At 42.9% G+C, this 572,061-nt stretch overlaps 1 protein-coding gene and 1 non-coding gene across 13 annotated transcripts; one reads left to right on the forward strand and one right to left on the reverse strand.

Annotated features, from left to right (window-relative positions):
• Positions 1 to 112,027: 112,027 nt before the first annotated feature.
• On the reverse strand, positions 112,028 to 478,707 carry NEBL (nebulette). 12 transcript variants are annotated; one of them, XM_047867227.1, is made up of 29 exons: positions 282,883 to 284,532; positions 282,717 to 282,795; positions 280,745 to 280,851; positions 274,638 to 274,790; positions 225,783 to 225,856; positions 223,164 to 223,235; positions 216,369 to 216,473; positions 214,617 to 214,727; positions 207,373 to 207,483; positions 198,706 to 198,807; positions 197,399 to 197,500; positions 186,824 to 186,937; positions 184,918 to 185,019; positions 180,469 to 180,573; positions 178,398 to 178,505; positions 173,536 to 173,646; positions 170,783 to 170,893; positions 168,681 to 168,791; positions 163,060 to 163,170; positions 162,781 to 162,891; positions 159,757 to 159,861; positions 157,298 to 157,390; positions 151,486 to 151,578; positions 149,836 to 149,928; positions 148,222 to 148,314; positions 146,829 to 146,933; positions 145,547 to 145,718; positions 118,738 to 118,844; positions 112,028 to 116,872 (listed from the first exon to the last, which is right to left on the reverse strand). In XM_047867227.1, exons 6-29 carry the CDS (start codon positions 223,200 to 223,202, stop codon positions 116,696 to 116,698), a joined length of 2,592 nt encoding a protein of 863 aa, XP_047723183.1. In that variant the 5' UTR covers positions 223,203 to 223,235; positions 225,783 to 225,856; positions 274,638 to 274,790; positions 280,745 to 280,851; positions 282,717 to 282,795; positions 282,883 to 284,532; the 3' UTR covers positions 112,028 to 116,695. The 12 variants fall into 12 exon arrangements, with proteins under 12 accessions (XP_047723183.1, XP_047723184.1, XP_047723185.1 ...); XM_047867228.1 differs by having other exon boundaries at positions 225,783 to 225,851; positions 282,717 to 284,532; XM_047867229.1 differs by having other exon boundaries at positions 170,783 to 170,890; positions 282,717 to 284,532.
• On the forward strand, positions 415,405 to 415,535 carry LOC125171445 (small nucleolar RNA SNORA51). The gene has a single exon (XR_007154350.1). It is a non-coding gene; the product is annotated as a small nucleolar RNA SNORA51 (small nucleolar RNA).
• Positions 478,708 to 572,061: the final 93,354 nt, after the last annotated feature.

The following is a 572,061-nucleotide window of genomic DNA, read 5'->3' on the forward strand; positions in this document are numbered from 1 at the left end:
AATTGGTACGTTCTGGAAGGTTCTACGCATCAAAAATGAGCTGACTGTGACTTTAAAAAAATAAATTAAGATGAATACACTTTTCAGACATGTGTTCTGTATGTAAATTCTGTAGCGGTGCTGATGGTCATTGTTTTCAGGTTATTAGCCACTTTCAGATAATACGCCATAGAAATGACCTTCATTTGTTGCACAGAAAATATTTACTGAGTACTTATGACATGCCAGGCATTGCCCTAGGTTTGGGAGGTAAAGTAGTAAGGAAACAAGACAAAGCTTCGGTCCTCATGGAGCTCACGTTTGAGTAGGGGAAGATCTGCAACAAAATAAACGAGTGCATGTACCGTATGTCAAGTGGCAGTAATGGACAGGCGTAAAGAGAGGGGGGTGGTAGAGAGGGGAGGTGAGGTAAGGGAAGGCCTCGCTGAGAGGACATTCCAGCAGAGATGGGAAAGGGGTAAGGGAGCAAGCCACGCTGGTATCTGGGAAAGGGCATTTCAGACAGAAGGACCAGCACAGTCAGAGTGCCTGGTGTGTCTGAGGAGAAGAACGGCTGGCAAGAGGTAGGAAATGGTTTGAGAAGTAAGGAGCTGTTGGGTCACACAGGACTCTCTAGGACACGGTAAGGATTTTGGCTTTTATTCCAGCGAGGCAGGAAGGCACTGGCGAATGTGTCCAGAGTGGTGGTGTCACAGTTTAAGATAGGGAGTTTAGAAGCTCACTCTGTGTACTCTGTTGAAAATAGAACTACAGGGCCGAGTGGATGGAAGCTGAAAGAATAGTTCAGAGGCTACTGAAATAGTCCAAAGATGCTAGAAGAGTGCATCAGGGTGGTGAGAGCAGAGGTGGTGAGACAGTATGAAATTCTGTGTATATGTTAACAGTAGAGAAAATATGATCTCTACTGTGAAGACAAGGAAAAATTAATTGGGTATGAGATGTGAGAAAAAAGGGATGAGTCGAGGAGAAATCAAAATTTGTGACCAGAGCAACTAAAAGGAAAATATCCAGGAAAATATCCAGAGGACCACTTTGGGTATAAGGGGGAATACCAGGAGCTTGGTCTTGAATGTGTTCATTTGAAGATCTTTCTTAGACTTCTACATAGAAGCTTCAAGTAGTCCAGGGGAGATGTCCAGGCTGAAGATAAAAATTGAGGAGCATTCCAGATGAGACTGGGTGAGATCACATAGGAAGTGACATAGAGAAGAGACAAGGTCTATGGACTAAGTCCTGGGGCAATGGACTTAGAAGGACAAGAAGTAACAAGTGAAGGAGACAGAGAAGGAGCAACCAGTGTGGTAGAAGAAAAATCAAGAGGCTGGGTAAGGAAAATAAGATGGATGTGATTAGTATATGTTATTAAGAGAGTAAGAGAAATAAAGACAAGGAATTGATCTTCAAGTTTTTCCATAGGAAGATCACTGGAAACTTTGTCAGAAAGACTTTTAGTGCAGTAATGAAGGCCAAAGGCCATTGGAGTAGGGATAAATGAAACCAGGAGGAAATGTAGAAATAATGGATATGGATAATGTATTAGTTGGGGTTCTCCAGAGAAATAGAACCAATAGGTATGTGTGCATGAGAGAGAGAGAGAGAGAGAGAGAGAGAGAGAGAGATTTATTTGAAGGAATTGGTTCATGTGAATGTGAAGACTGGCAAATCCAAAGTCCTCAGGGCAGGCCAGTAGGCTGGAGACCCAGCGAAGAGTTGATGCTATGGCTGGAGTCTGAAGGTGTCTGTTAGAAAAGTTCCCTGTCCTTCCTGTCTTTTTCTATTAAGTCCTTCACCTGATTGGAGGAGGCCCACCTGCATTATGGAGGGCAATCTGCTTTACTCAAAGTCTACTGCCTTAAGTATTAATCTCATCTAAAAAAAAAATACCCTCACAGAAACATCTAGAGTAATTTTTTGATCAACCATAGGCCCAGCCAAATCGACACATAAAACTAATCATCAAGACAAGTCCCAGGAATATTATAATGAAGAAGGAAGGGAGAAAGATAGACAGTAGGTGAAAAAAGATATAGAGTCAATAAATTATTCTTTAAGATAAAAGAAATAATAACCTGGAAGTGTGGAGACAGAAAAGCTGATGATGCAGACTAGAGAGGAATCGTCGCAGGAGCAATGTCCTTGAGTAAGTGAGGCGAATGGGTTGACCTTTCATAGGAGCTGGGAAAAGTCCTCCTTATTCCAAGAGGAGGTCTGATTAGAAGACCCAAGGGCAGGGAGGAAAGTTAATGTCGTGGTAAAAGTTTATGGAAATTACCTTTGGAATACTCCTGTTTTCTTAGTGAAATAAGAAACATCGTCACCAGCTTAGTGACTCAAGTCTGGGGATAAGGATCCTGTGTTTCTTGTGGGGACTGCTAGGAGCAAGGATGAAGGGTATCATGACAAGGGTCTTGATGTTCTCGAGGCAGATAGTTAACACCGGTAATTTGCGTTGTTAGGAGACAGCATATGCTATTGTTAGTTGTGTCATTTATACTGAGGGGCAGGAGGGGAGTCTCCGCAGAGACACAGGAGACAGAGTTCTAGGCCTCGTTTCCACACCAGTCTCTGGTGACATGGGGACAGGAAGGGGCCATCCCATTTCACCTGAGCACCTTGAATCCCTCACCCCCACCTGGTTTGCCTGACAGCACACATTTTTCCTCCTCTGTTTGCAAGCTCAGTCTCTTAACCCAACTTGACTTGGACTCAGTGCCAAAGACCGCTGGGAACATTCCAGCTAATGGTCAGTGTCCTCAACTTTGCCAGAAGAAATCTGTCTCTCTCAGCAAAACCTCTTCTAAGGCTGAGCGCCTGCTGCATCTTCATTTGTGTTGAGATAAAGCGCCAGAGTCAGGACAGCCTGGAGCCGCAGCACTTGCCTGAGTGGGAGGAAATGGGATCCAGTCCTACCTTTGCCACTTGGGGAAACCCCCCGCCTCTCTCGGCTTCCTCAGCTGCGGAAGGAAAGTGTGCGGCTGGGAGAACAGATTCACCTCACAAATTCTGTAATGGTCCCTGTGCTTAATGTGATGTGCACACTGAATGACTATTTCTTAAAAAGCACTATTCAAGAATGAAGAAACTAGAGGAATAAGAGCGTTTTTTTTTTTTCCCAATGCTGTGCTCTCTTTCAAAAGGAGAATGTTAAATACTTTTGAGACCATCTCACATGGGTAGGACAGGCTTAAGGGATAAGCCAAAATCTCTTCTGCCCCAGAGTCACTAAGATCAGTCTGGAGATTGAGAGAAACCCTTGTGGACCTAGAATTGGGAGAAAGGTCACAAATCTGAATAGCTACAGAAGCCTAGGCGGAAGTATAAGCAATGTGGGCCAGTGATGATACAATAGGGCACAGTGGGGACTGGGGAAAACTAGAACAGGTACTAGTTTTCAAAATAGCCATTAATCAGCCTCAGGCGATGGCTCTCTTCCAAGAACGTAGGTCTTGTGTTGCCAGATGTTCTCTCTCTCTCTCTTTTTTATTTATTTTTGAGAGAGAGGGAACACAAGCGGGTGAGGGGCAGAGAGAGATAAAAAGAGAGACACAGAATCCAAAGCAGGCTCCGGGTTCCAAGACATCAGTACAGAGCCCACCAGGGGGCTTGAACTCACAAACTGTGAGATCATGACCTCAGCCGAAGTTGGATGCTTAACTGACTAAGCCACCCAGGCGCCCCAGGTGTTCTGTTTTTAAAAGCGGCCAGAATTTTGATTTTAGGTGAAATCACCTTATTTTTTAAATTTGTGACTAAATCAAAATATTAGAACCTCTTTATGGGTCATTTAAAAAAACAAAAACAAAAACAAAAACACCACTTATAAGCAGATTTGACCTACAGGCTACCAATGTGCAAACAGTATCCTAAGGTTATACATGGGTGATGATTCCAAAGAGTTCAAGGAGAAATTCAAGTGTCATCAATCCACCCTGAAGACTCCAAAGTCCTCTGATGTCTCCAGCCACAGTTATTGAATCATGTAACTCTTGGCACATAGTAGGTTCTCTTGAAATATTTACTGGGTGAGCAAACGTACACAGAGCCAAAGAGCGGCCGCTATCATTTGGTCCAGTCATTCTCACGTGTCTTTCAGCGGCTCGTCTTTGGCCAGGTTTCCTGGGAAACAGACTTTCAAAGCTGGAGATGTGTGTGCAGCTGGTGTACCGGGGAGGTACCCTCAGGAGCAACATCTATAAGGGAGTGAGGGCCGCAGGACCTGGAAAAAGGAAGACGGTGAACTGTGAGCAGTTGCCACGCAGACCACAGCCAAGCCCCCAGGGGTGCTGGCCCTTCTGTGATCTCCTGAATTGAGGCTGGGGCTATGTCTTTGTCCTTAGACGTGGGCTATGTCTAGGAATGGACACCCGGAGAGGGACTCAGCTGTGAGTGGTCAGCAAGCAGCCAACTCCCATGGCAGCTGAGACGAAGAGTACTGAGGCCCTTAAGGATGAGGCAGTGCGTGGCATGACATCCACCATACTTCTCAACCCTTTGGTGTGTGGAACTGTACAGAGAAGTTCAATATTAAGCAGAGTCAAGCAGAGTTGCAGTGGTTATAAATGGGACACAGAAGCCCGCCTCACCCTTGCCTTTCCTGTCCTCATTCCCTTCCCCAGGGCAGTTCTAGGAGAGCATATTCAGCCGTCAGAAGTTACTTGCTTGATCCTCAAGAACCCTCTCATCTGAGATACTAGAGAAGCCTTTTGGGGGAGACCATACCCCACCTTCTAACTCTGCTCCCTTTTACTTCTCACCTCAGCTCTCAACTCTTCCCCACACACAAGTCACCTCTTGGGAGGGGAGCCATACCACCTAAGGGAACCATTTAAATACCTCATGTCACTTCTTAAGGGAATATTCTGTGGTGGAGTGAAATGATCTGAAAATCACCATCAAGGGTTCTTTCATTGTAAGTGATTCATCCCTGTGGAGATTGCTCAGGTTTTCTTTCTCAGAGAAATCTCCCCAGCCTACTTGGCTTCCTCTTTGAAGAACAATATAATTATAGAAAAGAACAGAGAACACCATGCAGATTAAAATGACAGGTTCCTAGTCCTTATAGAAACCTCGGTGATGAATTGAACAGCATTCAGATGCCCTTTACTTCACCTTCCAATGTGAGCGTTTTCAGAACTGGAAACTTTTTTCAAATGAGGCACACTAGCTGACTGAACTCTTTTCTTTCACTTAACCACTTACCTTCCTTCCCTCATGCTAAGGAGCTCATTAAATTGCCTTCTCCCCTGTTTATTTTCCTCAGAAATGGTCTCTCTTAGCCCCTCCACTGAGTTTCTTTGATATCTTTGTTCAAATCAAGAATAATACATTTGAGTCACTGCTATGACATTAAAAAAAAAAATGCTACTGGCTGCTCAGAATGGTCCATACATGGCATCCATCATTTGCAAGCTCTTCCCACAAGACGAGGTTGAATTTGTATTGATGATTCTTCTCTTTTCTTCTTCCCTGACTATCCTCTCACATTTCTTCACCCTTCTCCCCCACCCACACAACCATACACACGCTCAAACCGCTAAGGGCAATTCTAGGAGTGGAATGCATGCCTCCTTGTCCCAGCAACGGAACACTTTCTGCTCATTATCCATAACAGCACATTTGGCTGGATGCCTATTTATTCACTCTGCTTACTCAGCTAAAGCATGTAGTCTGGAAAGATTGCAACTTTCAAATTCAAGGAAGTGATTTTAGGACAGTGTTTGAAAATGAGGATACTCTTATTGACACATGCTACAAATCCACAGTTAATGTCATTTCCCAGAACCTTGTGCCAGGTTATCTCTTTCATCAAGGGCCAAAGTAAGAGAGGATGGCATACAACAGCACAAAAGCATCCCATAAAACAACCAAGAAGGTGACGTGCCCAACAGGAACAGTGGAAAAGTTGCCATCTTGCCTGTCAGATACGACATTTTCTTCTCAGTCATATACTTTTCTAAAATTGTAGAGAATGATTGCTTTTCTTCAGTTTGTGTATTAAAAATTCTGGAAAATAGCACATAAAGCACTTGACTGATTTTTTTTTTACCTCAGTAACTCAGGTTTCCTTCCTTTTATATAATACGGTTCCCTTCTGTGGTCATCATTAGTGCTCTTTAGAAGCTCCAAACTCTCCTTCAGTTGTTCAAGTGTGGGGAACCTCTATGCCAACTCTTTAGGATAAACTCAGCAAACCCCGTCCTCAACAGCCTCACTCTCCACCTACTTCAGCTGAAACTTGTGAAGACATTGCCAGAATCATCCAATGAAAAACCAAAGCAGCAACTATATGCTACATCAGAATGAAACATTTCTCCATAGGCCCATGATGCATCCCTTTCCTGCAAAAGCTAATGCTTTTGATTTCATCAATAAGGCACTTGTCATCAAGACACTCAAGCTCAGGCTCAAATAGACTGGAAGTTCAGCTTCTGGAATTGACAGGGATAAATTTGTCAGATGAGGAGTCACATGGATAAATAGTAGAAATGGAGGGTCCATTACCTCAGGATTTTTTAAGGTGGACATTTGGCCCAGACACAAAATTAAAGATGAAAACTTATTGAAGATGTGTCCTTCCCTTTTCTAGCCTCCATCCCTTCCACTGCTGTCTCTACCGTGAGCTGAAATATATATTCTTGAAAGCTTTGAGCTTTCTGTCCAGTTCAATTTGTGTAGCTTAACTGGGAGAAAAGAAACTTCTTTTTATATTCCATCAACCACATAATCAAATCAACTTTAGAAATACTATGTTAAAACAATGGCTGCTCACATCAGAGTTCATAGACATATGGCACCTCGAAACACTTGCAGAAATACTTCCACTCTGTCAGTCACCAGGTCTAGCTAAAGGAAACAGAGAGAAGTGCTTTTTTTGTGTTTTCTAAGGGACAAGAGTTGATGTCAGGAGATAAAATGGTCTTTTTACAAAATGCATTCATCATAAACCCAAACTGAGTGGTGCATATAAACCAAGCCATTTTGAAAAGATTAAAAAAAAAAGAAAAGAAAAGAAAAAGGAAGACGTTTAGAAGTAGAGGGATTAGCTAGCCCCTATACCTTTTATTTTATGAATGCTTGAAACCACTGAGGAAGCCACTACAGAAGGTGGACAAGGAACAGCTACTTCTCCTTCCCAGGATAACCTCAGCAGACCCAGGAGCCAACAGCCACAACCTCTACCTACTTCAGCTGGAGCTTGTGAGGCCATTGTGACTAGAACCATCCAATGGAGAGCCCATGCAACAATTGCATGCCACGCCAGAATGAAAATGCTCCTCTGGTCTCCTCACTCCAAGTCCAATGAGTTTCTCTATTATGCTGCTCCCTTAAGAAGAAACAGCATTCGTTTTTCAACAAATAATAAAATATCCTGCTTTGTAAATGACCAATAAGGTGGCAGATGGCGATTATTAAATTAGCAACAAGAGGTTGCTTACTTGGAGATCAGAGCTGGCCAGAGAATTTTCATATCCTGTGGTCTGATGGTAATCACTTCTCTCAACAGGGGTTATGTATCAGTTCAGAAAGAAGAATCAGAAAGCCAGATCCATGCTGTTTTTTAAAAAAACTGAGACATTGGTAAAGAGCTCTCTTATTTTTAAGACACATCAACTGAATATATATTTTATATTTATCACATAGTTAAATAGCCACTGTAATTTTCATGTCTTCTGGCAATTTATTTTCTTTCGCTTTATAGGCTAAGTTTAACAACAAGGCCACCTAAATGAATATCTTGTGACTTTCCTGTTTAAGTGTTTGCCAGATCTGGGTTATTTAGAAATATGAGGTCTCCAAACAAGGGAGAGAGATTGAAATCACCTCTCCTATCCAGTAAGCTCAGTTTAACGTGAATGGAATCTTGAAATCGGTACTTTAGGTGGGGAAGTACTTTCTTGCTAAATGACTTCCTAGTCACAATTATTGAAGGATGAATAGTTCTTATTTCCATCTAAACGACTTTTCTAGGGAATGGAATAGTAAAAAATGAACTTCAGATTGTCTCATGCAAAAAAATGAATATAAAAATACAGCACATTAAGGGATCCAATGACCACTGGCACCTGAAATTATGTCAGTGAAATGAAGAAAATGTCGTGAGTCCCTCAAATTGCCAAGGTCCAAGCCGGAAATGTAATGGTGCAAAAACCCAAAAGTGAGATCCAGGATGTGAGGGGAGGTCACATTCCCGACAGGCAAGTGGTGGAGATTGATGGTCTGTCCTACTATCTCTTTTGGTTTTTGCCTCATTTTCTTAAGTTTTAAAAGGAGACAACGCTGTTAGTAAAAGTGTAGGGGAAAACTATACAGGGAAACTATAAAAACTGAGCCTGTAAAAAGACAGTTCAAGGGAAATTAATTTTTGTATAAAAGTCTTAACCAGCCTGGTTGATGCCAAGCACAGTTACTATTTCTTCAAAAGACAGATAAGAAAGCTCCAAGCATAATTGCAAAATGAGGAAAAATACACTTGAAACGGATGTCATAAAATAGGTCCCCCCTACTCTGAACTTTTTTTAATTGTAGAAAAATCGTGGGCTACTGTGTACACAATAGCTTGCCGGGAAAAGATAGCAAAACTTAAATGCTGGGCGATCTTTCAAAAAACAATTACGGTAACCAGAGTCCTAAGGGAATTGGAATATTAAGAGAAGATAAACCTTAATGAACTGAATAGGCTCTAATTATTCCCTGCAACTTTATATCTTCCCAAACCTTGAAGGAAGAACAGTAGAAAATCATTTTTCTTTTCCTATAAACTTGATTCCTACTGCAGAACCCAAGTTCCAAGATCCATATATTTTTTTAAAGATTTGAAAGGAGCCATTTTTTTCTTCAGGAAAATCCAGTGGCTTCACCTCTTGCCTAAATTCCATTCAGCTGCTCCTAATAGCTTTTTAATAGTGGTTCCATAGCTTAAGACATCTGAGAAGTTTCCAGAAAACAAAAAAAAAATCCGTAAATATGCTGATCCTCACTGTGAACCAAGAAAAGGAAAGAAGGTGCTCGTGCCAAAGTGTACCATCCTTGGCCACATTTCCAGCATGTTTTGATAACAATAGTTTGCTTCTGAAGGTTTAGGTGATTCAGACAAAAATTTACTAGGCCAGATTTTATTTCCCACCCAGAAACTCTCTTTGTTAAAAAGAGCTTTCAATTCATTTTTGTAGAGTTGATTGTTTAAGGTCTGAATTAAAAATTAGGGGCATCTAGGTGGTTCAGTCGAACCCCCCCCCCCCATGGGTGGTTCAGTTGAAGCCCCGCGTCCGGCTCTGTGCTGACAGCCCAGAGCCTGAAGGCTGCTTCAGATTCTGTGTCTCACTCTGTCCCCCTCCTCCACTCACGTTCTGTCTCTCTGTCTCTCTCTCTAATAAACATTAAAAAATTTTTTTTTAATTTTATTTAACGACTGGATAGAGGGATGGGTAGATAGATATATTAGCAATACATCAATTAGGACAGTGGTATAATCTAGGCTGCGGAAAAATGGACGTTCACTATGAACTTTCTTTTTCATTGTTACTGTACATTTGAAAGAAATTATAGTTAAATAATGGGAGGGGAAAAAATCACAGTTTAAAAGGAAACTTTCTGAACTTCACCACAACGCCAACAACAACAACAACAAAAAGCTTATTTCACCAGCTGCAAGTCAAATTAAACAGCAAAGAACTTTCAAATGAGTCCATGATGGGTGAGTAGGTCACATCCCTGTAGAGGTATTAGACCCAGAAGGTTGGGTCCAAACTGAAGAGGCATTTGGCAGATATTCCAGCTCAGAAAAAAACAAAACAAAAAACAAATGTGGGGGTGCTTGGGTTCCTCAATCGGTTAAACATCCAACTCTTGGTTTCAGCTCAGGTCATGATCTTGCGGTTCATGAGTTTGAGCCCCACATTGGGCTCTGCATTACCAGTGTGGAGCCTGCTTGGGATTCTCTCTCTCTCCATTTCTCTGCCTCCCCCCTACCCACACTGTCTCTTGTCTCTCAAAATAAATAACTTATAAAAACATTAAAAATTTTTCAAAACAGAAATGAAACTTAAAAAAAAAAATGTGTCTGAGGACTGAATGTTATTCATTCAAAAATACGTATCCCAACCTAGCTACAAAACATATACCCTAGAGACAGATTATGCTTTCAGAAGACCTCCCAATATCAAAGGCAAAGGGAAGGTAGACAAGTGTAGACAATTAGAGCCACAGGCATATGGGATTTCCCTCATCTCCCCATTTACCTCTGTCCCCAACCCCAGTTCTCTTCTCTCTTTACCCATGATTGGTAAGGTATCAATGGGTTGAAGACATCTGGCCGGGACCACAATTGTGTGCAAGGCCCAGGGCTTCTGGGAGCTTGGGTGGGGAGAACAAATACATCTCCGGGTAGGGAGCTATAAGACCTTCAGTGGGTTCAGGTACACCAATGGCCTGAAGCTCAGGTGGTCCAGGAGAAACAGCACAAGCAAACAGTCTTATGACTTCTGATTCTAGAGCTGGCTTTTGGCCTCATATTTTGTCATTTAACCAGCTGGGAGAGACAAGAACTTTTAGGTATATATTTTTAATAGGGGAAGGCTGGTAGGGAAAGGCTGAGTCCCATAGCTGTCAACGAATTCCAGATTGCCAGAAAGCCATAGTTCCCAGTGTGTTTGGCCTCAGGACCCCTTTACACTTTAAAAAAATTACTGACAACCTCCCAAGTGCTTTTATGTATGGTTACCTATCCATATTTACACTAGAAATTAAAAGAGAAATTTAGCACTTATTGGTTTATTTTTAAAATGAGAATAATGAGTTCATTACATGTTAATGTAAATAATGTATTTTTAATGTGACATGTCGTCTCTGGACAACTCTACTGCTATTTTCACTCTTCAAAGAGAGACAGTGAAAAAAGGGAAGATTGTAGTATAACCATGAACATTGTTTGACCTCACAGTTCCCATGTTTGGCTCTTGGTACTTACTTCCCTTTCCAATTAGTCCCTGGAACACGCTTTGAGAACTACTGCCGTAGAGGCAATGGCTAAGACTTTGGGGGTTCTATGACATCTGCCATCTTGAATGTTCCCTCCAGACTGGTCACGGTAGTACACCCATACTTGATAGTAGGAATGAGATTCAAGGAGAGGCGACTGACCTGTTTACTTTGTTTATGCTACCAAAATGGCTAAGATAACTTTGAAGTAGTAGACAAATGTTTCTCCAGATTTGAACTCTTCAAGGGGCTTTGCTTGTTTTTTCCCTTCTGAGCCATTAAAATAGATATTTAACAATTTAGCAGTTTGGAAACACAGTTACAAATGACTTCCTCATGCCCTCAACTCGGTGATAGAAACAAGTAAATTGATTCCCTGGGGGCTGGAAGCCTGGTCTTTGCCACCAGAAGGACATTTAGGTTGCTCCTTCTTCTGCACAGGTGCCCCTGAGCCCACACTAACTCCCAGGTGTAACCGGAACCAGACTTACTATTCCTTTGCTCATGCCCTCTCTGCGAAGCAAATTCCAGTTCATTCTAAAAGCCAACCGAAATTGGTTTTGGCACTCTTTTAGCACTTCTCATCTAATAACTCAGAAATTCTAAGCACTGTTTTTAAGAAAGAACAAACTGAACCATGGGGAGGAACTATCTCTCCCAGGATTCTATGCAATTAATTGGCCCGGACAAGAACAATATGAAGGCCATCTTTGATCATCATCACCCACAAACCGGTTGTCTCCTGTGCCTCTGTATGCAAAGTAGACTACATTCCTGACTCTAATTAGTCGAATCTACTGTCTTGCCTGTTAAAACTAGAAGAGCATTTGTGTATGTTATATGTTTTGTACTTCACTAAAGACAATTCAGAGTTCTATAACGATGAACGTGATTTGTGTTTAACTCTGAAGTGTTCAAGGGCAAATAAGGGCTGTGTCCTGTATTTATTTCTTTGGCATTTCCTCTGTGGATGTCCATAGCATACTCTATCATTAGTGACTCCGTAGGAGTTAAAGAATTACTCTATGTTTTTTCTCCTCGTCAGAATAAACTATTTAATTTCAGCACGAATTTTTCCATTCATATCTTAGCCAACAAATATTTATTAGACATCATTCACATGTAGTAGATGGTGGGGATACCTGGACTCTGTATCTTTCTTGCGGTGTTACACCCATGGAGAGATCTAGAAACCTGTGTGATCCTGGTAACACTGATGTCTCTCCCAAACTCAAATCTTCAAAGCCTTGTCACCACCATCTCCTAAAAGACCGTCAGGAAGAGCCCTACCTAGTTTACGACACTCACACTAGAGTCCACTTCTCTCTGTCCAACTCTATCCCCTGCCAGTTGCCATCCCTCTCCATCTCCTGAAACCTTTCCCTGGGCCCTCTGTAACTCACAGCAAAATCAGCTAAATCCCCAGCTCTTCTTGGAACATTCCTTTCAACCTTTGGTCTAAACCCTGGTGCAGTGAAAACCATTGAACAGTGCTCCCTGGAATCCTCTTAAGTGGCTTCTATTTAAGGGACTTCTTTCTATGTCTTCCACACGTACTGAATGTCTCAGCCTGGAGTTGAGGTGCGTGTCCTTCTTGCTCATCACTGCTGCTTCCAGACATTTGTCCCTGTATCCTCTCTACGGCCCCCAAACTCTGGAGCTCATGTCATCAGAGCATCAACAAATATTTCTTGAGCAGGTACCATGCATCAGACACTGTCCTGGGCATTAGGGATTTAGCAGTAAATCAGAGTAAAATAGTTCTGCTATGTGGAGTCTAGTAAAGGGGAAACATACAAAATAAAGTAAGTGAGGGGCACCTGGGTGGCTCAATCGATTAAGCGTCCGACTTCAGCCCAGGTCATGATCTTGCAGTTTGTGAGTTCGAGCCCCACATCAGGCTCTGTGCTGACAACTCAGAGCCTGGAGCCTGCTTCAGATTCTGCGTCTTCCTCTCTCTCTGCCCTTCCCCCACTCACTCTCTGTCTCTGTCTCTGTCTCTGTCTCTGTCTCTCTCTCTCTCTCTCTCAAAAATAAATAAAGTAAGTGAAATATATTTAGATGCTAGATGGTGACAATTCTTACTGAGAGAAATAAAACAGGAAGTAGGAAAATAATTTGTTAGGATGGGTAGAGACGTTGATCTTTATAGGATGATCAGAAATGATCTTACTGAGCATATGAAGTATGAGCAAAGACCTAAATGAGGTGAGGAAAGAAACAATGCTAATATCAGAAAGAAAAAGAAAATCCCAGACATAGGGAATGGAAATAACAAAGACCTTAAGGGAAGAGTGTGCCCAGCATGTTCTGTGCCCGGCATGTTCAAGAAGCATCAAAGACACCTAGGTAGTTTACCTGCTCGCCTGCTTGTTAGTCATCTGTCACCTCTTGCTCACACCCTTTGTTCCTTAAAGGTTTAGCTCCTTGCTCATTGTTACTGTCTTCAATGCCATTATAACTCTTGGTGATTTCAGTACCCACATGCTCTTTCAATACCCTGGCTCTCAACTCCCCAAACCCCTCTTTTCTTATCCTCAAACCACACTCTCATGGTCATTCCCATGGTCATACCCTAGCTTCTGTCATTCTCAGTAACCCAAGCCCTCCCGTACTTCAACTGGAAGCATTGCACTTTCTGATCCCACTTTTGTTCTCGTTTCTTCCCTCTAATTACCCGACGTCAACGATTTTTCGACCCCAACAGGTTATACAATCCAGGGACACTTCCACCTTTTCAATGCATCCCAGTCTCCCCATGTCCTCATCTTCCTCCTTATCTAGCCTTACATCCATGCTCCCTTACTATCATCCTTGCATACAGCTCAGCGACTTTGAGCCTCTTTCCCTGCATTTTACTTCCTCAGCCAAACTCCAATCCTGGTTTAAATCTAGTTCTCTTCCCAATCCATGCGTGCTGTACCCACCACTGAAAAAACACACTAAATCATGCTGCCTGGTCTCAAGTCAAAGTCACAACCACTGGTTTCAAGTTGGTTTCAGTGCTGCTAAAAATTCACACGTTCACCTGATCAGTTCTCTGCCATTCTCTTAGCCGTCCATGACACAGCCTCTCATCTCTCCTCAAACCTCCAAAGCTCCTCTCCTCCTTAATGTCAGCTGAGAACTTGACACCTCTCTTGCTGAGAAATAGAATTAATTGGGAGAGAACTTCCAGACTTCCACCACTCCATCCACTAATGCACGACACCTATAACTAGACCATAATTCTTCCCTCCTGTTATTAACATTGCTAATGGCCAGAAGTCGCTGCCCCAGTCCAAGTTAACCTCTTCATTTGAACGACTGGATCCCGGGCATAATTGTAGCTGCTGTCCCCCAACTCTTCTGCATCCGTCATTTTTTTCCTCCCTCCTGTATCATCCCCTGCATCACATGTGCATACTATCACACCTGTATTTTTTAGGAAAACAAACCATTCCTTGAACCCCCGTTCACCCTTCAATGATTGCCTCATTTCTGAGCTATACTTTACGGAGAATATCATCTTGGCATTTTCCATTTTGTACCCTCCTGTTCTCTTTTGATCTTACTCCATCTGATAAGACTTTTGTCCCCAACTCTCCACTGAAATAATTGTTGGCAAGGTCACCAATAATGACCTCCATACTGCAAAATCCAATGGCCAGTCCCTGCCCTTATCTGTCTTGACCCATAGTTACCATTGGATCTATTTTATCACTCTCCCATTCTTGAAATACTTTCTCTGCTCAGCTACTGAAACACCGTTCTCTCTTGCTTTTCCTCCTGTCTCATAGGATGTTTCTAGTCACCTCTTCTGTGTCCCTTTTAACTTCCCAACTGCCAAACACTGGAGTGCTCAGAGCTCATCCCACAAGCACTTCTCTATCTACGCTACTCTCTTTCTAGTTCCACAGCATCAAATATCATCCAAATCCTGACGGCTTCCCAATGTGTGTCCAACCTTGACCTTCCCCCTACTCAAGGGCCATCTTCTCAGAAAGGCCTTTTGTGACTCTCTGATGTCAATAGCCCCTCCCTCCACTCTGCCATCCACAGCGCTTCCCTTACCCAGGGTCTTAGGAAACCGTAAACAACCATAAACGGGGCTTCAGCAAACTTCTTAAAAGCAAACCTTGAGCGAAATACCTGGATGCAAATAGCTTATTTCAGAGGTGATCTCAGAAGCCTAGTCAGGGAGTGCGGAAATGAGAGAGAGAAGAAAAGAAGGACCACTAGAGAATAGAAGGATCAGGTACCTCTGTGAGCAGCTAGAGCTCAGTCCCCCTGGGAAATTGCATGGAATACACATGAGAGGAGTAAGGAAACTGAGAGACACACATACACACATACACAGACGACCTACTCCTGTCCCTATTGACCGTTGCTCTTTAACCTTTAACTTTCTGGCATTTGGAGTCAGGCGGCATGTCCTGGCATCTTAGACACCTATTATTTATTCTTTTGTTGTCTGTCATCATCCTCTAGAACATAAGTTTCATGAAGTAGAGTCCTCGTTAGCGTTGTTCATCAATATATCCTTAACCTTTCTGGAACACAGTAGGTATTCAATAAATAAACAAACAATTGGGTATGTCTTCAATATTTTGGATGCGATATTTCTTTCTTATCAACTTCATTAAGGTGCCATTTATATATAATCCAGTGCGCAGATTTTAAGCATACACTTTGATATATTTTGACCCTCATCAGCATACAGAATATTTCCATCTCCCCAAAGTTCCTTCATGTCCCTTTCCAGCCAATATTCCCAAACTGAGGTGACCAAGGATCTGATTTTCTGTCACCATAGCTGATGTGTGAGTTCTCTAGAACTTCATATAAACAAACAACTTAGTATGTACTCTTTTGTATTTGACTTTTTCCCACTCAGCCTAGTTCTGTTGAGATCCATGCATGTTATTACGTGTATCAATAGTTTATTCCTTTTCATCGCTGAGTAGTATTCATCTGTTACTGGGCATTTGGGTTGTTTCTAGTTAGGGGCTATTAAGAACAAAACCCAGATTTCACCTTTGCTCACATCAATCCTCCTACCATAGCATTTGCCTGATCTTTCTTCTCTTTCTCTCATGCAGGAATCCAATTACGTGAGTATTGGCCAAAGCTCAGAAAGCCAAAAGCTCTTGTCTTCCTGTTTGTAAAATAGTTTCAAACTATCCACACATTTCAATAAAAATTTTATGCTCACTGCCAGAATGAGAGCATGGCTGCATATTCTCTTAGAAGTCTGGGCTACCCCCACACCTCTTAGTGATAGGTGGGTGATGTAATATATGGACAAGGGAAAATGGGTATTCAGTAAGATATGGAACAGCTCACTAAATATTTTAAATCACCTTCTGGGGTGTCATGTACAGGACAGCCCCAGCTATATCATAATAAAAAATGAGGGGCAAATGTCCATATGCCCTTTGGAGTAGCACAATTCTAAGCATGGTAGGTCTTGCCTGGCACCCAAGCTCTGAAGCTCTTCTCTCCCCCTAGCTCCCCACTTGACCTCCATCCGAGGTCCAGCACCCTAGTTCTCATACTGCCACAAATGATAAATTTAATCCCCTAATACAACCCACAGCCAGTCAGCACTAAACCCCCTTGACCTAACATTTTTTTAAGAAAAAAATAAAAAAAGAATAAAGCAGAGATGAATATTCTTGTAAAAATCCTTTCTACGTATATATTTTCACGTCTCTTTGGAAATCACCTAGGAGGAGAACTGATAGGTCGTGGGGTAGATGTTTATTTAACTTTATAAGAAACAGTCAAGCTGTTTCCAAAGTGGTTGTACCATTTTAGAATCCCCCAGCAATGCATGAGAATTCCAGTTGATTAACATGTTCTCCTACAATTTAACCAGAAGTGGAAGCCGATATTTCTTAATGACGGATTAAAATTCAATGTAGGGAAGATGATGTACAATTTATTCCTTGTAGCCTCATGAAACGACTAAGTGTGCTCCGGTAACAACAACCATTTCCTCAAAGAGAAAAATGACATATGGTACTCTTTCAAGAAAAATAAAAAGGAATAAATGCTGCCTTGCATCCTAGTAATTGAAAAATAGCTTCATTGCTGCTGCTGCCACTGGAAATGCCGTATCATCTGTCTAAAGTGGACACGTCTATTGTTATGTATTAAAATAGCATTTACTATAAATGGAGTTGGTTATAGGCAGTAACTGTTTGCAATCAAACTTTCATAAAGATTTTTGGTCAGTGAACTGAAAATAACCACGGATGTACAATGAATGGGCTAGGCTCTAAAGCTTTATGATCCGTCTTGGTCAAAGTTCCCCTTCCTTAGCTTACATTAACATCATGGATTTTAATATAAATGCGGTACTGTTATCAGTCTATCGATAGGCTTTACAAATCGTTCCAAATCCCTTATGGTTGAGAAATAATCTTCCCAGAGAATGTCATCTATAGTAATTTACCTCTTCTACAGCAAAGTATTCCCTCCCCCGAGATGAATAGAGCTACAAAGAACTGATTTTCTCTGTGTATCAGAACACTAGATTGGAACATAAAGAAATTTTAAAGCATGGTGAGTCTGAGAGTCTGTTCCTTGCCCTGGAGTGTCCGGGGGCAGTCAATCATGTAGTTCCATTCAGTGAGGAAAAACAGAATGTTTTTATCATTGCTGTAGATAAAGACTTCTTCCTGTGGCACCTATGTGTACTTTGTGAGTTATTTTCATAATTATTTTTGTGCATTTGTTTGAAGAAATTTTAGTTTTATTGGGAAATAAATTTTGTGAACTCTAGGGGTATTGATCTTCTAAAACCTGATGGAAGACAAAAGGACCATTCCCAAGATGTCATTAGTTTACATGAAAATCCTGGGCCTGTGGTCAAAAGCAGAGAAAACAAACGGGAAAAAAATAAAATCATTCATCTCAGCTTTTGTTGCTTATATGGCTGTCATCCTTTGTCTTAATTGCCCATCACCCACTTTGCCACTCCAACACAAACACACACACAATCTTTCTCAGCACTCTGACGGGGCAGGTACTAGTTAGTCAGTACTGACACCAGTACTTAGGTGAGGAATCCCTGAATATGGAAAGTTAGGTCATTCCCCTTGGTTTCCTTGACCATATGCTTCACTCCCTCCTAAAAGTGCTTAGTACCAGAGAGGTAATATGAATATTGATAAGACTTTGGGGCCACAGTCTTTTTAGGAGCAGCAATGGTGGAGCACAACTTTCCATGAGTAATGGGTTTGATTTTTGAGAACATACATATCAAAGAAAAATTTCATTTGTTTGGAAAAATACCTTGATAGAACACCTTTCGGGTGGACAGAAGATTCTACTACGTGGCCTGCAACAGCGGAATTAAACATGTTTCACAACATGATGGAACCTGTAGCAAAATCCCACTCTACCATGGGCAATGCACTTGGATATTTTCTCTTTGATTCTATTTCATTTTCTTAAAATGCTTGTTTCGACTTACAGAGGGAATTTCTCAACCCACTACCTGGTTACAACTTGCAGCTTGAAAAGCACTAGTGTGGAAGGAATCAGTAAAACACAGAGTCAACTCATCCCTGAATTTAAAAATTAGCAGGAATTGAGAGATGAAAGGGAGAAGTGGAGGGGGTGAGGTAAAAGAGAAGGGGCTGAGGAACACAGTGAGATGTTGGAAGTTGGAGAAACTGACCAGAGAGACATTCTTGGTGACAAAATGAATGAAGACTTCTAAGATGGGGGCTAATAATCTATCCTAAAGTGTCGAGAGACAGCAAGATAAAATAAATATAACCACCCTCATTGCTACAAAAAGTCATTCAAATTGTGCTGCATATTATAGTTTTTGATATGTTGTATTTTGGAGAGATGTTGTATTTTGGAGAGAGGTATGGGCATAAGGCTGAACAAAGAGAGTATGTAAAATATGGCAACACCATTCAGAGGCTGAAATAGTTCAAAGAAGTAGACCTCAGACCCAGTAGACACCATGTAAAACAACTTCCTACTTCCTATCACCCTCGTCTGCAAGACAAACATAGAAAAAGCAAAAGATTCAGAGATAGTTCAAGGACACTGGGTGTCTTAGGACTTGTGGGGTGGAGACAAATCGATTTTATTTGAGTCTCAAAGGCTAGAACGAAGGCAGATAGTATCTAGGTTGAACACCCACAATTTTGTTCAGAGCCAACTCAAGTGATTGACCATAAGTTACCAAGCTGGGTATTTCTGCTTGTAGAAAAATGTTTCATAGGAGGCACACTGTTGAGTTCTGTCACAATGAAAGCATCAAATATGGGGACTTAGGTCATTCTCTTTGTTTCGCATAAACCTGAATACTTGAGAACTTGATGCCTAGTCTGCCCTTATGAAAACAAATTCTGCAAAGCAGTCTTCGAGATCAAAAAAACAAAACAAAACAAATCAACCTTGTCTTGACTTGTTTTAACATATGTACTTTCTTAGGTGTCAGATGTTGGGCTTTGATATTTGGTTTCTTGATCAAAGAAGAAAGAATCTGTTATATTCGGTGTTCATTCTTGCCTACTCTGGCCCCTGTGCTAGTTTAATCCATCCAGTCATCAAATTTCTAAATTGGTCTTGACCAAAGTGGGCTGGAAATCATTAGGCTTTGGTCTACCAGCTGGTGTTGTCTGAAACCACTCTCATTGCTACTGAATGCAGCACCCAGGGGGGCTGGGGTGAGCACGGGTCATCTGCCTGCCCATTGCACTTTGACCTCCAGGTAACTTCTCTCTTTGTCCAACTCCATCTGACAAGGGTTCTGCCTAAACTATTAGAGCAGCCTATCCCAAACTCCAGTCAGCGTGACTTGGACCCTGGGTTCCTGTAGAGTCATTGAATCGTCTCAAATGTACTCCTTGTGCTATAGGCAAGAATCCTAATAAATTGTATGGATCCCTCCTACGTGGATACACACACACCCAACTGACTGACACTCTTCCCCAGCCCCCCGAACACCAGCTGCCATATCCCATGTCAGGATCATATCTTTTTAGAGACCAGCATTGGTCCAGATGAAACCTGGACATGTTTCTTGTAACCACTCCCTCTCCCCATTCTAAACAGTCCCTGGGCTGGCCCTGGTGACCTCCCTCAGTTTACCTCACTTCATGTCACCTTCTTCCTCTCACTCACTTTCCAGAATGGGGTTTCACCTAAACTGTCCTGTGCCTGTACTCACCCAGGAGAGACAGTCAACATTAGGCCCCTGAAACCTGCCTTTTGAAAAGAAGTAACAAATATTAGACCTTTTCTGTTTCTCTCTCAAGATTTAGTAGTATCTTCCTAAAAATATTTTTTAATGTCCATACTTTTCTTTCAGAACAAGTCGGTTCGCTTACCTGTATCTTCAACAACTTGAAGACTGTCTGTTGGAGAGATCCACATTTCTGACCTCTGGAAAGCCACTTCCTGCCTCCCCAAGGACGCCTACCCTTTGTCCGTGAAACTCTGCACTCATCAGAAGCTCTTGCTTTTTCCACTTGGCTTTGTGAATGCTGATTCCTCCTGGCCATGGGTGCTCCTCAAAGTTATCTTAAGCACTTTGATGTAGATTCTTTGCTCTGAGGAGTGGTTATTTACGTTTATATTCATTCTTACGCTTACATGAAATAACATATACAAACAAGCATAAAATAAGATGGCGAACGCTGCAAATGAAACATGGTTGCCTATCTATGATAGGATTGGTACTCCCCTGGTGGCAAGAGTCCCTCACACCTTTCTTTCTTTGTACTCTCTGTGTCTTCTTAAAATGCAAGTAGATTTAAATTAGTTTTGGTCTAAAAGAAATTGAGTCTCTCGTTCTCAGAGATTACTAGAGTAACACCCTGCAAATAGCATATGATAATCATTTCTCAACCATATTGCCAACGCACAGAGGCACAGGCCAACATACCGATAGAGTAAATGCTTCAGAATCACTGATCTTTCTGTACGACTGGCATCTGAAGTACCCTTTTTCTTCACAGAAGCTTCTCATCAATTATGTAATGAGACAATAATTCTGTTTTGGTTGAATGTGGGGTTTAGAATTCCAGCTTTTTTTTTTTAAGTAGGCTTCATGCCCAATGTGGAGCCCAACATGGGGCTTGAACTCACTACCCTGGTGTTAAGACTTAAATTGAGATCGAGAGATGCTCAACCGATGAAGCCACCCAGGCACCCCGAATTCTAGCTTTTTGTAAGTTCAGTAAAGAAAAGGAATAACGCTAATATGGCAAAATCTGTTCTCTAAGTCGAAAAGAAAGTTAAACAGCATATGTGATGGTAAACTTACTATTAGTCTCACTTTAATTTTCATCCAGTACAGCATAACGGTTCTCAAATATATACTTTTTGGATCTCCTGCTGTTTGAATTTGCTGAGTCTACTCACCACTGGATTTGGATAGGTGGCAGCAATAGAAGTAAGAGCAAAGAGGGGCGCCTGGGCGGCTTAATCGGTTAACAGTCCAACTTCAGCTCAGGTCATGATCTCGCAGTCTGTGAGTTCAAGCCCCGCGTCAGGTTCTGTGCTGACAGCTCAGAGCCTGGAACCTGCTTTGGATTCTGTGTCTCCCTCTCTCTCTGCCCCTTCTCCGCTCATGCTCCGTCTCTCTCTCTCTCTCTCTCTCTCTCTCTCTCTCTCTCAAAAATAAATATTTTAAAAAAGAAGAAGTAAGAGCAAAGAATCGTTCAAGAAATGAGAGCTGCAGAATCTTTTTGCTAATGTTGACTGCAATTCATCTATCACAGCTACCTTATGCTCCTAATATGTGTGCAATTAACTTTGTATCAGGAAAATTAGTCTAAGTAATTTTAAATTAAAAAAAAATTTTTTTTTGAGAAACAGAGAGACAGAGCATGAGCAGAGGAAGAGCAGAGAGAGAGGGAGACACAGAATCCAAAGCAGGCTCCAGGCTCTGATCTGTCAGCACAGAGCCCAACGTGGGGCTAGAACTCATGAACCGTGACATCATGACCTGAGCTGAAGTCGGACACTTAACCGACTGAGCCATTCAGACACCCCCAGTTTAAGTAATTTTAAAAATTATTTCTGAATTTCAAGAATAGGTGACAGATTCTCGTATGAATTTGAGTTGACTTTTGGAAATCCTACAGAAGTCTAAATTCATCATGGGTTGAGGATTTGTTTGTTCTCCCCACTTTCTTCTTTAAGGAAATTTTGCAGCTCAGGAAAGCTGGCCTAAAAGAAGAAGAGCAGAAGACATAGCACAAGTAGGAGAACTTGTGCACACATTCACACACACACACACACACACACACACACACACAGTCCTGTCTCCCCTGTAAAGAAGTCTAGATTGGGATTTCTTCTTTGCTGCTGTGCAAAGGAATGAATGCTCCTTCCTCTATTCAAAGAAAATATTACAAGATGCCGGGGAAAATTACTATATGGAGACATTTTTTTCACATTTCAAATGTTATGGCCAGCTGCTCAGAAAGTTCCCGCAAGGTTACATTTACCTTGATGAATTCACGCACCCCAGGGTCCGGTATCTGGCTTGAAGGTTAAAAAACCTGATTTTACTGAACACATTGGAATTAGTTCTGTCACCCCTTAGAGGCAAACTTGCCTTAATCAAGTTCACAGAGACGAAATGCCTATTTATTGTTATATAATGAGAAGCAAGCATATGGGAAGCCAAGTTATTAGAAGGTTTCACGGAGAGCACGCGAGCAGAACACAGGAGCGAGGTGATCTTCAAAGGTATCTCCTGGTGAAAGGTGCTTCAACACCCTCTCACCAACTACAGGAACAGCTCTGCCAGTGAAGCCACGATGTCAGTTTATCGCTGAAATCTCCTCTCTCCTGGATGGTGTTTGGATATCACAGCACTGACGTGAGGGGGAACTCTCTTCTGTCTCAGCTTTCATGATTGACCAGCCCTTTTGGTTCATACATTTATGGATAACATCTTGGCTTCCTCCAACTCACAACCACAGCAAAGAAGCCTATGCTCTTCATATTCTCACAGCAGCAATTCTGTCAATTAACAAACCCTCTGATAACTAATGAGCACCTACCATGTGCTTGCCGAGGCAGAATGATATATGTGTGAGAGGGAGTAGATACGCTCCAGTCCCCAAATGCTTTCGTCTATGGAGGGCAAACTACCCCGGGTAAATAATTTTTTTAATCCATAAATGGTATAAAACCATAAATGCAACAGGAGTTTCAAATATGGAGGAACCACTCTTGAGTTAAATAAGATGGCTTTGTGAAGGAAGTGTGACAGAGCTAGATTGTGAAGGCTGAGTAGAAAACTTAACAGGAACTGGTTTTCCAGTCTGGAAAAGTAACATAAACAAAGGAAATATTATGGAAGGAAATTGGTCCAATGTCTAGATAATGAGTCTAGGCACTCAAAATTCCATAAATAAATGTAGTTAAGGGTGCATGGTTGGACCACCATGAGAAATACGAATTGTTTAGTAGTAAGTACAGCAAAGCATAAACTGTCTTGAAAGTCACAAAGGGTAATAACAGAGACTTGATAGCTTATTCGATGAGACAAAAAATACTGGAGATTTACCTAGCATAATCATTTTCTAGGTTCCTTTCTTTTCTTTCACAATCCAAAGGAAAGTGTTTTTATTGTGCCGTAATTCATCTGTGAAAGCTCCACTCAAAACACACAGTGCCTAATATAAAATTTCCAGACAAGTTGCATGAAGTGGCCCAAGTAGATAGTTATATATAGTAACTATTTCCTTACTGGATTCTAACTACAGTTCTTTGGGAATTTGAGAGTTTCCACCAACTTTAAAATCACGATGGGGGAAACCCATTTATTCTCATTTTTTCCCTTTCCTTCTCCCTCCCTTTCTCTACATCCCTCATTCATCGATCCATTCCACCATGTTTAGCGTTTATTATTTGTCGGGCGTCCTCAGCCTGTTTGAAGACCCCAAAACGAGAGCAGTTTGCCTGGGGTGTGTTGGGTGAGAGGCCGGGGCCGTGGGAACAGATGAGTTGGTGCGGTACTCGAGGCCCAGCTCAGGAAGCACTCCACGGGCCAAGTCTGGAGTTTTGTCAAGGAGAAAACAAGAATGTCTGCTTATGTCTCTCCCCACCTCCTTCCATGTGTTTATTCCGTAGTCTGTTAATGAATTTTTTTATGGTGTATAATTCATGGTGCCATCTTCCCGCCTTAGGTGAAAGGAAGGTTTAATAGCAATAAACCCCAAACAAATAAGCATTCCGATTTTAGACAGTGTTACAAATAAGAAGTAGAAATATATCTACAATACAATTCTCAAATGACACTTGTAATCGTGTGAGAAAGAAAAGCAGGAGATAATAGCATGCCACACATTTGTCATCAGACCCGAAACCATTATCTTTCATAATGAATCTGCCAGAGAGACCACAATTAAAGTCACAACCTCCATCCACTGGTGATTTAATTAACATAAGAGGGATTTAATCATATGAACCAACGTCATGTTGAGGAAAGTCTCCCCATACACCTCCTCTAAGATCAAAGTTTCGCCACTGTATGCCATGAGGCACTTGTCTCTGAGCACAGCACCCAAGTCCTGGCCCAGACTCTTTTCCACACCACAATCAGGCCCCAAAGAAAGGTCTTCTCCTTCTCCAAGCAGCAGGAGATAGTACAATGTGATTATAAGAAAGCCCCACCTTTGCAGCCACTCTGGAAAACAGTATGGAAGTTCCTCAAAAAATTAAAAATCGAACTACCCTATGACCCAGCAATTGCACTACTAGGCATTTATCCAAGGGATACAGGTGTGCTGTTTCGAAGCGACACATGCACCCCCATGTTTATAGCAGCACTATTGACAATAACCAAAGGATGGAAAGAGCCCAAATGTCCATCAATGGATGAATGGATAAAGAAGATGTGGTATATATACAATGGAGTATTACTCGGCAATCAAAAAGAAGGAATTCTTGTCATTTGCAATGACATGGATGGAACTAGAACATATTATGCTAAGTGAAATCATTCAGTCAGAGAAAGACAAATATCATATAACTCTACTCATATGTGGAATTTAAGATACAAAACAGATGAACATAAAGGAAGCGATGTAAAACTAATGTAAAAACAGGGAGGGGGGACAAAACATAGGAGACCCTTAAATACAGAGAACAAGCTGGAGGGGGTTGGGGTGGGGGCATTGGCTAAATGAGCGAGGGGCATTGAGGAAGGCACTTGTTGGGGTGAGCACTGGGTGTTGTTCTGTGTAGGGGATGAACCACTGGATTCTACTCCTGAAATCATTACTGCACTGTATGCTAACTAACTGGATGCAAATTAAAATGAATGAATGAATGAATGAATGAATGATTAATTTAAAAAAAGAAAGCTCCACCTTTGAATACACAGACTCATTTACGTGTAGAAGTAGAGCAGGATTATAAAATCTCTCAAACCCACTTTTAGAAATGGGATTTTCCCCCTTGTCAGTTATGGCAAGTTGAAAAATTCAGTCTGTGGATTCCTTTATCTCCTGAGTCCTTTCCTTAACATGGTCAGTACCACAAGCCTTGTTCATTTTCGAGTCTGATCATCAAGATAGAAGTGACCTAAAAGAAATAATTGTGCACAGGAGATTTGTTCCTTTCAAGCACTAGAACACAGAGCTCCATTAACATCCTGTATCCCAAATCATGATTATGGCCAAAATAGACACTGATCCAAGGGCAAAATCCTTCTCGTGTTTTGCAATCCTGAATTAGAAGCGTCTGCCCTAATCCAATTTTGTTCCCAAATGTTAGCACATAACACAAGTAACACTCCTTTTAAAATTGTTTTTGTGTTGTTCTTCTCTCATTTTTAGCTACCAGTCTGAGGTTGGATACCATTAGACAGTCCCTTAGTTGTACAATGAATGTATCTTGAAGATCTGTCTTTTGTTCAGAAGCCATGTCTGCCTGGGAGAATGTCAGAAATTCAGAATGTCTAAATAGCACATCTAGGTCACGTCTACATGAAGCAAACAGAGTAAATGATACTTCTGTCCCAGCAATGGCAGCAGCTATATCTTGGTCTGACCTCTGTCTTAAACTGACTCTCCATCCAGGCATTGAGCAGGAAAAGGACTATTAGGGATTGAATTCTGTCCCCCCAAAATTCTTATGCCCAAGTCCTAACATCCAGTACCTCAGCTGCGACCTTATTTGAAAGTTAATTACATCATTGTGGATGTAATTAGTTAAGATAAACCTATAATGGAGTAGGAAGGACCCCTCTTCCTATAACTGATGCCATTATAAAAGACATGTGCACCATGTGAAGATCAAAATTATGCTACTGCAAGCCAAGAAACTACCAGAAGTGAGGAGGGAAGCCTGGAGACAGACCCTTCCTTTGGGTCTTGAGAGGAAACATGTGATACTTTGTCACACAGCTCTGGGAAACAAATTCAAGGACCTCACAAGTGCCCCACAGCACTCACCTTCCTTATGAACAGGCTATATTCATTCAAACGTGCCTTTCTTGGAGCACCTGGGTGACTCAGTCCATTAAGCATCCGACTTTGGCTCAGGTCACGATCTCACAGTTCCTGACTTTGAGCCCCGCATCGGGCTCTGTGCTGACAGCTCAGAGCCTAGAGCCTGCTTTGGATTCTGTGTTTCCCTCCCTCTCTGCTCCACCCCTGCTCATGCTCTGTCTCTCTGTGTCTCTCAAAAATAAATAAAAGTTAAAAAAAATATGTATAAAATACGGCTTTCTTTCAAAACCACACTTTTTTCTTACCCAACTCAGCAGACCCTTTCTGCCTAGCCCAGGATTCTCCCATCCTGGGTGAATGTTAGAAACTCCCAGGTGATTCCCAGATTCCACCTCGGCAGAAATCACTGTACATCTTTCCACAGGCCAGAATATTCAGCTACATTCCCGTGAGGGCAGGTTGCAGCTAAGAGACCACCCAAGCCAAGCATTGACACAAACATGCCAGATTTCCCTGGTAAAAAGCAGAGTGAAACGAACACAACACCTTGGATGAAGCTTCTTTATCCATAGTAGAATTGCCAAATTAATCTAAGTTATATCCACCTTTGGATTCAGGAATGAGCAGAGAATTGGCGGGATGGGATGTTTAGAAGATGGTTTACAAGATGAACCAAGATATTTCCTGAAGTTAGCAAGGTGAAGAAAATTTCACATTGGGTGAGAGTTATGGAAAGAAAGAACCATTCTGAGCACAGCAGAAGTCCTGGGGTACAGACAGCCTTTGAACCCCTTCCCCCCATAGATTCATGGGCAAAAGTATCAATTATAGGAATAAAATTTAAACGTTTGTTGCATGGAGAGTTTAAGACTCAGCAGTCAAGAATGATAACCCTCACTCCTCCTGAGAAGACCGCCCTCCTGACAACGGATATGGCGAGCATCACTGAACGCATGGGGAGCATCACTGAACGCAGGGGGAGCATCACTGAATGCAGGGGGAGCTGTTTCCTGCACCAGGAATGACCAGCAAATCCTGCAATGAGGGAGCAAATCATTCTGCCACCGGGCAAGAAGAATTGTACTCAGAGCATGTAGAAACACTTCCCACGAATTAACTCCTCTGGAGGAATTTAAGGAGGTGCCGTGGGCAGGGTGGATGGAGGGGGACCTAAAGACACGTATTTGTGATTCTTGTCATCCTGATTTCATTCCCAGAGAAAAGTGACCTGAGAAGAAGGGATACAAGTTTCTTCTCCACTGTGGCTGAAATTAAGGTGATGCTTATATGTGAGCACTGTGTCAGTCACAATAAACTCAAGTCAAATTGGGAGTACTCATGAGAGCTCTGATTATCTTGGACACTTTAACTAGTGGGTTCACACCATTATTATTTAAAAATCAATTTCATGAATGAGTGCCTATTTGCTAACACTCTCACCTTATCAAGGGAGGGAACGATATGAATATATGATTGATATACTTGAAGAGTCCTTAAACCTCGATACACATCACTGCAGAAAAGATTGGCACAGAGGAGGAGAGGTGTTAAATGGAAAGGGAGGGGCAGCTCTGAGAGAAAAGATGATGCAATGCCATGAAGACCCATAGATCCCACACAGCAGGGCCAACGCGGAGCAAAACCAGTAAAAAACAAAACAGAACAAAACAAAACAAAACAAAACAAAACCCCAGCCATTTAAAACACATCTAAAAGCCATATGATGTGTTTCCAACTTCTTTAACAGAGAAAGCAATCTGCCTTTCAAATAAGTGTCCCAGTTACAATTCTGGGGAAATTGAATCTCACAGGAAGTTGCTCAAGATCAAATAAGTTATTGAAAAAAATTATGAAAAGACACTAAAACTCTTGAATTCCATCTGGCCCCTCGCTCTCGCCAAAACACTTAGCTTGTGATTTTGTTTGCAGCCCATCGAGAACCCAAAAACACTTCGAAAGCATGACAAGAACGTAGAAAAGTGCCCCCCCCCCTTGCGTGTGAAGAAACCTCCTCTCCCTGGCACCAAAGTTGTCGACTTTTTCCTCGTATTTCCCGTCCTAGATTCTGTCACCGTGTTTTACAGATGCCCTACTTATGGGGCTAAATGTTGAACTGTTCACTTAAGGTCTTCTGACTGAAAAAATGGGTGTGAATGTCTCCCTTCTGACCCGCTGGGTTTGGACATAGCTCCCCTGTGAGGTAACATTGGACACCATGTCTGCTGGGCTTCTACAGCTGCCTAAGGGCGTGGGGCCCAGTAAAGGCCCATGGGGGGTTAGGGGAAGGAGGAGACTGCCACTCAAAGCACATTGGGATGCTCGCAGCTGCGTGCGTGGTGTGAGTGGAAAGTGGAAACGTTGGACAGGAAAGCATAGACATAGCATAGACTTGAAAGATGACTCCACAGAAAAATAGCAGGAACCCGAGGGTTACGTTAGGGTCAAAACTCCACACCAACCAGTCAGAATATCAATCCGTGAGGACTATCGAGAAAGAACATGTTGATAAAATCATCATTATGTTCCGTGTTTCTGAAACTTATACAAAGAAAGAAAAGCCCTTACGATGGTTTCTTCTCTCTGCCAGCCCGGAAGTTGGTGGTTTTTTTTTTAATTCTTTAAGTTTTTATTTTTTTTTATGTTTATTTATTTATTTTCCTTTTTTTTTTTAAATATATGAAATTTATTGTCCAACTGGTTTCCATACAACACCCAGTGCTCATCCCAACAGGTGCCCTCCTCAATACCCATCACCCACCCTCCCCTCCCTCCACCCCCCATCAACCCTCAGTTTGTTCTCAGTTTTTAAGAGTCTCTTATGCTTTGCCAGCCCGGAAGTTTTGTGTAACATTTTACTTTCTGTAGTTGGTATTATGGGTATTTTCATAGGCATCTGGGGGGAAAAAAAATCCAGCTACAAATGCCACCTCCCCATGCCAGCATATTCTTCTCTGCTGGGATTCTGTCTCATGCATTTGGAAGAGAAAACAGCGGCCATTTCTAAGAATGTGGTGTTGCCCACTTAGCGGAGGTGTGGAATGGGGGGCAAGTAGGAAGTGTAGAGGATGGTGTAGTGTTACAGGGAAGCATCACACAATGACTGCCTGCACTACAGAGAATGTTTTCATCTTGGTCTCCAGGTTCAAGTTATCCTTCCCAACAAAAGAAGAAAAATTAAGAACATGGTTCCCATCACTACCAAGTAAGTTAAGTTCACGATGCCTTTGAGTAAGAGACACAGATAAGCAGAGAAGAGCTGCAATACGATCAATACCATCACATCAGGGACGACACCATCTCTGGGGTGATAAATAACAGCAGTGAATGTTTTTGCAGAATGGTGGATGGACAGCAAACCACTTGGAAAGCAATGGTAAAATTCTGTATTGACGGTGAACTTCGGCTTCGTGGGGGGGGGGGGTTGGTTTTGGCAGAAGTATAGACTGCAGCTTCTGAATATCTTTCAAAATCTTCAAAGAACTTATTTTTATATCTATATATGTACACCAGTCAGTTGTGATACAGAATGACCTAAGCAGAGTCTGAAGCAGGACCCTTCAGACCAGAATCAGGAATATATGGATCACGTAAGACACAGTACAAGAATTCACCAGCCCTGCTTGGCTGAGGAGCTTAGAAGTTCCTATCAGAACGTTATAGGCATTATGTCGGGTTCACAGCATAATTGTTCTGTAGTTAACTGTGTGGTGAACTATTCTCATTCCATAAATTAATTCTGTTTCAAATCAATTTACTGGAAAAATTCTATGGACCAGAAAGCACGTTAGATGGGCCCTCGGAGATACAAAAAGTGGAGTTCAATCATTCTCAAAGAAATCCTTTTATCTTTTTTCACAATTCCTAGTTAAACCTCCCTCCAAATATTGCCGTAACAAGCCAGGTGGAGTCAAAGGATGAGTCACAATTCCAGTGGCTACAGAGAGTGTGCAAAATGGGTCAGCATCCTCCTGAACAACTCCGCCTTAAAACTTCCATCCAACTGGGGGCCTGCATGTCCAAAATGCATGCACTTGTTTTTCCTAATTGGATAGTTCCGTGAACTACTTTTCTGGTTGTTTTTAGAAATGACTTGGTAACCACACAATCCCCTAAAATGGAATTTTAAAAGTTCAAAGGAAATTTTGAAACCAGGCACCCAAAGTACATTTTGGACCCTCTAAAATTTTAAGGTGGATATTTTTGAACTGTCCTCCTTCGTGCATGCTCCTCCCTGGAGCATCCAGGGTTGAACTAATGCTTAGGTGACCTAACAACCCGGAAATGTGGGGATTTCTAACACCTTGCTTTCATCTCTGGGCAAAACTATGAGGTTGCATTAGAGTGAAAATCAATCTTAAGTAGCTTGGACACTTCCAAGCTGTGAGCATCAACCATATGTGCAAACCTGGGCAAGATTTGTCTCTGTGGGATTTTGTGAGTGGGAGGAGGAAGTAGATGATCAGATGACTGGACAGATGTTCGAAGAGATCCTGGCATGGCAAGACAACGGGCATCCGTTTCAGCTTCCTCAGAGGCAAACTGAGAGAGCAAACAAACGCCTGGAGGTAAAGCTAAGGAAGCAAATTACAGGCCAGTTGACAAAGCAACTTGAAGACGCAAGATTCAATTAATAGCAAACACATTTTCTTAGGAGCAAAAACACTCACCGAGAAAGGAAATAAACCTATCGTGTTGGTACCTAGTAAACAAGTAATCACCACATAGGGTTTGAACTCAGGACAGTGGTTCCAATCTACGCTTTGTAGCTGATAGGAAAAACAAAAGGTTCAGACTTGCTCTACAATAATTCGAAGTAATCTTTCCTCTGCCCTTGGTCTCAAAGAAAGGCTATGAGTAATGTGTTCCTCGGCTTTCAGTGAATCACATGTGACTATGTAGGCATTGACATATGAAAAGAAACTAAAGAAGACTGCCTGGAAACCCAAGAAAATAAAGAGGAAAGAGTGAACACACATCTTAAAGAACTGTTATATGTAGGGATCTGGTTCACTGAGGTTTCTTACTCTGGGCATTGGAATCATGACTACTAGTCCAAGACCAGTGGAGTTGACAATGGGGTCCAGTTGGATGAAAACATGGCTGCCATGACAACTTACTGTAACATCATCAAACAAATCATCCTAGTACCAACTGGCTAGAATCATTTTACACCCATCTTCTTGGGGTCCACACTTACAGCTTTTTCAAACCAATCAGCTTCGAACTTGTCTGAGTTACATAGCGACAGATATTGAGAGATGGGCAGGGTTGCTTAAGTTGACCTCATATCCCCTCATCAGGCAGTGATGAAGATTCGTTAAATAAAATGTATTTTGCCAAACCATGGGGTTGCCTTCTTTACACAAGACGTTTTGCTCTAGGGCCTCCCTTCGCCTGGCCAAACACTTCCCTTTGCTTTGACTTAAGAGTATACTTCCCAAATTCTGTTTTACCAAAATAAATGCTTGCAGGCCCAGTTGTCAACTAAGAAATACAAGCTGAATTGATTAGATTCTCTGGTCTCCCTGCTCCCCAAGGTGGTCACTTATCTGCTTCTCATTTTCCCAACTAAGCTGTTACAGATTCTTCACTAAGTCAGAGTCTCTGCTGCTTTTAATCGACTTAAGTGTATTTCATATTAACAATTAATAAATAACATGAATATGTATGTTCACTCAAAAAACTGCACAAGAGTATTTTTAGAAGTTTTATTTATTTATAATTGCCAAAAGCCAAATGTCCTCCACCTGCCGAGTGGGTAGACAAACCGTGGACATACGTACTGACACACTACTCAGCCATACTCTTTTTCTCACTCTTGAACCCTGTCGAAACATGCATAAGCCCAAAATGCAATAGGCTAAGTGAAAGCAAAGCCAGATTCAAAAGGCTGTACTGTGTGATTCAATTTACACAACTGGAAAACGCAAAATTTGAGGCACAGAAGGCAAAGCAGTGATTGCCAGAGGCTGGGGAAGGACTGACTACAAAGGAACAAAGAAACTCTTGAGTATTCGAGATTTCTCGAGAAACGCTTCTTTGGTTGCGCTGATTTGCGGGAAAGGTGAGATTAAACTGTATGCAAATTGTGCCCTACTAAAATAATGAAAAAAATAAATTAATCACTGAGCTCCATTTGAAATTAGAAATGTAGCATAATGGTTAGAGCACGTGAGGGATGAAGGCAAATCTGATTCATTCCAAGTCAGAACTTACCTGTGGTTGATGACACCTAAGCTTCCAGATTCAAGGGCGTAACTAATGATATCAAGAGGTTGTAAGAAAAATTAAGGAAAAAATCAGAAGAATCAAGTGCATACAATTTCTGCCTCCCTGAATGTGTGTGCCCCATCGGTGCCTGCTCATAGTTTGTCATCATAATTTAGGACTCCTTTCCTTGTTGCTGGGCCAGCCTTAGATGATTACTTGAGTCTTGGGCCTGCCGCCCTTTCAACAACTGTCTTCCCAATCTCCTTGCACCTTGTCCTACGTGACTGTCGTCAAGAGACTTCAGTCTTTTTTTTTTTTCTAATTTTTTTTTTCAACGTTTATTTATTTTTGCGACAGAGAGAGATAGAGCATGAACGGGTGAGGGGCAGAGAGAGAGGGAGACACAGAATCGGAAACAGGCTCCAGGCTCTGAGCCATCAGCCCAGAGCCTGACGCGGGGCTCGAACTCCCGGACCGCGAGATCGTGACCTGGCTGAAGTCGGACGCTTAACCAACTGCGCCACCCAGGCGCCCCAAGAGACTTCAGTCTTTAACAAAGGGGACATTCTCACATCCCACCCTTGCCACCAAGCTCAGCAGCTGAGTTTAGGAGAGAAATGGCTTCATATTATAGTTGCTTCACATCGCAGTATAAAGCACAAAAGGAATGTTTTGATTCTTCCAGGAAACTTAGAATTAAAAAGAAATCTATCACTGAGTCAGAAGGAAAACTAGTCATTTATCTAGGTTAACATAACTTATTTTACATCATGTTTCACCTAAAATGAAGTTTCTTGCCCAAGACAAGGTTGTTTTAGCCCAAGACCAAATCACAAATTTATAACAAAGTTAAAAAAAGAAAAGGGAAGAAAAGCCAGGTTTTTATGTTGAGTGTATGTAAACAAAGTTAATGTTCTGGACTGAATTAATTCCTGTTCTCGTAAGTGGTGTCACTTGTGATTTTTCTGTCCTTGTTCTCTATCCTTATAATTTCCACCTAAACAAGTAGAAGGGTATATATATATATATATATATATATATGTATGTATATATAAGTTCTCAAAAGTTGAAGATGAATTTGTATGATAAAAATCCAGTTTTTCTTTTTATTTCAAAACAGGAGTGGGGCGCCTGGGTGGCTCAGTCGGTTAAGCGCCCTACTCTGGGTTTCAGATCAGGTCGTGATCTCCGGACTCATGAGTTCGAGCCCAGCATCCGGCTCTGTGCTGACAGCACGGAGCTTGCTCGGGATGCTCTGTCTCACTCCCTTTCTTCCCCTTGCTGGCTCACACTCTCTCTCTGTCTCTCTGTCTCAAAAATAAATAAATGAACATTAAAACAAATTTCAAAGCAGTAGAAACCTGTAAGCAATCCTGTCACATAAATGTTCTCAAGCTTCAGTCATTGGGGCCCTACCTTCACAATTTTTGCCACCCCTGAGACCACTGTGCTAATGTGTCTTCCAGATTTCTCTTTAGCTGAAATTACATTAAAAGGAAACTTTATATTACCATTTGTGGTGATTTGAATTTAGACTCATTCTGTAACTCATGTAGAGAAATGTTTAAGAACACTTGGAATATAGATGTTTTTAAGAACACGACTTAAAAGATTCATTGAGAACAGGAAAAATAAATGAGTAATTCATTAAAGTGAATATACCACTTTTAAGATAAAACCTGAAAAAGTGAAAATCAGCCCTGTTGGGGCTCCTATAGGACTGGAATTTTCCTAGTAGAATATCATCAATATTTCTGACAAAACCTATGCAAAGCCACAAAACAGCTGCAAAATGGCCAACAATTCTTTCTTCTAAATGATCAGTGCTTTACAAAAATAAATTCCAAATGGATTTAAGACCTACATGTGAGACCTAAAAATCCTAGAAGAGAACACAGGCAGTAACCTCTTTGACATCAGCCATAGCCACTATTTTCTACATAGGTCTCCTGAGGCAAGGGAGGCAAAAGCAAAAATAAACTATTGGGACTGCATCAAAAGAAAAAGCTTCTGCACACTGAAGGAAATAGTCAACAAAACTAAAAGGCAACTTATGGGATGGGAGACGATATTTGCAAATGATAAGAGTTTGCATCCAAATAACCTGATAAAGGGTTAGTCTCCAAAGTATATAAAGAACTTAAAAAACTGAACACCCAAGAAACAAATACTCCAATTAAAAATGGGCAGAAGACACGAACAGACATCTCTCCAAAGAAGACATCCAGACGGCCAGGAGAGACACAAGAAAAGATATTCATCATCACTTACCATCAGGGAAATTCAAATCAAAACTACAATGAGATATCACCTCACACCTGTCTGAATGGCTACAATCAACGACACAAGAAAAAAACAGGTGTTGGCAAGGATACAGAGAAAAAGGGACATTCACGCACCATTGGTTGGAATGAAAACTGGTGCAGCCACTGTGGAAAACAGTATGGAGTTTCCTCAAAAAGTTAAAAATAGAATTACTCCACAATCCAACAATTGCGCTGCTGGGATTTACCCGAAGAATACAAAAGCACGAATTCGAAGAGTTACATGCACCTGATGGTTATAGCAGCATTATTGACAGTAGCCAAATTATGGAAACAGCCCAAGTGTCCATCAACTGATGAACGGATAAAGAAGATGTGGTTTCTATACACAAGGCAATATTACTCAACCATAAAAAAGGATGAAATCTTGCCATATGCAACGTGGATAGAGCCAGAGAGTATCATGCTAAGTGAAATAAGTCAGAGAAAGGCAAATACCATATGATTTTACTCACATATGGAATTTAAGAAACAAAACAAATGAGCAAAGAGGAAGAGAGAGAGAAAGAAAGAGACTCTTAACTATAGAGAACAAACTGATGGTTACCAGAGGGGAGGTGGATGGCGGATGGGTTAAATATGTGACGGGGATTAAGGAATGCACTTGTCGTGATGGGCACGTAGTGATGTATGGGATTGTTGAATCACTTTTTTGTACCTCTGGAACTGATATAACACTCTATGCTAATCAGAAATAAAATAAAAACTTAAAAAAAAAACTTTAAAAAATTTTTAAGAATTGTTTTAAACGACCAGTACTTTCTCACGATTAACATTCCCAGCTCCCCCTTCTTGCTCCCATCCTCTGAGCAAAGTTCACTTTGCTAACAAAGTTGCTCAGTAACAACAATCCCAAACTGAGCTCGGCTCCTGCAACCCCTGCGCTAGTCTCCGAGAGCTGCTGTAACAAAGTCCCACAGATTCAGGGCTGAAAGCAACAGACATTTAGAGGCACCTGGGTGGCTCAGTCGGTTAAGTGTCTGACTCTTGGTTTCGGCTCAGGTCATGATCTCGCAGGTTGTGAGTTTGAGCTTCACGTCAGGCTCCATGTGCTGACATCTCGGAGTCTGCTTGGCATTCTCCCTCTGTCTCTGCCCCTCCCCTGCTGGCTCTCTCTCTCTCTCTCTGTCTCTCTCAAAATAAATAAATAAGCTTAAAATTTTTAAGGAAAAAAAGCACCAGATGTTTATTCTCTTACAGTCCTGGAGGCTACTGGGTTTCACCAGAGCTGTGCTCTTGCCTCTTCTAGCTTCTGGTGTTTGCCAGCAACCCTTGGCAATTCCTTGGTCTGTAGATGCTTCACTCCGGTCTTCTGTGTGTCTTCACCTCGTCTTCCATCCACGCATGTCCAAATTTTCCCTTGTTATATGGACACCAGTCATGTTGGATTCGGCTTCACCCTAATGACTTAATTTTAATTTGATTTTCCCCTGCAAAAAAAAAAAAATCTATTTCCAAATACGGTAACATTCTGAAGTCCTGGGGGTTAACATATCAACATATCTTTTGGTGGGACACAGCTCAACCCATAACAGCTCCTTCTTAGAAGCAGTTGGCACAAGCCCAAACTCCATAGTAGTTGACTCCCCACTCCCTCTTACCGGGATGCTTCACAGATCCTCCGTGAATCTCCCTTCTGCAGCAAGCTGACTGATCTCAACTTGGACCTCAGATGTGTTTCAGGAGGCCTTTGACATCCGGACCTCAAAAGTTCTGTCATTGCAGATCCTTTCCCCACCCTGGTAGATGCGACACACTTTACAAGACTCCGCTTTAACACGCCCTGTCTAAAACCCAGTACTAAGCAAATGCTTAAAGCTGGGTGGTAGGGGCACATGGGTGGGTAGTCAGTTGAGCGGCGGACTTCGGCTAGTCCGTTTGTGGGTTTGAGCCCCACGTCGGGTTCTGAGCTGACAGCTCAGAGCCTGGAGCCTGCTTCAGATTCTGTGTCTCCCTCTCTCTCTGCCCCTCCCCCACTCATGCGCGCGCGCCGCGGCGCGCGCGCTCTCTCTCTCTCTCTCTCTCTCTCAAAATAAATAAACACTAAAAATTTTTTCTAAAAAATGCTGGGTGGTAATACACAATGGTTAGAGCTTATAACCAAACTACAAAACCACAGGACCAGCATTCAGTTGGAAGCATCTCCATTTACCAGCTGTAAGTTAGTGATTCTCTAAACCCCTGTCATCTGATCTGCAAAAGTATCATAGCACCTACCTCATTTTGCGATCAGCGTCATATGAAGTAATGCACATAAAGTGCTCACTCAGCACAGCCAGGGCATGTGTTAATTCTTCAATTAGTGTTGGCAATAATGATTGATAGTGATGTCAGATCCATAAAATTTGACAATGACGGAACTAGACTTGTGTCCTTAAAGATCCCGGTCCAGCCTCCACATCTGCTGGAGGAAAAAGCTTAGCGCTGGGTGGGTGAGGTGTCACACGAGACCACTTTGAAGGGTCTGTGGTGCCCATTGTCAATGGCACTCAAAATCAAAGACCTTTGCGCAGCTCTTCAATCAGATGCAACCTTATAGAGGGGCTCTTTCCTGAAAACAAAGCACAGGCTAAAGAACTGTTTCGCATGGGATCTAGTTTTCTATCGATTCCCTTCAAATGTCAATGTTAAATCCTCAGTGGGAGGATTTAATCATACTGAGGGTGGAAACGGAAAATGTGGCGACAATCCTGCTTATATTAAGCATAATAAAGTTGTTTTTAGAAATGAATTATACTGAATGACATTAAATACCACTTATTTCTATTCCCCCACCTGGCCAAGTAAATAACCGAAATTAAGTGTTATGACTAACTTTAAAAATCCTAGAACACAGAGTTTTTCTAGTTCTCTAAATTTAAACACCATCCAAAAATCCAAAAGGAAATGGTAGAAATGAGTATCCTCAAAGATAAGAAGGAAATTTAAAATTATAAAATCTATGTATCTCTTTAAATTTTATTAAGTCTTGATAGTTAAATTAATCTCTTGTAGTGTACAATGTAATTCTTAGTGTTTTCCTTTATTCCTCTGGCCTCAGGAAGTCAGAATTGAGCCCAGCACTAAATTCAATGTGAAGATTCAGCAACATCATTACCTTGGGTTTCTGGTATTATTTCTTATGTATACCTTTCTTGTCTTCTCCCTATTTCCTCCTTCCTCCTGATCACTTTCTTCCCCATGATCTTTACTCTTATACCCTTTCATTTATTCTCATATTTACCATGACTCTATTTAAGGGCTAGGGTGTTGGCAGAGGAAAAATGGAAGGCTGCTATGGGCTGAATTGTATCTCCCCAAAATTCATATATTGAAGACTTCATTGTTCTTAGTGCCTCAGCACGTGACTCTATTTGGAGATAGGGCCTTTAAAGATATAATTATAGTAAAACAGGGCCATTCAGCTGGCCCTAATCCAATGTGACTGGTGTTCTTGTGAGAAGAGATTAGGAGACAGACCACACAGACCAGGATGGCCATGTAGGAACACAGTGGGAATGACGCCTATCTACAAGCCAAGGAGAGGCCTCAGAAGAAACAACCCACCCAACCTTGATCTTGGATTTCTAGCCTCCAGGATTGTCATAAAATAAATCCCTATGTTTAAGCCACCCACTCTGTGGTATTTCGTTATGGTAGCCCTGGGGGCTCCCTGGGGGAAGAGCTCCCGTGCGGCCTGAGGGCGGTGGACATGAGACAAAACTTCCTAAAAAAAGGGAAGCTACCGAACATCCCAGATCAAAGAAACAGCATATGCTAAGACCAAGATGGAGGTAAAAGACGCAGGGCATTCGAGAAAGCGCACAAGGTGTGTCATGGCCAAAATGTGGGTCAAAGGTTGGGTGGGGGCGGAAGTGAGGGAACAGATTGGAGAAGTAGAAAGGGCCAGATCGGAAGAGGCCTGGTCTGCCATGCTGAGGTGGTTAGCCTAGTGCCAGAGGGCCGAGGGCAACCACTGAGGAATTTAAGCGAGGGACCGTCGGAAGTTCACTGCAGAAGGGTTAGAGGTCATGGATGGAGGTGGTGATCCTGACAACAAAATATCTGGGTATGGGGCCAATAAATCAGTCGAGGGAGGAGTAGGGGGAATCTGAAGTAAGGCACTGGCACTATCAACGAATGAGGCTTGTTAATCGGTTGGATATTGTCAGTGAGGAAAAAAAGATTCCTGTGACAGTCTCCAGGCCTATGTTTTGGGTGCCTGGGCACCAGTGACTGAGAACAGGACTAGTTTGGGGGCCAAGCGATGTGTGCAGTTATATCCAAGCAGGGTAAAGCTTAGGCAGGTCAGTGAAACAAATGCTTGGAGAAATAGATCTTGAGCTCAGAATGCACCTTGAAAATACAGTGCTGAGTGAAAGAAACCAGACACAAAAGGTCACTCGCTTAGTCTGTTCAGGCTGCTGTCACAAAGTATCATAAAGTAGGTAGTTTATAAACAATAATTATTTATTTCGTGTGGTTCTAGAACCTGGGAAGTCCAAGATCAAGTCACTGGCAGATTCAGTGTCTGGTGAAAGCCCACTTCCTAGATGACTGAGTTCTAGCTTCGTCCTCGCGTGGTAGAAGGGACAGGGGAGCTCCCTGGGGTCCCTCTGGAATGGGACCCCATTCACAAGGGCCCCACCCTTGTGATCTGTTCACCTCCCAAAGGTCCCACCTTCAAATACCATCAGCTTGGGGTTAGGTTTCTACACGTGATTTTTAAAAGGCCACAAACATTCAGACCATAGCAGCCACATATAGTTAGATTCTATTTAGAGGAAGTGTCCAGAACAGACAAATCTACAGAGACAGAAAGCAGAATAGCGGTTGCCAGGAGCTTAGGCAGAAGGGATTGAGGAAAGGCTGCTAATGGGCACCGGTTTCTTTTGGGGGTGATGAAACCATTTTGAAATTAGATAGTGGCGATCACTGCACAGTCTTGTAAATATGCTAAAGCCCACTGAATTATACGCTTTGAAAGTGTGTCATTTATGTTTGGGAATTTACATGCGATTTATGATGTGTGGATTTTATCTCAATAAAAAAAGAATTTTGGATACAGAAGAAAAGTCAGTCGTAACGTAGAAGCGATTGTTGAAGTCACAGGCTTGGATGAGTTTCCCTAGGGAGAGTAGGAAAAGTCAAAAAATTATAAATTTATAAATTATGCTTTTATTATAAAAAAACAAACAAACAAACCTTACATCCTCTTAGGAAGTGGCCAAGAGAGAAACAAACAAATAAGCATGAGAATTTCCTTATCTTTTGGAGGCTCTGACCCTCAAAATATCTGTGACCCGTTCATAATTTATTATACAATCTTGGATGAGCTGTGTGACAGCCACACACAGAAACAAACCTTCATGTCCCGCATCTGTTCGGCTGTGACCTTTGTTCCAGGACTTGCTGATACATGCTATTCAGCTCACAGCACACGCCCATCCGTGAATGGAACCTACTCTATATTCAAATTTCAATGTAATGGTTTATTATTCACTTGACTTTGGTCAGTATCCCCCTTAGGGGCTGTTACCGCTTCAAAAAAGTGATCACTGAGTATTCTTTGTTGTTTTGTACTAACTTCTACCTAAATGTTGGCTGTGGCAGGGAAGACAGTGAATGGTGGCTAATTATACAGATCTTTACATCGCAGAGGTAGATTTTGTAACTTCTCTAAGGCTCTCATTCTATTTAGCAAAGGCTTCTTAAGTGCCATATACCTCAAAGCAGTGGGTTTTGCCCACCAGCCACCTCCTGGACATTTGACAATGTGTGGAGACATTTTTGATTGTCAACACTTCACAGGGAGTAGAAGAGAGATTTCTACTCTATCCAGTGGTAGATGCCAGGGATGACGTTAAACATCCCATAATGCACAGGACAGCACCCCCCCACACACACACACACAACAAAAATTATCCAGCCCAGTAAGTCTCCCTAGTGTTAAGGTTGAGAAACTCTGCTTCAGAGTAATGCTGACATGTAACGACCATAAGATTAACGGGAGACCATCCATCCATCCAGGCTCATTACGTTTCAGGATCATAAACGAGTCAATCTGGCATAATGATTTGTTGTAATGAGATCAGGTTGGGGCAGGACTTACGCAAACTCTTAACCAATTGTTTCTAAACTTCCGCATTGGAAAGTCATGACCTTCATTTTAAATAGCCTACATGTCATTACATAACACATGTCTTACACCCTTTGCTGTGTCCTCGCTTTGCTCTGGCCCACACATTATCTCCATCCATGGCACAGAGTACAAACCAGTGGGGAAGGTATAACAAACAAGGAAGTATCGCCTTCACCACCGATCTGTGGAGATCCTGAGCTCGGGCAGACCAAATTGCCAGGAGCAAACAGAAAGAATGTTGGTTTTCTTTCTATTCATTGAAGTTTAGCGAATGAAGAAGCTGGTAAAACAGGTTTATGGCCTGGTCAAAGTTTGGCACTTCTTTGAAAGTTTCACCTCATTAGGTGGGTTTCATATAAACATGAAATCAGCTTAATTAAGCTTGACCATCAAAGCTATAAAAATGTTTTCCAGCAAAATTTCCCAGAAGCCCTAGGGCATGTCTCAGGCTAATTCCACCACTTAATTCCCTTCCCCTTGAACCAGAACCCTGTGACTTTCTACACTTCCCCCTTTCTAATAAAGAAGAGGAAAAGAGCACTGCAGACCTTGAGTGAGTGTAGACAGATGACAGAAATGCGCCCTGTTTTATGTTCTACAAAGATAACTCGCCACTCAAACTTTCAGCTCCTTTGCCACGGAGTAGTCTACCTGCTGTCCAGTCTCAGGGCCCAAGAGAATTTGAAAATATTTCTCCTCCAATCTTCTGTCAACTGTGATAAGCCCGGTTGTAAAGGTTGACCGCTTAAGGAATAATGACAAAGGTTGTTGTTTTTGGTTTTTTTCCATGAAGGAGCTGCATTTCTGGGCCTCCCTGCCTCTCTTGAAGCTATTTGAGTCTGCTAGACTTCAGGTCAAAGTGACAGAACTCCCCACGATCCAGATTTTTTCCAAAGAAAGAAAGGGTAGGTTTATGGATTTTAGCTTCTAATTTTTTTTTAATATGAAATTTATTGTCAAATTGGTTTCCATCCAACACCCAGTGCTCATCCCAACAGGTGCCCTCCTCAATGCCCATCACCCACCCTCCCCTCCCTCCCACCCCCCATCAACCCTCAGTTTGTTCTCAGTTTCTAAGAATCTCTTATGTTTTGGCTCCCTCTAATTTTTAATCAGTCTGTTTTTACCTTCGATTTGTCATCGCCCAGGTGACCACTGGCTATTCAACACATTGTGTCCTGAATACGAAAATGAATAATAGAACAAAGAATGGATGATTCTACTCATGACTGTCCGTCAATGCCAAAGTAACTGGAAGCCGACGGCTTACGTGCAAAAAAGTGACTTGCTAAATAAGCTTAAAGGTAAATCCCAAATCCCCATCAGCCTATTAAAATGAAACAAATGAATCAGCATTCTTTAGGTAAAGAAAAAATCTAAAATGCTCATTATTTCATTCCTTCCTTAACACAAAACAGAAAATATAGGCTCTGTCCATGCGGCGAATAAAGTCTAGTTTGAGGGGCGCCTGGGTGGCGCAGTCGGTTAAGCGTCCGACTTCAGCCAGGTCACGATCTCGCGGTCCGTGAGTTCGAGCCCCGCGTCGGGCTCTGGGCTGATGGCTCAGAGCCTGGAGCCTGTTTCCGATTCTGTGTCTCCCTCTCTCTCTGCCCCTCCCCCGTTCATGCTCTGTCTCTGTCCCAAAAATAAATAAACGTTGAAAAAAAAAAAATTAAAAAAAAAAAAAGTCTAGTTTGAAACAAATGCGCATTTAAATATGTAATTATAATATAAGGCGGAGAAAGATATGCCCTTTAATCTTCACGGCAGCAACTAGTAAATATGATGTCTAAAGCATAGGACCACCCAGTGGAATAATAGGTGGAAATGGTAAACTGAGGCCATAATCTGAAAGGGTCGTTCTGTCTAGGGACATTACCAACTCCAGGGAAGCATTTGGAAAGACGTGGTTGTCACAGTGACAGGAAGACCATGAATGCTAAACACCCTGCTATGTACAGAGCAACCCTTAACAATGAAGGACCTTCTTGAAATGTCTTTGTGGACCAACTCGGAACATCCTCAGAGGTCTTCAAGTCAGGCTAAGGCACTGGTACATTATTTGGTAGCTAATGGGAGGTGAATGAAGGCTTTATAGCATGCACACGACACTTAAAGAATAAGGCTTTTACCTCTCAGACCTTCCCTGAGGTTCTGCTCACGTCCCAGAGGTAATCCAACCACGAATGGCCATGAGAACAGAATCATTCACTTGTCCTGCTCAAGTGTACATGGAAATCAAAGCATCTCGGCCAACAACTCATTTGGAAAGTTCCACCATTGTACTCACCCTGCCCCCCAGAGTCCTGGTTGAACAAACTGAAACTCCACGGGAACTATTTCCGGACCTCCACAGGCTCTTTGGAAAGATTAGACTTGGTTTTGAAAGGGGGAAAAAAATTGCTTCACTCTGAGTGGAGAGTGAAATTGAAAGAGATTTTTATTGCTTTTGGAAAAGACTTCAAATGAGCAACTTTTCAAAAAGAATGCATCATTAAACAGATGTTAGAAGTTGAACCCAGTTCCAGAGGTATTACAACACGACGGTTTAATTTTACCATGGGTCCCAAGCAGCTCCGCCAGGGGATTTAGTCATTAGCCTTCAAGTTCAAAACACAATAACATCCCAGGCCTCTGATGGAAGACGAGCAGGGCCTGAGTGGTATCTCTGAAGTAATTATAGACTGCATTTTGGTAGGAGGTACAGTCCTGAGTACCTCCGGTCTGGACACTTAACAGTGGAAACTTCAAAAGTGGTGGCTGTGATCTTCTAACTTATGACTCAGAAAATGAGGCTGAACGTGGGAATCAGGAGGATAATTTAGTAATTTGACCATTTTGGTGGACACATTGATACCTCCGAGTGGCCCGGATGGCCCATTTGCAAAGACACCGTATGGTAATATAAACCTCACATATCTGCATTCTAAAGATATAAAATATCCCGCCTGGGGAAAAGCAAATGGTAGGCACTATATTCTGGAATTTCACACCACAGACTAGATTGTGCATTTTACGTTTGCTTAAATGATGAGATTCTGTCTGTTTTCAACTCTTCCCTTCGTTCTTTGCATCACCTGCTGCTACATATTTACTTATCTGGGTTTGCAAAAGCACTGATATAAAAATTGTAAATGTCCTTCTATCCCCACCTGAATCCTGATAACAACAGCTGGCCCATCCAGCTGCAAAATATCGTGTGCTAACGACTTGAGTTAGGGTGAACTGGGAGAGGGTTGTAGATATGAATTGCTGTAGTTAAAAGTCAGATTTCCTTTTTTATATCTCTCTTTTTTAAAAGGCCTCTACCGCTGTTTGCAGATGCTAATAATACTGAATTCGTGGGATTCTCGGCAGGATGCTCTAAGTAATCCTTTGTTCATTCAACATTTCAGAATCGGAGGGTGACCAGGAGAAGAGGGAGTGGAGACTGGTTTTGATTGGATTACTTGATTACATGAAGATTAAAGTGGCCAGAACATTACATTCACACTTGACTTTTCAGATACACAAGAATACTTTAGTATAAAGTATGCCCCATGCAATATTTGTGAACATATTACATGAAATATACTTAAACTCAAAAACTATCCATTCTATATCTGAAATTCAAATTGAACTGGGTGCCCTGTATACTTGTTTGCTAAATCGGACCACCCTTATTAAGATGAGAAATTGATGAGTAGAGACATTAATTCAGTTCCCAAATTTCAATGCGTTAAAGGGGGCAGTGATGCTGTTATGCACAGTAACAAAGGCATAACAATTTTAAATTTGTATTTAGCTTTGAGGTAAATTGGAGTAGTGATATTTGAACATGGGTATGCTCTGGTTTTCTAGGAATTCCCATCACTCAAAACTGCGAAGGGCCACTGAAGGAGCTGAATGTCATCAATGCCTCCTCCAGCAACGACCCCCTGCCTCATTCCATTATCCCCGTACAGGCTCCTTCTCAAATTAATGGAAAACAGAAACCGAAGCAGGAAGGTGCATCTTTACGAACCTTTCAGAATTTACAACTGAATTAATTTTTTACATTTCTTCGATGTTTATTTATTTATTTTGAGAGGAGTGGGGGGCAGAGAAAGAGGGAGAAAGAATCCCAAGCAGCCTGGGCACTGTCAGCACAGAGCCCAATGCGGGGATCGAACTCACGGAGCTGTGAGATCATGACCTGCGCCGGCATCAAGAGTCGGACGCTTAACTGACTGAGCCACCCAGGTGTCCCAAGGTTGTACTTTGGGAGTTTTTCCTTATTACTGTCCCCGCTCAAAATCTTATTATTGTTCATCTTCAACCAGGACAAGAGCTGTCAGTATGGATTTGGAAAATAAATAGATAGTAGATGATGACAGATAGATGATAGATAGATAGATAGATAGATGATATGCTATGGGTCCATTAAAATGTCAATATCTTGTGAAGCCAGGTGTAGCTTTGGTCTCCAGTGATACACCAAATAGCTGTGTGCTGCTAAATAGAGCATAAAAAGAGTCAAAATTCCTTGACCTACCCAATGTGTCTCCTATATCTTATAATGTGCTACAAAGAGAAGCACAAGACAGCATGGGTGAAATTCAGCAAGCGCTGTTTTTAAACTTCCCGCCGGATTCCTGAAGATGAACCTAAATATTGAGACAACACTAGCTTCATGAAACCAAGGTCGATGCCCCTAAAGGAAAACCGCACTGCTGCAAATATTGCCTCTCTGGGCTGGGAAACCTTAACCATGGGAAATGCAAAATGACATAAATTGTTTAGAGTCCTATTTGACACCCCAGTCAAATACACACAACAACATCGACCAGAGAGTGCAAACAGCGTTAACCAGTCACGTCTCCTCAAGATGATGTGGAGACAAGCTACGACTGCGGCCTTTGAGGAACTCGTATTGCAGCCTGGAGGTGTGCAAATAACTTTCTTCTGGACTCCAAGAGCTTCTGTGGAGTGGGGGAGGGTGCTGGAGAAGCCCCACTTCTGGAAATAATTAAAGTCCAGATATGAGCCTATCGAGTAAATGACATTTACTTGATGAGACTAATATACTGAGAAGATTTAGGAGCAAAAACCTGACCCCAAAACCTTGATTGCTACATTATTTGGCAGAGATGTGGCCAGGAAAACACTCTGATTTCAAAAATCACACAGAGTAGCTGGGAAAGTGAAATTCTGATTATTCAAATATAGACCTGAGTTCAGTGTAGTTCAAATCCAATGAGCGTTTAATAAGGCCTCCGTGAGTGAGTGAGTGTAGCAATTACCACAGAATCTTAGCTAAGCTGTCGCACAAAACATAAGACATTCCTCCTTTCCATTATTCTTTCCTTTCGAAAAACAATAATATTGCCATCTTTGGCCTTTAAGCATAAGTTTAAAATGGATTGGAAAAGACTCCAGTCAGAAAGTGTCAACCCATGAATTCGATTTAGAAGAGCATGCTGATCTTAGCTTTGATCTGGGAAAGAAGGATAAATCAGTCCTCAAAATTAAACCTTGGGATTTATCAGCAGGACAATGTTGCTTATCTTCAATGTCCTCCTCCTAGCATATAGGGCAAAAGGGGTAGTCTAAGATAAAGGTATTTAAAACTGTGACTCTTGAAATTAAAAAAAAAAAAAAATTAAGTAGAATCCATGAATATAGAAGAAATTACTGCAATTTACAAATGGTGGTATGTTGGGACTTTGATAAGGCCCCTGCTACCCAGAACAGCTCCCAAGGAGCCTAACAAAGCATATAAAACATATAGATGCCTTTGTACCGAAACAGTAAGAGATCTCATAAACGATTAAGTGTCGGTTATATCCCGTAACACCTCAGCGCCTGATTGACAAGTAATGAAATAAGGTTTTCCGAGGGAACCTTAGAAGGTGCAGGGTGTGTGGACCAGATGAGGCTCTGAGGCCCTGGAGAAAGCAAAGGAGGGAACCTCTAAGCGCCAAAAAGAGCCCAGACGTAAGAGGAATGACTTTCAATTGCAGATAGAAAGGCCTCAAATAACCGACTTTCTGTTAAATGAATCCTAGGCACCCTGGAGATCTGAGGCATGCTTTGCAAAGCTCAACCCCTGTGTAACGTAGCCCCCCACCTGCGGGTCTAAGGAAGGGAAACTGCAGGGGCTGGGGGGGGGGGGGTGCTCCACAGACAGAGAAAGTGAGTAGCAGTGACCAGATGAGTGGGTAGTAAAATATAATGGTGATTTGGGGGAGAATAGCTACGATTCAGTATGACTGTGCCATTTGCGAGGAATCGGTTTCTCTGACACGTGGGGCAATAACTTCACAATTTCCAACATTATTTTCCTTCTCCGGGGATATTGCTGCGTTGAGATGTGGGGAGCCATCTAGCCATCCTTATTTACCACTTTAATAAATATTCATGAAGCACTTTACTGTAATCCTTTCAGACTCCCACACTGTGGGAGTGATACAATTAAACTATCCTGCAAGTTCCCTTCCATAGAAAATGCCGTAATGTACATCTGTTTATACCTCGTATGGTTTGTAGTTGAATTTCCTTACCCGGGGTATTTATAGCTCGGCTCTAAAAGGAAATGCCACCTCCCACTTGAGATCAGGAGTCAGTACTGAGTGATGATAGAAACTTAACTTCATGCAGAAAACTTACCAATAAGCCGCTGCTGTTTACTTTCCCCTTCCTAAGCCTGCTGTCTAGAAGGGAGGATTGCCTAATTGCCTTCTCTCCCCCGGTGGCTACAGAGATGAACTTTTCATCAAATACAAGTCTTTTGAGTCATTTCGCTTCGATCTACCAAGCCATGGAATGACATTAGACTTGCATCTATAAAGGGAACGTGTTTGCGAGATCTTGATATCAAGGAATTTTGTTTCCATCAACAAGACTTTCATCAGCAAGGACTGTGTAACAGCCAAGTGCTCTCACCTACAATTCAGCTGCTTGCTTTTCTGTTTTTTCTCCTGCTGTCTGAATCGCCCTTCCCAGCACTTAGTGCTGTTTCTGACATCTACTTTTTCATTCACGTTAGCGCGGGTTTGTTTAGTTGATTCGTTTGGGGGCGGGGAGTCTCTCTCTCATTCTCCTTTGTAGAATTGCTTTCAGGCACCACATTGACTGCTTTCTGAGTTTATTGATTTGGGGGTGTGGATTCATGATTGCCCATTGTAGCTGGCACCTACTTTTTTGTAGCACAAAAATAGGATTTTCCCTCCATGGCACTCGATATTTCGCCTGCCCCAGCTTCAGCTAACACCATGTCAGTTTCAGTACCGCAGAGAATGAAACACAAGTAAATGATTTCCACTCTGAACTGGGTGACTTTAAATCGGGACCCTTTACATGTATTTTTATCCTATTGTGATTCTTCAGTAGTAATCAAAGCGTTTCAGGTAGTTCAGCAAAGAAACATCAGTTGCCATTGTGACTTAACTTAATTCTCACCCTGTGAAGCTTCCTTCCCCAAAAAGCCAAAAAATAGATAAGTAAGTAGAAATAAAATTCTTACTTCTAAGCAAAGAGATGAGTGAAATTAAAAAAAAAAAATGTGGCTTCCTTTCTAGTGTCTTCAATTCTTTTCTAACACCTTTGCACTTTTCATTATATAGTGACTTCTTATTTTTCCTGTTCTGTCTTCCCTCTCATCCTCCCCAGCCTCCAGCTGTCCACTTGGAAAAGTTCAGATAAACGAATTTGCTTTTCTGTAACCCAAGATTAAGGTGTCTTCTTTTTCTTCTGAGGATTTTCTCTTAATAGGAGATACCTCTTAATGCAAAGGAACGAATCTCTAATGGAAGATTTCAAGTATTCCTGACAGCTGGATAGGAGAGCTGTTGGAGAGCAGATTGAGCTTTTCTAGTGTCTTTCAAATCATGCCAGATTTAATGCCTTGATCTGTACTCTACCTCCATTTGAAAAATATACAATGTAACAATAATTTAATGATAAAATGATGGTAAAATTAGAGATGAGAGTATAAATAAATAAAAATAGGAGGTAAGATAAGTCAAGGCACACAAAATATTCACACAATATCAGCTTGAACGATTGCTACACCTAGCCTCCAAGATTACCTCCCAGCATTCTAGAGACAAAAGCAACGTGAAAAATATAACTAGCTACAAATTCACAGGGCTCATAAGATGGAAAACATAGTTCAGAAGAAACTACACTCAGCAGTAACCAACCAGCTTCTGTGTGGGCTTAGTCCTTTATAGAATGTATAAGATGAAATTGTTAAGTCGGCCCAGAGTTGTAAGACAATATCCTTGGTAGCTATTTACAATAGCGTGAAACTGGAAATAACACAAACATCCGTTCAATGAACACACAAATCATGGAATTACATTCAGTGGAATACTACTCAGCAATAAAATGGAAGAGAATACTGGAAAATACAGTTATAAGGGCGAATTTTTAAATCATGACACTAAATAGAAGATAAGCACAAAAGCATACATGCTCCGTGATTCCATTTATATCAAATCCTTGAGCATGCAAACTCATGTATAGAGACTGATGACAGATGAGTGATTGCCCACTGCGGGCAGTCATGAGGACACCTTTGAGGGTCCTAGAAACGTTCTGTATCTTGACCGTGGCAGTGTATACAGACAGGTGTATACATCTAAGATTCATTAACTTGTACACTTCAAATGTTTTATTTTTAAAAATTTATAGCAACTTGGGGCGCCTGGGTGGCTCAGTCGGTGGAGTGTCCGACTTCAGGTCACGGAGCTCACGGTCTGTGAGTTCGAGCCCCGCGTCGGGCTGTGGGCTGACAGCTCAGAGCCTGGAGCCTGCCTCGGATTCTGTGTCCCCCTCTCTCTCTGCCCCTCCCGCGCTCACGCTCTGTCTTTCTCTCTCTGTGTCTAAAATAAATAAACGTTTAAAAAAATTTTAAACAAATTTGTAGCAACTTTATCTGTAATAGTCAAAAACTTCCATCAGCAAGTAGGTGAATAAATGAGATGTGACAGATCCCTACGATGCAATACTTCCACTCCCCAGTAAAAAGGAATGAACTCGTGGCACACCACACACAGCAATGTACATGAATCTCAAGATAATGATGCTGAGTAAAATTCTGAAAAATGACTAGTCTACAGGGACAAGAAGCATAACCATGGATACCCGAGAAGACGGATAGGAGTGGGGAGAGGGAGGGAGTTTGAAAGGGCATGAGAAAACTTTGGGGGATTATGGGTATGTTCCTTGTCTGGAGGGTAGCGATGGTTTCATGGGCACAGACGTATACCCAGATGTACCAAATTGTGCCCTTCAAACGTCCCCAGTTTAGCGTATGTCGACTATACCTCAATAAAGCTGTTTAAAAATAAATGCCCAATAAAAGCTCTCAAGCGACTCTCATCCATGCGTGATTGTCTCCACCACGGGCAGGAAGCTCGAGCAGGGAAGGAGCCCATGTGGGGGTATGTAGGTGTGCCTCCCAGGGCATGTCCTGGCTCACTGATCGTGCTCAGTACCTGTCAGATTGTACTGTGATAGCTGAGAGCGATGGCTACCGGCTACACATCTGGTCTGTTATCTGCCGGGCACTCTTGCAGGGGCTTTTCATCGATTGACTCTCATCTCCCAACAGCTCTCTAAGTTGAATCCTATTATTATTCCACTTTGCAGCTGAAGAAACCCGGCCACCCAGCTCCAGAGCCCTAGCTCTCTTCACGATGCCCCCGATCGTGCCTTTATGTTAATGCTCAAAATAAATGAGAGTTTTCAAGGATCTAAAGGCCAGACTTCAGAGTCTCTGGCTGGGGGGAGGAGGGGTGGAGGGTGCCAGCGAGTTCAGAACCTAAGACAATGAGCCCAAAAGACTAAATGAACGGGGCCGGACTTGGAGTTAGAAAATTCAGCGGAAAGCCCTGACACTGGCATCTCAGAGTCACTGGAAAGACCAAATGAGAAAATGGCTAGAATCGCCATGCCAGCCGGGTGGCATCGTGACGGTACTCCAGGAGAAATCCATCTGGGTTACAAGAAAGTAATTAGGAGAGGAGGTTGGCCTCACACCCACGTGTCACTGCAGCACATTTCCTCCCAAGTGCAAGGGCGAATTTAGATTTCGCACGGCAAGCCGCTGGCACAGTAAACCAAGCGTCACCTCTTGTCACCCTGACACTTGTATTGTTGCCACATGTAGCATCTGGTTCTTTTTCCAGGAGGCTCGTGGTTTGCTCATTGTGTAGTCGTGAGAATCTCATGCAATGGGTGCCTTGCTTTCATTGATTTCTTTGGCCTCTACTGTTCTGTTTGGTTCTCTTTTAATTTTTTGTTAATGTTTATTTATTTTTGAGAGAGAGAGAGACAGTGCCAGCAGGGGAGAGGCAGAAAGAAAGGAAGACCCAGAATCCAAAGCAGGCTCCAGGCTCTGAGCTGTCAGCATAGAGCCCGGCGCGGGGCTCGAACCCACAAATGTGACATTATGACCTGAGCCGAGGTCCAACGCTTAACCGACTGAGCCACCCAGGCGCCCCATGTCTGGTTCTTTTTTTAATTAAATCTATAATTGTAAAGACATAGCGTATCATATATTTGCAATTTTTCTAAGCTTTGTCCGAGCATCTCACATGCTGCATACCATTTATTACATAAGCCAACTACACAAGAGCTGGATGAGCAAGCCTAGAAGATATTATTATATATATTATATTATATTATATTAATATATTTATTATATTTTTATATTATAGAATCATCACAAAGTCCACTGCCTGCGATGCCACAATCGTTAATGCTAGCTGTTCATACAATCAGGTCCATTTGATACATTTCAGGGTTGAATTACTGTAAATGGATACTAATTTGGGGGCCCAAGGATGCTTTAAAAGTTTTTCCATTTAAATTAATGACGATTATAAATTTGACTTGAGCATTTACTTTAGAGGGGTTTTTCAGGAACAAATTAACCCTTGAAAAGTAAGAGAAAGGGTACAAATAAATGTAAGCAATTAATATTACAGCCATTATTCTTTAAACCCACAAGAACCCAAACTGAGTTCTAAGAAACAATAGTGGGCCATTGTTTGGATGCAAAACACTGGTTGAAAGTAAGTCATATAGTCCTGTATTGTAGGATTTCTCATAAGATATCATACCCGAGAAGAGAACATAGCATACGGCACGTCCCAAAAATATTCATCTTACACCAATGTTTCCTGGTCAGGAATGGCCAAGTATTTTGAAATTTATTTGGTTGATACTGAGAGACATTTAAGAATAAATCAGTACGCAGTAGTGAAAAAAAGTCTTTCAAATCTGAAGACCTGAGTTCAAACACCAACTCAGAAATTTATGAAGCAGGTGACTTAACCTCTCTAATCCTTAGTATCTTCATCTATAAATCAGAACAGTAAAAACTTCGATTCCAGTGGTGTGTGTATGCAAACACAGAAGGCTATATAAATTAGAGCGAGTTAGCTCGGGAAGTGTTCAGATTTTCCTAGCTCTCCTGCCCCTGCCTTTAACAATCAATTCAGAGTCAGTAATTGCTTCACTAAACTCTGCAATCTATTTTAGATTTCTAAGTCCTTGGACTAATTTAAAAGGTATTTACCATGGCTAAAGTAAATACTAAGAAGGAAAAAATGCCCTCCCCTTGGGAGGTTTCTGCTCAAAGTTGAGTTCACGTAGGCAAAAGCCTCAAGAACCCAGAGCCTCAAGAACCCCAAAGCCCCAAGAACTCATGGGAAAGGTCAAGAATCAGATGAAGGTATTCTCTACCTCCCATCTCTCCGTAAATCGCCCTTCTCTTTAACTCCTGTTCTCTTAGAAATCTTCCCCTTCTTCAAGGAATTTTTTGCCTCCTTTTATGCTTCCATACTAAAGTGTTAGTGGAAAATACAGGCATGTTTGATTTTTAAGTTAGCTTAAGGAGAGATTTATGGAGAAAGCTGGAAATATTGTTTATTCCAATATTTCTTCCTTTTAAAGACTGAGTAGTATTTCATTATATATGTATATACCACATTTTAGTGTGAATCCATCTGGCAAACATTTAGGTTCTTCCACATTTTAGCCGTTGTGAATAAACAGATCCTGATTTTAGTGCTTTTGGATATATACCCAGAAGTGGAATGATATGGGAGTTCTATTGATTTTTTTCTGTTGGTTTTTTTTTATTTTCTATTTAATGCATTCCTGATCTAATCTTTGTTATTTTCTTACTTCTGCTAACTTTGGTGTTGGTTCATTTTCCTTGTTTTAGCTCCTTCCTTTACTTGAGGTCTTTTTTTTCTTTTTTAGTTTATGTGTTTATTGCTATGAATTTCCCTCTTAGAACCACTTCTGCTGCATCCCATAGTTTTGGTGTGTTGTATTTGGGGGAGAGGGGGGTTTGTCTCCTGGCATTTTCTAATTTCCTCTTTTATTTCTTCTCTGACCTAGTGGTGGCTCAAGAATGTGTTAATCTCACATTTTTGTAAAGTTTCCAATTTTCTTTCTGCTATTAATTTCCAGTTTCATTCCACTGTGGTCAGAAAAGATGGTTGGTCTAATTTCAGTCTGCTGAAATTTATTGAGTCTTGTTTTGTGATGCAACATGCAATCCATCCTTGAGAAACATTCACATGTTCTTGAGAAGAATATGCATTTTGCTGTTGTTGGGTGGAATCCACTATATGTCTGTTAGTTCCAAGTGGTCTGTAGTTTTGTTCAAGTCCTGTGTTTTCTTACTAGCCTTCTGTCTGAACGTTCTATCCATTGTTAAAAGTGAAGAGTTGAAATCTACTATTATTGTGTTATTTCCTGCTTCTCCCTTTACTTCTCTTAATGCTTGACATATTATATATTTAGCTACTCTTGATGTTGGGTGCATATGGATTTATGTTTGTTACATCATCCTGGTAAATTGACCCTTTTGTCATTGTGGAATTTTTTTGTCTCTCTGATAGTTTCTGGAAAGTCTACTTTATTTGATGTAAGTATACCCACCCTTTCGGTTAGCACTTGCATGGCATATCTGTTTCTATCCCTTCACTTTTATCCTATGTATGTCCTTAAATCTAAAGTGAGTGTCTTGGAGAGGGCATATAGATGGGTGATGTTTTAATCCACCCAGCCATTTTATTTCTTTCGAGTGGAGAATTTAATCCATTTATATTTAAAGTATTTATAGAGAGAGAGGATTTACTGTTGCTTACTTGTTAGTTGTTTTCTGTTAGTCTTGTAGTTATTCTGTCTGTCCTTTCTTTTCTTGCTATCTTCCTTTATGTTTTGTTTATTTTTGTATTGATATGCTTTGATTCCTTTGTGTGTTTTGTGTGTGTGTGTGTGTGTGTGTGTGTGTGTGTATGTACACTCTGTAGATACTTTGATTTATCTATTGTTGGACCCCTCTAGCGAATTTTTCAGTTCAGTTCTTGCATTATTCAGCTTCTTAATTTCTCTTTGAATTTTTTGTTTTATACTTTCTATCTCTGTTGGAAGGTAGACTCTCCATCCATGCTTTTAACACGATGTGGGATGAGATTGTAGCAGAAGATAGAAGGATAAAACAAAAGTCTCTCAGCTTCTAGCCTAATTTTAAATGTAACTACTAATAGTAAAATTAATAATAATAATTAAGAACCATATCAATGCAGCTATTAATAAGAAAAAACTATGTTTCAAAGAATTTGGACAAAATCTGGGTGGACCCAGGGCAACTGCTATAATCCAGGATTGATTGTGTCAGGCAAGTTAGGGCGTATGGCCAACCTGCTAGATAAGCTATTTAATGAACAGTGAAATTGTTAAAATGGACGAGGAGGAGGAAGAGGAGAAAGGGGAAGGGAAGAGGAGTAGGAGATAAAAATGAGTCTATGAGAAAGAAATGAAATGTCCAAGGCAACTTGGAAAAGTTGTTGGACATTAAAGATGCTGTTTCTGTTCTGATTTGGCCCGTAAGTGTGTCTTTGCTTCTTCCTTTCTCTTTCAAAAATGATTTGTGCTTCCTCAGTGCCAAAAGGGATGAACTAGATATTATATAAAATCCCTTCTAGTTCCAGCAAACTGTGATCTCTTTCCTGCTTTTTTTAAGCCTAAACATAAAAAATCAGAAATGTTTCTGCGCTTTACAACAGGTTCAAAACTAATTGGACACTTTTCAACATCATTCTATTTGATGTTAATAGTTCATCACACACAATACGTGGAAATCTTGCCCAACTCAACAATCTTCATAAGCGACCTAGGTTTTATTTTCAACTGTGAGTTTTAAACATAATCACTCTACGTGTGAAAAGAACTGATATTCCTTTTTTCTTTACCTAACATTTGTCATTCCCAAAGCTATGTCTCATGAAAGCAACTTTCCTGTTTCTAAAAAACAAAAAAAAAAAAACATAGTAGTCGCCTTCTTTACCCCTTTACTTTCAGCTTACTCAGCATTTACAGTTTGCACTAATTAATTTGTGTGCCTTTCATTAAATATGCACTGATTGGAGCCACAGTTAAGCGCGGAGAAGCTCTTCAAGCAATTTCACCTGTTTTAGTATAATGAATCCACCAGGAGTATCAGCCACTTCCTGATCCGTGGACTTCTGGGATGACAACTACCACCCTTGGCTCCATATTTTGAAGACCAGGCACTGAACTTGACCTTGTGGGTAACTCTGACCCCCAGTGGGACTCTTATCCCAAAAGCAGTTGTTCTATCCTTGAGGTTGGACATGTGGTAATGATGCCCACAAGGAAGGGGGAGTATTAGTTCTTAAACTGTGGGCTCTGAGACTGTAATTACCACTTCAGAGCACAAGTTCAAAAGCATGAGCTGCTATTTCAAGCTCTCACTCTGTTTCTGGGCATCATCTGCTTGACCCAGTCCTACTCCAGAAAGTCACATGCTTTCATTCAGACCCATACTCACAAAGGCCTAGGAGATATCAATAAAAGATAAACCAATTCATCTCCCTTCGGCAAGGTTAAGTGCACAGTGAAGACGGGTGATGGATTTTGCCTTCAAAGTCAGTCTTAGGCTTCAGTCATGTCCTGGCTGTGGGAATAAAGCAAGAACGTGGACAGCAGTGCCTCCCTAAACAAGTGTTGTGAGTCGTAAGTGGGTTGCGAACAATCTAATGGGTCTTATTTTTTAATGAAATGGAAAAAAATTGAAAATATCAGGGACACCCGGGTGGCTCAGTCAGTTGAGTGTCTCACTCTTGATTTCAGCTCTGGTCACAGTCCCGGAGGATTGAGCCCCGCGTCGGATTCTACGCTGAACATGGAGCCTGCTTAAGACTGTCTCTCTCTCTCTCTCTCTCTCTCTCTCTCTCTGCCCTTCTGTGCCTCTCCCCACTCATTCTCTCTCTCTCTGTCTCTAATTTAAAAAATATATTCTTTTTAAAAAGAAAAAGAAAATATCAGATAAATATGTTTATATTAAGTGTATTATTTCCTGAAATGTTTATTTAGGCTATGGGGGTGTGTTGTGGGTTGTAATGTAAAATATATATACTTTTCCTCTGAGTCTGAATCAAAGCAAATTGGAAGGCCACTGCCTTGGGTAACTCAGGATGTCGACTGGGGACAAAGGAAACTTATTAGAAGGCCTGGGTAGGAAACAGGAAGACTTCTGCTGAAACAAGAAATAGAACTAAGGGCAGAAAATGTAAATTGTACATGGCAAATTTGGGCTCAATTAGTTAAAGAACAATTCCTTCCCAACAGTGAAACATCCCGCCTCGTGAGGAAATGGGTTTCTATTTGAGAAGTGCCTGTGGAAGCCGCTGATGCCTGCCTTTAGAGAGCCATAGCTCTGGATGATTCTCATCTGATTTTTGAAAGTTCTTTTTCTATAATGATCACAGCCCCCCAAGTCACTGATTTCTGCTATTGGACTCCACGTTTTTAAGCTACTAAGCATGTTTTTAAAAGATTTTTTTTATAACTTGGCCCTTTTTCTGCGCTTTCATATAATGTCCTTATTTTAAAATAGCCCTCTTAGAGTTTGGAAATGAGAAATTTCAAAATGGTAAGCAACTGCTCTAGCTGAAACCTAGTCCAGGTTATGTTCCATTTTATTTCCCCTTCCTTTATGCTCAAAAAATAATAATAAAAAAAAACCCACATCATGTATTACAAAATAGGCAAAAACAAATAAAAGAATACCAGTTTCAATAACACTTTGAATCAGTAGTTATAAAAATAGCCATATTTTCCACTGAAGGGCACCGCATGTTTTAAAATGTGAAACTCTATAAAAGTGGTCAGTGTTAGCATACTTGTGTTTCTCCATCAGGAAGGCATATAAATTCATGAGAGGATGTTACGTTGAATAAAGATGCCATAAAATAAAATCATATGAGTCTTTGCTTGGGTTTTGATTTCTAATCTCAAAATTCAACATGCTGACTTTACAGATTCTCAGTATAGGTAGGCCTGGATCTTACCATCTTGCTCTGAAGGTATGAGCATTTCAGATAGAGAAAATCTTCAATAAATAGGATGAAACACTACCCTGGGTTTTACAAAGATCATTTGGTAAAGACGATTTATGAGCGGAGTTAACCTGAACTTCACCACACGGTTCCACAGTTGAGGACGGTTGCGGAACAGGGTACGGTTTGCCAGAGAGAACAGACTTGGGACACCAGTCTTCTGTCTTCCATCCTCTTTGTTCCATTCTATTTTACTTATGCTAATGGCTCCTAATTGCTAAGAGGCACCAAATAATTAAGAATGCACAGAAAACCATACACTACGTTGGCCCTCTCTTTTTCTCTGATGTCTGTCATTCCTCTGATGGCACTTCTCATTTGCAGCTTCGTTTTCATATTCTCCAACCTTCCTAGTATCATTTCATAAAAATTCTTTTTTATTTCCTTTAAAGCCGCACACTCTGCTCCTCAGTTCCCGGGTACCTTTTTACCCCAGCTGCTCCCTAACTAATGAACCTTCTCACTCCGACTCTTCCCTAATCGCTCAGGCCTCGAAAGGATTTTCGAAAGTTCAGACTGAAGCAATATAGGCCATTCCACTTAACGTTCCTGTCTAAAGAAAGGAAGTCGGTTGTGTTTAACGATGCTGTCTATTGGGACGTTCCCACGCTTGTGCTGCCCTCATGAATTTCAGCTCTCCTTTCTGGTGCACCAAGCTTCGGTTTCTAAATTCACTTCCAGAAGAACTTGTACTAAGTATAACGGCCTTATTCTGCCATCACCTGTAAAGAGATGTCTATGGAACAGCTTATGGGCCCTTGAGTTTTTAGGGGTTTTTTTTTCCTTCTATCTCTCATAGGCTTAATGAGGTTTTTTTAAAATTTGATATCTTAAATCCATTCTTCTTGACCTGAGATGACAAGCTGCCATTCTGTGACTGACCTAAATAACCCTAAGTGGTTCCCTTCCTCTTAGGACAGCATTCTGTGCCAACAGGAGGGGACCGGAAGTGGAGACCAAATCCCAGTACAGCTGTGCCTCCAACCTGCTGCTGGAAAGAACCAACCACACCCAGAGGCCTCCTCATGCCTGATGAGATTTCTGAGGATGGACCCTGACTCCAGGGTTTTCCAGACAGTTCGTGAGGCAGGTTGAGCACAGGTTCTGAATTGAGTGCTCGTGGATTCGCACCCCAGCTCTACCCTTACTAACTGCACGGTCTTAGGCAAACTATTCAACCTTTCAGATCCTAGACTGCCTCTCAGGGCTGCAGTGAGGGAGCACAGACACTATGCATGTAACACAGAAAGTATTCGCTATTAGGAGCTTTATCAATAGGACTTCGGCAAAGTGTTCATTGTTTCTCATTCATTTATTTAAAGATCTTGGTGTTTTACAGCATGTTGGGGTTAGAATGACTTCCTCTGTGTTTGAGTCACTTCTGTTTGGGACCTTTATGTTCAGATAGTTATCGTGAAACAGACCATGTGGAAGCAAGGAAAACAACCCAAGACTCATAGGTGAAAAAATCATCACGTGTGACCCAGCCAGTATGTTTCTCCAGAATGGAGATTTCCTTTCATTTTTCCCTTTATTCAATCAGTAGCTTTTGCATACAGAGGCATGCTACACTCTTTGGAGAGTCAAGAGAAGAGATGATCAGGTCTCTGACTCACAGAAGTCACGAAACAAGACTGGCGCATAGGAGCGGTGTCTATGGCATCTAGACGCCAGCAAATGTGAGTTGGAAATTAGGAGGGCCCATTTTGGTGCTCTGAACACAGCATTAACGAATACCAGTAATAATGTGTAACGAATAACATCAGGAAGTATGGTATTCAGGGCACCCCATCAGGCACCCCAAGAGAATAATTTTCAGAATGTAAAAATTGTGCCAGCCACCAACACCAATAAGGTCTACAAGAGCTGGCTTCTTGTTTCAATTCTAATTATCAAGTACAACAACATAAAGGAAACAAACACTTGTTAAAAAATACTCTGAATCGTAGGAGAGTTGCACAGAGAGCTTGAGCAAGATGAATGGAATGAGGGTCGCTTCCCCTCTGGGTGTTAGCAATTGCAGTAATTCACACATATTTGAGATCCTGTGATACTGACTTTACATTCCCGTGAAACAATCTTATCAGCAAGCTTCCCTGGCAGCCTTTCTCTCGTGCCACCTCTACAAAGGCACTTTCTTCCCCTCGATTCCTGTCATTGTTCCTGTCAACCTCTGATGAGAGACAAGAGCCCAAGCGTAACCTGCAGCCTATCTACCTAGAGCAGAGGACCAACTGGAAGGCTAAGAGAACACCATTTTTTTTCTTCTCAGATAAGTACCGCTCCTTTGTTACTTTATCCTCGTGTCTAAGAACTCCTATGGCTTGGAAGAAAAAAAAAAAACCTCTCTTAAGAACGTTTGTATGAAAAGAGGCCAAGAAAATATTACCATTCGCCAACCTGAAGCTATATTTAGTTATTACAGTGCAAAGACAGAGAAAATCTGTGTTGCGTAGAAATTTCATTATCCTACCGGATATTAAAATCTTAATATCAAGGTTGTCAACACTGTGATAACAGATACAGCCCTAAAAGTGATTGCCTGTGGAATGTATCTTAAAGATCATTTATAATTTAGTAATATCTCTACTCCCCTGGCTGTTTATACTGATTAGCGGTCAACTACATTAATCAACTACATACAAAGAAAAACTCAGAGGGAGGGAAACAAAAAATGAAGAGAAACCAGAAGGAACATTTGCAGGACAGTTTGTACCAAGGCAAAAATCGCTTCGCTTTTCTTCAACTTCTGGATTCTCTGTAAAATAATAATGAAAAGGAAGGCGCGATTTGAATAGAGGAGAAAAGTAGAGAACATAGAGAGAACACGCTGGGAACTTACTGTAGCACTGAACTTGACCTCTATGGTCAAAATAGAGGTCATTTTGTTTAAAATGTTTAAAAATCAAATAAATTCAAAGGTTATGATGAGATCTCTGGCATCTTAATTTTTTTTTAATATTTGTTTATTTGGGGGAGAGCGCAAGCCGGTGAGGGGTAGAGAGAGGGGAACAGAGGATCCAAAGCAGGCTCTACACTGATAGGCTGACAGCAGCAAGCCCGATGTGGGGCTTGAACTCACGAACTGTGAGATCATGACCTGAGCTGAAGTTGGACGCTCAACCGACTGAGCCACCCAGGTGCCCCTCTGGCACCTTTACAGTAAGAAGCTTTTTAGGATAAGACTCAAACTGTAAGGTGGAGCTTTGTTGGAAGATTCCCATATGCATTTCCCATGCTATAAGCAATGAGGCCAATGTTATCAGAGCCCGTGGGCCAGGATTTGTCATGGGACGTGATACTCCCAAACTTGCCAGGTTTGGGACATGAACTTGTGAATGTTAACACTCAAGCAAATGACCAAAAAGAAAAATCTAAAAACACTCAGTTTTATTTATGTAAAAAGACCAGGCGTGTCACCTGGAATGTCTGTTTCTAGAATGGCTTCTACCCTGCCCTGTTATGGACACAGTGGCTGCCAGATAGTAGCATAGCAAACCTCAGGATACGGCCGTATGGATAATTTGGGACATTATAATAGTTAGGTCGCACAGTTGGCAACAGGCCCAGTTTTGATTCCACCTCAGGCCCAGAATGGGCCTTTTGAAATCACCAAATCAATGACAAGTGACTGAACTCAAGGACGGTTAGTGTGTGAGCACCACTCGTGTAAGTCTTCCTAACAGCAGGTCACAGTTCGTGTTTCTGTCTAGGAACAACTCCTAGAATTTCTAGAGGACCATTTGTGCCCACTTGGGTCATGGGAATATTACTTAAAAAAAGCAGCAAGGCACATTTTCCATTCGAAAAATGGACAGTAGTAGGGTCTAGATGAGAAGGACTCATGCAACACTGCAAGAAAGCATACAATTAACTTTTAGTCTAGGGACAGCTCTACGTGCACATGGTATCAATCCAGCCTGCATGGTGCAGAAGGCAGGGGGTAGAACATTTGCTATTCCTCCTCTTGCTTGGAATCTGCTCATCCTTTAGTGCAATTACCTTTCAAGACCCTGCGCTCAGCAATTTGGACCGGCTGTTTCTCTTTCCTCTGTATTTGGAAAGTGATGTTGGTAACTTCCCTGAACGAAGGTTAAAAGGAAGGCTGTTCCCTTAGCAACAAGAGCTTCCTTGTTTACATTCTTGCCTTTTTTAAGATAACACTTCTATGCCGCCCCCCCCAACAGATACACAATGATGATGCAAGGAAAAATGAACATTCGTAAAATAAAAAGATAAAGACACCAGCAAGGTGTTAAGTAAGAAGCTCTGTCTTTGCCAACACAGAATTTTGACTGAAGCCTTGATGCTGAGAACACAAAGTTAGGAGTTCACGTATTATAAAAACAAAAGGGGGGGGGGGATGATCAATACCATGCATGCTAAGAGGGTTTGTTTGTTTGTTTTTAAGTCTAGTGATCTTAGCTCCCCTGTCCCCACCTCAAGCCAAGTGAGGAAGGCTTCCAGAAAACCATTTATAGACCATGGGGATGCTTTCTAGCACGAGAATGTCTTTTAACTAGATGCTTGCCAAGCCTCACAAATACAAGGGTCGTTTTCTATTAAGGGGCCTGGAACAGCAGGATAAGACAGATGTCTTGAAAGAACCTGATATGTGTTTCCTTGAGTTTAGAAACACAGAGACTGCTGCCTGATGCTTACTTTGAGAAATTCTGCAGACAAGAAACTTGCTGGAGTTTCCTGCTAGCACAGTAAATAGAGAGGATATAGTGAAAGCAAAAAAGTGATAAATTCACTTGTGGAAAAGAGGAGACCCCGCAGAAGTCAGCCTGATTTATCTTGAAAGGGACACTGTCTGAGAGATCTGCCAAGGAATGAGGTGATCCCAATAGAAAGAGGCTGAGAGGGGTGAGTCTCAGGAGAGTAAGTAACAAGATATTAGTCAGCGTATGTCAGGAAATTTCAGGTCACAAGTCCCCGGTGGGAGGATTTCTAAAAAAAAAAAAAAAATCTGTATTAGTTATTAGCCATCTACTGCTGTGAAAACTGGGATCACAAACTTTTAAAACAACACAGTTTCTGTCAGTCAGGAGTCCAGGTATAACTTAGCTGGGTCCTCTGCAAGGCTGCAATTGAGGTGCTCGATGGGATTGTTGTCTCATCCAGGGCTCGACTGGGGAAGGACCATTTCCAATCTCACGTGGTTGTGAGCAGCATCTGGTTTTCTTTGAGTGTCATATTGAGGGCTTTGGTTTCTTTCTGACTGTTAGCTGTAGGAGGCGGTGGGCCTCAGCTCTTTGCCACGTGGTCTTCTCCATAGGCAGCTCATAACGTAGCAACTTGTTTTGAAGCCAGCAGGGGACATAGCGTCCTCTCACAAGAAAAGGAAAAGCTTGCCATGAAAGGAAGAGCCAGACCTAGGATGTTTGCTAGGACTGAGAGCATTGGAGAACCAACAAAAAGATGCAGACACCAGCCATCCAAGACTTCAGCATTCTTTATCTCTCCCATCTTTCAGCCCTTTTATCCAATCCTGGAGGACCCGGGACCAGCAGAGTAGAGATCAAGAAATGAATGACCCAGGAGTAATAGTTGAAATGTATAACCACAGTCCTTTCCTTACTGTAGGCTTCTAATCCTACAGCCGAATGGAAGCTGAGAAGGAAGGGAAAAGATTCAAGATACACAGGAGGTTCATTTTTTTTTTCTAGTATAGCTGAGTAAACTAAACACTCTGGACGTAAGACTTTCATGAGCACATGAAAGTTACTGAAAAAGCTACAAGACCATCAAAGATATCACACCAAAGACTATCATTAAAAAAATTAATTTATTCTATAGCTTTACTTTTATTAAGTCCAGTTTGTTCATTAAAGTATTTTTCACGGACTTATTCAGGAGGTTTCAAGAGTCCAAGAGAAACACGGATGCGCACAGCACTCATTTAACAAAGAAAAAGAAAAAGGAGGGAGAGAGGTAGCAGAAAGAGAATGAGGAGGGAAAGAAGAGGGAGAGGCTGAGAAGGAGCAAAGGAAGGAAGGAAGGCGAGAGAGTGGGGAAGGAAAGGAAGGGGAAAAATGGAAAGGAAAGAGATTTACTCAGAAAAGACTGGGTTTTATGACACATCTAACCCAGACATCAGAGGGATAAATGAAAGACCAGTGAAAAATAGGTTATCAACTTGTACCAAACAAGTCTAGTCTCTTCATAAAATAGATTGCACCTGCCTTCAGGGTTGATATTTCAGTAGAAAGTGAAATTAATTACTGGTAGTTCATTGAATTACTCCCTGGTCTCTCTTCTGGATGACATTTGCTCCTAATTTAATATGCTAGTCAGCCAATCAGGTCATGACTGTGAGTAGCACTGTTGGTCTGAAAGATACACTATCATTCTTTTTCAATTTACATGATAAAATGTATTCAAAATTTTTATTTACATGATTTAGTCTCATGAACCAAGGAGAAAAAGAACCAAAAGTTCTGAAGTCTTACAATGACTTCTGTCCGTCTCTCATCCACCCCTATGCCTAGTTCTCAAATGTGATTTTATTTTTACTTCCTAAACTATTTCTTCTGTGGTAAGCTCTGTTTTTCTACATATCATGCTTTATTTTTGCCTCTTAATTTTTAAAATGCCAGGCATTATTAATTTGCCACTGTGATAAAGCTTTCTGTTTTTTCCTCTACTAATATACCATCCCTGACCCATGTTTCTATTGTAATTATATCACTATTTTAATTTAGATAAATCATTACTTGCTATTCATTTATGTTAATACATATGTATGTCATATTTTTCCTACAACACCAATAATTACATTTTCCTTATTGTTTTTAATTTTTCCTAGAGTTTATAGCAGCTTTTCATTTAAAAAAAAAATCTTAGCCTAGTTACTCTTCATTTTTTTTTCCAAATAATTTGTCGGGTGCTCTTATAAGCAACACACTCCTTTCTCAACCTTGGCCTTTGTTTTGGAGGAGCTGTCCACTCTCCTGCTCCAAATTGGACTGGTTCTTTCCCAGGCTTGCTGCACCCTGCCATTTTGGGACTTCTCTTTGCTAATCCTCTAGGTTGGATTTATTATTTCCAGAAGCCCTATGCTTCCTCTGTTTTGGTTTCCTCTCTTGTATCCTGAAGCACATCTTTAGCTTCCTTTAAAAGATGCATGGCAGGAAGCAATTTCTAACTTTCTGCTCTATCATTTGCAGATGAAAATTTATGGAACAGGGCAAGGAAGGATTTAATTATGCTTAGAGTACCCAATGAGCTCCATAAAGTTTCTTGATGATGACTGACCTATTAAACCTTGGAAACACCTTGCCTATGGATTTATTTTTAATATGATAATAAAGGTCCTCATTCTTTGAGCCAGGTTTTCTTCCTTATAACCACAAAGCATCCCAACTTCTACATATCTCAGAAAGTGTCAGATGATTCAGGTAAACAAGCCTAGAGAGGAACAAATCTGCATGCCAGTGGTTATTAATTTTGCTCTAAATAATCATTTGTACCATAGGGACTACATTGTAGTAAAATAAAATTAATTTAGAAATAAAAGTAAAATAGATATCAACACAGAAAGTAGGCATTTAAAAGTACATTTATAAGTAAGTCATTCTTCAAGAGGAACTCCTAGTGGAAACTGCCATGAACTTAGGAGTAAATGGCAATTATTTACTACATGGCCAAAATGGTGGGATTCAGCTAACATGTTTGTATTGAAAAATTCTTAGTACTAAGGTCAGCTAATAAAAAGGAGAAAGAAGAAAGAAAGAAAGAAAGAAAGAGTTGACTACAAGAAGCTAGAAAAATAACAAACATGTTTAAGTAAAGAAAGTAGAAGGGGTACCTGGGTGGCTCATTTGGTTGAGCGTCTGACTTTAGCTCTGGTCATGATCTTGTAGTTCACGAGTTCGAGCCCCACATCGGACCCTGTGCCCAGAGCCTGGAGCCTGGAGCCTGCTTCGAGTTCTGTGTCTCCCTCTCTCTCTGTCCCTCCCCTGCTCGCACCCTGCCTGTCCATCTCTCTCTCTCTCTCTCTCTCTCTCTCTCTCTCCCAGAAATAAATAAACATTAAAAAAAATTTTTTTAAGTAGAAGAAAACAAGTATTAAAGACAAGAACAGATTTTCATGAAATAAAAAAACCACAAAACATCAAAATAATTAAAATCTGATTCTTAAAAAAACTAATTAAAAATACACCTCCTGCAAGACTGGTGGGGAAGAAAAAGGGGACAGAAATAAACATTATTCACAACCAAAATGGGTATCAAGTCGATCAAATGAGAGCTAAAAGTCAAAAGAGGGCACTTTGAAAATTTTACACAAATTAATTATAAAATTTTAATGAGAATAACTTCTTAGAATCTATATATCTTCCAATTCTCAAGAAGAAACAAACAAACAAAAAAACCCCTATAAATACAACAATAACCACTAAAGAAATTTAAGGTTAAATTTAAAGTTAAAAAACACGACAAAAAAAAATCATAAACCAGTCTTACAGTTAAACTCCACTGTGTATAAGGAATAAATAATTCCTATTTTACACAAGCTGTGTCAGAAAAGAAAGCTCTTCCCCGGCATCAGTCTTTACTAATAATTTGAAAGAAAGAAGCAATTAAGAAGAGAAGTGTCTTAGACCTCCTGAGAGGTCCTGAGACCCACTTCTCTGGCCCAGAGCAATAATGAGGCGTCTCTAAGGTAAAACCTACACTATTACATGACTCAGCAGGGAGCATTTAGGTCATGAAACATCTCCATTTACACCCCAGAACTATCGAGTTCCACGTTTATGTACATTCCTTATGTCTCACAAAACCATAGATGACAGGTTTGTTTACCATCAACCAGGGGCATTTTGTTAAGAGCGCTTTAAAAATAAGGACGCCCCACCTGGCAAATATCATCAGTCCGTCTCCCAGGATATGCGGTTATTAGCATGTTTACAAAGATTTTAAAGGATCCAGCCACCTCCCATCTTCTTTCCCTGGGAGAAAGAGTAACGGTGTGGCTGCACTAACTCCTTTCTCCTCACTGGCCACGCGGACTTTATGAGGCTGATACACCCTGATGATCTAAACAGACAAAGACCAGACACGAAAAGGAAAAATTGAGATCAAACGCATTGGTACAAAAATCCTAAAGAAAATGCTAGGAATACGTCTTCTAAAAAGTAGCAAAATGAATGTGGGTTCATCCCAGGAATTCAAGAAAATTCGCTGTTAACCAATCCCACTTTAAAATTAAAGGCAAAAATGTTATCTCAGATTCAGAAAAGGCCGTTAATAAAAGTCAACACATGTGAAGCACGTGTCCAATAAAATAGTGACAAAATACTGTATTTTTAGAAATCCTAACAGCTTGTGTTATAAATATTTTAATTCAATATTAATTAAAGTAACTTTTCCGGGTCACGTGGGTGGCACAGTCGCTTAAGCATCCAACTCTTGATCTCGGCTCAGGTCATGATCTCCGGGTCATGAGGTGGAGATCTGCATCAGCCTCTGCACTGACAGTGTGGAGCCTGCTTGGGCTTCTGTCTCTCTTCCTCTCTCTCTGCCCCTTTTCTACTCACGTGCACATCCTCTCTCTCTCCCTCTCTCCCTCTCTCTCTCTCTCAAAATAAATAAACATGTTTTAAATAAGTTTTTCAATTCCTAAAACCTTTAAGAAAAGAAAACCAAACTGATCACTCTGCAAAAGACATGAACAGTCGATTTATGGAAGAAATTTGAATGACAAAGAAAGTCGAAAGATGCTCACTCTCACTAATAACAAAGGAAATTCAAATTAAAGCTTAAGATTAACTGTAAAAGAGCAGTCTGGTCATATTGGCCATATTTAGTAGAAATGAATATGTGCACACCTTCGCCCCAGCAGTGGCCCCTTCTAGAAGCTACTCTGAGCAAATGCTTTTACACCTGCACAGCATATTCATTGCGGCATTGGTGGTCATATTTAAAATTTGGAAAGAGTAGCAGAAAATAAATAATTTGTGGCATATCCAGAATGAACCAATTACATCTACTCTGTCCAAATAGATTTTTTACATGCAAAGTGAAAAAGGTGAGTAGCAAAAGGCTAGTGGCTGAATAGCACCGTTTATGTAAAAAAAAAATGTGAAAACATGCAGAACACTATTTTCATTGTTTATCAATAGATGCATATTTATCACTGATATAAAAAGATGCATAGTAACGAGCAACACAATACTCAGGAGAGTTACCTCCAGGACAGAGATGGGGGGAAAAAATGAGATCAGAAGGATCTCTGTATCTCTGTATTCCTAATACGTATTTCTTGAAAATATCTTTAACAAATATACCAGAAGAGTCATAAGTGATAACGCTGTTTTGTGGTTATACCGGTGGTCCTTTGATGATTCGTTATTCTTGCTACTGATTTTAACGCAACAGTAAAAGACTCATTGGCAGATCTGTGTCTGAACCCAGAGAGTGCTGATTAGTGGGATTTATCGAGGGGCAGGGGGACCGGGAGCCAGGAGCCCGTGGTGCTTCCAAATACCAAAATGTGGATGGAGGTCAGGACACTCCTCCAGCCTAAGACTAGATGCCTGGTTGCCAAGAAGCTGCAGACAAATGGGAAAGGAGAACTGGGAATCGAGAACTGGGGATCTGTACTCCCTCGCATCATATCTGGTGTCTCTGAACCTGATGCCTCCGGGACGCTCTGGAACAACACATCGGGGTCTGGTGGTCTCCTTACTGCCCCCACTGCCTGCCGCGAGGGCTCTGACTTTGCTCTGCTGCTTTCTCTCCCCCTTCAGCTTTCCGTCTAAACTGCTCTGACTCAGACCCTCTCCAGTCAGTTCACTCTGTCCCTGTAGGTTTATCCCCTTTTGTCTCTTTAGTATCGTTTAAATGGGGTCTTTGGAGAGAGTGAAAAGATAATGTACGTGATTTATCTGACCTCCTTAACCTGAATAGATAATGAAGTGTGTATGTGTGTGTGTGTGTGTGTGTGTGTGTGTGTGAAGAGAAAAAGCTAAAGAGAGAAAGGTTCCTATGGACTGAATGCAACCTTCCCAAAATTTGTATGTCAAAACTCCAATCCCTAGTGTGATGATATTTGGAGATGGGGCCTTTGGGAGGCAACTAGGCCATGAGGGTGCCCTTGTTAGAGGAGACACAAAAGAGTTTGCTGCCTCTCTCTGCTCTCTGCCATGTGAGGCTATGAGGGGTCGACAGCCAGGTACAAACCAGAAATCGGGACCTCACCAGACACCAGATCTGCCAGCACCTTGGTCTTGGGCTTCCTGCTTCCAGAACTTTGAGAAATGAATGCCTGGTGTGTAAGCTACCCAGCAAATGATATATGGTTATGGCAGCGCAAGCAAACTAAGACGGGCTTGATAGAACAATCCATGTACATCTGCTGGGTGACTTGGACATGTTTTCACGATTTAGCAGGCAAAAATTTGCATACGAGATCCAATGACATAAATCAACATGGAAAAATGGAATAAGAAATTGTCTTTGGAAATGCGTGCAGGCAGTTTTCTGGACAATGCCAGTGTTTTTGCTCTTGTGTTTCATAGACGTATATCCTGCTTAAGGAGTAAAGTGTCCCATGTTGCAATTGCCCCGGTTAATTAAATTTCCAGTCGACCGACTGGCTTTTAGTACATTACCATGTACCACAGACGGAAACCTAATGATTGGTGTAGATTTCATACCGAAATTTCTGTAATGCCAAAAAAATATTTTGGCAGCAAAATATATATGAAACTCAGAGTTTCTCATTATAAAGATCGCTACAGAAGTGTTTTAATAAATTCAAAAGTAATCCAACAGGACTTTTGAAAATGAACTCATTTACCCTTGAGTTTCTGTCTGACATACAAATATACCTGCCTGGGAAAGAAATATTCAAGAGAAAATATATGAAAGGATAAAAGGATCGTAAGAAGTAAAAACCAGCCTAGGCAGTAGCATAGGCATGATAAATATTTTTTTTAATTTTGTGAAATATTGATAGCTGGAGAAAGCATTTTCCATGGACTGCTCTAAGCGTAGAAAGCCAAGTCCTCTCGGCCCCATATGAACTTCAGAGAGCTTCTTCACACTATTTGGATGGCTGACCCCTGGTCTGGAAAACTGACTTCATCTAGTATCAGCTGTCACATCGCTCACTGAGAAAACATTTCGGTTTTTAACACGTTTGGCATCCAAAGTATGAAATGGTTGGTTTTCAGTTATGTCCTTCTCCCCACCGACCTCTCCCATACACACAAATAAGCTGTAAATTATCATAGAAAGAGCTTGTGTGTGTGTGTGTGTTTGTGTGTTCAGTGCACCAGGCAGAATGAGCCAAATCTTTCATATGCTGCAATTGTTCAATCATCTGGAAAACAAAAAACAAAAAACAAAAAAAAAATCATTTACATTTCCAGTTTAAATAATGCAAACCCTCTCATCAGAAGATGGCAAATGGTTTATGAACATTGTCTCTGACAAACTCGACCAAATCACTCCCTGCTCGAGAGTAAAAATCTATGCTGCACACAGGTCCATAGCTTTTGCAGCATTAGCAAAGAGCAGGCTGAGCTAATTTGCACGCCACACTTTATGTCTCTCCCAGTAGTAACTGGGTAACAGCCACGTGCTGATTATGTGGATTTTGCTGCTGCTTCTCCCCTGCAAATTGCAAAGCAGCACATTGCCATAGACAGACCTGATTTCACTTACTTAGGCTCAGCATGGTTTCCCCTTCATTCTTTGCTTAGATACCTTCATTTTAATCTCAAGGATTCTTTATGATCTTTCAGCATACATCTATCCATCACTACAGCCGCTCAGATATCACAGGACCTCTGCCCAAGGGTATGCTTTTGAAGAATTAACTTGCTTAATCTTTCAACATTTTCCAAGCCAGTTCTCTCGCATCCTAATGCCAATGAGCACATGCCACATGCAGACTGACGTGCGGTATCCCTTTATTATCAGGTGTGTTCATGGCCCCCAAATACCTCCTGCACCAGGATTTCTGTCATTCATCATAACAGTGACAGAGGTTGAGCCGCCACTCTCTCATTGTCTGTGATCCCCACCTTTACCATCCCACATTCTTCCATACCGTTCTTCCCGTTCAGGATCAACGCTGAGAACTCAGAAGACTATGAGAATAACACCTCATTATTCTGGAAGGTCTGAAATCTACCCTAAAGGCACATCAGTGTTGGATCTGGCGGACGCTAGATGCTAAATCCTGTGTGTTGCAGTTCTTCACAGAGACAGAACCAAATACGTATATTTTTTATATATTTTTTATATTCCATATTATGTAATAAATGAGATGTGTGTGTGTGTGTGTGTGAGAGAGAGAGAGAGAGAGAGAGAGATTTATTATCAGAAATTGTATCACATGATTATGGAGACTGAGATGTTCCAAGATCCGCAGTCAGGAAGCTGGAGACGTAGGAGAACCAATGTGTAAATTCTAGTCCAAAAGCCAGCAGGTTCAAGACCCAAGAAGACTTGATGTTTCAGTTCAAGTCTGAAGGCAGACAAAATGCTGATGTCCCAGTGAATACATTCAGACAGGAGGTACTCTGTCTGGCTGGAGGGAGGGTCAGGTCTTTTGTTCTACTCAGGCCTTCAACTGAATGGTTGAGGGCCGCTCACATTAAGGAAGGCAATTTGCTTTACTCAGTCTACCAACTCAAATGTTACTCTAATCCAAAACCACTCACAGACAAGCCCAGAACAACATCTGACCAAACATCTGCACACCCCATGGCACGGTGAACTTGACCCATAAACTTAATCATCACACCTTAGTTTACAGTCTCAGCGGTGAACCAGAATCAGTTGACAGCTTTTAAAGATCTTGATGTCAAATCTGTACCCTAAACCAATTAGATCGGAATCTCTGGAACATGCACCAGACCTAAGAATTTTTAATGAACATCCAGGCAATTGCAGTGTAAGCCCAAAGTTGAGAAGTATTTCCCAACAGATCACTCTAAATAGAATCTTTTTCACTGTGTAATATATCATTTGCACCTAAGCAATTCATTTGTGAATTGCTTGTGTAATATATCATTCGCACGCAATTCAGGTGTGAGCCATGTGGGGAACCAGGCTATGTGGCGCTTCTGAGGTTGCTTATAAATTGCAGGTGACAGCAGAGATACCCCGCTTGCAGAAGCACGAGTTCTTGATAGGTGGAGTGTCCAAAGACAAGCAAGCATTCCTAGCTCCCTTGGCGGTTGTAGTAGATTTGCATTAATGGCATTTATGTCTTGCGGTGATGTTGGCATTTATGTCTTGTGGTGATGTCGCGTGGTTGAATGTTACCTCAATAGACCAAAATTCTTGCCTGTTGTCGCTTGGGAAACATCACCTTCATGTGCTTCTCCAGCCCTCCTAACAATTGGGGGAGCTAATATCTTGAAATAAAGCCCCTTTCTGCAGCCCAGTGCCCTCACCAATCCACCTCTGTGAATTCCAAGCTGGGATAAGCGTCCCTCCTTTGTGTCACTAATAATGCTTCATTTTCCATGTCCCTAATATATCAATCATCAAATGCATCGCATTAATAGGATATATCTACATATCTGTTCTTCTCACTAAGCCAGAAGCTGATCTGTCCACAGAGGGGCCCGTGTCATATTCCTTTTGGTGTCTCCACTGCCTAGCCAGGTGACTGGTATTCATAATGACCCCTTATGAACTATTTTTCTGAATAGACTGAGTATTTCTCTCTTAGGGTGCTTACCACAGTCATCTCCTACAGGGGTCTCTTTTGGCCCACTGCGAGCTCCCAGAGGATTAGTGTGCTTCAGTTCTGCACAGACTAAATTCTTTCACATTTTTCTGAATAACTAAATATATCAGTAAGTCAGCAAGCTGCTGTGATAAGTGCAAAGCTCACTAACTTGGAGAGAGAGAAGGTGAGTTTGACTCCTACTTATGGACACAATTTAGTCCACAGCCCATGCTCATGGAGTATTAAAGTGGCAATATTCCCCCAAATTAATCTGCGGATTTAACATAATCCCTATAAAACTACCACCTTTTTCTCCAGAAATCAGACCCCCTGATCCTAAAATGCATATGGAAGTTCAAGAAAACCAGAAGAGTCGAAACAATCTTGAAAAAGAAGAACAAGGTTGGAGGACTCATACTTTCCTATTTCAAAACTGACTAAAATCTCCAGTACTCACAACTGTGTGGTATTGGCATAAAGACAGACCTTAGACCAAAGGAATAGAACCAAAAGTCCAGAAATAAACCCTTACACATATGGCCAATTGGTTTTGGAGAAGGGTGACAAGACAATGCAACTGGGAAGAGAGGAGTGTTTTCAGCAAATGTCTGAGACGACTGAATATCCATCTGCAAAAGAATGACCTTGGACCCTTACCTTACACCACCTCTATGGATCAGAGACCTAAAATGTTAAATATAAAACCACAAAACCATTAGAAGAAAACAGGTGCAAATCTCTGACTGACACAATCTTTGGATGTGTAAGTCTATGACTTCTTAGACACAACACTAAAAGCACAAATGACATAAGAAAAATCTAGATGAATTGGGCTTCGTCAAAATTAAAACACTGTGTGCTTCAAAGCACGTGATCAAGAAAGTGAAAAAGCAATGCACGATATGCAAGAAAATATGGGAAAATCATATATCTGATAAAGAACTTGTATCCTGAATACATAAGCAACTCTTAAAATTCCAAAATTAAGAAGACAAAGAGTTTTTTAATTGGCAAGAGATTTGAATAGATCTTTCTCCAAAGAAGATCTACAAAACCACCAGTAAGGAGGAAGGGAAGATGTGTAAAAATTTGCGGGGAGGTGATAAATATTTTCGTTACCTTGATGAAGGTGATGGTTTCATGTGTGTATATGTTTGTTAGGAAAAAGAACAAACCGTATACTTCCAATGTGCGCAGTTCACTGTATTTCAGGTACACTTTAGTAAAACTGCAAAAATATTTAGACCCTGGCATGTTTTGTTTACCAATCTTAGGTCTGTAAGAGCTGCATTTTCTACCTTTTTTGTCCCAGAAATGCATCTTTAATAACATCTTTATTTCCTTTTTTTCTTTTCAAGGCAAAGTAGACTCTGCAAGGCGTAAAAATTTCTCATGCAATCCTCAGGAAAGGGATTAGGAAAACGGAAAATCAGGGTTTCCTTTCAATAAGTGAGGTGTGGGGTGCTTAGCGAATCACACACTCTGTAAAATGTGAAGACGCAGCCGGACCAGGCCACGAGGCCATGGGGAAAGCATGGAACACAGAGACACGGTTCAGCGTACCTCCTTCCTCCTAAAGGAAGATGTGGAAGATGGCACCTTCCTAAGATGGCCTCTTGCATTGTGACTTTGACACTCTTCACATTGAGAGGCGGGGTCTATATGGTCACCCCTTGAATTTGGGCAGGCTTATTATGAAGGCTGAAGTAACAATGTGACCTCGGAGGCCAGATTTAAATGATACAGCTTCTGCCTGGTTCCCTTGGGGCACTCGCTGCTGGAAACAGGCACTGCGCTGTGAGGAAGTTCAAACAGCCACGTGGAGAATCAATGTTCCATCCAAGAGTCCCGGTGGAGAGCCTGGCTGACAGCAACATTAATTGTCAGTCATGTGAGTAAATGAGCCTTCAGATAATTCCAGCTCCCCAGCCATTGAATCTTCCCAACCGAAGTCCCAGATATTATGGAGCAGAGACAACCTGTTCCCATAGGCTCCTTCCAGCTACCAAACCAACAGAATATATTAACATAATAAAATGATTGCTTTCTGTCTCTAAGCTTCCAGGTAATTTGTTACCCAACATAGTAACTGCAATGGGAGGCCAGACAATCATTTTCTTCATTAATTTCTATCCATAGGAATTGACCATTATTGGTGTTATTCTCAAACTGTTAGGATACTTTCATTGGGAGGAAAAATCAAAACAACATCCTCTATAGCATGTTTCTGAAAAGGCTGTGATTGTGAAATTCATTGACAAGATGGTGACTTCAATATATCGATGCTACAGTAATGAATACACATAGAAACCAAGCTGGATGCTTTCAATTACCAGTTCAAGACCACACACTCTTTTAGTGAGGAATCCTTAAAATTAATTAATGAGTAAAGTCATGTCTGTTGACCTGCAGGATATTTTTTTTCAGTGTCACTATTTTATTAATTACCATAGAAGTGGAAATAGAGAGACCCTCCCCCCAAAATAATAATAAAATCAACATCCTTAGTTTCTGGGAAGTAAACACTGTAAAGCAAACTTAACTTTATTTGCTCTAAAATGTTTTCTCTTTTCGGTCTCATTCCGGCCTCAAAATAAATCCAACTTTACCAGTCTAGGCAGAGCTTGGCTGAGAGTTTGTCGGTATCACTTGGGTTTTCCAGGTCAGCACAAAATCACACATTCAGAAAGTGAAGCCACCATTCCCCATCTTGGTTCAAAGTACATTTATTGAGCATCTGCTAAGTAAGAAGACAGCAACCAGATGGTCCCATTTCCTCTGGCTATGTCCACTTCTCCACACATCTTAATACAGTCAATTATCTGATGGGGATGGGAGCTAAAAGAGAAGTCCACTGAACCGAATGGAATGAAGCAGTTCCTGGCAAATCCTAAGGCACATTCTTCTAGCTGGACACAATCCACCCAGGATAAATGATGCAGCTTTTTAGAATAAACTGGCTCACTCAGTTAAATGAACCTTTGGGCTAATGGCTTCCCTAAGGCTCCCAATTGCTTCCCTGAACTAATGGAACCGATTGGCTATTTTGGTATTCTACAAATCCATTACTCTCCATACCTGTCAAGCCATAAGATAAATGGTTTCATTTTAATACATCCAGCTTTCCCAAGCTGACAGAAAGAAGGGCATCACAGCTCTTAAAACCATCTGTGCCAAGAATTGTAAGTGCATTTTTCAATATCATTCTTCCCTGGCAAAAAAAAAAAAAAAAAAAAAAAAAAAAAAAAAAAAACCATAAATAAATAACGATGGGCTAAAAAACAGCACTAGATAAGAGAATGGAAATATGGTTCAAGTCATGTCATTGCCACCAACTAGCTCTCTGACCAGACAGAAGGCCTCCTCTTTCTCATTTCTGTGGTGGATCTATGATTCTAAGACACTTAACTGTGCCACCTTGGCTAAATAAATGTGCTATTGCCTAAGCTTTATCAAATATTAGAAATATCAAGTTACATTTGAAATTTTTTGTTGTGAGAGCATGAATCACAGGATTTTAGTTCCTGAGCCAAGCAACAGAATGTCTAGGCTCAACAGATGTGCTTTTAGACTTTCCAGCTCTCAGAGAAGCTTCTTACCTTCGATAAATCACAGGAAGCCACATTGGAGAGCCAATTAAAAACCCAGAACTGGTTTTCGCTTTACTGCTATGACTACTGATCCCTAAGGCTCTTTAGTTGCTGTGTGTTCTTCATTGCTTGGGTTACATTTCTTGGCCTTTGTGGTTAATTTAGTCTGAAAAAATAGACTAATAGGTCTGAAAATAAACCAATATTTACCAAGTTAATAATGTTGATTGAGCTCCTAATCTGCTTCTGGAGAGGGGAAAAAATGATAGTGCAAGTTTTCAAAATAATCCCGTGGGAAAGAGATCATTTCCCAAGGTCATCAGGTCACAAGTAGCAGAACTGGGAGCTGAACCCAGGTCTCTCTGGTCACAGAGTTCATTTTCCACTTTGTGAAGCAAATGACATTGACAAAATACTGGAACAAATGCTGACCTCAATATGGTTTCCTTTCTTCAAAATGTCTCACCAACAGGCTTATGTCTGCAGCCCTAAATTCCATATCATTGACAGGGTTGATTATATCAATTCATGGATATGTTATACTGATCCCCATTAAAATAATTGCTAGAGGAAAATATAGTAAACAACTCATGATTCCTATTTTGCTTTTTCATCTTCATGTGCATTTTATCAAATGTATGTTGGGAAATGTTAGAAAAAGTTGGATAAGTATGTTGGATATTAGAAAAAGTCTGTATATTAGAAAAGCTTTTTACCAAGTGATGACGGCACACAGATATTTCTGGACGGGAAAAACTCATGGTCTATGGGGTGCTAATAGAAATATAGATCTTTGCTCTGCAACTGTTCACAATCAAAAGTCTGTAATATAAGATTAGTGAAAGTGACACAGGGATACAAAAAGAAGTTCAAGAAGGTTTTGACTAAATGACAACGTAAGTCACCGGAGGATTGGAATGATGTTGTTAGTTTCTTCATGAGGAGATGTTAAAAAGAAAATGTAGTTGAGTCCCAGTAGAAAGAAAAGATAGCCCTCTCAAATTAGGTATTTTGAGGAGAGCATAACCAAAGGCTGACTTACAAGGTAAGGGCAGAGGCAGGAACCCACAAGGGACAATGCCCTGAGCCAGGACTAGTTATAGCAGTGTGTCACCATCCCTAGACTTGAAAGGGTAGAAGGAAAGAGCAGTGTTGAACAGGCAGACATAAAGGGCCACGGGATAGCAGCTGTGCCCTCCGTCTGCGGATGCGATGTGGCCCACTGTTGGTGACCGTTCTTGGAGGGAGGCATGAGAATAAATACCTCAGCCTCACTCTCCTTCTCCCTCCAATCTCCTGCTGGTGCTCCCCACTGTGCAGACCCCATGAGAAGCCAGGGATCGAAGGGACCAGTCTCTATAGTTTGAACAATCTAGCCTTCTCGGACAGAAAGAGAGTAGAAAATGAATCTGGATGGGCCACCAGAAACTATTCAGCATAGTGAGGAAGTAAGACAGTGCCTTAGGGAGCCAAGCTTGGCCCTGAACCCTAGCTTTACAACTGGTTAGAGCCACAAGTTGATTTCTGAAACAATGGGAAAGGATACAGCACTGCTGATTGCACTTGAAGCCAATCGTCCTATCTGCATAGCTCATGGAAAAGACTTCATCTTTTTGAGGGAACAATGTAGGGGAAATAATGACCCGCTTCTATTTGGAGAAAGAATGATAATATATTTTAAAGCCCTTTATCAAATGGAGAAGAGAATAATTCATCAGAAAGCTATGTTCCCACCATCTACATAAACACAGATAGAAAGGCTGCCAACCAAATTACCAGGGGTGAAAAGAATTTGTGCAATCATTGCATTTTTTTGAAAGCTAAAAATACACTTTCCCCAAAACTAAAAATAATAGAGTAAAAACTTAAAGCAGAGAATCAGACTTTAGAGATTGTACCAGCGTCAGATGATGTCAGCTTTAAAGGTTTTATTGTTTCATGGAATTAACTAGAATCAACCAGTTTTTTATGCAGTCTTAGAGCTCTAACATAATGTTTCACTTCATGAAGGGTCTTCTTGTTTGTTATATCTTCTTTACCACATAAGCACACTTGTAGACATTTTGATGACTTAAGAAACTACTAGAATCCTAGGTTTACACAAATTGAGAAGTGCGATTCCAACAGATAGGCGCACCCCTTCCCACTTGGAAACCACACCACCTGATCAATGACCAAGACTTTTCCACAAGCCTAATTGCCTAACAAACTGAACTCAACATCCTCCAGAAGACCGAGTCAGGAATTCATTTTCTTTCATAGTGGCCTCATTGGTCACACTGCAATGAGGGTAGCCCTATGTGGCCTCCAAGAGGGTAGGTGAAACCATCTCCCTGTAACCTCTAAACGACCCCCAAATTAGGAAACCACCCCCAGTCAAGTGTGAATCAGCTGAGTTTTGTATAAACACTTCAAGAACGTGTAAACACCCAGAAGAGTTTAACCAATGTCGTGGACCAGCTGGGCTCAGTTATGCACGAGCAGGAAGCAACTTTTTCTCCTTTATCCTCTTTAAGCTGCTCGGGTGGCTCTCCCTTTCCCACACTGAGGTTGGAAACACCCATAACTTTTTTTCTAGGTCTTCTGGGTATTAAGAAATAAATCAATAAATGACCCATAATCATTAAAATGTTTCATTTTCCATCTCGTCGGTAGCTTCCCCCTTCCCCACAGCTTATACCTCGTCCACATTCAAAACCCTGGAGTAGAATTTTTTTTTCTCCTCCCTCAATGTCCTCCCCTACTCAGGAGCTACTTGTGGTTGCTCTAGGGCTGGGGTCAGAGAAGTTTTAAAAAAAAAGGAAAGGGACAAAAGAGTTTAGGGGCTGTGGTGGCCAGGTGTCGTTATACCCTATATGGAAGGTACTCAAATGATGGTTCTTCTCCCACGTGGCTGGAGGCGGCTGTGGGGCCACCTAAGGGCCACACCACTGAGAGGTGTCTGACCACCTCTTAGTCACCTTATTAGCAAATTCTGCAGATGAAATTGCCAACACTGGTCTTCAGTGTGTGTTATTCTCAGCTAAAAATCCAAGACCGGAAAAGTCCCATTTAACGTTCTTTTATATCATTAAAGCTGCCTGTGTGCTGGGGAGAGAAAATGGAAGTTGTCAGGGGACAGGGTATAATGGCAGTAGCCTCGCCCATGGCATCAGGACACTGGACCCCTTCCGTGGAATTGTTACCCCGGCTGCATTAGCCTGATCAAGCCAATGAACTTGTCTAAGCTTTAGTTACTTTGTCTATATTCTGTACTTGGCTTGGTAACGAGATCTGAAAGTTCTTTCCCATATCTAAAATATTATTTTCCTATGAAATTGCAACCGCAAATATTATACAGCCCCAATGTATCAGAAGTGCTATAATCCACACAGAAGGAGGATTCCATAAGATATCTCTCTGACACGTCGGAACCCCCATCTGGGCAGCTGTAGGGCATGAACCCGTCAAGCCCAAGAATCCGGAATTTTTGCTGCTTTCTAAAACCCATCGGCCAACCCCATCCTGCCTACCTTCACAAACATTTGCTGTCATCAGTATTTCCCTATGCTTGGTCATATTTACACGGGTTTATACCTCATACTTCTTTTAAAGTATTTTTAAAAGCTATCCAAACCAGATTCGGGAAATAAAAATCTCCTATCTCACGGACGCAAGCTGTCAGAATATATAAAAATTGGCAATGTGCAGACACCAGGGTTTTCTGACCTGAAACTGTCAGTCAGTTCTTTTCCACCCTGCCTCAATACTCAATTCTACCTTAATCCAATTATGATTCATTAACTATCAAAATAAGAGAAACTGAGAGTTTGTTGAAGGGTATTCTTTTTAATTGCTAATTTAAGGAGCATGGTGAAAAAAGAAAATCACTCAAAAAAGAAAATGAGAAAAGATACGTACTAGCAGCATTAAGATAGTGCCGGGGAAAGACAACCCTTGAGAGACAAGATCCCACTGTTAGGACTTTTGATTAAATCAGACTCTAGCCCATGTGGCCAGCTAGATGTGTACCATTCTGGGAGCACACCTATTGTTAAATTTCAATACTCCCTTGTAATGAGATAGATACCAGAAACATACTGGAAAAATTACCTAGCCACATAAATTCAGGCTACATTATATACAAACTAAAGACAAATGTACCACCATACTGTCAAAAGCAGCATTGTGGGCATAGAAACCACTCCAAACTGGGACGCCTGGGTGGCTCAGTCAGTTAATTGTCTGACTCTCGATTTCGGCTCAGGTCACGATCTCATGGTTCATGGGTTCAAGCCCCAAGTCAGGCTCTGTGCTGACAGCAAGGAGCTTGTGGGAGTCTCTCTCTCCTTCTCTCTGCCCCTCCCCTGCTCGTACTCTCTCTCTCTCTCAAAATAAATAAATTAATTAACATTAGAAAGAAAGAAAAGAAAAGAAAAGAAAGAAAAAAAGAACTCCAAACCACCAGATTAGGAGTCATGGCCCATCTGTGTGCCTTTGAGTAATTTAACTTGTCTGGGTCACAGACGCCACCTTTTAAAATTCATCCATCAATTTACCCAGTTTATCCAGTTGTTCAGCACACTTCCCCTTTGAAGTGCATTGGCACCTTTGTCAAAACCCACTGGCCACATGAGAGTAGGACAATTTCTAGACTCTAGTCTGATGCCATTGGCATAATGTCTTCGTTGCCATAATTTTAAAGCCTTGAAATCAAGACTTTAAATCAAGTCCCCCAACTTTGTTAGTTTGCAAGATTGTTTTGATTATCCTAGGTCCTTTGCATTTCCATATAAATGTTTAGATCAGCTTGTAAATTTTGACCCCAAAATGCTATATTTTGAAGGTGTTGCATTTATTTTTTTTTGTTTTGTTTGTTTTTGTTTTTGTTTTTTTTTATTTTTATTTTTGGGACAGAGAGAGACAGAGCATGAACGGGGGAGGGGCAGAGAGAGAGGGAGACACAGAATCGGAAACAGGCTTCAGGCTTCGAGCCATCAGCCCAGAGCCTGACGCGGGGCTCGAACTCACGGACCGCGAGATCGTGACCTGGCTGAAGTCGGACGCTTAACCAACTGCGCCACCCAGGCGCCCCGAAGGTGTTGCATTTATTGATGAAATCAGGGCAAAGGGATGCATTCACAAATATTGTTGCCCAACCGACGAACAGCAATATTTCATGGTTTTCAGTAAGGCAATTTTGCAGTTTTGTTAAATTTATCTTCAAGAACTTTAAGATTTATGCTCTTGCAAATGATTTTTAAAATCTAATTTTCCCAGGGCTTGTTACCACTTAGAGAAATATATTTGATTTTTGCATATTGACCTCGTATGCTGAGAATTTGTTCATTCTAGTTGTTATTTTACATCTTCCCAAGGGTTTGTTTTTTTGAAGTTTCCCTTTCAAACGTTTTGTGAGCTCCCTTTTCCAGATTCAGAACATTTCCTTCTATTTCTAGTTTGCTGAAACTTTGTAATTATAAATAGACGTCGAATTTTTCACATGCCTTTTTTAAGTCTATTTAATAATCATATAATTTTTTTCTTTCTTCCGTTAATTCTCGGTTCGAGTGCATATTGGTTTTTTAGGGCTGCAGGCTAGGTGGCTTAAGCAACTAAAGTTTATTTCCTCACAGTTTTGGAGACCCACATCTGGCCCAGATCAAGGTGTCAGCGGGTGTGATTTCTTCTGTGGACCATGAGGGAAGGATCTGTTCCTGGCCTCTCTTCTTAGATTGCACACAGCCGTCTTCTTCCTGAGTCATCACGTTGTCATCTCTCTGTGGATGTCTGTGTTAATGACCTTATTGCAACCTAATTATTTCTTTAAAGACCCTATCTCCAGATACAGTCACCTTCTAAGGTACTGGGTGTTATGACTTCAACATATGAATTTGGCAAAGGGACACAACTGCGCCCATAAACACGATGCGTTATCTTTTTAGATGTTGCCGAATTCTATTTGCTAACATTTGGTTAAAGGTTTTCTCATTTACATTCATGAGGAATATCAGTCTGTAATTGTTATTTCTTGATTTCCTCATTAGGTGATCAGTCTTCTTTCAACTCTAACATTCAATAACAATACAATCCTGAGAACGGTGCTCTGAAATGTTCACTTTGCCTGAACTATCAGGAGAGAAGTTCAATGGGCAAAATGGTGGTGCTATGGTTACATACAGAACTATCGGGTTTCGCTCAGCGAACAGTCATTAATAACAACCGTGTGCTAGGATCTGAGACTCAAAAGCAAATAAGATGAATCCTTTGTCCTCAAAGTGGTCACAACCGAAGAGAGAAAACTACAGACTTCAGATGGCATCCAAGCAAAATACTGAAGTGGAAGACAGAACTGAGAACCAGTTCAGACTCCAGAAAGAGGAGGATAAAGGTATTCATGGGATTATGGATAAGACAAGAGAAATCAAGGAGAAATCTTGAGGCTCCAAAAGTAAGACCCAAAGGAGTGCAACGGCCATAATGATGAAAGAAACGTAGGAACTTCGCAGCCTTGCTCCTTGAGATTGAGCGCCTCCGTGTCCAAATGTCACCCATCCAGTGTCCCCCACCGCCTACCCTTTATTATGTGCCTGTGGTCTCACTGCTACTAGAAATAAATTCTTTGAGGAAAAAAAATGTTCATCTAATTTATCTGTATGTGTCTCTCAGAATCTAGGACAGAGTGGAATCATAATGTGTTTAGTAAAAGCAAAACTTTTACCTCCTTACCTGCAATGTCTGCACACATTTGTCCTACATTTCGGCATGATCCATCCACTCTTACATTGGGTCAAGCCAATGGTTCTCATTTGCCCCAAGCCCCCTCGTCTCAGTATGGGACAACCTAACCCTGACAGCAAAAATGTAACTGCTCTCACTAGACCGTATGAATCCCTCCTCTTCAGATTTCTAAATCTCCTTTTGACTAGATTGTAGAGCTACATCAAAGACATTTCGCTAAATTGTGAGTTGTAGCAACAACGCATTTGCAAAACTGTGTTTTCCATTGTTTTTAATGTAGCCAGTGCTTCCTTGTGGTATCTGTATGTCGATAAGTCCACATTTTATAACGGTTGGAAGCACATACACTTTGTTTACCACCTTAACGTACTATATAATCAAATTGGCTGGAGTTAACAGTGTTTCAAAGTACGGTACAGTCCTGACATTCAGTGAGGGAGCAAGATGTCTGGGTAATGCAAACCACGCGCCAGGAAATAGCTACTTAATGCACAGCATCTGTCTGCCAAGCGTGAGATGGCAGGAATGGGTTATAGGGAAAGGAAATCGATTTTCAGATCTCAATGTACCATCCTATGAGATGGGTGTCTGGTTCATTGTGTCTTCTTTTAAATGTGATTACTTTGAGAACACAGCTGAGGAAAACTCAAAGTAATTCTATTTCGCAACAGAGTCTTAGCCAGGGAACTTAATTTGATATCAAGAATCATTATCCAGAGACTGGATCCCAGGTGATCTTTCTCTGTTCACCGGACTTTTATGTTTTAAGTGACTGGCTTTATCTGCCACAGTGTCTGTCTTGCCTGACCTAGACTCCTGGGCTCTGGAAGGGTGACTGTATCTTCTAAATGTCTATAGTCTACAGCCTGGAAGATTCAGGCCTAGGGTGGCCTAATCTGTATAAATGGCTGCAGTGACAGCCACAAAACACATGGTTCTCTCTCAGCTTCCTCACCAACCAGCTGTCTCATCTTGAGACACACACTTAAAATCTTTAAGTGTCATAAACCCCACCTAGAGAAGTGTAGAGGTATTTACAGGGTAGCATCTTGCCAGATACGTTTGACCAGAGATGTTCTTTTCATGAAATAGTGCTTGAGATGATAACAATTCTTTAGGATACCGGTTTGGGAAACACTAACCTATCCATGACACCAACCTATCCATAAACAGTGGGCCCGACTCATTGGTTACCTATATGTCATAATATATAGATTGGTCTAACAGGATTGGATCGGAAAGGGCTCAGGAATCCCAATGGGAAGGGCCTGGCTACTGAGTTTTTGGCTTGACGAGTTTATAGGGAAATCTGTGAATGTTGCCCTTTCCAGATATGTTCGATATGGGGGTTACCATGAGTAAGAGCAAGCAGAAGAAAGAACAGAAGGATTCTGTTAAATTGTATTCGAACGGAAGATCGTATGACCATCGACCTAGAAGATAATAAACTGAGAAAAAGGCCCTGCCAGGATTAGCCCATCAAAATTGCTTCCATCCTCCTTGGGCAAGCTCCACAGAGGACAAAGACGAAGGCTGTACTTCTTTTGGGTGGGGGAATGACATAGTGGATGAAACAACGACTTTAGGCTCAGACACACGTGGGTGAAAACTTTGCCCTGCCACTGGGCTGCCTGGCTGTATGTTGGAGGAGATATGTTTGGGTGCAAGGGCACACCTCAAGGCAGGGATATTACCTAACGCAAGGCCTAGTGGATTTGTACAAGTCAGCCAAGAGAAGAGGGGACGTTCAAGACAAAAAGAACACTACAGTTGGAGGCCTGTGGAGAGAGTATGGCATGTCTGAGACCCTGGAAGCAGTTTAGTGCAGCAGGAGGACGGAGCTGAGGGAGGGGAGTGGGGACACACGAGGCTGGAGAGGTGAGTAGATGGTGATAGGCCTTAAGATGACTGGGCTTCATCCCCAGGGCAATAGTCATGGGAGGGAAATGGCATAAGTAAGATGTGGTCAGGGAAAGAAATAACTAGGTTCTCTACGTGGATCGTTAGACACCAGAAAAAGAGAGGGCCAAGTCAAGAAGGGTGCCCAGTTTTCTGGGTTAGGCAGTTGGGTGAATGGAAGCAAAAGCTGGAAGGGAGACCACCAGGCCAAGGAGCAAAGTTGAAATCAAAGTCAAGTATCGCTATCCAATTCCAAAGCGACAGCTGCTCGTGGCAATGGTAGCAGGAGGAATTGCAAAGAAACAGCCCAGCCTTTTCAGCTGCATGAAAACCTCAGCAGATCATCAATAGCTAAATAAGAAGACAAATGATCGCCCCAGTGCTGTATTGAGTGTCACTCAAATTAAACAATTTAGATAATGGAGTGAGGATGGAATCCTTCTATAGGATTCCAACCCAGGCCAGCCATCTAGAAAATACTTGTGGCATGATGGAATATTTTAGAAGCCAACTGTCTGCTTTGCTTTCCCAGCACAAGAAATTTGACGAGCCTGGAAAAGTTCAGCTTCACCAGCCAGAGTGTTGCAATACCCACCGGGTGGAAGTCACTGAAGGCAAAAGAAAACTTTCAGGCACTGATCGCTAGGTTGGTAATAAACAGTCCAAGGAAGGACTCTGAGGCCTTCAGAACAGAACTGGTAGTGACACGGTTTCTACAGGGTGTTGGTTTTAATAAGAAATCAAGTTTCGTAAAGCCTTTGTTTATTTTTTTAAAGTAGCTGTTCAAACAGCTTTGAGGTTGAGAGTTTAGAAGGCCCTCCGCCTTCCTGCGCAGAAATCCTGGCTTGTGTGTTTCAGGGAGGCACCATGGGAAGTTAGAAAGAACATAAAGCTGGCACACTTACCCACCTACTTCGCATGACTGTTTTGTGACAAGATAGAATCGGGCTGGACCCATGTGTTGCGGCCTCATTCGGATTCCCTACACAGTTGCTAAAAGGCATGGTTTCTCTCTTTTCCTTCGCCCATAATTCTACCAAATGCTTTGGGTTTTGATGTCCTTGAGGTTCAGTTACATTTCTTATTTCTCTCACTTAGAGATCTAAGGTGCCACCAGGACTTTTAAAATGTAGGCTCCTAGTGCCACATTTGGGGATCAGCCTCGTTGGGCGGCTCTCCTTCTCCCGGTGCAGCCAACGACACTGCCTCCAGCGACCGTCACATCAAAGCCGAAGAGAAAGAAGAGGAGTTTTTCCAGAGTCAGAACATCTTCAGGGACGATCCCAGCTGTGTTTAGTAAGCGTTTATTAGGCATCGAGCCACACTGAAGGAAACATTCCTTATGAATCCCATTTAGCAAGTTACTAAAAAATGTACTTACATATTATATTGCTTTTTTGGAAAAATTAAACGTGACAGCCTAATTGAAATGCAATATTCAATAACAATAATATTTAGAGCTCCATACAGTAACTCTTATCCAGGGATTTTAGAGATTTCTTTCCTTCACCAACCACTCCCCCATGAGACATCTCTGCTACATCCAATAATCTAACCGTAGGATATGAGGATGTGGCGTTATTTCTAATGCCTCAGCGGTAAAGCTCGATGAAACCATCAACCCTTCAGTAATTCTTGCTCCCTGAAAAACGTGAAGCTGGCAATAAATCTATAGGCAAAGTCCAGATCTACATTAGGAAACGGAAGCAGAGAATTAGAGCGATTATCTAAATAATTTATCATGAGCCCGGGGTGGGTGGCTGAATTGCTTAGATGAATGTTTCAGGGGGGAAATGCATTTTTGGTAAAAGGCCTTTGAAGATGCTCTTGGCCCGTTGCACATAGAATAGGACAATCATTATAATGATGAAGTCTGTGGGTCTACGGAAGGTACCCCCTTCTGGAGCTTTGCTTTGAAACTGCAGAACTATTCAAATATGTGATTTAGAATTTTTGGCATTTGGCTCAACAAGACAAAACAAAGCCCCAAAACCAAAACTCAGGAGGACCAAGCAATGATTTGGTCGCTTGGGTTTCAGTCCCATCCATCATTCTTCCCTGGGTTCCACAATGCAATGGCTCAAAGAAACTTCTGGTGGGAATTTCCTTCCCTGCACTTATCTCTAAGTGAGCCCAAGGTCAACACTGCACAAGAGAGGGAGGGAATTTTGAAGGTTTCCCAAGACGAGATGTTCCTCCACTTTCTTTGGTGCTAACACATGTCAGAAGGAAAGTTTTCATTGATCTGGTTTTGTCTAACGCTGTTCCTATATTCCTGTCACAGAAGAGCCTCAGTGTCATGCCCTGTGGACTGGCCAGGAGGGTACAGGGCAGGGAAACAAGTTCTCCTCCTCAGCAGGGGGCGCTGCAGAGCTTTGCAACAAAAAAATATGGCTCAAGGACCCGCAGCATCAGCACCACCGGGGACCTTGCTAGAAATACTGAGCTTTAGGCCCCATGCAGGCCTGCTGATTCAGACTCTGAACCAGTTCCCCCGGGGATTAACGTTTGAAGGCACTGATCTTGGGTTCAGGGGAGCACGGGGGACCATTTGAGCAAACTGGCAAAGGTAGAAGAAAAGGGAGAGGTTGAGGACAGAGGACCGCAGGCTGCAGAGCCCAGAGGCCCGAGAAAAGGCAAGAGCGATGCAAACGAACGAGGTTATTGAATGATGGACCAGGGGCCTTTGACTTGCTGTCTGAGTTTCCAGCTGAGCGTCAGGTCACAGGTGTTCGTTGCGGCCACAAGTGCTCTGAGGTCCCCGGGAATCGTCACCTTAAGAGAAAGCCCTGCAGCCTTGTCGATGGCCTCCTTCCCCCAAAGGCAGGGGCTGTACAGCCAGGACGCCAGGCCCTGGAATTCGCCAGGATCTGGGGGAACAAGTCAAGGGGTAGATGAAAATGCCCCCAGTTTAAAAATGTCCTCACCCGAGTTGCCCGTGACGGAAACATACATATCGTGTCAGCTCCTGCTTGAACGTGTCACGGCTGCCATTAATTAAATTATTTTATTGAGGCTCCCTGTTTTATTTATTTATTTATTTTTCCTTTTAAAGAAGACACTCACTTCAGAACGAGTGCACAGATCCCACATGTAGCTGAAACCAATTTCCTCTCGGTTTGTCCTCAGAAAAGAGAGAAAGCAGCTGGCCGGCTTCTTCCACATGTCCTTAAAGAGCATGACTTAGTCACAGGAATGCCCTCATTTCCAGGCAGAAGAATTCCAGGTCCACCCCCCCTTTCTCATCAACATCAACAACGGCCATTTATTGAGCGTCTGCTCCATAGGAAGCACGGCGCCGTGGTCTCTGAGTCTCATCGTAGACCCAAGCTCCCACTGGCTTCTAGTCTCACCTCCAAATAATCCTTCATTCAGCTTCTCCCTTCCTCAGTTTGCCCCCTCCCCCCTTTCAAAGGTGACAAGACGACCTGCCCTGGCTGCATGAAATAGTTGTTTAAAGGATCAAATGAGAGCACCTGCATGGGCGAGGGACAAGGGTGCATTGTTCCTGGGGAGCTGTTGTTTCCGTCTGGAACTTCTCAGGCCCTCACACGCATTCCTGCACAGGCACCAGAAGCAGGGCCGGCACCTGGGTCGAAAAGCAGGGGGTCTGACTCGGGAGCCCTTCTGGTGGCTGCTCTGGGCCTTGGGAGCTACTACAGTCCCCGCTGAGGGGACCATAGTCACCTCAAACACTCCTCCCGGCTGGTCTCCGGAGAGCCAGCCCCCCCAACGCGGGGCCTTCCCTTCCTAAATGAATTACACCCTTTTGCTCGTTATTAAACTTGTCAAACTTTATAGTTAATTCCGATCCCGTCCTTCACACTGTTAGCCACACACACCCCAACTGGAGCTGTCGGCAAGTGGTCCCCAGAGCCGACCCGGGTCACATTGCTCAAACTCTTGTCGGTAACTTCCGTTCGCCACCAAGAACAAGAGTTTAATTCATTTGAACATCAGAATTCTTGGTGGAGTCTGACTCCACTTTAATATTCCTAACCAATAACTCAAATGCTCTGGGATAAACTTCTCGATTCCAGACAGCCAAGCTGGTGACACAGACTCAGATTCAATATGATGTTTAGTAAATAGCACCTTCCTCTCCATTGGGCTCTTGGCCAGTTATCTCCTCTGTAATATTATTTAGTCCCGACAGGAGCTTTGTAAGATAACATTAATATCCCAATTCTGTATTTAAGGAAACAGAGGCTCACAAGCCAAATGGCGTGTCCAGAGTCATGGAGTTACTTGGAAAAACTGAAGTTCAAATCCACGCCTCCCACTTCCAAGTGCAGACATCTGCCCACCGTGCCACGGTTACCGTCAGTAGCAATGTGGAAGAAACATTTGCAGCCCTGTCCATGGAAAGCCTTGCCTTTATTACCTCCAGGAGCTTTGTAAAAGCGTCTTAAGATGCTTCGAGAGGAACGTCGCTTGCTTGATTTAGCTGCGTATCTATTTTCCTGTCACTACTTCCTTCATAAGGGTGCAAAACACAGGAGGTACTGACTGCAAAGCTTTATAGTGTTCGCTTAAAATGACTAAGTGTTATTTCATGTTTGGCAGGGACCAGTACATTTTGTCAGCCTGCAAGAATTTTTGGCCAACAGGTTTTGTCCGGATCCACAGTTGTTAACTATTAGGGATGTCTGAAAAAAAACATTCAGGTTGGGCTGGTTGAAATGTGTAACTGATGGCTGGGGTCAACCGAGACTCAGCAAGTCCAGTTCTACAATGCCACTGGTGGCCAAAAGTAAAGGAACATTTAATTTTCTCTGACCTCTCTGGACACAGATTTCTGGAGGTGAATTAAACCCTTCTCTTCTAAAGACGAGCTCTGTGGACCATACCATTCTGTTGAGACTCTCCATCCTGTTGAAGGATTTATCCTTTACAAGAGAAAGCCAAATAGAAACTTCATTCAACTACTGGCGACAAAGACCAGAAATAGCAGTGACCTTCGTGTCTTTTTTGCATAAAGAAATCTGGAGCCAGGCAGTTCAGCGTTTATGTGGCCGTTCTCCCATGTCACTGACGACCCAGGATGCTTCTTTCTTTCTTTTCTTTTCTAATATTTTTTTAACGTGTATTGATTTATTTAGAGAGAGAGAGACAGCGCAAGTGGGGGAGGGTCATAGATAGACTGTGAGAGAGAAGCCCAAGCGGGCTCTACGCTGCCAGGGCAGAGCCCAACGCGAGGCTCAAACTCGTGAAACCATGGGATCGTGACCTGAGCAGAAACCAAGAGTCAGACGCTTAACGGACTGAGCCATCCAGGTGCCCCCTTCTATCTTTCTGCCAACCTTTGTGTATGGCTTCCATTGTTAATGTGGTTTCTTGCTCCTTCTTGGCTGCTGAGGCTCCAGCTACTTCTTCCACATTCCGAGGAAGCAGGAGGAAGGACGAAGGGCAAAAGACGACCTAATAGCTGTCTGTAGCCTCCTTACGAAGCCTTCTTAGATGTTCTATACAAAGCTTCCCAGCTTTAAAAGAAGCCAATGTTGTATCTTCTTGATCCCAGCCCGTAAAGATGGGACTTTCTTATTAAAGAAGAAAGAATGAATGGATATTGAATAGTGAACTAAGAGTCTCTGCCAGTTACCAAGAGATAAAGGGCTCCCTGTCCATCTGGAAGCTTCTTTGTGTAGATGACAATCAAGGAATCATAAGCTTCGAGAAAGATCAACCAGTCCAACATCTTGCATTTAACTGTTGAAGAAATCTAGGGCCAGAAAAGCCACTGGACTTGGCCAAAACAGCAGAGGCAGTGGGGTTTAGAGCCTAGACTAGAAATTCTGGAAACCCTGGCTCAGGAATTCGAACCTAAGGGAGTTTGACCACACCACACTTGCTTACAAAGCTGGGCCTAACAACTCCCTGTGGTGTTTAGGGTGTCTATACATAATATTCTTTTCTTCCTTTCTTATTGAGAAACAAGGCACAGAAGTCCAGCAGATTGAGATCAAATATTGGCTTTATTACTGATAAGGGTGGTTGGGCATAGAGTTATAGGGCTGTAACTAAAAAAACTTCCTTTTGCCCTTCTATCTGCCACACTCACCCACCATTTTCATCAGCTTAGGGGGCTCTCACACAACACCGCACAATTTCTCACTGCTCTGCAGGCTGGTAGTCCGAGATCAGGGTGCCAGCACGGTCGGGTTCTTGGTGAGGACTCTCTTCCTGGTTACATCTTTTAGGGCCTTTCATTGGTGAGATCACGCAGACAGAAATCTCTCACGTTTCTTCCTCTTTTTATAAGGGCATTAGTCCCATCATGGAGGCTACCCCCCCATGACCTAATTTAACACTAATCATCTCCTAATGGCCACACCTCCAAATTCCATCACAATAGGGACTAAAGCTTCAACATATGAATTTGGGGGGAACACAAACTTTCAGTCCATAGCACCCACTTAGTCATGAGCAGCAGTGACTGTCTCAGGTTTCCTGTGCAAGGGAGCATCTTGGGTGAGGACAGGGTGAGAGTATGGAAGGCATGCCAGAATTTATGCCCCCTGAAAGAAGACTGACTCCAAAAGAAAGGCCAAAGCCAAGCATGCTGTTTCTTCTCCCAGTAAGAGAAATCTCTCCTCTTCCCCTGTAGGAGCTATGAGGGGGCAAGGAAAGACTGGAAGTCATCCTCCAGTGGGTTCCTCCAAATGGGGTTCCTCCACATGAGGCCAGAGAAAAAAGATGTCACCCTCAACACCTGCACTATCCTGTAAGAATCTACACAGCTACCTGAGTGTGGCCTTGCTGACTTCTTAGGACACTATGAGAGTCCCACTGACAGGGAGCCTAGAAAGAAAGGCACAGGGGCACCCGGGTGGCTCAGTAGGTTAAGCTCAAAGTAGACTTTGGCTCAGGTTATGATCTCACAGCTCATGAGTTCGAGCCCCGTATTGGGCTCTGTGCTGACAGCTCAGAGCTTAGAACCTGTTTCAGATTCTGTGTCTCCCCTTCTCGCTGCCCCCCCCCCCACTTTTTTTCTGTCTCTCTCTCTCTCTCTCTCTCAAAAATAAACATTAAAAAATATTTTTAGAAAAAAAGGCACAAAAAGGTTAAAGGACTTGTTCCAAGTCACATAGCAATTTGGGGACAAAGCTCTAGCCTAGGCCCACATATCCAGCCCCACTTTCTGGGAACTTTCTCTTTACTTGGCTACCTGTCCATAGAACCTCCTGGTCTGTGAAAACAACTGTAAGCTCACCAGACCATCTGAATAGCTAGTGAGGCTTTTTCTGCACATAGATCAGTTCCCCCAGCAGTGAGCCAAAGTCTCTGAGGGTGAAGGATATTCAAGCTTTATGAAACTAGCCCATGGGCTGGAGAATTAACTCAACCATTCAAGAAACATTTCCAATCATCTTGCCAGGCTATTGCCGGAATTAAGTGACAGAAGCCACAGTAGCTAAAAGTCTAGCAGGGAAGGCGGACAAGAAAACAGACAAAAGTCTCTAGTGTGACAAGTGCGATGACAGATGTGTGCAAGGGGAAGGGGCAGGCTTTCAGAGCAGAAAGCATGCGGGGCTGGAAGGTCATGACTCCTGATAACTGCGAGTCACTCAGGATGAATCACAAGACATAAGTGAGTGTGTTGAGAGGGATGGAAGGAAAAGAACTTTCCTAGGGACGCAGTGCAGATGGATGTCGTGCCGATTTACGCAAACCTTGAAGAGCTCCTCAAGGTGATAAGGTCATCACAGGTGTCCCTGGGGTCATTGGTCACTTGCACATGAATAAACCTAGAAGCCATCCATTTGAAAATAATCCTCGTGAATCTCATTTCAGCAGTTCCAATTCCTGTGGTAAAGCATTACTGCCAACATCAACATACACCCACTGATATGACTGATTCCCCACCGAACACTTTCCTTTTCTGTGGACACAGATACGCACTTAGGAATGTAGCCTACATGCTTCCTTCAGATGGACGCCTGTTTGCACGTTCAGTGTCTCCACTTAGGCCTTGCCGCTCAAACTCCTTTCTGAAGTCCACCAGGTTTAAGTTGGAAGTGAGTTCAAACACACGTGGCACTCTCAGGAGGAGGCGACGGAGCAGATTGAATTGGAAGCAGTGTTGTTTCATTCTTCGTCTCTGCTTCGGGATTAAAGACCTCAAAATGACTTTCCAACATTTCACAAACTCGAAGCCACGAGTCCTTTTGCTTCCAAAACTGTATTTCCCAGGATCCTCATGGAAATCCACATAGCGGTCCTGGTGGGGCACCTTGTCCTCCCTCCACCTCTCCTGAGACACCTTCACAGACTCCACGACTCCCTAGAAGCCAGAGGAAACCACCATCTCCGCACTGGGTGGCCAGCCCTTGGCGTTCCCGGGAGAGCGCAGGGCCCTGTATGCAAGGTGCCTCCTGCACCTTGCTCCCCGCAAGGTCTGTGAGCATGTGGACCAGTGTCCAGCCTCCAAATCCACCTCCAACCAAGCCCTTTGAGTTCCTGGTTGAGTGCACCAGCTCTGGCCCCCAGCAGTGTCTTGGGTAATCTGGTTGTAACCCCAGCAGAATAGATGGAACCACAGGATCCCGCTGGCCAGAGATTCCCAAACCCTAGTCATAAGCACACTTTGTTCAAAAATAGCAAATGCACACCATTAACCATTCCCCCTGTGATGTGGTTTCCAGACCCTCTCGCTTCCTTGAGCGTTTTCTCCTGGATATTTTCCAGTTTGCCAGAGTCTAAGCAAAGCTAAAATGTAAGAATACAATTTAATTCTCTATTAATGAAGGACAGAATTAAAAGGGTTTTTCTTTCCTTGTCTTTTCTTTTTGTTTTGTTTTTATTTTTGTTGTTGCTGTTGTTTTTGCGTGGGTTTTTTGTTGTTGTTTTTGGTAGGAGAGGCATGGAAGACGAAACATTTAGGGATGGTGGGGCACCTAGGTGGCTTAGTCGGGTAAACATCCGACTTGAGCTCAGGTCATGATCTCATTGTTCCTGAGTTTAAGCCCCACCTGGGGCTCTGTGCTGACAGTTCAGGGCCTAGAGCCTGTTTCTGATCCTGTGTCTCCCTCTCTTTCTGCCCCTCCCCACTCACACTTTCTCTCTCTCTCTCTCTCTCTCTCTCTCAAAAGTAAATAAACATTAAAAATATATATAAAAACACAATGTAGGGATGGCTTACAATGTCCGGGGCATCCCATATATATAACATCTTCTAACCTTTATGTAGCAAGTAAGACAGGGGTAGAAGGTCAGTAAGAGGAAAGTCTTTCTCTGTTGATTTCTCTCTCTTGCAGAAAAACCAACAAACAACAAAGGAGACAAGCAATATTCAGACTTGGGGGTCTTGTTGGGCTCCTAGGGATCAAGCACCTTCCAGCTCAGAATTCTGCCATTCCTAGCGGGTTGCCCTTGCTCTGTGGTCAGAGGAAACATTCCTTCCAGATGGAAATATTGAGGAAGAGAAGAAAAAGGAGAAAGGGAAAAGAGAAGGTGCCAGATCTCTCTTAAGGAAGCTTCTTAGACACTGTCACACAATTCTTCTCTTATATCCCATTGGCCAGAACGTTGTCACATGACCACATCTAACTGCAAAGCACCGAGGAGGTTTATTCTTGTGTTTGATGGCCACCATTTATTTTACTCTTTAAGGAAAGGATAATAGATATTTACGGGCAACCAGCAATATCTATCACACCTTACAACAACTCCGCGAAGTCGGTATGACTAAACACATTGAATAAATGGGGAAACAGGCTCAAAGGGTTTAAGTAACTTATGTGAGGTTACACATCTAGAATGTGCCGTTGCCACTACTGAAGGTGGAAAGTTTTATAGCAAAGGCTGTTTTATTTCCTCTATATGTTCTCATAATAAGAGCAGAATGACCTTTACATCAAAAGTTGTCCAATTTTCGAATAGTTGCATCGTATCTTTGGTTTTCAGTAGGCTGGCGAACTAAAGTATGTCACCTTTCTCTCGTATTTCCCTTGCCACTGACACCAGCCGAGTATAAACCACATCACCTGGTTATGACCACTGCCTGCTAATTAGATTCTCGAGCCTTGTGCCTTGCCAATTTGTTCCCCACACAGCAGGAGGAGTAGGCTTTTAAAAACCCAAGTCTAATAATCTTATTTCATGGCTGAAAAAATTTTTTAAACTTTCCGCTGCTCTTTGTATAAAGACCAACACCATCACTGAGGCTCCCAGGCCTCGCATGGTCTGGCCCCATCAACCTTCTTCCCAGCTTCCTGTCTAATGAGTCTCTCTCCTTCTCTGTACTTCTTGGACTTCGGTGGACACTCTGGTTCCTCCTACCTTGAGGCCTTAACCATGCCCTTTCCTCTGTCCCGAGTCTCCTCCCCTATACCTTCGTCTCCTTAACATTTTAGATCTCAACTCGGGAAAGCCCTTCTTGACACCCCAGGCTAGATCTGCTCCTTCTAGTGTGTGCTCTCAAAGCATCTGTGCTTACCTTTCTGGACTTTGAACACAGTTTGTCACTACATATATTTTTTATGTAATTTATGTATGGATGTGTATACATACAGTTTATGTTATTTATTTATTTTTATTTTTTTAACGTTTATTTATTTTTGAGACAGAGCGAGACAGAGCATGAACAGGGGAGGAGCAGAGAGAGAGGGAGACACAGAATCGGAAACAGGCTCCAGGCTCCGAGCTGTCAGCACAGAGCCCGACGCGGGGCTCGAACTCACGGACTGTGAGATCATGACCTGAGCCGAAGTCAGACGCTTAACCGACCAAGCCACCCAGGCACCCCAGTTTATGTTATTTTTTATGATTCTTCTGCTAGTCTGCAAGATCTCTGAAGAAAAGGTTTGTTTTCCTCACCATGGCATCTCTAGCATCTAGGGAAAAAATGTTTATGGAAGGAAAAAATAGTGCAATTTATAATTTCCAATTTTAGTAGCTAATTAATTTTAACTGAAATGGAAATATTACATTACCCATTCATTTGTTTGAAATATTTACTGAGCACCTACTATGCTCTAAGCATTGTTCTAAGCTTTAGACATAACTTATTGAACAAGACAAAGTATGCTCCCACCTTCACAAAGACTACATTTGTATGGGAAGATAAAAAGTGGATGGATGGATGGATGGATGGATGGATAGATGGATGAATGGATGGATGGATGGGTGAATTGATGAACAGATAGGAGGAGCGATGGATGAATGGATGGATGGATAGGAGAGACAGATAAAGGGAAGTAAAAGAAGGAGAAAAGGAGAGAAAAAACACAGGACTTTGTTAACCGCTATAAAGAAAAATAAAGCAGAATAAGACAGGGGTGTGGGGGTGTGGGGATAGGATCACAAAGAAAGGATGGCCAAGGAAGGCTTCCCCAGGGAGCTATTTGAACAGAACTGAATGATACTAAAAGGAAACCATGTAAAGATCTGGTCTCCAGGGAGACCGCAGAGCAAGGAAAAAGGCTCTGAGATGGGAACAGCAAGACCACCGTGGCTGGAACATACAGAATTCAATGCTGAGGTACAGCATTTCAATTCAGTGAGATAAACATGAAATATTCACTTTCCCAACAGCAGAATTCTTTTTCAGGTCTAAGTCCTCTATAAATTTGGTAAATACAGCAAGTACAATATAGAGTGTGGTGACCCATCATTTTAATCTACCTCCATGGTCACTCTTGATTAAAATTTGTGTTCAAATCAGTCAATTTTTCCTAATAATTATTTAGCAAATAATTAACATCAATTTTATATTGTATCTTCAACAACAACAAAATTCATTTTATGAAGCTAGAATTATCCCATTACCACAACCAGAGAAAGACAGCATGACAAAGGAAAACTGTAGAACACTCATGCATGAATATAAATGCAAAATTAAAAAAAATATATATTAGCTAATAAAATTCAGCAATATGTAAGAAAATGTATATTTGACAACTAATTGGGGTTTATGCGAATCTGGCTCAATATGCAAGAATCAATATAATCCATAATATTAACAGCCTAAAAAAGAAAAATCATATAATCGTATCAATAGGTGCAGAAAAAGTATGACAAAATTCAACACCCTTTCATAATGTAAAACACTCAGAAAAACAGGAATAAAGGGGAATGTGCTCAACTTGACAAAAAGTATCTGCAAAAACCCTAAAGCTAACATTATACTTAATGGAGAAAGACCAAATTCTTCCCTATAAGATCAGATTCTTATTCAACATAATAATGGAAGTTCTAGCCAATGCAAGAAGACATGAAAAGGAAACAGGCCAAATGAGTTTGAAAAAAATGATATAAAACTATCTCTATTTACAGATGGCATTTAGAAAAAACAAATAAGAGAAAATCTTCAAGATCTAAGAAGTAACTAACTTAAACTTGACAACCAAAGCATGACCCCTCAAATAAAAAATTGATAAATTGAACTTCACCAAAGTTAAAAACTTTTTGTTCTATAAAAGTCCTTACAAGAATATGTAAAGATAAGCTACTAACTTGTACAAAATATATAAAACTCACCAAAAAACAAAACAAAACGAAACAGAGTTTGGGTTTTCTTTTTAACTCTCAAGACACAACAGTAAAACAACAATCTAGAAAATGGGCAGAATCATACACAGAAGAATTTCACAGAGGAAAATGAACAATGACAAATAATCTCATGAAACCATGTTCAACATCATTAGTCCTTCGGAAAATGCAAATTTAAGCTACAATGGAATAGGGGCTCAGTCGGTTGAGCGACCTACCCTTGATTTCAGCTCAGGTCATGATCCCAGGGTCATGGAATCGAGCCCCACATTGGGCTCTGCACAGAGCATGGAGCTCTGCTTCAGATTCTCTGTCTCTCTCTCTGCCCCTCTCTGTCACTAAGCCTCTCTCTAAAATAAAGCTTAAAAAAAATTAACTACAATAAGATACCATTACACATCCATCGGAATGTCTAAGTTAAAAAATATATATATATTGACAACACCAAATGGTGGTAAGGATGCAAAGAAACAAGATACTGGCGGGAATGTAAAATGGTACCGCCCTTCTGGAAAACAGTTTTGGCAGTCTCGTAAAACCAAGCCCTGCAACTATCCTATCTATGACTCAGCAGTTGCATTCTTGGACATTTATCCCAAAGAAATGAAACCTTACATTTGCACAAAAACCTATGTATAATTTTCATAGTAGCTTTATTTATGACAGCCACAGCCTGAAAACAACCCACAGGACTTCAGTGTGTGAATGGTCAAACTGTTGTAAGCCCGTGCCACTGAGTGGTTGTTGGGGGTTACAGATGGAGACAAGAAGGTGTGGCTAGGAAAGGGCAGCATGAGCAATCCTTGTGGTGCCAGAAATGTTCCATGTCCTGACTTTATCAACGTCAATATCATAGCTGGGATCTTTTACTACAGTTTTGCAAGATATGCCCGTGGGGGAACACTGAGTAAGGTGAACATAGAAAATCTCTCTGTGCTATTTCTTACAAATAAATGTATCTCTCCAATAATCTCAGGTGGCTCAGTCAGTTAAGCGTCTCTTGATCTCAGCTTAGGTCATGATCTCACAGTTCTTGAGTTCCAGCCCTGTGTCAGTTTCCGTGCTGATAGTGCAGAGCCTGCTTGGGGTTCTGTCTCTCCCTGCCCCTCCCCTACTTGTTCTCTCTCTCTCTCTCTCTCTCAAAATAAATAGACATTTAAAAAAGTTTACATCCAAGTCAATAGCTTTTTTCTGTGTTTCATGTTTCCATGTGCATTTCTCCATTCTAATATGCTTAGCAATCCTTCCTTATTCCAACATTATCAAATATGCATCTATATTTTCTTCCTTTTAGTAGTTAAAACTCTTAAACTTTATTCTGATGTTTACTTGGTATATAAATACTTAAAAAAAAAAAAACCTCAAGGGATGGCTGGGTGTCTTAGTCGGTTAAACATCCGACTTTGGCTCAGGTCATGATCTCAAGGTTCATGAGTTTGAGCCCCGCATCGGGCTCTGTGATGACAGCTCAGAGCCTGGAGTCTGCTTCAGATTCTGTGTCTCCCTCTCTCTCTCTGCCCTTCCCCACTTGCACTCTGTCTATCTCTCAAAAATAAATAAACATTAAAAAAAAAAAAAGCTCGATCTTTATTTTTTCAAAGGAATTTTTTTTGTTAGTTAACCCCTCGATCTTCTACAGGTTCTAACATTTCCTTGATCATGCACAAACTTCCAGAATACACTAGGAACAGTTTTCTTCACCATTCTTAGTTTATTTTCCCTGGATCCACACAGAATCTTTTTGTCGAGTCCCAAAATAGAAATTCTTCATGATTTTGTTAGGATCTATTAAACTTATAATTAATTATGAATGAATTAACATATTTGCAATGTCCAATTTTCCCAGTCAGGAATGGGGTTCACCATTTATTCATACTGTTTTCTATCGCTCAGCCAAGTTCTATAATTTTCTTCTTATAAGTCCATTTATTTGTTGCTAGAATTATTCCTAGGTTTTGTTGCTCGTGACCAGAATCTGTTCCCATACAGAGGAGGTACATGTTTGCTTTCCTAGCTTTGTAGAATCTATGTTTCTACAGCAGAGACTAAACAGAGGAGGAAAAAAAATGGGTCTTTCTACCTACATTTAGGCAATTAGTTATAGATTACTAATTGTCATTTTCATCGGTCTTGAATTTAGTACAAATCCTTCCCGATATTATCACTAATGCGGAAGGCAGTCCTCATTTCTGTTTTCTTTTTTCTTGTGTCTACATGGATACTCTAAACACGGAATTTTGAAACAGGTCCCAGCCGTCCAAAGTACTTTCCTACCAGGTGTATTTTGCCATATTATTTGCGGTCATATCTTAACAGATTTTGCCAAATGTTGTCCTAAAACCACGGAACCCGAGAGCTATGTTATTCCCTGATCTCATAGCTCAGTAAAATGCTTTCACAAAAGGAGATGAGATTCGTTTGGCATGATTTGTCCCTGGTGACTCCCTGTCTTCTAGCCATCAACACATTCCTTTCAAAGTGCTCATAAGAAGACAGCTGCTTATTAGACCAAACGTTGACCAAAGTTATTAGTCTGTAGTTTCTGGAGTCCACCCCTTTTCAAAACTTGTGACATTTACTTGTCATCAGTTTTCTGACTCCTCTCTTGTTGTCCATGATTTTTCTAAAGATTACCAGAGGTGACTCCCTGATTACGTATTTGAATTCCTCCAGCACCCTGGGAGGAGGCTTGGCTGTACCTGAAGACATGAGCTCATGGCATGAATTACGGCTTGCTCTCATGTCTAGTCATTTTGAGCTGCACTTCCTTTATATATAGATTCTTCTACTCTGTTAGAATTCTGTGACTCAACAGAACCAGCAGCTGTGGGGATGTCCCTGTCCTTACCAGGAACACAGCTTCAACCAGCACAGAAAGCAAAGGGCCTCCTGACTTGCGATCAGCAACGACATCCAGATTCATGGTGGCATGGTTTACTCTCTGATCCGGGTGTTTTCCTGGTTTCTCAATTTCAGGGCCACGTCACCTGCCTGTTTTCTCTCACGCACCTACTCATTCTGAATACCCAGCTCAAACTTCTGGACTTCAGTCTTGTCCCTAATGCTTGAATCAGAACGGGCATTGAGACTTTAGGACGTACACCTGCCGTGTTGTTTCTGGTTGTACAGCCCTACAGCCAGGTCTTAAGCCTTTACGCCAGGCCACCCTCTGGCCTGCCCTGTTCTTGATGCTCGTATTGGTTCCACTGTGCTTTGTCATCATGAAGTCACACACGCTGGGTGCCCGTGTCTCAGGCAGCCTCTCCCAGACTCCGCCGATATCACCATGAACTTGTCAAACCAGCATGCACTGCAGCACAAACTACTGACCCCATGGCCACAGCTCCTGCTCTCTGAGGACAGACTGTGTCCCTTGACCGACATGCTTAAACCGCATCCCATCCCACCCCACACCCTCCCTGAGCAATTCAGTTCTTGTCAGAAGACCCTCTGTGGCTTCTTTGCACCCACCGTGAACTGGATCTTGCCATATGCCAACTGATGAACGTTTATTGAAATGATTTAAATAATAATGATAGATCTACACTCACTTTAGTGACGGCTCTGCAAGCTTTGTAGCTACCCATTTTCACAAAGCAGATGTGCCCTCCCCAAACCAAAGTCATCTTTGCCAAAGCCGAGACAATCCATTACAGCTCCAGTCCACACCTGAGGTGAGACAGAGCTCTCTCTGTCCCCATGCAACTGCCCAAGACCCTTAAGCTACATGTGATTCAGACCCGGAACATTAGGCATCCCTAGGGCCCCCTCGGCTCTGGGTTCCTTATTCTAGTTCCCAGCTTAACTCCCAGGATGGCACCCGCTCATAGAACTCACACCACTTCTCCGGCAGGAGACCCTCGGTATCGCGCAGAATATTTACTGCTAGGGGTCCAAAGGATGGCAACCAAAGGTGCCAGAAGTAAACCGTCTTCCAGGACCTGTGTGAAGACACAGCAGCTGAGACATTTCTGTCCCACTCCACAGGATTGTTAAGCTCTGATGCATGGGACACAGGTTTCATTCCAACACATACGCTTCCGTGGGGACCAGAATATCCCTAATTAATGAGCAACTCCACCCATTCTCTTACCTCACTGTAGGATCACCAGAAAGTTCTGCGTAAACGTGGGAACTATGGTTAATCAGTAGGATGTTAATTAAATGACCATTTGTCAACTTTTATTTTCCAATAAGGACTTAAGTGGTATAAAAAATTCACTTGTTTCTAAATAAAATAATTTTATTATATCTAGATAATAAGGAGTTTATGAGAGACAATTGCCTATCACACTGATTATTCATATATTCAATTTTAGCCTAATCCATTGTAGCAAAAGCTATTCAGAAACAGTGCACGGCTGCCCTCTTGTGGCACTTTCATGTAATTAAATCTATTAGTGTTTAACTACCAGTGATTCAATCAGTCATGCATTTTTAAAGGTCACCATGTATCACTACTCTTCTTCTGAAATTACTATTGGGAATGGTCATTTACAAAACACCGTATGTAAAAATATGCCAGCTCTATCGGTTTAATTAGAACATATTTGTGTAAATATCTAAATATTTTAAAAGTAACGTGATTTACTCTGTCTAGGTCCTCTCTTAACTTACATACCCAGAAAGTCTTTTTTTTTAAGTTTATATAGTTATTTTGAGACAAAGAGGAGAGAGGGTGAGTGGGGGAGGGACAGAGAGAGAGAGGGAGAGGGAATCCCACAACATGAGGCTTGAACTCACAAACTGTGAGATCATGACCTGAGCCGAAACCAAGAGACGCTTAACCGACTGAGCCACCCAGGTGTCCCATACCCGGAAGTCTTAACATCATTATTCCCTTATACTCAATTAGCACTCAATTAATAATCTGTTCTTACTGAGCATGTGGATTTGCACTAATCCTTCACTCCCAGCTGCTCAATGGCCCCATAGTGAGTTCTCTTTTATAACAATTGATAAGGGTGTCCCTCACAGGAGGCCATTTGAGGTCTCTGTTGCCATTTATTAAGCACCTACCATGAGAAAATGCTTAAAAGGGAAAACTTATCTCCCATGAACAAAGAAACTCAGGAAGGCTTAGGAAATGCGAGGGAGCCTCCAGGAAGCCAAAGGTGGGCCCATTCTGCACCCTATAAGTCTGCCCACCAAGACGGCTACTCTTCTTTGGTGTCCCTCCACCAGAATAAGCCATCTCCACAAGTTCATGGTCAGCCAGCAGTCTGGCATCCTGGAAACAATCTGATTAAGGTGAGAGGAAAGCTTAGACAAGGAAAACAAGTTTATCATCAGTGTTGACACAAAGGAATGCTCTGTGTCCTTATTACGTTGTTGTATTTTCTTATTATGTGCTATATGGTTCTAGCTCTGTAGAAAATTTTCCTGTCTCAGGAAAGGGTGGATTAAAAAAAAAAAATTGAAAGCAAGACATATTGTTTGGGGGCAATTAGGGACTGTATTTCTGCACTGCTCAACACTGACTCGGTGACTAACACAATAGTCAGGTAGAGAGAGGATCCAATAATGAATGACGCAAGGGGACCATCCCGTTGTGCAATCTCAGTCCCCCGCCTCCTGGTAGATAGGGCTTCTAGAATAACTTACAACAACGCGATGGGAATAAAATATGTGGGGGAGAAAATACAAGCTTCAGTGCAACATCCTGTGACCATAACCAGGTACGCATGGAGGTGACAAGGGTGGGTCTTAGAAGACTGTCAAGGTGGGGAAAAGGTGAGGGATGTAGGGCAGGGAGATTGTACCCCTATATTGCTTTAATATAGTAATGAGACTCCTCCAGTACAGCGGGTGGTAGGTTCCAGAGTGGGTGTAAAAGGAAACTGATCCAGCTACATTGACGCGAACCTGATAGAGGAGAGAGGTCTGCAGGCGGGCTGTCTAGAAAACCATCCCTCTGTAGAGTGTAATTAAATAGCAGTGATTCAGGGTGTGTAGCAGTAGATTGCTTGTCTCAAGATCACTGCCAAGGGTTGGATCAGAGGAAAGACCCAGGGCACAGCCTCGCTGCCGAGCCCAGCTTCCTGAGGCAGTGCGACACAACAGAACCTCAAGAGAAGGAATGGTAGCTCTTAGGCTCCTGTCCTCGCTCTGCAACTAACTCGCTGTGTGACTTTTGGCCAATCACCTCGCCTTCGTGGTTGCTGGTTTCTTCATCTTTCAGATGCCTTCTGTGGGCACTCAGACAGTTCCTCCTTTATTAAAGCTATCTAAACTCAACTCCTGGGGCACCTGGGTGCCTCCGTCAGTTAAGCTATCCAACTCTTTTTTTTTTTTTTTAATGAAATTTATTGACAAGTTGGTTTCCATACAACACCCAGTGCTCATCCCAAAAGGTGCCCTCCTCAATACCCATCACCCACCCTCTCCTCCCAGGCTATCCAACTCTTAATATCAGCTCAAATCACGATCTCACAGTGCGTGAGTTCAAGCCCCGTGTCGAGCTCCTCAAACAGCGTGGAGCCTGCTTAAGATTCCTTCTCTCTCTGTCTCTCTCAAAATAAATACATTTTTAAAAATAAAGATAAAAAAAATAAACGCAACTCTTTCCAAACAAAAATTAAAAAGTAAACTCAGCTCCTTCCAAGCTGCATCTGATTGTGTCTGGCTGCCCACAAGCAAATATTTTTTCATTCATGCCGGGCTACCCTGGGTCCCCCCCAAATTCATACGTCATAGTCCTAATTCCCGGTACCTCAGAATGTGACTGTATTTGGAGATAGGAAAGAAGTAGTTAGGGTGATAAGGACGGGCCTTAATCCAGTAAGGCTGCTATCCTTACATGGAGAGGAAATTTGGGGGCGCCTGGGTGGCGCCGTCGGTTAAGCGTCCGACTTCAGCCAGGTCACGATCTTGCGGTCCGTGAGTTCGAGCCCCGCGTCGAGCCCCGCGTCGGGCTCTGGGCTGACGGCTCGGAGCCTGGAGCCTGTTTCCGATTCTGTGTCTCCCTCTCTCTCTGCCCCTCCCCCGTTCATGCTCTGTCTCTTTCTGTCCCAAAAATAAATAAACGTTGAAAAAAAAAATTAAAAAAAAAAAAAGAAGAGGAAATTTGGACACAGATCGGGCACAGAGAGGAGACCACGTGAAGGCACAAGGGGAAGAGGGTCATCTGTAAGCTGGGAAGAGAAGATTCCGAAGAAACCGGTCTTGCTCACATCTGGATCTTGGACTTCTAGGCTCCAGAACTATAAGAAAATTAATGCCTATCATGGAAGCCACCAGGGGCCACCTAGCAAAGTGAGATAGTTCCGCAGTCTGTTTCCTTTCTATTTGTACTTCCCTTGACTTAGCCAGTCTTCAAAACGTAGGGACACAGTCTCCACGTCACCCTTCTCCCGTTCTCGCCTGGAAAACTCCCTCTCCCCCCCACCCCTTCTCTTCTCTCCGCCTCTCTCTCTGGTCTGTGTACTGTCTGTGAGGTTTTAACACACACAACTGTATATGTAGAAACGATGGCATTAACATGCACCAGACGTAAAGCGGTTTCTGTAAGGAAAAGGGGTGCTCGCAAAAATGAAACCAAACAATGGCGTCCTGGGTCAGAAAGGGTTCAATGACACAGACAAACTGTTGCGAGGAATGTAAATTACTAGCAACTTTCTGGAGAGCAACATCAAAAGCTAAAGAAAAAGACCCCAAAACGAAACATAACCAAAAGCTGAATATCCCAGGCAATGAAAGAGAAGACCAGGAAGTTAGAGGAGAAATGAACTGCAAATGGCCGGTGAGCATGTGAAGAAAAATGTTCAACCTCACTCACAATTACAGAAGTGAAAAGGTATAAAAGACACAATCCACGCATGGTTGGTATCTAAATTGGTAAACCTTGCTGAGTGACCAAAAAACAACATTTATTAAAAGCCTTAAAAAGTATAGGTTCCTTTTGTCCCCGCCATTCCGTTTTGAGCATTTTAACTGGAGAAAGTAATAATGGAAACCACAACATGAAAATGGGGAAAGAACCTAAACGTCCAGTAAGGTTAAACAAATAACAATTCATCGATATGATAGTTTCAAAAACGTACTTAAGGATAAAAAATGTTCATTAGACAATATGGCATAAAATCATCTGTAAGACAGTTATTGTCAAAAAGAGATGCATACGTATAAAAAAGTCTTCTGCAAAAATGCATGTGAACACCAGTAATTTTGGATAGTGAGTTTGTAAGTCACTTCTCTGTACTCTTCTGAATGGTTTCCAGTTGACATGGGTCACTTTTTTAAGTAGAAAAGCAATACATTCTTTTAGAAACAGGAGACAGAGGGATGGGGTAGAAAAGGAAAAGAAAAGAAAGGGGAAAACAGGAACACACACAACTGGGAAGGGGGTGCTTTGTCACAGTGAGCCCCAAGCCCATCTTATTGGTGCAAGTCTGAACCCCGCGTCCATTGCAAGGTGGGGGGCAGGGGGCACGCATTATGTATTAAAAAAATGTTTGTTGGGGCCCCTGGGTGGCTCAGTGGGTTAAGTGTCAGACTTCGGTTCGGGTCATGATCTCATGGTTCGTGAGTTCAAGCCCCACATAGGATTCTCAGCACTTGAGTTGAAGCCCCACATCGGGCTTTCAGCTCTCAGCAAATATCTCCTGCCTCCCTCCCTCTCTCTCAGTCCCTCCCCTGCTTGCTCACACACACTCTCTTTCTTCGTCCCTCCCAAAAATAAACATTAAAAAAAAAAACCCTTTTTAAATGTTTGTTGAAATGGTATTTAAAAACCAACTGAGTGGGAATCCTCAGATGGTCTAACCACCCCACAGTACAAGAGGCTCGCGTGTGGACCCGATGGCAGCTGAATGGACCCTACTTCTCGGGAGAAGGAAAGGCGGGCCTTGGAACAGGAGCATGTATCAGTCAGAAGACCCTGGTCCCCTTTGATCTTCCTTCACAGCTGCAGGATATGACCGTCCGCACACCGTCATCACTTCCGCTACTCCAAGCGTCCTTGCCTGGTCGGGGTGATCAGAGTCGGCCACTGCCGAGGATCACGCTCCTCGGGGCTTGCAGCCGGGCCACAGAGCCCTTCCTGGGACATTAAAGGACCAAGAGGGGGCAAGTGAAGATATGTGCTCATTCTCCTGCTCCGCGTTTTAAGCAGATGGAGAGTACCTCAAGAAAAGCAGTGTGACAGGAGGGACCCGGGGACAGACGACAGAGGAGCTGTGTATTTATCCAGCCTTCAAACCACGTGCCATTTGGTTTCAACAGTCACCATTTTTCTCAGGCCCTGCTCTTCTGGTCTTTCAAAGGAGACAACCATGCCATGACTTTCTGAAGGTGGGGCAGGGTGGGGAGGGGGTCAGACTAAACACCTCTGCTCCCCTGAAAGTCCCCGAGTCTCAGGGGAACACGCGTGGAAGGTCAGGACCCGGCCAGTTCAGGAATGCGACAGTACCCGAACTCAACAGGACACAGAACCTATTTGCTCCCCTCAGGTGAACACAACTTTCTCAGATTTAAAAATAAATAAATAAAGAAAGAAAGAAAGAAGCTGGGCCATCACACCATCCCACGTTCCAAGAACATATCCCAACTGGTACTCACACGAGGCCAATTTTCAGCATTTTCCAGATGCGTTCTGAATCCCGCTTTCCAAAATAAAGGGAAAGCCACACAACTGCACGCAGCATTATTTTGTGGACGTCACATGCAAAGGCAAGAAAGGATAAACAGGGACATTCTACTTCCTGTCACTGACATAATTTTGAAAGATGAGAACCCCATCCACCCCGTCCATCATAATCTAGATCTGTGCATAAATATAATTAAATTGAATCTGTCAACTGCCCAAGGGTTATATATCACGAAACTACCATTTTCGGGCCCCAGTTATGATCACGTAAGTATATCAAGACCAGAAGTCCCCTTCCAAGTTCTGAAAATGTTTCAATGTGTTTCAAACATGAAACCTTTCCATGAAACTAAGAGGCTGGCACATGATTATTGTTCTCCTACCATAAACATTTTCTTTTTATTTGCCTGCTTTGAAAATAAAAGCATTATTGGAGCCCATCGTCTTCCCCCACGTTCCAAGACATAAATCACAGAAAACGAAAACATCTCCCTGTGCCGGTCCCTTGTTCTTCCAGGGGGAGGGTGGCCGCGGGCAGACAGGAGCCACACTGCCTGGCCCACTGGGGGCTGGCGCTCAGACACAGCTGAGAGGAGACTTCGCGGGTGGGTCACACAAAATAAGTTAATCCCATTGGGTTTTCAGGCACCTCTTCTCCCAACCCCACTAAAATGAATGTAAACCAGTGGGGATATGGTTTTAGACAAAAGAAACCATGTGTCATTACAATACAAATATAACGCTGTAGTTGGCTCTTACCAGAATTTCCTTCTTGGAAAAAAAAAAAAAAATAATAATGCAGCAAAAAGATACAGAGGTCCAGAAATCCCTTGGTGGCACTGACTTGAAAGTCAAAACAGTTCTTAAGGTGCCCCCGGGTGGCTCAGTCGCCTAAGCGTCCAACTCTTGATTTCTGAACAGGTCATGATTTCACGGCTCGTGAGATCGAGCCCCAGGTCTGACCCTGTGGTAACAGTGCAGAGTCCCCCTGGGATTCTGTTCCTCTCCCCCTCTCTCTGCTCCCCCGCCCCTCACCCTGTCTCACGCTCTCTCAAAATAAATAAACTTAAAAAGAAAAAACTCAAAAAATTTCCTTCAAAAAGAAAGATGTCTATGAAGCCAGGAGATACTTGTGTATATCAAGGAATGCTCCCACAGCAAGCTTTTTTATTAGGCATGGATTAAGGGAACCAAATACACCCAAACTATCACCATTCGTTAATTTAAATGGGGCAAAGATACCCAAGATAAAGTGCAAACATACCGTCTGACTTTTAAAGGAGGCAAAGGTTCAATATTCTTGCTAGAATTCCATATGCACAGCTATGATTTACCTCAGAGCAAGGACTTATTATAAATAATTACCAACAACTTCCTTGCATTGCGAATAATTTTTCCCTATGTTGCCTGGTTAATGTAGTAAATCTAACTCATATCACATATTAGATGGAAATGACAACTCCCAAATCTGTGAAATCTAAAACGGGAGAGAATAAACAGCATTTTAATCAATGGTTCTGCTGCAGACTGTATGAAAATAAACTCCAGTAAACACATGCTTTTCAAAAACATTCAGAGAGGAAGACACAGGAAAGCCTATGTAATAACCAGTTGTCCAAAAAGGAAGTGAAGTATTCCACATCTGTACAACTTTGCGTATATAATTAACTCTTTGCAACCTGCTCAATTTGTTTTTAGTGTAAAAAAAAAATCTTAAAATTTTTTTTTAAGTTTATTTTGAGACAGAGACAGCATAAGTGGGGACGGGGCAGAGAGAGAGAGAGGGAGTGAGAGAGAATCCCAAGGAGGCTCTGCACTGTCAGCACAGAGCCTGATGTGGGGCTCAAACCCACAAAACCGTGAGATCGTGACCTGAGCCAAAACCAAGAGTTGGCTGCTTAACTGACTGAGCCACTCGGGTGCCCCTAAAAAAATCTTAATCAGAATATTAGAAGGGCAGTACCTTCTATTCATGCATGGTGCATGCCCTGATTTTTGTCCACAAAGAATTTCACTTTATTAAAATCACAAAGCTGCCATTGCTACTTAAATTAAAAATTGGCCGGAGACTGTAGCATTTCTATTGCAAGCTGCCCGCGATAAAATATCCCCCCACGTCTAATGCTTGGATGGACAGAGACCATTGCCAGCATAGCTTCCAGCACTCAGTTCCCACAGCAGCTGCTCAGGAAAGCCCCCCCACCCCCTCCCCATGGGTCCACAGCTCACCCCTGCCCAGCTGCAAGAACTCGGGGCATACTAGGCTTCCCTTTCACAGCATCTCTTACAGTGCAATCGGGCAATTATCTAAGTATACACAAGTATATACAAGTGTATAAATGTGTATCCTTGGTCGTTTAATGCCAGCCTCCCCTACCAGTTCATAAGCTATAGGAGGAAAGTTCTGTGTTCTGTTCCTTAGAGCACATAACCACTAAATCAATAGAGGCTAAATGTATAAATCACAGTTACTGCTTCATCCACCTTAAACAGCTGTCACTGAGGAAAACCAGAAGTAGGTATTTCTATTAGGTGAACGTGATAAACTCTACACTCCCAAAACCCACCTCGAATTGGGTATTTATGAAAGCTCTGCAGAAAACAACTACGCTCTCATCCCTGGAGCACCAGTGCCAATGTCTCTCTCTAAGGTGGCCCCATTTACTCCCTTCTTCTTTGCCAAACACAGAAATCAGCGAGAACATTCCTCTTAAACCTCCAAGCCCTCCTTTGCACATACACACTGGCTGCAGTTAAATGCATTTGATATCAACTATGGACACCCTTCCTAGGACCCCGGGAAACAACTTCTAACTAAAGTGATTTTCAATAGGATAAATAGAGTAGAACATATCACAAAAGAAAACAAAAGAAAATTACTTAAGACAACCTGGGAACGTTTGAACTGTAATAACGTAATTGGCATTCCAGTCACTTCTATCATTCAGTGTTTCGTGGTGGGGGACATCGTGCATATCTTTCCATCGTTCATGAAATTTGTTCCTTGTCCAAGTAAGAGAAGGTGGCCTCACAGTGGCAGCAGGACCGAGCCTCGGGCATGTGACACGAAGTGTCACCCTCTGCAGCAAGGTTTGGGGCTCCTGAATGGTGGGCACCACCTATTAACAAGAATCAAGTTTCTTCCCGTCTCTTTATGGCTCTATCATATGCCATATGTCACTACTGACCTTTACTTTTTCCTCTGTCTACTCTCAATACATTTCCCCCACTTCGTGACTTTACTTACTCATGACTCCTGCTTACTCAAAGCGTAGGCTTACTCCTGACTTCCTTCTTTGCGCCCTTTAACTTTTCGTAATACAACCAGTTAGCCAACTTGCTCTATGTCGTGAACTCGGTCTTGTCAGAGAGATCTGGACAGGATCAGTCACCACCATCCCTGTTGGACCAAGTTCTTGTGCAGTCCCCATTCAGGGCTCCCAGGCAGCCTATGAGTTGGTCACCTAGACCCAATCAGCTGTGATCAGGGTGGTGAGATGACACGAGATAACAAAAATTAATTTGGGCCACCGTGGTCTTGGATAGCGGCCCTCTGGAAAACCTGGGCTAAGAACCAGAAACCAATTCATGTAAAGAACAATCTAATAACTAGATGTGGGCCGCAGGAAAATTCCTTACTCTCTCAAGTGCATCTCTCTGTTTCAGTCTACTATTCTCTTTCATGTTTGCTACTTATTAAAAAAAAAAAAGTAGAAAAGTGTTAAAGATCAAATGCCATGGTATAAATACAGAATCAGTAACGAGGTCCTTTGTTCTCATATTGACTCTGTACCCTTTAACTCTGTTTTCTCATTCTGTTTTTCATAATTCTGCTGCTCCCAAACACAAATATAATAGACAAAGCCCTGAGAATTTTGCTTAGAACTGCAGAAAGTAGTTCACACTTGGCCCATATCCAGTTTTCTGTCACCACAAAACTCTTATTCAATCCCCCTGTTTAGGAGAAGAAGATTACAATAAAGAAAAGAACAAAACTTTCCTTCTATCTACTTTTTAATTTATTATGTCCGAGTATTTTTGTAAAAAAAAATTATTTTGGTCGCCTTCTCGTGGTCACGTAGATCTCAATTACCTAGAAAACTGATGTCATGATGTTTAAGTTAATAAAATTATAAGCATGATATATCCTAAATCCAAATTGGTTTAGTTCGGGAAAAAAAAAAAAAAATCCTGCTAAGTTATTCATTACTCTGTGGCTTGGGTTATACGGAGTAAATTTATTATCACAGAGGGAAAAAAAATCTTAGAGGGAGAAAAAGTAAATTCGTCAAATGAATAAATAATCTGTTCTGTAATTTGAAATATCATCAGCACATTGGATGATTAATATCGTACACATATTCATTTGATACTTTTGGAATATGAAAAACAAAAGCTCAAGGTCAGGAAGACTTGTTTATTCTGTGAGTCAGTGTTCTAAATGTGTCATCCATACTGTTTATCAGTTTACAATTAGGAGGGTTTATGCACCATGAAAGAGGAACTTTTACAAAATAATATAGTAAAGCTAAGATCCTAGTCCCGGTAGATTCCTAGGAGGGTACAAACAGGGACTAACTCACTTTTTCCAACTAGGGGAAATTTAGGGGAAAAAAAGCAATTATGTGCTATGATAAATGAGCCATTCTTAGCTGAGAAATCAGAGCAACTCCCTGTTTCATGTACTCGATTTGTGCATTTTCTGTGCTTTGCTCCGAGCTGTTCCTTTCATCTTGCTAACACAAGAAAATTAAAATTCTACCATTGAGAACATATGAGGAATTTAATCTTGAAAGAAGTGAACTACAATGCTGTCCTATTCTGGTGCTTTGATATAAACTCAGATACTGACTGGAAAAAGCATAAGATTATTATCATTTAAAACTGTGTTTATTTGGGGGAGGAAGACACGTTTTGAATGACTCTCTAATGGAAGTGCACTGAAGCCAGCAGATAACTATGGTGTGATTTAATGTAAGTTGTCACGGTAAACCTAATTCCCGGGGTAGCAGCAACGACCCAAGCACCAAGAGACCAAGGTGAGAACCAAGAAGTAGAACCGTTTTGTTATATCCTGCATTTATTTAAGCAAACCGAATGTGTAGAGATAGGAAATTAAAGCGTTGTAATGTCTTACAAATACAGAAAGAAGACACAGAATAATAATACCCTGAAGAGAGTGCATCCGAACACAGTTGTATCACAGAACATCTGCAGTGACCACATTGAAGCCATGGCCGACACATCCACCTGTCATTCTTGTTCTGACATCGTTCAAGGAGATTTAATAGATCAATCGGCGATTTGCTTTTTCAACAAATACCACTACTAATGATTATAGTAGCCTTGAAGGGTTTGTGAGTGACTATACTAAACATACATGATGCTCGGCTTAAGGTGTTATTTCAGTGCCGTTGTACATTATCCCGGGGGAAATAATGTCTTAGTACACAATTACTGTGACATCCACTAAAATGTGAACTAGTTTGCATAGGTTAGTCCTTTGGGCAGCACGATGTTGCTCTAGTCCACCAAGGCTTAAAGATTCACAGTGTAGAGGAAAAAAACATGAATTAAAGCATTTCTACTAAAATATATTTTAATAGCTGGTGTTAATTTGCATAACAAAAGCCAAATTATGTTCATAACATCGTATCATTCTATAAGCCCCTTCATTTCAGAAAACATCGTTTCCACCCAAACCGTCTGCTCTCAAAGTTAGCACAACCTTGCAAATGAATCATCAACCACAACTGCACATTTTTGGAGCGAACAGAATCCAAACTGCACATTGGTTTAGTTCTCTATTCCCATCACAGGTCAAAGGCCAACATGTCCACACCACGCCTGCCACAGGTCTGGTGCTGCCTCTAAAGGCTCCGCCATTCATTGTATGGACACCGAAGAAATGGGACTGTGATGCGGTTTTCTCTTTACCTTCAAAGCAAATCATTCTTTACAGCAACTGGATTACAAAGAAGCGTGTACTATGTGAACGGGACACCGTGTAGCAAACACAAAAAGCATCTGAATTCCATGGCTATACTGAAGTGATATGGACAGCTGGGGAGAAGTCTGCCCTGGGGATCCTTCCAGGCTTGTGGACTCCAGCGGTCTAGACATCGTGAAACGACGGCCACACAAGCATCATACAATGTCCTGATTTTTTTTTTTTTTTTTTAATGAACAGTTGACAGTCAGCTGCTTGGAAAGGATCCGAAGGGCCATGGAATACTTCAGAAAGAGACTTCCGTTTTAGCATTCTTAACTGAGTTCGCATTGTTCCTCGCTTAACTGAAGCTTTCTCGCCTCGGAGTCACGTTACCCAGAACATGCACGCTCTAGCCACTTTTAGATTCTCAGAAGCAAATAGCTAAGGTATCATGACATTTATGAAGTGAATCTCATCTTCCGCAATGAATTCAGCCTCATAACATAATGCTTCTGTCTTACAATAGGTATTTTAAGTCTCAGGCCTGAAGTTAATGTTTATGCATCCTGACTATATACATAAATCCACAAAGAACCTTTCAGAAATAGATGGGGAAAGTCAGTGTTTTCTAAAGTTCTAAACCTTTACAGGTAAAATACAATCGGTTACCACCTTCCGGATCTGTCAGGAGCGTCTCACTCCCCCACCACAAAAATACCAGTCGTGTATAATAAAATATTACTATAGAATAGATAGAAGTTTGCTTGCTTGCTTGCTTGCTTGGTTTTCTTTCCAAGACCATCATGGATTAACAAGGGCAATCAAAAAGGCACCTTTTTAAAATATATCTATATTATAATTTTGGTATAAACTCCATCCACTTTATATAGGGGATGTGTTATTAAAGGATCACACACGTTTTCTTTATCTTTTCATTAAAAACATTTCGCTGCACATGGACGCACCTGAAAAAGAGATGTATGTACCTCCTGAACTTCATTGTTCGAGAAAAGTCTGGTTCCCGCCCTCCCGCAGCGTCGTCAAGCCCGACGGGGAGATGACGGGGGAGAAAGACCGCGGGCGGCCTGCCAACACCACATCTCCATCATCTTCGAGCAAAGAACCAAGCTCTTTGGCAAGAGAGGGGCCAGTCCAACCTCATCCATGTTCACACAAGGTGCCCGGAGAAATTGTGCTGGCAAATTCCTGTGTGGTCTCTGGAGGTGGGGGAAGCCTGAGGAACAGGCAGGGACCACGCGGGGATCTGACAACCAGATACAAATTTTAAACTGGGCTACGCTGCGGATGTGTAAACGAGGACAAGAAGGTGTGAAGAAATTTGTTTTGCCACAGGTGAGAAATAGAAATCCTCCCTAGAGAACGAGAATTAGTAAAAACGCTTGCTACAAAAACTCACAACAGAGGTCCTCTATCCTGTTGGCTCTGCTTTTCTCAAGAGAGACAGGATCCGCGTGGAGTTGTGTTTTGGGAACCTTACACGCACGTGTCAACCTGCTCCTTTGTGCTTTTTATCAGGCTTGAGAATGCATCAGATTCAGAAAATCAAGTGCATGCTCCCTGTGCTTGAACATTTCCCAGTCTCCTTTAACTTGATTTGTAAAAGACGGATTTTTTTTCCAACCCTTCTTTCGCCGCCAGCGTTATGTATGAGATACGGGTCGCCAAATTGAAGGGGGGAGGCGCGTGCAAAGTGGAACCCCTGTTCGAGAATGTAGTTTTGAAAAATGATCCTGTAAAAATAGCACTTTGGTATTATACATGTATGTTTCCTGTATTTCTGCCGAGATGCTCAATATCCTGACAAGTTTTAAGAACAGTGACATTATCAAGTTATGGTGTCGGGAGCACGTGACATCTCGGTCTCCCTCAGTCTTTATGGTAGAGTAACTGCTCTCGAGTTAAATTCTGAGCAGGCCTTGATTCCTAGAGGCTGGGAGCAGAAACATCCCGCTGTGCAAACATTATGGGAAGCTTCCAATCTTAGGAGAATTATTCCCCTAATAATTATTGACTTCTACATTCCATGAATCTGATTTTGAAATTAGTGGATGAGAATGACCGTGGAGCATCAAACTGCTGCCTTACGGTATTTTCTCAAAATTATAAGCATCATGTCAAGTCTGCTGCTGTTCAAATGTGCTATTTCTCAAAAACTGTACCCGTCCCACACTTAGTCTGCAGATGTCATCAACGACTTCACAAAAAGTGGACTTGTCTGGGGGAAATATAAGTAAATCGAGCAAGTTCATTGCCCTAGGTTTTAATGCACAGAAATTTTTGTAAGAATGTTTCAATTTCAGCTTGTCTTTGTCGGTTTGCCTATGAGACTATCAAAACACGAATGGGGTCGATTTAATCATGACCGACCATTTCACTGATAGAAAAAATCAGTCCAGTTGGTTATGTAGTAATCTGTGAGACCCCCCTCAAAAAGACTCTCTAGTTTTTTTTACCCAAATTCCTGTCTTTTCTTTTTCTGTGAATGTCTTACAGATGCAGCTCGAGTGTAACAAAGTTTTATTTGTTCTTTTAGCTGGATCGAATGAAACTATCGATTTTCAAAAGTATGCGCTAACTTTTCAAAAAGTATAAATGAGTTAGCATTTGGTTTTGGACTCCTAAACACTTCAAAAAAAAAAGGTACTTTATAGGATGTTTTGTTAATTTCTTTGCATATACTATAGAAGGGAGATATCCCCAAGATCCATACATTTCACCATATTTCTGTGACTTGGCTTTTCCAGCTTCGTCACTGTAGAGTGAGTCTGTAGAGCCAGACCTCCAAAAACGCTACCCTCCTGCACGTCTGAACCCATCAGAAAAACACAGAGTCGCTGATGGACGTTCATTTCTCCAGTGATCTAGACTGTGGACCACAGGCGAACAAGGGCTGTAGCATGGGCCGTGAGTCCAGAAAGAGCCTGCAAGGTCTCTCATTTCAAATTCGAGACAGGACAACAGTTGCTTTTTTCAGTGGACAACCTCTTGGGCCTATACTTAAAATCTCGGTTGGCAATTTCACCTTACCCCCTGAATGTGGTTTAGAAAAGAAAAACCGGAAGAAAGTGGAAGGGAAGTCTTTCCAAGTCTAAGCGGTTTCGGTGGCTAGATTTCCATTCCCAGATCTGAATGCCGTTTTCCAAAACAGGAAACCGGCTCATCTCGGTGTGGAGGGGGGGACTTTTTGCTCACGCGTCGCCTCTAGTACACTGCGTCGTCACTGGCTCCTAGTCCGTTTTCTTTCCTTTTCAATCAACGGCGGCATTAAGTTAATGAAAGTTGCTCAGTAAACACCTAAACCACTTATGGGCTAGAGTAGACGTCTATTTCCTAAAGGTGTAAATCCTTCGAAACTAGAGTGCAGGACAGCAAGAGGATCTCAAGCAACTTTTCAAAAGATGTTTTTCTGATGAGCTGGCCGCTAGAGGGAGGGGCTGTGAGGTTATCAGCCACGGTTTTTGTTTTCATAACAGGGACGGGCAGTGCGGCTGCCTATGTTACAGAGCTTGAACCTACGTGACATGCAGCAGGGTAAAAGCTACTAGGGAAATAACAGCGATGACTTTAAACTTTGCCCTTTGCGGAGTAGCTGTGACATCATTTGGTCCTGACATTCTGTGCAGTCAAGCGTAGACTCGGGCCCACAGGATGTAAAGTGGAGAGAAGGGTATCCCTTGATACAAATGAGAAATAAATAGACCCAAGTCAGCCTAGGGAACAAGGAAATGTCTGTTCGGTAGAAGTTTCTAGGTCCCTGAGGCCACCAGTCAGTATAATTGTAACCAAACTGTCATTCTGCCACTGCTTACGTTTATTATATTAGGCAATTTTCACTTGAATTGGAAATTCCCCAATGACTCAAAAGCTAACTGTTTTTAAACCATCGGCCGTGTTACTGAATTAAGAGAATCGGCTTCTGGTGGTTCCAAAGCGACAGCTAAGAAGTTTCAGAGACTTGTTACATTTAAGGGACACTCAACATCTCTATTAAAGTCTACAAAAATACATTCCCCAGCAGTGTTCGAAAGCCAGTCAAAGGAAACCATTAACACAGTTAGCAGCACCAGGGTCTCCAGACCTAACGATTTTGTTTACAGCTATTCCTGAAAATGCTGCTGTTTTCAGCCCAGAAGTCATTCCCTCTTCCTGGTACCTGCGTGTCTAATTGTCAAAGTAGAGAGAGATTATTGTAAAATAACTGCCACGTTGTCTTAAAAGTATCTTCTAGCCTTTAAAAAGATTAGGTCTAGTATACATTAGAATAAAGCTCAAAGACAAGGGGAGATAATTAATTAACAAACTCGATGTAATTCGCCGGGAGCATCCCCGTTTTCCCAGTTCTCTGCACCGTGCCGTACATCCAGCCGTCGTCGATGGGCTGCACGTTGACGATGTAGTCGCCGTCCCTGAAGGAGACTTCGTCTTCGTCCTGGGCGCTGTAATCGTACATGGCTCGGTAGGTCCTCTGAGAAAGGAAAGAGCGGGTCACGTGACGGATACGAACTAGTGACGGCCACAAATGCCAATCACGGCAAGCCAGCCCCCACGCGGTAAGGTAACTACGAGGAATGTTCCCCAGTATAGGACTTATTTCTGGAGATGTGCACACCTGAGCCTAGCGTCTGTCCCAGTTGTGTCCGGCTCCAGTTTACCAGTCTAGCAAAAAAGGGTAATGTTTGGGGGCCCAGAATGGGGACAGAGAAAGGCCCTGGCTACAATCACCAGCCCATCAACAAAGTAAGCTTTGAAGCAGTAAAGCCACCTTCCCCAGCTACAGATAACCCCAGAGACCTCAGGTCATGGAGATTCTCCCCTCTTCCACATTCTTCAGAGAAAAGCTCTCCTAGTGGAGACAGAGCCACGTCACTGTTGCTGTCCCCCGTCCCCGTCAGGGAGAGGAAATGAATTTTTCTTAAACAGATACAAAGGATTTTTGCTTCCTCTTAAAAACACGTAACACAAATAAAAGAAAAACACAGAATATGCTTACTTTGTAGGTTTCTGAATCCCCGTGACAGAAATTTAGTACACAAGTGTTCTGAATATTGAGGTACGCATAACATAATAGGGAAAATTTTCACTTTCTAACTTTAAACTACATTACAAAGCTATAGTAATCAAAACACTGTGGTATTGACATAAACACATAGATCGATGGAACAGAACAGGGACCCCAGCAATTAACCCATGCATATATGGTCAATTAATTTATGATGAAGGGGCCAAGAATACATAACGGGAAAGGACAGCCTCTTCAGTAAATGGTGCTGGGAAAAGTGGACAACATGTGAAAGAATGAAACTGGGCCACTCTCTTACACCATACACAAAAATTAACCCAAAATGCGTTAAAGACTTGAATGTTAGACTTAAAAGCATAAAACTCTTAGGAAAAAAAAAAAAAAACCATAGGCAGGAAGCTTCTTGACATTGGTCTTGGTCTTGGAAATGATTATCTGGAATTGATACCAAAAGCAAAAATAACCGTGTGGGACCACATCAGACTAAAACGTTCCTGTGCAGCAAAGAAAACCACCAACAAAACAAAAAGGAACGTACCAACTGGGAGAAGATCTCTGCACATCACACGTCTGCCGTGTGGTTCGTATCCAGAATATAAATTTAGTTTTGCCACATTTGTTTTCATTACAGACCAAGAATTTAGTTAATGTGAACGTTGGAAAATCTCAAAATTCAGTGAATTCAGGGACTGAGGAAACTGGCTGAGACACAAAGAAGGTCAGAGCTGGTAAAGCTGAATTCCAACTGCTTAGAAGGACCGCTTGTTGCTGAGGGCTAAGGTTAAGCTACTGTGTCCGGAGGGTGGAGAGAATTTAGCACAAGATGCCCATGTGACTAGATGACCTTCAACAGTGCTTCCAAACTTCACATTTAGCGAAGCAATCAGGAAGTACTTCAAGATTTCCAATGGGAGGTTTCGAAGACATACGCTGGCCATGTCATTTGGGCTGTAGTGGCCATTTGGATTGCTGGCCATTTGGATTAATGTGACCCGATATTTGTGCTTTCTCGACCTGAAGGAAGATGATAGTTGGCTAATGCCCATCATGAGGTCACAATCAGGATATCGTTCTGGTAGAGTCTTTCTATGTTTTACTGGTTACATGTTTCCACATCATGCTTTCCTTTCTCAGTGGTTTACCTCTGTAAGTCTTTTGCTTTCTTCAAAAGGGTACAAACAGCAAGGTCAGCATTTACCCTTTATGTGAAAATGGAAAATATTCCATGCAAATCAATTCCGTATGTATTTCTATTTTGGAGACAAAACGGGAAGAGCAGGGAAGAACAAACACTTCAAACTGATACTTACTAGATTTGGTGAGTGCTGCATTGACCTCACGGATGACAGGCTGGTCTGGTGCATGTACCCATAGCCTTGAGAATGGCTTTGCTGATAGGCTCCAGGAAGGACAGGTGCTGCACATTAAACACACACACACAGATGCCTCAAAGCGAGTCTCAAAATACCCCTCCCAAGTCCTCAAGTGATGTCATGCTCTGCTAGAATCCTCTGAAACAAAATGCCATGTCCAGTGTCTTGTGCAATTGGGGTAGTAATGTTAATAGTGATCTCTAGATTAGCACACGTTTCGGCCACTAAGCACAGACAGAGGGAATCAGTTTAACACGCGGTGAAAATATGTTCTAGAAATATTTGTGTTACTCGACTGCAGATGCTCCGTGCAAACAACACGAGTACAAAACAAAAATTTCCCATAACCTTTTAACAAAATCTCATTTTTACTGAGCTATGTAATCCCCCTAGACAGTTTCTAAAATTAAAAAAAAAAAAAAAGAAGAAGAAGAAGAAATGTTGGGGGCGCCTGGGTGGCTCAGTTAAGCGTCCGACTTCGGCTCAGGTCATGATCTCGCAGTTCGTGAGTTCAAGCCCCGCCTCGGGCTCACTGCTGTCAGCGCAGAGCCCGCTTGGATCTTCCGTCCCCCTCTCTCTGTGCCCCTCTCCCACACTCTCTGTCTTTCACAAAATAAATAAATAAACTTAGAAATTTTTTTTAAATAAGAAATTTTTAAAAATTTAATCCGACTGGCAAACCAATGATAGAGTATAAATGTTTTCACAGAAATAACGGATGCTCTCAATATTTCAAGACATGCAGCTGAATACAACGTTACAAAGATGGTAAATATAGCATATGGTTAGCTTAGCAGTTAATAATGAGTCTATCCCCCTAAAAGAAGACTTTATTTAGAATATATAAATTCTCCATTTTATTTTGCCTGTAAGTCAAGACTAAATAAGTCGGCCGAATATGTTACCAAAGCCTAACAAATCAAACCATGTAAAGAATTTCACAAACATCCTTCTATGTCAAAAAAAAAAAAAAAAAGAAAGCAAAAGAAAAGAAAATAGTAACATAACATTCACTCACTGTGTGCTGTTCTTATCACTAATTAGGACATTCAAAAGACATCATTCCTGTTTTGAAGAACACTGAATTCTAGAGAAACCAACAGAGAAACTAGCTACAAACCCCACAAACTCAGTAGGTCGATGCTTGAGTGTGTGTTTCTAAGTATATTTAATTATTTGTAATCAGAAGCATAGGGCTGGCTATGAGTCAGAGTATTTTAGTAGCACGCCTTCGTTGCATCTTGAATGATCATACGATACATTAGTAAGACTTATACATGTGCTATAAAAATCCATAATAGGTTGCCATTTTTGCTCAACTGGGTTGAGCATGTAAAGTAATTACCCTAGGTTGATTGGTTTAGGACAGCTTTTATACTAAAAGAATAAAGCAGATATAATTCTCGGGTACTATAAATAATTGATATTTTATAAGTGGCACGTGCAGTCTAACGATACATGAGAACGTCGAACTTTAAAGAAGTTGAATCATCAGAAAACTACAAATCATTAATGTGTTCTCCAGATAATAGTGATATTAGGTTGAATGGAAATTTTTAAAAAGTTCTTGAATTAATTCATATTACAGTGTGGCTACAGATCGTGTTTATTTATTGTCTCAATGTTCAAAGAGACAAAGAGAAGCTGCCAAGACCTCTACTTGGATTGTAGAACATTCTGAAGTTATTAAAGCATTAAATATCAAATACTTGAGAACATCGCACTTCTTAACATTAGCAGCTCAATTTAAATATTTAATGTCAAGAGGAAGTCAGGCATACCGTCAAAATTCACTCATGAAGAAAAAATGATGAAATCCCTAAAAATATCTAAGTCCACTTAATCAGCTGAGGAGAAGAGCCTCTTCTGTGTGTTGGATGCCCTGCCCATTCATTTCTTTACTCCCTCGATACTCAGCAAATATTGACTGAGTGAGTTCATGTGTGCCCAGGGCTTACTACATTGCCTGTCACTTAGTAAGCCTCCATAAATTTTAACAACTATCACCATCCACTACGTTCAAGGCATGCCAGGCATGAAAGGAGAGGAGTGACAAAAACAATTGCTCTCCCCAAGCAATAGTGACCCTGGACATCTGTCCTTTGCCGAGCTGAAGACATGGCTCAGAATACTTAGGGCATTTCCAGTTAAATATGTAAGTCAAGGGCACCGATTGTACCCCCAGACTGGCAGCCGTGACTGGTTTTTAGCCATTGAAACACATCAGTGCTGAGGCACCTGGGTGGTTCAGTCGGTTGGGCGTCCGACGTCGGCTCAGGTCATGCTCTCACGGTTTAGGAGTTTGAGCCCCGCATCGGGCTCTATGCTGACAGCTCGGAACCCGAAGCCTGCTTCCAATCCTGTGTCTCATTTTCTCTCTGCCCCTCCCCCACTTGTGCTCTGTCTCTCAAAAATAAATAAATGTAAAAATAAAAAAAATTTTAAACAAGTCAGTGCTTTATAAATTATTATTTTAATCTATTAGTAAATTCTAAAAGTTAAATGTAAAACTCCTATAAACTTGCTTAGAATTTAAAAAAAAAAAAACACTTTTATCGTTTGTTACACTATCAAATTGACCTTCACCTTCTGATGTGCAGAGTTAACCAAAACCATCTTAAAATATTTTGGGGGAAAACCACTAGGAAAAGACAATGATGAAAAATATTTTTAAACATGCTGTCTCGTATGCTGTAATGTGTTTATGTTTATATAATTTGTACGTCATAATCCCAGGACTGACAGTTCAAGAGCGTTCTCGAATTTTGGCTTTAAAAAACCAAGTGTATTCATGCCTGTTCGACTGCTCAAACCTGACCTTCAAAGAGAACCTGTAGCCACTGTCAAATATAGCAAGAGAAGAAGGTGATGTATTTGCCCTAAATCTGTGTGGGTTGGAGAGAACAGGGGAGAGTTTAGAAGGAGGAACCTTGGAGTAAACATAATCTATCTTGTTCTTACGGTTTCTCCTCATGCCTTTATCGATTCTTTCCATTTCCCTCTCCAGCTGCATTACTTAATGCACGTTCCTCGAGGGCTATCAAACCTTGTTATCTACCTTATACCTGATACAATAAAAGAGTTTTTAGGAAGCTCCTATTAGAGCTATGAAAAACATAACTGAGAGCCCAGAGGAATCAACTTACTAAAAGCACATGCCAATCTAAAAAGAGGCACAGACATTGCTTTTCTTTATTGTTTTGGTACGTGATTTCTTTTGTATGTACTGTAGGTAAAATAAGCAATAGGAGATTTAAAACAATGGCTTTGGAAATTGGGTTTATTAAGAATTTGGGTGAAAGATGGCTAGTCTGTGTGTGTGTAACATTCTTCCATGAAAATACGGAACTCCAAAGGTTTTGCAAAAGCAAGATATTAGGCTCATTTCGCCACAAACCTGGCCTTTTTATCAGAGAAAAACATATAGTGCCCTCTTCCTTCAACCAGGGGTCAGATCCCACCGGCACTGATACAGATGGATAATGGCGAAGGTACCATGACAGTCTTCCAATTCAAGAGTCTTGAAGTTGAAGAGTTTTTTTTATTACAATGGCGTAAGAGTCATAAAACAATAGTTTCATTATCCTAAGGCAACAGCAAACACACAAATGTGACTCAATTTTCATTTCACACTGGTAAGATTTATTGACCAGAGGTCTGGAAGCTGACTCAAGCTTTAAGGATTTCAGGCTCTATTTGGAATGTCTCATAGTATTTAGAAAACCAAAATCTCTCCTCTCGTGCACCGTAAAGTTCTTCCACAAACAGCCAATACTAATATTTTCTATTTAACGTTTCTCCTTATCACGGAAGGAGATAAAGCCAAGATAAAGAAGCACGCAGACACAAAGATCATAAAACAGAGGGTGAGAATGGAAGAGGAAACATGTTTTGGAAGCTTCGTAAATCTGAAGCTGCAAAAATAAGGAAATACGCGTAAACATGCGCAGTAGAGTAAATGAACCAAGGATATGCACCCATAATAAAAGGGGAAGAATATTCAAAAGGAGGCCAGCCCACTGTGGGGGAGAGGTTCAGAAAGCCTCACCATGACAACAGCATAATAGTAGATGGCCAAACGCCACACACAAAAATAAGAACGGTGCCTTAGCCCATTAGGGTTGGTATACAAAAAAATACCATAGACTGGATGGCTTAAACAACAAATGTTATTTCTCACTGTTCTGGAGACTAGGAAGTCCAAGATCAAGACACCGGCAGACTCAGGGGCGCCTGGGCGGCTCAGTCGGTTAAGCGTCCGACTTCGGCTCAGGTCATGATTTCGCAGTTTGTGAGTTCGAGCCCCGCCTGGGGCGCTGTGCTGACAGCTCGGAGCCTGGAGCCTGCTTCCGATTCTGTGTCTCTCCATCTCTCGGCCCCCCCCCGCTCATGTTCTGTATCTCTCTGTCTCTCAATAATAAATAAAAACATTTTTTAAAAAATTTTTAAAAAAGACACTGGCAGATTCAGAGTCTGATGAGGATCCATTTCCTGGTTCATAGATAAACTACTTCCTTCAGCGGAGCCCTCGAATGGCAGAGGGGCTGAGGGAGCCCTCTGGGCCACTAAATCCACCCTCGTGACCTAGTCACCTCTTAAAGGCCATACCTCCTACTACCATCATTTTGAGGATTAGGATTTTGACATGTGAATTGGGGAGGGACACAAGCATTTAGTCTGTAACAGCTGGCTAACCTTAAACATAACATAAGCAAAGAAAATAATTTGGGAGTGTTTCTCATAGACTTACTTTAAAAAAAAAAATTCAGAATAAGGAGAAAATCACCCTTCAGAAGGTTTGCAATCAAGAATAGAGGATACAGTCACATTACTGTCCTATTTTCTTAACAGCTGACTACAGTTTTATCACCTACTGTGTGTCAAAGAACTTAGAGAATTGTGGGATGTTTTTGTTTTCAGAATAAAGAATCTCGATTTGGGCAACCACAGGGGAGTTGCTAAAATGAATGATGACCGTAAGTGAGAAAGCATGAAGATACTGCTGGCCTTGAAGTAAGTATTAAATAAGGAGCCAGAACCTCATCAGATCTCATCTTGGCCATGAGCAAGGTGGCTGAGCTGACTGGTAATAAAATAGGCCCATGATGTGGACCTTTTTGCTCAAGTAGCTTTTACAGGTGTCATCAAGGGTTCCAATTCAGAGCCTCACTTCTTCCTGGCATCTAATTCTCTCCACAAGCCCCAAGTGAGCGCTAAATCCACAACATTTATGCTGAATGCAGCGGCAAGATGCTTTTTTTTAATCTGACAGAATTCTAAGCACTCTAGAAAATTCTGTCCCATCCCTGCAGAAGACAGAAACAAGCCAGATTGCCTCCAGGTTTTTGTTTGTTGGTTTTTAATTATAAGCTGTAAATAGACAAGTACCTAAGAAACCGGCTTACAGCATAATAAGCTATGAATCAACAGACTTTAACATAAAAGTGAGATAACCTACAATTGAGTTAAAATCACCAGGTTTTAAAGACAAGCATAATCATCACTGGGATACAAAACAAGTGCTCAAACTTTGGAAATCATATGTAAAAATAAAAGCAATCATTGCTATTTCCTATGCTAAATTTCCAGCTCTGGCCAGGCCAGAACCTTGTGGGAAGGAAAAGGGAACAGAGACAGAGAGGGAATCAGTTACTCAGTGGGTCGGTTTCCATTCTGGCCGCATACTGAATTCACCTGGGATCTTTTAAAACCATGTTATGTCCAGGTCCCCCAGACCAGTTAAATCAGAAATCTGTGGGGTGGGAGTGAAGGGACTAAATGTCGCTGTCTTATTTTTTCAAGGATTCCAAGTGATTTACATGGGCAGCCACAGTGAAGAACCACCGAGCCATCTATCAGCTTTCTCCCCAACCTGACACAAATTTAGAGGCTCACGTGACCCTATTTACGCGATTCCTAAATTCGCCCTCTCCCCCTGAAACCGACTGAATATTTGTGTTGGCTGCTTCCAAGATTCATATGCTGAAATCCAAACCCCCAAGGTGATGGTATTGGGAGGTGGGGACTTTGGGAGGTGATCTGGGACATGAGAGCGGAGCCTCTAGAATAGGATTCGTGCCCTCAAGAGAGGCCAGAGAGTAGCCAGCTCTCTTTCCATCAGGTGAGGATACCAGAAGATACCGGTCTGCAACCTGGGAAAAGGGCCCTCGCCGACTCAACTGTGCTGGCTCCCTGATCTCAGAGGCCCAGCCTCCCGAAGTGGGGGAGACGGATTTCTGTTGTTTGTAAGCTATCTGGTCTGTGGTATTCTGTGACAGCAGGGGGAACAGGCTAAAGAAAATACACATCTCCCCCTCCGTGACTCGTTTGTATTTGTGGAGGCGAATGTTTAGCCCCAGACACGAGAAGCAACCAGAGACCGTCAGAAGAAATCTTAGTGAGAGGAAGCTCCCTGCAGAAGAATCCAAGAATCCAGCTGTTCCGGTAAGGCGAGCACCAGGAGGCACCACCTAGGGAGGGCGAACCCATGGAAGCCGACCCCGCTTCTGCGAGGCTGACCAGAACAGGACCTCAGAGAGAAAGGGGGCTGTGCAGCCAAAAAATGTCTTTACAGATTCAAAAAGCATCCCCCAAGCCAGTGCTAGGTTCCTACAATTTTCTCCTTCTCGACTCCGATATCATCTTTGTTTTCATTTCTATTCTCGGATAAATGTTATTACTCTAAGGTATTGCAAACCCCCTCTAAGACAATTCAATACATGGGAACATATTTAATCACCTAGGTATGTGTCCCTGTGACACTTCATGGGGGAAAGATGTAACATAGGACTCTCCCTTCCAAGGAACATACGCTATGAATACAATAAAATTTGATTGGGTGAAGGGCTTATATGTTAGGGGACTAATTCAGTTTGCTCAGGACTCGCCCAGTTGTAGCAGAGGAAGTCCTGCTCCCCAGGAACCCCCTTGGTCTCAGTCCGGTTGAGGTCCCCCTACTACAACATGCCCTGTGCTCCGTGGGTCACACGCATCAGCTGGTGAAATCGTCATTCCCTTACAGGTGGCAAAATGCCCACATTTTCCAGATGAAGAATCTGAAGGTTAGAGAGGTGCAGTAACTTGGTAAAAAAAAAAAATATCAGGGCCACGTGGAGCTGGTATTGAAATACCAACAGTCTGACCCTAGAACCCTACAGTCCACACTCTATCGTCTGACTGTACCACAGCAAAATGAGATCGACGTGCAAATAAGCATTGTGAAATCAGAAGTGTGAAAGAGGGCGCTGTGGTCTGGGGAGCACAGGAGCTTCCAGCACAGAGGGCTTTGTGTGGAGTTGGAAGACTCCTCAGTGGACCACTCACTCCTGCGGTGGGGCAGACTGCAGAGAGGGACAGGCGAAAGAAAAAGAAGTTTGGTGCGTGGGGAGATGTGGAAGTCGGCTTCGACGGGTTCACAGAGGTCACTGTCACTAGCACGGACTCTTTCCGTGGTAGATTCAGGGTAGAAACTCCACAGGAAGTTTAGGTGACTGTGGTTGATGATGGGATGCTAGTTACATCGCTGGAAGAAATTACGGTGAGAATGAGTCATTCACTTTTGGAAAATCCAGCTCAAGTCATATTAAACAGCGTTACTTCTGAAGCAATGGCTTTCAGATTTCTTTTAAGGCTCATTTTGGCATCTGATAAGTCTCTGTGTGTGTGTTAGAGAGAGAGAGAGAGAGAGAGAGAGAGAGAGAGAGAGATTTGTTTCTTCTTCCCTTTGCCAATAGTATCCTATTTTACTCAGGACAATTGTCACTCAGTCACCTTATCCTGTATGAATAATTTCAAGTCTGGGTTTAAGCCACACGTCCTAATAGGACTTCAGCCACTCTCCCACTGAGCAAGGAAGACCCCCATCATGATGCCACCTGACAATTTTCAAAATCCTTCTGGAGGACACTGCCTGCAAGGACACTGTTACTCCCCAAGTCAGCATCAGAATGGCGACAAGCACTACAGTCATGCTAAGAATTCAGTTGCAAATATAATAAGTCCAGAAGACTGCTTAACCATTTCTTCTCTAAATTCAAATAATAGATTTACAATGTTGCTCTAGCCAAATATAAGTCGGATATTTAAAGATTCCTACTTACCTATTAATCGCAAAAGGAAACATCCAGATTATGTACTTTCTAGCGCTATGCATATATGCATTACATCTTACCACTTCTTTTCTAGATTTGGCTTAGTTGCCCCCAAATAAGAATTTCTAATGTATTGTTTTAAGGCTCTGCAGTTCGTAAATATTGGAAAAAGGGGCACTTGGGTGGCTCAGTTCGTTAAGCATCCAACTTCAGCTCAGGGCGTGATCTCAGGGCTCCTGAGTTCGAGCCCCACGTTGGGCTGTGTGCTGACAGCTCAGAGCCTGGAGCCTGTTTCAGATTCGGTGTCTCCCTCTCTCTCTGCCCCTCTCCCACTCATCCCCCTCCCCTCTCTTCCTCTCAAAATAAATAAACATTTAAAAAAAATCACTAAATATTGAAAAAAAGAATCACAAAATAAGCTATTTTTTACATTATCAGCCAGGTACACTTAGTCTCACAAACCAGGAAAAGCAGTAGGTCGCGATTTCAAAGCTAACTGGTTTTTGTCACGAAAAAATAAGTCTGTGAATCTTCTCTGGCAGAATGGAACCAGGACACAATGTGTTTTGAACAGAACTAGAGAGATTTAGAGTTAGGAATATCTGCTATTTTGCTTCAGAGTAATCTAACCGGTTTACTCGCACATTTACATTTGCATATCAACTTGTGTGTTTCTTCTCCGATTTGTTTCTCGGTTTTAGCTATCTAATCCAGGAGAGACTCCCCAACTTGTAACTGTAACACAAACCACACGTAGAAGCAGCATTGTCACTGAGGGAAAAGGAAGTGCTTTTCGCCCCAAATTACAAAGTCTTTAAAAATGTTCCCGTGGCACAAAATCAATAAGGTATGTATCTGTGTCTATGCACACACATGCATGCTATCTCTCAAAACAAAACAAAAAAGAAAATAAAGGAATTCACAGTATGGAAATATAGATAGATAGATAGATAGATAGATAGATAGATAGATATAAATAGATATAGATATAGATAGATATAGATATAGATATAGATGTATATAGATATCTAATATATGTATATAGATAATATAGAGATAGATAGATAGATAGATAGATAGATGTCTATAACTTTCTGACAAGAAATACATAATTTGGGGCAGTTCTTTGATAAGATGAAAGCAATAAAGAACTTAAGGATAGCAGGGATACAGGGATGCTGTTTCCACTTGGGTAAACCGCGGCACTGAATCTAGTGTTCGACACAAGTTATGCCATGACTGAAAGGTCAGTTCATAGCAAATTCCAATTTTCCTCAATGAATACTACCACCCATATTGTGTAAGTCAGTCTCATCCAGAAAGATTCATTATTCAACAATGAAAGAGGGGCGCCTGGGTGGCGCAGTCGGTTGGGCGTCCGACTTCAGCCAGGTCACGATCTCGCGGTCTGTGAGTTCGAGCCCCGCGTCAGGCTCTGGGCTGATGGCTCAGAGCCTGGAGCCTGTTTCCGATTCTGTGTCTCCCTCTCTCTCTGCCCCTTCCCCGTTCATGCTCTGTCTCTCTCTGTCCCCAAAAAAATAAACATTGAAAAAAAAAAATTAAAAAAAAAAAAAACAATGAAAGAAATTCTCATTATGCTATTGTAGAGGATAGTCTATAAATACCTGTTAGATAAATAGACATAACCTATTTTTAAAGACTTTAAAACAGACTATGCATGTGGTTTATTCTTTTTTTTTTTTTAATTTTTTTTTTTCAACGTTTATTTATTTTTGGGACAGAGAGAGACAGAGCATGAACGGGGGAGGGGCAGAGAGAGAGGGAGACACAGAATCAGAAACAGGCTCCAGGCTCTGAGCCATCAGCCCAGAGCCTGACGCGGGGCTCGAACTCACGGACCGCGAGATCGTGACCTGGCTGAAGTCGGACGCTTAACCGACTGCGCCACCCAGGCGCCCCAACATGTGGTTTATTCTTGCGCTAATCAATTCAAATACTGACCCTTGGGAAAAGCATCAGTCCACAAGTAGTTCCCAAATACAGTTTTGTATTAGACACCCTTCGTGACAAGGCACACTAAATATCATATATAGACACATCTCAGGCTTGGGAACACTTCTGAATGAGCAAGTGTATATTTTTTCAACCAACAGACATATACGAAACTGAATCAATGTGTCCCTGACGTGATTTGAAGACAGGGAAATGTGGGCAAATGAACATAATGGATTGTCTGGGCCTTGCGGAGCCCAAGGTTCAGTTTAAGGTAAGTGGTTGGGGCTGAAGAAATAGGCAGGTACCAAGAGTCACAGTCAAGTAGGGAGATGGGGAACAGGCCCCTGGAATCAAAGGCATGCAATTTTAAAGATATTTTGACAGGATCTAGGTAAGAATCTGACAGACTAGTAAACAAGTTCAGTACACAAGGGTCAGATATACGCTGTAAGATAAAGATCCAAAGCCAGAATGTCTGAAAAAATGTGGACCGGGCAGATCAGGAACATTTTTGGAATAAGAATAGGCAAGGAGTAGGGAATCTGGCCGCAAGAGAGGAAACACACAACAGTGAGCTTGGGCAACAGGAGATAATGACCAAACAAAAGGCAGAGACTCAACACAATGCCACCCGGCTGCATCAGCCCGTGGAAATTTTAAGTAGTTCCTGTAAAAAGTCAGGATCCAATCCCCATGACCTACTAGCCTGGGGCGGGAGGATGTGGGGCACCTGGATGAAATAGGAAGTCGGGGCAGGAAAGGAAATGCATGACTACAAAGGTAACATTGTGACTGTTTTATCTCTAAGACAGATATGCAAATATGTGTATCCACTCAGTCCGCCATCCAACTTGGATGTTAAATTTGATCCCTAAAACCCAAAACTGCTCTTTCCATTTTCACTGCTGATGTTCAACATGAAAAACTCCTTCTGTCCTTTCCACGTACATCACTTCACAATTTACAAAGCTCTTCCAAAGTTTTCTCATTTGACACATATGCTATGGCCACATTTATCTCCTTCCCGATGATCAAACCTTCTCTTTCTCCCCAATCAACTAGGCTTCGCAGGAAATACATTTCTAATGTTTTATTGTTTGCTACTTTCGGCGTCAGATGTTTCTCCTTCACACACATATGGAACCCTTTGATTTAATTTTGGCAAATCAATGAAAGACACATGTGCATCTTGGAACAAGTGCTATTCATTAGGACTTGATCCTTTTCCCAGCTTCACACTCAGAAGAGGAAACTTGTGACGCTGCTTTCATTCCCAGTCTATTGATATCAGCAATAGGAGTTTTTCTCTAAGGACTTCAAATTCAATCAGAATCCTGAACCTTTTTCTCCAGGAACGAACTAAAAGTTTCTACCAGTTTACAATACGTGCTTTTTTGCAGGCTAGAGGCACCAGCTAGATGGCTACATGTGATCAGGTAATAGCTGACAATAGGATTTCACATTATAAAGGACTCATTTATTTTCCTATAGATTAGTTTCATCACAGAAATTTATCTCAGAAATTGACCACAGAAGTATCTCAGCTATCAACTCTTTAAATCTTCCTGCACTTAAACGAAGACAGGAAAACATCACTTTTTGACAGATATCGCACACTTCTCAAATTCAGATTGGAAGCAGCTCTCACATACAGGGAAATAATGCGACTGAAATTTTCTTGTTGAAGGCATTTTCCTTACGGAAGTCAGGCTAAGAAGGAATTGGACTTTTTCAGGGGGCTAGAGCTTCCCATCGGTAGTCAGAAACCAAAAGTAGTGGCTTCCCTAGAAATACTGGCACATTTCTTTTAAACAAAGACAAAAATACGAAGAGTTCAAAATCAAGAGTGTACTTCCTACTAAGTAGTTCTGGCTTTCTAATTTTAAGACTATGCTCACCATTAAAAACAAATGGTTTGGGGGCGCCTGGGTGGCACAGTCGGTTAAGCGTCCGACTTCAGCCAGGTCACGATCTCGCGGTCCGGGAGTTTGAGCCCCACGTCGGGCTCTGGGCTGATGGCTCAGAGCCTGGAGCCTGTTTCCGATTCTGTGTCTCCCTCTCTCTCTGCCCCTCCCCCGTTCATGCTCTGTCTCTCTCTGTCCCAAAAATGAATAAACATTGAAAAAAAAAAATTTTTTTTTAAATAAATAAAAAAAATATATAAAAACAAATGGTTTTGTTGTATTTGGGTAGAATACCACTCATAAAGCATAAAACGTAAATCCTCAATGCACAAAGAGGATCGACAGAAAAATTAATGCAGAGACCGAGCAAAGGATTGTGACGTTATGGACACTGCTCCTATTAAAGGAGATTTTGAAACACCGCTAGTTGGATGCATATCCGTCACTTTCAAAATATACTAATAGTTTAGTATTGTGCCTGCATTTACTATTTCTGTTCTCAGCTTAGTGGTAAATTTAACTTTTAATGATGGCTATTATCCTTCGGAACTCAGGGTGCATTCTGGGGTCTTTGCTGTGTCTAGGACAGGGGCGACTTGTGCTTGCACTCTGTCTCCTCTCGTTCACCCTTTATTCATCGAGCATTCGCAGCCCTGCGCTGTGTACAAGAAGCAAAGCTACACGGCACCTTTCATTCTCTGCCACCATGGAGTTCACGATCAAACAATAAACTAGAATACACTGAGACGGAAGCGATACGAGGTATGGATTTCAGAAGTCCTTACTCAGGACACTTGTCACAGGTGAAATAAAACATTGAAATGAGAGGTCTTTATGTGAGAGCAGAAGTGTTAATGTAGGAATAATTTACTGATTTCTTGGTTATGAAAGGTCACCAGCGGACTCAGGCTTTGTAATAAACAGAGGTTACCGGGGCACCTGGGTGGCTCAGTCGGTTAAGCGTCCGACTTCGGCTCAGGTCATGATCTCGCGGTCCGTGAGTTCGAGCCCCGCGTCGGGCTCTGTGCTGGCAGCTCGGAGCCTGGAGCCTGTTTCAGATTCTGTGTCTCCCTCTCTCTGACCCTCCCCCGTTCATGCTCTGTCTCTCTCTGTCTCAAAAATAAATAAAATGTTAAAAAAAAAATTTTTTTTAATAAAATAAATAAAATAAAAAATAAACAGAGGTTACCATGTTATGGTCCAGCGAAACATCTTCCGTTACTGCTTAAAAAAAATAAAGAAGTAAAAGTAAAAAGGCTATTATTGCACTGTTACCCTCCGCCACATTAGCTCTAATTAGATTTAATAAATTAAAGACTGATACCAAGTTTTAGTGATTTAGCACATGTAACAAAGCGGTCTCTTTGTAGTTCAGAGCAAACTTTAATTTGAATGTATTTATGTGTCAACAATATTAAGTGTCTGTTTTGTTGGTACTTTTCTAGATGTAGTTACAGAATAGAGAACAAAGCAGGCAGAACGATTCTGTTCTAATAGAGTTTATACTCTGGGGGAGACATAATTAGTTAATACATAATGCAATCCAGTATCAGAGGATAAAAAGGATGATAGCTATGTACCCAGAAACAGAATTGCTAGATCATATTGAAATTCTATTTTTAATTTTTTGAGGAACCTCCACGCTGTCTTCCATTGTGGCTGTACCATTCTACATTGCCACCAACAAAGTATACGGGTTCCAATTTCTCCACATCCTCGCCAACATTTCTCTTCTTTTGTTTGTTTGAGTTTTTTGTCTGTCTGTTTGTTTGTTTGTTTTTGGACAATAGCCATCCTAACAGATATGACATCATGTCACATTGTGGTTTTGATCTGCATGTACCTGATCTGGAAGAGATATCTGTGGCTCCTGGCTCACTGCAGCACTATTCACAATAGCCAAGAAATGAAGATAGCCCAAATGACCATTGACAGATGAATGGATGAAGGAAATGGAACGATGGAATATCACTCAGTCTTGAAAAAGAAAGAAATCCTACCATTTGTGACAACATGGATGAACCTAGAGAACATTATACTAAGTGAAACAAGCCCATGATAGGACACGATTCTACTTATACGAGGTATCCAAAATAGTCAAATTCATAAAGCAGAAAACAGAATGACAGTTGCCAAGGGCAGAGGGAGAGGAAAATGGGAAATTGTTGCTCACTGAGTATAAAGCTTCTGAGATCTCCTGTACAACATAGTACCTCTAGTTAACAATACTGTATGTTGTATGGAAACCAATTTGACAATAAGTTATATAAAAAAAGATAAAATGTAATATACAAATTATCTAATATACAAATGCATGAATATAAAGTTAGGTAAAGAGTAAAAGAATTAAAAAAAATACTGTATTGTGCGCTGGAAAAGATGTTAAGAGGATAGTTCTCATGTTAAGTGTTCTTATCAATCATACACACACACACACACCAAACACACACACACACACACACACACACACACACACACACAAGAACACAAGGAAATTTTTAGAGATGGTGGATATGTTTAGTATCTCGATTGTGGTGATGGTATCATGGGTATATGCGTATGTCCAAACTCATCAAAATTCTGATATTAAATACGTGCAAATTTTGTTTATCAATAAAGCTTAAAAGAAGAGTTACAGAGAAAAATAAAGCAGGGTAAAGGGATTGAGAGTTATGGGTGTACGTAGATTGAGAGTTTTCCAGGTAGAGTGGTCAAGGAAAGCGTTTCTGATGAGTTGACATTTAATCAGAGACCTGAACCAAGGGAGGCAAGCCACAAAGCACCTCAAAACACTTGGGAGTGTTCCAGGCAAAGGGACCAGTGATTGCAAAGAGCCCACGGTGAGAAGACACCTAACGCTGGGAGGTCTGTGTGGCTGGAGCAGACAGTCTGGCAGAAAAGGAAACTGGAGACATGACCAAGGAAGTACCAGACCGTGCAACACCTTGTAGTCTACGGATCTTGGTTTTTAGTTGAAGTGTGATTGGAGCTATTAGAGAATTTTGAGCAAACATGTATGTGATCTGATGCAGGGTTTTAAAGGATCATTGGTCACTGGGCAGAGGTCAGCTCGAAGAGAGGCAAAAATGAAATTATAAAGATCAGGAGCCTATTTCGGAGATCTCCAGGAGCCGGGATGGGATTTGCTCAGGGTGTACCGCGACTAGCAAGGAGGGGATAGATTTGGGACAGATCTGTAGTGAACAGAGTCAACAGGTTTACAGACGGATTGAATACGAAGTGGGAGAGGAAGAAAGGTAATGAGGACGTCACGGGTTTTGTTGGTCTAGTGTTGTGAATGATTGCGTCACCAGCTGAGATGGTGAACAAAGACAAGAACAGATGTTTGTTTGTGTGGGAAGATAGGAGATTAGACACTGGTTCCACACGTAGGATTTGATACATCTATGGAGCAGCCAGCAGTAGGCTATTTTGTCTGGAGTCTGGAAGTCGTGAGAGTAGGAAGATGCTATGATTTTGGATTTTCTGCTCTTCTACATCGATGCTGAATATCAACAATAAGAGACACTGTGACATCTGAAATAAAAATCCACACTGCTGTCTCTACACCATGAGCCCCTCTACAAGACTGTGAAGAAGGCCTTCTGGTCATGGGATGCCCAAGAAGTCGGTTCTCTTGGTAGGATCTAAATCATCCAATGCAGACTAGATCCGTAGACAAGCTCCTAGAGGGGATTAAACTTCCAAGCCACAGATTCAATTACCTACCAGTCTAGAGAACGGGTCCTCTACGTAGCCTCCAACCCTCCTGCTGGATAGAGCCCAAGGAGAGGGCCCACAAATAATATTCACTTGCACCCTGTCCCTGAAGAGGCTGTGGCTTGGCACTCTCCACACTCTGGTCTGGTCTTCAACCCATTTCCTAGACACACGGCCCCTGGGCTTAAGACGTGCCAGAGCACCCCAAGTTTCCCATATGCTCATAAGCTACTTTTCGGCCCCAAACACTCCTTTCCCGTGTCCCCACCTGGCTGATTCCAACTCTCTGTGTCAGTCCATCACAACGCCTTCCTGGATACAATGGCTTCATGCATCTGGCTCTCTCGTCCGAATGTCAGTTATTCGAGGGTAACAACTAGACCTTTAATTTTTCAGTTTCTAGCGTCTCCCACACGTAGGAGATACATGTTTTGTGGATAAACAGATGGAGTTATGGGTGCCTTGAAAACACGCACAGGTTTAGGACAATCGGCTCCCTAATTGGTGCACTGCCCTCTTGGTACACCTACAGACAATCTACTGAGAGTTCCAGAATGTGCCGAAGCATCTCTCACAAGAGGGCGTAGGACATGGGCTAGAATGCTATAATAAGCACAGCCCAGACAGGGCGGCCACAGAATTCAGAAGCTTGTTTTCCATCAGTGAAGGCAGGACAAGGTCATCCCAACAAGACTCCTTCACAACAGAACTGAAAAAGTTCACAAGGCTGGAAAACCAAAAATGTCCATTTTAAAAAGTACATCTGTCTTTCTTTCCCTGTCGCAGCCCCATACCCTTGTACGCTCTCAAGGGAAACAGAAGCACATAAAATACCTGAAGCAAAATGAAACACGAGTTCAAACTGAGAAGGGTAGACACTGGGCAAGACTGCAAACACACAGGAACACCAGCAACACAGAACACTGCGAGTTAGGGGAAACCAAAGAAATACAAAGTCGTACCGGGAGGCAAATACACGTTGCAGACAAGTGTGTGGAAGACAAACACAGAGATCAAAGAAAACCTTGCAGTGAACCGAGCAGGAGACATCAAGAGTATTTCCAACTCAATGAACTGCGTGTCGAATGAAAACAAGTTAACCTAATCTGATACCAAAAGGCAATAAAGGTAATTTCAAATGATACTATTCAAGAATCAAAACAAAATCAGATCAAGTTTAAATAAAAAGCCTCCTTTATTGAATCAAAGTAACACAGTAGAGATGTAACATGAAAATGCTTTGGTAACTTAATACCTTGGAAAGTAGATGGAAAAGAAAGAAAGCTCAAAATAATCGCATAAGAAAAGGAAAATATTCAGCAATCAAAGCTAGATGGGAAAATATCATGAGAAACACATAAAGAAAACAACGATAAAAACTTAAAGGAGAAGGCTTCTATGCTAATGCTCATGAAAACCAAATGTGAATGACGAAAACAAGGTACTTTTGCCTCAAGGAAATGAGCCGATTGTTTAATCCTTTATCCTAACAATCAGAATTTCCTCTGACTCATAAGAAGAACCCTAAAATGATGACTCTCATAACTGCCCAGCTACTTAATTCACAGAGTAGAACAGATCAATTTTAGAACATAAACGTATTCTCATACATAGAAAAGAAAGGGGGGGGGGGAGTTTATGTAAATTTATGGCAAGTAGCTTAGGAAGTGTAAAATATCTTTGAGAGCGTCTTGTTCTATGTCCCTCTTGTTACACAAGTGGACTCTGTGCCTAATCAAGTTAGATGATCTCCAGAGACCTCAGTTCAAGGAGGAGACAGCCTGGCTGAAGTCCAAAGCCTCGTCCTGTGGCACCCAGCTGTGTCCACTAAAGTGCAGCACGGTCACACACACACCCTCGACAGCAGGGAGATAACCCAATCTCCAAGGACATCTCGCTGGGACTTAGCACATTTTATCCTATAAAATCCTAATCTGTATCTAAAAAAAAAAAAAAAAAATCGAGTATGGAAGAAAAGCTGGCGTTTCCAAATACTTACGTTGTCTTTTTTTCTTCATCTTACCACTAACAAGTACGGTTTTAAAATTCTATTCCGTTTCTAGAATGGTACTTAAACCAATACATATGATGAACTAAAGACACCAAAGGTTTTCATCAAACAGCCGTCAAGACCATAAAAGTTGCTTCCTTCTACAGAGTCAATCAGCACCTCCTTCCCAGGGCCCAGCAGAGTACACATTTCAAAGGGGACCCTAAATTTCAAAGAAACTGAGAAGTCATGGGTACTGCTTCTTCCCTTCACCATCAGGAGAAACAAAACAAAACAAAACAAAACACTGGGAATGTTTCTATTTTAGGTTATTTTTCAGCTATGCTTTAATGTCCTTGAAACATATCAAAACATCATCCAAACAAAAATGGGAGAATTTCCTTGAAAGCCTTCCACAACAGCCTTTTATTAAAAATAATAATAATAATTGGGGCGCCTGGGTGGCGCAGTCGGTTAAGCGTCCGACTTCAGCCAGGTCACGATCTCGCGGTCCGTGAGTTCGAGCCCCGCGTCGGGCTCTGGGCAGATGGCTCAGAGCCTGGAGCCTGTTTCCGAATCTGTGTCTCCCTCTCTCTCTCTGCCCCTCGCCCGTTCATGCTCTGTCTCTCTCTGTCCCAAAAATAAATAAACGTTGAAAAAATAATAATAATAAAAAATAATAATACTAATAATTATAGTGTATATATTTATGCACACAGTTCTAGTTTTTAAGATCTTAGTTTCTTGTATACCCAAAACTACTACCACATTGCATGTCAATCATATGTCAATTAAAAAAAAATAAATAAATAAGAAACAGGAAAAAAAAATATTAATTTGGCCATTTCATTCATTCACCCAATACTTGCTGAGTGTTTATTCTTAACGGCTGGTGACAGAGTCGTGAACAAAAGAGCCAATATCTCTCTTGCAGGGCTTCTATTCTAGCGAGGCAGAGACAGACAAGCAAATAAATAGATAGATAATATCTCGGATGGTACCAAGTGCTAGTGAAGGAGAAAAAAAGGGACAGACAGGAAAAGTGCTACTTTGTCTCTGGGAGTCAGGGAGGGTGTCTCCAAATAAAGTGACTTCAGAGCAGAATTATGGAGAAAAACGGGATTCGGCCAAAGCAAATACGGGGATGAGAGGGAATGTTCCAGGCAGGGAAGCAGTTACGTACAAGGCGGCAGTACAGGGTGGGAGCTTGCTTGGAAGGTTTGAGGGAAGCGTGGACCACAGGAGTGTTCCGAGAATGGAAAGAAACGAGCTTGGGGAAGCAGCCAGGGCCCAGAGCAGGCAACGGTGAGGATTTGGGTGATATCCAGAATGAAATGGTAACAGAAGAATGACGTGATTGGACTTTCGGAAAGATCCCTTCTGGCTACCAGGTGGAGGAAAGAGCAGGACAGAGGGCTGGCGGCGTGAGAGGCAAGAGCAGGAACAGGAAAGCGGTCAGGAAGCTACCGTGATGGTCCGAGGCAAGGAGGGCCCCACCGGAAACGTGGAGTGAGGGCAGAGGGGGGCCCAAGCAGTCAGATTCTGCGTGTGTTTTTCCCGGTGGAGCTGATAAGAGTTGCTAATGGGTTGGAGGGAGGTGTGAGTAAACAACAAGGGTCAAGGATGACTCCAAAGGCTTTGACCTCAGTACCTGGACGGGTGCGGTTGCCATTTAGCAAACTGAAAACCTGGGAAAGAGCAGACTGTTGTGGGGGGAAGGTGGGGGGCAGGGCTATTGTTTTGAACATATTGGGTTTGGTATATCACTAATCATCTGAATACAGACACAAGATGCCAACAGCTGGAATGCGTCTTGCCTCCCTTAAAATAAATGGAGTTGGGAGCATGTTCCCATGTATTCTAAAATCTTTTCAAATTAACACAGACATCTGGTGTTACACATACTTGTATGTACGTTAGAACACTTACTGGCACATCTTTACTTCTGCTTCGTACTTCAGTATCCATTTTCCAAACTAGGAAACGTCACTAAAAGCAGAGCACCTTGACCCCATAACGGGGGGCTGAGAATGACAAGGCATTTTCAAAGGCATTTTACAAGACATTATTTAAGCTACTGAGATACACCTTCCTGTCAGAAATCCAGCCCCCAACCCCCACCGCCACCTAACATGGCGTCTGAAATTCCTCCATTTAAAAAAATGTAATTATGCCCTCTCAATCAAGTGTTAATCTTACATTCTGGCATAAATATAAGAATATGTATGTATACTGTCTTTCAATGGAGACATTTTCTCATTCAGTTTGGCATAGAATGGGGTCCTTTTGCTAGAAGTAATCAGAAAAGACAAGGTATGGCTTGGGAAGAGAAAGAAGAGAGAAGCCAACAACAGCGGGTTTTCACAGTGCAGTCCTGGGGACAGAGAACGGAGAGTCAGCAGGTGCAGAGGGACTGGAGACGTTTGGGGGAGGGGGCCTGAATTCTTCTCTACGCAGGCTCATCCCAGTCCTCATCACTGACACCTTCCACATCGACCTCCAGTGTAGCCTTCCTTCTGGACTCTGATTGCCTACTCGACACCTCCATTCGAACATCTCACCCACACACCATCTCAGTGCTCCGTTCTCTCTCGCAAAGACATTTTTCTCCCAAAGCCTCCTTGGCCCAGTTAACATCATTTAGCATTTGTGTTTCGGCTCAAATCCTCCTTCTCTGGGAAGGCTTCCCCGACATCAAGGCCAGATCAAATTCCCCGGTTGTACCTCTTGTGGCCCCCACGCTCTCCCCCTCAAAGCCCCTTCTCTGTTCTTAATTATATATTACGTGGGTCAGTATCTGTTTCATGTCAGAGTCCCCCACCAGACTCCGAGTCCCTTAGAGCAGATGCACATCTCTTTTGCTCACTGCACTATGCATCACCAGATCTGAGCTCTTGGCTGGTGTAAAAGAGCACTCAATAAACATTTGGTGAATAAATGAATGAACGCTGTATTGGGTGCACAGACGTGAAGTCGAAGGGTCACTGCTGAAGCAGAGTCTCTAAGGTACATCGCATCAACTCTAAAACACTGGACTGAGTGAAGTTGACTACGATGGCTCTGAGTTTATTCTTGTATTTGTTTTGCATTTTGCTCATCTCATCAAACATCGGCATTATTCTGTACCTCCAGAACCACAGAGGACACCGAAGGGAGAAATCAATAACCCCAAGTCCAAAATCAAAAAACTCAAGAAGTTACTGAACCCTTTGTTAGAGGACCAGCCACAGAAAAGGGAGGTCCCCCATGACTGTTGTGTCTACAAGACGGCAAAAGTACCTGACAAACATTTCATTAGAATCATAGAAAAAAGAGATCTTTAAAAACGTCCTAGTAAGGTGAGATCTTAAAAACCAAACCAAAACAAACAAACAAAAGGCAAACTCATAGAAACAGCACAAAAGTGGTTGCCCGGGGGCTGGAGTGTGGGGAAAACAGGGAGAGGTTGGAAAGGGGGTACAAACTTGGAGCTATATGAAGAACGAGCTCCGAGAATCTAACGTATAACGTGGTGACGACAGTTGACAACACTGTATTGTATCGTTGAAATTTGCCAGAAAAGTAGATTAACGTTCTCACACACACACAAGATAACTATGTGACGTGACGGATGTGCTAAGTAACCAGCTGGGGGGTGGGGGGGAGTCCATTTCACAAATGTACTCACATATCAGATCTTCCCAATGGACACTTCGGATACCTTACAATTTCACATGTCAATTGTACCTCAGTAAAACTGAAACATCAAAGAAAACAAAACTTTCGACCCAGCTAAGGCCAGTCTAAATATGCAGTTTAAGATGTATAGGATGTAATTGACTCTAACCTCATAAGTGCTTTATTTGAATGGATGAAAAAAAAAAAAACACCAATCATACAATTGCAAGGGCTTTCACGGTTTTAGCAGGTCTTTGGTCACTTTACTTTCTCTGCAACCGCCCCTCACCCCCATGTTAAGTTGCTCAACATCAAAATTTCCTGCCGTTGGGATGTCAGCGATAGGACCTCTGTGGTTGAAGAGGAAATTCAGGGTTCTTTTTATTCTTATGTGCTTCAGACCCCTCACCTCCTTCCCCATGGCACTAAAAGGGAGGTGCTCCATGGTCTTAACTTTTTTTTTTTTTTTTTTTTTTTTTAAAATTTTTTTTTTCAACGTTTATTTATTTTTGGGACAGAGAGAGACAGAGCATGAACGGGGGAGGGGCAGAGAGAGAGGGAGACACAGAATCGGAAACAGGCTCCAGGCTCTGAGCCATCAGCCCAGAGCCCGACGCGGGGCTCGAACTCACGGGCCGCGAGATCGTGACCTGGCTGAAGTCGGACGCTTAACCGACTGCGCCACCCAGGCGCCCCTAACTTTTAATAAGACCTTTGTCAGCAGGATTAGTTGAACATCCAAAATAATTTCAACTAAAAGGTCTAGATGTAATCTGCCGGCTTGGATATAGAAAACGGGAGAAAGGATGACTACATAAAACATAGGGAAGATTATTAACAATGAACAGTATTTTCCAGTTTTGTTTTGTTTTTAAATCTCGTATCTCAAGTATCACAGCCAATTTCTTTTTTTTTTTTTAATTCTTTTTACGTTTATTTATTTTTGAGAGAGAGAGAGACAGAGTGTGAGCAGGCAAGGGGCAGAGAGAGAGGGAGACACAGAATCTGAAACAGGCTCCAGGCTCTGAGCTGTCAGCACAGAGCCCGACGCGGGGCTCGAACCCACGAACTGTGAGATCATGACCTGAGCCGAAGCCGGACACTCAACCGACTGAGCCACCCAGGCGCCCCTATAGCCGATTTCTTTTAGGCAAGATCTAACTCTGCCTGCAAATGTATATCAACGTTAGAACGCACACAAGGGGCGCCTGGGTGGCTCAGTCGGTTAAGCGTCCCACTTTGACTCAGGTGTCATGGTTCCTGAGTCAGAGCTGCACATCGGGCTCTGTGCTTTCGGCTCCTCTCTCTCTGCCCTTCTCCCACTTGCACGCACTCGCTCTCTCTGTCTCAAAATAAATAAGTAAACTTGAAAAAAAGTAATAATAAAATAATAATAAATGCACACAAATTCATAGCAACCCCTTCTAGCTGTTCCAATATAACTGTAAGATTGATTTCCCTCAATGGAAATCAAACACAAACTCCAAAGAACCCAAGTGTCCATTCTGGCTGTGTACCTCCATCACACAATCATGCAACAAACTCACATAGCAGGTCCCAAGACCCTTTTGTCATTAAAAATCCATTGGTGGTGAAAATAGTGAAGAAAGGCAGGAAAAAACAAACGTGCAGGAATGCAAATTAGTAGTATAAAAGAAAAGGACTCCACTTTCTGAACAGAAATTAAAATTTTCAAACACACCCAGGCTACATGTTTGTGCAAAGGTGAAGAATGTTAGGCACACTTACGACAGGTTTGCAAAACTGTATTATTGTTCTCTGAGACTGATTCAAATTTACTACCTCCTTCGTCCGACGGCCTGGTTACCTCACTGCAGCATGAAAAGCTGGGGTAAATCTCGGATATTTCTGACTTGTCGTCTCCCAGACCTGTGCCAAAAGTACTGCTCGAATGAGAGCGAGAACGATGTCTCTTATAGTGACTCGCCTTTTCTACAGCGGAAGGAAAATATTCGTATTTGTGATTAAGTGACTTGAAGAACCACAACAAAAAAATTACTGAAAAGTGTAACAAGGACACAAAGCAGGTCTCTTATAAATAAAAATCCCAAAGCTCAGGCATTACAAGTTCTAGCCACCTGTTACCAAACTTCCGCATATGCTGTGTCAAGTGCATCAGGGTTGAACAATCACTTATGCTCATTTTAAGTGTAGATTTTAAAGGAGAAATGGGGGTGGGGTGGGGAATTAACAAGAACTAAGGAAACACTGGCAAACTAAAATGTTTCTATCAAACATAGCATCTGGTTATACATAATTGTTTTCAAGAATCGCCAAGCGTAAGTATTTGTTGCCTTTTCTTTATCTTCAGAAAATTGAATGAGAGCTTGGCTGCTTATGTAGATCAAACCGAGGACAAAAGTATTAGAGTCCCTATTTTCCCTTGGGCTTTCCATTTTATTAATGTCAGTAATTAAATGTAGAATATAAATCAGGGGATAGAGACAGACCCAAAGGATATAATACATCTATTTATATTGTTTGAAATAACTGCATAACTGTCAAGGCTTCTGTGTGTTCAACACTGTCTGAAAGTCTGAAATGTCAAAGCATGCTATCCCTGTACCCAAATATCCAAGCCATTCAGTTTTTGCTTTTAATTAGAAACACGCGGTCTAAATTAAAAGTCGAGTGAACTTGCGACATGCGCCATAAATTCTGCATTATACGAAAACTCAGAGATAAAGTTTAAGGGTACCAAAAAGTCTATTTTATTTTAACACATTCATGATGCTATATAGGACACCTCCCCCACCTTTTATATAAAGGAGAAACGAATCTCCTTTATATCTTAGCAGTTTAACGCAATCCAAATAATTGCATTTGAAAGCCCAGAAAACCTATCAAATCACATTCACTAATGAAAAGCAGAAACGAGGAAGCTCTGGACACCTTTCTAGGTGAACCTGGGACAAACTAATCTAGGTCCGATATATTAAAAAGCTGTTTTGCGAGGTTTGTTTTCATGCATGATGAATGGCATTTTAAAGCAGCATGGCATTTTTTTTTTTTTTTTGGTTTTTCAAATCCTCAACTTTAAAAATTCACAATTTACAGCTGGCACCAGGTGCCTCTAAGGCTCAGATGAGCCGAACTTTGAGGACAAAACCACGTAAATGAGGAGGAACTCAAAAATGTAAGCAGTACCAGAGAGCATATGGAGACTTCTAGACTGAATATTGTCTTCCAGGGGATCAATGTCGAAGATGGAGCCAGGATCTGTGCGCCAAACTTTGAGGTCTTTTACCAAAAGGAAGAAATCAACAAATCAAGACTGAATCTTAAAAAGCCAGCACCGGAGTCAAGCGCAAGTCTGGAAAAAGTTGTACATAAGAAGCAAACACGTAGAGGCAAACCCACGGTCCTGCAGACATCAGAGAACGAAGGGACAGTCGCACCCACATGGATTTGGTAAGGAAATCTTGTGAGCAAATTTAAGTTGCCTGGTTTATTTTTCATTGTCCTTCTGTCTGCAGCCTGTGACTCATCACCCAACACACATGCATACCAGACACACCCCCCGCATCCCTGAACCCCCAACACTCGTGCTCAACGAAGTAAAATGTTTGACATAAACTGCTGATTAAGGACATGTGAGTAATTCCCAGGGAGCGACGAGAGGTTTTTGTCCGAGAAAACCAAAGAAAGAACAAAAACTTCTCTCCTGAGAGCACCTGGGTGGCTCAGTAGAAGCATCCAACTCTTGATTTCGGCTCAGGTCATCTCACGGTTCGTGAGTTCAAGCCCCACGGTGGGCTCCCCACTGACAGTGTGGAGCCTGCTTGGGATTCTCTCTCTCTCTCTCTCAAGACATAAATAAGTAAACTTTAAAAATAACTCACTTCAGTTACTCCCTGCCTGGTTCAAAAGTTCGTTTGTGGAATGTACTTCATTTTGGGGCTTCATAGGGAAGTCCTCAGTGGAAAACAGTCTCCCCCCCCCGCCCAAAAGAAGAAATGCACCCACCTCTGGATTACCCAGTAAGGGAATAATTTAGAGACATGTATGTTGCATTTAGAAAAAAATAGTAATTTCTAGGGGCACCTGGGTGGCTCAGTCGGTTAAGCGTCCGACTTTGGCTCAGGTCATGATCTCACGCTTCGTGAGTTCAAGCCCCGCGTCGGGCTCTGTGCTGACACTTCAGAGCTCGGAGCCTGCTTCAGATTCTGGGTCTCCCTCTCTCTCTGCCCCTCCCCGACTTGTTCTCTCTCTCTCTCTCCCTCCCAAAAATAAACATTTTTAAAAATTTTTTTTAAGAAAAGAAAAGAAACGAATTCCATGTTACTTTCAACAAAAACATCTCAACCCATCCACCCAACTGAATATGATTCTTTTAAACAATCAACTTTGGAAGGTGTGCAGAGCTATCTGGAAGGTGTGCCAATCTATTTGGAATCCCTCTTGGAAAAGACTTGCAGATTCACTTAATAATCACTCAACAAACTTATGCCCTGACTTCAGTACCGTTGTTTTATATGAAGACATTACGCTGTCAGATACGCACCTCCGTCCCTCAGCTCACCTCTAAATGGCCTTTCACTAGTTCCAAAAGGCAAGCTCTTACTTGTGAAGATGAAGCTAACTTAACATGGAGATTGCTGGTGAGCATGTTGCATGGTTCCCAAAAATATTATCTGAGCTTTAGAACTGGGCTAGCTACAAAAATTCAGACGCTAACTGCTCTGAAGAACAATCATTTGGAAGTATGGGTCATTTGTGCATACTGAAAACTCAGTAACTGTCCTTTCTAGCCCTGCTTTAGATTCCGGTGTGATCACTGCTGTCTCAGCCACCATTCAAAACTTTGTTCTGAACATGCGCCCAGACGAACTAGGAGGAATAGTGAGAAGTTTCCTTCCTCTCAGATTTATGGCACTTGCAGACAGCTCTCGGTTATCCCCACTCGGGGATAATATCAAAAAAATATAAGCTCTTCATATTGTGGAATACCATCAGAATCTCTCTGGCACTTCTATTTGTGGTAAAAGGTCCTACATGGGATCAGTTCTATTATTTCTGTCCCCCATGTAGACAATGTCTGCAGTACAAGGCATTGCTCAAGTACGTTAGCTAAAGGAAAACAAAACAATTGTCCGGCCTTTGTTATCACTCCTGGCTGGTATCTGGGCCGCTCCTTGGCTTAAGAAGTAAGAACACTCTTAAGACCAGCAAGTTACTGAAGACAGAGAAGGTCCAATAATCCAAAAGATTTGCGATGATAGCTGACAAGGACCATGAATCCCATTCAACGGGGCACAAACAGTTAACACTTAGCCTGTCATCCCTTTTCAATTGGGCACCACATCCAACATTTGAGGACGAGTCCAATGAATAAGGAGGCTGATTCTACAGCGGGGGCAAGGACCACCTTTTTGACCGTGCACACCTGCTGAGAACCATCAGCTTACCAACAATGATTCCAGGTCTCCGGTCCATCTCCACAATGTGAGGATGGACGCCCTTGTAGGCCGCATCGCTGACAACCTGGGTGTTCTTCCTCACTCGCTCTGTCACGGGGTCATCTACAACAGGAGTAAAGCCTCTGCCCTTTGTCTTTTCAAAATCTTCATGATATTTTACCTGAAAAAAAGGAAAAACAACATAAACTCCAACTGAAATTTCCTGATTGTTAACAGAGCTCACACAATTTCGACATAATGGCAACTGTTACAGAATCAACTACATCTAGACTATTTTCCACACAGATGAGTCTTTTCCAATTACTCCGAAAATAGTGTCTGAAATGTCAGCTTCCTAGCATCAGAAATCAAGTGCTGAGATTTTCACAATGGTTTTCCTCATTATGGTGAGAAGCTCTTTTAAATTATATATAAACCGGTATATCAGTGAGAAGGTTTAAAAGATATATATTGTTTAATCCTGGCGATTTCCTAAAATGTACTAACTTAGGTACAAAGTAATTTGCTATTTTTTAACTTTTAATAGGTTTTAAAATGATACTCTATTTCCACACATTGACATGATTTTTTTGTGTGTGTATATACACACACACACACACACACACACACGTGTGTGTGTGTGTATATATATATATATTATATATATCAGAACATGAAAAAATATATATATTATATATATATTATATATATATTATAAATATCAGAACATGAAAAAAATGTGTGTTTTGAACTGTTATACACAGTTCAAAACACACATTTTTTTCATGTTCTGATATTGGATTACAGTGGTAGTTATTCAATTCTATAAATCTTACTATATACCACTGAATTGCACACTTTAAATGAAGAAACCTTATGGCCGATAAATTATATCTCAGGCAACTGCTTTAAAAAAAAGCATACCTAACTTTTACATTCTTTGCAACATGTAAACATACCAAGCTCTGTCTTCAAATTAACTGAAAAGAAGTCCAAGCAAATGTCTTTCACAAAATGCATTTAGAGTAGTCATGTTAGAAATAAAAACACACCCCAAATATCACTGAGAAAAATTATTTTATTAGACTAAATATTTCCATTACATTTCAGTGTGGTTAGCGGTCACCCCTCCCCCCCCCCCCCCACCAAAGGAGGGTCCCATCTGTGTTTTGCTTTGCATTCATGCTGGTTAGTTATCCAGATTAATGGTGAACAACGCCTTCTGTATACCGGGTGGGGCCGTTCCTTAGTATGTTTTAGTCATGAGAAGAAGGAGCTGGTTGTACCCTACCATGGAAATATGATTTTGTGCTTCTTTGACATATCTCAGACCAGGCGTATCTAAAATCAGACTTGGTCTACCTTTCATCTGTTTATGGTCCTGGGTATATTTTACCTGCAAAGGACACAGTAGAACGTACTTAAACAACATGACAATTGTAAGAGAAAACAGTACGCCACGTTTTCAAACTTTCCAAATGAGTGACACATCTACAACAAATTCAAAATGATTCCCCAAGTAAGTTGTTCAGTGAATTACATGTCATTCTAGGGTAACAATCTAAAATTTTGCTCTCAAAGTTCACTTTTAAAAACTAAAGCAAAAACCACCTAAATCTCTCGATTAACCAAAAACCAACGTGTGAGTGAGCGATATCCACTAACAGTGTAGTCGGGAACAGTGGAAAAATCCACACTAAATTAAACAGGAAAAATCCACACCAAATGAAACCTAAATTTATTTTTCTGTTTCTAATATTTCCCCGTTTGCCACCATAACACTGTTGAAGAATGTATACCTACCAAGTCCAAGCATCCCTCTATTTCCTTTTATTTTTTTTTCCCATTGTGGAGAATAAGAAACTGTGAGTATCAGATCTAATTTCCTTCTAAGCAGCCACAGCTTAAAGGTAATTTATGTCAAATACGGTCAGCATCTCTGGACAGAAATGCCACTGGCGAACTGTAAACCGTAAACCCTAAATGCTGATTCCCAGGCATGAGCTATCTTCTTGATAACTGACCAGCAGAACTCTGCTATCTATGAAGCTGGTTATGCATGATATGAGGAAAGCAATGATTGAGGACCTGAAGACATATGTGCAATTCGGAACTGAAGCCCTGATATTTACTAAAAGAAAGCATACAATCCAAATAAGACACTGATGTGCACCACGGGCCTTTAATGAATAACTGAATGCTATACGCAATGCATTTAAAGATTTTTTTCCCTCTAGGTCCCTACTCTGGAGTAATGAGTCATTTCTGATTTTGTTTTGCAGAGAACATCTAACAATTCACATTCAATGGGATACATCTGCACAATGACAATTATTTAACTTACGCATCAAAGACTTCACCACTTTCAAAGACACTGGCTAAAATAACATGAATCATTGTTTAAAGGAGCATAATATAGTTTAAAACTAAACTTTGAATGTAACCATTGGTCACATCTGGAAATACCGAGGAAGGGCTTGCATGATGACGTCAAGTTGTGCAACGGCAGCTTTTGGAAATCATCTGAAATTACACGTGGACCTACTGCATGTATCACAAATGTTTCTTGAGAGTACGTTTTATTTTCACGGGGGAAAAAAAAAAAAAACAACAAGAAAAGGACTGCAAGTAAATAATAAAGGACGCATCCTTTGTAACAGACCAAAATGAAAAAAGCAACTTGCCGGACTAAGATTTTCTTGATTCTTCTTCACTCTTTCCATTTCAGGAGTTACACTTAAAGCTGTGGCTCTTCCCAGCTGGCCTTTATAATAAACCTATCATTGCGGAGAATAAAAAATAAAGAGCACGGTGAATCAATTCACCTACATAAGAGTCTCACAGTAGCTATTTTAAAGAGCTAGCCGAGAAAAGGGCACAACGGAAAAAAGAGGATGGTATCGGAGGGCTAGCCATATTTAAAAGGCTTGCATCTGAAATCAATTTCAATTCATCCCATTGCGTCTATGGCTGGGAATGACGTCACCGTGAATACACTCAAATACATGGGCATACTGTCAGGAAAGCGGACATAAGCACTGCATCACAAAGGAACATGGTAAGAAGTGTCTTTCATGGATATCGCTTAAAGGCACTCGTACCCATATACTGTTGTAGTCTGTTAGTAATTAACTGCAGCAGGGTTTTCAAAAAGATGCCTAAATAGGCGACTGTGGTCATCCAAAAACTGGTTGCTGCACTTCCCACGACCCCATTCTTCCTTCTCAATAACTAAGTTCCTTTCTGAGAGTAATGGAGTTATATCAACCTTGCCCCTAGATATATCGGGCAGAGATGGGCACCTACTTCTCCAAAACACAGTTGTTAGGAAAATGGCCAAACAACGGTCTGCCTTTGTTTTATGATCTGCCCCCAAAGACTTTAAAGGTTTGAAGAATAAAATATTTCTTTGAACCTAATAGATTTCTAGATTTCCTCTTCCAGAGAACCCAATCTAAATTTTTTTTACTGTTTTTTTTTTTTTTAATCTTTGAGAGAGAGAGACACAATGTGAGCAGGGGAGGGGCAGAGAGAGAGGGAGACCACAGAATCAGAAGCAGGCTCCAGGCTCTGAACTGTCAGCACAGAGCCTGACGCGGGGCTCAGACTCAAGAACCCGTGAGATCATAACCTGAGCCAAAGTCAGACACTTAACCGACTGAGCTACCCAGGCACCCGCAGAGAACCCAATCTGTATGTTAATGACTTCAAAAAAAGATGCTCTCCTTGAACTACACCTATGGATTACAAAAACAGAAAGGGGTTAAGAACAGGCCAGGAGTTGGTGCTCGAGGAAAAACGAACAGCCCCCTTTACAAGTGCCCTGAAAAATGGGCCTGTCCCGTGTGACCTGTGCAGGCTTGCACACTTTATAATTTTACCCCCCAAGTCATCATCCAAAAATAAAGTGACGAGAGCTGGGAGTGGGCGACAGGGCTGGACAGGCTAACAAACAAGAACACATACAGGTAAGAAAGGCAGTGGGAAAGCTTATTCGAAGGGCCAAGATGCTAGGAGCCATCGCCGCATCCCTTTGCGGAACGACAGCAACTGTAAGCGTGCAGACAAGAGGGAGCCACGATAATCGGTCGCCAAAAATCGTAATTGGCGGTCACTGGGAACTCTGGAGCCCGGAATGCCTAGCTGTACCCACACCTAACACTCCACACCATTTCAAGTTAGACAGGCAGTCAACTGAGAGCACAGTATCAACTTGAGAACTTTATAAACACAACTCTTCACTGACATGTTGAGAATACGTTTGCTGTCATAAGGAAAAAAAGTTACTAAGGTCACACATTGCTGAGGTTCTTCTGGTTTTCTTTAGCTCTCTTCAGCTCTGGTGGATCAGAAATTGAAGTTGCTTGTTTAACCCCTCCTTTGTATTTTACCTGCGGAGGATAAATGAGAATTTTAGTAGATAGCAGAATGGTCAACACACACACACACACACACACACCCCCCACAGAGCATGAGCCTCAAAATTAACCCTATCTTTCCACACTTGTCCCCACAGTAGACATGCAGAAACCGGTCAGTTCATGTCCACACCTGGATCCTTATTCTTCTGATGTGGCAAGCACACAATGGTGTTGTGCTTCTTTAAAATGATGTTTCAAGGGGTGCCTGGGGGGCTCAGTCGGTTGAGCATCCGACTTCGGCTCAGGTCACGATCGTGTGATTCGTGGGCTCGAGCCCCACATCGGGCTCGCTGCTGTCAGCCTGTCAGCGCAGAGCCCGCTCAGGAACCTCTGTCCGCCTCTCTCTGCCCCTCCCCCGCTTGCACTCTCCCCCAAATAAATACATTTTTTAAATAAATAAATAAATAAATAAATAATGGTTTCAATAAATATTTTGCTGTTCAATGCCAAAGCAAACTGCAAATCCCACCACTAAAAGCAATGGGAATATAGGGGAGAAACACAGGAATGAACCATTCCAAGAGAACCACAGCGAAGCTGCTGGCCCAGCCTGGGGAGGACCATTTACTCTCATTCTGACCTAGGGCTTCCACCTTCAAAAGAAGCTAAATATCTCTCCCTCCTACTGCCTTCCAGGGATATTATAAGGATCAGGCGGTGTTCAGCCTGATTTTCTCCTCTACCTGTAAGAACTCACACTCACATTGTAAAGTCTTTCAAAACTACCTGTTTGGGAGGAAGAACGCTATTGTTTATACTGGTAAAAGTTCCACAAGAGGGTCCAAAAAATGGGAAAAATAGCTAGCAGGGGGCACCTGGGGTCCCCAGGGGCACCCAGGGAGACCTGGGGTCAAATCCCAGCTCGGCCCTTCAAACTGTGGGTCCCTGGCATGTCCTGTGACCTCTCCAAGACTCAGCTTCCCACACCTACAAACCAGAGAAATAAATTGCGCCGACCTCACGGGTTCACAGAAAGCGTTCAGCACACATGCCATATTGGAAGTATCTCGCGATTATTAACTCTCATTCCTTTATTAGCAATAAATCATTGATGACTGACTAATGTTTTTCATTTTATTTACAAGGTTCCCTGCCTTGACGTTATGTCTTAAGCAGCCCAGTCAAGCCGGCTCTTCTCCAGCTCTATTCTAACAGCTAAATTCTTCTTCTCAGGTTGACAACACACCCACTTCTCTCCAGGTCCTTCCCCAAAAGGAGAGATTTACCCACGAATCTATGAGGCCCGTGGAGACAGGAACTAGGTCTCACCCATCTTTGTGTACCAGTAACCAGGATCACGCCTGGCGCACTGGGGTGCTTAACGAAGACTTCTTGACTAAACGGACACAGCTAAATCATAGCCAGACAATCCCAAACTTCCCGCATCGCACGGGAGAACCAAAGTTCCTGCCCTTGAGCATGGGACTGCAGAAAAGAGCATCCGATCCGTAGAGGGCTCGAGCTTTTCGGACAGCACTGTGAAGAATAAAAGTGCATGACGCTTGCTAACACAGAGGAAACACTTGCCGCACTCAGCTGCTCCTGGTTTCTCCTCACCCTCTCCATCTCTGGCGTGACGCTCACGGGCGTGGCTTTGTGGCACGGCTCTTTGTACCGGAGCTGAGAGACAGACAAGGTGCGAGACAGGGTGGGGTTATGTGAAGGAAAGGTGCACCCACAGTCTGCAACAGATTAAAAGAAGCGTCCTTAGGAGTTCGCGGGGACCTGCGCATCGCTAGCAGACTTCACCATCGCCACGAGCCCAGGCTGCAAGCTTGTTCTCGCCCGAATGTTTTTGAACTCTACCTTTGGCTGTTATTCTTTGCGTCGCATCATTTGTCGGGGGGCCCCTCCGAGTGTGATCGGTACCGGGAATAATAAGTGATCCCTTCCGTGAGTTCCTTTCTTCAGAGCACAAAGGCAACGTTAGCAAACTACCATTTCGTATTTAAAAATAAAAATCCTACGTTCCTCTCATCGGCAAGGAGGATGGCACCATGCCTGCCCCTTCGTGACAGGCTGTCACTGCGGAAACACACCCCGAACCTCAAAGTTTCCTTATCTACAAAGTGCTCACGTGGGAAGGCCTGTGCTCTGACTCGCATTTATGGAAATTTTCCTGACCTGCCGTGTTGAGGTGCTCTTTCTTAGCTGGAGGATCAGGCCCCAACATTTGTGGTCAGTTTTCCGGCAATTCTGCAACACCCCGGGAAATAAATGAGCCTCCAGCACAAAGAAACAGAATGGTAGGTCCATCAAATGAATCTTTGACAGGCAAAAGTTAAACTGGAGGTTAAAATCCTATTATAAGGAACTCCACAGGGACAGTCTTAATGATCTTCCGGAGTTTAAATTTAGTGTAAGGGAATTTTTTTTTTTTTTAAGACATCACAAGACCTTCAGGGCCTGCAGATAAAATGGACCCGGGATGCACACCCTTAACCGTGAGTGTGCCAGTGAAGGGAAGCTTGACAAGCCTGGAAAATAAATGACAAAGGGTCAGGCCCCTTCCGTGTGGCAGCTTTCCTCAGCGGGCGGCTTTCTTTGTGCAGTGATATGTAGTTGAGAGTTTAGGCAGATTCTGTGTCCGTGTCTGTGTCTGCGTTAAAGTAAGAAAAGATCCAGTGTAATCTCTACAGATGGCAGGATATAAGGAAAGATTACTCCGAGTAGAGCTCGGAGGGGAAAAGTCTGCTGAACGGCATTACGGATGTGGAGAAACTATCGTCACCAATTTCTGGTGGATGTAAGTTTGGGGAAATCAAACTGATAACGGCGACTGTTCATGTCTTGTTTTCATCCATTCACAAATATGCTAAGTGCTCTCCAGGTAATACCTCCCTTAATGGTATGGCTCCTGTGTCACAGATAAGGAAATTGAGGCTGGGAGAGGCCGGTGGCTTATAAAGGTGACACAGCAGGTAAGGGCCGGAGCTGGGATCAAGCCAGGAGACCAGGGTCCACATTCTTCCCGTTATTCCGTATTGTCCGAATTTCTACCGTGTGCACACCGCTTGCCTTATGTCGGGCCAGCTATCAACTGTGCTGTGATTTGCAGTATTCGTCTTCCATTAAATTAGGCCACTATTATCTTCAAATAAAGTTATTTTATGGGAGTGTTATGTGTCTCTGATAAATTGAACGCGACTATCCTTTCCTTTCGAAAAAGAGATACATTAAAACAATACAATCCCTAAATCATGGCCTGCTCACGGGCCAAGCACCTATCATTTATATACCAGCCATACTTTAGGAAACACTGGGGTTCCCGACGTGACTCCTTAGAGCCCGAATCACAATTTCTCTCTCACCATCATCTTCTGCCGTCTTTCATCGCATGCACCCATCACACTAAACCTTCCTGTCCTTGGACAGAACCTGGACTCTGAACAGGTTCAGTTTGCTCTGCCAGGAAGGCACTTCTTCACGACATCCACCCCCCCAACTGTGATTAATTCTTCAAGATCCAACTCAAATGTTACTCTTCCTCCGAGGGTTTTCCTCTCTCTCTCAAGGACATACCCTTCCTTCTCTGCGTTTCCACAACACTTTGCAAAGGGAATACTTGCTTATCATTAAACGACACACTGCGCGTAAAGTACTCCAAAAGCCTCGTGAACAGTCAATAACTATTAATTATGGTTACAGCACTTAATGCATAATGGGTATTTATGCCTCTGTCTGTTTCTCCTAGAGGCCTTGAGGATCCTCACTCATCTTTGAATTTCCCAAGAACAAGAACAGAGCAGGCATTCAGTTAACATGTTCTCGGATAAATAAATGCACGCACGAAGTGTTGTGCTAGCCCAACAGAAAGAAGGGCGAAATCCTATCTCCACCTTCCAGGAACGGGTCCTCCAGCAACAGAATGCATCATCACGGGACTTCACCTGTGTAAGTGCTGGGCCCCCCATTGTCTACGGCCATCCAGTAAAATAGAAAACAGTACTTAAAGAAACATGATCACACATTGCTGATGTTCTCCTGGTTTTCTTTGGCTCTCTTAACTCTGGAGGATCGGAGATGGCTGTTGCCTGCTTTATCTCTCCTTTGTATTTCACCTGAATAATGTACTGAAAGAACAATGCGGGTTTTATTCAACACAAGGCTTGCAAGGTAAGAATTCTGCATTTGTAACCATTACATAGTTGAACTTTTTTCACCGCCAACGTTAATTTTCCTTCCATGGGAACACAAATTTTTATTTCAGCGGGTGATGCTTTTAGGATTCCTTTATCCTAAAGTGTAAATAAACTCATATTTATTCACCTAGCCATACTACAGGAGTTTATTTAATTACAATAAGCAAATGCCGCTTACGAGAATAAGTTTTATCATTAGGCAGATACACACACACACACACACACACATAAAAACCTTGGGAAATAGGGGCGCCTGGGTGGCGCAGTCGGTTGAGCGTCCGACTTCAGCCAGGTCACGATCTCGCGGTCCGGGAGTTCGAGCCCCGCATCAGGCTCTGGGCTGATGGCTCAGAGCCTGGAGCCTGTTTCCGATTCTGTGTCTCCCTCTCTCTCTGCCCCTCCCCCGTTCATGCTCTGTCTCTCTCTGTCCCAAAAATAAATAAACGTTGAAAAAAATTAAAAAAAAAAAAACCTTGGGAAATATCTTAAGTAATATAATAACTTATCATTTTTCTATGTGAAAAGCCGTTTCTACTCATTAATGTATGAATTACAATTTATCATGCATTTAAAGTCCAAAGTCAAACCGAGTTAGGGGCAGAGTCTTCGGGAAGACCGCTTACCTGAGTGAGAGCACACAAATAATCCAGGATAAGGAAAAAAATTAAGTGGCCACAATAAAAGAAGAGAAAGAGGAAGGTGGAGGGAAATATACTAAAAGCAGAGGCCATGACCTCTGTTCACTATGGAAGGGCCGGTGGCAAAAAGTCAGGAAGTGTCTTGCACCCACATGACCACGTTATACAAAGCCAGCCTGTATGTAGTCTGGCACCCATTCTATTCAAAAGCCCTTCCTTCAAATCCATTTAGAGGAAGATCAACCAGACAAAAATGACAAAGCCAGCACACTGCTAGGCATGGGACAAGAAACAGCTCTTTAAATTGATGAAAAGATTAGTAATGCCATCCTATCTGGTGGTATTTCAATATGTCTAAAATTCATGGAAGATTAGATTCAAGAAAAAGGACACACATAAATATTTATTTGTATGCAAACACAGGCTGGACTTAAGAGGCACATGCTGAAATTTAGCAAAGACTTAAATCTACACAAAACAGGGTTTAGAAATCACTTGGTAATGTTTAAATGATGAAGGCTGAAATCCACACTGACAGCCGCAAAGAAATGGTAACCTAAATATCTAAGATATCATCCATGTCCTAGTGGCCGTAGGTTGAATATGGGTAACAACAACAATGTTAGCTCAGATGTGAAATAGTTAAATTGAGAATACACCAAGAAAGACTACCTCTAAATAAGATTCAAAAACACTCCTTAACAGAGAAAGCTAATAGCTAAAAGGCTTGTACGGTGGAGGTGGAAAATGTCGAGATCTTTAAATGTTAGAGAATCATATCTTCGTTTGACAGATCTAGCTAATCTTGAAAGGGCAACTTTCCATTTGAATACTAAGCAGGAGTTTATGGCCCAACCTTATAGAGATACAGAACTACACATTTATTGTTTGCTGGAAAAGGCAGTGGGACGCTGGAAAAAGAAATGATAAACCGCACTACTCTGTGCGATTTTCCTCGGGTGAGAAGCTAAACATGATTAAAGATGAACATTTTTGTTTTTCAGACGACTCTAAACTAATCAAAAAGGCAGTCATTTTACTGCAGGCAATGGAATCGCCTACCACAGAACATTTATAACACTGTATCTCAGTACACTGATGGGTGCATTTCAAATATTATCATTTGAAAGTGAAGGAAACAAACATTTCATCCTTCTCTGCCAAACAAACTTCTCCAGCTGGACCCCAGCATTGCCTGACACAGGCTCTCGCCATGGTGGATGGGAACACCCTCATCGTAAGGTCTTCTCTGTAAGCCTCCTTCAGGAGCTAGCTTCATTCAGACTACAGAAATTTTACCGCACTAGTATTCTGCAGATTTTTTTGAAATATGATTTAATACAGCATTACCTTGCCTTTTCTATTTTTTCTCTGCAAAAGCCAACACATACTCATACTCTAGAATGCCACATACTGTCCCGACTGATATGTAAGTCTAACCAGACCAGTCCTACTTGAATTAGTTAACAAAAGGCTCTGTGTCTAAGAGTGAAGGTGAAGAGAAAGGTCACGAAAGGGATTTCAGGGGTGCCTGGGTGGCTCAGTTCGTTGAGCACCTGACTCTTTATTTTTATTTTTATTTTATTTTGAGAGAGAGAGTGCAAGCAAGGGAGAGGGGCAGAGGAAGAGAGAGAGAGAGAGAGAGAGAGAGAGAGAGAGAGAGAGAGAATCTCAAGCAGTCTCCATGCCCAGCACGAATCCCAACATGGGGCTTGATCCCAAGACCCTGGGATCATGACCTGAGCCAAAATCAAGAGTCAGACACCCAAAGGACTGAGCCACCCAGGAGCCCTGAGCATTTGACTGAGATGCTCTGAAAATGAGCACTCTCTCTCTCTCTCTCTGAAAAAAAAAAAAAAGAAAAGAAGGGGATTTCAGGAAAGAACTTTATGACTTCCTCAACAAGAAACTAAATATCCATGGAAGAATTGTTGTTGGTAAAGATAGCAATTATTCATTGTAAATTGTCAAGCACTGAATGGAGAAGTGTTTTACCCATCACAGTACTTGCTCCCTGCCTCCTCTACCCTTCCCCCCAAGCTCAAAGGTAACTGGAGGGCAAATTATTTTACAAATCATGGTGAAGGTGCATGTTTTTGTTTTGCTGGGAGCTGGAAAAAGAAAAAGGCAAACGGGGCCTTTGAAACCTTCTCTTAAGCCACCAAATCAATGTGCTAAGGGCCTTTAATCATTCTACAGGGTAAAATTTCTTTCCTCCAAGTTGTGGAGAGGTACTGAAATTTATCTTTTCTCTGAAAAATTTAATACAGTTAAAATTCTGTTCAAAAGATGAAATCTAATCCCAGATTTCATTACTGGACTATTAAAGTGATCTATCTCTTGTGCACTCTGATATATCAAGATGAAACACTGCTTTAGGTTCAAGGGGAACAAGGCTACAGTTTTCCTTCTGAAACTGAGACCTTTGATATTTGATGAAACAGCATTTTAACAAAGCGAAGAATAAAAGAAAAGCAGCCAGTTTAGCAAAGAACTGAAAACATTTATCTAGCTGATGTTTGCTTTTGGAAAGGATAATTAATGCTACGGAGAACTTACTGAACTAATATTCTGCTGATTTTTCTTCACTCGTTCAGTCTCTGGAGTATCTTTTATGGCCGTGCCAGCTCCTACTTCTTTCTTATAAAATACCTTAATTATAAGAGAAGGAAAGAATAACTATAAGCGTATTAGAATTCAAGTCCTAGATTAGATTCTTGTAAAAGAAAGACAATGTCTCAGGTTCTCAAGTAACGTGAATACAGCCTCTATTTACAAGTACCAAGGTCATATCAATCAATTAAATAATCCATTATCACAATAAATGCCCAATTCTGGTTTCATATTGCATAGTATTCCCCAAGTAACCCTCTCATACTTGTTCTAGAGCATGCATGCTACCCTAGGTGGCCGCAGATTATTTGGTCTAAGGATATAAGTTGGCAAACTAGAGTTCCCGGCTTTAAATATGAATATATGTCACATGTGTGTCTGAGGAAAATCAAAGTGCATATTATAAAAGCTTACTAAGCAGTATCATTTAATTCAAAAACAGCATGAAATTTTAAGCAAGTGCTACTCTCCAAACACAAAGATGCCTTCATTCTCTTCAAAGAAAATACTGGTTCTGTCACCAACATCAAAGTTTACTCATTCTGTTTCCCTTGTCTTCCACTTATTCATTAACCTTCCCACATGTCTCTCCACTCCTACCAACAGCCACCCCTCTCAAAGACAAAGCAAACTGGGGTGCCTGGGTGGCTCAATCGGATAAGTGTCTGACTTCAGCTCAGGTCATGATCTCATGGTTCGTGAGTTCGAGCCCTGCGTTGGGCTCTGTGCTGACAGCTCAGAACCTGGAGCCTACTTCGGATTCTGTGTCTCCCTCTCTTTCTCTGCCCACCCCCCGCCCCCGCTCGTATTCTGCCTTCCTCTGTCTCATACATAAATAAATATTTTAAAAGACAAAGCAAAACAAAAAAAAAATGTTTACAGAATAAGAGAATGATTGTAAGAAAAGCATGTGAGGACAGAACCGCTCCCTCTGTTGAGACTAGGTAATCCAGGAGGCCCTGGTGGGGGTAGGAGAGTAGGCCCCAGAGATGTTTTCCTCCACAAGATAAAAATCTAGAATACCATGGAATCACAGGAGATAAGGGTGGAAACAGCTTTTTTCCCAGATCTTCCCTTCCAGCCAGACTTTTCCATTTATAAGCACACCTGCTTTGAACGCCCCAGAGGCACCTGTCTAGCACACCTTGAGGTTTGGAGCTTGCCAATTTATTTCAAAGTAGAAAAGATTGCAAAAGCCCTCAGACTTAACACAATATACAGTTTGATGAGACATTTGCTTAACTCCTGAAGGACTAATGAGCTAGTGCTACATAAAAATATTGGCTGTTTGGTCAATGTTTATAATTTTGTAATTCAAATTTATATATCCATTAAATGTAGACCCAGGCCCTTAATTCCTATCCCTGAAAATAAAAAATATGAAAGTTTAAGAATCGGTTACAAACTAGTAAATCCCTAAATACATTATCATTTTAAATCAGTGACCTGCAAGAAAATCACTTCATATGATTATTCTCCTCTTTGAAGTAAAATCTGTGTAGAAGATTAAGACCTCTTTCCTAAGCAAAATTTTAAATTTCAGTTAAAAAGAACTCTTGCTTGTACCAAAGAAGAAGATTTGAATTTGTAATTCCAAAACAATCATGATAAATTATACCTTGTAAGAACATTTGGTACTATTAAAGAACAAACAAGAGGCCCAAAATGGAGTCACTTATGTTAAACCCCATCAAGACTTAATACCTAACCTAATTGCAGTTTCAGCCTCTCCCAAGAGCAGAATTTTAAACCAATCAGCCTGGAATTTCCTGATCAGCGCGCTAGAGAGGTAATCTGCATGATAGACCCCCACCCTTTTCCTAGGGAAGGTGACCTTGTCTGAAGCAATCCTGTCTTTTCTCTTGCTAATAACTTCCTTGTCCTGCAGCTTTGGCCTATAAAGGCCTTACATTTTGTACCTCTCTACCAATCATCCTCTATTTATTTGTTAGATGGGATGCCTCCTGATTCCTGAATCATTGAATAAAACCAATTAGATCTCTAAATTTAATGGATTGAATTTTAGTTCTTAAAAAATGTTTTATTTTAACGTTTACTTATTATTGAGAGACAGAGCGTGAGCATGGGAGGGGCAAAAAGAGAGGGAGACACAGACTCCGAAGCAGGCTCCAGGCTCTGAGCTGTCAGCACAGAGCCCGACGCGGGGCTCGAACTCACAAACTGCGAGATCATGATCTGAGCAGAAGTCAGATGCTTAACCGACTGAGCCATCCAGGCGCCCCGAATTTGGTTCTTTAAAAAAGTACTCTTATTATGTTAAAGAAGTAAAGATAATATGTTTGACAGAAAATTCAAACAATGCCACAATCAGACAATGAGGAACAAAGGCCCTCCTAACGGAAACAAAATTTCAAGGTGGCAACTGTCAGGGAATTACTACTCACCGCACTAATGTTTTGTTGAGTTGTCTTGATTCTCTGCATTTCAGGACTATCTGCCACTGAAGAATAGTTAGAAAGCATCTTCTCTGCTTCGTCTTTATACTTTTTCTAGAAATAGAAACAGCTAACATGAATCTGAAACTGTGTGTGCGTTTGTGTGTGCCCACGGGCATGAGAGATGGAAAGAAAATGATGCCTCTTCCATATATGATGATTCAAAGCAGTTGTTGAGGTGACAGCAAAAATCAAGGGAGTAAGCAAACAGAGTAAGAAAACAGAGTAGAAAAGGGGCCTCCCCTCTTCTCTCGCGATGGTCCCCACCCTAGTCCATTCAAAGGCCTCTGGAGGGCTTGGCCTCTATGTCACTCCTAAGTTTAGAACCTTGTGATATTGTGATTTATAATAAGATATATCTATGGTCTTTGTCCCTATTTCTTGCACAGAACTCCTAAAACCCTCAGAATTTCTTGTGGTGAGAGTGATGAAGGTATCTCTTGCTATGTTAACGAAATGGTATTTGGACACACTGAAGTATGGGACTGGTTGCCAAGGAAACCAAACTTGTGATTAGAGGGTTGGACCTTTCAGTCCCAACCCCCAACCTCTGGGGATGGGAGAGGGGCTGGAGGCTGAATCGTCACCAATTGCCAGTGAGTTCATCAGTCATGCCCTATGTAATGGGGCCTCCATAAAAACCCAGAAGGAGAGGGTTCAGAGAGCTTCTGGGTTGGTGAACATTTGGAGATTTGGGGGAAATGGTGAATGAACCTGGAGGGGGCTTGGAAGTTCTGCGACCTTTCCCCGTGCCCTCTTCCATCTGGCTGTTCTGAGTCATAACTTTTTATAATGACCCACTGATCTAGTCAGTAAAATGTTTCTGAGTTCTGTGAGCTGCCCTAGCAAATGAATCGGACCCAAGGAGTGGGGGGCGTCCCAGGAACCTCTGGTCTATAGCCTGTTGGCCAAAAGCACAGGTGACAGACAGCTTGCAACTGGTATCTGAAGAGGGGAGGGGGACAGTCCCGTAGGACTGAACCCTCAACCTATGGAACTTGGTGCTGTCTTCCAGTAGATGGGGTCAGAGATGAGCTGAATTCTCCCATACCCGACTGGTGCCTGAGAACTGGCCGTCGGGGTGGGGAAGCCTCCACATACATGCATTGGAATTGGTGACGAGAACACAGAAGAAACCTACTCTTTGATGAGCAGCCCGGTCCCTGTTCAAAGGAGCCCCTAGAGCTCCTGCAAGTAAGCTGGCTCTCTCCACCCGCTATGTCTCACGCTTCTGGATTTATGCTTTTTGCTTCCTACTTCAGAAAAAGAGACATTTGTATAATGGAAAGGTACTAGCATTTCTGTAGTTGAGCTAAAAATCTCAATTCTTCTGTCTGGTAAATGTATTACTACTGAGAGCCCCAATACGTTCTCTGAGTACCAGCATTTTTACATTGTAGGTTTGGTTCGAGACCCTCATTAACACACCGAATCAACCCCACAAGCAGATACTATCACTGTCTCCCCTTACAGATGGGGAAACTGAGACACGAGCTAAGGATTTGAACCCAGGCACTCTGGGTCTAGAGCCAGCGAAGTTAGCCATGATGGCATGCTGCGGCTTGTGAAGAAAGGTAATTATTATTGAGACTCAGCACAGCATCATTACAACTGTATCCTAAATAATTAAAACTCCTTGAAGTTAGATGTATCCTTCTGTCACACATACACAAAAGCAATGCTATCAAGTTAAAGCAGGAATTCTGATGGTTCAGGTGTCACTTCCTATGGAAAGCCTTTACGCCTGATGCCTTACTTCCTGGTGGCATACATCACGCTTTGTAATATTTGCATGATTATTGATTATTAGATCAGTCTGCAGTTCCCCAAGGGCAAAACCAGGTCTAGTGTTGCATGTAAATCAAAGTATTTTCTGAATGAATGAATGAGATTGGCATTCTAGACACACTAAATTTCCTCCACTGATCCCAATGGCCATTTGCCTATTTTACGTATTTACTTCTAAGTTTAGTCAGCCGATATAGTTAAAGCCAACTTCTACAAGTTCATGTGCCAGCATGAGACATGGAGGACAGACGAACACGCACTTCAGGACCATCCAACAGCTGTATCATCTGAGGAGGCCGCGAAGCACACAAGTCCTCTGGCATTTGACGGCCATCAGGACACCCCCTTTTGCACCAGCAGGTGTTTGGACCCACCGCTTACGTTTTAACTGGAATGTTAACAAATTTGGTCAGATTTTGTTGAAAAGTATCTTCATCATAAATCCCGTTAATCAAATGTAATTCCTTGGTCAGTTTTCTATAACCCTTTTAATTTTTCATTCCCCTTTTATTATTTTTTTTTTCCATTGGGATGCACTTTTTTCCTTGTACATTGGATAGCAAAGACAATATTCAGTAATGAATTTTTTTGCCCGGATCAGATTTTATCAAGAACTTCTTCTTCCATTGCATATAGTCTTTTGTGGTCATATTCATATCCAGCTTTTCTATGAGAGTTTTTTTTTTTTTTCTAAAGGGTTTTCTAGAGGACATGTGACAGGTAGGTACACTTGGTAAATTAAATCTTACCAAGAAAACAGTTCTTCTCTTAATTTGTAGTTAATATTCTATTTCACCTTCCACCTTGTGTGGTTTTATTCACTCTTAGTTGGAGCTGATTGTTTTAAGGATAATATGCATTATGAAACGGTTAAAAGACAAACTCATTTTGTAATCATTTTCTGTAATGTGAGCACTGGATTCAAGTGTGCAGAGTCAAAAAATAAAAATAAAAAGATCAAAATGTCGTTGGACTCAAACAGGGGAGCCCGGACACTCAGTAACATCCATTGAATTGAATTTACAGCACTTGTCCCTTTTGTTAGTGAGATTAATCAAGTTTGGCCAATAGCTCCTTTATAATAGAGTGTACTGACTTTGAATACAATGCCCTCAAAAGATATCAATCTTAGAGACACACGAAGCATATGGTGATTGAATATCAGAAGAACGCATTCCTACCAACCTGGCTATAGATCTCCGATGCCCTCTTGGCTCGAAGCATATCCGGGATGTCCATGCTTATTTGCATCCCTTTCCCTTTAATTTCATTTTCCAAGTCCTTCTTATATTCTTTCTAAAAGAACGGAAAATAATCTTCAGAGCTTTGCTTAACCTTCCATCGTAATGCAGATATTTGCGTGTTTGACTGTCAAAGCCACACGTGTGAAGACGCCATTTTCGCTTTTTCTATACACAACTCACTGTGTCTGACATCAACCTTGTATCCCCATCTGTTTCTTACCTGGCTGGCCATTTCGGATGCCTTCTTAGCTCTCTGGATATCAGGAGTGTCTGTGCCCACCTGCATGCCCTTCCCTTTTATTTCAGTCTCCAGATCTCTCTTATAGTCTTTCTGGAGAAAATAAAACACGCAGTGAGGGCTCCACGCGAATTTGAAAAACCGTTGAAAACCATGATGTCATTTTGACATCAGGATCATGGCTTTTGACTCTTACTTCTTTTATTTCTACAAAACTAGGAAGAGTTTTAACTTGTGGGAGGAACATGGCTTGGAGTGACTTATTCACAAGTAATCAGAAGGCTGTTGTCTACTAACCTGAATTAGGAGAGAGAACACAGCCAAGGGGAAAGTTTTTATATTTCAATGTGATCAAATTGATCAATTATTGGTTAATATGTAATTCATCTGATGAATATCAACAAAACGTGATTGTAACACTGTCACTTTTTGCTCTGTAGTGAATCATTGTTGGTTGCTTTTCTGGAATCCAGTCCCCCTTCCCCCCCCCCGCCCCCCCACCATTAGCTCCCTGACTGGCCAACAGGCAGCTCACCGCTCCCCCAATGCAGTTGGGTGAGACTGGCCTAAGTCTGAGGGTCCTCTTGGGCTTACATAAATCATTAGACCCCATCCCTGGTGCTTCGTGACTGCTCCAGGGATAAGGGTGATTCTTTTTTTTTTTTAATTTTTTTTTTCAACGTTTATTTATTTTTGGGACAGAGAGAGACAGAGCATGAACGGGGGAGGGGCAGAGAGAGAGGGAGACACAGAATCGGAAACAGGCTCCAGGCTCCGAGCCATCAGCCCAGAGCCCGACGCAGGGCTCGAACTCCCGGACCGCGAGATCGTGACCTGGCTGAAGTCGGACGCTTAACCGACTGCGCCACCCAGGCGCCCCATAAGGGTGATTCTTTTACTACACAAGATATCAAGAAGTTTGTCTTCTTCTTCTAGACATGGGTGGAGAAGAAGGGGACCCCAGGAGGCGCGAAAAGCCTCTTTGCAAACAGAAGAAAGCCCGCCTGAGACCCGAAAATAGAAACTAAAACCGAATCACATGGTCTGGGCTCCAGATCAAGCCGTGCCTAGGGCTTCCTCTACTGTTTGGTTCTAAGAACAATAAATTATCTGAGGAGCTTAAACTGAATTATGTGTTACTCACAAAACAGTCATAATTACACAGACACAACATGGCTCAGAGACTTGTCACATTTGAAAACTCATCATAAAAAATAGAGCAAGATGTGCACAAGTTGTACACTTTTCTGTACGTATGTATTCTTCAATGAAAAATTTTGTTCAAGGAAAACGATTGACTGTATCTAATTAAATTTCTTCTGAAACAGTTATTTCCTATTATGTTAACATACTGTAGATGTGCCGTAATCGAGATTTGTACATTCCCTGTATACAGTAAATGTTGGCTTGCTTATTTGTCATATCCTAAATTTTAAAAGGTATAAACAAAGATCTCAATCGCAGAGAAATATTATATTTTGCCCTATCTTCTATTCATAACTTGGCCTATTTTCACTGACTCAGAGCCTCAACTTCACTTTTCTGAATGCAGTTTAAGTAATAGTATTTAACTTGCAAGATCACAAAAGTCATTATCAGTATGTCTATAAAAAGCCCCCCATTTTCAGTAAGCCTCTTTAAGGCCCTGAAACAAAGCACTTCATTTGAAGGATAACGTATGTAGAAAGTGAGGCACCGGGGTGCCTGGGAGGCTCATTTGGTTGAGTTTCCATCTCTTGGTTTCAGCTCAGGTCATGCATGATCTGACGGTTTCGTGAATTCGAGCCCCACATTAGGCTCTGCATTAAAAGTACAGAGCTTGAGGGGCGCCTGGGTGGCTCAGTCGGTTAAGCGTCCGACTTCAGCTCAGGTCATGATCTCGCAGTCCGTGAGTTCGAGCCCCGCGTCAGGCTCTGGGCTGATGGCTCAGAGCCTGGAGCCTGCTTCCGGTTCTGTGTCTCCCTCTCTCTCTGCCCCTCCCCTGTTCACGCTCCGTCTCTCTCTGTCTCAAAAATAAATAAACGTTAAAAAAAAAAAATCTTTAAAAAAAAAAGTACAGAGCTTGGTTAGGATTCTCTCTCTCTCTCTCTCTCTCTCTCTCTGCCCCTTTCCACTCACGATCTCTTTCTCTCTCTCTCAAAATAAATAAATAAACATTTACATTTTTTTAAAAAAGACACTGAGGCACTGATCATACACAGTCACCACGGTCCCAGGGTAGAAGTATGTCACTTAATTTTGCAATATGAATGTTCAAATCTAAAAGCGTTCTAAAGCACATAGACTACATAGGACACCAGTGACATCATTTATGTATTAATGCACAATAAAACACTCTAAAACTTAGAAGGCTTAAAACAACATGACAGCACCTTTCTTCCAAAAGGCAAGCCCCCGTGCACAAGAGCTTTTAGAGGCTCTGTCTGAGTCATGTTTGCTAATGTCCTCTTGGCTAAAGGAAGTCCTATGGTCAATTCCATAGGTATTGGAGGGTTTAACCATTGGGAGTCATTCATGTAGCAATATATACCTCATTCATTTCTTTGAAAAATTAAACCTTGAACTACAGAAAAGTCCCAAAGTTTGGCTGAAATGAATGTGAAAGCCTGTCAATTGGGTAAAATGTGACATGGTTACACGCAAATGAGATCTTTGGATGGCAAAGATAATAACATCACCACAACCCTGATGTATGGGCAATCATAGGACAGCTGACCCCCGCCCCAGGCCTTTTTCCCCCCTCTTCTCAATAACTAGCATCCAGCCCTAAGGTACACAGAGATATTGAAAGCAGCATATGGTTGAGTAAAACAAATCTATACCATTAGAAGGAAAGACATGATATTCTAACATGTCATAAAAGGAGTATGCCTTAGAAACCTGTCTTAGGTAAAAATGTAAAATCGCAAATTTATGTTCTTTCCACATTGTTTTCTCTAGGGCAAGGATGCTTTCTTTGGGTTTCAATTCTCAGGCCCATGAGGATGATTTTGAATCCTCTTCTCCAGCCTCGAATCCCTCACTCCCAACCCCCTTACTCCAATCCAGTACCTTGAATTGGATATTGCCCTCTCCTAATAAAGAGACAAATTTCAGAGAATTGTAAGTAGTGATTTGGTAGTTTCTTGGTAGTTAATTACGTGGCCCGAGGAAGCCACCACTAAAAAGTACGATTAAATCTACGAAATGAGTAACAAGACAGGGCTTGGACTAGGGCAGAGCAAAGTGGATGGATTTAGAAACCATGTTGGGGGTGGAGTCAATAAAGTTGCCGACAAAAGGAATCTCAGTGGCTTCTGAGACCTCACTGATGCCATTTGCTGAGAAGGGAGTGGAAAAGGAAGGCAGATCTGGGGGAAAATTAAGGGTTCTGGTTTTGGCACACGATATCGAGAGCATGTTAGGACACTTCACGTGCCGTTTACATGTGGCGATGCCTGTGACACATCGAAAGGTAAATGGTTGCATATTCACATCCATGTTATGAAACACTTAATCCTCCTGTAAGAATGAGGTAGAACTAGGGGCGCCTGGGTGGCTCAGTCGGTTGGGTGTCCGACTTCGGCTCAGGTCACGATCTCGCGGTATGTGAGTTTGAGCCCCGCGTCGGGCTCTGTGCTGACTGCTCAGAGCCTGGAGCCTGTTTCGGATTCTGTGTCTCCCTCTCTCTCTGACCCTCCCCCATTCATGCTCTGTCTCTCTCTGTCTCAAAAATAAATAAATGTTAAAAAAAAATTTTTTTAAAAGAATGAGGTAGAACTATATGAACCAACATGGAAAAGGGTCCATAATATGAAGCGAGAAAAACAAAGCACAGATCAAAACACATGGTATTCACGGATTTTTAAGTCCATGTGTGCCTCGTGTATGTTTATTTTATTACACATAAACACAGATCTGGAAGGTTCTACAGCAAATTTGCAACAATGGCAATCTCTCAGGAGAAGAATGGGAGGAGAGGTCTAGTGAAAGATTTTCAAGCGCCTGTTCGGCATGCAGTCCCCCAACTCCACCATTTCTAAACGAAACCCCTGTTGGTCAAGCATCTTACGCCATCCCCAGATGCTTTGTCTAAACCAGTTAGAATCATCCCATCCCCCTGGCCAGTCCCTAACCCTGGGCATGCAGCACCTGGCAGTTAATCAGTGGCTGCCTCCTACCCTCCAGATTTCCCGAGAGGAGTCAGTCCTGAGCCAGCTCTTCCTGGGGTCACTGCAAGGGTCACATTATAGCTCTCAGGGTAGTTCCACTGAACCCGCCCCGCCTCCCACCCCCCTGCTCAGCCTTGAGGTAAGTGAGCAGCATGCCTTAACCTGCACCCCAATATTCTCTTTACAAACGCTTCTCACAAAATCACCTCTTTCCAAATACTCTCTGCTCCAGTGACTGACTTATTTATTTATTGTGCGAGTCGGGGAGAGTGACAGAGAGAGAGAGAGAGAGAGAGAGAGAGAGAGAGAATCGCATGGAGCCCAACACAGGGCTCGATCTCACGGCCCTGGGATCATGACCTCTGCCAAAACCAAGAGTTGAATACTCAGTTAACTGAGCCACCCAGGCACCCCCTCCAGTGACACCCTTACAGTCTCAAAATTGCTGGAAAAGTTAGAGAGGGAGGGAGCCAAACCATAGGAGAATCTTGAACACTGAGAACAATCTGAGGGTTGATGGGGGGTGGGAGGGAGGGGAGGGTGGGTGATGGGCATTGAGGAGAGCACCTGTTGGGATGAGCACTGGGTGTTGTATGGAAACCAATTTGACAATGAATTTCATATTAAAAAAAATAAATAGTTAAGAAAAAAATAAAATTCCATCCTAAAATAAAAAAATAAAATTAAAAAAAATTGCTGGAGGAGTTCAAGAGGTATGGAACTGATTCTGAGGTATTTCCTTCCAAAAAATACACATATGGTCTGACTCCTGCACTGTGTTATCTGTTATCTATCATATCATAGCATCTAAGCCAAAACTTCTAAATTAAAATCCTGTCGTTACGTGTATTACATGAAGAGGAAAATATTAAATGAATGAACGTGGTCATTCATGATATAGAATACTTTAATACAAAATACTTTCATACAAAATGCTAACCCTGCAAGAATTTCAGGCACGGTGATGAGGTCAACAGGGATTATTTCAAGAATGTGCAACCAAATCATGCAGAAATGGTTATCGCTATCATGTTGGAGTCTCAATATGTGATTTTTCAAGTTCTGTTCAGAGAGTTGGAAACACAGATATACCAGGCAGCCCGTGACCTATCCTTTAAAATAAAACAAACATAGTATGAAAACATTTATTGTAACCTAGACGAATGTGAAATTTGTTGTATTACAAGAATAAGGTAAGAAGGTGTGTGTGTGTGTGTGTGTTCTATTAACATGACTTCCCCCCAAGTTTTCTTTGATATATTTAAAGGAAATGAGTAAAGCAGAAACTGTAAATTTTCAAACAAGCATGATGATTTGGAATGGTTTCCATTCCAAACTTCTACACTAGTCACAAAGCTTTGGGAAATTCCATGTGTTAATCAGGTTGTTAATACGATTTGTTCAATTCCAAAATACAGGTTTTAAGGCATCTGCACCATTCGCTCCACTAACCTGACTAGCTATCTCTGAAGCTTTCTTGGCATGTTGTATTTCAAGGGTGTCAGTGCCAATGTGCATCCCCCTCCCTTTAATTTTTGACTCCAGGTCTTTCTTGTATTCTTTCTGCAAAAAAAAAAAAAAAAAGAAAGAAAGAAAAGAAAAGAAAAAGAAAAAAAAGGCTACATTTCATAATATTCATACACTCTGGGGATAAACATACTATCTATAATCAATGATACCAAAAGATGGCTGAATATATAAGAAGAAAATACAGCTTACTTCGTACTACGAATGATCACCTAGAACTCAATTTTCTGAGCTGCTTAGAACTGTATCACTATTCTCACTGAAGAAGAGTATAGGACGCTCTGAAGGTTGTTACCATACATGGTGAGAATTTTCACTGACAACGGTCTGAAGGGCTGGAGGATAGAGAGGTAGGTTTAAGAGAGTTGATGCTAGAGAAAGAAGGCTGGCTTTGAGGCCAGAGTGTGTGTGACACAAGGTGTGACACAAGGAATGTTTAACATTTCTGGTTTACTCATCTGCAAAATGGGTGTAATAATTCCTGCATACAGGATCTATGTGAGGATCAGTGAGAGAGCATATAGCATAGTGTCCAGGGCAGAATAAGTGTTCAATAACTGATAGCTTCTTTTGGTCTTTTACTCCTATTTTCATATGCTAAGGCTCATTTATTGCTGTTCCTTCTGCCATCATGCCATTCAACTGTATGGGGATGGACTCTGCCATTGAGAGTCTAAAACGATCTTTCCGAGCATTACGGACAAGTGATTACAAGCTCTACATCTGAATGTGGACTGCACATGTCACCCTAACAGAAAAATCTGTACAGAATTACTAATTTCAGAATGTGTGATGACAGTATTAGCCAAAGACATCATAGTGCTTTCTTTAGTTTATTTAAAGAACATGAATATGGCCAACGATGAGTATACATTTTTTTAAAAACACATAAAAATCTTGAATCTTTTATATTAAAATATGATACGACTAAACTACCAAAGAAGTTAACTAAACAAATGAGTGACCATGAGAACCATACCAGATCATCCACACATTACACTCCTCTGGCTCCAGATACAATGATTAGGACGGATGGGTGTGGGCACAGGATACAAGTGGATCCAATGAGATTCAATCCTAGGACCTTCACTGTCACTATAAGAAACAGGTGCTCACTTCCCACTGAGATTACTGGCACAGAGGTGAGTCACCCTACTGTGAGGAGGGGCCATCACTTGGAGGCAGCCTCCCGAGGTTGAAGCAACAGAGAAGATAACAGAACTGAGAGATGAGGGAAGAGAGACATCATTTGAATTCCAACCTGAAGGAGACTTGACCTTGAACTTCGCTATTCATAAGCCAAAACATTCCCTTGATTGCTTAACCGGGTTTGAGTTGGGCTCCTATCATTTGCAGCCTGACGAATGGGGTCACCCTCATCACCACCATCACAGGTTACCAACATCCGGGGACACAACTCTAAATTTCTCACTGCTCAATTCAGTTAGACTCTCCTCCGTGCACAGTGCCATTACCCGACACCAAAGTAACATACCACAAGGATGAAAGAAAGCACTGAGTGCTTCAGGAACATTCCATTCCTTCCTACAAGTTCCATGCCAAGTAAGCAACGGATTTCATTTCCCAAAGAGGTTGCTGTGGGCTCACCCAGCAGCTGGGGTAAGGGCTGGAGGGCTCTGCTGGGCTGGGAGCAGGAGAGCTCGTGAACTGTCCTGCAACTCTTGATGGAACACAACGCCCGTCCCCAACCTTCTGCCTTTCACTTACTTAAAAGATCAAGTTAAATCTCATAAAAGTAGTCGGGCTTCTTATTTAGTCTGATTTATGTACATTTCTCTACGGTGGGGAAACGGTCATGGTTCTCATGCCACGTGGAAAGGAGATGGTGAACACACTTTTTTGTTTTTTTAGTTCATCGACTGGGAAATGACAACTAGGACATAGCTACTCGTATTCATCTCCTACACAGAAGTTGTGGACTGTCTGTAATCTTGGAGAAAGATTTACAGACAAGGAAATCAGCTGAGAAATCCCTACATTCTCAGGTGGTGAATAAATATACTCACCTCGCTTGCCATTTCAGATGCGCGTTTTGCTCGCTGAATGTCAAGAACGGCTGAGTTAAGTTCCATTCCTTTCCCTCTTATTTCATTTTCCAAATCTTTTCTATATTCCTTCTAGGAGACAAGAACATTACAGTTCAACACTTCCTGGGACACTCTTTAACTGATAAACCGTTTCTCATGTTTTCTAGAGATCACAGAAAGGAGAAAATATTTCTAGAGGGAATGAATCAGACTCTTGAGTATTTATGCTCCTTATTTCCCACAGAGACTTCATTTTCTCTTTTAGTCATGTTTAGGGTGGCTTCCAGTATTATCAGTAATTTCCCTTTCATCCTTTCTTCCAATATATTTTGGTACCATATTGGTGCCATATTTTAAAAAGATGTCTCCCTTTTAAGTGGTGAGGAAGGTCTTAGGAATGGATGCTTCTTATTAATTATTTGAAGTATTTCTTTGAAAGCTGTCTATAAAATATGAACCACCAACAGATCACAGTTGAAAAAGAATTGAAAATTACAAAATCAAAAGGACTGATGTAGCCAAAGTTTAAAAAAAAACCCCACTTTATTCAGATTCATAAAACCAAATAATTTCCTACAGATTGATAATACATAGTTTGAGTGTCATCTATTTTAACATTATATTTTAAGTAGATCCAAATGTCTTTACTAATATTTACATATAACTTGGGTTTTTTTTTCTGCTAATGAATTTCTTTTTTTTTCCTACTGAATGCATTATGAAAACAATATATATCTTGATCCGATTCAACTAAGTCGCACTTATGACCAACTTGGCAGATAAAAGATGAGGCTTCCTCTAATAATAAGAAGTCATGTTCCAGTTAATTCTAGGGTTTATTTGATGTTATTTTCTCCTTGTCCAGCATAATTAAATTAGCTAGTCCTCTGCTTAACTAATAGCCTACAAGACATTGTAATGACCCGAATGTAATTTTGGAAAGAGCTCTGGAGTCCAATGATCTGGATGAAAGTCAGAGTGCTTCGCTTATTTGGTCATGTGACCTCCAAAAGACTTTAAGTAACTGAGCCTTGATTCCACACACACAGGCAAAATGAAAATAAAAATACTTTTTCCACCAATGTCTCAGGGCAATTGGGAGAATGAAATGAAGTATGAAACAATATTTTGAACATTCTGAATGGCAGTATAAATGTAAAAACCATAATAAAGTAAAAACTGCAAAGACAATTTAAAGCTAAGTGCTTATACTTAGAAAAGTTACAATTTCATTAAGCTACTGAGAGTCCTTTTAAAAGAACTGAATTAGAAGATTTTTTAATCATCGTCTTCTGGGCCATTTCCTATCCTGATGCATACGTTCTGAATCAATAAATCTAAAATAAGATTCATTCAAAAAGAGAAATGAAAGAGAAAGTCAATGGCATGTACATTAAAGTCATTTACGGACCTTAAAATAGACCTTACACTGTCATTTGTATATAAATGCGAAAAAGATTTCCTTTTCAAAATTTCATATAAATAGTGCATATTTTTTAAATGGAAGACAATAATAGTAGGAAGTTGCCATTTGATTAGCCTTCAACTTCAAAAAATTTTATAGAACTGGCAGGGAGAAAAGGTAGGATAGCACAAGCACTCTTCCATAAATTATACACCTATTTCAGTCCCACATACATCGCAACAGTGAAGCACATTAAATTTCTAAAAGCAGTTCAATGGTAAAGGCCAACTGGCAGTCAGTTATTAAGGAAGTTCATGTAGGTAATTGTACTTGAATTTATTTCACTGGTTTAAGATATTTCTTTCAGGAATAGTTTCTTCAGTTCAAAATTCAGGGTGAAATGGAGGTTTCTAATACTTCCCCTTAATGTGAAAAGAATCTATTAAAAAAATTTTTTTTGAAAGAGAGAGAGAGAGACAGAGCACAAGTGGGGGAGTGGCAGAGAGAGAGGGAGACACAGAATCGGAAGCAGACTCCATCCAGGCTCTGAGCTGTCAGCACAGAGCCAGATGGGGGCTCGAACCCAAAGATGGTGAGATCATGACCTGGCTGAGCCGAAGTCGGATGCTTAACCAATTGAGCCACCCAGGCGCCCCTAAGGAGAATCTATTTAAGCAGGGAGTTGGAAGAGCTCCAAGTTACTTTTCAGGCATTAATAAACAAAAACAAAAATAAATTTTTAAACGGATGGACTAGGAGCATGGTATTTTTAATTGTTAGGTTCGAAGACCTTAATGTTCAACAAAGGTAATCCATTAATTGTGAGCCAAAATGCACCAAGTTAGAGGATGGGGAGAATCCTGCTGAGAGTAAAATGAAAAATCAACACGAGTTCCTATGGTCTATATACTGAATATTTGTCCCCCTGAGAACACAATCCACTCATAAATAATGTGCCGTTTATTCAGACCTTCACCTTGGAGCATCTCATTTCTGCTATCAGATGTCATGAGAATGCTACAGGGGTGCTGCAGAAAAAAACCAACTGTTTATAGATCTTCCGAGATATAACCAAACACAAAATCAGACTATTTTTCAAGTTTTTTCCAGGAAATCTGGGTGAGTTTTCCCCCCAACTTTAAGTGGAAATATTAACACACACTTTCCTGTTTCTAATGAAAATGAAAAACTCTACTAACAAAGGTTAAAGTGAGAGTGGGGGAACGGATTAACATCTTAAACAGTAGAGAACTGTCAGGTAAATACTTCCTGGGTTCTTTCTTTAGCTTTCTATCACAATATTTAACAGTAAATCACAAGATCATACCTCTTTCAGAAGGTTGGTGATGTACTTAACATGTAAAAATTCTGGAGTCTTGTCTAAATCGAGTGATGACCTTCCTTTAATCTCCTTCTCAAAATCCTCTCTGTAAACTTTCTGTTAAATAAAACCATGTAATTTTAAATTTAAGAAAATACTAGTGACTGTTGAGAAGATATTAGTACCAGAGTTCCCAGAACAAAATTGATGTTTTCCTTATATAATTCTACCCCCTCAGAGTCATCAGAGCCACAAGAACACGATTCCACCTTTACCGTAAATTTTAGAATTCTACCAAACAAAAGGAGAACCGTTAAGTACCAACTGCCTCTGGGAGAGCGCTCTGAGTGAGGCTACTTAACGTCTTACTAGCGTGTCATTGTTTGACGTCAGCTGGATTGGAGAGGAAAACCAGTAAAGTTGGCTATTTGCGAATCACGTGACTGGTTGGTGCTAAAGGGAGTGGATCATCCACGGGGGGAAAAAAATCTGGTTTCAAGGAAGGCCATTTAAACCACAATAGCATTAATGTTGAGGTTCTTCTCACCCCTTTCAGTGTTATCCTTTTGTGAATTCAGCAAAGACCATCTCTAAAATGTAATGGAGGCTGGTGCACATTTTCCTTTAATGATTTTGGCATTGAGACTATTTCTCTACCATCTATGGGGTTTGATATGAATTAAATTACACTGTGAGGAGTCTTCTCTCCAATCTGACAAATTGTTCTCTAGGTTCACAACAAGGAATGAAAAGGGGAATGCGCACAGTGCTGTGGAGGGCAGGCATCCATACCCCCACTTGCCCCTTGGACATTCTCTGCCATCCTTTGGCTAAGATTCCCTCCATTCCAACGTTTGGACGATGCGTTTGAAAACCAACGGCAACTCATGCGTTAGGACTATAAAACCAATCTCTCCCAATAACAAAACTGTCCATCCATGTCCATCCATGTCCATACTTACCGGACAAACAAAAGCCCGTGTTTTACCAGCTAAGTATTTTATTCAAATTGCAGCACAAAGATGATAAGGGTAAATTTCTGCATGAGATTGTTACTAAGGCAAAATGAAAAGCCATTTCCAGGTTCATAATATACTTATTGCAGAGATAGGTAATTGTATTAAGGAGTTCTCCCAAGCCACGAGGGAGGTTGAGAGAAGCATGTCGTTGCCTCACCTGTATTTGTGTCACGAACAGCAGGTTCAACAAATGACCTATGTAGAACCACACACACACACACACACACACACACACACAGAAAAGGCCACAATAGATGTCCTGGAAATACTAAATTTAATGAAGTGATTAAGAAGTTGCATTGAGAACATTCTGAATTAAAGGAACTATAGATATTATTAAAGAACAATGAGAAATTGTCCCCTTCTTTATGTGGAACTAACCAAAATTATACGGTTATAAAGCTGAATCCAGGGCATTTCCAGACTAAAAATGTCTCTTTAAAAAAAAAGTAAAAATATAAATATGGGTATGTTTATTTACTTCAGATAATTGACTCCAAAAATCCTTTCTTCTATGAAAAAAATATTTTACTGAAATAAGTCATTGAGGATGGTTGATTATGACCAGAACTGGCCAACACATGACTAGGGGGGGAAAAAAAAAAAACCTTTAGTATGCTTTTTGTCAAGAGAGCTATATTTATGAAACAGAAGACAAAGAACTTTCCAAAGCCAGATTTAGAGGTTTCTTCTAGAAAGCCGACTGATTAAACCTATACCTAGAATAGAAGAAAGTGAGAGAAGCCTAATTATAGGCTGTCACAGAAACATTAGTGACTATTCCTGAGATCATAAACACTTGGCTTTACCCATAGGAGGTTCAAGAAGCTCGTTGACAAGCTTACCTCTTAAGGATAAAAACCATCCCTAAGCCAGATGGTTCTCTCTGTGTCCACTTTGTTGGATATCTTTCACATCGACTGATCTAAAATTTTCAGATATTTTATGTTTCTAGCCTTTAGAGTATAAATTTGGTCTCAAGATATTTTCTATTGGGAGATTTCTCTCTCTCTCTCTGTCTCCTCAAACCCTGCCGAGCAGAAACATAATTGCTGAGCCTAAAAATCCAATAGCCAATGGCTATAATTAAAGGGAAAACATGTCTCAGCCTCTGCAAAAGGTAATTCCCCCCCTAGTGACAATATCAGAAATCAGAATAGTGAAAATTGAAAGCCAATATTAACAAAAGGCCCACTCAGCCCCCAATGTAAGCAAACTCCACAGCATATAATAAATGTATTACTACAGTTAAACCTTAAAGCTGTTTGCACCTGATGTCAAAACAGCCAACCAAAAGGAATCGATTAGTTCATTTGACAGATTTTTATTTTCAGTTGGCAACATTTTATTTTCCTTTTGTACTAGGTAGCCACAGCAATGGTAAAGGCAAAGGTAGCAGACTTCTAGAAACAACAGCACTTTTCCAGTGCAGAAGGTGCCTTTAAAATTCCTGTCATCGGCATAGTGAAATCTGTTCTTAGGGAATCTTGCCCTTTTGAGGGTCCATCCCCAACAGAAAAAAAATCAACTGAGCATTTCATGCAAAGAAAAACAAGTTGGCCTACTTTGCCCATTGACTCTCTAAGAAGAAGATTCTCTTTATGTTTGGGGGGATGGTTGTTTGTTTTTTTAATCCATCTGGTTTTTATGACTTTAAGTGAGGGGACTATTTGTTTTCTTCCATGAGTCCGTGTTTCTCAAAGCGTGGTCGCTGGACCACCAACATCAGAAGCTCCCGGGATATTGTTAAAATCCAATTCCCAGGCTCCACAGCAAGACCCACGGAAGCACATCCCGAGGCAGCAGCGAGGGATGTGTCTTCCCAATATGCTTCCCTGAGACACCGAGTTCAAACACCACAGCCACGGGCAGGAAGAAGGGCCGGGAAAATGGGGTCTTCAGAAGAAAAAGTACAGAGAGGATCAAAGAGAAGGAAAACAGGAACATGTCCCTTTGTGAATAAAGCAAGGCAATGTAGCACAAACAGCTAAATAATAGCAGCCCGGGGCTGATGGGAAGAACACAGAAAACCCAGTTTGAAGGTGCTGGTCTTTTCCTTAAAGGAGGAGGCAGGACTATGAGTGAGAGATGGGGGAGAAGGAGCCGAGCCGGGCGAGGACTATAAACTCTACAGGCCCCGGAGGCTCAACCCGGAGGTTGCCTTCCAGCTCCCCACTTGGCATCATCACAGCACTTGACATACTATTCTTGAAATGCAGAGAAGGTGGTAGGACTGAATGTTCGCGTCACTCCAAAATGCATATGTTGAAACCCACCCCCAATGTGATGGATGCATTAGGATCCATCCTTTGGACGGACTTTCCTTTGGAAAGTCATCAGGATCGATGAGGTGAGGAGGCGGAGGCCTTCGTGATGGGGTTAGCGCCCTCCTACAAGTCACGAGGGAGCTTGCTTCCCCTGTCTACTCTCGGCTACACGAGGACACAGAAAGAAGGCAGCAATCTGCCCCCCACAAAAGGATCTCGCTAGAAACACGACCTCCCGGCACCTTGATCTCAGACCTCCAGCCTCCAGAAGCGTAAGAAATACATTTCTGTTGTTTAAGCCCCTCAATCTGTGGTACTTGGTTAACAGCAGCCCAAACTGACAAAGACAAAGACAGGCCGGTAAAAGCTATCCCCCTAAACCTAAGTTGTGGTAGGGCTTCTCAACTATGACCAAATTTACCTGCTCCGCCAGGTCAGTTAAAACCAACAGCTAATTTAGTCGAAAGATTCGCCTGACTATTCTTGATCAGACTCCTCTCTATTGGCTTAAGAAGTTACAAGATATGAAAAATACACGCGATGATCTTCTCCTTTCTTGCTTGAAGAAGAAATCAGACAACTTGGACAATTCAACAAGCCACAGTAATGTCTGAGTGCCCTTTCCTTGCGAAGAGGAATTATGACATTTCAACCAACAGCACATAAACTGTTTTCAAATTTCTTGTGAGAGTTCTATGGTCCAGAAGTTATCTTTTCTCCCTGTTTCGGTCTTGTTACTGGAGAACAGAAAAGATGGTGCCCACGGAGCACACATAGCTGGAACACCCCGGAACACTGGGCTGTAGTCAGCTGGCTGATAGTACTGTCCACTATTTCTGTCCCTCTGAAGTAATAACTTGGTGTACCCATAGAATCTGGATGTTGGCTGCAGAGAAAACCTTCTGTGCCTGGTATCTGGTCCCCCAAAATGTAGGGACAAAACATGAACAAAAGAAATCTCACTGGGAAAGAGCAAAATCATTTGGGAAATATCTGGACACGACTCAGCATCATTTTAAGTAGAGAACAAAGTACATACATACAAAAAAAACTCTTAGCTTCTCTCTTCTCTTGATATTTGAAAACTTCCATGTCACTGTTTATTTGGGGGAGGGAGGGAGGAATCAACTAAATAAGCTAACAGAGACACGAGAATCTTTCATGACTTTCCCAGGCCCTAAAACATTGGCATTTCCTGGATATGTAATTTCAGAGAAGACAATTAATTTCAGTGGATAATCATCAATCTAGGGGATTAGTTGACATATATAAAGGTTTGATCATATTGCTTAGCACAGAGTAAGTATCTAATAAATGTTCTATTGTCGCTGAAAAATAAAAGGCAAATAAAGCAACCAGCCCTTCGTTTTCTTTTCCTTTTTTTTTTTTTTTCCTCCTCATCAGACTTTTTACCTGGACACAAACTGAAAATGTCAACTTTGTAATCACAGGATGTGATCAGTTGGGAGAGCATGTGACTATTGATCTCAGGGTCATGAGTTCAAGGCCCACGTTGGGCGTAGAGAATACTTAAAAATAAAGAAACGAAAAAAATAGTTGATAGCAAATCAAAGGGACTCACCTCACTATGCATCTTTTGAGCCTCCTTTGAAGCTTGATACAATGGCGTCTCAACAAATTCAAGCATGGATTTCCCCTTATTTTTCTCATATTCTTCTTTATACTTAACCTTCATTGAAAAAAAAGTATAAAGAGCACATAAAGTTCATTAGCCCTTCCACAAATAGAGCGAAGTAAAATCAGTATGTCCAAAATTAATCATCCTGGTTTCTAAAATCACATTATTCTGGCCACTTTGGGTTAGTCAGTGGGTCCCCTGTGGTTAATGACGTACAAAAAAAAAGTAAACAGGCAATATATAAAAATATTTAAGAAGTAAAAATAACTTAGAACTACTAAATAACGTAGTTCTGGGACTTGGATGAAGTATTTAAATTACTGCGATATACAGATATATCTCATATGTAAGGGGTTAATATGGATACGATCATTTTATACACAGAGACAGAGCTGCAGAGATCCCTGCGATGGCTTCAAAAGTCTATGAGTAAATCATGAACAAGGAGGAAAACATAGTGCGATTTTGTCTTTCTGTCAAAGGGAAGGCAGTGTTCTCTGGGGGCACTGAATTTTTCCATAGATGTTGAGCAAAACACACACACAGAGCTTTTATGAGATTGCTTTCAGTTTCACCCTGCATTATTTAATAATATCATGTCATGAATTATTTATTTCAATTACAACCAATCTCCATCTTATTTTAGTTTATAAAATGATCGATAAGTTCCATCTCCTAATAACAGAAACCAGAATTATACGTAGCTGTCAGAGTGATTGGCTTTTTCTTAGCAGTGTCCCTTTTTAAATTAAATTCCCAGAAAAGTTTTGATCATGATTCATTTCCTTCAGAAATGTATTTTCATTAAAATCCTTAGGTGTAAATAATTTTTTTTTTATGAAATTGCTCCTTAAGTTATATAATAACAGCAGTTTTAATGGCATTTCAATACAAAGGCAGCTTTTCAATACTTAGAACTTTGTGATAGTGGGAAATGTTACAGATTTTTTTGAATTCCTATTTGTAGGACGACTTTTGTTTCGGAGAAGTAGCTAGAGTGATCAATGAGAGTGTTTGAAGTGTAGTAACATACTATGGTAGGATAAAACTTTGTGGGAAAAAATAAATGAAAATAAGAATACAAAGAGAAAAAAAAAAAAGTATGTTTCCAAAGCTTAAAGGAGAGCTGATCTGTATATTTTTTTTTTAATTTTTTGTTTGTACATTTTTTAAATAAATGAAGGTGGGTATCAAATCATTAAGGAATGTATGTTCCACAGAGTACGTTTAATAGACTGATGTAAAATTATATCTTTTTATTAAATTTTTTTTTTTTCAACGTTTATTTATTTTTGGGACAGAGAGAGACAGAGCATGAACAGGGGAGGGGCAGAGAGAGAGGGAGACACAGAATTGGAAACAGGCTCCAGGCTCCGAGCCATCAGCCCAGAGCCCGACGCGGGGCTCGAACTCACGGACCGCGAGATCGTGACCTGGCTGAAGTCGGACGCTTAACCGACTGCGCCACCCAGGCGCCCCAAATTATATCTTAATAGATGCTAGAATGACATCTTTTGTAACTACTCAGAATAAAAGAAATATGCAGATACCAACTTTAAAGTGTGCATGGAAAAAGAAATTTTAAAATTTCTTTCAGGGAATACACAGAATCTTATCGTTGAAAGAAACATTAACATAAGATCATTTTTAATCACACTGGTAATTGAGCTGAGAAATTATACTAAACTTTGCGCCCGGAAAATGAATTCTGCAGCTGAAAACGACAAATCGGTACACTATAAAAACTGAAATCGTCAGGAGATTTGATCATTTAAGTAACTGATACAAAAGTTTAACATTGTGTGAAGGATCTTTCTTTACGAAATGCTTTGCCCCCGAAACATGGTTCCAGCTTTCCCAACCCAGTGAGACTGAATAGTGTTTGAGATCTTCCAAAGCAACGTTCACTTCCTCAGGATGCAGGTCCTTTTCGGCTGTTGCCCCGGCTCAGGGGAGGCCTGTGGCGGTGGGTAGTTAAAGGGTCCAGAAGGTGGTGGGGGGAGGGGTTGCGCACCTGACTCTGGAGCTTGGCGTTGCCTTTATGGTGCAAGTGTTCAGCGGCGTCCGCATCAAAATGGTACATTCCTTTGTTTTCCTCAAAAAGCTTTCTATACTCTCGCTAAAACAGAGAACGTGAAAATAAAATCAGGATAAAAGAGACTGATTAAAGCAACTAATCCTTAGGAATGCAAACTAAAAAGTACAAGGCAACAAGAGCAGCAAACCCATCGTGCTGGCTGCTCTTGTGGACTTCCCACACTAAGGGAAACCACAAGGCCAGGCAGACCAGCTCTAGGTGGTCAAGGCAAGACACCCAAGAGAAGCAGGGGACAGCCAGCTGTCAGCACAATGTGAAAGACACTGGGGAGTGGCAATGTTAAAGCCAGTGACGGGACTCGTGTGACCAAGCAAGGTGGGCAAAATAAAGGCGATCTGTCCAGCCCGTATCCTCAAACAGAAATGTGTTTGATGGCATCTACGAGAAGAGAAGGAAAGAAGAACCAACAGAGGAAAGGAAAGTGGGGGGCAGGAAAAGAAAAAAGTTGTACAGGAGGGCTCGGCCATGAGAATGACTGGCAAGGATCATAAGGAAAATGAGAGAGTGAGAACTAATTCAAATAATTTTCCTAAAAGGAGAGGGTAGGTGGTGCCTGCGAGAAAAACAGAGGAGTCTGGGTAGAGCCGGTTGAATTTTTAAGGTGAAGAAATTGGATTAAGACACAGACAAAAAGGTGAATTTGGAAGGGACACCAAATTTGGCAACCGTGGGACTCCAAATACAACAGCGTGCGATAAGACAGAAATTGCTTCGTGACTTCTCTCATTAAAGATCAGACAGTTATTTCACCCTATTCGGAAAAGCCTTCTAGAGATAAACAGTAACTCTCAAAGACTCAAGGCTACAGAGACTTAAGGTAAAGCTGGCTGCCCCTTAAGCGGTGAGGATTTCAGGGGAAATGGCAATTTTGTGCAGGATGTAGGGAGAGGTAAGCTTGCATTCAAAAGAGAGCGGGAAAGAGCTGGCCAGAACAGAAGTGACTTTCAGGTCTTAGCAGATGCTCCAGGGATCTGAGAGTGAAACAGGAAGAGGCCCGGAGCCAGGGATGGGAAGGATGGAAGGATGCACGGGAAGGGATGTTCCACGGGGACGCAGCGATGGGTCCCCGAAGTGCTCCCAGGAGATTAGAGCACTACGTCATGGGTTCCCCCAACACTCTAACCAGAATAAAGTGAAGGAGTAAACTGCCCCCAGGACGCTCAAGAAAATGTTCCCATCCTACGTCTCCACTGAAGAGCATAAACTCTAAATTTTGGCTCCTTTGCTAATTGAAAAAAAGTAAATAAACAATTTCGAAGGACAACAGCATGCTCAGAGACTTTATAATTTTCTTAAAAGTTATTTTATAACATGCAATTAAAATCATCATCAACTGAATGTCACTCACACTCTAGAATGTACTCCATACCAGGTTTAAAATCCAGAACTAGAGAAGCCGAAGGATACTCTGTCTGCAATAGTGGATAGAGACTGAGGAAACGTTAATAAATCCTGTCCCGGTGATCTGTTTTAGGGATGCGGAATTTCAGAAACTCCGATTTAAAAAACAAACAAACAAACTAAAAACCAAACAAAACCTATCTGAACTAAGGTCTGCAAAACCATTTTCAAGACTTGCTGTGCCTTATACAATAGTCTCTGTTGCCTCCTAGTGGGAACGACAGGATAACACGTGCTATAGATTTTTCACTTATGCAGTTATAAGAGAGCCTGAGCCCTATTTTCCAGGAGGAAATGTTCCTTCGAAGCTTTAATTAGAAAGGCCGTTCAAACTCATAAGGACAAATTTTACTCTACACACTCTGTGTTTTACAAAATTTGTGATCTATCCCAAAGACATTTAGAGGTCTTTAAAAAAACAGTGATTTATAACAAGCTGACAACTAATTTTGGCAGAATGTCTGTTTATTAAGCACTTTCTTATTCAATCTTTTGATAAAATTAAGTTGCCTTTATAAATCAGCAAAATTCCCATTCTCTTCACATTAAAATTTAAAAGAGGGCAATTCTAATGTACAATAAATTTTAGCCAATGCATTATCATACAACTTTAATAAACAGACACCTCAGAGTAACGCATTTGAGTCTTAAACTCTTTTTCTCCCACGAAGTAATTATTCAGCCACAATTTTTCTATGGGAGAAAAAAAAGTCCATAATCTAGGCAAAGGCACCACCTGAATGAAGATTTAGACTTTAAAAATGGTATATACAATAAATGGAATATGTGACTTTCCTGGGTTTCTCTGCTGAGGAGGTGACAGAAACAACTTATAGTAAGCTATGATTTCTTAATTTTGCCATTCTTATAAAATAAAGGTCAATATTCTTGAAAAGAAATATTGCCTAGGAGTGGTATGTATTCTTCCAGCTACCGAATTTTTTAATTACTCCCATGATATTTTTATTGTCTTATCTACACAGGAATCCTCACATCCTCGGGAAATTTAACCCAAACAGTCAAGGGCAAATGGCGCTGCGATGATCAAACCAGGATGGCAAAGACTGAACGTGAAGAAAGCAGCCAGCTCGGAGAATAGCAACGTATCAACTTGTAGAAACGTCCCCGTGAGGCATGGAGGAAAATGGGAATCTCAAAGAACCACTAAAGGAGCACAGGAACGTGTGCACGGGGGGACGAATGAGCACTGAAACGACAGGAAGCATGAACAAAATGTCCTTGACCTGAGTCTCATTCTACACCTGACAGTCCTCTATGGTTCTCTGCCCAATAGACAGCAAGAAGGACAGACTGCTTTTCTCCCGAGGACCGATGATAAAGTCCATTAATTAATTTAAAAATCTCTGCAAGTACGAATTCTTTACATGCATAATCTATTTCAAGAGGAGGTCAGGGATAGTGCTGGGGAAAAGACAACTACAAAATAGTGAACAGAACTTCCAGTACTTCGAGGCCAAGCGCAGACATTTCTAAACCTGATCTGAAGCCAGATCTCATTCTTTAAAAATGTTTTTGTGTTTATTTATTTATTTTTGGAGAGAGGGAGGGAGAGAGAGAAAGTCAGGGAGGAGGAGAGAGAGGTGGGGAGAGAGAATCCCGAGCAGGCTCTGCACTGTCAGTGCAGAGCCTGATGTGGGGCTCAACGTCATGAACCGTGAGATCATGAGCTGAGCTGAAACCAAGACTCAGATGCTCAACTGGCTGAGCCACCCAGGCGACCCTTCATCTCATTCTTCAATAGTTTGGGAACCAGGTCTGGACTACAAGTTTTGTTGTTGTTGTTGTTGTTGTTTTTTCATTCCTGAACTGTGAGCATATCTCCTGAAGACAACTATTTTCACATTCCTTGCCCAACATATTTTCCATCTAATCTTACCTGGCCCAAAGCAGACATCCAACACATCTGGATAATTTTGAGTGCCTGGATGAGCACGTAATTATTAGAGCTGGCATAGAAATAACTTGAGGTCAAATTACAGTTCATCGTATGGTAGGGGCGCCTGGGTGACGCAGTCGGTTAAGCGTCCGACTTCAGCCAGGTCACGATCTCGCGGTCCGTGAGTTCGAGCCCCGCGTCAGGCTCTGGGCTGATGGCTCGGAGCCTGGAGCCTGTTTCCGATTCTGTGTCTCCCTCTCTCTCTGCCCCTCCCCCGTTCATGCTCTGTCTTTCTCTGTCCCAAAAATAAATAAACGTTGAAAAAAAATTTTTAAAAAAAATTACAGTTCATCGTCACCAGGGGCTATTCTGAGATGAAGGCAATGGGGCACAGGTGAGCCAGGGTCCTCAGCTATGAGAACCGGTGAAGTCGGGGTCCACACGCTTTAAGTGTTTGAAACAGCAACCAGGAGGTGAGGTCTGCCAGAATCACTACTTGGCAGTGTGCACAAATATTTCACTAGGGCATGAAAAAAACCGCTCTCGCCCCCTAACTGCTTTGAAGAAAACGTGGAAGCCTCCACAAGACCAAAAGTAGAGTGCCAACGTAATGTCGGATTTATTTCCAGAGAAAACACAAATTAGCCTAAGACGATCTTGTATGTTACCGAGGCCCATTTGAATACCAGACACGCTGCTCTGGCCCCCAAAAAATACAAGATCCCTGCTTTAAGCCTGACCTTCAAGTGGCTTCGGTGAATGCGGAAGAAGAAAGAGGAAGAACGACAGAAAGAAGTCTCGTGCAAGCACTTTGAAGTGTAGTTGTTCAACAGGAAAGGTTGCATTCGGGCGATATTAAAGAGCTAGTGAGAACCCCCTGTGTAAAGCGACAGCTTTCGTGGGCTTCGAGCAAGCAGACCGCTACTTTTGAAGGAGTTAGTAATTCAGGGAGAGGTGGAGCCCAGGCACGCCTGATGAAGCAGGTACGCTCATGAACAGGCTCAAAGCCATCGTGGCTCTCTGGGGCCACAGGGCATCCCCGGCTGCCATCAAACAAACCCACTTACTCGGCTGAGCATTTTGCTGGCTTTCAAAGCATGGTCTAAGAACAAGTTTGGGAGATCCGAGACTGGATCATGCATATTTTGAATGTCTTTCTTGTACTTCACCTATGAAAATAACAGGAAACAACATACCGTCCAGGAGAAGAAAATATTATGCTTTTGCATTATCGCCATTATTATTTTCAATACATCGAAAAACACCATGTGGTGGTAAATTAACAGGCGAGTTTACAGGCGGCCACAAGATGGTGCTCATTTACTACAGAATGAGTTAAAAAAGTTACTGCTAGGGTCTTGAAAACATTTCGGTAATTGCTTTTATTGTTTACATATTTAGAAAGGGTGACAGTCACAGAATCGGGTAATTTTAATAGACATTCTGTTTCCAAAAGGAACAGTAACTTTATTCTTTAGAAATTACCACATTTTAATTATGCTCTGGAGCAATTTAAGGGTTTTTGGTGTTTTTTCATCCTATTGCAATACAGACCTTCTTCTTTTACTTCCAACTATTCTAAATATACAATATTAGTAATAATAATACTAAAATATTAATAACAGAAAATGTTTGAGCATTTACTTTGTGCCAAACATTTTATACGTAGTATTTAATTTCCACAACCCTTGTGGGTAGATACTTTAAGTATCTCCATTTTACAGAGGAGTAAACTAAGGCACAGAAAGATGAAGATATAGAATTAAGAGGCAGAACAGGATTCAAATTCAAGCAATCCAATTCTAAACCCTGTGCTTTCAAGCACTATGCTCTAGGTTCCTTTACGTATATCCCAACCCTATCTGCTTTCCATTTTTACACGCACACAAGATAAAAAACAAGTAAGACAAAGAATCCATTCTGATATTCCAGTGATCCTAACAGACCCATTTCAAGTGTTGGTACGAAACACAAGTGAGTGAAGAGGCACAAATAACAATACCTACTAAACCTAAAGGGAAATAAGCTATGCTGAGTCCCGAGGACAGGGCAAGAGTTGAAAAGTTTCAGTGATCTGACAAAGCAACAGTTCAACAATTCCTCATCTCAATACTTGCAAAGGTATTATGCATCCTTCAACCACAGCAAAGTGGTCCATTCTTTCCCATGTTTCCGTGTTTACGCTCTGCTTGATTCTAATAAAAATTTAAGGCATCTTTTCATGTCAACTGAAACTTGATTATTTTTAAAAACATAAAATGAAACCAAACCTGTGAAGAGGTATTTCACAGCGTTTGCATAAAGGATAGGAAAGACACTGTTTAAGACGTTATCCGTGCAATTTCTGAAAATTTCTTTCTTATAAACTACCATATGCCAGGTTGTACGTTACAGGAGCCCAATTTCCTGGGCACAATTACATGAGTTAACTGTTGCCATAACCACTAATTTAACATACTACATACCGCTGGTTTCGCAAAACTCTATAATCTGGTTCTACTCTTGAACAGATAGAATAGTTTTATTAGCAATACTATTCCTAACTTATTAACTAATCAGTAATCAGTAACCATTAGTGGTAACTTACAATAATACATTTTCCTCGAGAAAGCTCTCAGGAAAGTATGCTTCAGTGTTTGCAACTAAAATACTTGGGAACTGCATCATCTCGATTCAGTATTAGCAATTAGTAATTACAATACAGTTGATTCTAAAGATACTGAAGGGGCGCCTGGGTGGCGCAGTCGGTTAAGCGTCCGACTTCAGCCAGGTCACGATCTTGCGGTCCGTGAGTTTGAGCCCCGCGTCAGGCTCAGGGCTGATGGCTCAGAGCCTGGAGCCTGTTTCCGATTCTGTGTCTCTCTCTCTGCCCCTCCCCCGTTCATGCTCTGTCTCTCTCTGTCCCAAAAATAAAAATTAAAAAAAATAAAGATACTGAAAATAATTGCCTATGAATCACACGTCATAACTTACATCGCTCACCAGTGCAGTGACAAGCTGACTTTGCCTAAAAGAAGCGTTTTCAAGAGGATTGTAACGATGTTTCTTATCCTTCATTTCACTATCAAATTTTTCTTTGTATTTAATCTGCCATAAAAGAAGAAAACAGGATAAATTAAACAGCACATTTATCTTTAAGCTTTCAAAATGAAACATTTGATTTTTAATTAGATCAGACCTAAGCTACCTTAAAAACAAATGGTAACAAAGCTTAAATTCCTGGTATTTTTCCTCCTATAAAGCTTAATTAGGCATGAAAAATTTTTTTATGGAAAAACAACCTCTACTTGAACATTGATCATAAATGCAATTAGGCATGAACTCAAATCCTATTAACAAGAATTAAACACTAAAATCTCAGGATTTTTAAATGTCAGGTTTCCATTTCTGCATTCTTATTGCCTATGATCAATTAGAAATTGAGACCACAGATGAATGAAAGTCTATAACATTTAGAAAATGGATCCTGAGACCCAGAATTTGAATATGAATTTTCCTGAGGGAATTATTCCAAATACGGGACATGGTTTAGATTATGGTTTTTCTCATCATTTCCCAGTTGCTCAAAAAATTCATTTTTAGGGATTACATTTTCTGAAATGTCCTGGGTCTATTTAATGTCAATTTTTTATTCCTCTGCTTTAGCTCCACAGTTATATTCAGCAGCAAAGTATCTCTAATACTTACTCTGTATTATTTTTCTCCTTTTTAAAGTAGTCTATCAATTTCTCTATAGATAGAGAAATATGTGAAGGTAGGTTATGATAACTACCTGAAATGTAGATACAAGTCCTTTACTAAAAGCAAAACCCAAAAAACTACTTATTGGAATCTCACACCCGCTTTGATTCCTGCATCCAGGAAAAGGAGGCATAGACCTCAAAAGCAGAAGCTCGCTCTTTTGTTCTCTCACGATAACTTTACAATGTTATAATTCTCACAGTATTGTGTTCTTACAACATTGTCCTAATGCATCTTCATTCATATGTCTTTAAGCCCTACCTCGAAAAAATTTTTTCTAATTTTTCCAAGTTTATTTATTTATTTTGAGAGACAGAGCGTGCGCGCACAAGCCGGGGAGGGGCGGAGAGAGAGGGTGAGAGAGAATCCCAGGCAGGCTGTGCGCTGTCAGTGCCGAGCCCCATGAGGGGCTCGATCTCAGGAACTGTGAGATCATGGCCTGAGCTGAAATCAAGAGTCAGATGCTCAACCCACTGAGCCACCCACCCACTGAGCCACCCAGGGGCCCCTCGAAGTAATTTTTATCGAGAAGCAATTTGGGTCTGGCTGCCACTCTCTGTTTTAATTGAGTGTACATTGGGTGATGTCTTCCTCAAGGACACATGTCTGGTACCTATGGGAGACCGCTAGTGAAAATCTTGGTGAGAATACATTTGGAAAAGATTCCAGGATGGCTTACAGGAAATATTTTCTGCTGTGCCTCCATTTGCTAGTAATAACTTTCTGATAGTCGCATTGCCTTACAAATTCAGGCGAAACCTCATTTATTCTAATTAATTAGACTAGTTAATAAACTTTACAAAGCAAGAAAAACTCTGATTTTATACGAAATATATATATTTATGTCTTGAAATCAGGCACAATATCACCAATGAAATAAATTTAGATCTCATTTGCTATTTTCCACGGTCATGGGCACCACAGCAAAAGTTTCCCCTCCCTGGTCCTCCTCTAAATTCCACTCCTGTCACAGGGCACTTGTCCATCCCTCTTCCAGGACACTTGTCACCATGTTTTGATCTGTGCTTTTGTCTCTCTAGGTTTTTAGGGCCTAAAGGACATTTGCTTGACAATGAGAGGAGGCTCTCTTAACTGTCTTCCACCTGAATGGCACTCCTGACTCAGCCAGATTCACCAACACTCTCTCCTGACTGAACAAGACATTCTAACTGATGGCCTCAGTGCCCTGAACGTTCTGGTAGCTGTTTACCCCATCAACCAATCCACCTATGCAATCCTGGCTTGCACCAAGTTTTCCTTCAACGATTCAAATTCTCCAACCCCGGGCACCATAAGCATCTTAGTTACGTATTAGCTAAGTGGCAAAATTAGGTTATATCCTCTCTGAGAAGAGAGAGCCTGTCCTACCGTCTGCCCACAGCATGGAGGGGGTGAAACTTGGAAATGAACCTGGAGCCAATGGCATTCTCACCTGCCATTTGTTTTCCCAGGCGAAGGTATGGTTCCGAAAAGCAATAATCGATCCACATTGCGATGACTCCTTTTTCCTCTCCTCACTACATCGAGCCTGTGTTGAGTTCCTGCCATGAGATAGGATGAGTTCCCACCCGAGGCTGGGGGTGGGATCAAGACACGCTCTGTCAAGATGGGGGTCGGTAATCTTTCCAGCAGCAGATCTGACTGAATCACAGTCACTTAAAAGCGGTTTAAGCGCCCCAGCACTTCCATTCCCGTTAGCTACGTTATAAACTTGCCAAGAGTCAAGCTGAGTTCGTCCCTAACCCCATTTACGCTGGCTGTACTTATCATAATCACGTGATTTAATTTAATACTCCAAAGACTGACATAATATATATTAATATACATATGCATGTATGTATGCATATGTGTGTTTATACTCCTGTGCTCACCAAGTCCCCGTCCCTGAGGGAGGCCCCGGGGACATGCAGTAAAAAATGAACTTGATTCCATCCAGGCGTCACTGCTGATGGTTAGGCGCAAAGACAAATTCTGGGAGGGTGAGCTGGCTGCAGCAGCACAGGGCAATGAGGCCACGGAGCCACATGTTGTGGCAGACCCTCTTCAAGTCTGAGGAACCAAGGGTATTTGAGTTAAGGCGCGAAGAGAGTGTACTTAGTGAGGGAAAGCGGGGAGAGGGGTGGGGGGAAGGGGCATGCTGATAGAGTGTGCCCAGAGGGAACAGCAGGTGGAAGGCGAGAGAGGGGCACACAGCATGATCAAGGAATTTAAGAACACAAGGGTGGCCAGAGGATGGAGATTACACGAGAGACTGGAGAGCAGGACTGGCCAGGTCCTACGGAGCTCTGTAGCTGCCATGGAACTTGGGCTTCATCCTAAGGCCGGTAGGAAGTCATTCTAAGCACGTTTGCGACTTGAGCAGGTTTGCCACCGGAAGGATTCTGGACGCCAGTCTGGACAGAGCGCGTCTTGATCCCACCCCCAACCTCGGGTGGGAACTCATCCTACCTCATGGCAGGAACTCAACACAGGCTCGATGTAGTGAGGAGAGGAAAAAGGAGTCATCACAATGTGGATCGATTATTGCTTTTCAGAAATATACCTTCCCCTGGGAAGAACAAACGCCAGAGTCGATGGCAGGTGAGAACGCGTCACGTTCATTTCCAAGTTTCACTCCCTCCATGTGGCCTCCGTCCCTCATGTAACTGTGCTGGCATGCGGAGAGCAGGATGGCTTCTCTGTGCTCAGAGATGATGTAACCGACACTTGCCACTTAGCTAATACTAGATTAGACTATTTTCTAATTTTGGACATATTTAAATTATCTGGGTACGTCTATTCTCCCATTAGACAGTGAGCCAGGAACAAAGTTTTGTTCATTTTTTTTATCCCTAGGGCCTGGAATAATGGATTGGAATGGATTTGGTACTTCCTATATGTTTATTAAAGAAATATATAAATTAATGATGAAAATGATAAGCAAAAACTCTCTTTTATGACTCACACAATGAGTCAAACCTTGAGACGTGTCGGAGATTACAAGATCTCTAATATTTCTCTAACTCTCCAAGTACACACACACACACACACACACACACACATGCACACACACGTGTGCATGCACACCACAGTCACTGTTAAATCGATCGGAACTAGAGCCCATGAAGAAGATAAAGAATGTGAAAGGAATCCAAAACAATAAATATAAAAACATTATACTGAATCTGTATTTTACTGTATAGTTCCTGCTGGACTTGCATTCGTTCATTCATTCACTCATTCAAGAAATATTTATGTAATGGCTCCTCTGTGCCGGTCACTGGGCTAAAGAGGGCCATACTGAAGAGACTGAAGGAACAGTTGGTAACTGTGTTCAAATATTTGAAAAAAATCAAAACATGGCATTTGCTCTACTGCGGAAAGTAACATTAGTATCGACGCGTAGTTAGTATACGTGGGTAGTTAGTCTCCATGGTTTCTGTGGATAATGATGAAAAGAAGTTACATTTAGACTAATACCTGTAGGATGCGCAGAAATCATTCAGATGAACGTTAGGAACTTTTTTTCTGAAAGCCCTCTCTGATGTCCCAGACTGCTGGTGTATTTTTGAAACATCCCGCCTTTACCCAGTCACAGAGATCACACCTTGGTGTCATTATCTGCCATGCCGCTGCACTGTGGATCTTTCCCATTAGGCTGTAAGCTCAGTGATGGCAGGGGCTGTATCTGTCCTGTTCACCTTTGAAAATCTACCCCCAAGCACAGGGTCCAGCATGTAATATCTATCTCATTTGAACCAATACATGGATGGAGAAGGGATTCTTTCATTGAAAGGCAGGAGCAGGTACCTTCCACGGTGTCCTCAAATTGTGATATAGCCTTGCGATAGATTTTGATGAGAACTTTATTTTTTTTTCATTCATCCAGTATAGCTTACTTAGAACCCTGATTGTTAAGTTTCAATATCCACCTCAATACCTTAAGACCGTTCTTTTCAAAATGGAAAAATACCAATTCCCATCTAAGTAAAGGATTCTACTTTCAGAAATTGTTAGCATTCTATCTATTCATTCAGTATCTCTTGAGGCATTATCTGCATTAACCTCTATACTAGGCACTGCTTTTACATATTCCTGAGGATAACAAACTCACATTTAAGTGACAGAGTCAGAGATGATCATCGGGTAGCCATTACTGAATACTAGAGATCACAGAATTGATGTTCTGGAGAAGAATAATAAGAAATCCCAAATTCACATTCTTTCGAAATATGCATGGGAAACTGCATGCCTCACATGTAATGAGCATTAGTCACAGCTTAGGTCCTAATAAGGGTGAACTAGGGGCATAAATTACACATCTTAGGAATAATTGGGTACATAAAATAAGCTATTCAGAACTAAATGCCATTCTAATGCAATATTCTCCTGAAAGTATTTAATAGAAGTCTAATATCTTAAAAATATAACAAAGTGTAATAAAGTACTCTCATGACATTACTCATTAAGCACAGAGTAATGCAAATGATCCCAAAATTTGTGATCATACTTCACACAAAATCATGGTTGTGTTTGCGTGGAGGTTTGAAATCCATTCACACTCTTAATTCACAATCCAAATATAGAAATATATTACAAATTGTCTCAATACCAAATTGTCTCCCCTCGACTTACGAGTCTAACCTGCACACAACTCCTTTCGGGACAACTTTATTTTTAAAGATTTCTACCACTGCTACGCATTGGGTTATACGCCCTAAGACTTGAATTTTAAAATTCTGTCTAACCTTTCCAGGTTATTTCTGTAGTGTGAGATCAGTGATTTAAAATATATCTGTTGCTCCTATCCTTGTAATAAGTGTAGTAAGAGGCAAAGTGTTGTGAAATTTATCTCTAAGCTTCAGTACTCCATGCGATCTGATTCAAAGATGCCTGAGGAACAAAGACACAAGAGTTTCCCTCATTAGTTAACCACAAAGCAAAATAACTTCATTACATAAAAAAAAAAACATGCTTATCAGACACTGACACCCAACTATTTCTTACCTCTTGCTATAAAGGGTTGCATGTAAATGAAGTGAGAAAAGAGCCAAATGGTTTCAATGGGCCCCTTGGTCACCTTCTGACTGGTTCACTCACTCACTACACATACACATTCAATATCCTATCCTATTTTCAACCCACACTTCACACATCTGAGTGTCTGTCTCTTCATGCACACTCACATCTCCTGATGTGATGCTTTCCCTTGACTAACCGGGGACTCAACCATGGAACAAAATATCTCCCTCCAGTTTCAAGACCACTTGAGAAAGGGAGAAATAGGTGTTGGGTTGGGTGAGTTGGCTCCTTATGTATGTTACCCCCTATACCTGAGTCAATTACTTTGCAAACAAATGAAAAGTTACTTATGCCCATGACTGATTTTATTCACATTATAAATACCATCATACCTAATGATCCTGATGTTTACCAACCTTTCCTTTTAATATAGGAAAGGTATGTATATAGGCTCATACTCCTAAAAGTTGATGAGGAATGTTAAGATTTAGCAAGATTTTCAGAGACCCACACTTGGAGAAAACACTGGAATTGTTAAACTACAATAATATAACTTAAATCATTCCTCATAACTGCATCTAGACAAAGCAGTGTTTCAATGGCCGGAAGCCTGACTTCTAAAGCCAGTAGTTCAAAGCTTCACCACGAGGGGTGCTGGACTTCAGCCCCACCTATGACTCCAGACAAAGGAAGAAAAAAGCAGAAGCAGACTCCAAAAGAAAGCTTCTCGTCATCACCACAGAAACAAATGTTAGGGAAAAAATGGAAAATTTGGTAAGTATACCTTAATTATCAGTGAAAATGAAGCACAAACAAATAACACAATGCCATATACCTATAGGCACCAATTCTCTCCAAGTTTGGATGAAATTAAACTAAAAGCTATCAAGGAAGATAGTATATCCAGATTCTTATGTAGAACTTGCCATAAAATCAATAGTATTTTCAGGTCTGAATTTTACACAAAATCATATCCCCGTCCTTATTTTCATAACAAAATAACATCTTACTTTGTACCAACTGTGAATGATCTAGAGAAATTTGTTTAATCAGTCTATGTATATTTATTGAAGTCCAATCTGTGCTATTCTGTAATGATGAATTAAACACATGTCAACCCTGTCCCCATAAAGCCTGCTATGTGGTAGTAAAGGAGATATTTCACACACACACACACACATACACACACACACACACACACACACACACACACATTTTTGACTAATACAGACTGTGTTAAGAACTATAAAGAACCAGAACTGAGAATGAAGGGGAGGGAGCAATACAATTTAAATTGGCAAGTCAAGGATGCGACACTGAAGCCAAAATTTGGGGGTAAAGAAGTTGGTTGGGAGAGTGTTTGCCAGGAAGACAGAATGGGAGATTCTCCAAACCAATTAACATCCCCATTCAATTTGAGGACAATATTTATAATTAAATTTTAATGGCAATCTAAAATGTACTTTTTATGTTTCAAACCCATTCTTGTCAATACATCCCATGCAATTTTAGAACAAACACTAGTTATTATAAATACAAAAGTTTTCCTTGATGTTATAAAACTAACAGAATTGCATTCACCATGTAGACAAATTTCCAGTAATAAAGACGATATATGAATATATTAACAAATCAGCTGCTCTTAAAAGGATTTTGTCTCCCCCCCCCCAAAATAAATAAATACACTTAAAAAAATCTTTTAGAAAAAGGGGGCGTTTGGGTGGCTCAGTCGGTTAAGCGTCTGACTTCAGCTCAGGTCATGATTTCACAGTTTGTGAGTTCGAGCCCCACACCGGGCTCTCTGCTGGAGCCCGCTTCGGACCCTCTGTCCCTCTCTCTCTCTGCCCCTTCTCCACTCATTTTCTCTCTCGCTTTCTCTCTCAAAATAAACTTTAAAAAAATCTTAAAAAAGAAAAGAAGTTTGTAAGATGATGGCTTCAACAGTTACCCCACTAGCATTTGAGATACCCAGAAATACACGAATCTCATTATCTTGGCACGTGACGTGTCACTTCAATTTTTTTTTTAACTCATTTTCTCCTGATTACTTGACCATCATTTTATGTGCCTACTAAATTTTAAAAAAGGAAACTTTCACAAGTATGGCAGCAAAGCTGTTGTACAAGTTAACAAAGGTTTTTGGGTTTCCATCACCTTTCCCAGGCTCAACCTGGTCAGTCAGAGGTCAATTTACTGGTTACTTGGAAGAACTCTGCCCCCTGCTCTCTCGTTCTCACCCCTTCATCAGGCAGGTCTTTCCACAATACGCCGCGAGCACTACCTCCTCTCCGCCTCCTCTCTCAGTGCTCCTGGTGCTATCTGCTCTCCCCCTCCTGCACCTGTCCCCGGGGTCCTCTGCTTCCTGCCTTCCTAAGTCACTTCCTTTCTAGGCATTTCTTTGCCTTTGAGTGCTCCTGTATCTACAATCTGTCATTAGGTGAGGAGCAAGACAATACATGATGGTCGAATTGTCAGTGAAAATAAGAAACCACACTTTCTGCCCTCGACTCTAGTTCACACCCCTGAAAATACACACACGGAACGTGTCGCGTTCATTCCAGGAGTCCTCTATATTCATCTGCCCAGTTTTCCTTTTTCTCTCATGAGGTTATGAGAGCAGCAAGAATGTCATGGGGAAAATAAAGATGTAACTTGCAAATTACGATCTGCTTAGGTATCTGGTTGTACAGTTGCTAAAGGAATTGAATTTTTTTTTTTTAACCTGCCTAAAAACCCAGGGAGGATCACATGGTAGGATTTCTGGTGACTTAATCTGAAATATCAAAATAGGAGCGAATGGTTAGCTCAATCAGTTGGGTGTCTGACTCTTGATTTTGGCTCAGGTCATGATCCCAGAGTCGTGGGATCAGGCTCTTTATTGGGCTCTGTGCGAGGTATGGAGCCTGCTTAAGATTCTCTCTCCCTCTCTCTCTCTGCCCATCTCACCTGTTCACGCTCGCTCACTCTCACTCCCCAAAATAAAATTAAAAATTTTTAAATAAATTTTAAAAAATAAATAAAAATTAAAATTAGAAAAAGCCTTTCGCAGACACTTCCTTCTCTATAGACCATCTAACTTGTTTAATTTTTTTTAAGTTTATTTATTTTGAGAGAGAGAGAGTGTGTGAGGGGGGCAGAGAGAGAGAGGGAGAGAGAGAGAGAATCCCAAGCAGGCTCTGCGCTGACAGCTCCGACTCAGGGCTCGAACCCACAAACCACGAGATCGTGACCTGAGCCGAAGTCGGATGCTTCGCCAACTGAGCCACCCAGGTGCCCCGATTTAATTTAGTTTTTAAAATAAATTCTGCCCATAACATGCGGCTCGAATTCATGACCCTGAGATCAAGAGTCACATGCCAAGTGAGTCAGCCAGGCGCCCCTTGCATGGAGTTTTTAACATTAATTTTGGAAGAATTAACATTTTTACCATATTGAGTATTGAGACACCTGAGCTAGAGCACAGTAGGTCTTCTCATTGGTGCAAATGTCATCATGTTCTTCTATCTGGTTGCACAGTTTTCCTCATTTACACCTCTCCATTTTGAAATGTAATCCAACTTTGCACCTTGAGGAACGGGTATTGTCAAAGTTGAAAACACCGTAAATGTATAAAAATCGCTTTTGATATTACTATTGTTGACCTGGCAAATATTATCATTTTCCATCGAGAGAGTTTTAATTCTATAGTCAAATACGCCTAACTCTCCTTATATAGCTTCTGGATCTCCGGTCTTATCTAAGAACAACTCTGTTATCCCTATGTGCTATCTATATTCTCCTGGGTTTTCTTTTAAGATTTAAAAAATTATTTTATTGTTTACATTCACATCTCTAATCCATCTGGAATTCATTTTGTATGTAGTTTAAGATTCAGGTCCAATTTTATTTTTACTCTGATGGATGGACAGTTATGTCAGCGCCATTCATTAACTAATACAACTTCTTCCCACTGCCTTGAACCAACACTTTCATCGTATATTAAATTCTTATACATATTGGAATCTATTTCAGGATTCCCTATGCTAGCCTACTGATCATTTTATCTCTTACTGTACTAATCCCATATTGATTTAATTTCGGTGGTTTTATATTATGTTATGGTAACTCACAACTAAAGTTCTTCACTGGTCTTCATTTTCATACTTTTAAAGGCTATTCTCAGGCATTTCCTTTCCATTCAAACTCTAAGATCGTTTGTCCATGCTTAAAAAAAAGTTCTATTGGCTTGTCATTGAAATTGCATGACATGTATATATTCATTTGGGGAGAACTGCAATTTTTACCTGCCGAGACTTTCAGCCTAAAACATGACCTGCCTTTATACTTTTGCGGATCTTATTTGATGGTCTTCAGTAAGATTTCAAAGTTTCCTTCATTTGTCTCACCTCTTTCTTATCTTGTGATTAAACAAAAGCATTCGGAAATTGATATTTTATTACCAAGTTACAAAGTGTGTGTATGTGTGTATAGACAGATAGCAATCTAATTATTGATCTAATCTAATTGGTATCAGGATTGCTGAATTCTCGAAATCCTAGGAAATGTGACAACACAGCCCACCTCATTAAAAAGGGTTAGAATTTGAGCCTGGAGAAAAGAAACCTTTGTCTCATGCTTAAAATTGGACGTATTTTTATGCCTTAGTGAAATTTATAATTATTGCAATCCTATCTGAAATAGTTTCAGAAACATTATCTTTGCATAGTCTTGCAATTAAAGATATTATCTAAGATGAAATATTTTCCTGTGCCACTAGAAACAAAATCTCTCAATCAAATCATTGTGGAGTCATCACTCGAGTCTTACTTGACTAGAAAGTTTAGAAGCTTCCACAGCATGTTCGAAATCTGGTCTTCCAATTACAGCAGGCTCTTTATTCATTACTCCTTGCCCTTTCTTGTACTCTGCCTAAAATGAATAAATATGAGAATGTTAAATATTTCTACTTTCCAATGAAGCATTACATTAACATTAGCTGAAATAAAATATAATAGATGGTCAGTCCACAAAAAAACATCCCTTACAATCCACCAAATGATAAAATGCTGACTGCTAGGGCAGAAATTGATTTCATGTGGTTATATAAATAAACTCAACCCTTTTGTAGTAAAATAATTATCAAGTTTGAATCTTTGTACCCTGTCACCATTGTCATCATTGTGTTTCTGTATAAACACTGAAAAAAAATATTAGAAGAAATTTCTGGATAACTGAGATCCCAAATTCTGCAGGCAGACAGCCTGTATGGCTCGCTTGACCTCAGGAATTTAGCCCTGTTTGGTTAACATGAAGTTAAATTTCGTAAATAGTTATTGATTTTTTTTTTTAAATTTTTTTTTTCAACGTTTATTTATTTTTGGGACAGAGAGAGACAGAGCATGAACGGGGGAGGGGCAGAGAGAGAGGGAGACACAGAATCGGAAACAGGCTCCAGGCTCTGAGCCATCAGCCCAGAGCCCGACGCGGGGCTCGAACTCACGGACCGCGAGATCGTGACCTGGCTGAAGTCGGACGCTTAACCGACTGCGCCACCCAGGCGCCCCAGTTATTGATTTTTAAGGTGAGTATAGTCTACATTATTCAAATATTTGGTTTGTGTTAGGTCATCATTTTTAACCGAGGTGCAAAGGTATGTTTAAGTTAAATGGTATTAACCAAGAAGGATATCTTGGAGAAGATAAGAAAACAGCCACGATGTGTAGAAAATGTACAAGGGCAAATGGTGGCTAAAAAGAATCTGCACAATTAACAGGAACACGATGGGAATAAGGCCAAGTGATATTCTTCGGGACGAGGTAAGGTGAGAGATAATATCAGACCAGATGACTGACAAAGTTGACTTCCAGGCTGAGACATCTGAATGCGAGCATAGCACTTACTTCTCTGAAAGTATGGCAGCATTAGCCATAGTGAAGGCAACTTTGAGCAGCTTCTGCATATACCTGAATAACCTACATAGTCAAGTGGATGATTCAGATTAAAAAAAAATTGAGAACGTCATGAATTCAGATTGATTCCACCAATTCAATTAACCATTCAACTACCAGAGCCACAGGTTGTCTCCTGCAAAAAATAAGAAATCATTTCTGCTCAAGATAAGAAAGAGAGATTACATTGCTTATGATCTTGGAGATCTGCGTGGCCATCTTGATGTCTGGTCTGTTGAGATCCGCACTGTACGTGTGGGTGCCCTGTACATCTTTTCTATAAGAAATCTGATCCAAGAGGCAGTTTTGATTGAAAGAAAGAAAAAGAAATTAGTGAATTTATATAACTACCAGACTTAAAGTCTATAAAATCATTTATCTGTGCTAAATCATCTTAGAGAACCCACCGACCATGAGCTGTTTTTTAAAGTTTTTTTAAGCACAACCTTTATTTGAATAGATACATTCTTTTTTCTGCCATACCTAAGTCTCACTAGCATTACTGCAGATGAACTGGATTCATACAACATAAAAAAATGTGAGCCCAAGACTTTGGCACAAAACCAATCTCACGGGATTTTACATAGACCGCTCTGATAAGCATGTCAACGTGGGTACGTGTGTATGTGCATATTCACATACAGAATATCCTCATCAAGGGCCTTAACTTGCCCATCACACAGTCTTGACCCCCAGTGGATGCAGGGTAAGCCCAGCACGTGAAAGTAGAAAATCATTTCCTGGGGTAAGGGTGTGTGAAGCTGTTCCTCTCCGGCTTTCTCTTCCTTTTCTGACTGGACTCTTAAAATGCCCGTGTGTGGGAAGACTAGTCATGTTTACTGACAGTTTTATTTTCTAGCAACTACCATCACAATGAGTCCAAAAAATAAAAGCAATTACATTAAGGAACATTCATTCTCTGAATGCACATGAGATGCAACCAAACTGAAGCGCGGAAAATAGAAAAATATATGTAAATTTAAAGAGAAAAATATATGTAAATTTTATCAAACCTACTTTAGGTGATGGTGGTTATTCAGATTTGAATTCGACTGACAAACAGGAAGTGAGACCAGACCAAAACTAGTATAATGCCCCCCGCCCCGGTCAACACCTCACCAATCTGTCCACTTCTCTGTTTCTCAAGGTTGGTCATAAGCTAAAGGAATATTTATCTATTTTCCAGATGTAATTCTACCTGGCAGTGTCACCAGGGGCTGATTGATTTGTCCATTACATTAGTTCTATTAAAGTTCTAACGCAAAGAGTACAGCAATGGTCGTTTTTAAGACCCACCTTCATTTTTTCAAGGCGTAAAAAGGTAAGACACAGAAACTTACAACTGAACATCTACACAAAATGCACAATTATTTATATTGGTACAATACAAATATTTCTAATGCTGCCTGTGAATTTTCTACAGTAGGATCATCTAAGGTACTTATTCAAAAACTAGATTCCTGAGGTCCGTCCCCAACCCTCCGTAACAGAATTTCGGTAAATGGGGCTCAAGAATCCGCATTCTAATGAATTCCCCTGTTGATCTATATAAGCCAGTGTTCTAGATAATATCAATGTATGTTGTTATTTTCCTTTCAGTCTTGTAGAGTTAAAAACCATTTGTACTTTCTTACTTCCTTCAAAAATAATTATCAGGTACAAGAAATGAAAATGCATTAATACTTTGATAGGCTCCCTACGCATTATATTATTTCATTTCGGTGAAATGTTTACATACATTTCTATTTATTCTTTTAAGGGCTTGCTTTTGCCTCACCACCAAGACTGTTTTTTTAAACTGTGTTTATAATCATGAATCTGTCTAACAAGTAAACACAGCTTCGCTAGAGTTCGCGTAATTTCAGCAAGAGCATCTGTTTTCTTCACTATTTCTGTTTTCACAGGCTTTACCTTAGCAAGTAATTCAGGTAGGTTTTGTGCACACGGGTAGCAAAAGAAACATGAAAACGGGCTGGAAACGGAGTTATACTGTTGGGCGAATTTTAAATCCTTCGGGATTTAAAATTAAGCCAATTTCATTGGCTTCAAACAGCAACACGCTCCCGCTCCAACGATGGCCAATCAACCTCAGCCGGCGCTCAGTTAAACACAAGCTGTGTAAACAAAAACCGACTCTCGGGTGAAAACAAACCGAAATTACTACCCACCTACAAGACTAACTGTTTCTAAGTTACTGCATTCATACAAAAACCACAGGGGGGGAATGTCTTTTTGTTTAGAAAAGAATGAGGATAAAAACGGAAACCCTTACTTTCTGAAAAGAGCTGCAACCTTCCAGAAATCTAAGCTTTGCATGGGTTATGTAATTATATGCTGCTCAGCCTAATGACTGCGTGAAGAGAGGTGAGGGGCACAGAGGCCGCAGGAGCAGGACTCTGAATAGGGCCCCATCATCCATGTAAATTGCAAATTAGAGGCCGGCATATGTGACTCCAAACAAATATGAAGATTGACAAGAGCTGCAGATTCAAACAAGCGGACGGCACAGAGCCGCACAGGAGAGCAGCACAGGAGCCCGGTCGCTAGTCAGATCTTCCAGAATATCACTGCGTGGGGACATCCCACGGGAACGGGGCTTCATGTGGGGAGGCGCAGGGCCACCAGCTCCTGGGCTGCACCGTGAGCAACGACGTCTGAACTTGGTGGTGTGCCGGCTGCCCGGCTTTGAGGGGGGCTCGCCTGACATTTCTCAAGTGTCCACAATGTGTCTTAGCTCCATTCTGCAGTCTGTCCGAACCCGGGAAGAGGAAAAACGGTATGCGGCCGAAGAGAGGTTTGGCAGTGGAAGGTCAAAGAATATATATGGTTTTTTCCCCCTATTTCCGGAATGACTTCAAACCCCCAAGTGCTAACTGTATTGGAACAGTGGACCGACCGGTCTCCGTTCTTCAGGCTGTCTTCTCATGAATCTTGAATCTTAGAAACTTCTCGTGTTCTACAGTACACTGTTGAAGAAGGAGAAAACAGGAGGCTCCTGAAAATCGTCAAGCCCAGGATGCGTGCAAGCCCGAGGGCCAGCGACTGATTTTACCTTGTTTTGTGTAATGTGCTGCTCCCTACTGCGTCCTCAGAGCATAGGAGAGGAGGAAAAAAGCCGGAGGAGGGACGAAAAAAAGGAGAAGAGAGATACTTCAGTCTCTTCCCAGGAGAAAGTGTGTTTCCCCACTTCTTTAAATCTCTTATTATACCTTTCGATGAAGTTTGATTGTTTCCTTCTATAGGTCCCAACCAAGGCAATAAAGGAATTCTCATATGATGACCATTTTCTTATACGCTGATCCTGTATCCAAGATAAACTGCTTTACCTTTTTAATAATATCTGTAGAGAATGATTGCGGTTTCTTCTTCAGGAACACCTAGAATTATTACTATACCTGCTTGATCTCTTCCTCTTATCTTCCCCCCCCCCCCACCCCCCCTCCCCCACTAAATTTATTTCCCTGCCCTTTCCCACGTCTCTGGGTCATTTTCCGTTGTAATGGACATTCATCCTTTTCTTTTAATCCGCCTGGGATTTTTCCTTTGGAAACCGCCTCTCCGTCACTCCACGTGAATTGGCGGGGCTGTCCAATGCAGCCTACCTTCTTGATGACGGAAACAGCCACATGACAGTCTGTCCAATCAGATACCCCATCCCCTTGGAAACCATGATCGATAAGAGGGCAGACACATAACCCAGGGAGGGCCAGAGGCACCGATGCATCCGAGGCTGAGGGAGAAAGACCTACTGTCTTTCTCTCTGGGATCAGCTGCTGAGGGGACGATTTGGTTTTGGAAACACCAGCTGTCATCTTGAGACCACCTCGACAGAGTCTGTCCGAAAGCAAAGCCACGAGACGGGTCGAGAGGAAGAGTCCCGGTGACACTGTGATCTCTGCATCCAGTTACACTTGAAGGCAGCTTGAATGTCTAATCACGTAAACCCATAAATTCTCATGTTTTACTTAGCTCACTTGAGGCGGAGTTCTGGTGCTAACTCTAGAAACTCCCGACGAATGCCATCTCCACTTCATGTTTGTCTGCAGTGTCCAATGTGTTCTTCGTTGCCTCCAATAGAGATATTAATTCCATCAAAATTTCTTTTCGAACTTCTTATCTCACCACGTTCCCTTGAGTAGACTTAAATAAATCAAATCCAACTGGCCCAGAACCATTCATTCCCTTTGCTACTCTGCTGAAGGGTAACATGATTCTCGGTGAGAAGAGACTAGATAGGATGGACATCTTTTAAGTCTGCAGAACGGAAGTGAGTCGTGTGGCCTGTACTTAGTGATAATCTTAAAGCGCTGGTGAAGTCATTCTCAAGAAATACTTTTATGGTCATCGGAAACTCTCACATGAGAACAGCTCCCAGGTATCATCAGATAGGCACATGGACTGGAAATCCCATCGTAGGCTTATTTCCGTCTGGGCATGCTGTACGTAAAAAAACTAGTAAAATATTACATTGTACGTATGTCTTTTTGAGAGAATGTAAACCTTTTATTTACAAGTAAACGCAGGATCTGATATTCATCAGAAGGCACAAAAGTTTTCCGTTTCCTAAAAGATGGAGTAGAATATGGAGCTTTATCTTTGTCGTTTTTATCCCTGTCTTGTTTACAAAAATCATTTTAGAGTTGACAGACGTTTTCTTACTCGTGACTTCATTTTACCACCACCGTAATCTTGTAAAGAAGGCAGAATGGGTATTACTAACTACTCTTGGAGATGACCAAAATACTAATGTGTCTATTTTAATACTAAGTCCTGAAGTGCTGTTATTGTAAGTCACACCAGGAAATCACAGGGAACCACGAATGTTTTTCCAGTATCATCTTACTGATTTATCTCTAAGCTTTTTCACTTTCTGATGGAAAAGAAAAGAAATTGTATCTCCTGATAAGTTTTTCTTGCCATCAAGGAAGTATATACATCATGCTCAAAAAGGACATTAAGTCTCTTGTTTCCCTGCTGAATACTTCCTTCTAATACACATTGAATTGATTACCAATATGGTGTTTTGGAAAAGTTTATCACTCCGATTTCACCCCAAGTCTATCCAGACCACATTACTTGCAAAACTGAAGATGGCAATTCAAACTTTGTTTGACTTCCTTCAGACCTATTGGGTTTCACGTCTCTGATAAGATTGATGAGAACTAATCATGTTACTGGGGTTTTCATTTCGAGCCCATCTTTAGGGGAAAGTAACAGGATAGATTACCTCCAGTTCCTCTAAATTACATTAGAAGAATTTGGCAGGGGTACATCCCTTAAGATACGAAAGGATTTAGATTGGCTGTTTTTAATAATTTCTTGATTTTAGTATCAACAAGATAGGTAGTTATACGGGTTCAGAAATATTTTGAACGTGCCCTTCTGAACTAAACCCTTCTGAAAATAAATTGCATATTGAGTTGGCTCTTTTCTAAATCTAAGCTCTTTTAATTATTTCAAATTGACTATGAAATCATCCTAACCTCTCAAATCACCCTTTAAAATTGGAGGAGGACCAAAGAGGACTCATATTTTATGGAACAGCTCTTCTGCAAAGCCCTTCACATGTACCATCTCATTTAATACTCGTGAGAGCCCAGTGAGGTAGATTATCACTGCCCCATTTTACAGATGGGAATGCTGAGGTTTGGAGATATTAAGTAACCTGTCCAAGGTCATCCAGGCAACATGTGGCCTGACTCTGAATTCCTTTTCTGTTATGTGCTACCGTGGGGGGTATTCAGACAAATGATTTCCCCCCTGTTCCGTGCTCACTGAATTTGGGGGTGACAGAAGAGACTAGCACCCCTAGAATAGCCTTCCTCTTGAAACTCTCAGTTACGCAGAGGTGAGGATTCAGATGGCCCTCCCCGAAGCCCTCTCCTCTCAAGGCCTGAGGGAGAGAGAGGTTCTGAAAGAAAGATCACACCCTTAAGCCCATTGGTGGATGTTCTAATAAAAGTTTGAGCTGAAAGAAGGCAGAAATTACAAGGCTTAAAGCACAGCTGTCCTGGTGTCCTGGTTCTCTTAACAGAGAGTGGAAACTCACTTGCTTTGGGGAGAAACATAAAAAGGCAAGCCAGGATGCCTCTTTGCATTATTTCTAGGTAAATCAGATGTACATGCGCCACACATTTTAGTTTACATTAAATCGCGTCACTTCGGGGCACAACGTAAAGCGGCACTCCACCTTACGAAAGGGTAATTCTGTTAGTTAGTTCTGGGCAGATGAGGTTGACCGGACTGAAGCTTTATGGGAGACAGGGTGTCGTCTACCGTGGAGATGCGGTCGCCTCACCTACGAGCCAAGAGAACTTCCTGCTTTCTTGGGGCGTTCCAGACCTAGGTTTAAATCTCATATTGTAGGAACAACAAATGTATTATTCTGAGCTCCTTGACTCTAGGGGAATATCAACTACTTCACAGGTAGAATACAAATATCATTCTCACTTTAAATCTGAGCAAATAGTCTTAAACACTTTCTAAATCCTATTATATGTACAAACTTTGCATGTAAAGGTTGAGCCGAGAAGGCAGAGGAGTGTAAGTAAATACACCCTTCTCCCATAAGTACACAGTATTGAATGGAAGAGAAAAGGCCTTTATACTCTATTCCCTCAATCCCTCAATCAAAGACCTTTTAAAAGAAAAGGCACAGTTAAAATAATAACCCCGGTTCTATGATAAGGAACTTCCGTATTTGAATTTCATTGAATTATAGAGTTGGAAAAGGCTTCCCGAGGGTCCGTGTAATGTGGTCCGGCCCCTCCCGGACCACCGTCGCCACCTTCTTTCCTGCAGCGCCTTGAATCTGTTCATCTAAATTCTGATGATAACCTATTTGGCCCCACATTTAAAAAAAACTTCACGTAAAATCTTGACCGGTAACCAGTGACTTTTAAGAGGGAGGTAGCAGGGCGTAATGGAGAGCTTGGACTTGGGAGTTTGACTCTTTGGTCTCGTTTTCTTCATCTACAAACTGGGACGCAGTGCAGGGACTTTGCGAGAACTGGAAATGATCAGGGTCTTGGCACAGTTCCTGCCGTGCAGCAGGGCTCGCTAAGTGGTAGTTATTATGATTATGATCCTCATTCTGTAAGCAAACCGTTCTTACAAAGCATCCCCTTAAAATGGCCTTGCTGGTAATTACAGACACGTAGCTTCCTCATCTCTTATCAAGGTTAAACCATCTTAGAAAATTGTCTTGTTATTGGCATATGTTTACACATTTGAATTAAAATGTAAAACCTCACTCAGTTTTTACTTAAGCACTGACCTATTACAATTTAGTATCAGATAATTGTTGCCAACCTGCAAAGAGACACTGAACAGCCGGGGCTCTGGGGACAGAGTCAGCAAAGCACCATTCAATAAAGGAACGCAGTGGTGGGACAGAGCCCATGTGAGATGACCAAGATGTATCAGGTACTTTCCAAAGAAAGGGAGTTTCTTGACCCAGCTAAGGCAGACACCTTTATCGTAACTGATTCTAACCCATAAAGACCCAAACACACAGTTCCTGCATTCTTTCTAGAGAGCAAAGAACTGATAACGGGGAGAGAAATAGGCTTCCACTGAAATTTCAGGAACAAACTATTCTTCTAGGCCACCAGGAGAGTGGTGGTCATTGAACAAACACATGAAAGTTTTCATGTGCCTGCTAACTTACAACTGTATAATCTGCTAACTTATAAAAGAATTCATTCTCAGGGTGCCTGGGTGGCTCAGTCAGTTGAGCGTCCAGCTTCGTCTCAAAGGTTCACGAGTTGGAGCCCCGCATGGGGTCACTGCTGTTAGCACAGAGCCCGCTTTGGATCTTCTGTCCCCTTCTCTCTCTGCCCCTCCCCCACTCACACTAGCTCTCTCTCTCTCTCTGTCTCTCTCTCAAAAATAAATAAACATTTTAAAAAACAATTCATTTTCATTTTCTATGGGCTTGTTTAACTGCTTTCATGTTCTCAATGAGTATTGAGTTTGACAATTTGCTCTTCATATACATTCCAAAAGAAACAGGGTACAATCTCACTAGCATTTGTGACTCTTCCCTGGATCAGTGATTTATGGGGCCCTTTCTCCAAGTTCTTCTGTAATTCTAGACTGGAAACTATGGGAGCTTCACCATCAAGCCAAGGGCACTCTAGGAAATGCTAATAACCCAACAGGTCCAAAGCACAGTTTCTAATATCTGTAAGTGCCTGACATTTTAAAGGCATTCCACAAGGTTTTTATGCTTTTGACAGAATAATTCAGATGGACTTCTGACTGAACACTGAGAGACTTGAAAGAAAGAAAGAAAGAAAGAAAGAAAGAAAGAAAGAAAGAAAGAAAAAGAAGGGATGAAGGAGAGAAGGAAGGAAGGAAGGAGGGAAGGAAGGAAGGAAGAAAGAGAAAAGAAAAAGAAAGAAAGAAAAGGAAAGAAGGAAAGAAGAAAGAGAAAAAGAAAGAAAGAAGGAAAGAAGAAAGAAAGAAAAAGAAAGGAAAGAAGAAAGAGAAAAAGAAAGAAAGGAAAGAAGAAAGAAAGAAAGAAAAAAGAAAGAAAGAAAGAAAGAAAGAAAGAGAGGAAGGAGGGAGGAAGGAGAGAAGGAAGGAAGGAAGGAAGGAAGGAAGGAAGGAAGGAAGAGAAAAGAAAAAGAAAGAAAAAGAAAGAAAGAAGGAAAGAAGAAAGAGAAAAAGAAAGAAAGAAGGAAAGAAGAAAGAAAGAAAGAAAGAAAGAAAGAAAGAAAGAAAGAAGAGAAATTTTACAGTCCTTTTTGAATAGGAGAGCTGTAATAATTAAATTTTGACAGCATATCCATTAGCCCTCATGTGGTGAACTACAATTCCCCAGAAAATCACGAGGGATGGCTTCCTTACATTACTCTGGTGTTTATTGACCTCCATGGCATGTTTGATCCCGGGTGGCTCCTTCATATGAGCATAATCTGACAATCCTCTGGCAGCATCATGTTTCTGCTTATAGGCAACCTTGAAAAACACACATCAGTTAGTTTCATTCAGGGGATGTTAAATTCTTACCTGTTGAAGTTCAGTGTTTTCGCTAGAAGTTTGTGTTTTTGAATACCATCATGATGGACATGGTCGCCTAAGCTTCTATAATGAGAGAGTATACACAGTGCTTTAATGTTAGTGCTTCAGGTTAGACTTGTAATTCTAACTCTTCACTGTTGATTTCAAAACTCCGTATGCTGAAACTCCCACCCATATGCAGCCTGCTTGAATCTCAGCTACGGTTTTGGGAAACCTTCCAAATCTATGAGCCTTTGGGGGTCATAAATGTCCAAGGTTTAAATCTTGGGAAAGCCACTGACACGGTGGGGGGAAATGATCAGACATTTATAGGTGAATTTTTTCATCTTTTAATTAGTTGTTATGACTTTCCGTAGGCACAGTTATATTATAACATAAACCTCATGAAACGCCCTAACCTTTGGGAGAAAATATAACATGTGGGCAGATTTCTGAGATAATGTCCTCTGGGAGAGAAACTAGCATCATGCCAACACTATCCATTGCTATCACTCCAATCTGTTTCCTCCTGGGATGGAGAGAAGGCGTGAGAAAGATTGCTTCGAAAATGGAAGTAACCAAACTCAGCAACAGAGTTAGAAAAAGGAAGATCCAGAAGGCAACAAACAAACCCCTTCCCCCCAGTCTATTCTATAATCCTATGTCTCTCCCTAGCAATTTTCAACTACTCTCATTTTTTGTAGAATTACTGATTTTCGGTCTTCCCTCACTAGAACATAACTGCTTAGCTCACTGAATGCTCAGAACCCAAAATAGTGCTGGCATAAAGTAAGGAAGAATGACTATTGGCTCAATGAATGAACGAACGAAAATAAAACAGGAATGAATGAATGATTTTAAAATTAGTTTTAAATATATATTAAAAGTTCTATAATATGAAAATATTTATAGAGTTAGAGTAACTTGAAACAAGAGAACAAAGACAATTTGAAGAGAAAAACTAGAAGAGTATTCACCAAGAACAAAACAAGATCTAATTTTTAATGAAAAGGAATACAGCTAAACTTGAGGAAAACTTTTTACTAATACAAGCTCCTTGACAGCGATGTCTATATCTTCTTAGATATCCTTTAATATCCTGTGTCTATCATAGTGAATGATGGAGTATAGAAGTCAATAAATGCTTGGCGAATGCATGAATAAATGAGTTTATTAAATATTCTCAACTTCAAAAAAATGGGGTGCCTGGTTGACTCAGTCAGTTATGTGTCCAAATCTTGATTTCAGCTCAGGTCACGATCTCACAGTTCGTGGGATCAAGTCCGGCGTTGGGCTCTGTGCTGACAGTATGCAGCCTTCCTGGGATTCTCTCTCTCTCTCTTTCTCTCTCTCTCTCTGTCCCTCTCCCACCTGCTCCTGAGCGCGCTCTCTCTCTCTCTCTCTCTCTCTCTCTCTCTCTCTCAAAGTAAATAAACTTTAAATACAAAATAAATAAATAAAAATTGAGGCACCGGGTGGTTCAGTCGATTGAGCATCCGACTTCCACTCAGGTCATGATCTCACGTCTCGTGGGTTTGAGCCCTGCATCGGGCTCTGTGTTGACAGCTCAGAGTCTGGAGCCTGCTTGGGATTCTGTGTCTCCCTCTCTCTGCCCCTTCCCTACTCACGTGCATGTGTGCTCTCTCTCTCTCTCTCTCTCTCTCTCTCTCTCTCAAAAATTAATAAACGTTAAAAAAATTTAATAAAAATAAACATTCTCATGAATTCAAACTCCTCATGGGTCTTAATAAACACTATTAACCACTTGTTTATCTTAGATATAATATACTTGTCTGGAGAATTAAAGTGATAATTGTAAAACTAATTTTTAAAAATAAAATCATTGAAATTTACCATAAAAAAAAGAAAGTCACCTGTTGCAACCATTAATATTTAAATCCCTCTCTGGCTCCCCTACCAAGTTCTTCTTGAAAACTTCTACATGAAAGAGAACTCACCCTGGGGCATCACAGTCTCTAAATCGTGAAAGCTGGGATACCAAGTTCCTCATTTAATGAAACCCCCATCTGTCTTCCCCTGGAAGCCATGCAGGAGTCTAGCTCAGGACAGAACTTCAAATGTAGGTGCACAGCTATCAATGACTTCCATTCCTCCAGACCATCTGCACAGAGTAAGACCCTGAGGCCCTATACCCCTAAATGCCCTCCTCTGCACAATTTACAATTAGGCCATCTCTTTCTTAACATGCTCAGAATGGGGGCGCCTGGGTGGCGCAGTCGGTTAAGCGTCCGACTTCAGCCAGGTCACGATCTTGCGGTCCGTGAGTTCGAGCCCCGCGTCGGGCTCTGGGCTGATGGCTCAGAGCCTGGAGCCTGCTTCCGATTCTGTGTCTCCCTCTCTCTCTGCCCCTCCCCCGTTCATGCTCTGTCTCTCTCTGTCCCAAAAATAAATAAACGTTGAAAAAAAAAAAAAGTTTAAAAAAAAAAAAACATGCTCAGAATGTTCCAGATATGGTCTGACCTCTCCTAATTAGAACTGTCCAAGCCAGGTTATGACCTCTTCCATGCTATACACTATTACTCACGTACCCATAGATGACAATGTTTTCCTTTCGACAGCGATGTTGAGATTTCTGTCAACTAATGCCCTTAAGTCTTGTTCGGTTCTGCCCCGCTCTGTTCTCACATCCAATCTTGCATGTCTAGTTGATTATCAGGACTTACACACAGCACCCCATGTTATTCCAGGGACGATTCATCTTGTTAGTATCTGTCCATTGACTTAACCCATCAGGATATCTAATTCTCATGAACATATCTTTACATTTTCACCAATTAGTTATGTTAAACAGGAAACCCATTAAGAACCACCATTTAAGTCGACAAAGACCATTATGTCAGTTTCATTACATTCTATATTATAACTTTGGGGGAAAGGAGGAAGAGTTTAATGGGTGGCCAGGTCTATTAAGCCAAGAAGAAACTTTTATCAGATGTGTTTCTTCTTCTTAAATAAAAGGAGATAGCACATACTATCTCCTTTTTTCTGGGTGCCTGGTTTAATTTGTATTACTTGTGACTTTATAAACATAACCAATGCAGCTGATCACTTAGTGGGTTATCATAGAAATGGCAAGTCATCAAGCACAATTTTAAAAAGAACCCTTTCTTTAAAAGGCTGTGTAATTTTCTCCCTGCAGCATTAAAAGTCATTTCATTTATAGCTGCCACTAAGCACCAGTTTAGAATTAAGATTACATCAAATTGGAGGCAGCCGAACTTTAATTTATCATATTAATTTTCATACTTAGAGTAGCTAATGGAAAATTATGTCAAGCCAATCAATTTTCCGATAAATTTGATTTCGTAGGATTTGTCATTATGGTGTGGCATCTCCCTAAATTAACACTGTTTTCTTCATACCTTGACAATTAAAGCCACTTTGGTACTGGATACCTAACTAATGGAGGACAACTTGCAATAGTCTTTTTTTTTTTTTAATGTTTATTTATTTATTGAGAGAGAGAGAGAGAGAAGGAGAGAGAGAGAGAGAGAGAGAGCCAGGGAGGGGCAGAGAGACGGGGGGAGAGAGAGAGATTTCCAAGCAGGCTCTGCACTGTTAGCCAAGAGCCCGATGCAGGGCTTGATCCCACAAACCACGAGATTGTGACCTGAGCCAAAACCAAGAGTTGGGTGCTTAGCTGACTGAGCCACCCAGGTGCCCCACCGTGCAATAGTCTTGTACACATATATATAAATATGTTTATAAAAGTAGTGTATATGTTTATCCTATACATTTGATGAGATAGTATATATTTATGTCACATATATACACAAGATCTGTATACATTTCTAACTTCCAGTAGATTTTAGAACTACTGTCTGGGTAAATGGCACTTCTAACCCCATAGCATAGACACCTCGGAGGCTCCTGAGGCAGGACCCGGTAGCCACTACAGATAAAATGTAGGCTGTCAAACATCTCCTGAGTTCAGACACCTGAGTAGCCTGTATTACTTCTGTGATAAGAGATTATTGAGCCTCTGCGTGAAAAAGCCCTGGTGAGAAGGATCTCACCATTCCATGGCATGGTCCATGCATTTCCAGAAACTTTCTTTGTGGTCTTCATTCATAAAATTTGTAAGGGGTGGGTGGGGAGGATATCTAATAAAATGGCATCCAAAACCCTCTACATCTTCCTCTCTTTTTTTAAAAGATATTTCTTCCTCTTAGTCGTTTTCTATAAGGAGCATTAATCTAGCTAATCTCACCTTATTCTAGTTTGAATGAAAGCATCTGACAATGTCTGCAAATTGATTTTAACATAATATTTTGATCCAGTGTCCTAAGTTTAAGGAGACTTTTCATTAGAACCCAGAACACCAGGAACTTCCAGAATCTAATACCCTAATTTATCCTGCCACAAACTGATACTATCTGGACACAGTAAAAGGTTAGTTGTTTAATTTTTTCAGACACTGTCAAATAGTTTTACTTTCTTGCCAGTCTTATTACCCGGTAAGCTCTGAGAACTTTAATTTTAACAACAATGAAACTGATTTACACAAATCTCAAGAAATGTGATTACATCACACTGACAGGTTATTACATTACATTATTCCATTGAAATAGATGCTTTATCCAGAATCCAGGTTTTTTCTTCCTCACAAGTTCAGTGACTAATTACAATAGTGGGCAGTGCTGGGGGCACATACATGTCTTTCCCAGGGTGCACACTCTCCTTAACATGTGCCATGCATATAACACATGTTAACAATGTAAGTGACAACTTATTCTGGAGGGAAAAAAAAGATTCTACAATATACACTATGGATTATCTTTCACGTTAAGCTCTATGTTGCATGTGTTTATGTACTATAGCTCTGTTTCTGCCATAACAAGGTGAGAAAAGTTGTACATTTTCATAGCAGTGAAATATCAGATGTAAATATCAGATGTAAATATCAGATGTAGTCAGATGTAAATATCTGACAATGCTACCTTCCCAAGTATAAAACTAAGAATAGAATATTCCTGGGGCGCTCAGTCGGTTAAGCGTCAGACTTCGGCTCAGGTCATGATCTCGTGGTTCGTGTGCCCGAGCCCCGCGTCGGGCTCTGTGCTGACAGCTCAGAGCCTGGAGCCTGCTTCAGATTCTGTGTCTTCCTCTCTATGCCCCTCTCCACTTGCACCCTGCCTTTCTCTCTCAAAAATAAACATAATTTTTTTAGTAAAAGAATATTCTTCCTCTCTTGTATAACTGTTGTTTGTCACATATCAAGTGTACTGATTTGCTTTACAGAATAGTCTGTATTATCGGTAAGTGGGTAGGTGATCAGATGTTGGTAAGGAAAAAAAGGGGGCACATTAGTCATGGTCAGCCATGCCAAACCCTGATATCATATATTTTTAGCCTCGTGTTGTGCAGCTGAGGTGCGCTTACTGCTAAGCTGAGTACCCAGCAGACGTTTAAATTTGTAATAATCAGGTACTTAGAAATGTTCTGCAAAAGATAACGATGTTCAGTCATTTTCAAGAGCACTTTATTTTCAGACTATTTTTAAATTATCCTCTCCTTTAAAAAGATTCCGAAGGAAGAAGTAAACTTTTTGAATACGAAAAACAGTGGTAAAAAGAGGTGGTAACAGTGTGTGGTTAACAACCCAGACCCTGGATCCACATTCATGCGCTGGCTTTGCCATTTATTGGCTGTGTGGTCTCAGGTAAGTTCCTTAGCTCCTCTGTTTCAGGTTCCACATCTCTAAAGTGAGACTCTCTCACAGAGTATAGTTATGGGGATTATGTGATGCAAATATATGTAAAATGCAGAGAACGGCCCCCGACACACAGTAAGCACATCTATGTGTTCACTATTATTTTTAACCTAAAATGTAGCATAAAGTTTACATATGAACTATGTAAAAGGAAACATTTCCTTACCAAAGGAATCAACAAGTTCAACAAAATCCATTTTACAAGTATTTACTGAATAGCCCCCTGTCTGCCAAGGAATATTCTAAGCTCGGGGGTAGAACAGAGAACAAGACATGTGAGGACCCTGCTCTCATGTCACTTAGGGAACCAGTAACAGATTAACGGAGTTAAAACATTAAAAAAACAAACAAACTGCGCTGTGAAGCAAACGAAACAGTACGTGGGTGAGAGAGAGGTGAAATACTCTATTTTGAAGTTCTATTTTAAGAAATACAACAAATGAAATGCATTACCTATTCCTTATGTCTTAATGTACAAAAGGGAGAAATTACTCTTCTGGATTCAAAATGGGTTTATAGGATGACAGTCCTTAATTTCCCCTGCACCGTGCAACCACTGAAATGGCCACTTCCAGCTGACGTACTCTGCATGGAAACCATAATCCACGGAAAAGGAAATTTAGGAACCACTTGCCTAACTGAGGAAGCACAGGCCTGTGGATTCTGAATTTAACCATTAACCCTTTAATATTTGCTGTAAGATTTCAACCTAAGTAAGCTGTCCTAATTAGATCAAACTTTGCTCTATTAAGAGTTGTGACTGGGATTAGGAAAAACAGCATCGGGTGATGACAAATTTGCCTGTCCTTTTCATGTTCTGTGACTCCACCAGTGACTACTGACAGCACATCAATTAGCAGCTTCTAATTTTCATTCAGTATGTGAGACCCAAGATAAACAACCTTTTTGCTAAATATATTTAAATATACATTTTAAATATTTTATTTTTTTTTTAATTTCTTTTTTCAACGTTTATTTATTTTTGGGACAGAGAGAGACAGAGCATGAACGGGGGAGGGGCAGAGAGAGAGGGAGACACAGAATCGGAAACAGGCTCCAGGCTCTGAGCCATCAGCCCAGAGCCTGACGCAGGGCTCGAACTCACGGACCGCAAGATCGTGACCTGGACGAAGTCGGACGCTTAACCGACTGCGCCACCCAGGCGCCCCATAAATATTTTAAATATTAATATATTTTAAGATACTAATTATATTAAGTTAAATTCATATATGTCTATGATTAATATATATAATTATATATATAATAAATAATACATAATTATAAACATAATAAATATATATAATAAATATATACAATTTTATATATATATAATTATAACAATTTAGGAAAACCACACCTCACTCTGAAGCTGGGTAACTTCTCTTGCAAAGACACTATCAATTGTGGCTGGCATCTGCCTATACAGAGAATTGGAAAGATTCTTCTTAATGGCGCCTTTGTATTTTGCCTAGAGAGGGGGAAAAAGGGAAAAAAAATAAGCATTACTTTTTTTTTCACTGTGAATATTGAAAGAGAATAAAAGGCCACTTTCTGCAGAAACAGAATTAATTTAAAAACCCGAAGACCATTTGAACCTTAGATACTAGGCTGAAGAACATATTCCGAAGAGAGATAAATCCAACGTATCGCGGACAAAGCTTTAAATGAGACGCTCAAGGAAATCATGACTATTTTTCTATTTAAACCCGTGCACATTTCTAAGAGTAAATCTGTTTGTATATATTGAGAGTTTCAAATGTTTGATCAGCAAAGAAAAACATGAGAAAAATGAGACAAGTGAGCTATTCCAGAAAACACAAGTTGTTAGAGGGTACTGTCTAGAACCCAAATGCACAGTGTTCCTTTATTCAAATGTTTTTAACCTCCTTCCACCACGACTGCAGCAAGGATGGGGGGGGGGGGCGGTGAGGGTGCTGTTTCTGTGCCTTCCCACCTCCAATCTGCACCGTCTCTAAGTGATCCCAAACATTCATTACTCATAAAAAGAAAGACTCATTTCATTCACCGTCTCCCTCAGGAAGATTAGGTTCAAAGTAACACAACAGATTGTCCACTTCCTCTTTTTTTTTTTTTTTTTTCCTTTTTTCCTTGCTCTGCAGTTAACTCCTTCAGGAAAGAGAATCCATCAGGAATTAAAGACATCAAGAGAGTCTCTGCACCGGAGAAATAACAGCTAACGCAAACAAACAAAACCACGTGTCTCCACACTCTATAGCTCCCACTCGGAGCTAGATTGGAGCGTGGGTTTATCAAGCGTAGACAAGGTGTAAACCTCGTGGTCTCACGACTCTTTGGAGTTGGGTGTTTAATAAAAGAAAAGTTGCCAGTTCGCAAAATGTTTTCACGTGAGGGAAAATAATCCCAAGAACATCATGTTGATCTTTTTCCAACATAGCTGACGAAACACTAGAGGTCAGTCAATTACAATACGATTTCACTCATCCTCGTTTCACGTTTATCTTTTCTAAGTGATCTAGTCACAGACTACAGAAATGCCTTCTCACAGGTATCATTGTTAATAGTGTGCTTTATAATGCAGAATAAACTGTAGCTTGAAATGCTCTCAGAAAGAGACTATATGATTTTTCAGCTGGAAAATGAATGGAGTGCATTTCTCACTCTGTGATTTCGTAAGTGTCTCTGTTGAACTGATCCTACTCAAAAATGGTTGAAATTGATTTAAAATTACTTACCAAAGATACTACATTGTATAGAATCAGCTGGTAAATTTTACTGATTTTCAAAATGATATTCAACAATTTATATCTAATACACCTCTCTGGAAATAAAATAATGGAACTTCTAAAACAATTTTTCCAGGACTTTCTACCTATTGAATAAAATCTTTCTTTTCAAGAGTAATCCTACATACATATGAAACAGCTGGAGTCAAAATAGAGACATATATAATAAAATATGTCAACCTTAGAGTTAATTGACATTGTGTGTAGAATTACATGATTATATAGATATTGCCAACATTCAGTGGTGCTCTCAAAACTATTGTTCTCTAATTTTAACGCATAGACTTTTTCTACACAAACAGAAAATGAAAATGCAAGCCATTCTGAAAGTTTGGGTGCCTTACCTCAGAAATAAAAGCACCAATGTTTTTTACATGGTTTAGCATGGGCGTGTCAGGCACAAACGTACACTTGTCCTTAGACTTTTTATATTCTTCTTTATAATGAATCTAAAAGAGAGAATAACTGACATAAGACAAGAAAGAGGAAAAACCATTTGAATGGTCCTTTTTTGAACAGGAGAATGAGAATTACTTGAGAAAGCCCGTTTTCTGAAGGAAATACTCAAATGAGGAATAATGCTCGACACCAGCCAAATCACATACACAGGTATCTAACACAGACCTGCAAGGGTGATGAGACACAGGACAGAAAGACTGTTGCTTAAGTAAGTAAGCATCCCGTTATCATCAAGGGTCACGTTGGTGGACTCCCGTTGACCGTGGGTCCTGTCTGCCTGGCTTGCTCAGCCTATTACCACACACACCTCTTTCATTCGACAGGTGTCCTAGTTTATCGTTACTTTCAAGCCCCTGACGACACAGTTAAGCCTACAATCAAACAGAAACCTAGCTGCCTACCTCTAGGCTTAGAACAAGTAGCCATCGGGAGGGATGTAACCAATTAAGAAGGAGCGGCAGAAGCCAAAGAAGTGGAGGTTCCCGTTAGCATCATTCCGTGCTGGATTAGAGGAAGGGGCTCAAACTATGGCCACAATGAGCTTCCTTTACTGATTAATTCTGCTCAAATCAAACTTACCGAATTTATGAGCACCCACAGGCCTCCCCAGCTGCCTCCCCTCCCCCGACAGGAGCAGACGGAGCCCTGAAAGCTTGCCACCTGTTGGAGGAGACCACTCCAGAATGCCACGGGCAGGCAGGTGCCCGAGACAAAGGCCAGAGAGGCTGAGCTGAGCACGCGCATCTGTGCTCTCACCCCCCGCAGTAAAATGAGTCAGTCCTTTCCCCTTAAGGAGGGGCCAGAATTGTCACTCTGCGGGTAGACCCTGCATGAACACATGAGCTGAAAAGAAGTCAGGATCTGCGGACAAGGCCCTGTGCGCCCTGTCACACCAGTTGCCACCCGATCTGAAAACTGGCGAGGCAAAATTTATGACTAGTTGAAAGGATGAAGGTAATTTGCTACAAGTTGCATCACCCTGTAATAAAGTCATGTTTGGCTACCCAACACTGTAAACGCTTTGGCTGAAAAACATGTCCCAGGTCGGATGATACATTACATGGTCTCCCTAATTAGAACCTAAAAGTGAAGTTCAGTTGAATACCTACCTGGTTCCTCAAGGACACGACTAACACTGCTTGCACATTAGCATTACCTAGAGATTTTACCACATGTCAACCTGATGTGAGGGACGTAATTTGACCTGGGGTACGACCAGATATGAACATACTAAGTAAAGTTATTTCAAAATACCGTGTCTCACGGCTGCGACTCAGGTATCAGACGCCTACCGCATTAAACATTTGCTTTGTTCCTGAAATCAACATTGGAACATATTTATCTTATCTGAGCACTAAATTACCTTTTTTCTTCTCAGAGATTAGCCATAATTTTAGGTCTCTGCAAATCACCCTCCTCAGCCACCAGTAATTAAACCGTTAATGGCAGTATGATAAATAGTAGGCTATTTTGATCATAAGGAGAAAAAAAAAAAAGTAGCCCCGTTATATAATTAAGTGTGAGAGAAAAGAACCTATCATTAGGCTTAAGTTTGGCTCATTATTTTTATCTTTTGCCACCACATTCTTCACTGCAGTGGTATGCACTATGGCTACGGGCCTCCCGATAAGCTCTGACCTGAGCAGAATGTTCACGACAAGCGCACAGGATAAGGGTGAAGTGCTTCCTTCCTTCGCTGTGCAGGCAAATGGTTCAGTCTTAAGTGGGATCCCCGTTCCTTTCTTTGGTCTTTATTGAAAAGATACACACACACACACACACACACACACACACACACGGACACGTATGATTTGTTTATGGACACTCATATTGTAGTGAATTTTACAACATGAGTGACAAGAAGCAAATGACTTAAAGTTTTATCTAAAGAATGTCACGTATTGTTAGCCTTCCTATACCGGGATCATAGAAGAAGCTAGATGAAAGGGAACTACACCTAGAAGGGACACAAAATCCTAGGGGAAATAAAACACTGAGTCGACAGCTACTTCCTAATATGGCCATGGCCCCATTTATTGGCTAGATTGCCTATGCGACCCCTTTCTTTCCCAATAACAGAACTCAAATGTATTTATGAGAGTAGCCAGGCCCCTGTCTGAGTGTCAGAGGACGAATTGCTCTAAACCAGCCATGTTTTGCTCCCTCCCCTTGGCAAGTGAGCGGCCTCCCCCGGTGCCCAGCTCTGGCCAGGGGACATTTGTAGAAGTCTTCCCACCAGTGTCCCTGGTGTCTCTGGAATAAAGGGGAGAGACCTCCTGGCACAATCCCTTGACATTTTGCTCGTCTACCTTCTTCCTTCCCCCGTCACAGGGATGCAACAGCAGTGGTGTCATCAGAAGGTCATCAAACTAATGATGACAAAGCAGAGGGAAAGGAACCTGAGAGACTGACAACATCCACTGTACCAAGACTGGACCCTTACCTCCAGGTGTCATTATGTGAAAATAAAAAACCGCACCTATTTGTTAAGCCTCTGTGCTAGGGTTTGCCTATTACTCGTGGCCATCTTGCACCCACAACCGAGATCCTGTGCAAGTTACTTTCCGGTTTTTTAAATTCATTTTAGGAAGAGAGAGTGAGCAGGGGGCAAAAGCAGAGGGAGAGAGAGAGAATGCCAGGCAGACTCCATGTTCAGTGATGAGCCTGATGCAGGGCTCACTCCCACAGCCCTGGGACCATGACCTGAGCCACAGTCAAGAGTCGGGTGCTCAACCGACTGAAGCACTCAGGCGCCCCCATCCAAGTTCCTTTCTAATTGAGGGGGGGAAAGGTGGGAAAAGTTGATGACTTAATAATCAATAAGATACCCCAAGTATTTAGCTTCTGCTCTGACCATGCCCAGGAATCCTGCCATGTCTCAACTACAATTAGAGTTAAATCTGTTCACTTAGCCCAGTCTGTTGGTATGAGGTTAGCTAATGGCTGAACGTGGATGACAAATGTAGAAATGTCCGAGGATATTTCCTTGTTAAGGCGCTCAACCAAAAGTACAGACAAAGTCTTTTCTCAAATGGAACCATATTGGCTAAATGCAGCAAACCCTGGAAGAAAGAACTGTGGCCCCATCACTGTGAGGTAGGGGGGGTGGGGGGCACTCATAAGCAAATCTGCCGTCCCAGACTCTCTTCACACAGTCGGGGCTCTCTCTGGAGGGGTAGCCAAGGAATCTAGTGTTTTCAGCGCTGGAAGGATTTACCCACAACAAACAATGCTCAGTTGCCTGGAAAATGTTCTTTCTGCTGCCATGCAAGTGAACACCCTCGGAAGGTTTGAACCAAAACACTGAGTCACAGGCTTTGTGCAGATGTGGCTGCGCTCGCTCAGCAGAAACTCTTGCTGCCTAATTTGCAAGAAACGTACCAAAACATCCCCTTTAACCTAGTATTTTTTTATGACCACCTCACAAAAGGCCACTAGATCAATGATTCTGATGGCTCAACAGCCAGGTTTGACAGGTTTGACGTATTCAAAGAATTCACTGGATAGTTGACTAACAGGCCTAGAGAGAGAGAATGAGAGAGGGAATATCTGGAGAAATAAAAAGCATTACATAGTTAACAGAAAAATAAAAGAGGTGGCCTCAGAGGACCAGGTGTCTTTAAGATTGGGAAGTGAGTTCCATAGAGGGAAACTGTACAATATGAGCAGGGCAAGTGAAAGGCAGAAACTAGGTGGAACCAAAAGCCAAACTGAAAAACGGCCTCACACTTTATTCACACAGTGAATGAAGTGGCTGTTTCGTAATACACCTTACTTTTTAACCAAACTTCTAAAAACTAGAACTTTTGCTTGGTCCAGCAAGTGTACCTTAAAATTTGTTTTTAAAAAATGATTGTCCGAACTCCTCTTTTCATTTTTGTTTTAGAAGCAAAAGAAGTAGGAGCACCCGGGTGGCTCAGTCAGTTAAGCGTCAGACTTCGGCTCAGGTCGTGATCTCGCAGTTCGTGAGTTCGAGCCCCACACCGGGCTCTATGCTGACAGCTTGGAGCCTGGAGCCTGCTTTGGATTCTGTGTCTCCCTCTCTCTCTGCCCCTCCCCACCTCTCAAAAGTAAAAATAAATAGAAAAAAAAAAAACAAAACAAAACGAAGTAACTGTTCAGATGATTCCTTGGTAAATATATAAATTCCAAAAATTAAGCCAGTATCTTAAGACACACAGAATTCTATTTTGAAACAAAATGTGAACATGTACACAGATATAAATTAGGCCACAGTCTATGATCTAAATATGTAAGTAACAAAGATATTCTGCTATGCCGCACAGATCTATAATATACAAAAATTACGGCCACGTGTTTGATTTCTCCTGCATGGAAGTGAAATAACATGGCTTTGGCTTTTGCAAAATGATAAAAGCCATGCCCCTCACCATCAGGTCGGTTTAAAAGTCACTGAAAAATGGGGCACCTGGGTGGCTCAGTCAGTGAGGCGTCTGACTCTTGGTTTTGGCTCAGCTCATGATCTTGTGGTTTCGTGAGTTCGAGCCCCCGTGTGGGGCTCTGTGCTGACAGTGAGGAGGCTGCTTGGGATGCCCCTCCCCCACTCGAACTGTCTCTGTCTTTCTCAAATAAATGAACTTTAAAAAAATAAATAGGGATAAATAAAATTAAATTAAATTAAATTAAATTATAAATAAATAAATAAATAAATAAATAGGGGCACCTGGGTGGCTTAGTTGGTTAAGCGTCCAACTTCAGTCAGGTCATGATCTCACAGTCTGTGAGTTCGAGCCCCACGTCGGGCTCTGTGCTGACAGCTCAGAGCCTGGAGCCTGCTTCGGATTCTGTGTCTCCCTCTCTCCCTGCTCCTGCCCCACTCATGCTCTGCTTCTCTCTCCTTCAAAAATAAATAACATTAAAAAAAATTTAAAAAAACAAAAATAAATAAAGAGTCACTGAGAAATTATCTCATCCATAATAACTCCAATAAAATCACCTGCTAACTGAAGTTGCCACTTCCGTGCCAACGGTTTCTGTAATTTAGCTCATCCACAATTCTGTTTTAATAAAAAACATAACAATGCTGGAAGATGTACTGTTTCCAGAGTTCTGGAACTTAGGGTTTTCAATGGTAGCATTACTATCAGCAATACTAGAGTAATAAATAAGAGTAAAACTAAGATAAACTTTGCACGGAAATCCACAGTGAGAGAAAGCACGGCAGAATAGCTAAGGCCCAAAGGGCTTTGTGTTTACTCCTTGTCCCCGCTGCTTAACTGTGTGACCCAGCAAGACATGAACCTCTCTGAGCCTTCGTTTCTTCACCTCGAAAGTGAAAAAAACGATGGAATCTACGTCAGACGCCGCTGTGCCTGTCACTCAGTAAATCTTAACTAGGCTGATGGATTCGTTGTTGTCATCATTTTATCATTCTTATGGTTTTGCGAGGAACTTTCACACGCGGTAGCTTAGGACTATTAAGTAATAGCACAAAGAAATACTCCATTTAAAATCCAATTACATTACACGTCAAATATATGGAAGTCGTATGATTCCCACCATCCTCTGGCCCTTTCTGACCAGCCACAGGGAGTCAGAGTTATATCTAAAATGGGACAGAATGGATACAGACATAAATTTACAGACTCAGGAGTTAATAACAGCTAACATCTCTTGAGTGCATACAATGTTCCAGACAGTTCACTAAACATTTCAGACGCGTTACCATGACCTAATCGTACCGTAATAGATGGTGTCCTTGAGGAACTGAGCCCGGTCAGCCCAGACCCTGCCGGCACACTACCCCACTTCCCTGGATTGACCGCCTTTGAAAACAAACATTTGCAAATATTCTGATCGCTTTGCTCATTCACTACCACGGAAATGGCCAGTATTGGGCTCGCTTCTCTACAGCCCCAGGCGCCTATTCACCTCTGTACTAGCAAATAGTTGACAATCGTTTTAATGAGGATCTAAATGCTCTTCCCTGGTGAGCAACCCTTTTTCCTTGGGCTTCTAGAATTCTAGCTTCCATATTTACTGGTTTACCAATACATAATCACGTGTGTGTTAAATAATTCTACAATCCTAAGATTCCCTGGAGATATAATAGAAGCTGATCTCAGTTAATGAAAAGAGTCACAAGAAAAATGCTTCTTTTTACTCATACCATCATCATCTAGTTCACGGTTCTCAACATGCCGCTCGGTAATCCATAAATCCAAAATTGTAAATGCACACTATGTATATACAAGTATACATATGGTTTGTTTTCCTGGTTTGGAAATAGTTTAGAAAACTATTGCATTTATCAAAGCCCTCAAAAAATCCCCAAAATGTTTTCTAAACCTCCATTCATTTAGACAGAGATCCTCCCGAAACAAATTACACCACCGTACAAACTAAGAAGGCTTTGGGGTTCGCACAAAGAAAGCGCTCTGAAATTCAATGCTTTATGATTTCATGCCAGAGTGACAACGAAATTCATAAGGGACAGCATTCTGGATTAGGAACACGGACACCTGCTCCCTACAGAAATTCTCTGAATAGGTGACCTTGAAGGAATCAGCGAAAACTTCTGGACTTAGTTTCTATGATCTGAAAAACAATTGTGTTTTAACAGAGGACTTCAATGTTTTGTCCCCAACTCGATGATTCTGTGACATAATAGTGCCATACACACAGCGCAAAGGAAGACAAAAATTACTTAAGCCACTTACGTCACTAATGAGTTTGGTGCATTTTTTGGCCAATTCCATGCTGAGGTCTTCAATCACAGGCTTAAAGAATACCTGTCCAGAAAAACAAGGAAAGGAGACATTTTTTCTAACGATCAACTTTGAGGAACAAATACCCTTCCTCGGCAGATGCCTTCCTACTCACCGTGTCTTCATTTTCTTCTTCCCCTGTTTTCTCCTCTTCAGCTTCATCGTTTACATCCTCAAATACAGGGACCCCCATTTTTACTTTTTACATCTAGAGGTGCTTTGGTTTGTTTTGTTTTTCTAATTCACTAGGACAGCCCCTTTTTCTGTACTTCAGCACCCTTGAGACCTTGGAGTCTCCGGTGCTCGGGCAGAAATGTCCTTGCCCAGGCCTCGTCCCAATTTAGCTTACACTTCACTCTCCTTATCACAACCGCATGTGAGTGGACAGAACAGGATTGCGGAGGTCGGCCAGGGCCAGCCTCCAAAGTGGAAATACCACTTTAACAGACAAAATTCGGCTTCGTAACCTTTTAAAGTCAACATTCTTTAAACTTGGAACGGAATCCGAAAGAGACCATTTATTTCTATTTCGCCAATTTAATGCATTCATACAATAGTTTGAAAGAGACTTAACGATCTTTTTCTGGGAACACGACTCAGCTCTAACACTCCAGATAGCACAGTCAAAAGCCTGTTATCTCGAAGATTTCTCGACTCCATCTAAATAAAGCTTTCACTGGAATATCTGACATAGCTCTCATTTGGTATAGTGAATCTGGATCATTCAAACTCATTTCATTAACCTAAGTTAATTTTTTATGAGACAAACACATACTTCTCACATTCTAAAAAGTACTAGCTTTAAATTAGCCGATTAAAGGCTAGTAATTTATTATGAAAAGCCCTTTGAACCACTTCAAAGAATCTATTCTGAGTTAATTATGACCGTTAATCTTATATTGCTATTGTATTATTTTAATTGTAAACATCATTAAACATGAGAAGTCGCAGTTAACATGGGTTGACATATCATTTAAGAATTCTAGAAACATCATTGTTTCAAAAACATAATAATCATGCTCCTCCAATTTGGCCCATTGTGCCAATTTTTACAAATTCACCAGCTTTTATATTATAAAATATTCACTTTTTATATATTCCTCAATGTGTACTACATGCTTGGAAAAGTTTGGAAAAAATAAATTATAATGGTATTTATAATGTGGTGTCATCAATTATATAATTAAAAATATATTTCTCAAAAAAATTCTTTATTGTCAATTTAGGCAATCCTAAGGCTCTATACAACTCATAATTTATCATTTTGATTATTCAAATTCTAGGGTAAATTAAGTTTCACAAAGCCATAACATAACAGTGTTGGACATAAAAAAAAAAAAAAAACACCTCAGGGTGTATAATGAAATCAATTATAAAATACAACTTAATTCAAAATATATTATTCTAAGTAGCCAAGTATAATGCTATTTTCTCTTGATATCATATCTAGTTTTCAATTTTCTTCAAGAAATTGCTTTACCTAAACTAAAAATTCTGACATGAAATATATCCTAAACAGCCATCATGTATAGATTATTCCTCGAATTGTCTTCCACGAGGCTAAAGTTCCACAAAATACTCTGGAGAAGAAAGGGGTTTTCTTACACAAATGTGCTTGGAAAAACCTGTATTCTAATTTCTACCCCTATCACTTGGAGATCCACATGGCATAATGACAAATCAGAAACTCCCAAGAAGACCCACAACGAAAAACACTATTTAGCTCTCCTTAATCCAGCATTTCTGAAACATGAAATCCTATTCATCTAATCTAATCTAATCTAATCTACCTACTTACCTACCTACTTATTTTTTAATGATGCCCAAGCTCCAGAAAACTAACATTTTTCTGTGAAGTATTTCTTAGGGAAACATTAGCCTACTCTGAAAAAACAAAAAGGTTGTATTCTAGAATAGTTGTTTGTCTTTTCACAAATTGGTTTTTTTATTTTATTTTTATTTATTTTTGGGAAAGAAACAGAAAGCAAGTGGGGGGGGGGTGGTGGCAAGAGAGAAGGAGACCGAATCCCAAGCAGGCTCCAAGCTGTCAGCACAGAGTCTGATGCGGGGATCGAACTCACAAACTGTGAGATCATGACCTGAGCTGAAATCAAGAGTCGGACGCTTAACCGATTGAGCCACCCAGGCGTACCCTGAAATGATTTTTAGACACAGGCTAAGTTAATGGCATCACATATCCTGCTTACTAGCAAAATGCCAAAAAGAAGTCCCCCAGGACAGATGAATTTGGAAACCTTTACTTTTAAAATAACAACTCTGTTATTTTAAACATGGCTGTGTAGAGAATTCGACAAGGAAATTCTCTGTGTGTTAGAGTTGTTCCGTAAAGGAGCAGAATGTGTGAACTCTGTTTCTCTCAAGTCTTCTGCCAAAAGACTGTTCTAATATTCCATAGAAGATCTATTACATTATCTTTATTTGGAAAAGGGGAAGAGCAATTTCTATGAGCTTTGCTAACAAACTTCTAGAAGTGTAGGCAGAACATCCTGCCAGAGCTACTTAAGATGACTTGTGTTGTTCACAGTGACATCCATTCCCCACGCAAATTACCTTCAGTGGACTTCAGCGGCTGCTATTTTCTCATTTCCCATCGTGTAATAAGTTCTTATTGACTCTCCACTGTGCTGGAAGAAAATAATTTGTTGAGATTACGCACAGAAGTTTTGAAAGCAAAACCAAACACCATATGCAATGTAAACACAAATTTTCCATGTGAGATTTTAGAGTCAGAATTTTAAAGCCACAGGGATCCTGAAGAAATCAATGTTACTAAAAGCTCGCTCTTTTTTTTTTTTTCTTAATGGTTTTATTTATTTTTGAGACAGAGAGAGACAGAGCATGAGCAGGGAAGGGGCAGAGAGAGAAGGAGACACAGAATCCGAAGCAGGCTCCAGGCTCTGAGCCATCAGCACAGAACTCGATATGGGGCTCGAACTCACAGACTGTGAGATCATGACCTGAGCCGAAGTCGGACGCTCAACCGACTGAGCCACCCAGGCGCCCCAAAAAGCTCGCTCTTTTACAGAGGACAAAATGAAGATCAAGAGAAATTAATTATCTGTCTCATTCACAGAGGTATTCAACGGAACACCGGGACCAGAACTCACTGGAGCTTTGTTCTTTCATTCAACTAAGGGCTGCCATGCCAGGCACTGTGCTTGGTGCTAGGGATGCAATGATGAGTAAAGCATTCTCTGTGCTGAGATAAGGCAGGAAATTAAAAAAAAAAAAAAACTATTATTTATAACATGCTAGACGACCTCCCTCCTCAATGGATTCTTTGGCATGCAACATACATTAGTCCTGTTGATTGCATGTATCTTTTTTTCCCCTTTCACCTGTAACTATAATATAAAATTCATGTCGTTTTCTTTAAAACATTTTAAGCACCTGGGTGGCTCAACAAGTCAAGCAACCGACTTCGGCTCAGGTCATGATCTCGCAGTTCATGAGACAGAGCCCTGCGTCAGGCTCTGTGCTGACAGCTCAGAGCCTGGAGCCTGCTTCAGATTCTGTGTCTCCCTCTCTCTGCCCCTTCCCTGATCACTCACTGCTCTGTCTCTCTGCCCCCTCCCCCCCCCCAACCTGCTCACGCTCCGTGTCTCTCCCCACCTCTCTCTCTCTCTCTCTCTCTCTCTCTCTCTCTCTGAGTAAACATTAAAAAAATTTTTTTAATAATTTTTTTTTTTAAATAAAGCCTTGCACCTTATCACAGCAAAGCTCTGTTGTCAATAGCTCCCAAACGTGACTTGGGGAATAAGAAGGAAGTTCTTCACAGATAGCTATCATGTTTCAAAATTCCCTATTGTCCTCTTTTTCTTTTTTTTCAACCAAGTTAAATGTTGTGTTTTAATCTATGTTTTCACCTTGGGACACCCCAAGAAGGGAGTGTCTGAAAAACCGCTAATCCCTTTTACTTATCGTGTACTTCATTTGCGTTGCCTTTTACGTTAGTGCTCTCTCCATGCCCTGATACAGAATGAGAGCAATGTGGGGATCACACTGTTTCTGGCAAGGCCCTCTACCTCCCCAGGTCTGGCTCTCCCACACCCTCTAAGGCAAATTTTTTAATCCCTCTCCACCCTAATTCTCCATAGTTAACGCGAAAAACCAAATTGCCAGAAGTTCACAAAAGCAAAGCAGTTTAAAAATAGCAAAGCCCCTTACAAACACAAGATTTGTCAACTATCCAACGAAGGCACACAGCTGCAGGGAAAGCACTCGGTACGAAAGGGTCTTCTCATTTGAAAGGGTAAGACTCTATCTATCACATCAATACGTTTTTAAAGGCCAGAGGGGCATCGTCCAGCCTCACAGCCTAAAGATACGAGCTAACTTGCATGGTACAATACAGAAGTCCTGAATCTGGTTAGAGTTTGATGCTTTCGTGCAAGCAAATGTGTTTCCATGGCAACTTCCAAGTCCCATGGGTGATTCAGGTCTCTGGGGACAGAGCCCCTGGCCAAGGAGACTCTTGTGTTTCATCACCGGCCATGCAGTGTTTTGACGGCTATCAGTATCCTGGTCACATGCAATAAGGATCTCCCAGAATGTGACAAACGTTTCATACTTAGTTCACTTTTTCCTCTTTTCTTTATAGTGATAGGACACGTGCTTTTCGCCAACACGGTGATGAGTGGGGCTTGCAAATGAAAATCCGTAATAATTAAAATGGAGGTGCAGTTCTGAGTGGAGGAAAACTTACAGAGATCAACTGACTTTTTCCGCGTTAAGAATTAATTCAACATGTCTTATTACAAAATATTCTCCCTGAATGGTTAGGTCAGAGAAGAATTGGTTCATCTGACTTGTCCGCCTGTGTTCGCAGTCCATTAGATACTCATTTTCGGTTGCCTGGGTTTTCTGTTTTGTTTCGTTTTGTTTTCTTTTTATGACTATCCCCCCAGAAGGTTCTTGCTTCTCAGCGGAATCCCTGGTCACTTCGCCTTTGCCTCGCATATTTCCTCATTGTTTGGCATCTGTCCAGAAGAGAACTTTACTAAAAGATGAGGGTCTGAAATTGTCTCTTCATACAAGAAACGTAAATTCTCTGGGCACCAAGGTGGCTCAGTCAGGTAAGCGTCTGACTTCAGCTCAGGTCATGATCTCACAGCTCAAGAGTTCAAGTCCCAAGTCAAGCTCGGTGCTGACAGTTCAGAGCCTGGAGCTTCCTTCAGATTCTGTGCCTCCCTCTCTCTCTGCCCCTCCCCCACTCGCTCTGTCTCTCTCTGTCTCTCTCAAAAGTAAATAAAAACATTTAAAAACTTTTTTGAAAGAAATGCAAACTCTCTTGGGCAATTTGTCTTCTTTACAAAAAGAGAAGAGCTCTGTTTAATATTAGCCCACTCTATTTTTACAATTTACATTCATTAAGACCATCTTCTCCTTTTTAATGGCCATTTCATTACTGTTTGTTAATTAGAAATCAAAAGAACACAAAGCAACCTGAATAATTGTCACCGTTACTAATTACGCCATTAAAATAAGATTTAATAGAGTCGGCTTTTTTGGATTCATATTCCTGTTTTCACAAATGGAGAGGCTACTCACAAATGAGAGCTATGTATCTACACTGGTATTGGAGGAGGAGGAAAACAGGAAGCTGCAAACCATTTTTGCACAATGTCCGGGCTGGGTGTAGTTGGAATGCCAAAAATCAAAAGTTATCTATTCTTCTAAACGTATTGACTGGGAACGGGGCGGGGCTATTCTCATTCAGAGTCGACATTAACACAAGCATCCCGTGCACTGAAGGACTTTGGTTTAATTCACTGCTTCCTTGAGACATTAGTTCAGTATGAACCACAGTGAAGCCAGCTAATCATGCGCTCACTTGCACAAGCCTTCCCGCTGAGAGACACTCGAGGTTTGAGTGGCCCCTGTGTGGCTTGTGACCAGAACCAAAGAGTCCCACATAAATACCTTGCCTGTCCCCAAAAGTATCTCTTTCCTAGAATTTGGTGTGAGCTGTGTCAGGAAAAATTGTGAAAGACTTGGGAAGTGGCACACACTCACACAAATTACCTTCTGTGTTATCTAGTGTTACCTTCTGGCTAATTTGGCCTTTCTCTGTCTTTGAACTGCTTTACAGCAGCATAAAATGTTAAAAACCGATAACAATGCTAATGATGCTTTATCCATGCAAATGCAAATTAATTGTGTCCTGGGGAAAAGCAATTGATTATCGCCTTGTCAATAGAGCCTTTTTGCATTTATTTGTAAATTCATTTCAGCATCCCCATATTACTCATATTTGTGCATTCTTCAAATGTACCTTTGACCCAGTCTTACCCTCTTACTGGTGCCCTCATTAATCAATGAGTTAAAATCTCTTAAATGTGTTCATCTTACGTTTCATGAGAATCATGATTTCACCATTTAAAAAAATATATATCCTTTAACAGATGCAAATGATTTAATCATCCTCGTTGCTTCTTTTCACATTTGCAAAACTAGAAAGGGAGAAGGTATACTGCTGATTGGCTAAAGCCCTCCTCTCAATTGTGAAATATAGCTGTAACAATTTTGGGTGTTTATTGAAATTAGCTTTTTGTTTTGTTTTGTTTTGAGGTCTGATCTCGCTCGACTATTGGCAAATGCCACATGTGTACTTATATATATGTACATTCACACACCACACACACACACACACACACACACACACACACACACACCATGCATATGCACTAGAGTAGAGTTAATTCACCACAGCTGCTAGTTCCCTCTTGAAAAGCATACAAGGCTTCAATAAATGCAAAGTCTTAATTATTTCTCACATCTGGAAAAACTTGAATATGAGAGTGGATTTATTGAAGAAGCTCTTTGCGTGGCTGTCAACACCATATCAAGAGCCAGAGAGAGAGTGTGGGGTTGGATCACTGTTGGCAATTCTTTAACTCTTCGGAGATAGATGTTCTACCAATTAATTTATAACATGTCCGAAGCAGGAACACGATTTATGAAAACACAGTAAAGTAAATGATTTCTTAGTCGTTTATGGAGAAAAGCTGTTTTTGTCATGTTTTCAGGGGGGAAATCATGCATTACAATGTGGAAATAATAAGGAAATCCTTAAATCCTAGGAATAAAGGGGAAGGCTTGGGGGTTGTAGATTAAAAAACAGCCAACAGAACAATAATTTACATGAACACATGCAAAACTAGACAGTTTGGCCCTTTTGGAGATAGTGGAATAATGTTCCTAAAAGGGGAGTAGGAGAGTTACATGAGATCATAACAAGGAGATTTACTAGAAACCAAGGAATGGACAGATCCCTCCTTAGGGAGGATATTTAAGCCAGAATTAGGCAAAGTGATGGGGTTTAGGGAATGTATCCAAAGAGCATTTGCAAAGACCCAGAGACAAGAGTTGAAGGAACCAAAAGTTCAATGTCACTGGAGAATACAGTGGGAAGAGCTGAGGGTAGCAGAACAGGAGACCTCAGGGGAGAGACTGACAAGAGTACCTGGGCGGAAATCACTTATCTTAACACAAGAAGCTTAAACCAGTTTGCAGCATGAACTGTTTACAAAGAACACAGTTCCTGGTCAATTAACAGCAGAAACAGCACCTTCACACCCACTCTAGTCCCTTCATATGCCTCAAATTTAATTTCTACCCCTTCATTTTACCGTGAGTCAATTGAAATATTCTGTGTATCTAGAATTTATGAAAATTCATAGTGAAGAAATCTCTCCCAGGTTTACTAGTTTAATGAAGAAAAATATTAAGGGAAATATATTTGTGTTATATACACCCCCAATTAAATGGAATTTATGTTAAAGGTGTTTATAATACAAATTTCATACTTCCACATTTCTTTTTTTAATGTTTATTTATTTATTTTGAGAGAGAGAGAGAGAGAGAGAGAGAGACCATGAGGAGGGGAGGGGCAGAGAGAGAGGGAGGGTGAGAGACAACCCAAGCAGTCTCCCTGCTCAGCACAGAGCCTGACATGGGACTCAGTCTCACCAACCGTGAGATCATGGCCTGAGACAAAATCAAGAGTCAGACGTTTAACCGACTCAGCCACCCAGGCGCTCCATACTTCCACATCTCCACAATTTCAAGTTTATTATTGGAATGCACCTCTTTTTCTTCCTTTTTCCTAAATAAGTCATACCAATGTTTCTACTTAAACCTTAAGTATCCAATTACCGTACCTACATTCACTAAGGCTTTGTTGTATCGTGAAATCGTGATTTCATCCTAGTTTTAAGCCAGGGAAAACAACACAAGTGATTCTCACAAGTTCAGAACTTGTGAAGCATTAATTCCTGCATCTTATTCCAACTGTTTCCACGGAGTTTCTTCATGTATAATGCAAAATACAACATAATATCAAAGTAGAATCATAATTAAAGTAAATGTATAATTAAAACAGCTATATAGTGATGTTTGGAAACAACTGGTACCCTTTGAAGAGCGAGAACTAGTTTAACATTAACTGGGGTGATTTCTTAGTACTTTCCCTTATTATTTAATATGTGTGTGTGTGTCTTCATTCATTTACTTCACCCATAATTTTGTGTGCATTCTGCAGGCCAGGCACTATTTTAATCTCTTCAAATAATCAATGAACAAAACCAATAAAAATCCTTACCCATATCTCCTATTTCAATCATATATTCCTTCATCAAATATTTGAATATCTACTTTGTGCCACTCTCCGTAGTAAGCATTGCATCCCGAGGTTATTCCAAGTACTGAATGTACATATGACAGTCAATATTCGCTGGTATGTTCAGTTAAAAATATGAATTTTCTTAGACTATGAAAAATGCGTTGGGCTTATAAAACCTACATTTTCAACAAAGCAGCATGTTTTAAAGAATTTTTATCAATGTGCAAATAATTTATAGATATCAATTTTCTATCCTATTTTTTTTAATGTTTATTTATTTTTGAGAGAGAGACAGAGCACGGATGGGGGAAGGACAGAGAGAGAGGGAGACACAGAATCCAAAGCAGGCTCCAGGCTCTGAGCTGTCAGCACAGGGCCTGATGTGGGACTCAAACTCACGAATCGCGAGATCGTGACCTGAGCCAAAGCCGGATGTTTAACCAACTGAGCCACCCAGGAGCCCCAATTTTCTATCCTATTTTATACACTATATCTGTAGATGATTTTCTCCATCCTTTTTTTTCCCTCAAATCGTGTGTGAGAAATTTTCCTTCCGAACCCCAATACGCTTGGCATACTTTTGATTTGCCCCTAAAGTGGCATCCTTTGGGCAATGTCTATCTATGATGTTTTAACTATATCAGAAATTATTCGCTGGAGCAGCTCCGTCTAGGAGACCTATAATGTGAGCTCCATATGCAATTTTAAGTATTTTGGTTGCCACATTAAAAAAGAAACATAAGTTACTTTTAATGATATATGTGATTTCGCTCAATATATCCGGATTAAATTCATTTCAGCATGTAGTCAATATAAAAAGTATTGGGGTATTTTACATTTTTTTATACGAAGGCTTTGAAATCCAGTGTATTTTCATCTCATATTTGCAGTTCATCCCAATTCAGATGAGCTGTACTGGAGAGTGACCTACCATTGCACATTACAGCTGTACAGTAATGTTATAAAAATTGTAAACCATTCACTATGTTTTTCATTTTAATTGTATATACCTTAAATGTGAAAAAAAATACATTTAACATTAAACTTCTTAAGAGGAGGGTTTCAGAATCCTAATAAGCAATAAAAACTGCAATCTAATTTCGTTTCCAGACCTACTTAAGTCAGAGTCCTCTGTATGGGAATGTATTGTATTAAAGGTTTCAACGGTTCTTCTAAATAATGAATTAACTCTTTAAATGATGTTTTAATTAACTTCACTGAAGGTGTATTTTCAAAATGCTATCTTGTTTCATTAATGAGAATGACATATTTAAGGTCCCAGCAGTTTTCAGGATAAATAGTCACTCCTTAATTATCTCTCTAATAAATAGATAATTATATGAGTGAATAATAGATATTGACTCTTTCTTTCTCTACTAAAATACAAAAAAAAAGAAAAAAAAAAAGTCCAGATAGTGAAATATCTTCCACTGGTCCTCCCATTTTTAACTCCTAGAACCTAATTTATTTATTTATTTATTTTTCAACGTTTATTTATTTTTGGGACAGAGAGAGACAGAGCATGAATGGGGGAGGGGCAGAAAGAGAGGGAGACACAGAATCGGAAACAGGCTCCGAGCCATCAGCCCAGAGCCTGACGCGGGGCTCGAACTCACGGACCGTGAGATCGTGACCTGGCTGAAGTCGGACGCTTAACCGACTGCGCCACCCAGGCGCCCCATCCTAGAACCTAATTTAAAATATACCAGCAACTGTTTACCAGCTTGGCTTAGTTACCTAAGCCATTGTTATGAAGCAATGTTACAATGATCCTTTGCTAAAGAGGCCTGATGGATCATTTAAAGAACCGAAGTGTCTCACTGAAATGAGATTTTTTTCTATTAAAAACTTTAAATTTTCAAATTCTCAACAGAAAAGCCCTTGAGCAGCGAGAGGAAACACAGTATCTCTCACCTCTGTTCTACAAAGGACCCATGGAACCAGCAAAATGGATATTTTGTAACTGCTAGGATCTTCAATAATATCCAAATGCAATGAAGTGCTTTGAATCAAAAATGCTGTTACATAAAGTGATATCCAAGGACTTAAATTTTACTTGTGTCATCCCTCAGTCAAGAACTCTTAGAAGTCAAGAACAAGTAGGAACTCCGCCTGCTGGGTACTAGGAGAGGGCACAAAAGCATTGTGTGTGTCACAGGATGCCAAGCGCTATGACTGTGGGCTTCACCTATAAAATCCCATTTAATTCTCACACCATCCATTTCACAGATGAGCCACTGGGACCCCGAGAGATAATTTGCCCAAGTTCTCACACTAAGAGATATCAACCCAGGTCCGTATCGCTTCAATCTGTGTAAAATCTATGGAAACAGGGAACAGGAGAACATTCAATGACTTATTTCTTTCTGCGAGTGATATTATTATTATTATTTTCTATCCTCTTTTTCAATTTCCAACTTCAAAGTAATTGTCATTGATGTCATGGCTGACAGGAAGAGTACTTGCAGTGTGGGGACAACTGGGTTCCTGTGGCAAAAACAAGACTTCCCAGGAGTCAGAAGCAATGGTAAAGCACATAATAATGAAAGCGTTAGGAGCACTCTTGACCTGGCAAGAACCTAATTTGAGAAGCTTTCCTGATTGTTATTCAATAATGACACATTTGTAAGCAGTAGTATGCTGGAAAAATATTTAACAACCATCTCTCCCAGGGGGAGGAAGGAAGGAAGGAAGGAAGGAAGGAAGGAAGGAAGGAAGGAAGGACACGGAAGGAACACAACTGACTCAGATGAGCTCACATGAGCCAGAAACACGAAGCACTGTAAGTAACAACAATAAAAAGCCTGTATCTCACAGTGAGTGGACCAAAGGTTGCCAGTAGACCTGAGAGACTAATCTTCCAAATTTTAAAACAGGCATTTCAAGATACAGTTATGCCCCTGTGCTATTCTGTCCCATATCTGTGTGCTGATGAAATCGTGCTAACAAATAACATTTCAAATTTATCAGAGCAGCCGTTTTTCTCTACTGATGGCCATATAGTAAGATCATAAAGTCTGTGTTTGTGTTACTCTTAAAGATAATTCAAATGCATACCAGATACTGTACACACAAACGAAGGAAATGGGATGAAAAGTAATGTAAGAGGCAGATTTTACTGTATTTAAATAGAGTCTCCCCTTTCTACCTAACTGCCTTGATACCCAAAAAGATTTGACGAATTTTTCTTTAATGCAATTCAATGCATAACAGTTTAAACAATATGGAGTTTCCTCAAAAAAATAAAAATAGAAACACCATATGACCCAGCAGTTCCACTTCTGGGTATTTATCTGAAAAAACAAAACAAAACACCAACTCAGAAAGATATCTGCACCCTCATGTTCATTGCAGCATTAATTGCAATGGTCAAGATATGGAAACTACCTAAGTGTCTATTGACAGATGAGTGGATAAAGAACATATGGTGTGTGTATATATATATATGTGTGTGTGTATATATATATATATATATATATATATATATGTGTGTGTGTGTATATATGTGTATATATGTATATATACACACATATATACACACACATACATATATATAATATATATAATATATATATAATATATATATTATATATATTATATATATTATATATATATTATATATATACCCACACTGGAACATTCTTCAGCCATAAAAAGGAAGGAATTCTTGCCATCTGAGACAACATGGATGAATTTTGATGGCATTAAGCTAAATGAAATAAATACCAGAGAAAGACAAATACCATATGATCTCATTTATATGTGGAATCTAACAAAAACAAACACAACGAAACAAAACAAAAAACCCACATACACACCAAGCTCCCAGACACAGAGAACAGGTTATTAGTGATTGCCAGAAGCAGGTGGGGGGGGGGGGGGGTTGGTGAAATGGGTAAAAGGGATCAAAAGGTATGCATTTCCAGATATAAAATAATAGTTCACAGGGATATAATATACAGCATGGTAACTGTGGTTGAGAATACTGTATTGCATTTGAAATTTGCTAAAAGAGGGGCGCCCGGGTGGCGCAGTCGGTTAAGCATCTGACTTCAGCCAGGTCACGATCTCGCGGTCCGTGAGTTCGAGCCCCGCATCAGGCTCTGGGCTGATGGCTCAGAGCCTGGAGCCTGTTTCCGATTCTGTGTCTCCCTCTCTCTCTGCCCCTCCCCCATTCATGCTCTGTCTCTCTCTGTCCCAAAAATAAATAAACGTTGAAAAAAAAAATTAAAAAAAAAAAAAGAAATTTGCTAAAAGAGGAATTCTTAAAAGTTTTCATCATAAAAAAAACACTTTTTGTAACTCTGTATAGTGATGGATATTAACTAGATTTATTGTGGTGATCATTTCAGTGCACGCAAATATTGAATCATCTCGTTCGACACCTGAAACTAAGACAATGTTATATGTCGATGATACCTCAATAAGAATTTTAAAAAAACACTAAAAATTCAGAATATTGTAAGTATTCATTGAAAACAGTGTGACAGCAGTGACATTTTTGTAGCATGCATTCCCTGATGTAGACAAAACTGATAATTTGCAAAAAACCTGAATTCTCTGGATTTATACTAGAATATTAGGAAAAATTCATCTCAAATATAAGGACAATAATAATTGTACTAAAGAAATACTGGCCTGAAATGTACTCTGAGCTAAAAATTAAAATTTCACTTAACAATACTGTTTATTTGTGAAGCGCATGTGTTCTAGCCACTTCTTGTAAATCTAACCATCTTTAAAACACCGAATAGCTACTTTCAAGGTTTTCTAGGACAAAACGGTCCAATAAAACTGACCTCTTTAAAGAGCAATCCCACTATGAGGGTCTTTCTTGTGTCAAAATTTTTACTTAAGTATAAAGTTTGCTGTAAAGGAGGTCTTTTGGCTGACACACGTTAATGAAGTAGCAAAGACACCTTTTTTCAGACCACCATTATAACCCTATGAAAGAATTTTCCTACAGAAATATCACTACACGTGCATCTGATCAAAGCTGTGCTTAGTTCCTTATTTTAAGATTTAAAAAGACTATATATAGGCGCCTGGGGGGCTCAGTCAGTTAAGTGTCCGACTCTTGGTTTCGACTCAGGTCATGATCTCATGGTTCATGAGTTCGAGCCCCACGTCAGGCTCTGTGTTGGCAGCTCAGAGCCTTCTTGGGATTCTCTCTCTCTCCTCTCTCTGCCCCTCCTCTGACTATTCTTTCTCTCTCTCAAAAAATAAATAAATAAACTAAAAAAAAAAAAAAGATTTAAAATCATGATATAATTCTTTTGATAATTCTTTTTTCTTTTAATGTCTATTTTTGAGAGAGACAGAGCAGAAGCGGGGGAAGGGCAGAAAGAGAAGGAGACACAGAATCCGAAGCAGGCTCCAGGCTCTGAGCTGTCAGCCCAGAGCTGGACGCAGGGCTCGAACTTGTGAACTGTAAGATCATGACCTGAGCAGAAGTCAGACCCTTAACTGAATGAACCACCCAGGCGCCCCGCCCCCTGATTTGATAATTCTTTATGACATTTACTTTCTCTTACACAAATAATCATGAGGGAAGTCTCAGATTTAAACTTAATCAGAATAAATAGCTAAACTGTATTATCCTACATTAAAATATCATATGCATGGGTTTTAAAAAACTTATAATAGCTTTAGATTTGCTTAACAAACCTTACAAGATTTTTTTTTAAAGATATCATCTGATTATCAATTAAGTGTGGCCCAATTCAAAATACAAAGGTTTCTCTAAAGGGGTAAATCATCTATAGGATAAAATCTAATCTTCTGGGGTAGTTGCAGAAGACTTTATTACAAAGAAAACTACACACAATTTTATGCTTTAACTAGTGCTTTATTTAATTTACCTTTTCTATTATACTCTAAGTTCAGTGTTGTACTAATTTCTTTTTTTTTTTTTTTACTTTTCTAAAACAGCAGTAGCAAATGTCCTGTTGAAACAAACTATCTTTGTTTAAATATTCAAAGGTTTAAATATCTATGATATAAGGGCTAACTAGTTTTCAACACATCATCGAAAATGTATCTTTTAAAGTACATTACAGGCTTTTGTGACGTTTGTATTTCAGGGACAGGATTGGTGACTATATTTGGGGTCATGGCGTGGCAAAGATTACAACTGACTCATGACCTATGTTACGGTGAGGCTTCTACTCAAATCCTTTACATTATATTTAAAAAAAAAAATGCCTGAAATTATATTCCACACTGAATTGATAGCAGAACTTTATGCTGTTTTCTACCCTGGCAAAACCAGTACGACTGACCAGGCAAAAATGACTAAGCACAGAAGAGACGCTAAGCCCACCAGATCCTCACGGAATGAACCTGAATCGCTGAGCCACTGTTGGCAAAACACATCCGGTGTGCAGAGGGTAAAAAGCATCAGCCATACCCCGAGGAGTCTACCATCTGAGTTCGAAACCCCACTCTGCTATTGGCCTGCCCTGTGGTGTCATTTGAAGTTTTTGGTCGTTTATTTTCTTATCTGTTAAAAATCAGGTCAGCCTTTCTAGGTTCTGAGACTGTATGATTACCAACTTTATCTACTTATCGCTACGGCACAGAGTTCGAAGATAAAAACACCATCTATCAACAAATTCTTTTACCAAATCACTTTTGGTTTTGGGAAAAGTGGAACTGTATTGAATAGCAGACACTGTGGTAAGGCCTTTACGTACCTTGTCTCATGGCATATTCATAAACTCTTTAGAAAGCAAATCCTGTCGGGATCCCCACACCGAAGCTCAAAAAGGTTGAGTAATTTGCTTTAAAGTAACATCAACAGGACTGGAGTCAAGATCTTCTGTATGTTTATGTATCTTCTCCCCATATAAACCCATGGCGAGTATTCAACACTGTGATGTTATACAGCTGGACTGTACTTTTAAAAAGTCCCCTTGTGTTTTGACTACAGGTCAGAAACCAAGCAGGTATGACTGAATGGCTAATAAAGCATGAGATATTTATAAAACCTATTCCCATACACATCAATATGTCGTGAACTGTTATAAAGACAAGGCCTTTAAACAACTACAAAGACATTTCATAGTCTATTCTAAAAACTAGAGTATTAACTCAAGGTACCTATATAGATGAAACTGTAAGTGGGTTCCACATGCACATAAAATAGGGATGTATTCCCAAGGCATGGGAAATCATCGGTGATGTAGCTATGCTGAATATATTCGTGGGTATGTGTTCCAAAGTCGATATAAACATAATCAGTGGGAAATTAAATTCTAGTAGAGCCAAGAGCATGGCTTTGAAAAGCTTTTAAGCATTTATCTCCACAATGATCTCATGGGGAGTTCAAGCTTGCTTTTCGAGCAATGACAGTGTCCAAAGCTCTAAAAAGCAGATATTTACCATACCATTCAATCTGTTGCAAGAGTTTCTTGGCAGTTTGACTCAATATGAGAAAATAAAGTTTTCATGTCATCACAAAGGGGAAAAAATTGTTATCTTAAGCATGTGTCCCTAAGTTCCTTGTCCCTGAATTTAATTACACATTCTCTTTCAAGGTTATAATAATAACTTTTATTATTCTTCACCCTAATAGTAGTTTAGTTCTGTAAATATGAATGCGAACATGAGAAAATAAAAATCACTATTTAAAAATAAACGACATGACCAACACAACTTTATTTTATATTAGTTCTGCTTTATGTTTTCAGTTGTATTACCATCTCGTAAAGGAATGCTTGGAGACTGCGGCTCATAAGAAGAGTAAATCAATGGCACTGATATGTTTGAAGTGCAAACATATATTGGCCATGTATATATTATTTTAAAATAATTCAGTATTTGGATCAAAATATCAATATTTGAACTACTATATATAAACCATTACGTTAGGTATTGTAAGAAATATAACACTGAATAAAATCTAGCCTTTCACAGCCATGAAGCAATTAAAGAGTATACTAAAGCCATCAGAGAATTACAGAGGGCTGTAACCATTCAGAAGATGGAAGAAATCAGAAATATCAAGGAGACTCTAATCGAGGAACACTGCCTTTGATCCGCACATTAGGAAGACGAGCCCACTTGTCACAAGTGAGAAAAGGGAAGAGGGAAGACAGAGCACAAGCAAAGACAGCAGAATAGCCATACGTGAGCCCCCGTGAGAAATAAGTTGAGTGTGCAGAGACGAAGTGTAGCAGTAAGGAATACATGAAAGGCAGAACAGGACAGCTGCAAATGTCAAGCCAACAATTTTATATATAATTCAATCAGAAATGTTGCATCTTGAAGTTTTAAGCAGAGGAGTGACATAAAAATCCAATATAAAAAGATTAATCTAGTTCCGATGGGCTGACACGAAAGGAAAGAGAATATCAGAAGATTTCTGCAGAAGAGCCCATGGAAAATATAAAGACAGATACCAGAGTCATGAAGTTGCCAAAAGTAAAGATTTGAGAGACGCTATAAAGATAGAGGCAGAAGGATGCCCAAGTGGCTCATGGGTTGGGCATCCAACTCTTGGTTTCGGCCGAGGTCGTGATCCCAGAGTCATGGGATCGAGCCCTGCGTGGGGCTCTGCACTGAGCGTGGAGCCTGCTTAAGATTCTCTCTCTCCCCCCACCTCTGCCCCCTTCTCCCCCAACTCTCTTTCTCTATCTCAAAAGAAAAAAAAAAAAAAGACGTAGGCAGAGCAACAGACAAGACGTGAAGAATGAAAGACTTTTTTAAGGTGTTGAGCTGTTTGCCTAGAAAGGGAAGTGCGCTTAGGCACGCGCGTTGAACCTAAGGTGGAGCTGTTCAGGTGAAGTATAGCCATCAGTTAGGAATGTGAGGTGGTCAGATTAGGGCACTGGCTCAGCTCTGAGACAGGAGTCCGAGTTCAGACAGGCACGCGCAAATAGTGGAGAAAGTAAAGAAGACAGTTTTACAAAGGCATCTCCTAAAGAACAGCAAATCATCCTCCAAAGGCACTGCTGATTGTTAACGCTGTAACATAGGAAAAGGTCCACTCCCCCAACAAGGTCTCCTGTGGGACAAAGAAATATTCTCTCTATTCTGTTTTCTTAACAATTCTCAAAAACTAGACTACTTTGTTTTAATGGAACGCTTCATTAAGAGTATTTATTGGAAAGAAAAAAGTATTTATTGGGACACTCTTTTAGGAGTTAGGAACTTATAGAAGTTAGGAACTTATAGGAGTTAGGACACTCTTATAGGAGTTAGAAGTTTGGAAATTTATTATCTTCCCAAAGGTGCTTTTAAAACCATTTCGTATTCTTGTCTGGTTATAAAAAATGATAAATGTTCATGGTTTACTGGAAATAGCAAAAAGCATAAACACCAAATGTTTGAAATATTGCATCGGGAACTGTTGTCGAATTTTATCAAATGCTTAGGTGGCTTTCCTTATTTGACTTTTTGATTAATATCAATAGTATATTAACTTTATAATATTACTAGATTTCCTAATATCTAACCATCCTTGCATTCGTGAGTAAAATACTACTTGCTCTTGGTAGATTACTCTTTAAATGGATATGATTTCGTAGCATTTTATTATATAACAATATGTATGTAATAATGAACATTTATGTTAATGACTAGAGCCACTGATGTTCATGAACTTGAGTTTTCTTTCAAGGCTATTACCTTTTTTGGGTTCTATGCCAGTTTATGTACATTTGGAATGGCTGTTCCCTGAAAATAGGACAGACTCAACAATAAAGCTATATCATACATGTCAATAAACCTACCTGCATGAACCATGCTCGGGTCCCTGGCTCTTGTAAGCAGACTGTGAATCACATGACCTGACTATCCAGCCATGGCTCATTAGATCAGGAGCAGCCATTGCACTTGGGGAAAGGAAGTGCACTGGCCATCCACTGACTAATAAGAATGTGTTTCATGAGTTTGAACGAGAAGACATTTCATTGTAGATAATCAGAGGGTGGTGCCTGCTGGGGTTATAAGGCCAGGTAGACTCAGGCAGATGGCTGTTTTGCAATCAGATGCTGAGAAGGAGGCTAAGAAATCCCATATTGAAAAGCAGAGACAAAGAACTACACAGACCCTAAAAGAGATGGTTAAAGAGATTTGCTTTCTAATGGCTTCACAATTCCCGTGGCATCCAATACTCCCGTTGGAACGGTGTGCTATGATATTATCCCATATCTTGCCTATATATCCCTTTTTTCTTAAGCCATTCCTTGGAACCAAACACCCCTAAGACAATATTAGGGGCAGGAGCCTTTTAGAAAGCTAATTATTTCATAATTTTTTTCAATGTTTTCCTTGGTTATTGCTTTGCTCAGCTTTTCTAATTCCTCTGGCATCAATTTTGGAAGTCCCTATATTTCTTTTAAAAATCCATTTCATTTGTATTTTCAAGATTTATTAACATAATGTGCTCTTGTGGGTTTTGAATTTAATAATAATCTAATCCAATTCTGAGCCAGAAGAGATAACCACACATCCAGAAAGATGTTCAAAACTTGAAAGAAATGCATGAGAGGGTAAAAATAATGGAAGTGGGGATTTCAAATTATCAAGACAACTTTAATAACAGATTTAATATGCACTGATGATTCTAGCTCTTGAGATTTCCTTTATATATATTTTTTTATTTTTGTGTTTATTTATTTTTGAGAGAGAGGGAGAGACAGAGTGTGAGCCGGGAAGGGGCAGAGAGAGAGGGAGACACAGAATCCGAAGCAGGCTCCAGGCTCCGAGCTGTCAGCACAGAGCCTGACGCAGAGCTTGAACTCACGGACCGTGAGATCATGACCTGGGCTAAAGTTGGACGCTTAACAGACTGAGCCACCCAGACGCCCCACCTTTTTATAAATTTTCTTAATAAAAGTTCTTTAGAGTACACAGCAGGCATCTAATAAATGAACCGATCACTATAATAATACTTCACTAAAAAATACTTTTTAGACAGTTACATATATAAAGCACCAGGCTTTGAAAATTTTAAAGTTAATGTTTTAAATCAGATCCGCAAGCTAACAGAACATATTCATATCCGGATAGTAAATGAACATTCTATTAAAAACACAATAACGAAAACTCATTTCCAAATGTTATCATAACCTTATCACTTAGTTATACAGCATAGTAATACATAAAAGACTGTCTTTCTATGATAAATCCTTATTAACTAAGTCATCCCTTATTTCAGAAACAGCTAGCCTTTTATTTCCTGAGAAGTGAAACATAATGAATCATAAGGTAATTAACCAGTCATCTAGTTTGACAAGATGTTTGATGAGCACAGATTACTACATGTCAGAATTCTGAAACTACAGGCAAGAACTGTGGCTTCCCAATTTCTTGGTCTACACAACCCTGAAACATAACCATACTGAAACAGCTACAAAGGAGGGGTAGAAATAGAAGGAAAATCAATTTTAAATATAAAAAATTTTAAATGTAGAAACATCTAGAGTGTGATTATGAAATCTTTCTCAGGCAGTTCTGAAGAAAACAATCTAACTTCTAAATGCTCCCTGAAAGCCTCTAACCTTGTTTAGGGATGAAATGCGTCCCTAGCTGAAGCTCTGTAAGATGACAAACTGTTTTATACTCCACCACTAGAGTGACAGATAGATACAGGATATTTGAAACAGGACATAGGCGTCTCGCACTGCACTGACCTGCAGAAAACATTACTAGAATATCATCTATTTTTTTTTTGTCTTAACATTCAAGAGAGAAAATTTACTAGTTTCTGGATCTACAGCGGCACATACATGTAATGTATAAGTAAATATAAAATGTACTGGGGAATGAGCTCAGACTTTTACCTGCTCACAGGAATGGCATGGTGAAAAAGACAAGCTCAGTGCACTAAATTATAAACCTGATGACACGAACAATCCTGCTTTGGCCTAATAATCCCGTGTGCGCCTAGTACAGAGCTGATAAGAGCATCAATTTTTACAAAGTTAAAACTCAGCTTGTGAATCCAAAGTCCGCCATTTTGTTGCCTCCCAGAACACGCACAATTGCACTTAGAATACTGTCAGCAAGAGGGGTGCTTGGGTGGCTCCGTCGGTTAATCGTCTGACTCTTGATTTCTGCTCAGGTCATGATCTCACGGTTCGGGGGATCAAAGCCTGCATCGGGCTCTGTGCTGACACTATCCTCTATAATGGTCACTAATGTAATGTCACACTGGCCTGACACACTTAATTCATTTGTCTCTTCAAAATGTCCTCTCCACTACTTCTCCGAGGGAATAAATGTAAAATGGCAGAAAAGTTTCCATCTCTCTTACTGATACATCCGTTGATGTCACAACCCAAGTAAATGGTGGGATGTGCACCACGGAGCTGGTTTGCAGTCTGAGGCAATTCAGGAAATGGCTGTTTTATTGACTTCTCCCATCCAAGTACTAACCGGGCCCGACCCCGCTTAGCTTCTGAGATCAGATGAGATCGCGCGTGTTAAGGGTAGTATGGCCGTAGACTATTTTATTTACTTCTGAAATGCACACCAAGCTCCAAACTATTGACAACTTGGGCCACGCATCGCTATGTATCACATCTCTAACTTGTAATTTGGAACAATTTGGATCTTGGAGAGGCTGGAAAAAATCAAGGTAGCTATGCCAATTTTGATATAAACCAACTTACAGGGAGGATGTTAAGCCAACATTGGAAAGTCAACTCCCTCTGAACAGCATATAAAACGCCTGAGCAGCAAACATGTCCACAAAATGAATGTGTTTTTCTGTCTCACACTAACCTTCTCTATAATTATTCTATTTTATTTTGGGGGCATCTGGGTGGCTCAGTCGGTTAAGCGTCCGACTTCGGCTCAGGTCATGATCTCACAGCTCGTGAGTTCGAGCCCCGCGTCGGGCTCTGTACTGACAGCTCAGAGCCTGGAGCCTGCTTCAGGTTCTGTGTCTCCCTCTCTCTCTGACCCTCCCCCACTTCTGCTCTCCCTCCCTCTCTCTCTCTCTCTCCCCCTCTCAAACAATTGAAAATAAGAAATAAAAAAACAATTATTCCATTTTATTTTTCAAGATACTTCTTCGTGTATATGCCAAGATCTTATGATTAATATCTGAAGGGGAAGAAAAAAGCAAGAAAAGTATTTTTAACTCCTTCCTGTTACAACCTGGCATAAAAAATTTATGTTAAAAGGCAGGTGATACTATAAATGGAAGTTAATATGATCAGTGAGGAAACAAAGACAAACATTTCTGCTAATGTATTAATAAAATTATAGGATCCAAAACAATCTACACAGGACATGATGAGTACAGTGGTTAAAACCTAACTACTAGAGTTAAATACTGAGTTAGAGTACAAGCTCCGTCATTTAGCAGCTCTGTGTGGTTGGTCAAATGATTTCACTTCTCAGAGCCAAGCGTTCCTCATCAGTAATATTGAAATAACAAAGATTGCAGCCCTAGTTGGGTTTTGTGACAATTAAGTGAGGTCATGTATTTAGAGCACTTTCATCAGCACACTTAAGTAAGCGCTTAATAAATCCTTAGTATTATTTTCATTCTCTCAAAATTGTTTCCCCTTAACATGATCAAATTAAAGCACAAGACTAGGCACTAAAAAATTCTGGAACAGGGGCGCCTGGGTGGCTCAGTGGTTACGCATCCAACTTGGGCTCAGGTCATGACCTTGCAGTTCATGAGTTCGAGCCCCGCGTCAGGCTCTGTGCTGACAGCTCAGAGCTTGGAGCTGCTTTGGATTCTGTGTCTCCCTGTCTCTCTGCCCCTCCCCCACTTGTTCTGTCTCTCTCTTTCTCTCAAAAATAAATAAACATTTAAAAAATTAATAAAAATTAGTAACTTTTAATAAAAAATTCTGGAAAAAATTGAACAAAATATTAAAGTTTTACTGGGGATCAGTATGAGGGTTCTTCAAAGGTTCTAAAATGAATATATTATCACTAAAAATAAACCAGATCATGAATTATTTTAAATATCCAAAACTAAGAAAATATTTTATGGCAAGAGAAGGCATCCAACGGGGATCTAGTTTCTTGCTAAGAGAGGAGTCACCCATATTTTCTGAGAAAATCATATTTTTATGAGAAAAATCATGCAATGTGTTAGGTGAGCATATGGATTCTGGTCCCACTGCTGACCCTCTGGGTGATGTTGGGTGAGGCCGTACTATCTTTGTAAGCCCTGCCTCCCTTAAAATAATAAATGTAGCCCATGCATGGGTTATCTTTAAAAATGCTTCCATTTCACACTTTGTGTGTTTTTATAAACACAGGAATCCTGTCACCATGACTTTTGCTTTAAAAGGATTTTTTAACACCTATTATAAAGGCTCTATTATTAGAACTGTGTGCTACTAGAACATTCACACATAGAATGGGATTAATAGTCCAGAGACAGACCCACATGCATAGGATAAAAGGCATTCCAGTCAGTGGGGAAAAGGAAGATGCCTTAAGAAATAATGTTAGAACGACACGGGAAACAATTATCATTGGATCCACTCCCCAAATCCCACACCAAGATAAATTCTAAATGACACCTACATGTAAACTACAAAGCCATGGAAGATCACGGAGAGGGATTACTCTATAACCAGGGACTGGGAAGCCGTTCCTAACTCAAATCCAGAACCAATGGGGAAAAGAATGACTACGTGAAAACAAAAACAAAAACAAAAACTTGACTACATAAACATAAAAATAAATAATAATCTAAAATTTACACATAAAAATAAAACACTGTAAGCAAAATATAGTTAGTGGAGGTGGGGGCGGGTAATTGCAAACAGATCGTGAGGGAGTAACAGCCCCAGTAAAAGGAACTTTTAAAAATTCAGACGGAAAGACCAACAACCCAATATGGACAAAAGCTGAACATACAGTCTACAGGAAAAGAAATGCAAATGGTCCTCGGCATTAGAAAAGATGCTCAACTTTCCTAAATGATAAGAGAAATACAAATTAAAACATGAGATCGCATTTTTTACCTTTTAAATTAGCAAAATTTCCAAAAGTATACAACATACTCTGATGATAAGACTGTGGAAAAATTGGCCTTCTTGTATATTACTGTTGGGAGCAAAAAACTATTCAACTCCAATGGTGGTACACTTGGCAATATCTAGAAAAATTACAGATGCATTTACTCTTTGACCCATCAGTCCCTCTTATAAAAATCAACTCCCAAAAGTACTGGTAAAAAAAAATGAGATGATGCATTTATAAGACTATTCATTACAGGACCAATAATGGCAAAAGACTGGAAATAACCCAAATGTCCATCAACTAGGGACTGGTTAAATAAACTATAGCACAGCCACAAAAAGGAGCTTTCTAATCCATAAGGCAGATCACCACAGACTGCTATGGAGTGCTCCCCAGGATACAGCAATAAAGGAAAAAAGCCCAGTACAGGAAAGTATGTACTGAATGTTACCATTTGGGTGAGAAAGAGGATATGCTATATAAACACAGCTACTTACATATTTTTTAAAACATAAGGAATAAACCAAAACTAATAAAAAAAAGGTGGGGGGGCCTCATGGCTTAGTCAGTTAAGCATCTGACTGTTGATTTCTGCTCAGGTCATGATCTCACAGTTCATGAATTTGAGCCCCGCATCAGGCTCTAAGCTGACAGTGCGGAGCCTGCTTGGGATTCTCTGTCTGTCTCTCTGTCTCTCTCTCAAATAAATAAATTAATAAAAAGGAGAAAATGGAACAATGTTTATGAAAGAAATGGAATGTTTATGAACAAGAAGGAAGAAATGGAACTAGATCTCTTCCAATATACTTCATTTCATATTTTGATTTTGGAAAATCATGTAAATATTTTATATAGCTAATATGTATAAATAATTCAAAGAGACAAATATAAAGCAACCTCTAAAATCTAAAATCAGATTGAAATAATTGGACCTAATGATACATTGGTTTAAGAAGCATAGCCACACAGAAAAGAATTCTTTTTAGTATTTTGCCATGTTGCATTCACTATATTTGGTACCAACAAGGCTGTTATTTTGTAAGTAGCATATTTTTCTGCTTCTAAAAAAGTGTGTTTTACTAACTCTGTCCACTAAAGATGTCTAGAAATAATGACAACCCAGTAAAAACCGGTAATCAAAATATTAGAAAAATGATTTTCTTTTTTTTTTCTTTTTTTTTTTTAACATTTATTCATTTTAGAAAGGCAGAGAGAGACAGAGTGTGAACGGGGGAGGGGCAGAGAGAGAGGGAGACACAGAAACAGAAGCAGGCTCCAGGCTCCGAGCTGTCAGCACAGAGCCCAACGCAGGGCTTGAACTCGCGGACCGCGAGATCATGACCTGAGCCGAAGTCGGCCACTTAACCGACTGAGCCACCCAGGCGCCCCAGAAAAACGATTTTCAATCTATCTTCATGAACAATCTGACATAATCACTGAGAAACTGAATTTGTGCCTTTTTTTTTTTAATTTAGGAAACAAATGTCAAGATTTTATCCAACAGTATTTTATACTGTTAAAAGAAAATACAGTGCTGATCCATGGCAAAGTTTTCAGGTCTAAGGTGAAATTAGAAAAATAAACCAATCTTGAGAAAGAACAAAGTGTGAGGTATCACAATCCCAGATTTTAAACTATACTACACAACTGTTGTAATCAGAACAGTATGGTACTGGCACAAAAACAGACACAAAGATCAAGAAAACAGAATAGACAGCCCAGAAATAAATCTGTGCTTATTCTGTCAATTAATCTATGACAAAGGAGGCAAGAATATACAGTTGGAAGACAGTCTCTTCAACAGGTTTCCTGGGAAAACCAAACAGCTACGTGCAAAAGAATGAAATTGGACCACTTTCTTACACTACATACACAAAAAGAAACTCAAAATGGATTACAACTCTAAATGTGAGACCTGAGACAATAAAACTCCTTAAAGACAATAGGTGGTAATCTCGTGGACATCAGCCTTAGCAACATTTTTCTAGATGTCTCCTCAGGCAAGGAAAACAAAAGTAAAAATAAACTAATGGGAATACACCAAAATAAAAAGCTTTTGCACAGTGAAGGACACCATCAACAAAACAAAAAAGCAACCTACTGAATGGGAGAAGATATTTACAAATTATATATCCAATAAGGAGTTAATATCCAAAACATATAAAGAACTAGTACAACTCAACACTAAAGAAGCAAATAATCCAATTAAAAAATGGGCAGAGGACCTGAACAGCTATTTTTTCCGAAGAAATCCAGATGGCCATGAAAAGATGTTCAACATCACTCATCATCAGGGAAACACAAATCAGAATCACAATGAGATATCACCTTATACCTGTCAGAATGGCTAATATCAAAAAGACAAAAAATAACAAGTGTTAGCAAGATTATGGAGAAAAGGGAACCCTTGTGCTCTATTGGTAGGAATGTAAATTTGTGAAACCAGAATGGAAGTTCTTCAAAAAATTAGAAATAGGGGCACCTGGGTGGCTCAGTTGGTTGAGCACCCAACTCTTGATTTTAGCTCAGGTCATGATCCCAGGGTGGTGGGATCAAACTCCATGTCAGGCTCCACACTGAGTGGGGAGCCTACTTAAGATTCTCTCTCTCTCTCTCTCTCTCTCTCTCTCTCTGTCTCTCTCTCTCTCTCTCACACACACACACACACACACACACACACACCTGGTTAGTGTCTATCTGCCTCCAACTCAGCTCCTCCCTCCCTCCTCTGCCCCAGTCTGTCCCAGAGGGGGTGCCCTGAGCACTGCGTCTCCATGGCTTCCTTGCAGGCTCTCTTCTAATGGAGTCTGGCCAGGAACAGGAGATCAGAAGGTAGGAGAAGAGAGAAGGAGGGTATTTCTTCCCTTCACCCATCCTCCTGTGGTGCCCTCCTCTGGTAGGAGCTTCATCCTCACAACTATAAAACCCTGATTCCAAGTTCTCCATGGGCTCCCCCCCCCTCCCGCCCCAGAGCGGGATCATGACCCCCTGAATCTCTGGGTGCCTCACTATCTCTTGCCTTTTCCCTTAACCACCCCCAAACCTCAGTAAAGTCTCTTCATTTGCTGTCACATGGCTTTACTCTGTTTTCTGCTGAAACCTGACCAGTACAGGAGCAGACACACACTGCTGTACTTACATATCCACATATATACATACATACACACGCTCTCCTATATTTGTATATGCACACACAAACCCACACATGTATGCATAGAAATACATACATATGAACGTTATGTGTGTGTCCAGGTGTGAGGTTGGCAATAAATTTTACTACCATTTTACATGAAAATGTCCTTTTTTGGAAGGGGAAATAGAGTAGCTAATGGCCCTAAATAGGCTCCCCAATTTTTTTTTAATGTCTGGTTCCCAATCAATTTTCTTTATACTCATAAGGTAGAGCAAAACTCATAAACACATAGAAGCATGAGGGTCAAGAGAAAAGAGCATGAATCTGGAGAGCTGACAGGTTAAGAGCATCCCCGCCCTGACGTGGGGCCAATAACTGGACATCTGTGTGCCTTGCTCACTCCTCTGTACCACAGGGACCCAAAGAAGGGCTCCACCTACCTCGTGGGATTCTTGCGAGATTCCAAATGCACCAGGTGCTCCAGAAACATGAAAAGCACGAGAAATATATCATTTATTCTATTTCGCCAGAATGCATACAGTGCTACATCAGTAAATTCAGAGCGTCGCTTTACACCCCTCCCCCCCCCCACCAAAAAGCAAACTGATTATCCATTTAAGAGTGCTCAAGACTGAAACGGACCTTGACAGAAATATCTAGCCTATACCTTCTAATCAGCAGGACTGCATCGAAACCATTCCGGACAGATGGGTATTTAGTTCTATTTTTAAAGACCTCCGGGGAAGGAGATTCTACAAACTGCTTTGGCAGCTGACACGCCAATGCATTGGAGGATAACTTATAAATATAAGAACAGTTAAAGAGGGTCTCCAGAACGCAGCCCAGCGTGTGTGTGCTCACGGAGCACTGACACGCAGCTAAGAATCATCGTGAGCATTCCAGCCACCTCTCTGATTGCTGTTGCTCTTGCTTTTAATTATAAATGGTCCTTCAGAAAGTGAGTAAACTCAGGGGAAGGGGGGGAAAGGAGACTTTGTGTTAATAAGAAAGATTCTGAATAATATAAAATACACTGATCGTACCTAGTGCAGAGACGCAGAAGGCTTCATTCAGAAATAAGGGTAGGGGGGAGGAGAGCATTTTTCCTCCCGACACGTGGGAGATGTTCAGTAAACACGTGTTAGGCGAAAGCATCTGAGAGGTATAATCAGCCCCTTACCCATTTAATGAGGAAGAGATTTCCCGATGGGCCATGTGGAAGTCAGCTGATGTCACGTAGAAGCCAGTCCGGTCTGTCCTACCACCCTTTCACCCGGGTCCTGGCTCCAAGAACCTGCTATTTCCCAATTCAGGTAGACTTCTGAACTTAGGCACCGGAACTCCTCCTATCCAAAAGTCCAGCAGGAATGATGGAAGGGGCCAATGGAAGATGAAATCCAGCCTACACTTCCTTCGCCGGCCCTTTTCTAATTAGGTGCCTGGGGAGCCACCTTTTCTAACTGCGCACAAAAGCGCAGTGTAAAGCTTGCGGAGAGCCTTCCTTTGACCCCACCCCTAGGTCTCCAAGATTTGAAGACTTTTCTCTCAAGATAGAACAATTCTTGGAGACTGAAGAGCAAATTCAAAATAACTCCATATGAGCGACTATCAGCTGGGGTGACTTTTGCCCCCAGGGGACATTTGGCAACATCTACAGATATTTTTGAGTGTTCCCATTGGGGGGTTCATAATGGTATTTAGTGGGGAGGGGCCAGGGATGCCGCTATGCCTCCTATAAGGCACAAGACGCTACCCAACAACAAAGAATGCTCAGGGTCATGAAGTCCACAGTGCCGATGCGGAGAATCCCTGTACTACTCGCAAGGCCTTTCCACAATGTGTCTGGGGCCAAGAAAGTTTTATCTGTAATAGTTTACGGTGCGTGTAAGCCAGTCTGCTCAGACACCCACACCTTAACTTATGATCCAACAAACATTTACTGAACGCCTCGAGGCCTCTACTAGGCATGCAAACAAGTAAAAGGCACTACCTTCCCTCAGAAAAATTATAAGCTAGCTGGAAAAGAAAAGTGCGGAACAGTATGTTGGAACAAACAAAAGCCCGGAGGTAGGCAAGCACACAACTGCATAGAGCGTTTCTGTCATTTCCGAGATGAGTGAGAATAGACAGTCAGAACCTCCTAGAATAAATCTGAAGTCCTTTTTTTTTTTTTTTTAAACTGGGAAGATAAGAGACATAAAATTGAGAGAGGATGGGCGGAGATAATTTAGTTTAGTAGTTTCGTATGCTCTCTGGAACACTGTCGAGTTTTCCCTACAGAAAGAGATTATAAATAGTAGTTCAGTTCCAGGTCAGCCCAGAGAAGCTTATTTAACCATAATCCAGCTGAGGTAATAAAACAAGGAGTCTGGCATACAAGAGCCCTGAGCTTTGTGACTCAGAAGAAAGAAGGACAAAGAGATTACTGCCTCCTCCTGGCTTCCCCCTCGCCCCTCCTCCCTTCTTTCCCGGAACCACACACCAATTTTCCTAAGGGCAAGAATAATCCTGGAAGTGATTTCTTTTTTTTTTTTTTAACTTAAAAGTAATATACATAAAAAAAATCAAACTGTACCCCCAAAATCGCAAATAAACAAATCCTACCTCAGACCCGGATCCCCAGCCTCCCTTCCCAGAGGCAGCCAAGCGACTGTTTATTGTATTTCATCCAGAAATACTCTCTGCATATACTCATGCAAACAAACGCATGCATATATGCATATTAACATTTCAAAAATCACATACAGAAGTGGGAGCATACTCTACAGTCTGCTTTGAACTTTCTTTTTAACCATAAATCTACCTTGTGTCTTTAGCGGATGCAGAATATTCCATTCCATGGATGCACCACTTGTATTGGTAGAGGATGACTCCTAGGAACATTTCGGAAAAGCAGAAGTTTCTCTCTCCCCTCTTACAATTCAGTGCCCGCGAACCCCAATGTTTCCCTGTCCTCAGGGCAGAGCTTCCCCAACGCCTTCACTTTCTCCTACTGACCAGTTCTGCCCCAGCCGTTTCCCGAAATGTCCACTCTCCAAAAGGGCTTCTTCTCTCCACCAAACACAGTTAGCTGCTCTCACAGTGGCTGACCTTGCTGACCCTACTTTGAGGAAAGCAATCGGATTCACCCTGATTATTATATGAATTACTGACAACGCCTTCACCTTCACTCTTAGAAAAGGAGATGCTTGTAAACGAAGTTGAACCTAATTATTGGAATTCCAGAGAGAACAACAAAATTGAAAAAAAACACAATCAAGTGCACAGCATTTTGAGTTGGGGGCTACCATACGGACTACTGATTCATGTCAGAGAATCTAGGCAGAGAGCTTCCTCTAACTGATGACACTTTAGGCAGTTTCTACTTTTCCTCTAGCTAAAAATCCATTCATTCTTGGGGCGCCTGGGCGGCTCAGTCAGTTAAGCATCTGACTTCGGCTCAGGTCATGATCTCGCAGTTCATGAGTTCGAGCCCTGCGTCGGGCTCTGGGCTGACAGCTCAGAGCCTGGAGCCTGCTTCCGATCCTGTGTCTCCTCTCTCTCTGCCCCACCCCCATTTGTGGTCTCTTTCTCTCTCTCTCTCAAAAATAAACGTTAAATTTTTAAAAATCCACTCATTCTTCAAAAGTTCTGAGATTTTTTCACAATACTCTGATTCGGTAGGGAGCCTGCCACCACAGGATGACAGATGCCTGTGGATGTGGGTCATTAGTACCTGTGTAACACAGGGACCCGCCATCTTGACACTGGCCACCAGTAAAATGAGAAAGAACAGAAAAGAACATTTTAACTAAACTCTCCATTATACCTCTTATGAAATCCTATATGCCATATAAAAACACCAATATCTCCTCATCAGATGCACAAAAAAAAAAAATGCCTGAGTAGCTACTGGCATCTTGTTGCTATGCTGTAGACAGAAATAAGTATTCCCTTTCCACCAGGGGCAGGATGGTTGCAGGCTCAGTTCTGAAATTATATCCTGTTTGGACAGAGACCCAAGGTAAATGCTAAAGTAACGTAACACGGAGCTGTAGGCATGATTTATAGTAATGGATTCTTCTGCTATCCTTACGAAATTTGACTAATTTTTCAAAGACGACTTAAACAAACTTGGGATTTGGTTAAATGAAATGCTGCTTCCTTTACCACCCCTTTTTACTTTTTCGTTTCTTTTCTTTTTAATTTCCTATTGCAAGCTTTGGCTCATAAACAATGAGCCAAGGGCCCTGCCTATGCAAACGCCTATATGGAAATTATCCACGGTTTGTCCCGAGGTTGTTGAGTATTAGATGTCATATTCTAGGGATTTCCAGCCAATTCTATTCCCCAGGGACATATTACTGTAGGACTTAGGCTCCAAGAAAGAAATCTGTCCCTCATTAGCTGAAAGTGGCCAGGGAGAGATTTTTGTTGGAATCTACGTGAGCCAAGCAGGCACGTGGGTATAGTGTGCAATCTTGCATTCGGCAAGGGCTGATCGTCCATCCACCTGAAGAGTCATGCTGAATAAGGGTTGCTAACAGTATTCAGGAGGGAGAGAGAAAAGACGCGCATGGAGAGAGAAACACAACGCGGGACCATCCCTGTCAATAGCACAAGCTCTCCACTAAGACCTCAGGACTCAAAGATGAGAGGCAAAGGCCCCTCTCCTGAAAGACGTCCCAGATGAGTTGGAGCAAGAAGAAAAGCTAGAGATGCTGAAGGTCTGAACACGCAGTAGCAGTGGGTGGGAAGAAGGGATGTGAGGCTGGAGGGGCTTGAAATGTCACTTGATGGCTGCGTGCAGGGGCCGGTGGAGGTGAGGGCGTCTGGGTGGCTCAGCCAGCTGAGTGCTGACTTCGGCTCAGGTCATGATCTCGCACGCAGTTCGTGGGTTCGAGCCCCGCGTCGGGCTCCGTGCTGACAGCGCAGAGCCTGGAGCCTGCTTCGGATTCTGTGTCTCCTTCTCTCTCTGCCCCTCCCCCGCTCATGCTCTGTCTCTCTCCGTCTCTCAAAAATAAATGTTAAAAAAAAAAATCTAAAAGCAAATAAATAAACATTAAAAAAACGTTTTGGGAAAAAAAGATGGAGAGGATAGAGGTTTCTGACCAGCCACCAGATATGCGGCAAACATAGCAAATAAGATAGGGAATAAAGACGAATGAGAGGAACGGATAATGAGGTCTGTCTGGGATTTACTGACCTTCAGATGTCCACGGAACACTGTGGCAGATCATGGACTTTGGCTTCACCGTGTAAAATGCACAGTGACTCTAAATTATTCCTATAAAAAAATAAATCTTTTCTTCACGAGGATTCTTAGTGAAAGCTGACCAGTGGCAAGACAAAAGGAGCGTATCATCAAATACGGAATAACGGACTCAGACAGGGGGTCCGGCGCCCGGAGCCAACCGTGGTCGTCAGTAGCAGTAAATAAGAAACATGAAGGAGCTGACGGTTAGTCTTTGAAATCAAGGAGAGAGAGGCCTAACTATAAACTGTGTATCCTCGGTTAAATCAAAGCCAAGTCAGTAACAGTACATGAAAACCATATCCCGAGAGTCATAATTTCGATTGCTTGAGTTAAAAACCAAATTCTGTCCTTTAAGTGTCTATGTAAATATCCTCTGCTAGTGTAAACACAGAATAACTCGAGAGAAAGAATGCACAGAATGACTTCCAGGTGGCAAACGGTCCAGGGCACAGGCTGTAAATGGCCAGAGAGCCAGGGTTCAAATCCCCGTTCCGCAGCCCCAAGACCTTAAGCAAGTAGCATCAACCCCGACAGGTCATGTTCCCTAAACGGTCACCGCTCCTCATGGTGAGATATGAACGACTCCTACACAGGCACGACCAACTGTATACCTAAAACATGAGCCTTTCTTAAAGGCACAGCCCATAAAACAGCACCATCCAATAGAAATACGATGTAAGCTATCTATTAACTAACTTCTCTAGGAGCTGCTTTTTAAAAAGAAAGTTTTTTAAATCCAGTGAAATTAATTTAACAATATCGTGCGACTCAACATATCCAAATGATTGCCATGTCAACACGAGGTCAATATAAAACTATCCATGAGGGAATTTACATGTTTTTCAGCTAAGTCTTTGAAATCAGGGTACAATTTACACTCAGAGCGCATCTCAATCCAGACGCTAAATTGTAATGAAGAAACTTGGCGTAGATTCAGATTTCTATACTGATCCAGACATAGCAAAAGTTTTCTAATAACTGAATCCAGTACCAGGTTTTAAGTTAAATTAAATAAAATTAAATGTCCAATTCTTCCGTTGCACCAGCCACATTTCAAGCACTCAGGAGCCACACGTGGCTCGGCATCTAGGTAAAAGAATATCCCAGACCCGTTCTGAGCCCAGCTATGCCACTGCTTTTGCAAACACCCACAAGAGGACTCAGACATGTCCAAGATGGGGGGCTGAGCTGAGATGGGGTTGTACGGGGCCAGCTCCGAAGCATTCGGAGGAATGCGGTGAAAGGTGCAGTGAGCCCACAAGCACAGATCCAGGAAAAGCAGGAGCCCCCACCCTCCACCACTAACCACAAGCCCGCCTGGATCTCAACACTAACCTTCTGCTTTCCTCCCCTACTACAGTGGAGGAAGCGTTCTTGGATCCTATCAAAAGCCGACCTCTCCACTTGTGTTTCGAATTCCATCTCGCCATCTCGCCATCTCTCTCTCTCTCTCTCTCTCTCTCTCTCTCTCTCTCTCTCCCCCCCCTCTCCTTCCCTCTCTCTCACTCAGGTATCACTGGCTTCTCCTCCTCCACTGGTCAATCCCATCAATACTAATTCAAATAGGCTTTACTAGCTCTCATAGGAAAAACCAAACAACAAAAAAGATAAATGTAACAAAAATATTTTGACCTGAAATTTACCTCCACCTTCAGTCTCTGCTGCCCTTCACAGCAAAACTTCTTGAATAAGTTGCCTCTGTTTGCTATTTCCAAACCATCACCTGGCAACTCCAGCCTGACCTTCCTCCCCGCCACACCACTGAAACTACTCTTGCCAAGGACAGCAATCCCCTTGATGGTGCCAGGTTCAATGAGCATTGCAGTCTCCTCCCTTTATGTGACCCCTCAGCAGCATTTGCCAGTGGACCGCTGTCCTTTTTAACAAATGCTTTGTCCCTTGGTTTCTGTTCCCCAATTTACCTTAATTCTCTGTCATCTCACTAGACCCATCTTGTCTCCTTCCTCCCCTTCTACTGGGCCTCCAAAAGGTGGAGAGTTTAGGGCTTCTCATCTCTACACCTTCTCTCTAGGTGACCTCAGCCAATTCCAGAGTTTGAAATACTATTTAGGTGCTGACGACCTGCTCCAGTTTAGACCTCCTTCCCTGCTCTCTCCCATGAGTTCCATGTTATAGAGACAAGACCTTGCTGGTCCCTTCCATGTGGATGTTCATATCCAACCAAGAGAAATTTCTATCTTCCACTTGTTCCTTCCCTGACTTCCTCATCTAAGTTAAATGGCCACACCATTCACCCATTTGCTAGAACCAAAAGTCTAGGAGATGCCTCTATTTTCTCTGTTCCCTATTCTCCATATTTCACTCTTTAGCATGAAGCTGAAGGAGCCCCAGCCCCAAAATAAAACTTGAAATTGTTCTCTTTTCTCCATTTCTATTACCACCAGCTTCATCCCAACGAGCATGCCTTACCTGTCCTCCATAATCATTCCCTGTGTTCATTCTGGGCCCCGTGCAATTCATTCTTTTTTCCCACAAATCAGCCAAGCAATCTTTTTGAAAATGTAAACCAAATTGTGTCACATCCCTGCTTTAAAACCTTTAATGGCTTCCATTATACTTACACTAAAATCCCAGCTCTTATCATGGCCCTGCCTTCTCTGTCTTCCTCCCTCCTATACCCCTTCCTCCTTTGCTCACTCTAGCTTTATCTGTGTGCCCACAGCATACAAAACTCCTTCCCACTGGAAAATTTCCATACTTGATGCCCCTTCTGCTTTGAGCCTAGATGGATGGCCTCTGCATAGAGGTTGACCAAAGACAAAATCCTCCTTCCAAATTGTTCTGAGCCTCCTCCAATTCACAGAAGCATATGTGATCCAGGCCCCAGTCTCTATACCATAGGACTTGCCTAGAATGATATAACTGGAACACATCCAAAGCAAACAATACTCTATACCCATTAGAGATCCAGAACATTTGAACCAGCCATCTCTGTCAGGTGGACAGTGATAGCCTTGCCCTCCACATATAACACACAGAAACAAAATTCTGCATTTTCGCTTCAGTTCATCATGGAAAACAAGTACTCATGGGGCTTTGAGAACGGGGCTTTGTATATCTGAGCAAGCAGTTCCTTTCAAATTCACACCTAAGTCATTCATAATTTTCTCAACCTTTCCTTTTCCATAAGGGAAAAAAAAAACAACCCAAAACTCACTCCCTGCCATTTCAGCTTAAGACCAACCAACCAAAATTTTCACTAGGAAGAAGTTACTGGAGCATGACAAAGGTACACCATGATTTTCAGTCCCTTCCAAACAGCTGGTATGTTGTACATTCCTCAGCAGAGGATGCAAAGAGAAAGAGAAAGGGGGGGGGGGGGGTGGAGTGAGGAAGGGAAGGAGAGGGAAAAGGAGGGGTGGGGGGAGGAGAGGATGGGAAGGAAGGAAGGAAGGAAGGGTGGGGGGGAGGGACACTTTGCAAGTTGAACCTAAAAATAGACCAAGCAGAATCAGAAGCATGACAAGATCAAGGAGAGATTTTCCTCTAGACTAACAAAGATATGGGGTGGAGATCAGTAGATCACCAAGCAGCGAGGAATGTCAACCCCCATGCTCCAAAGCATGCCCTGGGAATGTTCTGACCTCCTAGGGGAGGCTCCATAGTTTGCCGAGGAGGCTGGACCCAGAAACTGGGGTTTCCAGCCTGGGAAAGATTCCAGAAACCGGAATCCCCTGAGATGTCACAGACAAGCATATCAACAGTGACAATGAAGGATTTGAAATAAGAACTTTCCCTCCCCCCACCCCAACTGTCATCTTTTACCTTCTTAGATGCATCCTAAGATCAGCCAAGGAAGTCCCATGCTGACTGAGCTGATTATTTCTAGCGGTCAAATTCAAGCTAAAATAAGTAAAGAAATAATAAAGGAATAAAATATTTCTTTTTTGTGTGACTCATTCTTTTTAATTTTATTTTTTTAATTCACATCCAAATTAGTATATAGTGCAACGATTTCAGGAGTAGATTCCTTAAGCCCCTTACCCATTTAGCCCATCCCCCCCTCCCAAAACCCCTCCAGTAGAGGGGTTTGTTCTCCATATTTAAGAGTCTCTTATGTTTTGTTCCCCTCCCTGTTTTTATATTATTTTTGCTTCCTTTCCCTTATGTTCATCTGTTCTGTGTCTTAAAGTCTTCATATGAGTGAAGTCATATGATTTTTGCCTTTCTCTGACTGACTAATTTCACTTAGCATAATACCCTCCCTCCAGTTCCATCCATGTAGTTGCAAATGGCAAGATTTCATTCTTTTTGATTGTCGAGTAATACTCCATTGTGTGTGTGTGTGTGTATGTGTGTGTGTGTGTATACATACACAATATATATGTATTGTATATATATACAGTATATTGTATATTGTGTGTATATATATATATATATAGCCGCCCCTGACTGTGCTCCCTTGGCAGACCGTCCTCCCTCAGACAGCCAGATGTCTGAGTGTTCCTCTGCTCCTGCCATTCTCTGCCCAGATCCCTACAGGGCCATTGCTGAGACTTTGCACCATATGGCCTTGACCCTGCAGCTCTCTTGGCCTTGAGTGCCATCCCTGACTCTGCTTGGGGCTTGCCTGCTTTGGGCTTGAGCTGTTCCTTCACTAACTTCTCTTGCCCCAGGCTGGTGCTTCTGCTATGAGCCCTGCAGGGCTGGGTTTTGTGTACACGTAGATGGCGCCATCGGCTCTACTGGCTGCCACACTGTGTGGCATGTAGTGGGTGTTCAGTGGATACCTGTTGACATCAGCACTTGTCCCCAGACATTTTTAAACTCGGGTTTATTTTGGCTGAAGGAACTGTTGGGATCCCTTTGAAATCATCGGGTTTGCTCTTGCACTTCTTTTCGTGGCCCCTGTTCTCCCCAGCTGGGGTAATAGCAACATAGGTGGTGATTGACCACAGTCTGCTCCTTGAAGTGGCTGCTGCCCCTGGTAGGCTCCCAGCCATGGCCAGATCATAGGGTTAATGAAACCTAAGAAATGAAAATCTACTTTTATACTGCAAATGTTGTCACTTCTGTGGGCAGCTACCTTAATAAATTGACATGTGATTCCCTTAAAAAAAAAGTGTATATATATACACACACACACATATATATGTATGTATGTGTATATATATATATGTATATGTGTGCATACATATATATATATATATATATATATATATATATATACCACATCTTCTTTATGCATTCATCCATCGATGGACATTTGGGTTCTTTCCATACTTTGGCTACTGTCGATAGTGCTGCTATAAACATGGGGGTGCATGTGTCCCTTTGAAACAGCACACCTGTATCCCGTGGATAAATGCCTAGTAGTGCAATTGCTGGGTCATAAGGTAGTTCTATTTTTAGTTTTTTGAGGAACCACCATACTGTTTTCCAGAGCGGCTGCACCAGTTTGCATTCCCACCAGCAGGACAAAAGAGATCCTCTTTCTCCACATCCTCACCAAATCTGTTGTTGCCTGAGTTGTTCATGTTAGCCATTCTGACAGGTGTCAGGTGGTATCTCATTGTGGTTTCGATTTGTTTTTCCCTGATGATGAGTGATGTGGAGCATTTTTTCATGTGTCGGTTGGCCATCTGGATGTCTTCTTTGGAGAAGTGTCTATTCACGTCTTTTGCCCATTTCTTCACTGGGTTACTTGTTTTTGGGGTGTTGAGTTTGTAAGTTCTTTATATATTTTGATACTAACCCTTTACCTGATATGTCGTTTGCAAATATCTTCTCCCATTTCGTTGGTTGCCTTTTAGTTTTGCTGATTGTTTCCTTTGCTGTGCAGAAGCTTTTTATTTTGATAGTTCATTTTGCTTTTGTTTCTCTTGCCTCTGGAGATGTGTTGAGTAAGAAGTTGCTGCGGCCAAGATCAAAGAGGTTTTTGCCTGCTTTCTCCTCGAGGATTTTGATGGCTTCTTGTCTTACATTTAGGTATTTCATCCATTTTGAGTTTATTTTTGTGTATGGTGTAAGAAAGAGGTCCAGGTTCATTCTTCTGCATGTCGCTGTCGAGTTCCCAGCATCACTTGCTGAAGAGACCATTCTTATTCCATTGGATATTCTTTCTTGCTTTGTCAAAGATTAGTTGGCCATACAAGAAATAAAATATTTCTGACCAAAATTATTTCCTTACTAACCACACGTTCTTTGTGTTGGCAATGTGTTAGAATAAATGCTCTTTGTGACAACTGCCATATATTCTAAAATACTATTTTCTAAAAATTGCATTGCTGATTAAAGACACTTCAACAGTTGTCACTTACATCTATTAAATACACTTAAATAAAACAATTCTATTTGTCAATATTAGTGCCTGTGCTATTTCTCTGTATGCTTTTTCTAGTCAAAGAAATTCTGTCAAAAGGACAAAAGTTGAAAACTGTAACCTCAGCAATCACTAACTTTGGGGACTTATCCCCTGGTACAAATGTTCATGCATATGCATATTTTTATCACACACTCAGACAGATGCCCTTGCATTGATTTGAATACTTGCATAAATATTAATGTGTACAAATGCTTGCATGCAGAAAGCCCACTTATGAAATATCCAATTGCATAAATTAGGAACATTAGATACTAACTGCATTAACACTTCATAAAATACATGCACAAGTTTGCATGACAAAAAAAAAAAAAAAGGCACAATCCTTCGGAAGAGGCTAGATTCCCTCAGTTGTGTTTGCCATTCCGTAGCCACAAACTGGGAATTTCCACAGACTATTTGAAGCCTTTAGATTATTCATAATTTTTATTTACATTTAGATGCATCTCTCCTGGGCTGAAATGAATGAAGTTCTCTTCTAGAGTAAATTTATGAATTGTTACATATGACCCCAAAAGGAAATGTCAGTTTTTTTAAGTCACTCAATGGCCTTAGAAACTAGCTTGTTCACAAAGACTATGACTCAAAAACATTTTTCACAATATAACATCCTCTAAACTTAGCTGTATACCATTGTATTATGTCTGATTCTTTTGCAGTCACAGCAGATAAATGTAAACTCTTGGGGTTTTTTAAATTTTTTTAATGTTCATTTATTTTTTGAGAGAGAAATACAGAGTGTGAGCGGGGGACGGGCAGAGAGAAAGGGAGACACAGAATCTGAAGCAGGCTCCAGGCTCTGAGCTGTCAGCACAGAGCCCAATGGGGACTCAAACCCATGAACTGTGAGATCATGACCCAGCCAAAGTCAGATGCTTAACTGATTGAGCCACCCAGGTGCCCCACTCTTGGGGTTTTTTTTAAGTTTATTTATTTTGAGCGAAAGGGAGAGAGAGAGAGAGAGAGAGAGAGAGAGAGAGAGAATCCCAAGCAGGCTCTGTGCTATTAATGCAGAGCCCAACTCGGGGCTCAATCTCACAACTGTGAGATCATGTCCATGAGATCATGACCTGAGCCGAAACCAAGAGCTGAACACTTAACTGGCTGAGCCACCCAGGCACCCCAGCAAACTTTTCAAAAATTATAAACGAAAATACACAGAGGGCAGACTGATGGTTACTAGAGGCAGCCTAGAGGATAAGCAAAATGGGTGAAGGAGGCCAAAAGGTACAGACTTCCAGTTCTAAAATAAGTAAGTCCTGGGTAGGTAATGTACGGCATAATATCTACAGTTAACAATACCAATCTGTATATTTCAAAGTTGCTAAGAGAGTGGATCTTAGGAGTTCTTATTACAAGAAAAAGAAATTGTAACTATGTGCAGTGATGAATGGTAAATAGATCTACTATGTCATAATGTATACAAATAGCAAATCATTATGCTGCACACCTAGTATGTTATATATCAGTTATATCTCCGTTAAAAAAAAAAGGAAAGAAAGAAAATACAATAAAGCTCCTTGGTTTAGTAAAGTTGGACACAACACCATTGTCAATTGGCAGGTGGCTCCTGTCCTCCACCCAGCTCCCACTTCCAAATGGGGATAGGCTAAGGTTCTTCTCCGGGGGAGACATGTATCGAGATGATTTTCTTGTGACCATCTGCGTCTTCTCAGCTCAGTCTATGGCCAGCTGATGAGTTTCCATTTTTTTTTACTTTTGTACTTTCTGTGACAGTATAAATTCACTTAAAAAATATTTTTTCATTACTTTGAAAACGAAATCAAGTCTGCATTTCACACTTGAACTTTTGCCACCCTTTCATCACATTATTACAAGGTCTCACTGCCCACTTTATTGTTTTTATTTGACTAATGTTTACTTATTTTTGAGTCGGGGGGTGGGGGGGCGCAAAGAAAGAGGGAGACACAGAACCCGAAGCAGGCTCCAGGCTCTGAGCTGTCAGCACAGAGCCCGACGCGGGGCTCGAACCCACAAACCGCGAGATCATGACCTAGCTGAAGTTGGACGCCCAATCGACTGGGCCACCCAGGCGTCCCTCACCGCTCATTTTCGATCGGACGTCAGTCTCCTCTCTAGCTAAGGCAGACTTGACAGGTCTACAGTCACGACAAAGAAGACAGAAAAAGGGTTTTCAGCCCAAAGTATCACTTCTACCACACAGAGGGCCTCCTTCTCCCCGAAACTCAAATTCTGCTCATCTGAGAACACACAAGGAATTTAAAGGCTGACCGGACACACAAAGCATGGCACTGCAGTAGCCTCCCCACTTACCCAGAGTTTTCCTTTCAGCAGTTCAGTTACTCACGGTCACCGATGGTCTGGGAGCAGATGGTCCTTCCTCCTGACTTGTCATCAGAAGGTCAGTGGCTGCCTAACATTGTGTCGTGGTGTCTACGTCATTCACCTCACTTTACCCTCTCGCACCGTCACTCGGTCATCTTCACGCCATCCCGGGAAGGCGGGGGAGTACAGTACAATAAGGGATTTTGAGAGAAGGAGAGGAAGACCACACTCACATGACTTGTCTCGCCGTCCATTATTATCGCGGTTCTCTTTTGTTATTATTTGCTGTCGTCCACCTCTTACTGTGCCTAATTTATGCATTAAACTTTATCATGGGTGCGTCTGCATGGGAGAAAACATAGTATGTGTAGGGTTCGGTGTTGTCTGGGGGTTCAGGCATCTACTGGGGGTCTTGAAATACATCCCCCACAGATAAGGGGGCACTGCTGTATTTCTGCCTAGTCTAGGAGAACCGACTACTGATAAAAGGTATGCGACGGGGACTGACTGTGGCCACCAAGACCCACTTTTTGTCTTCCTTCTTGGCCCCCTGAAGTCAGGCAAGCCACAGGACTGAATTCCGGCCTGGGCAATACGGATGGTTGTGCTGTACACAACTTCCAGATGAAGCCCCTGTGATCTCCCAATTAATCTATTGCTGAAGTCAGACCACACAACCTACCGGATATTCTCTTAACAGACAGATCTTTGAGACATCGCAACGCATCTCTGCCAGGGGGCAAAGAGAGCTGAGAGGGTGGCAAAATAGGGCGGGGCCTCGTGAAGAGTTTTGAGGGGAAGTGAACCTGGGAACAAACTTCCAGTCTGTGCAACGGTGAGGCAAAATGCCACACAATTCTATTTATTCACGAAAACATTTATTGGATGCTAATACACGCCAGGCACTACGTCTGGTGCTGAGGTTAAAAATATTACTGGCCACATTCCCTGAGCTCAAGGAACCACAGTGTACCTGGCTGGGGAGAAAGGAAATTAAATCAGTCCTTTGTCACAGTGTGGTAAGTGCCATAAAAGTCGCCCTGAGGAAGCATCTATAATCCTCTCTCAGATGTGGATTATGTGTAACACACAAATTGGTTATCCGTAACAAAGGTTGCAAAATAAATTCACTTCTGGATGAAAAACAACAGAAATTCTGGATCTTCCAAGAGGGGGCGAAACATGACGGATGGCAACTGCGGGCGTACAAGTAATACTGATATTAACTAACGCTGTAGATGATTATCGGCTTCTCTTTTCTCAAAGCCAGTAAGCCCTGCACGGAAGGACGCAGATAACAGAACTGGGGAACCCCCAGCGAGCAAACCCACCCCAGTGATGTGCCTTAAAATATCTATATCGCCTGGAAATTGCCACGGACACTGACAGATCTCCTCCCTCAGATCAAAAACTGAATCTGGAATCTGTGCCCTTTAATGAAGCAGCAACAGAATTTAAATGTTAGTTTCTACCCTTTTAAGTGAAAACACAGAATTCCAGCAGACATATAGGCTTCCCCCATCATCCATCCATCTCCCACATCCTATTTAAAAGCTGACATTTAAGGGGCGCCTGGGTGGCGCAGTCGGTTAAGCGTCCGACTTCAGCCAGGTCACGGTCTCGCGGTCCGTGAGTTCGAGCCCCGCGTCGGGCTCTGGGCTGATGGCTCAGAGCCTGGAGCCTGTTTCCGATTCTGTGTCTCCCTCTCTCTCTGCCCCTCCCCCATTCATGCTCTGTCTCTCTCTGTCCCAAAAATAAATAAACGTTGAAAAAAAAATTAAAAAAAAAATAAATAAAAGCTGACATTTAAGTAACCTTGATGTTTATCATACTGTTTGTGAGGAAGCAAAACATCATTAAGGATGTGTCTGAAGATCACAGGGTCCCGCGCCTAAGTTGGGGAACAATTCATTTGCAAACTTATAATAATATGTGTTGGGCCAAGTTGCATTAACAAGAATTTTTTTTCCACCTTGAATACATGAGAATCACTAAGTGAGTATGCTTATTCTCATTAAAAGGATCAACTTCTGTGCTCATCAGTGAAAATTCTATAATCGACATCAGCTCCCAGGAAAATTTTGCAACCTCTTTAATGATGATTTTTTTTTCATTTTTTTTAAGTTTATTTATTTATTTTGAGAGAGAGAGAGAGAGGCAGAGAGAGCGGGAGAGACAGAATCCCAACCAGGCTCTGCGCTGTCAGCGCAGAGCCCGACACAGGACTGGAACTCACGAACCGTGAGATCGTGACCTGAGCCGAAACCAAGAGTCAGACACTTAACCAATGGAGTCACCCAGGCACCACCCCAATGATGATGTTTTATACAAAACTGTGACTGATAGTGATCAAAATAATGTTACAATGGGAAAGTCCAAATAAAATAAAATAGATTGTTAGAAATGGCCATCAGTTTGAAGACTGGAAATCCTCTTCCTATTTCTACAGACACTAAACCATGTGACTCTTCAACATTGTCGCGCCACGACCTTGTTTCCATTTCCAATCTATTTCGCGACAATAACAAAACTATCACTTACTGAGCACTAAGTGTTTGAACTACAAATAAAAGCTAATATTCAATTCTTATAATAATCCTACGAGTTGTGGATTTTTTTTATTTCCATTTTACAGATGTGGAAATTTTGATGCAGGGAAATGGATGAGGCAGAAACCCCTTAGTATTCCGTTTCCTAGAGCAACAGTGGTAACAAAAGGAGATGCTGTCCTTCGAACCCAGGCCTTGTCTGCCTCTAAAATCAGCATCTAGGACCCACAGGTCTGCTGAGGACAGAGCCTAGGAAATGTCAGGCAGTGATAATGAAACTGTGCAGAGTCCCAGCTCAGATCTACTTGTCATGATGGTTCACGTCTTTTCTGTCCTGAGTCATGGAGTTAATCGCGTCTCTTCCCTACTTCACTGTACAGTTAGATCTGGCCTAAGAGCAAGAATTAAGTGAGGGCTTAAATCTGATTGACAGCTTCTCCTCCAGTCTACAAACATTTCAAAGAGCAGAAAGCCAGCTGCCTCTCCCTTGGCAAGTTCCCACTGAATCCAAATAAATAATGCAGCGTTTTCTGTGTTTTAATTTTCTTCAGGATTACTGTTCATTGTGGTTTAATTTCTGCCTGTTCTAATTATTGCACATGCTGTCCTTCAAAATGACCTTGTAATCCTGTGTGTTCAGACTTCAACATTCTCCCACCTTATGAATAAGGTTAGTTTGACTCTTTTTCGGGGCCACAAATATCAGTTCATCTCAAATAATTCTTTTTAAAAGAACAACATCTGAAGGTAGAAGGAAACTGGACCTTCCATAAAACATGGCACTTTTTGCCTGGTATTAATCCCTACTTCAAAATATAACATTTTGGGAGCCTCACTTGGCTTTCGCTGTGTGGTCTGGAGGGATTGAAGAGGACCTGCCCAGGGCAGAGCAGCCCATGATGGCGCCCGCTCTCCCCTCCCCTACATCAGGGCACACACGATTCCCAGAGTCTACAAAGCGAGACGACACTGCTTTCCCCGTGTGTCTCAATCACATTCTCCTAAAATTATAAGAGGCCAAAAAGGGACGCCAATCACCCCTCCGTGTACTTATATCCATAGACAGAGCTTGACTTCATATTTTTACTTAACGGTGGCTTTCTACTGCATCACACAAAGTAGACTTCGGCTCATGTCACGATCTCACGATTCATGGGTACGAGCCCCACATCGGTCTCTGTGCTGACAGCTCAGAGCCTGGAGCCTGCTTCGGATTCTGTATCTCCCTCTCTCTCTGCCCCTCCCCTGCTCCAACTCTGTCTCTCTCTGTCTCTCAAAAATGAATACACATTTAAAAAAAAATGTTTTTTTTTTTAAATTTATTTTCAACGTTTTTTATTTATTTTTGGGACAGAGAGAGACAGACCATGAACGGGGGAGGGACAGAGAGAGAGGGAGACACAGAATCGGAAACAGGCTCCAGGCTCCGAGCCATCAGCCCAGAGCCTGACGCGGGGCTCGAACTCACGGACCGCGAGATCGTGACCTGGCTGAAGTCGGACGCCTAACCGACTGCGCCACCCAGGCGCCCCCACATTTAAAAAAATTTTAAGTAGGTCATTTTAAAAGTTGAAAGAGCCTTAAGGCTTTATCCTGTAATCCACATATCATAGGAAGCTATTTCTTGTTTCTTACTCGTGTGTCTTGTTACAACCCAAAACTAATTTCCTTTGCTTGTAACTAGGATCCAGTCCTCAACTCCTTGCAAACAAAAAACTAAGTCATTTAAAACCATTCAACTACCAGGATTTTGTTCCTGTGCACCCTGACTTTAGGACTCAAAGGTAGTCAAAGGTGAACAGTCTCAAACAGGCATCCTCATAGACTTCCGAAAATATTGCTTCCAGACAGCGTCCTGAGGATAAAACGGACTCTGGAGGTCACCTCTGCGACCATCTGTGCCCTATATAATGACCTATGTGGATCAGGGTCTGTCATCTCTGGCCTGTTCAATGAGCAAGACGCAGTTCCATTAGCTACAGTCTGGTTTGTCATCTGACTTTTGGAGACACCATCATAAAGCAACAAAGGTTGAGGCTTAACCTTTATTGAAACACAGTAAGAAGTTGACCAGAACACCCCCCACTGCCCCCGCTGCAGACAGTTCAGTTAACTGGGGTTTTTCTCTCCATATTTGTACGGAACTAATGTAGCATTTGCACGCAATGCTGAAGGCATACATATTTATATGGCTTTGCACTTTCAAACCTGCCAACCTGACATTGTGTCTGAGACTAGCCATCCCAGGCTTGTGTCACAGTTGGGGCGTGAACGCACAACTGCCCTATTTACATACCATACAGACACCTGTGCTCAGCGTTCGTCATTCGGTTCTAAATCCACGCGGTAAAACTGCTTACATTCTTGTTTTTATTGGCATAGCTTAAAAATAGAGATACCGGAACGCATTATTTTCTTCTTCTTCTGTTCTCCAAGAGCCGACCCCTACAAGTACTGGTATCATAATCATCCCAAGGCCCAACAGCCAGACATAAGGGGCTCCAAGATCCCATGGAGACAATTACAATGAAATCCCACCCAGAGAAGGGCCAGGCTGACAACAAGCCTACGTCAGCCACTCCCAACACTCACATAGTGACCCAAAAATCCGGTGTCATTCCCTTACTTACAAAATCTTTTCAGAGTGCCTGGGTGGCTCAGTCAGTTGAACATCCAACTCAATTTTGGCTCAGGTCATGATCCAATATTTCAATGGGAGGCTCTACTCATGGGTGATAAAGCTCTGTTCCCAGGTTTAAAAAATCTGAAACTTCTAAATTTGGTCCTAATAGCAGGATGCGATCTCCAAAGTGCCATTTAAGGATAAATCAACTTCTGCATTAATAGTAACAAAGAAATTCCTATCTTGACATTTACTCTACAGCACAAGGGCTCCAGATATCGCATAGAAGGGATGATCCCAAAATTCTGATGTAAAGGGAGAATCCTGTATTTGAGAGTCAGAAAAAATCTACACTCAAATCCTGGCTCTTTCTTTTATCTTTCTTTTAAAAGTTTATTTTTGAGAGAGAGAGAGAGAGAGAGAGAGAGAGAGCACGAGCACGGGAGGGGCAGAGAGAGAGGGAGACACAGAATCCAAAGCAGGCTCCGTATCAGCCAGAACCCGACTCGGGACTCGAACCCACAAACCATGAGATCATGACCTGAGCTGAAGTCAGATGCTTAACCAGCTGAGCCACCCAGGCACCCCACTGACTGTGTGTGCTTTTAGTGGTACAAGAAGCCAATCAGATTTTCTTCAAAATCCGTACGTTGTTTCCATACATGGGAACTTGGTTTTCATATCATCTTTCCATCATTTCACAATGAAAATCTGTGTTTCAAAATGCTGTAGCCCTTTTGTTGGTAGCTACTCAGGGGGATGAGGTATAAACCTGAGGAAACACAGGGACCTTCAAAATTTTCTAAAGTTTTCTATTTCTTTTTTTTTTTTAATGTTTTTATTTATTTTTGAGACAGAGAGAGACAGAGCATGAGGAGGGGAGGGGCCGAGAGAGGGGGAGACACAGAATGTGAAGCAGGCTCCAGGCTCCGAGCTGTCAGCACAGAGCCTGACGCGGGGCTCAAACTCATGGACCGCGAGATCATGACCTGAGCTGAAGCCGGATGCTTAACCGACTGAGCCACCAAGGCGCCCCCAAAGTTTTCTATTTCTTAAGCTGGGTGGTGGGTACACGGGTGCCTGCTTTATTACTATCCTTTACACTCTACGTAAGTTTCTGTGGACTGTTTTGTATGTGTGATACATTTCACAATTTAAAAGAAAGAGTCTTAATACTGATAAATCCCAGGCATGGAAATCCCATTGGCATTTACTAAGGATAATGCATCACTATTTTGTCCACTTGAACGGATGAATTTTTTTAAGCCACTGATAATATTTACAGTTTAATACCTAAAAGTTACTTTTTAAAATGTACCTTGAAAGTCTAATTCTGAAAGACTGCAAATTTCAATAACGCCACCAACGTGACTCAAAGAGTCAAGCGTCCAAAAAAGAAAGGCAAACCAGATTAACGGATGGAAGACCTCAGTTCTGGCTGACCCCAGTTTTTTACAAGCTAACTTCCAAAGTATTCAGAAATTAAGGTCAGGTAGTACTTAGCCTAACGCCCTCATATGGGATAAGTACAAAACAGTGGCTGTTTTATGAAGGCACGCTAAAAGCTGCCAACCGGACAAGGCTCCCTTCTTGTCCTGTCCTCCCTCAGGACATTTTCTATGCCCAGCGTTTGGTGCATTTATGCCCACCAAAAAACAATTTAACTGGGGCGCCTGGGTGGCTCAGTTAGTTAAGCATCCGACTCTTTTTTTTTTTTTCAACGTTTATTTATTTTTGGGACAGAGAGAAACAGAGCATGAACAGGGGAGGGGCAGAGAGAGAGGGAGACACAGAATCGGAAACAGGCTCCAGGCTCTGAGCCATCAGCCCAGAGCCGGACGTGGGGCTCGAACTCACAGACCGTGAGATCGTGACCCGGCTGAAGTCGGACGCTTAACCGACTGCGCCACCCAGGCGCCCCAAGCATCCGACTCTGGATTTCGGCTCAGGTCGCGATCTAAGGGTTCGCAAGTTCAAGCCCCGCATCGGGGTCGTGCTGACAGCGTGGAGCCTGCTTGGGGTTCTCTGTCTCCCTCGTTCTCCGCCCCTCCCCCACCCATGCGTGGGCGTGCGCTCGCGCGCGCGCTCTCTCTCTCTCTCTCTCTCTCTCTCAAAAGTAAATAAACATTTTAAAAAATCATGATTGAACTAATCATTTCACATTTAGAATACTGATAGTGATAATCACAGTAATAACCTACGGAGCGATCTGCAAACATCAGTACAGTGCCGATAAAGTGAACAATATTACAACTGTGTCATGCTCTGCCCTCAACAAATCAGTCACAGACATCGGTACTGGGAAATCACACGCGCGTGCACACGAGGTGTCAGGAGACAAACGGGGGATAGTGGAGGCAGCAGATGGTGTACTGAGTACTTGAGTACTGAACTGCCTCATAGGCAGTTGAGCACAGGCTTCGTACACAAGCGAGGGAAGGGCCCCCCCAAAATGGAAGAGAGTTCCACTGACTTATCCAGAAGCCTGGATCGGAAAGTCGAACAACTATTCATTTTCAGCCTACCCGTGCGTACTGTGCCCTAGATCTTAGCAGTATTGGTGTTGATTTTTTTATTATTATTATTTGTTTCATTTGAGGGGGAGCCCCACAATCTCTGTGGAATTCAGAACCTTCAAAGGTTATACTCTAACCCTAGAAGCAGAAATAGCAATAGAATGGAGTTTGGAGGTGATGGAAATAAATTTGGCCCTTACGCCTACCTCTTAAATATTTCCCCATTTTTCGACCGATAATGTAAACCCCGTGATCAAAATGCAAAATGCCAATCCGCTGACTCCAAATAACCCAGTGGTGTGGTTCGCTTCGTTGTAGAAATAATGTGAAATTCACTGCGCAATTCCCGAGAAAATGGCTTTCCTCCTTCAGTAAATAATGACTTACCCTTCACAGTACTTAATCATTTTAACATGCCAAATGTCTTATCTGGCAAAACAGAAACGTGCAATAAAGTTATGAAAACGTTTACAGTCGATGCCCAGGCGTGGGCAGGAGGAAGTTTTGGGGAAAATGAGGGAAATAAATGGTTAACTGCCAGCACACACACACTCATGCTAGAGGACACAAAGAGGTTCCCAGCAGTTGATAAATTCATTTAGGGAAACTCACTTTATTTTTCCAACAGAGCTCTCACCAGCTAATCTGTATTACAACCTGCGGGAGTCTTAATATTCTCAGCAGGATCAAGATTCAGGCCACACTGATTCAGCTATTTAATCTTGCAAGGGAACAATATTTGGCAGGAAAAGACCCCACAGCACTGAGGGGACGTCCCAGAGGTTCGTCGTCGGCACAGATTGGGCCAGCAACACCGAAGGTGGAAACCAAACAGCGCTAACCAATGTTTATCATCAGCTTTGCGGAGCTCCCTCCTCAGACACGCCAGTACACGCGACCTATGTATGCAAAACATACGCATCACGTGTGTGTAGGGCTCTTTTCGGGTACGTGTACATTTTTAAGATGCAATATGTTCTGTCGATATTTTGGACCGAGTCCTGAGAAGTTTTTGATTTGAAACTATCCCTACAGAGGGTGAGGGTACAAAAGAGATGAAGAAAAATGGTCATCGCTTTACTTTCAAAACTTCTCAGCCTCTTGAGTACTGAAAACCAAGATGGAGAGAACATGTGTCTGAGTTTTTAAGTGTATGCAAATATTTACATACTAATCTTCTTAGCCACTGTGACATTAATAAGCTGATCGAGGGGTACCTGGGTGGCTCAGTCAGTTGAGCGTCCGACTTCGGCTCAGGTCATGATCTCACAGTCCGTGGGTTCGAGCCCCGTGTCGGGCTCTGTGCTGATGGCTCAGAGCCTGGAGCCTGTTTCAGATTCTGTGTCTCCCTCTCTCTCTGCCCCTCCCCTGCTCGCATTCTGTCTCTCTTTCTCTCTCTCAAAAATAAACATTAAAAAAATTTTTTTAAATAAGCTAATCGATACTCTGCTATAAATGCTCATTCTTTTTTTTACATTTTGTGTGTAATCTATGGCTTGATTAATTTTGCGTGATATTTTCTGGACACCCCCACTGACAATACAATAAACAAACAATACGAATCACGATTCAAAAAAGAATGATTTAGTAAAATTCTTCAAAGGCTATTTTCAAGTAACGTTGGCAAGCTTTCAATTCCTTTACCTCCCAAACCTGGCTGGCTACCCCTCTGATAACAGCACAGGGTTTCCCTCTCTCAAGCATTTATCATCCTGGGCAGCCATGGTCTGCTTGCCCGTTAGAGGGTGAACACCCAGCTCCATGAGGTCAGGGGTCAAATTTATTTCGTTTCTCATTATATCCCCCGCCTCCTGGCAAAGTGTCCGGCATACGGTAAACACTCAACAATGTCTGTTGAGTCAGTTAATGTGTTCAAAGTGATTTCTCTTGGAGATTTTTTTGGCCTTGTAGATACCAAAAATATGCATATTTGAAAATATGATACCAATCTCTCACCAATCTTGCCTCAGTCTGCATTTCAGTAATGGTGTCTCTGTCTCTCTCCACACTCTGACAAGTAGGCGCTAGGTGCTCCCAACCTTATCGTATTCCTTCCTTCCTTCCTCGCCTTACAGCTTTTAAGATGGCCCTGCGGCAGTGAAAACCTTGGCCAGCCACTGAAGGTACCCTCACAAGAGTATAAACGCATACACAGAGTGGTTTCTCACTTTCTCCGCCATCTATGGGGCCCGGTGAACGTGAGGTCCACAGCAAATGTTTAAAGAACAAACACATATGCAGCGTAACCGTGAAAGCAACTTCCCCCTTGTCTTATTCATCACAGTTGAAGCACCGTGCTCTAGAAGACTCCAGCATGAGCAAGAAATGCTGCTTGCCCTCAACGGGCTCATCACAATTACACAACAAAAGCGAACATTGAAATCACTCTGTTTGGGAAAATTCAATTCTCGCTCTCGACAATAACAAGTGTTAAGACCAGAATGATTTCTTTAAAGGTTTTTCTCCTTTCATTCTTTTTTCTGCATCTATACTCTATTTCATACTTTCCGAAACAGACAAACTGCCATTTTCATCATCGTTTGCAGAAGGCCATGACACGAAAGCTTAATTCAAACGAATTAAAAGTTGACTTGGTTATAGTTAATATAGCCACAAGAGGAAAAATCCATCGCAAATATAAGCAAACAAAAAAATAAGTGATCATCGCTTCTTGCTTCTTGTCCTTGGAACCAAGCCTAAGGGTACTGCACAAAAGCAACTGGCCCTTCAAAGAGAAATGTAGACATATCCTTTTACAAACAGCATTGCATGCGATTCTGTACCCAAGACAGAAAGGCTACAGAGCAGGCCTGACGACCGTGAAAGAAAAGGAACCTACGGTAGAAAGTACGAGCAAAAAATAAAGAAAAGCAATTTCCATGACATAATTCTTCTAGGAAAATGAAATGCAAATTAGAGAACATATCTATCTGCATATGCTTACAAAAAGGAAGACATTCTTGCCTCTAACTTCTAGTGGTGCAATTTCCCTTAATTGTATAAACTTGGCTTGGGTTACCAATGGCTTCTAATTAAATCTCTTTATAATGTCTCCTTTGATTCATGACCTCTTAATAAGTTGCGACTATTACACTTATTAGCTGGAAGAACAACCAGTTTCAAACCTACCTGCAAAAATCCACCAAAGTTATAATGATGTGGCATAATTACTAATGACGGTCGCATCTGGCGACTCCACAAATATGTAGGCAAGACTACCGGATCTTCTTTAACGTTCAGTATGTGCTCGCAGTAGGTATGTCCCAAAGGGTATAATAAAATCTGGAAGAAAATTCAGATACTTTGTAAGTTTTTAATCTGTATCGTGTGCTGGAAATTGCAACATTTTTTAAAAAGCTCATCTTTATTCGGCTTTCCCCGTGGCTTTCTATTGTCACACCTCTGTCCTCCTTTCTATTGTCACACCTCTGCCCTCCTTTCCCTCACGTCTGCCCAGGCCAGACTGCCAGCACAGGACATGTGAGATCTACATTCTGAGCTCCATCATTCCACTGAGACCTGGAAAACGTAATTACTACTATATGCTATCTTTGTTTCTATAAATGACTGTGGCTCGAAACCACAAATAAAGAGGCTTGCAAGGGCCAATTAAGGATCAGAAATAGGACCCAGAAGGAAATTCTTTGTTGTTGTTGTTAAAATTGTTCAGTTTGAAAACAGAAAAAACAAAATTTAAAAACCGGATGTAGAAGTTTTCCCGAGATGACACAAGGTATTGTAATCTACCTCTACTAAAGAAGCTGACTTATGATAGGAGCTTATGATTACAAAATGGATATTACTTAGTTTTCTCAAAAGTCCCTATGATGTATGCAGATCACTTCTCATTTGTCCCCATTATGGACTGAATTGTGTCCCCTCCTCCAAAACCTGTATCTTGAAACCCTAAGCCCCAGTGTGACTGTCTTTGGAGACGGAAATTTTAAAAAGGTAATTCAGGTTAAACGAGGTCAAAGGCTGGGGCCCTGATCCAATTCAACTGGTGTCCTTCCAAGAAGAGGAAGACACACCAGAGACCTCTTTCTCTTATACACATACATGTAGGAAAAGGCCATATGAGGACACAGTAAGAAAGTGTCCTCTCCCAGCCAAGACAAGAGCTGTCACCAGAAGTCAACCCTGCTGGCCCTTGATCCTGGACTTCCTGCCTCTGGAACTGTGAGAAAATAAATTTCTGTGATTTAAGCCACGCAGCCTGTGATCTTTTGTTATGGCAGCCTGGACAGTCTAATGCAAGTCCCATTTATCAGATATTTAGACACGATAAGGTAAGATAAGATAAGATAAGATAAGATAAGATAAGATAAGATAAAAGTAAATTGCCTGACATTTTAAAACAGGGGTGGTCATTGGATTTCTAATACACTGATATTCTGAATTCTTTTTTTTTTTCAATGTTTATTTTTAAGACAGAGAGAGAGAGAGAGAGAGAGAGAGAGAGAATGAGTGGGGGAGGTATAGACAGAGAGGGAGACATAGAACCCAAAGCAGCTCCAGGCTCTGAGCTGTCAGCACAGAACCCAATGTGGGGCTCGAACTCATCAACCGCTAGATCATGACCGGAGCCGAAGTCAGATGTTTAACTGACTGAGCCACCCAGGCGCCCCTAATACAGTGAAATTCTTAAATGCCACATTAGAAAGCAAATGTTCCTGCTTTACTGAGAAAACACTGCCATAAACTTTTGATGAAAACTATAGAAATCACTGAGTGTTTAAGTAAAAATAGGAGAAAGTGAAAAAAATGGGTGTTCTGAAGCAACACAAAACAAAAAACAAATTTGAAGCAACTTTCAAAGCTAAGAACTCTCTGGGAGGCACCTGGATGGCGCAGTTGTCAAGCATCCAACTCTTAATTTCGGCCCAGGTCATCATCTCACAGTTTGTGACTTCCAGCCCCTTGTCAGGCTCTGTGCTGACACCGTGGAGCCCGCTTGGGATTCTCTCTCTCCCTCTCTCTCTCTCTGCTCCTCCCCTGCTCGCGCACACTCTCAAGATAAATAAGTAAACTCTGAAGAAAAAAAAAAAAGCTACAAACTCCCTTGCAAAGAGAGGTTTCAAGAGAAAGAATGTGCAAATTTGTCAATATTTTAAATATTATCACTTCATTCATGTGCACAACATACATTTCCTGAGCACCTGCTATGTTGTCAAGCACTATTCCAGGCATTAGCAATTTTGTGTTGAAAGGATGTGCTGGTTCCCTACCCTACTGTGGTGCATATCCTAGGAAAGATTTGATTTGCTTAGACTGAGAAGTGGATGGTAAGGCAGACTCTTCTGAAAAAGAAAAAAAAAAAAAAAACTTGAGGAAATAATACCCTTAAAAGAATTCAGTCATGGGGCACCCGGGTGGCTCAGTTAGTTAAATGTCTAACTTTGGCTCAGGTAATGATCTCACAGCTCCCCCCATCAGGCTCTGAGCTGACAGCATGGAACCTGCTTCAGACTCTCTGTCTCCCTCTCTCTCTCTGCCCCTCCCTGTCTCAAAAATAAATAAACATTAAAAAAAAAATTCGGTCATTTCCTAAGTGAGTATTTATTAGGCAACTTCATCGTGCTACAGAATGACGGAATGAAGGAAAGATCTAGGAGTTTTAAGGAAGGAAATTGATGTGTATCTGCACAGACCTTAAAAGAGATGCTTTGATTAAGATAGATCTAGAGCTATCAGAACGGCTTGTAATAATCTCCTCTGTACGATGAAATTCACACAAGACTGGAGGGGATTCGCTGGTCAAAGTATCAAAATGGGTGTGTTTACAGAAGCAGTCCTGGTTAAGCCATAGGGGAGCCGACAGCCTCGGGCACAGGAGAAGCCTTGAGAAGAAGGTATGTTGGGCCAAGAAGTTAATGCATCCACTTATCAAACGTGGCTCCGTGTTCGGCCCTGGGGTGACAGAGAAAAAGCCTGAACCTTCATAGAGTTCAGTTCAGGAGGAAGATAACTCAGCATGCAGTTCCAGAACGAGACTGCCAGGATGCCAAGAGAAAGAGGAAGGCCAGGGAAGAAGAGGTAGGCTCTGGGCGTAGAAGGGATATGGAAAGGGTACAAAGAACCTTCCAGATGGAAGTGTAAAGTGCATAGGGCTGAGGGTTCAAGACGGACCCCCAGGCTGGAGATCTCATCTGGCAATAAACCACAGACAGTCTCATATTCCCTGCCACAGTATTTGCATTTCATCCCAAAGGCAATAGGGAGCAAGAGATAGATTTTAAGGTAGAAAGTGACGTGATCAGATGTGCATTTTAGGAACTTGCAAGAAACCACAAAGAGAGCGGCTCGGGAGGGAGAAGAGGCAGTCCTGTGGCAGGCAGGAGCAGTTTAGAGACTTCTTCCCACAACCAAGCGAGGGCAGGGAGGGCCAAGGATGTGGCCAGAAAGGTGAAGTACAAAGCACCACGGTATGCATTCTTAGAGAGGCAAAAAATAAATTGAAGAAGACGTGGATGGTCTTCATCTTCCTGAAGCTAGAGAAGTAAAACACATAACCAGTGAAAATGCTCCTTCAGACCAAACTGTGGTGTGGCTAATGGTGCCATCGAGCAAAGCACTGTCGTGATTGGGAGAGGAGAAAGATCGCGGTAGCTGGGGTCTGGGTGTGGGTCCAGGATCATTCACAGACACTGTGAAATTGTGCCAAACGAGAGGAGTGACTCATGCAAAAGCCCAGGACAGACTAACTCAGTCAGGCCTAAAAGAAACGGAAGAACCGTGTTGACAGGCAGTGAAAGATACGGGGAAAAGTAATTTAGGAGCCGATCCTGGAGGGCCCTGAGAGTCAGAATGAAAGAGCTTCGGAGATGAGACTTTGTCCTACGCAGAGCGGAGCTCCCAGGGAAGTTCTTAGTGAATCATAATTAGGGTCTTGATGAAAGAGATATTTTAGAAAGACTCATCTGGTGCCAGTGTTCAAGACACAATGGAAAAGCTCCAGAAGGAGCCTGGAAGGAGAGAAGGCCAATTAGGAGGTCCCGCAATAACTCAGGCAGGCTAAGGGGCCTGAACACAGGGGAAGAGAAAAGAAACGAATGAGGGAAAGGAATTTCACTAAAGAAGGATCTTCAGAAATTGTTTGCGGGATCGTTAATCTCTGTTTCCAAAAAAAAAAAAAAAAAGTCATATGTGTTAATTCTTTTACTCTGGGGGCCCTCCCCCACCTCCCCACCTCCCGTTTAGACAATGCCATTTTACAGCCACAACCCTTGTACTTGCCATGCACAAGTAATTACTGGTCTGGGATGTATTTGTTTCTTTAAGTGGCTGTGGCTAAAAACCGGAGGATAAAAAGAAGAGATCAACCTTTGAAGTTCTGCCCTAGGTGGAAAAATAAAGCAAAACCAGGTGTAAGGGAAACCACGGATTTGGACACGAGAAAGCACCGAGAGGTGATTTTCCGTACATTTTTCTCATGAAAGTCTAAGTGTTCCTTATAGAAATACTTTCCCTGAGGAGAGGGTGTTCAGAGAATCTAATTAGACTGGGTATGTCAAAGTGTTTCGAAACAAATAAAGCATTCATACATGTGTTCGGTATTATAAGGAAAATACATGTTAATGCCCTATCACCTTCTCTGACATATTGGATCTTTGCTTTAAAGATAATGCTACTTACCCACTATTACTCAGGAATACATGGGAGTTACCAGTTGAGACAAGCTGGAGGTAAGGTACAGCCCATTACAGTGACATATAAATTCACTCTGTGAAAATACTAGCCTCCAAGGGCTTAAATCTAAGCTACTGACCTAATAACGATCTCTGTTATTTCATCTACGCTAATCAACCTGGTTATGAGTTGTATCAAAAAAACCGTACGATTCTCCTCTCCAACTACTTAATGTATTAGACTTTACCACTCAAAATCAGAAGCTTTCAGATAAATGTTCCATGGCATATAAAACAGTTATGCTTCTTGTGTAAGGAACAAAACTAACAAATACTCTCTGTCAACACTGAATGTCTTTCTGATTTTTACCTTCCTCGCCTTTAAAAAAAGAAACTTTTTTATGTTTGCTGAATGTAAAAAGAAAGAGAAATCCTTCTGTATCAGTTGTTCGGGTTCATAGAAGACCTAATTGCCTCTTACACTGTAATTTCGCCACCAGTTTACAATTAGCATGCATTTCTCATGCATGAGTTGACCCAATTACATAACAAATTTTGCCTTTGGGGATTTCTCTTGACTGCTTGTCTTCTGTCCACCATACAACTCAATTTCACACCGTCAGCAGCCTGAACATGGCCACAGTCAGTCTCTGTCAAAATGATTTATTTAAATTACAAACAGAGACCAGATCCCTAGATAATCATCCCTACCCTCCTGCTCACCCTTACACTCAACCTAACTTTGAATCAAATATTTTAATAGCCCATAGACACTGCTATTCAATTATTAGGCCATGTTTGCCTCCAATAATCTAATATTTTTGAAGCTAACTCACAAAATCTCAGGGAACTAAATCATCAGCATCCATGTGAGCTTATTAATGGACACATAATTTATTTTGCATTCTAAGAAGTCAATGAAAAATTATGTAGCTGTATCAAAAAAGCTAAAAATAATTACATTTCAATATCAAATTAGAGAAGAGACTCTTTGCTCTGTAACGTTTTTTTATTTTTTATTTATTTTTTAATTTTTTTTAACATTTTATTTTTATTTTTGAGACAGAGAGAGACAGAGCATGAACGGGGAGGGGCAGAGAGAGAGGGAGACACAGAATCGGAAGCAGGCTCCAGGCTCTGAGCCATCAGCCCAGAGTCCGATGCAGGGCTCGAACTCACGGACCGCGAGATCGTGACCTGAGCTGAAGTCGGACGCTTAACCGACTGAGCCACCCAGGCACCCCTGTAACGTTTTTTTAAAAAAAGGCTTCAATCTTAGCTTTTCTTGTGAAGCAAGTGAACATTTTATGAATGGCTACGCTACGTTGAAAATGGTAGTAAGAAGGGGTATTTGGGAAACAGGAAAGATAACCAAACCTATAGATTCTGACGGGGGAAGGGAAGGAATATAGAGCGAGTGAAAATATTATTGCCTGTGTTGTCTATGGGCCAGTGATCTAAGGAAAGGGTGTTTTAAAGATGCCCACTGAAGCCAACACACGCAGGCACACTGCATGCATACACACACACACACACACACACAAATTATTTCCTCTGTGAGTCAAGGACAGACACAAATCTTGACAAATCACCTAATGGCAGACTTACCAGTCAGTCCGCAAAATACAGGATCCTGTCATCTGGTTTTGGCGGGGGGGGGGGGGGGGGGGGGGGGGGGGGGTGTTCCCCTTCCCCCCCATATATTTCTCCATTACCTAAAGTAAATTAGAAAATAAACATCTAGATTTTATCCATAGCACAAGGATTTTAAAAGTCTCTTGGGGTTGGACTTTACCCTTTCATTTCACAATTTATCTATAGACTGTCTCAGCTAATTAAAAGCGCAGCTTAAATGAGTGCATAAGCAGGCAGAATGAAACACATCAATAATCTTCTCAAGGCCCAACCTAGTCCCTTAGATGTTGGCAGTGATTCTCTGCCCAACTGCAGGTATCCTGAATGCACTGCTTATAAACCTGAAGGTGGTAACCACCAGCGTCAGAAACCACCTTTCCAATTACCCACACGACCTAGAGGTCTGAGGACAACAGGAAAAACGGTTTTTGAAAATGTCCAAAGGCACAGTATTCTTTGATACAAGACTGTACGTTGTCTTTTAAGAACATTTCCCTAAAATATCAAGAAGTAAAGAAAACGTGGAGCTCCACCAGGTCATGTCTGCCCTTTCTGAATTTCTACCCTGGACTTTGGTGGGTCGTGGGAGGACACAATTAGGTATTTTCTGGAATTTTCTGGAATTTTGTTGTTGTTGTTGTTTCAGAAACCATTCTGTTTCTTTCCAACCATTTAGTAAATTCTGAAACCTGGCCTCTTTTCTTATTCTTTCTGCAGCTATACTAAGTCGGTAATATAAGAGAGGAATTTTAAATTGCAGCATTTCATAAATCTCCCAGATTCAATATGCTGTCATTACAGATCCCCCCAAAAAAAGAAGTCAAGGCTAAACCCACGTTCACGCCTTTCATTACACACAATTTCAAATTTATGGGTTGTGTTCTATCCCACATCTCAGTAACAGATGCAGACTGAGTGGGTATTTCCAAATGATTTCAAATCCTGCACAAATGAATCAGAGTGGCTGAGAAAATTTCATAACACCAATACAGACACGAGCAATCAAAAATGCCCATTCATGCACAGCACATTGCCCAAAACACCTAAGAGGTGTCGTTAAGTTCAGTTTTATGTCTTTCTACTTTCTTTAGTCTGAAAGGGATTAAAGGCAGCTTAGAAAGATCCATACAATATTCAAAGATAAAAATAAGGAAAACAAGTAAGTAAAAGTAAACACAAATAAGAAAATGAAGCAAACGGGAAAATAAAGATTACAAAGACCTCGACTTAATAACCCACCTACATCAGCCTGTATTAAACTTGTAGCTTGAATGTCATATGGCTTATAATTTCAGAATGAGTCTGCTCATCCGAGCACCCCGAGCAGGCAAATTCTGGTGGAGACCAGTCTGGACATTTTCTCACCCCCTTCCCTCTCCAAACAGACACAGTCCAGGCCACTGTCAAAAATATCTGTCTGGATTTGGCGCACATGTTTCGGTATTTGGGTTTATCTGAAAGTAATGTGGAAAATTGGGCTAACCAAAGTGCCACCTTCCATATTAGCCCAAGTTTCTTAGAGAAAAAAACAAAAAAGAAAAAAAGATCTTTGAGTAATGTGGAAAACCCTGTGAGGTCACGGAAAAAGTTCATAAAGTTGCAGCCTTGTTAATGAATAAAAAATTCACGAGACCTCAGTATATTTAACAGTTTCCTTTCTTCAGGAATAAATCCCTAATGGTAATATTATGATATCTATATTCTTTACTGCTATTCAAACATGACTACGCCTCACCATGGCTTAAGAACCAGAACTCCTTGGAACACTGGTAAGGGGCTAACATAAGACAATCGCAAATAAAATAAAATAAAATAAATTTAGGTGTCGTCTCAATTACATGCTTTTAAAAATCAGTGTTGTCTACATCACAGACTTAATCCAAATGGTATTTGTATATACTGCCATGTATATGATACATACAGATTCATACGTCCCTATACGTACCTGTGTTACAAGGGGTTTTTGCATAATTAAGAATGGATCTGCAGACAGCTCCACGTGTTGAATAAAATGTATATTCCTGCTAATGATAAAGGTTGGTGAAATGATCAGTTCTTTTCTTATTAAATATGAATATTGACTTAATTTGAATATAAATTAAAGGGCTTACCTTTCGATTGACTGCAATCCTTATGGTAGCTGTCCCATGGATGTCTTAGAGTAGAAATGTTTAGTTCTTTTTGAAATATATTTCTGTGACAGTTTGTGACTTACGATATAACTTTGTTTTGTGTGGCATTATTTTGGGTTTTGTTTTGTTTTTTTCTCAAGTTCCCCAAAAATAATCCAAAGAAAGAAACGTTATTCTGTGTAACTGCCGGTGCTGTATCCCTAACTCACATTTTGAAAAACAAAAATCACTTTTTAATTTAAAGAAGGAATGAAGAGGAAGAAAGATGAGGGCGGTAACACATGACTGGTGGGCTGTCGGGACGGGGGAGAAAAACAAGGGGACAAAAGACGTGAATCTTTAAAATGCATCCCTTTTACCTTCAAAGGAAAAAAAAAGTTCTTACAAACCTAAAATGTCCATTTAAAGAGCAAATAATGAATAAACCTTAGGGAATATGGCAAAACAAAGTGTTCCCTCCACCTCCTGTTATTCCGTAAAGAAGTTTTTTCAAAACATCACATCGTTGTGGTTTTTTTTCACAAATAAAATTCTTTCTCAAATTGTATACTACAATTTTATCTCCAAATTGTTATATATAATGATGACGGCCAAACATCAGCGAGTTTAAACCATCTGCTAATTAAACACTTCCTGGAAATTAAGGCTCCATTGTTTATAACATCTATAAACATCGTTTATAACACAAAGTTCGGTGGAAATAATACACAAGATACACTTCTCATGAAACACGGCATGAATCTTGCAGATTTGTGCATACTTCTGTATCATGTACATAGTTGTCAATTTTCATACGTATGTCCTCTTGGATACCTAACACTGAACTGATTTTTTTTTCTGAAAAAAAATACATTTCGACAAACTTCAAAGAAACTTTGGAAGAAACATAATCACAGGTGTGAATTATGAAAATGAAGATAAGCTATTTATCTGCCTTCACGTAGTACAGAATTAACACTTTTGGTCCCTCATGTGCTGGAAACTGATGCTCTCCTCAGTTTTCTTCGTCAGGAAAAATATATTACTTAACGAGATACAGCTTTCAAATCCACAGCAACGTCATACGTAAATGTTTGTTTCAGAAATTTGATGGAACACATCATTTCAACAAATTTCTAGTTTAAAGTGTGAAAGCTTACATACACACAATTAGCAAAATAAGATTATTCAAGATACTTAGGCTTATGTGTATATTTTTTGTCTGATTAGCCACAGCCAAAACCAAAACTGTCAGGTGTATAATTTTACCTATAAAAGTCCTGTTTTGGAAAAACGCAAAAGCGGAGAACCATTAAAAATGGCGTAAGATGCTAAATTATAACAACTCTTTTAATAGTGATGACTATATTTCTAAATACACAATTCTTGTCATCAAGTTGATCTCTCTAGTGAACGCATTTCGCAAGTCGCTTTAATGAGGTAAGTTAAATATCTATTCAGAAATATAGTCGTTGCTATTAAAGTGTGAGGCTCTAGGTAACCGTGATGAAATCAAACGGAAGGAGTTCCCCAGTTGAGCCTGGCATATCTTATGAGCACCTTGAGAACCGCTTGCCCACGGTAGCGACAAGGACACCTCCAAGTCCCAACCTCATTCTCTCATCCAGACACGCGAGTTAGGGCGATCGAGGCACCGAACAGTCACCTACGTTACTGATTTGCTCCTGAGTCCTCTTCAGCCTCTGGAGTTCAGGAGTGTCCGTGACGATGCTGAACCCCCTCCCTTTGCTTTCTTCAAAATCTCTTTTGTACTTGACCTAACAGAAGGGAGGGGAGTGAAAGAAAGGAAACGAAAGGTCAACAGAGGAACCACAGATCCCACTCAGGGAAGGCCAGGGCCCGAGAAGCTGCTAAAATCGGAAGCAGTGCCTCCGGACGGCAGGTGGCAGAGGGAGAGGGCCGCAAAGCGTGGCCCAGCTGCCTGGTCTGTATCCTATCAATTGCGCCGCCTGCGTGACCCTAGGCAAGTCACTAAACCACTCTGAGCTCCGGTGGTCTCATTTTATTTTGTAAGGCAAAGCATATGGATACGATTATACAACACCGTATTACCAAATGTCAAGTATATAAATGCTATGGAAATATTTATAAAACAGGCCACACCTAGAGATTAAAAGGCTCCAAGCACATGCCCCTCGCATACTCTGCTGAGGTACCTCCGATTTTTTTTTTTTTTCGGTATTTAAATACACTTCTTTTCTAATTACAACGCAGCGAAGCTGAATTTTACAGTTTCCTCGAGGGACCAGAATAGCTAATGCTTAATCTTACTAGAGCCCCATCTCCTATTATTAGCATAAGGACGACAACTGTCACACCCGTTAAATATTCATTCTGCCTGTTAGTGACCGAAATAGTTCTATCACTTTATTCTTATTTCTCTAAAATCTAAACATCAAGTAATATGGAAACGCATTTTTGATGTCTCACACAATCCCCGTTTTTACATTCATCATCACTGGGCTTAAATCAACACTTCAATTAATAGCTAACATTGAGGGTGCTAATAAAAACATGATTCTGTAAGGGCAACTTTCTGCAGAAATTTGAAAAGTTCTCTTAGTTGAGTATAGAATGACTGTTTTTGTTGAGTCATGTCTGCGTTTAAATAGTCAGTTCTTTCAGGCATTACTGTCCTTGAGGCTACCGAAAAATTTCCTTTTCCCAGAAAAGCTTGAAAAAAAAAAAAAAAATTCCCAAATGTCAACAAATAGAAAGATTTAGACCCTCCCATCACCCGTAGCTTAAGAATATCTAATTTTCTCTCCGTATTTTCTTTTTTTTTTTTTAATTTTTTTTTTAACGTTTATTTATTTTTGACACAGAGAGAGACACAGCATGAACAGGGGAGGGATAGAGAGAGAGGGAGACACAGAGTCGGAAGCAAGCTCCAGGCTCTGAGCCATCAGCCCAGAGCCCGACGCGGGGCTTGAACTCGCGGACCACGAGATCGTGACCTGAGCCGAAGTCGGACGCTTAACCGACTGGGCCACCCAGGCGCCCCTCTCTCCGTATTTTCATCTAAATTTGTGAAAGTACTACAACCCTTACTCTTACTATTTCCATAAATAAAAGGTCAAATACACCTCGTGGTTTTTCTTTCATGGAAAATGCTGAATGGGATTAGCCTTCTCACCCTCAAACCCCCAGCATGTGAGAAGATACATAGTCCCATACGTTCTCGTTGTTGTATGTCTACGCAGGGAAGCCATTCAGCTTTGCTTGAAGGAAGCACAGCGACAGAGTCATAAAATAATAAAAGTAGGAAAGATGACAAGGCTATAACAGTGACAGCCAGGAAGAAGTGAGAAGAAAAATCCGTAAGCCAGATTCGGACACCCCTAACACCAGTTTCAGGGAAGGCACATATTCTTTTTGGGATTAGTTTAAGGGTTTTTGTTGTTGTTTTTTTTTTAATGGTGATTTCCAAAGAAAGAACTGAAAAGACAACTCATTAAATTCCAGATTCATAGAGTTGATCACAATTGAACAGTCCTTCTCACATCCACAAGACACACAAGAATCACCTGACTCGGGCTTGTCTCATTAAGGGACCAGCTTTGAGAAGCACACGATCACCTCCGTAACTGGTCTGCAGGGTTTTAGAAGACGTTCAATCCTTCTTGGCAGTATGATCCACAACCAGGCCTCATATACTGTCAGTCCCAACACACATGCCACCCACCCAGGACACCTTTACCGCATACAGGGACCCCAGCAGCCACAGTCACCTCTTCTCTTGTCTCCCATTCACTTACGTCCTCTCTCTCCCCTTAGGTCTAATTTTCAATGTTCTAACTCATGATCTGCCAGCCACGCATAGTCTGATTCTGAGAGACAAGTGGATATAAAAAGAGATCAGAGGACAGAGGGAGGAGGATTCTTCGCTTCTATCTCACGTGTCCCCTTTGCCCTCACAACATGACCCCATCCTGCCAACGAGAATGCTGCACCCTTGAGCCCAGAGCTTGACCCGTACTGGACCCGTAATCCAGCACAGGCCCGTGAGTCCCAGATCTGGGACCCTGGGAGGAACCCTTGAGGAAGGGGTGCTGTTTCTCCACGGTCTAGTTCAGTAGGCTGTAAAAACTGAAGCTGCCCATCATGACCCGGCCACCCCCCCAGTAGTGACGAAGCCAATACAGAGGCAAGCAGAGCAAGAGACCCAGAGGAAGTCAGGTCAGCCACCAGGTTTATCCGTTGAGTGAGCTGATCTGTCTCTCTTTTTACAATCAAAAGACTTCTGATTGACACAACCTACTCTCACCCTGCCGAAAACGGATACGCACGTACAACAAGGTTCCCAGTAAATATGAACATGTGAGTTTCTCCTCTGTGACCTCTATGCTCTGGTCCTTCCTATTTGCGATGCCAGGTTTCATCATTTACAAAAACAATGGGTTCGATCTTGGAAAAGCGTCGCTCTAGCAGCCAAGAGCCTGGAACGCTCATCCATCCCTGCACTTCTCAACCACCTCGCACATCTTCTAGCTTCTCTGAGTCAGTCTCCTCGTCTCTGATTAGAGATTCTAGCAATTTCTTAACTAACAGATCTGTAGAGACGGAGATAGAACACAGGAAAGAACTTTAGGAAGAATAAGGTCCTGTGCAAATTCTCAGCATGGCCATCATTATGTTGGTTTTGCTTGACGTGAAAGGATGATACGGTATTTGTCATGAAACATTAAAAAGAATAGCTGTACAGGAACAAGCTAACGAACAAAATATATTAAGAATTAGCCATTAGTCTACATTTACAAATGTTACTCAAGTCATTCTAGAACAGAAACTGATTTTGTGTGTGTGTGTGGGATCTGAGCCAATGATCAGACCCCTACGTAGCACCTTAGCTATGTCACTCGGTGATCACACAGGTGGAAATGAGTTCTGAACCCATCTGTGCAGGTGCTGGGCAACAATCTGTCTTTGCCAACAGTCAGCACCACATGCTGTGCAAATCTTGTAAGAACTGTATGAAGAGCATTCTTGTAAGACTACCGGGGCTTCTCTGTCACTGACAGAATGTTCCCTCTTCCTCCCTACCCTGAGCCCATGGGAAGCATAATCCATTTATTCATCAAAGCTCAGTGCCAGTGATGCTCCTCTGTGAGCAGGACAGGCCTCCCCCCAGTCTGGGGCCCCACAGCTCTACACCTGCCTATTAGAGTAGTCCCACCCTGAGCTACACTTAAGGTGGGGTCACAGTGCCCCACTCTAGAGCACAGGAACACAGTGACAAGGGCAAAGTCTTACAGATCTTCCTAATCCCAGAAACTAGCAGAGCACCTGGCCCATTAAGATTAAGAAAAAGAAGGAAGAGAGAAGAGAAAGAGAAAGAAGAGGGATGAAGACAGAGGGGCCCAGCACAGGCCCATGAGTCCCGGATCCGGGACCCTGGGAGGAACCCTTGGGAAAGGGTGCTCTTTCTCCACAGTCTAGATCAGTAGGCTGTAAAAACTGAAGCTGCCCATCATGACCCGGCCACCCCCCAGTAGTGACAAAGCCTCTCTACCTGCCCCTGAAGAGGCATTCTCAAAGTCAAAGGTAAGAAATATACACAACAGGCAACTTGATTTGACATATTTTTCTTCAGAAGAAACTTAAAATTGTATTTCAAGGGGTGCCTTAACAAGCAGCTCAGCTTGTTAAGCATCTGGCTCAAGCTCTCAAGGTCTGGGGGCGCCTGGGTGGCTCAGTCGGTTGAGCATCCGACTTCGGCTCAGGTCATGATCTCGCGGTTCGTGAGTTCGAGCCCCGCGTCGGGCTCTGTACCGACAGCTCGGAGCCTGGAGCCGGCTTCCGATTCTGTGTCTCCTCTCTCTGCCGCTCCCCCACTCACACTCTGTCTCTCTCTCAAAAATAAATAAACATTAAAAAAAAATTTTTTTTAAAGATCTCAAGGTTCGTGGGATCAAGCCCTCCATCAGGCTCTGTGCTGACAGTGGGGATTCTGCTTAGGATTCTCTCTCTCTCTCTCTCTCTCTGCCCCTCCTCCTCTCAAAAAAATAAACTTAAAAAAATGCATTTCAAACACTGAAGGCAACATAATATTGCCATGCTATGTTTACAGGTATGTGCACATATATACACAAGCACACACGTGATAATTTTCCTGTACTACAGATTAGAACCCTAAATTAAGACTCAAAAGACCTGAATTTAAACCTTAATTCTGTCCTGTGATCTTAGTTTGTTCAATTTTTCTAACACTCCTGATCTTCAGCTGTAAAACAGAAAAAGAAAAGAAAAAAAAAAAAGCAATATGCTACACAATATCTGGAGGGTTAAAGTTAACGTACGAAAGCATCAAGCAAGGACAGGCCATCAGTAGGTCGCCAGGAAACACTACTTTTGTCCTTGCCACTAAATTTCAAAAATGACCTTTGTGGCTTATGTATGGTTATTTCTGCCAGCGTGTACATGCTCAGCGACATTCTGTTTGGAGACACCAGCAAGTACCCCTCCCAAGTTCACACAGAGGAAGAGCCTGGAAACCAGGGTGGTTCCAGCTTAAGAAGAAGGCTCAGAATGACTGAAAAGGAAGACTTATTAAAAGCAAAATGGTGGGGCGCCTGGGTGGCACAGGGGTTTAAGTGCCCGACTCTGGCTCACGTCATGATCTCACGGCTCGTGAGTTCGAGCCCCACATCGGGCTCTGTGCTGAGAGCTCGGAGCCTGGAGCCTGCTTCGGATTCTGTGTCTCCCTCTCTCTCTCTGTCCCTCCCCTGCTCATAGTCTATCTCTCTCTCTTTCTCTCAAAAATAAATAAAACATTTAAAAAAAAAAAAAAAAAGCAAAATGGTGAACGGAGATGTAAGTTGAATTATTTGCTAATTCTGAGATACAAATTCTCTCCCCCGAATGCTGCAAGGGCCATAATTATTAATATTATAACCGTACAAGTAACTGTATAAGTAACCACACAACCGAAAAGCCAGAGACTCATTTCCAATGAAAGAAGCCAAGTGCAGCCACGGTCTGGTACATTGTCAGACAACGAACTAAAGGGAGAGTACGTCAGAGGCGGCAGTGAAGTCAAGGATGAGCACATCCCACATCCCAGCGGCCCCACCCCCAGCTGTTCTCATCTCCATAGAAACCCTTGCCCGGAGCACTTAGGGACAGAGACCAGCATGTTCATAATAACTGTATTATCAAAAAAAATTGGAAACAACCTAAATATCTATGCACAGGCGAGTGAAAAAATTATATTCATATAATATAATTAAAATTATAATTTATATAATCTAGGTTTTATTCATATAACGCAGTATTATCCAGGAGTGAAAATAAATGAACTACAGCTACACGGAACCATACGCACGAACCTCAGAAACGTTTTGTTGAAAGGAAAAGAGGCAAAGAACACGTACATATGTGCTAAATAAAGGGAGGAAAGGGGACTTGCTAAGGGCACCATCCAGAGTTGTTGTGAGATCTGCTCATGGAAGGATGTCCGGAGAGCTTCTCTGGTCCTGACGTTCATGTGCTCAAGCTGGAAGGCAGATCTACATGCGATCCTTTGTTATCATGCCTTGAAACTTACCTGGATACTCCGTACATTCTTTTGTATTGGTCAAATCTTTTACTATAAACCATTTTCTTTTTTTTTTAAGAGTTTTTTTTTTTAATATTTCTTTATTTCTGAGAGACAGAGAGAGACAGAGCGTGAGCCGGGGAGGGGCAGAGAGAGAGGGAGACACAGAATCCGAAGCGGGCCCCAGGCTCTGAGCTGTCAGCATAGAGTCCTATGTGGGGCTCAAACCCACGAACCACGAGATCATGACCTGAACCAAAGGCGATGCCTAACCGACTGAGCCACCCAGGAACCCCTGAAACATTCTCAAAGAAAGCAGGGACAGAGTTTTAAAACCCCTGACGGGGAAGCTGAGGTGCCCAAACTTGGGCTTTCCATAAATGGCGAGTGACCTGGCCAGTGGGCATCCATACGCAGAAAGTGAAGTTTGTCGCTCCTTTCTTCACCTTAATGAAGCTGCTTCACTGTATTGGAGGAGAGAGAGCAGACGCAAAAAGGCAGGAAAAATAGAAATCGAGAGAGGGAGAAAGGATGTTGCAAAAAGGATTGCAAACATGGATTAATGAGGAATCCTAGCAGGATAAGGGAGTACTGGGCCTATCACAATAGACCAGACGGCTAAGAAGAATCCAGGGGTGAAGGGTAAGCAAAAAGAGAACATTATTCAGCCTTAAAGCAGCTTACCTTGTCAGAATATGTTTAACGGAAACCTAAAATCTAAAGGCATATTTATTACTGTTTCATGTTATCCTGCCCTTTATTTCACACATTTAAAAGTGTCCAGGGGGCGCCTGGGTGGCCCAGTCGGTTAAGCGTCCGACTTCGGCTCAGGTCACGATCTCGCGGTCCGTGAGTTCGAGCCCCGCGTCGGGCTCTGGGCTGACGGCTCAGAGCCTGGAGCCTGTTTCAGATTCTCTGTCTCCCTCTCTCTCTGCCCTTCCCCATTCATGCTCTGTCTCTCGCTGTCTCAAAAATAAATAAACATTGGGGCGCCTGGGTGGCTCAGTCGGTTGAGCGTCCGACTTCGGCTCAGGTCATGATCTCATGGTCCGTGAGTTCCAGCCCCGCGTCGGGCTCTGTGCTGACAGTTCAGAGCCTGGAGCCTGTTTCAGATTCTGTGTCTCCCTCTCTCTCTGACCCTCCCCCATTCATGCTCTGTCTCTCTCTGTCTCAAAAATAAATAAACGTTAAAAAAAAAAATTTTAAGTGCCCATCTGATACAGTGAAACCAGTGACCAGTTTGACTGCCTTTTATGACATGATGGATCCTTTTCATTTCTTCAAGGTGGGGCGGGGGGGGGCGGAGATTGTGAGAGTAGCAAGATTTTTCATTACATGCAAAATTCCTAGTTCGATCTGAAAAAGTTAGCACTCAATTTATGTACCATTGTGTATAGCCCCATAGATTGTAAAGTACTAGAGAACACGGGCCATATGCCGCTTTCTCGCGCAACGCATTTTGCTTGGCGCTAAGTATATATTCAAAGCTCAATAACTATTTTGTGATTGATTGCCATCTAGTTTTGTATTTTTTACATCTAAAATCCAGAAAATTGGCTAAGGTCACAATGCTAGACGGGAATCGACCACAAAGGAAAATCTGATTAAGGGCTTTTTTTTATGACAGAGTTAATTTTAACAAATGTGAAGTCAAATGAGCGCAAAAGAGAATTTTTTTAAGAAATTAATCTCATAATTTGTACATTTGTGGTTAATTAAATAAAATTAAATTTTTAATTACCTTTTCAAACATGATTAAAAAGCATTAAAATAATTTTCGTAGGTTTCTAAGCCTCAAATTAGCCTTCTGCTGTATTCACAGAGGTACCTCCTGGTATTTACAGATCTGTCAGTATTTTATGTGTATTCACAGTCCAGCTTCATCAGAGTTGGAGTTCCTTCACTTAAGGCACATTGAAATCTAGATTGTATTCTAAGCAAATGTTCAGAATACATAAAGCACATCTTAATTAATTCCTCAATAAGCTAAGGTAGTTAAAAAAAAAATATGGGGCGCCTGGGTGGCTCGGTGGATTAAGCATCCGACTTCGGCTCAGGTCATGACCTTGCGGTTCATGAGTTCGAGCCCTGCGTCGGGCTCTGTGCTGATAGCTTGGAGCCTGCTTTGGATTCTGTCTCCCTCCCTCTCTGCCCCTCTCCATCTCGTACTCTCTCCCTCTCTCTCTCAAAAACAAAAACAAAAACAAAAACATAAAAAACATAACCCCTACAACCCTAAAGGGTAGCTTATGGATTAACAGCTCAGGCTCAGGATTTTGACGAACTCCTCTTAAAGCCTGGTTCTGTCTCTTAATAGCTGTGTGACCTTAAGCTAGTTACTTAATCTCTCTGAGCCTCAGTTTCCTCATGTACAAAATAAGTATAACAGTAATATGGCATCAATAGCACCTTTGTGAGAATTAATGAGATGATGATAATAAAAGCTGACATCTATGAGCTCTCAGGGTCCCAGGCATTGTACTGAGCGCCTTCTGGATCAAGTGAGCAGAGTCAGGCTGGGAAGGCCAAGCCACGATGTGTAAGGAGTGCTCAGCACTCCATTTCCACAGGCATGTGCTGACGTACTAAAAGTAGCCAAATGGCTAGGAACACATCTCAGCACGGGGGCCAGGCTCCATGCCCCCTGCATTAGGGAGCCCCTTCAGTCTTTGGGGGATCGAAATAGAATATAAATAAGCAAACAATTAAAACGTGCTTTGGGGCGCCTGGGTGGCTCAGTCGGTTGGGCGGCCGACTTCGGCTCGGGTCATGATCTTGCGGTCCGTGAGTTCAAGCCCCGCATCGGGCTCTGTGCTGACAGCTTGGAGCCTGGAGCCTGCTTCAGATTCTGTGTCTCCCTCTCTCTCTCTCTGCCCCTCCCCCATTCACGCTCTGTCTCTCTCTGTCTTTTGAAAATGAATAAATGTTAAAAAAATGTTTTAAATAAAAAAATAAAATGTGCTTTGCCTATATCATCGTCAGATAAATGCTAGCAAGTACACATTTTAATGCCCATTTTCATCGATGAAGAAAGGAAATGTGAGATGACAGAGACAATAGGAGACCCAAGTCTCTCTCCAGCACCTCCCCAGACATTATCCTTCGATTCAGCTGACAGTGAGAAAACGCAAAGTGACAAACATCAAGATATAAAAATGTCCTGTAAATAAGGACACAGAGGAGTGTGGAACCAACCAAATATTTCTTAGCAGAGGATGCCGGAAGATTTGTATAAAAGAATTTTAGAGAATTCTTTATCTGCAATGGAACTTACAGTGCCATAAAAGGGACAAAAATTATCATACTTTTCATTCAAAATGCGTCTTGGGATATCTCTTTTGAAAGAGACAACTGTGTACATTTCCTATGGGTGAGGGTCAGGCCGGGGGTGGGGGAGGAACGCTGTCACCCAAACTGTAGTATTGGTGGAAATATTGATTCAAACCAGAAAATCATATCCACGTTAATGAAGAAAATTAGAGCCTAAAATATATACACATAATGCATATTTTCACCAGGAATTTCACAGGAGGAAAATGTAACTAATCTACCAAGTTCTGCCTATGAGTTATACGTTACTCTGGGGAATAAATTAAGTATGTGGTGATGATTAACTTTTTCAGGAAACTAAAGTATCATCCAATTAACTATTCGGGTACTAAAGGAGCAAAAAACAATTAATATTCTAATACCTGATGCACTACTGAAGAATGATTGGCTCACAGAGCCTGACTACTGCTGATTTACGTTGCCATGTTACTTTTTAAATAACATTTAATAATTCAGACAATTGATGGATTTTGATTTCTGGACACGTGTTCTCTTCACTCTTAATCCTTTAGAGACAGCCAGCCTCATCCCATTACATGATTATGATTTTTACATATAAACAGCCTAATTCACACACAGATTAGAATATTATTGAAATTATTTTGAACCAGCAGATATCACGCAAGGTTAAATTAAGGAAAGAAAGGACAGTAAGCTACGAGAAGGAACAGTCCCTGCGTGCACACTTTGAATTATAGAGTATTGGGAAATGGGTAATTCCCAGTTAGGAAGAAAACCCAATTAGGAAATTAGTAATTCAGAAAAGAAAGCTACATCTAAACTACAGTGAAGAAAAGAAGTAAGGATAAAGTCAAGAACCAAGCAAATGTAAACAGCTGAACAAACAGAGAACAGTCGTGAAAGTGAAAATAACCTGTCCTTAATCTCAAAGAGTCACAGCTGATGGAAGTGACAGATGATTCCTCCCTTTTCTTACATATGCCTGCTCCCTAACAGATTGATAATGTCATTAAACTGGGTCCTAACGACCCTCCTACACCTGCAATGGCATTATCCTTCGGGCAACACCGACTGCTTTCCTGTAAGAAAACATGCTTCTTTCACTTCTACAACTGAAAGAAAGGAAAATAAAAACTGTAACACAGCAAATACAAACAAACAAAAAGAATGCAGAGGGAGAATAAATCTAAATGCATTATACTTAATGTGCACACAAATGACATTGAGAATAGCTTCCATGACAGATACCTTTCGCCAGCCAGAAAAACCCATGGATCTTGGCAAGATATTTTAATTAAAAAAAAAAAAAATTACAAGATGAAATTCTTAGCACAGAATTTTCTTTAAAACATAAATTGCCTAGAAATTTTGACAGGTTATTAACCTATCTATGCTACGACCAGAAACTTAGTAGTAATTCAGGTCTTCCATAGGGAAGAAATGATTAGAAATAAATACACGCGCAGTGTTGAAGAATGAAGTAAAGCATTACGGTTTCTTAGGCATCTTAGGAGTGAGAGTTTCACATGGATTACAGGTGTCAGTTTTGAGAAATGCGGTTTGCTTGCCTCTCTGTAATACCAGCTATGACTTATCAAAGAGCTACAATCGGGGTGCCTGGGTGGCTCAGTCGGTTGAGCGTCCCGCTTCGGCTCAGGTCACGGTCTTTCGGTTCGTGGGTTTGAGCGCCACATTGGGCTGACAGCTCAGAGCCTGGAACCTGCTTCGGATTCTGTGTCTCCCTCGCTCTTTTCCCCTCCCCCCCCCCTCAGAAATAAACATTAAAAAAATAATAAATAAAAAGCTACGAGGTATGAGACGTTGTATCATCCATTTGACAGACTCTCTCGCTGAATCTTCAAAATCACTCTGCAAAAGCGGTATCTATTTTCCCATTCTTTACACATAGGAAATATAGTAGAAACCCATTGTGTGTCCACCTCGGACCTCCTTCCTTCTTAGTAAGGGTCTCATGCCTCAATCCATCCATTTGTGTCTTCTCAAGAGGCACTTCCATAACCACCGTGGACCGGCCCAAAGGTAGTCAATTGTCTGGCCTAAACTCGTCCAAGTCAGGATGTTTGGGGGATTTGGGAACCGGAACCCACAGCACACAGTGAGTTTCAGCCTCTAGCAACTACAACTCTAAGATACTTAAAACTTCGGAACCATCTACAGCCACGTCTGCCACCACCAGAATCCACAGGAACAGGTGAAGCTTAACCTGCCACAATGAGAGTCTCGACCTGGTGGCATCTGATTTCTGATTCCTACCATTCCTGAAGCCCATACAGGCACGTTCCTGCCCTTGAACTTTTGTAGCCTAATATCCCCAAAAGAAACGATCACCTTGTTCAAAGGTTAGGTTTTCTGTCCCTTGCAGCCAAGAATCCTAACTAATGTAGGAAACTGTGACGTAGTGATTAAGGCGCAAGTCTAGCACGAGCATCTGGTGAGTGGTAGAGTCTGGATTCAAACCCGGATCTGCTTCCAGAAAGCCCTTGCTCCTTCTACCACATCATGTGACAAGATGGCAATTCAAACATTTTGTAAACTCCAATCTTTCACTAAGATCGAAATGCACATTTGATGAAAATACACCATTATTTCTTTCGAAAGACTAGATTTTAAACAACAGTGTAAACCAGATCTTAAATACTTTTTTTAAGTTCATTTATTTATTTTGAGGCCAGGGAGGGGCAGAGAGAGGGAGAGAGAGAATCCCAAGCAGGCTCCACACTGTCAGCGGGGAGCCCAAAGGGGGACTTGATCCGAAGAACCGTGAGATCACAACCTGAGCCGAAACCAAGAGTTGGACGATTAACTGACTGAGCCACCCAGGTGCCCCAAATAATTTTTAAATTGTCTTACATGTTGCATGCATTAGCCAGTATTGTATCTTTAATGGTTGTACACACTACCAATTAGATACTTCAGTAGGTAAGTGGGTAAATAACTAAGATAACTGTGATGCTTCAAAATGAAACTTTAAAATGACCACTGTCTTAGGAAACCTGGGTGGCTCAGTCAGTTAAGCATATGACTTCCACTCAGGTCATGATTTTGTAGGTTCGTGAGTTCGAGCCCTGCATCAGGCTCTGAGCTGACAGCTCGGAGCTTGGAGCCTGCTTCGAATTCTGTGTCTCCCTCTCTCTCTGCTCCTCCCCTTCCCGCACTCTGTCTCTCCCCAAAATAAACATCAAAAAAAACTTTTTTAATGATCACTGTCTTACAGTCCTAACTTAGAAAATTTTGTAGATTATTCAATATGTTTACTTTTAAATTAACTCTTATTTAACATGAAAAATCAGACACTAAAGTAACTCAAGAAAATCCAGAGTTTAACATTATAATTAGAAAAACTACTGCATAAGTCTGCACATCGATTATTATCTTGGCTGTATTTTTATGAAGTTCCAAGTTTCACGTTGCAGCGTCATTTCATGGTGCTACGGATGCAATTACGTTGCTCCCTTGCTGACCTGAGAGACTCCCCTTGGGTCGGAAACACTAACAGGGTCCCAGTGAGTCCGTTCCCCAAAAGAACAAAAGGTTTTTCTTCTCCCTCCGGAACAAGCACCTCAAGAAGCAATATCCTTTTTTTCTTCTCAATGCAGAAATAGAAATACCTGGCTTTTATAGTTACAGAGTAAAAAGAAGAAGAAAAAAAAACAGGACTCTAAAAGTAATAGAAGTGGGAGAGGGGACCCAGGGTGAAGCGACATGCACAAGTGTCTCTTAATAATGCCGATTCTGGAATGCCATTCTGCCTGAGCCTACGAACGTCTCACTTAAACATTTCACGGTGCGTGAGAGTACAGCTATTTGAGAAACGGAGATAGGCTGCCATTGCCAAAGAGCCAGGTGGTTCCACTGTTTGGAAACCATCTGGTCTGAGTTTTCTCTTTGTCAGCACCATTAATACTCCAGGAGCAGGAGCTATTATAGTGATTGTGTGTGGCTCATTTCTTTAAATAAACTCAAGCACAACTACCCTGCATATAAATTCATTATTTCTTTGAATTGTGCTTGCAGAGTATAATGAAACCCCTGTCAAGATGAGTTACACTGAATACCCACATTGATTCCATAAATTTCACAAAACCAAGCGGCAAAATACTAGAAGCCTGCCCACAACTTCAGCAGGGACTCTTGGTCATGTTAACCTTTACTGGGGTATCTACTGGCCAGCTTCCCAGGAGCAAAATGGGAAATGTTCTGCTGAGGTAGATGCCACAGCAGAACCCTCTCTTGATGGAGAGAGAGAGAGAGAGAGAGAGAGAGAGAGAGAGAGAGATCTACAGATATCTATATCTGTGTCTATATCTACCTATATATATCTGACTGTAAAGAGATTTAGATATTGGGAAAGCTCAAAGGTACATATTATTTAATCAATCAAGAAAAAAAACTGAAGGGGTCTAAGAAATTTAAATCTATAAATCTTTGTTCCAACTGCTCATCCAACAGACAACATGGCAAGCCAATGAGCGATACTCACGGCCTCACTGCCTGGACTGCAGAACACAGGACAATAACATGGCTGCAAAGCACTGGGCCTTTACCTCCACTTAGGAGAAAGATGCTTGAGGCTTACTAAAATCTCTAGGCTCTCTCAAAATTAAACTATTGGGTCTGTGTCAAAATAAAAAGCTGTTGCGCAACCTAGGAAACCATCAACAAAACAAAAAGAGAACCCACCAAATGGGAGAAGATACCTGCAAATGACCTGAGAAGGGGCTAATATCCAAAATATATACAGAACTTAGAATACTCAGCACCAAAAAAAAAAAAAAAATCTGATTAAAATATGGGCAGAGGACCTGAATAGATGTTTTTCTAAAGAAGACATCCAGATGGCCAACAGACCCATGGAAAGATACTCAACATCACTCATCATCAGGGAAATGCAAATCAAAACCACAATGAGATGGCACCTCATACCTGTCAGAATGGCCAAAATCAAAAACACAAGAAATAACAAGTGCTGACAAGGATGTAGAGTAAAAAGAACGCTTGTGTGCTGTTGGTGGGGATGTAAACTGGTACAACCACGGTGGAAACCAGTATGGATGTTCCTCGAAATTTTTAAAATAGAAATACCATATGACCTAGGACTTCCACTCCTGAGTATTTACCCAAAGGAAACGAAAACACTAATTCCAAAGGATGTATGCAGCAGAATTGGCAGTAAGCAAAATACGGAAGCAACCTGAGTGTCCATCAACACATGAATGGATCAAGAAGACGTGGTGTATATTATACGATGGAACGGACAAGAGCTTGCCATTTGCGACAACGTAGGCAGACCCAGAGGGTATGATGCTGAGTGAAATGAACCAGGCAGGGAAAAAACAGACACCAGGAGTTCACTCATATGTGACATCTAAAAGACAAAACAAATGAACAAACAAACAAAAGGCGGAATCAGGCCTGTAAATCTAGAGAACACACTAGTGGTTGCCAGAGGGAAGGGGACGGGGTGGGAGCAAGGTGGATGAAGGGTCACGGGTCTGAAAGACACAGCACAGGGACTGCATCAATGATATTGTAGTAGCATTCTATGGTGACAGACAGCAGCTACACTTACGGTCAGCATAACATAACGTGTAGAGAAGCTGAATCACTACGTTATATACCTGAAACTAACGTAACGTTGAGTGTCAACTATTCTCACATGAACGCATTTTTTTTAAATACGAGGCTGTCTGTGATACACATATGTGACACACACTGGCATTAATAAACCTTGTCTTCTAAGACCTTAATCTCAGCTTCAGTCAAAGATAAAGTTTCCAGACCCAGATGTTTTTATCAGAACATCCAGAGTCAAAGCTCCCTAAATGCCAGCATCTACCCTCCAAAGGCAGACCTCCATTTCCCTGCCCTTTCGAGAGAAGCCGGAAGTCACCCTGTCACATTCACTTAAGAAGGGACAAATTAAAGAGGTTCAAGTACTGACCTAAAGTTAAAAGAGAAAGAAAAGTGAGGCTGCAAGAGATTTTACTTTCTTCTGTCGTGGGTCATCCTTGTTCCCCCCCCCCCCACCTCTTTGCACCAATGTTTGACTTGTCAAAATTGCTTCCCTGCATCTACACCTGACATCTAAATCACCTGACAGGCACATAACCTTATCAAATTTCTAGTTATAGTACAAATAGAAGTAACAAACCATGGCAACTGAAATTGATAACGGCTCACACAACGAGCCAGCAGGCTGATTGCAGGAGGGGACAGAGACACTGCAGGCGCCCTCCCCGCTCCCGCACCCCTGCCCCCGCTCCACGAAGAGAAGGAGGAGGAGCCTAAGCCAGATAAAGGCTAATTCCACCAAACCCAATCGCTGTGCAATTCCTCTGCCTGAAATTCAAGCAGCCCAAATTGTGACACCAGCGATGTCTGCTCCAACTAGCGTGCAAGCTTAAAAGGCAAATGGAACAAAAGCATTAGAATGCTACCTTTCAAAGTTTCCTGCCAACTACTATTTGCCGTTATACATCAAGTATGTGAAGTACCAGGTTATGAAGTACAATTTCTTTTTTTTTCAAAAATTTTTTAATCTATTTATTTTTGACGGAGAGACAGAGAGACAGTGTGAGCAGGGGAGGGGCAGAGAGAGAGGGAGACACAGAATCCGAAGCAGGCTCCAGGCTCCGAGCTGTCGGCACAGAGCCCGATGCGGGGCTCGAACTCATGTTTCGTGAGTTCAAGACCTGAGCCGAAGTTGGACCCTTAACCGACTGAGCCACCCAGGTGCCCCGGAAGTACAGTTTTTTAATTCAGCAGTGAAATGCAAGGAATCATCATTACATCTCTGATTTTCTCTGGAACTCAAGCCAAATCTCCCTGCTTATCCCTAGTATTTGTTCAAAAACAATAGGAAAAATAGTATTTGCCCCAAAAGAATAAAATAAAAATCACATTTAAAAATTAATCCTATGGGGCGCCTGGGTGGCGCAGTCGGTTAAGCGTCCGACTTCAGCCAGGTCACGATCTCGCGGTCCGGGAGTTCGAGCCCCGCGTCGGGCTCTGGGCTGATGGCTCGGAGCCTGGAGCCTGTTTCCGATTCTGTGTCTCCCTCTCTCTCTGCCCCTCCCCCGTTCATGCTCTGTCTCTCTCTGTCCCAAAAATAAATTTTAAAAAATAAATAAATAAAATAAAATAAAATAAATAAATAAAAATTAATCCTAGATCATTGGGCGAAACATAAAACCCTTTTAAAAATACGTTTCCTAAGCAGTTGGCAACAGGAAGTGCTCAACAAATAATTCCTATAGCACTACGATTATACATAGCTTTTTAAATGTTTTCCTAAGTATTTAATCCTTTGTTGTTGTTGTTTTTATGAAAGGAACCTTTCGTCCTTTTTATTTTCTAGAGGGTTGTTACTTATATTAAGAAAATTTCTGGGGCGCCTGGGTGGCGCAGTCGGTTAAGCGTCCGACTTCAGCCAGGTCACGATCTCGCGGTCCGTGAGTTTGAGCCCCGCGTCGGGCTCTGGGCTGACGGCTCGGAGCCTGGAGCCTGTTTCCGATTCTGTGTCTCCCTCTCTCTCTGCCCCTCCCCCGTTCATGCTCTGTCTCTCTCTGTCCCAAAAATAAATAAACATTGAAAAAAAATTAAAAAAAAAATTGTTATTTCAGTATATCAGTTTACAAACTTCCATCCTATTTAGTTCTCTTTTCTATAGTTTTTCAGTTGGCTCTCTTCAAATACCCACGTATATAATTTTATCATCTGGAAACAATTATAAATGGCCTATGCGGTTTTACTCACTCGTTTCTTCCCATTGTTTAATTGTCTTGGCTAAGACTTCTAGAACCATAATAAATAATAATAGAAATAATAAATTAATTCATTAATTCATTAAAATTAAAAAAAAAATTAAAATGCGTCTCCTAAATTTAAATAATCCAGGCTCCCAACACTTCAGGAAACACTGCAAAAGAAATTAAGGAACTAAATACGATAAATGTATGCAGTCAGCTAGGCAGTCCCCCAGTTGAAGGATAGACCCCAAATTAGATGTCAGTTGGCCCGACCATAAATGTCCCAGCTTCCTAAACACTCTCCTGGTGCGAGACCGTTTAATCCCAGGCCCAGGAAAGGCTCATCTCTGATTAAATACTCTAATCGGAACCGCAACCCCTTTTACCTTTCTAAGTGAAAAATGCACAATTAGTACGCGATTACTTCTCTGCAAGTCTACCCTGCTCCTGACACGGTTAGGCAAAATTAACAAGCTCATTCTAGGCTTCCAGTTTCCTCACCCTCCTCTTCCTCCAGCTCGTACCACTCAACTCCCAGCCAGAGAGGCCAATGAGTTTCTTTCCTCCATACCTCAAATCAATCCCACTCCTTCCCAGCCCCACCTCGGCTACCATGCTCCAGCCACACTCTGACAGCTGCAGAACCTTCCGACCAACGCCTCTGTCTTGCCTCTGCCATTCGCATCCTAAGGGAGCTCCCAAAACTCCAAGCCTGGGGTCTTCGTGCCTTAGTCGAAAACTCACCGATGTGTCTACACTGCCCTTGGGTGAAATCCGGACACCGCAGCTTTGGTGAGGGGGCCCCTGCATTCTCTGGTCACATCCCTCCTGGGTCTCCACCCTGTCCTCATGCTCCCCAGCGCCTCGCCTTCGCTCAACCCAAGGACGGTCGGTGGAGTAGAGACGGCCATCGTGAAGCAGGGTCCTTACTGGTAAGTCGGCGAAGTGTCATCAGGGGTCACTGAAGCAGAGAGAGCCTCTCATACCTCGAGGCCAGCGCGTGATGGCACTACCACCACCCTGAGCTCCAGAAAAGGCGCCGGTTAGAAGCTTAGCAGGGTGATCACCGGCCCAGCACCTGCATCTTCTGGCCGCTCTGGTTAGCTAATCGTTCGAGTTATTTTCTACAAAAGTACCAATATTCTTTTAAGTCATCTTATAGACCGCGCACGTTTTCAATGTATTATTTCTCCCTTCTAACCAGACAAAATGCCACGCTTTCCAGGGTCTGACCAGAACTGTGCTCAACAAATCCCACAGAAGCCTCAGAAGCCTCCTGTACGTCTGTGTTCACACCTCCCTCGCTAAAAAAAAAAAGAAACCCTGAGGATCCCCCACTTGAGCACACAGGTGATTTCATTCCCCCTCTACCACGTGGTTACAAGGTCAGACCCTATGGGTCTGAGGAGCATAGGCTCCATAGAGACCTGAGAAAGTTGTGAAACAGGCAAATGGTTCACTGCTGGAGGGACGGTCTGCCCACAGCGCCTCAGATAATGACACGGGCCCAAAAAAAGGTTAACGTTAAGTCTCGCTCCTTCCCGTTATTACAAGATAAAGGATTCTCCTGCATTTCACAATAAATGTGCAGAATTACAAAATGGTTATTTTACAGATGGAAAATGCAAAATGTGATCCATATCATGGTCAGTACCTGCTACTCTTTGACCGCCTCTTATCCATCACTCCTTTTGGTATGACACCCTTACTTTCTATTGAAAACTCAGCTCTTTCCAAAGGTGGCCAATGTCACATGGAATTGGCAGGGATGCTACATTCCCGTATCTCAGTGATTCGTTCAGCCACGGACACATATCCAATCGTGGCCGGATAGAAATGGTGACCTCATTGGTGGGGGCCTCTCTCCCCTAAATTCCTACAAGGATATAGGTTGAAGGTGTGGCAGCCATCTTGCAACCACGTGAGGTAAGCCAACCTGAAAATGGAGTTGTCGCAGAAGACACAGACTTGAGAGACGGAGTGAAACTGGGCCCCGAATGACATCCTCTGAGCACCCGCAGGCGGCCCTGCCCTAAAAAGCCACTTTCACCCCTGACCCCCCTGGGATCTGAGCCAACAATCCTAATGCCAGATAGTGTTGAGTTTTCTGGCACTTGCAACAAAAAGGTCCTGACTGAAACGCTCACATACATTTTGTTAGCATATAAAATATCTAAATGGGTTTTAGAGCCTTCCAGATTACTTTCCTCTCAGTATCATACCTTTCATCTGTCCGGCTAAGACTTAACACAGCTGTTCGTGATCAAAGCTCAATTACACACACTAACAGAGAAGGGGTTCAGATAATTCTAAACAGTGGATACTTGAAAATCATTTGCATATGGTTTGGGAATCCGTCATGAAGTTAAGGAAACAAAAAAAAAGTCACAAAACATTGTGTAAGTATTTTTTAACAACTGCTCAGATGGGAATCTCCTTCCCTAAATGACTGTGGATTAAGCGTAGAACAGCTAAACTTGAGCAAGAAGTCTGGTTTCCAGAATTTTCTGGGATGTCACTATTTGAGCTGCTGGTGACAGCCACACTTAAGTGAGCAAAGTAAATAATAACTGAACTAAAATGTTATTTAAAACAATTCTCAGAAAAGGGGATAATTCCACAAGTGATGGAAAATAAGATAACTGTGACTTAGCTTCACATACCCACTGTTTCTGTCAAAAGGTGTTTTCTGCATTATGCAAAATTCCCAAACACTTAAGAATAGGAATCAGCAACCATCCCACTTATATTCTTTTGAATCCTTTTTAATCACTTAGCACATAAGCACATGCTCAGAAGTTCTTACTGTCCCCTCCCCCGCAAAAATCTTTCCTCACTATCTTTTGGGGTTTTTTAGTCATTTTGATATTTTATTTTTCAATCCCAGTTTTGTTTAGAAATGCCTGCATAAAGAAATAATGGGTAAATTCTCATAACCGGAAAGTCATGTCTTCAGCAAGAATGTCAAGTTTTACATGGATTTGGGCATATACACTCTAAATTTAAAACGGGTCACAGTAATATCTCAGAAGATTTCACTAGAATGCTTTACCTGTAAGCTAATTCCAATAAAGAAGAAAGCAAATGCTAAGGCTGGAAGCTGATATCCTGGGTGGGTAAAGGCCCCACTCCCTGGGAACACGGCAGGGGGAGTGGGTCAAACTGGTAAAGGAACCTGGATTCTAACCTTGGAGCTGAATCTAACATGCTGTGTGACCTTCCCAGATTCCCTGAGAATCATATTTCTTCACGTGTAAGGTGAGAAAATTAAACTAGATGATCTTTACAGGTCTCCCAGAATGCTAAACATTTTTGATTCAGTCTGCGAAATCATCTAGAGAATTAACCATGAAAGATGCTAAGAACGATGATCTTAAAACAGCTTATAATAAGCCCCAAATGAAAACACAATGAGTATGCTTCTATTCTAGTGCAAAAGTGTGCACTAAGCTTCAACCATGGCTTAGTTCCCGTGTATTTTGGAATTATTTTCAAAAATCATGAGGGAAGTAAAAGCAGCTTTCTGGTTAACCTTTGGCTAACCGTAACACTGAACTTGGGGGAAACCTCTCCATAATCATTCCCATTCTCTATGGCAATAAACATACCAGTTGTTCTCAAATTGCTCAAATTGCAAAGTGTTGTACCCAAAATATCTGCTCCTACATGTTCACAGGCATTCAGTGAAAACTAGTCCAACCTAACGCATAGAACGCAGAGAGAAATTACAGTAATTGGCTTGTCCGGGGACCGAACCCAAATCTTGGCATCATTAATAAATTGTCCGTGCCAACTGGGAAGCTCAGCCACGAATGCATGAGACGTACGCACTTACCTCTGCTGTGAAAGGCTCCAGAAAAATGCCATAAATGATACACACAGCAAGGAAAATGCCTAAATGTATCAGATGCTAAAAAATATTGGTAAGTTACACTTTAGCTAATCAAATCTTATTTTAAACACCTCAGGAAGCTGGTCTTAAAATCCTTTTACAGTAATTACTTTCTAAAAGAGAAAGTAATTTACCTTAATTTATCTGTTCTGTAAATCCATATCATTTATCAAAAGGTAAAAATAATAAACAGCTCACTCAATAATTAATCTTTAATTAAAATCTATAAAGAGGGGGAAAATACTTTCTAATATTGAAGCATTCCAGGCAAACATTCCAAAATCCACCAAAAAGTTAACTTTATAAAAAGAATTCCACAAACTTTAAAAAAGCGAAGATTATATTAAAAGCAGGCACGCAAAGAACACATAGTAAAAATCTAATATCACACTTGTATAAGCTACCCTGATTTCCACCATCATTTTAAATCAAACCATCATGATCCCATTTCAACTTAATAACAAAATTATTTGTTTCCAAGCGATCTGAACAATGTAGTTGTCAGTTTATTTGACAAGGTCCAAGGGACAAAACTAAACAATCTAGTGGAATAGAAAGTTATTTATGTTTTTCATATAAAACCAAAATAAAATATTAAACTAAAACTATTACTTCTAGAGAGAAAGCAAAGAGCTAAACCATTTTCAACCTCACACAATAACATCTTGGTTTCATCAGGTTCTAACAATAAGCAGTTTTTGCCCTGCAAAACTTCAAATTCAACTTTTTTTAACCTAGAAAAAAGAATTAGGGGCACTGTGTAAATCAGGTCACTCCTTTCATTCAAGGTTTTACAAGAAGCCCTGGAAAATCTCCTCCCGTGCATTCCTGAGTGTTTGTCCTGTGCAGACCTCCCCTACCCACACACAGTCTTGGTTTTACACTCTAACGAAAATGTCCCACATTTCTACAGCGCCCGAAACTCCCTCTTCGTGGGCAAAGTAGTCCAGGAAAGAAGATGCCTTCACCCACAGAAAACTGTGTTCAATAACTGTTTTTTTTTTTTTTTTAAATCAAGCTCTGTGACATTCTAATAAGATTATCCTCACCTAAATACCAGAACAGGGATCAACTTTATGACCATGAAATCTCAATCTAAACTGCTAATTAAGTATTAGGCTAACTTCAGCGAGGTTTCTCCTTGAATCCTGCTACTCCCGCTAGTCAGAAATGTTCACGGGGGCGCCTGGGTGGCTCAGTCGGTTCAGCGTCAGACTGCGGCTCAGGTCATGATCGCACAGTTCATGAGTTTGAGCCCCGCATCAGGCTCTGTGCTGGCAGCTCGGAGCCTGGAGCCTGCTTCGGATCCTGTGTCTCCCTCTCCCTCTACCCCTCCCCAACTCACGCTCTGTCTCTGTCTCTCAAAATAAACATAAAAGAAAGAAAGAAAGAAAGAAAGAAAGAAAGAAAGAAAGAAAGAAATGTTCATAGCAGTAAACAAAGCTCTTCTATTTTACCAAAAATAAATAAATAAATAAATAAATAAATAAATAAATAAATAAATAAATAAATCTATCTCCCAAATACATTCTACAATTACAAACATTCATCTATGCTGAACGTGTGATATTAATGATGGGGAACAGCGCTGAATTAAAAGATACATGCTAGCTATGACTAAAATTATGGTTTAAAATAAAAAGCATGCATTTGGGTGCCTGGATGGCTCATTTAAGCATCCGACTCTTGATTTCGGCTCAGGTCATGATCTCATGGTTGTTGAAATTGAGCCCCACATCAGGCTTTGTGCTGCGTGTGGAACCTGCTTGGGATTCTCTCTCTCCCTCTCTCTCTCTCTCTCTCTGCCCCTTGCCTACTCTCTCTCTCTCTCTCAAAATAAATAAACATTTTTTTTTAGTTTTTAAAAAAAACTTTAAGTGCATTTATATATCAAAGGACTGAAAATAAATAAATAAAATGTTGATCTATTAGATTCTCAGAAAATGGGCCTCTGGGTAATCTTAGATTTTTATTTCCATTATTGCTGTTACAAAATTATTTGTGCAATAAATTAATTCGGGGGCACCTGGGTGGCTCAGTCGGTTAAGTATACAACTTTGGCTCAGGTCATGATCTCATGGTTTGTGGGTTTGAGTCCTGCATTGGGCTCTACGCGGACAGCACAGAACCTGGAGCCTGTTTCGGATTCTGTGTCTCCTTCTCTCTCTCTACCCCTCCCCTGCTCTCTCTCTCTCTCTCTGTCAAAAATAAATAAACATTTAAAAAAAATTTTTAAGTATAAATTCCTTCAGATAAGGGTATTGGCATATTTTGACCCAGTGGCATTACAAGCATGGAGAATGGACCCTTCTCTACAAGGGGAAATGGACTACATTAAAGAAAGCAAAGTGCTAGATTGAGGATACCCATCAGAGGAAATCATACATAATTCACTGCCCTCCTGCAAAGCTCTAATATATATGTAGCTGTGAATATGTGCTTTTTCCAAATAAATAAAATATAACCACACAATATTTACCATATATATAACTCATGCAAAACAATCGATATATATGAGTCATATATAATCCATATAATAATATATGTATAACATACATTCCATATATCATACATATAATTAATGCAAAGCAATCCAACCATTCAAAAGTTCGGTTCGACTGTTGTAATAACCAGATCAGGCTACGCAAAAACAAATACAAATGGTTAAATAGGGCTAACAGTTCTGGGACACCTGGATGGCTTAGTTGGTTAAGCGTCTGACTTTGGCTCAGGTCATGATCTCACAGTTTGTGAGTCCGAGCCCTGCAACAGGCTCTGTGCTGACAGCTCTCAGAGCAGAGAATCCTGCTCACATTCTCTCTCTCTCAAAAATAAATAAAGATTAAAAAAAAATTGTGTTAAATAGGGCTAACAGCTAATGGAAATGTCACATATATCATTGACCTAAGCAAAATAATTAGCTGAAAGAAATTCAATAATTATTTTCTTCCTTTCAAAATTTCCAAAGTACATTTGAGTTACAGCCTAACAGGCAATTCAATATTAGTATTATAATCAGCCTAGTCAGTCATCATTCAAAAAGGGTGCTGGACTGCAATGATTTTAATTAGTCTAAATGACAGTTTAAGGCAGTTTTAACTAAATCTTATCTAAAATCTCTTTCAAAAATAAATTCTGCGATTCTCTAATTATCTTAATATATCAACACACAGAACAGGTGTACAGGATTGACAAGTAGCATCAAATCATAATGAACAAGTCGGTTTCACAATTTCAGTTCCTAAGTTTACAATAAGTGACCTAGAACCTTTTTTTTTAATCATAAGTATTACTTTTCGGGGTGTCTGAGGGGCTCAGTTGGTTAAACATCTGACTCTTGATTTCGGGTCAAGTCATGATCTCACGGTTCATGGGTTCGGGCCCCACATCAAGCTCCATGCTGACAGTGTAGGGCCTGCTTGGGATTCCCTCTCTCTCTACCACTCCCCCACTAGTGCACTCTCACACACACTCTCTCTCTCTCTCTCAAAAAAAAAAAAACAACTTAAAAATGTTTTAAATAAGTATTACTTTTCTGTGATATATCTTAGCCAACACTTAGAAATTTTAAAGTAATCAAGGGAAAATGAAAAACAAATATATTCTTCTAATCCATAAGCATGGAAAGTCTTTCCATTTGTATCATTGTCAATTTCTTTCATCAATGTTTTATAGTATTTAGGATACAGGTCTTTCACCTCCTTGGTTAAGTTTATTCCTAGGTATTTTATTATTTTTGTAGCAATTTTCAATGGAATTGTTTTCTTAATTTCTCTGTCTGCTGCTTCATTATTAGTATATTGAAATGCAACACATTCCTGCAACCTCACTGAATTCTAGTAGTTTCATGGTGGAGTCTTGAGAGTTTGCATAGTATCTATCATGTCATCTGAAGATAGTGAAAGTTTAACTTTTTCATTACCAATTTGGATGCCTTTTATTTCTTTTTCTTGTCTAGTTGCTATGGCTAGGACTTGCACTATTATGCTAAACAAAAGTGGTGAGAGTGGTCTTGTCTTCCCTTAGGGAAAAAGCATTCAGTTTTTCACCATTGAGTGTGACATTAGCTGTGGGTATTTACTATATGTCCTATATTATGTTGAGGTATTTTCCTTCTAAACCTACTTTGTTGGGGTTTTTTCTTATCATGAGTGGCTGTTGTACTTTGTCAATGTACTTTTTTAATGTATTGCTGGATTCCGTTTGGTAATATTTTGTTGAAGATTTTTTCACCTATGTTCATCAGAGATATTAGCATGTAGTTCTGGGTGTTTTTTTTGGGGGGTGGGGGGGTCTTTATCTGGCTTTGGTATCAGGGTAATGCTGGCCTCACAGAATGAACCTGAAAGCCTTCCTTCCTCTTCTGTATATTGGAATAGTTTGAAAAAACTGGGTATTAAGTCTTCTTTAAATGTTTGGTTGAATTCACCTGTGAAGCCATCTGGTCCTGGACTTTTGTTTGTGGGGAGTTTTTTGATTATTGATTCAATTTAATTGCTAATAACTAGTCTGTTCAAATTTTCTGTTTCTTTCTGATTCAGTTTTGGGAGGTTATGTATTTCTATAAATGTATCCATTTCTTCTAGGTTGTACAACTTGTTAACATATAATTTTTCATAATATTCTCTTATAATCCTTTGTATTTACATGGTGCTGGTTGTTATTTCCCCTCTTTCATGTCTGGCTTTATTTGAATCTTCTTCCTTTTCTTCTTTCTTTTTTTTCTTTCTTTCTTTCTGGCTAAAGATTTATTGATTGTTGGTCTTTTTGAAGAACCAGCTTTTGGTTTCATTGATCTGCTCTATTATTCTTTTAGTTTCTATTTACTTTTGCTCTAATATTTATTATTTCCTTCTTTCTATCGGTTTGAGGTCTTTGGTTGTTCTTTTTCTAGCTCCTTGACATGTAAAGTTAGATTGCTTATTAGAGATCTTTCTTGCTCCATGAGGTAGGCCTGTATTGCTATAAATTTAGCTCTTAGAACAGCTTTTGCTACATCCCAAGGATTTTGGACCATTGTGTTTTCATTTTCATTTGTCTCCATGTATTTTTTGATCTCCTTTTTGATTTCTTGGCTGACCCATTCATTATTAGTAACATGTTATTTAACCTCCATGTATTTGTGTTCTTTCCAGATTTTTTCTTATGGTTGTTTTCTAGTTTCATGGTGCCGTGATTATAAAGGATGCATGGTATGACTTCAATCTTTTTGAATTTGTTGAGATTTGTCTTGTGGCCTTGTATGTGATCTATTCTGGAGAATGTTCCATGTGCACTTGAAAAGAATGTGTATTCTACTATTCTAAGATGGAATGTTCTAGGCGCATATGGGTGGTTCAGTTGGTGAAGTGATCAACTCTTGATTTCGGCTCAGGTCATGATCTCATGGTCATGAGATTGGGCCCACACTGGCTGTAGAACCTGCTTAAGATTCTCTCTCTCACTCTCCCTCTGCCCCTCCCCTCCTAGTGCTCACTTGCTCTCTCTCGCTCTCTCTCTTTCTCTCAAAAAAAAAAAAAAAAGAGATGGAATGTTCTGAATATATCTGTTAGATCCATCTGGTCCAATGTGTCATTCAAAGCCACTGTTTCCTTAAAGATTTTCTGTGTGGACGATCTATTATTGATGTAATTGGGGTGTTTAAGTCCCCTACTATTATTGTATTACTATCAATTATCCTTTATATATTTGTTATTAGCTGTTTTATGTATTTGGGTGCTCTCATGTTGGGTGTATAAATATTTATAATTGTTGTATCATCTTGTTGGATTGTTCCCTTTATGATCATATAGTGCCCTTCTTTGTCTCCTGTTACAGTCTTTGTTTTAAAATCTATTTTGTCAGATATAAGCATTGCTACCCTGGCTTTCTTGCCACTCTCATTTGCATGATAAATGCTTTTCATCCCTTCACTTTCAATCTGCATGTATCTTTAGGTCTGAAATGTGTCTTTTGTAGGCAGCATCTAGATGGGTCTTGCTTTTTTATCCATTCTGTCACCTTATGGCTTTTGATTGGAGCATTTAGCCTATTTACATTCAAAGTAATTATTGATGGGTATGTATTTATTGCTATTTTGTTACTTGTTTTATGGTTGTTTTTATAGTGCTCTGTTCCTTTCTTCTCTTGCTCTCTTCTCTCACAGTTTGTTCGATTTCTTTAGTGATCTCCTTGGATTCCTTTCTCTTTATTTTTTTGCATGTTTATTACTGTCCTTTGATGTGTGGTTACAATTAGGTTTGTACAAAACATCTTCTGCATACAGCAGTCTATATTAAGTTGATGGTTGCTTAAGTTTGAGCCCATTCTTTACTCCTCTCCCTGCCCCCCACATTTTAGGTTTACTGTATCATACTTTATATCCTTTTATCTTGTGAATACCTTGACTGATTTGTATAGATATACTTATTTTTGATGTGGCCTCTTCTCTACATTCAGCTGTGGAGAATTTCTTCTGCCAGTCTTTGGATCGTTCTCTGAGTTATTTACACGGATGTGGGTGTTCTCTAATTGTATCCATGAGACGAGGTGAGCTTAGGGTCCTCCTACTCTGCCATCTTCCCCAGAGGTCCCCAAGGAGTGACTTTATATTTACTAGACCGTCTTTCTATCTGATCCTACTATGGGGAATTATTAGTGCCTCTCACCCACCAAAAAAGATTTTGTTGACTCCAAAGAGTCCTGTTTCAGCAAGCCCAAAGCATCATTGCTTAATTTGAATTTTAAAAGCCATTCCTGATACTACATTTTTAAGGTATTGGGTTAGACTAAAATGCTGATCATGGGGGCGCCTGGGCAGCTCAGTTGGTTAAGTGCCCAACTCTTGACTCCGGTTCGGGTCACGATCTCCCGGTTCATGAGTTCAAGCCCCACGTGGGGCTCTTTGCTGACAGGGCAGAGTCTGCTTGGGATTCTGTCTCCCTCTTTCTCTGTCCCTCCCTCTGCTTGCTCTCTCTCTCTTTCTCTTTCTCTCAAAATAAATAAAAATAAACTTAAAAAAATAAAATAAAATGCTGATCATGGATACAAATCAGTCTACTTTTTCTGGGGTATTATACCATGTTTCTGTGATTGCATAGATGGATACTATATACAGATTCGTTATTGGTGTAGCTGTACTTCCACAGGTCAGCCTCCAACTTATAGAAACATTCATACACAGGACTCATTCTACTCAAACCATGATTATTTCTAAGGACAGCTTCCTATGAAGCCCTTCAAATGATGAGGGTATTTTCTCCCGGGTCCCAGGAAGCTGGGGGTGAGGGTCCCCATTCCTGCCCACTGCTATTTCCAGGCTTTTATTCTTCTTCCATCCCAGCTCTTTCAGGGGGTACGTGCCGCTGGACAACGCACCCACTGCACCCTGCCTGCAACTATCACACCAGTCACATCACCTCATTTACCCACTGGCTCCACTACTTCTCCCTCTACTTCTACTCTGTCAACGTCCTCAGTGACCGTAACATCACTCATGCAATGCATTCAATACCCTGGGTCCTCAGTCCGTGACCAGCTCTCCTCTCCCCTCCATCCATCTCAGCCTCCCACCACCAGAGCCAGAGCCTGGAGCCTGGAGCCTGTCGCCAACAGCTGTGCTACCTCCAAGGTCAGGTCAAGCCTCCCAGTCAATGACCAGCCCCATTTTTTTTTTCAACTCATTCCTCTCAATGCTTTAACTTCAAGGACTCTCTGACCTCGCCAAGGCTCCCAATCCCCCGATCCCACCTACTGCTTGCTTCTTGTGTATCACTGTCTTCGCTCCCTCCACATGTAACTTAGACTCTACACCCATCATTATTTTCATTCCCCAGCAATTACCCTCCAGTACTGTTCCCCTCCTTCCCGCTATTGGAAGCTCCTAGCAAAATCGATCCCGGATAAAAATCCAACCCTTTGCCTACTGTGCACTGCATCCAAAAAGCCCAATCTGGCAGAGGAAAACGCACAGGTATGCTCTCTGATCTCGCTTAAATCTACCATCATTGCAACCCAGCCCTCAGCTCTGTCTAGCAACCTCACGATGTGTCCTAAACCCACGACTTTCTCATCAGTCAAGAAAACGATTTCCACGCTCTTCTGTCTCCCCAACATTTTACACCCACTCCCCAACTGGGAGCCTTCGGCTCTGTCCCATTGATCAGTTTCTCTGTCTCTGTGCCAGTTATCTTCAGTTGATGACTTTACTTTTGATTTCCCTGTGGAACCAGTACTCCTCACAAGAAAGCTTCACTATTTATCCACCAAAAAACTTACCAGCCTTTCTGGATCTGTGCCTGTGGGACGCTGCCTTCTCTCTGACTCAGCAGGACTAAGTGTGCTGGCTCCTAGATAAGGCCAACCCCTCCACTTGCACACTAGGTCCTATCCCCTTTTGCCCAGTCAAGGACTTGGCTCCAAAAACTCCACCCCTCTCCTTTCAATCATTAAATTTCTGCTCTCTAGTGGACCTCTGCCATTAGCATACAAACATACTATATCACCTAGAACTCTATTTTTCTGCTCCTTTTTATAGCGGCAACACCTCAAATAGTTGTATAAACTCACAGCTCCTATTTGTCTCCTTTTACTCAGTCTTCTGTCCCACGACACCACAGAAACAACTCTTGGCAAAGCCACCTGTAAATTCCACGCTGCTAAATCTAATGAACAAATTTGTCACCAACGTCCCGGACACATTGTGACCACCTTCAAGCACCTCCTTCACTTGGCTATATCCCCAGCACCTGGAGAAGTGCCTAGCACACATTAGGTGCTCAATATGTGCTGTATGAATGAATGTATTCATCCACTTAAATGGACCAACTTCTCAGCTGTTTCAAGCTAAAAATCCTCAGTGTGATCAAGGACAGAACGACTTTAAGAATTTCAGCTGCCAGGGCCGCCTGGGTGGTTCAGTCTATTGGGCGTCTGACTCTTGGTTTCAGCTCGGGTCACGATCTTGCAGTTTGTGAGTTCAAGCCCCGTGTTGGGCTCTGTGCTGATAGTGCGGGGCCTGCCTAGGATTCTCGTTCTCTGCCCCTCTCTGGTTCTCTCTCTCTCTCTCTCAAAATAAATAAATAAAACAAACAAACAAAAAAAAAGAATTTCAGCTGCCAGAATTATTTTATCACGTGTTTAAATATATGGTCAATTTTCTAAAGTAGCATCTTGAATACAAATAAACAGAGGGTTTATGAGAGGTATGCACCTAGTAAGTACAGTACCTGTGTTGTGAGACAATCAAAATCTTCCCAGACAACTATTTTCCCCAATTTACCTAGTTTAAAAACATATTGAATCACCTTTACCTCCTTTTCTTTGCAGGAAATAATTTCCAAAGATGATTATTCAAAACCTATCTTAGTGCTAATTAACCATATGTGAAAACCCAAGTAAATGACATGTACGCCCTTCATGGCCTGAGAATCTCAAGAACTATGTCACGTCTTCTTCAAATTGATATATGGATTCAGTGCAATTCCAACCCAAATCCCAACAAATTATTTTTTAGACTTTGACCATTTAAGTGGAAGAACAAAGAACCAAAAGAAGCCAAACACTTCTGAAGTATGAGAAGACGGGAAAGAAGGGACCGTCTGCCCTCCCAGATAGCAGGAGTAACATAAAGCCACAGTGCAATACTATCACTGGGACAGATACATTGATCAATAGAACAAACCAGAAGGCCCAGTGATAGAACCACGCTTATAATACAGACCCTTGATTTATGACCATTATATGTCAGGGATTCCCCTTCTATGAAGGGACACTGGCTCAATGAACATTCAATCAATCCTGTGGAGCAGGGGGTCCTTACCCTGAGGTCTACAAGGGGTGGGTGATGGGCTGGTGACAGAATTTGGGGAGTCAGGAAACTCAGATGTGGGAGAAAGGTAGATTTATTTTCAGTCACTTCTAACTGAAATTTAACATTCACACTAAAGATCAATGAAGTATTAACAAAACCTGTGTCTTTAACATTGCTAAAAATCAGAGATATTTTCATAAAAACATTAGAATTGCTACAGATATCCAGAAGTATTATTTATACTCATTATTACTTCGAAAGTATGCTTAGTACCCTTAACAAAAGAAGACTCATTATTCTATTACAGATTCACTTTTCTATATTTCAATAGCTATTTCAACATAATTTATTTCTTTGTCCTCTGCTGTATTTTATGCAACGAAAAACATTTTTTTTCTAAAAAGGAACCAATAAAATAAATAAAATAAAATAAAATAAAATAAAATAAAATAAAATGGAACCAATAAGCTTCACCAAACTGCCAAAGGGGTCCATGGCACACAAAAAGTTAAAAACCTTCGTTTTGGGGGAACCCTCTTGCACTGTTGGTGGGAATGCAAATTGGTGCAGCCACTCTGGAAAACAGTGTGGAGGTTCCTCAAAAAATTAAAAATAGACCTACCCTATGACCCAGCAGTAGCACTGCTAGGAATTTACCCAAGGGATACAGGAGTACTGATGCATAGGGGCACTTGTACCCCAATGTTTATAGCAGCACTCTCAACAATAGCCAAATTATGGAAAGAGCCTAAATGTCCATCAACTGATGAATGGATAAAGAAATTGTGGTTTATACACACAATGGAATACTACATGGCAATGAGAAAGAATGAAATATGGCCCTTTGTAGCAACGTGGATGGAACTGGAGAGTGTTACGCTAAGTGAAATAAGCCATACAGAGAAAGACAGATATCATATGTGTTCACTCTTATGTGGATCCTGAGAAACTTAACAGAAACCCGTGGGGGCGGGGAAGGAAAAAAAGAAAAAGAGGTTAGAGTGGGAGAGAGCCAAAGCATAAGAGACTGTTAAAAACTGAGAACAAACTGAGGGTTGATGGGGGGTGGGAGGAAGGGGAGGGTGGGTGATGGGTATTGAGGAGGGCACCTTTTGGGATGAGCACTGGGTGTTGTATGGAAACCAATGTGACAATAAATTTCATATATTGAAAAAAACAATGTAAAAATTAAAAATTAATAAAATTAAATAAAATTAAATTAAATTAAATTAAATTAAATTAAATTAAATTAAATTAAAAAACCCTCGTTTTGGAATGCAAGAATACTTACTGCTATGGACTGAATGGTTGTGTCTCAACCTCACCAAAATTCATGGGTTGAATGATGGTTCGTTCATATGACGGTATTCAGAGGCGGGGCCTTTTTGGAGCTCATGAGGGTAGAAACCCTCACGAACAGGATCAGTGTTCTTTGAGAAGAGCCTAGAGTGCTAGTTGTCTCTCCATGTGAGGACTCATCCAGAAACAGCCCTCTTTAAACCAGGAAGCAGGCGCCCACCAGACACCAGATCTGCCAGCACCTTGATCTTGGACTTCCCAGCCCCCAGAATTATAACAAATAATTTTGTTGTCTAAGCCCCGCCCCCCCAGTCGATGGTATCATTATAGCAGCCCAAACTAAGATACTGATCCTTAGGCCAAATACATCTTACAGTACTGACGCTATACAGAGGGAGAATTTATGCAAGTCAAAATTACTCACCACGTCGAGCTTAGCCAGCCTCACCAAAAAAATAGTTTTCTCTCTGTCTCAGCCCTAGTGTGACCTGCTTACTGATCTCTGGCCAGAGACACTACCTGCCACTTTCTACTGCACCGGTCCATAATCTTTTTGCTCCAGACTACTCAGCTCCTCTCTGGTTGTCTGATTACCAACCCGACTGCCCCATCGTCTCCAGATTCTGCCGGACCGAGCAGCTCTCTCTTCTCCTTCCCCTGCCTGCTCCCTGCCACACATCTGGGCATCCCAGAGGGTACACCCCACCCATGCTTTCCACCAGCTATGCCCTGCGCCATACGACAAATCAGCATCTCCAACACAGACTCTCACATCTGATGGCTTTTCTCTACAGGGACACAGGGGCTATAATTTAACATCTAAGACACATAGAGGGGTGTGGGATATTTCCTCACAAGCCCATTTAACAATTTTCTCTGCAGCAAATGAAATGTTCTAGAGGCCATTTCTTTCACTAAATAGAGAATTGGGTCTCTGACTTAATAAAGAGTTTATGCAGGGGATTTTTAAAGGTGGATTTATGACTGTCAAGCCCTAAAGGAAATTGAACAATGCTACCAGCTTGATGAAAAAGACAAATGTTGAATTAAGTAGAATGGTCTACAAATGGATGGGGAGGTTTTTTTCTTTAGTGTTATAAACACTACCTTGCTGTGAAACTAACAAACCAATTTAGTCAAATTTATCATCATAACTTTGGAGAAAATGAAATCTAAATCAATGAGATCTTGATGTAAAAGAAAAATTTTAGTTGATATTTGCCTTTCAGGGATATTGCAAGGAAAAGTACACATTTGAAAAGTATTAGTCTATAAGGTCACAGGTTCTGTTGGGTTTTTTATTTGTTTTGTACTAATGTCCATTTTTCTAAACAAAAATAATTGGATAAATTACCTTCATTTTCACTTTTTAAAAATTACTATACTAATTAATATGAGTTAAAAGTTGGTTTTAAAATAGATAGTATGTGGGGCACCCGAGTGGCTCAGTTGGTTAAGCGTCCGACTCTTGATTTCAGTTCAGGTCATGATCTCACAGTCATGAGATCGAGGCCCATGGTGGGATCTGTGCCTGCTTGGGATTCTCTCTCTCTCTCTCTCTCTCTCTCTCTCTCTGCTTCTGTCCGTCCCCACCACTTGCTCGCATGCTCTGTCTCTAAAAAACTTTTAAAAAATAAAATAAAATAGTATGAATTTACGTGGACACTTTCCACGCTTTATGACTATTGAGAATCTTTTAAACAGCCCTAAGTTTGGGCGATCTTTTGTGTTTTAAGTCTTGCTTCCCCAAGGTAGGAACTGTAAAGTCACTTTCTCAGCCTCGCCCATGCCTACGATACAGGCAATGTAACCTCAGCACAAACAACTAGATGGACCCTTAAGAGCCTTTAATTCAGAAAAGAACATGAGGGAGCAGAATCTTCTTTCTGCTAAGAGTGATGACAAAGGTTCCTGGGCTTGGGGCAGCCAGGACATTAGTGACAGAGTGCCAGGGTCCACTAGCCCGCTGGGGGCAGGGGAGGCATGAACTCCCACCAGCAGGTTTAAGAGGGTCCTCGTTTCTTTGTTTGTTTGTTTTAATTTTTTTTTTTAATTTTATTTTTGAGAGAGAGAAACAGACAGAGTGTGAGCAGGGGAGGGGCAGAGAGCGAGGGAGACAGAATCTGAAGCAGGCTCCAGGCCCTGAGCTGCCACTGCAGAGCCCGATGCAGGGTCTGAACCCATGGAGTGGGATCGTGACCTGAGCTGCAGTCAGACGCCCGACGGACTGAGCCACCCAGGCATCCCTAAGAGGGTCCTTGTTGACACGACCACGGTGCAGCCTCAGAGCACTGGTCCGGGAAGCATGGCTCCAGACCTGTCTCTCCTGCCCTCACTCTGAACTTTTTTCCCTGAACTACCTAATACCCTACACTACACTTATTTCCTCCCTAAACTACAATAAAGTTAACTATTAACTCTTTTACATGGTTTGTCAAAGTTATTTAAAAGTCACTTCAATTTTCTTTATGAAACGATCAAAAAAGCCTAAGGTTTTAAACTATGTAAAATCCCCCCAAATACATGATTAAGTAGGTGTGTCTAATTATATTAATATTTCAGAGGATATATTCATGCAAACTCTGGTCGTGACATCTTGCCAGCAAAGGACATCACCGCATCGCGGCCAAGGAATACCACTAACTTATGAGCAACATCAACCCTGACTTCTTGATAGGGTTAAAAGGATCTGAATGTAAATGGAGCCTATTAACTGAAATGAAATTCTTACAAAAGCAGGGATTTTTTTTTTTTAGTAGCCGCACCTATTAGCTATTTCCACAGTTATGCTGCATAATCATCAGCATTTCTTTTTCTTGCTCACAGATCTGCAAGCCAGTTGGCACAGTCTGCTTGGTTCCAGAAGGTCCCATCTCCCTGTGTCTCATTCTCCTTAGACCATTAGCCACCCAGAACACGTCCCGCAGAGAGCACCAGAGGCCAAGCCAAAGCCCAGGGCACACTGAAGATCTCTGTGGACATCATGTTTGCTAAAAGTCCACTGACAGGCATGAATCACATGGCCACACCCAACATCAATGGGGCAATAGTACTTCCTCCAATGGAAGGTCCTACGAAGTCACAAGGCAACGGTGTGGGCATACAATTCTAAAAGGGGGAGGGGAGGAATGGGGGGAAGCACTGCAATTCACCACAGAAGGTGCCCACTCCCTTTTCTAGGGCACTGCCACCCTAATTAACTCTCTAAAGAGCAAAATACATTGGCTTATCATGGTTTAACAGGGTTCACCCACATATCAACCTCCCTCACCGTAGCCAATGCCACCATATATTATGCATTAAGATTGGACCCGCACACTGTCATATTAAACAATACCCGCATAAACAACAGCAACCATCTCACAACACAATCATCGCACAGCGAACACAATACATGTTACATATCTCCAATTGCCAAACCCCGAAGGCAGAGTGGTTCTTTCCATCCAGGAATTTAAACTCTCTTTCGGTCCAGCCAGCTAAATCATTTTTTCTCACGTTCTGAATTGCACTGATCTAAATAGAATATACCTTGCCACTGAGTCATTTATTTGATGTCACACATAATTGCTCTCTTTAGTTCCTCCATGTGTAGTCAATTTATCAGCCAGAATGTATTTGAACTTGAAACTGACTCTACAAGAGAAGCTAGAGACAAAGTACAGCTAATGTATCTCTAGAGGGATCTTTCCGTGGATTTAATCTAGGGGATCCAAAAAGAGTAACTGTATCTACAATATACATTATTACAAGCCCCTAAGATCGCCGCAGTCACCGACAGATACAAAGATGATTCCAATGTCATTAATTCCATGTCTTGTTGCCTTCAAGATTCAGCTTGAAAGAGAAGACTGAATCTATTGGCCGGAATCGAAGAAGCCTACAGCCATACTGTTACCCCAAGTTACCTCATAAGGGTAATTAGGAAGTGGTAATGCATTTACAGACACCTTTCCTGGCGACCAACCACAAATGCCCATCTTGGGCTGGAGAAAACATTAAGGGGCCTGGGGACCCCTCGCCTTTGCAGCAAAGGGAAATGCAAAAGGAAAGTGTTCTTGAAAGCAAATGGTTTTCCCCGCCCCACCCCCACCCCAGCCCCCAAAACATGCACAGCACCTCCAGTAACTCAGAAGAGGAGCGCAGGTCTGACAGGGCCCGCAGCTCAGACACAGGGTGGGGAATGATGTTTACAGCCCCCAGGGGTGGAGAAGAAGGCAGGCACTGCCTTCTTGGGAGGGAAACATCCTCGTAATGGCATCAGATGCGAGGGTAGCGGCTGGACCATCCCGCCGGCGAGACAAAAAGAACAGGACAGTAGCTGTCGTTTTCGTGCAAAATGAAAGCTGCCACACAAAAGAAAAAGGGGGCCCTGCGCTTGAGCGAGGCCTAAAAAGTAAAAATGCTCCGGTTCGGTGCAATTATGAAGGGCTTCGCATGGGCGCTGCTCGCTGAGGAATACCAATGAGCCGCGCTATGGTAACGGAGGAGACAAATATATCAGGAAGATGAATAGGAAGATGCCGCAGGAACGAAATGAACTCCCAACTCGACGGTGCTGTCTTTTCGTCAACTGTTGCTAATAACCCCCACGCATCACAATATCCTGGGATTTTTTTTTTTTTTTTTTTTTTTTTAATTTCCAAACCCTACTTTACGGGTTATTCTGGTGCCGTTTCCACGCGTCCTGAAGCTGACACAGCTGTTTGGGAGCTATCTCTGCAAATGCTGCTCGGTTTGAAAATAATTACTTGCGAGCGGAGAAGGCTGGCTACGAGCTGGATGCTGCGAGCAGCAGTTCTTCACCGCTGTCTCCACCCACTCACTCCTCGTGGTACTAATGCTTTTTCCTTTACGGTCTATCAAAAAAAAGAAAAGAAAAAAGAAAAGAAAATCTGCACCTCCGTTTTTAAACAGGGAGCACTCCCCGTTCCGGGGCCAGCTTCCTTTACGCAACTCATCTCTGCCAGCAGGTCTGGAGAACAGCTCAGCTGGCTCCAGTTCACGGTCCTTGGCCACTCACACGCATCATGAGCCTTGACCGGCCTGACACTTGCGGAGGCCTCGCACAGGAGCAGCGCAGAATCAGTCGAGGGACCGGGGCCACGAGGTGCATCGTCGTGGCCCAGAGTTTAGGATTATCAGGAAATGCCCGAGCTATCTGATGTATTTCCTTCCTTCCCGATGTCGTCTACTTGACCTGAAATATACCCAACCTGCTAGGTCATCTGACAAGACTGAGTTTTGTCATCCAGAGTGCCTCTTAGCGTGAATACGTATTTTTTTTTTTTTTTTGCTTGATTTGTTTATCAAAACAGTATGATTTTAAACTTTGTCCTTGGCTTAAGCCACTGAATACACAGGAGAAGCTCATGTGTCTTAACCGTATTCATAATGCCTTATGTGTTGTCAGAGGTTTCTACAGATTTCAAAAATGCTTTTACTTGTTTTTATTTTATTTCTCTTACTACCGCCTTAAAATTCCATTAATTCTGCAACTCACCAAAAAAGTAGGCAGACAGCCATTCACTGAAAGAAACCATGCAGGTCATGAGAAGCAACTGACTGGTTTGCCTTTACTCTATTAGATGTCTCCTGAGACGCCATTCGGATTCTCTACACTCTCAAATTATCACCGTGCCTTGGGTATTTCCCCTAACAAGTTCATAGATTATTTAAGCAAGCATGATAAGTTATTTAATAAGTAATTTCACTGTTTTTATAAATCGGAATTTCACTAAGCTATAAAAAGATCAACGAGTAATATCTCTTTTTGCCTTATTTTCTCTTTTAATTTTGGAAGTAACAGGCCCGGGAACACCTGAATATGCCCTCTAATGTCCCCAGAATCTAGCCTTGGCCTCCCACTTTCCCCTCAATCTAGCCTCCTGTTCCTGGGCCCCGTTGCATGTCTTTAGACACACATCATCCCATGTGATCCTCACAAAGTCCATGCGTGCTGGCGTCGTAATCACATTTTTGCAGAAATGGACTCCCAGGTTAAGTTACTTCCCAAAGCCACATAACCAGTCAGGGACCATGGGTGTTTCCACCCAGCTCTGAATCCATAGTCTTTGGCTTAATTTTACATGTTCCCCCTACCAAGTTCCAGTGCCGTGTGCTTTTCTCTAGAAGCTGAGACCAGCTAACAAAGATCAAGGATGTGATTCCCACAATGCCTTCTGGGTCACAATCCCCAAACCACTTCCAAAAATAAGAACAACAGCCACCACTTACAAAACTCATCAGTATCACTTTGAGGACAGTGAAGAGAAAGCACATAGGACCCTGGAAAAAGTGAGTGAACTAACATTTGCCAGGTGCTGCTGTGTGGCTGGGCCCGTGTGTCGGCCTGCTGGCTCCATATATTATCGCTGACCTCCCAGCAACCGTGGACGAGGGAGAGAAAAACCACCATCTTACAATGAAGGGTATGAGACTTCAAGAAACTTGTCTAAGGGGCGCCTGGGTGGCTCAGTCGGTTAAGCGTCCAACTTCGGCTCAGGTCATGATCTCGCGGTTCGTGAGTTCGAGCCCGCGTCGGGCTCTGTACTGACCACTCAGAGCCTGGAGCCCGCTCTGGATTCTGTATCTCCCTCGCTCTCTGCCCCTCCCCCACTCTCTGTCTCTCAAAAATGAATGAACGTTAAAAAAAAAAAAAAGGAATTTGTCCAAGAACACATAGCATTAAGTGATAGAGACAGATTGAAACCCACATTTACCCTCACTCTCCTCCACATTCCACGGGCTCTCAGGGGGTTGGATTACACGAAGGCCAGCTTTACCAGCCAAGCCATTAAACCGCATAAGGTACCTTCTTAAAGTGTCATACCGATAGCCTAAAAACAGCCAGTTTTGCAGGGGTATTTCTGACATCCCCCAACAGTAAGATGAATGGCAAAGCTAAACAAATCTAAAGAGCAGACCAACCCCCCCTAACTATTTTTGTGCTGAGACTTTCCTCTGCTCTCTTTCTTTCTCTGTAAACCCCAGAACGAATTTGGAAATGTGCGTGCAATCCATCATTGCCTTGGCCATTTTGAAAAACAAACGTTCAAACAGGAGAGCCATTCCGCATGCGTAATCTCTAACATTTGTGTAAGTCCACCACACATTGTAAATGGTTTATTTTCCAAACTCACGCTTTCCAGCTTGCAACGGAACATGGCTTTAGAAAGCTTTAGTTGCTAATAACTGGATTTCTCCTGACTGTCATGGTTTGTCCACCTGTAGGGAAGTTACCTCCCCTTACATGATTGCCAAACTCCTCAAATCAATGCTAATCCTGAACTCACCCCTCACTCTCAGTCCTTCGTTCACTCACACGTTGGACTTGTAGGGTGACGAGAGATCATGGGCCCCTGACCAATCTCTCTCTGACCAGAGGAATGACAGCAGCATCACCTTCTCAGACCTATAGCCTCAAAGACCTCAGCCATCTTGGCCTCCATATCTCCCAGTGGCACTGCTAAGGGGGTCTGGGGTGTGGAGAGAAGCGACCACAGTCCTCATCAGGCAAACCCCCACCACCAAAAACCTCACCAAATCACAACACAATCTCGGTAAAAACAGTCAGCTGGTTACACCGGGCCCAAAAACCTCTTCTCTTCCAGTGGGTCTGCCCACTGGACGCTCCTTTGATGGAAATTCTAGAGCGCCCATCAGCTTTTCCCCTCACATACACTCATGCTTCATAATGTGCCTCCTTCATAGTTCCTCTCTTCCTTTCCATCCCCTTGATTATCCGCCTGATGATCGTGCACTTCCATTACAGCGAACATTTCCTAACTTGACTCCCTACTTCACATGTCTCCCCACCCAATCCATCTTGCTGCCTGAGTAATCTTGCCGAAATGTCATTTTCAGCAGCTCGCCCCCCTGCCCAAGTGCATGTAGATAGATCCCCGTGCCTAGGGATAAAGCCCATATGCCATTCCGGTCTTCTACAACCAGCCCTACCACTTCTGGATTTTCTGTGGGGTCGCTGGTCCACTGAGGGTCAATCAACACATCTACCTCTTTTCCAGCACTACCTGCAAGATCCTGGGCCCCCCCATCTCTCCTCCCACTTGTCAAAGCCTCTGCTCTTCCATTAAAGCATGTCCTCTTTCTCATTACACTCGTAAATATCCTCTGTTTCCCATGGAGAGTGTTCTTAAATGCTCGTTGGCACTGGAAGAGCCCAGGAGAAAGATCACATAGGCACGCGGTCTTGTACACAAGCGGAAACCCCCGGTGAACCCTGCCCAACCGGGGCAGTGAGCTCGCCTTTCTCGGGGCACGGCCACTGCCCCCTTCAGGGGCCGGCTGGGTTCTCGTCTCTCCTACAAAGCTCTGTGCTGAGCGAAGTCTAGAAACCACAGCTGGTGCTGCTCTGACATTTCGGAGCCCCCAGAAGGAGCCCTGTAACGGTCACGGAGTAAACCGGGGTTCTAGGTTGCTGAGTTGTCTCAGAAGAGACAGACGAAATATGTGATGAGGTGGAAAACATCTCGGGCAATAAAAGTTAGCTCCCAAAGAATTTATGACGGGCAACCGATTCTCCAACATGCTACGTATTAAAGTGTTTAACCAGTTTCTCGACAAATAAAGCATCGCTCCACTAAATATCAAATTTCTTTAAAAAAAATTTTTTTTAACGTTTATTTATTTTTGAGACAGAGAGAGACAGCATGAACGGGGGAGGGTCAGAGAGAGAGAGGGAGACACGGAATCTGAAACAGGCTCCAGGCTCTGAGCTGTCAGCACAGAGCCCGACGCGGGGCTTGAACTCACGAACTGCGAGATCATGACCTGAGCCAAAGTCGGACGCTTAACCGACTGGGCCACCCAGGCGCCCCTAAATATCAAATTTCTAATATAACAGCATTTTCTGTGATCAGACCAACTTTAAAAATATTTTTAAAATAGTAGTAATTTACCCGTCTTTCAGTGGATTTACAATAAGTTAAATGGCAATACTCTGATTGGTAGTAGAAATAAAAAGTTCAAAAATTAGATGCAGGGGCGCCTGGGTGGCGCAGTTGGTTAAGCGTCCAACTTCAGCCAGGTCACGATCTCGCGGTCCGGGAGTTCGAGCCCCGAGTCAGGCTCTGGGCTGATGGCTCGGAGCCTGGAGCCTGTTTCCGATTCTGTGTCTCCCTCTCTCTCTGCCCCTCCCCCATTCATGCTCTGTCTCTCTCTGTCCCAAAAATAAATAAACGTTGAAAAAAAAAAAATTAGATGCATGAGGGGTGCCTGGGTGGCTCAGTCGGTTAAGCGTCCCACTTTGGCTCAGGTCATGATCTCGCTCATGAGTTCGGGCGCCGCGTCGGGCTCTGTGCTGACAGCTAGGAGCCTGGGGCCTGCTTCGGATTCTGTGTCTCCCTCTCTCTCTGCCTCTCCCCCACTCACACTCTGTCTCTGTCTCTCTCTCTCAAAAATTAAACATTAAAAAAAATTGAAAATACCTTTTATTTTTTTTATTTTTTTTAACATTTTTTTTTATTATTTTTGAGACAGGGAGAGACAGAGCATGAACAGGGGAGGGTCAGAGAGAGGGAGACACAGAATCTGAAACAGGCTCCAGGCTCTGAGCTGTCAGCACAGAGCCCGACGCAGGGCTCGAACTCACGGACCGCGAGATCATGACCTGAGCTGAAGTCGGACGCTTAACCGACTGAGCCACCCAGGCGCCCCGAAAATACCTTTTAAAAAAAATAGATGCATGAGACATACGCCTACACAGAATTAGAAGTAAAAAATCAGTCAGCTCAGAAAGCATTTATTCAACACAAATTTAAATAGAGAAAACAAAATAGCAGAACTGGTAAAATAATAACTGAACGAAAATAAGTGACGGGCAAACAAGAAGTTATTGTGAAAACAATCAAAAGTATTAAAAACCTCCAGGGATAACAAAAATCACTCTGAGGGCCAAACTAACACCACCAATAAATAAAATAAAATAAGAAGACATGGACCAGACATTACAATTTTTAAAAATGCAGATATAAACATTTCGCCTCCTGAAGAGAACTTGGAGAATTTTAAACATGAAATGTCGTAGCTATGGCATGCTATTGAGATCGCAAAAAGGTACACACATATATCTGTAGCAATGGTCAGGCCTGCTGAGGAACATCTCAGGCTCTGGATGCGGAAAGATGTGAGGTGAGGCCAAATACTAGGAAGGGCCTTGACTGGCTGTGTGACCCCAAGTAGTTTACATGACCTCTCTGAACCGCAGCTTCTTCACCTGCAAAATGAGAACGATCACGCTTACCTAAGAAAGCTATCGTGAGGACTTGAAGAGATACTATACCAAACGCCCTCAGCACCGTGGCTGGCTCACGGTAACCTCGCTTTACTGAGTGATGTCCGTTAGTGTTCACAATCATTCACTCATCTATTCCTCTAGAATCTGTGGGGATAACAAATCCATGGGGAAAGGCCTCCATCCTTGCTGGAGTTCTCACAACACAGGCATTTGGAAACCATGGGCCCGGACTGCGACAAGAACTTGCAGGAAGAAAGAGGGTCACAGAAATGATAGAACAGGGGCACCTGGGTGGCTCAGTCGGCTGAGCGTCCGATTTTGGCTCAGATCATGATCTCGTGGCTTGTGAGTTCAAGCCCCGTGTCAGGCTCTGTGCTGACAGTTCGGAGCCTGGAGTCTGTGTCTCCTTCTCTCTCCGCTCCTCCCCTGCTTGTGCTCTCTCCCTCTCAAAAATAAACAAACATTAAAAAAAAATTTTTTTTAAAAAGAATCAACAAATATAACCCAGCAGATGGCTGTGAGGGAAAAGAGAAAGTGTAATAAAGCACACAGCAATCATACTATCCTATCTGCATATTCAAGTGCTTTGAGCACACTGAGATGTGGCTCAGATACCCATAAAAGCCACAATCCGGGGCACCTGGGTGGCTCAGTTGGTTAAGCGGCCGACTTCGGCTCAGGTCATGATCTCATGGTTTGTGGGTTTGAGCCCCGCGTCAGGCTCTGTGCTGACAGCTCAGAGCCTGGAGCCTGCTTCCAACTCTGTGTCTCCCTCTCTCTGCCCCTCCCCTGCTTGTGCTCTGTCTTTCTCGGTCTTTCAGAAACAAATAAAACGTTAAAAAAAAAAATTTTTTTTTTTAAAAAGGCACATTCTGAGTTCAGAGCCAGTGCCAGTTAAGTCACTTAATTCCATCACTTCACTTTCCACTGAGTGACCCGTATCTGTCCAGTTTACAGATCAGAAGGACGGTGGCCAGGGTGAGATTTCAGGACGGCCAGGACAGGCCCAGAAGCAGGTCCCACTCACAAAAGGGTTTGGAGCCAGCCAACCCGCTGCATGTCCCAGCCGGGTGACGCCCAAGGTCAGAGCCAAGTCAACAAGCCCAAGCTTGCAATACTTCTCACTCCCAGGCTAATGTTCCCATCGCTCATCCCCAACAGCAGCACCCAAACGTCCCCAGTCCTATGACCGGCTCATACCATATGACAATACAGGGAAGCCCAAGTGTACGGGCAAGAAAAAAGGGGGGTGGGGGCTCCCCTGAGTAAAGACTTTTCTAGCTTATGGCAACAATCGTTCACAGATTGCCTAATGTGTGTGAGAGCCTTGAGACACCAATCGGAACTCTCGGTAAAGCCAGATTTCCAAGAAGTCCCCGCCAAACTGACTGTACGTCAGGATTCGAAAAAGTCCGTGTTTTACCTCCACTCCTCCAGAGAACGGCTCAGGCAGCGAGGGACAACAGTTCCTTGTTCCCTCACCAGCTCTCTTTTAACTGCCTCTAAGGCCGTTAAGCTTTTCACATCTATTCGAACATAAACATGAACGTTTCCCCTTTAATGTCTTTTTTCTCCCATAATAATCTGCGCTCTAATTCAAAGAAATGCAATTTCATCGTTGGTTCACCAGGCTGATGTTTGAGAAAAGACCATGTGATGCGAACCATAATGACTAAGAAATCTAATGGAGACTACACAGCAGATGATCCCAAGCAATGCAGTCACTTACTATAAAGCGCTTCCCTCCCTGATGAAAGGTTTGGAAAAATTAAGCTCCGACTGCAGCCATGAATTGTTACATGCCGGCTGCCCGCCTGGGACGGTGTCACCACCTTCATCGTCGCTGAAGCTCTGACTCAGAGAGGACTCTGGCCACCAGGCAGAGGGGAAGGGAAAGGTCAGGCAGATGGGGACAATGGGGGCCGTGGTCCCCACAACGGATCAATTCTCTTCTGCCATGAAGTATTAGCTTAGCCCTAGCACGGCCCTCGTAAACGGCCATGCAGGGGGGCCCTGGGCTACAGCTGGAGCACTGGAACAGGTGGGTTAGCTTAGGACCCAATGCCGCATGACGGGAGGGTTCTGGTTTTACTTACGTTCTCAGTCAGGAATGACTTCTCCTGGCCTAAAGAAAGCCTATCACCTCCCCTGTCTACACAAGGCCGCAGGATCCTGGACTTCCACAAACAGAAGTCTCTGCAGAAAGAGAAGCCATTCCCATGTAAAGGAGTAAACAGAAACCAGCATGTGCAAAGGAGGGAGTAAGATATCTGCATAAGAGATCAAGTGGGCTTAGAATCTGTTTAAATCTAAGCTCTGAACACATTTGGACATGGAAGTGTTAAATACTTGCTGCAAACAGAAAAGAAGCCTCTGAAACAAGAAAGTCACATCTGATACAGATGTAAGTCAGCAAAAGCTTTGCACGGGGCAGAGGACACCAAATCAAACATCTCTAGCCTTGGGGTGCCTGGGTGGCTCAGTTGGTTAAGCATCCAGCTTTGGCTCAGGTCATGATCTCGTGGTTTGTGAGTTCAAGCCCCGTGTTGGGCTCTCTGCTGTCAGCAGGAGCCTGCTTTGTATCCTCTGTCTCCCTCTCTCTCTCTCTGCGCCTCCCCTGCTCTCTTACTCTCTCTCAAAAATACACCCATTTAAATAAACATTTAAAAAGAAGTCTCTGGTCTTTCTGGGTGCTCTGCCATTCGAGGGCCTCACAAAGATCTGGAATAAATTTGACGTGCTGAACAGAAATCATGTATAATGAAGGTAGAGAAGGAAGGCAGTGTTCAGATGGCCGTGAATGTCTACACTGAGAGCCAAGGGCAGAGGACGAGGACGGGAAGCACAGGTGCACGGCCAATAAAGCAATCCTCTTATTAACTCCTACAGAGCCCATTTCTCTCCAGAAAGTAGCAGGCAAGATGTCAGAGAGACGGAAGGTTGCCAGGAAAGAGCCCGTCTATCTACCATCACACCTGGATAGAGGGTCCCACCCCGCCCAAGCCAGCCAGTGGGCACTGCCACATTCCACAGGGAGAATGGGGACTTGTCACAAGAGGAAGACGGGCACGTATGAAGTGGAGTGGGTGCCTGTGTCACACAAACACAGAACTTGCCGGGCTCTTCCAAGTTATCAGGTGGACTTAACTACAGGGTCTACCAAAGCAAGCGATTTACGCGATGATACACAACATTATCACAGATCCACCGGGGAAACAGAAACCCAGAAAAACAAGGGGACTATTGGCGAAGCCCAGGGGTCAGGATTCAGGAGATGCCTGACTTTTTGCACTCCTCGCGTGAGCAGATAACTTCCTCGGCAAGCCATTGGTAAGTCAACACTCTCATTCAAAACTAAGTCCTTCTGTTTCTTTTTCATAGTCATATGTTTTGTTTCCCGACAGAAAAGACAAACTGGCTCCCTCACTCGGTTAGATAGCAATGTAATATACCCATTCTCTGAACCCACTCACCAAATATCCAAACGGTCTCTCGATTTTTCCTAACATAACCATTTCTCATAGAGGAATTGATCTAAAACAAAAACAAAAACAAAAACAAAAACAAAAAGAAAACAAAAAAAACAAAAAACAAAAAACAAAACAAAAAACAGGCACAAGAGAAAAAGAAAGCTGACTCTTTTCTCGGTAGGTAGTAATCAAGGTGATTTGTTTGCCTAGGGGGTTTTTCGAACTGTGTACTAGCTCAGGATAAATGCCAACCTCTAAAGAGAGGTAAGTCCTTTTTAGATGAGAGGGAAATATCTTTAATGTGGGAAAGAGGGGGGGTTTTATGTTGATGAAACAATGTTCTTCCAAATGTTACTTTATAGGGGCCCCCCCGGCTGGCTCAGCGGGTTAAGCGTCCAACTTCAGCTCAGGTCATGATCTCACGGTTCTTGAGTCCAAGCCCCAAGTCTGGTTCTGTGCTGACAGCTCAGTGCCTGGAGCCTGGTTCAGATTCTGTGTCCCCCTCTCTCTGCCCCTCCCCTGCTCATGACCTCTCTCTCTCTCTCTCTCTCTCTCTCTCTCTCTCTCTCTCAAACATAAATAAACATTAAAAAATTTTTAAACAAAATTAGATAAATGTTACTTTACAATAGTCTTACTAATATGAGTCATAGAAAATTATTCATGAATAATTGTAGCAGAGTTTTGTGTTCCATGCAGGGGGGAAAAAAAAAAAAAGTCCTGGAACTGCAGATAAACACCAGAATTTAGTCACCTAGCACTTATTTGCCACCTACTGTGTGAAAGCCTACCACGTTATCCTAAACTGTAGAACATTTTTACCTTGTCAAAGATGTATTCAATGATATTTGAACTTTATGATACAAATGAATTTCTAAAATCATAAAGGCACAGAAAATTCAATCTTTCAAAGTCAGTTCATCGGATTTGTTTCCCACCTGACTCTGCTGACACAGTCCTGCTGACACCTTCCGGATGGAACTAGCTGGAAGGGTAATGCTCGGGCCTGCCTCCTGTGTTGCTCCTGTCCAGTTGCCTCTCTGCCCACTCATGTCTCTGCCAAGCACCTCCCCTGCCGCACGATCATTCCTTTCATGTTGGGTTTCCCCGGTATTTGTTGCAAAGGGCTCTTGTTACCCTACCGTGCAGGTCATAACATGCACATTTGAACTACTTTCTGCACTAGATTGTTCTCCCAAGACAGAAACTATGACTCTTCCTTCTGTGTTCCTCGTGGAATCTAATACATAGCTCTGAAACCAACTCTACTCGATCGATGATTATTGACTGAGGGATGATGTCATGGGTTTCCTGCATCGACTTGGGGTGTATATATCCTGCTGTGGAGATAAAAGGTTCTCAGGGCCTTTCTAATCCGACTAGCACGAAGGTTGTTGTCTATACAGGTATAATCACATGAGCGATGCAGAAAAATGGTCACATAGCTCTTATCACATGAACTAACCTTTGCTTCAATTACTTTGACATTTCAGATAAAAGGGTTGGGGAAGAAACATGGGAGAGGGAATAAATCTTAGATATCTTAAAAAACATGTTCAGCTTTTGTCTCTACTAGGAATGTTTATAAATAAACCAAAAATAGTCCAAAGAATCAAGACTTCCCAAAAATGTATGCATTCTGATTTTACTCCTGTAGTTACAAAAAACAAAATACACTATAACCTGTAACTTTCTCTTATTCATATGTATATACTTACTCTGTTGCATTAAAGACATTTGAATTTGACCATCAGATTGTTGATTCTTCAAAACATTCTAAGCCCCTTTCTAAGGTACACTGATCGATTCACATTCCAAATGGAATTGTATATGTTTGATAGTGATGATGCTGTCTGAAAAAGTTTTCTCTTGATAAAATCTCTCTAGCAATCCTAAAATTCATATGGAACCACAAAAGGCCCCGAATAGCCAAAGTAATTTTGAAGAAGAAGACCAAAGCGGGAGGCATCACAATCCCAGATTTTAGCCTCTACTACAAAGCTGTAATCATCAAGACAGCATGGTATTGGCACAAAAACAGGCACATAGACCAATGGAATAGAATAGAAACCCCAGAACTAGACCCACAAACGTATGCCCAACTCATCTTTGACAAAGCAGGAAAGAACATCCAATGGAAAAAAGACAGTCTCTTTAACAAATGGTGCTGGGAGAACTGGACAGCAACATGCAGAAGGTTGAAACTAGACCACTTTCTCACACCATTCACAAAAATAAACTCAAAATGGATAAAGGACCTGAATGTGAGACAGGAAACCATCAAAACCCTAGAGGAGAAAGCAGGAAAAGACCTCTCTGACCTCAGCCGCAGCAATTTCTTACTTGACACATCCCCAAAGGCAAGGGAATTAAAAGCAAAAATGAATTACTGGGACCTTATGAAGATAAAAAGCTTCTGCACAGCAAAGGAAACAACCAACAAAACTAAAAGGCAACCAATGGAATGGGAAAAGATATTTGCAAATGACATATCGGACAAAGGGCTAGTATCCAAAATCTATAAAGAGCTCACCAAACTCCACACCCGAAAAACAAATAACCCAGTGAAGAAATGGGCAGAAAACATGAAAACATGAATAGACACTTCTCTAAAGAAGACATCCGGATGGCCAACAGGCACATGAAAAGATGCTCAACGTCGCTCTTCATCAGGGAAATACAAATCAAAACCACACTCAGATATCACCTCACGCCAGTCAGAGTGGCCAAAATGAACAAATCAAGAGACTATAGATGCTGGAGAGGATGTGGAGAAACGGGAACCCTCCTGCACTGTTGGTGGGAATGCAAATTGGTGCAGCCGCTCTGGAAAACAGTGTGGAGGTTCCTCAAAAAATTAAAAATAGACCTACCCTATGACCCAGCAATAGCACTGCTAGGAATTTACCCAAGGGATACAGGAGTACTGATGCACAGGGGCACTTGTACCCCAAGGTTTGTAGCAGCACTCTCAACAATAGCCAAATTATGGAAAGAGCCTAAATGTCCATCAACTGATGAATGGATAAAGAAATTGTGGTTTATATACACAATGGAGTACTACGTGGCAATGAGAAAGAATGAAATATGGCCCTTTGTAGCAACGTGGATGGAACTGGAGAGTGTGATGCTAAGTGAAATAAGCCATACAGAGAAAGACAGATACCATATGTTTTCACTCTTAGGTGGATCCTGAGAAACTTAACAGAAACCCATGGGGGAGGGGAAGGAAAAAAAAGAGGTTAGAGTGGAAGAGAGCCAAAGCATAAGAGACTCTTAAAAACTGAGAACAAACTGAGGGTTGACGGGGGGTGGGAGGGAGGGGAGGGTGGGTGATGGGTATTGAGGAGGGCACCTTTTGGGATGAGCACTGGGTGTTGTATGGAAACCGATTTGACAATAAATTTCATATATTGAAAAAAAAGAAAAATAAATAATTAAAATCTCTCTAAAATAAAGGCATCCCTAATGAACAAAAAGATGAAATAAAAAGCTGTTTCAGTATGGGAAAATTTTTTACAAGACCATCTGCTGAGTCAAATACCTAAATGTCTTGAAAATTAATTACAGCAACCCTCCTCTTATCTGTATTCCCTTGACCAGGAACCAGAGCAATGGCATAAGTTTTCAGAAGCCTGTCAGAGCAGCACAGAACTCCAAGGATCCTGCCCTACACACATAGGGCAATCCAGGATGAGAAGTCAGTGAATGTGAACCAACTTCCACACAGAAAAAGAGCCAAGCTTTCCACAGCCATGCAGAAAAGGAGCTCAAAGATAGGGGAAAGTCTTGGTAAAATTCTGGGGGGGAAATGCCAGCAGGGCTCATTATTTGACACAGAATTTGATGGAACTAGTTCTCAAAATTAACCTGTGTAAGAACGACTTGAGAACAGATTTCCGGACTCCCTCTTAGTGGATCTGGGGCCAGGCCCATAAATGAGAGTCTTCAACGTGCTCGCCAGGTTATCTGTGACACAGGAAACCACACGTTTGAGAAATGCTGACACACAGGAAGCACCTCACACTTCTTTTTCCTCTAAAATGTTTTCAGTTCTATCCTCCCTCGGGACCTTTGGGGCATTTCTGAAGAAAAGTTGGAGGATGAGGCAATAAGACATTTAACCAAGCAAAATCAGGAAGATCAAGACCTTACTCCAAATTCTTAGGTTCTTAACCAACACGAGAGCAGCACATGTGCTCTCCACCTTACATACCCACAACCGAGTAAACATGAACGTAACACGTGGAGCGGAGGAAGCTCGGACGCAGCGCGAACCATCCCTGACTCGTAGACACAGACACACACGCACATACGCACACAGCCACACGTTTGTGCACACACACACATGCACACATACACATCCCCACACACCTGCATGTACACACACATACACCCACACACAAACATATGCACACGTGCACACACATAAACACAAACATACACATCTATGCACACACACTCACATATACACACCTACACACATACACACATACAATCACATACACACCTACACAAACATAGGCACACATTTATATACATAGACATAGACACAATATCTACACACATGCATACACATGTACATATACACACACCTACCTACAAATACACAAGCATACACTTATGCACATACACATGCACACCTGCACACCACAGACATGCATAGGCACAGGCACACATACATGCCTACTTACACACATCTATATACACACATATATACACCTACATAAACATACACACATGCACACACATACACATCTACAAAAACATGCACACACTTACACACATATGCATACTTACACACACACACCCACATGTACACATGCACATATACACATGTGAGCACACCTACACACATGTATACATGCACACACATATATAATACACACACACACACACAAAGGGGTTAGTTCTCTGACTCTCCCGCACAAAACCTAGTACATACATAAACTAGACATCCAACAAGCATTTGTTAAAAGACTAAACAACTTTAGACCCATAATCCACAGGAAATTCATCTAACATGTCAGTAGGGAGATCCCAGGCTGACCAAATGGGCCAAGTAAGTGCCACCAAACTGAACTGAAAAGCTCCAGTGTCACTAAGTGCAAAAGAAGTAAAAGAATGTAATGTCAAGTGCATATCAGCAAATACGCCTTTAAGTCATTATTTTATTTCTTTTTATGTCTACCCACACATATACATATACACTTTTATATATATACACACACATATACACACATACATATGAATAGTTATATATATACAATTATACAGTTATATATATAACTGTACATATATAGCTACATATACGTGCATTAATGCCATCATATACTTTTGTTTTTAATTTTTGCAACCTCTTTCCCCTTTGTTTGGCTCACCATTGATAAGTACCAAGACCCAGTGTATATACAGCTACTATATATTAGTCTCTATTTTTCTCCCTACACGTATCATCTTAGTCAGACATACGCAAATTCAGACACAGATATGCACACATATGCACGCAGGGAAAGCTTTGAATTTATATGTTTTTATCCGTATTTCCCATTAAACAAATACCACATGGACATCCCTACATGGCATCTGGTAGATCTCTATTTCATTCTTTCTAATGGCTGCATGATATCCTAGGGTATGGATTATCACAATGGATTCTGCTATTACCTTGTTGATGGGCTTTCACTACGCTTCCTGGTTTTTGCTGCTTCCAGCGATGCTGTCCTAGAGACCCCTGTTCATATGCCTTCTACATTGATGGTTTTGTTTCTATGGTAGAGATTCCCAGGAGTAACTACTAGATTAACAAGTATATATATATTTTTAAGTCTTAAAAGTTGTTGCTAGATAGCTTTTTTTTTTTTAAGGCAGTAACATTTCACATTTCCCAAACAACTGCTCTTTCAATCAAGATAAAATAAAATTGTGCTTCAAAGGCAGGAAATCCACAATCTTTCTGTGACCAGCCTCTAGCCTCTGTTGAACATTCCTAAAGCTCAGCCAGTCCTATTCCTCCCCTTGGCCAATCTGGCCACTCACCCTAAAGCTTGGGACTCCAATGGCCTTCATTCTCCCATGAACTCCCTGCAATTACATGCTAAAGTTGGCATATTTTTGCTTTTGTACCTGATTCAAAGGAGAAGTTCAATGGCTTTCATCAGATTTCCAGAGGGGCCTCTGACCCAAAAAGGGTTAGGAGCCTCTCCTCTGGAGTCTGGAGGATAACGGGAGGGTTGGGTATTGCTGACGACATGATTTAATCCTCTTGATGACAACCAAAAAAAAAAAAGTGGATTTTAGTAGAGAAGGTTTCGATGCTCATGAAGCCATCAAAAACATTTTTCATTCACATTATTTTAAGAAGAAGCAAGCTCTACAAATAGTTTGCAAAAGGGTGTGGGTACTAAAAAACAAGAGGGGTGGTGGGGGCGACATGGGTGCTAGGAAACAAAAAACAGAGAGAGCTATTTCCAAAACCAGATAAAAGGTCATTTCTTCTCCAGTATATTGTTTCTCAGAGCAGTTGGTATTTGATCCATGTGAAGGGGAAGTCATACTGGGCTTCCATTCAAAGGAGTAAACATTTCAGTAGAAAAAGAGAAGAGAAAGTGAAATGGCAAACAGAAAAAAGTAACAGTTTACAGAATTTGGGAGAAGATCTTTTGAGGAGACCTAATAAACCCTCTAAGCCAGGAATTGTGCCTTTACTCACTCCTCTTCCCCCACGGCTGCTGGCTTCTCTCCACACCCCCTCACACCCTGAGGGCCGGCAGTGTCTGGCCAAAGGAGGTATTCAGTAAGCACAGACTGAACCAAGAAGTAATTGAAACAGCTTTATACAAAATGAAACTACAGGGGCGCCTGAGTGGCTCAGTCCGTTAAGTGTCTGACTCTTGATTTTGGCTCAGATCATGATCTCACGGTTCGTGAAACCAAGCCCCATGTCAGGCTCTGTCCGTGCTGACGGTGCGGAGCCTGCTTGAGATTCTCTCTCTCCCCTCTCTCTCCGCCCCTCCTCTGCCTTCCCTCTCTCTCTCTCAAAATAAATAAACTTAAAAAAAAAAAAAAGTAATTACAGGAAATACAGTTAAGTCCTTAAATGAGACTTCTTTGCCAGTAAAGGTTTGAAATCAAGAATAGCATGGTTTTTCTTGATTTGTGGTTAATGGCAAGAAAGGATAAGAAAGGCATCTGTCTACCACTCAAGAAAGTGTCCAATTCTTCATTCTCATGAACTCCTGATTTTCATAAAGTTGTTTTCAGTTGTTCCTACTTCATTTCATGCATTATCACCCTTATCACCAAATGCTGTAATATAATCCTGATAATTGTTTAGCATGGTCATCAAATAATAACCACCAAATTAATAAATTAATTTTAATGATTTATAAGCATTACAGCTATTCTAGAGATAAAGAAGAAAGTGCATAATGGCTCTAAGATTGGTTGTTTAAAAATAGGTTACGATCTTGGGAATGCAAGCTGGTGCAGCCACTCTGGAAAACAGTATGGAGGTTCCTCAAAAAACTAAAAATAGAACTACCCTACGACCCAGCAATGGCACTACTAGGCATTTATCCAAGGGATACAGGCATGCTGTTTCAAAGGGGCACATGCATCCCAATGTTTGTAGCAGGGCTATCGACAATAGCCAAAGTATGGAAAGAGCCCAAATGTCCATCGATGGATGAATGGATAAAGAAGACGTGGTATGTATATACAATGGAGTACTACTCGGCAATCAAAAAGAAGGAAATCTTGCCATTTGCAACTATGTGGATGGAACTGGAGGGTATTATGCTAAGCGAAATTAGTCAGAGAAAGACAAATATCATATGACTTCAGCCATATGAGGACTTTAAGAGACAAAACAGATGAACATAAGGGAAGGGAAACAAAAATAATATCAAAACAGGGAGGGGGACAAAACAGAAGAGACTCATAAATATGGAGAACAAACTGAGGGTTACGGGAGGGGTTGTGGGAGGGGGGGCGGGCTAAATGGGTAAGGGGCATTAAGGAATCTACTCCTGAAATCATTGTTGCACTATATGCTAACTAGTTTGGATGTAAATTTTAAAAAATAAAAAAGAAAAGAAAAAAAGAATAAAATCAAACTGTACTAAAGACCTAAAAATAATCAATTAATTAAAACACACACACAAACTATGCAATCTAAAAATGCATACACATCAATACATATTATTATATATATTTACATATAATACATATATAATAATATGTATGTATAGTTAATATAATAACAAAAACCACCATAGTTTAAAGACATTAAAAATGTATTTGCTTAGGGGCGCCTGGGTGGCTCAGTTGGTTAAGCGTCCGACTTCAGCTCAGGTCATGATCTCACGGTCCGTGAGTTCGAGCCCCCCGTTGGGCTCTGTGCTGACAGCTCAGAGCCTAGAGCCTGTTTTGGATTCTGTGTCTCCCTCTCTCTGACCCTCCCCCATTCATGCTCTGTCTCTCTCTGTCTCAAAAATAAATAAACGTTAAAAAAAAATTAAAAAAAGAAAAGAATGTATTTGCTTAAATAAGCTTTATTGCAAATTCGTTTATTAACTTACAGTCCTTTGCTATACTAAATGAATACTCCTGATTTCTTTGATGGGTACTGTTTCTTATAGACTGTATTTCTTAAACTTACGGTATGAATTAGGCATGGAAGTGCTATCCGTCTGAAGCCTGCCTGGTCTTTTCTTATGTCTCTGAACAGTCCTTGGTCTCCTTCAGGGGCCCCCGTTCTTCTGTACCCATTGGCACCCCATTAATAGCCAAGATTTAATCCTCAGCCCTCTTTTATAATCCCCATGCCCTTCTTCCATCCTTTTCTGTATCACCTACATACCGATAACTCCCAAATCTCTATCACCACTTCAGACTATTTCCTACGCATCAGGTTTGTACAAGTAACAATCCAGTGGATGCCTGAAAAACCAAGCAGGGAGCTGGGACCAGCTCTTCCTAGCTCACCTGAGTCAATTGTCAAACACAGGTTTTTTAAAATATATATATACAAATTTACAGTCAAATAAATTATACTAGAAGTAGAAATATTAAATATGTCAAACTTATTTCAAATTTAAAAAAAATCGGTTATGATCCTTGGCTTCACTATCCTTTACTTCTTTAGTTTAAGTAAGAGTGTGAAATTTGGTATATTTAGTCGTTTGGTGTCTAAAAGCACTATGTGCTTGGGAAGGTAAATCTGTAGCCGAAAATGCTTATTAGATCTTCCTTCGTAGCTATTTGCAGATTACAGATCCCCCTGAAGTAAAAACAATTCCACATATATGGAAACGCAGCACGTCAGTCAAAAGGAAGCCAGATTTTCCCTACTAGTTAGGATCAAATTTGTGTTAACTTAATTTCTGATTTACCGTCATCTTAACTCTTGACTTCACCAAAAATCAAAAGAGAGGCCGGGAAGGGGTAGAGGAAGGGAGAGAAATTCTTCTAATCGTTCTCTTCAGACACTGTAATGAGAAATACTCCATTATAAAGTACAATCAAAGGCGCCTGGGTGGCCCAGTCGGTTAAGCGTCCAACTTGGGCTCACATCATAATCTCACGGTTCGTGGGTTCGAGGCCCGCGTTGGGCTCTTTGTTGTCGGCTCAGAGCCTGCTTTGGAGCCTGTGTCTCCCTCTTTCTCAGCCCCTCCCCCGCTTACTCTCTATCTCGGTCTCAAAAAATAAATAAAAGCAAACTTAAAAAAATTTTTTTGAATATATTACTAAGAAAAAAACAGTATTAATCAGTTGAGGATTAAGAAATATTCAATCTCATGAGTTTACTAACTTAATGAAATGGCTTTAGGTTGAGCTTCTCTGTGCTGAGCAGCACTATCTTTCACCTTTGAGCGATTCCTGGAGTCCACCGAATTGACTCAAGGCTGCAGGCCTCAGCAAAACAAATTGCTTCTAGAAAGGAAGCCTGGGAGGCTCAGGCACCTCGGTTGAGGGTCCAACTTTTGATTTCCGCTCAAGTGATGATCCCTGGGGTCATGGGATCGAGCCCCATGTCAGGCTCCGTGCTGAACATGGGGTCTGCTTATGATTCCCTCTTTCTCTCTCTCTCTCTCTCTCTCTGCCCCTCTCCCCACTCACTTTCTGTCCCTCTCTCCCCCGACTCTCTCTCAAAAAAATAAAAATAAAAATAAAAACAAAAAATAAAGGACAAAGGGGTAGTGAAAAGCCAATAACCCTGTAGTGAGAAAACACCGACTTTCAACGTCCAAAAGCTATGACATAATCAAAGCCACTCAAGAACACAATTTAAAACAAAGCATAAAGGAAGTGAGCTAAAATAACTAAGGCAATTCTTAAAAGTATACTAATACTTCTAGTTACTTCCACATAGAAAACCTGAGCAACTGAACTAAAAATGACACTAGTTGTTATCAATGGATGGATATTATGACTGCTGTTACTTTTGTCTTCTCTTGTCCTCTGTTATTTTTAAACATGTTTAGTGCAAAATTAGACACATCTTCCAAAGCAAAACTGATTTTCCCATCAACTTTCTCAGACCTCTGACCTTCAGCCAATATCTGAGACTAGTCTGGGGAATGAGCTTTTAAAGGAATAGTCACACGAAATGGAAGGTCTGACGATTATTATTTTGGCAGACAAAAAAGAATGGCGATTCCTTCTCTTTAAGGTCTTTTCATCTTTGCTAACCTGAGATGTTACTGCAGAACACTTTTGTACTATAGTCAAGATCATTACAACTAGAGGGAATTTTTAAAAATCATCCAGTACAGGGGCGCCTGGGTGGCTCAGTGGGTTGGGAGGCCGACTTCAGCTCAGGTCACGATCTCACGGTCCGTGAGTTCGAGCCCCGCATCGGGCTCTGGGCTGATGGCTCAGAGCCTGGAGCCTGCTTCCGATTCTGTGTCTCCCTCTCTCTCTGCCCCTCCCCCGTTCATGCTCTGTCTCTCTCTGTCTCAAAAATAAATAAAACGTTAAAAAAAAAAAAATTTTTTTTTAAATCATCCAGTACAAGCCATTATTTTATGTCCTGAAAAGGCCAAAGGGCAGCGGTACCCAAAGTCACACTTAGTGGCAGAGGCAGGACTCAAACCCAGATCTGTCTTTTTTTTTTTTTTAAGCTTATTTATTTTGAGAGAGAGAGCAGGGAAGGGACAGAGAAAGGGAGAGAGAGAATCCCAAGCAGGCTCCACTGTCAGTGCAGAGCCCGAGGTGGGGCTTGAACCCACAAACCGTGAGCTCATGACATGAGCCAAGATCAAGAGTCAGACACTTAACCGACTGAGCCAACTAGGAGCCCCCTTGAAACCAGATCTCTCGGTCTAGGGCTATATTTTACCACAAAAGCCAAAGGTTAGCATTTTACGTACAAGGTACTCATATACAAAATAAAGGTCGATTTCCTACAGCTGCTCTGCTATTCCTCCCGAGTCCCCATCACATTCAAATGGGAGGAACTAACTTTAGTCCCAGCCATTAAACCAAATCCACTCAATGATGTAAATGGCTTAGGTATATTCAGACTTCCTCTTGCTTCCTGTCTCCACTATCAATATGCCGTCGCAGAGGGTGTGAGCTGGGAGGGCTTCAGTGACTTCAGAGTGAAGAAAGAGGGAAGTCCTGAATCCATGTTCACAACTCCCCATTCTCCCCTCTAACTCCTTTGGCCACAGTGGCATCTCCTCGACCTCTTGGTCATTAGCGTCCACTGAGGACCGTGGCTGGTGACATCATGGCGTATTCTTCCCTTGGCTCGGAAAAAGCTTGGTGGCATTGCCTGCCGAGTCTGGCTCTCCTCACGGGGGTCCTACTACCGCTCCCTGCCTGCGTAAGCCACCCCTGGCTCCAGGGGCACATTGTCCCTGCGGTGGGAGCTCCCTCCCCAGCAAGCACCCTCGGCCTTCCCCTGCGAGGTGCGCTGAGACTTCCATCGCCTTCCACGCCACGCCAGATGCTGGAAGACAAAACCCAGTGCCCACCATGCCAGGGAGGCTCACTGTTCAGGTGGGAAGAAGCGTACGTCTTGTAGGGTGGTCTTCTCTGCTTCTTGCTCCCCCCCCCCCCACCTACTCACCATGCCTCCCCATCTTCCCTCTGGGAGACTTCAGCCAGGACAGACAGGGAGGTCCCGTTTCAGACTCTGATTTTTCTGCCTTTTCCCACAATCTACCAGGGCCAAAAGAGGGACGGACAGTCCTCTTCACATGGGACCGTATTTTATCCTTCTCAAAATGGGGTTCGCTCCTCGCCTTTCTCTGGACCCATCAAAGCGAGGTGGTGTGGCAGAACACGATTCATACAAGAGAAAGATGAAAAACACATTGATTTGATATTGCTAAAATATTCACTTCATCATAGCTGTTACAGTCATGACCCCAGAGGCACAAAATTGATAGGCTATATATTCAAATGCCTAATTAAAGGACCAGGAACCTGATTCTGGCCGGCAGAATCATAACAAATAGCACGCAGCCTGGCCACACAAAGTACAGCACTCACATTCGCCACCGTGAGCTGCAGGAGTAATCGAAAGGAAGACAGGACGAGCCAGGAGGGCACCAAAGACCCGCGATGCCAGGACTCCGAGACCAGATGGAAAGAATATGGGTCATTTCCGGAGGGGGAGGGGGAGAAGACCAGGCCCCTGTGATGAAAAGCTCTAAAACCCCATCATGGCACAGCAAATCAAAACATCTTGGGTCATTTTGGTGTCTGTCGCTACTGGCATTTTTGTCCCTTACATCATTTTATCCAGAAGCAAAATATGAAAACAATCTGCCTTAAGGGAAATTACCAGGGTTAGAGTTAACATCTGCACAGCACGCTAGGTTCCCTGGAAGAAACGTGCCGCATTAATATTTCTCCTTTGAAGTTCTTACCCACATTCATCCCTTCCTATACATGAAACATAATCTCTCATCATTCTTGCTGCCTCGAAACCCTGCAAGGGAACCTGCTGAAGCTTCTCCCTGTGAACTTTCACCTTTACATCCAGGAGAAGGTGCTTGTCGCGGGAAGGAGGCAGCATCGCCATGGGATCAGGATACAGCATCAATGGTGAAAAATCAGAAGATGGGAACTAGAAAGCTGCCAAAATTAGGTTCAGAGAAGAGGCACGCATGAAAGGCGTCTCGTCCAAGATCAGCGGAACACAAGAAGTACCAACAAAAACTATCTGGGGGGACAGTCTTGGTGTTCGGAAGTCTGAGGTTGTCGGACGAGATAAGGGACGGATGGGAAGAGGACCCGGCGAAGAGCAGAGGAGAGTCGGCTAAGTTTAGGAAATGGAAACAAAAAAGGAAAACTGATACGCATTTTGAAATGGGGTCTATGGCCAGGCAGGATGCAGCAGACCAGACAGAGACCCCATTACACATTTGTCTGCAGAAAGGTACTCAGGCCTCCCACTCCCTGCAAATGTTTTAAAACATAATTCGAATACGCACAGCCCTCCCTGCAGGCCTTGCCCGGTTGCCATTTCACCCACTTTGATTAGTTTTTTATTACCATCCTGTCCCCGACTAAACCACAGATCCCCTGAGGGCGAGAACTTTATCTGGGCTTTGCTCACCACAGTGTCCCCAACGTGGCCTTTGAATGGTGCCCGGTGGCCAATGAAATTCAGGTCTGGTTTATGGCTGGGTGGGGGCCCTCGGGAGGGGATTCGAAGCCTTCAGAAGATGCTATCCAGCTACCTCCCCAGTCGTCTTTCAAAAGCCACGGGGGTTCCCAAGTCAGAGATTCGTGGCTTTGAAGGAAGTCAGTCTCCGGCGACACTTGATCAGCGTCACCCAAGAGAGGTCTGCGTCAGGTAGTTACTTAACTCCTGACTGGACGCTTAGACGGCAGATAACTGAGAGAAAAGCCCTCCGGAAATGCAACCACAGAATGGGGAGGTCCAGAAGTTGCCAAGGGCAAGCTGGAGAAAGAGAAAGTGTGCCACATGACCACCTCCTCGAGCGTCCAGAGGTTTATATCAAGCACGTGTCTTCCTCTCCCCCACAAAGACGCTAAACTCTTATGTCCCCTATTAAGAAAAAGATACATTCCCTTCTCACCCTTCCTGCTCCCATTTACTGTATTCCCTCCGAGCCATGCGCTTTATGCCTCCGCAGAGACGCGCAAGATTAAAAAAGAATCAGCACAGATTACAAAATGAAGACTCAAAGGTTCCAGAATGATTTGTATTCTCTCCATAATCATTTTCAATCGTTCATCGTACCCGCGCTCATAAATTACACACACTCCATTTAAGAACACAGTGAGCCCAAAATCTCTATTATTTTCGGCATGATTGCAAACAGCTAAGCCAATCACATAAACAACCAAGTGGGTGCGACTAACGTTCCACGTGGAGCGGTGCTTCTCAGATCTCTGCCCCACAGAGGGCCAGGGCTTCCTGAGACAGTCACCCGGCCCTGGGAGTGGGCAGAGGCGGTGACGGAATGGGGGTTTGGTCCTCCTTCTGCCGAAGCTTCCCCTGCCCATGCCACCGAGCGACCCTTTCCACAGCTTTTAGAAGTCCGCAGACCCCCGGGCCGGGCACTCAGAACATCCGTGCCCTTTCTTCCAGAAAGAGTATGCTACACAGCCTGAAAAAAGGACACGTTTGCTACAACATACTTTGAAGATAATTCGTCAAGAAAATGTTTCTCCTAAGGGGCTTCTCACATCACTTAATTTTTTTCTTAAGTTTATTTATTTATTTTGAGAGAGACAGAGACAGTGTGAGCAGGGGAGGGGCAGGGAGAGCAGGAGACAGAGAATCCCATGCAGGCTCCACACTGTCAGCACAAGCCCAATGCCGGGCTCGGACTCACAAAATTGTGAGATCGTGACCTGAGCCGAAACCAAGAGTCGGACTCTTAACCGACTGAGCCAGGCAGGCCCCCCTCATGTCACTTAAGTTTTTAAAGTTTAGGGATTTTGCAACTTACAAAGGGTTTGTGTTCCAGTTGAGTTTACAAGGCAGGGCTTTTCAACACCGGCTCACTTTCCTACAGGGCAAGGATATTATGCCCATCCCGAGCATGTTACTAATGCTAACTAATAGTTATTACTATTAGTAACGTTACTAATACCACTGCACGTAGAGTTTGACCTTTGCTCCTTGTAGAAGGGGCCACCGGGGGCATCGAACCACTATGTACGCTCTTTCTTTGAAGCCATCTACCCTGTGATCTGTGATGAAAAGGGAGTTAAGTGACAGTGGCAGTCCTTCCCCCTCTCCCTCCCCACCAACTCAACTGCCTGTCTCCAGGGCAGTCCCTGTCCCCCTGTCCACCACAGCCAGTGTCTGCCCGTCCGAGGCTCCAGTGGTGTGCCAGCTGGAGAAAGCCTGGAAAGCAGTGCCACCACCAGCTCTGAAAAGCTAACTCACGGTTTGCTTGTTTATTCTCCAATATTTCTCATCATTTTATTTTGACAATCTGGCACCTAATACAGATCCCCCCAAAAAAGCTTGAGAGGGTTTGACACTCAGGGGAGGAAAAAAAAAGATGCTGGAAGTGTCTACAACCCTCTCAGAAACTAAGAACCAAAAAGATGAAGGAAGAAAAGGGAGAAGATCCCGATGTGTCTCTATAAATAACTGTTTAGGTTCAACCAAAATTTCATTTTTGTTTTTCCTCCATTTTGGCCCCATTTGGTAAGCTAATGAGCTGAAACAAAAGAACTAGTTTTTTTTTTTTAATGTTTATTTATTTTTGAGACAGAGAGAGACAGAGCATGAGCGGGGAAGGGGCAGAGAGAGAGCGAGACACAGAATCCGAAGCAGGCTCCAGGCTCTGAGCTGTCAGCACAGAGCCCGATGCGGGGTTCAAACTCATGGACCATGAGATCATGACCTGAGCCAAAGTTGGATGCTTAACTGACAGCCACCCACGCACCCCCAAAAGAACTAGTTTTAACCAAACAATTCTAAGAGAGGATTTCAAACTTGAGATTTGGCACAGGCTTAACTCATTTAGTATCGCAAATGACTATAAACAAGTAAATAAAATACTAAAAGTCAATTTTCCACCCAAATGGTTGAGCTGTTCAGAATTCTTGATGTCCAAACACTAAGGTAACGCTGTGCTGCAGAAGCAAACTATTTAAAATGCTAAAATTAAATCAACTGCCATTCATGAATGTTACCATTTGGGAAGATCCCTTTCTATGCCTTTGCAAAAGCAGAAATGCTCTTACAGAAGTATTTGCATCTGTCACCCAGAAAAATACAGCTGCTAATAAAGAAGAGGAGGAGGATTTCTTCCTTTGCGTGACTTTTGCACTCAGCAAAAGTTCCTCTGCATAAGCTGAACTACAACCTTGTACTGCAACCATTTGCTCGCGGATCTCCTTTTCTGAGTGCCCTCTGAGCCAGAGGACCAGAACACTGGTTAAGAGGGTGGATAACGAGGGCTCACAAAATGTAGGTCTATTCCAAGTTCAACTCCTTACCAAGTTTGCAAGGACAAGTTATCTGACTCTTTAAGGGTTGAGTGCTTCATCTAAACAGGGATAGTAATCATAAATACCTGTTCCGTGGGGCTGTTTGAGACCAAATGGAACAACACATGTAAAATTCTGTGCCCAGAATATAGAGCAAGGCTGACGATGAGGAGGAGGCTTTCACATCCCCAATGCCCCGCACGGTTCATTGCAATAGTGCAGAGTCAGTACGTGTTTCTTGAACCGAGTTGAATTTCCCCACACGGTCGGCCCGATGAAGTCCTACATTTCTTTCCGGCGATGACACTGGAACAAAATCTTAAAGAAAATCGGATGCTTTCACCCGCCCACTGTTTTGAGACCCCACGGTGCTTTGTGCCTTCCTCTATCAGCCCTGTGCCACCACCCTATCAGCACCCTCTGAAGCGTGCAGGTTGCTCCGTGACAGAGAATAAAACCAGCCTTTCGTAAAACAGTGAGCTCCTTTTCTTTGCATTTCCAGAACCGGGCACGTGGCAGGAAAACAGTAAATGCTTGTTCCTGGGCCCGGCTCAGGCACCTATCGCCACTAACTGAACCCACAGGGAGCGGTGTGCCTTCCAAGGAAGCAGACAGGTGTTCATATCTGATCCTTTCTCAACCTTCAAGGGTCCACTCCAATCCCACCTCTGGCGGGAACCAGAGACCAATCCAACCGGCACTCATCCCTCCCTTTTGGAATCCTTACTGTAAATTAAAGATAGCCATTCTGGTGGGGTTGGTGTCGGCGGGGGGGCGGGGGGGGGTGTGGTTTATTAGTCCTGTTTCCTCACATACCCTGTGAGCTCTGTGAAGGGAAGATTAACTAATTATGAATTCTTTTGCACAGAACAAGGACATGTAATAGGGAGGAAACAAATATTTGATTGCTTGATTTAGTTCTGTTTTCCAATGTGCTCGAAGTGCTCCTCCAGAATTATCTAATTAATCCTAACTTGATGAGAAGAAAGGCATATTGGATCCGCACAGACCACAGCCAAGTCCTGGCACCCTCCACAGTGTGAACGAGCAGGGGTGTTCTTGCCGGCTCGGCGACACTGCCTCTCTTTGGCCAGCACTCAATTTTCTGAACTAATGGCTTAGCACACAAGAATTAGCATTTTACAGAACCAAAAACTAACTGCCAACCAAGTCTTTGCGGTGCTGCTAACCGACAGCAAACTCTACTTTGAGTTCTATCTCCCCCAACTAAATGGACTGAGAAGTGGTCCCAAGACCCACAGAAAGAGGGTGGAGGGAACCACAATCGCCCCCGTGGTCCCGTAGAGACAGAGATAATGAGATCCGCTACCACCGAGAGCCGACCGCTGTCATTTAGAATGGCCACAACTGGCATTTTCAAAGCGTATCAGCCAGGTACCTCTTTCCTTTGCAAATTCTGTGCTGCTTTTTTTTTTCATCTCGAGGATTTTGGGGGACCGTCATAAAAACAGTAAGCCTTCATGGTCACATAATCTGTTAACTTTGAAAATGCTTTCGCACCTGTTGGATACCTGCAGCCACCCAAGACGGGTAGACAAGATAAGACAGACGGATAGCGGGTCTCACTTTACATAAGCACAGAGCATCAGAGTGGCTGGCCCAATGTCCCAACCAATGAACCACAGCAGGGAGGGGCCAGACTCAGCCTTCGCCGCCCCCCCCCCCCCCCCCCCCCCCCGCCACCACCGCCCTCGGCTCCTTGATGTTGTCTTACTACATGGTTGACCAAAGGGCTGCACTGTAGCTGTTCCCCATCTTCCCACAGTGTGGCAGGCAAGACAAGTTCTCTGAAAGAGAGCACCCTGTGTTCCCTCAGAGATGGGGTGTCCCTGCAGAAAGTACCGAATTTAAATCCCCGGTCTTAACCAGCGTACTTCACCATATTGAAGGCAAGTTTGCATCCAAAATGGTTGAGTGGGAGCCAACTGTGGTGTTCTAATCTTTGTTCATGCTGTCAGTGTGACATATGAAAGAAATAGGAATAACGTGACAGGATGAAAACAAAGCTAGTGGCTGGTGTGAGATACACAGACAGGGTGTTAGCCCCACACGCACTGCAACTGGGTCAAGTTAACACCTCTTCTTTCCCCTACATATGCGGTGTGGAAAAGCTATTTATAAAATGTTTTTAAATATTTAGGACCAAATAAATCAATATTGTTGGGAAACACTTCCTCTGACCAGAACTCATTTAGTTGCCCTAGTCCCATGTGAATAACAGAACCGGGAATGTCAGGATGATCCAAGACCAGGAATAAAACAGATGTTTTCAGCGCTTTCACCGAGAATGCCCTCCCAGGCCTGCCTTCAGCCTCCACACCAGCCGGTGACCGGGCATAAACAGAACAATGGCGAAACCTCAGAAGAGTGGCCTTGGGACTAATATTTGGTACCAGTGCAACAAAAATAGGCTTTCGAGAAGTTACCTGACTCTGCAATTCACTCTGCTGTTTCAGGCGAAGATTTTCAGGTGTATCTGCCACCGTGGTGAAGGACTGCTTTGGGTAGTGCCTGTGGAGAAATATTTTAAAAAGAACATAATTAAAATCTTATGTTGCAAAGCAATGCTTTGACACCCAGTTGCTTTATCCTTCCCTCCCATCACATTGGAAAGAGGCGTCTCTCGCCCCTTGGCGAAGGCCATCTCCGTATCGTTATTCTGGGTCCCTCTTCCATTCTCATGACCCTCTATCACCAGTTACCCACCATGCCCTGAAATCTCAACCTCGACTTCTCGACTCTGTTGGCTGCCTCCCATCAGCATCCAGGCATGCTCGAGGCTCTCCTCTCTTTTATTACCTCTCCCTCTAACCACACACTATTCTAGCCTGTGGGGCTAGACTCCTTCTCTCCTTCGGCCAAACTTCCTCACCGAGAGGCCTCAACTCACTGTCCCTGCTCATCTCCTCTCCAACTCTCTCCTCAGCACCACGCATTCGGGCTTCTACCTCCTGCTTCCAGAAGTTTCTCTGCTCAAAGTTCTAAGGACTTCCCTGTGGACACATGCAGCAGCCATCTTTCTGTATTCCTCTTGCTTCACCACCGCTCCATCTGGAAATGTCCTCTCTCTTGGTTTCTGTGTCACCGCACACTGCCGGACTGGCTTCTCCCCCTCTGGTTGCTCCTTCTCTGTCTCCTGTGGGTTCCTCTCGGTTTGCCCTTCCCCCTTCGGGGTTCTTCTCAGGATGATCTACATCTGGGTGATCACCTGGGTGATCTCAGTGACTCACAGCTGTGAGCAATCGCTACGTGTATGCCGATTACTCCCAAATCTAGCCCAGCGTTCTGTCCTAGATCTCAGACCCCCTGGCATTTCCTCTTGTGTATGTTCCACAGCCACCATAAACTCAACCAGTCTGAAACTCAGCTGTCCAGTATCCCACCCCACCTCCAAGACAAGCACCTCCCTCTTATCCACTCTTTCATTTAGAAGTGCCCAGTTGGCCAAGCCAGAAACTAGGAGATAATCTTGCCTCCTCACACAGTCAATCAGTCACCAAGTCCATTGATTCTATCTCCTACATACGCCCCAGATATGTTTACATCTTTCCATCTCCACTGCAATTTTCCCGATAGGCCACATTTTCCTTTCAGGGAAACAGAACGCTTGCCAGTCTTGCCCTTCTGAGCCAGGGTGCCAAAGCAAACATTCTAAAATGCCCGTATGATTACATTACTCCTCTGAGTGAAACCGCTCAACGTCTCCCCATTGATCTGAGAATAAAGTCCAGTCTCCTGTCTTCCCAGGTGCCACGATCGCCCTCTGAAGTCTTCCCGCTCACTCGCCACGTTCCACCCATGGAGCTCACCCTTCTCTTTCCCACCTCTTCACCACACGCCGCTCTCCTGGACCAGAATACTCCTCCCTCCTCACACCCTGCTTCTCTGGCTGACACTTCTTCATCACCTAGGTCTCGTCCTACACGTCACTGTTTCCAGGAGTCCCTCCCATCGTAATTCTCATCCCATTCATCTGTACGCTCCCACGGACATGTCTCCAGCTCGCAGTACAAGGCAAGTTCCGTGGTAGCAACAACAGGCTGTCTTGCCCCTTGTCAGAACACGTTCAGCACCTACCGGCGTCCGGCTCCTAATATGACTTCAATAATATGTGTAACTATTTGTGGAAGGAAGAAAAGAAGGAAGAAGGAAAGAAAGGTAGGAGAGCGGGGGAAGTAACAATCAGCCATATGACCAGAGTACGCGATCAAGCTACAGGAAAGCTTCACCATGTTACGTAGTAGATGGTCACACATATGCAAACACACAGGTCCTCCTAGAGGTGAAGTGAGGGGCCTCTGCTCCCTCTGTGTGGGTAAGGGTACAAACCCTGATTTGTGGCTGCCCCCCCCCCCCGCCCACACTTGGCTGGCACGGGGGGAGGGGGGCGTGTATCACTAGCTGCTGTGACTCGATCACCACCAAAGCTGTGGTGCTCAGAGCTGTCCCTCCAAGAGCCTCCTCCCTGGCCCCTCTCATTAGTGATGTCCACCCTGCGTCTCTTCCTGTGGTTTCTCAAAAGTCCTCTCCGCCCCACTATTTATACGGCACTATACCTACTCTCTTTGTAGACAGAGACATTAACAGAGCACGATGCAAAGCGCTAGTGCTTTCAAAGTCTACCAAGGTTGGGGCGGCCTCGATCATAGGAAATCATGGTGCGCGAAGGACTTCTGGCCGTCAAGAGATCACCTTTCCCACACAGCACTCAGCCTCGTACGGTCTCCTTCGCTTCTGGTTTCCACCTTCTAACCCAGACCACGAACCTAGACAGTCAAGTCTGTTTCGAATGTTGGTCAAAACTAGAGTATGAGGGCGCCTGGGTGGCTCATTTGGTTAAGCGTCTGACTCTTGATTTCGGCTCAGGTCGTGATCCCAGGGTCGTGAGATCGAGCCCTGCCACGGGCTCTGTGCCGACAGTGTGGAGACTACTTGGGATTCTCTCTTTCTCTCTCTCTCTCTTTTTCTCTCTCTCTCAAAATAAATAAATAAACTTTTAAAGAAAAGTATTCTTTTCAAGGGAGGAGGGCATAGCCCACAAGGTTTCCTCCCTCTACGCACCCTGGAGTCACAGCCTCTGGGTCATCCACACCCTTTGGGGACTACTACTGAACAGTGCTGCGCACAGGGGAAGCTGGATAGATGATTTTGGTATGTTCTGGAATATTTGTACGTCAGTCTTGGACAACTGAACTTCACCGGACTTCCAAATGTAGCAACTATGCCTTGCTATAATTTAAAGCTAAAATAACAATTTAGCACATGTGCTTTTTTTTTTTCCCCCGAAATACATTCTGTGGAATAAAGTTTCACAGAGATCTGCAGGGATTCCGCAATGTTTAATTCAAAAATTTTACATATCTATTTTAACTACTTTGAAAACTGTAATGAAAGTCTACCCTCGAATGTGTCACAGGCAGTTTAGCCCGCTGAGACCCTGCTGGTCTAACGGACCAGTTACCTCCGTTTGGGGACAGACATTGGGGGACAACCTGCTCCTGCCTGTTTATGTTTAATTAAAAATCAAACAGGGGTGCCTGGGTGGGAGCGGGGGGTGGGCTCAGTGGGTTAAGCGTCCGACCCTTAGTTTGGGCCCAGGCCATGATCTCTAGGTTGGTGAGTTCGAGCCTTGCGTGTTTGGGATTCTCTGTCTCCTCTCTCTCTCTGCCTCTTCCCCCACTCAGTCTCTCAAAATAAATGAATAGACATTTTTTAAAAATCAAACAGGACCTTTTAGGTAAATATAATTTTAAAACTAAGCAGAATTTTAAATTAAACAGCACCCTGAAGTGGAACAGTGAACTGTTGGAGGGGCAGGTGCACAACCCGTTACTGCTTCTCTGTGTGCACCTGCATTTCCTCCACACAAGTTCTATCTAAACAAGTTCTAAGAACAAGTTCTATCTGGATATAATGAAACCTCCCTTGCTGCACATACCTCTCATTCTGGGGTATCATTTCCAAAAACAATCTAATTATTCTCTATCATTTGACTTGACCATGAGAAGAGGCGACAGATCTGAGCTTTAAAGTATACGCGTATAGAGGTGCCCGCGTGGCTCAGTCGGTTAAGCCTCTGACTTCGGCTCAGGTCACGATCTCGCGGTTCGTGGGTCCGAGCCCCGCATCAGGCTCTGTGCCGACAGCTCCGGAGCCTAACGCCTGCTTCGGATTCTGTGTCTCCCTCTCTCTGCCCCTCCCCAACTCATACTCTTGTCTCTCTCTCACTCTCAAACAAAAAAAAAAAAAGAAAAAAGAATAAACATTAAAAAAAATTTAAGTGCATGCATATAAATAAAATGACACTTTTACAAGCCTGACTCTGGCATCCCATACTGAGTTTTATCTGGTCAAGGGTTACACAGGAAAAAAAATTTTTTTTGAAAAGTTTCTGCTGTTTTGTTGTTGTTGTTGTTTTAGAAGACGCACTATGCCGACCAGGTGGCCAAAGCAGCCACCCTAACGTACCGTGCGATTACGGTGAGGACTATAAACACATCGGCAATATTCTGCATTCTTTTTCCAGTCCTCAAAGGTTCTGTTAATGGTGGGTTCATGTGTATATACCATAGCTTTGCCTAAAGGTGCATAACAGGCAGAAATCATCTAAAATTTGACCTGGGAGAAAAAATCCAACTTACAGTTACTAACCAAAATAATAAATGCTGGGGGAAAGAAGGAATTTCTATTTGGAACTAGTAGGGATCGCGAGTACCATAATGGATTTCTCAACACCATGTCTATGTAGTAACATCCACCTGCACTAATCCAACAATATTCTGCTCTGAAGTCAGAACCTCAACTCTTCCCTACCAAACACCACAGCTACAAAAAAAAACAAAACAAAAAAAAAACAACAGATGTAGAAATATATTGAGGGCCCAGTGGTCCCTCATGGGATCATACGAACAGCAAAGCAAAGCATTTGCAAATTCACTGATGGTACTGTAGAGTTATTTCTAGCTCTTTCCAAATACTACGTTCAAGTGGTAGTAGGAAGTCTTCCGAAAATAAATGTCTTGAATGGAAATCTTTTTTTTTTTTAATTTTTTTTTTCAACGTTTATTTATTTTTGGGACAGAGAGAGACAGAGCATGAATGGGGGAGGGGCAGAGAGAGAGGGAGACACAGAATCGGAAACAGGCTCCAGGCTCTGAGCCATCAGCCCAGAGCCCGACGCGGGGCTCGAACTCGCGGACCGCGAGATCGTGACCTGGCTGAAGTCGGACGCTTAACCGACTGCGCCACCCAGGCGCCCCTTGAATGGAAATCTTAATGGAAGTAGATCTCTTCCCCAGGGCTTACAGGAGGAACATTTTCTCCTCGTCCCTATTAGGGGTCAGTATATAAGATAGAAGCCATGAGGAATGGATGTTCGAAGAGAACCAGGAAAAAGGTAACAACAAAAAAAAAAATACAAAAGAAGAGGTGGATGAATTGGTACATTAATAAATTTCCTGGAAAATGAAATGTAACTGTGTAAATGCGGCATATAATACATTGACAGCCTGTGGAAAGATCTGGAGAATACTGTGGAATGTTTAAGCATCATAAATAGAAGTCTCTTAGCTGAAGTACACAGGAATTGGATGAAGTATATGTATCAAACTAGGCTGCCAGCTGCAACAAACCCAGATTTCCATGAAATGCTATAATCAAAATAAAAAGAGAAAGAATCAAGATAATAACAGAAGACAACATCTGAAACAGCAAAGTTAGGTTCTAGAAAGAAGACTTCCAATTTTTATCTCGGAGAGATTTAGCTGATTCAAACAGAGGGAAAGTTATATGCAAACCACTGAGCTGGTCAGAGTGAGAAAAGCAATGTAAGCAAATCGCAACCTCCACGGACATGGTTAGAAGACGGAACATTCTGGAGAATGTGAACAACCAGGACCTCGCTTTTCATCCAGAGCCGGGGGCGGGGGGGGGGGGGGGGGGGGGCGGGGGGGTCATGAGCCCTGAAGCCAGATTTCCTGAGTTTGGACCTGGATCTTCTGCCCGCTCGCTGTGTGCCTTCGGGCAGGTTTCTTAACCGCTCTGGCCTCAATTTCCTCACCTATAAAATCAACACTAGGATGGCACTTCTTGAGCTTAGTCCAAAATGAACACCTGTAAAGCATTTCAATGTTTAGCTCACAGTAAGCACCCAATAAAGTAGTAGTACTTTCTCTTTGCTCTGCACGGCAAAGTGACTTAATCTCAGGACCTCATCACCTTCGTCTATATAGTAAGGATAAAATACTCCTGGCTCTCTCGTGAGGTTGCTGGAAGAACGACATAAAAGACCTTCCCATACGTAAACTACTGTAGGCGTGAGATATCAGTGAGCCACTCAGACATGCAAAGTCAAGGTCTTTATGAGTTTATTTATTGCAAATTGTGCATTAACACAGTGGTTCTCGCACAGGACATTTGGTAACAGGCTAGGTCGGGAGACATTTTTGACTGCCTTTGGTTTAGGGCAGGTGCTGGGGTAGTGCATACTGTTGGCATCTAGTGAGTAGGGTGCTGGGAAACATCCCACAATGCACAGAACAGCACCCGCACCCCAACAAAGGCGTGTCCTGTCCGAAAGTCAACACGGCTGAGGCAGGACAGCCCTAAATAACAGATATAAATCTCTAACATGAGAGGAGGCCACTAATATTAAAACTGCCAGCTCTTTCTAACCAATCTGGTATCTTCATTTTCACTGGCAAAGTCAAACAACGCCCCCCCCCACACACACACACACTTCCCCCAAATCCTAGGCCACGCCACGGGTCAATTACTCCTGTCTGAGCCTTCTCCCTCGTGAGCACTTAATTCTTCCCTCTGTAGCTTTTTGTTGACTTGACCGCGTTAGAGTGCCACTCAAACTAGAAAGTGCGAGAGCAGAATTCAGGTGTCAAAATAATTTGTTATTACATCATCATTTCCTTATGGGCCCTGTGCAGGAAAGAGTTACCACAGCAGGCCTGAGCGCTCTGTTTGAAAAGCTAGCTTACAAGGTTGGTCCTTGGCCGGTTTCTAAGAACTTGGATTTGGGGACGGTTCCCACCACCATTAACGGATAACACTGTGCCTAAGCTGTTTGTACAAACAGTATGGTTTCTGCTCAACATTTGCTTTCCTTCTGGGAGTCCGGCATTTGAGTACCTACTAGGCAAAAGGTGTCTCTGTGAATGGCCGCCAGTGAAAGTCCTAGGAACTAAGTCTCTAATGAGCTGCGTTGGTTGGCAACATTTGACACATGTTGTCACAACTTGTTGGTGGGGGAATTAAGTGCATCCTGTGTGACTCTTCTGGGAGAGGACTCCGGAAGCTTGTTTCTGCTGTCCCCTGGCCTCGGCACCATACGTCTTTTCCCTCTGCTAATTTTGCTTTGTATCTTTTCACTGTAACAAATCATAGCCATGAGTATAACTCTGTGTTGAGTCCTAAGAGACCTGTTCAAGAATCATCAAACCTGGGGGTGTTCTTGGGGACCCCCAACATACGACTCGTTGTTCCTAACAACACATCATTCCTGAAAGAAAAATGATATTAGCATTTTTAATATATTATCTACTTTAAGAAAAAGCCATTTTATCTCTTAAGAACATTTAAAAGGCCGAAGTTCAGGGACATCTGGGGGGCTCAATCAGTTGAGCACCTGACTCTTGATTTTGGCTCAGGTCATGACCCTTCATGGGATCGAGTCCCGCGTCAGGCTCTGCACTGAGCATGGAGGCTGCTTAAGATTCTCTCGCTCCGTCTGCCCCTCTCCTCTGCTCACACTCTCTCTCTCTAAAAAAAGTTTAAAAATAAAAGTCCAAAGTTTGGACTTCCCGTTATTAAAAGCTGGCTTTTCAGCCCTGCCTTCCTGGATTAGATCAGGACCTAATGACTTTGCTTTGGGCCATCTTTTCATGCTCCACTCTTAACCAAAGATCCGAGGACCATGATCATAATGGTTTTGGGTGGGGGGGGAAATGACAGAAAGTTTAAACACAATTTTGAGTATTTCTCCCAAATCGGAACAACTCCATTCTTTCGTATCATTGAAAATATCTTCAAAAAAGGAAACATTTTAAAATAAATCTGAGAGAGATTATCTTCTGTGAATTTATTTATAAAGGATGCACTTCAGCAAGAGAGAAAATAACTCCAGAAGAACAAGCTGAAATGCAAAAGGGAACAGTAAAGAAAATAAAATGGTAAGTGCACACGTACGCATTGTGTGGAATAGTAACGATGTCTATTATTTGGGTTTGGGTTTGTTTTTTTTTTTTAAGGAAAAAGCTTAAAAAAAGAAAAAGCAAAAATACTGGACAATCAGATTGAGAAGGTAGTCTGAGAATTAAAGCATTCTAAGGTCCTTCCATTCTTCATAAGAAAGGTTAGGATCTTACTGGATTTTAGGCTGTCCTTAAGTAAATGTGATAATACTCTAAGGGTAATCACAAAGAATGAAAAATCATACACAAAGTCAAGTCCTATGGAAAGGGAAAATCAAATTTTAAAAAAGTACTAAAATGCGAACTCAATAAGATAAAAAACAAAGAGAACAGAAAGAAAAGAAGCACAGAAGAAACAAGACAAATACACATTTGACCACTGGGAGAAACAATTCAATAATCACAAAAATATCAATGAGTTATGGGGCGCCTGGGTGGCGCAGTCGGTTAGGCGTCCCACTTCAGCCAGGTCACGATCTCGCGGTCCGTGAGTTCGAGCCCCGCGTCGGGCTCTGGGCTGATGGCTCGGAGCCTGGAGCCTGTTTCCGATTCTGTGTCTCCCTCTCTCTCTGCCCCTCCCCCGTTCATGCTCTGCCTCTCTCTGTCCCAAAAATAAATTAAAAACGTTGAAAAAAAAAATTTAAAAATATCAATGAGTTAAAAACACCAGCTGAAAGACCCAGAGTCCTATTTTTAGCTCTCCTATAAAAGAGCTGTATCCGTTTGAGACAAAATACACTTTAAAAGTAAAGGCATTATTGGGGCACCTGGGTGGCTCAGTTGGTTAAGTGTCTGACTCTTGATTATCAGGTCAGGTTGTGATCTCACAGCCCCGAGATCAAGCCCCGAGTCGGGCTCCACTCCGAGCGTGGAGTCTGCTTGGGATTCTCTCTCTCCCTCTCTTCCTGTGCCTCTCTCACTCATGCTCTCTCTCTCTCTCTCTCAAAATAAAGAAATAAACATTTTATAAAGAAATAAAGGCATTATTAAGACTGGAAACACTACAGTGATAAAGGTTCAATGCACGAAAAAAATACGTATCATCCTAAATATAAACGTACCCAGTATCGGTCTCAATCAATTGTTTAAAACATGTGTGTGCACATGTATATTTAGAGAGAAAGGGGGAGGGGAGCGCACATGGACACGCAGGGTGCAAAATCGATAGGGGGAAGACTGGCATACCCACCCACGTGGTGAGAGGTTTCAACATCCCTTTCCCGATTATTTCTAGGTCAAGCAAGGAGACACAAAATCAGTGAATGCATCAGACATGGGGAGTATGGAATTCGTGGCGATAATATTGGTGATGTCTCCACACAGGGGTGGCATTCCGCCGACTCAACAACCGGTCCCCCCTAAGCACTCATCCATCAAAAACATCTCAGGGCACGTTCAGCCGTGAGTTACTGGCAGGACTGAGCAGCACGTACTGATGACCCCCAGCCTGCCTCCAAGCGCTCCCACGAGCAGGAAAAAGCAGAGGCCAACGTGTGCCACAGGGAGTGAGCAGAACCAGAAAAGGAAAGGAAAACTCTCTCTGTTGGGATACGGACTCTATTACATAGACCCCCTACTCCCTCCGACGGAGCTTCCCTGAGGATGCTTGCATTTGAACCCGGACGTAGTGAGAAATGGTAACAGAATGAAACTGGGAGCAGACAGGCAAGCTGAAGAGGGGGAGAGGGGGAAGAAGGCGAGAAAGACTGTAACCCAGACCAGGACCAACCGTCACCTGCTCAATCAGAAACAAGCGCTAGCCACCTTCAGGAAGAAAAAGCGTTGAGCGCCAGGGGCCCCTTTAAAGAGCTTCGCGTTCTGCCCAGAGAGCTTTCTAATGGCAAAGGACCAACAGGAAGAAGCGCACGAGGACACACGAGCCAGGCCCAGCTGTGAAGGCCGGACCAAAGCACCCCGACGCCTGAAGGGGTAGGGGACCCCAGGAGTGGATGAGATGGAACAGCTTCAGACTGAAATCTGAACTGGTGCGTTTACATCTAAGTTGCGCGGTGTTCTCCCAAAAACTAAAATGCTAACAGATTTGTTTAAGGAAGGCCTCCTCCAATGCCTAGAAAATCGGAACTGAAGCCAGCACCAGGCTGCCACGGCAAGAATGGAAAACAGCAGCGCCCTCTCCTTTGTAAACGCTTTTCCCGCCTGAGCACACTTTGCCAGACACATCAGAGAGTTTCCCGGGGCCATCTTCCTTCCCCGCTGGAGCCCAAATCTCAGAAAGCCTGGACATCCAAAGGCCAGGGGCTGGGCTCCCTCACTCCGTTCTCCAAGGCAAAGCGTGTGTGTGCTCATGTTCCTAGTCTTCGGGTAGATTCCATTCCCCAGGGAGTATCTTCAAATTCACAATCATTGCATTGGAAAGGTTTGGTTCGTTAAAGAGCCATAAGGCAAAATAATACATGAGAGGAGAAAACCCGGAAGTTTTTCCCTTGAAAAACATTCCCAGGAAATTCTCAATTAATAATTCTCAAAAACAACCCTACTGGGGTTACCTTTTCCGGTGTGTAAAACTGTATAAGTAAAAAAAAAAAGTTATCATGAAATGTTTTAAGACTCTGATGGTAACCTGAGTAAATCAACAATTTTATGTTACTTCTGCTGATATTCCAGATTGAGTACTGTGCAGGGAATCACCAGTTAATGGGTAGAGACACTTTAAGATATCTTTTTTACATGTTGGGGTCCATCTGGGCATTTTCTACCTACTAGAAAATTTGTTAGTTTACCATGAGCACTATTCAACATCAGCCAAAGACATGTCTGCTCCAGACATTCTTCAGGATCTTCGGGTTTAAATGCACCGTTTGCTATCTTCCTGTGTCACCGATGCGATGTCTGTATGTAAATTTCCTTCCACGGCCATCATCTCATTCTTAATTCTTCCGCTAATCTTCCCTGTAAGCACCTCCATAAACAACTCACACATAATGCTCTGGTTGCAAAACATCAATTTTATGATAAAAAAAAAAAAAAAGAGCGAATTAGAGCAAGTAAATGGGGAATGCTCTTCCGAAAGGAGGCTTATGAGAGCTGCGGGTAGATCACATAAAAGCGAAAAATGGATTATGATAATGCAGGCTTCTCACACATGAAATACAAGCCCGAGCTGACAGGAGGTCCAGAATGCAAACCCCTGGCTCTCTAAAGGGCAGTCGATAACCTGTCTAACAATTTACCAAATTCTCTTGCTGGCTGGAAGGGTCAAAGAACTTGCCACCTTTTGATTTCCTTCCTCCGCGGGACTCCATTGTAACTTCTACTGCGTGTTTACAAAAGAAGGCATTATCAAAGGGATTACACGGTAACCTGACCTCCCACACCGTGAAGTGCTTATCAGCTATTGGAACGTGTCACCTAGATTTTGAAGAATGGTATAAAAGGTGAGAAATTAATACATGCACACGCATGCGCACACACACACACACACACACAGGTTGTTTAAGAAAAATATGAGCTCTTGGAGGACAGTCTATTCCCCAGGCTGTCGCTGATACTGGCTGAACAGCTCTGTGATTTGTGCCCAGAACATCAAATGCCACAGGTGATCATGGCCAAGAATACATGCAGATTCGGGACTCAAGTATCTAAGACATTCTTAGAGTCTGAAAAGTATTAAAAACCGGGTTTAGAGGAAAACCACCTTTGGAACACAGAAAAGATCACATTATATTCCTATAATAATAAATATAGCACCTGTTCAAGTGCTCAGTAACAATAAAATAATTACTTCAGGCCTGAAGAAGGGGGAAAAGAATCAAATGATTCTGTTTTTAAGAAAAGGCCTATATACAACTCAAAATGTAATATCCCACCCAGCTGCATATTCTCCATAAAAATGTTACAGACTCACAGATAAATGTTTGGCCCAAACGCAAGCCAAATAAATCCTGGGGAACTAATAATGAATAATTGTAAGAAGAAGACCCAACACTACGCTGCCTCCGTGCTCAAGGCAGACGTCACTGATCACGCCGCTCCGTCTGAAGGACCCAGAAAAGAACCAACATTCTTCTCAACACAGCGCGCCAGGCAACCACTGCCAAACATCCTAGACCTCAGGCTCAATCGGCTTGCCACCAGCAGACTCTACTTCTTTGACCATTGGCAGATCCGTTGTTTCCTAACTTTTCAGGCTATTAAAGTAATATCAAGAAACTAAAATCTACGTTAAGCATTGGCCTCCACTCTGCAATTAGGGAGATATTCTTACAGAGCAGGGGAACTCTTCAACACACTTCAATGCGTTCAGTTCTAAACTGTGTACAATAAATTCAATTTTCTTATTTTTTTAATGTTTATTCATTTATTTTGAGACAGAGAGAGAGCGTGAACAGGGGAGGGGCAGAGAGAGAGGGAGACACAGAATCGGAAGCAGGCTCCAAGCTGTCAGCACAGAGCTCGACGCAGGGCTCGAACTCATGAACCGCAAGATCACGACCTGAGCCGAAGTCGGACGCTCAGCCAACTGAGCCACCCAGACGCCCCCTACCCTAAATTCATTTAACATGGTTTCAGAATAAGCAGACTGAGGGAAAACAAAAGAAATCACACCAAAATGGGGATCTTTCACACCAGGATGTGTTAAAGAAAATGAACTCAATGTCATCTATAACATCATCAACTGCTGTGTTCCCGCCTGTCCCTTCTGCTTCTTCTAACAACTCCCTGAGCAAGCCACATTCCTTCCCTAGGTACCTGAAGGCACGACCTAACCACAAAGTAGATCAGCTCTTCTTTAAATGTACTTTTTTTCTGGCTACGTGATTGTATAATTGAACTAACACCCAGAGGCCATTATTCTACTGTGCCCAGTGCCAAGTATGAAGAAAAAAATGTGCAGCTTTAAATGTTTTCATCACAGGTTAATGGCATGGGAAGGAAAGAAGGACTCTATGCAAGGCCTGAAGTAAGTTTGGCGTCTTAAAAGAAACATAATTATTGCCTTCAAAGTTGTACATATTAGCTTCAATATGTCTGACTCACAGAACTTCAACAGAGTTGCCGCAAAAGGCAAACCAAGCGCCTCCCACCCAAAGCCCAAGGGAATTTTTTTTTTTTTTTGAGAGAGAGAGAGAGAGAGCACTGACACGAGCGGGGGAAGGGCAAAGGGAGAGAGAGGGAAAGAATCCCAAGCATGCTCCACAGTCAGCATGAGCCTGACAGAGGGCTCGATCCCACACCCCTGGGATCATGACCTGAGCTGAAATCAAGAGTCGGACACTCGACCTACCGAACCACCCAGGTGCACTGGGAATATTTTTAAATGTACATACATACGTATATTACACACACTCACGCGCACACACACACACACACACACACACACACACACACACACAGAGTGTTAGTTGTTTAAAAGAATAAAAGCACCGGCAGAGTGAAGATTAAAGACACCTTAGTTGAAAGTCACCAGACAGGGTCAGATTAATAAGGAAAGGGGGCTCTGGAAATGTCCCCAGGGCCACTCCAGGCTGTTGACAACTGCATTCGGACCAGCTCCTCAGGCTCCTTCCCTTCTCCATTTACTCCCTGTACACAGCATATTCCCCGGGCTCCAGAGAGGTGTTTACCCCACGCAGACACCTACACCTGTCTCTGAAGAAAATGAGAGGTGAGCCTCTGGACAAATCCTGTCTCAAGGCCTGGGATGAGAAGGACAGGCCATGAGGTGACCTGTGGACATCTACATGAGATGTCCCCGGTGTCGGGGAGGAGGGATATTCTAAAACAGCCAACCCACAGAGCACAGCCCTCCTTGCTTATGTTTGTTTCTGTGTTGTTAGTTTATTCCTGGACTTTGAGTCTCCACCGTAACTGGCCCCATCTGTGCACCCGGGAAGCTGGTGGGGTGACCGCCCTGGTCACGCCCAGCCTGCAGAAGGCCACAGGTGCCATTCTCTCTCCAGGGTAATCCCTGCTGTGGACTCAGACCCCCCAAGTGCCATGGAGACCCAGGCCAGCTTCCTATACTCTTCAGCCTCCTCTTCCATCATCAAAATGGACAGACAGCCAACGAGTCCCCATTGTGCAAGAAAACCCAACAGTAAGAAAGAAATGGACAAAAACGTAAAGATGAGAGTATGTCTGTGTGTGCACACAAGAGAACACAGCTAACCCTGGAGGAAACGCAATGCATGCGTAAGGACTCTGAAAATCATCCCGGGGGCGCCTGGGTGGCGCAGTCGGTTAAGCGTCCGACTTCAGCCAGGTCACGATCTCGCAGTCCGTGAGTTCGAGCCCCGCGTCAGGCTCTGGGCTGATGGCTCAGAGCCTGGAGCCTGCTTCCAATTCTGTGTCTCCCTCTCTCTCTGCCCCTCCCCCGTTCATGCTCTGTCTCTCTCTGTCCCAAAAATAAATAAACGTTGAAAATCATCCCGGAAAATATTATATCGTATTACACAGAATATTACAAGAATCAAGTTACAGCAGGGGCACCTGGGTGGCGCAGTCGGTTAAGCGTCCGACTTCAGCCAGGTCACGATCTCGCGGTCCGTGAGTTCGAGCCCCGCGTCGGGCTCTGGGCTGATGGCTCAGAGCCTGGAGCCTGCTTCGGATTCTGTGTCTCCCTCTCTCTCTGCCCCTCCCCCGTTCATGCTCTGTCTCTCTCTGTCCCAAAAATAAATAAACGTTGAAAAAAAAAAAATTAAAAAAAAAAAAAAGAATCAAGTTACAGCAACATCAACATCAAATTGCTATGGATCAAAAATGCCAATGAGTTGTTAGAAGATTTAAAAAGAAAAATGTACTTGAAATTAATGACTCACATGGACGGGGAAGTGGGGGGGAGGGGAGCTGACTACAAAGGAACATGAGGAGAGAATTCTTTGGAGTATGGAAGTGTTCTGTATTTTGATCATGGTGGTGGCCAATCAACTACCCGCACATGTCAAAACTCACAGGACCATACTCCAAAAAGAGCAAATTATACTCTACCTAAAATTTTTAAAGTGAATTTAAAAATATATGGATGTTGGGCCCCCCGGGCGGCTCAGTTGGTTGAGCATCCAACTCTTTTTTTTTTTTTTAATTTTTTTTTCAACGTTTTATTTTTTTTTTATTTTATTTTTTTGGGACAGAGAGAGACAGAGCATGAACGGGGGAGGGGCAGAGAGAGAGGGAGACACAGAATCGGAAACAGGCTCCAGGCTCTGACCATCAGCCCAGAGCCTGACGCGGGGCTCGAACTCACAGACCGCGAGATCGTGACCTGGCTGAAGTCAGACACTTAACCGACTGCGCCACCCAGGCGCCCCGAGCATCCAACTCTTGATTTTGGCTCAGGTCACAATCCCAGGGTCGTGGGAGGGAGCCCTGTGTCGGGCTCTGTGCTGAGTGTGGAGCCTGCTTGGAATTTTCTCTCTCTCTCCCTCTCTCTCTCTCTCTCTCTCTGCCCCTCTACCTCTCTCTCTCTCTCTCTCTCTCTCTCTCTCTCAAATAAATAAATAAATAAAATGATGTTGAAATAAAATAGCCAATAGAGAAATTCAATAATGGGATAAATACGTGAACTAGTTATCTTCAAGATAAATTAGAGAGGAAAAAAACTCGCCAAAAAATAAAGAGATGGGCAATATGAGAGAAAAACTAAGAAATCTGTAAACAAGTCCATTTAACAGGAGGTTCAGAAACAAAGAAGAGAGTAAATGAAAAACCGTTCACACCTTCAGCTCTAAGGACAAACTAAGTGTCCAGCCCAAAAGCAAAAATATCCCTACAAAATGTACCCGTAGTGAGATTTCAGATTTCTAAAAATAAAGAAAATCAGCGGAAAGCTTCCAGTAACACACAAAAAAAGGATGAAGTTTTGTTGGGTTTTGTGTGTGTGTGTGAAGTTATAACCCCATCAGTCTTCTCTTTAACAAAATTTTGAGGGAAAACAGTTTTATACCCCGTCAAACTCTGAGGACAAAAATATGACATTTTCAGTCTAGCAGACACTCAGATCTGCAACCCATCTTTTTAAAATACAATACGGGACATTTTTCATGATAACAAGAAGATTCAAGATACACCAAATTCAACGGCAGCTGAGAATGACCTAACAAAGTTAGTTTTCAAAATTCTGACTAGGGCCCACAGTAAGAAAGGCATCTTACCTCCCAGCCCAGTACTAGAACAAAGTAGAAAATGGTGGAGGAAGACTTTTTTTTTTTAGCTGTTTATTTATTCATTTTGAGAGAGAAAGAGAGAGTGAGAGCATGAGTGGAGGAAGGGCAGAGAGAAACAATCCCAAGCAGGCTCCATGCTGTCAGCACAGAGCCCGACGCGGGGCTCGATCCCATGACCCTGGGATTGTGACCTGAGCCAAAATCAAGAGTCGGACGCTTAACTGATTGAGCTACCCAGGCACCCCCATTAAAGAATTCTGACTTTGGACTAGATTTTGCTTACTCATGAGATCCAGGAAATTCAGACAAGGAAAATGACTTGAATGTTTTGCTCAATTAAAAAAACAAAACTTTAGGGGCGCCTGAGTGGCTCAGTCAGTTAAGCGCCAGACTCTTGATCTCAGTTCAGGTCATGATCTCATGGTTTGTGGGATCGAACCCCATGTCGGGCTCTGCACCGACAGCACAGAGCCTACTCGGGATTCTGTCTCCCTCTCTGTCACTCCCTCGCTTTCTCTCTCTCTCCCTCGCTCTCACAAAAATAAATAAATAAACATTAAAAAAAACAAACCTTAATGACTTTTTGTCTGAATTTTCAGGTTCTAAATTAGTGAGGTTCAATTTAATGAGGTGTTATTTAGTAATTATTTGAAAAGATTGTAATGGTTGATATTAAATAATTCCGATTTTAATCACCTTAGTGATTATTGACCTTTTAAGTAACTGATTTTCCCTCCTATCCCCAACTCCAAAATATCCATTACAGCTTTCATAGTCAGATGTCTTTTCCGGACTCTGAATAACCTGCCAACTTCATTCTAGAGCTACAGATGCTCCGTGAATCAAAAGCTTACAAAGATTCAGTACTATGATAGTGAAGACTGAATAAAGATGATGCCATCCTGCCATCCTTGCCAATGGAACCGAAGGAAGGTTCAGACTACGTGGAAAAAGCCATGGAGGAAAAAATTTTTAAAAAGGAGAATTTTTTATGTGAAGGAAAAATTGCTTTCACTAAAAACAAAAAACGCAACGTAATTTAGTTTATGGCCTCTTATTGCCAACCTTCAGCTCATTCTTCGATCCACTTAATTTAAAATAACTGGAAGGATACTTACATATAGAGCCATGCTGCATTCTCTTGACTACGAGAGATCCAACACTAATAATAGCTTACATTTACCGAGCATTTGCTATGAAGTTAGGCACTACTCCAAGGATCTGTGTTCAATATCTCAGTTAATTCTCCCAAAGGCTTTACGAGGTAGGTACTCTCACCACACCGCTAGGAAGTGTTGGATCCCGAAAAGTACCACAAGTCTGCCCCACCACTGGTGTGTGTACTAGAATTAGGTCAGTCTGGCTTAGGAGAGCAGATTGTTAAATTCTGGGGAATTTTGGGGGCAGGTTGCTAAATACACCATTGAAAAGAATTAAGTGATGTAAACTTAAGAGTTAAATAAATTCTAAACCCAGCAAAGTTAAGGGGTGCCTGGGTGGCTCGGTCGGTTAGGCATTCAACTCTTTCTTGGTTTCAGCTCAGGTCATGATCTGGCGGTTTGTGAGTTCAAGCCCTGAGCTGGACTCTGACCATCAACGCAGAGCCTGCTTGGGATTCTCTCCCTCTCCTGCTCTCTCTGCCCCTCCCCTGCTCGCTCTCTCTCTCTCTCGCTCTCTCTCTCTCAAAATAAATAAACACAAAGTTAATAAATACCCAAATCTCATCACTTCCTAATCACACGACTACATCTTTTATTTCTGCGCCCTTGGTGCTACCTACACCTACTGTCTCTATAAGGGAAAACTACGGAATGTACGTTTTTGTGTATCTCTTTCCAACCCCATGTTCTGTAATATCAGGCTGGTGTCTTAAAATTAAGCATGGTGGTTGTATTTTCACCACACAAAAAATGGCAACCATGGCCAATTAGGCCTTCTGTTCTCCCCCAGAGCTGGGTATTAAACATTTACCAGCACCCCCCCCGCCCCCCCCCCCCAGATTCCTCCTGCAGACCACAGGCTCCTGACGCAACAATGTGCTCTGTCACCTGATAAACATTACACATTACTTTTGATTAACAAAAACAAATGGCTTTGCACAGGGAGGCTCTGTTTTCACTCAGAAAATTACACCACATGAAAAGTAAAAGTAGTTCACTCCATTGAACCATTTAATTAAGTTCTCAGAGGAAGACTTTGCTTTCTGGTTCAAAAATAACATTTCCCCAAGAAAAAAAGTGGGGGGGGGGGCGGGGAGAGGTGGGGGGGGGGGGAGACTGCTCTGTAAACAAACAGACAAAAACGAATACATTTCTACCAGTATCTTCCTGGAACCTACTTAACCACTTCTACCAACGACTTAAATCTGACCGAAGTACTTATTCCCAAATACAGTAAATCCTGTACATGTCTTCAAAAGGGTCTGAGACCGTAGCTCCGACTGGCCCTTTCCTCCTGAGATCATAGCTCACATGTACCCTCTCCTCACTCCATATGATCACCCTTCCGTCCGATGCTTCGCATCCAACAGATGGTTAGAGCCATTTTTGATGCTTTTCTTCTTTCAATAAAATGGAACGCCACCAACCACTTGTCTATCTACAAAGAGACAGCACTCGACATTGACTAATTTAGAAGCAGCCTTGTCAGAATTTTGAAAGCCTGCAATCATAAAAATCCAAGATCTTCAAGTGTGCTTTCTATGCACAATGAATGAGATAATTAGCTCCTTTCCTTGAATACTTAACTTTCCCATGTAAGAGGGACAGCTGCGAGAGATCATTCTTCAAAATTTAATTTTCTCTAACAAAATAACATGCATGTGACTCCTATCTGTGCACACAGACCCACATATATGATTAAAAGAATTATCTTATTAATTTATTTATAAACTAGATTTTCTTTCTCCTCAAAAAAAAATTGCGGATGGGAATATCGTAAACGGAAATAGTTTACTATCATCACCTTTCCTACTGAGAGGCTTGCAAATGTTGTAACTGTCACTCCTCGGTAAAATATCTGCTAAGTCAGAACACGGAGGTCTCTCGAACCTTCAGTCTTCCAACAGCTAATTATTAGGTATCTGATAACAATATCGTTATATTTATTCAACACAGATGAATCAGACCATGTTATCATATGTGTATGATTAGGTATTTGTTTTCTATTATCACCAAATATCATAAATAAAAATAGTTGCCCAAGATCAGGCCAGGAGGAGAGAATTGTCAAGTGAGTTCAGTACACATCCTGACCCACTAGTCTATACCACAATATGCATGCCACCTTCTGAAGCGGCTTCCTACAGAACTGCTTTGAAAGAAGGTAAGATATTTCTTCACATGGAAAGCTGATGTTGGAGAACATGATTGCAGGCCTGTGTTTCCCTAAACAATGCTTCACGGAACACAAACTCCATGGAATGTTTAAAAAAAAAAAAACTGTTGTTTTAAAAAAGGGGGGTACTGCTCTGTCATCAAATATAATCGGGCAATAGAGAATGAAGAGAATAGGAGGAAGGAATCAGAGGCGCCTGGGTGGCGGTTACGCGTCTGACTTAGCTCAGGTCATGATCTCAAAGTTCGCGAGTTCGAGCCCCGCGTCGGGCTCTGTGCTGACAGCTCAGAGCCTGGAGCCTGCTTCAGATTCTGTGTCTCCCTCGTTCTCTGCTCCTCCCCCGCTCACACTCTGTCTCTGTCTCAAAAATAAATAAGCATTAAAAAATAAATAAATAAAAATAAATTTTTTAAAAAAATTTAAACACTGTCTTTACTGCAGGGCTTCTCAGATTTGGCCCTCTTCCGCCAGGAACATCTTACACGATTGCTATTCTTCAGAACGCATCCGGAGACATGCTCATTTATCAGCACGTTAGCCTAAGTAGGTAGACTGGAAAGCAACGTTTAGAAGAACAGAAAATAGGTTTGTTCATGTGACTGTTCGCAGATTCTTTCCTCAGCCCTGAGATTTCCAGCACGATGCATTTGCCTTGGCTTCCCCTTGAATGTGCTCTGCCTGATGGCTGAATGGCCAACACCTATCCACCCCTCTGGGTCCCGTTCAAGTGCCCCCATTCCCAAACTCTCCTCTGCCCGCCCCCCCCCCCCCCCAGCCCTCCAGTCACATACTCAAGGCAGCACTCTTGGAACTCACATTAAACAACCCACTGTATCAGCACTTGTGGCCCAAACCGCTTCCTGCCAGGAGGAAAGGAGCTTCCAAAAAATACTGAATGAATAGATGAGTGAAGAGCTCACTACTGGAAGCCGGTGAAGAGAAAAAGGTGAAACGGGCTTGAAATACAGACATCCTGGTTAGAGACTATTTTGCTGAAAGGAAAATAAAGCTCTTCTCTCTCAGTACATCCGGATTATCGCCAGCTTCCATCAGTTGTTAAAATTGACACTGTATCTTTAAAATTCCTTACAATTATCCCTTGGACTCTGAACCATGCGTTTAAATTCGGTAAGCTTTTTATGGTTTCTAAATTGCAGGAAACACTATGGCCAATTAAGAGAACCCAAAAATTCACGCTCAGAGATTAAATCTGGCCACTCACGTATTAAACAAATGACAATTCGTTGAAAATTTTCATTTGCACGTTGAAAGACACATGTTCCTTCTCTTTAAGGGAGTCACAATCCTGGCAGCACTAACTGCTAACGACTGAAAACCCACCAAAAAGTGCTACTAGCCTCGGTACTCACAAACTCACTAGACACGAAGAAACACTGTGCATGTCCAACTTCTTAAAAAAAAAAAAAAAAATGAATCCTCCTGGGCCAAGAAAGAAAGGCAGATATGTGACTTGCCATTCACTTCCTACCTGTAAAATCTTTGTATGAACCTAATTTTACTAGGTTTTATTATTTGCCACTTCTTTTTAATCATTAAAGGGGGAAACGTCCATTTTGGGTGGAGAAATCATGAACAAAGCGATGACTGAGGCATCCCTTGTCAAAATGTTGGCCAGTGCTTGAACAGATCACATCCTCTCTGGGAGGTTTATTTCCAAGGACGGTATCCAGGCAGGCACTCGATAAGGGGATTGGGGCAGAAGGCAAAAAAATATCTACAGGACTCCGCAATGCTTTAGTTATTTCAAAGAAGAATCTATCAAGAATGCAACTCACATTTCTCTTACGCTCACTGAATAACAGATCTCTGGGGTGCTGGGCGGTTTAGTCAGTTAAGCATCTGACTCTTGGTATCGGCTCAGGCCGTGATCTCACTATCATGAGATCGAGCCCCAAGTGGGGCTCCACACTTCGAGTGGAGCCTGCTTGGGATTCTCTCTCTCTCTCTCTCTCTCTCTCTCTCTCTCTCTCTCTGTCCCTCTGCCCCTCCCCCACTCAAGCATGTGCACACTCTCTCTCTCTCAAAATAGATTTTTAAAAAACTTAAAAAAAAAAAAGAACAGATCTCTTTGTATTTAATACCTTCCCCAGTGAAGCCACAGAAAAAACTACTTTTTAATATACTCCACTTTGTCCCACAAATAAGTTAGAGATGACGTAAACATTGGCTAAGTTCATGGCAGGACCCAAACAATATGCTGGTGTTTTATGGAAATCTAGAACCAAAGCAGCCTTAAGAACTATTGTATGAATCAGAGGACATGATTCTGTGACCTTGACCAAATCACTTCATCTCAAGAGGTTCCCTTTCCTCATATTGTAAAGAGAGACTGTAATACCTTCCCCACATGCCTGAGTGATGTGGTCAGAGGCCATCCACTGAAATAAACCATGAAAGGATGTATAAATGTCAAGTGGTCCGCACTTTGCCAAGAGGCCGCTTCTAGCCCACAAAGATACTGCCATCTAGCTTTTAAGCTTCCCTCCTTTGTGGGGTTACACAAGCACCATAGAATATTTATACAACAGATGAATCCAGAATCTACTCGACAGGAGACTTCTGCATGTCACATTATCAACGTATTTCGATGCAAAATCAGCAGCTTTCCAAGACAGAAATTTCCACTGTGGCAGTTTCACCAAGAGGAACATCCTGCACTGAATTCTTACAGCATCTCTTGGCGTTCGGATGGGCACTTTCAATGCTGTTGTCTTCCCCTCACGCACTGTTCTGAAAGAGTTGGTATCCCATCAGTCACTGTGACAGCCCCACATTACAGATCAATGTAATTTGTTTATTGACTTCTGAATACCAAATTCCTCTGAAGAGAGTCACAGATCCACAACATGCTGGGAAAACATGGCCGCAAAACATGTAAATACAGACGTGCCCTGACAGCTCTCAATGGCTGCTACTCAGAAAATCTCCCAGGGTGCACTTGTTCCTTCAGGGGCCATTCCACTCTTGAGCATGATATATTTCTTACAAAACAGAAACAGAACAAAAAACTAGGTAACGGCACAACAGATTTACTGCCACATGAGTTTTAAAAGCACAAAAGTGGTAAAGATGTAAATTAGTCAGGGTTCTCCGGATAAACAAATCAACAGGAGATTGGTTATATAGGAGATTGACATACACACATGGAAAGAGAGATTTATTTTAAGGAATTGGCCAAGTCTGAAATCTGCAGACTGGAGAGCAGGCTGGAGACCCAAGGAAGAGTTAAATATTGCAGAATTCCTCCTTCCCTGGGAGACCTAGTCTTTCTTTTGAGGCCTTCAACTGATGGGATGAGGCCCACCCACACTATGGAGGGTAATCTGCTTTACTCAGAGTCCACTGATCTCAATGTTAATCTCATCTAAAAAATGCCTTCATAGACCATGGGGGAGGGGAAGGAAAAAAAAAAAAAAAGCTAGGGAGAGAGCCAAACCATAAGAGACTCTGAAAACCTGAGAATAAACTGAGGGTTGATGGGGAGTGGGAGGGCGGGGAGGGTGGGTCATGGGCATTGAGGAGGGCACCTGTTGGGAGGAGCCCTGGGTGTTGTATGGAAACCATTCTGACAATAAATTTCATATTAAAAAAATAATAACAAATAAATTAAATAAATAAATAAATAAATAAATAAAGCCTTCATAGCAACATCCAGACTGCTGTTTGACCAAAAACTGAGTTCTGTGGCCTGGCCAAGGTAACTCACAAAATTAAGCCCCACAGTTGCTTTTCATATTGGGGGTATGTTTTTCACCGTACAGGTAGCTACTGTCTATCAGACTCACCCCACGCAGGGTCTAGGACCCCCTGCTTTACACTTTCAGAGAAGATATTTTATCAGTTTGTTAGGTATTTGAATGAGAACCGAGTAAATTTACTTATTCTGACCAAGCACCTAAGAAGATCGCTTATAAATCAGAAACAAATCTAATGACATTGTGTGGGATCCACACCCCTCCGGTGCCTAGGATGTCATCTGTGCAACCTTTACACCTGTGCTTCGACTACCCCTCTCACTCCCATCTGCCTCCTGAATTCTTTTTATTCTCTTAAGACTTTAATCAAATACCACAATCTTCAAAAGCCCTTCCCAGTCCACACAGCCTGTCCACCCTGCCCTGTTACTCCCTCACTTCCTCCTACTCTGCTGCTTGGTGACTTTTCTTATGCTCCCCCCACCCCCTTCCCTACTGCAGCGACATCATCTGGTCCTTTGCTGGCCAAGGCTGTGCTTCCACGTCCCTCTTCTCTAAAGTGGGGACAAGGAGGACACTGGAAGGCAAAGTGAATCAGGCATTTCTACAGAAATCTTTCCCTCTCCGTGGTTTTTGTTTTTGTTTTTGTTTTTTAATTTTTAAACATTAGCTCTTATTGGTATAAAACCTCAACTGGCTAGAAAATACTGCCTTTCCAAAATGCTTCAGCCCTGGACGGTGAGAGTGTCAGATCCCCAAGAAACCAAAGTGACAATCGAAGGTCAGTGGCGCACCTGGGTGGTTCCATCAGTTGACGGTCCGGCTCTTGGTTTTGGCTCAGGTCATGATCTCACAGTTCATACACTGAAGCCCCGTGTGGAGCTCTGCACTAACCGTGTGGAGCCTGCTTGAGATTCTCCCTCTCTCTCTCTCTCTCTCTCTCTCAAAATAAATATACAAATAAACGCTACTACTCATGTTAAGGTTAATGCTTTAGAGTTCCCAAATGGACACACCAGCTTCCACTGACTTCATCAGAGGCTGGCTGCTTCCTGATGACATGGCATCCTAATTCTCTCTCCTTTTTCATATCTCAGATCGCGTGAGGAAACGGGTTACTCGGAAGAGTTTTGCTTCTAGGGGGACCAACCATCCCTCTCTGCCAGGGACTGAGGGGTTTCCTGATAAGCGAGCCTTTCAACACTAAAACCCGAGAGTCCCAGGCACGCTATTTCCTGCAGACGTCCAAGTACAGCCACCACATGGGTTCCCGTCAGCTTGGGTCACGTGGTGTTTCAGGGCCCTAGCTCTGACGACTCGTTCCTTTGCCTACTGACTCTGCTCCGGGACTTGGCCTCCATCTACTGTGCAGACCGCAGCCACCCACGCAGGAAATACAATGTCCTTCTTCTTTAACAGAGATTACAAACCCCTAAAACCGGGTGAGCATTAAAAAGAAGAAGAGAGAGGACAAAGCAGCAACCTTGGCATCCGGAGACAGGAAAATACCCAGGAACGTCAGCCTCAACCTGACTACAGTCCCTTTGCTTTCCTTATACACGCAAGCCCTGCAAAGCAAGGCGTGTGCTAGATTTGTGAAACAGTAAGACGGGGGGAAATGACCAGAGGTGTGCAGAAATCACACCCATATGACCTAAGAAGTCAGTCTAACAAACTTGAGTAAATATGATAGGAAAACTCTAAAGTACTAGAAAAACATACATAACAACTAAAGGCAGATATATTAAGGTATAGCAACGTAAGCAAAATTAGTCAGAGAAAGATAAATATATGACTTCACTCATACGTGGAATTGAAGATACAAAACAGATGAACATAAGGGAAGGGAAGCAAAAATAATACAGAAACCTTGAGGGAGACAAAACATAAGAGACTCTTAAATATAGAGAACAAACTGAGGGTTGCTGGAGGGGTTGTGGGAGGGGATGGGCTAAATGGGCAAGGGGCATTAGGGAGGACACTTGTCGGGATGAGCACTGGGTGTTGTATGTAGGGGATGAACCACCGGATTCTACTCCTGAAATCATTACTGCACTATATGCTAACTAACCTGGATGTGAATTAAAAAGTAAATAAATTTTTTTAAAAAAAAGAAGCTATAGCAATGAAGTGGGGTTTTTTTGTTTGTTTTTTTGCTTTGTTTTTTTTAAGTTTAAAAGACACTATAGAAACACTGGTCTCCTTTACAGAAAGAAGAAGAGGGGGGAGGAGAAGGAAGAGAAGAAGGGAGGAGCAACTCGTTTAAAGATGTGTTTAAAGAACGATTCTATAACCTTTAGGGATTTGTACACCGAGATAACAACTGTTTTTAAATATTTAACTCCACTGCAAACTTCACACATCAGGTGAAGGCAAAAACGGGACCACCCATGCAATCAGAAAAGTGGTGTTTTGCTGGCTTGCTTGAAAAGGAAGTATCAAGCCTCATTAGGAGCAGTTCCAAAGAGGTACCACCGTTAACAGGTGTCATGAACCGACACGAAGAAGAAAAGAGCAAATGAATGTAAAAGGCTCGTAGAAAATGGCGAGACATGGGGCGCCTGGGTGGCGCAGTCGGTTAAGCGTCCGACTTCAGCCAGGTCACGATCTCGCGGTCCGTGAGTTCGAGCCCCGCGTCAGGCTCTGGGCTGATGGCTCAGAGCCTGGAGCCTGTTTCCGATTCTGTGTCTCCCTCTCTCTCTGCCCCTCCCCCGTTCATGCTCTGTCTCTCTCTGTCCCAAAAATAAATAAACGTTGAAAAAAAATTAAAAAAGAAAAAGAAAAAAGAAAAAAAGAAAATGGCGAGACAGGTCAAGCCCGCATTTCACGGACAGAAACCTTAATACCCACCTTAATTCAGCTATTTCCCAACCTGTCCATAGTAGGAATAATGGCAGCTAAAAACAAAGACCCAAGAAAATCTGGCAGCAAAAACATACCCAGAGACCAATCTAGTCTTGCTCAGGATCCACAAAGCATGTGAAGGAGAAAACTCACCCCTTCCCTACATGGGGAAACTCAGTCACCAACTGGCTGTCATGTCATCAGTTGGTCATCTGCATTGAAGCTCTTTGTACATAAGGCAAACTCCATAGAGACACTAGAACCAAGATTAAAGGGAAATTTCTTGAAAGCATGTGGATAATCCAGGGACATCACCAGCCATCAGGAATAGCACCTTCATTCCAGGCCTCAGTTCCAGATTTTACAACACGGGTCCCCTCAGCCCATTGTTGTGGAAATGCCACCTCCTTGGGTCCTATTAGAGATGGGGCCATAGCAAATATGGTGGCACCAGCATGAAATGCAGAAGGAAATGCCCAGGATGCATCTGTCCCGGCCTAGTCCTCCTGGTGATCCCACTGAAGGATCTGGGGTCAAGACAGAGAATTCACAATGTTCTTCACCCCCCACCATCTTGACTATATTTGATACAAGATTTGTAATTTGGAGAATGCTGAGGCAAAAAGAAGAGGATGGGGTGTTAACCTGACTCTTGGTTAATCTCATTTCCCACTTCTTTTCTAATTTTTTAAATGTTTATTCATTTTTGAGAGAGAGAAAGACACAGAGCATGAGTGGGGGAGGGGCAGCGAGAGAGGGAGACACAGAATCCGAAGCCGGCTCCAGGCTCGGAGCTGTCGGCAGAGAGGCCGATGAGGGGCTCGAACTCGAGACCCACGAGATCATGACCCGAACCGAAGTTAGCTGCTTAACTGACTGAGCCACCCAGGCACCCCTCCCACTTCTTTTTTAAAATCATGGCTATCCGAGGTACTTGGGTGGCTCAGTTAGTTGAGCATCCGACTGTTGGTTTCAGCTCAGGGCATGACTGTGGGATCGAGCCCCACATCAGACTCTGCACCGAGCGTGGAGCCTGCTTAAGATTCTCTCCCTCTCGGGCACCTGGGTGGCTCAGTTGATTAAGTGTCTGACTTTGGCTCAGTTCACGATCTCACAGTTCATGGGTTCGAGCCCCGCGTCGGGCTCTGTGCCAACAGCTCAGAGCCTGGAGCCTGCTTCAGATTCTGTGTCTCCCTCCCTCTCCACCCCTCCCCCACTCTCTCTCTGTCTCTCTCTCTCTCTCTCTCTATCAAAAATAAACAAACACTAGAAAAAAATTTTTTAAAAGTCTCTCTCCCTCTCTCCCTTTGCCCCTCTCCCCTGTTTGTGCTCTCTCCCCCTCTAAAATAAAATTAAAATCAAAACAATTATAAAATCATGAATATCCTCCTAGGTGTTTTCTATGTGTCCAGCACTCACACACTCATGAAAGTCTAGAAAGAAACACACAAAAATAGTAACAATGATTGTTCCTGGATGATTGGGATATCAAGCAGTTTTTTTTTCTTTAGTCCTTTATATTATTGAGAACAATTGTAATGAGCGTTAACAGAGGAAAGACACTGGAGCTGTTTTCATTTTTCAAATACAAAAATAAACTAATCCCTTGGATTCTTTAGAAACCTCATCCAGTGGCCCCTCATTAAAATAATTCCCAAGGAGGTACGCAAATGGATGTTTGGCATTTCATTTTTACGGTTGTCCCTGCGACTCGGGCTGAGCTAGTACGAAGGGTTGTGTGTGTGCACGACAAAGTGGGCCTTAACAGAGATGCCTAAACACTCAGGAGGTCAGGGCAAAATGGGCAAAAGAGGACACTGGAAAGAAAACTGGAAAGTTTTGTGAAAATCATTTTTCCAAAGGAGCCTCTAATCAACTTGTCCTAATACGGTGCTGTGACTAATTAACTGGAAATAGCACAAAGGTGATTTCCGGACCCACTGACATTTTCTCTTTCTTATGCTGCTGTTTGTTTTCCGGCTGTTTTTATGGCCGTTACTACTAAATTTTTGTTAAAAACAAAAAATTCTGGTTACGCAGAGCTGGGTCAGATCCGCTTCACTACGACTTTCCAGGTTGGTTTCCTAACACGCGGGTGGCTGGCTGGCGTTGTTGTGGACACCCCAAGTCAACCAACCCCTTGCCTGGAGCGACGGCGTGTCACACGCGGTCCCTGTGATGCACTCAGGCAGCCGGGCTCCTTCTCTGACAGTGCTCAGTGGTCAGGGCATTGTTTTTTCTCTGGCTCAAGAACAAGCTTCTTCTGTTTTCTTTGAAATGTGAGAGATTCAAAGAATCTCTGTTATCTTCTTTTTTGTTAAGTCCTTTCAAATTCACATTTTACATTTAAATTCTCTTGGCCATAGATGAAAAAAAAGGACCAGAGCACAAATGTATTTACCCAAAATGTTCTAAGAATTTTGAAAAACTATGAAAATGCCACGCTCTGTCTGAGAGCCCCATTAATGTCATTCAAATTAATTATATTTTATTGAAACTCCGGATTTAAAAGGAAAAAAAAAAGCATGACGTGGCATTTACTACAAGGCATATAGGTACAATTACAGGACCCAAAAATGCCCAAATATTTCAATGTCATGACACTTGGGAGTTAATTACCCAGGCACTGCAAGATAAGTACTATATCAACACTAAGACAGATTTAGATGTCTTAATGGTAACCTCATAAAACAAAGGGGCTTTTAAAGAGTTCTTACTTCTAGCTGAAAATACAAACTAATGAAGTTTCATTTCTTTGGAGAAGAACATGAACTTCTGCACTAAAGCAGAAAATGTACCCGGTTAATTTTAAAATCATCCACAGCTCATTCTATCTGGAAGAGTCAGTGGTACTGAGAATGTTTTTTAAGCTTCTGCTATTAAAAAGTTTCACAACCATATGCTTTCTTAGCTTTATCAGAAGCACTGGAACAAGTTATAATCTCAAACTAAGGACGAAGAAATTGGAAAAGAGCCCAAGCAAATCTTTTTAAATCCATAATTTTAGGGAAAATCATCACAACTCTGAGTACTGGTTTCTCTTAGACCTCAAGAGACGTTATAAAGAGGGTGACGTTCAGCTGGCAATAATTTTTTTTAATCTGTTAATTTACCCCCCCAAAAGAAGCAGGGCTAGGGTGGGGACCCTCTGGGGTCAACGTTACAGCCCTTTCAACTTGGGTATTGATGCTATATTGACACACGAAGGTTAGGGCACGCAAGGATCGTGTGAAATACACGAATGTTCACTCACCTGCTTCACTAGCTCAAGGTAACCGTTACACGTGTAACTGCATCCCAGCTTTACTGGCCACCAGCTCAGTCACTTGGGCATGTTGTTTAGCCCCTGTGGGTCTGTGTCCTCATCTCCGAAGTGGCAATAATAACAATACACACCTCACCGAGTTGTTAGGAGGATGATAGGAATTAACATCTGTGAAGTGCTCTGAAAATAGCTCTGGCACACAGTAAGCAGTTTGTGTCAAACAAACTCCCATTTACAGAACTGCCCCTGCAGCCCAACTCTGTGACAAGCCCGTAGTCCAGATGATTCTGACTACATTGGCATCGGAAGTAGCCACAATTCCCACGAGAGAGAGAGAGAGTTCAGGAAGCCCCCAGTGTGAGAATGAAAAGAAACTATCCAAGACGACCCGAGGTAACTGTGTAGGGACACACACATTAAAACCGGCCAGAACAGTCTGGCTGTGGGCTGCCCTACGGCTACACAGACAAATGCTTTGTTTGTCCTGAGGCTTAGTTGTCTCCGGGTGACTCATCACAACGCAGACCAATGAACCGTGTTCAAATCGTCCTGTGTTAACACCGGAGCTCGGTTAGACGGGAAGCATAGGGCAGGCTAGTATTAGCCGGACACGGGCTGGACACCGCGTAAGGCATCTCCAAATCAGGACGCAGGGAAGGTTCCCTGCTTTGCACAGTAGAGAACATTTTGCCATCATGACGCTGTAAGCTGTGCGGCCCCAGCTCATACTCAGATTCCTGATTCCGGTCTGGACTTTCTCCTACACGATGCTCCCTTTTGTTTAGAAAAACGAATCGAGAGTATTTTCAGAGAGGGAGAAGAGAGACTGACTCAACTCTTGAATCCATCAACTTCCCGAATTTGTGCAAAGTTCGATGCTAAAAACCGGAAATGCAAAGACAGCTGTGGTCCTCCGGGCACTTGAAAAGCGCTAGGAAAAGGTTGGGGGGGGGGGGGGCAACAGGAACAAAGTACACGCTTCTGGTGGTGGAAGAAATCAGCACGACCACCTCAAAGCAAATGGCATCACACCCAGAAAGGTCGAATGTGCACACAGACCTGGTAATTTCACTCCTAGGCATTTGTAGACTCGAAACTCCTCCACATTTCCACTCACGCCGTCGTATCAAAACACTGGCTGTATTCCACACTGGAAATCTACAAAATGGCAAAAATCTCGGCAGCAATGTGTGGCAACCTACGGCATCGTGGATGAACCGCAGAAGTATAGTGTTGAGTAAAGCAAGTCACAGAATACACACAATTTTATCCCATTAATATAAAGTTCAAGAAGATATAAAGTCAAGAAATACATGATGTGTGGAGTTATCCACAGGCAGATTAACTACAAAAGAAAATTATAAACACAAAATTCAGCGCGTCGGGCTCCGTGCTGACAGCTCAGAGCCTGGAGCCCGCTTCGGATTCTGTGTCTCCCTCTCTCTGCCCCTCCCCCACTTGTGCTCTGTCGCTCTGTCTCTCAAAAATAAATAAATGTAAAGAAAGAAAGAAAGAAAGAAAGAAAGAAAGAAAGAAAGAAAGACAAAATTCAGAATGGCAGTTATTCCTCCAGGAGGGAGAGGAATGTGGTCAGGGAACGTGTGTTATGTTCTGAATGTTTACGTCCTCCCAAAATTCACATCCTGAAATCTTACCCATCAAGGCATTAGGAGGTGAGGCCTTTGGCAGGTAATTAGGTCACGAGGGTAGAGTCCTCATGAAGGAGATCAGTACCCTTACAAAAGAGACCCCAGAGAACTCCCTCACGCCTTCCACCAAGTAAGTTATGACACAGTAAGAGGATGATAATCTATAAACTATATAGATGATAATCTATAAAGCAGCCCTCATAAGACACTGAATCTACCAGAATCTTGATCTTAGACTTCCCAGCCTCTGGAACGCTGAGAAAGAAATGTTTGTTGTTTGGGGGGCCTGGGTGGCTCGGTCAGTTAAGCTTCTGACTCTCGGTTTTGGCCCAGGTCTTGATCTCACAGTTTGTGAGTTTGAGCCCCACATCGGGGCTCTGTGCTGACAGCTGCAGAGCCTGTTTGGGATTCTCTCTCCCTCTCTCTCACTGCCCCTCCCCCCACTTGTACGCTCTCTCTCTCTCTCTCTCTCTCCCTCTCCCTCAAAATAAACACTTTTTAAAAAAAAAATAAATATTTGTTGTTTAAGCCACCCAGGCCAAATATATTTTGCAATAGCATCCGCAGTGAGTTGAGGCACAGAGAGGGTGCCATGAGTGCTGGCTCCCCTCTCAAGTTCAGTGGCAGGTACACAGGTGTTAATGTTCTGATTCTTTATACTATGTGTTTAATTTATGGTCATTTGCTTATACAATATATTTTATTTAAAGAAAGTGTTTTATTTTTTTTTTTTTAATTTTTTTTTTAACCTTTATTTATTTTTGAGACAGAGGGAGACACAGCATGAACGGGGGAGGGGCAGAGAGAGGGAGACACAGGATCTGAAACAGGCTCCAGGCTCTGAGCTGTCAGCACAGAGCCCGACGTGGGGCTCGAACTCACGGACCGTGAGATCATGACCTGAGCCGAAGTCGGACGCTTAACCGACTGATTCACCCAGGCGCCCCTAAAGAAAGTGTTTTAAAACAAGTAGAAAAGATTAAACTTATTAATTGCTACAAGTAAAAAAAAAAAAAAAAAATAGTCACATACACAAAAAAGCCACAGAATAAGACAGGATAAAAGGAAGGATGGAAAGCTGACATTCCCTGAGTGTCTAGGTGCCAGGTCAGCCCTGGAGACTTTCATATAAGTAATTTCATAAAAAGAAGCACAGAGGTATTATATGGGGTTTCCAGAGGAAAGGGAGATGATGCCTGGTTGGATTCAGAATTGCTTAGAAAGGATTTGCTGTAAGACTGGGTAACGCATCTGAGTAGGTTGTAATGGGGAGATGGGGCATTCAGGCCAAAAAAGCAACATTTCTTTTTGTTGTTGTTGTTGTTGTTGTTGTTGTTATTCTTTTTTTTTTTTTTTTTTTGAGAGAGAGAGCATGCGCACACACAAGCGGGGATTTGAGGGGGTGAGCAGAGAATGAGAACCCCAAGCAGGCCCCATGCTATCAGCGCAGAGCCTGACGCAGGGCTGGATGCCAAGAACGTGAGCTCATGACCTGAGCCGAAATCAAGAGTCGGATGCTTAACCGACTGAGCCACTCGGGAGCCCCAAGAAAGCAACATTTCAAAAGAGAACAGCAGGGGCACACTGGACAGGCCCCGGCAAGGTCGAACAGTCCAATGTGAATCTTTGCATTAACTCTGCGTGGCCAGAGAGAAAGGGTACTGTGAGCCAGTTCCCAAATCTGAGGCTTGTTAAGAGGCTGGATGACCCCTAATGGCCTATGAAAATCCCCAAGTCTCTCTCAGAAATGCCTCTACTGTTAATTTATTCGTGACCTCCTACGCATAAAAAGAATGTTTAAAACTAGGCTTATTTTGCTTCTCCAAAATCTTCAGTCAATCAGTCTTGAGCATCACCACCATAGGGGAAGGCGCCCACTTTAAGTCTATTTTTACCGGAAGACACATCAATTAACTTCAAGCAGGGCGACCTTCAAGTCAGTTTTACAGTCAACTGCAATCCTTCTGTGTGTCTTCTCAGAAATATTACGAAGAGCAGCTACTATCAAAATGAATACCATTCACTGTGGAGGTTATGGGACCTGCTTACCGGTTCTACAGCCCCATTAGCTCTTCCATTCTGACCAAGACCCAGGCTTAGTTCAAGTACGTTAGACTTGTCTCCTTCCATTCTGCCTCTGATGTTGACAGCCTCACATTCTCGCTGTCCCAGGAGAATGTGCATATGATCCACTCTGGCTTTTCTAGACTTTTGGAAGGTGCTTTAAGCTAAACTTGGCACTGAATTCTTCTGTTATTTAAACTTTCTGTTATTTAAACTTGCACTGAAAGTTTGAAAGCAATCAAATGGAAATAATTTCAAAAACACCAAAAAAAAAAAAAAACCCCAGCTTCAGTCACTTGTAAAGATAAGGTTTAAAATGTATATGGGGAGAGGGAGTAAGAAAAAAAAATTAGAGAAAAGCGATCTGCTATCATAAAAGTTCATATTTGAAAAGTATAAGCCAAAAGTACAAGTCTTTCGAAAACAATGACAGTGTGTGTAAAGTTTGATGATGCATTTTAAAAACAACTCCGAAAAGAACCGACATTATTTTGTAGCATGCTTATCAATGCAACATTAAACACGAAGTCATCTCAGACATCAACCTCAACCTAAACTTTCTTAAGACTTTGCAAAGCTATTATTATTTCAGAGTTGCGTCTACAGATTTGCAATTTCAAGGAAACTTAAAGATAGTTCAAGCATACTCTAAATGACTGTCAAGCTGTCAGCTGTTCTAGAACATGAGTTGGTTCATTTCCGAACTACAGAGGTTCCTAACTATGGACGTGAAACATCTGAACCAAGACTCATGCCCTGGGTTTTAGGGTTGGCTCCCACACTCACCAACAGTGTGAAACGGGATAGGTCAAGGGCTCCTAAGTCTTGACTTTCTCTCCTGGTCTGCCTCTACGCAGGGTGTTTGTGAGGATAAAATAGATGGATATAAAAGTAATTAAATATAGGGGTGTCTGGGTGGCGCAGTCGGTTAAGCGTCCGACTTCAGCCAGGTCACGATCTCGCGGTCCGTGAGTTCGAGCCCCGCGTCAGGCTCTGGGCTGATGGCTCGGAGCCTGGAGCCTGTTTCTGATTCTGTGTCTCCCTCTCTCTCTGCCCCTCCCCCATTCATGCTCTGTCCCTTTCTGTCCCAAAAATAAATAAACGTTGAAAAAAAAAATTTTTTTTAAGTAATTAAATATAAAATGTGAAATATTGTAACACATGTTATTAGAGAGTATTTCAAGATCACACATTGGAAAATCTCCACTATCGCTTCCCTCTATCGACCGAGCTGACCGCCAACCGCCGCGCCAGCCAGTCCGGGGTAAACCCTCCACCTGGGCAACCAGAGCACCAGGGCCTGCATCCGGCACTGTTCTTATCACACTGGATGTGTCACAAATGCTGTCTGCTGGACCTGCCAGCCCCGTGGGACCCTGCCCCCCCCTCATGCCCTATGTCACCTGTGCTGGGCACAGAGACACCCATTTCTGTCTGGGATGTTGGATGAGTGAACACACGTTCCAGGCTGAAAACGTTAATATTTGACGAGCACAAACAGAATTAGCAAATCCCAGAGTACTAAAAGGCAAGACTTGTTCTCAATGTCCTTACACACAATCAGAGAAACTACTGAAATGCCTTTCTAGAACTGAAAGGTGATTCACACCCCTTCTGACTACTTCAAAGGAGGGAGGAGGAAGTGTCCTCTCGAGAAATGTAAACCTCAGAGAGTGGGGGAGATGCAGCCTCAACGATCCTATCTCCTACCAAATAACGTGTAATCAACGTTTTCAAAGTCACGTCTACAGCTAGTAAAGCATAATTCTCTGTACGAGCCAAACACCTGTCCACAGCAAGTTATTTTACTAAAGCTGAAGCCCATTGCTGCTTTAATTAAAACTTTTTCCACGGTCTCAACTTTTTCCAGTATTCTAACATTAGGAGAATCAAAGTCAACTTTAACTGACTCAAGAAAGAAAGGACGGAGACTGTGCTTCTTATTGGAAACCGTGTATTTTAGGGTAAAAGTGACTCCAACGAGCCATCACGTGAAGGTGGTCACACTAGCCCAGAGCTACAATTTCCGATGAACAAAATAAAATCATACAGTCGTCGGATGATCAAAACTGGGGATTTTCCCTTGGAAGGGTTTCAATGGAAATACTAGGTCACATTTTAAGTAAATGCAATATGTAAAAATTAGCTATAATGGCATTAGGGTGTTAGGACATTAATTTGATATACGGTGCTTGAGCCCAGCCAAATACAAATATTTCAAGTCCCCACAACACACTCTTCACTCTGCTGGAGTCTGATGTGGGGTCATCTAAAAATAGCAGCTGCACCTCCAGCCAGATCTCCTCCCGGGCGATGCTGAAGAGGCGCCTAGGAGTGGCAGGACTTCTGGTTTAAAGAGACAATACAGCTTATTAAGCCCTCGGAATAAAGCACACGGGGAGAGAGCTGCCGTTGCCTGTGGCTCGACCCCCTGTACAACGCTGTGGTCAAATTCATCTTGACTCACTCTTGCCCCTCACTCACGGGGGGGGGGGGGGGGGGGGGGGCAATAATCATCCTTCTAAACCAACTGGTTTCAAAATAACTCCAAAAACACAAAAATGATTCCGCGATGGGATAAAATGCATCACAAGACACAAGAATTTTAGAGGGTTCCAGAGATCCCTGGAACAGTGGTTCTCAATCTTGGGCGTCTCTCACAATCGCCTGGAGGACTTGTGCAGAGCTTCAGTACGGCCATCGGATCCCCGACCCTCTTGCCCACCCCCCGGCGACATCACTCTAGAAATTGTCCCCTTTTTCCCATCACATTCCCCCCCTGCCAGTGGTTCACTCACGCCGGTATATAAACATGCTGCTATTTCTCTCATTGTGTTACAAACAAATCCTTTGAGCTCTGGTTTCTCCACTGCCTGATCTGGTTTCTCCACCTTACTTTTCTCTAGCCCTGTATGAAAAACTGTCTACACTTGCTTTCTCTAACTCCTCTATTTCTGTCCTCTCTTGCACCTCAATCCAGTTCTCATCACTGAACCACTAAACTGAAATCACTCGTCGCAAGGACACCAACGACCCCCACACGGCTCGATCCCATGGTCAGTCCTCGCTCGTCATCTCGTTTGCTTTGTTAGCAGCATCTGACTCAGCTCACCCTTCCTGCCTGCCAGAAGCATATTGTTCACTTAGCATCCAGATCACCATGCTCTCTTGCTTCTCTTACTACCTCACGGCTGTTATGGGTTGAATAGTGTCCCTCAAGATATGTTGAAATCCGGGGCGCCTGGGTGGCGCAGCCGGTTAAGCGTCCGACTTCAGCCAGGTCACGATCTCGCGGTCTGTGAGTTTGAGCCCCGCGTCAGGCTCTGGGCTGATGGCTCAGAGCCTGGAGCCTGTTTCTGATTCTGTGTCTCCCTCTCTCTCTGCCCCTCCCCCGTTCATGCTCTGTCTCTCTCTGTCCGAAAAATAAATAAACGTTGAAAAAAAAAATTTAAAAAAAAAAAAAAAAGATATGTTGAAATCCTAACTGCCAAGACCTGAGAATATGACCTTTTTTGGAAACAAGGTCTTTGCAGATTTAACCAGGTTAAGACGAGGTCATTAGGGTGGCCCTTGATCCACGGCGACAGGTGTCCTTGCAAAATGGGGAAATCTGGTCACAGACCTGCACAGAGCAGAAGACACACAGGAGAAGAAGGCTGTGTGAGGAGTTAAGCATCTACAAGGAATGCCAAGGTTGTGGGAAAGCACCAGAAGCCAGAGGAGGCAGGGAAGAATTGTGGGTAAGAGCCACCGGAGGTTAGCGTGGCCCTGCTGACACAACCTTCATTTCAGACTTCTAGCCTCCAGAACCGTGAGACAGTGAATCTCTATTGTTTTAAGTCACCCAGGTTTTGGTATCTCATTACAGCAGCTGGAGAAAACGAATACACTGACTGGCTCATCGTTCTTAGTATACATGGAGACTTTCTCATCACCCTAACCTTGGGATGGCTCAGGGCTCAGTCACCATACCTCTTTATTTGCTGTCAACACCCACACCGAGTTGATCTCGGCCAGGCTCCTGGCTTTAAACACCTGCTCTACGCTCATGGCTCCAGCCCGTGATTGCCCCCGATCTCCGGACTCTTGTATTCACCTGCCGTCCTGACACCTCTTCCTCTGGGTTTTACAGCCATCTCAAACCTAGCAACTCCTGCACCAAACTCCCAATTCTCCCCCAGATAACCTGTGCCTCCTCCAGTCCCTCCCATTTCAGTAAATTACTACTCTCGGACCAACTGTTCAGGCAGAAAAAAAGAAAAGAGAAGAGAAGAGAAGAGAAGAGAAGAGAAGAGAAGGAAAAGAAAAGAAAAGAAAAGAAAAGAAAAGAAAAGAAAAGAAAAGAAAAGAAAAGAAAAGAAAAGAAAAGATGTGATATCTGACTCTTGGCATTTTTTTATACCCTAAATCCCAAAGGTAAATCCTGAGGGCTCCCCAGGAGCCCTCCACAATATATTCAGAACAGGGCCCCTTCCAATCTCTTCCCCTATTACGAGCCTGTGCAAACCCTATCATTTCTCACCTGGATTACCGTGACAGATTCCCTGCCTCCACGCTACAGCCCATTCTCATCATAGCAACCAGGCCGAACTTCTAAAACATAAATCAGACACCATCACTCAGAGTGAAAGTCAAGAATCTTAGAATGGCCGGAGAGATCCTACCGGATTCCTGCTTCAGCCCAACCTTCTCTCTCAGGCTCCCCCTCCCCCTCCTTTGCCCCTTCCGCTCATCATTCAGTGCTTCTTCCCCCTCCCTTTATACCCGCTCTTTCCTCAAACATCTTCCCAGCCCTCACTTCCATCAGGTCTCTGCTCAGGTGTCACCTCATTAGAGACCCTCCCTGACATCCTGCATAAAATAGCGGCCCACCCCTCAACCTGCCACTCTCTTTCCCTGCCTGTTTCCAGAGCATCCCTCGCCATGTGACATACGAGCGATTTACCTCCTTGTTTTAATCTGTCTCCCTTCACCAGAGTCAAGTTCCACAAAAGCAAGGAAACTGCTATATCCTCAGCTCCTAAACGGGGCCTTGTACTTTGTGGGCGTTTGGTACCCATTTGGAGAGCGAATGAATAAATTAACAGGTAGAAACTCCTAACATGACGTGAGATCTGCTTCGTTATATAAACAGCACTTTCACAAGTTCGTCTACCTAAACTTCTCCAAAAGTGGGGCAAGCCCGGCTCTACCTCGGCACTGCAAACACTGTGGCCATCAAAGCAAATTCAGAGATTCTGGGAGGAAGCAGAACGCTTCGCATTAAATAAAGAAGAGAAGGGGCGCCTGGGTGGCTCAGTCAGTTGGGCGTCCGGCTGTGGCTTAGGTCACGATCTCACAGCTCATGAGTTCGAGCCCCACGTTGGGCTGTCGGCTCGGGGCCTGGAGCCTGCTTCGGATTCCATGTCTCCCTCGCTCTCTGCCCCTCCCCCACTCACACTGTATCTGTCTGTCTCTTTCTCAAAAATAAACATTAAAAAATTTTAATTAATTAAATTAAATTAAATTAATTAAATTAATTAATTTAATGAAAGAAAGAAAAGCAAAGGAAAGTAAAAAGGAGGAAAAAATTACGCCAGTATCATTCTTCCTTTAAACAGTGTTTTTGCCCCTAAGGATGCCTGGGTTCTTCTCAATCTCACGGTCACTAGGGACTGAGCCACCGAACAAAGTGACTCTTCGGCATCGGCTTCTCCCTTGCAGGGGCTGTGCACCTGCGGCTGACAATGGTCTGTGAATTCTCACGCTTCCCGCTCACGTAAGCTACGGACACAATCACGTGGCCACGGGAGTCAAGGGTGTTCTTCTGCTGCTTGAAACGACCATTACGAAATTCATCTTCCGACTTCCTGACATACAAGATGCAAGCCCGATAAAAGGAGTAAAGAGGTAAAACAAGCATCTCGAAGCAGTCAGTGATGAAGATTCTGGTAGTGTTCTATATGTACACAGCAGCTGCCTACTTTGTGAAGTTTAATCTTATCAGACTGGCTTCTACTTCATGTGCCGAGGTGGTTTTTTGGGGTTTTTTGTTTGTTTGGTTTTTTGGTTAGGATTTCAGCAGGTGCAATGTGACAAATCAATACAGCCACATTCTTAGCCACTGAGCCAAGAAAACCCCCTATCACAACACCTCAGGGTAAGAGACGGCGCAAGTCGTGGGAGAGGGAAAAAGGAAAAGGAAATAAAGAGGACAAGGTAAGATTTCCACAGGACCCTGTTGTGTACGCATTGGAAAGCTGTTAGGAATTTTGTTGCTTTGTTTCCATAGCTGAAGGATTTAGCTATTTGTCTTCTGTGGCCAACGCCTAAGTCCCCAGCAGTCTATGACCCCAGCGCCATAAAATCTGGACTTGAAATGGGGTCTTTCGGGGGCAACAGTGCTGTGGGGTCCATGTGTACAGCATTCGGAGCAACTGAGAAGAACGTGCACGTCAAGGGAACAGAGAAAGGGAAGAATGACTAAGCTGTGGTCCAGGAGATGAATCTAGAACACTGGAGAGGAGAGGAGCTGCAGAGGAGAAATGAAGTCGAAGATGCAAATTTGAAAGCAACGGAAATAAAGGCCCCAGATACGGGACGGCCAGAGGGACGTCGGCCCGGAGACACCTGGACATTCCCATCTGTGCCCAGCTGTTCCAAGGACTGAGAGAGGACACGGCAAACCCCCGGCGTCTAAACAGGACCCTCAACCGCACACGCACAGCTACCCTCCAGCAACTCCATACCCTTCAGCTTCATTTCTGACCTCCGACGCCCACCCACGCACATGTCCCTGCACGGCCATGCTCACAGATCATTCCACACGTGCCATCGAGGACTCGGGCTGTGTCTTCTGCTCTGAATGATACCTGAGGCTCCAAATTTGCCATTATTATTAAATCGCTAACAGCCATTAGATACTTAGTCTTTAAGACTGGCATTAGGATAACATATTTAATTAAATTTAATAAGTAAATACTAATGAGGAACATGGAGCTGAAATGCCTCTTTAATGAAATCCATGGAAACATGACTCAGATTATCACACTTCTCTATTCAAACCTAGAAAATTCAATGCTGGTTATATTTCCCTTCTGATTCCCACTGCCACACAGAATTGCTTTTAAGTATCTCTGAGTTAAAGGTTTGTTGGGTTTTTTATTTTAACTTGGGTTTGTTTGTTTTTTAATTTTGTTTTGCTTTGTTTGTTGTTTAAAAATCACATCGCTGATCAACTGCTTAAAACAGAAAACTAGCACAGATGTAAATACGTACTAGAGGTCAAAAAACAATTTGAATTCAAATGAATTTTCTAAATATATTCATATTTCCTTTCTGATTTCTATGGCTGTGTTCGCTCATTAAAAACTCGTATGCTATTTTGGGATTTTACAGCAAAGCAAAGCCCTGATTTTTATCTGGTAAGGGCGTTTCCTTCTCAGAAAAACAATCCAGGCCAACCACCACAATAATAGTAAACACAATGGCCAAGGATGTAGAAAAGAAAAATTCACGATTTCGCATTCAGTACATAGGGCTCTGACCCAAACTTAAGAAAAAAAAGTTAACAATATACACAATTCTCTTGAGAATTCTAGCTTTGTTAACCATTTAAGGCAACTGAAAGTTTTTATTAACTTTTCCTCATTAAAAATATTCTGCGTCTCTATTAAGTGTTACTAATGTTTTAAAAGTAATGATATTAGGAGATACATTTCTAATTTCTAAAACTATTGCAAACGGGTGCCTGGGTGGCTCAGTCAGTTAAGCATCTGACTTCGTCTCAGGTCATGATCTCACAGTTTGTGAGTTGGAACCCCACGTCGGGCTCAGAGCCTGGAACCTGCTTCGGATTCTGTGTCTCCCTCTCTCACTCTCTGCCCCTCCCCTGCTGTCTCTCTCTCTCTCTCTCTCTCTCTCTCTCTCTCTCTCTCTCTCTCAAAAATAAACGTTAAAAAAAATTTTTAATAAAAAATTAAAATATTGCAAAGCACGTCTCCAGCATATCAAAATTAAGCAATTACCTATAAAGGCCCATAATTGGAAATGCAATATGAATTCTGATTCTAACAAACCAACCCATTGTGTCTTAGAGATAGAATAATTGGCTCAGATACTATTAAACTGGATGCTCTGGTGATAGATGCCAGAGAGATGTAAAGACAGATTTATAAAGGGAAAAAAAAAGTAGCCTGAAAAAGGAAATTAAGCAGTATGTGCAAGCAGGAAATAAAATATCTCTGAGAATGAAACAAGCAAAAAAGAGGGGAAAAATGAGGGGGATGAGGGGTTTTATAAGTGGTAGTAGGAGCCTGTGTTGGAATAAACATTTAGTGTCGGTAGTTAGTTACTCCCTATGTGTCTGAGTCGACCCAGTAAGGAGTCATTGCGACTTTTAACTGAATCAAAAGGTCCGTTGTGTTTTTTGGGGGTTTTTTTCTTGATGGCACTGGAAAAAGATCCTTCACAAACAGGGAAGTGGATTTTTAAGGAACCGGAAGAAAACCCCTTTTCAGTGAAGAGAAAAATCTGACCCACCAGCACATACTTTCCTTACAGAGAAGGAACTCTTGCAAGTTTCTTTTGTGTTTAAATTATCAAATTGACCCCAAATTTCGGTTTAACACACGAGTGAATAAAAGTGTTGTTTTCGGGCGCCTGGGTGGCTCAATCGGAGGAGCGTCGACTTCGGCTCAGGTCATGATCTCACAATTCACTGAGTTCGAGCCCCGCACTGGGTGCTGTGCTGACAGCTCAGAGCCTGGAGCCTGCTTCGGATTCTGTGTCTGCCTCTCTGACCCTCTCCCGCTCACACTCTGTGTGTCTCTCTCTCAAAAATAAATAAACATTAAAAAAAAATTTTTTTTTAAGTGTTGTTCTGTTTTCTTCCAATTTGACAATCATTTGGGAGGATCTGAAATGATAAAAAGAAAAAAAAAAGCAAGTGTTGGGGGCAAAAAAATAGGTACACGGCCTCAACTTTATGAAAAACAAGTATTATAGGATTGTTTTCCACACACAGAGCTTAAGATGAATTGAGTACAGAGCAGTTATCAGAAGATACTTGTTTATGAAGAAAAAACCGTGGGAAGGAAGGAAGCTGTTTACTTCTGAACTGTAGGTAGAAACTGTTGTAAAATATGGTAACGTCTTAATGCAGGTTTCTTATTGCAAAAGGTGCTCCATCCGCCACTAATGTCTTCACTCCAATCCAGTGGCATTTATTGAGCACCTACTATGTATGAGGATTGCCCATTTGGCGTCTGTCATTTAGCATTAGCCTTTAATCCTGCAGCTGAAAAGCCCCAGGGGCTGGTGAGCAAATAGGACTGGTAACAGCCTATCACCCGACCCGGGAAGACTCGCACTCCATCTGGCACGTTATTCCTGGAACAGTCACTGGAAAAGAAATTGCACTGGGTAAGAACATTAACACAGGCGGGGTGATGGGTTTCAGTGGGAATTGCATGTGACACGGAGCTCTTCTGGTCCCCCCGCCAGCAGCCGCACGCCTCCACTGCACCCAGTGACTTGCTAGCCCTCCTCTGGCTCCTTCCACACCTTCACCCTCAATCCGTCTCACTCGCGGACTAACAGTTCTGCCAACTCGGGGTCCATCAGCATGAAGCTCTGTGGAAAAGGGAAGAGAGTGCAGGGCAATCTTCCCCAAGACACGGGTCACTTCTTCCATCCTCACAGGCTTGGATAACTCATTCTAAAGTCTACCCGGGTTCTCCTTCTTATCTTGTAAGAAGCACCACTGACAAATTCCCTTTTCCACATACCTTCACAGACCTGACATATCGTATGTGAAGTAGCTACTAGTGAACTTATTGTGAAAACAGTAAAAATCACCTAAATAAATGAAACAAATAGCATCTGTTATGTCCTACAAAGATGATAGAAATTCATTGTTCAATTGTGTTCATGCTAGTGCTTATAAATGAAAATAAAAGCTAAGAATTGCAACAAAATTTAGTGATTAATGAGACCTGATTTAAAATAGAAAAACCAGGAAATAGAATGACATACACCTTCTCAAACAAATAATGCCTGAGATATTTAGCTAAAGGAAAATGACACTAACCCAGAAATGACTGACGTAAGCAGGGAATTATGAATTCAAGCCTCTGAATTTCCTTTAAAAAGGCAAGATTTCAATATTCTTTGCTTGGACTTACCGTGCTGAAAACATAGCAACACAGAGAGAACAATGAGACATCCTTTCTTAGGAGTTCATTTACTAGGGCAAGTGTGCTTTAGAATCTTAATTCTGATCTACAAAATCATTGTTCTCTTACAGTTAGGCTGAATATTTATATTCTTGGGTTATTTAAGGACACTCCAGAATTATTTCAATCATGTCCCACTTGCCCCATCTTATAGAATACTTAGAACACACACGCGCACACACACACACACACACACACACACACACACAGTTTAACAGCCTATGCTTCCGAAATCATTTGACTTTACTTGTCAAATTGGATACATAAATGTTTTGAGAGTGCTATTTTTAAATTTTATTTTCATGACAAACTCTTCATATTGAGCCCCAAACTGTAATTCATAAAGAAACTTGAGAAACTTCTAAAAATGAATTACACGTCTCACAACTGTCATGAAACTGGGGAGACAGAGTTCCCTCCGATAATGAGCACCTATAAGCTTTCCTTATATTATGAAAAAGAAAGAGCAGAAACGGGGGAGGAGGAGGAGAAAGGAACAACGAAGAGAAATGGGTGTGTCCAGCCAAGAGATAAAAGGAAATTTGAAAAGAGCTGAGAGACTATGGCTTGGAAAGATTAAATTCACTCCACATAACTCCAGAGCGCAGAGAAGGGACCATCAGCACAGACTCAAGGGGGACCGGTAGCACAAAGTCATATTATAATGAATGTGCTGCGTTCTGGGGTGATAGACACAATATCCCTAGAGGAAGTCAAGTAGAAGCTGAAAGACTAGTTGGCACGGACACCGAAAATGTGAACTTCTCTCTACCAGGTGGGAAATGGGACCAGGGGAACAGCTCCATGATCCCACAGTCAAATGTGTTGAACCCCCAAAACAAGTGTAGATCAGCACTGTTCAATAAATGCATTATAATTCACATGTCAGAAACGCTTCCATTTTGGCGCTCAGCGTCCATATTCCCCCTCCTGGTGACATCCGCTTGCGCTCTCCTTTTGGAACGCACCCAGTCCCTCTGGTTTGAGTGTAGCTCATCTCACCCCTACCCCTTCCCCTTCTGTCTGAGTCATCCTCCTGGCCACAGAGATGGGCATGTGACTGAAATCAGACCCAGCCAAATGATCTTGGAGCTTTCATTCAAACTACTGGGGAAGGGAAGCTCTTTCTGCTGAGCTGGCTAGGATATAAGCCTGACGCTGAAAGGAAGCCATCTCCCACCACAAGGCAAGAGGCTACCTGGAAAAGAGTCGAGAGAGGGAGAAGGGCTGAAACGTGATAACCCTGGGACCGTCAGCTCTGCAAGCCTGCACGTCCTCTAGAGCAGTGAGAGTTTGTGCTGAGTTGCTGTTTTGCAACAGGCCTTTAGTCCTGGCTAAAGTCAAAGAAGGAAACAATGAGGAAGGGAGCTTGAATGTCTAAATCCTGGCTAGTGATCTAACTTGCTATGTAAGTTTCAACCTTTAAAACCTGAAATATTTAGGTTATCCCCTTGGTACCCTACGAACTTGCTCATCTTTTTCATCGTGACTATTTCCGAGTTTGTATGAAACACTTTTCTCCCAGTCTTCCGCCTGGGTTTCCCTTAATCCCTCAAGAAGTTCTCTCCTGGTTTCTCCCAATCCTCCAAGAGAGAGGGGATACAGAGCCACTTCCCAGTGCCGTGAGCAGTCCTGTTCATGAAAAGCAACCAAGTCCTCCCTGCTCACTGCATTTCTGCCCATCAGCAGGAAAACACTCCTCTCTCTAAGTGAACAGAATAGTTTATCAAGCTGTCCGGGTTTACTGTTATGAAACCCCTGGCCACACCAAAAGAATAAATCCCTTTGCTCCCCGAATCAGGATTTTTTCAATGAACCCTAGAGGACTAGTAACCTGTGCATCCTGAATCTCAACATTCCACACTTAAGTTTTCTGCATTTTGGAGCACTTTTAAATCTCTACTTACATATTCTTTATTTTTCTCAGTTTATTAATTTATTTTGAAAGAGAGAGAGAGCCCAAGCAGGGGAGGAGCAGAGAGAGAGGGGGAAGGGGAGAGAGGGGGAGAGGGTGAGAGAGAGAGAGAGAGAGAGAGAGAGAGAGAGAGAGAGAATCCCAAGCAGGCTCTGTGTCGTCAGTGCAGAGCTGGACGCGGGGCTCAAACTCACAAACCGTTGAGATCACGACCTGAGCCAAAACCAAGAGTCGGACGCTTAGCCGACTGAGCCACCCAGGCGCCCCTATTTGCATTTTCTTAACAAATCAAGAAAGGGTTCGTGTTACAAATTTTAACACAACCTGGCATGGGCGCTGGAATAGAAATCTCACCGGTCACTGTAGTTGCTCTAACCTACCGCACAAAATAAGGTACAAGGAAATAAAAACGTACACACATATCCATAGCTGATGGTTATCTGATTTTATCTAACAATATGAATCACAGTATCACGGTTTACAAAAGACGGAAACACGTTTTCCAGAAGAATAAATCTTCTGCAATTCCCCCCCCCCCTTAAGATGGAAGCCGTGTAAATACCCCCTACCATGTACTTAGGGCAGCTTAGCCAAAAGGCAGGCACTCAGCATAGAAATGAAACATGGGATTTGCTGCGCGCAGTGCCTACCTCCACACAAAGCCTCACACTTCGGGACAGGAAGGGAAGAATAATACTGTATCCACGGGTAGCTGCAGGGGGACTTTCGGGAGGCAAAACGGCATTACTTGAGTTGGAATTTGGCCAGGACACTGGGGCTAAATACCCGGACTCTTATGAAAAGTGCCCTGGGATTGTTAATGCCCTCGAGTTGTCAGGACCTCAGTTTTGTGTCTTCTATGAAAAGAAAAGCTGATTAGATCATTTAAGTAAATCTCTCGGTGGGCTTCTTTAGCTTCTGATTATCTAGATATGCTTTAATCACCGTCAGATTGCCCCGGTTAAAATTAATGACGGATTAATGTGAGACACTCCATGATATCAAAGCACCAGAATATATACCTCCATAATATAGCACATATATATTTTTCATTTATTCCCCAGGGGATTAATTTGGAGCCCCAGCAATTCCTACTTGGACTAAATCATGCTGTTTTAAAGAGTACATAATATCCCAATTATCCCATTGCCCTTATCTTTATGAGTCTCCAAAGGAGGGATACAGTAAGTGGGGTGATTAGATTTAATACCACATCCCTGAAACCCAGGTCCTGTTTCAACAGACACTCTTTTTTTTTTTTAAACAATTACTCTGAACATTAAATCTTCTGTGTTATTTACTAAAACACTTAGCATAATAAGACTGCAAACACAATTATTCATCTCCTTCGCCATACAGAAATCGAGACTCTATTCAGATTTCTTAAGGGAACCAAAAAAAAAAAAAAAACTGAGAATCTTCATTTGTGGTGGTAATAAAAGTCATAAACATTTTAAATTGGCAGGCATGTCCAAGGAGGGAAGTATTTGTATTATGGGAACAACTACACTTTCACTACAGCATTGGGGGAGGTGACCAAAAAATATTAGCAGATGAGTTTTTCCTAGCACCTACGAAACCCATCATTTCTTTCCTTTGCTTCCCCAATTTCTTGTTTTACAAACATCCCCTTCTGTTCTCCTTGAGCAAGTTGTTTTTCTCCTTCTCATGCTTTGCAGAAGGATTTTTTTTTTTTAAGCTTTCTCTGGCCCACGTGGCAGGTTTGCTGAGCCTTCGTTCCCTCGTCTGTAAAATGGGGCAGTTGGAAGAGATGGGTGGTTCTGAACCCAGGCTGTGCATTAAAATCACCCAGGATGCTTAATCCCTTACCCTAGCCCCCAGAGACCCTCTTTAAAAATGATCCTGTCCTTTTTAAAAGTTCTCCAGATGATTCCAATGTGCAAGGGCTGGAAATGACTCATCTAGGTGTCTCCAGGATTCTTCCTGTCCTAAAGCCCCATGTGTCCTTCTGTTCATTTAGTGACCACTTGGCTAACATATCCAGTAAACTGGACGGATTGGTTTCCTACAGCAGTCATAACAAATCACCACAAACCTTGTGGCTTCAAACAACAGAAATTTGTTCTCTCATGGTTCTGGACGCCCCAAGTTTGAAATCAAGATCCTGTCAGTGCCAACTCTTTCAGGAGGTTCGGAGGGAAAATCGGTTCCATGCCCCACCTCCCAGAATCTTGGTCTCTGAATGTCCTTTCCTTTTTTGTCTCTTATAAGGACACTTATCATTGGGTTTAGGGCCCACCCAATCCAGGACGCTCTTATCCAAGAACTGTACTTTAACTGCATCCGCAATGACCGTTATTACAAAAAGGGTGACATTCTGAGGTTCTACGTAGACATCTTTTGGGGATCACCTCTATGCTAGAGGTGCCACGTTCATCAGAAGCCAGCGACAAATCCTCTGAAACAGGTGCAGGCCAAGTGAAAGGCACACCGTGCAGAGACCACGCAGGCCGTGGGGCTTTGGCTGACATTACGGGGAAGACAAGGGACAGAAGGGCATGCCACGGTGGCCCACTGCCAGGCCCACTGCCACCGGCAGCTCAGGGCTCAGCTGTGAGGTCAACTCTACTCTACATTCAACCGAAATGAGTCAAGAGAGAGGCGACGACTGTTCCACAATGCAGGCTCTACCAGGGCCTACTCTGGGCCAGGACAGAGGCTGGGACGAAGAGGCACACGTTGTGTGACCTCCACAAAGAGGGACCAGAGTTTGGAAAGGCCTACCCTCACCTCTCAAGAAGTTACGCATTCCCTACTTTGTTCATTATGTTCAATAACTTTACCACTCTCTTTCCCCTGTTGCCCCCCACCCAACGTCAAACAAATCCTCACACCTAATGGATTCCCATGATTCTTGTTACACACAGCAACAAGGCAAAGAGGTGAGAATGCTATAAAAGGCCTACTACGACTACAATTTTGTTTTTACACCAACGCACATCATTCCCTTCTTTCAAAACTATGCTCAAAATCCTTGCCTCTCCGTGGTTTCTCCCCACGCCTAGGCCTGAGAACCATACGATCCACACCCCTCAGCATAAACGTTTATGATTTTAATCATGTGTGCTTGTACTTGCACATACGCCTGTTCCACGCATCCCCGTGTCTTCTTAGACGTACGTCTGAGGCCGATGGCTCATTGCAGAAATAACACCTATGGGTTTCCTCCTAGAAACCGATATGGTCCTCGGCACAGAGAATGTTGTTTGTGAAGAGACTATTCTATGAGTGCATCTCTAGCAAAATGTTGTTTCTCATTTACTCTTTTATGACTTCTTCTTTTATGACTATAACCCCCCAAAAAGAAGGAAACGAAAGAAGGAAATCAGATATGAAAGATATGTTTCTCTATCCTGAACCAAGAATGGCATACCCATCGTCGAGATGCAGCGATGACATCCGAATGGCAATTCCATGAAGGGACCTGGCAACAAATAGTCACGTCAATGCGAAGGAAAAAACACCTCTCAAAGTGGTTGGTGGCTGCCCGGGCTGTGTCACTAGTGGATTAACAGAAGACCGGTGATTGGAGAGTCTGTTTGTCTTCTTCGGTCCCCTGATGTAAAAAGACCTAAGGACAGCGCCACCATTACTTGGTTGCCTGGGTCTCACACAGTTACATTTGCGATCCATGACATTACACCCAGTGGCAGTGTTTTCACGGAACCAACCGGTCACACTAAGAAGAGGCAGCAGGGGCGCCTGGGTGGCGCAGTCGGTTAAGCGTCCGACTTCAGCCAGGTCACCATCTCGCGGTCCGTGAGTTCGAGCCCCGCGTCAGGCTCTGGGCTGATGGCTCGGAGCCTGGAGCCTGTTTCCGATTCTGTGTCTCCCTCTCTCTCTGCCCCTCCCCCGTTCATGCTCTGTCTCTCTCTGTCCCAAAATTTAAAAAAAAATTTAAAAAAAAAAAAAAAAGAGGCAGCAAAAGTTGTTTTACCATGGCCAACCCCATCCAACTAGAAACATGATGTCGTTGCCCAAAAACGCAATCTTCTGCCCCTGCTCTGCGGCACGAACTGCCTGTCCACAGGATACCCTTCTTTGTCCTCAAAGCAGCTATTCGGTCACATTGCAGGATGACAGAACTTCTCAGCCAACGGCATCCTCCATTTAAATAATCAATTCCCTTCAACAGAGCTACGCTTAGAAAATACTTGCAAATCATTTCTCTGAGGAGGGATTAATATCCAGCATATACAAAGAACTCCTACAATTCAACAACAAAATAACAAACAACCCAATTTAAAAATAAGCAGAGGAAGGGACACCTGGGTGGCTCAGTTGGTTAAGCAGCCAACTTCAGCTCAGGTCAAGCATCAGGCTCTGTGCTGACAGCTCGGAGCCTCCAGACTCTGTCTCTATCCCTCTCAAAAATAAATAAACATTAAAAAAAAAATTGGGGGGGGTGGGGACTGGGTGGCTCAATCGGTAAAGCGTCCAACTTCGGCTCAGGTCATGGTCTCTCGATTTGTGAATTCAAGCCCCGTGACGGGCTCTGCGCTGACAGCTCAGAGCCTGGAACCTGCTTCAGATTCTGTGTCTCCCCCTCTCTCTTCCCCTCCCCTGCTCATGCTCAGTCTCTCTCTGTCTCTCAATAATAAATAAATGTTTAAAGAAATTTTTTAATAAGCAGAGGACTTGAATGGACATTTCTCTAAAAAAAAAAAAAAAACTACAAATGGCTGAATGGCACACGAAAAGGTGCTCAGAATCACCAATCATTAGAAAAATGCAAGCCAAAACCACAGTGAGATAATACTTCACCCACATTAGGGTGAAGCTATTACAAAAAATAATAATAACAAGTGTCAGCGAGGCTGTGGACAACCTGGAACCCTTGTGCACTGCCGGTGGGAATGTAAGGGAGGCAGCTACTGCGGAAAACAGTAGGGCACCTTCTCAAAAAATTAACCGCGGAATTACCATAAGACCCAGCATTCCCACGTCTGGACACATAGCCAGAGGAATGAAGGCAGGAATGCCAACAGATACTCGTCCATTCATGTTCACAGTAGCCAAAAGGTGGAAGTAACTCAAGCGTCTATTCGCACCAACAAAATGTGTCCACATATGACGGAATACGACCGAGCCTTCAAAAGGAAGGAGATTCTGCACATGTTCAAACGTAGATTAATCTTCATGACATTGTGGCCAGATAAGGACAAAGAGTGCAAGAGTCCGTGTATATGAAGTACCTTAAATTGGTCAATTTCATAGACACAGACAGCGGGACGGTGGTTGCCAGCGTCTAGGAGAAAGGGAGGATGGGGAGTTAGCGTTTAAGAGGAAGGGAGTTTCACTTGAGAAGATGGAAATGTTCTAGAGATGGACGCTGGCAAAAACTGCCAGACCACGGGAACTTAACGCCACAGGACTGTACTGTGAAAAATGGTGAAAATGGTAGCTTTTGGGTTATGGGCACTTGACCACCCCAAAAATGACATATGAAAATCATAGCCACCCAAGTTCAAAAGCGATCTGCATCATAACGCTAACGTTATAACGAAGCTGTTAGTCTGGCTCGCTTCTTGTTCTGAACGGTACTTAAAAAATCAGGCATCGAACTTCTTTTAAAAAGGTGGGGGAGAGAAATAAAAGCATCTTCCCTCACGCATCCCCCTCATGGCGGCAGCACGGTAAGGGAAGCTTTAAATTGCTTTTAAGTAAACATAAAACCACTGCCATTTTCATGGTGAGAATTAGGCTACTGATGTACTGCTTCCCTTTCACCTTTGTACCCCCCCTTCCTCATGTTCTGGTCCTCACTTCCATCCCATTCCTAAATCCCCTAGCACTGGTCCCTCCCACCCACAAACCCAGAAAGAGGAGGAGATCTCTCTCCTCTGGGGTTAACGCCCGTTAGGCACAATACAACTGATAGACCTCTTGGCAGCCCCAGCTATGAGCTTCCCAACCCCATTACTGACCACAAGAAAGTGCTTTCGCTCTCAGAAGAGCCATCTTACAAACAGCCAAGATATCGAGCAAAATGGATCCTGCAGAGTCAGGGTCATTAAAAAGACACAGAGAGACTGGTTCTAGAACAGTGGCTCTCATCACGGAACCTGTTCTGAGAACCAGGTTTTGTAGGGAGCGGAGGGGAAGGGAGGCAGAGCGAATGCATTCTATGGGAGAGAGAAACGAGAAGTAAGGGAGAAAGCAATAATCCAAGCTGGAAGCTTATCCCTAAAATCAGACCTAAAAATGAACACCTCAGCATAAGCGGAAATGTGCCCGTGTCTTCACGACAGAAGAATGGACAGGAATGAAGTAGGTTTCTGTGTTTCTTTAGAATCTTAACATTTTGCGTTACTTACAAAGTTTTTAATCGCAAGTAAAATGTGTTGTTTTTAAAATAACCTTCCAAATTACCACAGTGAACACTGTCACAATATGAAAAGACAACCCTCTAAATAAAAAATGGAAAGATCGCAGACTGCAATAATGTAAATACTTCCCTTTCCTAAATACAGACATTCGTATTTTCTGTACTATTTAAACTTGTCTACAGTGTTTATCCTCCTGGACCTTCCTTCCTGGTCAATGCACCTTGAAATACTTCTCAAATCCCAACACACACAGCCCTATATTTCTGTTTTTATAAATGGCCTCAACACACATATGCAGAGGTATCACTTCTAAGACGTGCTCAGTTGGGCAAGCGGTCAGTGGTTTTGATGGCTTAATGAACAAGAATCGTCTATATAGACTTTGCAACAGCCCAGAGAAAGGTTCACATCCCAGAACATTCTTTCCGTATCTATCAAAGGAAAAGACACTTGATCATACTTTTAGAGAGAAAAAAAAACAAAGACACTTGGGCAGAGCACTGGAAGAAGTTGCTGTCTTAGTGTTTCCACCTGCTGATTAGCCTGTTGCCACTTGGTGGCACTGTTGATTCCAGTTTGCTCCCTGATACCGGGGTGGGTACGTCATTTGATCCAACCATCAGAAGCACGTGTGACTCTGGCTCTAGGAGGAACTTCATTAAGCCCTGACAGCCTTAAAAGAAACATCAAAATGACTATGTTCCTGCCACCCCCAAATCTAAATGGTAAGTTCATAGTAAATGCCCTCCACTTAGAACCTCCCCTTGGTTTTTCTCCAAATACAGAAACCCAACCTCTCCTTCAAGGTGTCTCTCTTCGCCTGCCTCTGTGAAACCTTCCCTATTAACTTCAGCCAGTCCCCCACTGGGCATGGCAAATCTGGGGAAGTCGCCCTGGCCTCTGGCAAGTAGGCAGGGACTGGGAAAGAAAATGTATTGGTGAAAAGGAAGCAATACCACCATCTTGAGATTTCGAAACAGCATGAAGTACAGGGCAGACAACGTCTTGATAGACCTCCATTTACGTCACTTATTCGCTGAGCGCTTTAGTTTAAACCTTTCAGCACCTCTGTGCGAGCTTCCTGTTTTGAAGCCAGGAAAGTAAGGTTCAAGCTCAAGGGCAGGCACCCAGAATTTGCAGGTTGCGACCTGGAACCTCATCCCGATCTCCACACCCCAACACACCACACTGCCTGGCACGACAGGAGCCATCAAAAGGCCCCCAACGTCAACACACACGGAGGCCCAACAACTTCTGACCCAAGTCTCAGGACCGAAGTGGGGCAGCCTCCCTCCCAAGGTCCACGGCTCTGATCTGCACTCGCCCACTCCCCGTCCACTCCACAAACACATAAACACCCGTACTGGGCTGCACATTGCTTCATGCTCAACTCCCATTTTCTTCTCTTGCGATCTGCAAGGTTGCTAGTTTAAGAACATTTTTTAACCTTTATTTATTTTTGATAGAGCGCGAGCAGAGGAGGGACAAAGAGAGAGAGGGAGACACAGAATCCGAAGCAAGGCTCCAGGCTCCAAGCTGTCAGCACCGAGCCCGACGCGGGCCTCGAACCCACGAACAGTGAGATCGGGACCTGCACCGAAGTCAGACGTTGAACTGACTGAGCCACCCAGGCGCCCCAGTGGTTGCTAATTTTGAAAAGATTCCAGTTATACGAACATTTGGAGGAAGCAAAATACGCTGACATACAAGACCACTGTTGTGTTCTGTACACCCTTGGAGTAGACCTGCCCCTGTTCTACGTTGAACTTTCTCTTTTTGCATGAGGAAGGGCATGGCCGGGGCTTTGAACAATGACAATGTAGAATCCTCGGGGGAGGAGCAGGATATGGATATTTTATACCAATAATTGTTCTGTTATTGCTTTGAACAACACGTATTACATTTCAGTGGTGAGAACAGCATTCTGTGATGTCTTCACTAGCACAGATCATAAATCATCATCAGTGAAGTACAAAACGAAGAGAGAGATTTCTGGTGGCTGTGATCTTATTATCAGCATTTAGTTTATGGTGCATATAAAAAATAACTGACTATAAAGTCATGACGTGGAGCTTTCAACAAACACCACAACTTATACACACAATAAAAGAATGTCACCACCTTCGAACATAGACGCTTTGGAATCTTAGAGACATCTCCTTGGGGCTGCTTCAAACTCTGAAAATTTCTCTTTTGATGCTGTATCCAATGCCTGAGACATATATATACTTTGGATTTTTTGTCAATTGTGGTAAATAGTCATACTTTGAGGGTGGTTTTCATTTGGGGAAACAGCTGAGTCATTTGGAGCTAAATCTGGCAGATAAGCTGGAGAAAATGGTTTGAATCAAAAAGAAGATTCATTCACTGAATTATGCAACCAGATATTGCCTTGGACACGACACAAGACAAAGGTAGCCTCCCCGGGGGCTCACCGTCCAGAAGGGAAGAAAAGCATGTAAGCAAGTAATAGTAACCCAAATAATAGCATCTTCCCAGACATTTAAGCAGCTCTCGTTGCTCTTGGGGAGGGCTACAACTGAAGAGTAACAAGGCCGAGGCCCTGGATGGGCTCAGAAAGCAGTCATAAAAGCAGCTTCCAGAAGGAGGTGTTCCACACCTGTTTGAGCAACGGCAGCTCCCGTGCATCGGTGTGTAACCTCCCAACGGTGCTGGTCCAACGGAGGATGTTTGTCCAGATAGTTACATCCGGGCATGTGCTACTGTTACAATTTCATCTAGGTATTACTTCATAGTCCCGTCCGCCAATCCCAACAAAGCTGCAGTCATGGGCTAGGATACCAAAGGATAAGAAATCTTGCCATGATGTTTCCTAAGGTGGCCAAAAATCGGTGTGGCCACCATTAAGGGTGGCCTGGCACAGGAGCCTCCCCGGGTGGGGGGAGGGGCAGCCAGCTGCAGTGGTGGCCAACTTGCTACCTACGGGGATGGCGGGGGTGGTTGTCAGTCAAAAAAACAAATACACAGCAGACGACGGGAGGCAGGGGTCTCACCGTCAGAGAAGGGAGTTACAAGTATGGAAAAGGAAAAAAAATATTAGAACTGGAGATATCGGTATGAGCTCAGAGACACAGAAATTAATGACATTTAACACACATATAAACACACATACTTCCTAGCTCTGACAACTGACAGGGGCCTAGAAGCAGCAACACCCCCATAGCAATAAGCGTACCTGAGGTACGAATGCTTCACTTCGTCGTTGTTGTTGTTTTATTTTTATCTTTATGTTTATTTACTTTTGAGAGAAAGAGAGACAGAGCGCGAGCAGAGGAGGGGCAGACAGAGAGGGAGACGCAGAATCAGAAGCAGCTCCAGGCCCTGAGCTGTCAGCACGGAGCCCAGCGCGGGGCTCGAAACCCACAAGCTGTGAGATCGTGACCTGAGCCGAAGTCGGACGCTTAACCGACTGAGCCACCCAGGCGCCCCCCACCCTCTACTGCCTCACTTCTAGATACCGTTCTTCACTGAAAGAGGGATCCCTGGAGAAATGGTCAATTCCAGAGATGGACAGGGAAAATATCCCATCTGGAGCATCTGAACGTCCCAGAACGTCAGTAAGGGCCGGAAGAATGACAGAATCATGTCAAAAGGACACAGAAACGTGCTTATAAGGGTTCACACCAGCCACGTGCGGGACAACTGAAGGATCAAAATAAATAACAATAGTGATGGATTACAACCCACTGAATGAAACAGGAAATCCTGAGTCAGTACTGATAAAAATAAATACATGAAAAAAGTAAAAGTCTGAGGAGGACTAAAATCCAGAGCTAGGCTCAAAGGACTGTCAACAAAATATGCATTAATTACAAAGGGAAGAAGGTGACCTTACAGGGGGGACGCCTGACAGACATGAACTTAATCAAGTGATCAAAGGGAACGTCACTGGTAATGGGGCGAAATACATGTCACCTGGGAGGGGTGCAGTGAAGAGAATACAGAGCTGTGTCCACAAGTCCCTGCCGCCAATGCCTAAGCTGAATATAATTGTGAAGAAACACCAACCAGACTCAGAGTGAGGAACATTAACTGACCTTCAAAAGTGTCATGAAAGACTGGTGACTAAGGGCTTGTTCCCGGGGGAAGGAAGCAAAAGAAACACGACGAGGAAATGCAACACGTGAGACCAGCCCGGGTGCTTCTGCTGTAAAGGAGGTTATCGGGACAACTGGCAAAACTTGAAGGGGGTCTGGGGATTGGACGACGGTGATAAATCAATATCAGTTTCCAGATTTTGATGGTTGTCCTGGGACTACAGGAGAATGCCCTTGTTTGTGCGAAATCCACACTAAAATATCTGGTGGTGATGAGGCATCATGTTGGCAACGGACTCTCAAAAGAAATGTTCCTTACACCCTACCTTAAAATTTGAAGTTTGAAATTCCTCCTCCCCCGCCCCCAAAAAAGAAAGGTTTGAAAAAAAAAAATGTGTAAAAAAGTAGACTAAATAGCCTGACTCTGGCAAACGGGCCATTCCCTCACCCCCGCCCACTGTCCAGCTGGACCCTATACTGGTAAACCAGCACAGGAGGGAAAACATACTGGACCTATCACTAAGGACTTGAAAATACATTTATCTAAAAAGGGGAATCCTGAGACATGCAGGAAGGATGTTTTCTTGTTGACTGCTTCGTAGACCAAGGATCCCAGTGATGAGAAGAAACCTTAACACTTACCAGAGGCCATCAAGCCCCTCCAACTATACAAGCTTCCAAGATCCTTTAGGGTATAAGAATACCAACTGAGTTAAAAGGACCTATCAGAGTAGTCTAGGGGCAGTCTAGCATGACCCCAGGGCAGTCTAGCATGACCCCAGGGCAGTCTAGCATGACCCCAGGATAAGCACGGATCTATTTAAATTGGTTTCACCAATGGGCCACCAAAAGGAGCTGTGCCGTTATTTTGTTTATACTGGCAGGTTCCCTGCCCCTTCTCTGGGAACGGACCCCGCCCCTCCTCACCACTACAGCACCCCACTCCCCTCCCTGCGGTAGTCATCTGTTCAAGGGGTACCTGAGACCCAAAAGAGCCAATCTGAGTTCTTCCTGAAATATGTACGTGATGCTAGAAAAAAGACGCGCGCTCTCCATGCACAGAGGTCACTTAGCTCTTCCTATCACTCCATCAGATCTGGTCCCTTCCGGAGCCAGCGTTCTCTTTCACACTTAAGCTACTAACTACAGACTGGGTTTCTCTCACTTGTCCCCAAAGAGTTATGACGAATTCAACTGCCATCTTGTAAAAAGTCTCCGGTGTAGATTTCTGGCACCAACTTCCTCGTGTTTGGGTGCCATGCATTGGTTTCCAGGCCCTAACCAACTACTAGATGGATAAAACAGTCACTGAGCTCCCAGATTGGTGGAGCTAGGAAATTAAATCCTGGAATCCAGAGAAATGGCCTTGAGGCATCCTTCAATTTCTCTGCCCCTTTAATTCAACCACAAGTGGCCGATTCTGTACAGCGTATCCATTTATGCTCTGAGTGTTCACTGCAGTTGTCTACATCATTGCCTTCTGTTCACACTGCTCATCTCCTCAATTACACTTTAAGTAACACCGCTTTCTGGGCACGACCTAGACTACCTCTCTCTCCCACTGCAAACTGCTGAGTAGACATTCAATAAACGTGACGGCATGGTGATATCACGGATAAAACATCACGGGGTAACTCAAGGCTCCGTGTGAAAAATGAGACCGAACGGAGCAAAAGACTCTCCCTACACATTCACAGGGCCTCGTTCGGCCTCCACTTCCGAGAAACACCGAATGAATGAAGTAACCTCGCCGTCCCCCTCCTGTTAAATCGCCAGCAACACGGGAGCCAAAGCACAGGGGTCATGCACACCAGCACAGAGCAAGCCTGCCTGCTGCCAAGGCTTGACGTGACTTTACCACCTGGTCTGGTCATGATTCTCGGTCAACTCATTAGGAAGCCTGGTGGGGAGTTTATGCACGGCTGCCTTGTCGCACATGAATGCTTTTTAGAAAAGAGACCAGTGGATTAGTGCAGAAAAATGTGAAAGGGTGATGCCAATCTGATCTCCTCTATCCTAAGGTGATGTCACTGCTTGTCACACTCGCTGTGCCTAAACGGCTTCTTCCTAGCCATGAACCGATACCATGAACTCTCTCGAGAGACAAATGACCACAGATCGGAAAGGATCGCCCGCGAAAACTGCTCGATTTTCATGGGAGGGCTCGCTTTCTTTTTTATGTTGCATCACATGCTATGCCTGAAACCTTCTGTTTCTTCCAAAAGGGGAATGTACTTCAGATCTACTATGAAGTCACCTCAGCTCTCTTCTCATTGCTATAGAAACGTCAGATTTTCAAAATAGTGTATTTTCAGCCACGACATTTTAAAACAACAAACGTGTAAAATGCCTGTTTACGTAATCCATTAAAGGGAGTTTTCTCCATAGGCATAAAAAAAGTTTACATTTGTTAAAGTAAAATCTTGTCCTAATATGGACATATATACATACTTCATCCTGTCGTCGAGGTTCGTTTATGTCTATACATAAAACTATATAAAAACATTTATGTAAATATGTTTTGCAGAAATATAAATATACAAATGAACCTCAAGGCAACAGGATGAAAGAAGGCAAACACATCCTTCCTCATTGCATCTTATCCTGTGAGGTAAACAAGTCACGCAGATATCGTGAACAAATATAAAAATATTTTTGATACACTGGGGGACTTTTTTTATGTTTTTATTTATTTTTGAGACAGAATTCTGAGAGAAAGCACAAGCTGGGGAGGGACAGAGAGAGAGGGAAACAGAGGAACCGAAGCAGGCTCCGCGCTGACAGCAGAGAGCCCGACGTGGGCCTCGAACTCACGAGTCGCGAGATCATGACCTGAGCCAAAGTCAGATGCTTAACCGAGCCACCCAGGTGCCCCCATTGGCGGAGTTTTGAAAGGAAACCTGCGCCTTTTCATTAAGGATTGTCTGCATGGTCTACACCTGTCCTTCGCCCTACCTTCCCAATATTTCTTTGATAAACTGTGTTTTGAAGCGATCCGTAAATATGTTTTCTCCCAGCAGATTTAGTAGTCTACTGGTGCACTGATACAGAAAGTAAACAAAAGACACTGCTGGTTGTGCTTCATAATTTTCACGGGAATTTAAAGGTTCGGTCCGGTGCTGTTCATCATTTGGGCCAAAACAGAGCTCTTTGGTATCCGTGTTTAGAAATACTCCACAGTAAATATCAGTTTACGCAAAACTGCACGATTTCTGCAAGGGGAAATTGACGATGTAACAGATTTCTAATTTCCGATCGACTGCGTTAAGACCCTTTAACTAAAACAGGATGATGCTCTTCCCATAAGGTTGTCCGTGCCTCACCTGCTTCCTCTCAGACATGAAAAACTTATTCTTTAAAACACTTACGGCCGAAGAACGACCTAGAGAATCGGTCTCTGAACGTGTGAATTAGAGATCAGACTTCTGGTGAAGCTATAAGCCAAGAACTGATACGAGTTTGCTAGAGTCCAGTCATACCTCGTGTATCTGCCACCGCTAAGGACTTTGGCAAGCCCACCTCACCAGCGGTCCCTGCTCTCTGTTCTTTGCTTGGAATATCTTTCCTCCTCCCTACCCCCAACACTCACCCCAGCCAACTGGTTTATCTGCTAAACTATCCATCCAGACTCAGCAGAACCATGACTTTCCCAAAGGATCTTTCTCAGTTCACCATCCGTCCTCCCTCAACAAAAATTTGCCTGCCTCTCTCTTCCGGGCTTCCGTCACACGTTGTATAAAATGCATGGCACAGTGTCACAGACATTTATTCTTCTCTCTCTAGGGATGCCTAGAGGACACATGAACAGTCTTTGTGTCCCCAATGACTAGCAATTTCTATTGTAGTCAACAATACATGTTTGTTGACTGAATAAATGAGTTTTCTCAAAACCAGAGCTTACTGTTTTTTACCTCATCTGTCCTTTTTTGGGTTATTTTTTCTAAAAGGGCCCTGCTGGGGTGCCTGGGTGGCTCAGTCAGTTAAGCATCTGACCCTCAGTTCCGGCTCAGGCCATGATCTCACAGTTTCATGAGTTCGAGCCGGGCGACAGGCTCCGGGCTGACAGTGCGAAGCCTGCTTGGGATTCTCTCTCTCGACCCCTCCCCCTGAGCTCACACTGCCTCTGTCTCTCCCAAAATAAATAAATAAACTTAGAAAAAAAAAACTGTAAGAGGACCCTGCCTTATTAGGGTACAACACATAATTAAACTTTTTTTTTTTTCTTGATGACCAAAGTTCATCTTCATTCTAGAAAATATCACTGCACCCCCTCTGGCTGCTAGTATCTACAAGGACCGCCTGCTACAATCCCAAAACCTTCCCCATGGCAGAGACTTAGGAATTCTTCAGCTACTTCTTAAGTTTCTAGGTTTCTCCTCTTTTTTTTTTTTTTTTTTCCCCCCAGACTTTCTCTTCTCCCAGTGTTTAGCATAACTGCTTCTGGTAGTGTTCACAATCCACCCTCCCTTAATTGGTAGCCTTTAATCTGCTAAGGGCAGGGGAATTCGATAACTAAGCTTGTTAATCCTGTGCAACTAAGACTAAATAATCTTTGAATTGGTGCCTATAACGTAATAATGTCTTGGGGCTCTGGTATTTGGAATGTATGACTGCTACATACTTCAGTTGTTTGAAGTCTTGGAAACGACCTCCCGGGTTCTCTGCCCTAGTTTGCAGTCCTGGCCTCCACATAACTGAGATTTTATAACAATTAGGCATCTTAGATACGAGTTGCCATAATTCCTCCTCAGAAGACAAAGACTCACGTGGACATTTTACTCGGCAATGGCACGTTTACAGTGACTTCAATGGCCCTTGGTGCATTCTGAAATAGGCTCGGAAGTTCCCGGACCGAATCTGGCCAATTGCAAAACAGGAAACGCCATTAAACCAGTTACTGTACATAGATATTGCGTGTCAATCAGGGTAGGCGAATGATGCCGTGGACCAGCTCGGGACTCGCAACGTCTTCCACGGCCGGTGGTTTTCTGTCTTTCCTCACTCGTGCCACCCGTGCTACATCCTCACGCTGGCAACCGGACTCTCGATCTCAACAGTGTCAGCCCCCTGGCAGAAGGAAAGAGATGTAGAGCACCACATACGGGCTCATTAAACTTCTGCCCAGAGGTGACACACATCACCTCTGCCCTCCCTTCATCGGCTGAGGCAAGTCACACGGCCACCCGTGAGTCCAGCCGGGTAGGAGGGTACAATCCTCTCTCCAGGGAGCGAGCTGAGGGGTAGGAAACTGGAATATTCGGTGAACAGGAACAGATTTACTACTCTAAAATCTGCTACTACTAATTTACTCTTCTAGGCCCTCGAAGAAAGGGGATGCAGATATCAGGCCCCGGTGTTGACGGTGAAGAGATGACAGCACTCCCTCCAACGGGGGATAGACTTTACCTCACAGTCTCTCACCCCAACTCTCCAGACAGCCACTACCAACAGACGGAGGTCAGCACGTGAGATAAAAAATATCTGCCCACCCCTTCTATAAAGAGTCAAGTAATCCAACATTCAGGGTTAAGGGAAGGCTTCCTAGAAGTCACGTCTGAAGTGAAAACGGGTCCCCTCCGAACCAGGTGACAAAGAGGGAGAGGTTGAGGCAGAAGCAGCAGCCCACGAAAACCCCTCCGGGCAAGATTCCACAAGATGCCACAGCCCTCTGATGAGCAAGGAGCCTGAACTCGTGTGGGGGCGGGGAAACTGAGACAAAGAGGTGCTAGGGAGGTCAAACGGATGTGACTAGATCGTATGTGGGATTGACACTGTGGGTTTCTGGCTTGAGCAGAGTCCAGATGATGCTGACGGTCGAGAACTAGGCACAAGGACGGAAGAAGGGCTCAGTGGGGGGGGGGGGGGGGGGGGGGGCGGATACGAGGCCAGTCCCAGGCACCTGGGCTTGGAGCCGCTTGTGGGCTATGCCTTTAGACACGTACGTAGGGCTTGTCCAGGCCACAGCTGGAGAACTCAGGGCGAGATCTAAACTCCAAAAATGGACAGGAGCATCATCGGCTTAGGGATAGCCCTGGAAAGTCTGGAACTAATGGGACGGCTCAGGGAGCGATTAGAGTGAGAAGCACAGAAGACGGACGAGAGCTGAGAGGAACCCCACCAGAGAACAGAGAGTGCGAGGGGGGGACCCAGGGAGCTCGGGGCAGAGAGACGAAGACAGATGGGGATGAGGAGGAGCTGCTGAATTTACCCAAAAGTGGGGTTCTGGTGACCTGGGAAAAGCAGGGTGAGAGGCCAGGGGGATGGGGACACAAGTGTGGCTGCTTGCGGGGACTAGGACAGTGAATGGGAGGTAGGAGGGCACAGACTGCCTAACTCGCCAATGCGCCCCAACGACAGCCCTCCCCCCCTCCCTGTAGGAATCAAATGCTCCTCAAGGTAGAGGGCCCGTGAGAATTAAAGTAAGATGAAAATGGGTGCATTTTTCTAAAAATTATATTTTCACGGCCCTAATACTCAAAATTAATCCTTTGCAGCACATTGCCTTCTTTTAAACTTGAAAACGATGACACATCATCCCTCACAACGTGGCAAAGATACCAAATGTACATACTGCCTCCACGCTGATGAGTCTCAAACTCTTATTTCCAGCCCAGATCTCTGCCCCGGGGTTCTAGCTGTCCTACTGAATGTCCTGCTGGTCACTCAAACCCACCCTGGCCCCTGCTGACCTCCTCATCTTCCCCCGAGGGCACTGTGAGCCCCGCAAAAATGGAATCCCTGTCCAGTCAGACCAATCTGGTACTTAAGCTGTTCGAGAGTCACGGTCCCCACAGCGAACTGCTCACAAAGCAGCATCCCCCCAAGAAGCTCTGCCTGGTAAGAGTGCAAACACAGATTCGTGCCATAAGCAAAGATAATGCCGACCTTCTAAATCGCAAGTACGTATGCATTCCTACCTTTGCTGTTGCCCCTTAATTACAAGCATATGTTTCTAGAATGAACAAATTAGTCACACTTACCTTTTTTATTTTATTCCCTACCCACCTGACTGACTTGTGTTACACCAAGTCGACAGGGCCGCACGCCAGCTTTTTAAGAATTAGAAAGTTGAACAGCCTCCCTGTCCCCGCCCCGATGTGTCATTAGCCATTTCCCACCTGGCTCAGAACGGAACACACAGCTCACGGCTGCCGGTCCCTGCTGCTCACTTCCTACTCTTCAGCCTGAAGACATTTCTCTACTGAACTTCAGATATGCATATCCACCGGCTAGTGAAGAGACGCACTTAGATACCCTGCGGCCATTTCAGACTCAACGTGACCAAAACCAAGTTCGTCACCTACCCTCACAAAAGAGAAATTACAATTTCCTTCCCAGTGTCCCATCACCACCCAACGAATCATCTCAACGAGACCCTAAGCATGGACGTCCCGCTCCTCCACGCTCCAAGGTCATTTCCACTTCAGATTCGTCCACTACTGCCCAGGTCCCAGCCTCCATACTCTCCAAGCCTACTGAAATAGCCCCTGACCGCAAGCAAGAGAACAAGGTAGTGCTTCACGATTAATGTCTCAGTGATAACATTTTCCTGGTGGGACGTCTGAACTTAGAGCCTCATTTTCCTCAAAAATAAATAAATAAATAAATAAAATACAGAGGGTGTTTAATGTGGCTGTGACATTTTAATAAATGAAAGAAAGACAACAGGATTAAGGATCCTAACCAGATCTCGTGTTCCTTCTACTACAAAGAAATAGAGGACGAGACCAGCAGGGAGCCTTCAAAATACAGAGTCGATACGAAACATAAACACTTCACTTCCTTATCCAATTAGCTATCAGGTGCCTTCAAGTGTTCCTCTAAAACTTTCCCCCAGTTCAACAATGTTTTCCATCTCTCCAACTGAGAATCTTAGTATGCCATGCTTAGACTGCTACTAGAGGATAGTTTTTCTTCAACTTGAATTTGCTACCGATGTTTTAGATGTGATTAATTTAATCCTGCAGCATGTTTTAGTGTTCCAATTTGTTAAGGTCAGTTTGAATTCTTTCACATTTTTACAGAGTATCCGCAACTCCGTGAAATCTGCAAAGTCGATATCATGTTCCCTAATTCTTAATCGAGTTACCCCTACATACACTGAGCAGAACTGGTCGCTATGGGTTACCATGCCTGATATCACTTCATTGGCAGTGAGAATAATGCTAGATGCTCTATGGGTGTGAGATGCATGCAATTCATTCATATACCATTACTACAGTCAGGAGAAAGCACCGTATTATTAAAGCGCAGATGAACACAGCTATTGTATTTCCATGATTTATCTGTCCTCTCCTTCAATATACAGAAGACAGATTGATTAGACTGGCCTAATGCCGTTGAGTTTATGCAAAACCCAGTTGGTTACTAGGTGCGTCTAAAAATAATAATAAATTATTTGATGATTTCTTTTTCCTGGTATCTCCATGCGTTTGATGTTGGTCTGACTTGTCTACAATTTCCACGGTCAATCTATTTTTGGCTGTTTTGCAAGCTAGGCACAATACTTACCACTTTTTAATTCTCGGAGACTTCTCTTTGTCTCCGTAATTAAAAACTAATAACAATAATGACTCGCCACCACAGTCGCACCTGGTAGTTCTTTCTGTACCCAGCATGTCTAACTAATACAAATAGTTCCAATTCTTCAAAGCACTTTTTAACTCTTTTTCTATTTTGACTCTCTTTACTTTCATCAAAACTGGGAACTGCTCCAGGCTCCTTCACATCTGATACCTCTTATGAAGAGTGAATTGAATAAGACATTAAAAGCCTCTGCCTTTTCACCAGCTTCTGTTACCGGTTTTCCTGGCCTGTCTATCAGGGACCCATGCCAAGCAACTGGTGAAATTATATTACAACAAAGTCTTTCTGAAACTTGCGGTAACCGGCCCATATGGACAGGGTCCAAAGTGGACGAACACTATATTCTCTCTGATGTGGAAAAAGTTTATGACAAGAGAATAAGAGGGAATATAAATTGCCTTTTTTTTCAATTTATTATATATATATATATTTTTTTTTTTTTTTTTTCTCTCAGGTTCTCATGCACCTTCAAAGGGGAAGGAAACCAGGCGAGAAGGTTTCTTCTGGTTTATTTTGTTGGTTTTTTTTAATGTTTAGTTATTATTGAGAGAGAGAGAGAGAGAGACTTACCTTTTTTATTTTATTCCCTACCCACCTGGCTGACTTGTGTTACACCAAGTCGACAGGGCCGCACGCCAGCTTTTTATGAGCAGAGAGAGGGGGAGAAGACAGAGAATCTGAAGCAGGCTCCAGGCTCTGAGCTGTCAGCACAGAGCCCGATGCGGGGCTCGAACTCACAAACGAGATGGTGACCTGAGCTTAAGTCGCATGCTCAACCGACTGAGCCACACCCAGGGGCCCCCAGGCGAGAAGTTTTTAAGAGCATTCCTACTTACGGATAATCAGGCCACCCCGTTTCATTTTAACACAAGCAAATGAAGGTTCTTCAAGATTTGATCTGTTTTCACCTCGTGTCCTGATGACTCAGAAGAGAAGTATCTGGGGGGAGAAAGTGCATGCTGGTACCAGGGTCTACTGGCCTACAGTGTCTGAGGCATTTTCTTAGAGGACCGCAAGCTGGACTAGACTTTATAGATGAGAAAGAAAGAAATGAGCAGGAAAACCTGGCTTCCATCACTCCGTTTGCTTCTGTCTCCTCCCCTAGTAGCGCTTGGAAAGAACCACCAAGCCCATCAGCCCCTCCACCAGCAGCGGGAAAACTCCATCAGTGTTGAGCCAGTTCACCAAATCCAAGAAAACGGAGAAATGTTTCCAAATGGCCACCCTTGCCAACAAGCCGAAACAAGAGAAGGACACACATCTACATGTGGTCAAAATGTTTTCAGTTGCTTCTTTCATAATTAAAGAGAGTTGGTAGAATCAGGAAGACGAAAAGATCGGGAGGGTCTCTTCAGCTCCCGAATCTACAAATCTCTATCTTCATCAAATACATCTTACTAAGTTCACCCACCAGAAAGGGAGAGAGAAAAAATTTTCCAAAAAATCTACTGCTTTGTACACAAATCACTACACTATTTGTGAGAAAAAAAAAAATTTTTTTTAATGTCCTAAACTGGTTTTCTAAGCTTCCACTTGGATGTGTTATTCCTATTCAATGAATCACACCAGAATTCTCACTGGCTTTCTTTTGCAGAGATAATTTATTTTTTGCCTTAGAACCAGAAAACATTTTATCATTTTTGTGAAAGACTATTTTCCATTCCAAGCTTTCCACAGAAAATTCTATTTATCTGTGGTTTGATACTTTAAGTATCATTACTCAACTTAATTTGCTCTTAAGAGTTCTTAAGAGTCCAAAGAAGGCCTGCAGTCAGCTACTGATTAAAACCTGTTCCTTCTCAATGTCACTCTTTGGTGGCAGCATGAGTTTTATCCCTTGGCCTTCAAGCCTCACTCACTGAGAGTAGATTGCCCCAAACCAGATTCATCAACTGGAAGATGACAATAGGGTATGGGAAACTAGAATTCTTCCCCATTAACTATTCTTAAGTACAGATGAATGGAAAACTAGGGCCCATAGACAGAGCCAGTGGCTACAATAGCACAGAAAAAAAGCTCCCTATCATTAGGTAAAGGGATCCAAAGTGTAGATGTCCCTAGGATTTTTATTAGTGCACTCAAAATCTGATATCATTTAAGCACTGCGATTCACGGACCACCTACATCAAAGTCAATGGGAGTGCTTTTTTTTTTTTTAATTTTTTTTAATGTTTATTTATTTTTGAGAGAAAGACACAGAGACAGAGAGAGACAGAGTGCGAGCAGAGGAGGGGCAGAGAGGAAGGGAGACACAGAATCTGAAGCAGCCTAAAGGTTCTGAGCTGTCAGCACAGAGCCCGACGCGGGGCTCGAACCCACAAACTGTGAGATCATGACCTGAGCCGAAGTCGGACGCTTAACCGACTGAGCCACCCAGGTGCCCCAGGAGTGCTTTTTAAAATACAGGTTTGGAGCCTCCTGGTGCTTACCACAGGCTGTGTTCTTACACTGACTGTACAGAAAGAGGAGGCAGAGTAAATCCACCCATATACACCCCAGCCCAGGTGCTTTGCCTGGTCTGTATTGTGAATGGGGGGACATGGAAAAAAAAAAAAATAAAAAAAAATAAATAAATAAAATAAAATAAAATAAAATACAGGTTTGGGGGTGCCTAGGTGGCTCAGGCAGTTAAGCATCTGACTCTTTGTTTTGGCTCAGGTCATGATCTCACGGTTTGTGAGTTCAAGCCCCGCATCGGGCTCTGTGCTAACAGTGCAGAGCCTGCTTGAGATTCTCTCTCTTCCTCCCTCTCTCTCTCTCTCTCTCTCTCTCTCTCTCTGCCCTTCCCCTGCTTGCACTGTCTCTATCTCTCTCTCCAAAGAAATAAATAAACATTTAAAGAATAAATTAAATAATAAATAAATAATAAAATACAGGTTCCAAGGCCTCATCTCTGACCAACTATATTGGAATCTAAGAGGTGAGGTCCAAATATCAACTCCAAGGACTATTCTCAGGTACAGTTTCAGAATCCCTGCCCTGAAAGAAGAGTAGAGAGTTATCCAGTGGCCAAGTTATGGGTTGGGTTGGGGGAGATATAGACTGAGTTGGGGAAAATCTTGCCTAAGCAAAGGGGGCAGAAGGAACAATAAGGGGACCAAGGTCAGAGGAAGGTAAACTGATGAGGAGAGATAACCAAAACCACCTACAAGTTCCCTTAAATAAAGAAAAAAAAATTTTTAATATTTATTTATGTTTGGGATAGCACAAGCAGGGAGGGGCAGAGAGAGGGGGACAGAGGCTCTGCCATGAAGGCTGATAGCCGCGAGTCCAATATGGGGCTCGAATTCACAAACCACGAGACCATGACCTGAGCCAAAGTCAGATGCTCAGCCGACTAAGCCACCCAGGTGCCCCTAAGAAAAAATGTTTTAATTCTACATCAATAAACTTTTGGAAAACACTGAATTAAGGGTGTTAAACCATGGTATTAGCATAAGTCTACCTTTTAAAATCAAAGCACTAAACTGCTATTCAAATTGTTGAGCTTAAGGATTTTGAAGCAAACCAGACTATGGAGAATGTATGTAACATACATATAACGAAGAATGATAAAGTATGGGAAGTATGGTTCGAACCAGAATGGCAATTTTCTCTTAAATCTCAAGCATTTTCTATATGAATTGAATTTAGAGCACTCTGTGCTCGAGGACAGAAGAGTACCCCAGTGGTGTTTGTCTCCTGGCCACTGTTGACTTCCTTCTGTCTCAGTCAGAGATAGTCTATCAATGTCAGCTTTTTGAGAAAGCGATAGGGAAGACATAGTTTGGCTTTCTCATGCCTCTTTCCACACCAATCCTCACAGGACTATATAAGACGTGAGAGCAGGAACATAAGAAAATCTGGGTTCTGGTCTCTACTAATCCACTGATAGACTGAATAAATCATTTAAGCTTGTACATTGCAGCTTCCTCGCCAGTACAACGAGGAGGTTAGATGAGATTATCTTCTGGCTCCAAAACTCTAAATGTCATATTACACACAACCCTGATGCCGTGCTTTTTGCTTTAAAGAGGATAGAACCTACAGGCATCTCAATGTATCCCCCCCCCACCCCGATATGTCAAAATGATCCTGTTGCTAATACTATGATTTTGAGTGAGAAAATGAAAACAATTCTGAGGAAAGAAAGAAAGAAAGAAAGAAAGAAAGAAAGAAAGAAAGAAATCTACTTTGGACTTAGATACCAGGGAAATTCTAAGGCCCTCTTCCTCACCTTCCTTCCATCCACCTTCCTTCAGCTCTCTCTCCTCCCTAATCTCACCCTCTACCAGCTAATTTCTTTAGCTTGAGTTGGGAATAACCTGATTTGCATGTAAAACTTACTCCTCAAAAAAAATTTAGCTGAGGGTAGTAGCTTAGATTAGCCTGAAGAAGTTGCTGAAACATTTTTAAAGGATCTACAAAAAACATAATATTGGGGCGCCTGGGTGGCTCAGTCAGTTAAACATCCAACTCTTGATTTTGGCTCAGGTCACGATCCCAGGGTCGTGGGATAGAGCCCCATGTTGGACTCTGCACTGAGCATGGAACTTGCTTAAGATTCTCTCTCTCTCCTGCCCCTCTCCCCAGCTCACGGGGGTTGCTCTCTCTCTCTCAAAAAAAAAAAAAGGAAAGAAAGAAAGAAGAAAGAAAGAAAGAAAGAAAGAAAGAAAGAAAGAAAGAAAGAAAAAAAATAACGTAATATTTACACACATTTCTGAATCTACTTGGTTTTGAGTGTCTATTTTTAACAGGGATTTAGACTGGTTTTGCCACATCAGTCTATTTTTCCTCAACTTGTACCACTTTTCACCTACTATGGGCCCCTGTATTTTATCCTAGCTCCCTCACTGGTTCCTCTACCCTTCTGAGTCACAGCATCAGTAACCTACAAGCTGTCCTTAAAACCAAAAAAATAATGATCTCTCAGCTTATATTTCATTTAAATACACTTGTAGGAGTTTTGACTTCTCAGATACCACTACTTTGGAAACTTTTGCCCACACATTGCCAATTCTTTACTGTTTCCAAACAAAATTTACAACAACTGTTGCCTCTTAGCAAAAAAGAAAAAAAAGAACCCAATAATAGAGTGTGTCCCTTCTGTTCCCTATAGCAATAGGCTTGCCTCTATTTCAGTATTGCTTAAACTAGTCATTTCATGTATTGTCAGGCATTGGGGGCTCTGCCTGTACTGTTCTGGTTACATCATCACCAACAAAAGATTTACAAAAAGGTTTCCATGGCAAGCAACAAGAACAAATGAAAAAGTCCAAGAGAACTGTAAACAGAAAAGATAAGGCTCAGTCAATCTCTGAAACTGACACGAAACTGACAAGCAACCCCATGCAAAAGCAACTGCGTCAATCACAACAAGTGAAGCTATGGGCATTTCCCTGAAACATGATAAGGGCCACACAATAAATGAAGACACTGGACTTTTTATGGATGGAATAGTCACACACAGCTCCATGCAAAAGACTCTAGTGACACGAGGGCAGTCACCTTCTGCATACAAATTCTATTCCTTGTTTAATGGACTAGACAAGTGTTGCCATTTTAATTCATGGCCCTACATAAAATGAGCATTAAAATAATCTCCTTTTGAATCTTTATGTTTTCTGTAACCCTGGTAGCTAACTGCTGATACCAACAATTATCTAAGCACCAGCAGCTGGAAAAGGCAGAAATCAGTAATGGCAGGTCAGCTGAAAAGAGACAAGAGTGAGGTGTGGATTTACGGCAGGGAAAGAACTCAAGCTGTAGGCACCTCTGGGGTAATAACAAAGCCAAACACACAGAGTGCGAATATGGAAGGAGACATTTTCATCACTGACGCAAAAGACAAAGGCAAAACTATGATTTGTTCCTCTTGGAAGCCCTAGAACTCTTCCTGGCACACAGTAGGTGGTCAATAAATGCTCACTGAGTGAAAATATAGCACCAAATTCAGAGTCAGGAAACCCACCGATGCAAATAAAATGGCATCATTTTACATAAAGGGAAAGTGGATGGATTTTTCGCTCTCTCTTAGTAATGAGAAGCCATTCTGGATATTTTAATACTAGACGTGGAATAATTTCTTATTTCTCAATTTCCTCTCTCTCAATCATTCCTCCCCCTCCGACCAATTGGTGAAGATAAATTCAGGTCATTTAGGGCTCTATAAGGCTATTACAGGAAAGCATAAATATCCTGCCATAGGTATCACCATAATTTGAATGTATATAGAAAAAACAAGTTTTGATAGAGTCCCCTTCTGGCCCTCTTCCTCCAAGGCCTCTCATCGGTGATGATGTGAATAGTTGTTTTGTCTACAGCCATAGCTTTTGCAAAGGCGTCAAAGTGAAACAAGTTTGCCTTTTTCCATAAACATATCATTTAAAAAGATCTAATACGAGACAGAAACGTATTGAATAAATTATTAACCTAAAGGTGAAGGGTATGGATTCAATCATTCTAATTTCTTTCTGTGGAACCTCAACCACTCTTAGTACCCCGCCCATCTACATGGTGGCCTCCCTCAGCCTCCGCCTCCCCTCTCCCCTCGCCTTCTCCCCCCATCTGATGCCTGTGCTCTGTCCCTTCACACCAGCTTGCCACTTCTATTCCCACCATCTGGAGCCGGTTTTCAGTATCTCTGTCTCATCAGCTCTCCATCTATTTTAAAATATCATCTGAAAACATATGTTTCCCCCCCACACACCCCTTCCAATTTCCTCTTTGCTTTTATTTATTTCATCCTCTGACTTCCTTCGGCTCTGAAAAACCCATCTGATTCACTTCAGAAAACTGCTCTACAAAGGGCCGTAACTGCATTTGATATGAAAGATTGTAATCTCTCAGGTTTGAAATATCCCATGTGAGTGGTCAGCACATGCTCCTCCATTTTATCTCCACGAGATGATGGAAAGGGCGAGAAAGAATATGAACCAGGAAACGAGGGCATTTCTAACATTAAAATTCCCTCAAATGCTGCAGATCACTTCCGAGCATCCGGGGCTGCCCTGCCCTGTTGCACAGGACCACAAAGAAGCCAACCCGAGGTCAGCGCCGAAAGTCACCACCCTGGACATCTTTTTAAACACTTCCAAGCCGGTAAGAAGCCGCTTCACCCGTCTTTAAGACTGTCAACAAGGGAGCTGGAGGGAAAAAAAATCAAAAAGCTTCCCTCCATCCTTTCTATTTCCCTTCAAAGTCTTGCCCGATAATCTGGAAGAAAGGAAGGGAGGGAGGGAGGAAGACAGACCCCCAAACAGAAAGAGGATAAACTTGCTCGAGACACCCAGTCGGTCAGAAACTTTGATTTTTAGACTGCACAGTCATCTCCTCCTCTCGCCTCTTTACTTTCTCTAATTAACCTCTGCTGCTGTGGTGACTCCCTTTTAATTCTCACGGCCAGCATCTACTCATCACGTGTAGGATGCGTGGCACGGCACCCTTCTCCAGCATCAGCCGATGCTTTTCTGCACTGTGCTGTTGGTTGAGATTCTTTCATCCCGTTTGCCTTTCCTTTCTTTATCCCCCCTTAACCACAGTGAAGACGCTGAAAAATGAGGATCTCACTCTCCAACTCCGCTCTATTGTCAGTTCCGCGGGCTGCGGCGGTTGTAAGGGCCGGAGGAATCACTGTTGCTAAGCAACGCTGTGCACCCTGCGTAAAAGATAAAGAGCACCGTGCACGGCTCTGAGGACGAGGCAGTCCACTTCCCTGTGAACTCTGGGGGGCCACCCCCGGGGACAATCAACAGAGAAATGTCTATTCTATGAATCCAGGGCTGGGGGAGAAAGTTCTTAAATTTTCTTTCTTTTTCTTTAGATCGTTTCTCATCTTCTCCAAAAGAAGCATGACCTCGTGGGCAAAGAAATGGATGGCAAATCCGTAATTTGGGTTTCCAGGACTGATTTGTGCCACTCGTTGCATAGAGATGCTTCGTTATATACCCTTCCACGACTCAGTTTCTTCCGCTTAAAAAAGTGAAAATTAAAATCAGCTGCTTCACAAAATTGCGAGACATTAATTTCTTTAAGGTTATTTATTTTGAGAGAGAGAAAGAGAGCACATGAGCAGGGGAGGGGGCAGAGAGAGAGAGAGAGAGAGAGAGAGAGAGAGATTGAGAGAGAGAAACCCAAGTAGGCTCCACGCTGTCAGCGCAGAACCCAATGCAGGGCTCAAACTCACGAACTGTGAGATCATGACCTGAGCCAGTATCAAGAGTCGGAGGCTTCACCGACTGAGCCACCCAGGCGCCCCAAGAAATTAATTTTTAAAACATATTATAACATCCTTAGCAATGACTAAGCCACTAAGTTATTAAATGTTAATAACACATCTCCTGCCAGTCTTCCTCAGGTGTCCCTTGTAGCAGTTTTCTCATGGGAAGGTTCCATTCTCTCATCCCGACCTGCCACAGCAACATTTTGTGATTTTTTTTTTTTGGAAAAAGTATTAGCCATCAGGAAGTAACTTTAGCAGAGGGAGTGGAGGGAGGGTCAGCTCCTTCATTCATAGCCCGAAACAGAAGAGGGTGGGTCAGTGATGGGGTCGAAGACCCAGCCTGCCCTTCTCCAGCCACATCTCCAGTGACACAGCCTTTGTGTCCCTTCCTTGAATCGATGCAAGAAGTGAAGTTCTGGGTGACACGGCCACACCATGAACTTCGTGAACTCTAGTCATCTGTGAGGCTGAACCTCCTGTGATCCTCAGACCCTTCCCTGTATCGAAGACTGCCAGTCACCCCCCACGATATCTGTTCTCCGTTCTTCCAACGTAAGACTTCACGCCCAGCTCACCTGCAGCTCGCTATGGCCAAGAAACAGCTCCGGCCAAAACCATCTGTACAGAGATGTGATGGTTGAAACTGTTACGTTTCTCCTGCCCCCACGCCTTCTTGTTGCAGGGAAAGTGGACATGGTGAGAGCCACCATGAAACGTCGGGACAAGGCGAGACCGACGGATGGTGGAAAACAAGAATGAGGCGGGTCTCCGATGACCTCACAGAGCTGAGCCACCACATCAGCTCAGACTTGGGTGACAGAGAAACATCCTTCCTTCTTGCTTAAGCTCCTATTGTTTAGCTTCTCTGACACTTGAAGACCCTCGATAATATGCAACCCAGTAATTCAGAGGCTTTCCCAGGCCTCAGTAGTGTCACGAATGGCAGTATAACAACTCTGTGCCCAAAGAAAACCCCAAAACGTTTTAGAAGTGGAAACTGTAATAAGATCTACCACGTACCGAGGGCATCTTTCCACTAAACCAAGAATGTGAGGCGGTTCTCATCTATAATTCACTCTAGGAAACATCATTCTGTCAGCTAACCAGCATATATGTACTAAGGCATCACCGTGTACAAAACACTGTCCCAAACCGGGTGGAAGCCACAGAGGTGGACAGGACTTGGCAGTCTTCCTGGAGCTCATGTTCTCATGGGGGAGTCATGAGATGTAACATTTCGATGAGGCTTAATTACATAGTGTGCGACTACCCTGGACAGATCACTCACTTCTCGGTGATGGCGAAGAGCATCTCTACGGTCTCATCTGCTCTAAATATCTAGGCTTCTACTACCGCAACTGTTAATGTGCTACTTCAGTGTCTCACCAATGCCAGGAGTTAGGGTTCTTTTCACAGCTTTAATGAAGCATAATTGGCACACAATATGAGGCACATGTTCAAAGTGTGCAATTAATGGGCTTTGCCATCCATATATATACCCATGAAACTATGACCACAATCAAGATAATGAAGACTTCCATCCTCAACAGTTTCCTCAGATTTCTTTGCATTCCATTCCCCCTCCTTCTCCACTAACCCAAACCCAGGGAACCACCAATACTCTTTCTGTCGCTACAGATCATGGTGCCTTTTCTAGAATTGTATGGAAATGGAATCACATGTGAACGTTACTGTGTGTACTGTGTTACCGGGTGTGTTACTGACTAATCCCACTCGCTCAGTATAATTACTTTGAGAGTCATCCATGGTGTTGAGCGTGTTGACGTTTTGTTCCTTCTCGTTGTTGAGTAGTATTACGTTGTATGGATACACCAAAATCAGTTCACATTTATCCATTCACACTGATGGACGTTGGTGTTGTTTCCGGGTTGGGGCTATCAGAAATAAAGCTACAGAGCCATGAACATTCGCGTACAAGTCTTTATACATACACGTTGAACACCTATGCTTTATTTCTCTTGTCTAACTAGGAGTAGAATTGCTGGAGGGATGGTATCCAACTTTTGGGGAAACATTTATAACGGGAATATAACATGGGGAAACATGTTATGCGTTGTAACATGTTACGCATTGTAACAGGAGCACAGTAGTGTATCTGTGGTTTTAATTTACATCTACTTAATGACTAACCATGTGAAAAAAGATGCTTCTCCAACTCTTGTGCCCATTTTTAACGGGCTTCATGAAGTTTTTGTCTTCTTACTGTTGAGTTTTAAGAGTTCCTTATAATTTCAACTATACTTTCATAATAATAATAATAACAAAACTAGAAAAAAAGGACTCCTTTATGTATTCTGGGTACAAATCCTTTGTGTGATAAGTATTTTGCAATATTTTCTCCCATTTCACTTTCCTATTGGCACCTTTTGAGGAAAAAAAAAGATTTTAATTTCCATGAGATACGATGTATCCGTTTTTGTATAGTGTCTGCTTTTTGTCTCATATTTTTTCAATATCTGCCCAACTCACGATCACTAAAACTTTGCTCCACATTTTCTTCTAGAAATTTAATTGTCTTACATAAAATTTATGTCTGTGGTCCACTTCAAGTTCATTCTTGTGTGTGGTCTGAGTAAGAGAGAAGTCTTTTTTTTTTTTTTTCATGCATATAGCTATACCATTGTTTCAGCCCCATTTGTTGAGAGAATGTTCCTTACCCGATTGCGTTAACTCGGCATCTTTATGGAAAATTATTGTGTTTCAAGTCTCCTAATTTCATGCTACCACCACAAGGCCTTGATTATTGTAGCTTTACAGTAAGTCCTGAAATCAGGCAACATAACGTGTTACAATTTCCTTCTTTTTTTTTTTTTTCAAGATTATATTTGTAGATCAGCAGTCAAGTTGTGCAAGACAAAAAGGGTGCTGGGATTTCAACTGCGAGAATGATGAATATATGGATCAATTTGGGGAGAACTGACATAATAATACTGAGTCTTCCAATCTGTGATCTATCCATTTTTTTTAGACCTTAATTAATTTTTCTCGGCAGAATGTGATAGTTTCCAGTGTAGAGGTCTTACCCATGTTTTTTTGTCCAATTGATCCCAAAGCACTTCATAATTTTCGATGCTGTTGTAAATGGGATTGCTTTTCAAGTTCAAGTTCTAATTGCTCATTGCTAGTACTGTGTATAGAACTATAGTCAAATGTAATCCGTATGCAGGAACTTATGTCCTGCCATCCTGTAAAACTCACTTACTAGTTCTAGTAGCTTTTTTTAGATTCTTTAGGATTACCTACAGAGACCATCATATTGTCTATAAATAAGGACAGTCTATCTTTCTTTTCCAATCTATATGCTTTTTCTTTCTTTCTCCTGCCTTATTGCATCGACAAGTACCTCCAGCACTACCCTGAATAGAAGTTGTGAAAGTGGATATCCTTGCCTTGCCCCCCATCTTAGGGTAAAGCTTTCAGTCTTTCACTGTTACGTGAGAGGTTAGCTTTACAAACGTCTGTCACAAATGCCCCGTATCAGGATGGAGAAGTTCCCTTCTGTCCCTATTTTGCTGAGTTTTCATCAGGAAGGGATGTGAGATATGGCCCAATGCTTTTTCTGTGTCTAGTTAAGATACACATACGCTTTTTCTTTTTTAGTCTGCTAATATGAATAACGCTGATTGATGTTTAAATTTTATACCAACCCTGCATTCCTGGGATTAAACCCTTACTTGGCCACGATGTATTATCCCTTTTATGTATTGTTGGATTTGATAGGCTAAAAATCGGTTAAGAACATTTATGTCTGTGTTTATGAAGGATGTTGCTCTGTAATTTTTGTTTCTTTATTCAACAGTATGTTGAATAAATTTTGTTTTTTTATTCAACTCTAGGAAACATCATTCTGTCAGCTAACCAGCATATATGTACTAAGGCATCACCGTGTACAAAACACTGTCCCAAACCGGGTGGAAGCCACAGAGGTGGACAGGACTTGGCAGTCTTCCTGGAGCTCATGTTCTCATGGGGGAGTATGATTTTGTTTCTTTATTCAACAGTAATAAAATGCTGTCAGCTAACCAGCATATATGTACTAAGGCATCACCGTGTACAAAACACTGTCCCAAACCGGGTGGAAGCCACAGAGGTGGACAGGACTTGGCAGTCTTCCTGGAGCTCATGTTCTCATGGGGGAGTATAATTTTGTTTCTTTATTCAACAGTAATAAAATGCTAATTTCTTTGTCTAGTTTTGGAATTAGGATACTACTCACCTCATAACCTTTACCATTTTCTGAGGGTTTATGTAGAATTGCTATTTCTCCCTTAAATACTGGGTAGAATTCACCAATGAAGGAACCTAGGTCTGGAGTTAGCTTTGTGGGAGTGTCTTTAAATACAAATTTAATATTTTTTAATAAAAATATGATCACTCAATTTGTCCATTTCTTTTTAAGTGGGGGGGGGGGGTAGGGGGATCTGTGTCATTTCTGGGTCTTTTTCTGTAGATTGTTTTCTCCTCATTATGGATCACATTTTTCTGCTTCTTTGAATGCCTGGCAATTTCTGATTGGATGCCACACAATGTGAATTTTATTTTGTTGGGGCTGGAGCTTTTTTATTTTCCTTTAAATATGTTTGGTCCATTTAGGGGCTCCTGGGTGGCTCAGCCGGTTAAGTGTCTGACTTCGGCACAGGTCGTGATCTCGAGGTTCGTGAGTTCGAGCCCAGCGTCGGGCCCTGTGCTGACAGTTCAAAGCCTGGAGCCTGCTTCGGACTCTGTCTCCCTCTCTCTGCCCCTCCCCCGTCTGTTCTCTCTCCCTCTCTCTGGAAAAATAAATAAACATTAAAAAAAAAGTTTTTTTTAATTAAATATGTTTGGCCTTTGTGTTGGATGCAACAAAGTTACTCGGAAATAACCTGATCCTTCCGTGGCTTGCCTTTAAGCTTTGCTAAGCAAGACCAGAACAGTCTTTAGTCTAAGGGCTAATTGTGCCACACAAGTGAGGCAGTGGTCTTCTGAGAACTCCCAATGATACCTGGACGTTAGCGCGTCTTCCCGATCCGGGTGGTGGATTCCACCCGAGCCTTTGCCATGTCTTTCCCTGGCCTCGGGCAGTTTCCTCCCACGCGTTCACGGAAAACCACACAGACCTCGGGGGCTGTCTCTCTGTGTCATTCTCTGCTACCCAGGACCTTGCCACCCTGTGAATTCTATTCTAGCGACTGAAGCCTCTTTTAACTGTTTCCTCAACTGAGGGTGACAGCAAGGCTCTACTATGTGTCTGAAAATACAATATGTACTCCAGGCAGTGAGCTGGAGCGACCCCACTTGTTTCCCTCCTCCGAAAGATTACCGTTTTGTGCTCCTTCTACTGGTCTCACGTCTGAAAACTGCTGTTTCGCATATTTTCCCTGGTCATTTTCAGCTGTTTAAGTTGAGAAAGCAATTCCAGCCCCTTTTACTCTGTCGTCGCCAGAAACATGTCTTATCTCTAAAAACTCTCCACATCTTCACCGGTTCTCTCCAAGACCAACTTTCGAGAGTCAGTTGACTATACAGCACGGTAGTCAAACGGGCTCTGGAGTCAGACAACGTGGGTTCCTGTAGCGACTTTGCCACGACTCTGTGCATGACCTACACAAGTTATTTAACCTCTCTCGGTCCACCTTGCTCATCCGAAAAATGAGAAGCCTATGAGCACATACCTTCCTCATAGGGATTTTGTGAGGTTTAACTGAGAAAACGCACATAAGGCAGCCAATGCCTCTCTTCGCACATAGTAGTTGCTCAGTGGTCATTGCTGTTTAAAATTGTCATCGTCATGATCTTCCCAAATGCCAACTGACAACGATCACCACCTCGCGTCACCCTGGCTAATCTAGCAACCTCACACCTATTACCAATGACACCTGTGCCGACCACGGCTGCACCTGACTTATCTATGCTAGCTGAAGAATCCGGTCAAGTTCAAGAACTGACCAGAACGTCTCCTCCAGCTAATGTGTAAAATTTGCCACTCCCCATTTCCTTCCTTGTCATCATTCTTTCTATGCAATCGTCTCTCAGCCAGGGTCAAAATATCACCACATAATAGATCTTCTGACCCTGCCTCCCTCTGAAGGAGCAAAGCGTTCGTTCTCCGTATTCATTCCAAGTCCTCCATATACATTGACTCCATTTTCTATTTAGTGAAACAATAAAATTCTAAAAGCATATTTAAAAACCTAAATTGAAATTATCACAAGATAACAGCACAGCAAGCAACTCTTAGCTTTTCTCTACTTAATGTTCTCTCGACTTATGTTAAATCTCATTTGCTCTTTTTCCAACCCCTGGGGAAAGATTTTTTCATAAGCACAACTGGTTAAATGAGCATAAAGAGTGAGCGAAGTTTGTTTCATTGCCGAAAAAGCTAATATTTGTTATATGTATTTAGACACTGCTCTAGATATGCCAAAAGGCAGAACTGTGTTAATCTCTTCTAAATGGAGGCAGCTTTATTTTTCTAAATTACATATGTTATGGAATGACTCTTAATAAAGCCCCTGATCCCAAGTTTGTCTTCCCACAAATGCGTATTCCGTACACTGATAAAAGACAACACTGGGTGTTACAATTCAGCACAAGTTACACCCTAAACACAAAGAAACTTGGAGACGTTGTTTTCACAGCTTACAAAGCACTTGCACATACATTATCTCATTAATTCTTACAACAATCCTGTGAGCTGGGGATTCACAACAGGAGAAAGTCAATATTGTGGAAACAAAAGAGAAAGACTGAGAAATCCCACAGCAATCATTTCTCTGCTCTAAAATTTCTGAATTCAAGACTCTCTGAATCAAGCTCACGTAACAAATTATGCTGTGAACACTTGTTTTCAATGGGCTGTTACCATCTAACTCTGCTTTATTCAACAGTAATAAAATGCCATTTTCTCATAAACATGAGCTTAACAACTCAACATTTTTCTCCACTACCTCCCCAAAAAACAAAAGTTATTTTCTCCTCAACGTTTTATGCTGAAAATTTCCAATCTCAGAAAGTTTTCAAAAACAGTGCAATGAATATGTCTTCTACCTAGATTTAAAGATTTTCGGCATTTTGCCATATTTGCTTTATATATGACACAAATGTATGTATGTATGATTTGTATGTATGTATGCATAAGGTAAATACACATCATATATGTGATACAGTGTATTATACTATATTATTATATATTTACTATAAGTTATAGATCACAAATATTATCATATATAATATTTTATATGACTCACATGAAAGTTAATAGCAAGGAGCGTGACAATTAACTCATAAATACTTCAATATGAGGGGCGCCTGGGTGGCTCAGTCGGTTAAGCGTCCGACTTCAGCTCAGGTCACGATCTCGCGGTCCGTGAGTTCGAGCCCCGCGTCAGGCTCTGGGCTGATGGCTCAGAGCCTGGAGCCTGCTTCCAATTCTGTGTCTCCCTCTCTCTCTGCCCCTCCCCCATTCATGCTCTGTCTCTCTCTGTCCCCAAAATAAATAAACGTTAAAAAAAAAAATTTTTTTTTTAAATACTTCGATATGAATCTCCTAAGAACAAAGACATTCTTGACATAAGCAAAACTATTTCACTCAGGAAACAACACTGATGTAACATTATTACCTAACACATAGTCCATTTTCAAATATCCCCAAATGGCCCAATATATGTCCTTTATAGCTGTTTCCCTGACCTAGGATGCACCCCAAAATCACACACTGCATTTAGATGTCACATCTCTTTGGCCTCCTCCAACCAAAAAACAGTTCCCCTAGCTCTTTCAATCTAATGACTGGCATTTCTTTAAGAAAAAAAAAAAAAAAACAAGCCCTCATTTTTGGATTTGTCTGATTGTTTCCTTGTGAGTAGATTTGGGTTAAACATTTGGGGCAGGAATGCTGCATAAGCGACAGGCAGGGATCAAATCAGAAGGTACATGACGTCAATTAGTTCCTCTTTTGGTGATGTTAAATTGCCTGAATTTGATCACATGTTTAAGGTATTCTCCACTGTAAAGGTACCTGTTTTCCTTTTAACTGAGTAGCCCAGAGGGTGACACTTCGAGAAAACTCTGTTCCCAACAATCTTTCACTCACTGATTTTAGCATCTATAGATCATTCTTGCCTGAATCAATTAATTACTATTCATTGCTATGGTTTCTTCTTCCATGCATTCCATTCCATCATTCCTACACTGGTTAGTCGGCACTCTTCCTAAGTATTTCGTGATAGCAGAAAACACCTAGGACCACCGACAGGACAACGATGGCACAAGAAGGACAATGCTCGCTCAAGAGGGAGCTCCAGAAGAAAGACACATGCCAGAGAAGTCTGGAGCAAGCACTAAATACATACAATACAGCTCTGTGTTTGCTGCTGTAAAGATTCTTCTTGATGGTCGAACTGGTTCAAAGGCATTTTTCCACCGAGTAAGCTGTGGATGTTTACCAGGTTCTTTGTTTCAAGATGATGATGGGATACTGGCAAAGGATCTAAGGGAGCCACACTTTTTAAGCTTCAGAGAATAACCTCAAGCTCCCTCTATGAAGTAGAGGGAGAACCTCTTAAAGTATGAGACCGGGAAAATGAAACATGGCTAAAAAACCCAGGAGGTAATTTCTAAAGTATGCCTGGCTCTGAAACGTTTTTTTGTTTTTTGTTTTTTTTTACAGTATAGATCAAGCACCCTGAAATTACACCCTGCTATCTTTTTGTCTTGCATGGCTTCAGTTCAAAGGAAAGGGTATTTCTTCCTATCCCTTTTCTACCTCCCTTACAGAGAGATACCCTGAGCCTTCATAACAATGTAATGTTATAAACTTGGTCCGGCTAATTGTCTGTGGACCACCTTAATGCTGTGATAATGCTATGCCCAGTTCTTCCAAGATTCAGCCCCTACCACTGAGCTCCACGTGACAAAGTCAAAAGAATATTTTAGTTTAATTCAACAATCACAGCCCACCCCACCCCCGATTCAATAATCGTGGCGCCCCCCCCCCCCTTGGATGTCATTTGCATTTAACCTCATGCCTTCCAAGGTGACACAGAGAAAGCCAAAATCAATGCATGCCTACTGCCAGTATATTACATAATGGTAGAAATTAATGACTAAATAATCCTCTTATAAATCACAATAAAATGATAATATCTTTTCAGTTTATTTATTTTGAGAGAGACAGAGAAAGAGAGCAAGAAGAGGAGGGGCAGAGAGAGAGGGAGAGGGAGAAGTCCAAGCCCCGATGCAGGGCTCCATCCTGCAATCTGTGAGATCATGAACTGAGCCGAAACCAAGAGTCAGTTGCTTAACTGACTGAGCCACCCAGGCGCCCCCCAAATCTTAATCTTAGAAGGGGTCATAGAGAGGCAGTCCGATCTCCTACCCAGGGCCAGCCTCCTGTCTTTGGTATCAGAAAGAGTAATGCCATCTCTGCTTAAATACCCCTAGTGAGAGCCTACCACACATGACAGCTCATTCCATTAACCTAAAGCCACACACAAGACAGCCTGGTGATCGTGGAGCTAAGAATCAGTGTATACTGCATGGAAACCTACCAGTATACCAGAAAATACTGTGACAGGAAAATACAAAGTTAATAACAGGCTTCCTGTCGATCCTAAGCTTTTCTAAAACATTTAAAGCAGAATTCTATTTATCAAAATTTGATATACCAACATTAAGCAAGTTAACGGGTAACATATGTTTCAGGCCAAGGAATGCAGGGGTTTCTCTTGCCCTGAAACAGATCTTTCTCTGTACCATTAAGTCAAAACTCTATCATCTGTGTCTTCCATCAGAGTCTCGAGAACATCACTTTCTTTCCTTTTGTCCATTTGCTCTGCATATTGGGGCTCGCTTGGTTAAAAATATCTTCTATTCTCTTGACCTACTCACAGTTCAGAATAGAGTGCTCGTGGCAACTGATGAACACAAGGAGATATGGATATACAGAAACAGTCAATGATTCTGAGCCTCGGTGATTAGAACAACAGTGCAGAAGAAGGAAAAGGAAGTCAATCTGGTTGGCTTTAACAATATGAAGTTTGAGGTGATGGAAAAATGCTCAGTGTCCAGGCATGAAATCCAAAACAGGTATCGATGTGTATCATCAGCAGACACAGCAGTTGAAAATACGACACAGATGGATTTCCTAAGGAAAAGACAAATGAAGAAGAGAGCAGCAGGAAAGACAAACCCCTCCAGCATTTCTGCCTTATATATTGCCTTTTTGGATCTTCTGATTTTTCCCCAATGAATACTCTTATCTTTCCAATGTAACATAATTTCTGTAACGTCAAGAATCCAGTCTCACATACCTACTACGGTTACTATAGTCATAGACGATACTTCGATAACATAATTTTGGCTGGTCTGGTAGTAACCCAGAAAGATACATGAAAAAGCTAGCAGCGGGACCTCACCAATGCATAAGAAGCTCCCTGGACAATGAGGCCCACCTCTACTGGGTACTCTGGAGTGTCATTTATAATGCCTCTTTGAGACCAAAATCATAGGATGTGCTATATTAAATTCATGTATATAATTCAGTGAAAACTATGAAAACCCACCATGTGCTAGGATGTACCTTTTGGGAAACATAAAGCTAAATCAGACAAGGTCTTCATGCTTATAGATCTTACAGAATTATAATCCTCTTCCGTAAAGTCAAAGACAAATTTGTACCTTGGATCACATTAGGGTAGTACACTGTATTTGCTAATACAAGTGCTTGCAACTTTATAGTTTTCTTCTGACTTGGCAAATAGTCTAAACTACCAAAGCCAGCAATGATATGGTGTGAATATACCTGCTGCTTACTTCCTATCTGTAGATAAAACTTCATAGTCTCACAGTTCTCTAGCCTCAGTTTCATTCATACACTGAAATCACTAGCAAAAAGCTCACTAAGTCTCTTGTGTGCCTAAGCCCTCAGTTCAAACCATCCTGGCCTTCCCAGTGGCCCATCAATCCTCACCAGACGGACCTTCTCTCTGGCCCTACCAGTGCCATTATTTGTGCCTAACGTGCTTCTTCTCCTCACCTCACCAGCCCCCACCCAAATTGCCCAAATTCTTCTTCCTCTTGGTGTGGCATCTCCAACTCATCTACTCTATAGTCTCCCTGTCTGAGTTCATGTAATATATATCTAGCTAGCCTCAACCAATTCAACATTTAGGTTCAAGTTTCCTTGTGTTATTCAATAAAGGTTTCATATAAGTTCTTTTTCTGTTTCTTTACTGGAGTATAACAGTAAGCTCTTTGAGGGAAATTGCTGTGTGTGTGTGTGTGTGTGTGTGTGTGTGTGTGTGTTCACTAGCACCATTTTATAATGTTTTTTAAATGTTCATTCATTTTTGAGAGATAGAGAGAGGGACAGAGACAGAGCATGAGCCAGGGAGGGGCAGAGAGAGGGAGACACAGAATCTGAAGCAGGCTCTAGGCTCTGAGCTGTCAGCACGGGGCCCAACACGGGTCTCGAACTCACGAACCATGATATCATGACCTGAGCTGAAGTCAGATGCTCAACCAAACCACCCAGGTGCCCCTCACTAGCACCATTTTATACAATTTTGTGCACAGAAGATGGAAAATATATGCAAATGGATGAAATATTTCTTGGTATTTATAGAATTCCATATAATACCTTCCACATTTGTCACCTAGATAAATGCTTTTAGATCATAATACTGCTTACTAGGCCAACATAAATTCATTCTACTCATAACCCAACTCTTCAGAGAAGGTTCTATTTTGCTGAAGGATGAAAACAGGGGTAAATCTTGTAACATATTGATATAACTATTATCATTACTGCATTATTGTCCTTTACAACTTAAAGCAACATCACTAACAACAATTAGAGAAAAGACCAATGAATTATGAGTTATTAATACAGGGATAAAAAGAATTCTAATACCAAAGGTATTGAAGCTAATAATACCTTGCCCTTCACTTGCTAATCTGTAATAATCAGACCAGGGCCCTTTCTCCTGGTTCACACAGAGTGTGATGTTTCTTCCTGAGAAGCCACAAGACCCTTCTGGCAATAAAACCACCGCATTAACTTCATTAGGACCACTCTTAAAATTAGGCAAATCCACCACCCACCTATATTAGGATTCAAAGTTTCAAACAGGATAGGCAATACAGAGTTTGGAGAAGAGTAATAAAAATGATCAGAAATTGGCCAAAAGAAATAAAAACAGCATTGCCCTAAATCAGTCTGCACCGAAGTCCAAGTAGAGAGGAGAAGCTAGGGAAAGGCAGGGCAAAGACACCACAAAGGAAACTTGGCCCCCAAACAAGCCAGAAGACTTACAGCCACTGTGGAAAACAGTATGGAAGTTCCTCAAAAAGTTAAAAATAGAAATACCGTATGAGCCAGTGATTCCACGACTGGGTATTTACCAAAAAATACAAAAACACTAATTCAAAGGGGTATATGTGCCCCTATGTTTATTGCAGCATTATTTACAATAGGCAAAGTACGGAAGCAGCCCAAGTGTCCATCAACAGATGAATGGACAAAGAAGATGCGGTATATGGATACAATGGAATACTACTCAGCCATTAAAAAAAAATGAAATCTTGCCATTGGCAATGACATGGATGGAGCTTGAGAGTATAATGCTAGCGAAATAAGTCAGTCCAAGAAAGACAAATACCACCTGATTTCATTCACATGTGGAATTTAAGAAAGGAAACAAATGAGGAAAGGAAAAAGAGAGAGAGACAAGCCACAAAACACACTCTTAACTGTAGAGAACAAACTGATGGTGACCCAAGGGGAGGGCAGGGGTGAAACAGGTGATGGGGATTAAGGAGGGCACCTGTCATGATGAGCACTAGGTGATGGATGCACGTGCTGAGTCACTATTTGTACACCTGACACTAATATAACACTGTATGTTAATTATACTGGCTCGTGTCAGGGAGGCAGAGACACTCATTGAAAACAACTGTGACGTCCCTGATTTCTATAATTAATGTGATCTTCAGGTCTGTGGAAGCTTACACACACACAGCCACTGCGTGCATGCATGAGGCTAAAGCTTTATCTGCTCGTCAACAAAGGGTCCCATCAGACTGAAATAAAACCAGGTGCTCTTTTTATATCAGACTCCTATTAAAGGGGTGCTTTGTGGTTTTAAAGTCTTGCAAACGACTTTAAGTTCAGAAGGCACTTAGGGTGGGAAAAAAGGAACGGTCGAGGATGGGGCGATTAATGAACTGGGCCATCGGAGGCCTCACTTGAAATTATCTAACATCACCCTTGCCTTTTTCCTGCAAGATAAAGCCTCAAAGGAGGGAGAACACACAGGTGGAAGCAGTGGAAACTGCCAGGGTAGGAAAACAAAGGTAGGTCTGCCAAATGCGAATGAATTTAGAGAGAATGTAAGGTTTTTTTTCCTTGGCCATCAAAAATAGTTTGGAGGGTCTGTGCCAAAATCAGAAATAAAAGCATGCTCTTTTCTCCCTGCACCCTACAGAGTTGCCTTTGAAGTCACATGTGCTCCACAGGACACAGACAGAAACAAAACTCAAGCCCTTCTTAAATTTTATTATATACGGTTCACTGTAAGACAGTGTCCTTCAAGCATTCATAAAAAGTCATTTTCGGCTCCTTCTTCTCAGATACGGTAAGCTTTTGTCGCATGCCCTGGAATTTAAATCCATGCTTCCCTCTGGTTATACCTTCTGGTCCCAGGGACAGCCTCGGGGACTTGGCCCAGTCGCCTGGATCTGGTTCAGGCGCTGCCTGGATGGATGGGCTCCAGCTCCCGGCTTATAGGGACTGGGGCGGACTCTCTACGGCCACCTGGCAAGGCTTGGCCAGGTTTGCAGCCTTCTGGACTTCCCTGAACAGCTCACTGGGGGGCCCTCAGCCCTTCCTCGCTCCCTTTCCCAGGGCTAAGGGATGAACAGCCGCTCTCCATTCTTCCTGCCCGATGCCCCATATAGAAGGTGAGAAAAATATCACAATGGGAGTAATAACAACCATAATGCTGGTATATTTCCAAGCCAATCTATCTTCAAACTAAGGGACTTTCTTGGTAAACCTCATTACAACCTCAAGTACAGAGAAATGCTGATATCATTTGTTTCGTTTTGTCTTCTACCTAGATACTGAGCTTAGGGTCTGGAAGCGTCCTGAGCCAGTGTCACATAAGCGGGAGCTAAAAGATCAAAGGGAGAGAAACAAAAACCTTTCATATCTTCCAATGCATTAATTCACTCACTGTGTGCCCTCTACAGAGGAAGAAAACAGAGTATTTGCAGCATAAGAGATATTTACTGCAGAGCATTAGAGTACAGCCTCTTTTCTCTGGAAGGTAAGCTAGAACTAAAAGGAATCTTAAAGACCAACTAATCCAATTACTTAAAGAGGTGGAAACTGCTGTGCAGAAGTTAATGACTCAGACTAATAGGGTGACACACAAGCCAATTAGAGGGAGCTTCCACTGGCCAAAGATGACACAAGATGAATATCAAAAAGAATGACAGCAACTGATTCAAATACATCAAATCTATAAAGCCTGGGGGTCAGTAATGACTTGACGAGATGTCCTTCCACCTCCACCCGCAAAATAGTAGACAGCAGTTTACTGGTAACCGCCAGCACAAGTTGCTACAGCCCCAATTATCACGCTGACAATTGATAAGTAAAAGGCGAAGACGAAAATGTATCCTGCTTTTTCTCGTCAAGCTATATTTCAGGATAACCAAATAACTGATGGTGGAAATCTTACCCATATGAAAGGTTCCCAACTAATACAGGCAGAGATAATGACGGAATTAGAAAGTTTCCATTTTGCAACTCCTAGGTAAGTTGTTGCAAAAACCGTTAAGTAAGCAGTGGATGAGGTACTTACAAAGGATGCATCAAGCACGCGGCTAAATCTTCTGCTCAATCTTAACAGCACTGAAATGGGTGCGTCAGACATCACACCCCTCCTAATGTGATGCAATGGGAAATACACAGCACTACCTACCAAGTGCTCTTGCCAGAAAACAAAAATGATAACAATAATAAACCAGAATTGAAGCAGATCTCTTGTTCTAACTATGAGTTTACAAGAAATATGGGGACAGAGGCACAAGTTAAATGATGCTACACAAAAGCAATTAGGCAAACCAAAGTTGTGGGACGTTCTACAGTGTAAATGATCTGGTTTCCCCAGCCAATAAAAGGAATGAAAAAGAGGACGGGAGTGGAAGGGGACAATTGTAAATGGAAAAATACAAACTAGAAAAAAACAGCCATATCAATGGATGTACCTTGTTTGACTCCTAATTTGACCAGCTATTTAAAAAAAAAAAACAACCTTAGGGCGCCTGGGTGGTTCAGTCGGTTAAGCGTCCAACTCATAATCTCACGGTTCATGGGTCCGAGCCCCACGTCGGGCTCTGACAGCTCAGAGCCTAGAGCCTGCTTCAGATTCTGTGTCTCCTTCTCTCTCTGCTCCTCCCCCTGCTCATGCTCTGTCTTTCTCTCTCTCTCAAACATAAATAAACATTAAAAAAATTAAAAAAACAAAAAAACAAAAAAAACAACCTTGCTAGGGGCACCTGGGTGGCTCGGTCAGTTAAGCGCCTGACTCTTGATTTCAGCTCAGGTCATGTTCTCATGGTTGTGAGACCGAGCCCCAAATCGGGCTCTGTGCTAAGCATGAAGTCTGTTTGGGATTCTCTCTCTCCCTCTCTCTCTCTGCCCTCCCCCACTTGTGCGCACATGTGTGCTCTCTGTCTCAAAATAAATAAACATTTTCAACAAATAAAAAAATAATAAAGTAAAATTTAAAAACAACCTTGTTAGGGGCGCCTGGGTGGCTCAGTCAGTTAAGGGTCCGACCTCGGCTCAAGTCATGATCTCACGGTTCGTGAGTTCGAGCCCTGCATCGGGCTCTGTGCTGACAGCTCAGAGCCTGGAGCTTGCTTCAAATTCTGTGTTTCCCTCTCTCTCTGCCCCTCCCCTGCTCACGCTCAGTCTCTCTAAAATGATAAACATTTAAAAAATGAAGAAATAAGTAAATAAATAAATAAATAAAAATACATAAAAACAACCTTGTTAAAGAATGAAATGTTACTATGGACTGGTGTCACAGGATGCAGAGGATTCTAAATTTGGGGCAATATTTATGTTGTTGTTTTACATAAAATAAGGGTGCTTTGTTAATTAGAGATGCATACTAAAATAATTTGGCATAAAGTTAAAAAAAAAAAAAAGAAGAAGTCAGTGACTCAGTCAGGACTCGGATCTGCTCTTAGGGTACCCAACACATGCTCTCTACCTTATAACCAAATACAAAGGATATACAACTAGTAACCTCTTTTTAAGTTCTTGAACAAAACCAACGGCCAACCATCATTTGTGTCCTCTCTTCCCTCCATTAATAAGAAACTATGTTTGAACACCACAGATGAGCCACATTTTCTCCATCTGGAAACAAAAACCTAAAACATGTAAACACAATTACCCAGCAATCTTACAGATTACGGTAATTGCTGCGGGGTTTTGCACATTAAATCAGCTCACCTTTTGGGTGTCAGCTGAGGAGGAAGAAGCTCCCTACACCAAACATCCCATGACATCCCAAGAGATGCTGAGATTGCTTCAAATTGCTAAGTACATTTGCCATTTGGAAGAAATAATGCGCTGCACACATAGTCCTCGGCTGCTTTATCAGATAAAATCTAGTCTTTAAACCAAATCCTAGGAGACGGAACGTAGGACAGCTAAGAATCAATGAGAGTGAAGGGGGATAAAATGAGAGTAATTAATTACTAGGAACATAAAAAGAAGGAGTATCCGGAAAAGAAAGTTCAGAATGGAAATGGGGCAGCAAAAACACAGTGTGGGGGAGACAGAAGAACACCACCAACACATTTTCAAGTCTCAATTTAGCCCAAGATTGTTTAAAAAGAATTTTTTTTAGGTGTGACCAAAGTGAGAATGTACAGAAAGTACAGAACATAACACTGTGGCAGAAAAAAAATGGTCCTCTTCGTTGCAGCATTATTTACAACAGCCAAGACAGAGAAACCACTTAATTGTCCATCGAGGGATGAATGGATAAAGAAAATGTGAACACGTGCATACATTTAATGGGATATTATTCAGCCCTTTAAAAAAAAATTCTGCCTGGGAAGGAAAACTAGTGCAGCCACTCTGGAAAACAGTATGGAGGTTCCTCAAACAATTAAAAATAGAACTACCCTACGACCCAGCAATGGCACTACTAAGTATTTATCCAAGGGATACATGTATGCTGTTTCGAAGGGGCACATGCACCCCAATGGTTATAGCAGCACTATCGACAACAGCCAAAGTATGGAAAGAGCCCAAATGTCCATTAACGGATGAATGGATAAAAAAGATGTGGTATATATATATATACAATGGAGTATTACTCGGCAGTCAAGAAGGAAATCTTGCCATTTGCAACTACGTGGATAGAACTGGAGGGTATTATGTTAAGTGAAATTAGTCAGAGAAAGACAAATATCATATGACTTCACTCACATGAGACTTTAAGATATAAAACAGAGGAACATAAGGGAAGGGAAGCAAAAATAATATAAAAACAGGGAGGGGGACAAAACAGAAGAGTCTCTTAAATATAGAGAATGAAGAGAGGGTTGCTGGAGGAGTTGTGGGAGGGGGGATGGGCTAAATGGGTAAGGGGCATTAAGGAATCTACTGCTGAAATCATTGCTGCACCATATCCTAACTAATTTGGATGTAAATTTTTCAAAAATAAATAAATAACTAAAAAATAATAATAAAATAAAAAATTAAAAAATCCTGCCATTTGCAATGGCATGGATGGACCTTGAGGGCATTATGCCAAGTGAAATAAATCAGAAAGACCAACACCACATGATCTCACTTACATGTGGAATCTGAAAAAAACTGAACTCACGGATACAGAGAACAGATTGGTGGTTGCCAGAGGCAGGGATAAGGAGAGGTTGAAAGGGGTGAACGGGGGCCAAAAGATACAAACGTCCGGTCATAGGTAAGTCAGTTCTGGGGATGTCATAGATATCCCCAGATGTATATGTAACCTACATATACATGATGTGTATGTAACATGCATATACATGATGTGTATGTAACATGCATATACATGATGTGTATGTAACATGCATATACATGATGTGTATGTAACATGCATATACATGATGTGTATGTAACATGCATCAAACATACTATTTCATATATTTAGAAAGTTACTTTGAGAGTAAATCTTAAAAGTTCTCATCACAAGAAAAAAAGGTGAAACTCTGTGGTGATGGAAGTGAACTAAACTTACAGACGTGATCATTTTGCAATATATACATACACGCAATCATCACGTTGTACATCTGAAGGTAATACAATGTTATATGTTAGCTCTATCTCAATTTTTTTAAAAAAAGGACATGCTGGGATTAAAATGGACAGTGTGCTAAGAGCCCACTATCAGACTAAAGATCATGACAGTGTGCTGCATCCAAGGTCTCAGGGGGCTATACTTTACTCACTATGAGGATTCTCTCTGTCAAAATAAATAAATAAGCAGAAGTAGCAAAACCAAATTAAAAAAAAAAAAAAAACCCAGCCAGAAAAAAAGCACAGCACAGCACAAAATTAATAAAGGCAGTGTGGAGAGGGTCAACATTGCGAAATGTTGTTTTGTAATACATTTGGAACCTCCGGAGTGTTTCACAGGTCATAACACTGAACGCTGACCTCAAGATTGAAACAGAAGCACCGTCGTTTTTTTCTCCCCCCTGAACTACTCATTTCTTCTGCTGAGTTTGAGAGAGGGAGAGAAGAAAAAGAGAGGGAAAAAAAGAAAAAAGGGAAGCTCATTTGATGAGGATCTGGACCCCAGTTTCTCTTAGTTCTGGTCCTCAAAATGAAGTTAGTAACATTTCCAGCCGTTGCATTTTTTTGAATGGTCAATTAACTTTGTTTTCTGCTTTTCCAGAAGAACAGATACAGCTTTCTTTTTCGTTTATGTGTTTTTTTAGTAAGTACGTATGTTTATATAGGAAGGGAATTCTGATACCATAAAATCCACCTTTTTAAAGTATGCAATTCAGGGTTTTTTAGTATAATCTCAAAGTTGTACAACCATCCCCACTATATAATTCCAGAATGCTTCATCACCCCAAAAAGAAACCCTGTTGTCATCAGCAGTCACTCTCCATTCTCCCCTCTTCCCCGAGCCTAACCTGTCTCTATGGATTTGCCTGTCCTGGAGATTTCATATAAATGCAATCACAGTATGTCACCTTTGGTGTCTGGTTTCTTTCATTTAGCTTGTTTTCAAGGTTTCTCATGTTACGTCGTGTTTTAGTACTTCATTCCTTTTTCGGACTAAATGATGTTCTAGCGTATAGATACACGCCATTTGTTTATTAATTCATCAGTTGGTGGACATTTCCACTTTTTAATGGATGCACTTTTTTGATGGGCTGTTTCCACTTTTTGGCTGTTGTGAATAACGTTGCTATGAACATTCATGTGCGAGTTTTTTTGTGCAGTCTTATGTTTTCAATTCTCTTGGGTATATGCCAATCAGCAGAATTGCTGGGTCATACGGTAAGTCTATGTTTAACTTCTTAAGGAACTGCCAAACCGTTTTCCAAAGAAGCTGCACACTTTTCATTCCCACCAGAATGTATGAGTGTTCTGATTTCTCCACATCCTCACCAACACTTGTTATTGTCCACATTTCTGACTTTGTACACTCCAGTGGGTGTAGAGTGGCATTTCATTGTGGTTTCGATGTGTATTTCCTTAAAGACAAAGCCTCTTTTCATATGCCTATTGAGCCATTACATATCTGCCTTGGAGAAATGTCTATTCAAGTCTTTTCATTTTTAATTGGCTAACCTTTTTATTATTGAATTATAACAGTTCTTTATGTCCAATTTTTTCAGATATATGATTTACAAATATTTCCTCACATTCTTGGAGTTTTCTTCTCGCTTTCTTGAGAATGCCCTTTAAAACACAAATTGGGGGGATGCCTGAGTGGCTCAGTCAGTTAAGCATCTGACTCTTGATTTCAGCTCAGGTCATGATCTCACGATTCATGAGTTTGAGCCCCGCATCAGGCTCTGCGTTGCCAATACAGAACCTGCTTGGGATTCCCTCTCTCTCCCTCTGTCTCTGCCCCTCCCCTGTTTGTGCTCTCTCTTGCTCCCTCAAAATAAATAAACTTAAAAAAAAAATAAAAGCACAAATTTTGACAGAGTCCGATTTATTGTGTTGTGGCTATTGCTTAGGGCTTTTGGTCTCATCAGTTATGCTACCTCTAATCCAAGGTCACAAAGATTTATGCCTGTTTTCTTCTAACAGTCTTATAACTTCAGCTCTTACATTTAAGTCTTTGATCCATTTCGAGTTAATATTTTTATATGATAGCAGCCCTTTCAACAACAGGCAAATTACGGAAAGAGCCTAAATGCCCATCAACTGATGAATGGATAAAGAAGATGTGGCTTATATATACAAGGGAATACTACTTGGCAGTGAGAAAAAATGAAATCTGGCCTTTGGAGCAACGTGGATGGAACTGGAAGGTATTATGCTAAGTGAAATAAGTCAGTCAGAGAAGGACAGATATCATATGTTTTCACTCGTATGTGGATCTTGAGAAACTGAACAGAAGACCACGGGGGAGAAGGGAAGGGAAAAAAAAAAAATAGTTACAAACAGAGAGGGAGGGAGGCAAACCATAAGAGACCCTTAAATACAGAGAACAAAGTGAGGGGGGATGAGGGGGTGGGGAAAATGGGTGATGCGCATTGAGGAGGGCACTTGTTGGGACGAGCACTGGGTGCTGTATGGAAGCCAATGTGACAATAAATTATATTCATAAGAAAAAATTTTTAATAGATTTCAAAAAAAATAAAAAATATTTTTATATGAAATGAGGTAGGAGTCCTTCATTCTCTCGCCAGCTGTTTTTTCCGTGACACCTTCAGTCTGTTTGTACGGCTCTAGTCCTCACATCATCCGCCCCAGGACAAGTCACAGCTTCACGGTAAGAGAAGCAGGTACTACTTTTCACAAAAGGAAATTAGCGGGAGGTGGTACCCAGGGCAGTGGCGAAGGACACAAGTTCTCAAGCCAGATTCTGTCTCGATACTACTGATATCAGCTGTGTGACTTCGAGTCGAGTTATTCTCTTCTCTGCACTCAGATCCTCCACATCTTAAAACGAGGAGAGGGAAAAAAATAGAGCATCTTCAGAGAGTGAATTACAAGTGAATACAGGCAAAATACTCAGAACAGTGCAGGGCCCATCGTGAGCATCAGGTACACGTAGCCGTGACTTTCAGTAAAGACCCAATGATATTCATCCTACAGCTACAGCTTCCAAAGAAATGTAGGTCTCAAGATAAGAGCGGAGTAGAGCCCGATTGGGTGCTGTGGCTTCCAAGAAATATCTGATTGTCGCAGGCGGTGTCCTTGAATCTCAGAGCCTCCAGCTAACGTTGCTGATCGCCTCTGTCCTGTGTGCAAGTTTTGTTTTGTTTTCTCCAGATTTGCAAACTTTCCTGAGGCAAATTCGAAGCACGTGCCAAATTTTCCACGCCAAAGGAGAAAAAAATTTTTAAAAAGCTTGAACTTACTGAAGTAACGGTCTACTCTGTTAGACTCTAAGCTACCTGATAAGGGCAAAGTATTCTTTCTCCATAGTGTTTCTGTTTCCAGGTCATTTCAGCAACAGTGTTAGAAATACTTTGTAACCCTGGAGTCAGAGGGCAGGGGTTAATTCCCTCCATCTCGATTTTTCCAGGAATTTCCCACCCATCTCATAAATAGTAGGAGACACCATTCAATCCACGTAAACCCATATCATAAACAACTGTAAGTATCTCTTCTAAGGGCTATCTTTTTCACTGTCAATCCCTAATTATCCCAGGTTTGGACAAGTTTCCATTCTATGGTGATTTCCCATCCATTGGAAGCCTTCTGGAACATTTCCCTTCCCATCTTCCCAACTAGCCCACCAACTGTTGTGTGTTCGGCAACTGAAAATTTAATATTAGTATGTTAATATTAGTATATGTAATATTTTAATATCGGCACACACAAAATACAATTAAAATTTTACCATTTGCAACATATAATATATATAACATATATATATAACATATATATATAACATATAGTAAAATAGGAAACATTCTGGAATCATATCATGTACTGGGTGATTGCTGAGCTCTGACGCTATTATGGCAAACATCAGGATTTGTTTTTCCAGAAGAACACTGCCCCCTTTTCATCTGTAAGGTATGCTCCTCTGATTCTACAGCTTAAAACGGGTTTCAGAATTCCTTTTAAGAAGTCCTCTCAGACTGCCATCTATGTACGCACATGTCAATATCTTATACCTTTTTTAAAAACCAAAAATTATTTCCTTCAGCTTGACCATGAGCTCAGTCCACCCTCGACTGAGGGCAAGCCTTCTGCAGGTTCCAGTGAACTCCCTCATTTCCTCCACGGACACCCCTTGTGAGTCATTTTAGTTCAAACAGAGCTGTGTCTGTAGGCCCTGTTTTATCCCAGAGCCCAAGCTGAGAGCAAAGCAGCCTGAACTCCACCCTCGGGACATTCCTCACTCAAGAAAACACATTTCCCTCTTCCAAACTGAATGCAGAAAGCTAATAAAAGAGCGGAGCCACTGGGTGAGGTGAGGCCACAGGGCCTCTGCCAACAGGACCGCCCATCCTCCCCAACCTCCCTAAACCCCTTTCTCTGGTGTTTTCCCATCCTTACTGCCCAAGGGGCTGTTTTAAGACCTAACTAACTTCTCCGGCCTCAGTACACCGCACCTGAGTTACAGCCTCGGTGGAGAATGAGAGAGAGAATAAAAGAGCTGGCGATGATTCTGGGTACAATAATATTTGACACAAGGAGGCATCAAGAGGCTACCTCTCAGGCCAGGGGAGGCTACCTGCACTCAGCCTCCCTCAGCCGCAGGGAATGAGCCTGAAGAGCCAAAGAAACTATACCACAAAGGGCTTCTGCACTAAGGAGTAGGAATGTCTCCAACTGACATCCGGATCATACCTGTTGGGCTATTCACCTGGCCTGGGACACAAGGCCCATGCTTCTGCATGCTGAACAGAGTCACCGATGGGTCTACACAATGAGGGCTTCTTGTGCAAGTAGGGTGGCCAAACACCCCTGCTTGCCTGGGACGTCCCTGCTTGCCTGGGACGTCCCTGCTTGCCTGGGACGTCAGCACTGACAGTCCTGTGTCCTCAGTGGCCACCCTACCACCATCAGCTCTCTGCAACGTACTTCTTTCTTTCCCCACCTACTTAACCTCCTGCTTGCAAAACTGGAGATAATTGTAAGACTCATCTCAGAAGATGGTTAGAACTCAGTGAAACAATTTTTCAAAGTAGCTGGCATCTGGGATTTAAATAATAATTATTATCACTATTAGCACTATAAGAGTATGTAGATAGTAAATATTCATCCAAACAACTTTGCTGTATTCAACTACACTATCCTTGCATGCTTAGTCTTCATGCTTAATTGTTCACATAGGCTTGGTGTTCATTTATAACTCTGAAAAAACGAGGGCGGAACACCTGGGTGGCTCAGTCAGTTAAGCGTCCGACTTCGGGTCAGGTCATGATCTCATGGTTCGTGAGTTTGAGCCCCGCGTCGGGCTCTCTGCTGTCATCGCAGAGCCTGCTTTGGATCCTCTGTCCCCTTCTCTCTATGTCCCCCACCTGCTCACACATTCGCTCACTTGCTCTCTCTCTCAAAAATTAAATAAATATTAAAAAAAAAAAAAACTAGGGGAAAAACAACTCCAGTTTACCAAATGATCCTGTTCAGTGGCTATGTGCCCCATGACTGCTGCTGCTGCTGCTGCTGCTGCTAATTTCCTCCTGGCTTTTCAGCCTTTAAAATAAATCCATTCAAAGTCACGGTCACAGAGGTTCCTGCCTCATTGGCCACTTCCTAGAGGTGGCACCACCTAAGCAAAAGCATAACTGAGCACGTGGAGAAGAGCTGAGCATGGTGGGAACATTATGATGGCTAGTAGGATTTCTAATGGACGGTAATCCGCTCGTCTTTGCCAGGCCTCCCTTCTATAGGGTAATGATGATTATATCATAAAGGCAAAGTTGGAAGGAACATCAAACTGTCTTCAAACAGTAGATGCCAAGACACTCTTGCATCGTTGAGACAATGGATGGCATTGTCCCAACTCACACATTGTCCCAACACACCATAATCTGTGTCTATTTTCTGCTTGGAATTTCCAAGACCAACAAGAGATGGGACACATACAAGAAATGACCCTGTAAGGTAGGGAGACTTGATGGCCTTTGGGTTCCTACCAAGCTAAACATGTGGTGGCCCAGAAGGTAAAATTGAAGGGCTCCTCCGGGAGACAGAGAGAAGATCTCTTTAAAATAAATAGGCCATCAACTATGGCTCTACCATGATTACAAGGTTTAAAAAAAAAAAAAACATAGCGACTATAAGCAATGCACAGATTATAGATAAACCAAAAGAAGGCTCAGGGTTCAACAAGATGTCAAAGGGGGAGATGAGCCAGACCAGAGACAACAGATGATGACAAAAACAGATGGATGGTAAGTTGGAGAACCAGAAAAGTAATAATTGCACAGAATGTCTGCCAAGAAAAAAATGGCTACCACTACCCCAAACGCTGTACGTAAGCAAAATGAAATTAGATTACCAAAAGTAAATAGCACATCATAATAAGTGGTGGCCTCTATCCGTGACTTTGTGATATTCTTATTACAGGATCCATTCCTATTTGAGTCTCTATATGCAACTGCAATTAAGCCTTCAAGTCTGTTCAAAAGCAAGCCAATCACAAAAGTCAAAGGAGGTCACACTTTGTCCGTCTCTAGTTACAATACACGCATAGAGCATTCAGATCTTAAAAGCAGTGGCTGGCCTAGGAATTTTCACCATCAAGTTACACAGCACTAGTGGAACTCTTTCTGGGAATCTAAGCCAAACTCTCAAGGCTATAATTCCAACTAACATGGAGAAATTAGAGAGAGACATTTTCATTAACGTGAAGCTTTAGACTTGTGGCCAAAGATTTGAAACGAGATGCAAAATCCAATCAGATGGAATAAAATGACTACATAATGTTGCCAAGAGCTGAAGAAATGCAGAATGTAATCGAGCAAGGGAGGAAACTAGCTGCAGCCTGGATGAGGGCACAGATGTACGTCTACCTAAATCAGGCCAAAGGACATGAGGGTATCCAGGAGATCAAGGCTGAAAATCCCATCACATCTGAAGGGTGTGGACTGCTCTCTGTTGTCATAGCAACTATAAAGGGCTTAGTCTCCTGTTGTCATAGTGATCATAAAATGGACTTACTGGCAATTCAAAAAGAACCTGGAGATATGCCTCCTCGACCCCAAGTCCCTGCCAGATAAACAACTGGAGGGTGGCCCGGGCACTTCAACAGTTTGCGTGGCGACCTCAGCCTATCTCACATACCTCTTTTTACCCACAGCAAGCATGTGTCTTGATAAGATTTGGGATTAAATATAGACACACTAAAGTTAGTGAAAGCCACAGTATTAATAGTCTTGTGTTGAGTTCAGAATAATCTTTGTACGTTAGGTATTAAACTGCACGGAATGCTTAAGAATCCAACATCTTTGAGAATGTACCAGATTGTACTTGATTTTAGGCTTGTCATTGACGACAAGGTGAAAATATGGGTGTTCTCAAACAGTATTAGAATGCTTCGGAAGATGAGAAATTCTCTGTATTTATGAGTTTAATTTTTAAATTTATAAGAATTACTTAAGTAAAGTGGTTTTTTTGCTAATACCTTTAGGTTTGGGTCAGTAGGCATTTGAAGTGATTAAAAAGATCAGATATATTCATTCACAAGTGCAAATTTAAATGTTGAAGGAAATGTGATTCTCTCATAAACTAAATGAAAAAATGGGAATTCAGTCCTTGCCACATGAATTTATTGGCCATTATTTAAAGCATACACCCAAAATCTGTTTGTTCTTACTTTATATACGACTTACGAGATCCATATACAGAATGACAAGTATTTTAAGTAAAATAAAAGCATAAAATAAAAATAAATCTAGTTTGAGGCACCTGGGTGGCTCACTCCTCTGTCAGTTAAGCATCCAATTCTCGATTTCGGCTCAGGTCATGATCTCGCAGTTTGTGAGTTCGAAACCCACACTGGGCTCTGCGCCGACAATGCAGAGCCTGCTTGGGATTCTCTCTCTCTCCCTTCTCTCTCTGCCCCTCCCATGCTCACTCGCTCTCTCATAATTAAGTAAAATAAACTTTAAAATAACTAAATAAATCTAGTTTTTTTACTTTAATAAATTAATATTAAGACTAATATTCATTTAAAATTAATATTAATTTTAGTTCTGCCACAAATGCATAACCTGAATCTAATCATGAGAAGACATCAACTATAAAATAACAGGCATTGTACAAAAAAAAAGGAAAGAAGAAAAGTCCTCAAATGTGTCACCATCACAAAAAAAGGAAAAAAGGGAAGATGGACTCTTCCAAATTAAAGACCAAAGGGCCTGACAGTTCTATAAAGTGCATGATCTGAGATTTTCTTTCACTAAAAATGACCTTATTATTTAAACTGGGAAAATCTGAATGAGATCAGTGGATTAGATAGTACTATGGTATTAACGTTAGTTTCCCAATTTTGAAAACGGGATGGTATTTATGTAAGAGAATTCCTTTGTTTTTAGGAAACACAGAGTTAAGTATTTAGGGACAAAGAGACACTGTGTCTACACTCATCTCGGTAATTCAGGGAGGAAAAAAGACAAAAGAGGAAAGGATAATACAAACGTATTACAATGTCATTGGAGAACCCTGGTGAAAGGTATACAGGAATTCTTGGCAAAACTCGTGCAACTTTGCTAGATGCCTAGTATTATGTCAAAATCAACATTAAAGAAGAACTGATATTAAAGTAGCAGTTCAAAAAAATGCCACCCTTGAACACCAAAAATCACCCACTGACAAAGCAGCACAAAAAGACGATAAAAAGCTGGAAAAATGAATCTGAGAGACAAGAGTAGAACTGAGTAAAAACAGACAACAGGAAAACGTCACGTTCTTAAGAAAAGTCTGAAAATTAGAGGAAAAAAAAGTACTTAAACTATGTTAAGCTTTCCTCCACTTTGAACCCAAAGTCAATTGCGTCCGGTCAGACGACAGCACTGACACCAAGAAGGTAGAATGCCCACTGCAAACGCCTCCCCCAAGGTTCCCCCCCAACCCCCTGCCAAAGGAGCCCACATTCTGGATACTCCCCCCCGGCCCGCCCCCCCCACCCCCCCACTTCAGCATAACTCATCTTCTGGAAAATCTCTCTCTTGATCTAAAACCAAATGCTCCTAGGTAGAAGGCAGTTCCCACCCCTGGTACCCACATCTCAACCCCAGCCAGCCCAGGACTAAGGAGTTGTGAATCACGCTTTGTGCCAGGACAAAAGACCTCATTCAGTAGGAACAGCAATTCTCTTAGCATTCTCCTTGGTAATATAATCCATCATTCCTAAGCATTCCCTGTGGGTGGCGGTCCCAATATGCAGATAACCTGGCTTCAAATGTGCCTGGACCTTCTCTACAGAGACAACGACCAAACAGACCCACCAAGTCTGGCTTCACTCTGGGTTGCACCAGCCCCTTCTATTGGCTGAACCGCTCCACGGGCTATAACCCTGCAGATTCCGGCTTGCCTTACTGGGATCGTGAGGGCGCTCTGCACAACAGGCCGCCTTACCTCTCACTCCAGGGGAAAACTACCGGCCAAGGGGCGTAACAGAGCGCTCACCATAGAGGAAGAGAGAACAGGAATCAATAGCAGCCTGTGAAACAGAAACTAAACCAGACAAAGATGTTTTCTAACAGGATCAATGATCAAAAGTCAAAATTGACCATGTAAGGAAGTCGTGGTAGCCTCTTCTCTAAATTCTTTGAAGTCATGGGGGAATTTTTTTACTCTGAATATTTCAAATATTCTCATGTCTGAAACCAGGAGACACCCTATATAACCTTGAAGTGGTTATACATTGGTGACTGTGAGACTAAGAATGTGTGTGTGTGTGTGTGTGTGTGTGTGTGTGTGTGTGTGTGTGGCTGAAGCACAGAAATACATAACAATTACCTTACCCTTTCATTAATTCAGTAAGTGTTGGCTAAGCACATGCTATATGCACAATGGAAGCTGAGGGGCTTTCAAAACCATGCAGACATGGAGGTTAAAACTCAAACATGAGAAGTGCCTCATTGAATACTTAGTACAACAATTCAATGAAATAAGTACAACCACCCTCATTTTCAAGGTAAGAAATCTGGAGGAAAAAACTAGACAAACATCAGAAGGATGTTAAATGGCACAACCAGAAATCCTAATAAAATTGAAGAGTCCCCAGTGTTAATCCTTAATCTGGAAGACTGGGTAATCTTTTAATCAAACCACCCTACTTCCCAAAATCTTGGCTTCTCTACCTGCTCAACAGGTAAATTAAACCAAATGGCCCCTAAAGTTTCTTCCAGCCTTAAAAAAAAAAAAAAAAATCTAGAATTTCCATCTTAGGACCTAGCCCCATTGTACATACATAACAAGCAAGATCGAGAGAAGAAGGGAGGAAAAGTCTAAAATTAGGCCATTTCAGAAAAACTATATCATAGTTTACTCTTACACAGAGAAGGAAACGGTAATTATTCAATCAGAACAAAAGTTACGATTATTCAAATGAGGTATTGTAGAAAACTCAAATAAAAGGATCTCTGTACTGTTTCTCTTGTGATTATTCAGAATAATAGCATTCTCGGGGCGCCTGGGTGGCGCAGTCGGTTAAGCGTCCGACTTCAGCCAGGTCACGATCTCGCGGTCTGTGAGTTCGAGCCCCGCGTCGGGCTCTGGGCTGATGGCTCAGAGCCTGGAGCCTGTTTCCGATTCTGTGTCTCCCTCTCTCTCTGCCCCTCCCCCATTCATGCTCTGTCTCTCTCTGTCCCAAAAAATAAATAAATGTTGAAAAAAAAATTAAAAAAAAAAAAAAAAAGAATAATAGCATTCTCTAGTCTCCGCAACGCAAAGGCAGCAGAAGCAGTATTGCCCTTGCAAGGAGGGAAAGCGGCACCCCGCAGAGGCTCCTTGGCCTTTCCATCGATCCACCCCTAAGGAGCAAAGACACGGTCAGCAGCTCTCAATCCCCCAGCCCCCTTCCAGTTTTCCTAGGATTAGGGAACACCTGCGGACTAAGATGAAAAGGCCACAGACATTTGGAGAAGTTCTCGTTCAGTCTTGCCTCCCTTCTGTAACCCAATGCCCTCTCTCTTGCTGCTTCCAGACTTCCACCTGCCCCACTGAGATAACCCACCTTCCTGGGCCTGCTGAGCCTCCCAAATAATGCTTTGTGCTCAAAGAAAAGCAGACTGGACCAAGAGGAGCCTAGTGCCTAATCAAGTCCCATCAATAATTGGCCACGTGACCTGTATGTAACTATTTTCAGCTTCGGATGCCTCTTACCTACTCTGAAAGATAGCAGTTAACTGTGGACCTGTCATTTCAATGGAAAAGTAAGTAAAATCAAATATGTTTTAAATATATAAAACACCTTTCAAATTACGAAGAAGATCTATCTCCCAGTAGATAAAGAAGTAGCTGAAAAGGCTAATCACAGAAGAAGTAAAGATGGCCAACAAAGACGAAAAGCCGCTCCTTAATAAATCAAGGATGTGAAAATAACACAACCTTCAGATATTATTTCTCATCCAACAGATTGGCAAAATGTAAAAGATTGTATTAGCAAGGGTATAGGAAGATGGGTATTACATATATTTCAGTGGGAAGGTTGTCATTATCTTTTGGGGGAATTTCGTGGTATCCAACAAAGAATTAAATATGCCTACTTTTAATCTGGCAAGATCTCTTACAATCCCCTCCCAAAGGCATGTTCTCACATACGCCAAAAATATATGTATAAAGATGTTCGGGCAACACTGTTCACTTAATTGGAGGGTGGTTAAATAAATTACTTGATATCCCTAAACTATGGAATATTAAAGGGACAATAAAAAGAATAAGTAGGGGCCCCTGGATGGCTCAGGTGGTTGAGTGTCCGACTCTTGATTTCAGCTCAGGTCATGTTCTCATAGTTCTTGAGTTCAAGCCCTGCATCGGGCTCTGTGTTGATGGTACAGAGCCTGCTTGGGATTCTCTCTCTCTCCTCCCGTCTCTCTCTGCCATGCATGCTCTCTCTCTCTCTCTTTTAAAATAAATAAACCTTTTTAAAAAATTAAGTAGATCTATTTCTTTTTTCTGACATGGAATACATTATGAAACGGGAAGTGCCTGGCACATAGGAGTCACTTAGTAAATATCTTTTGAATGAATGAATACACATACAGCTTTACCTAGAACTTTTACATACCCTATCTCATCTAATTCTCATCACAACCCTACCATACGAGCCAGGCAGATGTTACCGTCCCCGATTATAAGGAGGAAACTTGGGTGGTGATGACTTACCCAAGATCATAAATGTGAGGTATTTACTGGCCAGCGCTCTTTGGTGGCCGACACTCACCCTGCTCACAGTGACTGCCAGCCAGCAAGCAGACCCTCAGGGGGTCACCAAGTCTGTAGGCAGCTGGGGGGTCACTCAGCAATGGCTTGTTGACTGGGACAGACTGATTCCTCTTTTACCCCAAAGCCTTCCATAAGGTAAGGCTTGGCTCTCTAGACCGCTACTGGGGCCCACTGGGCATCTAACGACAGGTCTAAAAAGAGGTCATTCAACAACAGGTCGTCATGGAAACCCTACCCTCCACCCCTGGCCCCTGGAACAGAATGGAGCGGGAAGGGAGAGAGGAGTATTTGTGAAGTGCCTGCTATGAGCCAGGCGCGATGAATAGGAAAAAATTCATCTGAGCCTTCCTTTACAAATCACCAAGAGAAAAGGACACTGTGCGCTGTTAAACAAAGTGCAGAACACGCCTGCTTTGCTGCGTAATCTAGGTCAGTCATAGCTGCGGAGGCAGCTGAGTTCACGTGGCGCTCGCCGTGCTCCTCCCTCTTCCCGGTGCGCACGGCAGGGGCCATGAGCCTGGTACCACGTGGCCGCCGAGCCACAGCCTTGCGGGGGCCCTGCCTCCACCGGGCAGTCACCTGTTCACACCAGGAACACGCATGGCAGGCACACGGGGAAAAATTGCCGGCTGATTTGCAGAACACAAACACTCTGTCCCAGATAAGCCAGGGGACAGCCAACGCGTTCCGAAATGTCGGGCACGGCGCTGTCATTGAACCGGTCCTCTTTCACTTGTATTCGCCCTACACTCGCTTTATCAGAAAATGCTGAAAAACAGGGCTGTGTTTGGGCAGAGTTACCTTGGAACTTTCATCTTAATTACAGGCGCTCTTAGTAACCGTTGCTTAGTAACAAACACTTTTGAAATAGATTTGTTGACTTATTACGAGAAAGTCTGAAAAGACCTTGGCGTGATGGAAAAATAGCAAGGGCCTGGTAAAGTAAAAAAATGTTTTAACTGACAAAGCGCTAGCAAACTTCAGGCATTCCCCAATTCCAAGGGCATTACTGAATGTCTGCAGTGGTTCCATAATATTTTACTCTACTTTATTACCAACCTATTATTTTCAGACCCACGTCAGGTGCAGCTGAGTACCAAAGTTCTGGGACACAGGCCTGGGACTTTTACGCAAAGCAGGATCGCACACAGAACAGCAGTGGCTTCTGGACGTCCGCGGGTCCGAAACATCCTCCATGGCATAGTTTTGAGGCTGCTTTTATTCAAGGTTTCAGGAGGCGTCTGAGGCGTCTGGTGAGCTTTCAAGTCAGAAGGGAAAGCAAGGGACGCTTTCCCTCAATCTTTCCAAGAATATTTCTTTAGCACCTGCTAATAAAATCTGTGACAAAAGCGGAAATGGAAGTGCCTTTCAGCACTACGTCCAACACACATCTCCCCCCCAAAGCAAAACCCCAACCTCACGCTCTCTCCTCTTTGGGCATCCGCCTCCTCGGCCCCAGGGCAAGACCAATCCGTCCACTGGCCATCTCCACCTCAGATGCTGGACACCTTCACCCACTCTGCTGTGCTCTCATGATCTCCCAAGAAGGGACCCTCACTGGCACAGTAAATCCATGCCCTTGGATCTTTCTGGTAGTTTCCTCTGCCCCGGCCTCTGCTCTCGTTTCTTTTCTTCCTATTTTGAAAAACTTCTCGGAAGAGGAGTCTCCCCTCACTGGTGTTCCTTTCTCACCTCCCACTCAATCCTCAAGCCACAGCAACCTGACCTTACCTCATGATTTCCTTTTCCAGTGGCCATTTCTGTTGTTTCCAGAAAGGCTTTGATGAAGAGTAGCAGAATTTTCAGAAATCTATCCTTCTGATACGTGTTTGTCTCTGTATTTGCAAAAATATTGCCAGACAGTAAATTATTGGTTCCACCACCACACTTCTCCCAGGGCCCTGGCTCACTTAGCTCCGGTGTGGACTATTATGTTAGCCTGCGAACCCACAAGTCTCCAGATCCACTTGAAGGCTTCCCACGCTGTCAAAATTTCCTTCCTAAACACTTCCTGATCTGACAATCTTTCGCCTCCGCTCAGAAACCTTCCTGGCATTCCATGCCCTCCAGTATCCTTCCTTCCCAGTTCTCTCTACTATTTAAGTCCACCCACCCCAGCCCATCTGCCTGGGGAGTCCTTCAAATTTGCCACCATCCAAGCCCACATCCCTGGGGTAGAAAGAAGGAGTCGCCACTGAAGGAGGTAAGACAGCATCCACTCAGCAGGGCCCCGCCCCAGACATTCTATCTGGTTTGCCCAACACATCCCATTGCTTCAAAAGTCTACTCCGCTCATTTACTTTGGCTGCCCAGCCCCAAAGGCATTTGGACTTGAGGCCATGGGCCGAAATCTTTGGACCAGCCTTCCTCTAGCCTCCCAAACTCTATTCATTTATGGACTCCTTCACTCAACAGTTATCGGTGTGCCAGGCATTGTACGAAGTCAGCAATGACACAATAATAACAGAAGATAATAAGGAAACTCTGTCTTATCTCAGGGAGTTCGAAGAATAAAGAATTATTCAAGTAAATATAAAGTAAGTGCTAAGCGGAACTGTATAAGGCTTGTAGGAGTTTACAGTAGAAAGAACTAGCCAAGTCAGGAAGACATCCCTGTTGAGAGCTGAGGTCGGGCAAGTGAGGGAAAGTCATCAAGGAGGCAAAGTTATGTCCGTGGGAGGTAGGGGTGAGGAAGGCAGTACTCCAGGAAGAGGAACAGCATGTTCAAAGGTCCTGTTCCTTTCTTTCTCCAGTATGCTCACCATTAGGGAGCTTCCCTACTAGGCTATATTTTCTTTTTTAGCATGTCATTATTGGCTTCTAAACTAAACAAAGACTCCCATTGCAAAATCAGAGCAATCATTGTTTTTGAAAGGCTTAGGCTGTAATGTAAAAAAACACAGTGCTTAGGTTTTAAAACATGTATTTACAAAAACATTTTTCTGTATTTCAACACCCTCATTTATTCGCAGCTTGTACCTTTTTTAAGCTGAGGATTTATATCTGAGTATTGGAAGCATTCACTTCTCATCAACTTTCTGACAAATTCCACTCCGAACAGCTGCTACCATAAAATTTAATTTGCCACTTCCCAAAAAAGTCACTTCAACGTAAAATAACTTTGCCTTCCTGCTAATATTTCACAACTAATTAAAACTGAAAGGATGGGCTGAGTCCCCACAGACTGGCTCCATCCACAAACCTGCACAATTACAGACTGTGAGGGGGGAGGGAACTCAAGTCTTGAGCGCTGGAGAATATACAACGTGTCTCCAAACATTTGCCCTTCCAAGAAGCGAAACTGGCGAGGATGTTCGGCAAATACGAAAGTGAGATGTGAAAACTTCAGAACAATTATCTGTGTAAATCGATTTCCGGATTTCCAAAGTTCAAAAGACAAGTCATTATGTGCTTCTAATTCACCTTCATGGTAACCATCGTTTGCACGCCTTCCGTACAAAAATCACAACCCAAGCCAAAATACCGGCAACCTACCTTGTGGCATTTATTATTAGCCCACAAAATGGAAACTTTCTTCAACTATTTTCCTAGGTGCCTTAATTGTACAAGAAAATTAATAGGAAGTGGAACCAGGCCAACCTCTTGCTGCAGAACAAGGTTCTGTTGTCAAACTCATTCACGCCAAGGCGGTGCTCGACGTTCAAAAGAGGTGACGGGAAGGTTTCTTCAGCCAAGCCGAGGAAAATTAATGACCACCACTCAGAAATACACAGTCTGTTAGGGCAATGCCCTCACCCCTGATCATCACGGAAGGGCAGGAAGGGGAGGATGGAATGGGGGAGGGCACGGGAAAGAATGGGGTTGTCTGTCGGGAAATCCACAAGACTCCATCAGTCTACAGGATTTTTCCAAACCCCCTCCAAAGCAGTCGAGGCCCAACTTACCTCCAGGAAATAAAACAACGTGCGCAATGTGTCCACCCTGCTTAAGTCAAACGCAGTCACCGATGATGACGGAAAGCCCCTGTACTGCCCCTTTCCACAGACCCTCGTGTCCTAGCTACACCTGGGGGATAAAACTCCCTCGAGGACTCGGGCTTCGATTTGATAATATACTCCCGTTTTACACTAAGGATGCTATCAGCACACCCTCCATGTGACCGTCCCTTTGGCACACACGCACACACACACACACACATACAAAAAGCCTTTTTTTGGCTTAGAGTAGGTACATTACTTTCACAGCAGACAGAGTGATCCTGTTAAAAACCTATCACACATCATGTCACTCCTGTGGCTCAGTGCCCCCAGCAGCACCTGCTCAATCACCGCTACCCCAATTCCAGGGTCCCTATAATAGCCTAAAGGCCCTTCACGCCCCCCATCGGCACTCCCCCTTGCTCCCCACTCCCCACACCCCAATAGCTGGCTGCCCTCCAGCTCTCCCAGTCACCTCTGCCGGCGCTCGCCACAAGCTCCCCAACTGGCTCGTCTCTCCTACACTCCCAGGGTTCTCTGTGTGTCCTTGGTATTATTTCCTTGGTCTGGGTCTCCCCAGAGCTCGCTCTCTCGCCTCCCCCAAGTTTTGCTCAAATGTAAGAACGCGATTTCTCTGGCCAGCTTATTCTAAGTTGCAAGCCACCCTCCAACCCCCGCCTGACCCTCTGACACTCTATCTCCCTTCTTTGCCTGATTTTTCTCCGTAGTACTTATCACTTTCTAATGTTACTTATTGCTTTGTTGTGTATATTGTCCACTTCTTCCCTCTAAAAATGGAAACTCCATGCGGGCAGAGATTTTTGTCTGCTTTGTTCACTGCAGTATTCCCCAATACTTAGGACAATGTCTGGTCATGGTAGGAGTCAATCAATATTAACTAAACAAGTGAATTTCACCACTGAACGCATAAATAAAGAAGGGACTGAAATTCTACCATTCACGGAATGGGACAGCAGAGATGAGCCTTACTGGGCTTGACAGGAACACAGACAAAGTCAAGCCCAATTTTACTTCCATCCCCCTCAGCTTCCAAGGAGCCTACAACTGCAATCCAGGATGGACCCTCTTTCATCTGGCCATCCTCTCCCCCCAGTGCCAAGCTTCTGGTTATAAACTAAGCTTCTGGTTATGACTCTAGTGTCATATTTAAAATCCACTGGGGCGCCTGGGTGGCTCAGTCAGCTAAGCGTCTGACTTCAGCTCAGGTCATGATCTCACAGCTCATGGGTTCGAGCCCTGTGTCAGGCTTTATGCTGACAGCTCAGAGCCTGGAGCCTGCTTTGGATTCTGTGTCTCCCTCTGTCTCTCTCTCTCTCTCTCTCTCTGCCCCTCCCCTGCTCGCTCTCTGTCTCTCTACCTGTCTCTCTCTCTCTCTCAAATTAAATAAAAATTAAAAAATAATTTTTAGTGAAATAAACTCCACTAATCCCGGAGGGCCTCAGTGGCTCAGTGGGTTAAGCGTCCGACTCTTGATTTCGGCTCAGGTCATGATCTCACAGTCATGAGATCAAGCCCCATGTCAGGCTCTCTGCTGAGTGTGGAGCCTGCTTGGGATTCTCCCTCTCTCTTTCTCTCTCTCCCTGCCCCTCCCTTGCTTGTGCTCTCTTTCTCTCAAAACAAATAAATAAACATTTAAAAAATCCACTAATCCCAACAACTCCTGTGGCACCCAGTAAGCATCAACCCACCCTCACTCCCTAATGCCACACAAGGCCCCCGGGGCCACACCTCATGACACAGGCTATAAGGACAGAGGGGTCCACTGGCAACAAACATCCAACATTAATCGAGAACAGAAAAAGCCAAACGAAAGAGAGAAGGAAAAGCATATCATTCCATCCAAACATTTAACTAACCCAGCCAACATCTGGTAACATACTTGGTTCCAGGCCCAAACTCTACTCTGAACTCATGAACCTCAGAACTCATGAACCTCCACTCTGAACTCATGAACCTCAGAAGTAATTTAACTTCCTGTTTGGAGAAAATATAGAGATAGATGCATCAAGTTCTAGTCCAGAATACCAATGACCACAAACCTTTTCCTGTGTATTCTGCCAAAGTAAAACATAACTTTGGGGGGGCACAGGGCGGGGGGCGGGGGGAGAACGTCTGTACCCATTTCCTTGTTTGTACCAATATGAAGAACAGAAAACCCCAATGGAAAAGCAACACCACCTTAGGTACTTAAAACCAAAGTCCTGGGTCTCCTTGGTTTCAACCTTTCTTTCCAGCCTTTGTGGATTTTCTCTGGCCTTGAATCCCAGATCTCCAGTCGGCTAGTCCCAAATTGTTTAGCCCACACCGCACATCTTCTAGCTCATACATGTGCACTGATAATGGGTCAAGCACTTTGCATGCACTGTCTCATGTAAACCTCTCAACAACTCCAGGGGGGACAGTGTTATGACCACCCTCATTTCACAGATTAGGAAACTAAAGTTGGAGACATGAAGTGGCTTTCCAATGGAGTCCAGAGCTCAAATTGAAACGTCTGACTTCAAATCTTGGTTCCCTGATGACTACGCCATACAGCAAGGTTACAGAGGCTAACACGTTACCAATGAACTTCTTGAAATAAGTATACACAGAAATAAAATAAAAGTCTTTTGCAGCATAAAAGTAAGATGCGGGGCTGCATTTACATCTGTTAAATGATGCATAATGTAATAAGGCCACATAAAACGGAGCAGGCAAAATAGGAAATTCACAATGAGCATATACATGACTATATGGTTTTCAGAAATGTTGCACTTTGAGAAATGTTTACTAAACATTGACTTAATGATGAAGAGAACAATTTCCCAGTTCAGAAGCCCTTATGTTATTAATACTACACAGAACATAAATATTCTTTAAAGCAACACTGAAGTCAAATTCAGAAAGTGAGCCCTAACGTAAATGAGCGATAACACAAAATTTTCCTCTCTGTCTCATGGCACCTGTGCATTTAGAAATCCACAATATAAAAAAGTACTAAAGAAAAAAAAATAGCACAACTCCCAACATTATTCAAAATGTTAAAGAGATGATGCATGTGCATTTCCCTCAACAACATCATAAAACGAATCTTCACAGCTAAGAGTCTCTTTCATATGTTCACCATGAGGAATTTTTTTTACTTGAAGTTTAAAGCTAACAGACAGAAAAAAATAATAATAATAATAATGTCCCTCCCAAACTCTCATTCAAAACCTGAATCTCACAGAAAAGTCTAAAATAATTTGAAACTGCATTCCAATTTGAAAAACAGCACACAAGCACTTCTAAAATCTTGCCTGTAAAAATTTAGCGGTTCAACTTTAAAATTCACACTCAGTGGGGTGCCTGGGTGGCTCAGTCAGTTAAGCATCCGACTTCGGCTCGGGTCATGATCTCGAGATTCGTGGGTTCAAGCCCCAACGTAGGGCTCCGTGCGGACGGCTCAGAGCCTGGAGCCTGCTCCCAAGTCTGTGTCTCCCTCTCTCTCTGCCCCTCCCCTGCTTGTGCTCTTTCTCTCAAAAAAATGAATAAACATTAAAAAGAAAATTTAAACTCACACTCAAAACCCAGGAAATCATGGCTTTGTTCCAGCTCAAACAATGGTTACATTTGAAAAGATGAGAACAGCAGGCTGCCCAGTTCTAGAGAGATGAGAACAGACTGAGCCCCTTGGAGAGGCATCACTGGTGGCCCTTACTGCTCCCACAAACAGAGGGCTGTGCCCTGTTCTTTCTAAACACTACTTCCCCTTTTCTTCTCACAGATGGTGCCTCCGTAGAGATTAAGCCCCACTGCACGATGAGGACAGAGGTGGAGTGGGCCTGACAACCGGCCTTTGCAGTCTCTTAAAAGTCAGGTAGGTAACTGCCCTACAGTTTCAGGCAGAAATCCTATTTGAGATCAAAGGCTTTTAGAAAAGTTAAGAATGGGGGCGCCTGGGTGGCTCAGTCAGTTGGGCGTCCGACTTCGGCTCAGGTCGTGATCTCACAGTCCGTGAGTTGGAGCCCCGTGTCAGGCTCTGTGCTGACAGCTCAGAGCCTGGAGCCTGCTTTGGATTCTGTGCCTCCCTCTCTCTCTCTGCCCCTCCCCCACTCACGCTCTGTCTCTGTCTTTCCAAAATGAATAAACATTAAAAAAAAAAAAAAAAAAGAATTAGAAAAGTTAAGAATGTGTATCATACCCCAAGGCTGAATTTCTGGCCACTCAAATGGTAAACACAGAAAGCTCCAGTAGAAACTAGAAGGGGGTAAAAAAAATCTAGAGTCATTGATTTATTGGGGGGCTGGAGGGAGGGAAGAGGGGCATGCTAGTGTAACTGGGGAGAAGTAGTTTTGTCCTTTTCATGAGGCCCAAAGAGATTTCCATCAGGCGTCCTGCCAGGAGTGTTATAAGCACCGTGCAAAAAGCAGCCAGGTATAAATGGACAAAGAGTTATCAAAAAATTAATTCAAGACAGAAACATCAACAGTACTAGGAGACATTCGAAGTTAAGATCTGATTGTGAGGAGGGAAACAGGAGGCGTGTGTTTGGGATTTGTTTTCAAAGTCCGGGGCAGGAGTGCAAGGGTGGAGGAGAAATGCTATTTTGGGGTAAGATTTCTATCTGGTATTAAAGTTCACCTGGGAGAACAGGCTAACCAGAGAGCGTGTCCAGTGAAAACAAACCAGGACCAACACGAGCCTTATCACAGGATCCACCTGCACCGCGAGTATATACCATTTCTTCGGGCAGCCCAACACTTCCATGTAAATGCCAGCACTGCAGAAGTAAGTCTACTCAACTAACTCTTGAGACCCAGATAAAATTCTTCCTTACTTCATGAAATAATAAAAGAAAGTAAAGCCATCTGAGTAAGTTTCATGGTAACATTAATAATTCAATTCTGAAATTGAAATATAAATCCTAAATCGCGGGAATATTGCAATTATAAATCTCCACACCAGAGTCTTGTAGCTGTACTACAGCCTAGGTCACAGTCATGAGATTTTTTTTTTCCCCTTCTTAAAAGTAAAGTGATAAGAACTGTGTCATTTTCTATGAAGTTTTAAACCATATTTCTTCTGGCCTTTTCCATTTGAAACTGAAATTCATTTCCCAATAAATATTTTAACACCATTCTTATGAGCAGGGACAATCCATCAGAGAACAATTCCATAATTGTTTCCGAAGCTTACAATGCATATAATGTCACAAAGTAAAGGTCCTGGATGGAAGACGCGATTATGATTAAACCTTGAAAACAATAGTGAGGTCTTGAGAGCATACTCATCAAATGAAGAAACAGAGCGTAATTCAAATGCAGATTAAACCAAGTGCCTGCAGACGAGAGGGAAAGAGAATACACCCACTAGAAATTCCTTTATGAAGATTACCAGCATTGAATGCCTTTTTAAAAATTCAAACTTCACCCTGCATATATCTCCCTTCTTCTGTACCGTCAGAAAAATGAGGCCGATCTTGCTTTGCTTGACTTTTGTTGGTGAGCCTGTTACGGGTTGGCCGAACTGGGTTCCCACTCCCTAAAAAAAAGATTCGATGAAGGCTTAACTCCCAGTGCCTCAGAATGTGACTTTATGTTGAGGCAGAGTCTTTCCAGAGGGAATCGGGTTAGAATGAGGTCATGAGGGTGGGCCCTCATCCAATATGACCGCTGTCCCCATAAAAAGGGGAAATTTGGACATAGAGAGACACACAGAGGGATAATGATGTGAAAAGACTCGGGGAGGAGGCGGCCGTCTACAAGCCAAGGAGGGAGGCCTGAGAGCCCCCAGAAAAAAACAATCCGTGGACACCTTAATTTCAGACTTCTAGCCCCCAGAACTGGCAGACAGTACACCTGTTTCTGTTAGGTAAGCCACCCAGACTGGTGGCTTTGCACATCAGGCCTAGCAAACTAATACAGAAGCTACAAGGGCTCTTTCCTTTGAGTCCCTCAGACCATCCCTGTGCTTACCCACAGGAGAGTTTCGCCAGGAATTAATGTCAGATTTATTAGGCTGTACTGTCTACACTCTGTCTCTTCTTCCGCTTTCTAAAACCAGGCCTATTTTGCCTTCTCCAGAACTTTCACGGAGCCCTCTTTTGCAGATAATTTCTCAAAAAGACCAGGCAATAACGAGTTTAACTCATACTTACACGCTATCAACTCTGAGTCAGCTGTTTGCACGGATTGCCTCACTCGGTCCTTCCAGTCCCCGGAAGAGGCAGGAAGAACCATTGCTGTCTTCAGACAGAGCACAGCTGCCTCCTTCCGCAGGTGGACTGAGGAAGCATCACCTGTCCACAGACAGGAAACTGAGGCACAGTGAGGCGAAGTAACCCAGCGGAGCTCCGGAGTCTGTTTCCTTAACCCCCACCCCCATCCCCACGTCCCCTCTCGTTTGTTGTTCAAGGCCATGGATCACGGGCTTCAGGTGGACGGGATCCTCAGGTCCCCGAGGTGCCATCCGTCTGGACCTGGAGACCCGAACGTTTTCCAGTTCCGCGATGAATGACGCACATTCACTTTAACTCCTTGATGACACCTGCGAACATTTTCTAGCTGGAAATGGATTCTTCTTGGTTGAGAAGATGACAACTAACTAGCAACCCAATAATCCTCCTTGCTTCTCTGTCTTCTTTTATCATCGCCACGTCTCCCCCCAGCCACGGTTCATCTCTTGTCTCGGGATAGACGTGCATTTGAGACTTGCTTGTCTTTAGAACTTCTTAGGAGCCTTTGCTCACGCCGGCCATCGGCTTGCTTGGCCCTATTCTTACTGTCGGTACGTTCTTGAATTCTCATTTTTTACCATCTTTCACATAGTGTGTTGTACTCGTCAGAGCTCAGAAAGCCCGCAGGGGATGCCCTATGTGGCTTTTCGGTTTGGGGTTTGGTTTTTGTTTCAGGAGGCATTCCCTTTTCTCACTCGTGGGAATAACCCACCTTCAATCAGAGCTTTATTTTTCCAAGTCTTCTATCTCGCCGAGTCAGCCTTCTCTCTATTCCTTCTTTCCTCTCCTCTGTAAACTACATGAAGGCCAAGTGCCAGCCAAGGACCGCTCGCACACAGTCCCCGGGCTCTCCTGAAGTCTGCCATGTGGCGTGACCAGCCACCCCTCCCTTCACCCCGAGGCACCAGAGACCGCTTGTTCCAAGGTCCTGGCGACCGCGACATCACCAGCCAGTCCTTCCTTATGTCCCACGTGAAGTCCGTAGCAACTTGAAAACAGTGAAACTGTACCCAAAAGGCACAGCAAAAGATCCACTGATACTCTCTCCCGCCTCCAGCGGCTCATTAAACCTCCCTTCCCCGCTGCATCTTGCCTCTGCGCTGAAGTGGAAACGTGCGGAGAGAGCTTGGGTGGTTATCTCTTCCCACCTGCCTGTAGCGGTGCCCACATCCCATGTTCTCCGTCATTCTTCCACCTTCGAGTGTCTTTCTTTCTATACGTGGATCCACCTTTTAGACATGTTTCTTTTTTAGCACAGCCAGCCTCCCCGCTGTCAGAATTTCATTATCAGCTTGTCCCTGCCCCACCCCCCCCCCCCACACACACACACTGGTGACCCTGCCAGAGCTCATGAACCTCCTTGAGGGTCTCTGCGTTGGTACAGATGGATGAGGTCATCAACACTCCTCTGCTCTGTCCCTTTGGAGAACTGCTTGATGCTTCCTCCATTCAAGTGTTTCTTTTATGTTCCCACCTGTTTTCTCCTGCTGGGGAATTAATTTTTCAATCCCGAGTAGCAATCTCTGCTAACCCACCAGAGAAGGATGCCAGGAAGGAGGCTTCCTGTCAAATGAAGGGCTGCTCCCATTCGGAATAAATGTACTTTTACAGTCAATCCACGCATGTGCATTCAGAGTCTGTTATATACCCATCAGCGTATAAAGAAAAACCAATATGCTTGTCTTTCAACATCTGTGACACCGTCGTTATGCAGGACGCTTCTTGGGAAATAGCCCCCAGGTACAATTTACAGGTGTATTCACTGACCACTCACCCCTCAGGTACATACGACCCAAGAGACACACAAATAAACCAGCCTCCTGACTCCTGGCCAATTAAGCCTGACATTACATAACTGCCATTTAAAAAAAAAAAAAAAAAAAAACCCACAGAGGCAAACCCTCTAAACAGGATTTTCCTTCTTTAGCAGCCTCTGAGGAAGAACTGTTCTAATATGGTGTTTCTATTCCTGACAGGAATAACCCTTAATTATTATGTGCCTTAAGCATCTAGAAATTTTTAAATAGAATTGCACTTAATGTTAAGAAAATCAGAGAACTACGTCAGTGGCAACAGAAAATACTTTAAACAGAGAGAGAGAGAGAGAGAGAGAGAGAGAGAGCTGGCATGGGGGACAGGGACGGGGGAAGAACACAGATCTTGATAAGTTGCCTTTGAAGTTCTGGAAATCCAAGAGAAGAGACAGAGCATTGAAAAAAATTCACCAAAGAAAATTAAATTCTTCCATAAGAGAATGTAAAGGCTCATCATTTATCAGGGATTAATGCGTTAATCCCTGATCACGTCTTGTTTCCGCAAATAAATCATTGTTGTTTCCAGGAAAAATATATAGATATGCAAATAAATATGCACATTGCCTAATATCTAAACACAGGGTTCACGTCTCTTTTTTTTAATATTTATTTCTGAGAAAGCGAGAGAAAGAGAGCACATGGGGGAGAGGCAGAGAGAGAGAGGGAGCGAGAGAGAATCCCAAGCAGGCTCCAGCTGTCAGAGCCCGATGCAGAGCTCGAAGTCACAGACCATGAGCTGAAATCAAGGGTCATATGCCTGCTTAACCGACTGAGCCACCCGGGAGCCCCAGAGTTCATTTCTAACACTTTCAAAAACATAGTTATAACAAAGTGATTGTTACAAAGTACCTACGTAGAGGTTATTCCTGTCTTCTTTTGTTCAGTTGCATTATTAGTGACCAATAATCTAGCAATAAATTTCAATATTTTGCCTAAACTCTCCAGCGGTAGCTACCATCCATGTGTGTTAACAGTCTAAGCACAGCCGGGTCCAGCTGGGATCGCCACAAAGATCTTCATGGAAAGAAATCTATCCTCTGCTGTCAAGTCAGCTCTGTCAGCCAGAGAGGCCTACTGTTGAGCTGAATTGCTCAGACAGCCAGAGGGACTCAACCAGTCCCGACAGAGCCAGCTGGGCGATGTGCTCTATCGAGGGGACATTTACTGAGCACACAGTAGATGCTGGAGTATACTAAGGCAATTGGGACAATTCCTGCTCTCAAAAATGCCAGTTAGCTAGTAGGAAAGACTTGCTTTTTTATGAAGAACATATCTAGAGAATTCTATCAAGATTCCTTCCACAAATAGGTCCTCTCGCCCACCTCCTGGGTGCATTCAGCAAACAGTTTACAAATCTTTTTTGTTGTTGTTTGTAATGTTTATTTTTGAGAGAGAAAGAGACAGAGAGAGAGAGCACACACAAGTGGGGGAAGGGCAGAGAGAGAGGGAAACACAGAATCAGAAGCAGGCTCCAGGCTCTGAGCTGTCAGCACAGAGCCCAATGCGGGGCTTGACCTCACAAATCATGAGATCATGACCTGAGCCGAAGTCGGACGTTTAACCGGCTGAGCCACCCAAGCGACCCTACAAATATTTTCTTTAATGTTTGTTTGTTTTTGAGAAAGAGAGACAGAACGCCAGTGGGGTAAGGGCAGAGAGAGAGGGAGACACAGAATCCCAAGCAGGCTCCAGGCTCTAAGCTGTCAGCACTCCCAATGCGGGACTCAAACCCACGAACCATGAAATCACAACCTGAGCTGACGTTGAACGCTTAATTGACTGAGCCACCCAGGCGCCCCGACAGTTTACAAATCTTACCCAACATCTGTTGGTTGATTAAGTAGATATGGTGGGTTCTAGATCATCATTCTTGTCATAATGAGACCGGAAGGTTCATGAAGTGAAAGAACAACACCGTATCAACAGTTCAAACAGCATATCTGATAAGGACAGTGAGAAGCACGCCTGTTGTATCATAAAAAATCTGACCTGCATTTGTCCCCGCTTCCTGGGACGTACTCTAAATAGTTGTAATTTCCCAAGTAATTGGAAATATCTTTGTTATTCATCAGTCTTGATCCATACCTGAGTTATGCTAACAAGATGGCTTCGGATGGGACTGGCCACTCCAGAAACCACGTGATTAGAGGGTTGGGCCTTTGAGTCGGGCAATATCCGTGGACCTCCTCCAGGGAGGGGAGGGGGACAAGAGGCTGAATAATCACACGTGGTCAACAAGTCATCACACATGTGGAATTAAACCTCAGTAAAAACTCTGCACACCGAGCTCAGTGGAGATTCTCAATCGGTTAACACATCACCGCACCCACAGGGAGACACGTCCTGATTCCACAGGGCAAGGGCAAGAAAACCCCACCCAGGACCCTCCCCACCCTCGCCCTATGTGTGCGCTCATTTGGCTGGTCCTGATTAGTATCTTTTACAATCATAAAACCATAATCTTAAGTACAGCACCTTTCTGAGTTCTCTCAGTCATTTTAGCTAATTAGCTCATTACGGGGACCCTCGTATTTGTTTTCAGAAGTGTGGGTGGCCTGGGGACTTCTGAACTTGCAGCTGCCATCTGTCTCATTGGGGACCGCACCCTTAACTTACGGACTCGACACTAATTCAGGGTGACTGATGTCAGAATTGCACTGCAGCATGGCAACACCCATTCTCGATTCCTTAAAAACATGCCCGAAATAATACCTTTAAGAAGTCACGCTCTTGCAGTTGACCTTACCTCCCCAGCCCCCAAACCACCTCCAACCCAGGATGCGAACGGCCATGGTCCACCCTCAGCAGGACACTGCCTCCAATAGGCAGACAAGCACAACACAGCCACAGTACAGGGCAGGCCTTTGGGTAAGTGCCAGAATTGAGGCGTGAAACCAAAATGAGCACACAAAGAAAGCCCAGCAAGTGAAAGGTTCAGGATGGCTTCACAAAAACTGTCACAGCTGTGCATCCTAAAGATGAAAGTAACTTTATTTTTTTAACATTTATTTATGTTTGAGAGAGGGGGAGGAGGGGCAGAGAGAGAGGGGAACAGAGAATCCACAGCAGGCTCTGCACGGACAGCAGCGGGGCTTGAACTCACCAGCTACGAGATCATGACCTGAGCCGAAGTTAGATGCTTAACCAACCGAGCCACCCAGGTGCCGCAGGTGACAGTAACATTAACAGAGGGGAGAGCAGGAAGGCATAAGAACAGTGTGAGTAAAGGGTCAAATCATGGGGCAAGTTTATTAACGAAGAAAAATTTTTTTATTAACTCCTTACTGTGTGCCTGAAACTGGGCTCACCTTATTATTTTGATATTCCAATGAATCCTTAAGCCTTGTCTAATATCATACCCATTTTACAGATGAGGATACTGAGACTTAGCTGAAGAAACTTGATGAAGGCATTGGGCGAGCCGCCCAGTATGACTGGAGAGGAGGAGGGGAGACCGATGTGAGCAGAGGCAGGTAGATGGTAAAAAGCCCCCAGGTGCCGGTCAGAAACCTACTTTATTTTTTCTGCAGGCAATGGGGAACATTCAGACGTGTTTGTGCAAGGGAGTAATATGCCCAGAGCCATGGTTTCAAAAGACAAGTGTGGTGGCAGGAAAAGCCTTCAAAAAAGAGAAAGACTGGAACAGGGAGACCAGTTAGGGGACAACGGTCAGATCAATGGCCAAATATGGTAAGAGAGCCTGAGCAAAGGCAAGGACAGAGGGGATGAACACAGGGATGGGATGATGGGGAGGGGGGCGTGGGAGACAACAGAGATGCTTAAAGCTCTGGGGCACAGGTGGATCGGGGAAGAGTAGCCAGGAGAGGATGGCACAGACATCTAGATCACGAAAAATCCATCTGTCCATCCGGCATCCCTCTGTACTGATGCATACACTGACTACACTGCCTTCTGATGCTCCCGCACGTTGCCTGCTTTCGTGGAGTTCATGCTCTTGATCCATTAACGGCTAACAAAGTCACACTTAAAGACCGAATTCGATACTGGTGGGCAGTCATCTGACTCCACACCCCAGATCTCTGGCCCCCTGCGGTACCCGGCCATCCCATTTCTCCCAGGCTCTCTGTGGTTGACTTATACCTGCCTTTGATGGGTAATGAGCATCAGGGGATCTAATCAAGGATTTTTGTCTAAGTGGCTTTTTAGACTGCTGAGCTGACGCCGAAGTATAAGAGACCACCAGTCCACCTATCGATCTGATGCTATTCAAAAATACACACATCGAACTAGTTTTCTCCTGGCTGCGCCTAGGATTCGATGGGAAGGAGTCAACAGAGAGTGTGGAAAAGGAAACAGTAGTTGAACGCAACGCGACTCCCTCAAAGACTCCACAAAGAAAAATGCACAGCCAACTACAGATAAAATTAATAATGGGTTTCCAGCATCGGAATAAATAATCCTTGCTGTTCAAACCTGGTGCTTCTGGCAACTTCCTGTTTTCTGCTTATGTCTCTGCCCCACGTCTAGGTTCCACGAGAAAGGCTGCAGAATGTTTTATTCACTAGCAGAACTTCAGAATCAATAACAATGCTTTTACTAAGCCTGAGAAATGTTCTGGGTACTCAGCTCATAAATATTATTCTAGATCCCACTTCTCTCACACTGCTAAAGAGCCTAAGGCTTCCTAGGTACACTAACTGTAGGAGAACAGAAACAGAAAGGAAAAGAAATTCAACTTTCTATTCCTCTAGAGACGGAGCTTGGAGGGGCCTGAGGCTCTGGAGAAGGAGGGGGTCTTGGGGGCAGTATGTCTGTTCTCTCTCACTCCCGACATCCCCAGGAACCACAATGCCTTTGTAAAGCACTCCTCTGAAAACGTTTAACGAAGACATACCGAAATGCACCCTTACACAAGCCCCTGACACATAATCAATACCCCTTTAAGCGCACACATCTATATCTTGCATTAACCTTGCATTTCACTGTGATTTAGGAGATCTGTGCTTCATCTCCAAATCTTTTCTTATCTGACATCATTCCATAACAAATACGTCATCATAAAGAGCCCACACAAGGAAGGCGCCTTGCGCAAACACTTTTAAGTGTGGCAGAACTCAGTACCTGATGTGTAAACTTGGTCTTCTCCAACGATTTCAAAAGATACTAACATTCATGAGATACCCCCCACAGTTCAATAAGGTAGCTGAGAAACAGATCAGTCTGCATATGCCCGGAACCGTTTTGTTCGGTTCAAATAAAATGTCTCCACCCTTCACTTTCGATCCTCCCATTTTCACAAAAATACAAACACAAAAGCAAAAACCAAACACCTGTCATCCTCCTGCATCAGGTCTATGTCAAGGAGCCAGAGGTTGAATCTTTTTCTATGCAGTATGTAACTGAAGTCAGGCAAGGCATATTATAATTGATGCTAACTAGAACGCCCACAGACCACAACGCCCATAGATAGACACTGTTACTTTTAACAATGTGACATTTTCTCCTCCCTTTAAGGGGGAAACATGAGACAACTTTCAATTTATGATAAATAAGACAGGGGACTGGGGCGCCTGGGCGGCCCAGTCGGTTAAGCGGCCACATACAGCTCAGGTCATGATCTCGCAGTTCATGGGTTCAAGCCCCACATCGGGCGCTATGCTGACAGCTCGGAGCCTGGAGCCTGCTTCAGATTCTGTGTCTCCCTCTCTCTCTGCCCCTCCACTACTCGTGCTCTGTCTCTCTGTCTCTCAAAAATTAATAAATGTTAAAAATATATATTTTTTAATAAAATAAAATCAATAAGGGAAGGGACTAACATTTGTGCACCTGTTAGGTGTCGTTTGATGTGCTGAGGCTTACAAATATTTCCCCCATTTAATTTCTACAGAGTTCCTGTTATGTAGAAATTATTATCTTATTTCACAGACTATAATTAAATCCAGAAGAAAATAAAGGAACGTCACTAGGGGATCTTTTAGGATGGCATGCTTGGAAACCGAGCGCGTAAGCAGCGAGGGGAAACCCTACCGTGTTCCTTACGGCGTGGCAATGGCCAGCCTTAGCGGGGAGACTTCAGCCCTCGGTATTCAGACTCTGTGCAACCTGGCCACCACACCGCCATTCAGGCTCCCCAAAACGTGCTCTCGAGCCAGCTTCTCACCCCGCCCCACCTCTGCCCGCCTGCCCGAGAAAGAAAGCAGGCTGGGCCACATCCCGATCTGGGGGGTAAGGCAGGGCTACGCTGATAACAGCACGGCCTCCACACTCACGGAGACAGCTAATCTTTATGGAGGGCTACGTGCCAGGCTCTGGGGGTGCAGAGTGAGCAAGACAGATGTCCTCAGAGCCACCCCAAGCTAGAGGAGGGTGCACACACAGATAAGCACACGGCTCCTTCAGAGGATGGTGACGACTCTGCCGGCTGAGCGATTCCTGAAGGGTGACAGGGGACAGGACAGGATGGGGTTGGCACCAAGGGCGTGAAAGCCACGGCTGTCTGAATCCATGAACTCAGTGCGTACAGGGCTGCACGGACCAGCAGCTTTCAGGGCTCTCTGACGCGCGGGGCGCTGAGAATATGGCACTGAACTAGTAATTCTCAAACTTTCTTGACCACCATTTCCAGTAAGAATATTTTTTACATCATGATCCAGTGCACTCTGTATACACACAACTAGAAAAAAAAAAAAAAAAAAAAAGAAATGAGGGGCGCCCGGGTGGCTCAGTCGGTTGAGCGTCCCACTTCGGCTCAGGTCATGATCTCGCGGTCCGTGAGTTCGAGCCCCGCGTCGGGCTCTGTGCTGATGGCTCGGAGCCTGGAGCCTGCTTCTGATTCTGTGTCTCCCTCTCTCTCCCTCTCTCTTTCTCAAAAATGAGAAACTTCAGGGGCGCCTGGGTGGCGCAGTCGGTTAAGCGTCCGACTTCAGCCAGGTCACGATCTCGCGGTCCGTGAGTTCGAGCCCCGCATCAGGCTCTGGGCTGATGGCTCGGAGCCTGGAGCCTGTTTCCGATTCTGTGTCTCTCTCTCTCTCTGCCCCAACCCCGTTCATGCTCTGTCTCTCTCTGTCCCAAAAATAAATAAATGTTAAAAAAAAAAAAAAAATTTTTTTTTAAATAAAAAAAAATAAATGAGAAACTTCAAAACAAATTTTTTAAATGTCTGCCAAAACAATATTTATGTCACTACTCAGATGCACTCTGATATTCTCTCCCTCTCTTTCTTTCTCTCTCTCTCTCTCTCAAGTTCTGGATACAACCCTCTAACGGATGACAGCCCACAGTGTGAAAAATATTGATATAAGCCTTTTAACAGGCATAACTATTATTTCTTTGATATACTTCCTCTTCTCCCCCTACCCTCTTTTTCCTCCTTCATCCCTCAAACAACTTATTTCCACTACGGAAATAGAAGCAGTCCTGTCTACAGAAGTTCCACTGCATGCCAGAAATACTGCACTGTCTCCTTAGTCCCGCACAGCCCCAGTAGGGTGAGAGGTACCATTCCCATGTTACAGAAGAAGAAACTGATGCTTAGAGATCAAAAAATTGGCTTGGCAGAACAGGCGGGAGCCAGGGTTCAAATCCAGTTCTGTCTTGCTTCAAAACTCCAATTACACCACAGTGCCTTTCGTGAAAAGTTCTTAAGTAATTAAAGCCAACTTAATAGCAAGAATTTCGTAAGTCCCCTTGAGATAACTCAAGCCCTTGGAGGGTTACAGAACCGGGGTTGAGAGGTCTAAACAGAGATAAGGGAACTACATGGTGGAAAGCTCTCAGGTTTAAATTTAATTTCCTTCCGTGTCCTCGGAGCACCCCTTGGTAAAGGCATCAACAAGGGCTGACCAGAAGAGAAATGGTAAGTGAGAGTCAGCGGAGCGTTGGCCTAGATAGTCACCCTCAAGACAGGCTGGCCGAGTGGCACTGACCTCTCCGGGGGGCTCACAAGGAGCGTCACCTACCTCAGCATCTCCCAGGCTGTCGACAGTCAATAAATATTCACAAGACGACCGCTAGCACAGGCAGAGCGAAAGTAAACACGACGCCCCGCTCCTACTGGTTTATTTTTAACATCTCCCAAAATTATGCTAAGTGAAACTATTTGCTGAACAGAGATTCTTATTTGGAAAGACAGTGAAACATGTCGAACACAGATATTTGTGTTCTTTCGGCCCCATATTTAAAGATCCATTTGGGGGCGCCTAGTTAAGCATCTGACTTCGGCTCCGGTCATGATCTCCGGGTTCGTGGGTTCGAGCCCCGCGTCGGGCTCCGTGCCGACAGCTCGGAGCCTGAAGCCTGCTTCGGATTCTGTGTCTCCCTCTCTTTCTGCCCCTCCCTTGCTTGCACTCTGTCTCTGTCTCTCTCTCTCAGAAATAAATAAACACAAAAAAAATTTTTTTAAAGATACATTTGACACAGACACAAGGTATATCAAATGTGGGCAGATCAGGACAAATTTTCAGCCCCTCAAAAATTCCCACAGAAGTGATGACGTGGGGAAATTATTGACAAGGTCCTGCTAAACTATTGCATCATTAACTGAGCCCTCCCCTGACCTAAAATAACTAAACTTTTAGTGCCAATACATCAACTGGCCTGTCACTGCCATTGCTATATTTCTAAGCGGTAATATTTCTCAGAAAATTTGAAGAAATGAGGTATTATTTTTACAAACACATAATAAGTGCAATTTTGACTTTTACCATAAGTTAAATAATTTATTTGTCAAATGGCCTTGGGGTTTATATTCTTTGTGTGGCTTGTTGGGTAGTTTAACTTGGCATATAAATGCACATACAAAAATGAGGTATGTTTTTTGTCTAATCATCTTAGTGTTGTTTTCTCAAGATCTCTTAGCAATAAAAATATCACCTCGTCCTCTTTTCTTTGCAAGTTTCATGATGAAAAAAATTCTGAATGTGCCAAAGAATCCATGGCCTGCTTATGAAACATAAAGGCTATGAAAACATGGCATGTATTTAAGTAGACGAGTTTGTTTTTAAATATTTTAATAGTGTGACTACTGCATTAGGAGCTAAATGTGTATTAAGTCCAATCTTACATCGAGTGGGTAATATACTTTGATCATTCTATCAAAAGATCAAAATTTAAATATTATGTAAATTATACCTTATACATGTTCTCCTTTGCATGAAATCAAACAGAAAACTTGTTTCTTCTCTGAACACATGAGACTATAAACAAGCAACATATTTAAAGGGAAGAAAATTCTCACTACTTCATTCCACTAAAAAAAAAAAAAATGCCCCCAGGTATCAATTAAAATAAAAAGCCTTTATGTTTTCTAAAAATAATCTTAAATGTCTGTTTATCCTTTCCAAGTTTCAAGCATATTCTTAATATTTATTTTAACTATTCTTGGTAATTAGGTATGTTTTTTTCACAAGAAATGCTACATAAGTCCTCTTTGTGAAAACTCCGACAGATTTTATAAATCACTAGAAAAGAAATTAAAGAATATTAAATCTCCAGTAATCAAAAAAGTTGTCATTTTCACAACTAAATGTAAAGTATGAACCTTGATTGGATTCTGGTTTAAAAAGAAAAAAGCAGATACAAAAGACATTCTTTTTTTTTTTTAATTTTTTTTTTTTTTGATGTTTATTTATTCCTGAGAGAGAGACAGAGCCTGAGTGGGGGAGAACCAGAGTGAGAGGGAGACACCGAATCCGAAACAGGCTCCAGGCTCTGAGCTGTCAGCACAGAGCCCGACGCAGGGCTTGAACCCACAGACCGTGAGATCATGACCTGAGCCGAAGTCGGATGCCCAACCAACTGAGCCACCCAGGCGCCCCTACAAAAGACATTCTTAGGACGAGGGAAATATAAACGCAGACAGGATCTTAGATATTACGAAATTTTGGTTAATTTTCTTTGGTGTGACAATGGTTCTATGATTGTTTAAGAAAATATCCTTATTCTGGGGTGTCTGGGTGGCTCAGTCTGTTAAGCATCCGACTTCGGCTCAGGTCATGATCTTGTGATTTGTGGGCTCAAGCCCTGCAACAGGCTCTGTGCTAACAGCTCCAGAGCCTGAAACCTGCTTCGGATTCTGTGTCTCCCTCTCTCTTTGTCTCTATCCCTCTTCCTCTCCCACTCATGGTCTGTCTCTCTCTCTCTCTCTCTCTCTCTCAAAAACAAATAAACATTTTAAAAGTTAGAAAAAAAATATCCTCATTCTTAGCACATGGATGATGTAGTTTTCAGGGAAGAAATATCAATGTATGAAATTACCTTCCTTGATGCATGAAACTGACAAACAGTCTGACAATAATATATTTGCACACATAACTAAATAGAAATAAGGGGCAAATGTGACCAAATGTTAATAACACTGGAATTTCGGTGGAAGGTATACAGATGTCCATTGTATTATTCTTTCAACCACTTTGTGTATATGGAAATTTTTCCAATGACAAGTTGTCGGGGGACAAATAGTCATTTTCATTTCAACATGTATGCATGTCAACTCCTGAACCAAACTAAGTACAGATAAAATATTGCTCTACATGGATACAGAATGTGTCATTTTCCAGTAACCGTATGCTTCAGAGAATCAATTTTCCACCATTGACCCAGAGAAATTATGGCAACCCTTCTGGCCAAGACCATTGACACACCACCTGAATTAGAGCAGAGACATCAGAATCCCCAGAGGGTAATCCATGCTGCCCAGCGAGTTTACAAGGCAACCTGTGCCCTTGGAAAAATAAGAATTGAGAACAGGGGCCTTCCGGCCTGGAACCTTCACAGCAGACAGGTTCCATTTCTGGCCACAGCAGATCAAGCTGTGACATGAACTTAAAGCTAAATTAAACAAATTGACACCATCAATTGGAATCATTCACCCGCTAAAGCTAGATTTCTTGTCTTCCCCTGTCTCTCTGCTCAACAAAGTGGACCACCAGGTTTAATATTCGACAAGAAATATGAGATGCTACCCCCCCAAGTTCCACTTAAACCTAATACCAAAGCACTTGAATTATATAAGAAAGTTTAAAGAGAAAATCTGTAAGCATTTGATTTAGACATACCTAAAGCATTTAAAATAAGACTCCGTCCTATGAGACAACAGAGTAGGATGTCTCCTATCTACAGATCGAGGCTCTTTGTTTTGGGGCCCAAATCTCAACAGTTCTGGGCACTAGTTCACTATTAAGTCAGACTGCAAACCAGCCACCCTTGACTTGCCGCAGAATCTGATATTCTTTTTTTTTTTTTTTAATTTTTTTACATTGATTTATTTTTGAGAAACAGTGAGACAAAGCGTGAGCGGGGGAGGGACAGAGAGAGGAGACACAGAATCCGAAGCAGGCTCCAGGCTCCGAGCAAGCCGTCAGGACAGAGCCTGATGTGGGGCTCGAACCCACAAACTATGAGATCATGACCTGAGCCGAAGTCGGACACTCAACCGACTGAGCCACCCAGGCACCCCTCTGATATTCTTTTTTAATTAGACTGAACCGAAACTAAGCAGTAAGCACTGAGTTTTCAAGTGGTCCCATGCAACCAAGACTCTCTCAGCTGTACCTTTTTTTTTTCTGTCCTTTTATTTTAATCATTTCTCTTCCCCCTAATTCAATTATCTACCTGTATGTGTCTATATGTAAACACATACATAATTACATACGTATACATGTTATACCATATCGCATCGTATTAAATGTAATTGTTCTCTCCTCAATTTCTTTCTCTCCTGTCTTTCCTTCTCTCCTCCAATTCCTCCAGGCCTATCAGGGCCACCCGAAGGCATGGTTATCACCAGGCTGAACTCCAGGATGTGGAGCTAGAAAGAATCTTGATGTGGCCCATAAAGCCTAATCGAATCAGGCCAGGGGCTGGAGTAGTTATGGGAAAATGGTTCACTTTCCTTTAAACTAAAGAACAATTATCTCGTTTATGGGTTGTAGGAGACCCTTTCCCATCTAGGTACTGCCGGCTGCCTTTGATGTTTAACCAGTCACACGTACCTCTCTTTAAGAAAAGCAGGAGACTATGACACTGAAGTCCCATTTTTTGTTCCGTGTTATCGCCATAAGATACATGGCATAGGAGGGCCGAAGACATCAATGAGTTTGGGCAATGTCTGTGAACTTCACTTATCCAAAAAAGTCCTGAATTCTGTTCAGTGCTCCCATGTTCTGATTTCTTGAAAAGTTTCTAGTCAGTCAATAAGCAATAAGCTGGGACCAATCAGTAAGCAATAAGAGAGTAATAAAAAAAAAAAAAAGTTCTTCACCGGAGAGGTATAAGCACACTACATTTGTTTACCAAAAATTTACTATGAAAACACAGTCCCACGAGTGAACTGTCAGTTAACCATGGGCCCTGCATCTCCAGAAGACCTGGCTGAACCCATTTCCGAAACTCTAGAGAGAATGAATCTCCAGCCATATTCCAGCCAAAAGGCTAAGGGTCCTATGCCACCTGTAGGCTCCATCGGCCCCCACAGGGGAATGGGGAAGAAGAAGGCTCAACAATTCAGGGCCAAGAGCTCTGAAGAGTGCTAAAAACACTCTTGGATGGGAGAATACTCAAGGCGTGGGGAGACACATGACCCAGGGCAGCAAGGTCGCCATTTGGAACCAATGGCCAATTTCCAGATTCTAGTAGTGATCGGAGCCCTTTCCTGAGAATTATCCTCTCAATGCCTCAATTTCTTCATCTGTCAAATGGAGATGATAACAGTGCCCTCCACCACCACCCCCAAGTCACAGAATCTGTAAAGATTAAATGAGTCAGGAGGCATAAAGTGCTTACCACACGGCCTGGCACACAGGAAGCACTGCGTAAACGCTAGGTAACTGCCACCAGTATAGGCTAAAAGCATGCCTACGGAAAAACCTGTCAAAGAAAGGTTGCCTTCCCTAATCTCCCCCAACAGACCTACTCCTAAGCAGCCAGAAACACCATGTCTCAATTCCTTGGTTCTCTGTTTCAGCTCTAGGATCTCTGGAGCGGTCTCAGCTAAGATTAAGCGAGACTCCTTTCCCTAGCAACTAGGTTCAGATATAAAATTGCAATATGGCAACATCACGTGACTGAAATGGAAATCTGACATGCACTTCAGAGCCCACACTTTCGCTGTGTGTAAGTTCTTCAGCTTCTAACAAATGTCCCCCGCTCTGCAACCCTGTGAGCCTCAAAAATCAACCCCGCTGGAGGACCCACACAAATTACCCTGCAGGTTAAGAAAGATACGAGTGCAACGACCTTCCGCAAAGTCCGTGGCCCCAGCGTGTGTGGCATAAACCAGGAACTGGCCCCTGCCACACCTGCGTGACACAGTGAGTCAGTCTCTCGGAACAGGCAGATGCCCTCACTTTTGTGTTCTGGTGCTGTACCACACCTGGCACACCTTGTTGACAATACTTACGCATTACAATAGGGCTTCTTTTCATAGCCTTTGTAGTTGTTCATGTTGAGAGCCATCTTACAGACCTCACAATGGAAACATCCTTTATGCCAATACTGAAAAATAAATAAATAAATATTTAAAAGTTTCGTGCAATGCCAGCGCTTCCCGGGACGGGTACAGAAAGGAGATATTTTTTAGTGCATCACAGTCCCCACCCTCACTTGAAAATACCGCAACAAAATGATTGTAGGTAACAGTAGATGTGGTTACCTCCTCTCGGTTATGTAAATAAGGCAGACAGCTACGCAAACTGAGTTTTAAATGAATCCCCACCGCAACGTACAGATTCAGAGGCAAGAACTGCCAGGGCTCCATCCACACTGCACTCCTAGGAGCAGCCAGAATGGAATCCTAAACTGGTTAATAATGGAGACGTGGAACCTGGGTAGTGGCTTCAGAAGGAAAACGAATCCAGTCCAAAGCGCCTAAACGCAGAGTTTGTTGGATCTCAATAAATATGTGTCCACCGGAAACCAGGCAACCAACCCGAAGGAGCCAGGAGGGGGACTAGGCAAGTACCCTCGGCCCCCCCACCCCCCATCCCTGTCCAGCTTCTACTAAATTGCAGGAAAGGTGGACCCAGACCGGGAGGGCTGGCGAGATGACGGGGTGCTCTCGAGAGGCATTTGTACCAGCACACGCAAATTTGTCAGGGACCGCCTCCGGCTGGTTTCAACGATCAGTCACTCAGGATAGCGCCGGGCTCGCTTCCCCAGGCTGTTCAACTCCATCCACGCCCGGGAAGGACAGGGAGCAGGGCTGCAGGGGCCGGGCCTAAAGCCACTTCCTCTGGAATTCCCCAGCCGGGTGGATTAACCCCCCGTGGATCCTGCTCGCCGCGCCGAGCCGGGGATTATTCTTAGCAATGCCGCAGCGGCCGCCCCACGACATATTAATTATTATTTGCCTCACCGCCGTCACGGGAGGCGCTGGGGCGGGGGTGAGGTGGGGTGCGGGGCGGTGAGGGGCAGGAGTGGCAGTGCGAAGGGGTCGAGCCTGGGCTCTTCGGCCCCCGGGCCGCGCTCCGCCGCGCGCTCTCCGCAGCAGCCCCGCACCCTCGCCGCCCGCACCCCGACGAAAACCCTCCCCGGTTCCAACATCACCATCGCCAAGCGTGCTCTCTGGATACTCCTGCGGGCGTTTTTCCTTTGCGTGCCCTCACCCGGTGCCAAAACACACACACACGCGCGCACAGAGCCCCACTCCTCTCCTTGCATCCCAGGTGCCAAAACTTCTCGGAGCAGGTGCAGCCGGGCCCCCGGCAGGTCCGGGCTGGCCCGGCGCCCCCTCGCTCACCTTATCCAGGCAGTTGACTTTCTCCGTGGGATACACGACTTTTCCGCAGCGGGCGCACTGGGGGTTCATCGTCGCGGTTCCCAGGGGCGGCGGCTGTGCGGCAGCGGCTGGGGGCTCCGAGGAGCCGCTGTGACATCCCCCGGCGAGCCCCGCACCGCCTCCGGGCAGGCGGGAGGGCTGCGGGCGGCCGGGCGCCGGGGTCGGGAGTCGGCGCCGGACCCCTGGCGAGCCGGCCGCGCGGCGCGCGGGAAGGGCGGCGGGGCGCGGGTGGGTGCGCGGCGGGGCCTGGCGCCGGGGTTGGGGCGGGTGGGGGGGCGGCCGCGCTCGCTGGCCCGGGCTCGGCTCCGGCTCGGGCTCCGCGCCGCTCGCTCTGCGTCGCTCGCACTCCAGGTACCGGTGACTCACACAGACACTGGCTCCCGCCCCTCGCGCTCACTCGCTCCCCCGCCTCGCCGCCGCCGCCGCCGCCGCCGCCGCCGCGCAGGCCAAACCCACCGGCGCGCCCGGACCCAAGTGGCAGGGAACGAGCACGTCGGGCACCGGGGAGGGAGGGCGCGGCGGGGGGGGAAGGGGGAGGGCGACACCCGGAAAGCTCCGCAGACAGCCGCGGGCTGCGACTGCGAGGCCTGGGAGCGAGCCCGGTGCCGCAGCCGCAGCCGGGGGCGGCCAGGTGGGCGGCGGCGGAGGAGGGAAGCGCGAAGGGGGAGTGGGGGGGGGGGGGGCTCAAACCCGCGCACTCCCTGCGCCTGGTCTTCTGGCTTCTGCCCCCGCCGGGTCACCGCGCTCGCAGGCCGGGGTTCCTGGTGCCCAGAGGACGCGCGGGCTCGAGCCCGCGCTCCTCCGCCAGCCCCGGCGCCGCGGGCAGCGGCGCACCAACGCCCCACGCGGAGCCGACTCCCCGGGCGGAGGCCGTCCCGGCCGCGCGCAGACAAGCGCTCGGGCCCGGCAGACGCGAGACCCCCGGGGGACCCCGGGGACTCCCGTCCCCCCGGCGCCGAGGGCTGTGTCGCGCCCGCTCGCAGGGGAGTCTTCGGAGAAAAGCGGCCCCCCGCGCGCGCGCGCGCGCGCGTGTGAGGTTCTTGGACCTCAGCTGGGGAAGAGACTTCTCTCGCTGGCTCCCAACCTCGCACTTTTTTTTTTTTTTTTTAATGTGTTCTTGGGAAACCAGCGGTCATTTTAGGCCTGTCACGCCCTTCTGGATTAATCAGCGGTCATCATCCATTCTGCTGTGCGTGCATGTGCGCGTACGCTGTATGTTTTTACGATCAAACACCACCGAATCCAGGAAAAGTTCTTCTCCTGCCTTAAGGGAAGCAATTGCCAGCTCATGGTCCTAACCAGAAGGTCCAGAAGATCGAGCTGAAGGCTGAGGTGAGGGTCGGATGAAAGCAAACGGGAGAGGAATCCGTGGCTAGTTTTCAGCAGATGTCAGGTTATTGGACTCGCTTTGGAAAAGGCAGCAACACGGAGCGTCACTGCCTGAGTTCAAAGCCCAACCCCGCCATTTACTAGTCGTATGACTTTGTGCTACTGCTTAGCGTCTCTACGCCTCAGTTTTCTAACCTACGAAATGGGGATAACCTAGCGCTGCAAAAACAGCTCCTACTCTCCCACTGTGAGGATTAAGTGAGTCAGCAGTTCTGAACCGCTTCCATCTGCCTGCCTCGTGGTAAACTCCACATAAGTGTCAGCTAAGATTATCATAGGTTGGGTAGAACAAATAAGCAAACACATTCCGTTGCTAGCACACAGATTAAGGCTCAGTAATGCCACATAGCAACTACTGTGACAAATATTTCTGCCCTTTTTTCAATAATCATAGCTGCAGCCTCTTCATGGAAAAAAAAAAAGTATTGATCTGTGAGCCTCTTAGGCAGCCTGCGTTGTTGAAATATCATTCGTAATGATGCTGTGCTGTTTGACTTTTCAGAGGAGATAATTTCTGAAAAGAGATTCACCGATGCAAGAGCCTTTGAACCACTCCTTGCCCTGCTCACAAATCCCCCTCAAAGGCAAAGAAGACAATAATTTGCTGTCAGAGAGGATCAGTTGTCATTTTAAAACACCTCAGAGCTCATTAGAAATGCCTGAGACCATGGATAAACCTGGAGGATTTTATGCTAAGTGAAATAAGCCAGAGAAAGATAAATACTGCATGGTATCACTTATATGTGGAATGGGGAGGGGAGGGGAGGGGAGGAGAGGGGAGAGGAGAGGAGAGGAGAGGAGAGGAGAGGAGAGGAGAGGAGAGGGAAAGGAAGGAAGGAAGGAAGGAAAAAACTATAACTCATAGAAACAGTAAAAAATGTGGTTGCCAGGGGCTTGGTGGTGGAGACAATAGGTTGGTAAAAGAGTACAAACTTTCAGCTATAAGGTGAATAAACTCTGAGGATCTAAGATATATAACATGGTGCCTACAGTTGACAACACTGTATTGTATAATTGAAATTTGCTAAGAGAGTAGAACTGGAACTGTTCTCATTAAAAGCAATGTAAATATGAGTGGCGCCAGCATGGCTCAGTTGGTTAAGCATCTGACTTCAGCTCAGGTCATGATCTCGTGGTTCATGAGTTCGATCCCTGCTTAGGGCTCTGTGCTGACAGCTCAGAGCCTGGAGCCTGCTTTGGATTCTGTCTCCCTCTCTCTCTGCCCCTCCCCCACTTGCGCCCTCTCGTGCTCTCTCTCTCTCTCTCTCTCTCAAAAATAAATAAATATTAAAAAATGAACAATGTAAATATGAGAGATGATGTATGTGTTAATTCAGTAGAGGGAACCTTTTCACAAGATATACATATAGCAAATCATTACATAAAATCATAAAAATAAAATACAAATAATATATACTTATATAAAATATATTTATAAAAAATTAAAATCCTATTCTCTCTTTTAAATGGTATGCAAAAAATTCTGAGGAAGATTGACGGTGATTGTCACATTTGGAGCTGATTTATCAGACCTTTTAACTATGAATTACGCAATTTCTTAGCCAACCAGCACCTATCACAATGCCTGACACATAGTAGGTACTAATTCAATGTTTTCTGAAAGAAAATATGAATAAAACAAATGAATGCATTAAAATTGGACTTAACTATGATGTTTTGTTCTCTCAAGAGTAAACAATGAATGCTTAGAGTTGTACTTTTCCCATTTGTTTCTCTTACTATTTTCATTTTCTGCATTAAGCCAGCTTTTAAGTTGCTTAGTGTCATTTTACTGATGTAAGAAGAATTTTAATACCATCTGTCTTAAAAGGACTTCTTTATTTCAAAATTCAAAGCACTATAAACAAGAGATTTGGCAGAAACCTGTCATCTGGCCCAGCCTTCCTCCTTCAAGCAGATGAATAATTTAATTATCCACTAGGGAGACCTTTGCCCCTTTCATGACTTTCTCACTTGACTGGTCAAGAAATCATTCCTTGTGGTAACTATGCCCCCCCATCTCTACTTTAATTAAATCCTTTTCTGCTGGCTTGGACATCCATAGATAGAAAGAATGACTAACCATCATGACCCTCGTGAAAACATTTATATGCTTATAAAATTAAATTTTTTTTCTTTAGCTAAATTTCCCAAATCGATTGACTTTTACCTCTGGGGCCTATTTATATAGAACCTACGGGAGAGTGTATAATCACATTTGTTATTTAAAGTAAATAAACTGAACCTCACATTAAAAGCTTTAACCCAGCCGTTGCAATCACAAAAGGGCAAAGAGTGGCTTTAACAAACATTACCTCGGGCACAGAATGTGATAGAGTGTATTACTAGTTCACAACTTTTTGTTCCCTTCCATCCTGGCAACATTTCCTGTAGGCATAGTGTATTTCTCTACAGCGGTGACTCTGCACTTGACCACGCGACTTCCTTTGGCCAAGGGAGCAGAAGCTTTAAGGTACTTGCATAGTTTACCTCTCTTCCCCCATCCCTTGAGCTCTGGTGCCCAGCCAGGAGACGAGTATATCCCAGGGAGTGGCTGCTTCACTGACTTTGTCCAAGAATCCAAAAACCCGTCTAGCTAGTAGAGCCCAAATGAGTTCTGTAAACCCAGCCACGCCCAGCAGAGCTGTAGCAAGCCCACAACCCTCACACAATGGGAATAAAAAATAATTGTTGCTGTCAGCCATTGAAATTTGGGGAGTTCACTGTTACTGCAGTTAAGTGCTGACTAATACACCAATGATGAGAATTGAAGAGAAATGCTTTCTACTTCAGCAACGAGGAAATAATGGGTTTACATACAAGACTCAGTATGTGTTTTGTTTTGCTTTGTTTTGGTTTGTTTACTTTTCTAAAAGGCACGCTGTTAAAAGCGTAATGGCCAATAAACCATAGCCCTTATTATTAATTAACTATTCATCCTCTCATCACACAAAGCTTTATTATGTGCCTTCCGTTTGTCAGACATTACGCAAAATTGTATACATTTTTGCCAGTTGGCTCAAATTCCCCATGGAGGCAAGTCTTTCCAGCCAACAACGTTCGTAGGTAAAAAAAAAAAAAAACTTTAGCTCACAGTTTCATTTGCGAGCCGTGTATGAACCTTAGCCCAATGAAGCATTTCTCCAAAGATCTTACCACATTTTAGAGAAATTATCTCATTTACCATTATAGTATTCCTGCAAGTCAATGAGAAATATAAAATAAAAACATTAAGGGAAATTCAAGATTCAGAAGCTATTCTAGAAATGATTCCTTTCATTCATCCATTCAGTATACAGTTATTGGTAGCCAGGTATTAGGCACAAGAGGATGCAATGGGGAATAAGGCATAATCTCTACTTATGATAACATCTAGTGGGACAGATAAGCAAGCAATGAATTATAATGCAACGTGATAAATGCTCTAAACTAAAGCTCTGCCCAGACATCATGGAAGAACAGAGGAGGAACTTCTAATTCAGCTAGGAAGTCAGGAAATGCTACCAGAGGAAGGGGTCGCTACACTTTCTACCAGGAGTAGGAACTAGCCGGCAACCCCCTCCCAAGAATGCAAGACCCGCTAACATGGAGGGTTTAGGTTGATTAGCCTTCCCCTCCCCCCTCCCCACGCCCCCCACCCCCGTTTTAGAGATTACTCCGCTCTTATACACATGCTGAAAGTGTATTTACGTCACTTGGATGCCCCCTCCCAACATGGCACCACAACAAACTTCAAACAATAATGAAACATTTCTTAATGGATGACACATCTTATCAAACAAGCCCCCCCAAAGCCCCCAACTTACCAAAAATTTTTGCAGATACATCAACTCATAATTAAGTTTGACCCCAAACCTTTTAGAAATTGCAAAGAGGGGAAAGAAAGGCAGGAGAAGCAGGATCATCTTTGTTTTGGTCCTTGTGGGACTGAGCACCCTAGGATGATGGGGAAGGTAGGCTCCTGCGGTAGGCAAACCATGGCCCTCAAAGGTGTCCTCATGCTCATATGCAGAACCTACGAATATGTCCCCTTACATGGCAAAAGAGGCTTTGCAGATGTGGTTAAGGATCTTGAGATAGAGATTATCCTAGATTATCCCAGGGGGCCAATGTAATCACGAGGGTCCTTCGTAAGAGGGAGGCAAGAGGGTAGAGTCAGAAAAGAAGACGGGACAATGGAAGCAGAGGCCAGGCAGATCTGAAGACGCTGCCCTGCTGGCCTGGATGATGAATGAGGGGCCACAAGGCAAAGAATGCAGGCAGTCTCTAGAAGCTGGAGAATGCAAGGAAACAGATTCTCTCCTAGAACCTCCAGAGGGAACACAGTCTTGGCAACATCTTGATTTTAGGACTTTTGAGCTACAGAACTGTAAGATATTAACTTTGTGTTGTTAAAAACGCAACCATAAGTGTTGTCCCAGCAGCAATAGGAAACGAATACACCGTCTATGTGCAAATTCTGTTTGGTCTTTAGGATCTCAGTGAGTTCCAGGACCTTGAAAAGAAGCACTTGGAAATCAAGATGGCTATGATTCTTCATCATTGTGGCCGCCAAGCGAGACATCCCAAAGCAAAGTGGTCGAAAGTCCAATATGTCTTCACGGTCACGCCTAATAAAAGGACTTATTTTACCTGCGACCCTCAGATGATTGCCTCCCTTCTCCAGCTAATTTTTCACATGTAAATACAAAAAGTATAGGTGGTTCAGAATCACCATATTTCTCTCCAAATCTCCCTGAATCTTCCTCTCCTCCTCTATAGAACTACGTGATGAGTAACGTCCACATCTCCACAGCCGGAACCCCAGAAATCAACCCAAATTCTTTCCTCTTTTCTGAACCATCCCTGTCCAGTTACTCAACCCTGTTGATTTTATCTCCAAAAGAACTCATGAATCTGTCTCCATACCCACCGGTATGACACCGGTGCTGCCTTAGCTTAGCAACTTACCAGGTCTTCCTTGGATTGTTCTGTAACAACCCTCTACGAAGTCTTATCATCAGACAAGACATGGAAGGAGGTAGGACTTCGCCTTCCCAAACAAGACTCAGAGACACTGCAGATAGGAAATCCTGGGACCCCACACTACATTACTTTAACAAACAAAAATTAACTCATATAAAACATTATACACACTGTCTAGCATCCAGTAAGAACTTGGTAAAATATTTGCTTAACCGTTGAACAACTGGAAAAATAAGTACATAAAACTGACCTCCTGGACGTATTTGAACACGAATCAGTGAGGAGGTGACAAGGAAGATGATAGTTATTATTACCCTTTCCATGTGCCTCAAGACTGCTTTCTGAATGAATCATCTGCCAAACTTGATAAATATCAAGCTACAAAAATAAAACCTGCATTATATAAGACTCGCAAAGTATCAAAAAATACTTCAGGGCATCAGTGGCGAGCTGAGGCGGAAGCAGGCTGTGGTGGCAAGGACAACAGTGGCGGTGTGGCACCACGGCAGGGCTCACGGGACGCCTGATGCCTTGGCGATCCCAGACTGGCAGCCAGAGAGCACAGTGGCACGGCCCCGCAAGAGGGAGGGTTGAGGAAAGTGGAAGGTAGCAGCCCACGCCTGCTGGCTCCCGTTAGATCGGTTCCTGCACTGGTGCCCGACAGCCTTAGCAAAGGCCCTGCCTGACAGACTTTAAAAATAATAATAAGGGGCGCCTGGGTGGCCCAGACGGTTAAGCATCTAACCCTCGGCTTCAGCTCAGGTCATGATCTCACGGTTCGTGGGTTCCAGCCCCGCATGGGGTTTGGCACTGACAGTGTGGAGCCTGCTTGGGATTCTCTCTTTCTCTCTCTCTGCCCACCCCCCACACACACACACATACACACACACACACACACACACACACACTCTCCCTCCCTCCCAAAATAAATACACTTTTTAAAAAACTAAAAATAATAATACTAATACTTTGCTTAACATACATGAGGAAAAAAAGTCTACAGTTTGCTAAAAGTGTAATTTGCTTTTAACACCTGCTATGAACTGAGTTACATCAGTGCAAAACTCACATGTTGAAGTTCTAACCCCCGAGGGATAGTATTCCGAAACGGTCTTTGGAGGAAAATTGGGTTTAGATGAGGTCACCCTCCTGATGGAATTAGTGCCCCGAGAAGAAGAGACACCACGGAGCTTGTGTTGACGCACAGCCTTGGGCGCTTCCAGGATGAAGTCTGGAACTGGTCCTCGTACGTGGAAGGTCAGGAGAGATCAAAGAGAAAGGCAGACCCTCCAGATTGGCCATAACAATGGACATGACACACGAGACTTACCTTGCAGCTGCAAGATGAGTAGGTCTTTACACCCTCCTGCCAGGTGTATAGAGAGGCCTCAGCGGGGTTCAGCCACGTACACAGTCCAGAATGACACCCTCCTGTGTCAAGACCACATCTTGCAGTTGACCTGCCCTAGTACAAGAAAGGTGTGGGAAACATACAAACAGAGAACAGGGCAGGACGTAAGGAGCTCTCTTGTCGCCGGGGTCCAGCTCATGGGTCCATAAGCAGTCACGTCCTCTCAATGGCCTCCTCCAACTACTTTCTCTCTCTCTCTCTCTGTCTCTCTCCAGCCCCCCTCCCATACATGAGCACACAGCAAGAGGGCAGCCATGTACAACCCAGGAAGACAGCCCTCACCGGAACCCAACCATGCAGGCACCCTGATGTCAGACTCCCCACCTCCAGAACTGTGAGAAACAAATTTCCACCGTTGAACTCGCCCAGTCCATGGCACGGCATCATGGCAGCCGAGCTAACTAATCTACTCCCTCAACTTGGCTTACAGTCAACCAAGAACTAGCACGAGGAAAATGTACTTGCCCGATGACAGTAGCAACAGAAATAAAGATACATTTTTTTCTATCCCTGGTAGTAAGTTCTTACGCTTTTCACACCAAAGCTCTGACTCATTAATTCGCATCAATTCTGAACTTCGAAAGAAAGTAGATTTCCACCCTGCCTGGCAAGAATTGCAATTATGTTCGGTGACAAATTAAAGGATCATCTTCTTCTTAATACACACAAAAGCAAATAAAAATTTAATCATTTTAGAAAGTAATGTGAAATTATATGGTTTAGAAGCCGTCAAAATAGGGTTGTTTTAGGTGTTTAAAAAAAAAAAAACAACTAGGGTTAGATTGGGTTGATTAAAAATCTGCGTGGACCTAACAGAAGGGTGGGCAAGGGAGAGGCTGGAATATACGTGACAACCAAAGCTATTTTAGGGGGGAGAAAGATATTAACTCTAAAACTTATCCGAAACAAAGATAATGTTTTAGAGAGCTACGCCAGTACATTCAGTGAAAACAGACTCATAGTGGGGTGCCTGGGTGGCTCAGTCGGCTAGGCATCCGACTTTGGCTCAGGTCATGATCTCGCAGTCCACGAGTTCCAGTCCCACGTTGGGTTCTGTGCTGACAGCTCAAAGCCTGCAGCCTGCTTCAGATTCTGTGTCTCCGTTTCTCTCTCTCTCTCTGCCCTAACCCCACTAGTGTTCTGTCTCTCAAAAATGAATAAAAATGTTCAAAAAAAAAAAAAAAACAGACTCATAGGAATGATCCTTTCATACAAAAACCGGGGAAAAGTTGAACTTAGCTCCAAAAAAAGACGGACTCTTTGTGAAGCCACAAAAAAAAAAAAAAAAATCAGATCCATAATAGAATCAGTTTAAGAACCTTTACTGACCTGTGGTCTGATCATTGACGCCTCCCCCCAAATTCATATATTCATTGAATATTTGAAATCCTACTGCCCCAAGATGATGGCATTAGGAGGCCAGGCCTTTGGGAGCCCTCATGAATGGGCTCAGTGCCCTTGTAAGAGACACCTCAGGGCGCTCCCCTGTAGAGGGCCCTCCCTAGACACCGACTCTGCCAGTGCCTTCATTTTCGACTTCCCATCCTCCAGAATTGTGACAAATAAACGTCTGTTGTGTGTAAGCTTCCGGGTCCCTGGTTTTCTCCTTACAGCAGCCTGAGTGCACCGACATCTGTTGTTAGGAAAATTCAGCTGATCTCCACTCGTCCGCTTCTCTCTGTCACTACCAACTTGCTTCTTCTCACCCCCATTTGCCTATCTTACGTGCTTCTCCATAGACAGGGTTCCCTGTTCACAGATCCTGCTTACTCGTAATTTCCTCCTTATAAATTTGGCTGGCCATGACCACACGTGGCCCCGAGTGCTTCTCTCAGCCCCTTTCCGTCTTCACCTCCCATAAATAACAGCCTTATTATTTTTCCCTATTTCCAGTTCAGAAAAGCATGCTAATCAGCCCAACTTGTCTGTTCACATCTCTGGGTCACCTCTTCATTGTCCTGAAGTCAGGTCTATGCGGCTCTGGGGGAAGTGGGGAGGAGACACAGAATCACAGGAACAAGGAATCACCCTTCCACAGAGGCTGTGGCCAGGCAGGCACTTGATGGCCTGACCTACGGAGAATATTAAGGGAAGCTCAAAAACAAAAAGGAGGGAAGGGCTACGCTCACTTTTTTTTTTTTTTCAACGTTTATTTATTTTTGGGACAGAGAGAGACAGAGCATGAACAGGGGAGGGGCAGAGAGAGAGGGAGACACAGAATCGGAAACAGGCTCCAGGCTCCGAGCCATCAGCCCAGAGCCCGACGCGGGGCTCGAACTCACGGACCGCGAGATCGTGACCTGGCTGAAGTCGGACGTTTAACCGACTGCGCCACCCAGGCACCCCATACGCTCACTTTTTAAATCCAGGTGTCGTTATAGACCAAAATCTGACCACAGAGAAGCTGTGGCTATGGGTTTTTTTTTTCCCCTTTTAAATTAAATTTAAAATAAATGAAAACAGAAGTATATTTTATTCTTGTCTTTAAGATATGCTGTTCCCATTTCTAAGAAGCAAAAGTAAGTAAGAATAAAGAAGCCGCAATGGCCTCAAAGAAAGCTCTCAGCTCTTAGCAATTGGAAAACGGCAAGTTCCAAGCAACCATGCAAAGGTCTGTATGTGTGCTGTCCAACAGAAATTTAGTGAGAATCACAAACGTGAGCCACATGCTTAATTTCACATTTTCTCATAGCTACATTTTATAATAAGGAACTTAGCCTAATTTATCCAAAATATTATTCTATTTATAAGTATGCATAATTATATTTATGATATCATTATTGTAAAATAGAAATATAAGATATAGTTATAATATATAATTAGACATGTTTAGAATCAAATGTTAAAAATTAATTTAATTATTAAATTCTATAAAAATAATATTACAACTGTAAATATTTGTAATTATAATGATTGTATTTTGGATAAACGTAATACATAATATAATAATAATAACATGATAAATATAAGATTATTATTATATTATTATCCTAAACAGCAGATCTGCTCATCTCCAGTCAGAACGGGGTGCGGGCACCCGAAAAAGGCGGCGTCGCAGGTGCAGGTGAATGAGTCACCATGGAGGAAGGGAAGAAGACGAAAGAAGGTGGGGAAGGAAGAAAGAAGGTGAAGAAAGAAAGGTGTGAGTGTGGAGAGATGGAAGCGGGGAGTGCAGGGATCACTGGTCAAAAGGGGGTTTGAACAGCAACAGAAAAGGCACCGCGGTGCGCAGAAGGGAGCCCCGGGGGGCAGGGACCTCTGAGCATGCGCAACACAGAGCCAAAGGCAGGGGCCCGGGGAAACCCGGGGAGGCAGGTCTGTGCGCGCGCTGGAGTCAGCCGGGCCCAGAAGTGCAGTTCATAAAAATCAAGAGCTGGAAAAATCAACAGAGCAAGGTCAAGGACACATAGACTATGGGTTGCTTTCCATCAAGAAATGAATACAGTCGCTTAATCTACTTGAGCTGCTGGTCATGAGCTCCGTGTGAAGGCCTCGCACCAGGAGAAAATAATTGCTGGGCAGGTTTTTTCAGGGGTGAAGACAAGACTCACCCTAAGGAAAACCGAGCCAGCAGTTGAAGCGACCAACAGTTTTTGTTTGTTGCTTTTTGTTTTGTTTTCGTGTGTCCTTGGCCGTGATTATCACTTTTCAGGGGGCTGAGGTTCAAGCGCCCCATCGGAAGGTGTTTCCCTGTTGCAGGTGCTGCAGCAAAGTCTGCCTTGCGGCCAGACTACACGGCGCTGATGCACTGGCTCCTCGCTCCACGAAGGGGCTGGCATCTCACTGGAAGAGCGGGGAGGTGACTTTCCCTCCATTTACAGTGACTCATCAAACAGGGACCGGTGGCGTCTACACCTCGCCCCTTTACACACGCTCTTGGTGCCCATTAGCGGTAGCTCCCAGGGCCAGTAAGTGTCCTGCAGCATTTGTAACAGAAGGTAGATGAAAGGAATGGAACCGACTACACGAATGGAGGAAAGAGCCTTCATTATAAAAAAAAAAAAAAAAAAGAAAAGAAAAAAAAAGAAAGAAAGAAATCGGAGCCCTAGCTTTTGCTCCAGGAGCTTCATCCAATAAAACCATGCGTTAGAGCTCAAATAAAGCCAAACAGAGATGTAATGTTGGAGTACAACGGAGTACCTCTCAAAAATTACAGTGAAAAGGTAAAAACATAATGTTAAAGAGGATTTAATGACATGAAAAGATGTCTCCGATATTCCGTTACGGGGGAAAGAGTAGGCTGTGAAAACAAAGGTTCACTATGATCTCATTTTGGTTCCTTTTAGGGAAGTGGATGTGCACAGAAAACGTTGGACGGGGGCACACACTAAAATGTCAACAGAGGTGGGATTACCGTGGGCTTGCATTTTCTTTTCGATCCATATTTTCCAATTGTCTACAAAACACATCATGGTAACAAAACTCTTCTATGAAGCATAAGGGTGCTCTGTTTTTGAGACGGCTGTCTAATATTCTCCCCACCTTCACCTTGTCCACCGCAAGGGGGCTCCATCCGGCTCGGCGACAGCCATTGAAAGTGGCAACTCTCCTTGTCACTCCAGTGGTCTTTCATTTGCTCCATTAGAGAGAAAGGTGGAACCGTGGAGAAGTCACGGGCAGTTTGCAGGACAGATTTCAGGGTGTGGTTGGTTGTTTTGTTTCACTCACATTTTAAAGAATGTGCCTGGTAACACCCCACAGCCCTGGTTCCAGCTGCCGACAAGAGCCTGAGGGTGTGGAGAGGTCGGTTCCCAGACGGCTGAGACCTGCTGGGAGTGAAAGAGAGTTCCCCGCCATCCTGTGGGACTCCAGGTGGCCAGGGCTGAAGGAGGGTGGGGCTCCTCAAAGCTCACCACCCAGCTATGCGCAGAGAACTTCACCTTCTCTTCCCACTCCCTTTCCCTTCGCCCCACCCCCCACCCCACCCATACGGACGTGGCCTTCATAAAATTCCAGCGGTATAAGCAATAGATTTTGCTATTTGGAAAATGCTCGTGTCTGACCTTTGTAGACCTTCCATTTTGTCTTTCTCTTACTTGTCAACGTTTCAGCTGAAAATGGAGAATTCAGTTATATTCCTGCCGCTGCCTGAATGCTCAACAAAGCTCACTTAAGACATCAGAGAGCTGGGTCTACAGAGGCTTTCGTTTCTGATAAGATAATCCCCATTTGCGTCTCGAAATTCCTAGTATTTAAGAAAAAGGAAAACAAAAAAGTGACTTAAATTGTTAAGACTTCGGGTAAAATGAATGCACGCTTTAAAACTTAAAAATGTGTCTATGCATAGAAAGTTGGTACAGATATATCGAATATAAACATTTAAGAGGAAATAAAACACAGCATGCATAATGAAATATGCATGCAATAGCCTCTGTAAGAAACTGCCTTCTATAGGGGCGTCTGGGGGACTCAGTCAGTTAAGTGTCCTCCTCTTGATTTTGGCTCAGGTCATGATCTCCCAGTTTCATGACTTTGAGCCCCACGTCTGGTTGACTCCATGCTGATGGTGCAGAGCCTGCTTGGGATTCTCTGTCTCCCTCTTTCTCTGCCCCTCCCCTACTTGTGCTGTTTCTGTCTCTCTCAAAATAAATAAATAAACTCAAAAAAAACTTTAATACATAAATCAAAGAAATTGTGTTTTATATACATACATTCAAATGTCTAAAAAGATGTTTACCAAGGTGTTGACAATGGTTTTTGCTGAATGGTAGGACTTTTTTCTTCCTCATCTCTCGCTCTCTCTCTCTCTCTCTCTCTCTGTCACACACACACACACACACACACACACACACACTCTTGACGTATTTTCTAATTTTTCTATGTGCACATGTTGTATAGTATTTTTATTTAATAAAATAAACACAATCCAAATTGTATCACCATATCACCTATACTATACCTAACACAGAGTAGGCACTTAAACATTTTCATAAACATTTAGTAAATGTAATAAACATCTAATTCTATTGGAAAATAATAGCAGACAGCTTTTATTGTTTACTGTATGCCAGATGCTATACTAAAAGTTTAATATATATTATCTCATTTGAATGTTTGTTTATTAATTTATTTTGAGAGAGAGATACTGTGTGCCTGAGCCTAAGTGGGGGTGGGACAGAGAGGGAGGGAGAGAAAGAATCCCAAGCAGGCTCCGTGTTGTCAGCACAGAGCCAGACAAGGGGCTGATCCCAGGAACCATGAGATCATGACCTGAGCCAAAATCAAGAGTCAGATGATTTGTGACCTAAACTACCCAGGTACCCCTATATTATCTCATAAACCCTACAACAATACTATTAGATTGGTACTATTATTCTACCCTTTGAAAATGATGCATAAGATGGAGAGCGTTTAAAAAAACAAAGCAAATTCCAGAACACTAGGCAGGGAGTGGTTTTGATTACAAAATCCAGAAAGACTTTTTGATATAGTTAGATTAGTATCTACTATATTTGTAACTGTTTTCTATTCATTGCCTTTGTTGTTAGTGTCTTTCTTTTTTCCTTCCACTCTTTTCTGCCTTGTGTTTTGAGCATTTTATATGATTCCATTTTTTTCTCCTCTCTTAGAATATCGGTTACACTTCTTTTTCTAACTCTTTTTTTTAGTGGTTGCCCCTGAATTTGCAACATGCATTTACAACTAATCCAAGCCCTCTTTTAAATGATATTATAACACTTCACAGACAATGCAAACAACTTCAAACAGAGTTTTCCCAGTGTTTCCCTCCTGTCCCTTATAACTTTGCTATCATTCATTTTACCCACCCATAAACAATGCTCACTGAATACATTGCTGCTACTATTGTTTTGAACCGACTGTTTAGATCTGTTTAGATCAATTAAGAATTAGAAAAAATAGGGGCGCCTGGGTGGCGCAGTCGGTTAAGCATCCGACTTCAGCCAGGTCACGATCTCGCGGTCCGTGAGTTCGAGCCCCGCATCAGGCTCTGGGCTGATGGCTCGGAGCCTGGAGCCTGTTTCCGATTCTGTCTCCCTCTCTCTCTGCCCCTCCCCTGTTCATGCTCTGTCTCTCTCTGTCCCAAAAAAAATAAATAAACGTTGAAAAAAAAATTTAAAAAAAAAAAATAAAAAAAAAAAAAAAGAATTAGAAAAAATAAATGTTTTATTTTACCTTCATTTATTCCTTCTCTAATGCTCTTTTTACATAGATCTGAGTTTCTGATATCCATCATTTTCCTTCTCTTTATCTCTTTTAAATAATTTTGCCAGGCAAATCCCCTGGCAACAATTCCTTCCACGTCTGATTGTCTAGGAAAGTCTTGATTTCTCCTTCATTTTTAAAGTATAATTTCACTGGACACAGAATCCTAGGTTGGTGATTTTTTTTTTCTTTAAACAATTTCAATATTTCACTCCACTCTCTTCTTTCTTGCATGGCTTCTGATGAGAAGTCCTATGCGATTCCTTTCTATGCAATTCCTTTCTTTGCTCCTCTTTAGGTAAGGGACTTTTTTTCTTCTTGTTTTATTTTTTTTTCAAGATTTCTCTTTGTCTTTGATATCCTGAATTCAAATAGGATATGTCTAAATGTGATTCTTTTTTTTTTTTTTTTTTTTTTGGTATTTATCCTACTTGATATTTTATGAGCTTCCTGGATCTGTGATTTGGTGTCTGACATTAATTGGGGGCGTTCTCAGTTTTTATTGTTTCGTATATTGCTTCTGTTTCTTTCTCTTCCTCCTCTTCTCCTGGTGGTATTTCCATTATATTACACCTTTTGTCGTTGTCCCAGAGTTCTTAGATGTTCTATCTTTCTCATTCTTTTTTTTTTTTCCTCCTTGAATTTGAATTTTAGAAGATGCTGTCGGCATTTCTTCAAGCTCATTGATTCTTTCCTCGGCCACATCCAGTCTACTAACCAGCCCCTCAAAGGCATTCTTCACTTCTGTTACAGTGTTTTTTTTCATTTCTAGCACTTTCTTTTGATTCGATCTTAGAGGTTTCATCTCTCTGCTTACATTACCTATTTGTTCTTGTGTGTTTTCTACTTTTTCCATTAAAGCCTTAGCATATTTCACTCTTTTCTTTTTTTTTAAGTTTATTTATTTATTTTTGAGAGAGAGAGCAAGCAAGAGAGAGGCAGAGAGAGAGGGAGAGACAGAATCCCAAGCAGGCTTCATGCTGTCAGCACAGAGCCTGGTGCGGGGCTCAAACTCACGAACCATGAGATGATGACCTGAGCCAAAGTCAGACGCTTAACTGTCTGAGCCACCCAGGCACCCCAAAGCCTTAGCATATTTAAAGGAGTTTTCTAAAGCATGCAGTTTTTTTCATTCTGTTCCTCTGCTCAGAGCTCTTGCCCTGACATGGCTTCTCACCTGTGGCTGATGCCAAATCACTGCTGGAATCAAGTTACCCTTTTGAAATTTGTCAAGATTCTAGACATCATCCCAGAATTGAGATAGTTGGGATCAAAAGGCCTTTTTTGCTTTAGGGCAAAAAGAAGCATGTCCTCTACTAAATTGTTAACTCTTTGAGTGATGGGATAGTATGGGTAATTCATGTTGCTAGCCCAGCACGAAGGTTGGCCCATTACAGGCACTCAGTACTTTTCTATCAATTGGCAGAAAAGACAGCAAAAAACGCTAGATCCAGTAACCTCTCTGACTAGTTAATAAGAATTTGGAAAGCAGGATCATCCAAGCCTAAATGAGTACAGATGATCCATTTGTTGATTATTAGAAGTGGATTGTACAGTGTAATTAATCTCTTAATGTAATTTGGGTGTCATAATCTGCTTATACCAAACACTCACAAGATCATTAAGAACAGATTCATTAAGAACAAAAGATCTAAGGATCCAAACTGTTACTGAAATTGAAACACACTCTAGAACATAGAATAACCACTCTAAAACTTACAGAATAAAAATGTAATCAGCGGGTAAATAAAGCCAGGCAATAGATGTGTCCTTTCTATTAACCAGCTATATTCTAGTGTTGGAGGGAAGTGATCAGAGCTGAATGCTTCCAAATTACCTCCTCAGAATCCAGCTTTCCCCTGTCTCTGAAAACTGAGAGCAGGTAGGTTTTCAGAAAAGAATTAGGCACTGCTAACTGATCATTTCTTTTGTTTGTAACGTTTCCCCCTTTATAATCGACAAAGGCTTTAAAATGTTCCTTTGATGGAGAAAACCTTACAGCTACTTTGAATAGAGAGAGGGAGACACAGCTTTTAAACACGTTCAGTGTTTAGTTCAGGAGCATCCGCAAGTGTTTGTCTTCCATTTGCCAACTTCCCACCTGTGGCCCCACCCCCAAGCATTCCTAAATCTAGCATAACATCAGGGAGCCCTTCTCAGATGCCTGTGATATGTCAGGCACTTTGCATATATTGGCGACTATACTCCTCCCAAGAACACTGGTAGTTCTGTGATTAAACCCACTTCATAGATGAGAAAAATGAGGTATGTGGACAAGGAGTAATCTGTGCAAGAACTTGGACGTCAACCCAGGCCATCTGACTTTGGAGTTTGAATTCTTACCCTCTGTTCAATATCGGAAAGAGCTGAAACTTCTGTGTTGCAACTGCATACCAGGTTAGGAAGTCAGACCTAAGATTTCTCCCACCAATGAAAGTTCTTATCTGTGGAATATCCTATTCTATTGCCAGGACAATAACTGAGTTTATTGATTGGTTGGAACTTTTGTTGTTGTTATTCTGCATATGTCAGAGAGGCCTGTTCAACAAGAAAAGTACGAACCCAGCATCTGCTACTGGCTTCTGGAATCCCATTATGTAATCATTTGACCCAATGCCCAAAGCCTGTGACAATAGGTACATTATTAAAATATTATTGTTTTTAGCTAAAGGCATTCTATACACTGAGTCATTCTTATCAAAAAATAAATCCCATCGACTTCAAGATCATTTTCCCAGCCCCTCCCTTTGATGGACTGACATGCTTTCCCACTAAACATTTGATGATAGAAAACTTCCCCAACTCGTAAAGCTGGAAATTGCACAGGAGATCTGGGGGTTGGGGAGGCCCCGAAAGAAAGACAGTAAGAGGTCTGTACAGCCAAGTCTTTAGAGTATCTCTGTTACAGACTTAGCAGGCACATTATGGGGAAGAGGGTTATTGATTGCTCTTCTCAAAGAGGTCCCTAGGTTTTTGTTTTCTTAATGACTTATGCAGTAGAGGATGTCTTATGGGTAACTCATCATTCCTGTGTTCTGAACAAATCTACTTCTGAATAGGTGGCTTCTTCTAGGCAATGAAGTTTCCAGGCACTTCATTGATTCTGCCATTCAACCAATGTCTTTTTTTTGTTTTTTGTTTTTCAAACAGCAGTCATAGCCATGAGCACAGGAATAAAAAGCTACAGGACAAAACTCCTGACCTCCATGTGCTCACAGTCTAAAAACAATAAAACGTACAGGGACGCCGGAGTGGCTCCAGTCGGTTAAGCACTTGATTCTTGATTTCGTCTCAGGTCACGATCTCAGGGGTGGTGAGATTGACCCCACGTCAGACTTGTGCTGACAGTGAGGAGCCTGCTCGGGATTCTCTCTCTCCCTCTCCCTCTGCCCCTCCCCTGCGCGTGCACGCACGCATGTTCTCGCTCGCTCTCTCTCTCTCAAAATAAATAAATAAACAATAAGACATGAACAATATACAGACATCTTCAATCCCAAAGACACGTTATTGGAGCCCCCTAGAGGCACACCTTACTCCAGGGGTGGAAGATCTCCAAGACCGACTCAGAGCTGAGCAGTTCAAGTATGAGAGGTTGGCTAGGCGGTCAAGAGGGGACAGGGTATCCCAGATAGAATGAAGAGCATGTCCACATGCACTGAGGAGCTGCCCATGATCTCACGAGGCAGCAAGCCAGTCACCAAGATGAGAACAGAAGGGTGAACTGGGAAAGAGGAACGAGCCAGAAATATGGGGTAGGCAATGGGTTGGCATCCGGGGACCTGGAAGCCGCAGAAACCTAGGGATTCAAGAAAGTCTGATATCTGAGCAAACGCCGCCAGTAGCCAGAAATGGACAGGAAATGATTACTGATGACCGCAACGAGTTCAGGGAGCCAGTGCCCAAAATGTGAGATGGCCACAGACCAGCAAGGGGGCATCCAATAGTGCGCAGGGAAAGCTGCAGCCCCGTCCCCACCGCAATCCCCCTCAGCTTCTCCCATCCCCCCAACCTACAAATCCAAGTTTGAAGAAGGGATGAGCTTGCTGTGCAAACACTGTTTCAAGCCAAGTCCTACAGAGCTCTTTCCAACCAGATTGCTTTCCAAAAGCCCTTCTCTATAGAAATTCTAGAGCAACCACCGAGAGCCAGAATGACAAAAGTAGGAAAGATGTGGCTTCCACGGCCCAAGTCTGAGTAAGAATTGATAATAATTACAGCTAATATTGATTGAGGGCTTACTCAAGCACAGTATCACACATTTCCCCTGCATTATGCCCTTAAATCTTTAAATGATTCTGTAAGGAACTCCGCACGGGCTGTGACTTACACCGTAGCACAGTTTATTTGTAGTCTCAGGGATGTCTTTAGTGCAAACATTAGCTGCTGTTAAAATTTAGCAGTTTTACACGCATGTTACTTTTTTTTTTTAATGTTTACTTTTGAGGGAGAGAGAGTGAGCAGGCGCGGGGGGAGGGGCAGAGAGACAGGGGGACAGAGGATCTGAAACGGACCCTGTGCGCTGACAACAGAGAGTCCCAGGTGGGGCTCAAAATCACGAACTGTGACATCATGACCTGAACCAAAGTCAGACACTTCACCGACTGAGCCACCCACACGCCCATCATGCATGTTACTTTTAAATGTTACAGATGTAGGGTGCCTGGGTGGCTCAGTCGGTGAAGTGCTGACTTCAGCTCAGGTCATGACCTCGCGGTTGGTGGGTTCAAGCCCCGCATCGGACTCTGTGCTGACAGCTCAGAGCCTGGAGCCTGCTTCAGATTCTGTGTCTCCCTCTCTCTCTGCCCCTCCCCAACTCGCACTCTGTGTGTGTGTGTGTGTGTGTGTGTGTGTCTCAAAAATAAAATAAAGAATTTTAAAAATAAATAAATGTTACAGATTCAAAGATAAAATGATAAGCTATTATAGTTCTCCCCAACGAAGTAGCTTCTTAAAACAAAAATGTTTTTAAATATTTAAACTCTTCAAAGTTACATAAAACACCCCAATCTAGCAATTTTTTTAATCGAAAACAAGTTATTGAAGCAAGGTGACATGGATACCAAAAGCAAGACACATAAACTTCAACAGATTATCAAATTACCCAGATTTCAATGTTCTCGTTACTGATTTGCAAGTGATTACTATTTTTATCAGTTCGTGTTCAATAATTTTACTTGTGTGACTTTCCAAAAATGATTTTGTAATCACTGTTCTTATTAGAGAAATCAAGCATACTAAGTTAAACCTTGCTTACCTAAGGGAAGGGCACCTTTTTCTAAGTCTCACAGAGCCATTTTATGAGCCAACAACCCTGGGAGAGAAGCCAAAAATGGAGGGAAAAAAAGCGAATCGTGTGCCCATCCTTTGAGGCTGTGGCAAGTCTAGTCTGCGCGATTCAGTTATATGAGCCCATAAATTCCTTTTCTGCATCGGCTGCTTTGGTTCGGGTTTTCAATCATTGGCTACCAAGGAATCCTCACTGTTACAGAACAGCATGGTCAGGCCTACAAGACTCACTTCAGGGAAATCAGATAGAAAGCTAATGACTTAGTCCAAGAAAAACAATGGGGTTGACCTGCCCAAAGCACCAAGGTGGGGATGGCATGGATTCCACAGGTGGTCAACAGCTACCCTGGATAAATGGGACCTGGCTAGACTGATGGAGCACAGGCAAGGAGGGAAAGGGAGTAATCTAAACCGACGTGCATTTCTAAGAACCTTCTAGAATATCACAAGTTATTAACTGACAAAATTAGAAATCTCCTACGCCTGGCTCCCTCTCTTTCCTCGTATGAAGATTGTTGTCAGACCACTCCAGTCACCCTGGAGTGTCAGATAGGGACTGCCATCTTTGTCTAAGGAAGATCTTCGCATTTTTGGAGAGACAGCACTCAGCAGGATTAAACCACAAGGAAGAAAAGCAGACGATAATAAGTGAGGAAATATACCTGGCTCAACTTGAGTGACGGCCATAAAATTAACTCTACTTCGGAGGTTTTCTAAAAACATAAATCTCCAAGTTGTCAGGGTGGTGTTCAGCTTAAGAATCACAACATATCCAAACATACAATATATTCTAGTAATTAAATCAATTCTCCATCACCAGAAAGGACTTTCATTCCCTCTGAATACATTCCCTCCGTGAACCTGCCAGGCCACCGAGACTTGAGACAGGTGCTTGCAGTGACTAGCTAAATACTGGATGCCGGCCATTTAATTGCAGAACCATAATTCCAAGAGTATTTGGGATCATTTTGTACCATGTAACACGTAACCTGCCCCCCCCCTCACTATCCCTGGAGTTTAAAACACACATGTCATTAGTCTATTAGCTCTAAGTAGACCAACATTACCAAAACATGCTGTAATCAAATAGAAATATTGGTGGTGTTTTATATCAATTACAGGGATTCTGCAAACATCTTTTTGAAGTTGATGTCACAAGGGCCATATCCATACACAGCCAAAATTCAAGCAGCCGATTGAAGTTATACCTATATCGAACCCTGCTACAAGTTTTTTGTTTCATTGACTCTAACACTACGAATGCTGGTGATAGCTCTTTATTTCTGGAACTCTTTCTCCATTGGCTTCAAGGACACTGCTTGGCTTCTCTCCTGTATCAGGCTGCTTTTAAACAACCGATTTGAGAATGATTTTTTTTTCCTAAGCCACCCGCTGGTGTCACTTTGACCCAGTCTCATAATTGACCCTTCTTTGAGTAACATCATTGAGCATGAAAAGCTCAAGATCATGTTCTCTTTTTTTTTCCTTTATTCCTTAAACTCAAGCTTTGCTGCGAAGGAAAATGCACAGCAGCATCTCCGTGAGGCGCAATTTGCTAGGATGTTCTTTCATTTTCTCACGTTGCTAGTTAGCAGCGATGATGGATCTCCTACTTACAAACGAAAAGCAGGATGAGGATACAGTGGCACGGATTCCTCTAAAAATAATGACATATTTAATTTTGATCTTCAATTTCCGGAAAATGGTTATTTCTCTTCGGGTGAGTTCTATCAAATGGTTTTCTACGGCCGTGGCGCCCAGCCCTGGCTATGCATCAGAATCCCTGTGAGGTTGTTTAAACATACAGATGCCCAAGGCCCTGCTACCAGAAAGTGTGCCTCTGCAGCTAGCATTTGTATATTTAAAAGCTCCACAGGTAATTCTGATGGGCAGCCAGCATCGAGAGCCCTGTTCTACAGTGTGTCTGAAAGCTTTTCCTCTTAGGGATGAATTAGCTCCTAAGTTTTGAAAGCAGCAACTCAACGTTGACCCACGTTTTTACTTAGCAACCCAGATGGAGAAGGGGCGATGTAAGACACAGACAGCAAGGACCATAACCTTGCTCCTCTGCAGAGTCTGATACCCGGTTTGTCACCCCCTTCACCGGCTTCTCCCCTCTGTGGCACAGCTGTCGGCTGCTTGCATGTCCCCAAGTCCTTAGATCTCATTCTTCAACAGGGGAAACGTTCAGAGGTCTTTCCCTTATCTTTGGGACTTATTGGAAGGGGAGACGGGAGTCACAGAACTTCGCCTTTTTCCCTAAGTCCGTTCAGGCTGCTACAATAAAAATACCATAGACTGAGTGCGTTAACAACAAACATCTGTGTCTCACGGTGCTGGAGGCTGGGAGGTCCGAGATCAAGGTGCTAGCAGGTTCTGTCTCTGCTGAGGGAACCTCTTCCCGGTTCAGGGGCAACTATCTTTTCACGGTGTCCTTGCTCGCGAGAGGGGCAAGAAGCTCTCTGGGCTCTTTTTTACAAGGACACTAGTCCCGTTCCCCAGGACTCAACCCTCAGGACCTTATCATTTCCCAAAGGCCCCACCGCCAAATATCACCACATTGTGGATTAGGCTTCAGCGAACGAATTCAAGGGGGGACGCACTCAGTCCACTGCAGTCTTCAAATTCTCCCTTCTTCTGGATTCCTTTCCTGGCTCTCCTGCTTTTGCCTCTTTCGCGCTGCCCCCTTCAGTGCTCTCCCACCCGCCAGGTGTCGTGGTGACACCATCCTTCCCTACAGCAGCACCAGTCACAACGGGGTTGGTAGCAAACGGAGAGTGCGAGTTTAGAGCAACAGAATTTGCTTAAAATCCCAACTTGAATACTAGAAATCTGTTCTAAAAGTCTCTTGGCCGTTCGTTTTTGTTGTTGCTGCTTATGTGTTTATTTTGAGAGAGAGAGAGAGAAAGTGGGAGAGGGGCAGAGAGAGGGAGAAAGAATCCCAAGCAGGCTCTGCATCGTCAGCACGGAGGCTGATGTGGGGGTCGAACTCCCGAACCATGAGATCATGACCTGAGCCGAAATCAAGAGACACTTAAGTGCCTGAGCCCCCCAGGTGCCCCTTGGGCCATTCTTACGCCAAGATCCCCTCTGTATTCCTCCATGTAGGGCCCTGCTCATTGCCGGTTGTCACCCGGTCCCCCATCCCCTCCCCTCCCGCTGCCGGCCCAGGCCCCGGGTCCTGCTACTTTTCCAGTGTGGAGTGATTGAGCTCTTCCTCCGTCAGCACATCAACCAGAGGCTGCTGCATGATGGGCCCTCCCCCATTAGGGCCTGAAAATCTATCCAGCTATTTGGTAATCCAAGGCAACCATTTTCTTTCCACTCGCCATCAAACGGATGCTTTCTGTCCATCAGACTTGTTCCCAAACACCTAGCAGGGATCAGCCTGAATTAATCATCGAAATTTTCAAAACCTGTAAGCTTTCTTGAACTCTGGAGAGATTTTATCAATGCAAAGAAGGCCTGCCACAAACCCTTTGAAAACACCCTACTAACTGCACCTTAGAATGTTCCATCCATTCTTTCACACCACCATGGTGTGTTGGTACCTGCCTGGGCCCCACCTGCCTCCCCCCCACTCTACAGGTGCTTTTCCCGCTCTACAGGTGCTCTACGGGTGCAACTGTCTGCCCGGGGACTCGGGGTCTCCGGGTCTGTTTCCCAGGAAACCGCACCGAAGACAACTGGCTACACTTATTGACGGGATTAGTCAAAATTGATTCCGTGAAGCAGCAGGTGCCAAAGCCTGATTTCGTAACGGCTACGACTCCAGAGAGGTTTGCAGGAGGGTGTGCACAATATTGAACCCCTGCAAGGGCGTGGCACCCACGGATCAGAACAGAGGCCACGTGTGGGCGGCCAGCACACCGGGACCGTCTTCCTGGATTTTAGGGGCTGAGCCGACGGTCAGGAAGATGATACAAAAAAGCAGATTTGGCAGCGGCTGGCCCGTTCTCTCCTTCTGCAGAATTTTGTGTGCCACACCAACAGGGACGCAGGCTAAGGGCAGGGCGCCAAGACACAAGTGGCTTGACCTCAACTACCTGCCTAATTCACAATCAGAGGATACAATTGCCACTTCTTCTCAGAAAGGGGCCTGTTCTCCTTATCTGTGTTGGGCTCTGTCCCTAAGTATGGGATGGAAAAAAGAAGGTTGCTTCCTGACTTGGTGACCGGGTGAACAGAGTGTCATCTTTATGCTTTTTTAGACGCCAAATTCTAAAGACCTAATCTGAAGACTATCTCCCCTGGGGGCACCAGAATTGATCTTGAGCATAACTAGCACATTTCTATTCACGGATAGAAAGACCCAGGTTTTGTGGGTCCTAACGTCAACATAATTCTGGAACGCTTCTCCAGGGAAAAGAAATAAAAACTTTGAGGGGCGCCTGGGTGGCTCAGTCGGTTAAGCGTCCGACTTCGGCTCAGGTCATGATCTCGCAGTCCGTGAGTTCGAGCCCCGCGTCGGGCTCTGTGCTGACAGCTCAGAGCCTGGAGCCTGCTTCGGATTCTGTGTCTCCCTCTCTCTCTGACCCAGCCAGCACACCGGGACCGTCTCCCCCGTTCATGCTCTGTCTCTCTCTGTCTCAAAAATAAATAAATGTTTAAAAAAATTTTTTTAAAGATAAAAAATAAAAATAAAAACTTCAAAACACAGAAGTAGATGTGAACGTATTTACGCTCCATAAGAAAAAAATCACCAAAAATTACAAATGTCAAAAGGTGACAAATACCACCGACTTCTCGCAATTTAGAAACTAATAATAGGGGTGCCTGGGTGGCACAGTCGGTTGGGCGTCCCTTTGGCTCAGGTCAGGATCTCGCAGTCTGTGAGTTCAAGCCCCATGTCAGGCTCTGTGCTGACAGCTCAGAGCCTGGAGCCTGCTTCGGATTCTGTGTCTCCCTCTCTCTCTACCCCTCCCCCGCTCACACGCTGTCTCTCTCTCTCTCAAAAATAAAATAAAAACATTAAAAAAATTTTTTTAATTAAAAAAATTTTTAAAAAGAAACTGTAACGATATCCTTATTCATTTCCACATGCTCTGTCTCTCTTTCTCTCTCAAAAATAAACATTAAAAATTTTTTTAATTTTTTTTCAATGTTTATTTTTGAGAGACAGGGACAGAGCATGAGTGGGAGAGCGGCAGAGAGAGAGGGAGACAGAATTCGAAACAGGCTCCAGGCTCTGAGCTGTCAGCACAGAGCCCGACGCGGGGCTCGAACCCACGGACTGCGAGATCATGACCCGAGCCGAAGTCGGACGCTTAACCGACTGAGCCACCCAGGCACCCCCCCAAAAGTTTTTTTAATGTAAGATTTTTATCGTGATTGCTATCTTTGTGAGGTAACAAAGGATGCCCTGAGAATTTCTGTTGCATTGTCTGTGATGTCTTCTCAATTCACCCACGTTCTAGAAACACATATCTCAAAGCAATTGGCGAAGGTTTGGATAGAATAGAATCGATTCACCTGTTTTCTTCAGTATACATGAAAATGTTGCAAAAGTTTTCTTAAATAAGTAATTTGTATGATTGGCAAATGTACACCTAGGGCAATTTATCCAGCTCCTGGAGTATTTCCATGCTCCAGGAGCTGGATAAATTACTCCCTATGGTTGAGGAATGAGGGTGCCTTATCAGAGTAAGCAGGTTTGGCAACGCACTTACTGGAAGCATATTTGCAAATTCACTTTAACAATCAGCATCATAGGGGCACCTGGGTGGCTCAGTCAGTGAAGCATCCAAATTCAGCTCAGGTCATGATCTCGTGGTTCGTGGGTTCGAGCCCTGCATGGGGCTCGGTGCTGACAGTGCAGAGCCTGGAGCCTGCTTCATATTCTGCACCTCCCCCTCTCTCTGCCCCTCTCTGGCTCGCACTCTGTCTCTCTCTCTCAAAAATAAATGAAATTTTTTTAATTTTTTTTTTTTTTAACTTAGCACCGCAGGGGCACCGAGGTGGCTCAGTCAGTTAAGCATCTGACTCTGGATTTCGGCTCAGGTCACGATCCCAGGCTCAGGGGGATCAAACCCCACCTGGGGCTCTGCACTGACAGCATGGAGCCTGCTTGGAATTCTCTGTCTCTCTCTTTCTCTCCCTCTGTCCCCCACTCATGTGTATTCTCTCTCTCTCTCTCTCTCTCTCTCTCTGTCTGTCTAAAAGAAAAAAGGAAAAGAAAAAGAAATTAGCACTCCAAGATTGGGGATAAAGTCTCTATGCTCTTGGAGTATGATGGATCAACTCATTGCTGTAGGTACTTTGAAAACTGCATTGGTTAGGGGCGCCTGGGTGGCTCAGTCCGTTAAGCATCCCACTTCGGCTCATGGTCTCTCAGCGTGTGGATTCGAGCACCACATCAGGCTCTGTGCTGACAGCTCAGAGCCTGGAAGCTGCTTCAGATTCTGTGTCTCCCTCTCTCTGCCCCTCCCCCGCTCACACTCTCCCAAAAATGAATACACATTATAAAATATATATATTTTTAAACTCTGCATTGATTAATATGCTACTCGTTCTCTCGCATCAAAGATTCTCGACAAGGAAGAAAGACGGTACCATGCTGTTCCCTCCTCGCCAATAACTCTTCTGTCTCTCCCAAGACCTTCTCTTTGCAGTCACCACGCAGGCCCAGGTGGCCAAGAGCTCCTACATCAGAACTTCAGAAAGCCTGAGCTCAGTATTTTCCCTAGAGGTTCCACGATCATCTATATAAGTCAGTGTGAAAAGAACTGAGAAATTGCTTTCCTAAAAAAGTTCTACAACTTGTGGACTGAACCCCCATGGGTGTTTCTCTGGGTGGAAGAATTTCTCACTTCGTTTCTCTTTTAGCCTATGAGTGGCCAGTAGATAATTTTCCACCTTTGTGGAACGGCAGCAAATGCTGTATTACTGCCCCCGTAATTGAAACACAAGAGCGGAGCTGAATGATACAGGAGCATAAAAAGAGAAAATAATATCAGCATTTTCTCTGCCAACGGTGGCTTTTACAACAGGTCTGAATGCAACCGGTTTCCATAACGGGAAAATGGAAGAACCCAGCAAAAATACACAGATGACCCAGCCTAAAGAACATTTAGTATTCTTAAAAAAAAAAAAGAAAGAAAGAAAAGAAAAGAAAAGAAAAAGAAGAAGAAGAACATGGGGCACCTGAGTGGTTCAGTCGGGTGAGCATCCAACTTTGGCTCAGGTCAGGATCTTGCGGTTTGTGGGTTTGAGCCCCTCATCGGGCTCTGTGCTGACGGCTCGGAACCTGGAGCTTGTTTCAGATTCCTTGTCTCCCTCTTTCTCTGCCCCTCCCCCACTTGTGCTCTGTCTCTCTCTCTCAAAAATTAACATTAAAAACAAAAACTAAAAAAAAAAAAAAAGAACGTTTTTTATTCTCTGTGACTGCCAGTGTTTGAACCTCCTTCCTGAGTTTGAGGGCCTGAAACTCCATTGATTGCTCAAGATACCTGCTCTCCCAGGCTCCCTGCAGCCAGCGTGCTGTTGGGTCACCCTGTGCTCGCTCCCCGATGCTGACCCAGAACACAAGAAGCAGAAACACTGCAGCATGCTCTTACCCCATGTCAGGGGCATTGTTTCAGGAACGTCCTTTGACCCAAACTATCAAACTGGATGCTCCCCCCCCCCCCACCAAAGCAGACCCTGAGATAAGAAGACGGGGCACCTGGGGAGGCTCCGACTCTTGATTTCAGCTGGGGGCACGATCTTGGAGTTTGTGAGTTCTAGCCCCTCATCGGGCTCTGCGCTGATGGTGTGGAACCTGCTGGGGATCCTCTCTCTCCCTCTCTCTCTCTGCCCCTCCTGTGCTCATTGTCTCTCTCAAAAAAAAAAAAAAAAAGAATTTGAAAACAAGTGGCTTATTTGGGCCATGATCTCAGGAAGCACCTTGGGTCAAGAAGTTGGAGAACAGAAGAAAACCAAACAGGGTGCCTCGGGGAACAGGGTACCCCTGTGAGCCCAAGAGGTTCAGTCCTGTTGGGGACCTCGAGGAGATGGGGAGAAATCTGGACTATGTCTCCTGTCTGTGGGCTGAAAGTTTCAATCCTCCACAAAATCCATGTGTTGAAGCCCTGACCCCCATTCTGGCTCTATTTGGAATAAGGAAGTAATTAAAGGTAAAGGTCATAACGGTGAGGACCTTATCTATGAGATTAGTGTCTTTGGAAGAAGAGACACCAGAGCATTCTCTCTCTCTCTCTCTCTCTCTCTCTTTCCATGCACACTTAAGAAAAGGCCATGTGAGCACGGCCAAAAGGCAGCTATCTTCAAGTCCAGAGAATAGCCCCCACCAAGAATTGAATTAGCCTGTGCCTCAATCTGGGATACTCCAGTCTCCAAAACTGAGAGGAAGTAAATTTCTCTTAAGCCACCCGCTCCACGGTATTTGTTCTGGCAGCACAAGCAGAAGAATACATTCTTCAATTCTCCTTTGTCCTAAGATCACTTATCCTCTTGTAGCATCCAGCCTTCCCCGCCTGGGGTGGGCAGAGCAGGGCCAGAGGAAGCCCGCAGGTGGAGAGCCACGCGGACTTTCAGAAACCATGACCTTGGAAGGAGTAGTGGGTGCCAAGGGGCTAAGGCGGAGCACCGACAGGGGCTGCTGCAGGGGCAGCCACCAAACGATGACATTCAGTGTTTTATGGCCAGCTCTGCTTCATCATTTGCATTACCTTTTCCGGCGCTTTAGCTTTGCACCAGGGTTACCCCAGCCCGGCCCTGCCGAGGATTCCAAGAGCTACCTTTCCATAAATTACTTTTCTGTTTCGATCGGTCCATTCCATTTCTGTTGCTTGCAACTAAGAACGTTCGCTGTAGGGGCGCCTGGGTGGCTCGGTCGATTAAGCGTCCAGCTTCAGCTCAGGTCATGATCTCGCAGTTTGTGAGTTCGAGCCCTGCATCCGGCTCTGTGCTTGACAGCTCAGAGCCTGGAGCCTTCTTCGGATTCTGTGTCTCCCTCTCTCTCTCTGCCCCTCCCCGACTCATACTCTGTGTCTGTTTCTCAAAAAAATGAATAAGTGTTAAAAAAAATGTTTAAAAAGAACGTTCGCTGTAGACTCCAAGTTAAATCTACACATGAAAACAAGAATTCACCAGTGTCATCTGCCTCTTATGATTCAAAATCACAAAAGCAAAAGTAATTCATGACTGAAACAAGGCAAATTAGTAGATGACCCTGAAGAGATACTTTTTGCAAGATATGATGACAGTATCTGCTCCAATATGTATCAAAAGCTTTAACATTTTGTGTAACATGTGTCCCAGCAGTTCTATTTTTAGATAATTGTCCAAACAAAATAATTGGACTAGAGCTCAAAGACGAATACACAGTATTTTTTTTTCCAGGCACTGTGGATAATAGCAAAAAATTACCAAAAAAATCAAAAATCAAAATTAAGGGAATAGTAAACAAATTACAATATATCTGTAGTGGGATAGTTTACTGCTATTAAGAGTGACATTGCTGAAGTATGGGGTTTTTTTTTTTTTTAAATGTTTATTTATTTTTGAGAAAGAGAGAGAGAGAGAGACAGAGCATGAGTGGGGGAGGGGCAGAGGGAGAGAGAGAGACACAGAATCTGAAGCAGGCTCCAGGCTCTAAACTGTCAGCCCAGACCCCAATGCAGGACTCAAACCCATGAACCGTGAGATCATGACCTGATCTGAAGTCAGATGTTTAACGGATGGAGTCACCCAGGCACCCCTGAAGTTCATTTTTTAATATGAAAAAATGTTCATGATGTAAGTAAAAAAAAAATCAGAAAAACAGTATCTCAGTGGGATCCCATCTTTGTAAGAAGAAAAATATATAAATCTTGGAGAAAATTCTGAAAGGATATAGACCAATATATTAATCAAAGTTATATTTGACTGGTAGAAGAAAGATATTTATTTTCACCTTATACTTAGATATATTTAGGACTGGTTTGTTTGTTTTTTTGTTTGTTTGTTTGTTTTTTGAGAAAGTGGAGGAGGGGCAGAGAGAGAGAGGGTGAGAGAGAATTTTAAACAGCATCCTGGGATCATGACCTGAGCCAAAATCAAGGGTCTGACACTCAACCAAATGAGCCACTAGGAGTCCCCATGACTGTTCTATAATAGGGATTCCCAAAATTTTATGTAATAATCATACCTGCTCTACCTAACTCACAGGGATAGTATAGTGTAGGAAAGCATGACTGTCACTAAAAATTTCATAAGCATGCAGTTAAGGAAAGCTTCTATAGGGGACGCATGAAAATCTTCAAGACCACTTAACATACAATTTAACAACGCATTACTACGGCTGTTATGATCAATATCAGCAGGCCCCAAAGTAATGCTAAGATTATGCACAATTAGCCATCAAGTGTGAATCAACACGAGAATTTATTCAGTACTAAAAGTACAAACCTAAGACTGTCTTCAGCATCAGTTGCAACAAGATGTCCTGGAATAAAACCAATTATAAGAGATCAAACAGTCCTGGCCAAGAAAGCAGGCATTGCATTATATAAAAATATTAATAAAGCAGTGGATATTACTGATATTATAATTGCTCTTAGCAGGAACGCTTTCCAAACCAAAGGAGACAGAACGAAACAAATGGCCCTGACAGAAGAATTAAAGCAATGTGTAAATCGAACACCACTAAATTAAATTCTGTTGTCCTGGCAACTCTAATGCTTTGATAAATAAGTTATTCGACATCTCCCAGAACTTGGAATTTATCATGTGCGTGAAAATGCAAAAGCCATTCCTTCTATGGACTTGTCATAGGCCCAAAAGATTTCTTTCTAAAAAAAAATAATAAGTTATCCCCAGGCCCTGAGATGTGACCAGCGAGGAAGAAACTATAGATTGCTGCCCACGCTTCCTTACCCTCTTTCGCCTTCCCAACAGAACCCAGATTTGGTTTGGGTGTGGACCCTTCGCACGCACAGCCTGCACTACATGCCCCCTCCAGACCCATTTTCCTCCCTTCTCCCCCCTCCTTTCTCCTGGGAACCTGACCTGTAGGGACTACTTTATGGGCCCTGATGACCTCGGGCTTCCACTTTGGTTTGGCCAGTGGGGAGCCCCGAAGGAGATCAGAAAGCAGGAAAGTAAAGCCAAGGTAGCTATTCCCTCTGGCTCCACTGTGCAGGCTGGCTGCTTCCCTGTGCCTAACGTCATGAGCCTTGACAAGCAGCCCTCTCCCCACTAGCTATCTGTATCTATGGTACTGTCTCGGGGCTCTGGAAACCATTCACCAACCCACTCTTCAGGACTGGGGGTGCTAAGGTGCTGACATTACCAGCTACAGGGTCCTGCACTCTTGTGTGGATTCCCTACACACCTCCATCTTTGCAAATAGTCACTTTATTAAACTCTCCTCAAGTTACTCTGTTTCCTGCTGGGATGCTGGCTGACCGTGGGCCTCAGGGAAAAGTCGGCCCCAGCCCCAGCTCCGGCTCCAGGATGCATCAGGATCCGTTTAACCCAATCAGAACATTCCATTGCACTGATGAAGGGGTGGACAGATGTGTAAACCAGTGAAAGTGAATCTCGGGATTCTTGCCTGGAATTCTAGGCCTGAAGCAGTCTCTCCTAGGCCAGATATCATTCACTTGGCTGACTGCAAGCAACCCAACATCTCAGTAGCTTACCCCAAGAAAAGTTTATCTTTTGCTCACATTATAATACAATGAGTGCCAGCATGAGGTAGAAGGAGTCTAGTCCACAAAGTCATCAACAGTCCAGGCTGCTTTTATCCAGTGTCTCCACTATTCCCTGAGGACCCTTGTTCCTGATGTAGAGACAGGACAGGGAGGAGCATGAGTCGGGCCTGGAAGTTACGTACAAGACCTATACTCACTTTCCATTGGCCCAAATTCAGTCATATGGCCCCACCTAACGGCAGGGGGCTGGGAATGTAGTCTAGGTGTGTAGGAAGCAAGAAAACAAGTAGTTTGGTAGAACCACTAGCCAGCCTCTTCCTCACTCTTCCTGCAAGGGGTAGCTGATATCAGTTAGGATTCCATTTGGAAGCACGCAGCCCAAACTGAACTATAGTGACTTAACCAAATAAGGGATTTATTTGGTCTCGGATAGTAAAGAATCTTGGGGTAGAATCAGAGATGCTCAAGGAACCAGGCTTCCCCCCTTATTTTCTCTGCAACATTTAAAAGGCATATTTCCTGACTACAAAATAGTTCTGGATATTCTGTCCAAAGTCCAGGCAGGATGAAGCAGGGAAGGCGAGGTGCAAAGGACAAAAGGATCGTGTCTGATACGTTTAGTCCCTTTTCAGAAAGCTTTTCTGGAACCCCATCTAGCAGATGTCTCTTTCACGGCCATGCTACCTTCAAGAAAATCTAAGGTAGGGTTGCCAGATAAAACACAGGACGTTCAGCTAATCTTGAGTTGCAGATAAACAAATAATTTTTGTATAAGTATGTCTGTCCCATGCTGGGCATCCTGTTTTTGTTTGTTTTTGCTAAATCTGGAAAGTCTAGCCTGAGGATATGTTGGGTTTTGTTTTTTTTTTCAGGAATAGAATTTAGTGCTTCATCACTTACATGTAACACCCAGTGCTCATCCCAACAAGTGTCCTCCTTAATGCCCATCACCCATTTAGCCCATCCCCCCGCCCGCCTCCCCGCCAGCAGCCCTCAGTTTGTTCTCTGGACTTAAGAGTCTCTTGTGGTTTGCCTTTCTCTCTGTTTTTATCTCATTTTTCCTTCCCTTCCCCTATGTTCATCTGTTCTCTTTCTTAAATTCCACACATGAGTGAAATCATATGATACTTGTCTTTCTCTGACTGACTTACTTCGCTTAGCATAATACACTCTAACTCCATCCACATTATTGCAAATGGCAAGATTTCATTCTTTTTGATAGCTGAGTAATATTCCATTGTGTGTGTGTGTGTGTGTGTGTGTGTGTGTGTGTATCTCACATCTTCTTTATCCATTCATCAGTCATAGACATTTGGGCTCTTTCCACAATTTGGCTATTGTCCATAGTGTAGCTAGCATGGGGACATGTGTATTTTTTAATGGCCACATTGCCTCTCTGAAAAAAAGTCAAGGTTCTGACGATAAGGAAGAAGGAAAAATGGACATTGGGTGATGATCCAACACCTGCCAGTAGCACAGAAGTGGCGGTCTGTTGGGGGTGGCTTTCAGGAAAGTTTTGTCTTTCTCCCGAAACAAGAGGACAGACTTGACTGTTCTCTGAACTGTAGACATGAGTCTCACAGGCCCGGCAACAGAACGATGGAAAGAACGTGGGTCCGGAAGGGATCGCCACACTGGGTCCCAACCGGATGGACTGCCTCAGCCCAGGCTTCTTAAGACCCAGGACAAACTGCCATCCCTGTAGGCAGTCGCTATGTAGCTCATTCTTTGTTTCTTTCTTTCTCTCTCTCTCTCCATGCCCCTTCTTCTTCCTCCCCCTATTTTTTCTTTCTTTTTTTTTATAACAGAACATAGTGCCAACTGGTACCTGTCTCCTTGCTCTCCATGACCGTACGTGTGCAGCCAGGAGCACTGCTGGGGCTCTTCGCCAGGATGAGGGAAGCAGCCTGAGAATTACATCAAGACCCAATGAGGGTCCAGCTGATGAATTTCCCCCAAACAAAACCAGCCCCTGGGGCGCCTGGGTGGCTCAGTTGGTTTAGCAACCGACTTCAGCTCGGGTCATGATCTCGCGGTTCGTGAGTTCGAGCCCCGTGTCCGGCTCTGTGCTGATGGCTCAGAACCCGGAGCCTGCTCCGGATTTTGTGTCTGCCCCTCCCCTGCTCGTGCTGTCTCTCTCTCTCTCTCTCTCTCTCTCTCTCTCGTTCTCAAAACTAAATAAACATTAAAAATTAAAAAAAAAAAACCAACAGCCCCACCAGGCTAAGTGACCCTAAATCCCACCATCCCTCTGGTTACATGAGCCAATAAATGTCTTGATTGTTTAAGATCATTTGAGTTGGACTTGAGTGTTTCTTTGTAGGGAGAACATCTTAACCGATAAAACCAGATTCTCCAGCACAGTTCCTATACTTCTAACAGATTTGACAACCGTTCTCTCATTATGCCAAGACACAGAAATAAAATTAACATTAGGCGAAACAACACGGCCGGCCTTGTGCAGTAGGAATACGTACATTTTTGTAAACAAAAGTTCAAAGGGAAAATTGTACAATTAAATGTCTTTGTTGAGCATGTTTTTTTTTTCCCTATTACTCTGTGTTTTGTGAGGCCTGTAAATAAATATTCTTAGTATTAATTATTCCCACTGGCTCTGTAGTTCATGCACTAAAGTGCTGCATTTTTAGGTTTCAGTAATTGGACTCGGGAGACTCACAGAGAAGAGGAGTGGACATCAGGATGTCATATTCTATTCTCAACATGTGACTGTCATTATCTTCCAACTCAATAATGCTTATAAATGTACAAGCTAGGTATGAGCTACTTACGGTAAGTCTTTAAAATCCTGTAGCTTGACATTTATAGCTATCCTCGCCGGCAGGAGTGCATTTTAGCTGGACTGCCCTTATTGTTTCCAGCGGGCCCTCTAGGTTTGTGGAGACACCGTAAAATACTGGAAAAAGGAAAAAAAAAAATGGTTCATACCCTCAACCGGGTTCTCTGTGACGCAAGCTGTGCGCCACAGAATGAATCAGAATAAAGGCCACAAGCGATAGGCTGTCTCAAGTCTATGACGGCACAAAGTGATTCGATCATTCTTACCAATGCCCTGGAAGGAGGGAAGGTCCTGGAGCGAAAAACCAGTCAAAATAGTTACTTCATTTGCTTGATCCAGTCTGACCTGAACTAGGCTTCCCTGGTGAGGACAGTGAACCAGCTGTGGTCTCCTCACACGGAGAGGCCAGAATCTCTTACAGCAACCTCACAAACCTGTCCAGGTGCTTTGGTTCAAGTAAAATTTTGTTATATTGAATGTCTCTTGGGTCAACTAAGTTGGCCTTTCCCAACTCTCTTTTTGCCAGAGGAGGTTCCTCACACAGAGTTATTGTGTTGACCCTACCCCTCATTCATGCTCTGTCTCTGTCTCTCTCAAAAATAAACATTAAGGGGCTCCTGGGTGGCGCAGTCGGTTAAGCGTCCAACTTCAGCCAGGTCACGATCTCCCGGTCCGGGAGTTCAAGCCCCGCGTCGGGCTCTGGGCTGATGGCTCAGAGCCTGGAACCTGTTTCCCATTCTGTGTCTCCCTCTCTCTCTGCCCCTCCCCTGTTCATGCTCTGTCTCTCTCTGTCCCAAAATAAATAAACGTTGAAAAAAAAATTTTTTAAATAAATAAATAAACATTAAAAATAATAATAATAAAATTACTCAATTCTCTCTCCCTGCCCCATATATTATGTATTACCCATGTATCATTACACATGATACATATAATACATGCTATATTTTATACATGGTATATATACTATGTTATCTCACTGCACATCTGAGAGATAACACTGTATATGTACTATATATATAATACCGTATATGTTATATGTATAATATAGCAGAGAGATAATATGAATTATATTACTGATATGTCTGTGTAACAACTTATAGATTCACATGTACCTGTAAAACACAATGTTTCTAATCTTTAAAAAATATTCACTGAAAATTGAACCGTGGAACAAGTGTTTCCCAATCAGAACAATCCTTTCCCCAACTTTCTTTGCAAAGATTTCCCACCCCCAGCCCATCTGTGGGCCGCCAGCACTAGAGAGCGTGACACCCATCCTCAGGGCCATCAGACGAAGGGACCTAAAGGCAGACAGTGGCTGAAAAGGACAGAAGGAAGAAACAAATCATCACTTGTCATTTCTCAAACATTCGCGAAGACTTTCCATTCTCTACTGCCGTTCCTTCGGCGTCGATTAAAGAGGCTTTGGTAAAAAAAAAAAAAAAAAGGGGGTGAGACCACGTGGTTCAGCTTTGCTCTGCTTGTCAGGTGATCCAGGGACATCTTCAGACTTCCACTTCCCCCGTCTGTCCCCTAAACCGGGTCGTTTGGCAAATGCTTCCCGGTAGCCCTGTGGCCACCTAACACCCACTGGCTTCTCCTGTTCTTTGCTAGTTTACTCTTGAAACGGTTGCCGTTTCTCATCGTACCAAATAGCTGGCTTGACTGCATTTCTCACTCTTGTAGCTGCTGTGTCAATACTTCAAAACATTCAGTCAGTTAACTCAATTCAGTCAAAAATTGTCACAATGTTTAGCATTGTGTTGACACCGCCCATGGCATTGGAGGAAAGACAGCTCATTAAGTTCTAAGTGATTCTTTATGGAGCAGAGCTACACACTGTCACAGGGCTACAAATGTGACCGGACCACCGTGACAAAAGGAAGAAAATGAAATACTACTGGAGGGCCAACCGCGTGCCAAGCACCAGGTGACAGTTTATCCACATTTTAGCTCGTTTAATCGCACAATCTTCCAAGCCCTCCCTGCTGACCGTCACCTGGAGTTAGACTGTCAATGCTAGTATGAAATCAAAACGAACAAACAAACAGCCTCTCAGAAGGGGAGGTGGGTGGAGAGGTGGGCAAAATAGGTGAAGGGGAGTAAGAGGCACGCATTTCCAGGTTGGAAATTAATAAGTCACAGAGATGAAAAGTACGGCGTAGTCAATAATATGGTAACAACGTTGCACGGTGACAGACGGGGACAGCAGCGACCTTCACGAGCACCAAGTACTGAATGGAACTATAACATCACCATCTTGTACACCTAAAACTAACCTAACATTGTGGGCCATTTCGATAATAAAAGAAAGAAAGAAAGAAAGAAAGAAAGAAAGAAAGAAAGAAAGAAAGAAAAGAAAGAAGAAAGAAAGAGAAAGAAAGAAAGAGAAAGAAAATAAAGGAAAGAAAGAAAGAGAAGAAAGAAAGAAAAGAAAGAAAGAAAGAAAGGAAAGAAAGGAAAGAAAGAAAGAAAGAAAGGAAAGAAAGAAAAGAAAGAAAGAAAGAAAGAAAGAAAGAAAAGAAAGAAAGAAAGGAAAGAAAGAAAGGAAAGAAAGAAAGAAAGGAAAGAAAGGAAGAAGAAAGAAAGAGAAAGAAAGAAAGAAAGAAAGAGAAAGAAAATAAAGGAAAGAAAGAAAGAAAAGAAAGAAAGGAAAGAAAAGAAAGAAAGAAAGAAAGAAGAAAGAAAGAAAAGAAAGAAAGAAAGAAAGTGATAGTTCATTATGGAGTTCCTATTCACACACTAATGCTCCAAGAATGTAGAAAAAAAAACAGGCTTCACAGTCAAGTTTCGCCTAATGGTTTACCTGCCTGTAGCTTGTATTTGGTTTTGTTGCAAGCTGGCATGACTCCTTTCAGAAATCCGGGAGCACAGTGCCCCCTCTCAAAACATCAGCACACAGAGAAAGTGGACCTGGGAGGGGACCAGACACAGGCGGAGAGGTGGGGCTGGTTGAAGGAAGGGACAGGGGAGGGGAGGGGAGGGTGGGGCCACGGGGGAGAGTCCTGTGTCCAACCTAGAGGACTTTGTGATTGTGATGCGTATTTGAAAGAACTCCATCTGAATGCCTACTGTGTGCAGTTACAGGGCTAACCAAGAGACCTTAAGGAAACCAGAGGAGACACTAACAAGTAGCCGGGGAGTGTTAATGAGCCATTTAGCAAGGGCTCTAAGGACCTTGCAATGAGAATGTCCTGAGGCACAAAGCAAGGGCAGAAGAAGGCCTGGGGTGGCCCAAAATGCAGAGAGTAAATAAAGACAATCCTAGAAACCTTTCTATGGCAGCTGTTAATTGTAATAGGGATTCAGCTTATGTTCTAAATACATCATTCCATTTTCACCATAAATATTTTGGTCTTTGAAAGAACTACTGAAACATCCACACCTTGTACACCTGCTTGGTACCTAAGTTCTGTGCCCAGAGGACGTGCAACCAAGGGCTGGTACCTGCCTCACACTCATCATTAGTGAAAGAGAGTCAGGGGGTGTCCTTACAGGCAGCCAAACCACGTCTCGTGGACTTCCACAAAAATCTCAACGCACTAAGGGAATCGATTTCCCCCACAATTATAAAACTCAGCAGTCTCGTGTCTTGAATGACAATAACGTAGACAGGTAATTAGATCCTAATTTCTGTTTCCGTGTTGTTCTGGTCCCAACTGCTAGTGCGCAGTTTACTCATGGACCTCCCTTTTACATATATCTGACAATCACACACAAAAAGTCAAAGTCAAAGAAAATTGCCTCCTATCTTCTGTTTTCTCAAATTAAAAATTTCTATCTCACACACAGTTTTAAAAGGTATGAAATAAGGCGTTCTTTGAAGTTCCCAGAGAGTTATTAAGATGCCAGCAAGCCCTTATGCATTTATGCTAAAGTAAAGAGGGAGAAGGGTAGGGAGGGAAGGAAGGAAAATTATTTCCACGGTAAAATCACTCACACACACACACACACACACACGGTTGTGGGTGCAGTGGGGGAAGGGGTCTCACGTGCTTCTTTTTCTTATTGCTAATACATTCTATTTACAGAGAGATTAGAAAGTATACAGTAAAACCTTGGATCACGAGTGACTTGTTCTGCGAGTGTTCGCAAGACGAGCAAACATTTCTAATCAATTTTAACTTGATACACGAGCGACGTCTTGCAATACGAGGTCCGTGCCGCCACACATCACATGATCACAACCGAGCCAACGGTTTTTGAAAGTTGCTTTGATATACAAGTGCTTTGGATTATAAGCATGTTTCAGGAACGAATTATGCTCACAAATCAAGGTTTTATTGTGTGTATAAAAAGGAAAACAATGAAACTCACTTCTAATTCACATCTCTCAGAATTAATCACTGTTGATATTCTTAGGTTGATCCTTAGCATTAGACTCTTTGAAGAGAACATCCTGTGTTCTTTGGAAGGAGGAAAGGGAGGGGAGGGGAGGGGAGGGGAGGGGAAGGGAAGGGAAGGGAAGGGAAGGGAAGGGAAGGGAAGGGAGGGGAGGGGAAAGGAGAATTTAAAGGAGAAACCCACTGTCCCCTGGATGTGCGTCAGGGCGGACGTGAGTCGGACATGTGTCAGACTTCGGCTCAGATCATGAACTCAAGGTTCTTGAGTTCGAGCCCCACCTCAGGCTCCTCGCTGACAGCACAGAGCCTGCTTGGGATTCTTTCTCTCCCTCTCTGTCTACTCCTACCCTGCTCGTGTTCTCTCTCAAAATAAGTAAATAAACTTAAAAAACAAAAAACAAAAGAAAGACACAACAGTCCTAACCACCGGCAATTGAAACACCTTTCGCTAATTTTACTAACTAGCCTACGAACTCAATGTCCTTGGGAAGCAAGGGGTCATTCACATTGGGATCCTGATTAAGCCTCATCAGCTTCCCGGTTAATCCACTTCTGGCCCAAGGGTATACTCACAGTTGTTGAGGAGTACTTTGCGCGGCACCCAGAGAAGCTGGCGTCCCCCTCAAAAAAGCTAAAACCCAGTGAGGGGGTAGTCACCAAATTAGATGAAATACAAAATTTACTTGAGAGGTCCCGGAAAGAAGTTCCAGAAGGTCCTCCCAAACCGAGAGCTAAGAGGCCAGCCACAGCTAGGGACAGAGAAAACAAGCCAAAACAGGAGCCCCCAGTGAAAAGTCACCAGGGACCATTTCCAAATTATAGGCCTGGGTTTGCAAAGGAGCTGTTCCTTGCAGTAACTCGATATGGCCTGCTCTGGTGGGAGGAGTAACAGCTATTTATTTATTTAAGGGTGGTGAGCAGCTCTCCCGGATACCGCCAGGGAGGGCAGCAAGTTCGAACTGCCGACCGCCTTCCCTTAACCCGAAACCCTGAAGCCTGGTAGAACCCGGCCGCTGGGAAGATGCAGGTCTCACAAAACCGAGCCTTCAAATCCAGGCTCTGCTGGTTCCTGGCTGAGTGGCCCCAGGTGAAGAACGTAGCTGCTCCCAACCTCAGTTTCCTCACCTATAAAATGAGTTTAATAATACCTACTTTAGGGGTGCCTCGGTGGCTCAGCCAGTTGGGTGTCCAACTCTTGATTTCTGCTCGGGTCATGATCCCAGGGTCATGGGACCGAGCCCCACGTTGGGCTCTGTGCTGAGCGTGGAGACTGCTTAAGATTCTTTCTCTCCCTCAGCCCCTCTCCCTTGCTTGAGCTCTCTCTCTCTCTCTCAAAACTAAAAAATATCCTAATACCCACTCTATAGGATTGATGAGGGTTCATGACATTTGTGATGGTTCTGTCACCAACGAAATTTTCAGCAAAGAGTAGCCATTACTGTAAAACTGTCTTTTCCGTTTACTTTGCCATGACACTAAGAAAACACCTAAATGTTTGCTGACCTTGCCTGTTACACAAGTAAATAAAGCCTGTCTTGTTAAGTAGGGATTAAAACCCCAACCGCAAATTGGGAGTGTGCGGTCAGGCTAAGAACTGATATTCGCTGGGATCCCGGGTGGCTCGGCTGGTTAAGCACCTGACTCTTGGTTTCGACTCAGGTCGTGATCTCGCAGTTTCGTGAGTTCAAGCCCTGCATCGGTCTCTGCAATGGCAATGTGGAGCCTGCTTGGGATTCTCTGTCTCCCTCGCTCTCTGCCCCTCCCCCACTCGTGCTGCCTCTGTCACTCTCGGGATAAATAAATAAACTTTTAAAAAGTTGACATTTGCCTCAGTCTTTGGTTTGTTGAAAAGAAAAACTTTCTAAGGAAGCACGATGCGGTGTGTATTTGGCGAGAGCGGGAAATGCGCTGAGAGGAGAAAGCATTGATTACCAGTCATAAATAAAATGTACGTATTTTCATAACCGAGGGCTGCGTAAATTACAGAGTAGCCAGGACCGATTTAAGAACTAGAACGTCTGCTACTAAAACGTGTATGTTAGGAGTTGAAACCCAGGGAGATTCAGGAGCATTAAAGTATGTAAACCTGTCCGTACTCCGGCATTTAAAAAAATAACCAATATAAATGTGCTCATCTACCCTCGTTAGAAGTAAGCCCCTGGCAGCCACAGCATGCCAAACCATATATGCCTGTCAGCCTTCATTTGTCTGGAACTTACCAGGGCTTTCTTTCAGAGCCGTGCCTACCTTACAGGGAGAGCAGATGCCCAACGTCTTTCTACTTTTCAAACAAAACGGCAGCAAGTTTTATCAGAGGATTGGGTGTTTACATTTCGGGATACTGTGTGTTTCCTGGCTTCTGTCCTCTCTTACCGATCTTTGTGCTGTCCACCTTTGCACGTACACATTCGGGTCTAGGAACCCCTGGCACCGGTGACAGTGGTGGTGACATAGGAGGCCCTTGGGGAAGCAGGTAGCCGGCGTGGGATGCAGGGAGCTCTGCCCTGCTCACCTCAACGGGCTTTAGACCAGTGTCTTATTTCGAAGTTTACGTCTTCAAGTTGAGGCATAGCCAACACAGAGCGGGGCTTTTGCAAAGTTGAATGATTTGGTTTAAGTTTCGCTTCCCCTGTTTTTGAAATCTTAAAGAATAACTCACTCCAGTTGCAGGTTTCGCTTTGTGTTGTTTGTTTTATTTTGACTCTTCGAGTCTCATTTTCTCCTATGAAATCTACTGATTAATTGCTGCCGTTGGTTGAGAGAACTTTAAAAGAAATTTTTTGCTGCTAATACATTATTGCTGCTAAACCTAAAATTTCTAACCCGGCCAACTCACCACTATTTTCTTAAAATATGCATTCCTCACCCTCCCCCAGCCCAGAATCTCACAGGTAAGATTTCACCCAATTTAAGTCTTCTTTTTTTTTTTTTTTTAACATTCATTTATTTTTGAGAGACAGAGAGAGACAGCGCACGAATAGGGGACGGGCAGAGAGAGAGGGAGACACAGAATCTGAGGCAGGCTCCAGGCTCTGAGCTGTCAGCACAGAGCCCGACGTGGGGCTCAAACTCAGAAACTGTGAGATCATGACTTGAGCCGAAGTCAGACGCTTAACCGACTGAGGCACCCACGTGCCCCCTTCACCCAATTTAATTCTTAATACACTTCCCTACAAAACAACTGAAATCTCAAAACAGTAATAATTTTTTGCTCTTCGCTGGGTGGGTAGATTTAAGTATAATTTTTTTTTTTTTTTTTCCGATTGGAAATGTTCTGATCTGTGAACGTAAAAGCCCACCTATGGGATGCTTTCTTCATCTCATTGCAACCTCCCTCACCTAGAGAGCTCCTCCCTACCTCCATTCAGCTAATTCCTTATTTCAGGGCTGTTGTTCTTTCCTTATTGAAAGAACTCAAACTGTTAGGAGATTCAGCATTAGATCATTATTTATTTATGTACCCTTTCCTTTAAAAAAAAAAAATGCCACATGGCCCATTGCTAATTTAAAAGCAATAAGGGGCAGCTGGGTGGCTCAGTCAGTTGAGCGTCCGACTTCAGCTCAGGTCACGATCTCACAGTTGACGAGTTCGAGCCCCGCATCCGGCCCTGTGCTGACAGCTCAGAGCCTGGAGCCTGCTTCAGATTCTGTGTCTCCCTCTCTCTCTCTCTCTCTCTCTCTCTCTGCCCCTCCCCCATTCACGCTCTGTCTCTCTGTCTCAAAAATAAACATTAAAAAAAATTTTTTTAATAAAATAAAATACAAGCAATGAACATGAATTTTGCATCCAAAATGGTGATTCCTTTGTGATCTTTGTAAGTGGTCTCCAGGCATAGGGAAACATTCCTCTCGGAGGTGTTTGGCTTTTCACCCTCTCTGGCCATAAAGCATCTCCCCCAGGTCAGAGGAAAGCCATAAGCTTTTCCAAAGTACATTTTACCTTGTCAAGAAATACCGCACTGTGCTCAAGCATCACTAAGGTCATTCGGAAGCACTTGCTTGGCCAGGACACCTTGAGAGAGAGCTGTGGTAAAAAAAACGCCCATGTCAAGGCGCACAATCTTGCGACAAGCACTGATTCTTAAAGTAGATATTTAAATTTTTCAAAGGTGGTTCTGGAATGTTCAGATTTTGCGAACTGGAATTAGAAAAGCCGAGAATGGTAGCATTCTCATTTGGAAAGGATAGTTTTAGTCTGCTTACTTGAAGTTAGAACTAATAATCCAAAGTTTTCAATCAGTGTTTCTTTGAATCGCCCAAAGACAATCAGGTACCATCTTGCTGATTCTCAGGCTTATCTTCCACGTGGGTTACGCTCTACAGGCAGGTATAGAGCTGGTCCAGTTTTTAAAATTAGAATCAGGGGCGCCTGGGTGGCGCAGTTGGTTAAGCGTCTGACTTCAGCCAGGTCACGATCTCACGGTCCGTGAGTTCGAGCCCCGTGTTGGGCTCTGGGCTGATGGCTCGGGGCCTGGAGCCTGTTTCCGATTCTGTGTCTCCCTCTCTCTCTGCCCCTCCCCCGTTCATGCTCTGTCTCTCTCTGTCCCAAAAATAAATAAACATTGAAAAAAAAAATTTTTTAAATAAACTTAGAATCAAATTGAAAACAAAATGACTTTTTTTAAGTTTATTTTCAGAGAGAGAGAGCACGAGTAGGGGAGGGGTAGAGAAAGAGGGAGAGAGAGAGAATCCCAAGCAGGCTCTGCACTGTCATCACAGAGCCTGACTCCGGGCTCAAACTCACAGACTGTGAGATCATGACCTGCACCAAAATCAAGACTCAGACGTTTGACCGACCGAGGCACCCAGGAGCCCTGAAAAACAAAATGATTTTTAAGAACCACTCAAAATGATCAATGAAAAACAAAATAATTTTTAAAAATCAAATACGGACATCGTACATTTAACCTGAATCTTAGCCTATTTTCCATAAGTGTAATTTCCAAAGTATAATCATGCTAGAAACTTTGATATTCAAGATACATCATAATTTCACATCATGAAACTTCCCCCTCACTGCAGGCTTGTGGTAGTGATTCTTTCTCCCTGCGGAATATTTCTAGCTGTCTGCACTTCCTATGGCCCCTGTGTTTGGTGGGACCCAATAGCTTGTAATGGCCCATGGAAATGACACGTGAGAACTTCCATAGCTCTCTTTCCCTCTGTCGGAGCCTGCTTCCCCGAGTAAAGACAAAGTCAACACGAAGCAGAGCCCCCCCCCCCCCCCTGCCCCAACTAACCCACGTTTGGTTTTTCAAGGAAGAAACAACGTCGTGTTGCCTTAGGCCACTAAGATTTGGGACTGTTTGTTACCACAGTACAGTCTACTCTCTCCTGACTTGACCATTCCCCATAAAGTTGCAATGATTTGGAATACCGTAAAAAGATAAGCCAGAATGAGGGGCGCCTGGGTGGCGCAGTCGGTTGGGCATCCAACTTCAGCCAGGTCGCGATCTCGCGGTCCGTGAGTTCGAGCCCCGCGTCAGGCTCTGGGCTGATGGCTCAGAGCCTGGAGCCTGTTTCCGATTCTGTGTCTCCCTCTCTCTCTGCCCCTCCCCCGTTCATGCTCTGTCTCTCTCTGTCCCAAAAATAAATAAACGTTGAAAAAAAAAAATTAAAAAGATAAGCCAGAATGAATTAGTAATTTTCTCCAAATTACAGAACTTTCAAGAAAAAGACACTAACTTTTGACAAGGGTCTGCTCTCGAGCTAATCGCCACGGAGTTCACCATTTACTGGAACCCTCTCGGCTCTCCTAGGACCACCGGAGGGCGAAGGGTGTCATTTGACATGGTGTCGTTCCCAACTGTTCCATTTCTATTCTTTGTGTCTCGAGTACATAGGAGGGGGTCTGTCCAAATGGAAAAGGTGTAGACGGGAGCAGTTGGACCTGACTTTCAGTCGCATCTCTCTAACACACAAGCTGGTAACCTTAAGCATGTCATGTACCTTCATGTGTAAAATGGAAATAATACGTGCCAGCCCAGAGCCCGGCGGGGGGTAAACCTAACGGATGCACGGTGAACATCATCCGGGGGCCTGACAATATCAGAAATTGTTCGGAGCAGGAACCTTCCCTTTTCCGTCGAACCCGCTTTACGCAGCACGGCGTTTTCTGCGTGGCGTGGCTTCTCTGCAAACGCGGTGGGCGGACGATGTTTTTCAAAATGCATCAACTCTTCTTTCTCCCGTTCATGGCTCATCAGCTAATTCCATCTCTTGGGTTAGAGATCCCTGCTGTGGCATTTTTAGATGCAAACATTCAATTCCATTTTTAAATTGGAATGTTGATAGCCCATAAACATAGTTCAGATACACCTATGAGAGTCTCCCTCTGGTTTTCCCCATGGGAGGCGGTGTGAGGAGGTAGAAAGAACACGGGTTTGGGAGTCCGTGAGGCTACTCCCAGACCCGTTCTGCCTTTCACTGTGACCTATGGCAAGCACATTATTCTCTAATTCTCAATTTCCTTATCCCGACAAGGAGTAATAAGACCCATTCTGGAACACAGTCATAAAAATGAACTAAGTATGCATATCAGAGATCATTACCTGGGGGTATTGTAAATGCTCACTTAAAAAAAGAAAGAAAGAAAAAAAGAAAAACGTTGGTTTCCTTCCCATGTTGTGCTTCTGAGTTTTTGACATGGATTATTAAAACTTAAAATATGGTGAAGAGAGGGGCGCCTGGGTCGCTCGATTGGTTAAGCGTCCAACTTCAGCTCAGGTCATGATCTCACAGCTCGTGAGTTCGAGCCCCGCGTTGGGCTCTGCGCTCACAGCTCACAGCCTAGAGCCGGCTTCGGATTCTGTGCCTCCCTCTCTCTCTGCCCCAACCCACTCGCATTCTGTCTCTGTCTCTCTCAAAAATAAATTAACTTTTTTTTTTAATTTTTAAAAAATTGGGGCGCCTGGGTGGCTCAGTCGGTTAAGCGGCCGACTTCGGCTCAGGTCATGATCTCGCGGTCTGTGGGTTCAAGCCCCGCATCGGGCTCTGTGCTGACAGCTCGGAGCCTGGAGCCTGTTTCGGATTCTGTGTCTCCCTCTCTCTGCCCCTCCCCCGTTCATGCTCTGTCTCTCTCTGTCTCAAAAATAAATAAACGTTAAAAAAATTTTTTTTAATAAAATAAACAAATAAATAAATAAATGGAAGAAAGAAGTGTCACCTACTACATCTGTCTCCTAGATACTATACTGCAACATTTTAAATAAGATGTCACCGTTGGAGTAAATTGGACGGAGACCACACATAACTCCGTGTACTATTTTTGCAACTTCCTGTGACCCTATCATTATTTCAAAATGAAAAAGTCACCTGTTAGGGGTGTCGATAAAAAACTCTTCCATCCAGATATTTCTGGGGCCCAGCTAAGAGAAACTGACCCTCTGAGTTGCTGGGCTTCAGTGCTTTCCAACAATGACAACACCTTTTCTTCCTATTGCCCATACACGTCTAAACTTGCTCCAAACTCCAGGCACACTGCTCGGAATTTTAAGAGTGCGTCTGGTCTTCCGACCTTTACTGCTTATAATTTAAGGACTCGGGGAGCCTGGGTGGCTCAGTTGGTTGAGCGTCCAACTTCTGATTTTGGCTCAGGTCACAATCCCAGGGTTGTGGGATTGAGCCCCGTGTCAGGCTCTGCACTGAGTATGGAGCCTGCTTAAAGATTCCCTCGCTCTCCCTCTGTCCCTCTCTCCTGCTTGCTTTCTCTCTCTCTCTCTCTCTCTCTCTCTCTCGAAAATAAAAAGAAGAAGGACTCTCCCATCCTAACATCCATCTGGCATCAGCGTATATTTGCAAAAAAGCTGAACAGTCTGGGAAAATATTCATTTTAGGGTTGAGAATACAAGGAAAGACCTATTGATGGGGGTGAATGGATCTGACTTTCCAATGCCTTACCAGGTTGGATTTAGAGAAATCAAACCATTCTTGTTAACGGGGTTTAGGACACACCACACCAAAATAGGGCATCTGGGCATATTGACTATCATAAGCTGAGGGAATTGAGAAATGTCAGATGCACGAAGGACTCTCTAACCTTCCCCTGAAGGAGGTCATAAGACCCTCCTAGAAGGTGCCATCCCTGTACCAGAGGAACATCGTTACCTCTGAGACGGAACATGCCCAGAAGAATCCGAATATACAGGTCTTGCTAATTTTCCCCAGTTCACCACACTTGGCTCATCTCTGTCCTATGATATTTTTTCACCTATGTCCTATGATATTTCTTCATCAAACCTAGCGTAACAACACACAGATGTAACCATGTCTTGGGGTCTTCATTTCCTTCATTTGTGTGCTTTTCTCTTGCTCATTTGCCTTTCATGACAGACACCCAGTTGAGCATCTAGAAGGGGAGAAGGAAAAAGATATTGTTCCTCTCCTCCACAATTAAGTATTAACATGCTCATCATTCCCTTCTCTCTTCTGCAGCCCACCTTTCTGTCCAGCTCCAAGATACCCTCAGCGGGCGCGGATCACAAATCTACGTAGCTTCCTTAACGGAGACCATATCAGCTTTCATGGCTCCAGAGGAGACAGCTGCATCCACAGGACCCCCCACCCCCACAGTGAACTGTCGCTCACAGCATTCTCCCTTAGTTTCAGAACACTTGAAAGTCACTGATTTGTCTGAAGGGAAGTGCCATGGGGCAGCTGGCTTCCGCTGGCACAGGCCAAAACAGGCTTAGCGGTGAGATACAACCAGACCGGAGGCCTCCCGATCAGAGAGAAAGGAGCAGACCCACAGAGATCAAAGGAGGGCCAGGGAGAGGTCACAAAAATAGTATCCAGCGGTCAGAAAAACCGGAAGCAGGAACGTTCTTAGAACTCAACTAATTGTTCTCCCAAAAGCGAATGTGAGGGAGCATTAGCAATTCGACGCAGTCGATTAAACACCATCTATGAACTGAGAATGGCAAATAAAAACATTTGGGGTCAATAAAATTCTTCCAGATTGCTAGGTGTTAAAAAAAAATATATTTACCTTGTTCTCACCTATAATTAGGGATCAAGGCTGTGTCAAGGCAGGAAAAAAAGTATTTTACTACATCACGTATTGATTTATGACATACCTATCTCATCGGAGATGTGGAAATCATTCATGCTTCCTGAAATATAGGTCATCAGTCAAATCTCCCAGAACATATTACAAAATGGAAAAGAAATGACTTGTTTTTTTTTTAATGATATATTGCACAGTCTTGTAGCCCTTTATGCCAGAGAAGGGTTCAAGGCCACCGGCTTTGACGTTCATAGCCCCCATGGTTTTTATTTATATGAGAAAATACAAGTTGTTCCTCTCTGAATCGATTTCCTCTTCACCTGGACAAGATTAGCATTCAGTGATTCTTTCTACAGGTGTTTTGTATCAAATTAATTCACACTCTCAGTCACCGAAGGGAAAAGTTAACACGGTTAGCACTTGGGGGCTATGGCTGGAAACACAGCAACAAATAAACGACACCCCATGTTTAACAATGGCATTTTACATCGCTGTTGCTTCCTGATATTTTGTCGTGCCAGTGCTGTTACTTACCTACTTTCATTAATTTTAAAACATTAAAAATTAAGGGAAAAAACCCAACTTTGACGGTGCTTCCCCCATTGCCTATCCAATTAAAATAAAACTTAAATCTGCTATATTTTAGGCCACAAAACGAGGCCCAATTCACTGTGGTCTCAGAAGCACCTCACCTCCCACCAAACTCCACTCACAGCGAAAGCAATCGTGATAGCTACCCCTTTTAAAGCGCTTACTATGAATCCGGAACAGTTCCAAGAGTTCGCACGTTTTAAATAATTTAATTCTCACCACTACCCAGTGAGGTGCTATTGTTATCCCTCCCCTTCACAGACAGAGGACTGGAGCCCAGAGAGGTTGAGGACATGAGGTCACACACAGAAGGCAGTGGAGCTCCATTTAAACCCAGGCGGCCTGGAGCCTGAACCTACACGCCTCACCATTTACATCTTTGAACTTGCCTGTTTCTTGAGTCCTTCTATTTTTTTTTTCTAATTTATTTATTTTGGAGAGAGATAGAGTGCGAGTGGGGGAGAGGCAGAGAGAGACGGAGACACAGAATCGGAAGCAGGTTCCAGGCTCTGGGCTGTCAGCACAGAGCCCGACGCGGGGCTCGAACCCGCCAACCGCGAGATCATGACCTGAGCAGAAATCCGACGCCCAACTGACTGAGCCACCCAGGCAACCCTGTGAGTCCTTCTTTACCGGACTTTTTGAATGTCCTCCTCGAAAGCAATCCATCATGGAAATTCTGTCAAAGCCTGTTTCAAATAAATACCCCATCTTCCACGAGCCTCCTTGGCAACATGCGTCCAATTCCTGTCCAGTCTTCCTTGGAGCACAGACCACATTTTCTTCATGTCTTCGTATCTCCCTGATGACTCTAATTACATCCCACCTTCATTTATGGTTTTGTTTTCGTTGTTGTTGTTTTCCTTGTCTTAGTCGCTGCGTTGGTCTACAAAACCCTGAACACAGAGACTAACTCATCTTCAACCCTATATCCCACGCAGGAATCCAGCAGTCTCCCTGAACGCGGGGGCTCTGGATAAACGTGTTCACTTAATGAACATTTTTCGTTGTTGCGATCTGAATTTTCCCGAGGGGCAAAACAAAACCAGAGGCTCAACTTTCAGGTGTAATAACCACGTGGCCTGGCCTTGCGTTAGGTCAACTTCGATAGCAGTCGGGAAGAAGCCAAAAAAGGATTCCCAACATGTTTGTCTCAAGTCTTTTCAGGGCAAAGGGAAGCGTATGGATCGGCACTTGCCCCGTAGCCTGAGCAGATATCTTAAATACTTGCACTTTTTTCCAAAGAGCTTAAAGACATAGTTCCACTTTGCAATTTCATGAAAGTGACGGAGGAGTGTTCTCTCTAAACTCAGGCCCGACCAGAGAAGGTTGGAAGGTAGAGAAGACGAAGGAAAACCGGGCCTTTAGGCTTCGCAACCCACAGAAAACCGTGCAACTCGGTGGCAGGTGGTTGACCTGCTAACACGGGAGGTGTCTACGCTGATTTGGCTGGTTCAAGTTACCAAGAAAAAGAAGGCTCTGGTTACCTTGACAACACAGGAAACCCGGGCCTGCACACGTTTGACTCTAAATTCCCTTTCAAAGCCTTTGTGGGTTTAGTCCATTTTATCAGGACTCCATGCCTGAAACTCTCGTTTCTGTGATATATTGAAACTGCACCAGAAATGGTCTTTCAGGTAAATAGATCTTTTGTTTCATGGGTAAAGTTACACAGCTTTAATAATTCTGACACACCAAACCTCCTATCTTGACTTGCCTGGGTGGGTTATCTCTAGTGCCCAAAATTCCTGAATAATAGTCCCTATTTTGTTCCAATCCGCGCTGCTGAAACGGCAGGGCGCGTTTTACGTATTTTTTTTTTTAACAAGCGCATTACAGTTAGCTTTGACCTAATGTTCAGATGCCGAATATGTCACTCTTCATGAGAAATAAAAATCCCCACAAGTAGTCAGTTGAAGAGATCAAATTATTTTCTCGAGGATCTGGTTAATTGCTACAGACACCAAGGGAAACAGACCCTCCGAACCCCGCACCCCACCACCAGCAGCCCCCGTCTGCCTCCCACACCAGCCCCAGTCCCTTCCGGCACTTTACAGGTTCCTGAGAAGGACCTATTGGCAAGAGCTCCAAACCTAGAATCTCTTGGGCGCTACTCCCCTAAAAGCTCTGGGTGAACCCCACACTGCCCCTCCATCGGCCGAACTGCTGGGGCCCTGAACATTCTTGCAAAAACTGCCCAAGGAATGGTGATCTTGGCCAGCCTAGTCAAAACTCAGGACAGACTTTCTCATTAAAAGATGTTGGTAAGTGTTTGGTGTGCCTACGTCCGAATCTTCATTTCCCCTCGGGTCATGATCTCATGGCTCATGGGATGGAATCCCTGGCTGGGTTTTGTGCTGATAGCACGGAGCTTGCTTGAGATCCCCTCTCTCTCTCTCTCTCTCTCTCTCTGCCCCTCCCCTGCGTCCCCTGCATGCCTGCACGCTGTCTCTTAAAAAAAAAAAAAAAAAAAAGTGTTGTAAGTGGTAATTAATACCCGTGTTCCTGTTTGCACCACAAAATATGAGCTAAATAGACTGTTGTAGACTGGCCTAGCCACCGATCTATGCCTGATACCACTCTTTCTATCAGAAACATTTCTCTTTTTTTTTAATGTGTATTCATTTTTGAGAGAGAGAGAGAGAGAGAGAGAGAGCAGGGGAGGAGCAGAGAGAGGGAGACACAGAAGCTGAAGCAGGCTCTGGGGTGCACAGAGCCCCATGGGGGGCTGGAACCCACGAACCACGAGATCATGACCTGAGCCGAAGCCGGTCGCTTCACCGAGGGAGCCACCCAGGCACCCAACCGTCAGAAACGTTTCTAAGTTCAAAGCAGCTAAGTTACGAATTCTTGAAACGAAATATTAAGTTGGGCTCTGCCCGCCTTTATAGTCTCTCAATACGTTTCACACACTGCAAATTCCTTTATTAGTTTAGAGTTATACATATTCATTGCATATAAAATCAGCCTGAAGAATATTAATCACTTGTTTTACTAAAAAAAGTCATTATTTTCTATATTTTTATATATTTATTTATATATATTTATATTTAATATGTATTTTAAAAGTCATGATCTTGAATATATGAAATATAAAAATAACATTTAATATCATTACCAGTCATTATGGGATTTTTTTTTTTTTTTGCCGTGTTTCTTAAATTTCTAACAAGTGGAGTTACAAGCTCAGAATTGAAAGTATCTTTTCTCAGTTTTAGCTATTTTACAACAAGTAAGATAAATCTAAGGGTTAGGAGAAAATGTATATAACGAAGTTACATTTCCCGATTGTCTTCTATGATGTCCCCCCCCAAAAAGGGGAGGCTACTCGTTTTCAGAAACAGAACAGGGCAAGAAACAGAGTATCAGAACATCTCCCAAACTGTCTAAAACTGTTGGCATGTGCAGCATTTTCTATTGGGCCCCACTTTCTGGGTTTTCACTCTCATATTTTCTGCTTCTGTTGCTTTATTTTTATCAACCGCACAGATTTGTGAAAAGAGAATTTCTTCCCAGTTTGAAGCATGTTTCTCTACCCTTCACGTGTTTATTCCTGGGCATACATTCAAGCTTATGTCCCAGTTTTATGTTAGTATCTCTCAAACATGGAAAGAGCTCCTCCTTCACAGAGTCACAAGCCAGAAAGCCCCAATGCCAGCAGAAAGAAAAACAAAAACAGGAACAAGAGGTCTGGCCAGCCTGAGCCAGGCCACCAAGCTGCCATGGGCTCCCAGGTTGCGCTCCCGTGGCCCGTCTGGGGCTGCTCTGCTTCCTGCGGCATCTGGAAACATCTCTCCTACACCAAGCCCCAAGAGTGATGGATGTTCTGCAAAGGAGTCGACACGGCACTAACACGATCCTGCCTGATGTTTCTGCCTTTGTGCTAGAAAAATGCTCTTAGTGTCTACTCTCTCCCCAGTGTTCTGTGGTTGATGCTTAATTGCGTGTTCACAAGAAGGCATTTGCCAGAGGCTGGAAAGAGGCAGGACGTGTGAGATTGTCCTCCACACCTGGGTGAAGATGTTCCTGTGCCTATGGGGAAATCAGGTCACAGGCGCATTTGGTCCAGTATGGTCAGGAAGGTGGTGACCAGCCTATCCAGCATTAAAGAAGAATTAAGAGAGACAAAGCCTACGATGTTTTGTAAAATCAGACCAGGATCTGGCGTCTCACACCTGTCTCGGTACATCGTGGTTCTTGAGTTGTCTCATATTTCACGTAAGAGATGCCCTGTTGTACTGGTTGACGGATATACAACTTACCTGGGCAAATAGGGGAAAGGAGGCATTTTGCTAATGACTCTATAGGTAGTTTGTATTTGCAAAGCGTGAAGAACATTTCAACATATCAAATGGCTAAAAGAATTGACTGTCGTTTTTCAAGCCAGGATTGGAGAAAGAACTAGTTTGTCCAGATAGTTCTATCTAAGGGAGTTATAAACTAAGTCTCGGGCACAGTGACATATGGAATGCTAGCAAGGGCTAGGAGAGGGAGAACCAGAGGCAGAGTTTGAGATATACACGGTAGCATTTCTAATCTTCTGAGGGTCTCAGGATCCTTTGACCTCCGCTTTCCCAACCATGCGCACCTGAAGGAACAAATGATCAGGGGACTTAATAAGAGAGCTAATTGCCCACCAGGGGTGAGTCTCCAGTTAGAATCTGTTACAGCATCTAATAAGGGGGATTAAAATCACTGTAGACATCCATTCAAGATGTCCAGACCTCTGACAAAAAAAAAATAATAACCAGTCTGTCAACCTGCAGGATCAAGCATAATCTAGCCTCTTTGTAGGTAAGCTCTCCCGGGTGATTTATCATAACATTAATATTATTACTAACTAACAACAGATATCAGATCTTTACAACATGCCAGGAACCATGCCAAGCACTTTACATGCAGTATCTCCTTAAATATTCACAGCCACCGTATGAGGTAGAGGCCACCACTCTATCGCCATCTGGTAGAACGTGTACAAATAGCAGCCTTGTGCCCCTTTCTCCATCTCACCCCCCCAAGTAGCAGCAGTGAGAGTGTTCTATACTCACACCCCTCAGTGTAAAGGTGTTACAGCAGAAATGCACAAGAAAAAGTCTATTCTCAGTCTCCAAATATATTTTTGGAACTCGAAGAAAATAATTTGAGAAAAAAGGGTATCTTTATAAAGATGTAATTTATTTTTTTATTTTGACCTAGAAGAATTAACAAAGGGGCACCTGGGTGCCTCAGTCGGTTCAGCATCCAACTTCGGCTCAAGTCGTGATCTTGCGTTCATGAGTTCCAGCCCAGCGTCGGGCTCTTTGCTGACAGCTCAGAGCCTAGAGCCTGCTTCGGAGTCTGTGTCTCCATCTATATCTATGCCCCTCCCCTATTCTCTCTCCCTCTCCCTCAAAAATAAACATTTAAAAAATTTCTTCTAAAAAGGATTATTAGAAAAATCAATAATCTTCTAGCCCACTCCTTCCCGCTCTTCCCTAGCCCAAATCTTGAGTCCCAACTTGCAACTGCTTAAGCTTATTCTTACGTTTATTTTCTTACTACCAAATTGTATGTTTATGCTGCGATAGAATGACTTCTCGATATTAGATATTTTTCTATTGACTTCCAGTTATGATAGATGAACATGTAGTTGTCCACACTGCCACCACCACTTTCCCATCCTCCAACCTCGCAAAATAATTATATGATAGGCTTTAGTTAAATCAGTATTTTATGGGGCGCCTGGGTGGTTTAGTCGGTTGAGCGTCCGATTTCGGCTCAGGTCATGATCTCGAGGTCCGTGAGTTCGAGCCCCGCATCGGGCTCTGTGCTGATGGCTCAGAGCCGAGACCCTGCTTCGGAGTCCGTGTCTCCCTCTCTCTCTGCCCCTCCCTCTCTCTCTCAAAAATAAATAAACATTTTTAAAAAATATTTAGTGAAAAAATAAGTCAATATTTCATATTTACACTATTTGATTTTAGGAACACTGTTTCACTGCATGGCCAAGTAGTGTGCTATGATTAAATTTCCTTTCTTGAATAATTTTTAGTCTTTATTAACTAACATATATGAGCTTCTTTTTCAGCTGGTAGAGTGCAGTCTAAAGATAGCAATAAAGATCAGTTATCAAAAAAAGAATGTTATTTTTGGTGGGCCTGAGTTTGTGGTCCAAAAGTTTATATTCACTCTCCCTATTTTAGAGATTTAAACGAAAAATCGAGGCTTAGAAAGAATAAATAGCTTGCCTACATTCACACAGCTATTAAGGGGGAGATCTAGGATTAAAATTTAAGACTGTTGCCTTTAGGGCCTATCTTCTTAAACACTGTTTTCCCATGAAGATAATGCCAACACCCAAGTTACAATTTTCTAAGAGTCCAATTTTGTCTGCAGAAACCGGATACCTCTAAAGTAGTCATTGTCAAACATTAATATGCATAAGAATCACCCAGAGAGATTGTTAAACCTTCCCTGGGCCCCACTCCCAGATGTTCCAATTTAGTAGGTTGGGATGGGGCCAGAGAATTTGCATTTCCTATCAGTCCCCAGATCAGTTCTTATCAGTTCCTCACAGACACCCAGGAGGTTCTTTGGGAACCACTAAGAATTCCTGAGAATGGTCAGGGCCACCTCAGTCTGGTAGCAGAAGAGTATGTGAGACATTTGCTCAGCCTACCCCTGACCATGGACCATTCTCCGAAGGCCCTGGCTGAGCCGGGCAGTCAGTCTGGAAGGAGGAAAAATGAGTGATTTCTCCATCCCGTTTAGCGTCTAGTTTTTGCCTGAGAAGAGATTCAGAGGATCAGAAAAAAACCAAACAAGCCCAAAACTGTTTCCAATGCCTATATCTGAACAGCCTTATTAATACTACAAAAAGTCACTAGTTTCTAAAGGAAAACTTTCAGTATAAACCACGTGTTGCTGAATAAGCCTCCAGAAAGGAAGAGCGGAACCAAGAATCTGGTCTCTGGCTGGTGACCGTTAATTTACAATCAGCCATGGTGGCCATTAATTTACAATCAGCCATGGCTGACTCTTGTTTATGATCAAAACGATCAGTTGACAATGAGCAAACAAGATAAGAGAGGTGCCTGAATTTAACCCTAGTGGTAAAAGGAGGCACCATACCTGACTCAGTCCAAAAGGGAAATCCACAACTCCATCGAGCAAAAAAAGTCAGCATTTATAAAGGTCTATATCTTGAAAGAAAACATTTGGGAAAAATGAGATAATACTAAACCCCGAAAAGCTTAAGCACAAGTGGACACAGGGACTTTGGCCCATGCTTCTGAGAAACATCAGAGAATTTAGCAATTTAGACTAGACACGTGTTGACCTATTCTACTCTGAATATCTTACTGAAAGATAATACCAACTTCATAATATTTATCGTGAGAAGTAAGGGCGAAGATTCTTTTCGGAAACACCAAATAAAAGCTGTGCTGCCTAGTTAACCATAGGTTTACAACCTATTGGAAATATGTAGGAACCACACCCCCACAATGGAGTCCCAAACCTTTAGACACATCACTTCCTGGTTGTTCTTCTTCCCCTCTCCGATTTGCGGGCTTATTTGGGGGACTTCGCAATGAGCACGTGCCAAAGAACAAAGGAGGGACTGAGAGTCTCTGCCTCTTCTCAGGAAAACTACATTTGTTGCAATCAGACTACTTTTCTCCTTACATGGGCACAGGCAAGGCCTGGGTCAGGCCGCAATCTCTGTAGTGCTCAGCCAATGGGGAACCAGGGGAGGGACTTACCTCTGTAGTGCTCAGCCAATGAGGAACCAGGGGAGGGACTTGAACACTAGGAGATAAACTGTCTTCTGTAACTGCCCTGAGTGTGCCTGTCCATCAGACACCTGCTTTTACAAGAATTCGTATTAAAACCTTGCTTGACTATGCTCGGAGTCTCCACGTCCCTCCTTTGATTGGGTCAGCGGGCTTATTTCTCACATTTATCAAGTTAATTATTGACGCAAGCAGTTTGCCCTCGTGAGGAAGTAGTAGATTATTCTTGTATTTACTCATGTCTCTTCATTATCTTGAAATAAACTCTAAACTGAGGGGCAATCTTATCGTAATAGAGACGCCTGGACCAAGCAGGTGGGGAATGTACCAGCTCTCCAAATGGCAAAAACAAAAATATTTCTGAAATTGATGGTATATTGTTTGTGGCCACTACAAAATCATGATCGGATGCCATCACAATCAAGACGAAAACAACAGTAAAAAAGACAACCATGTATGCTTTGGAGTCAAGCCACTCACAGCAGAGTATATGGCTATGACGACAAAATTTTCCTGGTTCCCTAGGAAGTATTTTACTTTTTTCCTTTTGTATCTCCACACACAACCACCTTTGCTTTAGCAGAACAACTTAGTAATGTATAGGGGAACATGCTATATGGGACAGTCATTGCTCGCAGGCTTTAATAAACTTGACCACAAATGCCTCAAGAGCAGGAATTATGTCTTGCCTACTTTTCCACCTCTAGCACCTTGTACCAGGCCAGGTGCTTAAAAAATATTTGTAACACACCAAGTGCTGACAAGGATGTGAAGCAAATGGCATTCTTCTGGTGGGAATGCAAAAAGGCATAGCCCCTCTGCAAAATGGCTTGGTAGCTTTCTATTTCAAACATGCACTTACCACATGATCCAGCAAGCCCCCTCGGGGGTATTTGTCTGAGAAAAAGGAAAATTTATGGTCACACAAATATCTGTACCCAAACATTTAAGGCAATTCTATTTGCAATATATAGCAATTATATTTGCCAAAAACCAGAAATAACTGGTAAATGGATTTGAAAAATTGTGGTGGATCCATACAATGGAACACTCTTCAGCAAACATAGGGGCACCGGGGTGGTTCAGTTGGTTGAGTGTCTGGCTCTTTTTTTTTTTTAATTTTATTGATTTATTTATTTTAAGAGAGAGAGCACACAAGGGGCAGAGAGGGGCAGAGAGAGAGGGAGAGAGAATCCCAAGCAGGCTCCACACCGTCAATGCACAGCCTGACATAGGGCTCAATCTCACAAACCGTGAGATCATGACCTAAACTGAAATGCCGAGCTAGACGCTTAACGGGACTGAGCCACCCAGGGGCCAGAAGCAACTGGCTCTTGATTTCAGCTCAGGTCATGATCCCAGGGTCACAGGATCAAGCCCCAAGTCAGGCTCCACACTGAACATGGAGCCTGCGTTGGATTCTCTCTCTCTTTTCCTCTGCCCCTCTTCCCCCACTCGCTCTCCCTCTAAAAGAAATAAAGAAATAAAGAAATAAATAAAATAACTATTGATATATGCAACAACAACTTGGATGAATCTCAAAGACATTTATGCGAAGGAAAAAAAGTCCATCTCAAAAGGTTACATACTGTATGATTCTATTTCCTTGGCATTCTGGAAAAGACAAAACTATAGTGATGGAAGACAAATCATAGTTGTAGTTGGGGTAGGGAAAGGATGTGACTGTAAAGGTATAGCCCACGGGAGTCTGAAGGGTGATGGATGTACTCTGTATACCGATGTGGTGGTGGGAACATGAATCTATACATGGGTTTAAACTCACAGAACTGTACAGCGAAAGGAAAAAGCTCCATCTTATGTATGGTAATTTTTTTCAGTTTGTTGAATGTAAGTGAACCATTTAAAAGTCACCTAGAAATGTGTGAAGTTTGTGTTTTTGTTTCAAGAGTAAAGAAAATCTAGATATCAGGGAACATGGAGGTAGGGTAGTTCCAGGATTGGTTCAGCGTCTCACAGGCACCTCCAGAGACCATGGCCTTTTCCGTTTTCCTCATCATCCTCAGCACGTTGGCTTGTCCACAGGTCAGGCTGCTCCTGGTTCCCAGATAATTGTGGCAGTTCATGTGGCTCATTCGGGTACAACCATCGCCAGCAGTAGAGAGACTGCTTGTTCCTTCGTGATTCTCTCTTTTTATTCAAGATTTTTAATTTTTTTTTTTTTTTTTTAGTAATCTCAATACCCAACATGGGGTTTGAACTCATGACCCCAAGATCAAGAGTCACATGCTCTTCCAAATGAGCCATTCAGGCATCCCCAAGATTTTTTAAATTGTGGTAAAATATACACAAAATTCACCATTTTAACAAGTTTTAAATCTACAGCTCAGTGGTATTAAATACCTTCACATTGTTGTGTTATCACCACCATCCCATCTCCAGAACTTTCTTATCACCCCATGCTGAAACCCAGTACCCATTCAACAAGAATTCCCCATTTCCCCTTCCCACCAGTCCCTGGTAGCCACTGTTCTATGAATTTGACTATTCTAGGGACCTCGTGTAAGAGGTATCATGCAATGTGTCCTTCTGCATCTGGCTTATTTCACTGAGCATAAAGTTCAAGGTTCATCCACGTTATGGCATGTTTCAGAGTCTCATTCCTTTCTAAAGCTGAGTAGTATTCTATTGTATGTGTATAACACATTTGGTTTATCCACTCACCCATCAATGGACATTTGGGTTGTGTCCACCTTTCGGCTGTTGTAATAATGTTGCTATGAACATTGGTGCTCAAATACCTGTTTGAGACTCTGCTTTCAAATCTTTTATGTGGAAGGAGAATTGCAAGATCAAATGGTAATCTTACGTTTAATGTTTTGAGAAACCGCCATCCCCACCAGCAGCTGGGTGAATTTCAGCGGCGCCATTTTACATTCCCACCAGCGAAGCGCCCGGCGAGTTCCAATTCCGCTGCATCGTCCCCAGCTCTCATTGCTTTTGTTATTTTGACAACGGTCATCCTAACGGGTGTGAGGTGGTATCTCACTGTGGTTTTGATTTGAATTTCCTAATGATAAGCGATAAGATACCGAGCATTTTTGCATGTGCGGATTGGCCATTTGCAGATAGTCTTTTAAGAGATGTCTATTCAAGTCCTTGGCCCACTTTGAATTGGATTCTTTTGTTCTTGTCGGGTCAGGGGTTCTTTATATATTCTGGATATTAACACCGTATAAGTGATTTGCAAATAGTTTCTCCCATTCTTTGGGTTGATTTTGTCAATACTGTTGATAGTGTCCCTTGTCACACAAAAGGTTTTAATTTTGAGAAAGTCTAATTTGCCTCTTCTTTTCTCTTGTTGCCTGTGCTTCTGCTTTCACGTCAAAAACATTGGTCAAATCCAATGCCATGAAGCTGTTGCCCAATGTTTTCTTCTAAAAATTTTATAGTTTTACATCTTACATTTAAGTCTTTGATTTTTTTTTTTTTTTTTTTTGGTCTTTGATCTTTTTTTTTTTTTTTTTCCAACGTTTATTTATTTTTTGGGACAGAGAGAGACAGAGCATGAATGGGGGAGGGGCATAGAGAGAGGGAGACACAGAATCGGAAACAGGCTCCAGGCTCTGAGCCATCAGCCCAGAGCCTGATGCAGTGCTCGAACTCACGGACCTCGAGATCGTGACCTGGCTGAAGTCGGACGCTTAACCGACTGCGCCACCCAGGCGCCCCAGTCTTTGATCTGTTTTAAGTTGATTTTTGTGTATGGTATTAGGTAAGGGAAAACTCTTATTTAAACATTCTATTTAATTCTTATTTAGTATCACATTTAAAATAATTACTAAGGGGCGCCTGGGTGGTTCAGTCGGTTGAGCGTCCTACTTCAGCTCGGGTCATGATCTCACTGTTGGTGAGTTCGGGCCCTGCCTCCGGCTCTGTGCTGACAGCTCAGAGCCCGGAGCCGGCTTCGGATTCTGTGTCTCCCTCTCTCTGCCCCTCCCCCACTCACGCTCTCTCTCTGCCCCTCAAAAATAAAACAAATTTAAAAAATAAATAAATAAAATAATTTAAAATATTAAACTTATCTGTATCTACAATACTTCCTGAATTTATCCAAAACCCTGTATCTTGACATACTTCTCACAAACAATTGCAGTATTGAATTGTTTGCAAAACAACTCTTACCCAAAAGGTACATCCAATCTATCCCTCTAGGATCTGTCTGATAGATCTTTCCGTAATGATGGAAATTTCTCTGCACAGTTTAAAACAGTAGCCATTAGCCATAGGTGGCCATGGAGTCTTCAAAACATGACCAGTATAAAGAGGAATTGGATTTTTATTTTATTTTATGTTAATTCAAATTTAAATCGAAGTGATCCTGTGTGGCTCGTGGCCACCATACGGGACAATGCAATGCCTAGGTTCTCAAAGCTTCCTTCCCAAAAAGTGATATACTCAGAATGTATTATTCTAGCTTTTCACACAAAAGCCTTCAGAACTTCAAATTGATACTATACCCTGAGTTTAAAATTAGCTAGATCAAGTGTAGATACAAGAAATGCTACACAAAAAAAATGTCCTTGGACTTCCTGCAGAATTTCTATTAAAGAAATCACGTTTCATGGTAGTCTGTAAATGCCCTTTATGACCGAGTTCTCTCAGATCCAGTATTTTAAAAATATTTTTTTTTAATCTTGTGGCATTATGGCATGCTTCCTTGTACTAAATAATAAGGTCCTATAATCTTTCATTTTTCCTTTCTTTTCTTGGTTGCCAAGAAACTCAGGGCTAAGAAACAGTACTTTTTGATGAATTGTAATTGTTCCTCTTAAACCTAGTTTTCTAGTGTAATCATTTCCTTCCCTCCCCCTCCCATTCTGTGCTTCCACAAACTGCACTATTTTTGCTTATGATCACCTGCCTTGATTCTAATGATTTGGTAGTTTCTGTTTCTTTTCTTTCCCTTTGGCGCGGTCGCTAGCCAGATATAGTGACATGGCAATTTTAACTTCAACATGGCACAGATACAAACAGAAAATGTACCTTGTTGGTTTTCTATAACCATTTAATCTTCTTCACTGCCCCCGCTCCCCGCCCCCCTGCCGCCCTGTCCTTCTAGGTAATGGCCAGGGTGGGGGAAGGCAATTGACACTTGCCAGTTCATGGTGTCTCGGCCTCACCGGGTTGAAAGGGTCCCGTTCAGTTAGGTCCTTCTCTTTTGGGTGAATGTTCAGTGTTTTATTTTTCCTCTGCCGGTGTAGTAGTTTGAATAGTATCCCCCCAAAAGTCACGTTCACTCGAAACCTGTAAATCTAATCTTACGTCTTCTCATTTTCTAAGAGACCAATAAATGGGGAACAGGGTATGATGAGCCTCCTCAGCTTCTATCTTTCTCCTCTTCCCATCTAAAACCAGCCCCACATCCAAGGACGCTGATCCAAGGAGAGGATTCCAGACTTGAGTGCCTGGCACTGCCTTCCTCTTCCTGGGCCTCTTCATTCAACATCCTCAGGGCTGTTCAACATCCTCAAAGCACCAGCTTCTCCAACTTCCCACATGCATCATAGCCTTGGCTTATAGAAAAGCCTAACGTTCAAGTCTCCAAGCTTTTGATGCATTAAAAGGAGCTTAAGAAACTTAGAAAACATTTCCTCTATTTCAAAGCCTGGTTTTCAACAGATTTGTCATGGTCTCAAACATCCTATTTTGGATATCAAACACTTACCATTGATTTGTTCTTTCTTTTTGCACATCTGTGTAATAATCCTAATCCTCCCCAAGGCAAGTAAGTGCTCCCAGCAGAATAGGTGGAAATGCACGCAAGCACCAAAGGCAGACAAGAAATGCCAGAATATGTTGGTAGATGATTAGATAGATAGATAGATAGATATTTTATATTAACCTCCTTACAGGGAGATAGAAAATAAACTCCAGTTCTTCATTTTAGGTGAATTAGCTTTGGATCTTGTAATTTCTTGTCGAGAATTTTTAAGGAACTGACTTATCCAGAAGTACCCATAGATACTACACTTCAAGAATGTACACCCTCATCAGAAAGAAAAGATGTGAACATATGGAACAATAACAGAGCCACACAAGTAGCATGGCCTTCCTACCACAGCAAGGCAGAAACCAGTCTACAGGCCGTGGAATATCCAGAAGCAGGGAGGGCATGAGTCACGGAGACAGGTTTAGAGAGGCCGAGTGGAAGGGGGGGAAGATAACCTAGGCTGCCCAGGCTTTTTCTTTTTTTTTTTTTTTTAATTTTTTTTAACACTTATTCATTTTTGAGAGACAGAGAGAGAGAGAGAGCATGAGCGGGGAAGGGGCAGAGAGAGAGGGAAACACAGAATCCAAAGCAGGCTCCAGGCTCTGAGCTGCCAGCACAGAGCCCGACGGGGGGGGGGGGGGGGGGGGGCTTGAACTCATGAACCGCGAGATCATGACCTGAGCCGGAGTCGGACGCTCAACCAACGGAGCCACCCAAGCGCCCCTGCCCAGACTTTTTCAAGTCAGGGCACACAGAGAAAGAAATACTGGCTCAGAAAGCAGGGATAAACTGGAAGAGATCGAGGGAGGGGGCCATTTATTTAGTACTTAGTGGGAAAAGATTATTACTTTTTAACCTTATGTAATTATAATAAGAAAAAAGGCGGGGCGCCTGGGTGGCTCAGTCGGTTAAGCGTCCGACTTCAGCTCAGGTCACGATCTCACGGTCCGTGAGTTTGAGCCCCGTGTCGGGCTCTGGGCTGATGGCTCGGAGCCTGGAGACTGCTTCGGATTCTGTGTCTCCCTCTCTCTCTGCCCCTCCCCCGTTCATGCTCTGTCTCTCTCTGTCTCAAAAATAAATAAACGTTAAAAAATATATAAAAAAATAAAAAATAAAAAAGGCAATAACTAGAAAATATACTAAATATGAATTTGCATGAATTCCAAATAGATCTTTTTGAGGTTTTTCAACGAAAGCCTGAGCTTACCGGCGAGAATGTAACTTTTTTACACCAAGTTACGCCAATGATGGCCAAAACACCAACTTCTTGAGGATGATGTCTTCAAATTCTTGCAAGTCATCATCAGTGAGGAACTCTGCACAAATACGGGATAGAACTTAAAGAACGGGAAACTATTTTTACAACTGGCAAAAGTGCGCAACGGTTGAAATTCAGGACTATTAGTGCTTTCGTTTTTCTATTGGTAAATGCAACACTTAAATGCCTTATGATGATACAGGTGCATTTCTAATTCAATCAGAACTTTTTACCGGGAGAATTTCAGAGTGATGACGCAAGTCTTAATCAGCAGAGTGTACGTGGGGTGTACCCCCTTGACTCCCCGCCCCTTGGGCCGTGCCTTACCTCCTAGGGACCTAGAACATGAACTGGACACACCAAAGCCAGTTGTCCACAACAGGCAGTGTCTCACTCTGTGGCTGGCTGCTGAAGTCAGAGTCCTGATGGAGGAGTACGTCGTCAGCCACGCAGGAGTGCTACGGTGGATCCGTGGAAAGCTGATGTTCACTGGAGCCCTCCTGCCTGAGGGCCCATATGGCGGTTGTCAGACTCTGGTACCACGGCACCCTCTGAGGGGCCCCAGACAAGTCAACTTAAGCCTGCGGGGGACTTGCCCAGGAGCTCCAGCCAAACCGAAAAGAGCAGTAACTCAGAGACATCGGTCTGTAACCCATGAGAGGCACACGTGGGAACGAGAGAAAGAACACCACGTCCGAAGGCCAGATAGGAGAATCAGCCGAGTACGCATGTTAGGGATGGAAACGAGACCGGTGGAGGGGCGTACAGGAACGAAGTTGGGAGTAGAAAGCAATAAAAGTAGACAGGCGAAGACAGCCAGAAGCAGGTGAGGCAACTGAGGAGCGGGCGTGTGCTTCCATAATAAAGACCCACTGAGAATTATTTACCAAAGCGTAAGCTGTGCTGTTCAACGCGGTAACCGTTAACCACCTGCAGCTACTTAATTTTACATCTAAATTCATTAGTCACATTTCAAGTGTTCGAAGAGCCAACATGTGGCTAGTGCCTACTGTACTGGACAGTGTTCAATTGGATAAGTAATAATAGGCGAGTCCCACGGGGCAATGCCGCATCCAAAACATTCCTTCTTAACTACTATTTACTTGGAGAGTTTAGCTTCGCGGAGTCGTCCAACAACTGCGAGTGAATCACCTCCCGCCTTCGAGAGAAATTTTGAAGATAAGTTCGTTGGTAACATCTCTTTTCATTTCCCTTCCAGGCCACAGTCCAGAGGTATGGGGAGGCGGCTCATATTGGCCCCTGAAAGCTGTTCAGTTTTCAGGGATTTTGCAAGCCCGATGCTAAACAGAACCGTTACTAAAAATTAAAGTATATACGTTTGCAATGAAATAAATTGCATTAAAACCAAAGGCAACAAATACTTAGCCTTATTACTCCCTAGCTATGTGTTTGCATTTCATTATCGCCTGTGCCGCTGGGGTTACTTACACGTCGAGTGCATCTCCAAGGAAGAATACGGCATTCTGGCGTGCAATGGCACATCTTTTCCTAAGCGCGCCAACAGCTTGGTATCGGCCCTGGTGGGAATACTGACACTCCAGAAATTGGCAACCACTAAATATAGGCCTTTTTTCCGAGAGTGCCAGTTGCTAAACATTTATCAACACACCACGACTGCTTTCTCACCATGTATTATCCATTCAGCATTTTATATGAAAATTATACGATTTGGCTCCCGGAATAAAAACCACCAAGCAGGGCCCCCCCCCCCCCCCCGGGTGGCTCAGTTGGTTAAGCATCCAACTCCCGCTGTCAGCTCAGGTCACGGATGATCTCACGGTTTGCGAGTTCGCGTTCCTTGTCGGGCTCTGCGCTGGCAGCGAGGAGACTGCTCAGGATTCTCTCTCCTTCTCTCCCTCCACCTCTCCCCTGCTTGCTCTCTCTCAAAATAAAAATAAACTTAAAAAAAAAAAACAACCAACCACCAAGAAAAGAGTACGATATCAATTTGGCTACGGTCTACCATCCAGTATTATTTTCAATCCACTCTATGCCACTGAGGTTCAAACATACCCGGATAAATATCCTCACTCTCACCAGCCTGTACGTCCCCAGTAACCTCAGTGAATCTTCTGGCTGTGCGTCCTCAATAAATCTGATTAACTTCACCTTTCTGAGCTGAGCCAAGGCCTCTTTGGCAGGATGGAATAATAATAAGATCCTCACAGAGTTCTTTTGAGGATTATATGAGAAAATCTATGTAAAGTACCCGGCACACAGCAGCTGGTAAGCACTGGTCCTCTCCATTGGTGTAGGGTTTGAAAAATACTAATGCAGTTTAAGTCATGGTCTGTTTCCTTTTGTCTTTTCTTTCTTTCTTTTCTTTTTTTTTTTTTTTTTTTTTTAGTTTTTAGTTTCTTTATGGTCTGTTTCTACAAGATGTAACAATTTGGTTGAAATAAAAAAGGGAAAGTGTGTGTGTGTGTGTGTGTGTGTGTGTGTGTGAGAATATATATATATGTGTGTATATATGTGTATATATATGTATGTATATATATATATATATATATATATATGCCCCATGGGACTCGCATATATATATATATATATATATATGCCCCATGGGACTCGCCTATATATATGTGTATATATATATGTATATATATATATATATATATATATATATATATATATATGTAGTGTTTAACATCTTTATGTCTGAATTGCATGCTGACTTCGCTTGGATGATCCCAAAGGCAGAGCCTGAGATAACATCTTGTGGTGCAGGTATTTTATCTGGAAGGTGACACCAAGAAACATTATCAAGACCACTACTACACACAGGAGGGGTTCTGGAGGCCAAACCTTCTAGAAACATCCAAGAATGCCCTCCTCCAGAACTGTCCATTTGAAGGATGGGCGGGCAAGGCATATGTTCACCAGCTCTCATCTTCCACGGGGGAAGATGCCTCCCTAAGTTTTTTTGTTTGCTTATCTGTTTTTACAACAGCTTTATTGGGCTTTGTTGTTATAATTTACACATCAAGCAATTCACTCACTGAAAGCGTCCAGGGCAAAGGTTTTTAGTACATGAGCAGATTTGTGCGACCATCACCACGGTCAATTGTAAAACATATTCGTCTCTCCAAAAATAAACCCTGTACTCATTAGCATTATTCCTCATTTCCCCTCAACAGCGTTCCTCTCTCCCAGCCTTAGGCAACTACCAAGCTATTTCCGATCTCTATGAATTTGCCTATGCTGGGTATTGCCTGGGATCATAGAGTAAGTGCTCTTTTGTGTTTGGCTTCTTTCACTTAGTGTAGTGTCTTCAAGATCCATCCACAGTGTGACATGTGTGGGTAATTCATCTCTCTTTATTGCCAAGCAATATTCCATTGGATGGAAAGAGCACAGTTTTGTTTCTCCATTCGTCAGGTGATGGCCATTTGGGTGGTTTGACTTTTCAGCTATTACAAATAATGCAAGCTGTTGTGTGGACAGAAGTTTTCACTTCTCTTGGTTATCTACCTGGGATTAGACATGCCAGGTCAAATGGCAACCGTGTGCTTAACCTTTCTGAGAACCTGCCAGACTATTTTCCACAGCAGCTGCATTATTTCACATTCGGACCTGTAGTATATGAGGGTTCCGATTTCTCCACATCATCAGCAGCATCTGTTGTTATCTGACTTTTTGATTATAGCTGCCCTAGTGGGTGTGACATAGCACCTCATTGTGGTTTTCACTTGGCCCCTCGGGGTTTAATCCCCCTGAGCCTCCAGGGGAGGCTTCCTGGGGCCAAAAGCAGGGTGATCCTAGGCATGCTCCAGAGGTGGGATGCTGTGGACTTGGGGTGCTTTGCACAGAACTTGCCTCTGAGGCTGAGGCAGAAGTGAGAGGGGCCCAGGGGGGTGGCAGGAGGTAATATTATTATGTATCTGGGACGTTCAGAAAAGAAAGGGATCTTCCTGGCCTGGGAAGGCTCATGAGGGGAGCCAGGTCTGATGTGGGTCTGGCAAGATGGCGGAATTCGGATGGAAAGAGGAAGTCAGAGGACACGCTGAACGGAGAAAGAGTGTGGTCAAAGGCTGCAAAGTGGGCTTGAGTTTGGCGAAGCACGGAGAGGAGGCGACCCAGCTTTGTCAAAGGGAGACGCGGGAAATAAGAGCCGCGTAGAGAGGCGCCAGAGGCCAAACTACCTTCATAACAGGCCAACTGTAACACAGAAACCAAAAGTTACCTCATTTATGCCAGAGGGCACTTCAACAGCGCCAGCCCAGTTCAACCACACTCTGCCCAGGCTTAGGGTCTGTTAAGCCACTGCCTAAGCTATCGTCATCCACGCATTCATTCATTCAGCACAGACTTACTGAGGGGCGGGCACCACTGGTAGCCGCTTGCATGAAGTTAAATAAATCTAAAGACTGCCCTTGTCTAATGCTGGGCCTGACAAGAAAACAGATTTTTTTTTTAATGGAATAATAACAGCTAATATTTCCTGAGGACCCACGTTGGGGCAGGCGCGGTTCTATGTGTTTTCAGTGTTCTAACTCTTTTAAACTTCCTGAGAATCCTGTGAGAGAGGTACTAGTAGATAAAATGTGCCCATTTTACAGACAAGGAAATTGAAGGCCAGAGTCGTTAAGTAACTTGCCCCAAGCTATACAGCTGGTGGTGGTGCCCATCTGGGGGCACCCACTCTAATCGCTAGGCTGTGCTGGTCCCTCTTTGAGGAAGAAGCAAGCACATGGGTGGAGGAAGAAGTGAGGTCTGGCTATGAAAATGACTCCAACAGGCTCCTAGCTCATTCCCACACTTGCTTCCTTGGGTTCGGGATGTCACTCTACCCTCTGCTGCTTGCCCACACACGTGCGCCCTGGATTTTTCCTACCCCAAACATCAGGAATTGGAAAGGACATTGGTGATTCACCAGCATCCAACCCCCTCGTGTGTGTCCCTTTTGCATACAACACCCCGACTTTCCCTTGAGGGAGCTCCTCTGGTGAACAGGGGGTTGACCTCGAGAGGACTGGGAAACTGGGAGCCTTTGAAGACTCACTCTTTTCTGAACACAGATGAGTAAGCACATTGCCCTGAAGGCAGCTGGCAACCACCTTGCAACCAGGACAGAAGCCAGCCTTGGGATAAACCTGATACCACTGGAGGCATAGCAGAAGGAGAGAAAAGAAACCTGTCCTTGGTGATCTCACCGAACCACGGAGTCCAACCAGCCTAGCCCTGTCTTACATCTGGGCGTTCTCGTTAGGCAAATCAGTATGTTTCCTTACTGCTTAAACCAATTTGAATGGGGTCATGTGCGAACAAGAGGATTCCTTCATGATCGAAGTCCCCCGGAAACCCCAGAACGAAACAATCCATCTGAGAAGCCAGTCCAGACTTCGGCAGTCTCTGGCCCTTTGAGGACAACCCCAGACCAGAGCGGGTCATCCAACCCAATCTGCTTAAGAGCCACTTTCCCAAAGGCCCTGAAGGCTCTGGAGAGAGCCCAGGGCCTATAATGTGCCAAAGCTGCCGGCAGGGCTTACTGGCTCCAGACACAGTCTGATGGGTTTCTTTATTCTGTCGTTACGTTTTCCATTCTCTTATTTGCAATTAGAAACATTTCCTTTTAATTTAGATAATGTCCCTCTTTTTCTTTCCGCCCGCCCGAAAACAGATCTGTGCTGTAACACCGCTTTATAAACCACCCTGATTTTTGTGTTCCTTTGTCCAAGTATTTGGTGTGTTTGCAGCCAAGAAGCCTTAGGCTCTGGATCATTACGTCCCTCTGTTTTCCCTTTTCAAGTACTCAGTTAAAACCCATGATGAAACCAGACAGGCAGGGCTCTCGGGCATTCTTCTGAAGGCCCAGCCTTTCCCTTCTGCGCCCGAGTCAGCCTGCACTTGCACCCGGTGGCTCCTCAAAGGGAAGAACGTCGCCCTTCTGCGGGTCCTCACCGCAGTTCCAGCCACACTCACAAAACAGCAAATCGTTTGGATCAGAGAATTTTTCTGTGGGGATTTTTCTGAAAGCTCAACAGCAACCAACCAGAAAATCTTGCAAAATAACTTGCAAAACACAGGGAGAAACGAGCTGCCCCGGTCCTTAAAAAATTCCACGGAGGTGTGCAGAGGCGCTGCGGGAGACGGTGAGGACGGGAGGCATTTTCATCTGAGCCACTAAGAAGGGGTGGCTGATGGCGACGAGCGAGCGCTTTGATCTGCTGATCCCTTTATCGGCTTTCTTCCATCCATTGTTCTACTTACCGGGATAGGCGTTCTTCTGAATCACTAATACCTTCCGCGGGTCTTGGCTTACACCTGTAAGACTGAACACACCCTGGGGGGGGGGGGGGGGGGGGGGGGGGGATGGAGAATGACTCGTCTGTGCACACAGGAAACAGCAGGGCGGTGGGAGTGCACGAGGCTCCAGGCTTCTCTGCTGCGTGTCGCTGACCGAGGGTCACAGCGAATTCTCTAGAAAGAAAGCAAAATCATTTTGATCCCAGCCCTCGATAACGGCCGCTGAGCCACACGATGGAACCACGTTCCTCCCGATCCCCCTACTTTTGGCACACAGTCGCAGGGGTGTCAGCCCCAACACGCACGCACGTGCGCATGAAAAGCAGCCCCACGTGACCGGTCCGAGCGAGGCCACGCCCCCAGCCTGTTGCCATGGCTGCTGCGCGAGGCCCAGAGACAGCCAGGGAGACGCGCACCGCACGCTGGTTCAGTCCCAGATAGCGCCCGGGATAATGAGCAGAGGCCGAAGAATGCTGAAAGCCAAAAGGCCCTCTCTTTTGTGAGGCTGCCCCCAGCTGAAGGCAGACAAAAAAGGCAAGGGTAAAATAAAACAGACTTTGTCTTATTAACCTGGCACACACGCCTGGCGATCGGTGGCTTAGCTGGCAAATTGCAAGGACCTCGATGGGAGATTCAAAACTCAACAAGTGGCTGTCGCTATGGAAACGGCTCAAATGAACCCCAAGAATGAAGGACCTCGGCCCCCGGGGAAGATGTCGGAGGAGGATGGATGTTGCCCGGAATCTGCCGTCATGTAAAGCCGAGCTGGGGAGGAGGTTAAACTCATTGACAGTGTGCCTTTGCGTCCTGAAGTCAAGGCGGGAAGCTTGCCCTCCCGGGTCACAGGATTTAGAAATAACGATGCTCCTCTCCCCTCCGCTGGGGGACCGTGGCTGTGTGAATCTCGCCTGCTCCAAGGCACAGAGGCGCCGGGCCTGGGGCCCACTGGGCCTCTGAAGAAAGTGAGCCTTGCAAGGCCCACGGCGCCAGGGCCTGGAAACCAGGGTGGACCCGGGAAGCAAGTCGTCTGGGATAGGAAGCAAATGCGGGCTTCAACCAAAGCAAAGCTGTGGGCAGTTGAGTATAGGGCTGGATGTTCTCTCTCTCAGGAAGTGCTCAGACCCACGGTCACGTTTGGTTAAAGGAATTTCCCCAGAAAAGCCCCATTTGTGAGATAAGGCCAGGCCTGTGTCTGAGCTGGGGGCTGGGGGCTGAGGGCCGGACTTAATGACATCTGTCGTTCCTTCCAGCCTGTGATTCTGTGATAATTGCTGGCAAGTGTAGTGATTTCCAGTACGCCATGATTATAAGACACTCTTTAAATGCACAGTAGACATTCTAAATAGCACGTTTGGAGACAATTACCCAGACAGAAGATTACACGAACGCAGTAACTAACAGGGAGCTAGGTCCTCTTCCAGTATCAGGGGCAGAAAGGCCATCTGAAAACAGTTCCCACATCCCTCGGGGGGGGGGGGGGGCGGTTAAGGACACACAAATGTATTATCCTCTTTGGGTTTTTGCTGGATGCACAGATTCACTTCTGTATCTGGTGATCTCGTTATAAGGATAAAGCAAGCGTGATCGTAACAGCAGCAACAATTGAACGCTTCCTATGCTCCAGGCTTTAAGTACTAAATATTTTTACATGTGTTAGCCCATTTAATCCTCATACTCTCTGCTTGAGGCATTCTTGTTTTCCAGATACCGCAGTTGAAGAAACTGTTCCCAGTCTTGCACTGAGAAGCTTGGACTGCGCTTGGGGTTTGAGACACATCCCCTTTACCTGGGCCTCAGCTGAGGTGGCCCATACGGACACAGCCTAGGAGAGCTGGAAAAGCCCAGGGGACACAAGGGTCATCTCTCTGGAATCTGGGACAGGGATGGGCCACCCTCCGGGGCCTTTCAGGCAGCATCTGGCCACCATGCCAGGGACTGGATCCCAATCCCAGGAGTGGTTTCAACCTCTGGAGTCTGAAGTGCTTTCAAATACGCAGCCGTGAGCCCTTTAGCTGGAGCCCGGAGGAGAGGAGGTGTGTGAGTCCTCTGCACACAGAGACATGGCCGCTCCAGCACGGTTGCCATCGGCCAGGGAGAGAGAAAAAGGCCGAAGCAGAGAGGTCTGGTCAGCCGCCACCCTCTCCCACTCATCCAGCCACCAGCCTGTGCTTTTCAGGATCACTGAAACTGGATCCCTTAGATTTGCCGCCACGTCTCATCTCCCTCCACAGTCACCTGAAGAAGCGGTCTCCCTACGCGTGCAACACTTCCTAGACTCTGAGAATTTTCAGTCACAACCTTCACATGGCAGTCGGGTCTGCAGGTAGCTTGCAGAGAACTAGGGGCATTAGCTGCTGCCCTGCAGCCCTACCTCCCACAGACCTGCCCTCAGTGGGGCAGGACACGGGGATGGGCATCTCTCCAACCTGTGTCCTGGCCACAGATGGCTAAACAGACAGAAGACAGGACAGATCCAGTGGAAGCAACGTCTCTAGCTCGAAGGCAACCCACATCAGGAGCACAGAGGGAGCAACTTACACCGTTCGCAGGAAATGGAGCAAAAGGCTACACGTTGCTTTTGAAACCGGAGGGATTTGCAATCCATTCGGAAGATTAGCACAGCACAGTAATTAAGACCGAGAATGTTGGAGTCAGACAGACCTGGATTTGTCTCTCACCCAAATTTGCAAAAAGGACTGGCTTCATGACCTTGGACATGCAAAATCTGAGACCGACTGATCTCATCTGGAAGACAGGATCAATAACATAGACACAAGATAAAGAAAGAAACAAAGAAATAAACAATGAAACACATAGAGGAGTGTCTGTTAGGGTGCTCTCAGCTGCAAAGCACGGAGAATCCTAATTCAGTGGCTTAAGCAATAAGCAGATTTATTTTTTAATCTCACATGACCAAAAAAAAAAAAAAAAAATCCAAAACGAGGGCAGCCTCTAAGCCTGGTCCATCAGGGCTCTCGTTCAATTTCTCCGCACGCTGGCTGCATCTTCATGCTGGTAACGCCATGGCTGCTGCAATTCCAGACATTTGATCTAGATAATGGCAACATCCGGGGAAAAGAGAGCACACGCCTGCTCTCCTAAATGTGTTCTCAGTGGAGGGTACTGGTACGGATTTATGCTCTAGAACCGCATCGTTCAATATAGCAGCCATTAAACTACACAGGGCTTTCTAAGTCTCCTTTGAAACGAATGAAAATTAAGTACAGCTTACAGTTCAGTTCCCCATCACACTAGCCACATTTCATGTGTTCAGTAGCTACATGGGGCTAGTGGCTACCGTATAGGAAGGTGCGGAACGTGTTCATCATCACAGAAAGATCTGTGGGAAAGAGCTGCAGATGACATGTGTCACCTCTTCTCTCCAGCTGGCCTTCCATGAGGGCATTCCCAACAGCGTCTTAGCCGTCTGGTGCCCAGCGGTCTCTGAGTCCCTGGACTGGAGCCAGGTGGTCTACGACACAGAGCCCTGGAGCCCCGGAGCCCCAGGGCATAGACGGGCCGGCCTCAAGCCCACAAGCCCTCCTCCGGCCAGATGAGGGTGCACCTGAACATCTCTGTCACGGCCACCTCCAGAGAGAGAGGCCTGGGTTCGCGGAGGTGGGATCTGCCAGATAAAACCTTGCAAGTGCTTTGGGTTTCTTGGGAAATCTTCTCAATGAGCACAACAGTTGTAACTGCTTTTATCTCCTTCACCCCCTAAAGACTGGGTGTTTAATATTCCAAAGCAGGCCAATTTGTCAAACAAAATAATGAATGTTCGTGGTTAAAAATAATCCAGCAACACCAGAACATTTTGACTTCAAAGGCTCTATTCTCTTTCATTATCAAATATTACAAATATTACAAAATTACACATTAATGTACAAATATTACACATTAGAATGGAGCCCACAGCTCATTAATGCTGAATATAATTGCATCGGGCCGGCCATCCTGGCGTTTCCACTGGGCCAGATCTGTTGTTTAGCAAGATCTGCTGTAGGGAATATATTTGCATATATAGTGAGAGCAAACGCCGAATAGAGTGAAAAGTTTACCTCCAACGTGGTGACCTACCCTCCCAGGCCTGGTCTCCAGAAACAGCTCTCTGCTGCCTTCTGTTAATCTCTTGGTCACTTGACTCGCACACAGCAAATGCTAAAAGGGAGTGAGGCCCAGCTAGGAAAATGAGTCAAGGCACAAAATTTACGGAAGCGAAATTTGACTTGTCCTTTGTTTCCTTTCAGACTCTCTGTTGTTAATGTGCGTGAACTCCGTGTAAAGTTACGCTACGAAAGTGACAAATGTCTGAAACGGGCTAAAATAACTGTCTAGCCATTATCTCAAACTTACCACAACTGGAGTTGTATCCCCAAAGCAAAAACTCTAGAATTCCCCTGAATAGTGGCATCATCTGGTGGACATAAGTGATACTGCAACTCCCCTTCAAGTTTTTGTCATCTTTCTGTGAAAAATATTAATGTTTTAATTGCACTGAATCACTCAGGAGTTATTGTAAGCGATTGAAATTCCCTCCATGAGGCATCTTCGATTAAGAGGCACATCTCCAGATTAGCATAGCACTGACAGACCGTCATACAAGCTTATGGTCTGAGAGAACCTGAGCTTATTTTCCATACTTTTTTAGTGGTTTGGTGTTTAGATTTTATCTCATTCCAGAAAGTCATGAACTCCTTGAGGACATGTCTTTCAACTGTTATATACCCTATGCTTTCTGCTGTCTCAGTAGATTCTCAATAAAAACTTGCTAAGGACTGAATAGTTTACAGAAGACAGCATCTATAGTTAAGGAGAACGGAACTGTGCAATGAATAGTGTGTACAGAATTTGGAGGCGAAATTCCAGAGTTCTTGTTCCAGATCTTCCATCGGATAACTATGTGCACTGGGACCCCGAAAGTTGGTTTCTCTATCTGTAAATTGGGCACATTAACAGCTCCATCACAACATTGTTTTGAAGAAGAAACGAGGTCACGAGATATAATAACAAGTTGTTGTTATTATATCCATTATGGCCATCTTACCATAAAACTGAGAGATCGATTCTCCCTTAAACCCAGGATCATGCCAGCCTTCTCTCCTCGGGAGTGCAAAGTGGCCAAATCTCCTTTCACTCCCCTCCAACCAAAATAAACAAGCAAATGCTCGGGTACCAGAGACAGAAGGTTTGACTCAGCAGCTGCTGGCTGAAAACAACCTGAGTCATTTATTGACTGGAGGTTTCAAATGATGGGATGTGACAGCCAGCCAACGGGGGTGGAGAGCCAAAGTGGGCTCTTGGACAAGGTCAATAGAAGGGTGGTTTGTGGGGAGGCGGGACTTCCCCCTTACTCTTCCAGTGTGTGCTCTGAACAGACCACAGAGAGGACACAAAATGCAGCTCTGAGTGCCACGTTTAAAACTTCACCAAGATGGGGGCACCTGGGTGGCTCAGTTGGTTGAGTGTCCAACTCTTGATTTCAACTCAGGTCATGATCCCAGAGTTGTGGGATCAAGCCCCACGTCAGTCTCCACACTGAGCATGGAGCCTGTTTAAGATTCTCTCTCTCTCTCTCTCTCTCTCTCTCTCTCTCTCTCTCTCTCTCCCTCTGCCCCTCTTCCCCTACTCACACTCCCTCTAAAAAAAAAAAAAAAAAAAGCAGCCAAGATGAAGAATTCAAAGAAGCAGGTTTCTCTCTTCAAGGGCTGGACCTGGGAAAAAGGCAATTGACTCTCTCTGAAGGGGAATTAAGACCAAGCGGAGCTTCGGGGAAATAGATTTCATTTCTGTGTAATAGTTCTGGAGAGAGTGGGGGGGAGAGAATTCCCAGCCTGCAGGCCCCCTTGCACTGAGCTGGGCAGAGGGTTAGGCATCGTGGGACTGGTAGTGCCGGTCTTGGGTTGTGATCCATTCCAAGATTCAGGGATTCTGTGTCCCAGCTCTGCTGACTGAGAAGAAGACAGTTCCTCCCCTGCCCTACCTGTACCAAGTGTTGCTTTATGGTCCCATGGTGACAGTTCTGTAGGGAAACACAAGAAAGTCCACCAGGCAGAGAGCAGAGCCTCCATCAGAGTGCAAATTCTAGTCAGACCCAGCAGCTAGGGTGCTTCTGAGAACTGTTCTGCCCAGCCAAGGGGAGGGGGACTCCCCCCTTCAGGGGCCTGAAGGCTCCCTGGGGTGCTTGGCCTATCCAAACAGGATTACAGTGTGGATAATTCACTCCTTCCCCTGCCTCATCATACCCCGTCCCCTCTGCCAGAATGTACTTACCCTCCCCAATAGATACTGTCAGTTCCGCCCACATTCTCTCTGCCCACCCTGGCTGCGGAAGGCAGCCCCAGAACAACTCCAGGGATGCCCACTGGTGTTCAGGGCCTTTGTAATCCTCTCCCCTTAAAAAAGTTGCTTCTAACCAACAGAATATGGTAACGGTGAGGAAATGTCATTTCCATGATTATGTTACAGAACATTCTAACTTCCATTTTGTTAGAAGACCTTCTTGCTGGCTTTAAAAGTAAGCTGCCAGTTTGGAGAGGCTCGCATCAAAAAAGGCTGAGCAGAAACCAGCCAACAGGCAGCAAAGAGCCAAGGCTCTCAGTCCAACAGCCTTCGTGGACATGAATCCTGCCCACAATCATGTTAAAAGTGCTTTCTTCCCCAGCTGAGCCTTCAGATGAGACCCATACCCTGGTCAACAATTTTACTGCAGCCTCACGAGAGACCATGAAGCAGAGGGTCTTCAGACTAAGCTGTGTCCTGATTCCTGGCTCATAGAAACAATGAGATCATAAATGTGTGTTGTTTTAAACCATTTTAAGCTTTTTAATGAATATCCTGGCATCCTGCATCTCTCCACCTGAGGACATTCTCTGGCCTCAGAAGCATGCCGACCTCAGCAGGTAACAATGAAGGAGCAGCCCCCAACTGTTGGAGTTGGTTTCATTTCCACAGCTTCCTCACCTTAAGTGAAATGACTCCAAATACACCATCTTGGTACATTCCTAGCAACTTGGGCCCCAGTTGCTCAGAGAGGTAACTCACTCAGTAACTTACGTTACCTTTTCTCCCTTCTCTTTCTCACTCCCCCCACTCTTTCATTGTGTCTCCTGAGATTCCCTCTGACAAAACTACTTGCACCCCGAGGCTTGTCTGCTTTAAGTCAGAACCTAAACTGACATAGACCTATTGGCTCGCCAACATCCTGGGTTTATAAAAAACCTACACTCTTTTCTCTAAGTGTCAGAGCTCTGCCATTAGGAAGTCTACTCACATGCTTGGCGAAAAAAAAAAAAAAAGATTCATCCCACCACAAACACCCCAGATCCCCCTCCAGCACCCCCTCCCGCCCCGCTAGAGGGCCCGAGCAGTTTTCCAAGTCCTGGCCACAAGACCCACATCACTTCCAAAAAATCTTCCTCAGGGAAGCCTCTTCTCCCCCAAAACTAAGCTGCAAGGAATATGGTGATGTGTCCTCAAACCTTATCCTCCATGGCCTGCAGGTAGGAACATGGCCCAAGGTCAGGGTCCCTGTTCTCTCACACAAATCTTAGTTCAAAACCGTTCTGTCTACACTAAGCAAAATAAGCCCCCCCCCCCACGCTTTTCTCGTTTTGCTTCTAGTTCTGCTCATTCACTGATTAATTTGATGAGGCGTGTGTTCCACAGGCATCAGGGAGGACCTCAACTCTAGGCACCCAGCGACATTTTATATCTCACAAGCTGCCTGCAGGCATCTCAAAGTCTGCGGGAGGGAGGCGGGGGAGGGAAAACCATTGTCATCAACTGGCAAGGCTTACAAGCCATTGTAATGTCAGGCCCTGTCAGTTTCCCCCTGTCGCTTATTTCTGCCACAGTGAGTCTGCGTTGAGGAGTCAGCCTCAGATACTTCTTCGGGTGCTGACAAGACCTTCTGGGCTCTCCTCAGTGCAAGATTCTCAGCTACTCTCATTCTCTCCCTCCTTGGCCTTGCCCCTGTGATCATCTTCTCCCGCGGGCAAGTGGGAACGCATTCTGGTTGTCAACAAACGTCTCATTCTCAACAGCCTCTCTCAAAGGTGGCCTTGTTGGATTGGTGCCTTTCTTCTGGGAAACTGAGACCCATCATCTCCATTGTGGGTTTAGCTCTAAAGGATGCCTCTGCACATTTCCGTGGACTCTGCAGGGCCTGCTTATTGTTCTGATTCCTCCAGGAAAGATCCCAACTGCAAATAATATGGCCTTATGTCTCTAAATATGGTGTGTATGTTACCAAAACCTCAATAGACAGAACCCTACTGCAGGCTGGCAATCAGTGAGGTGAGGCAAATCGGAGCTGCTGTCCTCTGCCAGCATTTCTTCAAACCCCAAACCTCTCCTTCAGGGAGGGCCCCCCAGCAGGCCTCCCCCACTGTACCTCCCAAAACACAGTGCTTTGGTTTCATTCTGGAACCTTCTTCTTGGCCAAAACTCACTGTTGATCTATTTGATATTAGGTGGCCAAGGTCCTTCTGTGGCCATTTCAGCCCCATTTGAGGCTGTGTGGCTTGAATTCAGCAATTCAGGGTCCAGCAGCTCCGTGATTCCCAGGCAGGGCTGGGTAAGTGCATCCCAACTTTTCAGTTTCATCAGCAAGCATGTATGGGTCTCTACATGCTCATGGGATAACTGAGGAAGAAACTCTCTGGTATCCAGTCATCAACCTGGGTCCCACCTGTGCACAGCTTCTCACAGTGATGAGAGCATCATGCCTGATTCCTGCCCAGCCATGTCTCTCTCTCTCTCTTTTTTTAATCTTTTTAATTTATATTTGAGAGAGAGAGAGAGAGAGAGAGCTTAAGCAGGGAAGGGGCGGAGAGATGGAGACAGAATCCAAAGCCGGCTCCAGGCTCCAAGCTATGAGCTGTCATAGCTGACATAGAGGCTGACACAGGGCTTGAACTCACAGGCTGCGAGATCATGACCTGAGCTGAAGTCAGGCACCCAACCGACTGAGTGACCCAGGTGCCCCACTGCCCAGCCATTTCCATGGTTTCCACAGGGGAAACCGTGGGCATGTTACCTGACCCCTCTGGGCTGATTTACTTTCTTCATTGGCCAAACAGGACTGCTTTGAGGGTTAAATGAAAAAATGTAAGCTATACACAGAGAGAGCTTAGCTAAATAGAAATCTCTCCCTAGTTGTTCTAGGCCGGTCCACAGAAGCCGCAAATCCCATGCGGCTATTTGACATTTTAATTTAAGTGAATGAACACTCAGCTCTTCAGTTGGACCAGCCACATTTCAAGGACTTGGTAACCTGGGGCTAGTGGCTCCAGTATCAGACATTTCCATCACTGCAGAAAGTTCTACTGAAGAATTTTAAAGATTCCAAAGTCCAGACAGGACCTGCCTTGATCTTTACAGACCTCATGATGCGGTGCCTTCGTGATGAAACTCCCCAGGAGAAAGGGCAAGCTGACTTCAGCCACCCCGGGGCGGATTCCACTATTGGTTGGAAGGGTGGAAAAATATTTAAACTGAACCTGCTGCTTACAACGTTAACTACCAGCCGACGAACCGGTTTTCAGAGAGCAACTATGGAGCGCAAAACCCCATCGGAGGTGCAAAAAAGAAGGAAGCAGTTATGGGCAGGCCGGACACAGAGGAGTTTTCAGGAGACCATCCCAATCACACAGTAACTTGTAAGGGAGGAATTACTGCCCTGTTTCGCAGAGGAAGTAAGAACACGGTTAGTCAAGGGTAGATGCAGAACTTAAACCCTGGTCTTTCAGAGTAAAAGGCCTATGATTTTTCTATGCCCCTGTGTAGCCAACATCTGTCCCAGCACAGTGGGGCTGGTGGTGTGGATGAAAAGGTAAGACACACACACAGAGAACAATCAAGGAGCATGAGGGTAGTATTGATAAAGGTGCAATAAACCAAGATGCTACCTTGGCCATTAGGGCAAGTGAAAAGAGTTAGGTCCCCCTCACGAAAGCAACCTTGAACTGGGTCTTTCAAAAATGGCCTCCGTGACATGTGCGGGCATGACCCGAAAGCTGGTCCAGGCAGCCTGTGTTACCATGGAAAGGCTCGGAACCCAACGTTCAGAGGAACGGTTCGCTGGGACTAAAAGAAAAGGAGAGAGGCAGTGGACGACAACCAGTGGTAATAAAAGAAGGTGATGGTTACTGAGCACTGAGTAATGCCAGGCACTGACTACGTGTTTTATCCCACTAATCGGCACGGTGTTATTGATCCTGTCACTATTCCCGTTTGACCGCTGAGGAAAATGAAGCTTAGCAAGGTTAGGTCCGTGGCCAAAGTCACACAGCAAGTGAGCAACAAATAAACCTTCACACCTGTTGATTTAAAGGTAGCCCCAGAGGAATGAGGCCTCCACACTCCCTCTAAAGGGATGGGTTTTGACGTCAGACTCCCTGGGTTTATTCCCAGCCTCCGCACCCTTAAAAGGGGCAATGTCCTTGTGCAAGACCCTCTCCGGGACTGCCTCCTCCTTCACGACATGGGAGTAATTCTAGGACCTACTTCTCTGGGTGGTGCTCTGCATGAAATGACAAAAGGCACATCATCGAGGGCTTAGCCCGGAGTCCGGTGTCCCGCACGTAGTAAGTACTCAGTACATTTTAGCTGTTGTTATGGTAACAGCATCTGGGCGATGATGGATTCCCTGAGGGGAAGAGCCGGCACCAGGGAAAATTCTGGTTGACTGGCCAGAACACTCGGTCTCAGAGTATGTGAGACCCATACGAGCTCGGTGGGTCCCAATGAGCTCTCTGAAAAGAACTAGTCTGAGGTAGCTTTGGGTTTGGGCTGCTCTCAGTGAGAGGCCCTAAGGGCCGGAAGGACTTTGAGTTTCTTCTGTGCAGTCTTCCACTGAGGGACTCGGGCTGGTACCCTCTTCTAGCAGAGATGCTCTGCTTTCAGCTGTGTAAGGCGTTAGGCATCTGTATGAGAATGCACTTGAGTAAAAGATTCTGCTCAGAAGAAGGCATAGAAGGAAGCCAGGAGGGAAAGAGAAAGGAAGTTTGAGAACCATTGAGAGGACGATACCGCTCCCCCTTTTTACAGAGTTGAGGATCTGAGGCCCAGGGCGGTTAGGTGGTCTACCTGAGTTGCTCAGCCTTGGAAGTCTTAGCTGGCCGTGATCAGTCAGTCAGACCTCTTCACAGTACAGGGGCCTTTCCACCACACGCGGCTGCTGCAGATCGGGCCTCCTCCAGGGGGCGCTATGCCCATTGTATTTTATTTGAATAGCCCCTCCCTGGGGTCAGGCAACTTTGGGACCTGACAATTGGAAAACTCAAAGCCCCCGTTGCCTGCAGAAAGATCACAAGGTCCTCTGTGTGTTCTGTGCCCGTGTGTTCCTATCAGAGGGGGGCAAGTATACCGTGCGAAGGCCAGACAGTTAATATTCCGCCCCTCCGGGCCGTTCAAGCCTCACACCTTCTCGCCTCTGCCGTGGTAGCAAAAAATGGGCCACAGACAAAAAGTATTTATTGGCTGTGTCCCGATAAAACTTTATTTATGGACATTGAATTTTGAATTTCATTTCATGTTCACATGTGACCAAATGTCCTTGTTTAATTTTTTTCAACAATTTAAAAATGTAAAAACCATTCTTAGCTTGCAGGCTCTCTGACAGGCCGAATTTGGCCTGGGGGCTGCAATTCGCTGACCCCTGGTCCATAAGATTTGTTCATATTCTTGTCTCACTCGAGCTTTGTCAGAGTTGATGGAGAGACGGGAGGGCAAATATAAAATCCACTCTTGGATGTAATTTAATAAATAAATAAATAAATAAAATAAGGTGTTATGGGAAAAGGACAGACATAGAATAAAAGAGAGGTCTTGGAAATTAAAAAGATGAACGTTAAAAGTTTTAAAAAACAAAACAGAAAGTAACCCACTCTCTACAAATACACAGACCAAAATTCAGAGAGGTTAAATTTATACTGATGACCAACCTCTAAAACACCCCTGCCTCTCTGGAGAAGTCACAACGTCCCCTAAAGCCTCGGGAAGGAGCCAGATTTGAAATAAGCTTCTGCTTAAGGCTGCCTAGTACAGATTTTGCAAGTTATGGTCCCCAGGGTTTGTTCCAGACCAAGCAGAAATCCCTGCTATGCCCCTTCAGCAAGTTGGAACCAGCCAGAGCTCCAGAACACATGGGCAGGAGACACACAGCTGTCCCTTCCAGGTGTGCAGTTCTTGTCTCTACCTGTAAAACAGATCACCCACACATTCCCATAAACACCAAACCGACAATATCAGAGTTCAGTGTTCGGTTTACAGCACTGCCCGAGGCACTAGGAGAACAAAATAGACCTAAGCCCCTACAGAAGTTGGATTTGGGATGCAATGAGCCAGCACGATGACTGGGAAAGAAGATTCTAGGATTTCCAGACTGGAGAGGTGACCGAGACAGATAGGATTGGGGGCGGGGTGGCGGGGGTACGGGTATTGGTATTGGTATAGGTGAAAAAGACATTTGGCAAGAAGGTATGGATGGTGAACTGGGGTCTCCCAGAGGCAAGAAAAAGCCCAAAACTTGAAGAGGAAAGAAATGATATGAGGAAAGCAGGCAAATGCATTTAATCAGGGAATATTGTACAGACTGGTAGAGAAAGAGGCAGAATGTCTAATTCGGAAACCATTTCAGAAATGACCTGAAGGGAGCCTGAGCCACAGAGGTGGCCAACATCACAATAGAAGGCCAAGTACAGGGGTGCCTGGGTGGCTCAGCTGGTTAAGTCTCCGACTCTTGATTCTGCCTGGGGTCTCGATCTGAGGGTCGTGAGACGGAGCCCCGCCCCATGAGGCTCTGCTCTGATAGCAGGGAGCCTGCTTGGGATTCTCTCTCTTCTCTCTCTGTCCTTCCTCTCCCTCTCTCTCAAAATAAAAAAACATTAAGAAGAAGAAGAAGAAGAAGGAGAAGGAGAAGAAGAAATAGAAGAAGAAGAAATAGAAGAAATAGAAGAAGAAGGCCAGTTACAAATGCTCTTCCAAAGGAAAGGTGGGGAGGCCCGAGACTCACCAGACCTGGAGGACAGACCAGAGTCAACAGCGACTCCAACAGCTCCAGCCTGGGTAAGTGGACAGACCAGAGTAGAAACAGACTATTTCCTCCTCTTACAAATAATCAGTTTGTCCATACTGACGGTAATAAGTATAAATGCAGTACGTCTCCAAAACAAATAAATAAATAAGAAAGTCTCCCTCCTTCCACCAAAGTCTACTTTCTACCGATTCGGAAGTTTGCGAGGGTGTGTGTGACTTTTGAGGGGAAGCTCGAAAATGAGGGGCTAGCAAGACAATTCATTAGGTGAAGAGATCAGTAAGTGTCCACAGCAGTTGGAAAAGGAAGTGCGGTGACAAGACGGGCCAGAATGTGTAGAGTCAAGAGCCCCTCTGCCCAGGTGACAGCTGGGAATGGAGTTCTCCCCGGGGAGAATAGTGAGTACAAGATCAGAGATCCAGGTCTTGGGGAACGCCTTCATTACAATTATTTCTTAGATCCTACTTTGAATGAGACCCTGTGGGGAGCACCGCCTGGCCTAAGGAAAGGTGTGAACAAAATAGGTTTGGTCAAGAGGCTGCAAGGAAGTGTAAATCCTGGGGCCTCACGGAATGAAGTCAAGGAAAGAGCCAGTAGTAAAGCGGATGTCAGGCCTTTGCCACCAGATCTAGAAGTAAAACAAACAAAAAGCTAGGGGATCTGGCAAAAAGAGGCACCGGTGAGAGCAATTTCAGCGGGAGCCTGGGGAACAAAGCCAAATATTGAATTGATAGAAATTGCTAGTGAACAAGTGGAGGCTGGGGGAAAAAAAAAACAAAACCATTTGATGACAGGTCGTTAACCCTTTGTCCAAAACCTTCGAAGTCTGATGGATTTCAGAACTCAGACTGTTTTGGATTTTAGAAAGGTGATACAGTGCCCATACTTTATTAGATTCGACGTAACACACCCAACGGGGTTCGGAAGAAGACCCCATGATCACACATATTAATATTTCTGCCGTGAATCATACAAATATTCACACCAAGTGACATAGATGTAGATCACAAGGTTTCCGCTTCGTCCTAAAATCTTTTGGGTGTTCAAAGCTCTTTGGTTTTCAGAGCAGTTCAAGCTTATTTTTGTACCTGGGCTAAAATCATATGCTGCCACAAATAGCGAAGGTGCCCACGGGGTCTCGTGCATGCATTCTTTCTTTAAGCTGGACTGTAAGTGGCTTGACGACAGGATTCGAGTCTGATTACCTTTGGGAGCTCAGCGTAGGGCTGGTACCCAGCGCGGGGTACGCGCCCAGCGATGTTAGCTGCACTTCTAATAATTCCTCTGTACAGGCCTGCTCACTGTCCCAACTTGGCTCTTTCTGTAGCCCGACCGCCAGCCCCCCATCCTCAGCCCAAACTCCAGACTTACTCCTCTATTGATATGCAACTGGCACATTCCATTTCTCTTCTTAAATCCAAACTCAATAGCCATCTGTTTGTTCTGGTATTCTAGCACTAATTGCCATTCCTGATTTTGTTTGATATGTTTGACCTGGTATTTTAGAACTAACTCTTAATTGTGTTTTTATTTAATATGGATAGCACATATAAAGCAAGAGCATAAGGAGTGCTATATAAATGCAAATTTTATTGTATTTCACTCCAGACCTCAGAGACTTGCCAAACTTCGTTCTGCTCTGAAGTTTTCCCCTCAAGGGCTTAGGGAGGCTTTCTCTCTCTCTCTCTCTCTCTCTCTCTCTCTCTCTCTCTCTCTTTCCTTCCTCAGGCCTGGGTAAATAAGAAGACTGAACACCCATCATATACAAGCCAACATCTCACCACCTGGTTCTCCAACATTAAGGGTTTAAGATTCTACTGTGTTTTGCGCAAAGTTAACAAATCTTACACCAGGTTACGACATTTTTCAGCCCGCTTTCGTGAACTGATTGAGCATTTTGCATTAAGACGCGCCATCCTAAAAGGGGCGCTACCACCTTATTTAAAGTTTAAGTTGGCCGTGTGAAAAGGACTATTTGAATTTTCTACTTCTTGGAGAACAGATTCAGCGTCACAAAAATGTGCCGTTAACCAGTTGATAATTGGTGCAACCTGTATGGTTCCATGGAAATTTTTCAGCATAAGCCATTCCACTTCCAGGAAGTGTCTACAGTTATTACTTTAATGAGATTTCAGATCTTGTAAGAATTGAATAAGGCATCAATTGGCATAGCAAAGAGTAACTCTCGCGACTTGTGAATCATCCCATTCAGGGGCCACTGAGTCATCATGTTTGCTCTCTATGTTCAAGCCAGCCATGCTGGCTGGCCCCCATGCCACATAAGAGTTTAGTGCTTCCACTGTCCAGGGTCTTCATTTTTAACTTCTTGCCCTGACCCCTTCCTCGGGCCACATTCCATGCAGCTTTCATGCCCTCTGGCTTTTTATGTCATTGCTTATTCTCCATCTTTGGTTCCCCCCTCTCTTTAGACTTGGCTCTCAGATTATCTTCCTAGCTTTGACCTTGGCTCTCTCTCAGCCTATCTGTGCCTGGGTAAATGAATGGATTTTGTTCTCAGTTCTTAGTCACTGATTCCAACCCGTTGTGTTCTTGAAACAGTCCAATAGGTTACACATGCCTACAATGTGAACAGCATATTTCGTTTTCATCACTGGGAACAGAAAATACTTGCCATTTCAGGAATCTTTATATCTCCGATGGTTTGTTTAATAACATTCTTTGTAGCCCAGAACTGGTCTTGGAAAATTACTAACATTCTCCATTTGTGGGGCATGGCCAGGCCAATGAATTGCTCCCAGCATTATCATGAAGTCTCCATTGATGTTATATCTGAGGAGAATTGCCACATCAAGAAAGATATTCTGGGGGCACCTGGGCGGCTCAGTCGGTTAAACGGCCGACTTGGGCTCAGTTCATGATCTCACAGTTGGTGAGTTTGAGCCCCACGTCGGGCTTTGTGCTGACAGCTCAGAGCCTGGAGCCTGCTTCGGATTCTGTGTCTCCTTCTCTCTCTGCTCCTCCCCAGCTCGCATTCTGTGTGTGTATCTCTCTCTCTCTCTCAAAAACAAATAAACATTAAAATTTTTGAAAAGTTTTAAAAAAAGATATTCTGTTACTGCATGTTATGTTGTATATGTCACCACGAGGTTGAATATCCCTTCAAGACTTCATCTGGCCTTTAGAAAACCAGAGGTAGATGACAGCTTTTAAGATTGTAGGCATCGTATAGAAACTGAAAATCCTTTCTTAGTTCACACTGGAGCACACTTGGGCACAAGTGTGACCAAGAAAGGGTGGTCCAGATGCAGAAAGTTAAGGACTAGAGGAAAACCAGAAGTAGAAACCAATAAAGGGTCAAGGTCTGAGAAAGTAAGGTGAAAACCTGAGCAGGATTCTATAATGAGACATCAAAGGTTCTGGAAGCTGGTAAGGGTTCTGGGAGCTGAAGGTTCTGGGAGCTGAAGAGCCACAACCAGAAGTAACTACGATAGACAAGCAAGGCCTGGCATCCAGAAAATCGTAAAGACCAGGAAGTCACCAGAAGCATGTCAAGGTCGGGAATCCAGAAGTCAAGAGAGCTCTGTTGAGAGAGACGGTAGTTAAGGGCCTTGGTTAAGAGTCAGATAGAGCCTATCCTTATCTATATACTACATGATGACGCTGGCAAGCTACTTATCTCTCTGAGCTCAGTTTTCTCATCTGAAAGCCAGGAATTCCAACAGTAGCCTGTGTCCCCCAGAGGGTGTGAGAATAAAATGGGCTTGTGCCTATAGTGTGCTCAGCCAAGTATCCGGCGCCTAGAAACCACTGAAGACGTGGGTTCTAGGGGGTGAAGCAATAACAAGATATGAGAAGAATTGCCATCTGATTCCTTTTTATGCTTTACGATAGAATGGGGACTCGGACCAAAGCCTGATGGATCCCGAACCTGAAAGAATGAACAGGAACGTAATTGCCCTCGGTTGAACGAGGGCCTTGTAGCTCCAGGGAAATCCTGACACCTGCCGGAAGCTGGGTGTGAGAAGAACGAGTCAGTGTTCACAGCAGACTGTCTGGAAGACAAGAATGCAGCTCATTCCTTCAGCTAAACGGTCTCCATTTTACATTGACTCAAGCCCAGACGGCCAGCAATCCAAATGAAGTGCCTTATGTCCTCAAATTTTTTCTGAACTGCGCTCTGCAATCATCGTGCCCTTGGCTCACTTAAAGGGATGCTTAACAGCAGCCCTCTGCAGCTAGCTGTTGAAAATACGATGCTGTAGGGGCACCCGGGTGGCTCAGTCAGTTGAGCATCCATCTTCGGCTGGGGTCGTGATCTCATGGTTCATGAGTTCGAGCCCTGCACGGATCCTCTCTCCCTCTCTCTCTGCCTTCTCTGGATCTAGACCAGGGGCCCGAAACCTACAGCCCATGGGCAGATCCAGCCTACTGCCTGTTTATTGTTCCAACAAACACACTGATCCATTTGACGATTTCCTATGGCTGCTTTTATGACACAACAGCAGAACTGATAGTTGAGACAGAAACAGTGTGGCCAGAAGAGCCAAAAGTCTGTACTATCTGGCCCTTTACAGAAGTCGTTTGTCACCCCTTGCTCTAGACGTACTTCCTTCCAACCTTGTTCTCTTGATTTTTACCCCGTTGTGTGTTTCGTAAGCCACGTCAAATCCATTTTGGAAGAAAGCAAGGTTATAAACACTCTGACGTTAAAGAGAGGCCATCCTATTCATTGTAGTTCTCAACGCACACGCGCACACACAAGACTGCAGGAAATTGAAACAACCCCTCCCTGGTGTTTGCATGGATATTCTACCCTAATGCAGGCCGTTACAGTCAGAGCAAAAGGAATTATCACATTTCCCCATCGTAGATTTCAGTCCTGGGTCTTAAGGATTCCTCTCTCTTAAACCTCACTAAAGTTGTCCTTCTTCTTAAGAGCTTTACTAAGTTCCTCCAAATAATCAGTTTTCAGCAGGTCCCACTGGAAGCTAAGAGAAGAAATGCCAGGCAAAGAGAAGGATGTCGTGCCACGGAAGCTTAGGCCTAGGAGAGCTGGAGTGTTCCTTCCCACTCAGCGCCAGGCTCAACATGGAAATTGGATCACGATGATGACAATTATGAAAAGTAAAAACCTTAATTTTTTTCATAATTAAACCCACATGCACATGATAATTGCTGCTATGAGTTTAATGCCCAGGCTTGTTTCTCTTCCAAAAAAAAAAAAAAAAAAAAAGTGAAAAATCAGTCAGGCTAGAACTTAGTAATGCTCTTGAATCTCCCTTAATGAGGAGCAAAACATCTGATTTTCAAGGTATTTGAGGTCCAGTTCCCTCTAGCTGAAAGTGGTTTTATTTTTCTCTGTCTCCACGCAGGGTTTTTCTGGGGAGTCTTTCATCAAAAGCAACCAATGCAAGGGTGTGTGTTTATTTTGTACAAGATTTACATGTTTTCCAAAATCAAGTTTCAATTAACAAAGCATTGTATGGACTTATCTAGCAAAATCCTGAAAAATGCAAGTTGGCCATTAAAGCGTAAACCAGCATATTACTGAAATTGCACAATGATCTTCTTATTCTTAGTCTCAATGCAAAAGACGGCACTTAGGAAGAAAATTTATGGGTCCGGGTAAAATCAACACCAGGCCCTTTGAGAAATTTACTGACATTTACTGAGAAAGTAACTTTGGGGACTTTTCTGCAGGGAAAACTGTTCAAGCCTTAAGCAACTGCAATCATACTTTTAATCTTACAGAAAATACCCTCCTTTATAATTTTCTTTAAATCCCGTGTGCCTCGTCTTTCAAAAGGGACTCCCCTCACCCCCGCCATTCACCTAGAAAGGAAATCAGTGCTTTACATTTTCTAGTGAAATCATAAGAAAAACTACGGAAGTATCTGTGTTGTGAAAGGAAAGCACACGCACATCAAACGTCAAATCGTATATTGACAGCATCGTAAAGATATACTGCTTCATTTGGTTTCTTCCGAACGTTCTTGACCATTTTTCCACCCACACAGGGAAACCAGGAGGAATGCAGGAATCAAAGAGCTGCATTCCCCGGTTGCCACAAAATACTCACACTTGGCAATTGGCAAAGAGTTGGGTCATCACTTTTAAATGATTACCAAGCAGCGAGGCGCTGAGGCCAAGTGAGAAGAAGTCTCCGTGGTCCCTTCTAGCGCTCCGTCCTCCGTGTCAACAACAGACCATGTCCTGTGCTGTTAACAAATCTCCGTGTCTCGAGGGGAGGCATTCATTACTCAGCAGCACCCGTTTTGACATCATAAGTAAGACAAGAGCCGGCTGCTCCAGAAGGACTTTGACGTCCCCTTCAATGGTTTCTGCATCTAGTCCAATCGCACGGGTGTGGAAGTGTATTTATTGCAACCACAAGGATGTGCAAATTTCTTTATAGTATAAACGGTGCTTTCTGCAAGTCCTAGCTGTCAACAACTTCTTATTTTCCTGGAGTGCTTTAGGAGCCAAGAATGTTTTGTTTCTTAAGCCTGGTACCTGGAGAGCTAAAATAACAATCTTGTTAATGAGAAGACAATGGCACTAACTGCTGTTTTGCAGCGTTTCCACCGGCCATACCTTTTAATTGCAGAGCGCTGGCAACTTAACAGACTCTAATGAGTACATTGTTCCTTTTTTTTTTTTTTTTTTTTTTTTTTTTTTTTTTTTTTTTTTTGCACACAGCCCCCTTCGGCTGTTGCAAACGGGAGTTTGTTTTGTGTACAGAGCAGAGAAGACTCTTATTCAAAGCTGACGGCCGCGTTTTGGAGTGAGGGGTTTATTTTGACTGCTGAGGTGGGTCTTGATAGTTTGCATTCAGATGCAAGAGGAAAAAGAGATAAAGTGGATTAGCCTCAATCATCTGGGAGATGACATTTCTCGCCGTGTTTGAAGTATTTTATGAATTAGAGAATGGGACTGATTTTGAAGCCTAAATTAATTTAATCTGTTTGCTTTTGTTTGATGCGGCAGCTGCAGCGACACACCCTAGTTCTTTGAAAATCTTCAGCTTCAAGGGTCTGGGCTTAGAAGAGCGAGGGCTGCGGGGGTGCCCCCTTGTTCCCTGGGTGAGGAAAGGAGTCGGTTTTCAATTTGCCCTGCTGGACGGCTGGCATTCTCCGATGGGGTTTTGTCTCTGACTTCAAGCTACAAGCTCTCCCATATGCCCATCGTGCTTTTTGTTTGTTGGTTTGTTTTTAATGTTGTATCTACTTTGGGGAGAGGGCAAGTGGGGGAGGGGCCGAGAGAGGGGGACCGAGGGATCCCAAGCAGGCTCCATACCGGCAGCAGCGAGCGGGTTGTGGGGCTCGAACCTGATGCGAAGCCGGAGCTCAAACGCAGGAACCACCCAGGCACCTCTGTCATGCTTTTTATTAAAAGGAGAAGTTGCCTGGCGAAGCCAAGGTGAGGGAGAGAAAGGAAATTGTTATCCCAACCCTATTCCCTCCTAGCACATTTTCATTAGGGAAAAAAATCTTCAGGGTAAAGATGAAAGAGGCAGAAAGGTCCCTTTGGTCATGGCCCATTACCAGTGACTGACACGTACTTTGCCACAAATTCAGCACTTCCCACAGCGTCTCCATTTGTGTTTAGAATCTGGATTTCTCTGGTGCCGTAGATGGGCCGGTACATTCCAGAGCTCAGTAACAGCCGTGCATATATGTCCCGTAAACCTCGTTAACTCCGCCTGGGGAGATAGGGGCTGTGCATTCCCCGTCGGGACAGAGAGAACGCATCTTTACGACAACACTGTCTGAGTGTCTACAGGGCAATTTTTTCCAAAACTCTCAGTCCCCAGAGAGGAGAGTAGGTTAACTTGGTTCATTTTCAGTATCAATCGACTACCAGATCAGGTTGGCTTTTTACCAACTGATCCACTGATGAGCATTCGACTATTTCAAAGGTGAGAGAGAGAAAAGTGAAATATGCCCCTATCATGCTATCGTGGTGCTTTATTCAGGTATCAGACAACGGAATTCACCCCCGCCCCCCCCCCCCCCCCCCCCCCCCGACCAATCTGGAAGGAAAATAGGCTGGGTGACTTTAGCAAACCAAGTACGTACTTGGCAATAATCAAGAAGAGGCAAGAAGCATCCAGGACCGTCACATCACACCGGGCAGTTTCTGGTGGCAGACCATTCATAAATTTTTTTTTTTATAAACGATTATTTATTTTTGAGACAGAGAGAGACACAGCATGAATGGGGGAGGGGCAGAGAGAGGGAAACACAGAATCGGAAGCAGGCTCCAGGCTCTGAGCCATCCGCCCAGAGCCCAATGCGGGGCTCGAACTCGCGGACCGCGAGATCGTGACCTGAGCCGAAGTCGGACGCTTAACCGACTGAGCCACCCAGGCGCCCCTTGTGGCAGACCATTCTTATAGGTCCACGTGGCATTTATGGATTCCCTGCTATGAGGACCTTCGAGGTGGTAAAGCAGAAAAAAAAAAAAAACCCTGATGAATTTTCTGGTGAATAGCTGACTTATCGGGGCATTTGCCTGGTAATGCAAGTCGATCTGGACTCGTGTCCCAACATCGGCCACTTGAGGTGATCACAGGTATGAGTGCCCAGTTCCCTCTTTCCCACCAGCAGTAGCTGTTACACAGTGGCAACTCTGTCCCTTCCAACTGGGCCCGGAGTAAAACTGGGGCTTTAAGTGAGGTTACAGATGGGGCCTTCTGTCTCTCTCTCTATATTTTTTTTAATTATTTATTTTGAGAGAGTGTGTGCAAAAGAGACAGAGAGTAGGAAAGGGGCAGAAAGAGAGAGAATCCCAAGCGGGCCCTGCACTGCCCATGACGGGGTTTGAACCCACGAACCTAGAGATCATGAGTCGGTTGCTTAACCGACTGAGCCACCCAGGCGCCAGAGCTTTCTCTTCGGAGCGATTCAGCTCTTCCTCAGAAGCAGCGCTGGACGTGAATAACAAACACTCCGTTAGCAGCCTCCCTCTTAAAATGTTCTCTCTGCCTTGTGAAATATTGTTTAATGTTTTTTTTTTAATTACTGTTTACATCTTTGCAAAGAAATGATTGTTTTCTAAAATTGATGCCAATGCGTTGCGTTTATTTTCTCAAGCCCGTCCGTTCCAAGATACAGCGTACATTTCATTCTCTGTGGAGACCAAATGGCCCAGAACGTGGAGTCAAAAATGCACAGGTGAACTTTTCTCCATTAGACGGCTGGTTCCAACAGATCCATTGACGCAAACACCGCCAGAGATCAGGTTCTCAATGGTGAAGGGTAGCACAACATGTCGCCCCAAAATATGACCATGGGAGCTCAGGACCTGCCTCCCCCTAATATGCCAGTTTGGTACACGATTATTCTGCGCCATGAAACACTTAAACAACACTTGAAAAACAACAAATACAGTAAAGGCGTTCTCCGGACTCCCCTTATCCTCCTAGAGACAGACCCTCCAAAAGGAACTCAGTGGTCGTAAATGCCCTGCTGGGCAGTTGCATCAACCAGGGAAAGCTGACCTTTATCACAGGAGAAGAGACGAGACATGGACACTTTGTCACAATCTACCATAGAGGAGTGAGAGCCCCCCTCTTCTCTGCATTTTTGGTCACCCATAATCAACGCCAAGTCCACAAGGAGATGATAGTCATGAGTAGCTTAACATATCATGCCCTTCATTCACCTCATCACAGGGGCATCTAATCTCACATCATCACCGGGGGGGGGGGGGGGGGGGGGGTACAGCATCAAAAACATTTTGAGAGAGAGACCACAGTCATGGAACTTTTATTACAGTGAATTGCTAATGACTGTTTTATTTTATTATTTGTTTGTCCTTCATTTTATTTATTTATTTTAAGTAGTCTCGGCACCCAATGAGGGGCCCCAACTCACGACCCTGAGATCAAGGGTTGCAACAATTTCATTATTTGTTATTGTTGTTAATCTCTTGCTGTGTCCAAATTAACTGTATCATAGGTATGTGTGGAAAGGAAAAAACGCAGTATACAGAGGGTTTGGTACTGTTAAAAAATTTCACCTGAGTAAACGTGAAGATCGAATTGGCTTTAGTAAGTGACTCATGAATCTGGCAGCACCCCATCCAGCAAGCTCCATGAACTTGGACTTGTACAAAACAGAAGATTTCTCTAGGAAGGAGGGTGGGACAAGAAGTTATTAGCAAAGGAAAAAAAGAAAAAGAAAAGATTGTTTCTGGCCAGGTTACCTTCCCTTAAGGGTAGGGAGGGGAAGGCATGGGGAGGGCCCATGTGATAGATTATGCCATTGGTGTTGACCAGAAATTCCAGGTTGATTGGCTTAAAATCCCATTCCAGGAAAGGTTTACACTGCAATTAAGCATTGGCTTGCTGTTTCTGAGGGCAAGTAACTCCACCTCGGGCCTGTGGTTTTCTTCTTAACAGTGCTATCTGGCAGTCTGGAAACATAGCCCCTGGGGATATGGGGGGATTACTATACCTCCCATCTACTCTATGGGCCCATTCATCTTTCCTGAAAATCATTTACTCTCCCCTAAGAGACCTACATCTCCCCTTCGCTTCTGCTATTAAGATGGCATTTAAGCCTGAATTCTAACCCACCTCAGGTAGTTACCCATCTTTCCCTGTGTACCACCCCCAATACATGAGATGTACATGTTAATAAACCCGTTTGTTTTTTCTTGTTAATCTTCTTTTATTGCAGAGATCTCAGCCAAGAACTCAAAGGATAGAGGGAAAATCGTTTTTCCTTCCCTACAACGGGCAGTTTTCGAATTCCCTATTTCCAGGATCAGATATTTCTATGCAATCAGGGGGAAAGAGTAAAAACAAGATGGCAGAAAGAAGGAAAGACAACCTGGTACACCCAGGACACCAAGATGCTAACAATAACCAGGACCTGGCATGATAATTAAAAATAGGATTCAGGGGCGCCTGGGTGGCTCAGTC

Source organism: Prionailurus viverrinus, chromosome B4, assembly GCF_022837055.1.
Source record: "Prionailurus viverrinus isolate Anna chromosome B4, UM_Priviv_1.0, whole genome shotgun sequence".
In the NCBI taxonomy this organism is placed as follows: domain Eukaryota; kingdom Metazoa; phylum Chordata; class Mammalia; order Carnivora; family Felidae; genus Prionailurus; species Prionailurus viverrinus.

Coding starts and splice junctions, on each gene's coding strand:
- NEBL (XM_047867227.1), bottom strand. CDS start 223,202: ATGGAATTGGCCAAAAAATGCACCAAACTCATTAGTGAC. Junction 216,474..223,163: donor GCACCAAACTCATTAGTGAC/GTAAGTGGCTTA, acceptor TCTCTCTTTTAG/ATTCATTATAAAGAAGAATA. Junction 214,728..216,368: donor TTGGTGCTTTTATTTCTGAG/GTAAGGCACCCA, acceptor CCCCCTCTCTAG/GCAAAATACAAAGGCGCCAT.